Source organism: Prunus persica, chromosome G4 (assembly GCF_000346465.2).
Source record: "Prunus persica cultivar Lovell chromosome G4, Prunus_persica_NCBIv2, whole genome shotgun sequence".
Classification (NCBI taxonomy): Eukaryota; Viridiplantae; Streptophyta; class Magnoliopsida; order Rosales; family Rosaceae; genus Prunus; species Prunus persica.
Window position 1 is genome coordinate 1,304,886 of NC_034012.1, and position 483,572 is coordinate 1,788,457.

The window sequence follows — 483,572 nt, forward strand, 5'->3', positions numbered from 1 at the left end:
GTGCCAGAGTTGGCACTAACTGTACCAGGGTCGATAAAGCCAACCATACTGCACATATTGGCTTTTTTCAAAACATCGTGTAAGTACCTAAACAAATAAAATAATATAAACAAGTCAGCACACAAAACACGACGGTTATGTATAAAAAAACGACGTATTATAATATTTCACACGACGTACTGAAATAGATGAGGACGTTATAATATATTTATCACGACGGTTGTTAGTTAAGACGACGTGGTTAGTTAGTTAAGACGACGCAATATATAAACCAACGAGTTATTATTTTAGAAGTACAAACCTCATATATACAGCCAATACAGTAGCTCCAATTTCTTCCATGCCTGCAAATTGTGTAATATCTTCAGGCAGGAGGAAGGTATCGCGCTCACCACCAAACACCTCCTTATCAATTGTAAATTGGACTGTCTTATCCTCAGGCAGGAGTGTCGTTTCCACAAAACGACAAAGGGTTTTTAAAGAAGATGGCGCCTCCATTTTTGAATAAGCACCAACTTCAATAACCTGTTTAAAGAAATAAAAAAAATGACGTGGTAATTCAATAAAGACGACGGTTTAAGTAATAAAACGTCGTCTTAAAAGTATTTAAACGACGGTGAAAAAACTGTCGTGGTAATTCAATAAAGACGACGGTTTTATGAATAAAGCGTCGTCTGAAACCATTTAAACGACGGTGCAAAAACCGTCGTTTAAATATTTTATTACGTCTTAAAAAAATTCCGCCGTCTAAGTTTTAAACAAACGACGGATTAAATAAAAATATCGACGTCTGAAATTTTGAAAAACAAATAAAAAAGGCAAAGTTATGTGAACATACCTTGTCGTCATGCTTTTCTTCATCTTCTTTCTCCTTTTCTTCTTCCTTCTCTTCATCTCTTTTTTCTTCTTCCTTCTCTTCATCTGGCTGATGTTTCCCCATTTTGGCAGTATCATCCTCCAAATGTAGGGATCTCACATCACCTCCAGAGCAGCTAGCTTTGTCAGACATTGGATTTTTGGGGCTTTGGCTAATTCTTGGTTTAAGCATGCTTGGATCAAAATTGGGAATTAATTGGGAAAGCTGACTCAGGAAATGCTCCCTCTCAGCCTCTACCAATTGTTTTGTCCTAGCCTCCATCCTTAAGGCCTCTTCCCTTGCCTTAGCCTCCATCTTTTTAGTCTCTTCTTGAAGGAGAACTCTTAAAACTGTCCTTCAAACGGTCGTCAAAGCTCACCCTCTGTGGTTTGGGCAAATTGAAATATTGCCTTGGGGAAACACCAGCACCAACTCCCCTCAGTCTGCCTGGATGCTCGGGGCCCAAAGCCATGGTCAGCACATCATTGCTGCCATCTACTCTGACTTTGCCTTCCGAGACTTGTTTCTGCAATTCATCCTAAAAAAAGATAAACAAAAAAACACACGACGGTTATTTATGTACAAACGACGTATTATATAATTTCACACGACGCAATAACGTATAAACCGACGTTATTATAACTTATCACGACGGTAGTTATACCGACGTGGTTATTTATTTAAAACGAGGAAATGAATAAACAACCGACGTCTTATGCTATAATTAAAGATAACAGAGTAGTGATTCCTATTTAGACCGTTAACGACGTTTTTAAAAAATTTTCGACGTGGTAATATCATTCACACGACGCGAAAATGAACCACCGACGTCTTATGCTGTAATTACAGAAAACATAGTAGTGATTCCTATTTAGACCTTTAACGACGTTTTTAAAAACTTTTCGACGTGGTAATATCATTCACACGACGAAAAATATAACATACGACGTAATAAGAATAATTCACAGTTTAATAAAAATTTAAAACAGAGTGATAGTAGGCTTACAATTAATTTTGCTTTCTCTGCCACCTTTGGATCAGGGATGTTACCATGTTTGTCCTGTCTAGCTCTCTTCCATAAGGTAGATCGATCAATTTCTACCCCAGGCATGGTTTCCTCCAATTGATCCTCCAATCCAGCATATCCTTTTCGAGACAATCGATGATTGTACTCGAGTTTCTCCCTAATCTGTGCATGTTGAGAATGCACAGACTCAAAATCTTTGGATAGCCTTGAAGCTACAAAGGCATCCCATTGTGCTTTCTCTATGAATTTATATGTTTCAGGGGGTTGGCTTAATTTCTCCCTGTCATTGGTGTATGGAAGGATATAATGCCTCGTTAGTGTAGACTTGAAATCCTTCCATTTCTTGGAAGCAGAAGCTAAAACAGAGGTCTTGCCCCCTTGGCCTACGACAAAAGCCATGTCAACTGCTTCCCAAATCTGCTCCTTTATATCCTTGGGGATTTGGGACCATTTCTTGTCCACAAGTGGGATCCTGGAGCGTGCCAACACACCAATATACGACTGCATCTCAATATGTGCTTGGCCAACACCTTTCCCCCTTTTATTGTACTCAACAATTGGCCTCAGTTTCTGAAGCTTTCTCTTCACAACACGAGGCATTGTGCTCATACCTCGACCAGTCTTTGAATCATCTGAGATTGTTGTCTGGCTGGTTTGTTCTGTCTCAGCAGATGATGAAGCAAACTTCATCTTCTTCGAAGACTTCATCTCCTTCGAAGACTTATCTTGAGGAGCTACCATTCCAAGCTTCTTGGAGCCAGAATCCTTAGTTTGTTGTTGAGAAACCATTTTAACAGACAAAACTGCAAGTGAAAATATTTCAGGAAAACATTAAGAACACAAACGACGGTATTAACAAAATACGACGTATGATATGATTTTAGACGACGCAATGAAATAATCTCAGACGTAATAAATGTTTAAAACCATTATTTATATAACGTCGTGGTATATATGTTCACACGACGTCAATAGTAATACACCGTCGTGGTAAACTATTATTTATATTTTATCGTCTATATTAGATACCAACCCTAGTTTCTTTTTCTTTATATTTTATCAAATAAGGGAAAAACAAAAACCATTGTTCAGCGAAATCAAACCTGCAATTAAACAAGCATATAAAAAAAGACTATTATTTTAAAAACAACTTTGTCAATTTTCAGACGACGCTAGAACAACTGACGAACCGTCGTGGTCTACCGTCGTCTTATTTAGTTGATGTAGTTGTCTTCAAAGTTGGAAACTTTCTCTCTTTGTCTGTATATTTTATCAAACTTGGAAAGAAGTAAAATGATTTTGGCCAGAAAAAAGGTAAAAAGATTTTTCAAACAAAAAACGTATGAGCATGCAAAACAGTAACCAAAATAGTGAAAATGAAAGCTTACCTTTTGCGTGCAATGAAAGCAAGAGGAAGATGATCGATGTTTAAGTTCAGAGACGACGAAGAAGACGAGAGGAAGACGATGAGAAACTCTGACAATGCTCTGACAAGGAAAAAAGACGAAAAGGTTTCTCTGGGAGATTGAAATTTTTAATCGGGTTTGGAAACAGTGCATGTGTAAGTCGAAAAGTTGCTTACATATAAAACCATTTCAAAAAAATAATACGGCGGTTACATTTAACTACGTCGTTTTTAACTAAAACGACGCAATATTTTTCATTCGACGTGGAATCATTTCATTTAACGTCGTTAGGTTTAATATAACCGACGTGGATTTTAATTTTTAAATTATGAATAGAATTTTTTTTCCCGTGACCTTTCAGTTTATTTTTCAATTACAGTGCGTTATAAATAGAGTTTTTTTTCCGGAGGAAATTTAAAACGAAGGAAATTAATATTCTGCAATATGTAAAGTTTCTTTTTTGGATGACAGATTTAAATAAAATAAGAATATAAAAACAACAAATGTGTAAGTCAAGTAGACGAAAAGTTGCTTACATATAAAACCATTTCAAAAAAATAATATGGCGGTTACATATAACTACGACGTATAAATTACAAAATACGACGGTACATTTAATTTCGGACGTGGTAAATAAATACGACAGTAGTTTGTAGGTACCGTCGTAGTAAACTCAAAAATTAAAGTACATAAGTAATAACTCGCGTCATGGTATATTATTTAACACGTCGTTTTTATTAATTTACCGACGTGGATTTCTGTAATATACGTCGATCATACCGACGTTGATTTTACAATTTAAACGGCGGTTTTTTTGTAAGGACCGCCGTTGGTTTTAAAAATTTATTCTATAAATTTGTCGCTTTCATTCATTTTCGGTTTACATTTAAGGTTCCAAGTTCTTCCTCTCTCAGTCTCTCATGTCTCAAAGATAATAATTTGGATGTTTTCTCAAAGAGAAATTGAGCTTACTCGCATCAAATATATGTCCACAAGAAGAAGCTTGTCAACTAGCCTTCTCACTTCCTTGATCAAGCCTGATAGGACACTTAGTGCTTCTGAATACTCCTTGCTTTCCATCAAAAGAGATGCAAGCCTGGCCTCCACTCGCTGTCGAAGGAAAGTTCGCTTCTCAGGGAAATCTGAAGATCAGATGTGCCTGATCCTCTGCTTGATTTTCTTGCCTAAGAAGATCCGTCGGATTTATTGTGATAGCCTCTTCCTTTATCCGTAGAGCTTCAGAAGAAGAAGATGGGTTTCAAGAATGCGATAAAGAATAGAAATGGCTTCAGATGGCCTCTAAAGCATGAGCAATTGAATCAGTAGTTTCTGGGAGATATGATGAAGACATTGTCAATGCTTTGAACTACACAAGTCCTGCAGAAGATATGTTAAAGAAACTGAAACAACGGCGGTTTTCTGTTCTACCGTCGTCTTTTCTCGTCGTCTATATTAAGTTACGATGGCGGTAGATTTATAATTACCGACGTAGATTATTTTGTTAAACGTCGTTAAGTGTACTACAACCGACGTGGATTTTAATTTTAAATTATAAATGGAGTTTTTTTTCCCGTATTCTTTCAGTTTTAGTTTTCAATTCCAAAGCGTGATAAATAGATTTTTCTTTCCCGAGGAAATTTAAAATGAGGGAAATTAATGTTCTAGAATTTGTAAACTAACACGACGCAATATTTGCAAATCTGTGTCATCTGTTAAGATTATGATGTGGAACAGAGTTCCATCTGGTAAGATTTCGTAACCCTTGGGATCTCAGACAAAACTGATTATGTCGGCGGTGTTCTATATAAACCGTCGTGGTTATTTCAATTCTTGTCATTAAGTAGATCTACCGACGTAGGATAAGAAAATCAAAGAAAAAAATTGTTAACAAAAATTCTTATTAAGACGACCGTTAAAATTAAAGGTACGACGTATAAAATGAATAAATACGACGATAAATTTTATTGTACGATTTAAAGATAACGTAGTAGAACTATACGAGAATGACGTCGATATATTTATATTTTTCGTCGTTGTAAATTAATTTAATACGGCGATATTTTGTATTTTAAAGCCGTGGATTTGTTTGTAATTATACGGCGTCTTATACGAAAACCTCGTCGTGTTATTTTATGAGTAAAAACGGCAGTTTTTATTGAAATCGTCGTCTTTACTTTCTACGTCGGTCGATTCATAACTTCTGCCGTTCTTTGTTGGCATTGATTTTACACTGAGGAAATCTGTTTCAAATAGACGTCGGTTGTTTAATTATGTACGTCGTTGTTTTTGAACAGCCATTTGAAACTCCATTTTTTAGTTGTCTAAGGTTGTATTACACGACGGTGTTTTTAGAACCGTCGTCTTTTTATAAACCACGACGGTTTTCACTTAGACCGTCGTTGTTTTCTGGTCGTCTTTTTCACTTTTTGTAGTAGTGATATTGGTATGCAATTGGTTGCTCTTGGTTGTCAATTACACAATCCATGTTTGTCAATTACTCAAATCGCCATGAATATTGATAATACTAACTAGAAGTAGTTACTTAAAATAAAAGTTCGTAAGTGATTAAACTAATATTTTCTATTTGTTACTTATTTATGTCGATCCATATAACCTAATACTTTCTATTTGTTATAACCTGTATTTATTTTATCCTTAATTAATTCAAATATTTTTTAGGAGAAATAAACTTGTCCAAATGTATGGTACAATTCAAATGTTATAAAAATTCGTAAATGATTAAACTAATATTTTCTATTTGAACTTGGACAACAAGTCCTTATTAAACTCATAAAGCCACTTGGCATTTTCTATGTTATAATAGTCCTTATTAATTGCAACATAAATTTATGCTTGTCTTTCTTTAGCAATTTCTTTAAAACATGTCACAACAATATGATAACAACAGCAGTTTGCCCATTCTTTCAGAAAACCTTAGTTAATTCAATCGTAGCCATTAAAACTGAAATATAAAACTTGAAAGCATGTCATGGTTTATAGTTCACTCAAAAGCAGCGAAAATTTATGCAACTAACTCAATTTCAATAAATAAATAAAAAACATCATACCCCAAAATCAAATATGGAGACTTAGTCAGGAAGCAGTGGAAGGGAATTGATCCAAGGTCATACACCATTCATGATCCATGCTTTTGCATCTGGCTATCGACATGGGCAAGAAACAAGTTCGGGTATATATGGGGAAATGGATCTTTAGGTAGGAGATAGTTTATCACCCAATTGTTGCAGCAAAAAAGGTGGGCAATTTCTTTTGGTTCCAAAACGTGTAGCTTAGGCTTTGATTAGAGGTGTCAAGAATATGCAAGAGCACATCTCCTCTATCTGGTACTTATCCCTGAAATTCCAGTACCTTGTTTAAATTTTACTAAACTTATGATTGGGCTTGCCCAAAAGTCTGCAAAAAAAGAAACCCAACCGATTCGGTTCGGCCAAGAATTGAACCCCTACATGTGAAGAACCTTATGTATTGAACCTTATCATGTACCAGACTTAACTGGACTTGTCTTGCTTCCTTTTGATATCTAAGCTTGGTTTATTCTGATTATGTATTTAATTTACTTGTCCTACCTAGGTGAGTACTAAAATGAGTACAACCGCCTTCACTATGGGTTCTCTTAGATGTGATTCGTCCGGTCATTCCAAGTTTCAAATATATTCCAATCCTATTTTGTATTATGGGTTGAGTTCATCAGGATAACATTATCCTTTTTTCAAAACTTAAATAGGATTGAATTTCAGTTCTTCAAATAAAACTACTTTTTGAATTTGAAACTTTGCACAATTATCTGAACCAACAGAGTTATTTTGACTGACGCTATAAAATGAGGGTCTGAGGATGGGTTTTAGGTACCTGGATATCATGGCTCACAAGTGTAGGCTAAAACTTCACTTCCGTCTTTGCTCTGAAATCCCCAAGAATGGCTGATCTCCTAAGAGAGGAGGTGCTATAGGAATAGAAATCCGCTATGGTGGAGGCTCTTTATTGGGTTCGCTAGTGAGGTTATTCGACCACTCTGAAGTTCCGAACTCGTTGTCTAGTCACGAATGTAAATCCAATACTCGATCGACATCTGACAACAGATGCATACTTCATTCTAGTGCTCTTTCGATTCGTTGTGGGCACTCACCAGATTGTGTCAGAAAAGAAAAAGAGGGTCCTAGACCTTCTTGCTTGAACAGAGGTGATGCTGGCTCTTCATATTTAATGAGGGACGACCCTAGGCCATCACGTTTCAAACATTGTCACATGCACTCCGATGGGGACAAGAGATTTTTCCATGGACAAGTTATTAGCAGATGGAGAGGGAAAGAGACTTACTTAAGAAAACTTTGACTCGCCTTAAAATGGATCTAGTATATGCCGACTGTGCTATGGCTCTTGCTCACTTTGAGGGGATTCATGACAACTTCCAGCAAGGGATCAGCTACTTTCGTGACAAAGCCAAAGTAGATTATTTGTTCATTGATTAGGATAACTTTCCGAGATAGACAAATTAAGTTAGGGAGTGATAATAAGTTGGGTTTCAATTCCCAATCCTCACTGGGGTTTTAGTGGGGTGAGTCCAACTAGTTAGTTGTCTAATCTTCTATTTCGTAGTATCCGTTTGTTTTATTTTGCTCCGGCCTATGGCCTTTTATAATTTCTTGTACGTTCGAGTTTTTGAATAAATCTATAAGGATTCTACTTCCCGTTTGGTTTCTCACAATGTGTGCAAGTTTAAGCGTACTTAAATTCCCTTAGGGCTATCTTGGAATTAGAATGGGCCCAACTGACTTGCTCTAGAGGATTGATAACCTTAGGGTAGTGTTGGGATCAGCCTGGATCCTATTGATTTCCCCAGAGGATTGGTAGCCTCTAGGTGATGTTGGAATCGTCATGGATCCAATTGACTGTTCTCAGAGGATTGGTACTCTCGGGCAATGTTGCAATCAGCATGGATCCTATCGATTGACCCAAAGGGATTGGTAGCCTCTAGGTGACATTAGGATCGGCCTGGATCCAACTCACTGCCTCCAGAGGATTGGTAACTTCGGGGTAGTGTTGCTATCGACATAGATCCTATTGATTGCTCCCAGGGGATTGGTAACTTCTGGGTGATGTTGGGATGGGTAATACTTTTAAAATATTCGATTTAATATTCTACTTGTAGAGTATAGCCGGCTATACTTTTGACATTGTACATAGTTCATAAAAAATTAATATAAACTTAGTATCTTTAGGTCAATAATATATATTTAAAAAAAAATTCTAATTAGTAATTAAGTAATATCTTATCATTTTTTTAGTTACTTTCATTTGTAATTATGTTTTAATTATTCTTTTAGTGAATAATTAATGTTAAATATTTCAATTGACTTTGTAAATTATATTACTTAATAAATAGTAATTAATTTTTAATAAAATATTTAATTATTAATTATTCACTAACAAAATAATAATTAAAACATAACTACTAATTAAAGTAATTAAAAAAGAGAAATCCATATTATGCTATTGAAAGGTATAGCAGCATGTATAGCGGCTATACTTGTGTAATATTCTTCTTATAGAGTATAGCCGTGCGGCTATACGGTTGAAATATACTTGTAGAATCTCGTCAGGCTGCCAAGCTGTTGAAATATTGTTCATTAAAGCGTATAGCCGCTCGGCTATACCTTTGAAATATTCTTCTATTTAGACATTGAGTAATATCTTATCATTTTTTAGTTACTTTCATTTGTAATTAAGTTTTAATTATTATTTCTTTAGTGAATTATTAGTATTAAATGTTTAAATGAACTTCATAAATTATATTTCTTAATAAATAGTAATTAATTTTTTTCTTTAATAAAATATTTAAATACTAATTAACGTAATTAAAAGAGAAATCCATATTATGCTACTTAAAGGTATACCCAACCGGTTATACCTTTGAAACTCTATTTAATGAAACTTTCTATTTTATAGTATAGCCACGCGGCTAAACGTTTGAAATTCTCCTCTTAAAGAGCATAGCCGCCCGGCTAAACGTTTGAAATTCTCCTCTTAAAAAGCATAGCCCCACGGCAATACATTTGAAATATTCTACATAGTTACTTTCATTTGTAATTATGTTTTAATAATTAGTATTAAATATTTTAATTCACTTCTAAAATTATATTACTTAATAAATAGTAATAATTTTTTTTGGTTTAATAAAATATTTAAATACTAATTATTCACTAACTAAATATTAATTAAAACAAAACTACAAATTAAAGTCATTGAAAAACATATGGTATAGCCGCACGGCTATATGTTTGAAACTTGCTATTTAAAGCCTATAGCTGGTCGGCTATATTGATGAAACTTTCTATTCTTACAATAGAATTCAAAAAGAAGAAAAACTTACATGTACTGGCTCATGAGTATGTAAATCATGGTCGCTTTGAGAGGGGTGTTAGTTCTTGAAATTATTAGCGGTAAAAAGATTGGTAGATTCCTATATGGCGAAAATGAAGAGGACCTGTTAACCTATGTGAGCATAAATACATTCAGTCAGTGTATTTTCCCTCTTTTACCTGGGTGAAATTTCTTTTTGACTATATTGATAGGCCTGGAGAAATTGGAGGGAGCGGATAGGGTTCAAAACATCATAGATCTTGTGTTGACGAGAAGTTCACAATCCGAAACGATGAGATGCATCCACATTGGTTTATTATGTGTGCAAGAAAATGTGGTGGACAGACCAACCACGGCTTTGGTTGTATCCGTGCTTAACAGCCAGTCTCTCACACTCGCAGTACCCTCACAGCCTGCATTCTGGTGGTTGAGTACCAACGGTACAATAACATATTTAGGTTTTAGATTTTGTTTATTTATTTAGCACCGAAGTTTTGTTGGTAACTTCTTGCTTCAAATTCAAATTGGCGTTGATAAAATGGCTTCCCGTGGCTTCACTATTATGCCTGTTTATCTCCATCCTGAGAGGATGTGGAATATCTTCTGAGTTATGTAAGTAAAAAGGAAAAAAACAGGATTTTTTTTTATTTTTAATCTCTGATTATATTTCTACAAATTGACAAATTAATGGTTGCAGGCATGCAAAAGTTGGAGGGAAGGGACAGGTTCAAACCTAATAGATCCCACAATGGGGACTAATTCAAGAAGTGAAGAAGTTTATGATGCATATCCACATTGGGACTAATTAACTCACATCAGCTGCAGCTTGTAAACTGACGAGGTTTTTTTTCAGTTTTCTTGCGAAATTGGCAAGTTGCCTAGAAAAAGAAAACATGTCGTTGGGGTTGGAATGGGTTTGGAGCTTATGGGCTTTCGTTCCTCGTTCGATCGACTAGCTTATCTGGGTAAACTGAAAAATGTGCTATGAAAGAAACAAGAAATGTATAATTGGGCTCTCTGTCTGGATCATGATCATGCATGGAACACAGACAGAGTGGCTTCAAAAGAAAAAAGAAAAAGTGCAAGCACTATAATTAGAATATATGTTGGAGTCTTCGTCTTCGTCTTCCACTAAGGTAAACCATGTCTTCGTCTTCGTCTTAGTCTTCCACTTCGTCTTCCACTAATTCGTCTTCGTCTTCCACTTAATTGGAAGCATCGATTTAACTTGGTGGTGTGTGCACCAGCACCACTCAGAGGTCAGAGCTCTACTTTCTGAGAATAAAAAGTGTTGTGCGGAAGCGTCAACCAACTGCGAGTGAAAAATAACAACAGGCAGGAGAAAAATAGAACAAAATAATCAACAAGAACAACACCAAGATTTATACTGGTTCGGCAATTGCCTACATCCAGTTTGGAGACGACGGAGTATTCCACTATAATCAATGAGAGAATACAATAGTGTTTAACCACTCAGAAAACCCAAGCCCCAAATATACCCAAGCTCACACACTCAAGAATATAAAGGGGATACAAATTGAGTACAATTTAGAGAGGGAAAAATAACCAACAATAGCAACAAAAGCTTAGTTGCCCAAACTATTATTTTTCTCTCTCCCAACTTCTCTCTTCTCTCATCAACTCTCGGTGCTTTCCGCTCTTCCATTTTTTTCCCAAGTGCATGTTCCCTTTTATAAGCCAAACATTTGCTCTTCAACCACCCAACGGCAAAAGCAAAACACACAAGTCAAAAAGTAAAAGTAAGCCATCAATGCTAGCCATTAATTTGTCTCCAATTTGTCTGCTAGCCGAAAGCAAAACACACAAGTCAAAAGGTAAAAGTAAGCCATCAATGCTAGCCATCAATTTGTCTCCAATTTGTCTGCTAGCCGAAAGCAGTTTTGCTTTTTGACTAATTTTTGAGCCAATCATCAACAATCTCCACCTTGGCTCAAAACCTCGAAGCAACACTCTCAATGGTCGTCTCCCAATCCCCCATGGGGCAATCAACAAACTTTACAAATGCCAATTAAGTCTAAGCAATGCTTAAACTTGAGCAACGAAACTGGCTTTGTCAACATATCCGCAGGATTGTCAGCAGTCCCAATTTTCTGAAGAAGAATATCTCCCTCTTCAATAATGGGAAGTGCATATGCCACAATATCAGTAAACCGAGCAGGCTTTCGAATTTCCCTTCTCGATCTTCTGGTTGCAATAGAATCTTGTTGCTGTGGAGGCTCTTGGGTAGGTGCCTCCTCTTCATCATCGTTGTCCTCATCATCATAATCAATTGTAGGACTAGTGTCTGTAGTATCAGACCTTACTGGAACAACTGGAGTTTTCAGTAACTCCACCTGCTTTGAACTACTCATGGTCTTAGTCGCTTCAATTTCACCTTCATGCTTGTTCTGATTTACCGTAGCAGCCTCATCAAAAGTCACATCTCTGCTTACAACAAATTTCTTCTCATCTGGACACCAAAGTCGGTATCCCTTCACGCCAGTGCTAAATCCCATAAATAGAGCTTTCTTTGCTCTTGGATCTAACTTGCTTTCCCTGACATGATAGTAAGCAGGACAACCAAATATGAGTAAATACTTGTAATCAGTACAAGGTTTACCAGACCATACCTCCATGGGCATTTTGCCCTCATTCGCAGCAGCAGGCAACCGATTAATGAGATGGCTTGCATAAGTAATCGCCTCAGCCCAAAACGCCTTGCCTAAACCAGCATTAGACAACATACACCGAACTTTCTCAAGCAAAGTACGGTTCATGCGTTCTGCCACCCCATTCTGTTGCGGTGTCTCCCTAACCGTGAAGTGCCTCACAATACCCTCATCTTGACAAACTTTCAAGAAAGGATCAGACTTATATTCACCACCATTGTCTGATCTGAGAGTCTTGATCTTTCGACCGCTTTGCGTTTCAATCATCTTTTTCCACTTCAGGAATATCCTCAAGACTTCATCTTTACGCTTCATGGTGTACACCCATATTCTTCTAGAGAAGTCATCAACAAAGGAGACAAAATAATGGCTACCTCCCCAAGATGCATTATTGGAGGGTCCCCAAACATCAGTGTGAACATAATCTAGAATGCCTTTAGTGTGGTGAATAGCAGTGCCAAATTTCACTCTAGTTTGCTTACCCAGCACACAGTGTTCACAGAATTCCAATTTGCATGCCTTTGCACCTTTCAATAAGCCTTGCTTCACCAATCCTTGCAACGCTTTTTCACCAGCATGCCCAAGACGCATATGCCATAACCTTGTGGTGTCTGTGCTATCTGCGTCAGCAGCTTCGGTGACAGCTGCTCCACCAATAACTGTACTACCCTGCAAGAAATACAAGTTATTTCGTCTTGTACCTTTCATCACCACTAGTGCCCCATGCACAGCTTTAAGAACTCCACCCTCCATGGTGATCTTGAGACCCTTGGATTCCAAAGTGCCCAATGAGATGAGATTCTTCTTCATATCCGGAACATACCGAACATCACTCAATTCTCTGACTGTTCCATCATGCATCTTCAAACAGATTTTGCCTATCCCTTGTGTTTTGCAGGCATTATTATTGCCCATCAAAACAACTCCACCATCCAGCTCCTCGAAGCTAGAAAACCATTCCCGAATAGGACACATATGATAGGTGCAACCTGAATCCAAAATCCACTCAGTTGAGTGACCATCAGCAGATGAACTAGCCAAAGCAAACTCGAAATCTTCATCTCCAGATTTTGCAACATTTGCTTCAGAACCCGCTTCCTCCTTCTCTTTGTTCTTCAATTTGGGGCAGTCTTTCTTCCAATGACCCTTTTGGCGACAAAAGGCACATTCATCTTTAGCAGGAAACTTCCCTCGAGATTTTCCCCGCTTCCCAGATTTTCTTTCCTCTGTTCGACCCCTTGCAACGAGTGCCTCGGTTTGTGAATTTTGAGTCTTCTGTTCCTTCTTTCGACACTCATGATTCACCAATGCCGCAGACACCTCATCCAGTTTCACCTCGGATTTTCCATACAACAAAGTAGTTGTCAAATGATCATAATCATCAGGCAATGAATTTAACAAACATAGTGCCTTATCCTCGTCAGGAATTATCACATCAAGATTTGCTAAATCAGCAAGTATTTTATTATAATCATTGAGGTGTTCATGCATAGAAATACCTGAGCGATATTGAAATCGGAAGAGTCGTTTCTTCAAGAAGAGCCGATTTTCTGCGCTCTTGGTCATATACTTCTCCTCCAATTTCATCCATAACTTCTTAGCAGAAGTTTCCTTCATATACGGGTATTTCAACTCTTTATCAAGGAATGATCGAATAGCGGCACAAGCATGGAGATTAATTCGCGTCCACTGCTTGTCATCAATATCTTCGGGTTTATCCTCCAGAACCATATCCAGCTCTTGTTGATACAACACATCCATAACTTCACATTGCCACATACCAAAATTATTAGAGCCATTAAATTTATCAACCTCTAACCTTGTAGTGGCAATTGGATGTCTATTGGATGTAGGTGCCGACGACAACGATGCCGACTCCTTCTCCTTCAAAACTTCGTCTTTTTCTCCAGCCATCAAATCTGCTTGGTACTATTCACGGGACTGTAGCAGAGCACTATTCACGGGGTACTGTTTACAGTACTGTAGCACCAGCAAATTTTTCACTCCTACAAGACCCCAGTCGAAAACTGGAGCTCTGATACCACTTGTTGTGCGGAAGCGTCAACCAACTGCGAGTGAAAAATAACAACAGGCAGGAGAAAAATAGAACAAAATAATCAACAAGAACAACACCAAGATTTATACTGGTTCGGCAATTGCCTACATCCAGTTTGGAGACGACGGAGTATTCCACTATAATCAATGAGAGAATACAATAGTGTTTAACCACTCAGAAAACCCAAGCCCCAAATATACCCAAGCTCACACACTCAAGAATATAAAGGGGATACAAATTGAGTACAATTTAGAGAGGGAAAAATAACCAACAATAGCAACAAAAGCTTAGTTGCCCAAACTATTATTTTTCTCTCTCCCAACTTCTCTCTTCTCTCATCAACTCTCGGTGCTTTCCGCTCTTCCATTTTTTTCCCAAGTGCATGTTCCCTTTTATAAGCCAAACATTTGCTCTTCAACCACCCAACGGCAAAAGCAAAACACACAAGTCAAAAAGTAAAAGTAAGCCATCAATGCTAGCCATTAATTTGTCTCCAATTTGTCTGCTAGCCGAAAGCAAAACACACAAGTCAAAAGGTAAAAGTAAGCCATCAATGCTAGCCATCAATTTGTCTCCAATTTGTCTGCTAGCCGAAAGCAGTTTTGCTTTTTGACTAATTTTTGAGCCAATCATCAACAAAAAGCTCTAGCCGAAGCTTTTATATATTCTTATTTCTTATTTGAGAAGCACCAGCACCACTCAGAACAAACACATCAATTGAGATCCTTAACCCTGTCATATATACCTCTGCAGGTTTCACCCTGTACAACGAGCCAAAAGAAAGAAGTCTCAACTTCTACATTCATTTTCAAGATTAATGAAAATTAGAAAGAAAGAACCCTAATTGCCAATTGGACATGGTGTTCAACTGGGCAGGCAAGGAACCCTAATTGCCGAGCCAACCAGTAAAAATTGACCACTCAGTCTCCGCGTGCACGATGACATATACATATTTTACTGTAGGGGTGCTCAGATTTGATCCATCTTAGTATCTTTCATTACAAGTTCTATTCGTTTGGAATTCATTTTTAAATATGGACCGGTGATACAAAGCATTCAAGATCGGAATGATGGATTTTCTTGCTAATTTTTTTTCTGCTTTTCAAGACAAACACACGAGGCACAATATTACTACAGGATGGCCACCGATCCACAGTATCAACATGAGCATGACATAAAAGAATTAATATTGTATCAACTTAATCTATCTGGATCTTCCACATTTTGCCGATCCAACACTCCCACAATTAATTCTTATTATTATCCTGGATTTGAGAAAAGCATCCTATACGTCTAATTTGGTAGTGAGTCCGCCTCCAAAGTTCGAGTCTCCTTCCTGTATCGGGATAGTTTTCGCTATAAAAGCCGAAGTTATTTTCATACAGAGGAACAAACAGAGAAATGGGTTCCTCAAGATTGCTAATTTTCTTCATTCTTCCTATACTCTTGGTCTTGGCCCCTCTTGCTCCTACCATAGTGGGCGACCATAGCACCAGCGGTGTTTGCACGATGAGAGCAGACTACTGCTGGAGCTGCTTCAATACTAAAAACACCAACAATGGCAACATCTACAATCAAAACCTCAACACCCTCCTCTCCTCTTTCCCTTCCAACCCCAAAATCAATCCCAGATTTTACAGTTCTTCTCTGGGACGAGCCCCCAACAAAGTGAACGCAATTGCCGTATGCAGAGGGGACGTTGCACTCGAAGATTGCCGCACCTGTTTCAAGGACTCTGTTTCCATTCTCCTGCAGAACTGTACTAATCAGAAGGAAGCAATCATATGGGCAGAGCGCTGTGCGGTTCGATACTCGAACATCTCGATTTTCGGTGTGCTTGAATATGAGCCTGTTAAGTTTGTGCCGAGCCCAAATAACATATCAAACGCTGAACAGTACAAGCAGGTGCGCGACCCCTTATTTGGAAATTTAAGTGAGAAAGCTGCAGCAGGGAACTCTGTTTTAAAATTTGCAGCAGGGAATGCGTTGGTGCCTTTAACAAATCAAACTATATATGCAACTGTCCAGTGCAGCCCTGATTTGAACAAACAAAACTGCAGCGATTGCCTTAAAAAGTCCATCCCAAATATTACAGAGTGTTGTGGTGGTGTGGGTGGAGGAAGAGTTCTTAGACCCAGCTGTTATTTGAGGTTTGAGTCCAATCCTTTCTGAGTCTGGAGCAGATACCCTAATAAACCTTCCAGGCGAACAAGGTATAATAATTTATTTTTGTTTGTTGCTTAATTTCTTGTTTGAGCCCCAATTAGTTAACACCACGTCGCTAACAAACAGAGCCTTGTGATTTTTGCAGGAAATAATACGAGTATCATTACAATAAAAGTGTCGCCACCGTCATTCTGACGATTGGTATTGTCATTATGCTTGTGAGAGTCTGGAAGCGAAGAAGGGCAAGAAAGTTTATTCAATTTTGTTTTATTACAATTTTGAATTTAACAAGGGCACTTATCGTTTGTTGGTGCTTGAATGTGTCAAGACCAATGTAATAGGGATTACCCTCTTTTTGCTTAATAATAAAAAATAAGGATTATTCTATTGTTTTTTTATTTATTTTATACAATACGATATTCTAAATTATTTTAATATATGAGCTCTGATGCAAAGGGCAGACATTATATGGTATAATCTTAATTTTGCTTTTGTAATGTCTAAGTGTATATTCATGCCAAATCTAAAGGTCTTAGTAAGATTTTGGTTGAAGGAGATTCTAAGCTCCTAATTGATTCTGTTAACAAAGTTTGTGAAGTCCCCTGGCGTCTCCCACACTTTGGTTAAGAATATTCATTTCTTGGCTTGTTTTGAGGAAATCATCTTTCAGTGTGTCCCACGTGAGGCGAATTTTTCTACAGGCGCTTTGGCTTCGGCTGATCATTTGTACATGTCTCCCCATGTTTGGATTCATTCTCTCCCTCCTGCTGCTAAATATGATTGTTTGTTCGATTTAGTTGCTTTGTAGTGTTCCTTTTCTGTTGTGTAAGATGTGCGGACTGGACAACTCCAAAAAGCCCAATTCAAAATGAATGCGCATGCCGAAATAAACCCCAAGATTTTAGCATGGCGAGGTAATATATTAGATTTTAGCATGGCGAGGTTGTTCGTGCTTGATCAAACACAAGGAAGTACCAATTGAATTGTGGGGACCTAGTAAGTACTAGCAATGGGCCCGTTAGGCCTAGGTTCGGTTTGAGTTGGTTTTTAGGGCTCAACCCGAACACCGAACCGTAGGCTTCAGTTTGGCTATTTTTAAAACCAAAACCAAACCATAATTGATGAAAACCGACCACTTCGGTTAATCGGACTTGGTGGTTTGATTTGGTTCGGTTTCAGTTTTTTGGCTTTCTGAGAGAGAGAGAGAGAGAGAGAGAGAGAGAGAGAGAGAGAGAGAAGAAAAAAAGAGAGGGAGAGATGGAGAAGAAGAAGGAGAAAAAGAAAAGAGAGAGAAGAAGAAGAATGAAAAAAGAAGAAGAGGGAGATGGGGAGAGGGAGTGAAGACAGACATAAGAAGAAGGAAAAAAAAATAGAGAGAGAGGGACTGATAAAGACAAGACAAACGGAGAGATTAAGAGAAAAGAAAAAGAAAAGATTGAAACTATGTATTATATATACATTCCTTAATATATATATATCTTATAATAATATTATATATATATATTTTTTTTAATATCTTCAGTTTGGTTTGGTTAAACAGGAGTTTTGAATATTGCAAACCGTACACCGAACCATATATTTCAGATTGGTTTGGGTTCAAACCGATGACCCAAAAAAAAATTGAAAAAAAAACCAAACCATCAGTTTGGTTTGGGCGGTTTGACCGGGTTACCGGTTAGAGGTAGGAAAATCATGATCGGGATAGCGGACCTAAAGCTATGGAATTTGGGCGATTCCCTAAATGCCTTTCTGGATATTCCTCAGTGTCCCGGCTATTCACGGTGCGAGCCGCGAGAGCAGTACCAAATTGAGGCAAACTCTGAATACATAATATGACCTCAAAATAACAGGGAATACACAGTGCAGTAGCAATAAATGCGAGAATATTTACTTTCATAATCTCATTTGTTTAATTTTAAAACCGTGTGAAATGTGTACAAAGTTGTGAAAATATGTAGGAAAGATGGTATTATTTATACAGACATGGAGATCTAAATAGTGGCATCATGCTTTGTTTAGCAAGTCTAAGTTACAAAAAATAGGATAACATGTTTTTTTATGCTGTTTGTCAGGTTAAAATACTAACCATATTTTAATAAATCAAGTAGCAGTTAAAACATCAAAATATCGGCAATATTGAGCTACTTATTGTTCAAAAGAGTTTGGATAGGTCTTTATATATATGCTACTAGGTGATGGAAGATGATTTTTCTACATTGATCTCTGTTATGAGGGGTTCTTTCTCTTGTTAGCTTAGCAGTAGAGGTGGCTTATGTTCTTTCTTGTCCTCTGCGGAGGTTTTAACTATGTTAGTGTAGATAAATGGAAAATTTTGAGTGAAAACAACAAGTATTATCACATAATTAAGTTCAAAAATCCAACAAGACAACACAACAATTTAGGTACATCAAGCATTCTATTAATATGATGGACAAAAGTATAACCTCAATCTATTTAACCTCAATCTATTTAATCAGTGGCCACCAAAGCATCTCCAACAGTGAACGCAAATCTTCCATCGTTGTCCCCCAACCAGGCCAACCAGCTAGTTCGAAATCAACTGAAGATGAACTCCTTCTCTGAGCGAACGAAACGTTCGCAGGGAAAGAAAGACAGAAGGAAAAGGGACAAAAAGGGAAGAACATAAAATGTTAAGTGGAGGTCATTTTCGGCGCTAATGAGAAAACAAAATTGAAAATAATACTGAAAAGAGGGACATTTCCGTCATTACATTATGCTTAAATACAATATAGAGTTGGATTGAGCTTTAGTATATACATAATTTGACGAGATTTGATGGCTTATATGACAATTGTGTGCATTAATCTATATCAATAATCCAATTCATACTACTAACAAAATCGACTTCAATGTTATTAATATACAGTGAATATATACTTCCAAAGTATGTGATGCATGAACACTTTTCTGTTAAGTCGGATGTCTAATTTTAGTGTCTTAATTTTAGAGATAGTAGGTGAACAAAGAAAGAGTTTTCGTCGCAGAGAGAATGTGGAATATCTTCTGGACTATGTAAGTAAAAAGGAAAATAACATAAACAGAGCAGCTTTTTTATTTATATTAATATATGTATATATATTTTAAATTATATAAAATGGATGTGTTGAATTGAATGAACCAGTTATTCTTTCTTCTTGTTTTCTTTTTTACCTTAAATTTGTAGCACCAAGTAATTACTGATGTAATTGTTTGATTACTTGATTGGTAAGTACTAATTAACTCGTTAAAACAAATTAACAGTTGTTCCCGAATCATGGTCATGTCCGCGTGTTAAAGGGGACAACCCGATAACAGTGAGTGTCCAGACACCACGGGCCTACACAAAAGGAGTCTTTAAGTCCACAGGTCAGGTCTTCTATTTGAGATGTCTGAGGAGAAACAAAGAAAAAAACCAAAAGCAAACGTACGCAAAACGCATTCTTGTCTTTTAGTTTCAACTGTGTTCTAAACTTAACCAAATCCAAGAATGGTTTACCTTAACTTGAAGACCTCGTTCCTACGATTCTTGTTTGAAGGAGGAAGAAGGCTGGGCTCTCTCTCTCTCTCTCTCTCCAAGAAAACCATCCTTTCCCACCTTTTGATCTCTTTGGAAACACCTACCCCCACCCATGGAGAAAGAAGAGACCAACACGCGTCCTTTCAATCCTATACCATCGACACCTACGCTAAGTTGGCACAATTGATCAACAATCAGAATGACACGTGTCCCTTAGCTGGCCCAAGGATAGTCGCAGGATCAGATTACCAGTCGACGCCCACAATTTAGCCACATCATTTCTTGATTTCCAATATTCCTCTATCTCTAAAAATTCACTGAGCTTGGAAAAATACTACCAACCCATAAACACATGTAGTTTCCGTTAATCACAACTGCAGCTCAAGTTAAATATTTTCTGTACATAAAGTAAAACCAATTGTCGTTTATTTGAGAGGCCAAATTAAACTAATTTGTTTTGGTATCAATTTATCAAATGCCAAACTAATCCGGACTGGAAACATGTTTTCAACAAAACCCAAATCCAATCAACCCAACACAAACCAATAAATTTCGGATTAATTTGGATTTAGGCCCATATTAAAATATTAAAATTAAAATAAATTTTTGCATCACATTTTCATCCATGAACTGACGTGTCTGTGTCTGACGAATATACCTCGCAATTGCCTTGTGCTTTCTGGTTGGCCCGCATCATTAGTCTTCCAATCCAATGATAAAGAGTGAAGAAAACATGTGGTCTGGCTAATTCAGAAGAAAATTCAAAGAGAAGACTTGAGGTCAAATTAAGGGTCGGGAAGCCATCTAGACCATGTATATTTTTAAGTCAAGAAACCATCTTGTCTTTCCTTCAAGACGAAGTAGTTGTTGCTTGTTGTGAGTTGAGCAAGAAAAATGGGTTCCTCAAGATCAATGCTTTTCTTCATTAATCTTGCTATTATTATCTTAAACCTTGTTGCTCCCACCATATCCCAAGATGATGGACCATGCACACCTACGGCAGACTACTGCTGGAAATGCTCTAATACTGGCACCTACACAGCAGGTGACAAGTACGAAGAGAACCTCAACAGCCTCCTCTATTCCTTCTCCTCCAACACCCAAAACAATTCCGGGTTTTACAGTTCATCCAAGGGACAAGACTCCAACAAGATCAATGCAATTGCATTATGCAGAGGAGATCTCTCACTGAAGTCTTGTCAGGCTTGTCTCAACACGTCTACTGAAATTCTCTTGCAAAATTGTTCAACTCATAAGGAAGCAATCATATGGGCAGAGCCTTGTATGGTGAGATACTCACACGACGTGATATTTGGTATTGAACAAACGGACCCTCTTAAGCATTTGCCTAGCCCAAACTATCCTAAAAATCCTCAACAGTTTGAGCCGGTGCTTACCCACTTGTTGGGTAATTTAAGTGACACAGCTGCGTCAACGAATTCTCCTAAAAAATTTGCAGCAGGGCATTCAACTGTCCCCGGAGGTGAAACAATATACGCACTTGCTCAGTGCACTCCAGACATAGACAAGCAAAATTGCAGCAGTTGCCTTAAACAGTCCGTCACAGAAATTCAAACCTGTTGCGGTAGAAAGAATGGAGGAAGAGTCCTTAAACCCAGCTGTAATTTAAGGTATGAGAATAATAGTTTCTATGCGTCTACGGCCGATTCCGTCGTAGATATTCCAGCTCCATTTCTGGCAGCACCAGCACCTGAAGAAGGTATGTATGCTTATTATGGTTACCCTGCAAATCTTCAATTTGATCCATGTCTTACAATTGTGTGGTGTGGTTTTGGCTTTTGATAAGATATCCCATCTGATTTTCAGCAAAAAAGAAGAGTAACACAAAACAAACTGTCATCATCATCGTTGTGGTTTTGGTTGTTTTTGTCACTATTTTCAGCAGCATATGCTTTTTCTTCAGAGTAAAGAAACGAAGGGTAAAACTTGAACAAGGTAAGTTCAAGTCTGTTTATTTATCTTAGTGAGGTTTTGGAACTCTGTTTGCTAATTCATTTTCCCCTTTTCAGATGAGAATTCGGAAGACGTTAGTCTGGTGGAATCGTTGCAATATGATTTTGAAACTATAAGATCTGCAACAGATGACTTCTCTGATGCAAATAAGCTTGGACAGGGTGGATTTGGAGCCGTTTACAAGGTAACGAAACACTATCACAAGGAAAAAGATTCATCATGAATGAATTGTTTTGCGTAATTAACTTTTCAAATTTTCTTATAAACCTTCAGGGTACGCTAGCGAATGGAACATATATAGCTGTGAAAAGGCTCTCTAAGAATTCTGAACAAGGTGAACGTGAATTCAAAACTGAAGTCACGTTAGTTGCTCAACTTCAGCATCGGAATTTAGTGAGGCTGCTAGGTTTTTGCTTGAAAGCAGGGGAAAGAATCCTCATTTATGAATATGTGCCTAAGACCAGCCTTAATCACTTCATTTTTGGTATGTTTGTTCTACTTTTTGTCATAATTCATAATCATTTCTGCCTCGATTTTGTATTATAGGAAAGCATATTAACAAAATCATGTTTCATTTTGATGGAATTGGATTTAGATCCAATCGATCAACCACATTTGGATTGGGAAACACGTTACAAAATCATAGGAGGCATTGCTCGAGAGCTTCTTTACCTTCACGAAGATTCTCGACTTCGAATTATCCACCGTGATCTTAAACCTAGCAACATTCTGTTGGATGAAGATATGAATCCTAAAATTGCGGATTTTGGCATGGCAAGATTGTTTATGATGGATCAAACTCAAGGAGATACCAAGACAATTGTGGGAACCTAGTAAGTATCTGCAAATTTCAAAGCTAAATTACGTTGTTGTGCTTGTCCACACCATAACTAAAATTTTAATTTGGTGAATACAATAATGCAGTGGATATATGGCTCCAGAATATGTAGGTCATGGACGTTTTTCAGTCAAGTCGGACGTCTTTAGTTTTGGCGTGTTAGTTCTTGAAATCTTAAGTGGTAAAAGGATTAGCAGTTTTCGAAACGGAGACAATGAGGAGGATCTTTTAAGCTATGTGAGTATGAATATAAGGTTTTACATCATCAAACTCTTTTGCTACCAAAAAACCATAACAAGGGAAAGCAGCATAATTTCTTCTTTAATTAATGTGTTTATGAACTTGATAGGCTTGGAGGAATTGGAGGAATGATACAGTGGCAAATATCATGGACCCAAAGCTGACGACAGGTTTAGGAATTGAAATGATGAGATGCATCCACATTGGTTTGCTATGCGTCCAAGAAAATGTGGCAAGCAGACCATCCATGGCTTCAGTTGTCTCTATGCTTAACAGCTATTCTGTCACACTCTCACTACCCTCACGACCGCCATATTATTTACAATATAACAGTGGATCAGACATAACAGGGTCCGATGAATCCAAAAACCCTATGGATGTGTCAGGAAATAAGAATTCAGATTTTACTGAACCATATGCTCGCTAGTTGGGTGGGGCTGAGTATGTATTTTACTGAACAATTTATTTTATTTTCTTTTCTTTTCTTTGATATATTTGAAAAACTGCAGCTCAATTTGGTAAAACCAAATTGTCGTTTATTTGACCAATTTGTTTTGGTATCAATTTATCAAATGCCAAACTAATCCGGACTGGAAACCCAAATCCAATCAAGCCAGCACAAACAAATATATATTTCAGATTAATTTGGATTGGGCTAATGGGTTTAGGCCCATATTAAAATATTAAAATTAAAATAAATTTTTGCATCATATTTTGATTGATGGACTGACGTGTCTCACGAATATACCTCGCAATTGCCTTGTGCTTTCTGGTTGGCCCGCATCAGGGAAAAGAGTGAAGAAAATTCAAAGAGTGAAGAAAATGTCAAGAAACCATCTTTTCTTTCCTTCAAGAAAAATGGGTTCGTCGAGATCATTGCTTTTCTTCATTAATCTTGCTATTATTATCTTAAATCTTGTTGCTCCCACCATATCCCAAGATGATGGAATTTGCACATTTACAGCTGATTACTGCTGGAAATGCTCTGATACTGGCACCTACACAGCAGGTGACAAGTACCAAGAGAACCTCAACAGCCTCCTCTCTTCCTTCTCCTCCTCTCTTCTTTACCTCCATGAAGATTCTCGGGTTCGAATTATTCATCGCGATCTCAAAGCCAGCAATATTTTGTTAGATGAAGATATGAACCCCAAAATTGCTGATTTTGGAATGGCGAGATTGTTTGTTATTGATCAAACTCAAGGAGATACAAAGACAGTTAGGGGAACCTAGTGAGTACTGTGATAATATGGCTAACTTACACTTTCATATTGTGCTCTCCTTACAACAGAAAGCTTCACTGAAAAACAAACAAAACTTGCATGTCTAATAATGGAATATAATTCATGCAATGGATATATGGCTCCTGAGTATGTAATTCATGGTCGCTTTTCTGTCAAAACGGATGTCTTCAGTTTTGGGGTGTTAGTTCTTGAAATTGTAAGCGGTAAAAAGACTGGTAGTTTCCGATATGGCGAGAATGAAGAGGACCTATTAACCTATGTGAGTATGAATACATTAAAGTCATTAGATATTCTCTGTTTTGCCTTGGTAAAATTTCTTTTTGAATATATTGATGTACTTTTATAGGCCTGGAGAAATTGGAGGGAGGATACAATTCAAAACATCATAGATCCCGTGTTGACGACAAGTTCACAAATCGAAACGATGAGATGCATCCACATTGGTTTACTGTGTGTGCAAGAGAATGGGGTGGACAGGCCAACCGTAGCTTCAGTTGTATCCATGCTTAACAGCGAGTCTCTCGCACTTCCAGTACCCTCACAACCTGCATTCTATATGCATCACAACACTGGATCAGACATATCTGGACTGACAGAGTCAGACCAATCCAAAAGCCTCTCTGTCCATGTCACAGAAAATGACCCTTCAAATATTACTGAAGCATATCCTCACTAATGGTCGAGTACCAACCATTCTGTAACAAATTTAGGCTTTAAATTTTGGTTTATTTACTATGTTAGGACTCAAGTTTAGTTGGTGTCTTCTTGCTTCAAGTTGGTATACTCATCGTTAATAAAATGGCTTCCCGTAGGTTCACTGTTATGCCTGTTTATCTTCTTGCAGTTCTCTGTTGATCAAAAGCCCTGTGCATGTGTCAGGAATTAAGGACTCAAACTTTACTGAACCATATGGTTGCTTGTGGGGCTGAGTATATATCAGCCATATTACAATGTTATGGCTTGCTGTTTTTTGGCCCGGTCTTGTGGAAGACCCGCCGTAGAGCATAGGGGAATGTACAAGTGTATGAGATCCTTGATATCTTTTAATAACTGTAGTTGAAGTTAAAAGTTCTCTCTACATAAAACCAGTTGTCATGTCATTTCTTTGAGAAGCCAAATTAAAATTAGAAAAGAACTTGTAGAACTATAGTTTGGGGACATGGTGGAGTCAATTCGTTTTTGGTATCAAATGCCAAACTAAACTGATCAATCCGAACTGGAAACAAATTTTCAACAAAACCAAATCAACCCAAATCCAACCAACCAAATGACCAAGCCAAAGCCAATAAATTTTGGATTAATTTGGTGCAGACCCGCCGTAGAGCATAGGGGAATGTACTATGAACTTGGATCGTATCCCTGCCTTATGGGTCAAGGTTTTATGTATCTCCTTGTTTAGTTATTTGTCGCTGTATCAAAACTCATGATTTCGGCGATCCACCTCCATGTTTGAAGACTCGTCTTTTGCGGATTTAGACATTTCTCGGTGAACAATTTTGCTCTCTCCAACAAATTTTCCCCGGGATAAAACTTGCTGGAGAATTTTGTTATTTTCCCAACAAAAAAAAAAATTGCTGAGATAGACCTTTCCCGGTGAATTTTGTAATTTTTCGACAATTAGTCGTTGAGATTGACATCTCTCAGCGAATGTCGTCTCACAACAAATTTCCTTGGGGAAAGGTTGTTCTTTCCCAGCAAAATTATGACGGGGTGAATTTTGTTCCCTCCCGACAAATTTTGTCTGTATAAACCTTTCCCGGCAAATTCATTTCTTTGCCAACAAATTTTAGTCGAGATGGATCTTTCCTAGCGAAAATTTCCCTTCCAGACAAACTTTCGCCTAGATAAACCTTTCTCGACGAAGATGTTCTCTTGACAAATTTTGGCCATGTAAACCTTTCACGGCGAATTGTGTTTCTTGCTGACAAATTTTGGTCAACGTAGATTTTTCCTGGCGAATTTTGTTCTTTCCCGCCAACTAATGCTTCCGGACAGAAGATAGACCTTTTCCTGCGAATTATGTCTTTCCCGACAAATGTACGCCGGGATAGACCTTTCTCGACAAATGTCTCAATAGTTAAAGCTAGCTCTTCAAGCACTTGAAACCCACAAACCATTTAAGTCATCCAGAGTTAGCGGCATATAATTTTATACTTCATGAACATATTTCTGACCGAGGGAGGAGCCATGATGTGAAGTCCTGTATTTTAAAATTATATATATATATTTTAGGAAATCAAATATTTTGCTGTCTGTATAGGTTTATAAGTTAAATTACGTTTAATTAATTATATATTTATATTGATTATAATTGTATATATGTAGTTACCTTGCCACATAGTATGTATACAGTCCTAATCTCTTGGACCCCTGTAATCCAAGAGATTTATGGTCACTCACCGTTGGATGTAAATTCAACGGTTCACTCATTTATGACTTGAATCGGGTAATAATCATTTATGTCATATTGCATTTATATATATCATTTTGAACCATTGGATTAATATCCAACTGTGGGTGACCACAATCTCTTGGACTCCTATGGTCCAAAAGATCGGGACTGAGTATGTATATATAGTTGTTACTTTTATGATAATTATTAAGAATAATACTATTATAAAAAATACTTTTTTGTTTGATACATGATTGGATTTGTAAGGGATGCCACGTACAAAGCTTTATCACTTAAGGTGATATTTACATCAAAATTTACCCATATGAACCACCCTAGTTTCTTCACAAATGTCTACCTAGATGACTAAGCTTTTGTTTAAAGCATGAGATGTTGGCTTTAGGGGAAAGTTGGATAAATCTTGGAGTCAAGCATATCACCAAACTTACTTTCCACCAATCAAAAGCCATCATTTTCTTAATTTATTTTTACAATATGCATGGTAGTGCATGATAGAACAAGAAAGTGATACAGAGAAGAAAGAAGAGGAAAAATATAAGAAAGAAGAGGAAAAATATTAGAAAGTGTTGGTAGAACAAAAAAGACTTTGGAGGAACTCAAGGTGTTGGATTGTAGAGCTAGCTTACGTTGTAAAAACATTGGAATCAATGTAGGGGTTTCTTGGGGGCCTTTACGGGGATTGATATAATTAAATTTCATGAGCTCTATATTGTGTGTGATATTATAATAGATGTTTTTGATATTACAGTTTGGTTGACGTTCCTTGTATTTGGTGTTTATGTATTCTTAACTATTTGAACAATGTTGGCATAATTGTATATACATTAATGATGTGTTAAATGGTTACATTGTTGTGAGATACATGTGTAACATCCCACATCGACTAATAGAGAGGGAGTGATGTACCTTATATGTACATGCCCGCCTCCATCTAGTACGAGGCCTTTTGGAAGCTCACTGGCTTCGGAGTCATGGGAACTCCGAAGTTAAGCGAGTTAGGGATAGAGCAATCTCAAGATGGGTGACACACTGGGAAGTTGCTCGTGAGTTCCCAGAAACAAAACCGAGATGGCAGAGAGGGGGCCCAAATGGACAATATCGTGCTACGGCGGAGCCGATTCCGGGAGGTGACAATTTGGTATCAGAGCCTTTCACATTCTAGTTATAATTTTTATTAAATTCTATAATTAAGGTATGAATCACGTCTTAACCAAAGGTTATATAAATTCATGGGTTGGGGCGTGACACATGACTTTCCGAAAATCCCTTGACGTTTTTTAAACACCCCCTAATACACAAAAATCATGAGAGGAAAATGTTTACATCCCTCCCAATAATTAATTACAGCCTAATTATTATGTTTTCTGAATTAGTCATAGAAACCATGTTGAATATGTCAACGCAAATTATTGAGAGCCTTTCAGGGATTGCCTCCTATTATAATTAATTTAACGTCGAACTTGCAAACCTGCATGTCTTTTGCACCACTAATTCAACGACCTTTAACGATCGAGCAAAGAAAGATGTCTCCATCACTCAAAACCAACCTTAATTACCAATTATAATCCTTTTGCACCGCAAGTTTAAGAACTTTTAACGATTGGAATCGAACAAATTAAGATGTCAGTTTTACATGATCACGCCCTAACAATCGTCTCCCTTTCATTTATCGGCCTACTCAAACTGGTTTTTTGTTCCAATTCCATTCGCTACATCCACCACTACTGCTCCTTAGAAGTTAACAAAACCCAAAACGCCCCTTTCCAAGACAACGTCGACCGCCTCCTCTCCGACCTCTCCTCCAAATCCTATGGCAACAGATTCTACAACTCCACATCCGGAGACAACGACAAAAAAGTTTACGGCTTATTTCTTTGTCGAGGTGACGTCTCCCCCGGAGTCTGCCGTGACTGCATCGACTCCTGCACCAAAAACCTCAAACAAAACTGCACCCACAACAAAGAGTCAATCGTTTGGTACGAGGAATGCATGCTGAGATATTCAAACCATTCCATCTTCGCCACAGAGGAGGAGATGCCGTGGCGGTATTGGTGCAGCGTGAACAAAGTTTCCAACTCAGACCAGTTTAATCAGAGTTTGTCCACCTTGATGAATGGGCTTGTGGACAAGGCCGCGTTTGGCAAAACCACTCCACCATTTTTTGCGACGGGGTACGACAAGAAAGGCGGTGACGGCGGCATTTCGATATATTGTTTGATGCAATGCACGCCGGACATAAATGGGAGTGAGTGTCAAAGGTGTTTGAAGGCGGCTGTCGGCGGTTATCAGGAGACTTGTGAGGGGAGGACATGGTCTATGATATTTTCGCCTAGCTGTCAGGTGAGGTATGGGTCTGATCCATTCTATGGGGAAGGAAAGCCAATCAAAAGTGGCGGTGGTAAGTATTATGAATATGATGATCAAGTTAATGAAGGGATTATAAGTTTTGGCTTAATTAATATTATTGGTGAGGACAGAATTAATTAATTTTATGTGTGTGTGTGCAGGAAGAGGGAAGAAGAATTCATATGTGGCTGTTGCAGCGGTATTGTGCATGGTTCTGTCTGGCTTATTGGTTAATCTACGTGCATGATAGAAATGCTAAAGAAACATCCCCGAGGGGTAAGTCGTAAATTCAATAATTAATGCGAACATGAGAAATGATAATGAGCCATTTTCCTAAAACAACAGAAGATCTCATCATCTGAACATATGAATTAAGAATAGATTGGATTATTATGGGTACCTACAAGAAGAAGCATTTAGTTATAGACCCAGATGTAATGCAACCAAATTGAAATTGTCCTCATGGAGTTGGTGACTTACTCTCCCTTTTCCCATCCAGTCTCCACACCTGCATCTCCCAACAAAATATATGTGAGTACGTACAAGTTGTGTACGTAACCTTCCAGGCAATAGACAATTGAATCTGAGAATCATGCAAGTGGATTGGACGAATCCACACCATTAAGTCAAATGCTTTAGTTTGGTTTTAGTTTAGAAACAGAGCAGCTTTCTGATTTATATTAATATATATATATATATATATATCTCGTAAATTATATAAAACGGATGTGTTGAATTGAATGAACCAGTTATTCTTTCTTCTTCTTTTCTTTTTTTTCCTTAAATTTGTGGCACCAAGTAATTACTGATGTAATTGTTTGATTACTTGATTGGTAAGTACTAGTTAACTCGTTAAAACAAATTAACAGTGGTTCTTGAATCTTGCTCATGTCCGCGTGTTTAAGGGGACAACCCGATAACAGTGAGTGTCCAGACACCACAGGCCTACACAAAGGGAGTCTAAGTCCACAGGTCAGGTCAGGTCTTCTCTTTGAAATGTCTAAGGAGAAACAAAGAAAAAAACCAAAAGCAAACGTACGCAAAACGCACTCTTGTCTTTTGGCACTCCCCTCTTGTCTATTGCCTTTACTTCCCTGCTATATCCATCCGCAGTCAAGCAACCCTCTAGACCGGGGCAACAAGTAGAGTCAAGGTCTTCTCTTAATGTCCTATATATGTCTAATCTGGACAACCCTATTAGACTAAGGAGAAAAATAAGGTAACACTATTATATTGTAAACTATTGGCTATAAGAATAAAGCCAAGTCAGTGAACTTGGACAATGGCGGCAGCCTATACCTATAAATACGTGTTGAGTCCTCTATACAAGAAAACGAAGAGAGAAGAGGCCAATAAGCCAGTAAAAGGAAGGAGGCCAAGTTTGTATTAATAATTGGCACAAATTAATGTGCTAATGATCCAATTAAAAATATCCGCAAATGCACGAATTTATTGGGGTTTAGATTTGTAAGTCGGGGTCGATCCCATAAAGAACTATTGGCTTACTAAAAGTTCTAGTTTGAGTACGTAAAGAACACTTATTTGACACAACACAAAGGTAAGATATAAATTGCAAACTAGGAATGAGTAAAGAAAAGTAAAAAAAGCACAAAACAAAACAAGAAACCAAAGATAAATACAATCAGGAATTTCTATAACCCCTTTATCACCTAGTGAACAGTGCGCGACTAGTCACATAAACAGTGACAACCGATTGTTTTGAAGCAGATTGTGACCTGAAAAACAAAATGGAAGGCCACTGGTCGCATGAACAGTCAATAGACAATTGAATCTGAGAATCGTGCAAGTGGATCGGACGAATCCACACCATTAAGTCTAATACTTGAGTTTGGTTTTAGTTTAGAAATAGAGCTGCTTTCTGATTTATATATATATATATATATCGTAAATTATATAAAATGGATGTGTTGAATTGAATGAACCAGTTATTCTTCCTTCTTCTTTTCTTTTTTTCCTTAAATTTGTAGGACGAAGTAATTATTGATGTAATTGTTTGATTACTTGATTGTTAAGTGCTAATTAACTGGTTAAAACAAATCAACAGTTGTTCTTGAATCTTGGTCATGTCCGCGTGTTTAAGGGGACAACCCGATAACGGTGAGTGTCCAGACACCACAGGCCTCCACTAAAAAAGAGTCTTAAGTCCACAGGTCTGGTCTTCTCTTTGAAATGTCTAAGGAGAAACAAAGAAAGAAAAAAACCAAAAGCAAACGTACGCAAAACGCACTCTTGTCTTTTGGTACTTCCCTGTTGTCTATTGCCCTTACTTCCCTGCTATATCCATCCACAGACAAGACCAATAACAAAGTTGTCAAGCAACCATCTAGACCGGGGCCACAAGCAGAGTCAAGGTCTTCTCTTAATGTCCTATCCTATCCTATACGTCTAATTTGAGCAGCCCTATTGGACCAAGGAGGAGGAAAATAACACAAAACACGACTTACTTTGTGGTTCTAGACTAGCTGATAACAACCATCATTGATGTAGCAGTGTGAAGTATACCACATAAATGAATTAATAAATAAATACAATTCTCTATTAATTAAGGTACAAAATAATCAGCAAACATGAATTTGGCCAGTTGGTCGTTAGTCCTCCCCCCAAGAACACTCGCCCTTTATGGGGGAAAAAAAATTCTACAAAAGGATCAATAATATTCCAACACAGTTTTTGCTATAAAAGCTGAAGTTATTTTCATTCAGAGGAACAAACAGACAAATGGGTTCCTCAAGATTGCTAATTTTCTTCATTCTTCCTATACTCTTGGTCTTGGACCCTCTTGCTCCTGCCATAGCGGATGACCAAAACAGCCACACTCTTTGCACGGAGAGAGCAGACTACTGCTGGAGCTGCTCCAATGCTAACAACACCATCAACAATGGCAGCATCTACAAACAAAATCTCAACTCCCTCCTCTCCTCTTTCCCTTCCAACGCCCAAATCAATTCCAGGTTTTACAATTTTTCTCTGGGACAAGCCCCCAACACAGGGAACGCAATTGCCGTATGCAGAGGGGACGTTGCACTCAAAGATTGCCTTACCTGTTTCAAGGACTCTGTTTCCATTCTCCTGCAGAACTGTACCAGTACTAATGAGCAGGAAGCAATCATATGGGCACAGCGCTGTACGGTTCGATACTCGACCGTCTCGATTTTGGGTGTGCTTGAAGATGAGCCTGTTCTGTATTTGAAGAGCCCACGTAACGCATCAAACGCTGAACTTTACAATCAGGTGCTCAACCCCTTATTTAAAAATTTAAGTGAGAAAGCTACAGCAGGGAACTCTGTTTCAAAATTTGCAGCAGGGCATGCGCTGGTGCCTGTAACAAATCAAACTATATATGCAACTGTCCAGTGCAGCCCTGATTTGGACAAACAAAACTGCAGCAATTGCCTTGAAGAGTCCATCTCAGATATTCGAAAGTGTTGTGTTGGTGTGGAAGGAGCAAGAGTTCTTAAACCCAGCTGTTATTTGAGGTTTGAGTCCAATCCTTTCTATGAGCCTGGAGCAGATACCCTAATAAACCTTCCAGGCGAACAAGGTATAATAATTTATTTTTGTTTGTTGCTTAATTTCTTGTTTGAGCCCCAATTAGTTAACACCACGTTGCTAACAAACAGAGCCTTTTGATATTTGCAGGAAATAATACAAGTGGAAATAAGCCGAGTAACATTACAACAAAAGTGTCGCCACCGTCGTTCTTCCGATTGGTATTGTCATTGTGCTTATTATCAGCATTTGCATTCTTGTGAGAGTTTGGAAGCTAAGAAGAGCAAGAAAGTTCATTCAATTTTGTTTGATTACAAATTGGAATTTAATAAGGGCACTCTTTGTTTGTAAGTGCTTGAATTTGTCAAGGCCCGTGTAATAAAGATTACTGCTCTCTTTTTTTTCTTTTTTTTCTTTTTTTTCTTTTTTTTAATAATAAGAATAAGGATTATTCTATGGTATATTCTTTCTTCTTCTTTTTTACATTACGATATACGAGCTCTGATGCAAAGTGCAGACACTGTATGGTATAATCTTAATTTTGCTTTTGTAATGTCTAAGTGTATATTCGTGCCAAATCTAAAGGTCTTAGCAAGATTTTGGTGGAAGGAGATTCTAAGCTCATAATTGATTGTGTTAACAAAATTTGTGAAGTCCCCTGGCGTCTCTAAACCTTGGTTAAGAATATTCATTTCTTGGCTTGTTGTGAGGAAATCTCCTTTCAAAGTGTCCCACGTGAAGCAAATTTTTGTGTTTATGTTTGCTTGAAATTGAAAACCATGTCATTGTCTTAGGCTTGCAAGCAATTACGGACTGAACCAATCAACACCATTCTATATGCAATACGCATGGAGATGGCCGACAACCACCCATCGAAACCCACAACCAACTCCTCTCCGTCCCTCTTGTGTGCTCTCTGTTTTTTTTAATAAATAATTTTGGCTACTTTTTTAATTTGCATTTTGGGATGAATTCTTATTTGGCTTTCTTTTTTGCAGGTTCCAATTTCTTAGCGTGGGTATCGGTTCATCACCTCGCTGCACCTTTCTGCTTCTTAGTCTGAAAGTGCAGACTAAGAGCATCTCCACCGCAAGGACTTTAGCCAGGGCAAGAGGCCCATTTCCTCGGTTTTGGACCTCCAGCGCAGCACCTGCAGCCCGGGCAAGCCCTGGGTCCCACCAGCCTGGGCAAGCCCAAGGGTAGATTTTGCCTGGGCTTCAGCCCGAGGGCGCCGATGTCATTGGTGATGTCATGCTGATGTCAGCGAGTCAAAAAAATTGAAAAAAAATCCCAAAAAATTATGGATGTTTTCCCTATAAATACATAACAATTTTATTCACTTTCCCTATAAATACATAACAAGTTTATATTTTGTTGCATATTCTTTTTTTTTTCTTGCCCTTACTCTAGCCTTTTGGGGTGGAACCAAAAAAGGCAAGGCTGCCACTATTCACATGAATAGTGGCAGCCCTTGCTTGCCCTTACTCTTGCCTTAGCCCTTAGAGCAGGTCCATCGCTGAGGGTTGGCCCAGGCAAAAGGCAAGAACCAGCCCGAGTCCAGCTCCAGCGCAGAGAAAGAAGCCCGGGCAAGCTGAGGGTCCCACGAGCCCGGGCAGGCCCAAGGGCGAAATTCGACTGGGCTCGAGCCCGAGTTCAGGTGACGTCAGCGCTGACGTCACGACGACGTCAGCGCAAAAATTTGACTGAAGTGCGCTGACGTCACGACGACGTCATCGCTGACGTCACCACCAACGGTTACATGCCACGTGTCGGCACCGGGTGGCTCCGATTGGAATTTTTTTCAGAAATCCTACGGTTCTCATTTTTTTGGCCAAAAAAATTATAAAAAATCCGAAAAAATTCTGAAATTTTTTTTAAAAAAACACCAAAAATGTATGTATTTTTTCCCTATAAATACCTAACCATTTTATCTACTTTCAACACCAAATCTTCATACAATATTTTCTACTCTCCACTCACATAATTCATTTGACATGGGACACGCGGCACAATTTTAGAGGGTGAAAATTTTATCGAAAATCTGAGATTATAATTTTTATTAATGAATATCCGAAAATTTTATCTGGAATAAGACACGTGGCAACCGAGATTCACATCCGAAAATTTAATTACAAAAGATTATCAAAATTAATGATTTAAAGTATAAAAAAAATAGGAAATAAAGTACAATGAATAGTAATTGCCCTAGACTTGCCCTAGACTTTGCCCTTGTGGGTGGAACCACAAATGGCAAGGCTGACACTATTCACGTGAATAGTGTCAGCCCTTGCTTACCCTTGCCTTAAACTTTGCCCTAAGGGGTGGAGTTGCTCTTATGGGTGAAGATGCTCTAATGGACCACTTGTGTTCTTCTCAAGGTACAGGGACTTAGGGTTTCTTTATGAGAAGTTTAAAAATAAAAAATAAAAGAGAGGGAAATTTGGGTAACGTCGCTAACAGACAGGAGCTGACGATTGTCAGTAAACAAAATTCAATCAAATAACGTGTTTGATTCGTTTGACTTGTCGCCAACTACTAGCCCTACCATCTGTATCGACTTTTTCTTTCATTTATTTCATCACCGACTTCATATACCATATATAGCCACATATCATAATATTTAAATACAATATCCTCATACAGATTCCAAAGGGAAATGCAATGGTGTCCTCAAGATTTCTGTGTCTCCTTTTTCCCATTCTTTTACTCATCGCTACTCATCATCAAGCCTTTGCTGAAGAAGATTGGCTAGCCTATCAAAGCCACTTGTGTTCAAACAACAAAGGCAACTACACCACCAATAGTACCTACCGCAGAAACCTCAACACCCTTCTCTCCTCCCTTCCCTCCAACAACACCGGTAACGGCTATGGCTTTTACAATTCATCCTACGGCCAGAGCTCCGACAACAACCAAGTTTATGCAATTGCACTTTGCTATATGGTCAATATTGACGACCCTGGCTGCCGCAATTGCCTTAATGTCTCCAGGTACGCTCTCATTGAGCTCTGTCCTAATCAGAAGGAAGCTATGTTTTTCACCCACGGTTGTATGTTACGCTACTCAAACAGTTTGATATATGGCACCATGGAAACTGCGCCTTCTCTCTGTATGTCCAACCCACAAGACGTACCGTCTTCCACCGTCAACGAATTCTTTGAAAAGCTAAGGGAGTTGTTAGGGAGCTTAAGAAGTGAAACTGCAGCTGCTGGTTCTCTTCGTAAGTTTGCATATGAAAACACAAGCGGTGAAAATATCCAAACAATATACGGTCTTACGCAGTGCACGCCAGACTTGTCCGAGCAAGACTGCAATGATTGCTTAATTGGTGCTATTGGAGGTTTGTACATGTGTAGTAATGGGAAAATAGGTGGGAGAGTTATTAGACCCAGCTGTTACTTTCTGTATGAGGTTTACCCCTACATTAACATTTCAGCTGTCAAGCCACTGCCATCTCTACCAAGCCCACCATTATCATCACCACCAATATCTCCTCCTCTGCCTTCAACAACCGGGAATTCACAAGGTTTCTGAGTCTCTGAATTTTTGCAGTGTATATATATATATATATATATATGTGTGTGTGTGTGTGCAGAATGTTTTGATTATAGAAGATTTGGTGATTTTTGCAGGATCCAATAGATCTCGGAATGTCGTGATTATTGTTGTGTCAATCGTTGTTTCTCTGCTACTAATTATATCCATCTGCATTTGTTTGAGAGTGAGGAAGACAAAGGGAAAGCTTGAAATACTTCCAGGTACTGGAACAAAGTGAACTCTAGTGAACATCAAAATTCCATTTGATTTGCTGAAGCTTATTGTTGTTATAATATAATCATTTTTGGATGCTCCTTAAACAAAGAACCTATTTAATTTTTCTGAAATTGTTCCTCAGCCGAAGATGTAGATGAGATTGGAAATGCGGAATCCTTGCAAATGGACTTTGACACCATTAGATTAGCCACAGATGACTTTTCTGAAGTTAATAAACTCGGACAAGGAGGATTTGGCTCTGTTTACAAGGTAATTAATTAATTTCCTGCTAGAATTAATGATACATCACAGTCATATGGATATCACCTACAATATCAATTATTTGTCAACGTATATATCCTTACATGAACGCGTATTATTTTCTTTGTTATATATTTGTCTATTTTGTCCTGATATTTTTCAGGGTAGACTTTTCAATGGAGAAAATATAGCAGTAAAAAGACTTTGTATGAATTCTGGACAAGGAGATATAGAATTTCAAAATGAGGTCTTGTTAGTGGCCAAGCTTCAACATCGAAATTTAGTTCGTCTCTTAGGTTTCTGCATGGAAGGACAAGAGAGGCTTCTTGTCTACGAATTTGCCTCTAATGCAAGTCTCGATCGTATCATATTTGGTATGGATATAGTTCTATATTCTATTTGTATGACATTCAACAAACAGTACTATACTTAACATAATCTTCTATTTGGATGAATACATAGACCCAATCAAGCGTGCAGAGTTGGATTGGGATGGACGATACAAAATTATAGTAGGCATTACTCGGGGGCTCCTTTATCTTCATGAAGATTCTCGTCTTAGAATTATTCATCGTGATCTCAAAGTTAGTAACATCTTGATAGATGGTGAAATGAACCCCAAAATTGCAGACTTTGGCATGGCAAGATTGTTCGTGCTTGATCAAACCCAGGCCAATACCAAACGAATTGTGGGGACCTAGTAAGTACTAGACCAGCTGGCTATAGAACTTATACATAACTGAGTGATGCTATATATCAATAATGTCCATCCATATAGTTAAATTTGATGACCATTTTGCTGGTTTACAGCGGATACATGGCTCCAGAGTATGCAATGCACGGGCACTTTTCAGTTAAGTCCGATGTCTATAGTTTTGGTGTGTTAACTTTGGAGATAATAAGTGGACAGAAAATTAGTGATTTTCAGCATGGAGAGAACGTGGAGGATCTTCTAAGCTATGTAAGTAAAAAAAAAATGTGTTGTTTTGGCGCATTACACTAAATGAATGCAATGAGAAAGAGAAACATTTGTATTTCTGGTTATGTTTCTCTCACATTAACAAATCATTGTAGGCATGGAAGAATTGGGTTAAAGGGACAGCTTCAAATCTAATAGATCCCACACTGAGGATTGGTTCAAGAAGTGAAATGATGAGATGCATCCACATTGGATTATTATGTGTGCAAGAAAATGCCGCTGATAGGCCAACCTTGGCTTCAATTATTGTCATGCTGAATAGCTACTCTCTCGTTCTTCCAGTGCCCTCACCGCCATCGTTTGTTATGCACAGCAACACGGAATTCAAAACTCCTTTGTGGGCATTGGACTCTAATTCAGATGATCAATCACAAAGCAACTCTACGAAAGTGTCGGTGAATGAGACTACTATTAGTGACCTATACCCTCGCTAGCAAGTGTTTAAGGTATGAAAGCAGGAAATATTGACTTGACTTATGTAGAATTGTGGAGACTGCAGCTGCAAGTTCCAGGCTTTGGAAACCAAATATGATTAATGGCACCAGCGGCCTTCCTACTTTTCTGAAGCAAATAAACTAGGACGGGGGATTTGGTTCTGTTTACAAGGCAATAACAAAATAACAATGAGTTAACCTTCATATATTTCCATGTCCCAAATAACAAAATAAATAAATGAACTTTCATATTCCTTGACTTAACGTCACTCTTTTGTTCCATATTCTTTCAAGGTTGGTTATTTAATGGAGAATGTATAGCAGTGAAAAGGCTCTCTGTCAATTCTGGACAAGGAGATTTAGAATTTAAAAATGAAGTCTTGTTTCTTCAACACCGAAATTTAGTTAGGCTCTTGGGTTTTTGCTTGGAAGGAATTGAAAGGCTTCTAATTTATGAGTTTTTCCATGATGCAAGTCTTGATCAAATCATATTTGGTATTTATGCTTCAAATGGTTTTCATATTTACTTTCACCCTAAGCGATTTATCATAAAATTTCATACATGTCACATATATGCAACAAACCTTGTGTTTTCATTAATACATATATAGACCCGGTCAAGCGCACACAATTATATTGGGATAAGCGCTACAAAACCATAGAAGGCATTGTTCAAGGGCTCATTTACCTTCATGAAGACTCTTGACTTAGAATTATTCATCGTGACCTCAAAACTAGTAACATCTTGATAGATAAATGAACCCCAAGATATCAGATTTTGGCATGGCGAGGTTGTTCGTGCTTGATCAAACACAAGGAAGTACCAATCGAATTGTGGGGACCTAGTAATCTGATATCTTGGCCAACCATGGCTTCTATTGTCCTCCTAATGCTTAATAATTATTCTCTCACCCTTCCAAGTACCCCTCACAGCCAGCTTTGTTTATGCCATACTAGTGATGGATCTAACGTGTGCGACACAACCGGGTCGGATCGATCCAAGATTCCAAGACCAACTCTCTTTTTACAGCACCGTAAGATGAGGTTTCATTGTTCCTCGATAGTGCCTGAAGATGCATGGAAACATTTATGAAATTAATTATAATGTAATTTTGCATTCCTTTGATTCAACTTTCTTTTAAATAATGTTGTAATTTACCAAGTCTAATATCACTTTTAAATTCTAATTGTACTCATTAGTCTTCGAAGGCGGTGGTAATTAACTAAGAAGCTTCAATCAAGCTAGAGATGCAACCTTTTTAAGCGTCGAATTAATTAAAAATGTAAAAGAAAGTATAGTGGACGAGTTTAATATACTTTGAGATAATCAACTAGTCTCCTCAAAAATCAGACCGCCGACCAGTCCCGTCTTTATCAGCACATATCTTAATAATTAATTACAACCGTGTTTGAAACCTCACTGGTGGTCAAATTAGAACCAAGTCTCGATAGGCCATGATCCATCCGTGAAAAATATTCTCAAACAAGAAGCTTCCTTAATGAACTAGCTAGAGTCTAGAGAGACGTAAAAACTACAAATATATATACCAGGATTCTGCAGAGACCAATTACGCCATGCCAGCAATGGTTTCCTCAAGATTTCTATTCTTCCTGATTTATGCCATTCTGTTACTAATCATGATCACTCAAGCCTTTGCTCAGCCTGCTTTTCTGTACCACTTCTGTAAAAACAACATAGGAAACTACACCACCAATAGTACCTATCACAAAAACCTCAACACCCTTCTCTCCTCCCTGCCCTCTAATGAAAACGGTAACGGCTATGGCTTTTACAATTCCTCGTATGGCCAGAACTCAGACGACCAAGTTTACGCAATCGGACTCTGCAGAGGAGATGTCAAGGCAGAGGATTGCCGCAGTTGCCTCAACAACTCCAGATATGCTCTCACGCGGCTTTGTCCAAATCAGAAGGAAGCCATTGGTTGGTACGACAACTGCATGTTGCGCTACTCCAACAGCTCCATGTACGGAGTCATGGCAACTATGCCTGCTTTCTACATGCGCAACCCAAAAAATATATCTTCGTCGGGCATGGACGGGTTCAACCAAGAGCTGAGGAAGCTACTGGAGAGCGTAAGAAGCGAAGCTGCAGCAGGCGGTTCTCTTCGCAAGTTTGCGTACGGGAACGCAACCGCTCCAACTTTCCAAACAATATTTGCTATTGCGCAATGCACGCCAGAAATATCAGAGCAAGCCTGCAGTGACTGCTTGGTTGGTGCTTTTGGAGAAATCCCCCAATGTTGCCCTGAAAAAGTAGGAGGAAGAGTTGTTAGACCCAGCTGTAACTTCAGATTTGAGGTTTACCGCTTCATTGAGCCTACAACTATTCTGCAACTGCCATCGCCGCCGGCCGCGCCGCCAATATTATCTCCTCCTCCACCATCAACCAATATTACCACAGTTTCAGGAGGTAACCTATATGTTGGTTTCATTACGCTTAATATATTATGATATTATCCACAAGTATTATATTTTTTGTTTTAATTTGTAGGACCAAAGAGTAACACATCTCGGACTGTCATCATTATTCTCGTGCCAATCGTCGTTTGTTTGGTACTAATTATATCCATCGGCATTTGGCTAAGAGTGCGGAAGACAAAGAAGAAGCTTACAATACCTCCAGGTAGCAGATCGATTTAATTATGTTACAACTACTTCTTCACTATAAACCTTGAACTTGATCAATTTTTGTTGAATTTTCAGCAGGCGAAGATGCAGATGAAATTAGAAGTGCAGAGTCATTGCAATTCGATTTTGACACCATTAGAATTGCCACAGATGACTTTTCTGAAGCCAATAAACTAGGACAAGGCGGATTTGGTTCTGTTTACAAGGTGATAATACATCATTATTTATATCAATTACATGCCAAAGTAACAATAAGTTTATCTTCCTTGAATACAACTCATTTGTTCTTAATTATATTCTTTCAGGGTAGGCTATTTAATGGAGAAGATATTGCTGTGAAAAGACTTTCTACAAATTCTGGACAAGGAGATTTGGAGTTCAAAAATGAGGTCTTGTTGGTGGCCAGGCTCCAACACCGAAATTTAGTTAGGCTCTTGGGGTTCTGCTTGGAAGGAATTGAAAGGCTTCTTATTTATGAGTTTGTTCCTAATTCCAGTCTCGATCACATCATATTTGGTATATATATATGCTTCAATGATCTTTCATTCTTTCTTTTCACTTCAAAGATTTTCTTTTCACTGGTGTGACTTCCAACAAACATTAAAGAATCGTTTTCATGAATATGCAGACCCAATCAAGCGCACACAACTGGATTGGGATAGCCGCTACAAAATCATAGTAGGCATTACCCGAGGGATCATTTATCTTCATGAAGATTCTCGACTTAGAATCATCCATCGTGATCTCAAAGCTAGTAATATCTTGATAGATGCAGAAATGAACCCCAAAATATCAGATTTTGGCATGGCAAAGTTATTTGTGCTTGATCAAACACAAGGCAATACCAGTCGAATTGTGGGGACGTAGTAAGTACTTGACTAGGCTACATAGCTTATTATATTATAATTGTGATGGTTAGCTATATCACTAATCCAAAATTTTCATCCATGTTAATGATAACATAGACATTTTTACTGATATTCAGCGGATATATGGCTCCAGAATATGCAATGCATGGACACTTTTCTGTTAAATCAGATGTTTATAGTTTTGGTGTGTTAATTTTGGAGATAGTAAGTGGGCAAAAAAATAATTGCTTTCGCCGTGGAGAGAATGTGGAGGATTTGCTAAGCTATGTAAGTAAATGTGTACATATATATAGTAGTTTATGTGCGTTTGCAATTGAATTGAATGGAACCAAGAAAAGAAGTTATGTCTAACTCTATTATTTCTACAAATTAATGGTTGTAGGCATGGAAAAGTTGGAGGGAAGGGACAGCTTCAAATGTAATAGATCCAACATTGAGGACTGGTTCAAGAGCTGAAATAATGAGATGCATCCACATTGGGTTATTATGCGTGCAAGAAAATATAGCTGATAGGCCAACCATGGCTTCTATTGTTCTAATGCTGAATAGTTACTCTGTCACTCTTCCAGTACCCTCACAACCAGCATTTTTCAGGCATAGTAGCGTTGGATCTGACATGTCTTCTTCAGGATGGACGAACAATTCAGGGTTGACAGCCGGGTCAGATCGATCGAAGAGCAACTCTGTTGTTAAAGCACCAGAAGATGAGGTTTCAATGATCACAGAAGTATATCCTCGATAGCCTGAAGATGCATACATGGAAACTTACATTTGTTAAATTTTTTTTAATGTAATTTAGCATTTCCTTTGGTTAGGTTAGGTGCGGAATAAGACTTGTCAATGCATGTGTCCGTTGAATTGTTAGGCTCACCTTGTGCAGAAGTTTCGATTAGGTGGTTTAGCAATCACAATAGAAGAAAAGGCAATCAATCAAACGACGACTTTGACTAATTTGGCTTGTTTTGTTGCCCACTCCCATCTCTGTCAAGTTTTTTATTTTTCTCTCGGACCAGTCTTCGTCACATGCTTTGCTTAGAATGAGATGTTCATTGACTTCATTAAAAGTATAATCTGCCCTTAATTACACGACATTTATCAAAACTTGTTGTGTTTAGTTTACCCAACTCACATCAGATGCAGCTTGTAAACTGACAAGGTTTTTTTTTAAGTTTTCTTGCGAAATTGGCAAGTAAGTTGCCTAGGAAAGAAGACGACATGTCCTGGGGGTTGGAATGGGTTTGGAGCTTATGGGCTTTCTCTCCTCGTTCGATCGACTAGCTTACTAAGGTCAACTGAAAAAATGTGCTATGAAAAAAACAAGAAATCTATAATTGGGCTCTCTTTGTCTGGATCATGATCATGCATGGACCACGGAGAGGCTTAAAAAAAAAAGAAAAAAAGTGCAAGCACTATAATTAAAATACGTTGGAGTCTTCGTCTTGGTCTTCCACTAAGGTAAACCATGTTCTACTTTGGCGGCGATGTATTATAACTTTTGCCATTCGCTCTATTACAAATTTCTTGGATCCTATAGTCTAAGAGATTAAGAATATATATTGATGCTTGTACGATCGGACAAGAGAGAATGATTGTTAACTAGCAAAATTTAATTAATTAATAGAAGAATGCTTCTAGTTAAACCAAACCTTATCCGATTCCATTGTTCTACAGACTTCTAATAAGCGCTTTTAGCAATTTGACAACAAAAATAAGCGCTTTTAGCAAGCATTGATCCGTTTAACAAACGTGCAATATTAACTGGAACTGGAAGCATCGATTTAACTCAGAGCTCTACTTTCTGAGAATAAAAAGCTCCGGCCGAAGCTTTTATATATTCTTATTTCCTATTTGAGAAGCACCAGCACCACTCAGAACAAACACATCAATTGAGATCCTTAACCTCATCATATATACCTCTGCAGGTTTCACCTTGTACAATGAGCCAAAAGAAGATGTCTCAACTTCTATATTCATTTTCAAGATTAATGAAAATTAGAAAGAAAGAACCCTAATTGCCAATTGGACATGGTGTTCAACTGGGCAGGCAAGGAACCCTAATTGCCGAGCCGACCAATAAAATTCACCACTCAGTCTCCGCGTGCACAATGACATATACATATTTTACTGTAGGGGTGCTCAGATTTGATCCATCTTTCATTACAAGTTCTATTCGTTTGGAATTCATTTTTAAATATGGACCGGTGATACAAAGCATTCAAGATCAGAATGATGGATTTTCTTGCTTTTTTTTTTTTTTTCTGCTTTTCAAGACAAACACACGAGGCACAATATTACTACAGGATGGCCACCGATCCACAGTATCAACATGAGCATGACATAAAAGAATTAATATTGTATCAACTTAATCTATCTGGATCTTCCACATTTTGCCGATCCAACACTCCCACAATTAATTCTTATTATTATCCTGGATTTGAGAAAAGCATCTACATGGAAAGCAACTTAAAACAAAAAGCACTGCCTGTCACACACTCAAATAATAATAAGCTATCAACTTACTTAAAGACACAAAGCTTCTAGATAAAAAAACACTTGGACCAACCAATATCAACATGCACTGTGCACAGGACTGGGAGTGAGTAGTAGAAACTGTAGCGTTCTAATGGCCATTTTGGAAACTAAATAATGTATTTTAAATTTATGAATATTAATCATGTCTTTTATTCACATTATAATATGTGTATTATTACCCACCCTTAGTAACCGAATGGTTAGGGCGAACTCATAGGTCATGAGTTCGATTCTCTGCAGAATCAAACCAAAATTTAAGTATGGGGCCGTGACAGTGGGTTGTTGCGCTAGTCTCCCCCGGGTTACAAAGTCTTATCGAACTTTGTAATTTTCCATATAGTGGAAGAGTTCTAATCACTTTGAAATTTTTCGGAGCACAACCGAACTTGTATATACACATAAGTGACAACACAGACATCCTCAGATATTATACATATGATGCAATGTTGAATGTATGGACATGTGATGTGATAAATCAAACAACAAACACCCAAAAGGGGCATATATATTTGTATAAAAAAAGGAAAAAACAAGAAGCTCTGTTGGAAAGCAAACTTTCCACGGTTCCTATATACTGCTCACATTATCTATGGTGCAGATACGCAGTTTTCTGCCAGTTAGGGAACACGTATCTGCTGCAAGCTACTTGTTATGTCTTGTGCTTGCAGCTTACTTGTCTCAGAATGGAAAGACTCTACATGTTTTGATTGAGAGATTAATTTATTGTCTATTGGTATTCAGTAAATGTTCAATTGGAATTTAAGCCATGGTTACCAACTTACCATTCTGCTGCGAAAAAACTTAACTATCACACATTGTATCTCTTTATCAGCATCACACTCGTGTTGTATATTAGTTGTTTTTCTTTATTTCTCTCGTCACATAATTAATTAATTAATTAACTTTGATCATATGATGATGAGACAGATAAAGTGAATATAACATATTACATAGGAGTTTCTATCGAAATGGTAGTGATGGTTTGTAGGAATATAGGGAAAGATGGGACTGGTCCATTGCCCAATGCCCTCTATAGATTTCACCCCTTATGGTCGTGAGGTAAAGTTGCAAGCCCCTTTTTCTCGGTTTTTTCATTTCAAGATAAGTTCGAAGTTCCTTTCAAAACAAGGGAGGAGCTCCTTGTAAAGTTAGAACATTAAAAAAACAAAAAATTCGCAACAACGATAGATTAACAGACTTCGGCTGCCTCCTCTTGTATCAAAACAAACTTAGGAGCACCGTTATATCATAAAGCCATGACAGTCTTACCAACCAAATAAACATCAATTCAATTAGAAAAAACACAAATATATTTTGTTATTATTGTTTTCGGATGTTGTCGCTTCTGTCCACTTCCTCCCAAATGCCACCGAACACTTGCTCCTTTTCCTTATTAAAAGACCACTACATAAGATGGCTCATCTCATAAACAGAAACAGAACCAGAACCAGAACCATCAAGGATTATTCAAAGCAAATGAAGAACCATAAACTTACATGGCTATGTCTTTCCCTTTCAATTCTCATCACCTTCTTCAGTCATTCTCATGCAAAACAAATTCAGCGCATCTCAGATTTCCACAGAATTGACCACTTCCTCAACAAAACCTATGAATGGTTGAGCCACCAAAGAGCACAGCACAACCATGAAACCCAACTAAAATTTTCAGCCCCCATTGTGTTTGCAGGAATCTTCTGCTTCCTGGCTGCCTCTATATCCAGTGCTGGTGGAATTGGTGGTGGTGGGCTGTTCATACCTATATTGACCTTGGTGGCAGGTCTAGACCTCAGAACAGCCTCCAGTCTGTCAGCTTTCATGGTCACAGGAGGCTCAGTTGCAAATGTCATCTACAACTTGTGCAAAGGAAGTGCCAAGTTTGGTGGCAAAAATGTGATTGATTATGACATAGCACTTCTGTCAGAGCCATGTATGTTGCTGGGAGTAAGTGTTGGAGTGATTTGCAACCTTGTTTTTCCAGAGTGGCTGATCACCATACTCTTTGCTCTGTTTCTTGCTTGGTCTACCTCAATGAGCTGCAAAAATGGTTTGGCGTACTGGAAAATGGAGTCAGAGGAGCTGATGAGAAATGATTGTGAGAATTTGGGAAATGGGTTGAATGATGAAACAGAAGGGGTCAAGGGTATTGCAGAACCCCTCTTAGGAACAAAAGGAAAGTGCATACTAAGACTTCCATGGACAAAAATGGGGGTCTTAGTTCTGGTATGGTGTTCTTTCTGCATCATCTACCTTTTTCGTGGCAACCGGTATGGACAGGTTAGGCTGCTCCTTATTCAATTTTCCTCCAGTATGATATAGAAACATCAAATGATGTTTAAGACTCACTTTTCATCAATGAAAAATCTATGAATGCTATGCATTCTGTTTTGTCAAATGATAGTCCTGGAAACATCCGCCTAGAGACCATATTTAAATCTGGAAATCTAGCTATAATTGAAAAAGAAATCAAATTTTAAGCATCAGCACAAGTGGAAAGAGTCGATTTCAGTAGGGCACAGCTTCAAAGCACATATATTCGAAAGTGTATTTTCTGAATGTGACTCTTCGATCCTTGCAGGGTATCACACCAATAGAGCCTTGTGGAATAGGTTATTGGGTTCTCTCATCAGTCCAAATCCCTCTTGCCATAATCTATACAGCCTGGATCCTATGCAGAAAAGAGAACCTTCAACATCATACTTTAAACCAAAAGGTATTTAAAATTTGTTAGTCTTTTCGACAAGGATTTCAATAAAACTAAACCGTTTCTTTTACTCTTGGTGCAGAATATTGAGGACCTGCCAAAAGTTAGACCATCAAAACTAATTTTCCCACTAATGGCACTATTGGCAGGGATTTTGGGGGGTGTCTTTGGGATTGGGGGTGGAATGCTTATAAGCCCTCTTCTTGTACAAGTTGGGATAGCACCTGAGGTAAAATTATGGTCTCATCCATCACAATTCTATCTTCAAAACTGTTTAGACAACTTCTCACCAATTCACATTTTGTGCAGGTAACAGCGGCAACTTGTTCTTTCATGGTGTTCTTCTCGTCTTCCATGTCGGCGTTTCAGTACTTGTTGTTGGGCATGGAGCATGCAGATACTGCACTCGTCTTTGCCATCATGTGTTTTGTTGCATCACTTCTTGGACTTGTAGTTCTGCAGAGAGCAATTAAAGTGTATGGAAGGGCTTCTCTCATTGTATTCTCAGTCAGTACAGTGATGGCTTTGAGTACTGTTCTGATGACAAGCTTTGGGGCTCTTGATGTGTGGAGAGACTATGTATCTGGAAAATACATGGGATTCAAACTACCATGTTAATAATAACAATAATCCCAAACAAACAAAAAAATTATGTCAAAACAAATTTCGTAGTTGCTACTTTACCTAGTTAGTTTTCTTATCAAAGCTAAAAAGGTTGGGCTTGAAAAATCTTGCACTGTTAAGCAAACTACTCAGTTAAGTCATCCTAGTGTCCTATTGCTTCTCCACTTCAGAACTTTCTTAACGACGTGTCGTACAAATTTACTAGCATCTTCATCATCAAGAATCATAGTCAAACGGTTTAGCTCAGTTTTCATGGGCAACGAGTAGCATAATGTATGCTTCACAGTTTTGTAATTTAGAACACAGACACCTTTGGACCAGAACAGTTGAGAGGTCAAAATTGGAAAATTTTATGAAGGAAACTTGTTCGTGAGAACTACAAGTTACAACTTATCCAAAGCAGTCAATGAAAATATCCAGTCTTTCATCCAGTAAATTCAATCTTATGTGAAAAATTTTAAAACTAGAACACAAAAATCAACAACGAGAAACAACAGCTAAAAAGGCTATCATTAAGCACAAGGCAGACAAATAAAAGCCTGGCACTCATGCAACAGGGGAGCGGAGAACATGGTCTTGTGAGGTATCAACTGCAGCTGGTGGCATGAACTGCCACATGGAAACTCCAGGATATCCTACGAAGGGCATCAGTTTGCCACCAACAACTTGGCCTGGGGCAGAAAATGGACCTGGAATTGCAGCAGGGTGAGGCAAGAAGCCTGGCTGAGTATTCAAGGCTTTAATTTGCCGCTCAATGTTCTCTTTCTCTGTTTTGAGCCTCTGCTTCTCATCACGAAGTTCATTCTTCTCAGCCTGTACAAAATGTATACAAGTAAATGAATAAAAGCATCCTATCAAAGAACCAACAAGAATTTGGACGTCTACTCAAGCAACTTCAGCAAGCAAATCTCCTTACATGAACTGCATCCTAATACGGCTTATAACACATAAAAGAAAAACTACAGAACAAACGCAGGCACACCTTTAATTCATTTATCTTCTCCTGCAGATCTCCATTTGAATCCTTCAGTTGCTGGGCTTCTCCGCGTAACTGATTCACCACTCGAACAGCATCACCCAATATAGCAGCCTTGTCAGTTTTGGGTGGCCTTCCAGGTTCAAGCATAGAACTCAATTCCAGGAACCTAAAAGTTATGCAACAAGTCAAGATGAGAGAGAGAGAGAGAGAGAGAGAGAGAGAATATCATTGAGTATTAGGGAACTAGAGCATGCCTGTCGTTCAGTCTATCCCTCCGCATTTTCTCTCTGCATGCTTTAGAACCAGTCACATTGCATGATCCAGACCTCACCCTATAATGGAAACAATAAACACAAATGAATCATGCTGAAACAGAAGGAGAAAATATAGCATAAGTATTGAGGATCTGACCAAATTCACAATAAATAAAAAATCCATCCATGCTAAAGCATTAATTCAATAAACAAATTCAAAAACCTGGAAACAGCAAACGGGTAGTAATACACCATTTCCTGTTTAACAAGTCAAGAAGAATAAGACTCAATAGATATACCGTTTTCGAAACCCACTTTCCTTGATACTGTCTGAATTTCCAAATGAGTCATCAAAGTCCACGCTGAGAAAATAGCAGCAAACAAATGAGTTTGTCGTTAGAACAAAGAAAAGTTGATCTTCGTCAACATAGTATAGCCAGGTTGTTAATTAAGCAGAATGGGAAAAAAATGAAAAAATGATAATTTAGTACTCAGAGAAAGAGAAAAATGCAGATAAGTTTTAGTTAGTTCCCTTATACCAGCAGCATCTTACTTGCACTCCAAAATACTCTTTTTACCAAATATCCTCATAACCCATTAAAGATTAACATAACAGACTGCTTAAAACACACACATGTAAACAAAAATGCCATACTTGAATTTGCGCAAACAAAAAAAAGAACTCAATGAACTGCAGGAGGACATCATAAACCCTGCAAAAATGGCATCCTCATAGCCACAGACTCAATGAAGGTGATGATAAAACCAATTACGAATAATTAGCCAACCTTGAAAATCCTCAAGGATTTAAACTTAATATAATCACTTTTTAAAGTAAATTCAGCTTAAATGGACATAGCATATGCTCAAGTCTATAACCAAAGCGGCCAGCATTTTAATGAACTTAGCGACATCGTGTTAAATTAGAGAACAGCCACAGATCCACTTTTTATCATTTTGATACAACTAAGCTGCTAATAACAATATTATATTCACAATACTCTCTGAGCATGTACCCTGCACATGCAATGCTTGCTTAGCCGACTTGCAGTTCATGATTATCATAAAGCATCCAACTTTTTACTGTATTTCATATAGGCTAGAAAATAATTATACTTCAGGCCAGCAATATTATTATATTACCTCATTCGTCAAAGAAAAACCTCCAGAATTAATAAATAACGAAAACAAATTTGAAATTGAGACTTCGAATAAAGTACTAATAAAAACAACATTTACCCTCCAAAAAAACAGACACCCAATTCACATTCAACAGCAAGGAAAACCCAATTGCAGCAAAATGATTAAATTGGTTGAAGAAAGTAAATGGATTGTGGTACCTCGGAGCGGCCGGAGCGACAAATGAATGAGACGGCCAAGTGAAACCGGGCAGGTCAAGGGGCGGTAGGTCACCGCCAGGTACAGGAATATCTTCTAAAACTCCATAATCGAAGACCCAGTTGTGATTTTGCGGCGGCGAACCCATGTTTTATCGGTCGCCGGAAATTCTGAATTTCCGGCGGTGACCCTTTGCAGGGACAGAGCCCGCCGTTGTGGGTTGGAGCTTGGGAATCGTGATGGAAATTTTAAACAATTATTATTGTTATGAAAAACTATTTTGAGCCAATTTTGGTTGAAGGGTTTCGGTGGTTCGGATTATTATTGCGTATATGGAAGTGAAAGAAAAGGTAAGATATTGTGATTTATGGAAAGCGTACAAAAGGAAGGCGCTGGCGGGTCTCCAAATTCTCGCCACACTGCACACGCAGCCACCACAAAACGTGCCATTATAAAAGTCTCCTTTTCAATTTTCGCCACTTTTATTTTCCTACTTTATTTCTCAGGTCACTTGTTCTTTGGATATGGCCTTAGAATTCAAGAACCTTGGGCTTTAGCTTTTGTCAACGGTCAAGTGTAATGAGAAATGTTCTTTACTTGCATATCAAAGATGTCATGTTGGAACAAGAATTCTATAGTGAATGTCTTATATGTAGATTTTAGGTAAAGCTATATTTCTTAGTGGTTCGATCAAATTGGTTAACCTAATCCAATAGTTAAGAACCAAAACCTCATTTAAGGGTCATATATCAGTCCCTCACTATAGAATGTCGAACAAGAATTCTACAATAAGGGCTTTGTATATATGTGTGAAAAATATCTCTCAACTCTATTTAAGACTATAACTTGTATTAAAAAAAAAAAACTTGGGCTTTTACACAAACAGATAACCTCTCTATATTTTCATTACAAGGCCCGATGAACCCAACAGTGGAAAAGAGAATCAAAATTATCAACAATTTGGGCCAACGCATGAAAGCCACTGGTGAGAAGATATCTTTTTGGGGCAGAATTTTTATTAAAAATCACAAGCAAATGTGCACCATGTAAGATGACATATGAGAACAGAAAGAATTACAAGCAGAAAATGTTACATTTACAAAGTTCAACATCCATACAGCAAACCAAAGAAAAACTTATCATCCATATCTGTGCTAGAACCCATCACAACCACTTATTTCACATGTTCAAACTTGAAACTGCGTGATATCACACACTGCTGCTACGCAACAGAAACACGTATGGACTGAACAAAACCCTCGATCCATTTCCTTATCTCTTCAGGATTGGCACCCACAAGCTTGTCAACCAGTGCACCTTCCCTCATCAGCAAAAAAGTTGGCATAGCCTTTATCTCCAGTCGAGTCGCTACCTCCTAAGAAAACAAAAAAAAGGAGAGATTTTTATATCCATATCACCATCATAAACAGCATCAAACCTTCCAAGAGTTTTTAGTCCCTATCTTTAATTGTCAAATGATTATGAATACCAGACAGCAAAGTCTTATGAAAAGCAATATCCAAAAAAGCATAAGCAAAGAAGATAAACAATATCAGATGACTATGTTACCTAGCAGCTCAGTCTTGAGCAAGGCTCAAGTACCAGAAAAAGATAGATATATATATATATATATATATGCTGATATAGTCAAAAACACTTTCATAATTGACAATTGGTCAGTGGAAGATGGTCAATTTCAAACACAAAGAAGATTCTAGGATATATATATATATATATATATATACAAAAATTAGACATATTTTTGTGTCAAGGAATTAGGCCAAGTTAATTACCTTAACCTCATCCACATCAACCGCGAGAAACAGAACATCCGAATAGCTTGAAGCCAATTCCTCAAAGAATGGGTTCATAGCCACCGAAGGCATGCACCATGAAGCAGTAAAGTGTGCAACAATCTACGACATATCCAATTCCAACCCAAGTAGACCCAAAAAAAACCCGGCAAACAAACGCACAAATTAAACTAAAAACTAAAAATTCAACAACAAAGTCATAAGAACACGGAACTGTGTTCAATTGAGATGTCTGAGGAGACTTACAGGGCAGCCTTGGTTGGTGGCTTGGGTTACATACAAGTCCCAAGTCTCCACAGAATCAACCTTCATGACTCTGGACTTTATGGGCTGCGCTTCCTGTACTTGACTATCCATCTCTGTCTTCCCTCCTCTGTTTCTTCTGGCGTTTTAGTATTTGAGTGTATTGACAACCTATAGCCCTGTCTACGACTCTATAATCTAGATGCTGCTAGATGAGATGAGATTAGGAAGATATTTGACCAAAACCAACAAGAAAAAAACAAGAATATATATTTAGGATAGGTATGAATGTTAGAGTTGGGCCCACTTCCGTTTTATAATCCGGACTACGTTTTCCCTTTACCATTTTTTTATGTCCTGTTTTTCCAAGTGAGACAGCCTGTTTTTGCAATTGCGACAAAAATGTCCACTGATTTTTCTAATGTCTTGTTTCGTTACTTGCGTGTCTATATCCCTTCACTGAAATAAAATAGCACCAGATTATTTGGCTTCACATAACGATAAAGTCAAAAGTTTAACAATCCCTGCATTCGTCAAGGGATGAACATTTCCATATAGCACAAAATATTTATTGTCATAACTCATAAGCATACAAACAAACACAAAAAAATAAAAATAAAAAAAAATAAAAAAAAGATAAAAAAAGATAAGGGATCTCAGAGAGAAGTACAAATTAGTAAGTAGGCCTTAAGCAGAAGATCTGCAAACAAATTGATAGAGAGCCAATCTGACTCCATTATACACAACACAACCTTTTTTTCCCGTTACAAACAACAACGTGCTTCTGCTACGAACAAATGCAGTCACACAGTAAAACAAAGACACAAACAATCTCAGCCATAACTTAAGCGAGAATCTGAAGGCGGCCGCGTGGTTGTTGTCTGCCTCCGAGGGATCCCAATTTCGCAGGCATTCACTCTCGCAGCAAATCGAAGAGAGCAAAGAGATTCGCCGACTGAAGAAGCATCTGGGGAGATGTTGACGACCATCAACGTCTTCGAATCCCCTCCCAAACATGGCTGTTTATCCCATGAAGAACGAAAGCAAAGATGGTATTTTAGGTCCTGCTTAGAAATATCACACCTTCCATGCAGCAAACTAACACATAAATTACTATACCTGAAGAAGATAGGTGAGCTTTGAGTTCCTAAAAGGAACATGGTCTTCCTTTTTCGCCAAAGAAAATATGACATCACTCAAAGATGACAAGCTTTTGTTAATGGCCTGATTGTTATTCACAAACGTGTTAGCTAACCCATTCAAATATGTCTTCACATATAGTTACATCTATCAGGGAGAAGATTGGGAATTTCCAAGAAGAAAGACCTGAGTTTCCTTCAAACGTTCCCCGGTTGCGCCACTCCTTGATAGTCTCTCACTTCCAGCAAGATCAATAAGGTTTAAGACCCCCTGAACTTGTTGTTCGGTATTCTAGTAAGGCAAGAAAGCATATCAGCAGATACACATAGAACGAGCAAACCAGAATGAAAGATTTCTTAGAGCGCAATCATCACAGCAGCCACAAGGAATACAAACCTCATTCATGCCCGATATACGCAATGTAAACACGAAATGGCTTCTTGAAGATTGCTCATTCATCTGAGTCTTGCCCACAGACCTAACACATCATATATAATAGCAGCAAAAACTCAATGAACTTCTTAGCAGGCAATATTAAAAGTTTGATAGCAATATGCTATCTTCAGTGAAAAGGACACGCAACACATAGTTATGAAACCTCACAAGACCAATTCAGAAAAGTTGGAAGTATACCTGCTATTTCCAGCTTGTTGTAGAAGAGATGAAATTTCCTTTATACTGCAAACATCAACAATCGTAAGGTCAGAAACATGCGTGTTTCCATTTGCATCGTGCTTTATCGTATACTGCTTTCCACAGACACCATTTTCTGTCCTCGACAAGTCTGCACCACTTGATCGACTTGTGCATAATAAATCGCGAATGTTCTCGTTGTATATCTCAAGCATTGAGGCCTGCATATGTTTAGAAGGAAACGTTATAATTTGCAAATGTAGACTAATGAAAAACAAGTTATAGTACCTGCATTCTGTATTTCCATCCCTGGGCTTGAAGAGATTGGCTCGCTTGAAATATCTGCTCTAATGAACGAGGTATTAATCCTTTTTGCTCTGGAGCATCTGGCCTACCCATCATGGTATAGGTCTTGCCAGAACCTGTTTGACCGTACGCAAATATGCAGACCTACAAAAAGACAGCCAATACTCGTTTTAGTGCATGCCTCTGCATGTATAAAATGTGAAAAGAATTCACCAAAGAGGGTATAAGCAGTACTATAATGGTCTTAAAATTCCAAAGACATAATCCAATAATGCATTTAAATTTTTTGGTTCTTTAAAAAAATTAGTATAACATATCCTAATGCACCTGTAATGTCTTTAAAAGGACATAAAACAATATATAGACGCAATGCGTACCTTATAGCCATCAAGTGCACTCTGCACAAGCTGCGATATTTCAACAAAAACATCTTGTTGTGAAGTCTCATGATGAAACACCTTATCAAATGTAAAAGGATATTTTTGCCCTGCAAATAGTTAAAGTATAATTAGATAAAAAAACAACTAAGTAACAAAAGTGAAATTTCTAGAAGATTTTTAACAGCATTTGATTGAATACATAAAAGCACACGTATCCATACCACTTTGTACCAAGTCAATGCCTCTGCCAAGAGTTTCAGTTGATGTAGGATAAGAAATTACTGGGGCTTCTGTTGTATTGCCATCATCAGGTAGCAATGGACGCACCCGGCAGAACACCCTAATATTACCTTTTAATTCCTATTATAGAAGAAGATTAGTACCCTTGAAACAGAGTAAGCATAAAAGGAATATATATATATATATATATATATAAGAACAAAAAAACTACCAGAATAGTATTGTGCAGCTTCTTCCTTAAATTCTCTCCTTCCAGAATTTGAAGCTCTGCTTCGGCCAGGCGATCTTGTAGCTCCCGCACAATTCTCTTATTCTCTTCAAATTCTGTCCTTGTTTCTGAAGCAGATAGATCGGCCATCTAGAAGAAAGTAAATAATAGATGTTATGAACTTATGAGTAGACAGATATAGCAACATTTTAAAAACACCTACAGCATTAATATTACCTTAAGTTTCTCATTTGCAGCTTCTAACTCATGCTTCAATGTATCAATCTGCATCCTTTGAGATGAACATCTCTCCTGCAAAAACATGCCTGCAATATTGGAAACCTGACACAGCATGAAATCATGAGAATAGTATCTGATACGAACCTCCACGGCTTTTGATTTTCTTGTCAAGGTATCTAATTCTGCACATGACTTCCCAGTGTATTCCTTATACTTCACCACCTCATCCTTCAAATCTTGAATCTCTCGTACATGGCGAACACGGTCATCTCTAACTTGTTGCAGTTCCCCTCGCAGGCATTTGAGCTCATTTACTAATGATTCCTTTTGCTTCAGTGCATCATCAAGTGAAGCCTACATGCAAATGTGTGTGTTACTCAGTAAAGGCATGTGCTATAGTATGGGATTGCAATTGAATAAAATGGGTCATATCCCAAGCAAACTGTCTCTAAGTTGACCAACAATTTCAATATACAATGCTCATTACCACAATGAGTTTGAATTAGGCAGATACTAGCTTTCAATAAACAAAAAAAGTCAATAACTTTCAAGAATTGGGAAACCAGTCAAATTCTTCAGCTGAAACAAAGAAGTAAATATGCTCCGCAAACGAATGCTGCACAGATACTTACTTTAAGTGAAGTCAACTGATCTTGCAATGCCTTATTGTGTCCCCTAGAATTGCTTAGGGTCTCCACAACAGTTCTTTTCTCATCTTCAACTCGTTTGAGAGACTCGGTGGTTGTTTCAAGATCAGATTGGAGTTTGCTATTGTACTGCTGTAAACTCTTGTTGTACTCTTGTGCTCGATTATACAAATCCTCAGATGAAGCAACCTGCAGAGCTTAACAACTTTAGGCATATGCATAATGCAGATTTTGAACAACCGGAGGGGAATTAGTAACAAAATCATATGCTTATATTACTCTTTGCTCAGCAACTAATTTCTCCTCCCGGACTTTTTCAAGCTCCACTGAGAGAGAATCTTGCAACTTCTCGGCAGCATCCCTTGCTTCCTTTTCTCTTCTGTGACTGGTAATTGCATCCTGCATGCCAAACAAAAGAATTAAAAATACAAAATACGAATAGAAGGATAAAAACTTGAAGAAATAAGCAGGACATATAATTATATCACAAAATTAGTGCACAATGCCATGATTGGAAAACTTACCAGCTTCTCTGATTCTTCCTTTGCAACTTTCTTTTCTAAAGTAGCTATGTCTTCCCTCAGCTTTGAACTTACGGCATTGAGCTCATCTACCTTGTTCTTCATCTCCACCTCTTAAGAATAAAAATCAACACATATTTTACAAATCTGTTCCTTACAATTGCCTTAATTTTTTATCAATCACATTAGAAGCCACATGGTTTCTCATGTGAACATAATATTATCTACAAAGCCAGATAGTTTCACGGATAAAAATACAAAATTACCAGTATCCGTGCACTTTTGTTCAGCAGAACTCAATGCATTCCGAAGCTTTTCTTCCTCAAGAAGATGGCCTTCCTCAACGTGCTGGAACCATTTGATGCAAAGCTTAAGCCTCTTAGTATAATCAGCTAACTGGTCCGCTTTCCCCTGGCACATAACCAAATAGAAAACGTTATAGAAAAAACAATTCATAGTTCAAAATAAGTAGGAACCTATTTAAAATATACCAGCCAACAGTTGGGTAAGAAATAGACCTTATGATCAAACTTCTTCACTTTTAGCTTCTCATTCAACAATGCCTCAACTTCTTCCTTCGTGAACTCAACACTGGCACATTCAGAACCCTCTGTGCTGCCTATGTCACTGGTAGGTGCTGCCTCTTGTCTAACAGAAAGTGGCGGTCGTGGGCGGCCCATGCTACCTTGTGCGTCTGTTTTTCTTGTTTCAATCCTCCTGCGCTTGTCTACGGGAACTTCATCAGCACTACTCTTTTTCTACACAAACAAAAAACCAAAATTAACCTCTTTTTTCAAGGCTATTGTACATAAAGATGCCAGTCATTGTGTCACCGAAATGAACCAAATAACCATAAAAAGGTGTTTGATCCATAAAATTCACCATTTGGAACATTGCAGCATACAATTCTAATCGAAGGGATCAATAAGATCATAAAAAGAATTAAGTAAACAAAACCCCAATTTCATTTCTTTCTTTTTCCATTGCTTCAGCGCCCAAACAACAAAATCGTCAGCCACCCAAGTAAGCAAACAAAATCTAAGATAGAGAACTTTATTTCTTTCATTTTCTTAAAAACCGAACATACCCCAGAAGGAAAAGATCATTGCTATGAAATAAACAGGTAAATTAGAGCTTACAGTAAAAGGACTCCGAGGAGCCCTATTCTGGTTGCGAGAAGCCATTAATCAGGTCCCGTTCTCAGCCGTCGATCTGATAGAGCCGACGGTCGGAGATAGCAGTGTGACGTTCAGACCTTGGATTGTTCAGACTGGATTTTGAGTGAAATCGATTTGGGACTTGGGGGGAAGTTAGGGCTCGAGAGTTCAAAAAAGTGTGTCTGAGAGAAAGGGGAGAGAGAGAGCGACTGAAAATTTTGAAATTGGATCTGGCGGTACAAACTAACACGCTCTTCAACAAAGACGTTAGTCTTTATTTGGGCCGAACCGGGTTTTTGTGGACTACCACCAGCCAAGTCCAAGGGCCCAAGATAATTAATTTATTATGGTTTTTGCTCTTTTGAATCTCACCACTTACCCACACTTTTCTTACACCTTAGATGATTTTTTTTCCATAAAAGACCTAATTAGTAATTACTCAATTTCTCTTACACACAAAAAAAAAATATTTCTCTTACACAATCATGTCTAAACCAACCCTACTTTATTTTCTATTTTAGACCCAACAATGGCCATGAAATCATAAACACTACCATATTATGAATTTATAAAGTAGAAAAATAGCAAAGGAAGACTATCACAAAAGGCAAACAAGATGAAATTCAATCATTTCTCAAATAATAGAAAGTATCGAGTACCTATTTTTCACCTCTTGTGTGTTGTAATTCAAGAGAAATAGTCAAATTTGAAGGCTAATCACGAGAAGAATTAGATTTCAAGGTTGCAAATAAATAGCGTTATTTGAAAATCAACGTGAGGTTGAGCGTTTTTATTAATTATTTTTTCCTTTTATATTTTTATGACAGGAGGAGGGATTCATAATTCAAACTTTTAACCTAAATTTGTGTCACTATAAATTCATTGAATGAGTTTTGAAATTTCATTTTGGTTTGACTACACTTTAAATTTGATTACAAGTCACTAGGCCAAATCAGGAATATCGCATATTTGCTATACATGATTTGAAATTTCGACAAATAAATTTTGAACTTCAAATACTTTGTAAAAATTGCTTGTGAGTTTGTGGTTTCTGTGAAAATGGATTTTGATTCTTCCAAATATGTCGATCAGTTGGAAATGACTCATTATGCTATTATTTGGCTGGAGGAGGTGTCTCTCTGATTCATTGAACCAAGGTCTCTTTGATTCTTCTTAATAAAATTCCATATGTGCAAAAAAAAAATAAATAAATAAATAAATCCTTTTGTGGGATAGTATTAACATCATTGTCATAATTTCATGTAATAGCCTTAGTCTTAGATTTTAAAATTTGTATATTAAAGTTTGAATTGATATTATTTATTTATCTTGAATGATAAATTTTTATTTAACTTGAACATGTTAATTTTTAGTTATTGAGTCTAACACATAAGTAAAAGAAAAATAAAAATTTGTGATACAATTTGAAGGGGCCTAATTCTTTACATTCATTTTGGGCCCTCAAAAACTCAAGGCTGGTCCTAATTGCGGTTAGTCCAAGAAACTACATATTACGGTCGAATTTTGTGACATGTCGATTTCATTGTGGTAAAACTTTGATCGGTTTTTTACGGTATTGTGATACAAAAATGCCAGCCCTACTTACTCGCACAACCCACACTTTTCTTACACATTAGATGAATTGTTTTTTTCCTCAAAAAAGACCTAATTAGTCATTACTCAATTTGGCCATGAAATCGTAAACACTACTGATTATGAATTTATAAAGTAGAAAAATAGTAAAGGAAGACTGTCACAAAAGGCGAACAAGATAAGATTCAATAATTTCTCAAATAATAGAAAGTATTGAGTACCTATTTTTCACTTCATGTGTGTTGCAATTTAAGACTGTTGAGGATGCTATTGCATAAAAGAGAAATAGTCAAATTTGAAGGCTAATCACAAGAAGAACCTAGATTTCAAAGTTGCAAATAAATAGCATTATTTGAAAACCAACATGAGGTGGAGTGTTTTCTTAATTGTTTTTTTATTTTATATTTTTATGACGGAACAGGAATTTATAATTCGAACTTATAATCTAGATTTGTATCACTATAAATTCATTGAATGAGTTTTGAAATTTCATTTCTTGACTAGGCCAAATCAGGAATATCGCATATTTGCTATGCATGATTTGAAATTTGGACAAATAAATTTGAACTTCAAATGCTTTGTAGAAATTGCTTGTGAGTTTGTGGTTTCTGTGAAAATGGATTTTGATTCTTCAAATATGCGAACAGTTTGAAATGACTCATAATTATGCTAGTATTTGGCAGGAGGAGATGTCTCTCTATTCTTCTTAATAAAATTTCCTATGTGCAAAAAAAAAAGTGTTTTATCAAGAATTTCAATCTATTCATAATTGATTTGGAAATAGACAACGTTCCTTTTAATTTTGTGAAAAGAAAAAAAAAAACTTTAGATGGATGATATTAACATCATTGTCATAATCTCATGGAGTCCACGTGTCAAAATGACAGAGTCCGTGTTGGATCATTATCCAGCTTGTCAAATAGAAAATGCAATGAGGGACACTTGTCAACCTCCGATTGGACAAATCCATATCCAACTTATCCAACCGGAAAATGTCAGATAAGGTCCTTGCCCAAAATCACTCTACATCACATAAGCATAGAACAAAACTAAACATCATCCACCACCAATCACATGCACCCAGAAATATAATTTCCACATTTCTGCCTCTGTTTTATCATCACTTGGAAACTGATAATTGTTAAGAAGAAATAAAACCCAGAAAGAAAGGTAAGGCAGGGAGGTTAAGGAGAAATGGCACAAGCTATTGCTTCAATGTCTGGCCTACATGGTTCATCCCAGGCTGTGTTGGAAGGCAGCCTTCATCTAAGTGGCTCATCACGCTTGAACATAGCCAGCAGCACCAACAGGCTAGCTGTGACCAAGTCCGGGTTCGCCATAAGAGCCCAGCAAGCGCCTGCAGAGCCTGAAACTAGCCGTAGAGCCATGCTTGGTCTTGTGGCCGCTGGTTTGGCCTCTGGTTCTTTTGTCCAAGCTGTGCTTGCAGAGGCTAAGCCCATCAAAGTTGGTCCACCTCCACCCCCTTCCGGCGGATTACGTAAGCCCTTCAATCTTGCCCTTGTCACTTGTTTTTAGTCTTAGCAAGGCACAAATTTGAGTTTATAATTTGAACTATTAATTGGATTGGGATGCAAGTACATTACACATCAATTTAATTTGACCAACAAAAAATTAAGAATGTGGAATGCATGGAATTGTTTATTGGGTTTGTTCAAGAACTTATGGAGGTGAATTTGGTGTTATGGCAGCTGGAACTCTAAACTCGGATGAGGCAAGAGACCTTGACCTGCCATTGAAGGAGAGGTTCTTCATCCAACCCTTGACCCCAGCTCAGGCTGCACAGAGGGCAAAGGAGTCAGCCAAGGAAATTGTTGCTGTGAAGGAGTACATAGACAAGAAGGCTTGGCCTTATGTCCAGAACGATCTTCGTCTCAGGGCCTCGTATCTCCGATATGACCTCAAGACTGTGATTTCTGCCAAATCCAAAACAGAGAAGGAGCCACTCAAGGAACTCACTGGAAAGCTCTTCAAGGACATTGACAATGTAAGTCCATATATACTCGAACTTTTTGTCACCAAGTAATTAACATGTTGATGACATGCCGTAGACAATAATGTACCTTCAATTCATATAATTTTCTTGTTTTTGGTGTTTGTGTTTGTGTTTGGGGACAGTTGGACCATGCAGCCAAGATCAAGAGCACCCCAGAAGCAGAGAAGTACTATGCGGCGACTGTATCTTCCCTGAATGATGTTATTGCAAAGCTTGGCTAAAAGGGGATTAATGTATTTGTATGTAAGGCTGTAAGCTTTATTTGACAGTTTATGAGACGAAATTATGTGGATGCTATTTGAAGGAAATCATTATCTTCACTCGCATTCATGAATATTGCCACTAGCCTTGTTATATACTTGTATATTTTCACCAATGTTTTGAAAGGCGAGGCGTAGAGGCAATGCGTTTTTGGTCCTGCAAGGCGAGACGTAAGCCTTTTAAGGCATAATTATTTTTATAATTATAAGAAAAATTTATAAATAATACAATATAATTAAACTAAACCACTAATTGTCATTGAAGCTTAATAATAAATCAAATATAACTAAATATAAGCACTAATTATAATAGTCAATCTTAAAACTCAATTGGTCATGCAGTTGAGAGGGAGGCTAGTTCATGAATTGAGAGAAGGGTTAGAGCTTAATAGATATGCGGTTGAGAAGAATGAATTTGGGGTTTAAGTATGTTTGATTTGATTGTATTGGGTAGGAGAGAGATTGATTTGTTAAACCAAACAATAACTTTTGTGTTGTAAAAAGAATAAAAATAAACACGTGGAGCCCACTAACTATTCATTACTGTTCATTACTGTTCATTTGGTGGCTTTGATAGAGTTACTATTTATTACTGTTCAATACTGTTCATTTGGCGGCTTTGATAGAGTTTGTCTGTCACGGGTGAACAGTGATGAATAGTGATTATTTCAGCCTATAAATAAGAAGAGAAACGGAAAGAAGAAGAGAAGAAAAAGAGAAAGAAAGAGGAAAGAGAGAGCAGAGAGAAATTCTCCTAGAGAGAAAATTCAGTGAGCCACATATATTGTAAACACTAAACTTGTAGCCCTATTATTTTACATAGTGGAAAAGTTACTGCTGTTGCTCTCCGAGGACGTAGGCATAGCCGAACCTCGTTAAATGCTGTGTCTCATCTACTTTACGTGCAGCTCTGAATTATCGCACATATCCCAGGTTATTTTATAACACGTTATCAGCACGAGAAGCTCTCAGGTATAATTTTTGTGCTGCACTATTATTTATAATACTAACCATTATGTTGATGTAAAGAAGAAAAGCCAACGCATCTAGCTTTCCACGAATATATCAGTATAATATATATATATATATATGAAAAGTTGATGGTAATATAATATACTATATTTATCTGCTTTTCTATTACTAACCATTAACAAAAATGGACCCTTGGTAATACTAAACATATTATCAGTGGGAGACCGTTACTAATACTAACAATTTAATTTATGAATTTACTTTACCGCACATTTATTTTATTTACTGTATGGTGTAGGATTATTACCCATACGACAGTATTTATTTAAAAGGGTGGTGCGGGTTTATCGTCCACGCCTTTACTTTCATTTAAAAGTATGGAGCAGAATTAGTGCCCATACACGCACGTTTAATTTATAAATTTAAATTACCGCACATTTACATTTATTTAAAAGGGTGGTGCGGGTTTATCGTCCACGCCTTTACTTTTATTTAAATGTATGGTGCGGGTTTATCGTCCATACCAGTAATTTATTTACCAGCAATTTATTTTATGGACTAAATGTGCTGTATGATGAGTTTTTACAGTATGCAGATCAGGACCAGAAGTTCCTTGATCCTCATCATACAATTACATCAAGACTTGAAGATCCTTGATGATGATATTAATATGAGAGCTGGCAGTCTCTCCGGTACTGTATTTGTAAACATGTGATCGGACTTAAGGGTCCTTGATCCCTGACATGTAAATAAGGACCTAGAGTTCCTTAATGATGTAACAGTACCGTATTGGTTCATAGTGCCGTACACATTGATGATAACTGTCCTGGCAGATGAATAGATACGTATTCATGACTTGATGAATAGTACTATTCACATGAATAGTGACGTATGCATAAATATGAACCATTTTGGGTAAACCGTCACTATATACAAAAGGGAACCTGCAGTTTCATGGTGCCGTACACATTGATGATAACTGTACTGGCAGATGAATAGATACGTATTCATGACTTGATGAATAGTACTATTCACATGAATAGTGACGTATGCATAAATATGAACCATTTTGGGTAAACCGTCACTATATACAAAAGGGAACCTGCAGTTCCTTAAACTCATGGATGAGCAATTAAATGAGATGCCAGAAGTTTCTCAAAATATGGACAATTATGTAAGGGCTTGAAGTCCCGAAATATGTACAGAAAATTGTAAAAATGTCCATACCATGAGAATATGTGGCTTTGGCCTGAAGTTCAAAATTTAACAGTGTTGAGAACCTGAAGTTCCAACAATTAAATGGACAACCCTTGAGGTATTATTGCAAATTGTGGTATGCCACATATTTCTTTGGCATAAGAAGATGATGAATTTAAAGTTCGATTTTGTTATAATCGACACCTCAATGAAGAAATATATTTTGTGAATTCCGGTTGTTAAGAATACACGGCGAAATGGATAATATCAATATAAACCTCAAATAATGAATTGAGGCTCCCCACATATTTTGTTATATCCGGGCCGGAAGCCCATGGATCCAAATATATGAGAGATCCTAAACTTGAAGTTGTGGGTATATAGTAGTTAATGCTCTTCACTACTATATTGCGATATTATCATGGCTTTTACTCAATTCACATTTCATGTCCATTTGAAAAGGGCAAATAAATTGAGTTTGTGCCCAGGCCAAAAGTTCCGGGCTACCATGCAATTTGGGAGAGACAATGTGGTTATTTGAACCTATAAGGCACAAGGTTCCAAACCGTCATTTTGAAAAGACGTAAAAACCACAGGTGCAAGTTTAAGAATTGCGCAATTATTATTACAGAAACATACAACATATAGATTTTTTCCACCTGCAATGAAGGTGCAGGCCTTGTAAAATCTATAAAATTACATTATGTTCTGGAAGCCTCTGAAGGAAGAGGACGGCGCCTCTTAAGCTTAGCCATGAGCTTCTCGTGGTCTCCCAAAATTCTTTCATTGGAGACCTGCAGCATGTCTAGCCTTCTCAGTGTATCAACTGAGTACGAACTCACCAGTTTCAACAAGGAATTATTCTCTCCTTTAAGTTTCTCAACCTCCTGTTGAAACTCATGAAGCATTCTTTGGAGAGACGAATTTTCAGTTGTCAGCTTCTCAACCTCGTTTGCTCTAACACGCAAACGATCAGCCATGTTAGAAACAGAAACAGCACTCTGAATGCTAAAAGCCATTGAGTCATTAATAGCCTCTTCCTCAGACCTCCCTGTTAACAGCATTTCATCCATTGGAGTAATGAAATTCCTAGCTACTATGACAGCAGTAGCATCATTCATCATCACAGAATCATTAACTGTGAGATGACGATTTTGGGATACAAAGGATGGACGCCAAACTTTGGCGTCACTGTTTGCTGTTGGAGCATCATTTAAATTGAAATAATTTGGGCAGGAAGAAGAGGAAGCCATTTTTGAGAAGGTTTCGAAGAAAGTCTTAGGAAAACTAAAGTTTCAGAAAATGAAGAAATTTGAGTTGAAACGCAGTTGCTCCAATCAAGTTTTACAAAGGCCATATCTATAGGAGGAAATATGGCTACTGTTTTTCAGGACCCCAATATCTTCTCGAATCCCCATATTATCTTTTTCTTTCCTAGAGTCCAAAACTTCACGTGGCCTCTAATAATGCCTGTCGGCACTTTCGGCGTTTTCAAGCATTATTTTCAAAGCCGATCTTGCTTTACGGATTTCACGGAGCTACTTTTTCAAAAGCATCCCGAGAATCTCGCACTTTTTCAACAGCATCCCGAGAATCTCGCAATTTTCCTATGGTTAATTTGAAATTCATCGGTTCTACCTATTCATTGTATTTGTGTATAAATGTGTTACTAACGAAATTTTCTTTGCAGAAGACATCCAGTTTACTCCATACCTAGTGATGCGATATCTACTTGTTCTTCTTATCAGTAAGCACTCAATATGCCCGAGAAGCAAGACTATCTCTGATCATCCATTCAGGAAGCAAGACTATCCCTGATCATGTTTCCACTACATCAGGGAACTGTGAAGGCGACCTTATGCTCTAATCTCCGGAAGTCCTTCTAGACTAGGAGATATGAGAGCTTATTGTCTGCTCCCACCAGCTTCCTTCCCTGATTGCTTTCCTTACCTTGCAATCAATATCACAATTTTTGTATCTTTTCTTTCTTTTTATAACTCTCTGTTCATAAGAGATTTTATTTCTTTAGAATGAACATCTGAAGAATGAATCCATGCAGTGATCCTAACTTTGAGAGTTATTTGTTTTTGACAGAGAAAAGAATTGTGATTTTTGCTCTTGCAGGATATAACAAGATCATCAAGCGATACTTTATATTTACTGGGCCGATACGAGCTTGAATGATACTTGAGAAAAGTTTCTCCCACCTAAGGATGTAAGCAATACTTGTGTTATTTTATGCTTATATACCTATTTGATATTTTATCTTGAAAGGTAACCAAATGGGGAGATAAGTCCGTTCCAAAACAATGGCTTGTATGTATCCATGAATTATTAACGCAAATTTTACAGATTGCAAGTTGGATACATTGAGAATACACTGCACAGATTAAAGTCCCATAAGAACAGAATATGGGTATAGCAGTGATCAATATGATGCACGCCTGTTGCGTAGCAAATGATGTGGATTGAAGTCCCGAAAGGACAATCCTTTGACATGTCAATATTGATATTATGCACGCCTAATGCGTAGCAAATTATATGGGTTAAAGTCCCATAATATGGGTTAAAGTCCCATAAATTAATTGACATGTATGTATTAATCGCCTGTTAATGATGTGGATTGAAGTCCCGAAAGGACAATCCTTTGACATGTCAATATTGATATTATGCACGCCTAATGTGTAGCAAATTATATGGGTTAAAGTCCCATAAATTAATTGACATGTATGTATTAATCTGTGGCATGCCTGCAGCATGACAGGTATATGGGTTCTAAATGTTCCAACTCCCTAAATGGAGATTATCCACGCCCTGCTATAAAATAACGCTCCATTGGAGGTTATAATCTACATTCTCACATAATAAAAGCCCCCTGCAGTGGCTTGGGTACCCAAAAGCAAAGAAATGCTTATAATTGATGCATGCGCATGCACATGAGAATGGTGGGATCATAAATTGATGAATGACAAATTTTTGATTTTGGAGTAGCTACTCAAATCATCAATGGACTGTGTTGATTGGAACCACGTTCAATTATTAAATGTCGACAATATCATTGGCCAAAATGGAATGAGGCAATTCCATTATAGATGAGAATGAACGTGAAAGAACAAACCCACAGTACGAACCCTAAAAGATGTTAATATTAAAAGTTATACTTGGGTGTTCGGAATAAAAAGGGAATATACCTACTTTGTATGACACAATGTTTTTGACATAAACAAGGGATGTTGGGTTTTCTCCATATTTATAGATTCAATTATGCCCCTTTATTGCACATTTACGGAGAGCAACATGTTATCTTTAAGGGTTATTAAATGCACAAAGCATATCACCTGAAGTGATTTCCTAAAGATGTATAAATAGCTGGGTTAAAGCTATATAAATGTGTCATAGAGTTTAATCCCTTTAAACAAAATCCTTGAAAGGATTGAAATTGCATGAAGCAAGTCTGTGGACATGCGCCTGAAGCACAAAATTTGTACTCAATGTTAATGTACATAAATTGCCTCAGTGAGTATATTGATTATAATGTGTTTGCAACACATTAAAGCTTCTCAAGAATTCCAGAAATATTTGTCTCGACTTAAAGATCGAGCATTATGCCAACGAGATACTTGCTTATACTAAGAAAGTATTGAAGCATTTTTATGAGGATTATCCGTTGGGCACTTTAAGGATTTTTCGAAAGTATGTTGGACCGGACATCATATTTTCAGATAAGGCTCAACTCCATCACCATCATTTTGGGATGATGTGAGGTATATTTGATGCTATTTCCGCATAACACCATGTATGGGCATATTCTTTCAAGTGAACTCATAAATAGCCCAAGCGTTATTAGATATGCGGACTCTGAAAATTTCTATGATTTACATAGAGATAGCTCACTGGAAATATATTTACTATATGAATTGTTGGTGGCTACATCATCCACTCACTCTGAAAGATTCTCAATCCAAAAGATAGTCATGAAGACATCAGGGGGAGATATTAATCAGGGGGAGCATCCAGAAGTATGCTATACAGATTGTTGTACTCTTCTTTCCATCAGTTCTCTACCTTACTAGGTTTTCTCCAAGCAAGTCTTTAATGATACAACCGACATATCATTAGTGGTCTCCAAGGGGGAGTGTTGTAAAAATAATAAAAATAAACATGTGGATCCCACTAACTATTCATTACTGTTCATTTGGCGGCTTTGATAGAGTTTGTCTGTCACGGGTGAACAGTGATGAATAGTGATGAATAGTGATTATTTCAGCCTATAAATAAGAAGAGAAACGGAAAGAAGAAGAGAAGAAAAAGAGAAAGAAAGAGGAAAGAGAGAGCAGAGAGAAATTCTCCTAGAGAGAAAATTCAGTGAGCCACATATATTGTAAACACTAAACTTGTAGCCCTATTATTTTACATAGTGGAAAAGTTACTGCTGTTGCTCTCCGAGGACGTAGGCATAGCCGAACCTCGTTAAATGCTGTGTCTCATCTACTTTACGTGCAGCTCTGAATTATCGCACATATCCCAGGTTATTTTATAACATTTTGCAAAAAGATAAAAAATAAAAAAGTTTAAAATAACACCCAAAACGCACAGGTTCATTAAAACCCTAAGGCGATTCCCCTCCCCCCCCCCTTCTCTAACTAAAACCACATTGTCTCACCCAAAAAAAAACAAAGGTTTCAACAAGTCATCTTCTTCTTCGCAGCTCCGCCTCACACTGCAGAGCGCACGCCTTCTTACGTCTTGTTGTCGATGCACACGCTAAGCATGCAAACAGCTAAACAACGCAACGCCTAAGGCGATTTGCTCTCGCCTAGCTCCAAAATTTTAAAATTCCATATTTGTCATCTACTTTAACCTAACAACGAAGACATTTTAGTAATTAGAACCACTATTACCCAAATTCCATATAGTTTAGTAAACAACTTCAATAGAAATTCGGAATCAAACTCTCCTCAATCCATATGGTTTAATAAACAACTTCAACAGAAATCTTGAATCTAATTCTCCTTAATCCAACTCCTCCTCAATCCAATTTCTCCTAATCTATGTCATTATTATCTTGACCAACTTGGCATAACCCACACCTACAATAAATCATTGATAATTAAGTTGTGTATATTGAAAATAGAGGGCTTTGACATTAAATACTAAATATTGCATAACTTTTATATTTAAATACTAGCTTTGTAAGTTTAGGTACCAACATAATGGTACTAAAGTTCTATCGTATTAGTTACATGATTTTGCCACTCAAGCATTGACCAAATTTTTTGGTCAACCCCACTTACTTTTAAATTTCTTAATATGAAGTAAATATAAGAATTTTCCATAATTAGAATTTAATTCATAATTCATCATTAAAGCGTCTCGTTACACCCAATTCCAAATTTGAATTCTCCTCCGTCTAAACATGAGTTGGATCATGTATTAACAGTCCTGATCTCTTGGACCACAGGAGTCCAAGAGATTGTGGTCACTCACTGTTGGATATTAATCTAATGGTTCAAAAAAGTTTCTTAAAAGGAGTTCAAGATTGAGTGAACCGTTGAATTTACATCCAACGGTGAGTGACCACAAATCTTTTAGACTCCTGTGGTCCAAAAGATCGAGACCTATTACTTAATAATATATGCCACATAAGAGGTGATTTGGTCCCTCTCCGCATATTACGTCAAAATATTCGATATCTATTGCTTAATAATATATGCCACATAAGAGGTGAGTTCGTCCCTCTCAGCACATTACGTCAAAATCTACGATAATTGGCACGCATTTTTGCGTACGCACCATCACGCGCCAATAAACTAGTATATAATTTGACTGAGATAAGAAGTTTACCCTGATCAGAAGAATTATGGACTAGCTTCTGAGGTATTTCTAATAAATTTGTTTTTTTTTTTTAAGAGAGATTTTTTTAGCTTCATTCTTGACTTAAATATAAGGGAGTAACAAATTTAAAATCCAACGGTCCTGATATGTTTTGCTACTTTCCAAAGTCTTTAACCTTTACCCTATAATATGACGACATCCAAGATTCCAACCCAACTTTCGAAGCTTTACTCCTACCTTCGCACACACAAACCCAATTCCTAGTTAGAAACCCCAATTTTCCAAAAACCCTGCTGTATTGTCTCTTCAATGGCACCCAAGCGCCCATCTCCTCTGGATGAGCCTCCGGCTGCTTCTTCTTCAGAAGAAGAGGTAGCCTCGTCTGAAGAAGAAGTAGACGGAGAAGAAGAGGAAGAATCCGAATCCGAGTCCGACGAACCTGAGCCTCCAAAGGCAACACCCACTCCTGTTGCTGAAAATAAACCACCACCGAAGAAACCGGACTCGGCTACTGTCAATTCAAAGCCGCAGTCTTCATCCTCTGGCTCAGAGTTCAAGTTCGAATCCGATTCGGAATTGGATAAGGATATGGTGGTAAAGCCGGTATCTTCGAAGCCAATGGAAGAGACGCCCAAGACCAAGAAGCCCAGATCGAAGGCCTCGGCTACTACTACGCCGGCGGCAAGAGCTGGGTCGAAGCGGCCAGGCGAGAGCGACCCCAAGGATTCCAAGAGGCCCAAAAAGAAGATCCCAGACTCGGATCAGGAGCCAGACCATGCCGGAGAGGAAATGAAGAAGGCGGGTAGAGACGACTCGAAGAAGCTATTCTAGAGGATTTGGAGCGATGATGATGAGATAACGATCTTGAAAGGCATGATTGATTACTCTACGAAGAAAGGGGCGGACCCATATTCTGATATGGGTGCGGTTCATGATTTTATCAAGAAATCGTTGAAGGCCGATGTGAACAAGACCCAAGTGCAAGATAAGATTCGTAGGTTGAAGAAGAAGTATGAGATGAATGTGGCCAAAGGGAAGAAGTATAATCCTGTTAAGCCTCATGAGCAAAAGGTGTTCGACTTGTCGAAAAAGGTATGGGGCAGCGGCGAAGGGTCCATTGGGGTCAGTGGGTTGTCTGAACAGTCCAATTCTAATGGGAAGGCTAGGACAAATCAGAAGGGTAACAACATGACTTTGGCTTCACTTAAAGCTGAGCTTTTGAGTTCACCGGAGCCCCAAAAAGAGTGTGAGAAGGTGGAATTTGGTTCTGAAAGTTTGAGTGAGGTGATTGGGTATGATAAGGGTTTCAGAGAACTAGGGTTGCCGGAGGGTGTTGTGAAGCAGGGCTTGGAGTTGATTGGAGGAGCCAAGCGAGCTGAGCTGAAGGAGAAGTGGAAGAAGCTGCATGTTGCTGAATTGGACCTTTTTGTGAAAAGGAGTGAGTTGATAAGAGATCAGGCTAAGGTGATTCTGGAGGCGTTAAAGTCATCTAAGCATTAGAACATTGGATTAAATGTTTAAAAGTTTTAGTAATTGTTAATTAAGAACTTTGTAGCATTTAGCTGCTTAGTGTGTCTGTGTATTAGATCTTTCTGTGCATGGATAGTACTGCCTATTGTTGTCCTTCTCTATGATGTTGATTTAAAGTTATTTATGTGGTAATGTTTGTCAGTTTTGTTTTCGTCACTTGTGTTGTGTTATTGGTGGTGATGCCTTTGATAATTATAAGCAGGGTTATATAATGTTGCAGTAATCTTGCTGACTGTCCATGAATTCTTAGTTACATTATCTCAGTCATGCATAGCTGCAACTGTCTTCGTGTTTGTAGTCACTGTAATCTTGGTGTAGAAGAGAAAGAGCAAATAAGAAGACTCAAAGCCTATGTCTTTATAGGCTAGCAAAGCATGGTTGTGATTTGGTTGGGTGGTTTGTTGTATGATCTCCAAGTAAGCTGCAGTTAGCAAGAATAGTTGTGATTTGATTTGGTTAGTTTGTTGTATGATCTCTAAGTAATCTGCACTTAGCAAGAACAGTTGTGATTTGATTTGGGTAGTTTATATGATCTCCTTCCGAAGGTGGTAGCTGGTAGGCATAAGTTTCTTTGTAATGAAAGTTTCTTCTGCCCAAGGTATTTTAGCTCGTTCGTTGCTTCTTGAAACTTGAAAGTTGTGTGTGTTCTGTTCTGTACCAGTACCAGCAATGTGAGCTTGCTGTTGCTGATGTGATATATGGATGTGGGATGATAATGATCTTGCCTATACTAGCTTGGCGTGTTGTGTAAATTAATATTAGGCTTTTTATCACAAAACGTCCTTGACGTTTGCGAAACTATCATATTGCATTCTTAAAGTTTTTTTGTATTACTCATGGTCTCTAACGTTAATATATATAGGTGCTCTTAAATAATCCTTCTGTCAAAAAAATTGTTAAATTCATGGATATAATCGTCAAATCAATCCAAAATTATTTTATATATAGATATATAAGTCTTCTCTCTCCCCTCTTTCTTTTCTGTTCTCTCTTTTTCATCTTTTTGAACTTCCGGCTGCAGCTGCTCTTCACTCCTTATGTTGGTCAAATTTTTAAAACTGATATGATGCTTTGGAATACTACAGTAATTTTGCCCGGAAGAATGGGTTTTCAATTAGAAAAGCACGCTCAACCGAAAGCCAAAACTTAGGGATATAGAGAGGAGATTTTGTTTGTTATCGGTCAGGATTTAATCAACCAAGAAAAAAGGCCAACGTGGAGCATCTCAGGGAGGGAAAATCAGTACGATGCGGATGCGATGCAAAGTTGTATTTGACAAAGGAAATTATAAAAAATATATATAATAATTTTGGTTTGATTTGACGATTATATCTATGAATTTAACAATTTTTTTTAACAGAAGGACTATTTAAGAGCACCTATATTAACGTTAGGGACCATGAGTGATACAAAAAAAACTTTAAGAATACAATCTGATAGTTTCACAAACGTCAGAAACATTTTGTGATAAAAAGCCTTAATATTATGTCTATGACATTTCCACATTTTACTTCAAGCCTTTCACCCTACAACCTGATAGTGATTTTTTGCACTGTGTAAATTTTATAATTATTTATTTTGGAATTTGAATTGATTTAATTTCCCATTTTTACCAAACAAAAAGAAAAAAGGAATACAAGCTAGCCACTTGACAAAATTTTATAAAGCAAGATCAATTTAGCTGCAAACAAATACCAGGATATTATCGATAATAATTTGGCGTTAGTTTTTAATTTTATTTTATGAAATCCGCTAATTCGTAAGAACTTGCATCAAAATTCAAATACATTTTTTATCCAAAAATTTATGATATTTTCTTTCTAAACGTGGTAAATCCAAATTTGATTCCTCGTAGCCAAAAGAAATACTTCGGGGAGCGCTTCGTCAAAATTTGTATTTCCCGCTTCACACGAACGCAGAAGCACACGAAAACCCCCCGTTCTAAACATCATCATCTAACCGTCCAAATTTTTTAAAACGACCGGCTACAGATGTCGATCCGCGTGACTATCTCTGATTGGCTCTCTTTCTTCCCAAGCGGCTAGGCTCCCCTATATAAACTAAGAAACCCCTAATCCACTTCACCTTCCTCTGTTTTAACTTCAAACACACCGCTAGACGTAGATTTCTCCTCACACGTATACTACTTTAAGATTCCATGGCCGGAAGAGGAAAATCAATTGGCTCTGGTGCCGCCAAGAAGGCTACATCTCGTAGCAGCAAGGCCGGTCTGCAATTCCCGGTCGGCCGTATCGCCCGGTTCTTGAAAGCCGGCAAGTACGCCGAGCGAGTCGGTGCTGGCGCACCGGTCTACCTCGCCGCCGTCCTCGAATATCTCGCTGCTGAGGTCAATATCTCAACCCTAATTTTATTTAATTTTTGATATTTTCTCCTTAATTTTGTTGTTGTGAATATAAATTAATTTTGTGAAATTTTAATAATTGTAGGTGTTGGAATTGGCTGGGAACGCTGCTCGGGATAACAAGAAGACGAGGATTGTGCCGAGGCACATCCAGTTGGCCGTCAGGAACGACGAGGAGCTGAGCAAGCTGCTCGGCTCCGTCACCATCGCTAACGGGGGCGTTATGCCCAACATCCACAACATGCTCTTGCCTAAGAAAACTGGCACCGGAAAATCTGGCCCCTCTGACGACTAGAAGAGTAACCGAGCTTCTCTCAATTCCCTTTTGTAAAAAAAGTAAGATGGAAAATAGAGTGATTTAGGGAGGTTAGCTGATCTGTTGGATTGTTGTTATGAATTTTATATTCGATCTACTTAAAGAAACAAATTGTGTTCCAATCGTTTATTTATTTTCTTATCCAACTCCCATGATATCAAATTTCCACTCGGAATTTTCAAATTACAGTTGCGAACCGATAAAATAATGGCGCAAACAAAAATGCTGTGAGTTGCAAATAAACACTCTTGAATTCCCAATTGGGAAATTTGGAAACTTTAGTGAATTAAACTGCACCAGAAGGGTTTTGTTTTTGTTGGGATCTGTTTTGTTCTATGATGGTGGCCTTGGCTGAGACGTAATATGCTATCATGAACAATCCATGGAAGAAGCATAAGATGCCTCCGATGGACAGAATGCGATGGTGTGATAATCCGCATGATTTTCTTGATTTTGAGTTAGAAAAAGCCCCTGCCATCAGCAGTGAGAATCCCACAGCCAATGTGATCCTGCAAAACAAACATGCGTTGATTATATTTGGGTTTGGGCCAATCATGTTTATGGTGTTTGAATTAGGGTTGATAAGTACCATGACAAAATGAGGGAAGCAGCAGATAATTGCCTATTTGCTGTGGCTTTGGTATAATCTTCCCTGGACCAGAAGCAAATGCACCCACCAAGCAAGTTGCCAATGATATGGGCAACTGCTAGAAGCACAGCAGCAGCCAACCCCAGTTTGAAGGCTTGGTAGCTTGGGTCTCTACACTCAAAGATCCACACCTTCAAGTGCTTCACCTGTTTTCATCCCAAGTAATTTCAATATAGTCAATCAATTAACTTAAATTTCCTTTCTTCAATTACAACTATCGTATGTATATGGTAAAGTACCTTGTTTTGAGCAATTTCAGCTTGGATGCCAAGTATCCCGGCCACGACGTCCATAAGCAAGACTGAGAGGCAGACCAGAGGGGTGATGTTTTTCACCATGTTTGTAGGATTGATTGAAGGAGGAGGGGATGGGTGTGAGATTTATATGCAGATGCTGACTCTGCTGGGTTTATTTAGCAGAGGAAGGGGGAATAGGTTATAAAGGAGGGGGAGGCATGCATATTTTATTTGTCTATCTGCCATATTAGGAGGGAAATTAGCTGTGATGCTTGGGTAAAAGCTTCTTTTGTCTTCACATTTTTCTTTATTCTTCTTTTAACTTGTTATTCGTTTCTTTTTGAACATGGATTCTTTTCATGGGGAGCAAGGAAAGCAGAGTATCAATCACCTGCATGTGGGAATGGGAATGAGATTGGGAATGGTTAACTTTGATCCTTGCGTGTATGACAACTCAAAAGAATCACCAATACTTCAAATTATTCCTTCAATTCAACCAGTCCCTTTGCCTAAAGAGCTCTCGTTTTATTTTTGGACTAGTCTTAAAGAGCTCAAGTACCTCAATATTGAGTTCTAAGTTCTAACTAAAAATGTGATGGTCATGCTTATTTTTGTATGTGAGGTCCTGTGTTTGAGTCCCGCCTTTTAATATCGCTTGTATGTGAAGTTCTGTGTTTTGGGTCCCCCTCTCAATATCGCTTATATAATGAAAAGAAATGTGTCGTCCAAGAGCTATAGACTGCAGTCTTGGTCTTGGAAATCCAATACTTAAGTGAAACCGTTGGAAGACTTGGCGGCTTTAGGAAAAGGAAAAACTAAAATAAAAAAGACAAGGACCTAAGAGAAAACTCAATAGCTTGACACGTGGCAGTTTATTTCAGTTGCCTCCTGTATGATTACAGACTATTCTAGAAAGAACTGGTTTCCTTGATCAACTGTTCCCAGAATGAAAGTTCTAAAGAAAGCTAAGGGAACACCCAGAAAGGACTTGTCTTTCCCTTCCTTATTCCAATTTTCTCTCTGTGATTCTGTTAACTCGCGTTCTAGAGGAGACGATGGCGGCGTACAGATGGAAGTGCTTCGACGAGAACGAAGACCGTCCTGAAAAGCCTCGAAGCTATGGCGTCACGGAAATGAGAGGCCCCCATTACACCCTCTTAAGCCAAAATGTCCTTCAGGTATTCCCAAAATCGCTTTGTTCTTTTCTTATTAGTTACTTAAATCAAAGCGCTGCACATTTTACTTTTAAATGTTTGACAAATCTTTATGTAAATTACAATTTTTTCTTGCTCCGATCTCATTGCATGCTGTGAAATGTCAAAGATTCCTCTTTCTTTCAAGATTTGACAATGGTATAGGGGTTTTGGGTGCAAGATCAATGTGTAATTGTGGAAGATGATGTGGGTTATCAACATCTCTGTTGTAATTTGGAAATGTTATTTCTTGGCAGGATATTTTTGAGTCCGTGGGGCAGTTCGTTGATGGGTTGAAGTTTTCTGGAGGTTCCCATAGCTTGATGCCCAAATCGTTTATTAAGGAAGTGACTGATGTTGCTCACAAACATGACATATATGTCAGCACTGGTGACTGGGCTGAAAATTTGCTTCGCAAAGGTCCCTCAGCTTTCAAAGAGTATGTGGAGGTGAGAAGCTTTTAAGAATTCCACTATTTCAGTGTTGTAAATTTGTGGGTGGTGTTATTGGGGGCTTTAAATAAGTATGTCCTGTTATGATTTCCTTAGGAATGTAAGAGCTTGGGGTTTGACACAATCGAGTTGAATGTGGGATCTCTTGGAATTCCTGAAGAAACTCTTCTGAGATTTGTGCGCTTAATTAAGAGCGGTGGCTTGAAAGCGAAACCTCAGTTTGCAGTCCAGATTAACAAGTCTGACATTCCCATAGGGGATAGAGCATTTGGAGCCTACGTTGTCCCGAGGCCACGATCATCTGGTATGGGTGCACTCTTTCCTGAAACAAATTTTGATTGATATGCTTACCTTCATAACTAGATATTGTCTGAAGAGTTGTGAATGGAACTTTTAGATTTTGTTGTTGGGAAGAAACTGAATGAGAAAATTGCCACTCCTCTTTCTTTTGTCCCGCTGTTATGGAAAGGGTCACTCTTTTTCTGCAAAGAACTAGCATGGTACAACTGTCGAAGGTAAAAGGAGAAAAAAAAAAGGGGACTTTAACTTATGTGAAGAAATGTAGAATCTATGAGGAAATGGATGAAACCCCAAATAATCAAATTTGTCTGGTGTATGTAATGTTAGTATCTGTTTTCACTTTGATGTCCAGGCAGCATAATACCAAGAAAATGAGTTGACCATTACTAATATTACTGAATAGGGCACTATAGTCTATATAGAAACTATTTGGATTCAAACGCTACTACATAAACTTTTCAAATTGTAAAAGGAAGAACCGTTTTGGATCCTATATCTATGATTACCCTTCTGCCCACAAGTTTGTGTTTGATGATATTATTTGGCTTGTCTGAAGTTTGCTGCAGTCATGTTTTCAGAGTGATGATTGTTCATTCTTCCATTCATCTTCCTGATATTGTTTTTTGACTGTGATGTTAACATTTTCTCTGAACATATGATCAGAAAGGAGAGGTAGTAGAATCATCTCTATGGTTGTTGGTTATGACTTAAAGCATGACCATTGTCTCTGTTTGCACAGAATTTGTTGAAGATGTTGATCTGCTGATTAGAAGGGCCGAGAGATGCTTAGAAGCAGGGGCTGACATGATAATGATTGATGCTGATGATGTCTGTAAACAAGCTGATTCAATGCGGGCAGACATAATTGCGAAGATCATTGGGCGTCTTGGTGTTGAGAAGACCATGTTTGAAGCATCAAATCCAAGAACATCAGAGTGGTTCGTCAAACAGTATGGTCCAAAGGTATAATGCTCTTTCATAAACTTTTACATAATTTCTTTTATTGGTAAAATGTGTTGCATGTCATTATATCCTTCTTGTTTGCCTGAATTTTCAGGTGAATCTGTTTGTGGATCACTCCCAAGTGATGGATCTGGAGTGCCTCCGGGGACGAAGCTTAGGTAAAAACCATACATCTGTGCTGGGTTCCTCGTATTTTCTGTTCTGAACTTTTTGTAATAAAAAGGGGGAGAAAGTTATGGTAGTATGTGTATGTGTCCCTTGTTGGATCTGGTCTTGTTGTCTTGTGAATTTGTGCTGTTGATGTAACTTTCTTCAATATAACCTTTGTTCCAGTGTGTAAAACATTACTTTTTAAGATTTTGAGAATCATTGTTGCAACTGATCTCCACTCATGAAACTCATGACTTTCGTCTCCTCACACCAAGTTGAAATTCATTGATGTATTCGTATTACAATACAGTATGTATGATATTTCCACCAGCAATTGTATTCTTTTATGTATTTTATTTTTGTAAATGTATGGTGCATAAAGTTCAGTGGCCAAAGCTGCAAGGAAGAAGATCATATACGTAGGATGTTGTATATAGACAACAAATATAAAGCATTATATTATAGTATCAATCTTAACTAAAAAATAAAAAATAAAATAATGACGGATGAACAAGTGAGGTCGGTTTCAGACCCCAAAAAAAATATAAAAAAATATAAAAAAGTGATATCTGTAATTCTTCTCGTAGCTACGACGTCACGCGTGCGGGTGGCCGCTGCCCATCTAACACCTGAATATCTAACTCAATCTAGACGAGTGGCCCAACAGCTTATAATAGATGGAAATGAATTTTTTTTTAAAAGGTCAAAAGGGTTTTAATATAATAAAAAATTATAACTAATAAGATATTTCTTCCTATTAAACTTCAAAAAGAAAGAAAAGAAATTGTGTTTTTAGTTGGTGGTGCATAGATCATCACGTGCTCACCTTCTTCCTCCGGATTCAATTAGAATAGATGGAGATGAGCAGCGTCTAGCCTATTTAAGAAGTAAACATCCGTTGACAGAAATACCAGTCTCATAATTCCTCCTAGTCCTAACCACCAGTGAACTCCGAAACTTAGCAACTGAAAGAGCCATGGCCACCCAACCCATCTCAAAGAAGACAGCCTGTGTGATCGGAGGTACAGGGTTCGTGGCATCTTTGCTGGTGAAGCTGTTGCTAGAGAAGGGCTATGCCGTCAAAACCACTGTCAGAGACCCTGGTTAGGCTTCCTCTTCTTCCCCTTTTCTTTTCAGTGTCAACTTTTACTACAGTTTGTCTGTTGCTTGCAAGTTCTGTTATTATTATTAATAATTTTTTTTTTGGGATCAAGTTCAAGTTATGCCCTGAAACCATATGTAAAAACATCAAAATGGGAAACATATATAATGCTGTGGGTCCAGTTTCATTTCTTCTGCTAATGATGTTTCTATATAACCGTTTGTGATGACATTAGCTGAAACATGAAAATGGGGTATCTTTGATGAGACTAAAATGATTGATGCCAAGGTGTTATAGTTCACACCATTATGTAGAGGTGTTAGTGATCAACCAAAGAAGCTGAAAGTGTACAAAATGATTTAGTTAGTCATATGAACATACTGTTGGAATACATTAAGGAGACTGATTTAGTTGCCAGATTAAGATTTTAATATGCTGGCGTGAATTTCATTCATTTTGTGCATTTGGGTGCAGACAATCAGAAGAAGATCTCTCACCTCACAGCACTACAAGATTTGGGTGAACTAGAAATTTTAGCAGCAGATCTAACTGATGAAGGGAGCTTTGATGCCCCCATAGCAGGTTGTGACCTTGTTTTCCATGTTGCCACACCTGTCAACTTTGCCTCCGAGGACCCTGAGGTACAGATTTGTTGGATTCGCTTAATTAAATTTGAAATTCAATGTAGCTGTTGCATCTTAAGGTCAATGCTACTTTTTCCATTTCCAAAAAACAGAACGACATGATCAAACCAGCAGTTCAAGGGGTGCTAAACGTTCTGAAAGCATGCGTGAAAGCCAAAACAGTTAAACGCGTTGTTTTGACATCATCAGCAGCTGCAGTGTCGATCAACACACTTAATGGAACAGGTTTGGTCACAGACGAGAACGATTGGAGTGATGTCGAGTTCTTGAGTACTGCAAAGCCACCCACTTGGGTAAATTGCCCAATCATTTTAGTCTAAGCTTTAATAAGACAGTAGGCCTATACTGAACTCATTAGACTTAGGTGATTGAACAAAAGCTTTGTCTCAAATTTTCAGGGCTATCCTGCCTCCAAGACACTAGCCGAGAAGACAGCTTGGAAATTCGCCGAAGAAAACAACATTGATCTCATCACAGTCATCCCTTCTCTTATGGCTGGTTCTTCTCTCACTCCAGACGTCCCCAGCAGTATCGGCCTAGCCATGTCTTTAATTACAGGTGTGAAACCTGGGGCCAGAATATGCTACACGTCCATATTCCTTTGACTTGAGGCCTTGTAGCTAGAATGAAAAAAAAAAAAACACTACTTGCACAGTACCTCAGATAGATGGGTGGTGTTCTGATGGTTCCTTTTAATGTTTTACAGGAAATGACTTCCTCATAAATCATGCCTTGAAAGGGATGCAACTACTGTCAGGTTCAATCTCCATTACACATGTGGAGGATGTCTGCCGGGCTCATATATTTTTGGCTGAGAAAGAATCTGCTTCTGGTCGGTATATATGCTGCGCTGTCAATACAAGTGTTCCTGAGCTTGCAAAGTTCCTCAACGAAAGATACCCTGAGTACAAAGTCCCCACTGAGTAAGCCCCTACTCCAAGTATTCCAACATCTAGATATCTATATTACTGCTTTAAAACAATATTGAATAGTTAGGAGGTAACATTCAAAGGACATGCCCTTTAAAACAATTCATGTCTCATCTTTGGGGAACCTTGAAGTGAACTTCAATAGTTATTGCACCATTTCAGATGGTTATTTTGACTCTCATTTGCAATTGCAGGTTTGGAGATTTTCCCTCAAAGGCCAAGTTGATCCTCTCTTCGGAGAAGCTTATCAAGGAGGGGTTCAACTTTAAGTACGACATTGAACAAATATATGACCAAGCTGTGGACTACTTTAAGGCTAAGGGGCTGCTGCAGAACTAGAACTAAGTCTTGGTAGTTTAATTATGATCCTGTTACATGGATCACATATGTGTGATTGGCGTTTATCTGGCTATGTTCTGGCTTGGCCGTATGTACTCTTATAAAATTCAATCATAATTTGTTGAGTTTGGCAATGGTGTATCTTGAGTGCAGTTTCTGAAGCATGATAAGTTGTCATTTCCTGGTAATAAAATGCAACAGAACAAAGTCACAGCGACATGTTGCTACCTTCTGATAAAATGCTTTCTTGCTTTTTGTTCAACCACAAGAAAAGCACAACTTCTTTATCTCCTGTAAGGCCAAGTTCATATTCCAACAGGTAGTATGTCGTTTCTACATGACGGTAATCGTCTAAGTACAGTGATTAACTCAAACCGCATATTTACTGCAAAATTTCATGTTCCCATTAAAATTAAAACCATTTGTTGTTTGCTTTCCATTTTTGTTTAATATTATTGATAAGCATCTGATTTCTGTGTCTTCCTGCATTATGGAAGAAAAGTTGTTGATCAGGTGGGGGTCCTGGTGCTCTTAAGACAAAATTTTAATCATCATTGTACCCTTGAAGAAAATTACTCCCAACTTTTTTTTTCTCCGACCCACCATGGCAGTGAAAATAACAGCGATGGTCCAATTGTGATGGTGCCATGTAGAAAATACAAAATACATGTTCACCATGATTTAGAAAACACTAAAGTGGGCTGGTAAATGGTGGTTGGCAAGTTAAAAAAAAAAAAGCACCCTACACAGGAAAAATATGGAAGTGCTGATACAGAAAATCAGTTTGTCTTGTCCAAGTGGATTAAAAGTGAGGTCCCCAAAGTTTTTATTGTCGATGATCTTTAATGAAAGCAAAATATTCTACATGACACGAGGCCCTACATTTAAATCCTTCAATCTAGAGGTTTGGCTCGTTTCCGTAAAAGCAATTGAAATCATAAAATGAACAAAGTTGAATATACAATTGCAAGGCTTCAGCTAGAAGTTTGATGTCTGCTTGTCTCTCTTCAGCGTTCAATTAAAGGATCCTGATTGTCCAGCAGATCTATTTCAATGTAGGTTTCTTCAGCTGCATCATTTGAGGTTTGCTTGCAGATCTCCGTGTTATGTTTCATCATCAAAATCCATGATAAGCTCTGTACAATGTCCCTCATGGAAGGCCGGTTTTTCGACAGACCACTCACACATTTGTAAGCAAGATCAGCAACATTAGCGAGTTGTTCTACATTGAATCTTCCATCAAGACGAGAATCCACAATCTCTTGCCACCCCAGTTTATCCTCCGTGTCGATTGTCACCTACCCATCAGCATGAAAACTCATCGAATGTGAATGTTACAGAATTATTATTATTATTATTATTATTATTAATTGAAATGAAGGACAATGCAACTTTGGTGAAGGTGAAGGTGAAGGCCAAGTAGCCAAATGAACAAGAGACGGTTCTTACAAGTTCCACATATTCCATAAGGCCCTGCTGCGGGTTCCTGCCTGTAATAATTTCAAGCAGCAGCACTCCAAAACTATAAACATCGCATTTCTTGGTATATGTCTTTGTCAACACATACTCGGGATCAACATATCCATATGTTCCCCTGATATTAGATGAACGAAGTTTGCTCCTGTCTTGTCTTGAAAGCCCGAAATCAGCAACCTGCTTGGTAAAAAACAATAGTTACACATTTTTTGGTAAGAGTAATTAACCTCCAGTTTAGCAACAATTTCTTTGAGGGCTAATTAGTATTGAACATTTGCAACTAGTTCTTTCATGTGTTTTGATACCACATTGGTTAACAATAAAGAAAGAAAAAAAGGGTCACATACCCTGGCTCTCATTGATCGGTCCAACAGTATGTTGGAAGACTTGATGTCGCGGTGCACAACAGAAGGAACAGCCTGCCATAAGGAGAATGGAGCTAAATAAGCAGGCAGTTCCAAATCAGTTCTATTGACCTGGAAACTAAAATGAAAGCATACCCCATAGTGTAGGTATTCCAATCCCCTTGCAATATCAAGAGCTATGTCAACTCTCAAATCCCAGCTCAATGGCTTGCGATTATCCCCTGCATTTCCCAACTATCTAAGATATGTGCACAAGAGAAATACAATTTGTCCTTTTATCATCCATCAAAATGAACTTGACATAAACTTTGGTAACAAGTGATTATCACAGCGATCTCGGGCTTATCGATCGCTAGAATGAATTCAAGTTACAGGAAATTTCATGGGAATGACCATGAACATACATTGACTCAATGAACCTTGAATAGTATAATTGAATTGCTTTAAACGATTAGAAAATAATGTGAATTGTTGCATTACGGAAGAAAGAAAAAAAAGATGTGATTCACGAGAATTGGTACCATGTAAATGAGAAAACAGACTGCCATTACTCATGTACTTGTAGAGCAGCATATGCTGCCCCACGTCTGCCATGTATCCCACCAAGTTGACTAGGCTCTTGTGGTGCAATCTTCCAAGTAAAAGAACCTGAACACAGATTTATGCACGTGCGTAAATAGATAGACAATTCAACCAAGGCATGTACATGTACTAAAACTATATCAATCAATGAATCGTATGCAAATGCAATGAACCAATTACCTCAGCCAAAAACTCGTTTTGGCCTTGCGTGGAATTAGCAGCAAGAACTTTAACAGCAAAAGTCTCACCAGTGCTCATTTGGGCCTTGTAAACAAGCCCAAACGCTCCTTGCCCAATAGCTGTCGTAAAATTATAAGTCGCCTTCTGTACATCTCTGCCAACATAACCCAGTAAGTCACTGTCTCTCCACATACATAGTCATGGACATAGAGAAATATTTATACAGACCTGAAAGAATACTTGGGTATGCCGCAAGCTGAGACGACGCTCTTTCTCCTGAGGCCCTCCAGCCAGAGGGGCATGTTGGTCCACTCCGAAGTTCTGGGCGAGTCTTGGCCAAAGTTGGAGAACTCAGAGACAGTGGTGTTGGTGTTGCTGGAGTCAACGCCATTGTTACTCACTCCTTTGACTGGTAATTTGGGTGCTTTTTCTCTCTGCGCTGAAATGGACCTCGGTGATTGTATCCTTGTGCACCTTCTTCTTCGGATTCTGAGGCAGCAGACCACTCCAATTCCTAGAACCAATCCCAATGCGAACCCTGCAACAATGCCTACCACCAAATGCAAAATGATTGAGTTCATCATCTTTTTTTTTCTTCTTTTTGTTGGGTTTATAAATCAAAACCAACCCACCAAATGACGGCGTGGTGGCGGTGTCACTGGTTTTTGACGTTCTTTTAAATAGAAGAGGTAGCCACGAGGGTGTCGTTTATGTTGTCCCCCTAGAAGGGTAGAAAATCAAAATGAGTAAGTTTGGTGTAAATTTGTAATTAGCTTTGCTAATAACGTAATTGACATGTGATCAAAAGTGAAACAAGATAACTTAATTGACAGAAAATCAATGGAGATAAATTATAAGATATGTGCATAGTATATATGTCGTAGCTAAAACGAGAAAAATTGTTCGACACCTAATTTATTAGATGGAAAAATAAAACATAGATACAGAATTTGGTTAGGGTCGCCGTATTGGGTAGTGTTTTTATTTTAGATGACTACCATATGAGCGGAGATCTTGTAATTAATTTCATCAAATCCGGTTGATTGAAGATGTTCTCTTCATTTTTAAATTCCATGCTTGAAATTTAACAACATTTCTGAAAGTTTGCATATATGGAAATTGCCAAGTCAGAAAATCCATTTCATATCCCGATCCAATAATATTGTGCCACCTGCCCAATCTTCCCAGAGCCATCTCTCTCCTGTGCATATGGGAACTTTGCTTTGCACCGTGTCACCGGCAGAAGAGATGTACTCTGCATATTGGACAGATGTCACAATCTTATTGGAATGGAATATGAAATGGGTTTTCTGACCTGGTATCCCCGTGCCACGAATGTTTTTCTCGTCTGGGTGACGTGAGAGTCTTGTTTACGCGACCCCCCTCATTTTCTTGTCATAATTAATAAGGTTTGGCACGAGTCATTGTTACGTACTCTGTTTCAATAACATCTAAGTCAGTGGTGGATATTTTCTTGTTCCAGGTGGTGATAGGCACTGACGGACTTGTTAAGGCGCAAGGAGGTGCACCTTCTATTGCCGAAAAAATCATTGTAGATACTTCAAATTTGCTCAGCAAGTGGTGGTGTACAGATTACTTTATTTCTATCTTCAACATTTAAGTAAATGTCTTTGTCATTTTACTTTCATTTATTTTTATATTACTCCATTTACTTAAGTTTACAATGTAAATAAGGAAGTACCCCCCATTTGGATTCAAATAAAAATACTAGAAAATCAAATTCGCCCCATATCAAAATATGAAAAATCGATTTTAGTGCAAAATACGATTTAGGCAAAAAATGATGGCTCATTAAGTCAATATATACTTCATAATAAAATCTCATAAAATCAAGTTTTCTTATTTGAAGTGAAAGGAATAAAAACCGCCAAAAATTATCTTGAGAGAATGATTATTCCGAAAAACCATTTTTCATATTATTCCGAAAAACCATTTTTCATACTAAGTCAATATTTTTACATAGAATAATTTTTTATATATGATATGAATGCATAAAGGGACCTAAGGTCAATCTAGGTAAAAAGCTTAGATGTTCAATCCACAAAGAGTTTTTAGCCTTTCAAAATTGCACATTCGTTAAAAAATTTCTGACTCCGCCAATGATGAGAGGCTCCATTGGAACAACACATCACACCATGAAACACATGCACGCTCTCGTAAATGAAGGTTCATCTGTTTATGGGACCACGTAAACATTTCATATCATGAACCAAAAAAATCAGATTTGTTTGGTATTAAATGTTGTCCCGTTTCACGTGGGATGCTAGACTATATGGCCATGAAACATGACGTCATATAATATCATAAACAGTGCATGCCTTTGCCTATATAAACCCCTCCAAGAAAGATTTCCATACACCAAGTTTCCATCATGGATTTTAGAACACACTTGCAAGCTGGTGAGCAGCAAATTCTTGAATGCCAGATGCAATCCCAAGCCTCTTACGACTTGACACAACACGAAAGACGATCTGCCAATTACAAGCCAAATATTTGGAAATATAGTTTCTTTGAATCCCTTGACAGCAAATACCATGTGAGTTTTCCTTCTCCTCCAAATTAACTTCCTACTATAGCTATTATTTTCTCGATATTTATTAATGAATGATAATTAATATTGCGTATCTTAACTGAGTGCAGGAAGATGATTATAAAAGGCAATCTGAGAAGCTCATAGAAGATGTTAAGAATATGATATTTGTCGAAACTGAAAATTCAATAGCTCAGTTAGAGCTAGTTGACATCATCGCAAAACTAGGCCTCACAAACCACTTTGAAAAGGAAATCAAGGAAACCCTAGACACAATAGCATCTGTTGAAAATAACAGCCCCTGCATAAGCATAACAGATGACCTCTATACCACTGCCTTGTACTTTAAGATCCTTAGGCAGCAGGGCTACAAAGTATCACAAGGTAAATATATATTAATTAGTTGCAGAATTAAGTGTCATATATTTGCATGAACTTGTAAAAAACTCCCATAACTTTATCTTATTTCAGATTTATTTCGTGGCTTCATGGATGAGGAGGGTACATTAAAGAAAAGCCATCTTTCGGATGTCAAAGGAATGCTTGAACTTTTTGAGGCATCGAACCTGGCTTTAGAAGGTGAAGATATCTTAGATGAGATAAAAGCTTCATCGAAGGTAGCTCTCAGAGATTCCAATATCTGTAATCTGGACAATAACCTTGCCAAGCATGTGGTCCATGCTTTGGAGCTTTCATCACACAGAAGAGTGCGGTGGTTCAATGTTAAAGGGCACATAGACGCCTATGAGAAAGACAATCACGTCAACACCATTTTACTTGAATTGGCTAAACTTAACTTTAACATGGTTCAAGCAAAACTGCAAAAAGATCTAAGGGAGGCATCCAAGTAAGTAAAAGCAAACCAACCAATCAATATCTTCTTTGGATAACGAAAGAATATATCATTTAAGGGACGTGGTGTCTTATAAAAGCAAAAATAATGCTAATAATGTTGTTGCCTTTTTGTTTTCTGATGCGTGACTTAGGTGGTGGAACAATCTGGGCCTCACACAGCACTTGAACTTTGCAAGAGATAGATTGGTCGAGTGTTTCATGTGTGCTGTGGGGTTAAATTTCCAGCCTGACTACACATCTTTTAGAATATGGCTTACTAAAGTCGTCAACCTGATTCTGATAATAGACGACGTTTACGACATTTATGGCTCATTGGAAGAGCTAAAGTGCTTCACCGACGCCGTTGACCGGTTAGTTAGTTTTGGTATAAAACACATTAGTATTGGAAAAGGGTTGGTTTCATAATGTCTAGATAATTGTCATCAATGTCTTCAACTCAGGTGGGATGTTGGGGAAACTGAGGCGCTTCCAGAGTGTATGAAGATCTGCTTCCAAGTGCTCTACAACACTACTTGTGAAATTGCTCATGAAATTGAGGAGGAAAATGGTTGGAATCAAGTGTTACCTCAGTTGAGGAAAGTGGTACTAGTCTAGCTAGGCCTGTTCCTTTTTCTTTTTTTTTAAAATTTTATATCTTCATATATGGTTGAGCTTGAAATTATTATTTTGACTCTTTAGTGGGCAGATTTTTGTAAAGCATTATTAGTGGAGGCAGAATGGTACAGTAGGGCCTATACACCATCCCTGGAAGAGTACCTCAGTATTGGATGCATTTCATCATCAGTTTCAGTGCTTTTGGTCCATTCATTTTTCTCCACAACTCATCATCAGGGAATCCAAGAGATTGCTGATTTTCTGCACAAGAATGAAGATCTTGTGTATAATTTATCTCTGATAGTTCGGCTCAGCAATGATTTGGGAACTTCTGCAGTAATCTTCTTTCTTCGTTAGGTTTTCTTAATCAAACAAGTCAAATATAATCAAATCAAATCAAATTAATTAATTGATTGATTGGTTAACAGGCAGAACAAGAGCGAGGGGATGCTCCCTCAGCAATCCTATGTTACATGAGAGAGGTGAATGTTTGTGAAGATGTAGCTAAGAAGAACATCAAGGACATGATAGAGAATGCATGGAAGAAAATAAATGCAAAATGCTTGAGAACCCCACAAGTGCCTTCTCTGTCACCATTCATCAACATTACCACAAATATTGCTCGAGTGGCGCACAGCCTTTACCAAGATGGAGATGCGTTTGGTGATCAAGAGAAAGGAACTCGCATCCTGATTCAGTCTCTACTAGTTCAGCCTTTACTACTTTGAGATCAATTGAACTAATAATTAAGCTCTCTATGTATTTAATTAGAATAAGGTAAACATGATTTACCAGCATTTTTATTTTACTTTGGACGATGTACTTATCTTTCAACATTATTGGCCAAAGTAATATATATATATATATATATATATATATATAAAATAAAATATGTATATGTGAGTTTTTTTCACACACACAACACGGATGCTAGGACTCGAACCCAAGACCTTACCTAAGGGAGTAAATACTCCAAACCACTACACTAGTGGGTCCTTTGTGCTTTTGTCAGTAGTGAATGAAAACCAAAAACTCAACAATTCCCATCGCTATATCAAAATAAGTACAATCCAGAGTCTTTATATTTGATGCTGGCATTGACATTTTGAATCTAGTTTTGTTTGTCTTCTTTTAATGGATGATTGTTTACTTTTCAAAAAGAAGTACAGATACCGATTACTGATGTTGGATTCCTCGTTGATTTTTGATGTAACAGTATTTTTTGTGTTTTTAGCCTTAATCTCTATGGTTTTATTGCAAGAGTTTGGCATGATGTAGCCATGTTTACGCATCAGTGATGGGTATGAGAAAAAAAGAATGATTTTCATTCCTAACTTCCTGCTCATTTACTTCCAATTAGGAATGAAGAAATACGTGGATAAGCGTAATCACATTCCCTCAAAATTAGGAGTAAGATCAACTAGGGAGGGGTAGTTGATCCAATTCTCATTCCTTTTTTCCCTTACTACCCTCCAAAATACCCTTACCACTTTAAGATAATTACAAAACACCCCAAACCCTAGAAAAATAAAAACTCACTCCACTTTAATATTATCAATTTAATTTCGTTCAAATATTATTTGAAATTAGTTACTTTAGCACCACAATCTGGAGGACACATGAACATAAAACAAAAACTATTGACACTTGTTATGTTCTTCCATCCCATAAAATGAAGAAACCAAACTTTTGAAGTCTTTTTTATTTGAAAAAAATAAAATTCAATGGATGTTTATTAATCACCGTTGAAAAAAAGCAACTTGTTTATTATTTCAATGGCTATTTTTTTCTATTATATTCCTTATATTATTATATACTAGTTTTTTTTATCACTCGTTATATAGTATCTTATATTGTTCAATTTGGTTTTTTACAAGTTATTTAGGTGAAAAATATATATTTATATGTGCAGGACATTTTAGTAATCAAATTAGTTTAGGTTCTGATTTATGAGAATTAGTAAACAATAATAATGGGAATAAACTTCATTCCTGTGATGATTCCATATAGTTAGTAAGCAGCTTAATGGGAATTATTCTTCCTCGATTCTTGATTTCCTCCATTCTTGAAAAGTAAACGGTGTAGTCTCCACCATATAATTCTTGCACCTTTCTTCTTTTGGGTCAGAAAGGGAATTAATTTTGGAATTAATTTAGGGCCACAAAAGTAAAAGAACGAAGAGGAAACAAACATTAATACAACAAGATAGATGGAGACATCAGCTGAGAACATTTAGACCAGCAATTGACAACTACCCATATAGAATGAAACTTGGGGGACCCGACAATCCAAATCTTCCTCTCCTTCCACATGAAATGTGAGGTTTCTGGTCCACAAGTTATCAACTCCAACTTTCTATCTTTTCGTTATAAACCATATATATCTCAGAGAGGTTGTATTATTTTCTTTTTAGTCGGTGAGGTCGTATTCTTGGGTTGGTATAGTAATGAAATATTTGCTAATTTGCTATTTTCTTATCAAAACATGTCTTATGATTTGTGCATATCTTTTTTACACCAGAGACAGAGAGTGAGAACTTGAAGTTTGCAAGAGATAAAATTGGTCCAATTATAATGGATTGAGGAGGAGATGTTGGGAGTATTTTTTCCTCATTTGAGCAAAGTGGTACTTGGCAGCATTGCTCATTTCAACATACTATATATAATATAAGCTATATAGCTTGTAAAGATTGTTGAAACTATTTCCTTTTTCCTCGGAGTTGATTTTCTGCAAGTTAATGAAGACCTTGTGTACAATACCTCTCTCATAGTTCAACTCACCGATGATTTGGGAACTTCCGTTATAATGAATTTCAATCTTTCATTGTTAATTATGTTATGATATGATATTATAGAATGACTATGTATGTTATAAATGGAGCATTTTTTTTTCACCATTTTAACCTAAGGTGTATCATTATTACTCTTCTCAATATTTATCACGTATCTATTAGTAGGTTCGGCCTTAAGGGTGGGTGGGAAGGGCCTGGCCATGGGCCTCCAACTAAGGGGGCCCCAAAATTCTTTAATATTATATATATACCAGCATCCAACTTTATGAAAAAAAAATTAAAAAAAAGAACGATGAAATTGAATGAGGAAAACACAATTCCTCTTCCTGGAAGAAACACCAACACACTTCCTCTTTTCCTACCATGACATTAAATGGAAAGACTTTGGTTCTCCTGCTCCTACTATGGAAGAACATACTCTCTATTTAATCCACCACCATATTTGGTATAGCAATGGAATATTTGGTAATTTGTTCTTTTCTTATCAAAACATGTCTTATGATTTGTGCATATCTTTTTCACACTAGAGAATGAGAACTTGAACTTTGCGAGATAAAAGACTTGTCCAATTATAATGGATTGAGAGTTTTTTTTCTTTCCTCATTTGAGCAAAGCGTTACTTGGAAGCCTTGCTCTTTTTACCCTCGGAGCTAATTTTCGGCAAGTTAATGAAGGGATCCAGATCCTCTGCTTGGATTTTCTCTATTATGATCTGCTTCACTTCTTTCCTCCATGTGGCACCTCATTAGGTTCAAGTTATACACATCATCTTTAAAATAAAACCTTAATTTTCTAATATTAAAAAAGAAAAAACTAACTCTAAACTAACGTGAAACTTAACATCCCTAGTCTCTCTTCTCCCTTCTTATTTTCCAAATTCTTCCGCAAGCATTCATTTTATGGATCATACCCTTATCCCTCCAAGCTGGGCTGGAGCATATTTGTTTTTAACGGGAACCATGGTGAGCTTGAAATTCGTAATTGATTAAAAGAATTCAATTTAAAAATGGAAAAACGAACAAAAGGAGATCAATATGCTACCATCTCGGTATATTGGTAGTTCAGCCTTTATTACTTTTTTTTTGGGTAAATGCCACAAGGTGTCCCCATAGCCTTTACTACTTTGAGATCAATTGAACTAATAATTAAGCTCTCTATCTATTTAATTAGAATAAAGTCATAATATGATGCACGAACATTTTTATTTTACCTTGGACGATGTACTTATCATTGGATCAACATTATTGGCCAAAATATATGGTTTTATTGCAAGAGTTTGGCATGATGTAGTCATTTTAGTCCCCACCATATAATTCTTGCACCCTTTCCTTTCTTGGGTCAGAAAGGGAATTCATTCCAAGGGCCCCAAAAGGAAAGGTACGCAGAGGAAACAGACAGCAATACAACAAGATAGAGACGTGAGCTGAGAACATTTAGACCCAGCAATTTCCAGGAAACCCGAAAACATCACTATTGCAGAATGAAACTTGGGGGACACCCGAGCACGGCAAGCCCGACAATTTAAAAGAATGGTGAGAACATTCAACCTTTTCACGTGAAACATTAATGTGAGGTTTTTGGTCCACGAATTTCCAATTACAACTTTGCATCTTTTCAGCATAAACCGTATATATCTTCGAGAGGTCGTATTCTTTGGGTTGGTATAGCAATGGAATATGGAGTAATTTGCTCTTTTCTTATCAAAACATGTCTTATGATTTGTGCATATCTTTTTCACACCAGAGAGTGATACCTTGAACTTTGCAAGAGAAAAGATTTGTCCAATTATATTGGATTGAGAGCTTTTTTTTTTTTCCTCATTTGAACAAAGTGGTACTTGGAAGCCTTGCTCTGTTTACCCTCAGAGCTGATTTTCTGCAAGTTAATGAAGATTTTGTGCAAAATAAATTATAAGTAAGAAGGTGAGCTTGGTACGGTGAAACACGTCAAAGACGTTATTTTAAAGCCTTTGTAGCCTCCCTATGTGCAGGTATTGACGGTCTACAAGACTCCAACCCCTTGTACACAAACTCAAGATCCGCTATGAGCACGTTCATAGATGGATATAGATATCCAAGTCACAGAACCATTGTTCAGAATAATAATATAAGTAGAGAAAGTATAAAAAGTAGAAGATGAGAGAATTAGATAGTGGTGGTGATTGTGGTATGTGATATTCTGATGGTGTATTGTGGTTGTTCAAATGTGAAGGAGGAGTGACATTTTATAGGCATCCAATAACATGTAACATTCACTACATTAAACTAGAAAATTAAGGCATTCAATATAGAAATAAAACTTGAAAATTAAATATTAAATAAATAAAATAAAACAGCAAAAATAATTAAATAAATCAAAATAGTTAAAATTTTAAACCTTTTTAAAATTCCAACAAAAATAACTAATTAAAGCCCGACAATTGAAACAAGAATGGTCAGAACATTGAACCTTTCCATGTGAAACATTAATGTGAGGTTTCTGATCCACGAGTTCCCAACCACAACTACGTTAAATCTTGTTAAAATGATGAGCAAAAATATATCTATGTTATAAAAGGGAACATTGTCTTCTAGTTCAGTGAATTTCATAGGGTGTACAACCTTTTAAGTTATACAAAAGGATGACTAAACAAGGAAATAAAAGTCAAAGAACTAAACAAGGCACGATGAATGGTGATTGATGAGCATGATGAATGGTAATGGAGATAATTAAGGACATTTAATATAATATGTATATTAATTAATCAACTGATTAACAGGCTGAACAAAAAGAAAAGAGAGGCGACGCTCCTTCATTCATCAACCCTTGTCCTATGTTACATGCGATGCGACAAGTGGAACCTCTACTTCTACTCATTTCATTCCACTTTGGGCCAACCTCTGGTCCTCCTAGTCCTAGTCGCAGTTTGTCTCTCTATATTAGGGCTCGGGCCTTTCTGGTTTTATTTTTGTTGAAATTTTAATCTTTACCCCAACAAGAGAAAATAAAGCCCAATTGAAATTGAATTGAACTTTAAATCGACAACTTCTCACCTGTCTTGGTTACAAAAAAGACAATCTAGCTCATGTAAACCTAAATGGTCATGAGAATTGGCTATTTGCCTATTTTCTTAGCTATTTTCTTCAACAATAGACACATTAAATGTGATAGATGTAAGATATTGTTTGTTTTTTTTTCGTTGTTTATCTTTTTTTTTGACAATGTTAAAGACTAAAGTAATATGTGTTAATTTCTTTTTGAGACTATGTAAATGTTATTTCTTTTTAATAGGAGCGATATTGTAGGAGCGGGATTCAAACATACGACTACCAAACAGGTGCATGAATAATTACTCTTACACAGTTGAGTTACAAGACCTTACCCATGCAAAAGGCTATTTAGCAAAGGATCCAAGAGGAGGAGAAACACGAAAGAAGAACCATTTATGTAATGCTTAATAACATTATTAAAAAAAAATGGAAAAAATGGAGGGAATATCTTATAAATACATCACATAGGTCGGTTAATGATCGGACGGCTCAGAGTGAAGGTGAGAGAGACACATCTAATAGAAAGTCTAACGAACAGTACGGACGGAAAAGAACGCAAGTGGTGAACTCCCAATAAGCAAAATAGTTTTGAGAGAGAAGCAGAGGCGATCTTTAAGGTTCGGGAGCTTTCCCTCTGCTTCTTCTCCACAATCTCTCTCTCTATATCTCTGTCTTCTTCTGTCCAAATCTCCAATCAAAAGTACCATCGTCTTCAACAACAAATCAAAGCGGAGCTCAGGAAGATCTTTCAAGTGTTTGAGAGAGAGAGAGAGAGAGAGAGAGAGAGAGAGAGAGAGAGAGAGAGAGAGAGAGAGGAGGGGGAGAATGTCGAAGAAGAAAGTGAGTGGGAATACTATGACCCTTAAGGACTTTCATGGCGGTTCTATTCCCTCTGATCTCCCTCTCCCTTCTGCTCCTGGTGTGTAAGTCCCGTTTACCCCTTTTCTTGTTCTTTCTTCCATCCTATCGTTCTTATTTTTCTGAATATTTTTTTTGCTCTAGAAAACGATGAAAAGAAAAACCCTATTGATTTTGATTCATCTGTAATTCTCTGCTTTTAGATCTAGCCTTTTTATTTGATTTGTTTACGGTTATCCCAAAGAAATGGATCCAAAAACCCTAGTTAATTTTCAAGCCAATTTTGGAATTTTCTTTTTCGCAGAGTTGTTAGGCCTACGGATCGTTCGACTTACGACCGACCCACCTCTTGGGGAAACCCTATGGGGCGGCCCGATCACCGGTCTCGGCCCCATACGTCTCCGGCCACGAGGCATTTCGATGATAAGACTCCGTTTCTCACTCACTCCGTGCACATTGGCCGGAACTTTGATGAGGATGAGCGCAAGCCCCTTGATGGTGTCTCCACACCACGCCGGACCATCAGCGATGATAGCATTCGGGTTCTGCCTACCCATGCCGAGCCCAAACCGGTGTTTGTGTCTTCAGGGGGCTTATCTGGCGCGCAGGGGTGGGCTCCAGCACCACAATCCCCCAGGGGGGCGGTGAGTTCTTACTCGGAAAGGGTTAGCGAGGCAGCCCATGCAGGGGTTAATTCTCAGACTTTAAGTGCGAATAGTGGGCGCGGCGTTAGTGGGGCTCATCCAAATGCTTGGGCAATGAGGAAGGAGATGGCGGGTGTTACTGAGCCGGTGCAATCTGCTTGGTCTGGACAAAGTGCTGTTCAAAAGCTTGCTAATGCCAGTGCCCTGGATAAGGTGTCTTCGGGTAGATGGCAGTCAAAGCCTTCAGTCCCATACCAGACAAATATTGATGTTGTTATATCTCCCGAAACAGAGAGTGGCTTACATTCCAAGGGTTATGGTAATGATACTTACAAGAGGACGGATGTGATGGTTGAGAGAGAACGTCATGATGTGACATTGGCCAGGCATGTTGAAAGGGGTCTACAAGTTGATGATGGCATTCAGGGTGTCATGAAGGAGCTACCTGATTATAGGAGTTCTGGGGCCCTGATTAATTCAGAGGTACAGGCGGGGAACGCAACTGCTTATAGCAACAGGGTTCAACCAGCTCAGGCTGATGGAAAATTTGGTCAGGCTGAATTGCAGGCTTCAGCTTCTCCAGAACCTATAGAGCGACCTAAGTTGAAGTTGCTTCCAAGAACAAAGCCAGTGGATGGTTTGGAAGCTCCAGTTGTCGATCATACACAGGTATTGACAAGGTTATCAAAGTGTGTGTTATAGGGAGTTTTGTCTCTCAAATCTAAGGGTACCTTGCACTGAATGCACTAAATTCTCATTGTTTGGTTGAATATAGGAGTACCAAAGGGTGATTGAGTCTCATGTCGAAATTGTCAATGAAGTGTATGGAAATATGAATTCTTCAAAACCTGGTTCAGCAGGCTCTGATAGTGGGAAGCAGGCGGTGGAGCGTCCAAAATTGAATCTTAAGCCCCGGTCTCAGCCTCTTGAACAATTGGAAGGAAATGCCAAAAGAGACAGGTCTGAATATGTTTTTGATTTCCACCCATGCTTTTGATTGTGGTTTCCTTTTTTAATCTCTGCTGTTTTTTGAACAAAAACAAATAAATTAATTAAGAGGATGAATTGGCGTAAAGCTGAGTGAAACATGAGATATCTTTTCCCAAGCTGAACATTTATCGGCTCGGGGAAATAGAGGGGATATTGATCTTTTTTTTGGGGGAGGTGGGGAAGGCGGGCAGGGGAACGTTTAATATGGTGTATCACACTGTATGGCTTTTATTCCTTTAAATCTTTTTTGAGTCTCGTGATGGACTTGCAATATATAAGCTGTGAAATAGTGCATTAATGAGTTTCGTTGTTAAATAATTCATGTTCTCCTCTCCCTCCCTCGCCCTTTACCAAATTTATTTAATGTAATCTTTAATAGTCATTGGTGTGATTTGAGGCTGAATGATTGTTGTTTACAGATCTCCGGTCCATTGAATCAATCCCATGGGTTATGCATTTGTGTGCAATTTCCAGAGATAAGATTAATAATAGTTTTACGGTGTTGTGTGTGTGTATTGTTATAAACGGAAAATCATGAATTGTTACCTCCAGTTTTGTACCACATGATTATCAAATGAAGTTAATCCTTTTCTGATATATATTTTATTTCCTGACTTCCACATGAAACTATGCGCTGCTATGATTGTTCTCAGACTTTAGCAATTTTTTCTTGTTTTGCTTACATGAATATTTGGACCTAAGATCTATCCCTCACCCCACCTCATCTCGTACCACTCAAGCTATATGCGTTACATTGAATTTGTAGCATGGGAGAGCACAATTCTCCCGTTCTGAAATCTTGGTAGCCTTTGGAAAAGAATCTGTTCTTGATTGTTGTAAATATTGGACCTCTACATTGGTACTCGCAATTAACATCTGATCATATCTATGCCTGATGCAGGATTTCATTGTTTGGTGGTGCTCGCCCACGAGAACTGGTGAGTTTTTAATCTAAGTTTGACATTTCAGTTACTTTTAGTCATTGAGACTTAATTTATCTTGTTTATATTGTCGTTTCCCAGTCTCTTAAAAATTGTGGATTTTCTTTCATATCCCTATTGTTACCTTATTCTTTTTTACTACTGGTGGTGCTTCATGTCCGCTTCCTGAAACCTTTTCTGTTTGTATACTCAGGTTCTAAAGGAGCGAGGGGTTGACGATGTTGTGATTACCAACGTCGACATGGTTCAGCATTCTGACAAGTATAGTCTTATTTTCCATCTCAAAGCTTTCCTATTTTATAAAGTTTTTTTTTTTTAGGTTATGTTTGAATGGAAATTTGGGTTTTTTGCTTACAACAAATCATTGTTGTTGTTTGAAGGGTTGAACATCAAGTTCCCAAGCCTGATAGAGTTCCTGTGCATGCAAATCCTACTCGCCACAATGAGAAACCTGAGAATCATCCTTTTGATCAGAGGACTGGAAAGAAATTTGATAGGAGGGATAATCGGGTAGATGTTGAGAGAGTTGATGTGCAGAAGAGGAACTGGCGTAATGATGGTAAGAGGAACAATAGAGAGCCTGAGAGACAGCAACAACAGTCAGAGAGGCCACCATCACCAGAGACCTGGCGGAAGCCTGAACAGCCAAAACTATCTTCTCCTGGTGCTGTTGGTGTGCACCATGGGAAAGCGGCTTCAGCTCTTGAGCTTGCCCAAGCATTTTCCAGATCAGTCTCAGATCCAAAATTAGCTGATCGATTTTCTGGTCAAAGGGGCATTCCTGGGCGTGCTCAAATGCCTTTTTCACGGCTGATGGGCCCGACCCCAAGGCCTCAGATAAATGGTTACTAAATGTCTGAGTGTTTCTTGCCGCGGTTTGGGCACCACTTGGTGCTATAGAGATTCATCATTTCAAGTAGCTGGATCCAAGAAGGCTGACAAAGCGCATTCACTTGTGAGTGCCTGCCTCCACCAGATTTTTCCAGTTTCTTCAGGATAATTACTGCCATACAAAATTGATTGCAATCTTCTAGCCCGAGTGGTGTCTACCCCCTACGACCCTCATCTTATTGTGTTCTATTCCTTTTATTTTTCATGGGTCCCCTGGAACCATTGAAAACTGTATTTTCCTCACCTTTAAGTGGAAGAAGTGTTATGTTGCCAGTGTAGCAAGAATTTAATATAGATTCTTGATTTAAGGAGTGTTCTTTTATTATATTCTTCCCTCCCTTTTCCCTTAAAGGTGCGGAGAAGTGGTTTTTTATATTTTATATTTTATATTTATAGCTATTTCTATTTGATAGATTTCAGAAAATAACTTTGTAGAACATTTCTTTTTCTTGATTGTAATTTTGATTGTGGTTTCAAACTTTCAACGCAGCGTAAGGATCAGAAAAAGTTGTATTTTCTTAATGTTTGTTTACAAAAATGATATATTTATGCTAGAAGAAATGTTTCCAACGTTTTTCCATAATCCATTGAAATAAATACACACACACGGAGGTAGGTATACAGAACAAAATATTAAGAAAATCTTTTGCAAAGTGGCTATGAAAAAGGACAATATGGTGGGCTTTTTTACCTCATGGTATAACAAATTTGTGGGTTTAGCCTTGCAAGATGTGCTTTAATTTCCAGGGAAGAGGTAATTCCAGTGTGAGTTAAAATTGTAATTATATCTAAAGCTCATCATCTGTTGCAGACCTGTTTCAGGATCAAACAATCATTCAGAACATCTTATTTGACCTAGGTTGCATCCCAATCCACCTTTCTGAATTCTTTTGGTGGGATCCAGCATCCACTAAAAGGAGACTCCCATAGTCAAGCACTGAGAAAACTGGTGGCAGCTTAACTCCTTGCCTGCTAGAGAAAAATAAAACATGGAGACGGGGAGAGAGAATGAGGAAATTTGCTGCATGAGTAACGGAGAATAAAATATTCATTCAGATTTTGGGTTTATAATAAACTTTTACTGTTTCACTTACTTATGGTGTGCTACCCTAACAACAGGTTCATAAAATATTCATTTTCTTGGAAGGTTTTTGGTCTGCCTCTTATTCCTTCCATTGTCTCTTCACCAGGAACAGACATTTGCCTCTCTCTCTCTCTCTCTCTCTCTCTCTATGCTTATTCATGTCATGTACTGAGAAACACCAGTTTCAAAGCCAGCACTTTCAACTTTTTCTTATTCTCTCCTTGGTATCATTGTTCAACTCTTTTTTCTCCTTTTTGGGTCAATCTTAAAAAGTTCCATCTTTTCCAGACTCGAACTTTTGAGGTTGCCTGTATGTTATGCTTTGACTCGAGATTTTCATTTTTCTTGTGTTTCTGACAATGCAAGTTTGCTGTGATCTTCAAGTCGATGTCAATGGTGAAGAGGTTTTCATGGTGGACAAGGTAATTAATAAATGGTGCTCTGATTATTTACTCTGGTAATAATTCATATCTGTTAAGGGTTTTGACTGTTTTCCCACTGAAGAAACTTGAGCTTTAATATGTTCCTTTTTTCCTTTTCTCTGCAACATGATGTTCTTAAATTTTCTCCACCTATTTATTGTTTTGTCTGCTTCAGTATTCATATGGGTCATGCATTCAGGCTTGTGCTACCTTCTTTCTATTGATCTTTATCCACTCCATCTACCAAGGCGGTCATGCAGGCCTCATGATTTTGTATATATTTCCCAAAACTGATATGTCTAATAATCCTTTCCTTCATTGAATTGTAGAGTAAATAGGACCACCGCACAATTTAATGTCAACAGTGACCTCTTGCAAAATGTTCCTCTATATTCCCTCACTTCGTTACTTACTTACTGGGATATCTGACAAGGTTTCTCAATCAAATTAATTAATGCTTTTTGTTGGTTCTGTAGCAATTCACAAAGTTTTCTTATCTTGTTCATTAATGACAACATGTTACCATGCATGCCTTTCTTGTTTTCCACCTAAATATTTGTCTAGAACCAGTCATCAGAATTCTACTTCTCAAGCTTGCAATTACTTGATATTTTTTAGAAAAACTTTCTATGAACTCATGTATATTTGCAGAAAACGTTGGCGTCTTTCTCCGGTAGATTTAGCAAATTATTTGGTAAACTGAAGGGTACATCGAGGAGCCTAAAAGTGATATTCCATGACTTTCCTGGAGGTGCAGAGGGTTTTGAGCTCATGACAAGGTTTTGTTACAATAATGGCACAACTGAGATAACCCCTTCCAACATAGTCTTACTATACTGCATCGCGCATTTCATGGAGATGGATGGTGATGGCTCTGGAAGACTCAACATACTATCCCAAACAGAGAAATCTCTTGAAGGGATCAGCTTTTGGACATGGCCTAACCTTGTAGTAGCTCTAAAGCAATGCCAAGATTTACTTCCTGCCTCAAATTGTTCATCAATATTGGAGAAAGTCCTGGACTGCCTCATAGCCAAGCTTTTTTGCCCATTTGTTAGAAGCACATATGCGTCTTCATCAGAACATTTGAGTTTCCAGTTTTCAAGTGCAAGGAGCAGTCATAGTATGAAAACCAATTGCTCTCAAACAACATGGTGGGTCGAAGACCTTATGTTCTTGAGTATCAATTTAATTGAGAAGGTGATAAGAAGGATGATGTTCCAGGAGCTTTATCATTCTACAATTTTCAAGTTTCTATTCCATTATCATCAATCAAAGTCTATGGGTGCCACCACACCAGGTGAGAAGCGCAAAATTACAGAGGTTGTTATTAGTCTGCTTTATTTGCTTGATAGAAGCTCCCTTTCTTGCAAACGCTTATTCAAGATATACCAACTGGCTTTGAGCCTGAAAATAAGCAAACTATACAAAAACAAGTTAGAGAATATGATAGGCTCACAGCTAGATCAAGCAACGATTGATTATGTACTTGTTCCATCTCCACGCGGGAAGAAGTACGTATATGATGTGAGTTTGGTTTTAAGATTTGTGAAATCATTTCTCTTTGAAAAGGGATGCCATTTATCTCAGGGCCGCTTAAAAAAGGTCTCCAAGTTGATGGATTCATACCTTGCAGAAGTGGCACCAGATACCTATTTGAATCCTTCAAAGTTTGCAGCATTGGCGATGTCACTGCCAGATTCTGCACGAGAATCTCATGACAGACTTTACCAAGCAATTGGTGTATATTTTAAGGTATGCTACTTTGGTTTTAACATGGCAAAGAATAAAGTATGATCTGTGTTTTTTAAAATTTTATATCAGTAATGCTAGTACTGACTAAGTGCTCTACAGCGTCACGCTGATTTATTCGAAGAAGAGAAGATGAGCATCTGTTGTGCACTGAACTATGATAAACTATCAGCACATTCTTTGAAACATCTCACTCAAAATATAAAGTTTCCTCCAAGAAGAGCAGTTGAAGCTTTTACTACAGAGCAATCCAAACTGAGAAGTTTACTCCACAAAGCCTACAATCTCAAGACTTTAGACTCTCTGCTTATTCACACACAGAATGAAATTAAGCATGAGAAACAGGACACTGAGCATATCATCCCTATCTATACTAAGAAGCTTGATCTCCCAACAGAGGCAGAGAAGCTAAGAGCAGATTTGCAAACCATGCATTGGAAGACATTGGAATTGGGAAACACTTGTGGGACAATGGAGATGCAGATGGCAGCTATAACGAAATCAAGATTGTCCTTTAGGGGTAGTATTCAATACTTGCCTAAACTCTTTCCATAATTCAAAGTTGGAAACTTGCCATGTATAGATTTACTATCTGGCAGAAAGTTTTTTTTTTTTTAATTCAAAGAAAATTAATGTAAATTCTTCTTCTTCTCTCAGTGATGAACTCTACTTTATATTTTCTGACATACTAAACAAGGCTGTCAAAATTTGATCCATAACATAAGTTCAAAGTTTAAACAATGAACCCATCAAACATCCCAAGATTCAAACTGTAATGGAAGTTTGAACATATCCAGACAAATGGGCATCTGTGTCATGGCCAACATCGAGAAGTAGTTTGGATGTTTCTAAAGAATATTTGAAGTGGTTTTCGAGTCTCCTCGCAGATTCACAGAGAACAGCCGACTGAGACAGCGAGCAATGCGGCAAAGGGCACGCACATTGCGGGGCTCATTAATAAACCAACATCAATACACCATTTGAAATGTTATTGTGCAGACAGGACAGCTAGTTGAGGTTTGAAGAAACCAAAGCATTTTGTATCAACTCTACCTATTTGTTCCTGGAAAAGCCACAACTAGTTTACTGGGTAACTTTGGTTCAATGATTAATAATGTTCTACCCAGTCAACTGTGTGTGTGGATGGTAAAAATGAAAATGAAATGATGGGGGTGTGTGAGGCCATAAATGCTGGCATTGCAGCCAAGAAAGAGATTGATGTCGTTTTACTGCATGAACTCCAAGGAGACCAACATTTTTGAAATGACCACTAACTTAACATAGCGAGAAACAAAAACATTTTTGATTATCGTGTTACTATTCTAGTCTTCCCACTAGTTGGAAGCAGTGAGCATTAATTGTCCTTTGAAATCTTTATTTTAATTTTTAAACTCTCTCTTCAAAAAAACATTTGAAATCACTCAGTTTTACTTCCATTGGAATACCACAACTCATGCTTGACATAATGACATGAGCCACTCACAACATGTTGGGCTTTGGTTTCTCAGAATTACAGGACAGCCCAAATGAAGGATCAAACAAAATCTACCATGGGCATCAAACTGTCAAACGACTGTGTTTTGATGCGTCTTCTAACCCAAACCCAAAATGATTTATTCGTCATCGTCATCAATCACATAGATAAAAGTCACAACTTCCTTTCCCATTCCGGCTTTCGTTTCTTTCTTCTGGATACATCAAACCCATCGAATTATGAATTTTTTGAAGTACGAAAGCATAAGATCCGAAGGGGAAAAATAAAGCTGCAAATAAGAGAAATTCGTTTTATTCTTTATTTATTTAAATAAAGCTTTTGGCGTAGATTTGATTTGATTTGATTGATTGGGTGGAGCAAAGTAAAAAGATGTTGGAGAAGATCGGGTTGCCGGCAAAGCCATCACTGAGAGGGAATACTTGGGTGGTCGACGCCTCACACTGTCAGGGATGTACTTCTCAGTTCACCTTCATCAATCGCAAGGTTCATTTTTTTTTTCTCCTTCCCTCCATCTCCGATCCAATGACCCATCTATGAGTTCTTGACAAGTTCTTTTGTTTCTTCATTACCTATGCCTCAAAATTTCTACTTTTTAAATTTTATATGTGAACTCAACCGTAATTCCGATACTACGATTCGTGGGTTTCCATTTTGAACGTTGTGGAAAGCATATAGATTGTTTATTCTGTACAGGCCCATGATTCTTTAGTTTAAGAATTTATTGGGGATTGATAGTTTGTGTTGTGCAAAGAAATGGGTTCTAATTATATAAAGGACTTGTTATCCAACTTAAGCTTATTTGAAGGTTATTCTAGGATTGAATGTGATATTTTCTCTAGTCTCTGGGTCTTTTTATGATTCTTGATTTATGCAATGTGGAATTTCAGCATCATTGCCGGAGGTGTGGGGGATTGTTTTGCAACAGCTGCACCCAGCAAAGAATGTTTTTACGTGGGCAAGGTGATTCGCCTGTGCGTATTTGCGAGCCTTGTAAAAAGCTAGAAGAAGCAGCACGCATTGAGAGACATGGGCACAAGACTAGAGCTGGGAGAGGTACCATCTCGATTTCTTCTAAGGTTGTTAGTTCATTTGTTGTTGTATTGAACATTTGTCTGTTCTGTAAGAAGTTGTGCTAGTTTTGTGCCACATGTTTTTTTTGCTGAATTATGGTATAGATAGATTTTTTTGCACTTGCATCATTTTAATGGCAGACAGAAAAAGATTGAATTACTCTACCCTTTGATGGTACCTTCTGTATCAAACCTCTAACTTTCTGTGCAGGCAGTTTGAAGTTGACATCAAAGCCTGAGGATGAAGTTCTGAACCAAATTCTCGGTAATGATAGGAAGGAATCAGGACAAGAGTCTAACAGTAATGTGGTTGCTAGTATGCAGAGGGCCAGTAGCAGTGCATCGTGTTCAAATAGTCAAGAAGATTCCAGCCACAATGGGGTGGGAGAAATACATAGAAGTCTTTCTGTTGATGAGCCCAATCATTTACAGAGTGGTGATGGATCTGCTTCTCCTGAGGAGTTGCGTCAGCAAGCTTTGGATGAGAAGAAGAAGTATAAAATTCTGAAAGGAGAAGGGAAGTCTGCAGAAGCATTAAGAGCGTTTAAGAGAGGGAAGGAGCTTGAGAGGCAGGCTGACGCATTGGAAATACATTTGAGGAAAGAGCGTAAAAAGGTTTTACTCTCTGGCAATGTGGCTGAGAGCCAAACTAAAGATGGGCCTTCAGAATCTGGAAGAAGAAATAAGGTCACTCCTCCAGTGGGTAAATCAAAAGATGACCTTTCCAATGAGCTTAAAGAATTAGGATGGTCCGATATGGATCTTCGTGACGAAGAGAAAAAGCAAGCAAGTCTGAGTTTGGAGGGCGAACTTTCTTCTCTTCTTGGAGAAATCTCACAAAAGACCAATCAAAATAAGGGTAATAGTGCCATTGACAAGACCCAGGTTGTTGCACTTAAAAAGAAGGCTCTCATGCTGAAGCGTGAGGGGAAACTTGCAGAAGCCAAGGAGGAACTAAAGAGAGCAAAAGTTTTAGAGAAGGAACTCGAAGAACAGGAATTCTTGGCCGAGGCTGAAGATTCTGATGATGAGCTATCTGCATTAATTCGCAGTATGGATGATGACAAACAACAAGAATTTTCAATTCAATATGAGCAGGAGAATGACCTTCATTTTGATAATCTTATTAGTGCTGCTGATGATCATATTTTGGATAGTAATTTTGAAGTGACAGACGAGGATATGGAAGACCCGGAAATAACTGCTGCTTTACAATCTTTAGGATGGTCTCAAGATTCTAAGAATCCTGAAACCCCTGCTACCCATATAGCTGCTGTTGACAGGGAAGCACTATTAAGTGAAATTCAATCCTTAAAACGAGAGGCTCTAAATCAGAAGCGGGCAGGTAATGTTACAGAGGCAATGGCACAGCTAAAGAAGGCAAAACTACTTGAAAGGGACCTCGAAAGCCTTGACTCTCCAGAGGGCAATGTTGCAAATGATCGCACAACAATTCATAACCAAACTGCTGATAAATCATCAAAGTCATTTATGGTGGGTGATGGAAATGTCAATACAATAGACGTGAACTCCAAACCTGCAGGGAAGAGTAAATTAATGATTCAGAAAGAGCTTCTGGGCTTGAAAAAGAAAGCCCTGGCTTTGAGAAGGGAAGGACGATTAGATGAGGCTGAAGAAGAACTGAAGAAAGGCAGTATTCTTGAGCGTCAGCTTGAAGATATTGAAAATGGTTCTATGCTAAAGGCAATGCCTGGGACTGATGGCAGTAAGGTCCCAGATTTGTCACATGAGCATCCCAATCTGCCAGTTGCAGACGAGGAAGGAGACAATGTAACAGATCAAGATATGCATGATCCAACATATCTTTCTATCTTAAAGAATTTGGGTTGGGATGAAGATGATAATGAAGTTGCAAACTCATCATCCCGGCCTTCTAAGCAAATTGATAATCTTTCCACCAAGGTTGGTGAATCCTCTGTAACTCGAGCCCCGGCTAATGTACTGGCTGGAGGATCAAGGAGAAGTAAAGCTGAAATTCAGAGGGAACTCTTAGGCGTCAAAAGGAAAGCTCTTTCTCTGAGGCGCCAGGGAGAGACTGAGGAGGCAGAAGAACTGCTGAAAAAGGCAAAAGCATTAGAGGACCAGATGGTGGAGATGGAAGCACCCAAGAAAGAAGTTCAATCAGACTTTGGTAGGCACAAGGAAAATATCACTGAACCTACTCTTAATAGTGCTGAAGAGGAAGGTGATGGAGGTAATGTAACAGAGATTAATATGCAGAACCCAGCATTTCTCTCAGAGGGAACCTCTTCTTCCAAAGTTGCTGTTTCTGCACCAAGAAGTAAGGGTGAAATCCAAAGGGAACTTTTGGATTTAAAAAGAAAGGCTCTTGCCTTTAGACGTAAGGGAGAAACCGAAGAAGCTGAGGAAGTACTGAGAATGGCTAAGGTGCTAGAGATTCGAATTGAAGAATTGGATGCCCCAAAGGATGTGCGTCTGCATGATGATCCAAAGGAAGAGAATCTCGAGAGTTTCGGATTACTAATTAACACTGAAAAGGAGGGGAATTTGAAGAATGATATGGAAGTGAGAAGGTCCACCCAGACAGCAGTGGGTCCAATTGACGAAGTAGTTAAGTTGTCAGTGGGTTCGGGAAGTGTAAGAAGTCATGCAGCTAATCCTCCTATAAGGAATCCTAATGTTTCCGTTCTCCCAACCTCACAGTTTGCTAAAGAAAACCAACCATTGCCAGTGGAATTGGGTGCTTCAGGGAAAACACATTCTCCAGACAACCAGAGAATTGCCGGAGGCTTTAGTCAGATGTCCCCACCTGTCCAATCTGGGAACTTCGTTGATTTGTTGACAGGGGATGACTGGAGAAGTTCACAAAGACCCGTGGAAAAACAAGATGATAGCCTTAAATTTGACTCTGTTGGTTCCTTTGCTGCGAGCCCTCCCATCCAGTTGGGAGCCCTGGCATTTTCAAATGAAGATCTGGCTAGCCAAGATAATGCTAAAATTCATAAAGCGGAAGATACAGTTCTGATCAATAAGAAGAGAGATGCTGATGAAGCAAATTCAGTTCAGGAACCTGCTTCCCAGAGCAACCAAAGTGCCATTCGGCAAGAAATCCTGGCTTTTAAGAGGAAGGCATTAGCTTTAAAGAGAGAAGGAAAACTGACAGAAGCTCGAGAGGAACTTCGGCAGGCAAAATTGTTGGAGAAGCATCTTGAGGATGATAGTCCTCAGTCCAAAACTACTTCAAGTGATGTTGTTTTGGTTTCAAGTGATAGTCCTCAGTCCAAAACTACTACCATTGCTGGCCAAAAGGATCATGGTTCACCATCCTTGGACCCAAAACCATTGTCCAGTCGTGATCGCTTCAAGTTGCAACAGGAGTCTCTTGGTCACAAACGTCAGGCTATGAAGCTGCGGAGGGAGGGTCGGATGGAAGAAGCGGAAGCTGAGTTTGAATTGGCCAAGGCACTGGAAAATCAGTTGGAGTTGCCTGCTCAGGATTCCACAACTGTTGACAAAGTAGAGCCACTTGATGATGTCTCTGTTGAGGGTCTTCTTGATCCTCAACTACTGTCTGCCTTGAAAGCAATTGGAATTGATGATACTAGCATTTTATCTCAAGGCCCTGGAAGACCAGAGCCTTCCAAAGTTAATGCTGGTAAGAGCAATAACCCAACCCAAGATAGAAGTCAGCTGGAAGAACAGATCAAGGCAGAGAAGGTAAAGGCGGTAAATTTGAAACGTGCAGGAAAACAAGCTGAGGCCTTGGATGCTCTTCGGAAGGCCAAGTTGCTCGAAAAGAAGCTGAATTCCTCGCCTTCGAAGTGAAAAGTGAAGACGTCACCTTGGTAAGTTTGGAAGGTCCATTATTCGTTACAAGCTATGAAGCTCGATAGCTCAGTAAATGTTGTTGGTATGCAAAATTAGCCAGGAAACAGGATGATTGAGGATTTATGCAAGAATGGTTTTACTCATTGAATGGTAATAACGAAAATGTATCATCATAATGTAAAGGGGCATTTTCTGCCTGCACACTTGGAGATGTGTTTTTGTCTTGTTGCTTAAATTTTTTCTCTTTTTCCTTGTGTATTATTTGTGGAAGTTGTAATAGCACGAGATGCATGTATCAGCAGCAGCTTCAACTGATTCAGTGGCATCGTTACATTTGTTAGCATCAACCTCATTTCTCCTTTCAGTTTATTGACTCCATATGGGACCAGAAGGTTATGCAAGGGAGAGTAACAGTTGCTGCTATAGATAGAAGAAAATCTCGATTTTAGTTGTGGAAATTGCCAATTTACCATCATAATGGTAAAATAAATAGGATGAGTTAAACCTGAATCTGTAACTCTTGATATATACCATGTATGTGGTGAAAAATATACACGTATTTGTAACAACAAAAATGCAATATAAAGTAGGGAGCTTGTAGCTACACGGTTAAGAGCACTCAATGTTTCATTTATGCGAGCAAGTTGTGGGAAAAAATTTCAGAGTCAAGATTGCGTAATTGTATTCTATTATGCAAGCAGGTTCTTAATCAATGTCTAATCAGCACTTACATAATTCTCTCCGAACAATACCAGAAATGTGGAATTTGAGAAATCTGAGATTCCTCCGTTCAATGATAGAAAGAAAGACGACACAACACTCGTTTTGGTTGAGAAAGTCCTACGATGCCCTCCCGCTTCATACAAAACGATATCATCGTGTGTCTCCTACACAGAGTTTGGGACGTAATCAATCCTTTCAAGCGGACAATCACATGATGCGTCGTCGTTCTCATCAGCATAGTCCCAAATTTTGGGTTGGTACGACCACGTGAAATTACGTTATGGTATTTCGTTATTTTCTTCGCACCTTCTTTTCCTTTTTTTAATGAACTTCGTGGCAACTCATGAACGTCGTGAAAATTGACTACTTTTTTTGGCAATGAAGAATGACCGCTACCCACTAATTCAAGTTGAAGTTAATGATCCTTAATTTCTTGTTCAAACATATCACAAAACAAAAAAAGGAGACCACACATAAATAAAAGGAGGAAAGAATAAAAACACTTCTAAAGTGGAAGTACTAGAAAATAGGAATTCGTGTCCCAAAACAAGCTGTAGACTTGTCAAATTTATCTTAGCTTAGGGTGAAATAGGGGCTCAAATTAAAATATAAAAAAATCTCATATGAAATGGAATTTAGAAACACACATAAAATTCATTAATAATTAAAATTAAATTCAATAGGGCCAGCTATCAGCTATCATTTTTTAGATTTATTTATAGAAATTAAATAGTATATAATTTATCTATATCACTAGTGCTAAGAATAGGTATATAACTAAATATTTCCAAATAAAATAAAAACAGGAGCTGCAACAACCGACACTGAAATGATGATAAGCACATGGATATATGGCCTGGAAAACTACTTGTCCTGCATCAATTATTGTTAGCGTTTTGGATACGTTGTAACTTCTTTTTCTCCCACCAAATAAATGCGCGCGCAAAACGTTGTGTAGATTGACGGAGATGTCACCACTCAAGTCTGCAACGCGTTCTCATTGTCGTTGTGGCCTATAAATTGGGGGGATGACTTCATTAATTTATTACAAGTATTCTAGTTCTCGTCCAAAATCAAACTGTTTCTTTGTTTTCTCCTTTGACCTATACTCGGCATATTAACGACATGGCCCTTCTTCAAGCTCACTCTGCTTCCCCCAACTGTCCAATTGTAAGCTCCAAAATAAGTTTACTGCCTGCATTGATCCATGCAAACTGTTTTTTTGTTGGTTTCTTATTATGTCTATTTTTTTCCCCTTTTATTAGGTTGATTTTCACGTCCACCATGCTCAAAAATTGAAGGAATTGAAGGATGCACTGGCAAATGTTGGAGAAGATGAACTGCTGATTGCGGTTGATGCCATGCAGCACCTAGGCCTTGATCATCACTTCCGAGAGGAGATTGAAGCATTTCTGCAAAAGCAATATCATGCAAGAGCTTATGATAATTGCAATCATCAACTTCTTGAGGTTTCACTTCGTTTTCGACTCTTGAGACAACAAGGTTATCATGTAACCACAGGTTGTTCACTTCTCTATCTTTTTGTCCTTCCTAACTGAACTGGACTTAAAAAGAACAACCAACGGAAATTAATTATGTATAATTTCACTGAAGTGACCCACCCAATGAAGTAAACAAACAATAACAACTCTTTTCTTTTCAATCGGTTTACAGATGTGTTTAACAAATTCAAGAACATCCAAGACTTGAAATCAGGACTAGACAAAGACATTGAGGGATTGGTGGGATTGTATGAAGCATCTCACTTGAGTTTCCAAGGAGAAGATGCACTTGATGAAGCCGGAAAGCTCAGCCACCAAATTCTTACTGCTTGGCTGCCAAACAATCTTGATGATCATCGAGCACCACTCGTAGCACATTCATTAAAGCACCCTTATCACAAGAGCTTGACAAGATTCATGGCTAAAAACTTTTTGGACTATTTCCAAGGCACAGAGAAATGGGCCAGTATTTTACAGGAGCTAGCAAAACTAGAGTTGAACGTGGTTGAATCTATAATCCGAAATGAAATCCTACAAATATCTAAGTGAGTTCAGATCAAAAGACTTCACTTTGGATTGGATATATATATATATATATATTTCTCTTCTTAATATTAAATTTTCATCTTAATAATCAGGTGGTGGAAAGAACTAGGCTTGACAAAGGAGTTGAATTTTGTGAGAGACCAGCCAATTAAATGGTATACGTGGCCCATGGCATGCCTCACAGATCCAAGCTTATCAGAGGAAAGGCTTGAACTTACAAAATCGATCTCTCTTGTCTACATAATAGATGATATTTTTGATGTGCATGGAACACTCGACGAGCTCGTCCTCTTCACAGCAGCAGTTGAGAGGTACGTCTGTGTGTAGGATAATAAATATACATCAACTACACCCTCATCCTGAAATGATGAACTTAATCAATGGTCTGTGAAATAATTTGAGCGCAGATGGGATCTTGATGAGACTGATGAACTACCAGATTACATGAAGATAAGTTTTAAGGCTCTTTATGACATTACCAATGAAACCAGCGACAGGGCGTACAAAAGGCATGGGTGGAACCCTATAGAATCCCTTAAAAAATCGGTATGCATTAATAATTTATTACCAAACTGTATTTCGAGTTCGGAGTACCGCCTTAACTGATCGCGTTAATTATGTTACAGTGGGCAATATTGTGCAAGGCGTTCCTGTTAGAAGCACAATGGTTTAGGTGTGGGCATTTGCCAAACGCTGAAGACTACTTGAAGAATGGGGTTATCAGTACAGGGGTGCCTGCAGTTCTAACCCACGCCTTCTTCATATTGGGTCGCGGTATAACTCAGCAAGCCATAGATATTGTTGACAACATCAACACGCCTGGCATCATATCTTCAACGGCGACCATTCTACGGCTCTGGGATGACTTTGGAAGTGCCAAGGTATTTCAATCCATAAAAAAAAACAATAAATAAATAGTTGACTTAGAAGTCAAATAATTTAAAATACCTTACTGTTCACAGCCCCATGAAGTGTCCTCCTCCTTCCCTAACATATGTTAATTGATTTGTGTGTGCAGGATGAGAACCAAAATGGGTATGATGGTTCGTACATACAGTGTTACGTGAATGAACACGAAGGTTGCTCAGATGAAGATGCAAGGGCTTACGTTATCCAAAAGATTTCAGATGAATGGAAGAGACTCAACCAAGAATGCTTCTCTTCAAATCCATTTTCAGAGTCTTTTACAAAACTTGCTCTCAATGTTGCTAGAATGGTGCCGATGATGTATGATTACAATACCCAACATCGCCTTCCAAGCCTTGAGGAGAACATGAAGTCGTTGCTTTTTGATAGTTTTCTTGCACAAGGGTTTCAGTCCCCAGGCCAGACGAAATAAATTGAGGTCTCAATTCTCAAAGGCCTCACTAAATTTGAGACAATAAGAGACCACCAGATTGCCAACTCTGCTCAAATTATATATATCCTGTTTTTGTTTTTTTTAATGAAATAGGGGGAAAAACCCCAAAAAGAAACATTCGCTGTCCTGTTTAGTTTCGGAAGATAAGGTAGGGATGTTTTATTTTATTTTATGTATTACCCTGTTATTGAAAAGAATAACAAAGGAAGGATTTGAACAACAACTACTATACTTTATGAATCCGGATTCTATGCTTGGATTTTTTCTGCCATGAATCGGGATCTGCTTGATTTATCTTACAAACATGGGTCACCTCATTTAAATTTCATCCAAGAGCCAAAAAAAATGACACATCGCACGTCAATAATTAAAAAACCAATTGCCTCACGTAAAAAAAAATGCAAAGAGTAACAAATACCTTCTTTCTTTGTTTATTTTTTCTGTTCTAGCATCTCCCTCCCACAAATTATTAATCATTTCTTCCATAAATTCTCATTCATACTTTCAAATTGACACCAACAATCGAATACCTTATTTTCTTGTTCTGCTGAATATTTTTCTTATTGTAACAAATTGGAAGATATGAAGAAGATATATATCGTATATCCAATCCAACCATGGATTTTGGGTGGTTAAGCACCGTGACATGATCAAATCTCCAATCTTGGCCACACAAAAAATACAATAAAAAATTATCTAGCTAATTATACGGGAAACTAATGAAGATTACTTATGAACTTTATGAGGTTTTGATTATTTTATATGTGTTTTCTTGTAAAACCATCGTATTTGTTCTTAGAATGGAGGAAGAAAATCTTGTGGGAATGGTGAGAAAGATAGTGAAGCAAAATTGAATTGAGTAACGAAGACTCTTATATTCTTTAATCAGGTTGCAGTGTGAAATAGTTTTGAGCTGCTGGTTCTTCTATGGTTTGGTTTGCTTTGGGAAGATGGAAGGAGGAGGCGAGGGGAAGAGACCAACAATCTGTTTTAACGTTTCATAATGTTTTGGGTGTGAAGCAAAGTTTTAAAAATAAAATATATGTTTTGTTGTGTCAATTTTTTTCATTTGGAATGAAATTTAAATGAGATGACATATTTATAAGGAAAGTCAAATATACTGTAATAGAGAAAATTAAAGTAAAGGATTCGTATGGTATGAATGCCACTTTTTTCCTTACAGCCACTCATTTTTATGTTTATATTACTTTATTGAATATTTGTTTTAGTTTTAGTTTTGATGGGGGAATAATTGTTGTTCATGAGATTACAAATCAATAATTGTTGTTCAAGAAATCTTGACCAATAATGAATAACGACTAGAAGGGCCGGAAAGAAAATTACAACACCAAGAAGAAACGAGTTGACAAAAGTCAAGCTCAAGACCCACTGAACAGGCTGATGGTGAGTGGGGACTCGTCTTCATGGAAGGGATGAGTTATTGTGGTTCGAGTGTGGCCCAAACATCAAGTCACGAGCTGTTGGTTTCAAACATAAGTTTATGGGTCGTGGGCCCAAAGTCGGCAGTCAAGGCCCCACATATTTGTGCGAGATATGTGGTCATAACAAATTTGAAGATACATATTTTTCTTTAGCAACAAAAGGAAAAGTCAAACACTTGATACCATTTGGATTTGAGATGACTCCAAACCAACATGTACAAAACATGCGTTCTTCTGAGAGTGAGCAAAAGGAAAAATGTGCATAACGTGGTTAATTCTGCATGAATCGTCACCAACCAAATAACGTGGTTAATTATTTTGGCCTATTGATTTTGGGTCTGAAAATAATTAAGAAAATTGGTGTGGAATAAAAAACGTAAAATTCAAATGAAGAATCTCAATAAAATGAACCGGCCTAAATAACTAGATAAGATTGTTGAGGCTCTAATCGAAACGAAACTAAATGAATGGGGAGAAGCCATGTTTGTTTGCTTTTGTTTTTTGATATGAAAGGCAGAGCCATGCTTAGGCTACAAGGAAGGGGCCCCGGCCATGCCATGACCCCAATGTATTTCATATATTTTGTAGAGAATGTAAAGAACAATTGCCATATAATGTGGTTCAGGTCATGGTCCCCTCCTAAATGCAATAAGAACAGCACAACTGCTACAAAAGAGGGGCCCAAAATACAAATAGTAGCAATTCCTGTGGTACCGACAAAATATTCAAGTTATTGAGTTTGGATGGATTATGGAGCACCAGCAAGGGGAATCATCCACACACACACAGAGCCCGCGAGGGTCTCTTTATTTCTCCAACAGAATAATGTATTTCAGACCCCAAAAACTAATAATGTATGCGGGCGCAAAGTAACAACAGGAGGAGTACCTGTCATAATATCAGTATCAAATACTAAAATATTCATGATATTATCAGTTTTTTGCATCTAGAATATTTTAAAATATATTTATACACATATCGTATAAATATCGATAATATCAAAAAATATCGACGTCGATAATTTCTCTCACACTTCAGCAACATTTGACCAAAATATCCCTATAATATTACTGTAATATCAATAATATCGAGATAATGAAGACAATGAAAATTTTGAAAAGTTATTTACGTGAACACACCATGAGGTTTCAGTTTGTTTTCACAAAACTCCTTTTCGTTGATTATTTGTCCAAAAATTTATGATTTCATTGAAATTTTTTTTTAATGCAAATGACAAAATTAACCTCAATGAAATATATGCAATCTAATCTCAAAGGCCAACTTAGTCATTTGGAGAATTTTTTTTTGTATAAAATCAATGAAAATTAGTTTTGTGAAAACAATTTAAAACATCAGGGGGTGTTCTTGTAATTTCTAAAACCTCAAGGAGTTTTGTGAAAAAGCCGAAAATCTCATGGGGTGTTAGTGTAAATAACTCAAATTTGAACCTTACAGGAAGTCTAAGTGGCACTAAATCACTCATGTATATTACCATGCAATGTATAAAGTGTAAAAATATTGTAGTAAATCATTATAAATAAATGATTTTGGTGTGTTTAATCTTCTTTCATTAATTACTACATATTTTCTACACTCGTAGTGTTTGTCAACTCACCATATAATCAACTTAAATTAGTTAAACCCATTATGCAATGCATTTCCTTCTAATTTTTTTGGTAATAAAGTAATAGATAATTGACTAAATAAACATCCTACAAAGTTTCAAAATTTATTTTTTTTAATCGATATCGATAATTTTCCTATATTTCCATTGAAATTTATGTGTTTTTGAACTACCGATATTTCCGAAACCGTCGATATTTTAGACCTTGGTCAGTATTTTGCCAAATTTGTATTGTGTGCTATGGTATCAACAAGAGGAGATTTCAGAATGACGTTACCATTAGGTGAGCTTCAATTTTTTGTTATTTAAATTAGTTGTTGACGTCACAATGATGTTACCATTAGGTGAGCTTGCCCAGGTAGTAATTCAGACAAGTCTTGCCTTTGGACTTGCCCACTCCTTGCCCTGGTTGGCATTCATTGCTGGACTTCGTTTTTGGGGCCTTCAATACATGACATTTTCTTCTCCACAATATATGTATACAGATGGAGACGGAGATGGAGATGGAGATTGGAGCAATGGCTTCCATTATAAGTACAAATTTGATTCTTTCTTGGATTCCTTGTATAAATATACCGGTTGTTGTGAGCCTTTCAAATCCATCGAATTAAATACAACACACTAAAAAAATGTGGGAGCTGCTGTTCCAAAAATCGAACACTATTCATTAATATGGTGCATTTGAAAGTGCCAGCAGCACACCCTCTCTCAATTATTATAAAGTAAATTTAGTTTTTAGTTTGACACGTTTCTTCTGCTTTTAGTTTGACAGATGATGTGAAGTGAAGTATTTTTCACAATTCGCTCGGTGCAAATCTTCCTCTTTATAATGAGAACCCCAGAGTCACTTACACTCTCAAATTAAGCAACAGAAACAAACTGAGAAAAAAACAAGATCCTGCTGCAATTGCTCTAGTAAAAATGGCATTGTTTTCTATGGCCATCTCTGCTGTCTATAATGCTCCAAAAAAGATCCCACATATTCAGCTTACTCCTAAGCCCTCTTCTCAACAATGGAGCACTGCCCAAGATCATGGCTTGCTTTCAACTCCCTTGCACCTATTAAACTCCAAAACTAACTATGCTAATACAATTACTAAGGTACGTAACACTTGCTCTTTGCCTTTTATGTTGCATTTTCCTTCATGCCTAAAATAATTCTTTGATTTTCTTGCAAGCAGGAGGATGATGACATTTGTTTCCTACATGCACGAAAGCTGGACGTGTTCAGGCATGTACTGAGCAAACTAGGAGAAGAAGCAGTTGAGGGTTTGAACATGATCGATGCTGTTCAACGGCTGGGTATTGACCACCACTTTCAAGAAGAGATTGACCAAATTCTTCAAAAACAGCATTTGATCATCACCTCCGGTAGTGCTCATGGAGCTAATCATCACAGTGATCTTCATGAGGTGGCAGTTCGCTTTCGACTGCTCAGACAACAGGGTTACTTCGTGCCTGATGGTAGGTATCATACGTATATTGGTACTCAGTACTAGCCAATCATTCGACTGCTCACCATATGTATATTTTTTGTTAAATAGATGTGTTCAACAAATTCAAAGAAAGCGAAGGAAGCTTCAAGCAAATGTTGAGTGAAGACATTAAGGGATTGATGAGTTTATACGAAGCTTCACAGCTAAGTATAGAAGGAGAAGATACACTTGAAGAAGCTGGACAATTTAGTTGGCATCTCCTAAATACATCCTTGTCACATCTTGATCATCACCAAGCTAGAGTTGTTGGAAACACATTGTCCAATCCCCATCACAAAAGTTTGGCCACTTTCATGGCCAAGAACTTTTTTGCTACTAATTCCCGAGGCACGAATAATCGATGGTTAAACATCTTACAGGAAGTGGCCAAAACAGATTTTAATATAGTCCAGTCCCTACACCAGAAGGAAATTTTTCAAATTTCCAAGTAAGTTAATTGACAATAAGATTGATGAGGACGTACGTAGATTATATATAATTGGACCCCTCTAGCTAATTAATCAGTGTGTCTATTTGAATTATGTTATCTCAATTAGGTGGTGGAAAGAGCTGGGATTGGCTAAGGAATTGAAGTTTGCCAGAGACCAACCAGTTAAATGGTACATATGGTCCATGGCATGCCTAGCAGATCCAAACTTGACAGAGGAGAGGGTTGAGCTCACAAAACCCATCTCATTCATCTATTTGATTGATGACATTTTTGATGTTTACGGGACGCTTGACGAGCTCATTCTCTTCACAGAGGCTGTCAATAGGTATATGCAATAAACATGCCTCAACAATTAAATTTAATTGATTTAACAAGATTTGCCCATTGACTGATCAATAAATTGTTGGATGCTTCTGCAGATGGGAAATTGGTGATATAGAGCACCTACCAGACTACATGAAAATATGCTTCAAGGCTCTTCACGATATTACGAATGAAATCAGCAGCAAGGTCTATCAGAAGCACGGCTGGAACCCGTTACGCTCTCTAAGAAAAACGGTATATATACCAAATGTGTGATGATCGGCTGATTATCAATTACCAGTATAATTAACTAAAGATTAGTTAATTATTCAATTCTATATTTCATGCAGTGGGGGAGTCTGTGCAATGCATTTTTAGTAGAAGCAAAATGGTTTAAGTCTGGGCACTTGCCCAAAGCAGAAGACTACTTAAAGAATGGGATTGTTTCTTCTGGGGTGAATGTGGTGATGGTCCACATTTTCTTTCTATTGGGTCAAGGCATAACCAAACAAAGCGTGGAGCTGTTGAATGAAACTCCAGCTATCATATCTTCTGCAGCAGCAATTCTTCGGCTCTGGGACGACTTGGGAACTGCAGAGGTAAGCTTATATTCATATCAAGCACGCTGTAAACATGTCTTGTTCATATCTCTAGCTGTAAATGTGCTTATGTAACTATATTGATTGTAGGATGAGAATCAAGATGGGCACGACGGCTCATACATACGGTGCTACATAAACGAACACCAAGGCTGTTCGATTAAGGACGCACAAGAAATTACTATTAATTTGATTTCAGAAGAATGGAAGCGCCTGAACAAAGAATTGGTGTCTCCTAATCCGTTTCCAGTCGCATTCACCAACGCTTCCCTTAATCTTGCAAGAATGGTGCCATTGATGTATAGCTACGATCAAAACCAATGCCTTCCCTCGCTTAAGGAGTATATGAGATCGATGCTGTATGAAACTGAATCTGTGTAATATATATTCTTCCTCGTTTCTGGTCAGCTGTGTAATTTATATAAAGAAAATAAAATGTTTATGCATCGCACAAATATGTCTAGTAAATTGCAGAAGGATAATATAACAATATTAAAGGTATTTTCAGGTGAAAACTAGGCTAATTCAGAAAACAAAATGGATCAAACTTCCACTTCAAAAGAGTTCCACATTTCCTTACCATTTTGTGCTTTGAATCATAAACCATAACATGTAATTTGCAAAACAGAACAAACGTCAAAAGAAATACATTATTCCTCTGTAGGCAACTTGAGATTATAACGCCGGTAACTATTTGACTTCCCAAGTTTCACAAGCTTATTTGCCTCCTCAATCCTAGAGGCCTTAACCAGCCCATCCACCACAATCTGCAACAACGCTGCATCCACGAGAAGGCGCCTTTTGAAAATTTCCTCCCCGAGCTCACTGGCAAAGTCCAAATCACCCTTCTCACAAACAAAGGGAACAAGCGTCTGGAAAGTCCATTTCTGCGGAGCACAATTGCTCTTCCCCATTTCATGGTACCACTTCTTAGCCTTTTCCAATTTTCCCTCATCAACAAAGCCCTTGATCAAGGCATTGAAGCTAAACACATCAGGTTTTATTCCCTTGTTCTTCAATTCCTCAAATAACTCAACCCCTTCTTCAGTTCTCTTCTCTGAAGCCAACCCCAGCAATTTGGCATTGTAAGACCTAACATCAGGAACAACATTCTTCTCCACCATTCGACCCCATTGCTTCTCAGCATCCAAAAACCGACTATGTGCATATAAACCATTCAAAATCGTGTTGTACGTGATGGCATCCAGCTTCATGGCCTTCTTCTCCATCTCACCCAGCATCGAAACAGCGGAATCCAACGAACCCATCTCACAAAACGCCTTGATCATAGTATTATAGGACACCACATCCGGTTCAATTGACAACTTCTGCGAGACCCCTCTAAAAACCTCATCAACCTTGTCGAATTTTTTGGAGTTAATGCAAGCCGCCAAGAGGGCGTTAAATGACAACACCGTGCGCTCGCAGTTTTTATCAGGCATTTCGTCGAACACCTTCTGGGCATTTTCAAGCATACCGGCTTTACCGTATAGCGAAACGAGTCGGGCAGCGAAGCCCTCATTGGAGAAGTCCGGGTACTTCTTCTGGTCCTCTAGGATCTCTTCGATCCACTTGAAACGTTTTGCGGCGGCGAGGCGGCGAACGGCATCCTCGTAAATGGAGGTTTTGGTTCGGAAGCGATAGATCTCAGAGGACTTCTTGAACTTCTCGACGAGGCGTTTGAGGTTGCGCTCTTTGTAGAGGTCGGTGGAGATGGCCTTAATGCTCTGCCTGGTAGTGGGGTTGGGTTGGGTGCTGGTGCAGAAGGCGCGCTGGAGGATGCGAGAGAAAGACATCGTTCGCCAGTGGTGGTGGCTGACTGGGGTTTTGGGTTTTGGTCCTTTTGTGGGTTACCGATAGTAAGGTAAGTAAGAGAATGAAAAACAATTTTAACCGAGTTTCTAACTGTCAGTAGATTTTCTTACTTTTTTTTAATCTCTTTGTTTTCAGGCTTCATCGGACCCAAAACAAACTTGTTGGGCTGAAATAAAATTGGACTTGGTTGAGCTCTGGGTCGAAGAAGGTTAAGAGAGGCCTCAAGTTTGTTGTTTGGGGGGGGGGGGGGGGGGGGAGCAATGCTGCTGTACCAGAAAAGAAAATAAAAGGTGTAGTCTATATGTCTGCTGCTCTAACAAACTTCATTCGTTTCTACTTTTTCCAGTCAACAAGGACCAACAGGCATGACATGAACATTCAACAGAAAACACAAAAACCAGATTTTTTTTTGTTCCTCATTCAACATGTGAATGAATGCTACTAGCTGTTGTTGAGGCTTCTACTTCACTTCTTAGCTCAAATCCGCTATGAAAAATGAACCCTCTTATCATTCAAATCTTTAATCCCATCCATTGATTGATTTAACGCTCCAGATTATTGCAGTAAACATACAACTGTAGAAACTACTTATGTACATGATTAAACCAAAGCCTACCCAACCCAATTGCAATAACACCACTGAATGGTCTATAAGACTATAACTCTCTCTCTCTCTCTCTCTCTCTCTCTCTCTCTCATAACTGAAGCATCTTGGTTGCTCCTCTCTCACACACAATGAAATGATTCCCTTGTGAGGAACAGTTATATAATTCATAGCCAACATTAGTCTCTCTCTCTCTCGCTCCCCCACTTATCAAACTTAAGTTTCATCAATATCTCCAGAACATGGAGTTTGTAGCCTCTGCCTTGGATGAATTATGCATAACTGAACAAGGTAAAATAGGGGGTAGGATGGGTCATCGGAGTCACAACAATGACGACGAATACAAGTCCAAGAACCTCCACGCCGAGAGGAGGAGACGGCAGAAACTCAGTGAACGCCTCCTCACCCTACGTGCATTGGTCCCAAACATTACAAATGCAAGCATTCTATTCATTTCATATCAAAGTTTCATAATTAAGGCCAATACTTTTCTTTTTTGATTCAAAGGTGGAGAGAGTAAGAATCTAATTCTTGTTTCTTGCCCTGTCTCAGATGAACAAAGCAACTATTGTTGAAGATGCCATCACTTATATCCACGAGCTGCAGAAGACTGTGAACATACTCAAAGACCAGCTTTTCGATATGGAAGCATCAGAAGAAGAGGCACCAGAGCCGAAGAAAGAAGAAATTCATTCTGCAGAAGAGATGAAGAAATTTGGGATTCAGGTTTGGACAACTAGCTAATAACTCTGTACATTTGATCTCTTTGAAACATGGGAGTTCTTCTACTTATATTTTAAATGTTGGTTGCTGGTGTTGGCAGGCAGGGGTCAATGTGACTCAGATAGATGGGAACAAACTTTGGGTAAAGGCAATCCTTGAGAAGAAAAGAGGTGGGTTCACTAAACTGATGGAGGCCATGACTGCCTTTGGCTTTGAACTCACTGATACCAGTGTCACTACCTCCAATGGAGCAATGCTTGTTTCATCTTGTGTCATGGTAAGTCACAGCATATCAGTTCCAAGAAACTCACAACACAAATGAATATATTTTGATACAAAAGCACCACTTTACTGAATTGAGCACATGAAATTAATATCAATTCTAATGATTTTCAGGGATTCTACTGCGAAACGCTTGAAGTTGAGCAAACCAAGGAATTGATGCTAGAGATCATCAGTAGCATATAGAGCAAATGGAAGCATCAGATATTCTATTCTATTTACCCTTGAAACTAACAGAGTTTTCTGTTTTCATGACTTGTTGATTTCAAGTCAGAGGTCAGATTGGAATTATTCACTATTTAGTCATTGTGTTTGGTAGCAAATGGTAATCCAGGACATCATTTATGCTTCATCTTCATATATATTGTACTGATTAAAGAAATGGCAAACTGCTGGCCTTGAGACATTTGGTTAGGAACAGAAGGGACAGAATGATCCCACTAAGGTGGTCAACAATCTGGTTGAGACATAAACTCAAAAGCAAATACCACAAAACAGCTAACCAATATTTAAGGCTTAGTGACCAAGTAACTACTGAGACAATATAAAACCCCAAAATTTCCAATCCTCATCACTTTTTCCTTGAGGGAAATCCCAAAACTTACACTCAGTTTTCCCTTCTTTTTTTACAATCTTAACAGCTTCTATGAACATAACACCTTTTTTTTTTTCAAAATTGAAAAGCACAAAAACCAAAAACAAAAGAGGAGAAAATTATCTGTCAACTGAAAAGATCAATCCTTCATCTCTGGGCCTGAAATCCAATCTTCCTCCCACCATCCTTCTTTGAGAAAATTCCTGCATTCCATGTTTGAATGTTTCAAATGTTAATTTTTTTGACCCCTTAATGCCAGAAAATTCCAAGAATGGATGGATTTAATCAAATAGCCAATTGGCCTCTGTTTGGCTGCCAATAAAAGACTAAAAGGAGGAGGAAATTGAAAATTGACAGCTTTATAATTTCATCTCAAAGATCAGTACCAATCTATTTGAAACTGTAGAAAGAAGAGAGAGAAAAAGATGGAATTTTTGAGTACCTTGAGCTTCAGGCTTACAGACAGGAGGGTCTTCAAAGAGAGACAGAGAAAGCTGCTTATGGGCAACACCAATGTCAAACAAAATTAGACCAGAAGATGGATCACTCACTGAAATTCCCTTCACTGGAAGCCAGAGAAAAAGTTCTTCTTGGATCAGACCCTCCAAGCCTCTTAGACCACCATAGCTGAGATTAGCTCTGACTATGTTCTCAAAGTAGACCCTGGTCTCAAACTTGGTCATGCATGAACAGTCTAGATGAACCTCCAGGCGACCCATCGGGTCAAGATTGTAAGACTTTACATTGTCTGGGAAGAGCCCAGCTGGAAGGCCTTGGCTTTGGAGGAGGTTGTGGAGGGATGAGGTGGCTGTGAGAGGAAGAAGGAGGAGGAGAGAGAGAGTGAGCAAAGATACGGGTGTCAGAGACATGGTGTGAAGGAAGGAAGGGACTTTCGAAGGACAGACAAAAGCTGAATGTCTGAGGTTTCAACAAGGGTTTTTAATTTAAGGTTTCGTTTTGGGAAAGCTACTATGATGCTATCATAAAATAATTGATAATTAATATTATAATACAGGATTCCCAAAAATACGTACACTATTTTATTTAATTTCCACAAATATCTAATGGTCGAAAAAACGGGTCAACCATTGGATCGAACTTAATTCCCTCAATAGACCATCTTGGGTCAGGCTACAATCGAAGCCTGGAGGGCTGGACCAATCTTAATAGTTAATACAAGGTCAGCCCAACCTATAAGATTGGGTTGGTTCAGTGTTTCGAAAGCATGCCAGTTGGTTAAGGTAGCGTATGCCCTTTATATTCGAGTTCAATTCCTCTTCCGATACATTAGAGTAACATTTAGAATTTTTGTTTTCACAGCCATCATGCTTTTAGATTATAAAATACAAAACAGAGTAACCCTTAAAGCTTATGGATTTATGAGTAAATTGGTAAAAAAAACCTACCAAATAACAATATGTTCATCTGCTAGACTGCTTGCATAATGATACTTTGGTGCGTAAATTTCATTATTCTGGGTCATATATTTAAGGAAGAAGATGTCGATGCATCAGGCGGCATAATCAAGTCCTAACCATCAAATCTAATGTATGCTTTCCTTAATGGATAATTATCATTGTAACTTCACGCACACATGCTTTCATTTGATCCATGCTAAGCTAAGTTTGCCTGCTGCTGATGATGCCTTAACTGCTGTCATTATCGCCTTAACAACAATATAATCCAAGGCATTAAGAAAAAGAAAGAGCCATTAAGAAAATTTTGTCCAACATAATTATTCATCCTTACAAACCAAGACTCTGTGACAGAGAGAAAACATGTGTGCCCATAAAGTTGCCAAAAGCTCTTACAATCTTCAAGACAACTTGAATTTATGTAACAATAATGAATCTTCCTCATGCTCTCAACCCTGCCTATTCTGAGGCTGTTCTAGATAATGTCTTTCATAGGCATAAACAGATCCCCCATAGTAACTCTCTTCATCTCTTCTTTCTCCATATGGATTTGAGCTTCCAAAAAGATAATCTGCAGTTCCTTCCCATGGGTTGCCGTACCTTCCCTCCCCAGAAAACCCTTGACCAGTATCATTCCCTCTCTTAAAATCACGAGACAGGCAAGGCCAGTAGCCAAATAAACTCTCACAAATGTCCATGGCTTCCAATCCATAACCACTAGGAATTTGATGAGCTTGCTTCTCATATCCATGGCTTAAAGACCCAAGATTGTGTTCATGGTCACTTCCCTTACTTTCTTCAACTTCCTCAACTTGATGATCAGGCTTTCCCTGGTCAGTGCTCTCTTGACTTGGCTGATCTTCCCTGCTCTCTTGGTGCTGCATCTGCTCTTCTTCAATAGCCGGGATTGGTTGGCTTCCATTGATGGGTTTTGCTGCTTGCTCATTAATTTGCTCTTTATTACCACCCAATGGTGTGACAGACACAGATCCACCATTCAAAGGATAACAAGTTTCATCTGAAGGCGAAAGGGGCTTGCCATACACTTGAGCAATATCAAACCCACCATCATAAGGTGTAGGATCATATTCTTCAAAATCAGGCTCATTAAACTCAGATACAGAGTAAGAGATCAAGAATTGAGTATCATAACTCTGCTCATAAAACTTCGGGTTGTATTCAATGGATATTGGCTTGCTACAACAAGGAGAGGCAGAGTATGAATGAAAAGCATGAAAATATGGGGTTGGATCATACTCGAGGAAGTTTTGAAAGCTGGGTTCATAGCTAGAATAAGATATTGTTGGCCCTTGATCTAGTTCAAGTGGAGCAGAAAGATCATCAGCATAAGGGGTTAAATAATACTCACCATGATCATCAGTCTCGTAGTGGCTGGAGCTGTAGAATGCCATTAAGATTTGGCAAATACTTGTGGAATGAGAGAAAGGAAACTACACTGAGAATTCAACAAAATTTCTGCATAATAAGTGAACCCAAAACTGTATCTTTCTATCTTGTTATTATATTCACATACACACAAATCTTATCCAATTGGGAAGAAAATGTGTGAGCAAGCAATTCATGTACAAGAAAAAGGGAAAGGTGGGTGCACTAATTATTGTCAATAAGCATTAAGAAACTGGGAGATATCAGCATTTAGATCATGGTTCCATGGCCGTATGATTAGAGAAGATTACCTTTAGCCAGAAAGTGATTGAGATGTGACTGAAAAAGGAATCTTAAGAAATTTCGCTTGAAAGAGATGACATTTCTATTTCTTTTTTCTTTCACTTTCGTAATTTTTGGTTGCACAGTTTTTCTTTGTTTTGCTTGGGAAGATGGCAAGTGCACATGTGTTGTTGTTGGCTTGTCAATATAATGGTCCCACTAAAAGAAATGTGGCACATCCCATCATCACTTTCGACCCTTGGATCATGCCATAATTTCCACAACAGTTAATAAGGGAAGGACTTTTGATTCAATTTTTAGTTTTAGTGCCATTCCAAATTAGGTGATGACTTAAACACCATGTGTCTTGCGGGTTACGGTATCATTCGTGTTATTAATTCGAAAGATATAATATAGATGAACGATAAGATTAATGTCACAATCATACTAAAGTATTTTTTATTGTCTAATCATAAAATTAATTTATTTTAAAAAAAATTACTATAGAGTGTTACTATTTGATACACCGCGAGAAGAATGCAAGGTTTTTTTTTAACTGAAATGGATGGACTCTAATTAACCTCATATTATGGGTTTGAATTTCTTGAGTAAAAAGTAACACGCGTATTTATCGCACTAATTACAGGTACAACATGGCCTAGACCAAAGGCCCAATTTTAAAAAGAATTAAGAAAACTTAATTTAAATCACACGACCATGCAGTGACAGATGGCCCAATGAAAATATCAAAAGGCCCAGCTGATTTTAACAATTGGATCTGAAAATAAAGGAAAAGATAACCAAAAAAGGCCCAACTCATTTTTGGGTTGAGACAATCTGGAACGCGTGGCCTAAAGCCTTGAAGAAGGTTTTGACATATGGTTTCTTCTCCAAGTAAGTAGAGTTGACTTAATAATAAAATCTGAGAGGATCTTTTGTGAAGGAAACAAGTTAAGAAGTATCAATCAAATCAAGCATGGCCGGCAGCTACCCTTTACGTATTTGGTACTTCATTTTCTGAGTACGTACAAGATTATTAGGTGCATATTACATCACTGAAATTGTCGAATCCCAGTTGAAGAAAATGAAGAAAAGGCCTAATAACTGGAGTATCTTTAACTAAACAAAATCTGAGTGAGACTAAGGGGTCATGTGTATATGATATTGCAAAAACAAGCCCTCTTATTTTATGATTAATACTTGACCAAATCTTATAAACAATAGCAGTTCGACAAACAACTTGTTTATTTTATGCCAGGAGACGTCTGGACACAGAGAGGTAACACACAGCTAAACCTTTGTTTATACGTTTGCCCCGTTTCATTTTCTTCCTAATTAACATATGTGTATTAGTGGGGGATTCGAACACACATGACCTCGGGTGTAAAGGAAACTGCCCTTAACCGCTTGAGTTACAAGTCCCTCATAACTTTGATGTGCCTTTGGAGTTCAATTCTTGGACGAAAGCATTATTGACTTAATTAAACTGGCAACATAAATGACAATATTGTCTCATCTTGCTTCCCAGGCTTACAAAAAGCTGTTGTATGTGACCCGCCTTGTCCTTGATTGATATATATATATATATATATATATATGCAGGGACAGGGAGGGCAAGTTACTTAACCATCCAACTTGTTCCTCCTCACCGGCTACAGAAGCTGCAACTTTAGAGTAAACCTAATCTTGAAGAAGTCATGACCGTCAGCTCTCTTAAGGGTCACGCCTGTGATGTGAGTTAAGCATTTTATTATACCCTAAAACACAAACTTAGATTTGAGAAGCAGCCAAATGACCTCAGGTAACGGACAAGAAACATGAGAGAAGAACAAGTATATGTTTTTGTTTTTTTCTGGAGAAAAAATAAGAGAAATTTCTAGTCGATAAATTGTGTCAAAATATTTTGTTTAGTAATTATGAGATTAGAGAAAGAAACAGAAAGAGTAGGTCCAACCCATCTCTCAACTCCATTTTAGCATCATCAAATCAAACCCCCACCAAATTACTTCCTCTCTTTAAGTCCAAGTCCTTTGATCAATTACAGTTAACTTGACTAATTGTATTCAGAGAAAGTGTTTCTCTGTGTGATGTACATGTGTGATATCATACGTGGGACCCACATTTTCTTACCAGCTCTGTGAATTTATTATGATTATTTAGTTTGGTGAATTTTAATAATTACTTTGATATTTAGGGATGTGTGTAATTAAATATATATATATTTATTTTGTGATTAGAGAAACCTAGGACACATTATGTAAAATGATGAGCTCTACTCTACTACTCTACATTTACATTATACCTAAAACTAATAAGCCAACTCTAAATGCTTTTAATACAAAGAAATTAAATAATTAAGGGCCCTAATTAAAGACAAAGAGCATGATGAATAAAAGATACTTAAGGATTTGCGTGAAGAGCATGAGACAAGGGCATGACCCATCTTTCAATTGATGTTCCTAAACGTTAACCCACATTTTAATTAAGATGTTTTTCTTTTCTTTTTCATAATTAAATAAAAAGGGTTTATGAGATGTGGGGCCCAATGATGGATGACTAAAGGAATGTTTTCATCTAACATGGGACAATCATCCATGCCAAGATGTCAAGTTGTCAACCTCAAACACACACACACACACACCAAGGAGAGGGGCCAAGGGGGGAAGACCAATTTGGTGACGTTCATATTTAGGTCAACAAAGCCAATGATTAATGACTTGTCGTTCTTCGGAATTTAGGAGAGCCTATTCTCTTTGGTGGAAAATGCATTAGAAATTAATTGAATTAGACTCTGGAAGTCAATCTCGCTTTAAAAGAGAGAGATGGCCATGGAGGGAGGGAACAAAACCTCATTTAGAATAGGATCGCATTTTGGATAATGCATATGAGAGAGAGAGAGAGAGAGAGAGAGAGAGAGAGAGAGAGAGAGAGAGAGAGAGAGAGAGAGAGAGAGAGAGAGAGAGAGAGAGAGAGAGTAGGTGAGGACTAATTAAAAAGATAAATTAATTAAAAAGCTACTCAATCCAGATGGTGAAATAACAAGTAGGAGGACTGCACGAAAAAAGCAATGTTTAGAGCTTTTAATTTGCACTTTAATCATTCTTCCATTGAACATGCCTTATCTCCCACATCTTCAATACAATATTGGTTACTAAGAAAAGCATATATAATCAATGTATTGTGTTTGTGTTGTGCCTGCCTCCAAACCATTAGTGGCTGCCTTTGTTTTTCGTTTCATATATGCGAATGTGCACACGTTATTATCATGCAGATGCTATTATAAATAATTAAAAAAGCATAAAGAGGTAATTCAAAATATATATATCTATATGCAATTGAATTTATTATTAGAATATTGGACGGCTCTCATCTGAATATGGTGCGTGTTTTAGTTATTAGTTTGAGGTGGTTGACTAAGGATAGATAGCCAAGCAAACACGTTTGATTTACAAAACAAATGGTCCACTCCCTTAGATTGGACTCAAATTACTTCACTTACGGTCAACTGGTAGCCACACAAACTCGTTTTCTTTTCTTCTTTCAATTTCTCATTTTTCCCATCTTCTTCTTGTGTTTTTTTCTCCTCCATGTTTTTCATTGGGCACGCCACGTGATCCCATGGTACTATCCTAGAGTCTCTACACATGTGATTTTTTATTTTATTATATATATATATATATATAAAATTTACTTTTAATTTTCGTGCACACCTCAAGATGAGCTCAGCATGACAACTTCGTATAATTGCCTATATGAAATAATAATTGATCATATAATTGTATGTGTATATAAGAATTGGGCAAGGATTAAGGGCGTATTATGATTTATAATAAACATATAAAACAGATGAATAAGTGCTAATGGACCATATACAATAAGTGCTTTGTTTTTTGTTTTTAAATCTTTAAGATAACCCTAAAAATGCCTACGCGCCTTATCCTAATTAGGGATTATGAAGCATTATACAAAACTTAATTTTCGCTAACTAATATTAATCTATTATAATTAAGAACAAACCATTTGGGGTGTGGTAGAGACTAGAGAGAGAGAGAGAGTCGCAGGACATGACATGAGCATGAGGGTCCAAAGTGGTCATTTTCTAGAGGAAGGGAAGGAACATTTCTGAATGCAAAAGAATACAAGAAGAAAATCCAAGAGTTGGAATTGGATGGCTGTGACCTAATTTCCTTTTCTTTATCATTTAGTGGAACGTGTCTTCCCCTCAACTGCAAGCCGACTCTCTCCTCTCTCTTAACTCATTAAGCCGATTCTTTAAAATTAAAAATTGAAATTTATTTGAAATTGTTTTCACATTCAAGTTTTTTTTTTTTTTTTTTTACTTTTGTTACTCTTCTCTCCAATTCTCACTCTTATTTTTCTATATACTCTAGCAAAAAAATAAAATAGTTATCAAATTGCTGCAAGTATAAGAACTAATAAAAAAAATAACTATAGAAAAATAGTTTTTGAAATTAGAGATACATAAAAATATGAAGTCTGCAAGCAGCATTACCAGTTGAATATATGCTTTAAAAAAATAGTTTAATTTATTCTGTGGCTGGCTGAGATTCATTTTTCAAGGGTACAAAATGTGAAGGAATACCACGTTTTGGATTTGAATTGCACAACTTTTCTTTTTATTATTTATTTTTAAAAAGTGTATACCGCCCATGTCAGAATCTGGCTCCCACAAGACGGTGGGTGCGGATTCGCTGTGGAAAACCGCACGATTTGGTTATTAAAATACACGGCTGTGATTAGACGGCAGGTGGGGAAGATGGCTACGTGTCAGCCACCCGAAATGATTTGAAGGAAAACCCCTTGTCCCACTGTCGTTCTCAATCTCAAGTCTCACCCTTTGACTCTCTTTGTACAAGCTCAGCCAGCCTAGCTCTACAGAGGCCCCACTTGTCCACGCACGCGCGCCTGCTCGCCTGGGTCCCAGGTTGACCCATCTTAGCTTGCCAAATCATGATGCGTAACCAGTTAATTAATTACTAATTATTTAAATCAAGCTGCCAGGTTCTTTATAAAAGAACAAGCCGGATCGTTAATTTGTTTCAATCAAAATTTTTTTTTTCTTTTTCTGAATGGTTTTTTTTCTTTCTTCATTTTTCTATTTAAACCTCGTATTTCTCTTTGTTCACCCTATATTCTAAGTTCACCCAAACTGCTAAATTCAAATTTTCACAATTTTTAAGAAAACCTCATTATCTTTACGAACTACCTCTAAATACACACCCATCAGAAAAATAAAATAAAAAAACTCATCAACCTCACACCCGACACCCGACACCCGACACCTTGCTATCTTGCTCCTTACCACTCTAAGTTTATCTTAACCTCACATTACTTAAAGAGATAAAAACATTGTTTTCAAATGTGTTTGTGAAGAGAAGATGATAGTGTAGTAGGTTTCTTGGATTGAAAGAGAAGAGTAATCTTGCACTAGGGTGTAAAGGAGTTTGTGTTTTTCTAAAACTTAATATGAAAATTGGTGGGGTGTGTATATAGATGTACTAGGGGTTAAGTATTAAGTTGGATGACATTTTTTATCTTTTTACATAATAATAAAACTTAAGAGCTTAATGATTTAAGTATTGGGGTGAATAAAGAAAAATGTAGGGTTTAAATAGAAAAACTTTTTATTTATTTATTTTAAGGATCTTTTCTATTGAAAGGAATGATAGTGTACTAAACTCACACACACTACACAGATGCTATAACTCGAACCCAAAGCCTTGCCTGAAAGAATAATAATCCAAACCACTATATTAGGTCCTTTACTTTTCCGAATGATTTTAAAATGTAGTTATTATTTATTTTGCGAGAAGATTGAGTTGAAATATAACCAATTACATCAAATATTGACGATTTTAGTAGTCAACGCAGATTTTTGATGGAAGTTGAAGTCAATATTAGGCAGTGGTCCATTGTATTAAAATGTACCATCGAATTGCAAAAGAATAAAAATAAAATAAGAATTAGGCTGTGGTCCATTATAAAATGTAATTTTTTTTTTTAAATTAAAAAAAAAACAGTGAAGCTATCTTATCTCTATACACAAGTTTGTATGATTAATTTTACACGTTTGTCGACGCTGACAAAGTTGTTAGGAAGGAACGAGGATCAGCAGAATGAATCACTGTCAAAATAGATTTGCTTCTTTACATTACTATATATACTAAGGAAAGCAGCTGCGGAAACTCATGGATCTGACCTAACATCCCTTTTGAATTTTCATTTCAATATAATAAAGTCAACCATTTTCTTAATGTTTTCGTGCAGAAATTTGAGATGGTACATCCGACGATGTCCACAGCTTTTTGAACAAGTTGTGACCAGTGAGCAAATGTTCAAGATATATGGGCCGTAAAAGCTTGTGTTTTTGGTTAGTTGAGAATGATATCCAAATTGAACCAACCGATATCGTACCTGCAACTTTGCACTAATAATTGACCGCCACCGGGAATATTCATTTTGTGTGGTCCTTATGAGTTTTTCTTCTTTAATTACTAAAAAATGTAGGGATTCGAACTTGAATGCAATGAGTCGGACATAGTGCTCTACACCGACACTCGTGAGTTTAAGGTAAGTGCTTGCTTCTACTTGATGCTCTGCTGCAAGTTAAGGGGATCCAAATTCGTAAATATCGATCAGACTTGGTTGTGGAAAAAATTGAGCAGCAGATTAATCAATTCATTGTCAAGTCAACTGCGCTTACCCACAACTTGCTGACTTTACTGAAATTCTAAGTCCCAAACTTGTTGGGTTGGGTTGAAATTCTTATCCTCTGTTGATCTTTGTGGTGATCAGATATATACATATATTTTTTTTGTTGCTTCTTCGGACCCAACTCAAGTGTTTGAACATATAATTAAATCCCTTTGGTTTGGATGTGTCAATCTCAATTAGAAAATGAAGATGATAATAGTGAGGTGGTGGGATATCAGAAAATTTCAGAAGACAGAAGCGTAACCCATAATCATCATATACGTGGTCCATGTAGTCCCCCATGGGCATGGGTCCGAAAATCTGAAGATTTATTCTGGGGATTGGACTTATGAATTATTATAATTCAAAAACTCACAACAAGTTTCAGCCGTCGGATTTCAACAAATACAATGAAGAAGTTGCAAATTATTCGTCCAAAACAGTGAGGTGTCAGTCAGATCAAACACCATCATCATCATCCCTTTATTCGTAAGTAAGAAGAATTTTTCCACACAGACATCATAAACAATAGAATAAAATAACTATATAAACCGAAAAGCAAGAGAGAAGGCATAAAAATATGGATAAACCAAGAATAATAATAATAATAATACTAAAACAAAATACTAAGCAATTTCAAAGCTAAAAGAAAATTCGATTCAGAATGCTCTCTCTCATTTGTCCAATCATCTCCCTTCAACAAAGAAAGAAAAAGAAAAAGAAATGTCAACCGGATTCCCGTAAATAATTTCCAACTTCTGTCCGTACCCCTAACCGTTTGATATATAAATTGCAACTCTGCAAAGCTCACAACAAAAGCATAATATATTTCATATTTGCTAATAGCCATAGCCTCTCTCTCTCTCTCTCTCTCTCTCTCTCTCTCTCTTATGATATATAAAACTGAGTTCTCCTACGTGAGAGTCAAAAATACACAAGGAAGCAAGTTAAGCCAAAGATATATAATATAACTTTTGAGCTTAATAATATCATGGCGGAGGAGTTTCAGGCCGGGATTTGTGGCAGCAGCTGGTGGAACACATCGAGACACGCGCTGGTGGCGTCGCCGTGTTCTGTGGGGTTTAATGATCATATAGGGAGCTTTGGCTGCCCAAATGACATGGTGGACATCAAGGCATCAAGGTCTTCTTGTGGTGAGATTAATAACTCGGTTTCTGATCATGATGATGATCATCAGCATACTAATTCTGGTAGTTTTCTGATTGATTCCACCTTGCAAATGATAGGTTTTGATCATTCATCTTCCCCGTCGTCAACACCCTCAGATTTGAACCAAGCTTTGCTCCTGTAAGTTCAATTTCAATTCTCTAGCTAAACATCCACTTCTCTTATAGTTAAAATTCATGCATGAGGATTCAACACCCTTAATTAATTTGTTGTGTTCACTACTTCAGAAAATGAAGTCAATATGTTGAACTCTAATGATATTGGGAAAGTGAATTAATATGAGTTAGGTTTTTGTTTTTTTCTTGCAGAAGTCGTAGTGGTGGTGGAAGAGCTGAGAGCAATTTTCATAATTCTATGCTCCAAGAAGGTGTAGGTGTTGATGAAGATTCGTCATCTCTAATAGATGGTTTCAAGCCCATGAGTCAAGATTTTTCTTTGGACCAATTAGGCTCATCATCTTCTTCTGGCTTTCCCATAACTTCATCATCCTCAGCTGCTAATTCCTATGGCTTCCCCTCAACATTGTTGCAAAGTATATTTGATTCTGAAGTATCCCAACCCCAACCCCAACAATCACTTTTCAACAATAATCACTTTTCAAATGACTTATTGTTACCTCCTTCTCCTACTAGTTCTTGTTGGCCACCCAGATACTCTTCTAGCAGCTGCCTAAGGCCCTCAGCAGTATCACTGCCAAAGCAATTACAACCTGGTGGTGGCGGCGGCGGCTTGCACTTTCCCAATAATATTAACACACCCTTCTGGAACACCCCAGCTGCCACCGCTCTAAATCATGGCAATAGTATTCGATCTAGTAATGGCCTTTTTTCCTCCTCACAATCACAATATACAGCACCTGCCTCTTCAGCACTAGTTCATGAACACAAACCTAATTCCCACAACTTTACTCCCAAGGTAATTAATTAAATTTTTAGTATTTATTAGCATATATATATATATATGTATATAGCTAGGTAGGTTATGTATTTAGCTAGGTAGGTTATGATTTAAGGGTAATGATTTGGATGTTGAAATTTCAGGGCAATACTAATGAGGATGTTCAAGACTCAAACTCTGTTGTAAAGAAAAGTGGGAGCAGCATGAGCAGCTGTGAACCTGTATTCAAAAGAGCTCGAATTGAAACACCTTCACCCTTACCGACTTTTAAGGTACGACACATCCAATCAAGCTTTTGGCAGCAGCCATCGATCGAGGAGCTTGCTTTCTCTTTGCCAAAGTGATTTTTGATGTTTCCTTTTTAATTTAATTAAAGGTTCTTTTTTTTTTCTTTTCCCCTGTTGATTAGGTTCGGAAAGAGAAGCTCGGGGACCGGATTACTGCTCTCCAGCAATTGGTTTCGCCTTTCGGAAAGGTGAAGTTTTGGAGTTTTGTTTCTCTACTTTTTCAAGAACAAACTTTACTAATTTGTAAAATATCAAAGGAATTATTCAAACTTACCTTCATTCCTTTTTGTTGTCTTTTTTCTTTTCCAGACTGATACAGCTTCTGTCCTTCACGAAGCTATTGAGTACATCAAATTCCTCCACGAACAAGTCAGTGTATGTTCCTTTAGTATCTTCCTCTTCTTCTTTTTTTTTTTTTTTCCTTCTTTGTAAACCCTAGTTTTGGAGGCTGATCTTAATTACGATTGCTAGCTAGTCGTTGAACGTTTTGTTTAATTCATGTAATTTCAGGTTTTAAGCACTCCATATATGAAAAATGGAGCCCCCATGCAACACCAACAGGGTAGTGATCATAAAATGAAGGAGGCAGAAGGAGCAAAACACGATCTAAAAAGCCGAGGACTGTGCTTGGTTCCGATTTCAAGCACCTTCCCGGTTGCTAATGAGACGACTGATTTTTGGACACCGACATTTGGAGCAACTTTCAGGTGATCAATCCATCCATCACAAGAGAAGAGGGAGAGCCAAGCTTAGGCCCAAGGGTGCCTAAGTTATCTACCAATAAAAATTTAATGGAACTGGTTTTCTACAAGCCAGAGCTAATGATCCATGTAGGCTAGCAAGTGATTAATTAGTGACCATTAATGAAATTATTATGTAAAAACCCAATATTACTATTAATTATTAGTTAGAGAGGGGGGTTGGGAACAGGAACAGGTGCTAAATTTAGCGGAAGTCGACATTAGTTTAGGAAGAGTTGTTATTTTTTGTTGTTGTTGTTGTTGTTGTTGACAATAGCTGAATTTAGCAGATGAGGGGATAAAGAGCTGCCTTTTGTTCCTGTTTATGTAATGCTGTCAGGGGTGGCACCACCCAACTACCACCTTTTATCATCTCAAAGAAGAAAATACAGATAAATAAAAGCGATTTTAAATTGTTTTTGATTTGTTTATATAATTTATGTTGTTCAAGAATCAAGAAGCGAAGAGAAAGATGAGTGAGTGGAGCTTATTTCATTGGCGTTTTAACTTTTTTCATTTGTTTATTATTTGTTTGGAATGTAGTAGTGGGAAGTCAGAAGGCGGCCCACTGTTCCTGCTTTTAGGGTTTCTGGTCATGACTCATGTGAGAGATAGCGAGAGAGACAGAAAGAGATGTGCATGCGCGAGTGCATGTATTTGCGCGTGTAAAACCATCAACAATTAACTATAATATATATAGCTTCAGTTGCTAGATTGAAAGAGCCGACCGGCCACACTCATGTTGCTTGTGGGCGACCGGCTCTATCTGTCTCGCATATGTATTATTCTTTCCTAAAGAATGACCACATAATTCTAATTAAAGTGCATCTGAATAAGAGTAGTACGTAGCTCTATGTGCTAATTAATTTCAAGGCAATATTCATAGATGCATGTATATATTTGTGATGAGAAAAATATTAATTTCTCGTTAATAAGATGCGAATCAAAGTCATTTATCAAGTTGATTGTTGAATAAATGTGTTGCCAAGATTTACTATCTAACAATATGTCACTTGGGATTGCATCTCCCATCTTCGAAGGAGACTCTGCTGTGGTGGTTGCAGCCGTAAAGTGAGTAGGACAGGATTATTCAAAAAACGTTGGTACCATTGTCGAAGATGTAAAGCATCTTCAGAAATAAATTCCTAGCTATCTTTTTCAATTTACGCAAGCAAATGGTGTTGCACACCGACTTACTCGATTCAGTTTGCATAATGTAGATAGCTTTATTTGGTTTGAGGTGTCCCATGATCTTATTTAGGACACCCTATTATGTGATTTGTGTCGGGGTCAAGCGTGTTGTTCTCCCCATTGTAATTCTTCGTTTTATCAATAAAGTTTCCCTCGTTCCTTCGAGGGTCCCTTAAAAAACAAAAATGTCTGACAACATAAACAAATTATGAGAGATAAAAGAACATTCACTTATATTTTGTGATGATTATCTCCAACTTCTACGACTCCACAATCAATATTATCGTTGGTGACAACTCGAACCAGCTCAGTTTGATAACTCATTTTGCTTTTTTGTGTTTATAATTACATGGAACTTCTGTCAAAGCATGGCTGCATGGGGGTGAAAGCTTTCCCCACTTTTCCCAACATAAACAGTGCGCAGCAGATGTATCATCATATATATATATGTATTGTTACTTTCAGAATCATTGCTGATTTAGATTGCAAGTATATATAGCAGAAACAAATTTCCTCCATTAATATGATACTTGTGCTGTCTAATAAGCATAAATTTTAGTCTAATCATATATCCATATACATTAGGTTAATCTGGAAATACCAAAACAAGGTTGATTGAAAGTTGCTTTGAACAAATTCTTGATCTTACCAATATGTGTGTGTGTATATATATATATATATATATATATATATATATAGAGAGAGAGAGAGAGAGAGAGAGAGAGAGAGAGAGAGAGAGATTAATTAAGGTGGCAATTGATGAAGAGGCTAATCAAGTAATACGCAAAGCCCAAGAAGCTTAAAATTGAAGAATCCCTATAAAAGATGGCTAATCATGAGAGGGAAAAAAAAGAAAGGTACTTTAATGGTTAAAATCTATTGCAGATATTGGTATCTCTTGGCGCCCACTTTATTTTTATCTTTTTGTGACCTGTGAATTGATCGGCTGAAGGCTGTGATACCATACTTTGAAGCAAGCATCGGGATCAGTACCATTTGTTCTTCTCTCTCTCTCTCTCTCTCTCTCTCTCTCTGTGCTGGAGTCTGGAGAAGTCCATGGAATTGAATTCTTTTTATTTTTCTTAAGAGCTTTGGCGTATGTATGGAATGGTACTCTCTCATCTCAAGTCATGGTTACTTATTTACAAGAAGAAACATAGAAGGAATACTTAAAAGGAAAGCATCTTAGCATCATTGTGCTGTTAAGAAAGTGAATGTATGACTTCCCAGCAATTATACAATCTTTGCTTTAATGGAATTATACTTCTTTTTCGTGTTTTGGCTAATCAATGCCAAGCTCTATTTTCGTCTTCTGCTTGACGTTTTCCAGCTTAGAAAGGCTCATTTCTTTCTGCAACTTTGAATCTTTTTTTCCACCCATTCATTCGCACATCACATATATATCAAACATAAAGCTTAAATTAATTAAGCTCTTAATCAAGTTTAAAGATCCAAGAGTCAATTGGATTTATGGGCCACCCAAACATTCGGCCCACCCAAATCTTTTGGATATCGGGCTAACTGTGTCATTTGGGCTCACCTATTATGCATAAAATTGGATTTATGTGAATATAAAATAGAATGATCACAACTGGAATGTCCTAAATTATATGATCAGATCACAAGGACCACTCATCATGCATATATTTCACAACATTTTCCCATCAAGATGCATGAAGATGAAGCTAGCCACTCGTGCCTCTGATGATTTGGGCAAAGTGTATACAAACTTTAATCTTTAGTAATAGCCACTGTTTTAGTCGATATAAAACGCATTACAACAAACGTATTTGACAAAGTGCATATTATTTTTTACGAAAACATGAGGTTGCAAAGTGAAATCTGGAATGGGAATTAAGAAAATAAAAAATGCTGAACAGCAATTGTGTACTCGATCATAATCAGACAGTTGAGCCCTTAAGCTTTTTCGCAATGCCAGCGAAGTACTTTCCCTGGTGGAAAGCTTGTTGTAGTTCTAGCTCAGAAGGCTGTCTTGTGCCATCCCCAGCATAAGTTCCTGCACCATAGGGGCTACCACCCTTGATCTGCTCCATCTCGAACATGCCAGCTCCAAATGAGTATCCAATAGGCACAAAGACCATTCCATGGTGAACAAGCTGAGTAATTGCTGTCAAGCTGCACAGTTTCAAGTACAACAAAAAACAGGACAAGGAAAGTCAAATTACTGCAACAAAGTAGGGAAAGAATGAGAAGGAAAAAAAAAATTAAGAAATCCGTCTCTTTCCTTTTCTTTTGTTATAGATGAAGACACCTAACAGAAAGCAAGACTTGTTACAGAAAACTTACGCCGTAGTCTCTTGTCCACCCCCTTGAGATCCAGTGCTGTAGAAAATTCCTGCAGGCTTGCCTGCAAGTGCTTGGGTTCTCCATAAACCTCCAGTTGAATCGAAAAATGCTTTAAATTGCGCAGCCATCATTCCAAATCTGGTAGGGAAACCGAAAAGTAACCCATCAGCCTCAGAAAGGTCATTGGGTGAAATTATAGGGACTTCACTCTTTGGTGGTGCACCCATCTTTCCAAGAACATCATCTTGCAGTGTTTCTGCTACCTGTCAAGAGGCCAAATACATTGAATCAGGCAATCACCTTTTGTTTGTTTGTTTTTTTTTCTGAAGAGAAAACGATGTCCTTTTTAAAGACCAAGTCCCAAATCACTATGAAGCTGAAGATCCCAGTAAAAGAATTCCTAGAATTAAGCCATTTTGATTACAAATTCAAGTCAGCTTAGCCTCAAAGCCACATGATAGCGACTCTGCACAAGTATGTATTCTAGAAGATTAGTTTCTAAACATCAAGGATCATACTAGTCATTTTGAAAGAACAAGTAAATTTGGAATTAACCACAATCAGTAATGTTGGCGTCACGGCTGTGTGCCAAAATCAGTAAGGGGCGTCCATGTTTATCAAAGGGGTAAAGCCAGCAAACAATTTCCTGGGATAACTTCACTATACTTTCGAACTGATATGACTTCATTGGAAAACTACATTTCAAAAGTCGTTTTCTGGCTAATAGATGCTTTCTGTAGCTTTGGTAATTTACTGTGTCAATTCAATGAAATAAAATGAAAATATCATACCTGCCATAGTTTGGCTTCTACTCCTTCCACAGATGCAGCTCCTTTTAGTATCTCTTCAGCCAGCTTCTCAACATGTCCATACATAGAATAGTAACTGTAAAATGCATAGGAGGGCTCTCAAAAATGTACTCAAATATCTACTAGTATATATAACATGTGAAAACCATTATTATATTGTAATAATAGCCTTGGAAACCCCCCGAAAAGAAAGAAACTTAATTTTGTGCCCGAAATTTTTTATCACATTCTTTCAGTACATGATATATAATGGAAGGACAAAGAAAGCTCTGCTGTGAAATGGTTTACATTTTTGGGTAAAAATGCAATTTCTGTAGTACCACAACAGAAAATGTTTATCATTCAATTGGGCCTGATTCCAGGATATAGTGGTAACTGGACAGTATCAAAACATCAATAAGTGCACAGTGGGGGATACACAATGACCAAAAGGAGACAGCTTTTAATTAACTTTCCATGACAAAACATAACAGTGGTTTAAGTGTTTCACAAGAGTGTAAAATAGAAGAAATGTAGAACAGTTCAGAAGCAAATCTGCCCATTCATAAGCATACGTCTGATTATATTGGTAGGAACTAATCTGCATATCAATTTGGACAGAGAGGAGCAATCTCAACAATGATGCATTCTGGGACCACATAAAGCAGAAAAGCAGAGGCCTTGCATCTCTCTCTTGGTTATGATTTCAAAAGGTAGGTCAGGTATCACAATCACTTTCCAGTTGTTGCTGGTTAACAGCACAATGTCTCCTTCAACCTTAAGCCTTTCAATTTTTTTTTCAATTACTAATCACTTCTTTTCAAGATATTGACGAAAAACACACGGTAACGTAAAGTTTAGACACTTGCATGCATCAATCATGAAAATCAAAGAAAGACAGGCCTCTGTCTCCCCTCTCCTCACCCCACTCCAGGCCCCCAAAAACAAGATTTAAAAAAAACTAAATTGGAAAATACCCAGAAGAATGCAAGCTAGACGCGCTTTAGGCTAAGAACTGCAACCTCACTTTTATTTGAGAGCAGATAAAAATTCAATCTTTCAACCTTTATTTCTCCCCTAATATCTATAGGGGATGATGAACTGAAAGCAATTGGTAGATAAGAAAACTGCAACACTTTCTACCCTAAACAGTAGTGAAACTTAGCTAATGACATCTCAATCCCACAATACAACCAAAAAGAAAAGGACTTATATGAGAGATTAAGGAAACAAATTAACACTTTCTTGTAAATTAACACTCAATAACTGGAACCTTGGCAGCTATTTACATCCAAAAGACAGAGCCTTTTAGAAGTAAAAGATCATTTACAGCTAAATGGTCCATTGATAGTTCTTCCCAATAACAAGTTAATACAAAATGCCCAGTGCAAATTTCCACACACCAACTCCACAAAATGCCAATATTTTCAATTACTTCAGTCACAACAACTCATCCCATCGCCTCCCAAGAAGCAAACTGGATCAACCCAGAAATGATTTCACTTTTATTCATCAAAGATCATATCTTCACTTAAGCTAATGAAAGAAACAAAACCCAGAAAGCATACATGGAGAGCAACTAAAAACAAGGTCCACCCACAGAGAGAGAGAGAGAGAGAGAGAGAGAGAGAGAGAGAGAGAGGACTTACACAATGTAGACTTTGGTGGCCATTGATGGAAGAGTTTGAGTCTGTGTGTTTGTTGTGTATGCGCTTTGTGCTTTGTGCGTGTTGTGAGTGAATGAAGAGTTGACAGGGTGCACCAAGACGGGGACCCCTATTTATAAACGCAACATAAGCCTCAAGCTTTGTATATTTTCTAAACACTTCCTTTGATTGAATTGATTAGTCTTTGTTAATTGGAGAGCTTATTCCATCATTAGTGGATGGTGTTTTTTGACGCGTAATATATACGGTATTGTTGATGTCATGGATTACTCTCCAAGATGTATTTCCTTATACATATAATTATTTTTCGATATTTTATTTTCTTTTATTAGAGTATTTCATTACAAAATTTGATTTACTTTGTGTAAATATTTCGGCCGGCATTTCTGTATTTTCAAAACTCTCTCAACATTGTGATAAACATCGATAATTATCACATTTTTGTAATTAATGTACAAAAGATGTCCTCAACCCAAGTCATCTTTCTTATATGGTAATTTGGTTAAGGTTGGTGTTTATTTTGGTGAAAATTCGACCCCTATTTTCACTCACGAAATCCTATAATTTTATAGTTTTCTTTATAAGTTAATATGGTGCACCAAGCCCTTTATTTAAAATTTTGCTAGTAGATTATCAAAGGTTTTTTATTAAAAGAAAAAGGAAAAGAAGTTGAGTTTTACCAGATGAAGCATCATAGCACAAATCCATTGTCATGGGTGATGCATATGCTATGCATGTCACTATTGATTGTAGTGTGTGTGTATTGAATACAGATTTAAAGAAGAGAAGTGTGATGCATTTATTTATTATAATTTGCAGGAAAGGTCAGCATGCATCTCATGAGAGACATTTGACTTTGTAGATGCCAATGCCACTAGTAGCAGAAGAAGAAGAAGCAATTAATACTTTGCAATAACAAGCCCAGAAGAAGATTCTTCTTCTGGTATAGATAGTTTGGATTGGAGCATTATTTATGAATGACATGCTGCTGTGCTGTGTGTACTATTTTATACGATACCCTAAAAGAATTGCTTATAAAGGTCAAGCCTTAGCCTGGACCTTGGACTTGGAGGGTTTTCTTTTCTAGTTTAAAAAAAATGCTTGAAACCTTCTTTCTTTGATTGAATTGATTAGTCTTTGTAAATAAATAAAATGATTTTGGCATGAAAATGCAAGGAACAGAATGATGAGTCTTTGGGTTTGCTGTAAAACTTGCTCTCTCTATCTCTTTGGAGGAAACACCTGAAAAGGGCATCAATGGCTCTTGTCTTGAAGCGTGCTTTCTCTTCTTAGTACCTACCAATCAATCATCCGATTCCAGGGGCTGTCCTCCTTTCCTCCCTCATCAATTTCATCCAGTTTATTACGCATTTAGAAAAACACTGCCATTATTATAATTTATAACCCACCAAAATTATAATCATACATACAAGTCAGAGTAACTTACCCTTACGGTACCTAATATAATTGTCCAAGATATGCGCTAGCCAACAACCAAAGGAAGGAAGGAAGGAAGGAAGGAAGGAACCCCACACCAGACAGACATGAGTAGGAGAATTGAAAAATGGCTTTTGCTACTCCACAAATGGCATGCTGGACCCTCACCCCCCTCCCATCATATTCATATATAATATGAGATACATGATCCATCCAAGAGAGAGAGAGAGAGAGAGAGAGGACAGAGGAGACCAAATGTCTCATCCCATCTTTTTCATTAATTACTCAATTCATTATGAAAAACTCCATTGTACTGGAGAAGTGCCACCTGAATCTTCTACTCCATAATTATTATGGCTTTGGCTTTTTGTTGGTGTTTGTTTCTTCGTCCTTTTCCCTGTTCAGTGCTTGCTGGGGTTATTCACTGTTTTCACTATTCACAAGTCACAAGTCACAAGTCACAACCACACCATCTTTTTCTTTTTTTCTTTTTTGCGTTAGGCAGAAGTTAGCTACCTGCAATAATGCAATCATTCCTTTGGTTTGGTCAACCACCAACACTGCCCCCTTAAGTCAAATGGTTCATGTGTTTGTTTGAGAATCGGCATCCAAATTGAAGAAGAAGCAAACAAATCAAGTGACCAAAAAAGTTTTGGGCTGAAAATTCATATCCAACAGAAACTCAGAATGTGCTTCTAGGTATGTGGGCCAAAAGTCCAATTCTGGCCGGAGAGTGTTTCATTTTCACTAAGTGCTGCTAGATCCCATGAATATCCAAATAGTCCTATTCAGAAACATGTCCGCTAGACTTGTGCTCAAATCTCATATAAATGACATTCACTCTAAATAAGTAAAACTAAACTAAACAAGAACACAGCACGGCATGGCATTATACGTAAATCTCCAACACAAACATACATTTTCGTGTTAATTACATACTAAGCAAGTTCTGCATCATGCGTGTCATGTTGTTCCCAAAATTACAACCACTAGACAAAAAGCAAGCTAGTTCCACATATAACAATTAATTATATCTATCCATTACATACATTTATTATGAATGAATGAACGAAAGAGGCCGGCAGCGACTGCTCCACCAAAGACATATCTATCATTCATTATATGTTCAGCGGGCCCTGGACAAAAATATAAAACAAGGTCAACTTTGAGTAGTAGAGGCGGCTGTCCATGAAATTAAAATTATTTAACAAGCTCCTATGCTCTGCTTCAAATGGAAGAAGAAGAAACATTTATCCCTGAAAGAAAATACATACAAGAATCAACTTTAAATAACCTACCAGGTACCAACCAAACAGGGGCTGACCAAAGAGCCTTGTATTGTATCAGATAAAACCAACATCACTAGCAGAGTATCCGAATCTGAAGCAACCCCACAACTCAATACTTGATTGATCTCCTCATTCCGGAACAGTATTGGGGAAGAAGATTAAATAAAGTGGAAGGCATCCATACCTTGCACATGGATGATATTTTACATATAAAACCAATCAATTCCTCACTTTCCATTTAAGCATGCCTCAATCTGTGCTGAAGACCGGATATGCAAAAAGAGCCTCCATTATTGCATATGTTGGAAGTTTCCATGACATATTTCTTCCAAGGGAAAGATCATAGAATGCTGCACTCAATTCAAATATCGACGTTTAACTTCATAGAATGCTGCACTCAATTCAAATATCGACGTTTAACTGGCTATCTATTCACATAAAAGATATGCAGCTGATTTCAGCACACAGCATATTAGATTAAAGCTCTAGCATGCTGAGTCACCAATCTTCAATATTGCAAGGCAATAGCATATAAGGACATTAGGTAAGCAAATACATCAAAACCATTCAAAATTCATGGCAGCAAGTAGTCTGGGATGTTAATTACTTGAGCAACCACTTCTCATTCAACGTCATAGCAGCAGCCATAAAAAATACACATGAGAGGCCATTACAGAGAAGTTCATTGTTTGTGCCTTAAGAACCCAACAAGTCTGGCACAATAACACTCACAAGCTAAAGAGACTACAATTACATTAAATTAAAGGACCAAATACAAAATGTCTCACTAAAGATACCCTTGAATTCAGGAGAAAAAGCAGTGGATAAGTGAAATTTTCCCTTAGCATTTCAAACAGCCTCCCTATTACCATGAGTTAGGAAGACATATTATGGCTTAAGCCTACAGCAGGTCAATTTACATCATACCTCATATTTTTACAGGAACAAAGTTGAAAAGAAATAAGTATTGCAAAGACACAATCCATTAATAGTTCTATTCCTTCCAAAACTGTTTTCACAAACAATGAAATTAGTGCCAGATTGTACAACATAAAATTATGTTCATATGTGCACCAGATCGAGAGTTAGCCTGTAACCCCTCAGCGCATATTGCAATGTCAATCACATGACATATGAACCATAACTTAAAAAAAGAAAGGGCAACTGGTGGTATATGAGAGCAATACTTTATGATAGATTCCTAAGCTGCCATTGCATACTGACTATATCCATACAAGAAGGTGAACAAAAATAACTAAGGAGAATCCAATGAAACTCCTACAAATTTATTTGTCCAACAAAAATTCAACTTCTTGCTCTTGTTTATGATTCATAATCAAAATATCCAAAACATAAGAATCATGTGAGATGTGAAGCATTCAAGGACTTGTCTCTTAAGTGTTTTCATTTATGCATGCATAAGAAGCTAGGATTACGTCATGTATAAGTAATTACTCTCTAAACTGAAACTGTGTTTAAGTAATAAGCATCCTAAGAAATCTTGGCCATTTATGCACAGGAATAAAGGCATGAGAATCAGAAGGACCTCTGATTGGAAATGTGAAAGCATTCCTATGTACACACATGAAAAACATTGAGAGTTCCTGATCACCACAACCACTGACAATATATATACCCACGAAGGTTGCATGGGAAACTTGTAAAGTACTTTCCTCGCGTAACCCTTCCTAGATCTCATCATTTCTAAAAGAATGCCATTGACTAAATTTTCCTTACTTTCTACAATCTAATCATAAACCGTTTAGGAAAATCCAATAGTAGAGATTCATCATTCATCTCCCATACGAACACTTTTCGTAACTGTTGATTTACTTGGTTCACTTTTAACACTAGCGTTTACATATGTGAATCACTGCTGGATCTAGTCGTATGGGATAAGATTTCCTACTATAAATGGACTCTCGAGTTATAAGTTCTTACAACAAAAAACATGTAAGTTCGTCAATCAAGGTATTCGAAAACTATGAGCTGGCATGGAAGTATCTAAGATAGTACAGAGGATTCATTTATGTGAAACCAATAAAATTCTATAAGCTGAGGCAAATTACAATTGGGATACCCATTTTGAAACGGTCATAATACAAACTTCAACAACAGAAAGCTAGCTCATCTGTGTAACCTTATTTAGAATGTACAAGAAACAAAGAACCATATCCCAACAAAAATCTAAATCTTTTTTTTTTGTACATTAACTATCCCAACAAAAGGAGAAACAATAAACCAAAAACCCAACTCACCTCCACTGATGACAACAGTTATAACCGCAAAATCGACCACTTCTCAGATTTCCACTGGCAATTCACTTCATGGAATGGTTACCACTAAGAACCTGAACCAAATTTGAAGCATTTTTTCGAATCCTTTCATTATCGTTTTCAACCAAACCCACACAAATAGCCAAAACCCCTTCATTTCTAGCTTCCAGACACATTGGTTCACTAAAAGAACAGAGTGAATTCAAAGTAAGGAGCGCATATTGAACCCCCCTTGAGCTTCCATTCTCCAAAACCCTCACTAATATCCCCACACACCCATTAAACCTCTCCATCTCTTCCCTACCTTCCCTGCACTTAGCCAATAGACCCAGAACTTCGACAGCCCGTTCCAGGCCCGATTCGGCAATTCGGATCAAAATCGACACCGCCCCACATTCCACGGCCCGGCGCCGATTATCCGGGAACAAACAGATGGTGTAAAGCGCCGTAGCCGCCTCTTTCTTCTCTCGACTTTTTCCGTCCCTAAGAAGCGAAACCAGCGCCCGAATTGCATAAGGGTATGCCCCAATTGTAGCCTTATTGACCTCCACAACCGCTAAGCTCGTCAACATGGTTGCCGCCACGGCTCGGCTATTGGGGGAACCGCCTTGCAGCACCGTTACGATTCGAGCGATGGCTCCCTCGGCTACAAGACCCACTTTGTTATCGTCGTCCAAACTGACATTGAGCAGCAAAGTTAGGGCCTTTTCTTGGAGGCGCGGCTCGTCCGAGTCAACACACTTGAGGACGGCCGAGACGGCGCCTGACTCGGTGAGTTTGGCGCGAAAGGCGGAGTCGCGCTTGGAGAGGCGTGCGAGCTGGTCGAGCGAGTCGAGCTTGGACTCGAGGGTTGAAGCTCGGGCAGTGAGCGATGAGATTAGGGTTGGGGGTTGGCAGTGGCGTTGGTGGTGGTGGTGGTATTGGTGGTGGTGTTGATGATGGTGTTGTAATTTGGCAGGGGAGAGAAGGGTATAACTGGAAATCAGGCTGCGGAGGGCGTGGTTGGGGATGAGGGAAGGGTGGTCGGGAAGGGGCAATTTGGTAATAGGGCAGGTGCGGTGGCCGGCGTCAAGCCAGCGTTGGATGGAGGCCCGATCAAAGGTGTGACCCGAAGAGAGTATAACCGGGTCGGACATTATTTCGAGCGAAATCGGGCACTTGAAATCGTCCGGGAACTGAGTCGCCATTTCTCAACTCGCTCGCGTCACTCGTGAAAAATCAATGAGAAAGAAAAGGGTTTACGAGGTTTTCGTGTGCTACAGGTTGAGTGTGTTTTTGAGACTTCCAGACTTTGAGAGAGAGGAGAGAGGAGAGAGGAGAGAGACAAACAGAGACTTTCACCACCAAATCCTAATTCTCCGAATTCTAAATACGCACTTGCAGTCCAAAAAAAGAAAAAACAATTGTAATAAACTTTGTCGATTACCGTTATACCCTTCCAAAGTTTTTTTTTCCTTTGCTCCTTCGGCCAAGAATGAGTTTTCACCTCATTGGCCAGCAAAAAATAAGGGTTTCTACTCTGAATTGTCGAAGATTCAAGTTAGCTGAGTTTAGTCATGATAGTGTTTCTGTTTTATTGTATTTAAGTTCGAGTCTTGTTCTCCGTAAATTATATTAGTTATAATTATTTAGACTGTCAATTGTATATATAGCAATTTACACGATATTTTATGAGAAATGACTATAATGCCCTAATAACATAAGTTACTCTCTTTTTTTCTTATTTGGAAACTTATGAAGAACATGAGCTGGTGTCGGTTACTTACCATAGAGTGTGGCACGCCTTCTTTTCAAATTTTCAAAGGGAGGAAAGTCATCATTCCCTCTCTGCTTTTTTTACTGAATGACCCAAAAAGGTCATGTCTTTAGCAGATGCCGCAGAGGGGTGAATTGGGAAAATCAGGTTTCTGCTTCGTTTCTAACGGTTCTCTAGTTTTAATCACCGTCACGGGAAACCTCTACAGTAACCCTGGTCCGGAAGTATGGAATCAATCACCAACCTTGACTTTTAACGGAATGACTTAAATGCCCCTGTTAGAGTCAATCTTGCGGGCCAAAAAATATTGCCTACTTGGAAAACACGTGTTTCCTTTTGATTATGTCACGTGAGTGAACAGCCCTCACCGGTTTCACACCAGAGATGAAGACACAAAAGCACACGGTGACTTTAACAAATCACAAATTAAGTTTGACTAATCCTCCAATTAAGTTTGACTAATCCTCCAATAGATCAGTTTGAGCAGGACGTGCTAAGCAATCATACCCAATTTATTTTGTTTAAAAATCTAGTAAAAATGAATAAACCACAAATTCCACGTCCATATGAACATAACTAAAAAAAAAAAAATTTTAAAGCTAGTAAGTCTAAATGTAATTATTTAGTAATTTAATTAATAATTTGGTTATATCGTCACGGTTGCCAGAAAAAAAAAGAAAGATATATTTCTAAGTTGAATGAGACCATAATCCATGCTTAATTATATGTTTTTTTTAATTTTGTCATCAAGATGATCTTTGAGCTTTTTTTATAAGTTTTCCTTCCATATTCTAATGCAAGGTGTGCCTCGTACAAGTTATCTCACCGTTATTAAATCATCAATTGCTTAACTGCGACATTTAATTAGATTAGATTAGGGACGTCATGAGGAAAGTGACGTGCATGCATAATTAAATATTGTGCCTTGAAGATTAACCCAAACAAACTATGGATGATGCTGACTGTACACGACACATAAGATAAAAGTCTAATTAAATTTCCATCCAAGGGTAACGACAAAAATCCGTCCATAATTATCAAAGCACTCATTCAAGAATCTGTTAATTTTCACAACCAACTCTAATCCATTGAATTTCAATCAAGAGGGGGGGAAGAAATTTGAATGTCTCGTTGTTTTTTTTTTTTTTTAACTTCAATATTTGATTGATCAAGTATAGAAAAACAAATCTCAACCTCCTTCCTTGTTGAATAATTTTTTAAATTTATGGTATGAATAATACTAGTCTTACTACATTTGTATATCACAATTTTATACCACATGATATGGCAGTTGATGTGTACATACCACATCAGCTAATTAATGTGATTAACATGTTTTATTATTATTAAAATATACTTCATTGATTTAATTAATGTGGCATATAATGGACATACATAATGTGGTATAGAAATGTGAAATAAAAATGTGATAAGTGTAGCGTTGCTCTTTATGGTATAACTCTTCTTTACGTAACCAAAATGGATAAAATAATTACGGTAGAAGTAGAACCATGCATGCACCGCCCTTTTGAATACTTTAGTTTGGTGGTGTGTGAAAAAAAGTTTCCCCTCGTATAATAAAAGCTCTCATAGTCTCGAGAAATATTCTTTACTTTCATTGCATTGTTTCGTTCTATTTATGTTCTTACGTCACTTATCAAAGAAGGAGAGAGATAAGAAGAATGAGACAATAATGCAACATGAGTACTCTCTCTCATATTAGTTACCAAACAAAGAGAGATAGGAAGAATGAGACAATACAACATAAATATGGAAGTTTTTCTCCTAAATTTGTCAAACAAAACAAAAAAGAGAAAGAAGAAAATCTATTATTTAAGAGCGTTATAGAACTTTACCAAAAAAAAAAAAGCGTTATAGAAACTCATCTTTAATAATAGGAAAAAAAAAGAAGAAAAAGAATAAATCCTAACAAATAATATTATGCATAGCCCCAAAAGTTAAAAATAACATAATATAATCCCATTTAAAGTTTTTAACAAAAAAAATGAAGAAGGTTATTGCAAAACAACTCAAAAAAATAAGAGGATGCGAAATCCAAAGAAGAGGTGAAAGCGACATGCTGAACAAGTAGAAAGTGATGGCATGGATTATTTAGATCATCCAACATAGAAATTAAGGGAGAAAGTGAGTGATGGATGGACCTTGAAAATTCTCAGCCTCTTGCTGAACAAAAAAGAGAGAAAAAGAGAAGGGGACGCCAACAACAGCGACTGACGTGTCAAAAAATTAAGTGATAAAACGTGATCCATGAGTTAAACTACATTCAATCATACTAATCACAGCTTAATTACAATTACTAATTAATAAGCTTCAAGCTAATATTGTAGTGCACATTACTACTTGTACTAATTAGCTTATAACGTACAACATTTTGCAGCCTAGGCCCTTAATTAGCGAGCTTCTATTTCTGTACACGTTACATCGTTTACAGAGTAAGCTCCTTCAGTGCTGGCTGATGGGTCTCCACTAGTATGATAACTTCTCTTAACCAAAAATCCAGGTTGCCTTGGTGAAGGAGCTGCTGCATTATTTCCCAGCATGGACACAACCCCTGACATTGTCGGACGATTAGTCGCGTGCTCCTGCACGCACAAGAGTGCGATTTGAATGCATCTTACAACTTCATCGACAGGGTACGATTCGCCCAAAGTTGAGTCAATGATTTCCGAGGCTCTACCTTCTTTCCACAAGTGCCAGACCTGAACGTACACAGCTTACAAATTAATCAAGTTTGGGGAATAAGTAGAGAGTAGTTAGGCCTGCAAATAGCTAGACTTGTATGCTTGCTTACATGTCCAACCAAATTTGAGTCTGGATTGTCATGGTAGTAACGGGTGTTCTTTCTGCCACTGACGATTTCTAGCAATAAAACGCCGAAGCTATATACATCACTCTTTACCGAAAACAGTCCTTGCATTGCATACTCTGGTGACATATAACCACTGCAGCAAAAACGCAACATAGTTTTGTACTCCTTCAGTTTGTGGCATTGTGACATAAGGTTGACATTATAACAAATAGGGGGTACTGGAAATTGGTAAGATATCTTTCATTGTGAAGGAAACTTACTATGTCCCAACCACACGATTTGTATTTGCTTCGATTTGTTCTGCTCCAAATATTCTAGCCATGCCAAAATCTGAAATCTTAGGATTCATAGCAGAATCCAGTAGAACATTGCTGGCCTTTAGATCTCTATGGATGATTCTTAATCTCGAATCGTGATGAAGGTATAAGATCCCTCTGGCAATCCCATAGATAATCTCAAAGCGTTTTGGCCAATCTAAAAATGCCCTTTTTGCTTCATCTGATAAAAAGTCAGAAATTAGACAACATTCATGCCTGATTCAAGTTTTAAAGAGGCAATGAAAGATGTAGTAGCAAAAAGAAGACGTACTGAAAATGAAAGAGTCCAGACTTTTGTTAGGCAAGTATTCATAGATTAGCATCTTCTCTTCATCTTGAACGCAGCAACCTAAAATCCTGACAAGGTTCCGGTGCTGGAGTTTTGCAATAAGGACAACTTCATTCTTAAACTCTTCAATTCCTTGGCCTGAATTCTTGGCTAGTCTTTTCACTGCTATTTCCTTCCCATTGTAAAGCACACCCTGATCGCATCATAATCCAAATTTAACTCATTGTGCAGATATCCTGTCCCTCAAAATGCACTTGCATTGTACATTCAATCGATGCATGCACATACATCATGTGAGGAAAAATAAAAATACCTTATAGACAGAGCCGAAACCGCCTTTTCCAAGCTTGTTATTGGAAGAGAAATTGTTTGTTGCTGCAGCTATGGTACGCAGTTCAAAGATTGGTAAGTCTGAGTTTATTCTGCTTTCCCCAAGATCTGTTCTAACAGGAGAATCTTCCAAGTAGGTTGATCCTCTGGTCAGACTGAAGGAAAGTTTATCTTGTCTTCGCTTACCTGCCATCACATACAGAAACAGATAATCTTAACATAGTGTGTGAAGCTCCAATCATTTCCAAAAATGAAAATAAAGACCCCAAGAATTTCAGACAATCTGAATGCAGCATGTTAAGTTGATTATAGCTTTTTCTTATTAACAAACAATAATTAGAATTAGTGAAAGTAAATTAGTTTACCTTTTCTCTTCCTCTTTGCCAACCAAAACACAATGCAGAACAAGAGAAAGAACACTAGACCAGATGCTAGTGAAGCTGCCAGCTTCTCCTTATGGCCAAGAGAACCATTTGACTTCATTGCATATTGTGCTGCAGGGATACGAAAGGACCAATGAGAGAAAATTTGAAATTAAAATAAAACCCAATTAACTTAAGATTAGGAACTCAATTTTTGGTGTTTATGGAAAATCCCAAAAATTCTATAGAAATTTAGCATTAGTTTTTATTTTTGTTTTTGCACAAGCGATATTAAAAGAGGGGGGATTTGAAATGAGAACTTTGAGTGCGGGAGTAATTATTCAGTAATTACTCTTAACCACTTGAACTACAAACTCATTGAGAAATTTGGTACTTATCTGTTGAACAGAGAATGAAGATAAGTTGATGAAGGAAGCATACCTAAAATAGTTGCATTAACTCGAACGTATAAATCTTGACCCAAATTCGAATAAGTCCTCATGTCGACCAAGTCCCCATGCCATGTCACGCACCCGATCCCTCCCTTTCTTTCATCTGCACTTGAGTACGCCATGCAAGAACAATTCCTCAAGCACTCTGCTTTGCATGCTTCCAGACCCATACTCAAGTTCACACGTGCTGCCGATGAGTCAGGCGGCTTTACACGTGGCACCTTCACGAACCCTTCCCCATTTCGACAAAGGGACGCTCTTTTTGTACTCACGCACCCACCCGACCCGTCTCGCAAATACCATTCGTGGAGCAGCTTGGGTTCGAAACCGGGTAGGCACGTGCACTCGAACTTATCCACATTGTACGGGTCACAATTGCTGTTTGCACCGCACCTTCCATATTCGTCACACCGCTCTTCCGGGGCCGACCAAAACTTGACCCACTGGTGTACCTGATTATACCACGTGGACCGTTCAACGATTCCTGATTCATCAAGTACCAGCCGCGAGAAAATTGATTCATCTGTGATAGTAAACACAATAGATATCTCATCTTGATTGTTCACAAAAGTGACGTTGAATATGAAATTATTTGTCATTTCGGGCACACCGCTCCATCTCTCCTTGATCCATGCCCTGCCCCGCCAGCGCGGGGCTTGACCCTTGTATACAAACAGCTGCGGAAACCCACTCGGGTCAATCCCATACGAACAGGTACCAGTTCCCGGATCATCTTTGGACTTCCAGGATGTGAGAAACCGGTTCAGCTTGGACCGCCGGTCCAGCCCAAGTTTCATAAATGGGAGCATTGTGTTAGAGGGATAATCAAAGCCTTGCCAGAGAGGACTTAGGCTACCGTTTTCAAGCAAAACAAGGTTCCCTGTATCCAAGAGCTTGGCTGTGGAGTTGTTTGGTGAAGAGACTGTGACATTAGCGGACCAAAGAGGGCTGCTTTGGTTCTTCCCGTAGATGACAAGGCCGCCATGGCTGTTAATGACTAGGAGGCCAGAGGTATCAGTGACAGGATTGTCTCTGTTTGCAACCCAGACAATGGTTTGCTCTGGAACTTTGTTGTACCAAACTCCAACATAGCGTTTCTGAGAATTGCCAGAACTGAAGAACCCAAGTGCAAATATTTTCTTGCTAGACACCAAAACGTCGCCGTCTCTGAGGGGTTGGTTTGGCGCAATGGTGTCAAGGGAAAAAATGCAAGAAGGGAGAGGAACAAGGAAGATAAGCAATATAGGGGTGATCATGTCCATGGTTGGTTCTCTCAATGATGATTTTGATTGCAATGGGAAATAAAGATGAGTTTTTTATTTTTCTTTTAAATTTTTTTATTTAATAAGGCAGAAATTGATACGCTAGAGGTAGAGGGTAGCTGAGATTTTACACACACAGAGGTCCACCTGGGAGTGGTTGTAGAAAGAGAACATGACATAGGACACCCAACCAGAATCTTACGTAGCTGTTTAGTTATTGTGTGGAGTTTCTCTAAGTGTTGAAAGGTGATGAACTTCAAAGTTGACTTTATTTATCAGATTGGGTTCTTATGTCCAAGTTTGTAGCGTATACGAAGGAAAATCTTGCTCACAGATTGAACTTGAGACTTTTCAAGTCTTTATGTTGAGCAATTGATCAATGGTCGAAAATATATCGTGAGACCAATAATTCTAACTTGCCCCACACGTCAACTGATAAGAAAATTGAAAATTGTTGTTTTAAACAAACTTTTTTCTAAATTTTTTTAATTTTAAAAATATGATACTTTTGCAAGCTTAGGGAGTAGCATTTGCATCAACAAACCAATTTGGGTTGGCCCCTTCATGTAGCAACAAATTATATTATGTGGTAAATAATCTTTTGCAAGCTGCTGTAGGTACCGTAGCTTAACGGGTAACATTTTCAAATCCGGACTGTGCCAAAACCGCCTTTTCCAAGCTTGTTTGCGACAGAGAAATTGTTGGCGGCTACTGATATGGTTGCTAGATCAAAAAATGGTAAATCTGAGTTTATTCTAGTCTCATCAACATCTGCAGTAGAGTCTTCCAAGTAGGTTGACCCTGTGGCAAGTCTAAGTGAAAATTTATAGTCTCCTTGTTTAAATGCAAGTAGGGGTGGGCATCAATCCGGCCGATCCGACCAAACCGGCCGAACCAAACCGTATTTTTCGGTTTGGTTTGGTTTTGACTTTAAAAAAGTCAACAGTTTTAAAATCTGAACCAAACCGGAGTAATTTGGTTCAGCTACAGTTTTAAGTTTTAAAAAACTGTGTTAATCCGAACCGAACCGTTTAAATATTAATTAATTATATATATATATATATTAATTTACATGTGTCAATGGTTGAGTGGCTACTTAGAAGTGTTAGTGTACACCCAACCGCACTGAATTGAACTCCAACCCATCTATTTTCAGACTCAACGCATTCCAGAGTTGTCTTCCTTACGCAGCCTCCCTCACTCAACCACTTCAACCCTAGAAAAGCCACCATTGATTTGAACCACCACAACCTCCACTGCTTCAATCAAACCCATTCTCACATAGCAAAAATCTCTTTGGCGTCGCACCTCCATCGTCATCGGTGCACAGCCATTGTCATCGTCGCACGGCCAGAGTCATCGTCGCACAGCCATCGTCATCCCCGCACAGCAGCGTCATCGTCGAACACCAGTGTCATTGTCGCACACCAGCATCATCGTCGCACAGTTGATTGATGTTCGAGAAGCCCAAGAAGTGTATGTTCTAATATTTAATTTCTGATTATCTACATATTTTTCTTTTGATGGATGTTCTGATTTCAATTTCTTGGAATGAACTTTTAGTTGTGGGTTTATCTATATATATGATCATATTATATTGAGAAGTTCAAATTTGAAAGTTAGCAATTAACTTCTGAGTCTCAATTCCAAATAACACAGCAGCAGAGGATTTAATTAATTACCTTCTACCATAACCTCTTTCCATAACAACCACGCCTCCATTGCCAAAGTTATTCAGCCTCTCAAATTGCTCTACTGTCCATTTGTTCCATCTCATGAGAAACATTCTCAGTGTTAGGCCATGTGAAAGCCAATTGAAAATTTAGAAGCGACCGTAAAGCATTCGAATGGCTTTCTCTACTCTCATATTCTCCCTGTCCTGAAAATTCCCTTTTCATGGAAAAAATTGCAACAAAGTCTTGTTAAAAGTAGTGTTCCAATTGTTTTTAGTAAATTGACACTTACCAAAGTCTTGCTCTCTTAGCCGAGGCTCTTCTGTCTAGGAGGGGGTGCTTTAGTACTAGTAGCTGACTTCCTATGCAAGTGCTTTTCAGGAAAACTAGCCAACCTCACTTTGTATTTTGGACAGCTGTTGCTAATTGATTCTCATATATTTTGGCATTTGAAAATCCTCATTTCTGTTGTTGTGATATCCCACACAACCTTGCAATTATGGTAATTTTCTTATTCAATTCTTATTTTGATCATCTTGTATCCTAAAATTTGTGTTGATTCAACTGCTTTTATGTGCAGTATGGGGACATGCTGGAAAACTGGACAGCCTTTAATTAAATAGAAATTATGAACTTGTATTTTGGATAGCCTTTTATTTCTTAGTTTTATCATCTTGTATTCATTTCTTATGAACTTTAGAATGTTTGTTTTGATGGAAATTGTGAACTTATATGCATGCTGGAAACTGGACAGCTTTTGATTAAATGAAAATTATGAACTTGTATTTTGGGCAGCCTTTCTTTTCTTAGTTTTATCATCTTGTATTAATTTCTTATGAACTTTACTACTTTAGAATGTTTGTTTTGATGGAAATTGTGAACTTAGATGCATGCTAGACATTGGACAACCTTTGAATAAATGGAATGATGTTGTATTAGCCTTTGGTGGAATGGAATGATTTAATGGCAAAATGTTAGCATTATAATGTAAGAGCAGGTTGAAAAATGCATGGTTTTGTGTTAGGCACAAACCGGCCGAACCAATCCGAACCAAACCGATTACAAGTGGTTTGGATTGGTTCGGTTTCCATTATGATTTTAGCCTAATCCGAACCAAACTGGACCGTTATTTTCTTATTGGTTCAGCTGTGATTTGAGAGTAAAACCGAACCAATCTGGACCGTGCCCACCCCTACATGCAAGTAAATGCAGAACAAGTAATCTTATAGCCTTCTAGTCATGAACAATGTGAGAACTGAGTAAAATCTAACTGCCCTAAACTTATATGAATCTTAAATAAAGCTTGTAGCAAACGACGACGTATTTGGACAAGAATACCCTACCAGTCAGCATGCCAGTGCCACATAGTAGGAAGACAATCATGCAATCCAAAGATCTTTTCTTCCTCCCTGCCACGCAATACCAAAAGAAAACTACAATAAGGAGCCCTAGAGCAGCCACTACTGCAATTGCTATCTTCCCCCTTTTGCTAAGAGAACCATTCTTTGAATATTCACCTAAACTCAAATAAAATCCAATCAGCTTATGATTACGCATCCAACATTAACCCAAGAGAAAAAATAGGCCATCAACAATTTCGGCAACTATGGAATCTGATTTATGATTTTTATATTTTAATTTTTTTTTTTGTAGGAATTTTTATTTTAATTGTTGGAAATCCTTCGTGCGACTCTGCATTTATTATCATTAGGCTCCAGAAAGATTTTTAAATAAGTTGATCTTTGAGTATAATTATTATTATTATTTTTTTAACAAACGAAAAAAAAATTATGCTATGATGAGTAGTTCACGCTTCTATTGGTAATAATTACAAAAAAAATAAGGGAAAATGATACCTAATGTAATTGCATCAACTCGATCGTATGTATGTATATAATCTTGACCCATATCCAAATATGTCCTTGTGTCCATCAAATCTCCATGCCATGATTTCACCCTTCGCATTCTCATCCGCACTCGTGTACGCTATGCAAGAACATTTCTTCATGCATTTCTTTTCACACATTTTCAAGCTCAAACTCATATGTTCGCACGTACAGTGGACGAGTCTGGTATCTTCACACGCGCCAACTTCACGAACCCTTCCCCGTTTCGACAAGTGGATGTTCCCTTTTTATTCATGCACCCACCCGACCTGTTGGAGTACTTCCACTCATAGTCCGACTTGGTAAATTAAGAGATAAAACATGATCTATGAGTTAAACTACATTCAATCAGTCTAATCACAGTTTAATTACAATTACTAATTAATAAGCTTCAAGCTAATATTGTAGTGCACATTACTACTTGTACAACATTTTGCAGCCTAGGCCCAAAGCTGAGTCATGGTGAAGGAGTAATTTAACCTGTTGGAGTACTTCCACTCATGGCCCCCAAGGAGTTAAGGTGATTTGAAGTGCTTCCAGTCTGAAGACATACATTTGTTTTTTATGCCTAGTCTGGTCATTTTTTCAGTTATCTGCTCTGGTGTGTTGGTGGTTCTTTTTATTGGTTCTTACCAGGGGCAGTGCGTGGGTTATAAGAATCAGGCATGTAAGGGTGAGATTTTTCATGAGATTTGGTCTTTATATATATTACCCACTTAAAATCTCACACAATACACCACTTAATGAAATACTTTAAAATCGATAAGTTTTTGAATACCACAATACTTTTATTGACTACTTAAAAATCATAATTGAATACCAACGTACTTTTATTGATTAGCGAGCTTCTATTTCTGTACATGTTACATCGTTTACAGAGTAAGCTCCTTCAGTACTGGCTGATGGGTCTTCACTAGTATGATAACTTCTCTTAACCAAAAATCCAGGTTGCCTTGGTGAAGGAGCTGCTGCATTATTTCCCAGCATGGACACAACCCCTGACATTGTTGGACGATTAGTCGCGTGCTCCTGCACGCACAAGAGAGCGATTTGAATGCATCTTACAACTTCGTCGACAGGGTACGATTCGCCCAAAGTTGAGTCAATGATTTCCGAGGCTCTACCTTCTTTCCACAAGTCCCAGACCTGAACGTACACAGCATACAAATTAATCATGTTTTGGGGCAATAAGTAGAGAGTAGTTAGGCTTGCAAATAGCTAGACTCTTGCTTACATGTCCAACCAAATTTGAGTCCGGATTATCATGGTAGTAACCGGTATTCTTTCTGCCACAGACGATTTCTAGCAGTAAAACACCGAAGCTATATACATCACTCTTTACCGAAAACAATCCTTCCATTGCGTACTCTGGTGACATATAACCACTACAGCAAAAACGCAACATAATTTGTTATCAAATTTTGTACTCCTTCAGTTTGTGGCATTGTGACATAGGATTGAATTATAACAAATAGGGGTACTGGAAATTGGTAAGATATCTTTTATTGTGAAGGAAACTTACTATGTCCCAACCACACGATTTGTATTTGCTTCAATTTGTTCAGCTCCAAATATTCTAGCCATGCCAAAATCTGAAATCTTAGGATTCATAGCAGAATCCAGTAGAACATTGCTGGCCTTTAGATCTCTATGGATGATTCTTAATCTCGAATCGTGATGAAGGTATAAGATCCCTCTGGCAATCCCATAGATAATCTCAAGGCGTTTTGGCCAATCTAAAAATGCCCTTTTTGCTTCATCTGATAAAAAGTCGGAAATTAGACAACATTCATGCCTGATTCAAGTTTTAAAAAGGCAGTGAAAGATGTAGTAGCGAAAAGAAGACGTACTGAAAATGAAAGAGTCCAGACTTTTGTTAGGCAAGTATTCATAGATTAGCATCTTCTCTTCATCTTGAACGCAGCAACCTAAAATCCTGACAAGGTTCCGGTGCTGGAGTTTTGCAATAAGGACAACTTCATTCTTGAACTCTTCAATTCCTTGGCCTGAATTCTTGGCTAGTCTTTTCACTGCTATTTCCTTCCCATTGTAAAGCACACCCTGATCGCATCATAATCTAAATTTATCTCATTGTGCAGATATCCTGTCCCTCAAAATGCACTTGCATTGTACATTCAATCGATGCATGCACATACATCATGTGAGGAAAAATCAAAATACCTTATAGACAGAGCCGAAACCGCCTTCTCCTAGCTTGTTATTGGAAGAGAAATTGTTTGTTGCTGCAGCTATGGTACGCAGTTCAAAGATTGGTAAGTCTGAGTTTATTCTGCTTTCCCCAAGATCTGTTCTAACAGGAGAATCTTCCAAGTAGGTTGATGCTGTGGTCAGACTGAACGAAAATTTATCTTGTCTTTGCTTACCTGCCATCAAGTACAGAAACAGATAATCTTAACATAGTTTGTGAATCTCCAATCATTTCCAAAAATGAAAATAAAGACCAGACAATCTGAATGAGAAAGCTTTTAAATTATAGATTTTTCTCATTAACAAACAATGATTAGAATTAGTGAAAGTAAATTAGTTTACCTTTTCTCTTCCTCTTTGCCAACCAAAACACAATGCAGAACAAGAGAAAGAACACTAGACCAGATGCTAGTGAAACTGCCAGCTTCTCCTTATGGCCAAGAGAACCATTTGACTTCATTGCATATTGTGCTGCAGAGATACGAAATGACCAATGAGAGAAAATTGAAATTAAAATAAAACCCAATTAACTTAAGATTAGGAACTCAATTTTTGGTGTTTATGGAAAATCCCAAATATTCTATAGAAATTTGGCATTAGGTTTTATTTTTATTTTTACACAAGTGATATTAAAAGAGGGGGAATTCGAACTCAGAACTTTAAGTGCAAGAGTAATTACTCTTAACCATAAGTAGTTACAAATTTATTGAGAAATTTAAAACTTGGTTGTTGAACAGAGAAAGAAGATAAATTCATGAAGGACCATACCTAAAACAGTTGCATTAACTCGAACATATAAATCTTGGCCCAGATTCGAATAAGTCCTTGTGTCCACCAAGTCCCCATGCCATGTCACGCACCCGATCCCTCCCTTTCTTTCATCTGCATTTGAGTACGCCATGCAAGAACAATTCCTCAAGCACTCTGCTTCGCACGCTTCCTGACCCATACTCAAGTTCACACGTGCTGCCGACGAGTTAGGTACCTTTACACGTGGCACCTTCACGAACCCTTCCCCATTTCGACAAAGGGACGCTCCTTTTGTACTCACGCACCCACCCGACCCATCTCGCAAATACCATTCATGGAGCAGCGCGGGTTTGAAACCGGGTAGGCACGTGCACTCGAACTTATCCGCATTGGACGGGTCACAATTGCTATTTGCACCGCACATCCCATATTCGTCACACTGCTCTTGCGGGGCCGACCAAAACTTGACCCACTGGTGCACCTGATTATGCCACGTGGACCGTTCAACCATTCCTGATTCATCAAGTACCATTCGCGAGAAAATTGATTCATCTGTGATAGTAAACACGACAGATAGCTCATCTTGATTGTTCACAAAAGTGACGTTGAATATGAAATTATTTGTCATTTCGGGCACACCGCTCCATCTCTCCCCGATCCATGCCCCGGCCCGCCAGCGCGGGGCTTGACCCTTATATAAAAACAGCTGCGGAAACCCACTCGGGTCAATCCCATACGAACAGGTACCAGTTCCCGGATCATCTTTGGACTTCCAGGATGTGAGAAACCTGTTCAGCTTGGACCGCCGGTCCAGCCCCAGTTTCATAAATGGGAGCAGTGTGTTAGACGGATGATCAAAGCCTTGCCAGAGAGGACTTAGGCTACCGTTTTCAAGCAAAACAAGGTTCCCTGTATCCAAGAGCTTGGCTGTGGAGTTGTTTGGTGAAGAGACTGTGACATTAGCGGACCAAAGAGGGCTGCTTTGGTTCTTGCAGTAGATGACAAGGCCGCCATGGCTGTTAATGGCTAGGAGGCCAGAGGTATCAGTGACAGGGTTGTCTCTGTTTGCAACCCAGACGATGGTTTGCTCTGGAACTTTGTTGTACCAAACTCCAACATAGCGTTTCTGAGAATTGCCGGGACTGAAGAACCCAAGTGCAAAGATTTTCTTGCTGGACACCAAAACGTCGCCGTCTCTGAGAGGTTGGTTTGGCGTAATGGTGTCAAGGGAAAAAATGCAAGAAGGGAGAAGAACAAGGAAGATAAGCAATATATGGGTGATCATAGTCGTACACCATTTTGTAAAGTCCATGGTTGGTTTTCTCAATGATGATTGTGATTGCAATGTGAAATAGAGATGAGATTTTATTTTTATTTTTAATTTTTTAATTTAAGAAAGCTGAAATTGATACACAGAGGGTAGCTGAGATTTTAAACACACAGGGGTCCACACCTGGGAGTGGTTGTAAAAAGAGAGCATGACATAGACATTTAACCGGAATCATAACTAGCTGTGTAGTTATTGGGTGGAGTTTTCTTCCTTTGGCAACTAAGAGAGAAGTGTTGCAAAATGTAAATTTGAAAGCTTTTTTTTAAACAGAGAACACGTGAATGCAAAGAAGCATCTTCAGTAGAAAAGGTGATGAACTTCAAAGTTGACTTTATTTATGTCCAAGTTTGTAGCTTATACAAAGGAAAATCTTGCTCACAGATTGCACTTGAGACTTTTCAAATCTTTTATGTTCAGCAATTTGATCAATGGTTGCAAATATATCGTGAGACCAATAAATCTAACTTGCCCCACACGTCAACTGATAAAGAAAATTGAAAATTGTTGTTTCAAACAAACTTTTGTATATATATTTTTATTTTAAAAATATGATACTTTTGCAAGCTTTTGATTACGCATCCAATCAGCTTATGATTACGCATATAAATCTTGACCCATATCCAAATATGTCCTTGTGTCCATCAAATCTCCATGTCATCGCGTTCTCATCCGCGTGTACACTATGCAAGAACAATTCCTCCAGTTTCCACAGTTTTCACATCTCTCCATTAGGCTAGCATACCAAATTACGAGCCACTGATGTTCTCGATCATTCCACACCAACAACTCAACAGTACCTGATTCTCGTACCACTCCCATTGAGACTGGGAAGATTGGATCGTTGCTAATTTCGTACATAAATGATGTCTCATCTCGGTTGTTCTTGAAACTAAAATTGAACATACCCCGAAATGATGTGATTTCCGGGATGCCGCTCCACTTCTGGCTAGTCCAAGATCCGACCCACCATTCTAGAGCTTGATCCTTGTACAAAATCAGCTGTGGCAAACTACTTGGGTCAATTCTGCATGAGTAGTTTCCGGTTCTCGGGTCATCTTGGGACTTCCAAGATGTTAAGAATGAATTTAGTAGACCCATTTGTGACTTGGGTTAATTCAATAAGAATATCCGATTTCGAGTCATCTTGGGCTTTCCAAGATGTTAAGAACATGTTTGACTCGGACCACTGATCCAGCCCAAGTTTCATAAATGAAAGCATTGTATTTGCGGGATAATGAAAGGCTTGCCTTGCCAGAGCACCCTTTGGCTTCCATTTTCAATCAAAACCAGATTTTATGTATCCAAAAGCTTGGTTGTGAGATTGTTTGGTGATGAGAGAGTAACATTAGGGACCAAAGAGGGGTATTTTGGTCCTTCCAATAGATGACAAGGCCTCAACTCCATGGCTATTGATCGTTAGGACGACTCCAGAGGTATCATTGACAGGGTTGTCTCTGTTCTACAACGACGACCAGAAATCAGTCAGTTGTTCACTCGAAACAAGTAATGGATTTGCATATACCAGGCTGGACAAAGGACATGTGGTACCTCTCAGGCAATGCCCATAGTCCCACATCGAAATCTCACTCGAGATAGACACCTCCCAAGATATATAAATATGAGCACAAGTTCTCAAAATAAGGTAACGGTTACAATGCTACTTAGCCCTTACTCTGCCCAAATTGCTATTCACTCCGTCCTTAAGCTAACTTAAGCATTGAAGAGTCCTAAGAGACCAAAGATGACACAATATCACTAAGTTGGGCCCGAAAGTGCTTGTCCATTTTCAGGCATCAACAACAACTTTTGAAGTTTTTAAAGTCTTATTACAAGAAAGGACTAATGGTGTCACTGGAAATGTCGACAAGATATGGCAATTCCCTAGAACTGATCCTAAGCTAGAAAGTTGCACTCCATTAATTAAGACTACTATGGCTTTCTAAAGATCACTTGGGTTGGGTGTGAAATAAATGATAAAGATATATTTAAATAAACGGAGTACTATAGGGAAGTAAAGGTCAACAAAAATTGAAAAGTCCAAGCTTTTGTTTGAATGCAGTGCGGTAACCAAAAAGCCTGACCAGGTTCCCACGCTCAAGTCTTGCTTATACAACAATGAAGAAGAACGAATCGAATAAGGTTAACCAACCCTTTGGGAAAATTAATGATTATTTTTTTTAGTTTTGTCAAATCGAAGGTAACCAGTTAAAGAATATTCCACCGCAGGTTAAGGTCCTAAACTGGGGTGTGTTATCTGCAACTCAATTATTGTCAAGGAGCCTCTTTTTTCAACTCAATTATCTTTAGTATTACGCATTAGAAAACCTCAGCAATTCCTGATGTTGTCGTAACCTTAAAGTTGCTAAGACATTCTCACACTTAAATGGTTCTTAAATCTCTTAACGGAATTGACTGAATATATTATTAATACCGGACAAACAAGTCCACCATATCAGCTTTACAGTATTGTTAACGTTAATGTTGACACAAGTGCAGTGCAGATGGTTGCTTATGTGTTGCAACTTGCAAGGACTCTGTATTTTCGTATACTTCTCAGGATGTCAATTTGTTCCTCAGCTTTGCACATACTTCTTTATGAGTCAAAACAGTTTGCAAATTTTTTGTTTTTCAGTTCAAACCAATACACGTTCTTTCGACCACAGAAGAAGTCCTCAAGATGTTTTGTACTAAAACAGGATAACAGGGGAATCAAATATCTTACCAAACAATTACAACCAAGATTTTAGTTGGAAGATTTACTAAATATTGTCTTAAGTTTGATAACAAATAACAATAAATGAGACCTAACTGTAATATACATGACTAGGATGTACAACATATAAACTCATTAGCGTGCTTCGAGCATAGTTATCGTTACGTCATTTAGAGAAGGAGTTGATCCTTTTGATGCTATTGAGTTTGGATTGCTGGATTGTAATATAAATGCAGGTTTCTTGGGAGAGGGAAGAGTTGTTTCATTACCCAACATAAAAATAACTTCCGACATGGTTGGCCTATCTGATGCACTTTCTTGCACGCAAAGTAGCCCAATCTGGATGCATCTTGAAACCTCATGAGCAGGATATGACTCCCCCAAGGATGGATCAACCATACCTAATGCCTGCTCCTCTGTCCACATATCCCAAATCTGATGCAATTCAGAAGATCAGTTTAGCGTAAAGATTCGAAAGTAAAAATTTGTAAGTCATTGCATATGTATTTTAGAAATAGTTTGAGTTGCCTACTTGTCCAATCAAATTTGGGGAGGGAGTTTGGTTATCATAACTAGTGTTCCTTTTGCCACTAATGATCTCTAGCAGTAACACACCAAAGCTAAAAACATCTGATTTTTCTGAATATCGCCCTTCCATTGCATATTCTGGTGACATGTATCCACTGCAGACAGGCAAAAGTGAGATCAACCCTTGAGCTAGTACAATGTTTCATAATCACCATATGCTTCTAAGTTTGTGTACTTTGAAATACTTACTATGTTCCAACCACTCGGTTGGTTTTTGCTTGCATTTGGTCTTCGCCAAACATTTTAGCCATTCCAAAATCTGAGATCTTTGGGTTCATAGTAGAATCCAAGAGGACATTGCTAGCTTTTAAATCCCTGTGGATAATTTTTAGTCTCGAGTCTTGATGAAGATATAAGACACCTCGAGCGATTCCAAATATAATTTCAAAACGTGTTTTCCAGTCTAACAACGAGCTTCTCTTTTTATCTGACCCAAAACATGAAACCTCCAGTCAGTATGCAGAGTTGGGAAATTAAGCACAAGCTAACATGTACAAGTTCTGTTGCGATAATTTATAGTTTAGTTCATCTAAGTTATGAGAAGCATTGTTTATCAAATTGCAACAATGGCTACTCGTGAATTGAAAAGTATACCAAATATGAAGAAGTCCAAGCTTTTGTTTGTCAAGTATTCATAAATCAACATCTTCTCTTTTGTATGAATGCAGCAACCAAAAAGCCTCACCAGGTTCCTGTGCTGAAGTTTTGCTATCAACATAACCTCATTCTTAAATTGTTCTAGACCTTGCCCCGAATTCTTTGATAGTCTTTTCACAGCCACCTCTTGTCCATTAGCTAATAGACCCTGAAATTGTCATCCTGACTTTAGTTTAGTGATTTAAAACAGTAATGAAAACATGAAATAAGCAATTCAGAGATCAATTTAATTACAAAGCTATCATGTTTCACATACCTTATAGACTGGGCCAAATCCACCTTCGCCCAGCTTGTTAGCAGCAGAGAAATTGTTTGTAGCAGCAACTATGCTTTTTAGGTTAAAAAGTGTCAGGTCTTGATGTGTTCTACTGTCATCATCATTCTTCCTTTCCCAGGGATATTCTTTAAAATAGAATTACTTTAATTATTTTGTCTAGAAAACAAAACAGAAAGGAAAAATGCATACTGGGTAACCGCAATTACTATATAAAGATTAAGAGTTAAGTTAATTCACATTTTAGTCTCAACTCAACCTATTTTAATTCATCTGTGTATTCTTTGCAGCACTTATTCAACACCAAATTCTATTATGCTGGCAGTGAAATTATACATGTCAGATGATTCACATGATGTTAAAAGAAAAAGAGAAGGGAGTTTGCTTACTTTTTCTCTTCCTCTTTGCACACCAACATCCAAAGCAAATGAAGAAGGATATCATAGCAATAGACACTACCAAAATTGGCAGCCTCCCTTTTTTGGCAAGAAAACCCTTGGACTTCTTTGTGTACTCAGCTAATGTGGGAAACAAAAAGAAGAAGAAAAACCTCAGATATTGACTATGCATGAGAAATAAAAGATGTGCAATGTTAGTACATAAAAACTTTTTTCTTCTGCTTTGATTCAGGAGAGGAGAATGGTAAGAATCAAACTGTGTTTTAGAAATGTTAGAGAAGTTGTCAATAAAAAAGAATACCTAACTCAAGTGCATCTACACGTAGGTATAAGTCTTGATCCCCATCTGCAAAATTCTTTGTATCTACTAACTTCCCATACCATGTCATGCACCCTATTATAGGTGCATTGCTGCTGATGGTGTATGCCAAACAAGAGCAATCCCTCAAGCACTGCTGCTCACATGCTTTCGAACTCAAATTCATATCCACCCGTGCCCACGATGTATCAGGGACCTTGACTTTTACCAACTTGATGAAACCTTCCCCGTTCTTGCACGACTCGAGCCTCCTCACGCAGCCACTAGATGCATTTCTCATGTTCCATTCGTCTGGCAACTTGGGTTGGAACCCTGGTAGGCATTTGCATTCAAACACGCTGATACTGTCCGAGTCACAGTAACCAAACGCTCCACACCTGCCATAATAATCACATCTGTCCATGGGGCCAGACCAGATTTGATTCCATCCAAGGTCTTGTTCATACCAGTTAAATTGTTGGATCGTTCCAGAATAGTCTACCACAATTCTTGTGGAGATGGATGAGTTGAGAAGACCCCAAGTAACAGTAACCTCATCTTGATTGTTCAAAAAGCTAGAATTGGAGAAAGAAGTAGTTAGCACCACCGGTATGTCACTCCACCACCACCTACCAGTCCTCCAGTATCGAACATTATCTTTGTACAAGACCATCTGAGGAGCTCCATTTGGATCAATCTTATAGGTGTAACTCCCGGTTCCCGGGTCATCTTCGGATTTCCAGGAAGTTAGGAACCAGTTGAATCCTGTCCGCTTGTTTATTCCAAGTTTCATGAATGGAAGCACTGTATGAGTGAGATAATCAAAGCTTTGCCAAGTTACCTTTTGGCTCTCTCGTTCAACCAAAACAAGGTTTCCAGTATCTAAGAGCTGAGCTTTGTATTTAGGATCAGGTGTGGATGATGATGAGATTGAAACATTGGATTTGGTGGACCAGAAAGTAATGTTGCTTTGGTTCCTGGCGTAGAGGATGAGGTCATGTGCACCAATTGACAGGACCCCTGAGGTTTCATTGATAGGATCGTCTCTGTTTGCAACCCATACAACTGTTTTTTCTTTATCTCTCTTGTACCAGATTCCAACATAGCGGTTGGTGGATTTTCCAGGGCTGAAGAAACCAAGCTCAAACACTTCTCCATTAGAGACTAGAACTTCACCATCTCTAATGGCTTGATCAGTTGTTATGCTATCTATCGAATTACAGCATCGGATAAGAAGAACGAATAGAACAAGTGCTGTAACGATTAAACCTTTCGTAAAATTCATGAACATATTTTTGTAATGAAATGCGACTGAGCCCCAGGGAAGAAGTATGGTCCATTAAGAAACTTCAACAACTATCAAGTGGTCAGAATTTGCTAACTCTAAGATCTTTCAATAATTTGTGGAATCTACTCTCGGATTGACTGACTACATAAGAAGACTAGGAAGCCCACTATGGCAGCGTTACACTCATTATTATTTTCTTTTTGCTGTTTGACATTTATATTATTTTCTAGCTCAATATTGCTACCAAATATCACAAGCAATACTTTGTTATACAAATCAGCTTTGCACATGTCTTCATGGAATCATGAGTCAACCAAACGGTGTTGTAGTAACTCCGGCGTCTCTAAGACATTCTCACACTGCAATGGTTTTAAAAAAAATTAAATGTGATTGACAGAGTCTATATTATTATTACAGGAAAGAGAAGTCCACTATGCCAGCTTTACAATATTGTCAACGTTCATGTTGACAGTTCTTAAATACTCTGTTCCAAGACAGGGGAGCTGGGGTGAACTTTTGTATACAACTCAAAATGTCAATTTGTTCCTCAGATTTGCACGTCTTCTTCACAAGTCTTCAATATGTTTTGTACTAAAACTGGATAACCACAGGAGAAGCAACATATTCTACAAAACAATTACAACCAAGACTTTTGTTCGAACAATTACAAAATATTGTCTTAAGTTTGATAACAAATGGCAATACATAAGACTTAACTGTAAGACAAGAAAAAAATGAATATGATGCACAACATATATGTCATTAGCGTGCTTTGAGCACCGTTATCGTTACATCATTTAGAGAAGTAGTTGATCCTTTTGATGCTGCTGAGTTTAGTTTGCTGGATGATTGTAATATAAATGCAGGTTTCTTGGGATGGGGAAGAGTTGTTTCATTACCCAACATGAAAATAACTTCCGACATGGTTGGCCTATCTGATGCACTTTCTTGCACGCAAAGTAGCCCAATCTGGATGCATCTTGAAACTTCATGAGCAGGATATGACTCCCCCAAAGATGGATCAACCATAGCTAATGCTTGCTCCTCTCTCCACATATCCCAAATCTGATGCAATTCAGAAGATCGGTTTAGCGCAAAGATTCAAAATTAAAAATTTGTAAGTCATTGCATATGTATTTTAGAAATAGTTTGAATTGCCTACTTGTCCAATCAAATTTGGGGAGGGATCATAACTAGTGTTCCTTTTCCCACTGATGATCTCTAGCAGTAAAACGCCGAAGCTGAAAACATCAGATTTTTCTGAATACCGCCCTTCCATTGCATATTCTGGTGACATGTAGCCACTGCAGTCAGGGAAAATTGAGATAAACTAGTGAGCTAGTTCAGTGTTCCATAATAATTTCCATATGCTTCCAAGTGTATGTACTCTGAAATACTTACTATGTTCCAACCACTCTGTTTGTATTTGCTTGGATTTGGTCTTCCCCAAACATTTTAGCCATTCCAAAATCTGAGATCTTTGGGTTCATTGTAGAATCCAAGAGGACATTGCTAGCTTTTAAATCCCTGTGGATAATTTTTAGTCTTGAGTCTTGATGTAGATATAAGACCCCTCGAGCTATTCCCAATATAATCTCAAAACGCTTTTTCCAGTCCAACAATGAGCTTCTGCTTTTATCTGGTCCAAAACATGAAACATCCAATCTCAGCAAGCAGCTTGGGGAAAGCAAACGCAATAACATTTACAAGTTCTGCTGTAACTGATTCTTCAAATATGCTTTAGTTCATTTAATCTATGAAAAGACGTACCAAATATGAAGAAGTCTAAGCTTTTGTTAGCCAAACATTCATATATCAACATCTTTTCTCCGGCATCAACGCAGCAACCAAAGATCCTCACCAGGTTCCTGTGCTGAAGTTTTGCTGTCAACATAACCTCATTCTTAAATTGTTCTAAACCTTGCCCTGAATTCTTTGATAGTCTTTTCACAGCCACCTCTTGTCCATTAGCTAAAAGACCCTGAAATTGCCATTCTGACTTCAGTTTAGTGATTCAAATTTGAAAACAGTATTGGAAATGTCATGAAACTAAAGCAATTGTAATTAGGAAGTTATCATGCTTCACATACCTTGTAGACAGGGCCAAATCCACCTTCGCCAAGCTTGTTAGCAGTAGAGAAATTGTTTGTAGCAGCAACTATGCTCTCTAGGTCAAAAATTGTCAGGTCTTGATGTGTTCTTCTACTATCATCATTCTTCATTTCCCTCGGATATTCTTCAAAACAGAAGTAAATTACTTTAATTTTGTTGCCTAGAAACTGAACTATACAACTGGAAAAAAAAAAAAAAAAATTTATGCAATCCACCCTACGCTGTTCTTAAGCGCAGTGTAATGACGGAAATGCCCCTCTTTTTAAATGTTGTTTTTAGTTTAATTTTCTCTTCAGCACAGTGAATTGCCGACAATGCCCTCCACTTAACCTTTTCTGATCTTCCCTTTTTGCCCCATATCCTTTTACTAAAATACATAAATGTAAAAACTTAAAAAAGAGAGAAAGGAATAGATGGAGACAAACATAAAGAGGAAGAAGGAAAAAGAAAAAGAAAAATAGAGAGAGGCAGGCGGCCCAACAAAAGGCAAAGGTTTTTTTTATTTTTTTTATTTTTAACTTCCTATAAATTATATATTACTTATGTATGTTTTAATTAATAGAGAGAGAGAGAGAGAGAGATAGTTTATGTCTCATGTAAATGTATCACAAAACATTCTTGAGGTTCACGCGCCTATCACAAATGGTCCTAAGAAATTTTTTAACTTAAAATTCATAAAATTTTGGTTTTCTTTTTAAAATTATTTAAAAATATATATTGTATTTTAAATATACGTGACACTATATTATTGGAGATGTGGGCTCCACATATATGCCACATCAACCAACTAATGGAGTTTTAAAAAAAATCATTTAAAATTCATAGAACTTAAAAATGAAAAAAACAAAGGGTTTAGGGTTCATAATGGTCCTCAAGGTCAAAATCCTTCTACATATAAAATATGTTATTAGTCTTTATTTGTAACTTATACTTGCTACATATTTTCATAACCTTATACACATTTCAGACGATTTTAAAACCTGCAGCATTGCACGGGCACCTTTGCTAGTGCTTACTATATAAGGATTAGGGTTAAGTCTCGGCCTTCTTTAATTCATTTGTGTATTCTTTGCAGCATTTATTCAACACCAAATTTCATTATGGTGGCGGTGAAATGATACATGTCAGATGACTCACATTATGTTAAAAGCAAAAGAGTAGGAAGTTTGCTTACCTTTTCTCTTCCTCTTTGCAAACCAACATCCAAAGCAAATGAAGAAGAATACCATAGCAATAGACACTACCAAAATCGGCACCATCCCTTTTTTGGCAAGAAACCCCTTGGACTTCTTTGTGTATTCATCTAATGTGGGAAACAAAAAAAGAAGAAGAAAAACCCTCAAATATTTTCTATGGATGAGAAACAAAAGATATGCAATGTTAAGAATCCAACCACGTTTTGATTCAGGGGAGGAGAATGATAAGAATCCAACCGTGTTCTAGAAATGTTAGAGAAGTAGTCAATAAAAAAGAATACCTAACTCAACTGCATCCACACGTATGTACAAGTCTTGACCCCCATCTGCAGAATCCCTTGTATCTACTAAATTCCCATACCATGCCATGCACCCTATCATATTTGCATTGCTGTTGATGGCGTATGCCGAGCAAGAGCAGTTCCTCAAGCATTGCTGCTCACATGCTTTCCAACTCAAATTCCTATCTATCCGTGCCCACGATGTATCAGGAATCTTCACCTTTTCTAACTTGACGAAACCTTCCCCGTTCCTGCATGCCTCGAGCTTCCTCACGCAGCCACTCGATGCGTTTCTCATGTTCCATTCATCTGGCAACTTGGGTTGGAAACCTGGTAGGCATTTGCACTCAAACACACGTAGACTCTCCGAGTCACAGTAACCGAACGCTCCACACCTGCCATAAATGTCACATCTGTCCCTGGGGCCAGACCAGATATTATTCCATCTGAGGTCTTGTTCATACCAGTTAAATTGTTCGATCGATCCCAAATGGGCTGCCACGATTCTTGTGGAGATGGATGAGTTGAGGACACCCCAAGTAACGATGATCTCATCTTGATTGTTCACATAGCTGGCATTGAAGATATTAGTATCTAGCACTACCGGTATGTCACCCCACCACCACCTAATCCCATTCCAATTACCAGTCCTCCAGTATCGAACATTACCATTGTAGAAGATAATCTGAGGAGCTCCATTTGGGTCAATCGCATAGGTGTAATTCCCCGTTCCCGGGTCATCCTCGGATTTCCAGGAGGTCAGGAACCAGCTGAATCCTGTTCGCTTGTCAAGGCCAAGTTTCATATGCGGAAGGATTGTATCCGTGGGGTAGTCAAAGCTTTGCCATGTTACCTTTTGGCTGTCTTGTTCAACCAAAACAAGGTTTCCAGTATCTAAGAGCTGAGCTTTGTATTTAGGATCAGGTGTGGATGATGATGAGATTGAAACATTGGATTTGGTGGACCAGACAGGAATATTGGTTTGGTTTCTGGCGTAGAGGATGAGGTTTCCGTGTGCACCAATTGATAGGACCCCTGAGGTGTCATTGATAGGATTGTCTCTGTTTGCAACCCATACAACTGTTTTTTCTACATCTTTCTTGTACCAAATCCCAACATAGTGGTTGGTGGACTTTCCGGGTCTGAAGAACCCAAGCTCAAACACTTCTCCATTAGAGACTAGAACTTCACCATCTCTGATGGCTTGATCAGTTGTTATGCTATCTATCGAATTGCAGCACCGGATAAGAAGAACGAATTGAACAAGTGCTGTAATGGTTAAACCTTTTGTACACTTCATGAACATATTTTGTCATGAACATTTATCTCTGTAACTCGATAGTATTCAAAGAACTTTTTCTTCCTCAAAAAAAAATATGTGAGCCCCAGGGAAGAAGTGCAATCTATTAACACCTATGACCTGGTTAGAATCAGCCTGGCTCGAAGATCTTTCAACACCTCATCCATTTGTCCAATCTTTCCGGGGATTGACTGGTAGGAAGTCCACTATGGCAGCTTTACGCTCTTTCTTTAATGTTTGTGTTATATGAGTTGGGACATTTGTCTACTTTTCTAGCTCAATATTGTACACCTGAAGCTATATTGACGCTGATGTCCGCTGCTGCTTTAGCTTATGTTTTTAAATGTATATAGATTTGACTGCAATGACAGTTGTTATATTTTTTATACTAGGGCAGGGGAAAAACAGGGGAACTGGGATGCTACAAAATATCACAGCCAAGACTTTTATATACAACTCTGCTTTGCACATGTCTTCATGGAATCATGCATGACTCAACCAAACGACCTAACTTTGAAACATTTAGGTGATTTTAAATCTATATTCATAGAAATTACTGATTTATATACATATATATTAATCTGCCATTTCTGGAGAACTTTTCATGGTCAGCATGGTTGGTTTTAATAAATCTTTGGTGATGCATGGTCAATTTGGAGTATAGTGTTTTCTGGAAATACAGGAAGATCTGTTTGGAAATACAATGAGCCTCCCTCATATCTTTCATGTACAAAGAATTCTCGATTTGAATACAAAAGTTTAAAAGTAACAGAAAAGTCTACAAATTTAACGAGCTTCAATAACTGTGACTGTTACATCATTTACAGAAGAAGCTCCTCTAGATGTTGAAGAATCCCGGCCACTATTTTTGAAACTAAATGCTGCCTTTTTAGGAGGTGGAAGACTAGTTTCATTCCCCAGCATAAATACAACATCTAACATGGTTGGCCTATCTGTTGCATATTCTTGCACACACAAGAGCCCAATTTGAATGCATCTCATAACTTCATGAGTAGAATATGACCTACTCAACGACGGATCAACTGTGTCCAAGGCTTTTCCTTCAACCCACAAGTCCCACATCTGAAAACATTTTGAGCATAATCTTTAGGTTAACTATTCAAAAAGTAAATTCATCATCTGAAAAAAAAAGAAAAAAAAAAAAGAAGATATCTGTTTACTTACTTGTCCAACCAAATTCAGAGAGGAATTTTCAAAATGGAAATTGTTCTTCCTGCCACTAATGATCTCTAGTGCTAAGACTCCAAAGCTAAAGACATCAGATTTTGTGGAATATAGCCCATCCATAGCATACTCAGGTGACATGTAACCACTGCAATGACACAATATCAGTACCTAAAAAGATATGGATACTATCCGAGTTTCATTTTGTAAATCAGTTGTGCATGTTTCGGATTGAGGGCAGAGAGTGAGAGTTTTACTATGTGCCAACAACTCTGTTTGTGTTTGCTTCGATCTGGTCATCCCCGAACATTCTTGCCATGCCGAAATCTGATATTTTTGGGTTCATTGAGGCATCCAGTAAAACATTGCTTGCTTTCAAATCCCTATGGATAATTTTTAGTCTTGAATCTTGATGAAGATATAGGACGCCCCGAGCAATCCCGATGATAATTTGAAACCGCTTTCTCCAATCCAACAATGACCTTCTGCTTTTGTCTAAACCAGTACATAAAAGCTTGTATGAGATACAAGTTTAGGATTGCATAATTTCAGAGTTGGCAGGTTGTAGAGATGACATACCAAAAATGCACAAGTCCAAGCTGCGGTTTGGCATGTACTCGTAGATTAGCATCCTCTCTTCTTTATCTATGCAGCAACCCAAAAGCCTCACAAGATTTCTATGCTGGAGTTTTGCTATAAGCATTACTTCATTCTTGAATTCTTCGACGCCTTGTCCTGAATTTCTTGATAATCTTTTGACAGCTATTTCCTGTCCATCAGCTAGACATCCCTAAAATAGTAAAACAGATTCAAAAATTATAATCACAACTTCAGATCAATGTAATGTTTGCATTAATGTGCAGCAGAGTAAACTGATAACACATGCATATTTCGCATTTTTTACGAGTCATAAGGTACTGAGATACTCAAAATGTTCTAAAGAAAGTACCTTAAACACCATGCCAAAGCCACCATGTCCAAGCAAGTTAGCAGAAGAGAAGTTGTCCGTGGCCGCAACTATCGTGCTTAGATCAAAGAAAGGTAAATCCGTTTTTCCTCTGTGTTCATCAACCTCATTTTTCTTCAGTAGATCTTCATGGCTTCTCGAACCAGCAATGGCATCATTCAGCAATTCGGGTTGTCCTCCTCTCCCTGTTTCAATTCCATTACTATTTCAAATTTTAACTATCCAAAATTTGCTTTTTGTTACTTTATTAGCAACCAAACAGAATTCTACATATCTAAGATCCTTATGACTTTACAAGATGAATAAATGGGAAGTTTTTGCATACCTTTCCTGCTCCTTCTCCTAAACCAACATAACGCAGCGACAATAAGCAATGATGTAACAGCAATAGACACTCCTAATATAATAGCCAGTCTCCTATCTTTGGCAGAGAACCCTCCTCCTGACTTCTTTGTATACTGAGCTGAAAAAAAAAGATCAAAAAGAAAAAGCTTTTCATTAATGCCATGAGTGATATATTAGATTTAACTATAACCAGAAAGTAAAATTCCAACTTCCATGAAAATTCTGAGAGCAAAATGAAAAGCTTGCCCCCCTAACACTTAAGTTGAAAACTCAAGTACCTAACACAAGCGCATCAGCACGAATGTACAAATCTTGCCCCCCTTCTGTGAACTGCTTAGTATCCATTAAATCTCCAAACCATGCCATGCATCCACTCCCTCCATTCCTCACATCTGCACTGGCATAAGCCAAGCAAGAGCAGTTTCTCAAGCACTCTTCCCCACATGCTTCGAAACTCAAACTCCTGTTCAATTTTATTGTGGAAGTATCTGGAACCTTAACATTTTCCATCTTCACAAACCCTTCACCATTCCTACACATGGATGGTGACCCCTGAGGCCTCTTGCACCCACCCGTCCCATCTCTCAAATCCCAATCGTGTGGCGAGTTGGGTTCATAGCCAGGGTAGCATGTGCAGTTGAACCCACTGTTAGTGTAAGGATTGCAAGCACCAAATTGACCACACTTGCCATAGCTGTCACAAGCATCCAATGGTGCTGACCAAAGGGTAACCCACTGGTGCTGCTGCCCCTGCCATGATAGCTGGTTGAGTGATCCTGTCCCATCTATGGTTATCACTGAGTAAATTGAAGGGTCAAGAACAGACCATTCAACAGCAATTTCATCTTGGTTGTTCACAAAATTGATCTTAAACACATTGTTGCTGCCCTCAGCCGGTATGCCACCCCATTGAATCCCATTCCATTGACCTGACCTCCACCACTTAGCTAGATTCTTGTACAAGATCAACTGTGGTGAGCCATTTGTGTCCATTCGTAATGAACAATTCCCAGTTCCGGGATCATTGTTCGAGTTCCAAGATGTGAGGAACCGGTTGATACCGCTTTTTTTGTCCAACCCAAGTTTCATACTTGAGAGAAGAGCATGTGTAGGATGATCAGAGCTTTGCCATAAAACATTCTGGTTGTCTTGTTGAACCAAAACAAAATTTCCTGAATCCAGGAGCTGTGCTACAATATTGTTGTTACCCGATGATGAGACAGAAACATTTGTTGACCACAGAGGAAGGCCTTGACTGCTATTACCATGAGCTAGTATGAGATTTCCATCAGTGTTGATTGAGAGAACTCCAGAGGTATCATTGAGAGGGTTGTCTCTGTTAGCTACCCACAAAACCTTGTCCTCTGAGAACTTGTACCAAATTCCAACATAGCGGTTGCTAGATGTGCCAGGTCTGAAGAAACCAAGCACAAAGGTCTCATTCTTAGACACCAAGAAATCACCATCTCTGATAGATTGATCAAAACTGATGGTGTCCAAAGAAGAGCAGAGCTGCAGAAGAAGGAGCTGAAGCACTAATGCATTTAGAAGACCTTTTACAAATTGCATTATTGCAGAACAATTGCAGAACAAGGTTGACAAAGCACTGATTGCTAGCTAATGTAATGTTCAGCAAGTTATCTTGTTTATTATTATTATTTTGTTTCAATTTTCGTACTTTATTTAAGAAGAGAAATTCTGCTCACAAATTTACTATTCAAAGGACATAGATGTCACATTAAGAAAAGTAAAGAAAAGTAAAATGACTGCATTTTTAGAAATGATAGACATTACGAAATTTTGGATTTGGTCACAACCGTAGGAGCACGAGGATTGACCATTTCAAGAAAGCCAAAATTTTGAGGAAATTGACACACCAACGGTAGCCATGGCCCCATCACTCACACATGAGGGCTAATATTTTTACAGCCTTAAATCCACTTTGGAATTTTCCAAAAAAGCAATTAAATGTTCCAACCACTCGCTTAGACCATTGCTAAAATATATATAATATTTATATAATATATATTATCTTAGGCATGGTGGGCGTGCGTCTTGTAAAATAGGATGAGGCCAACAAAGTCCAGATGCAAAGTCAGAGGGTGTGTTCTCCCTTTCACACTTCCTTCCAGGTTCCAAAAATGAACTATGTGGAGCAGATGACTATATCATTCAAATTAAATTAGATTTTATCATCAGTTTACAAGAAGATGGCAGCAGCCAGGGCTCATTTGCTGTGTGGTTTTGGTTATAATTTGCTTAAATGGTGGCTGATTCAAAGAATAGTCAACTCCCAGAGTAGGTGCCTGGAGACAAGCAAACTCGTCTTCATGTGCTGTGTCGTGTCGTGTCGTCTGTGGGTAGCTGTTAACTAAAAGAAAGATTTCAGTTTCTGGGAAAGTCAAGGTTTAGAGTGAGTTGATGTGCATTTTGATGTATACTAGTATGAACCTTTCTAGTAACAAACCTCTCCTCGCACACTTCCGTGTCTGTGGAGAAGTTTTTATTTATTTATTTATATTTTTTTAATTTAAATTTATTTTAAAATTAAAAAAGATAATGAATAGTTGTGTTTCATAAAAATAAAATTTATTATCTAATTTTTCTTTAATTTTAATTTTTTTTAAATATGAAAAAGTGTGAATTTATTATATTATCCTTATTTAATTAATAATTTCAATTCTTAATGTTTGCATTGACCAATGATATTTTCTAGTATTTTAAATATTTTACTATTTTACTATTCTCTGTATTTTGCTTTATATATAGATAAAATAGGCGGCATTAATATACTTCATGTGTGCTCTGTATGTATGGTTGTGACTTGTGACTTGTCACATGACCCACATCTATAATAGGAACCTTTTTGCGTTTTATTTTTATTAATTGGAAACGGAGCATTTGAATTTGGAACATCTTCTAATATTTAAAAGTGAAGTATAGCTAGACTAAGAACCAAATAGGAGCTTTACAATAAAAATCCATGTATCACTTCTCATACAATAAAAATCCATGTATCTAGATGCTAATTATTTTTTTATAAAAATAATCTTATAGTTCTAAAGACTAATGCAATATTGTATAAAAACATTAGGAAATCTTATTGAAAAAATAGTCAATTTTTTGGTGAAGCCGTGGCCTGAGGCCCCAGCAACCTTTAAGCACACACAAATCTGGGGCGAGTAACACCCGCACCAACACCAACATGAACATGGTCCTCAAACAGGGCTCCGCCAATTTGGGTTTGGGTAAGGTCATATTGGGCAACACATTCCTAAATTTGGCCCATGTCTACTTTGCTGAAACATTCCAAGTGTTTTGGGTTTCAATTTTTTTAATTTTTTTTAATTTTATGCAAGCAAGAACAACTTCATTATAATAAGTCAGAAGTCCCTAAATTATAATAAACTAATAAAAGAAATTTGACAAAAAACCAATAAACTAATAATAGAAAACAGAGGGTACCTACCAGTAGCCGCCTCACTAAAATCTTGGCATATAAAAACCCGAAAGAATTGAGTATTTTCGCTGTAATGATCACCTCATGACTATCAATAAATAGATAGTCAATAATCATTTTATATGGATGGTTGGAAATTCGGTAACTGACCAATATCAATAGTCAACTACCAATGATCGGCTATAGAAATGTGTTCCTGTAACCTCTTGTACAACTGACCATTCAAACAAGTAGCAGCCATTTCAATACAAAAAAGAAACATCAATGAAACACCACCAGATTCATTATACATGCAAAATCCCAAATTCCCGGAAAAACAAAAATGTTTCTCAAAGCTTTGCTTGTGTTCTTCCTCCTCCTCTTTCCCTTTTGCTCATCCATTGACACCATAGCACTGAACCAACTTGTGAAAGATGGTGACTTTATAGTGTCCAAAGAAAACAACTTTGAATTAGGCTTCTTCAGCCCCGGCAATTCGAGCTTTCGCTATGTTGGGATTTGGTATGCTAATAAGTCTGAAAAGGCAGTGGTTTGGGTTGCAAACAGAAACAACCCCATCAATGATACCTCTGGTGTTCTCACAATCAACAGGTACGGAAAATTGGTTCTTTATGCTCACAATATTGACAACGTTTCTATTTGGTCAACAAATGTGTCGGTCGAAACCACAAGCACTCGTGTAGCTCAGCTTTTAGATACAGGCAATTTACTGCTTTTCCCGGATAGTATTAGTAAAAGTGAAAGCTTTATATGGCAGAGTTTTGATTACCCTACAGATACTCTACTTTCCGGAATGAAAGTTGGGTTGAATTGGAAAACTGGGATGGAATGGATCATAACATCTTGGAAGTCCCAAAATGACCCTGGAATGGGGAACTATAGCTTGAGGCTCAATTCCAATCAGACTGCTACGCCTGAATATTTTTTGTACAAGGGTTTGACCAAATATTGGAGAATGGATCCAGGGCCAAGGCCCATTTTTGTGACGGATAATGAAGAAATGTACTATTCCTTTTCGTCTGATAACACCTCAGTAGTTAGATCGGTGGTGACGGATTATGGGGTTAATCAACAACTGCTATGGAGTGAGGCTACTAATAAATGGGAGGAGCTCTGGGCTGCACCAAAATACCGGTGTGACCCATATGGCCACTGTGGTGCCAACAGCAAATGTAGCCCTGACAATATTAATAGGTTTGAGTGTGACTGCCTACCAGGGTATGAACCAAAATCTCAAAATGCTTGGAATGGGAGAGATGGGTCAGATGGGTGTGTGAGTAAGCGAGTGGGGGTGTCAAAGTGTGGGAATGGGGAAGGGTTTGTGAAGGTGGCACGGGTGAAAGAGCCAGACACATCGGAAGCAACACAATTGTTAGCAAGTATCAGTGCCAATGAGTGTGAGCAGGTGTGCTTACGCAATTGTTCCTGCACGGCATATATACACATAGAATGGGACGATCGCAATGATTGCTTGGTATGGTACGGTGAGTTGCTGGACATTTTAGTCCGCTCAGAGCTAGGACAAGATCTATATGTTCGGGTGGACAAAATGGAATTAGGTACTACTTGGCTTGCCGAGGAAAATTTCAGTTATAAATTTTCAGAATCTGTGAAACTTACTAGACTGGTTTTGGTGTCCATATGAGTTCTCTTTTTCAAGGTTCTAATCCTTTGTCCCACTCTCATGTGTAGCTGATAATACCAGGAAATCGAAAGGTTTTCTCAAAAGGAGGGGTTTGCTGGCTATTGCAATAGTGGCTGTGCTTCTCGCATTCGTACTAATCATTGTGTTTGTGTACTGGTGGCTGAAGAGAAAGACGACGATAAAAGGTATGAGAAGTACTTATCTGTGTTGAATTGTTTAACTGTTTCATCTAAATAAAACAGCAATGTGCTCATGGAAGTATGGAACTGGTTGTTAAAAGTTCCATTTTCTAGTCATTTTGTCAATGCAAATGGAACACTGAGGAGAAAAGGAACACTAAATTTCTTTTTTGTGATGGCAAAGACTTTGTGGAGGCGGATGAACTTGAGGAAACTAGGAGACACCCAGAGCTGCAATTTTTCCATCTGAACGCAATAATAGTAGCCACAGACAACTTCTCTCCTGTCAATAAACTTGGCCAAGGTGGTTTTGGCACTGTTTATAAAGTAAGGTCCCATTTCAAAGTCCTAACATTTCATAATCGAATGATTTCTTCAGAGCAGTAGAAAATACTCTTCTTCTCAAAGCTTTACAATGGTGTTGAACCATAACTTCAGGGTCTGTTAGCAAATGATCAGAAGATTGCTGTAAAAAGATTGTCCAAAACTTCAGGACAAGGAATTGAAGAATTCAAAAATGAAGTTGCTCTGATAGCTAGACTTCAACACAGAAATCTTGTGAAACTTTTGGGCTGTTGTATAAAGGGAGAAGAAAGGATGTTAGTTCTGGAACACTTGCCAAACAAAAGCTTGGACTCCATTCTTTTTGGTATGTCTAGAGGAAAGATTCATTTGTACATGCCATATCTAAAATGATGAAGAATATTCTTGAAGCTTCCTACTAAACTTTATAACATTTATTTACTCGAAAGCCAAATATCTTGATGCAGATCACGCTAAAAGATCCTTGTTGGATTGGAAAAAGCGGTTTGAAATTATCAATGGGGTTGCTCGTGGGATTCTGTATCTTCACCAGGACTCAAGACTTAGGATAATCCATAGGGATCTAAAAACCAGTAATGTTCTTCTAGATGCTGAGATGAACCCAAAAGTTTCAGATTTTGGCATGGCAAGAATATTCCATGGGGACAAACTGCAGGATAAGACCAATAGAGTTGTTGGAACATAGTAAGAATCATATTTGCACTCACAAATTCTTGGAATAAATCACCATATACTGAACTTTCATATTCATTTTACTGTTCTTTGGCTGTAATGCTGTTTGATTTTGTTCATATGCATAATGCAGTGGCTATATGTCACCAGAGTATGCAGTGTTCGGGAGATATTCAACGAAATCAGATGTCTTTAGTTTTGGGATCATATTGTTAGAGATTGTAAGCGGCAAGAAAAACAGCTGTTCTTATCAGCAGGATGAATCGCTAAACTTGATAGGACATGTAAGTAACACAAGTTTTGCTAACAATCTACTCTTTGCACTTAATTCTTATTCATCCCTTTTCAAAACGTTACTGTCAACAACTACAGGTTTGGCAGCTGTGGAGAGAAGATAGAGCCTTAGAAATTGTGGATTCATCTGTAGCGTCATATGTGCCTGATGAAGTCATGAGATGCATTCAAGTTGGTCTCTTGTGTGTGCAAGAAGATCCAAAGGACCGACCAAGCATGTCAACTGTTGTCTTCATGTTGAGTGGTGAAGCATCTCCTCCATCTCCTAAGCAGCCTGCATTTGTCTTCAGAAAAAGTTCCGGCAATGATGCTGCTGATCCATCAATTCCAAAAGGATCAGATTCGTCTATTAACGACTTGACAATAACTAAACTTGAATCTCGATAATGATACATGCTCTTGCTGTCATAATTATCAAAGTGCTATTCTATTTGGCTTCCTTCTTATCAATTTACCGCTTTGCTAGACTCTTGGAATGGTCTTTTGGCAAAACAAAAACTCTTGGAATGGCACTACTTGTATATATTGGTCATAATTTAAACAAGACAATTTTTCTCGTTTATGTGACATACTTGTATTAGCAAACAATGTAAACTATTTAGTACGTTTTTGGTGAACCGGAGGCCCAAGTTCCAAGAACTTTAGGCATGGGAAGGGGCCTAAGTTGAGGTTGTGTGTTGAGGGGTTTAAGAGCATCTACAATCATGCTTCATATGTGCTCTGTATGTATGGTTTTGGCTTGTGACTTGTTACATGACTCACATCTATAATAAGAACTTTTTTTCGTTTTATTTTTATTAATTGGAAACAGAGCATCTTCTAACATTTGAAAGTGAAATACAACTAAAGTAAGAACTAGTTGGTTAGTTATACAATAAAAATCCATGTATCACTTATTATACAATAAAAATAATCTTATATAGTTTACGGTTCACTCACTCTTGCACTCCTTTTAAAAAACTTTTTTGAACCATTGGATTAATATCCAACGGTGGGTGACCACAATCTCTTGGATTCCTGTGGTCCAAGAGATCGGGACTACTAAAGACTAATGCAATATTATATATAAAAACATTAGGAAATGTAATTCAAAAAATAGTCAATTTTTCGGTGAAGTGGATGCTTGAGGCCCAAGCAACCTTTAGGCACACACGAATCTGGGCCGAGTAACACCAACACAAACATGAACAAGGTCCTCAAACAGGGCTCGGCTAATTTGGGTTTGGGGAAGGTCAAGTATCGGGCAACACATTCATAAATTTGGCCCATGTCTACTTTGCGGAAACATTCCTAGTGTTTTGGGTTTCAATTTTTATTTTTTTATTTTTTTTATTTTTTTTAATTTTATGCAAGCAAGAACAACTTAATTATAAGCACCACAACCACAAGTCCCTAAATTATAATCAACTAATAAAAGAAGTTTGAAAAAAAACAATCAACTAATAATAAAAAACAGAGGGTACAGCCGCCTCACTAAAATCTTGCCATAAAAAAAACCCGAAAGAGAGTATCTATCAGTGAAATACTGACCAACTGGCAATAGTCAACGTCAAAGATTTTGAGTTGAGCCAAGAATGGCGCCTATATAGAATCAGTCATAGATACTATGCGTAATTATGTTATTGTCCTGTTCTACCGCTGACCAAACCGAAAGTCCCATGCTGCTGCTGGGTCGTTCTGCACGTGATAGGACTTCAAACAAGTAGCAGCCATTTTCATCAAACATTGTCAATGATTCGAAAGTAGCAGAAACACCAACCGATTCATTGTACATGGAAACTCCAAAAATTCCCAGAAAACAAAATGCTTTTCAAAGCTTTGCTTGTGTTCTTCCTCCTCCTCTTCCCATTTTGCACATCCATTGACACCATTGCACTGAACCAGCGTGTGAAAGATGGTGACTTTATAGTGTCCAAAGAAAACAACTTTGAATTAGGCTTCTTCAGCCCCGGCAATTCGAGCTCTCGCTATGTTGGAATTTGGTATGCTAATAAGTCTGAAAAGGCAGTGGTTTGGGTTGCAAACAGAAACAACCCCATCAATGATACCTCTGGCGTCCTCACCATCAACAGGTATGGAAATTTGGTTATTTATGCGCACGATATTGACAGCTTTTCTATTTGGTCCGCAAATGTGTCTCTTCAAACCACAAGCACTTCTGTAGCTCAGCTTTTAGATACAGGAAATTTAGTGCTTTTCCCGGATAGTATTAGTAAAAGTGAAAGCATTATATGGCAGAGTTTTGATTATCCTACAGATACTCTACTTCCCGGAATGAAAGTTGGGTTGAATTGGAAAACTGGGTTGGAATGGGTCTTAACATCTTGGAAGTCCCAAAATGACCCTGGAACTGGTAACTATAGCTTAAGGCTCTATTCAAACCAGACTACTACGCCCCAAATTTTTCTGTACAAGGGTTTGACCAAATATTGGAGAAGTGATCCAGGGCCATGGCCCAGTTTTGTGAGTAATAATGAAGAAATGTGTTATTTACTTTTAACTGATAACACCTCTGTAATTAGATCCTTGTTGACGGATCATGGGATACTACAACAACTGAGATGGAATGATGCGGTTAATCAATGGGAGGAACTCTTTGCTGCCCCAAAATATCGGTGTGACCGATATGGACATTGTGGTGCCAACAGCAAATGTAGCCCTGACAATATTAATATCTTTGAATGTGAGTGCCTACCGAGGTATGAACCAAAATCTTTGAATGATTGGAACCGGAGAGATGGGTCAGAGGGGTGTGTGAGTAAGCGAATTGGGGTGCCAAAATGTGGGAGTGGGGATGGGTTTGTGAAGGTGGCACGGGTGAAAGATCCAGACACATCGAAAGCAACACAATTGTTGACAAGTACTAGTGCCAATGAGTGTGAGCGGGTGTGCTTAAGCAATTGTTCCTGCACGGCATATATGAGCATAGAACGGGAAGGTCGCATTGATTGCTTGGCATGGTACGGTGAGTTGTGGGACATTTTATTACACACGGAGCTAGGGCGAGATCTATATGTTCGTGTGGACAAAATGGAATTAGGTACTACTTGGCTTGCCAAGGAAAATTTCATTTATAAATTTTCAGAATCTGTGAAACTTACTAGACTGGTTTTGGTGTCCATATGAGTTCTCTTTTTCATGGTTCTAATCCTTTGTCCCACTCTTATGTGTAGCTGATAATACCAGAAAATCGAAAGGTTTTCTCAAAAGGAGGGGTTTGCTGGCTATTGCAATAGTGGCTGTGCTTCTCGCATTCGTACTAATCATTGTGTTTGTGTATTGGTGGCTGAAGAGAAAGAGGACGATAAAAGGTATGAGAAGTACTCATCTGTGTTGAATTGTTTAACTGTTTCATCTAAATAAAACAGCAATGTGCTCATGGAAGTATGGAATTGGTTGTTAAAAGTTCCATTTTCTAGTCATTTTGTCAATGCAAATGGAACACTGAGGAGAAAAGGAACACTAATTTTCTTTTTGTGATTGCAAAGACTTTGTGGAGGCGGATGAACTTGAGGAAACTAGGAGACACCCAGAGCTGCAATTTTTCCATCTGAGCGCAATAATAGTAGCCACAGACCACTTCTCTCCTGTCAATAAACTTGGCCAAGGTGGTTTTGGCACTGTTTATAAGGTAAGTTCTAATATCAAAGTCCAAACATTTCATAATTGAATGATTTCTTCTGAGAAGTAGAAAATACTCTTCTTCTGAAAGATTTATAATAGTGCTGAACCATAACTTCAGGGTCTGTTAGCAAATGATCAGAAGATTGCTGTAAAAAGATTGTCCAAAACTTCAGGACAAGGAATTGAAGAATTCAAAAATGAAGTTGCTCTGATAGCTAGACTTCAACACAGAAATCTTGTGAAACTTTTAGGCTGTTGTATAAAGGGAGAAGAAAGGATGTTAGTCCTGGAATACTTGCCGAACAAAAGCTTGGACTCCTTTCTTTTTGGTATGTCTAGAGGAAATATTCATTTGTACATGCCATTTCTAAAATTTTGAAGAAATTTTTTTAAGCTTCTTACTAAAGTATATAACATTTATTTACTCAAAAGCCAAATATCTCGATGTAGATCACACAAGACGTTCCTTGTTGGATTGGAAAAAGCGCTCTGAAATTATCAATGGGGTTGCTCGTGGGATTCTGTATCTTCACCAGGATTCAAGACTTAGGATTATTCATAGGGATCTAAAAACCAGCAATGTTCTTCTAGATGCTGAGATGAACCCAAAAATATCAGATTTTGGCATGGCAAGAATATTCCATGGGGACCAACTGCAGGATAAAACCGACAGAGTTGTTGGAACATAGTAAGAACTATACTTGCAATCACACATTCATGGATTAAATCACCATAATCTCACCTTTCATATTCATCTTATTATTCTTTGGTTGTAATACAGTGGATATATGTCACCTGAGTATGCAGTGTTTGGAAGATATTCAACCAAATCAGATGTCTTTAGTTTTGGGATCATATTATTGGAGATTGTGAGTGGCAAAAAAAACAATGGCTCTTATCAAGAGGAACATTCCATGAACTTGATAGGACATGTGAGCAACTCAAACTTTGCCAACAATTTCCCCTTCCTACTTACTACTCATATTCATCCCTTCTGAAAATGTTACTGTCAACAACTACAGGTTTGGCAGCTGTGGAGAGAAGATAGAGCCTTAGAAATTGTGGATTCATCACTAGAGTCATATCATTCTGACGAAGTCATGAGATGCATTCAAGTCGGGCTCTTGTGCGTGCAAGAAGACGCAGAGGACCGACCAACCATGTCAGCCGTTGTATTAATGTTGAGTGGTGAAGCATCTCTACCATCTCCTCAGCAGCCTGCATTTGTCTTCAGAAAAAGTTCCTGCGGTGGTGGTTATCTATCAAGTCCACAAGGATTATATTCTGTTAACGACTTGACAATGACTAAACTTGTAGCTCGATAAGGATTCAGGCTGTTGCTTCCACAATTATCAAAATGTTATTTCTTTTATTGACCTTCATGTGACATTTCGGCACTGCATAATGTGCCCATCACCTTAATACAAATTTATAATCTATCCATTCGTGTGAACTTTTTGAAAGAGAGTGATGAATTTGGAGATGCAACCTTTAGATAAGCCACAAATTCAAATGCATAAATTGGCTTTCACAATCTTCAAAATGTGACATTACACAGCAGATTGTTGCTCTGGGAACGAATTTATACCATCCTCTTCAACCTTGTTGTTACAAAAGGCTTTATTTGTGAGCTTCTTGTTTTTTTATTTATATCTTGACAATTTTACATTGCCAAATGTGATGCCATCTGCGGTGTTGAGGGGTTTAATCTAGTTATCTAATAATAGCTATGTAATTAATCGGATGATCATTAAGGACCCCCTCAAAATAACCGGTCATTATAAACCCTCGTTACAGTCCCTTACTTTAGGCGCACACACTTTTGGGCTGAACACCAACATGGTCTTCATACAAAAATCTACCTATTTGGGCTTGGGGAAGGTCAAGTATGGGCCAACCCATTCCCAAAGTCGGCCCATAGTTAACAAGGCTATCACCCTCTGCTACACTATCAATTCAGTATTTAAGACAAGTTTTAATACATGCATATATTGACGGGCGAAGAGTTTTGGATTCCATATTAATCATAATCATAATCATAATCATCATGCCATGGTTATCTACAAAAAGAAAATCAATAATGACTGCCTGCCGCCGATTTCCTCGTTCAACATTCAACACTTTGAGTAGAGCCCATGCTGCTGATATAAAACATTGTCAATAATTCAAAAGTAGAAGAAACACCAACCGTCATTGTACATGCAAACTCCAAACATTCCCAGAAAACAAAATGCTTTTCAAAGCTTTGCTTGTGTTCTTCCTCCTCCTCTTCCCATTTTGCACATCCATTGACACCATAGCACTGAACCAGCGTGTGAAAGATGGTGACTTTATAGTGTCCAAAGAAAACAACTTTGAATTAGGCTTCTTCAGCCCCGGCAATTCGAGCTCTCGCTATGTTGGAATTTGGTATGCTAATAAGTCTGAAAAGGCAGTGGTTTGGGTTGCAAACAGAAACAACCCCATCAATGATACCTCTGGCGTCCTCACCATCAACAGGTATGGAAATTTGGTTATTTATGCGCACGATATTGACAGCTTTTCTATTTGGTCCGCAAATGTGTCTTTTCAAACCACAAGCACTTCTGTAGCTCAGCTTTTAGATACAGGAAATTTAGTGCTTTTTCCGGATAGTATTAGTAAAAGTGAAAGCTTTATATGGCAGAGTTTTGATTACCCTACAGATACTCTACTTCCCGGAATGAAAGTTGGGTTGAATTGGAAAATTGGGTTTGAATGGGTCTTAACATCTTGGAAGTCCCAAAATGACCCTGGAACTGGGAACTATAGCTTGAGGCTTTTTTCAAACCAGACTGCTACGCCCCAATATTTTCTGTATAAGGGTGTGAGCAAATATTGGAGAATTGATCCAGGGCCGTGGCCCGATTTTGTGAGTAGTAATGAAGAAATGTATTTTTTGTTTGTGACTGATAACACCTCTGTAATTAGATGGGTGTTGACGGATTATGGGTTAAATCAACAACTGAGATGGAGTGATGCTGTTAATCAATGGGAGGAACTATGGGCTGCACCAAAATACCGGTGTGACCAATATGGACAGTGTGGTGCCAACAGCAAATGTAGCCCTGACAACGTTAATATGTTTGAGTGTGAGTGTCTACCAGGGTACGAACCAAAATCTTTGAATGATTGGAACAGGAGAGATGGGTCAGAGGGGTGTGTGAGTAAGCGAATTGGGCTGCCAAAATGTGGGAATGGGGAAGGGTTTGTGAAGGTGGCACGGGTGAAAGAGCCAGACACAACAAAAGCAGCACAATTGTTGACAAGTATTAGTGCCAATCAGTGTCAGCAGGTGTGCTTAAGCAATTGTTCCTGCACCGCGTATATGAGCATAGAATGGGAAGGCAGCATTGATTGCTTGGTATGGTACGGTGAGTTGCTGGACATTTTAGTCCGCACAGAGCTAGGACAAGATCTGTATGTTCGTGTGGACAAAATGGAATTAGGTACTACTTGTCTTGCCAAGGAAAAATTCAATTATAAATATTCAGAATCTATGAACTTACTGGACTGGTTTTGGCGTCCATATGAGTTCTCTTTTTCATGGTTCTAATCTTTGTCCCACTCTTATGTGTAGCTGAGAATGCCAGAAAATCGGAAGGTTTTCTCAAAAGGAGGGGTTTGCTGGCTATTCTAATAGTGGCTGTTCTTCTGGCATTGGTACTAATCATTGTGTTTGCCTGCTGGTGGCTTAATAAAAAGAGGAAGATAAAAGGTATGAGAAGTACTCCTCTGTTTTGAATTGTTTAACTGTTTCATCTAAATGAAAAAGCAATATGCTCATGGAAATACGGAACTGGTCATAACACGTGTGTGCAGTCTGTAATTCACATCTAAACACTCCTCTTCAATAGGATCCTTATGCGCTGTGTTAAAGTTCCATTTTCCAGTCATTTTGTCAATGCAAATAGAACACTGAGGAGAAAATGAATGCTAATTTTCTTTTTGTGATAGCAAAGACTTTGTGGAGGCCGATGAACTTGAGGAAAGTAGGAGACACCCAGAGCTGCAATTTTTCCATCTGAGTACAATAATAGAAGCTACAGACAACTTCTCTCCTGTCAATAAACTTGGCCAAGGTGGTTTTGGCACTGTTTATAAGGTAAGGTCCAATTTCAAAGTCCTAACATTTCATAATTGAATGATTTCTTCTGAGCAGTAGAAAATACTCTTCTTCTGTAAGCTTAATAGTAGTACTGAACCATAACTTCAGGGTCACCTACAAAATGATCAGAAGATTGCTGTAAAAAGACTCTGCAAAACTTCAGGACAAGGAATTGAAGAATTCAAAAATGAAGTTGCGCTGATAGCCAAACTTCAACACAGGAATCTTGTGAAACTTTTAGGATGCTGTATACAGGGAGAGGAAAGGATGTTAGTCCTTGAATACTTGCCAAACAAAAGCTTGGACTTCTTTGTTTTCGGTATGTCTAGAGGAAAGATAGTCGCTTCCCGAATGCCTCTTGACTTTGTTCATTCGATTTCTAATATTATGAAGAATATGTTTGATGCTTCTTACCAAACTATATAACATTTATTTACACAAAAGATAAATGTCTTGATGTAGATCACTCAAGAAGGTCCTTGTTGGATTGGAAAAAGCGGTTTGAAATTATCAATGGGGTTGCCCGTGGGGTTCTGTATCTTCACCAGGATTCAAGGCTTCGGATTATCCACAGGGATCTAAAAACCAGCAATGTTCTTCTAGATGCTGAGATGAACCCAAAAATTTCAGATTTCGGAATGGCAAGAATATTCCATGGGGACCAACTGCAGGATAAAACCAACAGAGTTGTTGGAACATAGTAAGAATCCTACTTGCACTCACACATTCATGGATTGAAGCACCATAACCTCACCTTTCATATTCATTTTACTATTCTTTGGCTGTAATGCAGTTTTATTTTGTTCAATTGCAGTGGATATATGTCACCAGAGTATGCAGTGTTTGGAAGATATTCAACCAAATCAGATGTCTTTAGTTTTGGGATTGTATTATTGGAGATTGTGAGTGGCAAGAAAAATAATGGCTCTTATCAAGAGGACCATTCCATGAATTTGATAGGATATGTGAGCAACACAAACTTTGCCTACAATTTCCGCTTACTACTTGCCACTGACTACTTATATTCATCACTTTTCAAAATGTTACTGTCAACAACTACAGGTTTGGCAGCTGTGGAGAGAAGACAGGGCCTTAGAAATTGTGGATTCATTACTGGAGTCATATCATTCTGATGAAGTCATGAGATGCATTCAAGTCGGGCTCTTGTGCGTGCAAGAAGACTCAAAGGACCGACCAACCATGTCAGCCGTTGTGTTTATGTTGAGTGGTGAAGCATCTCTACCATCTCCTCAGCAGCCTGCATTTGTCTTCAGAAAAAGTTCCTGTCTGCATTTATATTCGGTTAATGACTTGACAATAACCAAAGTTGAAGCTCGATAATGATTCATGCTCTTGCTTTTATTTTCACAATATCAAAATGCTAAATTTGTTTTATTGATCTTCAATGGCACTGGCATTGCATAATGTGAACTTTTAGAAAGTGTGATGAATTTGAAAATGCAACCTTTACATAAGCCACAAATTGCAACCTTTACGATTTTCAAAATGTCACACGAAATAATGCCATTTGCAATCTTCAGTCTTGTTTTGTCTTCATACATTTACAATTGTACATTACTCATAACTTCTGATAGTAAAAAAATCCTCAAAATTACTTATAACTTCTCAATCTCAAATTACTCGTAACTTCTCAACCCATTTATCTAGATGCTAGTTAAATTATAACAGTTCTACCATGACTAAAGCAACCCAATCCTCCTGAAGTCGGCCCATAGTTAACAAGGATATCAATCCAGTATTTAATCTCAATGGTTGACTCATTGGGTCAGTCAACATCCAAGACTTTTGAGTTCAGCTCAGAATGGCGCCTATAGATGGCCATGTGTGACCGTTGTTATCGTGTTGTACTACCAATGACCAAACGAAACGTGCCATGCTGCTGGATATTCAAACGTTCCAACTAACCCAGAAATTTCAACACAAAAAAGATCAAACATTGTCAATGATTCAAATGCGGACAGTGACAGACCATCAACTAACCAAGAAAAAATAAGTGAAACACCACCCCGTTCATCGCACGTGCAAATTCGCAAATGCCCAGAAAAAAAAATGTTTTTAAATACTTTGCTTGTCTTCTTCTCCCTCTTCCCATTTTGCACATCCATTGACACCATAGCAGTGAACCAGCAGGTGAAAGATGGTGACTTTATAGTGTCCAAAGAAAACAACTTTGAATTAGGCTTCTTCAGCCCCGGCAACTCGAGCTCTCGCTATGTTGGGATTTGGTATGCTAATAAGTCTGAAAAGGCAGTGGTTTGGGTTGCAAACAGAAACAACCCCATCAATGATACCTCCGGTGTTCTCACAATCAACAGGTACGGAAAATTGGTTCTTTATGCTCACAATACTGAGAATCTTTCTATTTGGTCCACAAATGTGTCGGTCCAAACCACAAGCAGTGTAGCTCAGCTTTTAGATACAGGAAATTTAGTGCTTTTCCAGGATAGTAAAAGTGAAAGCTTTATATGGCAAAGTTTTGATTATCCTACAGATACTCTACTTTCCGGAATGAAAGTTGGGTTGAATTGGAAAATTGGGTTGGAATGGGTCTTAACATCTTGGAAGTCCCAAAATGACCCTGGAACTGGTAACTATAGCTTGAGGCTTTATTCAAACCAGACTGCTACGCCCCAATATTTTCTGTACAAGGGTTTGACCAAATATTGGAGATGTGATCCAGGGCCATGGCCCGTTTTTGTGAGTAATAATGAAGAAATGTATTATTTCTTTTTAACTGATAACACCTCTGTAATTAGATCCGTGTTGACGGATTATGGGGTAAATGAACAACTGAGATGGAATGATGCTGTTAATCAGTGGGAGGTACTCTTTGCTGCACCAAAATACCGGTGTGACCGATATGGACAGTGTGGTGCCAACAGCAAATGTAGCCCTGACAATATTAATATGTTTGAATGTGAGTGCCTACCGGGGTATGAACCAAAATCTTCGAATCATTGGAACCGGAGAGATGGGTCAGATGGGTGCGTGAGCAAGCGAATTGGGGTGTCAAACTGTGGGGATGGGGATGGGTTTGTGAAGGTGGCACGGGTGAAAGATCCAGACACATCGAAAGCAGCACAATTGTTGCCAAATACTAGTGCCAATGAGTGTGAGCAGGTGTGCTTAAGCAATTGTTTCTGCACGGCATATATGAGCATAGAATGGGAAGGCCGCATTAATTGCTTGGCATGGTATGGTCAGTTGTGGGACATTTTAATACACACGGAGCTAGGGCGAGATCTATATGTTCGTGTGGACAAAATGGAATTAGGTACTACTTCGCTTGCCAAGGAAAATTCAATTGTAAATTTCAGAATCTGTGTGGAACTTACTGGACTGGTTTTGGTATCCACATGAGTTCTCTTTTCATGGTTTTCTAATCCTTTGTCTCACTCTTTTGTGTAGCTGAGAATACCAGAAAATTGAAAGGTTTCCTCAAAAGTAGGGGCTTGCTGGCTATTCCAATGGCGGCGGTTGCATTGGTACTAATCATTGGGTTTGCCTGCTGGTGGCTTAAGAAAAAGAGGAAGATGAAAGGTATGTGAAGTACTCATCTGCTTTGAATTGTTTAACTGTTTCGTCTAAATAAAAAGCAGTGTGCTCATAAAAGTATGGAATTGGTCATAACACTTTTGAAGTCTGACTGAACCACTCCACTTCAATAGGATCCATATGCTGTGTGAAATTTCCATTTTTTAGTGTGCAAACAGAACACTAAGGAGAAAATGAATGCTAATATGCTTTTTGTGATAGCAAAGATTTTGTGGAGGCGGATGAACTTGAAGAAACTAGGAGACACCCAGAGCTGCAATTTTTCCATCTGAGCGCAATAATAGTAGCCACAGGCAACTTCTCTCCTGTCAATAAACTTGGCCAAGGTGGTTTTGGCACTGTTTATAAGGTAAGTTCTAATATCAAAGTCCAAACATTTCATAATTGAATGATTTCTTCTGAGAAGTAGAAAATACTCTTCTTCTGAAAGATTTATAATAGTGCTGAACCATAACTTCAGGGTCTGTTAGCAAATGATCAGAAGATTGCTGTAAAAAGATTGTCCAAAACTTCAGGACAAGGAATTGAAGAATTCAAAAATGAAGTTGCGCTGATAGCCAGACTTCAACACAGGAATCTTGTGAAACTTTTAGGCTGTTGTATAAAGGGAGAAGAAAGGATGTTAGTCCTGGAATACTTGCCGAACAAAAGCTTGGACTCCTTTCTTTTTGGTATGTCTAGAGGAAACATTCATTTGTACATGCCATTTCTAAAATTTTGAAGAATATTTTTTAAACCTTGTTACTAAAGTTTATAACATTTATTTACTCAAAAGCCAAATATCTCAATGTAGATCACACAAGAAGTTCCTTGTTGGACTGGAAAAAGCGCTTTGAAATTATCAACGGGGTTGCTCGTGGGATTCTGTATCTTCACCAGGATTCAAGACTTAGAATTATTCATAGGGATCTAAAAACCAGCAATGTTCTTCTAGATGCTGAGATGAACCCAAAAATATCAGATTTTGGCATGGCAAGAATATTCCATGGGGACCAACTGCAGGATAAAACCAACAGAGTTGTTGGAACATAGTAAGAACTATACTTACAATCACACATTCATGGATTAATTCACCATAATCTCACCTTCCATATTCATCTTATTATTCTTTGGTTGTAATGCAGTGGATATATGTCACCTGAGTATGCAGTGTTTGGAAGATATTCAACTAAATCAGATGTCTTTAGTTTTGGGATCATATTATTGGAGATTGTGAGTGGCAAGAAAAACAATGGCTCTTATCAAGAGGACCATTCCATGAACTTGATAGGACATGTGAACAACACAAACTTTGCCAACAATTTCCCCTTCCTGGTTACTACTCATATTCATCCCTTTCTGAAAATGTTACTGTCAACAACTACAGGTTTGGCAGCTGTGGAGAGAAGATAGAGCCTTAGAAATTGTGGATTCATCACTAGAGTCATATCATTCTGATGAAGTCTTGAGATGCATTCAAGTCGGGCTCTTGTGCGTGCAAGAAGATTCAGAGGACCGACCAACCATGTCAGCCGTTTTATTTATGTTGAGTGGTGAAGCATCTCTACCATCTCCTCAGCAGCCTGCATTTGTCTTCAGAAAAAGTTCCGGCGGTGGTGGTTATCTATCAAGTCCACAAGGATTATATTCTGTTAATGACTTGACAATAACTAAACTTGACGCTCGATAAGGATTCAGGCTTTTGCTTCCACAAATTTTGTTTTATTGACCTTCATATGACATATGGGCACTGCATAATGTGCCCATTACCTTAATACAAATTTCTAATCTATCCATTCGTGTGAACTTTATGAAAGAGAGTGATGAATTTGGAGATGCAACCTTTAGATAAGCCACAAACTGAAATGCATAAATTGGCTGTTACAATCTTCGAAATATGACATTACACAGCAGATTGTTGCTCTGGGCACAAATTTACACCATCCTCTTCAGTCTTGTGTCCACAAAAGACTTTATTTGTGAGCTTCATGTTTTTTCTTTATATCTTGACAATTGTACATTGCAAAATGTGATGCCACCGTTGGAAATTGAACCCTGCTGGGTGATTCTTCATCTTCACGAGTGCAAAGGCTGCGGTTGAAACTTTCTGTAGAGTCGGTGTTTTGTTTCTGGCTTTTTGCTTCATCATTTGGGTTTTTCCCGTTCAGCATGTTGAGCTTGCCCTTCGTTTACTTGCGTTCTGGCTTGGTGTACTTGGTTTAGGCCCTTTTGGTTTAATGTACTCGTTCAAAATAATTGTGCAGTCATACCTTTCAGAGAAAAACTTAAAGTGTATGCGAACGTATAGACCTTTTTTCTCTTTCTTTGTCTCTCATCACCTCATGACTTCTGATTCCTTTGACACAAAATTAACCACTGATTAAGTATACACAAGAAAATCGTGTTTGTGTAAGATGTATAAACATGCTTGATAAGGTCATACCTTAACTACCTACCGTCTAACACTGCGATTGTTACTTGGTCTATAGTGCAAGATCCTTCCAACTTGCTTGAAGATGAGTCTGTTTGACCTGCAGGGTTCCTTCCCAGGCAAAAACCAGGGGTTTTAGGCTGGGGCATTGTTGCATCTGGACTGCTCAACATGAAAACCACAGAGGACATTGTAGGCCTATCTACCACGTGCTCTTGGACGCATAAAAGGCCAACTTGAATGCATCTCAACACCTCAGAGGGGCAATATGAATTCCCAAGTGATGAATCTACTATCTCCAACCCCTTTCCTTCTTTCCATTGCTTCCAAGCCTGCAACAAAATCCAAGTCATTTCTTTGTTACTTGTGAATCTAATGAAATGTAATTACAATCTATGCGCTTTTTACTTACACAGTCTAGGAGGTTTGGTTTATTGTCTGAATAATTAAAAAATCCCTTGTTCATTTTGCCACTAATAATCTCCAACACTAGAACACCAAAACTAAAGACATCTGACTTGGTTGAGAAGAACCCGTCCATTGCATATTCAGGAGACATATAGCCACTGCAGATCACCCAATAAAAAGAAGTGAGATTAGTATATTAGTCAGCTAATTGGGTTGACCTTATCAGCAAAATAGAAAGCTTATGATACTCACTATGTTCCTACTACTCTTCTTGTATGAGATTCGTTCTGATCTTTACCAAATATTCTAGCCATTCCAAAGTCTGATATCTTTGGGGTGAATTCTCCATCAAGTAAAATATTGCTTGCCTTGAGATCCCTATGGATGATTCTAAATCTTGAATCCTGGTGAAGGTAAACAAGTCCTCGAGCAATACCACAAATAATGTTGTAACGCTTTTGCCAATCCAACGTAGACCTTTTTTCTCCACCTACAATGATTTTTTTCTTACTTTATAACAACTTTAATTAACTATTAAGTAAAGATAATTAAATTTGAGGCACTTACTGAATAAAAAGGTATCCAGGCTTTTGTTTTCCATGTATTCATAAATCAGCATCTGTTCATCCTTATCAATGCAGCAAGCAAGCAGTCTAACAAGATTTATGTGCTGAAGCCTTGCAATTAACTTCAATTCGTTTTTGAATTCTTCAGTTCCTTGTCCAGAGTTTTTTGAAAGTCTCTTGACAGCAATTTCTTGACCTTCTGTCAATGTCCCCTGGCATTAGCCACACATAAATTTGTCAGGTCGCCTTAAAAAAAAATTATATATATATCAAACAAACTTGGGGGAGGGCGAGGATTCGAACTTGGGACTTTAGTGTAAGGGTAAATATTCTTAGCCACTTCGGGTGCATATGCAGTTTCTCTTATATATGATCTAGTGATTGATTTCTAACCAAATGTACTTACCTTGTAAACATAACCGAAACCACCTTCTCCGAGTAGATTTTCATCAGAAAAGTTATTAGTAGCCACTGCTACAGTGCTGAAATCAATCAATGCCAACTCTGGCTCATCATTGATCCTTTCCCCTGAGTAGAAGTCCTTACTTGTGAAAACAACCTCATTTAGCAGAAGAACTTGGCTTCTTCCATAAGGACCTGTTCAGAAATAAGCAAAAAACTAGAAAACAAAACACTTGGCTTCTTCCATAAGGACCTGTTGAACATATAGAATTAAGTTACTAGGCACGTACCTTTTGGTTGTGTCCTTGCATTGCGGCTAATACGCAAATTCCTCTTCCATACAATGTAGAAACCAAGTCCTGCTAGAAGAATGACAAGACCAACTATAGCGACTACAATTATGACTGCTAGTGTTTCCTTCCCATCACCGCCTGAAATGAACATAACTGTAGTTAGTGATAGTTGATGTTATTATAAAGTAATCTGAATAATGGAAGGTACCTATTTCAGACGGTGCCAATCGAACATAGAGATCTTGGCCACCATCTGCATATACCCTCATGTCCATTAGCTCCCCGAACCACATGACGCAACCTCTCCCTCCATTTGTAATCTCCATGTTACAATAAGCACTGCAAGAACAGTTCTCCAAACACTTCTCTTTACATGCCTCAAGGCTCATGTCCCCATCCACAAATGCACCCCCACTCTCAGGCAATTTCACACTCCTCAACCTCAAGAACTTGTCTTTCGTGCATCTCAATTCTCGTTTTCTCACACACCCATCAAACCCATTTCCCAAATTCCAAGCCTCCAAATTCTTAGGCTGAAACCCCCTCACACATTTACACACAAGTGAAGCATTTGTGTCACAAATACCAAATGGACCACACTCTCCATAGCTGTCACATTGGTCCTTTGGGGGATACTGAAATATATTCCACATCTTTGTGCTCTCAACCCATGTAATCTGTTGAACGTCCCCATTTGGACTCACTGTCAAGCCTGAATATTCAAGTTCCAATTTGTTCTGTAACGAAAACGAGTAGTAGACCTCATCTTGTTTCGTAACGAAGTTGAAATCAACACCATGCTTTGAAGCACACATTTCCGGCACACCACTAAATATCATCCCATTCCAGGGGCCGGTTCGAAAGTTTTTAACATGTTTGTCCCAAAGGAAAATCTCCGGGAAGCCATGGTAATCTAGTTTGATAGAAAAGTCCCCTGTTGATGGGTCCTCTGAGCTTTTCCACGAGGTCAAGTACCTGTTTAAACCTGTGCTCAAGTTCCATCCAAGCTTCATATCCGGAAGCAGAATGTGTGTGGGATAATCAAAGCTCTGCCAGAAAAATGTTTGGCTGTTTTCGGTTCCTTCTTTGATCACAAGATTGCCTGTATCCAAAAGAAGGACATTTGGTCTCAAAACTTGGGTGTGATTGGAGGACCAAGTGACATTTCTAGATGGATCAAGAAGGACAATGTTTCCATGATCACCAGTCATCAAAAGAGCTCCTGATGAATTTGAAAGTGGGGTGTCTCTGTTGGCCACCCAAACAACTGTTCTGTTTTGGACATTTTTGTACCAGATCCCCAAGTACCAGCCTGAAGTATTGCCTGGCTTGAAGAAACCCAACTCAAAGACTTCACAGGGGGAGACAATGGTCATGTTTCCTTCGACCAATATATCTGGAGTGAAAGATAAGTCGTCTTCTAAGCTGGCAATTGGGGAGAGAGTAAGTAAACTGTTGAGGCACAAAATGGTGAAAAACAGAGACTCTTGCTTTGTTAAAGCTCTCATTTTTTCTTTTTTTCAATATCTCTTAGGGCGAAGAGGAAAACAGAGCTACTTTCACTCTGGTTTTTTATGTATTTTCTTGGTCTCTTGTTCAACTATGGCAGCAATATGGGCCAAAAATGGTTTTTTTTATAAATATTTTACTTGGGGTCTTTTACAAATTCCCAATCTTTCGGATTCTCAATCAAAGATCAAATTTGGGGTTTCCCAAATTGTGGTTTGATCCCTCTTGATTTGATTAACTTTCCGAAACTTGTATGTCTGCATGATTTGTCCCAATATTTACTTTCCTTAGCTTCATCTTTCTCGATTTACTTGAATTGAAATTGATCACTGACATTTGATTGCTTTCCAAATCCACTTGGATTTCAAAACATTTCGACTAAAATGTTTTTATTTCGCAGGGTTAAATTAAAGTAATTGAACAACTTTAAGAAAATTGGCATACTTATCTAATTTTTATTACTTTAAGAAAATTGGCATACTTATCTAATTTTTCGTAGACATTAATTTATTTTTCATAACAGATAATATTATATTATAGGGCTCGACAGGCTTCATTTGGAAAAAAGAGTCTAGCCCGCTTTCCAATCTTTAATTCTAAAAACCCTATTTTTCCCTTTTCAGTGTCAATTTAAGATTTGGTTGGTAGTGATGGATTATTTGATTCTTTCTTTAATTCCGTTATTACCATCAAGGGCATTGTTTTGCAACCAAGGATTGACTGCTTTGAGTTTAAGTGAATCTGTGGCGATCTATAATAAAATATAAAATAATAATAATGATATATCACACCAAGAATAAGACAAAGTATCCAATCAAGAAAGGTCCAGTCTAGTATCTACGTTTGGGAAAATCTTCCTTTACTGTCCCAACTCCAAGAGAGAAAACGGGTTCTTGAATCACTGTTACGGTAGCTTCATTTCCAGTCCAGAGTAGATATTATCATAGGGTTGTTGAGGATCAGAGACTGGTTTTTGGACAGTAAATATAGGCCAGTTAGGTTGTGGACGATCTGTCTCGGTACTTAGCATGGAAACTACATCTGGCATGGTTGACCTATCTGCTGCATTGTCATGTACATAAAGAAGACCAATATGCACACATCTCATCACTTCTGACGGTGAACATGAATCTGCAATACTTCATCAACCAACTCCAATCCCCTGCCTTCATTCCATGAGCGCCATGCCGACAAAATTTTATGTATGTTTCGCAAGAATTGTTAGACTCTGCTGCATTTAGTTTCATATATATAAATTACTTAAGCTGTATGAAAGATACCATTTCGCAATAAGATTTAGAGTGTGAGCTTACATAAGCTAGGAAGCCTAGTTGTTGGTCACTGCAATAGAAGCTGGTATTCTTTTTGCCACTAATAATCTCCAATGACAAGACCCCGAAGCTATAGACATCATATTTTTCAAAATACATCCTGCCCATGGCATACTCCGGAGACATATAGCCACTGCACAATCAATTGAGTAGTATTAAACTAACAAAATTACTTCTTTGTTTATAGTTTTGAGAAAAAATTATACCAGAAAAGTTAAATCTAGATGTCATGCAATGCAACTAATTTTCAGTTAAACGTAAACACAAAAGGAAAGAGGAATCAGTTAAAATTGCAGGGTTGTACATTGAAGTGCTGGTACAACTCGATTTACCAACATGTCAATTCCAATGTTCGAAACTGGGCAGAAGACGGGCTGCACACATGGGTCTAACGCCTAGAGGAGTAATCGGGGGCCCATCTCTTCTTTTGTTTTTTTCATCAACATATAAATGCAATTTTCCTTCTCAAACCCTATCTCTAACACGAGCCGTCTTCCAGCCCCTCTCTCTCGCTCAGACACCCGCAACCTCTCTTCTTCTTCTTCAATCCTCATCTCTCTCGCTCATAGCACCATCGTCATCTCGTCCTAGACCTTGGAGATTCCAAAATGGCATTTTTTTTTTCTAGGCGCTAGCGCCCGCCTAGACCGCCTAGCACCTGCCTAGCGACCGCCTAGCCCCCCTAGCGACTACCTAGCCCTCCTAGCCCCCACCTAGGCCATTTATTCAGTAATATTAACAATATGAGTGACAATGTGTTCAAGAATATAACTTTAAAGAAGATTTCTGAGAATTGGAAAAGAAAGAGACGATGCTTACATTGTTCTCACAACCTTGTGAGTATTTGCTAGACTCTGCGTCCTTGAACTATACGTGCCAATTCAAAATCTGAAATTTTTGGGTTCATATTCTCATCCAAGAGAATGTTACTGACCTTCAAATCTCTATGTATTACCTTCAAACAGGAATCATGGTGGAGATAACGAGCCCTTCTAGCAACACCCTGAATAATCTTGAAGCGTCGACCCCAATCAAGCACTGTCCTCCTGTCATTGGAATTCAAAGTATAACAGTAATGTCATTAATACATCCCAATCCCATACAGTTCAAAATGAAAAATTTGACCACCACTAGGTAACAAAGAGCAATGAAACTAACTGAATAGAAGAGTATCCAAGCTTCCGTTTGGCATAAACTCGTAAATTCCTAACTTCTCATCATCCTGGACAGAGCAGCCCATGATCCTAACAAGATTTTTATGTTGCAGTTTGGAGATCAACATCTCATTCTTGAACTCTTCTATGCCTTGCCCTGAGCTACTAGATAGTCTTTTTACTGCTATTTCTTTCCCTTCTTGCAGCTTACCCTACATTGCATAATTGCATTCATGTTTGTATCTTCTAGTAGTAGTTGTAGGCATGTAGCTGTAGTAATACTAATATTTTCCAATAGAAAAAGATAAAATAATTTAACAATCACCTTGTAAACAGGGCCAAATCCTCCTTCCCCTAGTTTGTTTGTGATACTGAAATTGTTCGTAGCAAGTAATATGTTATCAAAATTATAGATGAGTAACTCTGACCGAATGCTGTCTGATATATTCTTGAAGAGTGTCACTTGAATTCCCAAGGATGTCATTCAATTCAATGAACTTTCTTGTTACTTTGATGTTTCCTGATTTTGTGAATGTAACAAACAAATAAGGAGTACTCAGTCAGAGGAAAACACTGAAAAGTAGGAGCAATTAATTACCCTACTTTCTTGTTACGTGGATGGTTCTGCTTGTGCAAGTTACTATTGCATGCAAAGCTGTAACACCGTTGATCCCCTGAAAAGAAAGGAGATATTGATGTCAGACACTCATTTAAAATCGAACGAGCTGCGCGTAGAGAGCCATGGCGAGTAGCTAGGAACAAGGGAGACTCGTTAGCGTGATTAACAAGACAACACAGTTGAGGATCAGCTTTCATTAACAGAATCACCGCACTAAAGTGATCATATCAAGCAGCAATATGCAATGCTGTATCCATTTCCGAATTTTGCATTCGAAGTAGTGGCATTTCGTCATGAGTTTCAGCATAAGTAGTGGGTTCGCTCTCCTCATCATCAATGCGTAGTTTTTTCGCATGGTTGATGAGGAACTCAACTCCTTCATCACAACCAACTCTAGCATCAATGTGGAGGGGAGTTTCACCCTTGTGTTGGTCGCCCAAAACAATGGCGATTGAGGTGGGATTTGTTTGAAGAAATCTATGTGCTTGAACTCAGCGGCATTGTGAAGTATATTAGGCGTTTTCTGATGGAGAAGATCATCTGGTACGTCAGCATCTTTATTTTTTCTCCAGAAACCAACGTCACCTGATCTTGCTGCCTTATACAAGGAAGGATCCATGTCTATCAAGTAATGTTTATTGATATTTTAGTGGCCGCTATATGTAAGCATCTGTAAGTGTGAGAATAAAAGGATCAAGATGACTTGTGATGAACTGCACAAACAAAAAGCATATATACAAAGATTATTCCGGTGCGAGAACGTCTTTTCAGATTCTTTGCTCTGTCTTAAAAATATGGATTCTTGTCTTCTCTAAAATGTATCATCTAGTAGTCTCATTGCACTGGACTGGACTGGACTTCAATTAAAATGGACAAGAGTCCTAGCAGTTGTTTGGTGAGCCACATATTGTGTCTTACAAGTCTCACCTACAAAGACTGACTTGGACTCAACTCCAATCCAATCTAACAGTTCCCTGGTAGCTAGTTAAGTAAAGTATCAGTCAAATAGTTCCCTGTTAGCTAGTCAAGCAAAGTATCCACCACATAATAAATAAAATCAATGACAGAAAATTGATTCTCTTGGTAAAGAGAAATTTGTTGTTGTTGATAGCAAGGAAAGCACATACATACCATTCCCATGTTGATCAACGGAACAGCTCCTATACCATTCTTTCGCACTCATTAGCATTGAACTAAGAGTATCAACCGGACATCTCAGAAGGTTTTCCATCTTTAGCAATGAAACGGTTCCTGCTATTTTAACAACAAAACAATAAAAGTAACATATGCACCAAAACTTCTAGTTGTAAAGGAATTTTGATCAGGCGTCACAGGAAAGCCTACACGTTCAAAGCTTAGTTGCTTGAAATGGAACAAGTTTACAAAAAAACATATGGCTAGTACTGATTATGAGGGAATAGTAACAGTCTGGGATGTAGATACTCAGAAAGTATGTGATGTTACTTACACATTCTGTTTTTTTGTGTGTGATTTGAATTTGTAGATATTCCCTTTGACAACGGCCACACACATTGGGTCATTCACTCACTCCCGCATTGGGCGTCCCTCCCCGTCGAGATGTTGTTAACTATGCTACTAAGTTTTTTGTATGCTTGACTTAAGGCTGGCTGGTTTAGGCTACCAGAATATGTGATATACGCTTGTATCTGGTTTATGCAGTATATGCAAGTTTGCATATACAGGATGCTAAATTGAGGCGTTATGGGTGTAGTATCAGTAACTCAGTTATCGTATTTCAGCTGGGAGAAAATAAATTTGTTAATTTGCATGAAAAAATTAATGGATTCAGAGAAATATTGATATGTCCTTCCTTGTGTACTTTTGACGTTACATACAGGTTGTCGAATTGTTTAGTATGTTTTAGCAATGCCAATAATTGTGGTGTATGCTTGAGTTAAGGTTTGGCTAACAATACTTAAATATTAGATGCCGCATACTTTGGCTGCGCTCACAGTTTACCACTTACCTCATCTGTAATTTAAGCGGACTATTTAAATTGATGCGTGTCCTTTCAGCTTTTTTGGTGCTCAAGGAAGATCCATTGAAGACTAACTATACTGTCCTCTATTCTCTGTATAACAAGCAGGTAAAAGCTTGGTGCACACGGCATGAAAGGAAACTAGCTAGTGTTCTTGACATAGACATGAAAGTGAACATTTGTTGCTTTTAAGTATAATCCTTTATATATAGCAACTGCATTGCGGTATATATTACATGAATCGTATCTGTATGTACACTTTGAAAGTAAGATATTGGTCCCCTGTTGATTATCTGGCATGAGACTAAATCCATTTAGAGTAAAATGCACCTAATTCTGGTGCCCCTTCTCCAGTATGGATTTGACCCATTCCAAAGAAAAACTTGTGGTGGCAACTCTGCAGTAACTCCAATTACAAATGTTCCGGATGATGGATCATTTGCAGATTTCCACAAATCCAAGAAGCGTCTCTCTCCAGTTTTGGTGTTCAATCCCATCATCATTTCAGGTAAGAAGGTATCACAGGGATAATCAAAGCTTTCCCAAAAGATTCCTCCAGATATATGATCTCTCAAAATGAAGTTTCTGGAGTCTAAAAGCACTAGGCAGGCTGCACGCATGGGTCTAACGCCTAGAGGAGTAATCGGGGGCCCATCTCTTCTTTTGTTTTTTTTCCTCAACATATAAATGCAATTTTCCTTCTCAAACCCTAACTCTAACAAGAGCCGTCGTCCAGCCCCTCTCTCTCGCTCAGACTTCCTCATCTCTCTGTCTCTCGCTCATAGCACCATCGTGATCTCGTCCTAGACCTTGGAGATTCCAAAATGGCGTTTTTGTTTTCTAGGCGCAGCGCCCGCCTAGCCCGCCCGCCTAGACCGCCTAGCGACCGCCTACACCGCCTAGGGAGCCTAGCCCCAGCCTAGCGCGCCTAACCCCCGCCTAGCCCCCACATAGCGCCCGCCTAGCCCCCGCCTAGAACATAGAGATCTTGGCCCCAGCCTAATCCTTCATCTATAGCAACTGCATTGCGGACCGGTATATATTACATGAATCGTATTTGTATGTACGCTTTGAAAGTAAGATATTGGGTCCCCTGTTGATTATCTTGCATGAGACTAAATCCATTTAGAGTAAAATGCACCTAATTCTGGTACCCCTATGAACTTCAATCCATTTCATTGGCCATAAGCCTCAAATTTCCATCAATGCCCGTTCTTAGACTCAAAAAGGGGTCTGTAACGGCAAGTGGCCTCTCTCTGTTGGCCACCCATACGATTCGACCGTTGGACGTATGGAGTTATTCTTATACCATATTCCAATGTATTGTTTGCCTGAATTACCAGGACTAAAAACCAATTCAAAATTTTGGTTGGTAGAAAGGTTAAAGTTTCATTTTGCAAGATATGTTTGAATGGAGTTAAAATGTGAGTTGCAGCAGTAGAATGAAATGAAATCAACTTGTGGAAGAGAAATATGGACAAGAACATCATGCTGATGAAAATTGGAGATGCAACCATTTTCCTTGAAAGGTGGCACTTTGTGAGTGAGTATTTTCAGTTTTTGCTTTTGGTCTACTAACCCTTCGATCTTTGAGACTTTTGACCCAATAAAGGCTAAAACATTAGGCCTTAGGATATAAAAAATGAATGGCTATACTGTGGGCATGTTTTGCAACCAAGGATTGACAGCTTTGAGTTTAAGTGGATCTCTTGCAGTCTCTGATAAGAATAATATGATATATTACACTCAGAATAACAATGTAGACAAAGACAAAGTATACAATCAAGAAAGCTCCAGTCTAGAATCTACGTTTGGGAAAATCTTCATTTACTGTCCCAAACTCCAAGAGAGGGGTTCTTTCCTGTACAAAACGGAAAACCTTCAATGTGTGTGAGAAGGAAGAACACTTGACAAAAAATGACCAAAAGTCATAGCATTGTGATGTATGTAACAATATGCTATTGTTTATCGTCCTTGAATCACTGTTATGGTAGCTTCATTTCCAGAGTAGATATTGTCATACTGTGGTTGAGGATCAGAGACTGACTTTTGGACAGTAAATATAGGCCGGTGAGGCTGTGGACGATCTGTCTCAGTACTTAGCATGGAAACTACATCTGGCATGGTTGGCCTATCTACTGCATTGTCCTGTACACAAAGAAGACCAATATGCACACATCTCATCACTTCTGACGGTGAATATGAATTTGCCAATACTTCATCAACCAACTCCAATCCCCTGCCTGCATTCCATGAGTGCCATGTCTGACAAATTTCATGTATGTTTGGCCTCAATCGTTAGACTCTGCTTCATATATATATATATAGGTTGCTTTAGCTGTATGAAAGAAAAAATTTAGCAATAAGATTTAGAGTCTGAGCTTACATAAGCTAGGAACCCTAGCTGTTGGTCACTGCAATAGAAGCTGGTATTCTTTTTGCCACTAATAATCTCCAATAGCAACACCCCGAAGCTATAGACATCAGATTTTTCAGAAAACATCCCGCCCATGGCATACTCCGGAGACATATAGCCACTGCACAATCAATTGAGTAGTATTAAACTGACGAAATTGCTTCTTTGTTTATAGTCTTGAGAAAAATGATACCAGAAAAATTAAATCTAGACGCTATGCAATGCAACTAATTTTCAGTTAATTATGAACACAAACATAAGGGAAGAGGAGTTCAGTTAAAATTGCAAGGGTTGTACATTGAAGCGCTGGTACAGCTCGATTTACCAACATGCCAATCCCAATGTTCGAAACAAGGTGGTAGGTGGGCTGCAGGCAGGGGTCTAACGCCTAGAGGAATAATGGGGGCCTCTCTTTTCTTTCTTTTTTTTCCTTTGTTTCATCAACATATAAATGCAATTTTCCTTCTCAAACCCTAACTCTAACACGAGCCGTCCTCCAGCCCCTCTCTCTTGCTCATACATAACCCACGACCTCTCTTCTTCTTCAATCCCCATCTCTCTCTCGCTCATAGCACCATCATCATCTCGTCCTGACCTTGGAGATTCCAAAATGGGGTTTGTTTTTCTCCAGGCGCTAGCGACAGCCTAGCCCGCCTTCCTAGACCGCGCAGTGCCTGCCCAGAGACCGCCTAGCCCTCCTAGCAGCTGCCTAGCCCCCCTAGCCCCCTCCTAGGCCATTTATTCAGTAATATTAACAATATGAGTGATAGTGTGTTAAAGGATATAACTTTTAAAGAAGATTTCTGAGAATTGGAAAAGAAGGATATGATGCTTACATTGTTCCCACAACCTTGTGAGTATTTGCTAGACTCTGCGTGCCTTGAACGATACGTGCCAATCCAAAATCTGAAATTTTTGGGTTCATGTTCTCATCCAAGAGAATGTTACTGACCTTCAAATCTCTATGTATTACCTTCAAACAGGAATCATGGTGGAGATAAAGAAGCCCTCTAGCAACACCCAGAATAATCTTGAAGCGTCGACCCCAATCAAGCACTGCTCCTCCTGTCATTGAATCTACAATGCACCAATTCAAAATATAACAGTACTGTCATTAATACATCCCAATCCCATGCACTTCACAATGAAAAAATTGACCACCACTTGGTAACAAAGAGCAATGAAACTAACTGAATAGAAGAGTATCCAAGCTTCCATTTGGCATGAACTCGTAAATTAGTAACTTCTCATCATCCTGGACAGAGCAGCCCATGATCCTAACAAGATTTTTATGTTGCAGTTTGGAGATCAACAGCATCTCATTCTTGAACTCTTCTATGCCTTGCCCTGAGCTACTAGATAGTCTTTTTACTGCTATTTCCTTCCCTTCTTGCAGTTTACCCTACATTACATAATTGCATTCATGTTTGTATCTTCTAATAGTAGTTGTAGGCATGTAGCTGTAGTAATACTAATATTTTCCAATAGAAAAAAGACAAAATAATTTTAACAATCACCTTGTAAACAGGGCCAAATCCTCCTTCCCCGAGTTTGTTTGTGATACTGAAATTGTTTGTAGCAAGCAATATGTTATCAAAATTATAGATGAGTAACTCTGACCGATCATGCTGTCTGATATATTCTTGAAGAGTGGCACTTGAATTCCCAATGGTATCAATGAACTTTCTTGTTACTATGATGTTTCCTGATTTGGTAAATGTAACAAACAAATAAGGGGTACTCAGAGCAAAGCAAAACACAGAAAAGTAGGAGCAGTTAATTACCCCACCTTCTTCACCATAGCAAGTCTATCAAGTTCAGAAAATCAACCAGTAAATATGCTCTTATAAAGCTACTCATGGATTTGATTAATACTTTTGAGAGAGATCATTCTCTTACCCGTTTGTTTCGCTCGCAACCTGTGCAAAATGAACACTATGGCAACCAAGACAGCCATAAAACAAATAGCTACTGTGAGGCTAACAATTATCCTTGTTCGCTTTCCTTCACCTGAAAAAAAAAATGAATTTGTAATACATAAAGTATGGGACAGAAGAGTGAAAAGATATGGCTAGTGCAAGCAATATTATCACTTACCAGATTCTGTGCGTAGGCGAATAAAAAGATCTTGTCCAGCAGATGAAAACTCCTCAACATCAATAATGTCTTTGGACCAGACCAAACACCCTATATTATTAACATATGTATAGGCCAAGCAAGAACAATTATCTAGACACTGTCTCCTGCAGCTTTCAGCACTCAAAGACGAAATATACTCATGAAAATCCGGTTGTTTTACACTTGACATCTTCCAAAACCCATCGTCATTTCCTCTCGAAGCAACTGACTGATTTGTGTTACTCTCACAAAACAATTTGGTTTTCCTCACACAACCTCCTGTCCTGTTTCCTTTGCTCCATTCCTCAAGTGACTTGGGAACAAACCCTTTCAAACACTTGCAGATTGGAGATTCAGAAGCTTTGCAAGCCCCAAAAGGTCCACATGCTCCATAATTGTCACATGGACTCTTTGGGGCTTCCCAGAAAGTATTCCAGTTCTCGCCATGTTTCGAATAGACAAGCTTTAGTACACCCTCTGAAGAGATGTCCATATATGCTGCCACAGTTTTTTCAAATAAACTAAAAGAGAAATACTTTGTTCCCAGTTGCGCATTTTCATCTAGATAAAATCCGCTTCGATATTGATCATCCATTTCGGGTACGCCAATGAACTTTGATTTATCCCATGGCCCGCTTCTCCAGTTGAGAGTTGATCCATTGATCCAAACCACCAACTGTGAAGGCACCTCTAATGTCAATCCAGCGAAGAATATCCCAGTTGATGGATCACTCTCACTTTTCCAGGCACTCAAGAAATTCCTCTTTCCGGATTTACTATCAAATCCCAGAAGCATACTAGGTAGAAGTGTGTCGCTAGGATAATCAAAGCTCTCCCACAAATGATCAGCTGCTCCTGCATTGACTTTGACAACAAAGTTTCCATCGTCTAAAAGAAGGGCAGCTGCAGAACTATTAGATGGCACTGAAACATTATTTGACCAAACAGAATTCTGCTTCCCATCTACAAGTTCCAGAGTCCCATTGCTGCTAATTCTCAAACTAGCCACGGTGTCTGCAACTGCAAGAGGCTTTTCTCTGTTGGCTACCCATACAACTTTACGAGGAAGTATATTCTGGTACCATATCCCCACATATTTATTAGCAGCAGAATTATTAGGACTGAAGAATCCCAACTCGAATATGTTGCCTGGGGAGACAATAGTTTGTCCCTCTGTTAAAGGTCGCGATGGAGTTATGTCATGAACTTGAGAACAACACTGTAATGGAAGCAAGCTGAACAGCAACAGGATGAAGATGGAGAAATTTAAAGCACTAAAACCTTCTTTTCCAATATCCATTTTCATCCCAGTATCTTCTGCTTATCAAAAACAACTTTGGGATAATTTCCTTCAAGCTTGTTAGCTTGTCAGATGCAAACTTTATCAGTAGCAAATGGATCATGGATGCACATTTTTGAAGCTTGTTAGCTTTCTTACCCAACAAGGGGTATCTAATTTCTGTTCTCTCTATCCTAGAAATTTCATCTTCTCTGGTCGAGATGGTCAACCTTGTCACCCTCCTCATTTCAGTACTTTTGGGATTGGATTGATACAAGTTGTTGTAATGGATTTTTTCTTATGCTTAGTGAAATTCAACTACTATATCCCACTTGTCTTGCCTGCCCTGTTTTCGCATTAGGTGGCTAAGGCCTTAACTTATTTTTAAAAATAAATATAAAATATAAATGTTGGGCTGTATCTTGTTGACTGTTTGACTCAATAATGCGGTATACGCTGTGGTCGCACAATTAAAATTTATATAGTAACTTTCCTTAATATTGTCAGTCCATAAAGATTTCCAACATCAAATAAACATACACGATCCATCCAGCTCACGTGGGAAAACTGTTATTGATTCTATTATTATAATTTGTTTTGGCAGTGTCTCTCTGGGATTTTGTTGCTTGCTGGGTTTATTTTCAATGTTGATTCATTAGAACTGAGGTATTGTACGATTATCTCAGCCTTTGATTGTTGCTTTTGATTGGACTGGTTGATGATTTTGCTGTATTCAATTAGGATTGTATACGATTTTGAAAGATTTTTTTTAAGTGATAGATTTTCTGGAATTGTATAACTCCTATGGGTGTGTTTGGTATGCCTCACTGGATTGGACTATGCTAAATAGTACTGGCAACTCATGTTTGGTAAAAGAGGGGACTAACTTAAATGGGATTCTACAATCCAACAGTGTAAAAAACACGGTACTCGCTCGTCCAATACAGTGAGGACGAAATGTAGTTCGCAAAATAACGAGCGTGCTATTCTGAACAGGCGAGTCCGACCAACACAGAACCGTCACAACCTCCACTCTCTTCTTCTCTCCTCTTTTTCTCTCTCTCTCTCTCCCTCTTCGCCTCTATCTCCGACAAGATGCTCCCAACGAGATTCATCGTATTCTTTGATGAACTCTACGCCATCAGGAATTCTATCGAACATCTCCCTGTGCACATGGAGAAGCCTAAACACCAAAGCCAGCGCCCGCACCTCGAAGGCCATTACTTTTTCCCTTGCTGATTATGGTGTATTCAGGTCAGTAACATATATATATATATATAGAATTTTCAGATTTCAATTTAGGCTCAAAATTTCAAGTTTTCATATTTCAATTTGGGCTTACAAGGTTACAGTGATGATGAGGATGCTGATGGAGGCTTTGAACAACGACAATAAGGCCACGGCGCAGTAGGCTCTTGAGTTGTTGATCAAATTGGCCGGGACCGAGCTCAGGTTCTTCAGGCAGCAGAGAGAGTGTAGGTTGGGGAGGAGCAGATCTGTTGGCATTAAGTCCAGGTCGGGGCGGGTCTATGTGTGTGGGTCGACGCTAGATTTCTGGGGGTTGGTTCAAGGTCTGCAATGGGAAAGAAAGGCAGAGAGAGAGAGAGCGGAAGGAAGAGGAAAGGAGAGAATATGTTTTTTTCCTTTTTAAATTTTTTAATTTTATAATATTTTAAAAAAAATTTTATTTTTTTTATTTCACACATCAATCCCAATTTAATATTCCTAATTGAATTTAAATATTTTTCAGGTCAAAATCCCTAATTGAATTTTAATATTACAAGAATCATTTTTTAGTCCGACACAACACCAAACGTAGGTCTTCACTATTTTTACAATCCAGCTTGTTAGTCTGACGCTGCACCAAACATAGGTCAGTATTTAATCCAGCTTAGGCCAATCCGAGCTAATCCAATACAGTCCCAGGATTTAGTCCAGTCCATGACAGTCGGCTGTACCAAACTAGCCTATAGGTTTTACCCAGATCTTTTAATAAACTTGTATAGACTTTTATTATAGACTTCCATACTTTGGTATGAACTTTTGTTACAGATTCAGATATATTTGCATAGACTTCCCAATACTATTTTCTTTTATCACTCTTTCTTCCCAACACTATTTTCTTTAAACTATCTTGACCTAGTCACTAGTCGACCATCCCTTTTTTCTTTTTTCCAAATTCTTCCTCTACTTGTGTGCACAACAATGAATTTTCCTTTGAAATTTTCATGAATTGGAAACTTTCATACCTAAACAATGAATTCCCTTTGAAATTTCCATGAATTGGAAATTTCCCTTTGATTTTGTTCACGAACGGCAAACTCTTCGTCCAAAAATTCAATTAAACCTAAACAATGAATTTCCCTTTGAAATTTCCATGAGTTGGAAATTTCCCTTTGATTTTGTTCACGAACAGCAAACTCTTCGTCCAAAAATTCAAATTTTTTTTTTAAAAAAAACAAACCTTTGTCCAAAAAGCAAGGGCCCTATCATTTGGTAGTGTTATGGGTGATGGAAATATATCTCAAACTTCCGCCGCCTTGACATTGGCTTCACGCCGAGATGATCTCCAAGGGAACTTATCGGAGATCGAGAAATCTCTAGCTGAGCTTTCCTCCCAGCAACTCCAACTGGTTGATTTGAAGAAATCACTAATGGAGGAGCTTTGCTTAATACAGGACGCTTGTAACCACCCAAGGTCAATGCATGGCTTAGTGCATTAATTGTTTGCCAAACGATGGAAAATTTTCTAACACAGAGAGAAAAAAAAACACATCGTATGAAATCTTTGGGGTGGAGGTTGGACTTATGTCGGCCTTTATTATTTATACCTAAACCCTACAAATTCTCCAAACTCCAACATTTAATTAAATCCTTCCAAATCTATCTCCTTTTGAACACGGGTAAATTTATTTGGACTTTTTCCAAGTCCTAATTGAATACACCCACATTTAGATGGACATTTTAAAAGTTCAAAGAAGTCTAGATTGAATACACCCAAATTGTTATAGACTTTTTAAACGTTGAATACACCCGAATTTTTAAAATCTTTTTAAACGCTCTAGAATCCTAATAAAATACACCCTTGGATTGTTTGGAGGATTTTTGTTTTATTTTACCTTAAGCAATAATGATGTTCCTATTTATGGATCCCTTAGTAGGAATGTAGTTTGTGATTAAAAACTTTTGGGCTCCAAACAAGGAATTGGTTTTTAACACCTGAGCTTGATCAACAAGAAGAAAATATTTTACCCCTGAAATTTTTTGGATGGCTAGATTTTAGTTCAGGGCTCTTTGGATGATGGTTTTAGATAGGAAAAATTGTAGGATTCACTGGTGCTGAGATATAATCACGTGGCACAGGCCTGCGTGCTCTTTTCCGCTTTTGACAGGATTGTATGTCTGCCTGAATAGAGGAGATGTATATTCAAAAACTAAGCAGGTTTGGTATTGCCTTTACTTCATTCTCATACTATTTTCTAGCTAATCTCTTATGATTTCCTTTTTCTTCTTCTCTGTCTTTCTGTCTCTCTGTCTCTCTCCCTCTCTACATCTCTCATGAAATCTTTGCAGCGATCCACAGAAGCAGCAGGACGTTCTATAGTCTCAATTGTTGTGGACCACACATTTCTCTGCATTAAAGATACTGGTTTGTGATTTTCCTTTACAAGGGCTATAGGGATTCAATACTTTTGTACATGGAGTTAAAAAGATGTACGTTATTACAAATGTTAATTTTAAGCATTCTCAGAAGTCTTGGGTTTACATGCAGAGTTCCAGCTCGAACTTTTGATGCAATCACTCTTATTCTCACGGGTACTCTTCTATGACTCTTACATATTAAATTAAAATTTTCATTGCCATTGTCTTAGTATTCTATGACTCTTGGATTTACTTTTATAAAAAAAAAAAAAGGTTCAGTCTATGGAGTGCGTATACATCAAGGAGGGTCCTATGTACTCTTTTTGTTTTGTAGTTGTTTTTTTTTTTTTTTTTAATTATAATTTTCCAAAGAAAAAGAAAGCCAAGATTACAGCTGATTACAAAGGACTGAGTTCACTATTACAGCTTTCTTTAGACTTTGTTGAGATCAGCAAAGAACCAAGTATGTAACTTGGTCATTAGTATCAAACTTGATAGTTTTATGTTGCTGTCATCATCTTTAATTTTCTGCAATAAGGATCCTTTGTGCTAGCTTGTCTTAGAATTGTTTGATTGTGATTGTTAATTTGCCCAGACGATTGCTTGATGTATAATTTTAGAAGGGTTATCTACTTAATATTTCAAAATCTTGAAACATAGACTTCACTTTTGGGTATGGTTATAAGCTATACTTGGTTGAACTGTGTTCATTTGATTTGTGTTTGCTGAATTATTTCAATTTATGTTTTTGTGATACCTCATTAGCTATTTGATCTGGTCTGCTGGCTATGAATATGAATGAACATGTATGAGATAGAGAAAGAGAGAGCAGCCTGATGATGTTGATGAGAGCTAGACAGAGAAAAACAGAGGAGAATAGTAGGTTGCTAGAAGAGAACTAGGGCTTCCCAAACTCCTCGGATCTGCGCCGTGGAGTTTGAAAGTGGATGAGTGTTAAAAAGAGGCTCTACACATTTGGATGCGGATTAGGGCTACAGGTACTGATCATGGAACGCTTCCTATCTTTTTCGTTTTGATTCATTAGAACTGAGGTATTGTACCGTACATGGGTTTAGCTTGCAGAGTTTTCGTAGAGGTAAAGAAAGCATCTGCATTAGAAGGTTCTGATTTCGTATATACACTTTTGTTGTTGTTGTTTTCTTAATTTTTTTTTATTCTGGGCCCTTCACTGGTCTCTCTCCCCTCAATCCTCTTCTCTCGCTTGGCCTCTCCAATATCACTCTTTTCTCCATCACTTCATTTGCTTTTGCTGTTACGTTTTCTGATTTCTGTGAATTTGAGGGGTATAAATGGAGGGGGAGGGAATTGGGTTTGGTTGTGAGAGTGAAATTATGCATCTTTGTATGTTATTTCAGTCCAAGTTTGTACCTTTGTATATCTGTGTGTGTTATGTTTTCATAAATGGGAAGGCAGCTGTGATTGGGTTCCTACTGTTTTTAGATTTTGAACTCTTGACTGTTAAAGGCTGGTCACGCATTTCTACTGATGTTATCCGTTTAGATGGATATATGAAGCAGTGTTTATTTCATCCTATTTAAAGGTCACTACTTTAACGTAGGAGATGGGGTGACATAATATTGTGTGTCATATATGTTTTTACAACTTTTTACATATTTTATACAGTTTCAATACTCGCATCATTACGCGGGCACCTTTGCTAGTATTGCTTATAACCTGTTATGAAATATAAACAATTTGACTGAATATACAATTTGTATACCTATAAAGAAATCACAGAAGAAACAAAAAGGAAAGATTTTCAGAAAGAAAAAAAATGGTGGGAAGAGGGTACGAAGCTGGGGAAGGGAAGAAATTGTAGCAACCAAGGATTGCCTGCAATTCCTTATCGTCCTTGAAGCAGTGTTATGGTATCTTCATTGGCGGAGCAAATGTTGTCATACCGCGGTTGAGGATCAGAGACTGAGCTATGGAAATTAAATATAGGCCACTTAGGTTGTGGGCGATCTGTCTCCCTACTCAGCATGAAAACTACATCTGGCATGGTTGGCCTATCTGCAGCATTGTCCTGTACACAAAGAAGACCAATATGCACACATCTCGTCACTTCTGATGGGGAATATGAATCTGCCAGGACTTCATCAACCAAGTCCAATCCCCTGCCTTCATTCCATGAGTGCCATGCCTGAAAAAGTTTCATATATGTTGGCTACAATTGTTAGACTCTGTTGTATTTAGCTTCATGTAGATTTTTTAAGTTTTAAATTTTAAATTTATAAGATTTAGAGTGTGAACTTACATAAGCTATCAATCCTAGCTCTTGGTCATGGTAATAGAAGCTGGTATTCTTCCTGCCACTAATAATCTCCAATAGCAAGACCCCAAAGCTGTATGTATCAGATTTTTCAGAAAATATCCCGCCCATGGCATACTCCGGAGACATATAGCCACTGCAAAGGAATTTCATTCGTATTACTATTAACTGACAGTATTTCTTCTTTTGTTTCTGGTCTTACGAAAAGTGCCACAGAATTTATATCTTAATGGCACGAAACTAATATTTCAGTTAAGATTGCAGGGTTCCGAATAAAATGAATGGTAGGGCTAGATTTCCTACGTGTTATCTCTAATTCTCTGCTGCTTCCATATAAATTCACTAATATATTGATGTGAAAGGCAATATGCTGAACATTGAAAATTAAGTTTTGAAGTTCTTCCAAGAATAGGAAAGGGAATGATGCTTACAGTGTTCCCACAACCTTCTGAGTATTTGTTAGATTCTGTGTCCCTTGAACAATACGTGCCAATCCAAAATCTGAAATTTTTGGGTTCATGTTCTCATCCAGGAGAATGTTACTGACCTTCAAATCTCTATGTATTACCTTCACATAGGAATCATGGTGGAGATAAAGAAGCCCTCTAGCAACACCCTGAATAATATTAAAGCGTCTGCCCCAATCAAGCTCAGGTCTCCGCACTGGATCTAAGCAATGCAAACACTCAAAATATAACCAATAGTTTCATTCATATGTTCCATGCATTGTACAATGAAAACGTTGACTGTCACTAGATTTTTAACCTTAAATTGCTATAGAAAATACTGACGCATTTGTATGAACAATAGTGAAACAGGGGTGTAATCAGATTCAAAATTGATTTCAGGTCTAGTTCAACATTGTCTCTTATGCTTTATAAAGAACTAAAATGTACTCACAAGGTATACAATTCAGTTTACATTTATGAGCATTAAATCTGCTGGATGTCTTGCTTGACTGTTTGTGTTGCAAATAAATCAGTGATTCTTTGTGCCCGAACATTTAGTTCATGTGAATTCATTCGTGGCTTTAAGTTTGTAGGCAAATTGCAAAGATAAAGTCCAGTGAAACTAACCAAATAGATGAGTGTCTAAGCTTCTGTTTGGCATGAACTCATAAATCAGTAACTTCTCATCTTCTTGGACACAGCAGCCCATGATCCTAGCAAGATTTTTATGTTGGAGCTTGGAGATCAACAACGTCTCATTTTTGAACTCTTCTATGCCTTGCCCTGAGCTACTAGAGAGTCTTTTTACTGCTATTTCCTTCCCTTCTTGTAGCATACCCTACGAATTAATCAAGGTATTCATGTCCTTATCTTGTAGTTGTGTAGACTTGTATAGATGTTGTGATACTATATTTTCCTTTAGAAAGAAATAAAAGAAAAAAATAATAACCTTGTAAACTGGACCAATCCTCCTTCCCCGAGTTTGTTTGAGATGCTGAAATTGTTCGTAGCGTTTAATATGCCATCAAAATTATAGATGCATAGCTCCGATGGATCTTGGTTTCTAATACATTCTTGAAGAGTGTCTCTTGAAGTCTCAGTAGTATCAGTCAATTTAAAAAACTTTGTTTTTACTTTGATTTTTCCTGATTTGGAAAATATAACAATCAAATACTGAGTCAGATCAAGCCATAAAATTTCTTTGTTAGCTTACACAAATGAATTGGATCCCTTCCTCTCTCTTACCCTTTTGGTTAGCTCGCAACCTATGCAAACCAAACACTGCGGCACCCAAGATACTAATAAAACCAACAGCTGTGAGGCTGACAATTAACTTCGTTCGATTTCCTTCATATGAAAAAATGAAGTTGTAATGCAAAGAGTGTGAGACAGAAAAGAAAAGATATTTCTACTTAAAGCAGTGCAAGCAATTATCATCATTTACCTATTTCTGCACGGTCTAGGAGAATAAAAAGATCTACTCCGCCAGACGAAAACTCCTGTATATCAATAAGGTCTTTGGACCAGGCCAAACACCCTATGTTTTTAACATATGCATAAGCCAAGCAAGAACAATTATTTTGGCATTGTATCTTGCACTCTTCAGCATCCGAAGACGTGATATATTCATGAAAATCTGGTACTTTCAACCCTACCATCTTCGAAAACCCATCTCCTTTTCCTCTTAAAGTGACTGACTTGTTTGTGTTGCTCTCACAAGACAATTTAGTTTGCCTCACACACCCTGCTGCCCTGTTTCCTTTGCTCCATTCCTCATGTGACTTAGGTACAAACCCTTTCAAACACTTGCAAATTGGAGTTGGAGACTCAGAAGCTGTACAAACCCCAAAAGGTCCACATGCTCCTATTTGTCACATGAATTATTTTGTGGTGCCCAGTGAACATTCCAGTTCTCTCCATTTACTGAATCCATAAACCTCGGTATACCTTCTGAAGTCATGTCCATATATGCCACAGTTTTGTCAGGGATATTATAAAAAAAATACTTTGTTCCTAGCTGCACATTATCATCTAGGTGAAATCCACTTAGATATTCATCATCCATCGTCGGTACCCCGATGAACTTTGATTTATCCCATGGCCCAGTTCTCCAGTAGGGAGTTGATCCATTCATCCAAATTACAATCTGTGATGGCAGCTGTGGTGTAAGTCCAATCAAGAACATCCCAGTTGATGGATCACTCTCACTTTTCCAGGCAGTCAAGACATTCCTCTTTCCAGATTTACTGTCGAATCCCAGCCGCATGCTTGGTAGAAGTGTGTCACTTGGATAATCAAAGCTCTGCCACAATTGATCAGCTGCACCTATACTGACTTTGACAACAAAGTTTCCACTGTCTAAAAGCATTGCAGCTGAAGTATTAGATGGCACTGGAATATTGGTTGACCAAACAGAATTCTGTTTTCCATCTACAAGCTCCAGATTCCCATTGCTGCTTATTGCCAAACTAGCCAAGGTGTCTGCAGCTGCAATAGTCTTTTCTCTGTTAGCAACCCAAACAACTTTTCGAGGAAGTATGTTCTTGTGCCATATCCCCACATACTTGTTATTATCAGAATTATTATTGGGACTGAAGAAGCCCAATTCGAAAATGCGGCCAGGGGAGACGAGGGTTTGTCCCTGTGCTAATGGTTGTGAAGAAGATATGTTATAAACTTCAGCACAATGATGCTGTGACAGAAGCAAGCTGAAGAGGAATAGGATGAACATGGTGGAACTTAAAGCGCTAACAGAAACCCAACAAGGACAATTAAATACTATGTTGGGCTAAAATTCAGATGCACCCTACGTGAAGCATATTAGTAATCTTCACTATGAGAAAATTGACTTTTCCATTTTTTTATGAAGAAAATTCTACCAATGCTTTTAAAGTCATGCGCAGACAAGTTTGACTAGATCACATTGTTCACTATTTGTAGTCCAGGACATATAATAAGACATTATGAGTTGATCCATTAATCCAAATGAACATTTGTGTTGGGATCTGTGGTGCCAATCCAACCGAGAACAACCCAGTTGATCCATCACTCTCACTTTTCCACGCAGTCAAGACATCCCTCTTTCCAGATTTGTTATCAAATCCCAGCAACATCATTGGTAGAAGTGTGTCACCAGGATAATCAAAGCTCCTCCATAATTGAGCTCCTATATCATCTTGGACAACAAAGTTTCCGCTGTCTAAAAGAAGTGCAGCTGAACCATTAGATGACACTAAAATATTGGTTGACCAAATACAACTCTGTTTCCCATCTACAAGCTCCAGGTTCCCATTGCTGTTAATTGTCAAACTAGCCAATGTGTCTGTAACTGAAAGAGCCTTTTCTATGTTGGCCACCCAAACAACTTTGCGGGGAAATATAGTCTTGTGCTATATCCCCACATACTTGTTAGCAGAATTATTAGGACTGAAGAAGCCCAATTCGAAAATGTGGCCTGGGGAGACAAGAGTTTGTCCCTCTGCTAATGGTTGTGAAGAAGTTATGTTATAAACTTCTGCACAATAATGCTGTGACAGAAACAAGCTGAAAAAGAATAGGATGAAAATGGAGGGATTAAAAGCATGAAAAGTTTCAGTTCTCTTACCCATTTCAAGCTTGTTAATCTCCCTGCCCAACACGGGGTATCTAATTGTCAACCAAAACAATATGGCTAGTGGTTTTGGGCTAATCAATCTCTCTCTCTCTCTCTCTCTCTCTCAATATTAACATCACAATTAGCTAGTGTTCCTCTATGGTTGGGGCCTGCCTTACAGACGTACCCATTACTATTAAATTATTAATCCTTGGGCTATTGACCAGCAAAAAGAAAAACTACTCATACCCAGAAAGCTACTTAATACTAAACAAAAATTGCTTTCAGGACCACCTATGAATATAATCTTACTCACCCCGAAATTCAAATTGACTAAATATATAAAGAAATCACAAAAGAAAGAAAAAGGTCGGGAAAACAAACAGTTGGTGGGAACCTCAGCTAAACAAAGTCAGAGCTTTGTCGCCATTTTTCCACCGAGCCGTATTAACAAGTTACAGAGGCCAATCTTTGACACGGTCATGAGGCAAGCGGGGTGTTTCGAACATTCAGAAAGCTATATAATCATTCTCCAGGTCAACAGTCAAAAATCACGTTAGTCGACAATATTGAAAAGACAAAAAGATCAAGGCTTTTTTATCTCATAACAACCCAAATTCAATTTGAAAGATAAAGTTTTGTTATTGCTCTCACATATTATGTGTTAGACAATCACAATTTGTCAGAAAAATAACAAGGCAAGTGAAGTTGAACCCAAAAAAAAACCGCTTTTTTCTTTCCCTTTTAATAATAGCATAAGATATTTGAACATGTACAAAACATATGTTCCTAATCCAATAATAGCATAGGCTAGCATAGGATCAGGACATTAAAGGGATGTTATACTACTAACACCTGTCTTATAATGTTTTTTTGGTGCATTTTAGCAAAATATCCCATGAAAGGAAAACCTTCATTCACTATACCTTTTTTTCGCGCATTTTAGCAAAATATCCCGTGAATGGAAAACCTTCATTCACTATACCAAAAGGAAAACTTCACAACGGCCAAAAGTCAATAGACGTAAAAATTTGCAATTTCTTATCGTCCTTGAAGTAGTGTTATGGTATCTTCATTTGCGGAGCAAATATTGTCAAACGGTGGTTGGGGATCAGAGTTTGAGCTTTGGAAAGTATATATAGGCCGCTTAGGTTGTGGGCGATCTGTCTCCCTACTCAGCATGAAAACTACATCTGGCATGGTTGGCCTATCTGCAGCATTGTCCTGTACACAAAGAAGCCCAATGTGCACACATCTCATCACTTCTGTTGACGAATATGAATCTGCCAAAACTTCATCAACCAAGTCCAATCCCCTGCCTTCATTCCATGAGTGCCATGCCTGAATAAGTTTCATATATGTTGGCTACAATTGTTAGACTCTGTTGTATTTAGCTTCATATAGATTGTTTAACAATTTATAAGAATTTAGAGTGTGAACTTACATAATCTATGAAGCCTAGCTGTTGGTCATGGTAATAGAAGCTGGTATTTTTCCTGCCACCAACAATCTCCAATAGAAAGACTCCAAAGCTATATATATCAGATTTTTCAGAAAATATCCCGCGCATAGCGTACTCGGGAGACATATAGCCACTGTACAGGAAATTCATTATCCACTAACTTATTATTATTCCTGATAACATGCTAAAAAGCATTAGAAATTTAGTTGGTTAATAACAATTCTGATAATTGGGAAGAAATTATTCTTACCGAGTTCCCACAACCTTCTGAGTGTTTGCTAGATTCTGTGTCCCTTCAAAGATACGTGCCAGTCCAAAATCCGAAATTTTTGGGCTCATCTTCTCATCCAACAGAATATTACTTACCTTCAAACATGAATCATAGTGGAGATAAAGAAGTCCTCTAGCAACACCTTGAATAATATTGAAGCGTTTTGCCCAATCAAGCTCTGCTCTTCTCATTGGATCTAATCAATTCACCCATTTGAAATGAAATCAGTAGTGTCATTCATATATTTGGTGCATAGTACAATGAAAACAATGATTTAATTGCTATAAAATAGAGACACAGTTGTAAGAACACTAGTAAGCGGTGCTTAAACAGGTAGGTGTAATATATTGAAGAGCTAAACTGTACTCAAAGATTGTGCATATCAGTTAATAGTTCCCCTGAGCTCCGCATTCTAGGAAAAGCTCATAGATTACCAGTGATATTGAAGAAAGATATGTAACAATGAGAAATTGCAGCCAAACATAAAGGGCCAGTGAAACTTACTGAACAAAAGAGTATCCAAGCTTTTGTTTGGCATGAACTCATAAATTAGTAGCTTCTCATCATCTTTAATGCAGCAACCCATGAGCCTTACAAGATTCTTATGTTGGAGTTTGGAGATCAATAGAATCTCATTCTTGAACTCTTCTATGCCTTGTACTGAGCTACTAGATAGTCTTTTTACTGCTATTTCCTTCCCTTCTTGTAGCTTACCCTACACAAGGTCCACAAATTAATCATTGCATTCATGTCTGTATCATTATATATATTCCTTCGAAAAGAAAAAAAAGAAAGAAAGAATAATCACCCTATATACAGGCCCGAATCCTCCTTCTCCGAGTTTATTTGTGATGCTGAAATTCCTCGTAGCAATTAATATGGTATCAAAATCATAGATTACTAGCTCTGATGGATCATGTTTTCTTATATATTCATGAAGAAGAGCATCTCTTGAAGTCTCAATCATATCAGCCATTTCAGAGTCCTTAGGTGTTACTTTGACGTTTCCTGGTTTGCAAATATAGCAACCAAACTCGAAGTCAGAGAAAAACAAAAAAGCAGTAAATATGCTCTTATAATGTAATGCATTGAAGTTATACTGTTTTGATTAATACTTCAAACAGAGGAAGGGTGAGATCATGGGCTAATGCATTAATTGCATCCCTCGACCTCATTCTCTTACTCTTTTGGTTAGATCGCAATCTGTGCAAGCTAAACACTATGCCAGCCAAGATACTGATAAAACAAACAGCTATGAGGCTGACCATTATCTTTATTTGCTTTCTTTCACCTAAAAAAATGAATTTGTGTCACATAAAGTAGGTGACAGAGAAAAGAAAAGATACTGCTAATTAGAGTTGTGCAAGCAATATTATCACTTACCTAATTCTGCATGTGCTAAGCGAATAAAAAGATCATCTCCACCAGAGGCAAACTCTTGAATATCAATAAGGTCTTTGGACCAGACCAAACACCCTATATTGTTAATATGTGTATAAGCCAGGCAAGAGCAACTACCTGTGCACTGTACCTTGCAGTCTTCAGCACCCAAATTCGAAATATACTCATGAAAATCTGGTAGGTTTACACTTGATATCTTCCAAAACCCATCTTGTTTTCCTCTCGAAGGAACTGAGTTACTTGTGTTACTCCCACAAAACAATTTGGTTTTCCTCACACACCCCCCTGCCCTGTTTCCTTTGCTCCATTCCTCTTGTGACTTGGGTTTAAACCCTTTCAAACACTTGCAGATTGGAGACTCGGAAGCTTTGCAAACCCCAAAAGGTCCACAGATTCCATAATGGTCACATGGATTCTTTGGGGCCTCCCAGTCAAGATTCCAGTTCTCACCATGTTCGGAATACATAAGCTTTAGTGTACCTTGATAAGAGATTTCCATATATGCCAGAGTTCTGTTAAAGAAAAAAGAGAAATACTTTGTTCCCTGCTGCACATTATCATCTAGATTTAATCCACTTAGATATTCATCATTCATTCCTGGTATGCCGAGGAACTTTGTTTTGTCCCATGGCCCACTTCTCCAGTAGGGAGTTGATCCATTAATCCAAATGAACATTTGTGTTGGGATCTGTGGTGCCAATCCAACCGAGAACAACCCGGTTGATCCATCACTCTCACTTTTCCAGGCAGTCAAGACATCCCTCTTTCCAGATTTGTTATCGAATCCCAGCAACATCTTTGGTAGAAGTGTGTCACCAGGATAATCAAAGCTCCTCCATAATTGAGCTCCTATATCATCTTGGACAACAAAGTTTCCACTGTCTAAAAGAAGTGCAGCTGAACCATTAGATGGCACTAAAATATTGGTTGACCAAATACAACTCTGTTTCCCATCTACAAGCTCCAGGTTCCCATTGCTGTTAATTGTCAAACTAGCCAATGTGTCTGTAACTGAAAGAGCCTTTTCTCTGTTGGCCACCCAAACAACTTTGCGGGGAAATATAGTCTTGTGCCATATCCCCACATACTTGTTAGCAGAATTATTAGGACTGAAGAAGCCCAATTCGAAAATGTGGCCTGGGGAGACAAGAGTTTGTCCCTCTGCTAATGGTTGTGAAGAAGTTATGTTATAAACTTCTGCACAATAATGCTGTGACAGAAACCAATTGAAAAAGAATAGGATGAAGATGGAGGGATTAAAAGCATGAAAAGTTTCAGTTCTCTTACCCATTTCAAGCTTGTTAATCTCCCTGCCCAACACGAGGTATCTAATTGTCAACCAAAACAATATTGCATGTGGTTTTGGGCCAATCAATCAATCAATCTCTCTCTCTCTCTCTCTCTCTCTCTCTCTCTTTATAATAACATCACAAACAAATTAGCTAGTGTTCCTCTCTGGTTGGGGCCTGCCTTACTGACCAGCGAAAAGAAAAAGTAGTCATGCGCAGAAAGCTACTTTTAATACTAAACAAAATAGCTTATAGGACCACCTACGAATAATCTTCCTCACCCCGAAACTCAGATTGACTAAATATATAAATTTGGGTATCTATAAAGAAATCACAGAAGAAAGAAAAACGTCGGGAAAACAAACAGTTGGTGGGAAGCTGCTACGAACCTCAAATTTACAGCAGCCAAACAAAGTCGGAGCTTTGTCTCCATTTTTCCACAGAACCGTATTAACAAGTTACAGAAACCAATCTTTGACATGGTCATGAGGCAAGCGGGGGTGTTTCGAAAATTCAGAAAGCTTTATAATCAATCTCCAGGTCAACAGTCAAGAATCATGTTAGTCAATAATGTTGAAAAGACAAAAAGATCAAGGCTTTTTTAGCTCATAACAACCCAACTTCAATTTGAAAGATAAAGTTTTGTTATTGCTGTCACATATTATGTGTTAGACAATCACAATTTGTCTGAAAAATAACAAGGGAAGTGGAGTTGAACCCAAAAAACCACGTTTTTCTTTACCTTTTAATAATAGCATAAGATATTTGAACACATACAAAACATATGTATCAAATCTAATAATAGCATAGGCTAGCATTGGATCAGGACATTAAAGGGATGTTATACTACTAACACCCGTCTTATAATGTTTTTTTGGCGCATTTTAGCAAAATATCCCATGAAAGGAAAACCTTCATTCACTATACCAAAAGGAAAACTTCAGAATGGCCAAAAGTCAGTAGATGCAAAAATTTGCAATTTCTTATCGTCCTTGAAGAAGTGTTATGGTATCTTCATTTGCAGAGCAAATATTGTCAAACTGTGGTTGTGGATCAGAGACTGAGCTTTGGGAAGTAAAAATAGGCCGCTTAGGTTGTGGGCGATCTGTCTCCCTACTCAGCATGAAAACTACATCTGGCATGGTTGGCCTATCTGCAGCATTGTCCTGTACACAAAGAAGCCCAATGTGCACACATCTCATCACTTCTGTTGACGAATATGAATCTGCCAAAACTTCATCAACCAAGTCCAATCCCCTGCCTTCATTCCATGAGTGCCATGCCTGAAAAAGTTTCATATATGTTGGCTACAATTGTTAGACTCTGTTGTATTTAGCTTCATATAGATTGTTTGACAATTTATAAGAGTTTAGAGTGTGAACTTACATAATCTATGAAGCCTAGCTGTTGGTCATGGTAATAGAAGCTGGTATTTTTCCTGCCACCAACAATCTCCAACAGCAAGACTCCAAAGCTATATATATCGGATTTTTCAGAAAATATCCCGCGCATGGCATACTCCGGAGACATATAGCCACTGTACAGGAAATTCATTATCCACTAACTTATTATTATTCCTGATAACATGCTAAAAAGCATTGGAAATTTAGTTGGTTAATAACAATTCTGATAATAGGGAAGAAATGATTCTTACAGAGTTCCCACAACCTTCTGAGTGTTTGCTAGATTCTGTGTCCCTTCAAAGATACGTGCCAGTCCAAAATCCGAAATTTTTGGGCTCATCTTCTCATCCAACAGAATATTACTTACCTTCAAATCTCTATGTATTACCTTCAAACATGAATCATAGTGGAGATAAAGAAGTCCTCTAGCAACACCTTGAATAATATTGAAGCGTTTAGCCCAATCAAGCTCTGCTCTTCTCATTGGACCTAATCAATTCACCCATTTGAAATGAAATCAGTAGTGTCATTCATATATTTGGTGCATAGTTCAATGAAAACAATGATTTAATTGCTATAAAATAGAGACACAGTTGTAAGAACACTAGTAAGCAGCGCTTAAACAGGTAGGTGTGATATACTGAAGAGCTAAACTGTACTCAAAGATTGTGCATATCAGTTAATAGTTCCCCTGAGCTCCACATTCTAGGAAAAGCTCATAGATTACCAGTGATATTGAAGAAAGATATGTAACAATGGGAAATTGCAGCCTAACATAAAGGGCCAGTGAAACTTACTGAACAAAAGAGTATCCAAGCTTTTGTTTGGCATGAACTCATAAATTAGTAGCTTCTCATCATCTTTAATGCAGCAACCCATGAGCCTTACAAGATTCTTATGTTGGAGTTTGGAGATCAACAGCATCTCATTCTTGAACTCTTCTATGCCTTGTACTGAGCTACTAGATAGTCTTTTTACTGCTATTTCCTTCCCTTCTTGTAGCTTACCCTACACAAGGTCCACAAATTAATCATTGCATTCATGTCTGTATCATTATATATATCCTTCGAAAAGAAAAAAAAGAAAGAAAGAATAATCACCCTATATACAGGCCCGAATCCTCCTTCTCCGAGTTTGTTTGTGATGCTGAAATTGCTCGTAGCAATTAATATGGTATCAAAATCATAGATTACTAGCTCTGATGGATCATGTTTTCTTATATATTCATGAAGAAGAGCGTCTCTTGAAGTCTCAATCATATCAGCCATTTCAGAGTCCTTAGGTGTTACTTTGACGTTTCCTGATTTGCAAATATAGCAACCAAACTCGAAGTCAGAGAAAAACAAAAAAGCAGTAAATATGCTCTTATAATGTAATGCATTGAAGTTATATTGTTTTGATTAATACTTCAAACAGAGGAAGGGTGAGATCATGGGCTAATGCATTAATTGCATCCCTCCACCTCATTCTCTTACTCTTTTGGTTAGATCGCAATCTGTGCAAGCTAAACACTATGCCAGCCAAGATACTGATAAAACAAACAGCTATGAGGCTGACCATTATCTTTATTTGCTTTCTTTCACCTGAAAAAATGAATTTGTGTCACATAAAGTAGGTGACAGAGAAAAGAAAAGATACTGCTAATTAGAGTTGTGCAAGCAATATTATCACTTACCTAATTCTGCATGTGCTAGGCGAATAAAAAGATCGTCTCCACCAGAGGCAAACTCTTGAATATCAATAAGGTCTTTGGACCAGACCAAACACCCTATATTGTTAATATGTGTATAAGCCAGGCAAGAACAATTACCTACGCACTGTACCTTGCAGTCTTCAGCACCCAAATTCGAAATATACTCATGAAAATCTGGTAGGTTTACCTTTGACATTTTCAAAAACCCATCTTGTTTTCCTCTCAGAGGAACTGAGTTACTTGTGTTACTCCCACAAAACAATTTGGTTTTCCTCACACACCCCCCTGCCTTGTTTCCTTTGCTCCATTCCTCTTGTGACTTGGGTTTAAACCCTTTCAAACACTTGCAGATTGGAGACTCGGAAGCTTTGCAAACCCCAAAAGGTCCACATATTCCATAATGGTCACATGGATTCTTTGGGGCCTCAAAGTCAAGATTCCAGTTCTCACCATGTTCGGAATACATAAGCTTTAGTGTACCTTTATAAGAGATTTCCATATATGCCAGAATTCTGTTCAAGAAAAAAGAGAAATACTTTGTTCCCTGCTGCACATTATCATCTAGATTTAATCCACTTACATATTCATCCTTCATTCCTGGTATGCCGAGGAACTTTGTTTTGTCCCATGGCCCACTTCTCCAGTAGGGAGTTGATCCATTAATCCAAATGAACATTTGTGTTGGGATCTGTGGTGCCAATCCAACCGAGAACAACCCGGTTGATCCATCACTCTCACTTTTCCAGGCAGTCAAGACATCCCTCTTTCCAGATTTGTTATCGAATCCCAGCAACATCATTGGTAGAAGTGTGTCACCAGGAAAATCAAAGCTCCTCCATAATTGAGCTCCTATATCATCTTGGACAACAAAGTTTCCACTGTCTAAAAGAAGTGCAGCTGAACCATTAGATGGCACTGAAATACTGGTTGACCAAATACAACTCTGTTTCCCATCTACAAGCTCCAGGTTCCCATTGCTGTTAATTGTCAAACTAGCCAATGTGTCTGTAACTGAAAGAGCCTTTTCTCTGTTGGCCACCCAAACAACTTTGCGGGGAAATATAGTCTTGTGCCATATCCCCACATACTTGTTAGAAGAATTATTAGGACTGAAGAAGCCCAATTCGAAAATGTGGCCTGGAGAGACAAGAGTTTGTCCCTCTGCTAATGGTTGTGAAGAAGTTATGTTATAAACTTCTGCACAATAATGCTGTGACAGAAACCAATTGAAAAAGAATAGGATGAAGATGGAGGGATTAAAAGCATGAAAAGTTTCAGTTCTCTTACCCATTTCAAGCTTGTTAATCTCCTTGCCCAACACGGGGTATCTAAAGCGTTACTATCTGGTTGGGGCCTGCCTTACTGACGTACCCATTACTATTAAATTATTAATCCTTGGGCGATTGACCAGCAAAAAGAAAAACTAGTCATGCGCAGTAAGCTACTTAATTCTAAAAAAAATTGCTTACAGGACCACCTATGAATATAATCTTCCTCACCCCGAAATTCAAATTGACTAAATATATAAATTTGGGTATCTATAAAGAAATCACAAAAGGAAGAAAAGGTCGGGAAAACAAACAGTTGGTGGGAAGTTGCTACGAACCTCAAATTTACAGCAGCCAGACAAAGTCAGAGCTTTGTCGCCATTTTTGACACCGAGCCGTATTAACCAGTTACAGAAGCCAATCAGAGCTTTGACATGGTCATGAGGCAAGCAGGGGTGCTTCGAACATTCAGAAAGCTTTATAATCATTCCCCAGGTCAACAGTCAAGAATCATGTTAGTCAATAATGTTGAAAAGACAAAAAGATCAAGGCTTCTTTATCTCATAACAACCCAACTTCAATTTGAAAGATGAAGTTTTGTTATTGCTGTCACATATTATGTGTTAGACAATCACAATTTGTCTGAAAAATAACAAGGCAAGTGAAGTTGAACCCAAAAAACCGCTTTTTTCTTTCCCTTTTAATAATAGAATAAGATATTTGAACATGTACAAAACATATGTTTCTTACCTTGGAAAATCTCGTTGGTAGAGAAGTAAGCAATAGTCTCATTGCATTTGATGTAACAATTTTCTATTTCTTACCTTACCGTCCTTCAATCATTGGTATCGTAGCTTCATTTGTGGAGAAAATATTGTCATACTTTGGCTGAGGATCAGAGACTGAGTTTTGGAAGGTAAATATAGGCCGTTTAGGTTGTGGAAGATCTGTCTCACTACTTAGCATGAAAACTACATCTGGCATGATTGGCCTGTCTGCAGCATTGTCTTGTACGCAAAGAAGTCCAATATGCACACATCTCATTACTTCTGATGAGGAAGATGAATCAGCCAATACTTTAACAACCAACTCCAATCCCCTGCCTTCATTCCATGAGTGCCATGCCTGACAAAATTCATATAGGTTGTGTAGAATTGTTAGACTTTTAGGCTATATGAAGGAGACTGCTCATAAACTCACAATTTCACATTCAGCTGTAATTGTTAACTTTCATAAGCTAGGAAACCTAGATGTTGTTCATAGTAATAGAAGTTGGTATTCTTCCTGCCGCTAATAATCTCCAACATCAAGACCCCGAAGCTATATACATCAGATTTTTCAGAAAATATCTCGCCCATGGCATACTCCGGAGACATATAGCAGAATTTCATTCGTATTACTACTAACTGACAGTATTTCTTCTTTGTTTCTGGTCTTAAGAAAAGTGCCACAGAATCTTAATGGCATGCAACTAATATTTCAGTTAAGATCGCAGGGTTCCAAACAAAATGCATGGTACAGCTAGATTTCCTACATGTTATCTCTGATTCTCTGCTGCTTCCATATAAATTCACTAATATATTGATATGAATGGCAATATGCTGAACATTGAAATTTAAGTTTTGATGTTCTTCCAAGAATAGGAAAAGGAATGACGCTTACAGTGTTCCCACAACCTTATGAGTATTTGTTATATTCTGTGTCCCCTGATACGTGCCAATCCAAAATTTGAAATTTTTGGGTTCATTTGCTCATCCAAGAGAATATTAATGACTTTCAAATCTCTATGTATTACTTTCAAATAAGAATCATGGTGGAGATAAAGAAGCCCTCTAGCAATACCCTGAATAATATTGAAGCGTCTGCCCCAGTCAAGCTCAGGTCTCCGCACTGGATCTTTTAAATGCAAACATTCGAAATATAACCAATAGTTTCATTCATATATCCTATGCATTGAACAATGAAACTGTCACTAGATTTTTACAGTTAAATTTCTATAGAAAATACTGACGCATTTGTATGAACAATAGTGAAACAAGGGTGTAATCAGATCCAAAATTGATTTCAGGTCTAGTTCAACATTGTCTCTTCCACTTTATAAAGAACTGAATGTACTCATGTAGTATACAATTCAGTTTACAGTTATGAGCATTAAATCTGCAGGATGCTTGCTTGACTGTTTGTGTTGCAAGGAAATCAGTGATTCTTTGTATCAATGAAAAATAATTTTGATTCTTTGTGCCTGAACATTTAGTTCATGTGAATTCATTTGTGGCTTTAAGTTAGTAGGCAAATTACAAAGATGAAGTCCAGTGAAACTAACCAAATAGAAGAGTGTCCAAGCTTCTGTTTGGCATGAACTCATAAATCAGTATCTTCTCATCTTCTTTGATGCAGCAGCCCACGATCCTAGCAAGATTTTTATGTTGGAGCTTGGAGATCAACAACGTCTCATTTTTGAACTCTTCTATGCCTTGCCCTGAGCTACTAGATAGTCTTTTTACTGCTATTTCCTTCCCTTCTCGTAGGGTACCCTTCAAATTAATCACTTCATTCATGTCCTTATCTGTTATTGTAGCTGTGTGATACTAAATTTTCCTTTAGAAAGTGAAAAACAAATAAACAATCACCTTGTAAACTGGACCAAATCCTCCTTCCCCGAGTTTGTTTGTGATGTTGAAATTGTTCGTTGCGATCAATATGCTATCAAAATTATTGATGAATAGCTCCGATGGATCTTGGTTTCTAATATATTCTTCAAGAGTGTCTCTTGAACTCTCCGTAGTATCAATCAATTTAAATAACTTTGATGATAAAAACTTTTCCTGATTTGCAAATATAACAATCAAATACTGAGTCAGATCAGCGAAACAACAAAGAAGTCAGTTCAAACCAAAACATATTTTTGTTAGCTTACACAAATGAATTGCATCCCTTTCTTTCATTCTCTTACCCTTTTGGTTAGCTCGCAACCTGTGCAAACCAAACACTCTGGCACCCAAGATACTAATAAAACCAATAGCTGTAAAGGCTGACAATTAACTTCATTCGATTTCCTTGATCTGACAAAATGAATTTGTAATACAAACAGCGTGAGACAGAAAAGAAAAGATATTTCTACTTAATAAAGCTGTGCAAGCAATATTATCATCATTCATTTACCTAGTTCTGCACCTTCTAGGAGAATAAAAAGATCTACTTCGCCAGAGGAAAGCTCCTGTATATCAATAAGGTCTTTGGACCAGGCCAAACACCCTATATTATTAACATAAGCATAAGCCAAGCAAGAACAATTATTTCGGCATTGTATCTTGCACTCTTCAGCATCCGAAGACGTGATATATTCTATTCATGAAAATCTAGTACTTTCAACCCTACCATCTTCGAAAACCCATCTCCTTTTCCTCTCAAAGTGACTGACTTGTTTGTGTTGCTCTCACAAGACAATTTGGTTTGCCTCACACACCCTCCTGTCCTGTTTCCTTTGCTCCATTCCTCATGTGAATTGGGTACAAACCCTTTCAAACACTTGCAGATTGAAGTTGGAGATTCAGAAGCTTTACAAACCCCAAGAGGTCCATGTGGGAACCAAATTAAATCAAAACCTTAGGTCAAATATTTCCTTCTATTTGGGGATTATTTGACCTAATTGGGAGTTACTCAATTTAATCGGGGGTTACTTGATTGATTAATTAGGGATTTGAATTAAATCAAATTCCTAATTAATCCAATCTCGCCAAATCGGGGAGGAATAATTCCTTTACATCTACGGAATTATTCTTGTGAAACCCTAGCCTCTGAGGCCCCTATAAATAGATGACTACACATGAGGGTTGAAGTACATCTAAATTCCTACTAAAACTCTGCAGAAATTATCCCTCAAAAACCCTAGCCGCCAAACTCTCTCTCCCTTTTACACAAGGCTTCGGTCACCATTCACTGCTCCGGCTACCCGATTTACACCTTACATATATATCTCTGTACCCTATTTAGCTATTGTTTTCACTACGAATCAATTGAACTAACTTAAGCATCGGAGGGCCTTTGGCAACACCCCGAGTGTGGTCCTCTTATTTCGATCTATTTTGCAGGGAGAAAGATGCGGCGAAGAAGAAAGGGGAATCTTTCAATCGAATATTCTCGTGGGAAGAAATCGCTCCCACAGTCCACATGCTCCATATATTTGTCACTATATGCCACAGTTTTGACAAGGAAATTATAAGAAAAACACTTTGTTCCTTGTTTCACATTATCATCTAGATAATATCCACTTAGATATCCATCATCCATAGCCGGTACCACGAGAAACTTTGATTTATCCCATGGCCCAGTTCTCCAGTTGGGAGTTGATCCATTCATCCAAATTACAAACTGTGATGGCACCTGTGGTGTGAGTCCACCCAAGAACATCCCAGTTGATGGATCACTCTCACTTTTCCAGGCAGTCAAAACATTCCTCTTTCCCGATTTGCTATCGAATCCCAGCAGCATGCTTGGTAGAAGTGTGTCACTAGGATAATCAAAGCTCTCCCACAATTGAACAGAATATTGACTTTGACAACAAAGTTTCCACTGTCCAAAAGCATTGCAGCTGAAGCATTAGATGGCACTGAAATATTGGTTGACCAAACAGTACTCTGTTTGCCATCTATAAGCTCCAGATTCCCATTGCTGCTAATTGTCAAACTAGCCAAGGTGTCTGCAGCTGCAATAGGCTTTTCTCTGTTGGCCACCCATACAACTTTTTGAGGATATATATTCTTGTGCCATATCCCCACATACTTGTTATTTTCTATATTATTACTAGGACTGAAGAAGCCTAATTTAAAAATGTGGCCAGGGGAGACGAGGGTTTGTCCCTGTGCTAATGGTTGTGAAGAAGTTATGTTATAAACTTCAGCACAATAATGCTGTGACAGAAGCAAGCTGAAGAAGAATAGGATGAACATGGAGGAACTTCAAGCACAAACAGAAACGCAACAGGGACAATTAAAGACTATTTTGGGCTGAAATTCAGATGCAAATTGTGTTAATATTTTTATTCAACATGGGAAATCTAGCACCATACATGAAGCATATTAGTACCCTTCCCTATGAGAAAGTTGACTTTTGCTTTTTTTTTTTATGATGAAAATTCTACCGATGCTTAGTCGTGCACAGAAAATTTTGACATTCATTTTCAGCTCCTTCTGGAGATCAATTGACTAAATTACATTGTTCATTATTTGTAGTCCGGGACATATATAAGGGTTTTATAATAAGACTATATGAGAATGCTACATTTGGTTGCTCCACGTGGCCAACTTGGAGCCGTTAACCAATGTGAACCTTGTTAACATGTGATAGAACATGGGGCTGTTCTGTCACGATGAAAACAACATAATGCAAGATGCAAAGGAGAAGACAACATCATGAAGACTAAATGTAACTCCAAATTGGTGTAAAATATAATAAGAAAGCCAATATGACAGGGGTAATTCTGAATAAATAAATAAATAAATAAAAAAGAGTTCCAGTTCTGCTACCCAAAATGACATGACATTGCACATCATGCCAGATAAATTGGATGGTTCCAATTACTGTTCTTGGTCCCACAGTGTCAAACTATATATTCTTGGAAGAGGAAAATGGGGATATATCACTGGCAAAAAGGTGACACCAACGGAAGCTGGCGCTATGTATTCTGCCTGGGAAGAAGAAATGTCATGGTTCAATGTTGCTTTCTCAATTCCATGATCAGAAGCTTAAGGGTTATTTTTCTTTTGGTATGCTGTTATCCAGACCTACTCTATTGGAAAAGATGCATCAAATTGTATGAGCTTCAGTTAAGGCACTCGCAACTCGTCAAAATGGTACTTCTCTATCTGATTATTATGGTACCTTGCAATTAATTTGGCAACAAATAGACGTATTTCTTGGCTGGTCTTGACCATCATTTGGATAGAATTTGAGGTCAAGTTGTAGCCGAAGATCCCCTCCCACGTGTGCAGGCTGCATATGCACAGGTGTGCTCTGAAGCCAACAGGCAAGCAACCATGTTAGCTGGTTCACATGTCGACGAGTCAGCTATGACTACTTTACCTCGCAAAATGGCATCATGCATCAAACTTCTAGTCCATATACTCCTCAACAAAATGGTATAGCAGAACTTAAAAAATCGTCATCTTTTAGAAGTGGCTCGTTCTTTATACTTTGTTGATGTCATTTGTACAGCCGTGTACCTTATAAATCGTGTCCCATCCCAGGTTCTTCAGTACCAATCACCTATCCAAACCCTTTCTTAATATCATTTTATTCCCTCAGTTCTTCATATTCAACCTAAAGTGTTTGGATTTGTTAGTTATGTTCATGTTCACTAGCACAACCACAACAAACACGATCCTTGTTCCCTCATTTGTGTGTTTGTTTGTTTGGAATTCTGTCTCATAGAAAACAAGTGTTACTATCCCCCATCTTGGAAAATATTTATTCACATGGATGTCACATTCTGCGAAGAAAAGGCCTATTTTTCTATCACTCCTCTTCAGACTTCAAGGGAGATTGGTGAAGCAGAAGAGCAGTTTGTCCTTCTGCCAATGGTTTCAAAGGAGTTATGTCATAAACTTGAGCACAATACAGTGATGGAAGCAAGCTGAAGAATAGGAGGGATTAAAAGCACAAAAATGATCAGTTCTAGTACATCCCAACATCTTTTGTTCATAAAAACAGTGATGACAATTAAATATTGTTTTGGCTAAATTTGAGATGCAAATGGATCATGGATGCACAAGCTTGCCAACCAAAACAATGACGAGTGTTAGGTACTGTTGGGCTAATCAATGACTTTCTTAGTGAACTTCATTTCTGCTCTCTCTCATACAACATCAGAAACTTCATTGAAAATTCCACCAATGCTTACAAAATCATGTTGGGGCCTGCCTTACTGATGTACCCATTACTATTAATCCTTGGGCGATTGACCAGCAAAAAGAAAAAATAATCATGTCTAGTAATATAAATTTGTTGCTTAATATGACCAGTTATGAATATAAATTCAAATTGACTGAATGTATAAATTTGAGAAAGAGAAACGAAATATTTTCGGAAAAACAAACAATTCGTGGGAAGTTGCTACGAACCTCAAATTTACAGCAGCCACAAAAAGTCAAATCTTTGTCGCCATTTTTTCACCGAGCCGTATTAACAAGTTACAGAGGGTCAATCTCTGTCGTCCTTGGTCCCTGTCTCGAGCCAGTCTGAGTTAAATGGGTTCGCATTTTCACCTCTCTTTTAGATTAGAGTGCTCAGGAGGAGGTAAGCAGGGGTCTTCGAACATTCCGCAAGCTTTATAATCATTCTTAAGGCTCCAGGTCAACAGTCAAGACAAAAAGGCCTTTTTTTTTTGGTCAGATACATAGCTCATTGTATATTAAACATACAATAATCCAACTGAGTGTGTGTTTGTAGGTTCGAAACGTTGAATATTGACTTCTTTTTTCTTTCTTTTTTTATAGAAATCAATCTGATTCACTATCAATATGAATAAATTTTTCAAATTTTCAAATCTAATTAAATGGACCTTGAATATTAAATGGAATAATCAGTTTCTTGGCGAAGGAGAAACGAAGTATACATGAAGGGAAAACCTTCATTCACTATACCAATTCCCAAGAAAAAATAGAAAAACAAAACAGGGGTTGTTTTCTAAACCAAACGGAAAACTTCCATACAGAATGGCCAAAGGTCACTAGATGCAAAAATTTGATATTGCTTATCGTCCTTGGATCATTGACATGGTAGCTTCATTTGCTGAGAAAATATTTTCAGACTGTGGTTGAGGACTAGAGACTGGGTTTTGGAAGGTAAATATTGGCTCCTTTGGTTGTCGACGATCTGTCTCGCTACTTAGCATGAAAACTACATCTGGCATGGTTGGCCTATCTGCAGCATTGTCTTGTATACAAAGAAGCCCAATGTGCATACATCTCATCACTTCTGATGAGGAATATGAATCTACCAATGTTTCATCAACCAACTCCAATCCCCTGCCTTCATTCCATGAGTGCCATGCCTGACAAAATTTCATATATATGTATTTAGCTTCAAATAGATTGTTTAACAATTTATAAGATTTCGAGTGTGAACTTACATAACCTAGGAAACCTAGATGTTGTTCACAGTAATAGAAGCTGGTGTTCTTCCTGCCACTGATAATCTCCAATATCAAGACCCCGAAGCTATAGACATCAGACTTTTCAGAAAATATCCCGCCCATGGCATACTCCGGAGACATATAGCCACTGCAAAGGCAATTCAGTAGTATTTTAACTGACAATATTTCTTCTTTGTTTCTGGTCTTAAGAAAAGGGCCACAAAATTTATCTCCTAATGGCATGCAACTAATATTTCAGTTAAGATTGCAGGGCTCTAAATAAAATGAATGGTACAGCTAGATTTCCTACATGTTATCTCTGTGCTTCCATATAAATTCACTAATATATTGATATGAATGGCATTATGGCCATGTGCTGAACATTGAAAATTAAGTTTTGATGTTCTTCCAAGAATAGGAAAGGGAATGATGCTTACAGTGTTCCCACAACCTTCTGAGTATTTGTTAGATTCTGTGTCCCTTGAACGATACGTGCCAATCCAAAATCTGAAATTTTTGGGTTCATGTTCTCATCCAGGAGAATGTTACTGACCTTCAAGTCTCTATGTATTACCTTCAAATAGGAGTCGTGGTGGAGATAAAGAAGCCCTCTAGCAACACCCTGAATAATATTGAAGCGTCTGCCCCAATCAAGCTCAGGTCTCCGCGCTGGATCTAATCAGTGCAAACACTCAACATATAACCAATAGTTTCATTCATATATCCCATGCATTGTACAATGAAAACGTTGACTGTCACTACATTTTTAACCTTAAATTGCCATAGAAAATACTGACGCATTTATATGAACAATAGTGAAACAGGGGTGTAGTCAGATTCAAAATTGATTTCAGGTCTAGTTCAACATAGTCTCTCATACTTTATAAATAACTGAAATGTAATGTAATCATGTGGTACACAATTCAGTTTTACATTTATGAGCATTAGATCTGCAGGATGTCTTGCTTGACTGTTTGTGTTGCAAATAAATCAGTGATTCTTTTTATCAATCAAAAATAATTTTGATTCTTTGTGCCCGAACATTTATTTCATGTGAATTCATTTGTGGCTTTAAGTTAGTAGGCAAATTACAAAGATAAAGTCCAGTGAAACTAACCAAATAGATGAGTGTCTAAGCTTCTGTTTGGCATGAACTCATAAATCAGTAACTTCTCATCTTCTTTGACACAGCAGCCCATGATCCTAGCAAGATTTTTATGTTGGAGCTTGGAGATCAACAACGTCTCATTTTTGAACTCTTCTATGCCTTGCCCTGAGCTACTAGATAGTCTTTTTACCGCTATTTCCTTCCCTTCTTGTAGCATACCCTACAAATTAATCAAGGTATTCATGTCCTTATCTTGTAGTTGTGTAGAATTGTATAGATGTTGTGATACTATATTTTCCTTCAGAAAGAGATAAAATAAATAAATAATAACCTTGTAAACTGGACCAAATCCGCCTTCCCCGAGTTTGTTTGAGATGCTGAAATTGTTCGTAGCGGTTAATATGCTATCAAAATTATAGATGAATAGCTCCGATGGATCTTGGTTTCTAATATATTCTTGAAGAGTGTCTCTTGAAGTCTCAGTAGTATCAGTCAATTTAAAGAACTTTGTTGTTACTTTGATTTTTCCTGATTTGGCAAATATAACAATCAAATACTGAGTCAGATCAAGCCATAAAATTTCTTTGTTAGCTTACACAAATGAATTGCATCCCCTGCTCTCTCTTACCCTTTTGGTGAGCTCGCAACCTGTACAAACCAAACACTATTGCACCCAAGATACTAATAAAACCAATAGCTGTGAGGCTGACAATTAACTTCGTTCGATTTCCTTCATCTGAAAAAATGAAGTTGAAATGCAAACAGTGTGAGACAGAAAAGAAAAGATATTTCTACTTGAAGCAGTGCAAGCAATATTATCATCATTTACCTATATCTGCATGGTCTAGGAGAATAAAAAGATCTACTCCGCCAGACGAAAACTCCTGTATATCAATAAGGTCTTTGGACCAGGCCAAACACCCTATATTATCAACATATGCATAAGCCAAGCAAGAACAATTATTTAGGCATTTTATCTTGCACTCTACAGCATCCGAAGACGTGATATATTCATGAAAATCTGGTGGTTTCAACTGTACCATCTTCGAAAACCCATCTCCTTTTCCTCTCAAAGTGACTGACTTGCTAGTGTTACTCTCACAAAACAATTTCGTTTTCCTCATACACCCTGCTGTCCTGTTTCCTTTGCTCCATTCTTCAGGTGACTTAGGTACAAACCCTTTCAAACACTTGCAGATTGGAGTTGGAGACTCAGAAGCTGTACAAACCCCAAAAGGTCCACATACTCCGTATTTGTCACATGAATTCTTTTGTGCTGCCCAGTGAAGACTCCAGTTCTCTCCATTTACGGAATCCATAAGCTTCAACATACCTTCTGAAGTGATGTCTATATATGCCACAGTTTTGTCAGGGATATTATAATGAAAATAGTTTTTTCCTTGCTGCACATTATCATCTAGGTAATATCCACTTTGATATTCATCATCCATCATCGGTACCCCGATGAACTTTGATTTATCCCATGGCCCAGTTCTCCAGTAGGGAGTTGATCCATTCATCCAAATTACAAACTGTGATGGCACCTGTGGTGTAAGTCCAGCCAAGAACATCCCAGTTGATGGATCACTCTCACTTTTCCAGGCAGTCAAGACATTCCTCTTTCCCGATTTTTTATCGAATCCCAGCAGCATGCTTGGTAGAAGTGTGTCACTTGGATAATCAAAGCTCTGCCACAATTTATGAGCTGCTCCTATACTGACTTTGACAACAAAGTTTCCACTGTCTAAAAGCATTGCAGCTGAAGTATTAGATGGCACTGACATATTGGTTGACCAAACAGAATTCTGTTTGCCATCTACAAGCTCCAGATTCCCATTGCTGCTTATTGCCAAACTAGCCAAGGTGTCTGCAGCTGCAATAGGCTTTTCTCTGTTAGCAACCCAAACAACTTTTCGAGGAAGTATGTTCTTGTGCCATATCCCCACATACTTGTTATTATCAGAATTATTATTGGGACTAAAGAAGCCCAATTCAAAAATGCGGCCAGGGGAGACGAGGGTTTGTCCCTGTGCTAATGGTTGTGAAGAAGATATGTTATAAACTTCAGCACAATAATGCTGTGACAGAAGCAAGCTGAAGAGGAATAGGATGAACATGGTGGAACTTAAAGCGCTAACAGAAACCCAACAGGGACAATTAAATACTATGTTGGGCTAAAATTCAGATGCACCCTACGTGAAGCATAATAGTAATCTAATCTTCAGTATGAGAAAATTGAATTTTCCATTTTTTTATGAAGAAAATTCTACCAATGCTTTTAAAGTCATGCGCAGATAAGTTTTGACTAAATCACATTGTTCAATATTTGTAGTCCAGGACATATGATTCATTTAGTTGCTCCTCGTGGCCAACTCGGAGCCATTAACCAATGTGAACCACATGGTACGGCCCATCTCAATCAATGGCCCAGCCACCTGGAACTCTTCCACACTGGAAATATCAATGGTAGGGCCCATCCAGGTCTGACTATTATTATGTACAGCTCTCTTCTCTGCATCGAGTCAATTACCAGCTTGGATGTTAGGGTATGGGATGTTAGGACTAAAATGATTCTTGAGGAGCTTACTTCATAACTGATTAACACATTTCATATTGTCATGTATATGTGATTTTGACATGCAAACTGCAGCAAACCATGCAATGCAGATTGGAAATCAGCGGCAGAGGAAGGTGGTGCCAATGAGGCAGGTAAGTTTGGCAACCTTCATTCAATATTGAATCAATAATTAATTTTCTCAGTTCCATATTTCCTTAGAATCTTTGATTTGGTAGCCTTTCCATTTGTGAGAAAGATTTAACATGGAAAATCTCGTTGGTAGAGAAGTAAACAATAGTTACAACCAAGGATTACCAAGAGTAACAATGTACACAATCAAGGACCAAGCTAGTCTCTGCTTTTGGGAAAACCTTCATTTACGGTCCCAAGAAAAAAGGGGTTGTTTTGTACACCGAAAAGAAAACCTTCTATATGTGTAAGAACACTTCAGAATGCTCATTGCATTTGATGTAACAATTTTCTATTTCTTACCTTACCGTCCTTCAATCATTGTTATCGTAGCTTCATTTGTGGAGAAAATATTGTCATACTTTGGCTGAGGATCAGAGACTGAGTTTTGGAAGGTAAATATAGGCCGTTTAGGTTGTGGAAGATCTGTCTCACTACTTAGCATGAAAACTACATCTGGCATGATTGGCCTATCTGCAGCATTGTCTTGTACGCAAAGAAGTCCAATATGCACACATCTCATTACTTCTGATGAGGAAGATGAATCAGCCAATACTTTATCAACCAACTCCAATCCCCTGCCTTCATTCCATGAGTGCCATGCCTGACAAAATTCATATAGGTTGTGTAGAATTGTTAGACTTTTAGGCTATATGAAGGAGACTGCTCATAAACTCACAATTTCACATTCAGCTGTAATTGTTAACTTACATAAGCTAGGAAGCCTAGCTGTTGGTCACAGTAACTGAAGCTGGTATTCTTCATGCCACCAATAATCTCCAATAGCAAGACCCCAAAGCTATATACATCAGATTTTTCAGAAAATATCCCTCCCATGGCATATTCCGGAGACATGTAGCCCCTGCACAATCAATTCATTAGTATTTAACTGGCAAAATTGCTTTCTTGGTTTCTGATCTTAAGAGTGCAACCAAAAATTATATATCTAAATGCCACGCAACTAATCTTCCACATAAATTCACTAACATTGAAAGTTAAGCTGTGTTGTTCTTCCAAGAATAGGAAAAGGAATGATGCTTACAGTGTTCCCACAACCTTCTGAGTATTCGTTAGATTCTGTGTCCCTTGAATGATACGTGCCAATCCAAAATCTGAAATTTTTGGGTTCATGTCCTCATCCAAGAGAATGTTACTGACCTTCAAATCTCTATGTATTACCTTCAAACAAGAATCATGGTGGAGATAGAGAAGCCCTCTAGCAACACCCTGAATAATATTGAAGCGTCTGCCCCAATCAAGCTCAGGTCGCCGCACTGGATCTAATCAATGAAAACATTCGAAATGTAACCAATATTTTCAGCCTTTAATTGCTAGAAAATAGTGACATAGTTGTATGAACAATAATGAAACAGGGATGTAAATGTAATTAAATTGAAATTCATTTCCAGGTGTAGTTCAACATTGTCTCTTCGACTTTATAGTGAACTGAACTCACATATTATGCAATTCATTTAATAACTATGAGCATTATATCTGCAGGGCTGTCTTGCTTGATTGTTTTTGTTTCTAAAAGAATCTTTATGAGCCCCCCTGAGTACAGCATAGTACAAAGAACTAAGGGATTATCAATTATATTAGTTTAACAAAGGAGGAGACAGGTAACAAAGAGAAAGTGCAGCCAAACATAAACCTCCAGTGAAACTAACCGAATAGAAGAGTATCCAAGCTTCTGTTTGGCATGAACTCATAAATCAGTAACTTCTCGTCCTCTTGGACGCAGCATCCCATGATCCTAACAAGATTTTTATGTTGGAGTTTGGATATCAACAGCATCTCACTCTTGAACTCTTGTATGCCTTGCCCTGAGCTACTTGATAGTCTTTTAACTGCTATTTCCTTCCCTTCTTGTAGCTTACCCTGCAAATTAATCATTGCATTCATGTCTGTATCTTGCAGCTTTTGCAATACTATATTTTCCTTCAAAAATAGAAAAATAAATAAATAATCACCTTGTAAACAGGGCCAAATCCTCCTTCCCCTAGTTTGTTTGTGGTGCTGAAATTGTTTGTTGCAATTAATATGCTGTCAAAATCATAGATGAATAGCTCTGATGGATCATGTTTTCTTATATACTCTTGAAGATTCTCTCTTGAATTCTCATTCACATCAGAGAATTGAAAGAACTTTGTTTTAACTTTGATTTTTCCTGATTTGGCAAAGATAGCAATCAAAAACCGAGTCAGAGCGAAAAAACAAAGAAGTCAGACCAATTAGCCTACCGACTTCATCCTAGAAAGGCTATCAAGTTTTGGATATCAACAAGTAAAATATGCACTTATGAAGTTATCCATAGAAGCTATGCTAATTTGATAATGTATTTTAGAGAGAGGAAAGGAGAGATTAAGTAGTAATGCATCAGCTGATATCCCTCTATATCGTTCTCTTACCCCTTTGTTTCGCTCGCAACCTGTGCACACAGAAGACGATGGCACCCAAGATAACGATAAAGCAAATGGCTGTGAGGCTAACAATTAACTTTATTGGCTTTCCTTCACCTGAAATGAATTTGAACACATAAAGTATTAGACTAAAGAAAAGATATTGATAATTAGAGTTGTGCAAGCAATATTATCATATACCTAATTCTCCATGAGCTAGGCGAATAAAAAGCTCTGATCCGCCAGGGGCAAAGTCTTGTATATCAATAAGGTCTTTGGACCAGACCAAACACCCTATATTAGTAACATATGCATAAGCCAGACAAGAACAATTCTTTAGGCATTCTATCTTGCACTCATCAACATCCATATCTGCAATATACTCATGAAAATCTGGCACGTTTAACCTGTCCACCTGCTGAAACCCATCTTCTTTTCCACTTGAAACAACTGAATTACTGGTGTTACAAAACAATTTGGTTTGCCTCACACACCCTCCTGTCCTGTTTCCATTGCTCCATTCCTCAGGTGACTTGGGTGCAAAACCTTTCAAACACTTGCAAGTCGGAGTTGGAGATTTGGAAGCTTTGCAAACCCCAAAAAGTCCACATGTTCCATAAATTTCACACGGATTCGTTGGTGCCTCCCAGTTACGAAACCAGTTGCTGCCATTGTCTGAAACCATAAACGTAAGTACTCCTTCATAAGAGAGGTCTATATATGAGAGAGTACTGTCAAATAACTTATAAGAAAAGTACTTTGTTCCCTGCTGCACGTCCTCAACTAGAGTAAATCCACTTAGATATCGATCATCCATTTCTGGTACACCAATGAACTTAGATTTATCCCATGGCCCAGATTTCCAGTAGGGAGTTGATTCATTAATCCAAATGAACACTTGTGATGGAGTCTGGGGTCCAAGTCCAACAGAGAATATCCCAGCTGATGGATCACCCTCACTTTTCCATGCAGTCAATAAATTCTTCTTCCCAGATTTAGTATCAAATCCAACCACCATGCCTGGTAGAATTGTATCTCTAGGATGATCAAAACTCTGCCACAATGGATCAGCAGCTGCTATACCATCATCTTTGACAACAAAGTTTCCAGTGTCTGAAAGAACTGCAGCTGAAGTATTAGATGGCACTGAAATATTGGTTGACCAAACAGAATTCTGTTTGCCATCTACAAGCTCCAAATTCCCACTGCTGCTAATTGTCAAACTAGCCAAGGTGTCTGAAGCTGCAATAGGATTTTCTCTGTTGGCCACCCATACAACTTTACGAGGAAATATATCCTTATGCCATATCCCCACATACTTATTAGCCGAGTTATTAGGACTGAAGAAACCCAGTTCAAAAATGTGGCCAGGAGAGACAAGGTTTTGTCCCTGTGATAATGGTTGTGAAGGAGTTATGTCATAAACTTCAGCACAATGGTGCTGTGACAGAAGCAAGCTGAAGAAGAATAGGAAAAACATGGAAGAATTTAAAGCACTAGCAATAGTTTCAGCTCTAATAATACCCATTTAAATCCTATTATGTTTGTCAGAAAAGCAATACTAAAATAACACTGTTTTGGTATAAAATTCAGAGGATATCTAAGCAAGTGGATTCACATTTGATGCTTGTTAATTTTCTTACGCATCATCAACATGGACAATATGAAGCACATTAGGAAACTTCATTATGAAAAAAAAAATTTGAATTTTAAAGTCAACCGCGGAAAACTTTGAAATATATTTTGGCTCCTTGTGGAGATATTTTGACTGATTAATGTAGTTTTCTAATCTATGTGTGCATAGGGAGCCATTGATCAATGTGACCCCCACGTTATGGCCCATCTCAATCAATGGCTCTCCTGTCTGGACAGGGGAGCACAAAGTCTATGCTTACCTTAATCAGTGTCTGACTATTATGTGCTGCTCTGTTCTCTGCTTAAAATTCAACGACTACCTTGGAGTTGGATGTATTGAGGGCATGGGATGTTTCAATTAGACCAATGTATAACAGATTTGATTCTTGAGGTGCCTACTTCATAAATGTTTAACAGAGCAAGATACAAGATACATATTCTGGGAATGGAAGCGCTTTTCTTTCTGTGGTCATTCTTTAAAGGTTGAATTTTACTGTCTTCAAATTTACTTTTAATAGGTGAGACAAGCATCTGCATGGATCAAAATTGTTAGAAAAAAAATTTGTAAGGGAATCTGCAAAATTGGTTGTGGCATAACTAGTTGGTTCTTCAACTTATCATGCATGTGTGATTAGAAAGTGGAGAAGGATGGTGGTGCCAATGAGGCATGCTATTGAGTATGACAGTCATCAAAAACCAAAACTATAGACTATACACATTACTTAACCCCAGTAATAGATGGAATAGCATATAAACATGTAGCAAGTTTATATGTCACCTCCCATCTACCATTGTAATTGTGACATCATTTGAGGATGCTAAATCCTGGCCGTCTGTACTAAATTTTGTATCCACATATCTCCTAATTGAAGTAAATATAGGTTGTATTGGCACTTGAAGATTTGCAGTTTCACTCTCCAACATTAACACCACGGACGGCATAGTTGGTCTAGAAATTGCAGAGTCTTGCACACACAATAGCCCTACTTGTATGCATCGCAATAATTCAGCTTGATTTTGGGAACATGTTTCTGCAATGGATGGATCAATGAGGTCCACTGCTCTATTCTCATTCCAAAGATGCCATGCCTGAAAACATTCCAAAAATTCATTTCATCATTACAGTTTATGAATAGTACTGACTATTGCTAGCATTTAACACTCAAAACATCATGTATAAACTTACAAATCCAATGAGGCTTAAGTGTTCTGATGAGCGTAAACTAGTGTTCCTCCGGCCACTCACAATCTCTAGCAACAGTACCCCAAAGCTGTAGACATCTGACTTTACAGAAAACAGACCTTCCATTGCATATTCAGGTGACATATAACCACTGCATCATAGATATTTGAAAATTAGATAAATAAACTTTGAAATGATCTAAATAGGTTATATTAGTTTCAACAAGTCATTCTTACTATGTTCCAACAACTCTATTTGTATTTGCTTCATTTTGGTTCCCCCCGAATATTCTTGCCATACCAAAGTCTGAAATTTTGGGAATCATATCTGCATCTAGCAAAATGTTGCTAGCTTTTAAGTCTCGATGAATTATTCTAAGTCTGGAATCTCTATGGAGATAAAGGAGCCCTCTTGCAATCCCTTCAATAATTGCAAAGCGTCTTCTCCAATCCAATAGTGCTTGCTTGGACGGATCTGCCATTTTACCAAAGAGGCAACTACTAAGTGAAACAAACACCTCCTAATAACAATCCCTATATCCACAATGCTATGAATTTGAAGTACATATTTTGATGCAAAAGAATACGTTAATTAGCTGAAAGAGAACATACCGAAAAGAAAGAAATCCAAGCTTTTGTTTGGCATGTATTCATAAAGCAGCATCTTTTCTTCTCCTTGAATGCAGCATCCTAATAGTCTAACAAGATTCCTGTGTTGTAACTTAGCAATCAGACTAATCTCATTTTTAAACTCCTCCAAGCCTTGGCCAGACCTTCTCGAAAGTCTTTTTATAGCTACTTCTTGTAGCCCTGGAAGGTTGCCCTGGTAATGGGAGAAAGAAAAAAAAAAGGGTAAAGTCTCTAGTACATAACATCTTACTTTAATACTTGCAGACATGCTCATCATATAAATTCACCTTGTAGACGGTACCAAAACCCCCCTTCCCAAGCTTGTTTTCTTCAGAAAAGTTGTTTGTAGCAGCTGCTACACAAGCGAAATTGAACAATGGTAACTCAGATCCATTTACTTGATTCCCTTCTGCAAAAAGGTCAATTGACCCTGAAACATCTGTTGAGAATTCATTGCTCTTGCTAGCATCGAGCATTGGTGGATCTTTGTTCCTCAACCATGAAATGGAAGAAGTGGTAGGCAACACTAGATAAAAACAAAAGAAAAAGTTAGAAACAAAATGGAAAGAAGGTTATAGTACATTTTTCTTAAGTTGCCTAAAGATATAGACCCTCTCATTCACCATAAGGAAGGGAAATGTGTATCCTACCTTTCAGTTTTGCTTTAAACCTCCATAATAGCAACATGAAGATGACTAAGAACAGTGCTCCCGCTACAGAAATTACTATTATCACAAGGGTGGATAATTTTTTCTTGCCACCTATATATAAAAGGAGACAAAAGAAACGGTATTAGAGTGGTTTTCCAGTTGAAGTCATGTGTGTAGCACAATGAAGTGACTCCAATTTTACACCAACAGAAAAGTAACTCCAATTCTCTTTGATTTCTCTTTTATAGAAAAACAAACCAAAATCAGAAACCTCAACAATGACAAAGAGAGCTAGTACTGGCCTTTTGGTTATAGCAAAGATTAACAGAGACAAAAAAAAAACTCGAATAAAGCCAAAGGAAGAATTAATTTACCTAAATCAGAATGCGCAAGACGAATATTCAACGTATTTCCCCCCTTTGTAAATTTTTGGACATCCAGCAAGTCCTCGGTCCATATCATACAACCAATCCCTTGAACAAATGCATATGCAGTACAAGAACAATTCTTAAGACAAATCTCCTCACAATTCTCATCTGAACCGGGAACAACTAAGTCTGCAAAATCAGGCAACTTGGCACACCTTAGACCTACAAACCCATCTTCTTCATCATTTTCCTCTGTTCCAATTGTTCTATTTCTATGACACTGTAACAGGGTCTTCCTAGAACACCCATCTGACCAATTTCTCCTAATCCATTGATCCCAATCCGTTGGTTGAAATCCATGCATACAACTACACTCCGAACCCGAACCATGCGATGCACTACAGACCCCAAACTTGCCACACCTGTTGTAAAGCTCACAGTCATTGGACTTGTTAGGCTGAGACTGTATCACTTCCCACTGGTTTTTATCTCCCACCCACCTAAGCTGCTCTTCATACCCGTCCCACCTTATCTGAAACCTCAACTTATCCGAAACATTCCATGGTGTGTAAGTAAAATACATGCTTCCATTCCCATTCTCATCACTAAGTTTAAAACCATATGAGTATGTAGTTGGCATATTTGGAACGCCAATAAACAACTGCTTGTTCCAATGGCCACTTCTCCACCGCCTATTTGATCCTTCCCATATCACTATCTGTGGTGATCCGCGTGGATCAACCCCCATCGAATACGCTCCTGGAGATGGATCATTTTCTGACTTCCACGAAGTCAAAAACCTGTTCTCTCCAATTGCAGAATTCACCTCAACTTTCATGCCAGGCAAAAATGTATTTGTTGGGTCACCAAAGCTCTGCCAATACTCCTTGCTGGTATCGCCGCTGCTTGAAAGAACAAGATTTCCTTCATCATTGAGTATGGCTGTGGAGTGAGAGGAGGCTGAAGCATTGCTAGACCAGACTGCGGTGTTATTTCCATCTAAAACCACCACATTCCCATCGCTTCCAATTTTCAAGATCCCAGTTTTATCAAAAATTGGCCTCTCTCTGTTTGCAACCCATATGACTGATGGCTCTGAAGTTGAAATGTTGTAATACCAAATCCCAACGTACCGGAACGATGAGTTCTCCGGGCTGAAGAATCCCAGTTCAAACTTTTCGCCGTCAGAAATAAGAGTCTCTCCATCGCTTAAAGATCGGCCTTGAGTAATTGAACTGGCAGCAGAGCAAAACAGAGCAAGAGAGGAGAAAGTGAAGAGGAAGGAGAAAAGATGGAACTTGAAACCTGGGTTTTTGCTAGCGATGCCCATCATCTGACAAACTCTGAGAATTGCAGACATGCATATAACAGAGAGAAACTGTCTACAAGTAAAGGTGCTAAAATCAGCGAATAGGCTTCAATGGCGGCATTGTGCTGGTTTTGTCTGACTCTGACTCTCGCTTGTGTGAGTTCGGCTGGACTGCGGAGTTAGGCGACAATCTTGCATTTGAAAATGATTTTAGGCTTGACTGGTGTTGGTGGTGATTGTTTCTGGCTTGGCCATGAGCCTCTGGATCTACGCAAACGAATATTTGTTAGTTGAGGAAACAATTGAAGATCACATCACATCACATGCCGTTGACGCGGTTTAAGAGACACATTTCAATAAATATATTTATTTATTACAATTCATAAATTGATTCCTACTCTTAGGAAACAATTAAGGGGGTGCCAATTGCTTAATTCTTTCCTAAATGGAAGATACAATTCATAAATTTATTCCTTTTTATTTTCGGTACAAAAATTAATAAATTGTTTCCTAAAATAAGAATTGACCCAGTGGTCCCCGCAGAAAAATGCCGGTGACCCATTATAGAATTTTAGGAACGTTCCACCATTTTCCAACCGGTTACTTTACTTGTTTGTTACTTAATTTTAAGTTAATTAGATACCTACGTCCTCGTGTGGTCTAATTTTCAAAGTAGTTCGGCCGATGATTCTTTTTTTTTTTTTATGAAAAAATGTTTAAGGTGAGATTGGTTATTTTCATCACCAATGTTATGGTATATCCACAATTTTTAATGAGGATTATTGACAGTTGAACTGAAACACTAATGGAGATACACACAGTGAAGGGACTTTATCAACTGAACCAACCTTTATTGACTTCGACTGATGATTTAGATTTACTATAAAATTATATATTTTTTTTTTTAATCTTCATTTTTCATGTGTTTATGTTGCCTTTGCGATGGGGAAGGGACTAGAAGCCTCATAGAATATAAGTGTTGACCTCACGTTGCATGGTACAAGCTTTAAACCTAAAACATCTGGTCTTCTTAATTAGGAGATGGCATCATGGCAGTAAAGACGATTCCCCATTAACTTAGTAACAATAGATGTCGTTTTGGATGACTTACAATACATAAAAAATCAAGAATTTGATGTTTAACTACTCCATCCTTGAATTGAAAAGACAAAAATAGTTGGTATATTTTGTTCTAGGTAATGTGGGTTGTTACACGCATATAAGACGTGGACTTTGACAAATTTAATTTAAAGAATCAATTAGCGCGGCTGCCACACGAGGCAAAGGCAGAACACCACGTTGGACAGGTTTGGAGTCGTTGGATTGGGCACGTGCACTTTCTTTCTATGAATGAAGGGAAACGCGCGCTTCAACTTGACTCGAAAATGGAAATATATAAATGAACAATATTATATGAAGAGAATAAAACAGTATCATAAGGTCCTATTGTCAATGAATTCTTTGGGGTGGGCTAAAGAAACATGTAGGCCTAAGGTACACACTGCAAATTAATTCATTATTTGCTTTATGTTGTTAGCAGCACTTGTTTTTTATATAATCAACGATGGGAATTCATGGATAAGAGGACAAATTTAAGTATTAAAAAACCGAATTATGTGCTAAGTGTTGAAGAATACACGAGTCCCACATCGGAAATTTAACAAAATTGAAAGTCTTATATAATAAATGGTTTCACTTCTAATAACATCGAAGCATTTTGTATAAAACTCCACATCTACTAAACATATGTTTAAATTAAGAATAATATCGATGTTGCTAATGGTGGGCCAAAAATTCGTTCCTCTGAAATCTTAACACTACGGAATTAGAATTTCAACATTTAAAGGTTCGATCTTCAAACAAACCAAGTAATTTACATTCTCAACCGCAAGCAGAGAAGGAACCTTTTCCCTAATAAAGTGCCCCCCAGATCCCAATGTTAAAAATTATTAATTTTGTCTTCAATCCAATAGTAAAGCCCACCATTTTCCTTTTCAAATATCCAACCTCGTAAAGCCCCTTGGAACATTTTATGACCCAACAAAAAAGGCCCTTTGACATTTGTACTAGTTTCTTTGTGGACCTAAGACTAATTGGCAAAAGCAGAAGTTAAAGCTTGAGGGTATTTCACAATTTGGAAGTGTCAACTTGGCAAACCTCCAAGCAACTGTAAAATAGTGATTCTAATAGTAAGGCAGATTTTTATCAATACTCAAATCCTTTAAACTTGTTTTGGTCAAAAACTCCTTTAAACTTGAAACTATAAAATACGGCCAAATGCACGAAACCTGCCCCCATTTGATTACCACATATCATACGTAATCATCATTTGGTCATACTCTTTTGAGCAACCTATAAAAAAAAGAAGAAATCCTTACACGAAAATTCCCACTAAAATCACCATCCACCATTACAATAATAATTTCGTGAGTGTAATTGTCACATAAACTCTCAACTTTTGTGCACACCATATTCAATAATTGTCACGTAACTATAGGTTAAGTAATATTTGTTTCTTTATGGAATGCAACTTGGGCACGAGTTAAATCTAAATCGGCCTCCGCACGTACCAATCGGCTTTCTTGACAATATTTACCAAACAGAGAAGGGAATTTTCTTGGAAAGTGGCTGCTATTCGAGGAAAGCCAAGAAAAGTCTTCCAGCAATTGCAGGTAAAGCCAACTTCCTCATTCTTTCTTTTTCTTTGTCTGTTTTTTGATGGAGGAGTTATGGGCCTGGCCCTCGAACCCAGCCAAACGCCGCAAGACCCACCGTTAAATGATATATGAAGAAGAAAATTGTTTCCCAACTTCCAATCCAGGCACAAGGTCCCCCCCGGAAAGTGCGGTTCACTTTCCCTAGATACCAAATTCATAAGAATATTTTTAGCCGCTTTAACTCAAGGTATACTATCATTACTTTCTCAACACTTGACACGTGGTGAGCTAAAATATTTCCATTTTATATACGCATAAATAAAAATATCATAAATGACTACGAGGATTCAAATCTTTCCACGGTGATATAAATTAGGGTTTTCAACTTAACATGTATATAATAGTATAAGATGACTTCCATAGATATGGGCAAATCTTTACTCAGTTTCAGAAAAATATTGAGCACGCATTGAGAATAGCGATAGAGGAAGAGAAATTGAGATTTGCGTGAGACAAAAATCTCACCATCCTTCAATAATATGCCCATGCTTTGCACCTTCGTCCTAACTCCATAATGAGACACATAGTCTAACATCACAAGGAGAATAATATTTTTTAAATGTTGGGTTTTCAATTTTATCAACAATTTAATAATTAATATAACTTAGAAATGGAATTATATATAAGCATTTTTATTATTTTAAAAAATATATTCATGCATTTCTCATAATGAAGGATTATATTTAGGAACTATGTCTAGAAATGAGTACTTAATTAATTTTCTATTATATTTATATACGTTACGTACGTACCACATATCACTAGCAATTCTCACCCCTTTTGTTTTTTGGATTTAAACCACAATATTGTGTGTACTTTAAGAATACTATTCTTTCTTTTTTTTCCCAATCTATTTGTTTTCTCACATCACAGCAAGAAAAACGTTGCTTTCTTTTTTAAATGGGAAAAATTGACCTCATTAAAGAATGGGCCCTTTCGTCATTCCAAACGAAAGTTGAGCTCAGCTTTCATGCCAGCCGCTAGTACTGGCATAGTAGCTTCCCATGCAACTTCGAGGAAGGAGATAACTTTCTGATCAAATCAAACACTGAAAACTCTCAGATCAAAATTAATGCCCCTGCTACAACTGCCCTTGAGTCTTGAGTCTTGACAAAACAAATCTCTTAGGATCCTCACCTTCCCTGTCACCAAAAGCGACCCTTTTGGAAATTTTCCATTTTCCCCTCTGGACTAGCATATGTATGTACTATAAATAGTGTTCTTAAGTTCCTAGCCTAGCAACTAGTAAGTTTCAATTCCTTCTTGCTATAATTAGCAGACAATGGCGTCGAGAAGTAACGGAGTTGTGTTCGAAGATTTCTTCCCAACAATGGTGGAGAGGTTAGGCACAGAAGGGTTCATGAAGGAGTTGAGCAATGGTTTCAGCTTGTTAATGGATGGGGAGAAAGGTGTCATCACATTCGAGAGCTTGAAGAGGAACTCTGCATTGCTGGGTTTGCAGGGGATGAGTGATGAAGACTTGAGGTGCATGCTGAGGGAAGGCGATTTGGATGGGGATGGGTGCTTGAATGAGATGGAGTTTTCTACTCTTATGTTTAGGTTAAGTCCCGAGTTGATGCAGAATTCTAAAGAATTGTTGGAGGAAGCTCTAACATTGTAAGAGAGCAGAGCAGCGATCAAATGTACTCAATTAATTGCTATGCAATTTAATTTTCTCTTTTTATTCCCTCGCTGGGAGGCTATGTTGTACTATCTCTATCTGTAATTTTGTGCTTTTTCAACGAAACTACATAATTTAGTTCACTACGCTACGTCAAGCTTATGTTTGTGGTATATTTCTTGTTACGTACGTATAAATGAGAAAAAAATGCTACTATTTCTATCATCTGTCCTATATTTTCACCCACTTATTTTTAAAGTTTTAAAAATAAAATTTATCTTTTTGTAAAATAACTTTTAAAAGGAATTGGAATAAAAAAAAAAACCACCTATTCTCCCTCATCCATATCAATCGCACCCTCTCCCATTCAGCGCAAGACCATGCCCCTTATTCTTAGAGCACGTGCCTCAGGGTGGTGTTACGGTGCTCATTCTCTCTCCCACCAGAGTTGGCCCTACACATGTGTGTAAATACAATAATTAACAATGAAAATTAGCACGTCCAATCAAAATATTCACAATATTGGTTGGGAAACAAATATGATATGTGTGAGATGGTGAATGTATGTATAAGATTAAGAAAGAAAAAGCTGAGAAAAGTCAACTATAGATGAATTAAAAAAGGCCTATGCGTTTCCTTCGACAATCCTTATAAAGTAGGGCATTTGAATATGTTTGGGGATTTGAAACATATGACGACTGGTCAAACGTAGTTTCCCCGAATCCGTTAATTAGATGACACAAGGCTGAATTTGAAGACAACGTCATGGGATGGGATATTAACATTTCGTTCCAGGTCGTCCAGGATATCTTTGATGAATTGATCTCAAAAGGATGACGAAATCTCAGAACACCTAGTCCACATTGATCAACCAACGATCAAAACCGGAACCAACCATGCATATATATATATATATATTTAAACCGTGTGTTTGGTGCGTAAGGACTTGTGCAAGCCATAGGTCTCAGATATGCAGATAACCTAAACCTAGCTAGAGCTCCTTTTGTTTTCTCACCTGGCATACACTTGAAAGTAGAAAAGTATATAATCTTCATCTCTTGTCCAACAAGATAATTAATCAAAGTCGTCAATGAACTTTATTGTTGTCCTGTACAAGTTTCTTCTTTCTTTTCATTTCTTAGTGAGGGCATTTTTGTAAACAGCTGTAGCAATTGTGTTAGGACGCTTAATTTCGAAGGAAAATGCTTTGCCGTGACCATGCCAAATTGGTGCTACTTTCCCATGCAACTTCGGGGAAAAGTACTAGATATGTGGAAGAAGCCATGAAATTAAGTTAGAGAAAATGGCTGCAACAAGAACAACCTTCGCGGACAATCCCTGATCAACATGTACATACCTTTGTCATCAACGCAGCCTACTCTTTCCTCATCACCTTCATATTTCTCCCTCCTTTTGTGACTCCACTCCCTCATGTCATGTATATATATACACATAACACCCCTCACAATGCTCACCACCTTTCTGTATATACACATTCAGAATTTAATATAGTTAATGGCTTTAGGTGGTGGAGTTGTGTTTGAAGACTTCTTTCCAGTCATGGTGGAGAGGTTGGGAGCAGAAGGGTTCATGAAGGAGCTGTGCAACGGGTTTCGGTTGTTAATGGACGGAGCGAAAGGCATGATCACATTCGAGAGCTTGAAGAGAAACTCTGCATTGCTGGGGTTGCAGGATATGAGTGATGATGACTTGAAGTGCATGCTGAGAGAAGGTGATTTGGATGGTGATGGGAGTTTGAATGAGATGGAGTTTTGTACTCTCATGTTTAGGTTGAGCCCTGCTTTGATGCAAACGTCTAAAGACTTGATGGAGGAAGCTCTTGCTTTTGAGTTCTAGTTAGGCATAGCTACACTGATCTCTTAGTTTGTTGTTCTAGGGCATGCATGTATACTTTTTTTCCCTCTGGCTATGATCTGATCATCTGTAATTGGAGCTTATTATTATCAAAATTATTATTCTTCTTTACTACACGTATAGCTTTCTCTTTAACTTAATGTTTTGGTTTTCTATGTTCTTTAAGAAGATTGAGGTTTGCTTATAATAATTATATACCAGGGAGTTGTTGCAGACTAATTACAGGAAGGGTTACAAAATAATTACTCGAGGCTAAAATTTACCCATCCCTTTCCATTATGCACGACTCTTAATTTGAATGGACTCATAGTTGTAGGGGTAAACTTAATTTTGTAGGTATGCTGCCTCTCCTTTCCCATTTGGAAGGTACGTATAGGAAGCATAACACCTCTCATTAAGGAACATAATTCAAAGCAATAATGACATATGCACTTTCCACTCTCCATTATTGCCATTTCATCTTGGGGAGATTCTAAGTGGACTTTTGCATATCAATAGTTTCTTCTTGGCAGGTAAGCTATACATAATAAGGAAAATCCCATTTAATTTACCAAAATTAACAACTTCCTTGCTAGGATCATTTACTTTGATTAGCACCTAAGAATAGGGTCTCAGTCCACATGAATAATACTTGAAGCTTTGGTGATGAATTAGTCAATTTTAATCTGGTTTAACATACATGGAGTCATATATTCTGTAGTGTAAGGCTCTTACATGAGACTCTATTTCTTAACCATTGAATCAAACAAACAAATTTTATCAAACGGCTAATCAGTTTGATCCAACGATTAAGAGAGATAAGACCTCACTATAGAATTCTTGAACGTAAATGATATATAAGTTCATTATTTTTAAAGATTTATACATATGGACGGAATCAGATGCTTTTGAATCATTTTTGGACTTTGGATGGGAAAAGAATTAATTACAAGGAAACTAAAGCACTCTTGTGGAGTTTCAAATTCAAGTAGCATAGTACTTTTTTTCTCCTTAAAGAACATGCATCGGGTTTAAGGTCTACGCACGTTCGAGACTTATAACACAACAATCGGTCTCATTTATATTAGGTCTTACATATTTTTTCATCTTTATTTTTGGCTTAATTATGTTATTCTTTTTTCTTTTCTAATATGATAGGACTTAATTTGAGCAACAAACGAGAAACAATACATTAATTTAATGGTCGAATTTGACACAATTAAGCCGTTTCTCAATTTAAATTCCTTAGATAAACAATTTCGAGGATTAATAATCTTAATAATAATCAATATTGGTAAAGAAACTCTTTCTTTGTTAATTCCTCCTTTATTATATATCCTTATGAATTTCCATCCTGACAACTTAACTAAATAACGTGGCAAAACCCTCTCGTGTCCTGTGTGGCTGCTAGCTGTCAGATACATGCTGATTTGGAAAGAGCCCCGTGTATAACGTATCCCAACAAAGCTGCCAGGCCAAGTTTCATGTTTTCATAGAAAAATGCTACATTGCTTGCCATGACTGCTGACCCTCTCTGCTTTCTGGACCTTCCCATGTAATTTCGAGGAAAGAGAAGTCTCTGCTCAGAAAAAGAAACAGAGCAAATTTCGATCATGCCGGCAACAAACATAAATTCTCTCTTATCTGTACTCTATCTTTGTTGTCACCCACAGCCACCCTCTTTCCTCGAAATCTTCCTCATATTTTCCCCTCACTTAATTCTACTCCTTATAAATCCCCATCTCATCTGGTCATTTTTCCACAGTACTACTCCATCCCTCACATCAAAAATACACGTAAAGCTAGCTAGCTAGCTGCCCTTAAATTTTATATAATTGCTTTGGGTTCTTTTATTTTCCCGTATTAATTGAAAAATCGATGGCTTGTCGAAATGGGGTTGTGTTTGAAGATTTCTTTCCTGCCATGGTTGACAAATTGGGAGCAGAAGGTTTCATGAAGGAGCTCTGCAATGGGTTCCGGTTGTTGATGGACAGAGAGAAGGGCGTGATCACATTTGAGAGCTTGAAGAGGAACTCGGGCCTGTTGGGGTTGGAAGGCATGAGTGATGAGGAGATCATGTGCATGCTGAGGGAAGGTGATTTGGATGGTGATGGGAGTTTGAATGAGATGGAGTTTTGTACCCTCATGTTCAGATTGAGCCCTGCCATGATGCAAACTTCTAAGGAATTATTGGTGGAAGCTTTAGATTTAGATAGTGAAATGTAGTCTCTCTCTCTCTCTCTTAATGTGGGAATTTCATTTTCTTTGAAGTTCTTTCTTCTTCTTGCTTATCTATCTATCTCCATAACGATCCTACTTAGTAATTTCAGGTAGCTTACAATAATTATTAGAGTCTTCTTCTTTATATTGTTTATTGCCTTCCCTTCTTTTCCCCTGAATTTTTTTTTTTTCTGGGTCATTTTTTCACTGAATTTGGATAGGCAAGCATATATGATCATGCTATACTATTGGCTTTGAAATTAGGGAGGTGGAATGTTTAAGAAGATTATTAAGATGTTATAGAAATCTGGGCCTAAACGAAAGTGGGTCCTAGGCTTATCATGGATCACAGTATTGGACTCACCAATCCAATCCAGGTTTGTGCATGACTTTTCTGATATCATAGGCCTAGATGGAACTAGCCAACTGGGAGCCCAATCCACCTAAGCCCAAAATTGGGAAATTTTTGGGTGTCTCTAGGGCTAGTCTCGGTTCGGGAATCATGAACAAACCAACAATCTGTGGTATGACTATATTTGGGACCGGTCCCGACCTGATAGAGGTCGGTTAACTGTGACTCGGTCAGACTGAAAATGAGGTCGGTATCACCAAATACCGCCAACACCGAATTAGGCTGAGAAATCAGCAAAAAAAATCCCCTGTGAAATTTGAATCCTTAATTTCAAAACCCAAAATTGACAAACCCCACTTCAATTGCATCATTTAAACCAACTGAAACCCTAGATATTCCCAATTATCTGTAGGCTAGCCCCCCAGGTACTCTCTTTCAACCTGATGTGCTTCGGCCCCTCTTTTTCTCCGCATATCCAATAAAACAAAGCGTGCTACTTCAACGAGCTCTCCTTGAAACTCTAAATATTCCCAATCAAAACCCTAAAAAGTTTACCTAATGAGCTCATTTGTGATTCACACACACACAGAGAGAGAGAGAGAGAGAGAGAGAGAGAGAGAGAGAGAGAGAGAGAGAGAGAGAGAGAGAGAGAGAGAGGTGAGGCGAGATTGAAACCCACATTTTTTTTGGATTTGTGTGTTTCAACCGAATGAAGAGGAGATAGACGAGAGAGTGAGAGAGAAAGTCTGAGAGTATGAAAAATGAGAGAGTTACACAAAATAATTATAATGAATTAATTAAATATATGTCAGTTAGTTTGGTATACCGTCGGCATTGGATTTGGGAAACCGCATCGACAATCAAAGGTGTTAGTCAGTTTTCGTGACTTGTCGGCCTATTTGCGATAAAATGTAAGTCAGTTTAGTCGGTTTTTCGATATTGCGGTACAAAATGCAAACCCTAGGTGAATCTATTACATGACCCAAGCAACAAAGGAGAAAATCGACAAATGTGATGATCAATAATTTGATTCGTTCCATTTGAATCTGTACTGCTAAAAACCTCAGCCACATATGTCATATGTCTTTCTGCTTGCGAGAGATTGGTCCAATAATATATATCGTACTTGATCTAGCTACTCATCAAAATTTGAAGTTCAATGGAAATGGACACCAACCCACACACAGGCCACAGGTTTTTCTTTCTTCTTTTCCTTTCTTTTTTCTTAGAAGGAAGACCCCCAGCTACTCCTGCTTCATTAGCATTTGCAAGTAATCAAAATCAACTTTCTTTTCCTTCAATAACAAGTTATATTTGGTTACCCAATTGCTAAAGAAAGAGGCAAATTGAGTTTAATTTTGAGATTTTTAAACCCATCATCCAATGGTGACACAAATGTCATATGCAGAGCAAATCGAACACCTTGCCAATGCCATGAAGATACCAACTACCAAAGTGACTTCCCCAACCCACTAAACCTCATTTTAGAATGCCACGTGATTGAATTTCTTCTAATTAAAAATAAAAAAATAAAAAAATAAACCCATTTCCAGCAACCTCTAAATTCCAATTGAATCACTACAACTACCCTGAAGAATTTTTTTCCAAAGAGTTCAAGTGAGTCCACATAATTTCTTGTTCACTGCAATTTAGACACCTGTCTATCTGTCTACAAGTGCAAGTACAACAATTGTTGTTATTGTTAGCAGAATTGTGTGAGATATTTAAATCTGAGAGACAAGGATGTAAGGGCAAAAGTAGCTTATCTTGCATCCATTTGGGTGTCTAAATTCAGAGAGCACTGAGTGCATGCATGACCATCCACAAAATTGCTTGAAACGGGGCCGATGGGGGACCTCTGGTCTCTTCTACTTACCCCACCCCAAAAATCCATTGCATGGCATTGGTAGGTGCCATCTGATGTGTCAAATTTCTAGGTCATGTTGAAGGGTCAAGAGTGCTGATTCAGTGCACCTAATTGTCATCCTTAATTAAACTTCTACAGTGCAAATGTGAATTAAGCTTAATGTATCTTTCTCGTTACACTCGAATTTGAATTCCTCCTCATACATTAGAGTAATTTTAGAACATTCTCCTTATCAAACAAAGAAAAGAACTTGTATGGTGAAGCCTCTGCCTACAAAGTTTTGATTCTATTTCCTTCCATATTGTGCTGAGTCTTGCTGTGATTCTTATTCAAACAAATGTATACAAATAATACATAACAATATCAACACCAGTGATATCACATCCAGTTGTCACTTCTTTTTTTCTTTTTTCTTCCCAAAATCAATGGTGTTCTGAATGAATTGTTTTATGGTCTTTTTTTTTTTTTTTTTTCTTTTTCTTTTTCTATGATGGGATAAGTATGTTCGTAAGAATAGTTATCTGTATTTCTTCTGCCAATCAAGTTGCCCCATAAACTCAAGGGGCCAGAGTGATTGGTGTATCTTTAAATAAAAATTCCGTCTTTGAAAAAAAAAAACGAAGGAAAGAAAGAAAGAAAACAGGGGGCTGGTTTTGAATATAAATAGGTGCAAGTTGCCCTGCACCATGTGTTTTCAGTTTCTTCCCTTTTTTATACACCCAGGGATTAACAACAAAGAACAGAAGTAAGATGTGGTTAAGGAATCAAAACTAAGAGGGATTGACTTGTCTTCGCAGAGAGAGAGAGAGAGAGAGATGAAGAAGAAGTGTGAGCTTTGTGATTCTGTAGCAAAGATGTATTGTGAATCAGATCAGGCTAGCCTGTGTTGGGAGTGTGACATCAAGGTTCATGCTGCAAACTTCCTGGTGGCTAAGCATTCAAGGACTCTGCTTTGCCATGTCTGTCAATCTCCAACCCCCTGGACTGGCTCTGGACTGAACCTCGGCCCTACAGTTTCGGTTTGTGAGAAATGCGTTCATACTTCTAACCAGGAACCCAGAAATGAAGAAAATGATGAACAAGAAGAAGATGATGATCATGACCATGATCATGATGATAGAGATGATGGAGAAAATAACCCTGAAGAAGAAGATGATGGTGATGATGATGATGGGGATCGGGATGATGATGATGAAGAAGAAAATCAAGTTGTTCCATGGTCTCCTCCACCAGTCTCATCAAGTTCTTTAAGTAGTAGTGAAGAATGTTTCAGTGAAAGCCTCTCCAAATCAACAACAGCATTTTCATGTAAGCGCATGCGCTCCTGCAATTCACACTCGAATTTTCAGGTACTTTAGTTCTTCACTTAAATGAACCTTGCTACTATTTTTATGGCTTTTCTCTTAGCCTCACCTAAACAGAACAACTTTTCAAAAGCAGAACGAGGAGGGCCTCAATTGGGACACAAGGACCCGAAGAGAACCCAGATGACCAGATCAAGCAATGTTGAAGTGAAACCGATTTCAAGAAAAAAAAAAATTCAAGGCAAGAACAAGTTTAAGACCATCATTGGTTTCTACAAATCTAGCTGTTAATGAAGGCTTTAAAGATTAAGAGTCACAGAGTTTCAGGTGAATTTTCTCATCTTTAAGGCCATTGTGAGTTTTGTGACTTCAAATTTCAATTGGATCCTCACAATTCTCACCATTACTCTTGTAATGTAAGCAAATTGTGCTGTATAAACCCAATATTATTCTCTGTTTTTTCTGTACTTTATGTTTGCACAAAGTTTCTGCAAGTAGCAAACTCCATTTTCCTTCACCTAGCAAAAAGTCTGAGCCACAAGTTTTTTCCAGTCCCCTGTTTTTGAAGCCCTCTCTCTCTCTCTCTCTCTCTCTCTCTCTCTCTGCCATAATTTTCCAGCATCTTGGAAGGAAAAAAGTAGAATATGATTTGACCTTACGAATAGACCAAATGGTTCACTTTAGCCGCGGACATAACGCAAAATATAATAAAAAGGTCTCCATATTTAGGTTTACGTTAGCTCAGTGTCAGATCAAAGGTTTTTTTTTTCTAGTCAAATTTAGTTTTCAAAAACACTCAACAACACATAGGAGCAATTAGGGGATGCTAATCTTAAATTAAAACATCCCTTAATTCAGAATCGGATGAATAAATTCGTAGACTTTTTGTTATTATATTGGGGAGGTTTGATCTGAGCAGGTTGTTACTAGATTGAGAGAAGCATGGAAAATTGCTTTTGTAATGTGTAATTAGTATTATTAGTAGAATATATAGCTCTAGAGAATGGGTGGGGTCAAAGCATGAAACATGTCCACGTGCCTACCATAATTCATGAATTGGCAAATAGTATTTTTTTATTAGCAACTTGATTAGTGATTTATTAAGAAAGCTAAGCTACTAATAAACTAATATTAAAACTTGAAAGAAAAAAACAAGGAATCAAAGAGGAAGGGGAGGGGAGCTAGTCAGCCTAGGCCTTGAGGGTTTTGTTTGTGGTGGGAAATTGTTGCTTGTAGAGGTAGGCAAGTTTTATTATGTGGTTGTGGTGGATCCAGTTGAAGAATTCTAAAACCTGGAGATGTGAGATATTTTGGGTCCGTCTATGTTTTTGATTGATTGCCCTTTGGATTCTGTTTTACTTAAGCTGTTCACCATTTTCGTCTGCGTGTGTGTATGTGACAGCCACGAACAACAACGGAAATAGAGAAGTATTTCTCCATCACGGAATGAGTTATTCCTTCCTATTATGTAACTTGCAATGGTGGCCACTTCTTGCATAGGCCTTTATATGGAAAATAAATATTCTGCCCTTCTTCAGCCCTTTACTTACATCACCAAAGTGACGTCGTTCTTTTGCACTTTGGATTTGCCGAGACAATGAAATCTTGACAACAGGGACCAAATCCCCTATCATGGATTCTTCACACTTGCTTTCTTTTTCTTCTCTCTATTTTTCCTCTTCAAAGAAGAAAAATACACACTAAAATGCTGATTAAGGTTAAATCTAATCCGAGATCTGATTCACACTAATTAAGTCATTATTAAACAGAGAAGATGCTATCAGAGCAAAGACCATTGGCTTTGATGAATTTTATTAAGACTAACAGCTAGCTGATAGCCCACCACTTTTGAATTTATGCACCAACGATTTATTTCACTCAAAACACTTTTTCCATTTTAACAATCACGAAAAACGTGCTCGTAGAATCAATAATCCAAGTCACACATACATCTTACCATTCAATGTATGAAGTGTAAAATATTATAATAAATTATTTTATATAAATAATTATGGTGTATTTAATCTTCTTTCAATAATTATTACATATTTTTTACACTTACAATGTTTGTTAGCTTGCTATATAATCAACTTAAATAAATTAAATTCATAAAGCAATGCATTTCTTTCTAAATTTTTTTTGTAATAAACTAATAGATAATTAACTAAATAAATATCCTTTAAAGCTTCAATAAAAAAATTCAAATTTTTCTTACAATTTCTGTGATTTTTATTTAATTTTTATCAATATCGATAATATCCCGACATTTCCAATGAAATTTTCATATTTTTAGATTACTAATATTTCTGATACTATCAATATTTTTAGACTTTGTTTCATTCACACTTTTTCCATTTTAACAATCACAAAAAACGCGCTCCTAGATATAGAATCAATAATCTAATCAAAGAGTTCCAATTTCCATATCAAAATAGATACAGATCTCGGAATCAGGACACACTGACAGTTTATTGTAAAATTCCCAAATTGCCCTTTATGAAGCCCCAAAGGCCCAAACGAACCAAATCAGGCCTGATTTGGTTCATAAAAGGCAATTTGGGGTCTTCGGTTGGTTGGGTTTGTGAATCCCCAAACAATTTAGAAGCAGCAATATGTTCTTCTTTTTTTCTTTTCTTTTTGGCCTACAAATGTTATGAATCTCGAAGAGGAAGAAGTGCAGTCGTGTAAGTTGTATGTTCAGGATACTAAAAAGGAAGAATAAGATAGAAATCATGCATTATTCATCATCCCGGAGCTCCATAAACATGCAAGGCAGTGAAAAGGTGGTTAAAACAAAAGATGAGCAGATTCGGACATTCAGTCAGTAATGCCACAAACCAAAAAGAAAAGACTGAGACTGACTCAGTACTACTACCGCCACACTTTTTCATACAACATGATTACATACGAACCAGGAGTATTTGATAAACATCATCTGAAAGCTCTTCACCATCTCCATCTGTTCAACGTGCCTTGTCTGAATCTGCAAGCCATGAAATTCAGTGTGAATTTTCAACTGAATCATTGATAGAGAGAGATTCAGCACCTCTAATGATGATTTGTGGAAGATAAAATCATAGAAAAGCTATTCCAAAAGACCTAACCTAACCTAACAAGATGAACTTATTTACTTAAATACCCTGCCCATGCCCTCTAGGTCCTCCTTTCTTGAGGAGGAACTCTACAAGTAAGCATTTGATTTCAGCCCTTACAAGATGATTATCCATTATAATCATAGGCTATTCATACCTACATTTTGGGTTCAATGGGTTTGTATCACACTATCATGCAAACAGCATTGTCATAATACCACGCATACAATGCGCCAGGTAAGATTCAATCACTCATCAAACCCTTACCTAATCACCATCAACCCCTTGTTGTGTTTTTGAATCGTTAGTTTCTAGCAGAACAAACTTCTATAAAACAGGTTTCAGATATACAATGGATACCACCCACACAACAGCACAAATGAATTGAAACAAAATTCTCCTCTCATAAGACAGGTCTAGTGCAATGTATACCCGCAATGCAACAGCACATATAGTAGTTTCAATCTGCCATTTCTATTTGCCTTAGGATCGTTAAACAAAAATGTATCTACTGGTAGTAGATGTCCTCATTGTAGACATGGAGCACTAGCAAGGCTGCTACTATTCACACCATTGGTTGCTCCTATTAATACACAAGTTTTTTTTTTCCTTTCTTCCTGGTATCTTGATAGTGGGAAATGTTGGTGGCAAAAACGTTTGTTATAAGCACCATCAAAACTACTTTTTGTGCAACCAACATTTACATTCAAAAGATCAATGGAAAAAGGAAAAAACTCACACATTGATGCCAAGAGAAAACATTTATAAGTGCTTGAAAGAACCTCCTGCGTGACGAACATAATTCAACATGGGAATCAAAATTCCACCATTATAACTTTTCCTAATAAAAGGACTTCTTTTCATTAAACCAAGGAAAAATTAAACCTCTAAGAATATAGATGGAATACTAGAGAAGTCCTAAGCATTCCTGCAATTTATATTTTACACACTATCAAAGTAAATGAAAGAAACTGAAATCCCAACACCTAATTGTTATATTTGGTTCTTAGAAATCAAATGCATTGATGCTGAATTAGTCTCAAAATCTAAATATGAATGTATATGAAGAATCCATGATTTGAGGATTGCATTTAATGAGGAGGAAAAGAATGAAAGGAGACAAGCAAGTGGATCACCACCCGCCACACATCAACCCAGGTGTTTAGCTACTTCAACTTATCACCAGGAGAAAACAGAACAACATCTGCTTACGTGCATTAGGTAACAAACAAATAGTAATACGTTACTTCAGAAGAGGTGACGAAAAAAGAGAAACCGTCTAATTAACCAGACGCAAAATATAAGGCTTTAATGACGTATCTCGTTCTTGAATGCAGTGTTTTTGGCACAAAAGATCAAAAGAAAGGAAACATACAACTCTGTCAACTTTTTGATTTAGATTGCAGTGGCTTAGATAGAGCATTAAAGAATTGGAACACATGAGCAAAACAAAAATCAGAAAGCAAAAACTTTAACATACTAGAGCATATTTCCAGTAAACATACCCGGGTGGAAAAGAAGGTGAGGGAAGCAAATGGTATACCTTCTCTGCAAGAATGACCTGAATGCTATCTCTTAATCTCGCAATTTACAATCATATGGCAAATGAAGGTATACTACTAACAAAGCTACTTTTTAAGCACGAATCTTAAACCAGACATCAATCCAATTTTAGTTAAAACTAAACAAAGAAAAACTGACAATAATCTCCAAACACATGGATTCTGAATCCAATGCATAATTATTGTCTGATACTAACTAAAACTGTATTATGAGGAATTTATTTGCACTAAAAAAAAAAACAGAGCAACAATGAATTTAACAGAAGCAGAGTTAATATTCTATGCATTTTAATAAATTAAGAATTAGAAAGAGAAAAAGTGAAATGGAGCTGAGAAATCAAAGAAGAAACTGCAGAGAGATAGAGATTCAACCTTTCTCCAAAGCATCATGGAACTCCGGCTCTTCCTCACGCACGACCGGACAGCCAAATTTACCTTGCTTTGCGACGTCGTTTTCGTCCTTTTCATCGGAGAACCTTACGACGATGACAGGACAGACGCAGTGATGCACACAGTAGTCACTGACACTGCCGAGCCTGGCCTTGGAGGTCGTCTTCGAAGCGCCGAAGCCCCGGCTGCCCATAACGACGGCGCTGAGGCCGAGCCTCTCGACCTCCAAGCACAACCTCTCCTTCATGTCGTGGTCCTTCACTATGTGGATCTTGTACGGAGTCTTAGCCTCTTCCAGAGGCTTGGCGAGGTCGTTGGCCTTGGTGACGGTGAAATTGTCGAAATCGTCCTCGAGCTTCTGCTGAGACTCTTGGTCTTCAGGGATGGAGACATCGGTGGCGCCCCAGTCAGCGCCGTAGAGGACGCTGGTGGGGCGGACGTGGAGGAGGATGACGGCATCGCCGGGGCGGAGGTAATTCTGGACGGCCCATTTGACGGCGAAGGCGCTCTCGTCGCTGAGATCGACGGCGATCCCGATTCGGCGCTGGGCCCCAGAGGTGGGGGTCCCACTCGGAGGGTAACGCGGGGACGACGGTTGGACTACGATTGCCGCTGACTGACGATCTCCTGGTTCTTTAAGTGGGCTCTTACTCGGAGAAGCCATGGATTGATTGATATTGAAGAAGAAGATGGCAAAGAGAAGAAGAAACAAATGAAGGGGTTACCAGTACTTTCTCAGTAAACACTGTGAAGGTCACAAGGTCACATGTGTTTGTTTGAGTCAATCTCCAAAGCTTCTTAAAATAGAAGAGAAAGCTAATTAATATTTTATTTTATCCTTCTATATTTGGTTATTTTGCTCTGTAAATACTGTAAATTCAATATTTATTTTAATTAGGCATTCTTACAAATTACCACTTTTTTATTATAAGAAGGGAATAGAATTTCATTAGATTTATAAGAATAAATAGTACAAAGGATACATAAGGGAGCCATTTCAATAATAATATAGCAATTATGGGTAAAACTTCCATAATTTGTTGAAAATCTGAAATAATACGGAGAGAATCACACTTGAAAACAACTTTTCTAAAATCCCTTTTAACTGTCATAATTTTCCCGAATCTAATTCAATGACATCAAAGACAAAAACTAGCCTCTAACCAACATGACTCTCTTAAAGAGACTAAAAACACCCAACAAACTCAACTAAGTTTTCCTAGAATCATGAGAGGAAAAAACACATAAAACTCATAAAGTTTCTAAACTTTATTGAACAAACTAAACCAAATAATAAAAAAAATTAAAACAACCTCCACTAAAGGAAAATCAATCGCAACTAATCTTCTTTCGGAGCATGACATAAAGAGCACAACCTAGTTATTCTTGGACATCAATGTACCAATGAGCAGTGGATCTACCATGACCAAGCCGCAACACCTCAAAGAGCAGTCTCACAAGATGAAGCACAACCAAAGCCAACTCAAATTTGAGTTAATAGATCTACCAAAACAAGAGTAGATCGACATAGATCCACTAAAAACCGAAGAATATCGAAGATCCAATGAGATCTAACATAGTGAAAAATGACATTGACTTGCAGATTAATGATCTCATATTCAAATCTCATGTCATCATAATAATTTGTGTGTGAGAAACTCCCTCCCATCTAGTTTAGATTATTGCTTTTAATTAAAAAAAATAGACTGATAAATCTATAACTTAACCATAGATGCAACGTTAAATTATAAATTGACTCCAACTTTTTTTCGTGTGGTAAATTGCAACACGAAGTGTATAATTCAAAAGGTATTAGTGTAATGGTTAAGAAAAAACGGAATTGGGGTCAGCATGTTGTCGTTGTAGTTCCCGCGGCATGTCGTTTAATATGGCAGTGGTAATAAAATTCCTAATCCAAATCGAAATCGGGTTCAGGCACCTCAAATATATTTAGGGCTGCTTCTGTATCTCTCTTCCCAAATTCCCAAATCCCCAAATCGAATCCCAATCTAAGACCAGACGAGCGTACCAAATTCGTTTCAATCGTCTCTGCGAAAATATGCCTCAGAGGCACTCAAAGAACAACAACGACCTCGCTTTCTTCACCTACGATGAGAAGAAAAAGCTAGGCTATGGAACGCAGAAGGAGAGGCTGGGCAGGGACTCCATCAAGCCTTTCGACGCTTGTTGCCTCTGCTTAAAGCACTTCATTAACCCCATGTGCTGCCAGAAAGGCCACGTATTTTGTAAAGAATGTATTTTCGAGTGCTTGCTTTCTCAGAAGAAAGATATCCAGAGGTACGTCGCCTCTCTCTCTATCTCAAACCTTCAATTTTCACCATTTTTTTGTTATTATTAGTGTCGGATTTTATTTATTCTTTTTCTCTGTGAATTTGGCTTTGATGCATTGAATTTCTGTATTTGACAAAGAGCTTATGAGTAGAAGATAGGGTCCAATAGAGGTGGGAGCTCTTCGAAAATAGGGTTAGGTTTTTGGATGACATGAATATCACTGTGTACCCGAAAGCTTCCACCTTTAATAAAGTAGAAAGTACTTAATTGGCCCAATAAACCAACTTCAACTCGTAGAGAACACTATTGACACTCCTAAGATCGTTTGAGAAGCCCCATTCTGTATTGGATCAAAAATTTGAAAGTGGGATTTTGCTTGGTAATCATAATTTCAATGCCATTTATATTTGTTTTGTCACCTTCCTTCATAAAGAAGCTAGCTTTTTCAGCTACCTAGGACCCCTCTTGGAGGTTGCCATAGTAGTATCTCATTTGAATTGGGTTCCGGCTTTCTGTGTAGTATGTTACTGTTGTTTACAACTCAAATGTGGGTTTTCTTCTATGGGATAAAAGAATTTCAGAAGTATGTTCTATGTTAATGGTAAAAGTGAAAGATAGGAAAAGAAATGCATTTTTTATATAGTTGTTTTTCCTTGAATTTATTAATTCTATAGCTTTTCTTTGTGTGATTGGTTAATCATTTTGGCTCACCTACCAACATGGTTTCGGAATATAAAGCCTAATAAATGGTATTCAAACCCTTTTCGACTAGGCTAATGTAGTTTTATAGTTTTATTACTGAATGAGATTATCTGTTACTGAGGAATATGGTTTATGCATGTAGTGCAATTCCATGGAGCCTAATATATGTACTTCCATAGGGAAACCAATTGGTAACTTTAAAACTGACATGCATTTAAATGTGCTTATAGAAACCAAACATGGTTGCTGGTTGTTAGTTTTTGTAGTTGCGTGGTCCATGTTTGTGTTCTGGGTTCCTCAAGGCTTCCTACGAAAGCTGTGAGCTTGGCCGAGCTTGATGCCTTTTGGCTGTATTTATTTTCACTGGCTCTTGCGTAAAATGTGTCCTGGGTTTGTTATATATAAATTCTATCCTTTGTGTGGTTTGTGCTTAAGAGGTTGTTTCTTCCACTTGGCAGAAAGCAAGCTGCACATACTGCTCAGCAGAAGCAAGAGAACCAAGAGGAAGAAGAGAAGTTACTGCAGCAGAAAGCTAGAGAGCTCGAGGCTTTTGATCAGCAAAACCATGGTGCACTACCGCAATACAATGATAGAAACCAGAGCCGAGATAAGACTGGTTTCCATGGTGCCAATAGTGTTAAGGTCACCTCTTATGAAGAAGAGGCGCTTCGGACAATGAAAGCATTTTGGCTGCCTTCTGCTACACCTGCAGCTCCTGCTAAAGTAGATGCTCCTTCTACAAGCACAGTCTGTCCAGAAGGAAGCGAGAAACTAAAGCTGAAGTCCCTTTTCCCAGTTTATTACACAGAAGACAGTAGTGAGGAGAAGAAATCTTCATCTCTGGATAAGACATTTATCTGTCCGAGCTGCAAGGTTACTTTGACCAACACGATGTCGCTCGTGGCTCTTAGTTCATGCGGTCACGTCTTTTGTAAGAAATGTGCTGATAAGTTCATGGCTGTAGATAAGGTTTGCCTTGTTTGCGACAAGGGATGTAAAGAAAGGCATTTGGTGAACTTGGCAAAAGGTGGAACAGGCTTTGCTGGCCATGGAGATAATCTTGAAGCAAAAGACTTCAAGCATTTGGGGAGTGGCTCGGGATTAGGGTTGGTTAGACCCGCAGTGAAGACTTGACCTCTGAAATTTTATGGTTTGGTGACTTTTAACACCAAGTTCTCCATCCTTTTTTGGATCTCTTTTGTTGTGGCTTTCAATGTTATTTATATACAGCAACATTAGGGCATCCTTTATCTGTAAGTTGAGTTGTGTGTCTATGCATTGCTTGAACATGTTTTATGATTCTGCAATTTGGTTAATGAGCAATTAGACATGGGCTGTGCTAAATTAGTTGTAGATAATGACTTTATTGATGTTGCTAAATGCGTGGCCCACCTCACAAGCCATTGGGCCCAAACTTTGAAGGTAAGGGGCCCACACCCATGTTTGGGAATGGAATGCTGACATTTTTAGGCAAAGCTTTTTGCACGTGGGGCGGTTGAGCATTGAGCTTTAGAAATTACAAATCAGAAGCTCATGCTTATCTAAAACTAAATCCATACAGCCATGAGCCAGCACTAGCGGTCCCCACGCACGAGATGTCTCCTGTTGTAATCTTTAATCATATGGTACAATGCAACACTATTTTAATTAATTGATTTAATTACTAATTATTACTTCAACTCTAAAAAACAATCAATTTAATTAATCATGGGGATTAGCCATGGAATAACGTAGGATACAGCTCAGGTTCCGGTGGGCGCTGGACCTGAGGCTACGCGGTCCTGATTCTTTTCCCACCCACCATCGGCACTCATTCGACTCATTCCTTGTTGTTTTATATTAATTTTTTAATTGTATCTTATAAATAAAGTAAGATAGATCCTAATCTTGTGATCTTAAAACTGTAATCTCCACTAATGACGAAACCCATCAATTTGATATTCTGACTTATCCCAAACCCAACCCAACCCAACCCAACCCAACCCCAATATGTTGAACCATATTCCAGCCTTATCCCTTTGTTGTTTTTAATAATCAAACCGCAACTCAATTTGCTGTCTGTTTTGGATGCATGATTAAGTTTCTGTTTCTCTCAACCAATCCAATACTAAATTAAGACCATCATACATTTGTTATTATTCTAACATTCTCAATAGGATATTATCTTTGTCATGATAAAAACATTTTCTTAGAAAAGAAAAGTAAGGTGGGAGTTTGAGGAAAAATGATGGGTGCCTTTATTTTCTTCAAATCACACACCCACAACAAGACTTGAACACCGTAAAATGAAAACAAATATGATGGTGGGTATCGTTTCATATTTGTTTGGGTATGGGTAGGGTGGCTTGCCAAACAAATACCAATAATCTTTGCAGAAAGAAGGAAACAAAAACAAATCAAAGAATAAAGAAGAGAGAGAGAGAGAGAGAGAGAGAGAGAGAGAGACAATTAATTTGGTGATTAAGTGAGTGGTGGTTCCTAAATCTCCTCCTAATATCTCTGTTTCTAAACATGACAATAGCAGGACCGTTCATCAAACAAAAACGCACGGGTCCCACATGAAAATTAAAGCAAAAAAGATGAAGAAAATAAACGATTACTAGCTTACGCGCCAACAAAAACCCCACCCGTCTCTCAACAGACAAACGTCACCATCCTCCTCTCCACCTTCCCCCAAATCATATTCACAAATAATAAATCCCCCCCTTAAAAGTTTAAATATTTTTATTTGTTCAATAAATAAAAACTTGATTATTTCTTCACAGAATCTCATTCATTAAATAAAGAAAAGCGAAAACGCATAAAAAGAAGGGGAAGGAGGGGAAGAGAGAGAAACGAAGCGAGGAAGGGAACCCTAGAGCTTCTTCTGCTTTTGGGGTTCGGAAATGGGGGATTTGGAGAAGCAAGAGACGGTGCTCAAGAAGGTGGAGGAGGAAGAAAAGGAGAGATTTTTGGAGGGAAATGGGAAGTCTGTGGTCGATTTCGACGTGCTGTGCTCAACGGTGGCTTTGCAGACCCAAGGCAAGTTGGCGGCCAAGCTGCAGAGCTTTCATGGTGGAGAAGAAGATGGAGATGTTGGGGATTTGGGTGGCGTCTTCAGGATGTGGGAAGGCGAAGTCCTTGATTGCCTCGACGACCGTCGTATTGCTCTCGAATCCCTTTGGTCCGTACCTCTCTCTCACTCGTCTCCTTTTTCATAGCGATTCCGTTTGGCTTCCTGGAAAATGTTTCCCGGAATTCTTCTCCCTGGGAAAAAGTTTTAATTTTGGGTGTAAAGGCGAATTTTTTTATTCAGGTTCAAAACTTGACTAACTGGGGAGCCAAAAAAATTTGCCCTTTATTCTTTTTTTACTTTCGAATCATTTTTATTTGTCCAGTTTCTTTTCTGATGATACATATTTTCTGTCTGTCGTTGATTTATAGAAGTAGTCAAAGAAATGTGAATCGGTCAATGTTTTGTCATTGGCTGTTTAACTCAGTCGCTAGACTGTTGAAGACGGCATTCCGTTTTTATTTTTATCTTCAGAATGGGAATTTCTTATTTACTCGTTGTTGGACTAATCTTTTACTTATGTTCGCCGCATATTTTGATGTTGCAGTTGCCCGTGCTATAGATTTGGGAAGAACATGAGTCGAGCTGGTTTTGGTCCTTGTTCGTTGCAGGTTTATCATCTTTTTCTTCTCTTTTTATCTTTTGGTCAAGTGCGCAAAAGTCAAAATGTTAGCTATGGAAGTGAGAAATTGAAAATGTTCTATCTTTTCACATCGTTTTGATTCTAAGATTGTTTTTTTCCCCCACAATCAAGGCTGTTTTAGGTAGATTCTGAATTTCGGGATATTATTTTGCAGGGAACTCTTCATTTGATTCTTGCTGTTCTCGTCATTCTCAACTGCGTTGCCTTCATTGTTACCAAGAAGCAATGCTTTATATATTTGGCCGTTGCTTTCACCATTTCACTAGGAACATATTTGGGGTACTTCCGTACACAGATGAAAAAGAAATTTAACATCAGGGTAAGCTTTCTTTCTTTGTCCGTCATCGTGTGTGGTTCCTTACTAACTGATAATTTTTGGTTTACCGTGAATCAGTAGTTTTCTTTTCTTCGTCTAATATTAGTATTTGCCTCATGTTGTCTATTCATATTTTTAATCCTGTACTCTTCTGCATTAAAGTTGCTCTTTCTTTTTAATTCCAATTATAAGGTTTAAATCGTATAACTCGAATGGTTATTCAAGGGTGCAAAAGCTACATGCTATAGAAAAATAGAGAAAATTTGGGTGTGGTTGGGTAGAGGGATTGCATTTTCTATTATTGTAGAGAGGGTGCTATTGCTATATGATTGACCATTGGCAAGTGTAATGTTATGAATCCATGCATTCTTAGGAAAGAAGATAGTTCCATGTGAATCTACTAATTACGTACCTTCCTGGTATTTATGATATGACTGCGATAAAGTTTTCACAATCTTTTAACTTATGCCTTTTGTTGGTTATCTTTCATGGTTATACTTGAATTACACTAACATTGTTGTGGGAAATGTTATTATTTTCAGGGTAGTGATAGTTCCTTGGATGATTGCATCTACCATCTTATCTGCCCATGCTGTGCATTATGTCAGGTGATTATCCTTGCGGAACCTATGCCTACAAGATAGTTGCCAAAAGTTAAAAGTAGACATAGGGCTTAATTTTGATTAAGCTTCTTATTCCTGAAAACTTATAGATAGTCTTGAAATGTGAACAGGAATCCAGAACATTGGAGATGAACAATGTCCAAGATGGCACCTGGCATGGTCGGGGTGATACAATATACATAGGTAGCCTTGGAGAAGGGGGAAAGTCGATCTTTGAGCTACAACCGCCTCCAATTGTGTCAATCAAATCCCCTGACCCCTGAAGCTTGTAAAAGAGCACAGGTTGTTGTGAATATTGATGAGTTTAATAAGCTGGGCATTTACCATTCCAGAAAGTGGCTACAGCTATGATTGGAAGTTGACTTTCGGTTTGATTTCTTCCCCGAGGAAGGGTTATCTGCGTTATGGAATGCCGGCATTTTGCATTCAGGATTTTGCTGTGGTTGCCACTGGGAAGTAGAGCTCCTTTGAGTTTCCCGCTCCACCTTTGTGATTGCTGTGTTTTCAGCTATGGAAGGTGATCTGCTCTGGAAGAATATTTGATGAGGAAGATTTCATTGATCTACGTGCATGATGATAACCGTGTATTTGTACATTTTACGGGGTTTCTCAGATTGATCCCCATTCTCTAGATTTTTTATTTTTTTGTAATGTTGTTTAGGTGTAGAACATGTTATCATTATTGTTATCGCTGATCAATGAAATGCTGATTATATTCCTCATCACAACATTTCCCAAATTAAACTATATTTTGGTGGGCGCTAATTATTATTAGGGGAGAATGTAATTGATTGGAACAGTTAACAAGGAATGGCCAAGCCCAGACCATAGGATAATAAAACCCATGTTGGGCCTACTCATAGCTTAAAAATTCCTTAATATACTTTGAACAAGTATGCAATCCAATAATTTGCATCTAATATGCAAAACGAAGAAGTGTAATATATGTAAAGTAGAAATGGCAATCCATTTTAAGATGGTTAGTGCATTATTACATTATTAAATAGTCAATGAAATTGAGAAACTTCATAATTATATCAGCATGTGTTACACGCCCAATTTTTCATTTTACTAATAACTTCTTCGAAACATCGATTTCTACTTCGACGAAAATCAGAATATAATTGTTAATAAATTTAAAATTAGACCTCAATGTCCGCTAAAATCTAAATCAAAGGATTAGAATTATATTGCTGCTGGTTATTTAATTTAAATTTGATGTAGCTACACCATTATATAATAGACTAATAGCCGCATTATATATATATATATATATATTTAGTATGTTGATCATGTGCAAGTAGTAATCGATCCCTCGTGTTTTAGACTGATGAAGTTCAAACTTGATGTACTGTTTGTCATCTTGTACAATTGTCTTTGTATATTACTTTCTACGCCACACTTGTAACCCTCTCTATAAATTATAATTAATTTAATTTAATTAGGCCTCCTAAAGCGTGAGCTAACTACCAATCAAATATTAAGAATATTACTCTGATTTTTTTATGAAATGAATTTTTATTGTGATGAAACTTCAAAGATAAGGATTGCACGTAAATGCTATATCAAAATGAACATGCATGCTTTTGCTGACTAAAGAAGATACTTAAGGAAGCTAAGCTGAACAATTTTGACCACTGTTCCATCTAAAAGAAAAGATATAATGCTCAACAAATATTACCTGAATTTTATTTTCTAATTTATTCTGACTAATAATAATAATACTAATTAATTAACAGCTTAACCCATCTTTCCATTGTCAAATAAATTAATGCTCCTCTCAGAGTCTTAATTAATTATATGTGGGAATGGGATATGGATATGGTGGTGTGATGGTAACAGCATTTACTTTTGGAAGGAAGTTGACAGGATTGACTTTGTAATATTTGCTTGTATAGTCAAACTAATAAAATAAAAATTCAGCACTGAATGAATGTCATCAAAACAAATATTAAGTGGTATATTGAAGGGACCCTTCTGCTTGCTCATCTTCTTTGAAAAACTTCCTAATTATTGGAGAATTTGGACTTTGTTGACATGTTTTACATATGCAGCTAGGCACATGTGGTCATAAATTTATTTGGGCACATTCAAGACATAAGAAGAATTGAGTGCAGAGGCTCAGAAACCAACTTGGGAAAACTAATTGATTCAGAGATAGAAAGATAGATTGGTGTAGAAGATGGTGAAGAGTCAGCAGTGTGAGAAGGAAGCTGTGAAGAAAGGGCCATGGAGCCCTGATGAGGATCACAAGTTGATAGCTTACATTCAGAGATATGGTATTTGGAATTGGAGTCAGATGCCAAAACCTGCTGGTATGAAACTATGAAGCCATTCAGAGGTTTCTTTTCCTTTCATTTTGGTACTTAGTTTCTGTTTGTTTTTGGGGTTCAAGTTGATGTCAATGATAATAGTCTGCCATGTTTCAGGTCTGGCAAGGTCTGGGAAAAGTTGTAGGCTTCGTTGGGTGAATTACTTGAGGCCGGATATTAAGAGCGGAAGCTTCAACAAGGAGGAAGAGGAGGCCATACTCAAGTTGCATGAAACAATGGGAAATAGGTAAGTATAACTATCTACCAGTTAAAACTTATGAGTTTGCATTAAAAACTTCATGAAAGAATAAGCATGCAAGTTTCAGTTTTGGAGGGACTGGAAATCCATGTTCCGATTAATCAATTTGTGTAGTTTCATCCATTTTTCTTTTCTTTCTAGATGGTCTGCTATTGCTGCAACACTTCCTGGAAGAACAGACAATGAAATTAAAAATTACTGGCACACCCACTTGAAAAAACGGTTCAAGGCGACTGAACCAGTACAAGAAGCACAAGTGTTCAATGACAAGAAGAAGTTTTCTGAAACTGAACTCTTTCTTCTGGGTGAAGCTCCAAAGGCATCAAAGTTGGAGACAATTTCAACTTCATCAAGCTCTGGTCCTGTTCATGGTGATCATAATAAAGACCAGATTGCAGAGCAGAACATTTGTGCATCTGAAACATTTGGTGAACAACAAAGTTTGTGGGCAGAGTCACACATTGTGCAGGATTCTGAGGCAATATTTAAAGATCCTGGATTCACATTATCCAATCCTCCAACTCAGAGTTGGCTGCAAGAGCCCATATTCCCTTCTGGTTCATCATACAATGATGCCTCCAATGATTATTGGGTTAATTTATCAATGCAGGCTGAAATAGATGGAATCTGAAAATGGTATCTTTGCCAATAGTTAGGAGTTTGTTTCAACTTTGGAACCAATGGGAATTGTATGTCTTGCCATTTCATGTCAATTTCAATCCAATGCCTTCTAATGATAGTATAAAGGTTAGGGTTGGTTACAAATTACAATGGAGGAAACCTTGTTGGATGAATGGACAAAATGTTTGTTCAAATTAGGATCAGGAAGAGAGGCTGAAAAATTGGAAAAAAAAATGAAGAAAATATTTGCTTTCATTGAGAGTCGAACTCAAGACCTCCCGCTTACTAAACGGGTGCTCTAACCAACTGAGCTATGAAAGCTTGGTTGATAAGCACATGTAACTCTAACTATTTAATCGTATATAAAACGCAGCCGGAGGTGGCAGAGCTGCAGAGGGCATTCATGTCCTATCCTCCCCGCTGGATTGAATTGATGACTGAAACTGAAATCTAAAACCCACTAACGGAATTTTTTGCAGTATTCAATTCCATTTGAGATTTTGTTTGTTTTCTTGAGCCACGTCTTTGTCTACTCTCAGTTCCGACGAAAACTTGAACCTTGAGAGCGTCAGCGAAACCGCCATGGTTACGTTCTAAAACAGAGCGAGGGTTTTTACAATAACCTGGGTATTAAGGTTTCTCTGGTTGTTTATAACTCCAGTTTTGGGGTGTTACATTACCACCAAGCTTCGTCGTGTTCCCTGCAAATGAGGTTATAAAGAAGAGGTCTTTAATGGCAAAAAAGAGGGTCGAGCAAATTGCTGATGGATCCAGAAAAACTACAGACTAGAATAAGGAACGACCCTTATCCAATTTTTAGTACAGCCGCGCGGCGATACTAGCTAAATATATTCGAATATTTAATAATATAGCCGCGCGGCTATACGCTATGAATATATTCGAATATTTAACAGTATAGCCGCGCGGCTATACTCTATGAATATATTCGAATATTTAAACGTATAGCCGCGCGGCTATACTCTACGAATATATTCGAATATTTAAACGTATAGCCGCGCGGCTATACTATCTGAATATATTCGAATTAATATATTGGAATATTTTAATAGTATAGCCGCACGGCCATCCTCCCTGAATATATTCGAATATTTAATAACATAGCAGCGGCTATACTCTCTAATATATTGGAATATTTTAATAGTATAGCCGCGCGGCTATACTCTCTGAATATATTCGAATATTTAATAGTATAGCCGCGCGGCTATACTCTCTACTATATTGGAATGTTTTAATCGGATATACTCGTTAAATATATTTCTAATATTTAATAGTATAGCCGTACGGCGATACCCTTTAAATATATTTGAATATTTAATAGTATAGCCGCGCGGCTATACCCTTTTATATACTCGAATATTTTATAGTATAGCGAAACCGCCACGGTTTACGAAAATTTGAACCTTGAGAGCGTCAGCGAAACTGCCATGGTTTACGTTCTAAAACAGAGCAAGGGTTTTTACAATAGCCTGGCTTTTAAGGTTTCTCTAGTTGTTTATAACACCAGTTTTGGTGTGTTACATTACCATCAAGCTGCGTCGTGTTCCCTGCAAATGAGGTTATAAAGAAGAGGTCTTTAATGGCAAAAAAGAGGGTCGAGCAAATTGCTGATGTTGGGTCCAGAAAAACCGCAGACTAGAGTAGGAAACGACCCTTATCCAGATTTTTTCAAATTGGTCTTTTCCAAGTTGAGGAATGTGAAAATTCTGTGTCTTTGACTTGCAAGGTGGTGGCACAACACAACAGGGCTGAGCTGAGCTGAGCATTGAAGCAAATGACACTCCATTTGAGCTCTCAGGGCTCACCTTATTCATTTGTCCAGTTGGTCGTCCACGTGGCAGCTTAACTGTATGCCATGTGGACTGTCACTTTCTAAGGCGTATCACCCAACCCATCATAAAGCTCATAGCTTTTTAAGATAGTATATCTCTTCTCTTAATCAGGTCTTAAATGTATGCTTTTGATTTGGTGTGGCTTTTCTTCATTGCCAAGGTTGCCAAATGCCTCTGGTTAATGAGCACATTATATATGCTTGTACTTGATGCAGCTTTGCGGGTTGTGGTGAAGAGACTTTAATTACAGTTGAGTCCTCTCATGGCGCAGTCAGAAGTGAGGAGTGAGAAGTATCACACCAACTAGATCAACAAGAAAGCAGACTCTCAGTAGTCTTTTGTTATCTTTCGTCTTTATCAAATCAGGTATCTTTCTTCTTTATATTAATAATTTTGTGCTTTATCCCCTGCTTCAATTATTATTTTGTTCTTGCTTTCTTTCTTTCCAACTTGCCAATCTTGTCTCTAGTTGATGATAGTTTAATCACCTCATTAGCTACCAATAATTTAAACAGAGGCTGTCATGCAACCATTTGTTCTATCAGTCAATGTTCAGCTAGTATTATGTTAAGTAAACTTGGATTATATTTGTTTTGCTTTTAATCTTTAGAACTTTAAAATTTCTCTTCAGAGGTTTGAAGTAAAAGAGAGTTCAGGGAGCCAAAGAGAGGATATGGATACGGTTTCGACCATGAATCCTATTCCTAAAAGTGTCAAGAATCTAGGGGAAAAGTGGAACCTCCGAGGTTTTATCCTCTTAAGCTATACGTGTGCAGACCATTTTAATACTTTGTGTACCTTTTAGAAAGCGATCGCCAAACGTATGGGTAATCTTGAGCAAAGGTGGAGAGCTTGTCACTTTTGTTTGGTTGTTGATGGTGGCATAAGGGAGCAGTTCCAAATAAATGAGGGCCATGCTAGAGCAAAACTCATGGTGGGGAAGTGAAGGAGAATTGTATTGGATAGAACTATTTGGAGTTCATTTTAGTTATCATATGAATATTTTCTCATGAGACACTTTTACTGAATCCTAAATAAGTGAACGAAATATTAGTGATCTGCATCTGCTTGGAAAAATACACTTCTTATCATCTGCTTCCTGGTAAAAATGAGACTGTTAAGAAGATAATGACACTACTAATAAATACAACAGAGAAAGACAAGACTCCTTTTCTTTTCTTTTCTTTTAACACAACAATTGACTAAACCATTGACTAAACCATATGTTTCCCTCAAGAACCTTGTGGAGCAATATATTTCTTCTCAAGTATGGAACTTTATATCCTCTACTTTCCGATTCCGAAAATAGAACTTAGAGTTTGAAATACAACTCAGTTATACAAGTGCAAAGAATTACACCAAACAGGGGAAAGCTTTTTTAATCAGAAAGATTTAAGTAAGATACCAATATCACAGTGACTCGAAGCAATCTATCAATCAGAACTTGAAGGAACTAGGATGCTACTACTAACTTGTAGACCTTGCGGCTTTTGGTGTTGTGGAACAAGCAGTCACAGCATACCATGTTATTCCGAACTACATGCGTATGTCAAACCATTTATCCAACATTTTTGAAACTCCATGAACATGTGAATCTTAACATATGCATGTCGAACATTTTGAATCTCCATTAGCATGGGAATGTTTTCCTCTAGTTTAGAAGCTAGTTTTTACCTACTTTTGGACAAATTGGGAGCACAGTAGTGCATTTCCCCTCTTGTTACTCATCTAACAGAGTGCTGGGGTTAGGGATTTGGGGATTTTGCAACATGGCCTCAATCGCAGTTGGCCTGAAATCGTCATTTCCTATCCATCAATATGTATTTGAATATTTTAAGTGTAGCCGATCGGCTATACACTTTAAATATATTCGAATATTCTACGGGTACAGCGGCGCGGCTATACGCTCTAAATATATTCGAATATTTAATAGTATAGCCATGTGGCTATACGCTTTAATATATTGGAATATTTAAATAGTATAGCCGTGCGACTAATAAAAAATTCGAATACGAGTATAGCCGTCCGGCTATACTATTTAAATATATTTAAATATTTTAATAGTAAAGCCGGACGGCTATACTCGTATTCGAATTTTTTATTAGTATAGCCGCGCGGCTATACTCTTAAATATATTCGAATATTTCAACAGCTAACTCGGATCAAATAAGCATTAACTTTTTAAGTTGGAAAGATTACCAAAACAGCTTACTCTACATGAGAACTAATGCCTAACATCTTCAGGACACATGGCTCTTTTGCTTAACTTTAATCATAAATAATCATGGCAAGGCGATGCATATATTCCAGTTGGGAATATCAAGAAAATATAGGCCAAACCAATTCAAATATCACACCAAAGAGTGAAATACAGTGTCAAGGAATAGCAGAAGCATATTTAAGAGTACGGAAAATACCTAGTAACAAACTAAAACATTGAAAATGATCAATCTCTCCCTGAGGTCCACCAGCACTGTTAAATCAGCCAAAAATATGAAGAAAAACATGGAGTTCGTGAGAAAACAATTCACAATTCATTGTCGCTTAATGAAAGTATAAAAGAAACTAGTTAGCATGTTGTTGTCTTTGTAAACATACACAACATAAACTTTCTCCAAAGAGGTAGACAACCAATAAGGTATTCCAAGGATGCCAAAAATTGAAAACTTGAAGGTCGAACATACTCCAGATTCTTCACTTAGTTTCAAAATCCTCTATCCAACTTCAAATTACATGCATTGAAATGAGTAATTGAGTATTATAGACAAAGTACAAAACAAACTCACTTGAAGTGAAAAAAAACATAATCCAGTCAAAATTCACAAAGTTTTATGTGATTCTGCAAAAGTGATCAGCGAAGATAATAGACCAGCATATGGAAGCCTCTCTGGTGAACAGACAGCATTCGTCTGCTGTTGCAACCAATCATGTGGCATATGTTTTAACAGGGTTACTTTTTCTATGATCTGAGGTCCACAGACCTCCAAAATCTCCGGGAACCCTTTTAAATTCTGATGTTTAGACTCAATAGAATGTAATATAAACAAAGTGTCAAAAAGGTTTTTTTTTTAAAACAAACAAACCTTTGACTACTTCTTTTATGTCCCCTGAAGCCAAATTTAGAATCCATCTCTAATAAGCACTAAATGTTCATTCCTAATAACATGATGATGAATGAAAAAACAAGTGAAACACATTTCACTCAAATGGAGTACCACTTAAAATTTAAAGACAAGTGACCACGGATTATTGGTTAGGAAACAATAGCACTTGAAGGGTTTGTTTTAGCTTGGGTTTATAATGAAGAGACTATCGTCAATGGATTTGATCAGACGCCAAGGAAACATTAGGATTGTAAATCAAATTCTTCAGACCTTGTATTACTTCTCAAACCTAGACTCAGACCTTGTATTACTTCTCAAACCAGCCTCCCCATATCAGCTTTCCTGATGGCATGATTCTTATTAGATAGAGACCCACACACGTAAACTGGAAAGTTACAAAACTATGCAAAATAGCCCCAGCATCATAATCACATATCACAACTAACAACTTACAAGTCAACGCATACCTCTGAATCAACAAAATATAGGCAATCCTCATCGGCAATATAAATGCCAACTTGGCGGATTCAAAATTTCCATCCTCGAAACCTAAGGAGGAACCAATCTGACACACAAACAATGGAAGTCCAAACTTGAGCTTGAAATTATTTCTGTAATTTATTTTTCAAAAAGTTCAAGCAAACAGAAGACAGAATACTATCGAATATTTTAATCGTATAGCCGTACGGCTATACTTTTGAATATATTTGAATCTTTAATAGTATAGCCGCGCGGCTATACTCTTCGAATATATTTGAATCTTTTAATAGTATAGCCGCACGGCTATACTCTTTAAATATGTTCGAATATTTTAATAATATAGCCGTGCGGCTATACTCTTTGAATATATCCGAATATTTTAATAAGGCTATAATATTGGAATATTTTAATAGTATAGCCGTGCGGCTATACACTGTAAATATATTCGAATATTTATTAGGAGAGATTTTGCAGATTAATAGTTTTCGAGACGAGAGAAACAGACATGCGACCCTTTTAAATTACTTATCTGTTTCTGCAGATTAATAGTTTCAGTTGGCGTAAAGGTTAGGCATCCTGGTGTTAATGAGTCGATTAGGAGAGATTTTGTTATAATCAACCTGGTAGATTTTGTTAAATTCAGGAAAAAATAAGAATCTATTATAAAAAATATATATTAAAAAAACACCCAGAACCGCCTAGCACCTAGGCCCTTTTTAAAAAAAAAAAAAAAATTATATTATTATTTCTGATGACTCAGTCGCCTTTAATTTGTGTTGATACAAGTATGGGACAATTCCGTCTTCCCCAATAGAGATTCCACAGGGACTATACGTTTCCTGCTAGGGGAAATACCCCATTCTCATTGTACAATACCGCGAACAGTTTTTACCGGCGAGATTTATGCACCAAAGCTCCACGAACGAGGGTTTGGCCGCAAGCTCCCTGAGATTTTAGATAATTTTGACCACAGCCTCAGGATTCTATTGTTTGTGGCATATTTCTACTGGCTTGTGCTATAACATGGACAAAAGCAATGCTGGTCTTGAATTCAGTTAGATCCTGTCGGATTACTTTGATGTCTTCTGTAGCAACAAGTGGACAAGTAAGATTCCGGGATACATGTGCAGAAGCCAAAAGATTCTTTAGCATCATACGAATCTTTTGTCTGATCTCATGAGGACTTTTATATATGCGAATGAGAATAAGATATTGCTCATCTGCTTGAAAACCCATATTTTTTTTAGTGTACTCATTCTTTCTCTCTTTTTCTTTTTTCCTGATGAAGTATAACCTACTCATTCTTTCTTTCTTTTTTCTTTTTTCCTGATGAAGTGTAGCCCACTCATTCTGTAACATTTTACATTAGTAATTAATTGTAGATTTGTAGATAAGTGAGTCAAAAATCCAGAGGTGCTTTAATTAATTAAATTCAGTTGGCTTTAGTGACAGTGACCTTCAAGTCTTACTTTGACAGCTGGGCTAGGCCACAATGTTCCCCAGGTTGTTTGGACTTTTCCCTGCTAGTATTTATTTAGCTTCAATGAAGCTAGTTTCAAACTTTCAAGCATAGTATGACTTAGAGTTGACTGCCAGCAAGCAATTAGCATGGCTGAGAAGTATCATATCAGTACAGGACCAACAAGAAATTAAGCACACTTTCATTAGCCTTCTGCACAGCTTAATTGGTTTGTGCTTCAGACTTTCAGCTTCAAGTCCACTCAACCCAGCAGGTTTTTCCTCTATCCTTCTGCTTATCTTCATTTTCGGCCTTGTTTCTTTGCTTAATTTGTTTGTGCTTCAGACTTTGCTTTGCCATGAATGGTTTATTTGGTGTTGCTTTCTCTGTTGCCAAATTGCTAATATTATTGTTGGCTGTGGACTGTAGTTCGTGAACCGTTAATCACATTATACACTATGCTAATCTATTTTAAACACCCTGCTATGCATGTTATCATCAACTTAATATCCTGATTACCGAAAATTTGTTTGAGCTTGTCTATGAATACATTTCAGTTATAATTCTTTTCTTTTTTTTAATAGGGTGTGTTGTTAAATGTATCCGAAACTCCATTTTATGTTGTTTTTGTTCTTCAAAAGCCTGACTGTATGCTCAGTATAATGAAACGAAGGTGAAATTGGCAATCTGGGAGGCACCCTTTTTTATCCCATAAGTGTCTGCCATCCTAGTGAAGTTGAGGTCAGTCTAGTTTTTTCCAACAACTAGGGTAGCTAGTGATTAAATCTACTTCTGGCTAGCCCAAAACTACAAAGCCGCAGGTATAGTAAGTAACTTTTGCAGTTTTGGCCACTCACCATCCATAATGATTAGATTTCCTGCTACAATACCCATTAGGGAAAACTGAATTTATTTTCAGTATGTGCTTTTGCAATTGAAAAGATCCCATCTGGTGATCGATAGACGTTTGATCACCAACATACCATTACTAATGTTTATTTAATATCATATTAAGCAGAGAATTTCAAATTTGTCCTTATGCTTAATTGATTTGTAGAAACTTTGCAATTGCTGAACTTCTAGGATATGGTTTCCTCCATAAATCCCATTCCTACAAGCGTCAAGAAGCTATGGGAAAGGTGGAACCTCCGGAGCTTTATCCTCTTAAGCCTCACATTGCAGACCATTTTAATTCTTGGTGCACCCTTCAGAAAGCGAGCACCCAACATGGCGATAATCTTCATCATCTGGTCATCTTATTTGCTGGCTGACTGGGCTGCTAACTTTGCAATTGGGTTAATCTCAAACAGCCAAGGCAATGCTCGAGGTACAGGCGATAACAATGAGGATCTTTTGGCATTTTGGGCTCCATTTCTCTTGTTACACCTTGGTGGTCCAGACACCATTACTGCGTTTGCTCTTGAAGATAACACGCTGTGGCTAAGGCATTTTCTTGGCCTCATATTCCAAGTTATAGCTGCCATATATGTCTTCATTCAATCATTTCCCACCAACAAGCTGTGGCCATCAACAATCCTCCTGTTTCTGGCAGGAACCATCAAGTATGCTGAGCGCACACGCGGTTTGTATCTTGCAAGCTTGGACAATTTCAAGGAATCCATGCTTAAAAAACCTGACCCCGGACCAAATTATGCAAAGCTCATGGAGGAGTACTCCTCAAAAAAAGAAGCCAAACTTCCAACTCATATAGAGTTGACAGCAGAACGCAGCAAAGAATCCAGGACAGTAACTTATGTTGCGGAACCAGGTGATATGGAGAATGATATTGCAATGGTCCGACATGCTTACCACTTCTATAAAATCTTCAGGGGTCTTATTGTGGATCTCATTTTTAGCTTCCACGAACGCTTTGAGAGCCGTGCATTTTTCCAAGAAAGAGAGGCAAAAGATGCGTTTAGATTGATTGCAATTGAGCTCAACTTTGTATATGAAGCTCTCTTCACCAAGGCTGTTGTGGTGCATTCTATGCGAGGATGCATTTTCCGGGCTATATCCTTCACTGCGGTTTCCATAGCCCTTGGTTTCTTCTATAAACTAGAGAAACATGATTACCATAAGTTTGATGTTGGAATTACCTATACCCTGCTTTTTGGTGCTTTAGGCCTGGATTCAATAGCTCTTTTCATGCTTATATTCTCCGATTGGACTGTCGCAGCTCTGACGAAATCTTGGCAAAAATCTTTTGTCGCTACTATTCTAAAAAAGTACCTCAGTTTCAAGAGACCAAGTTGGTCTGAAAATACAAGTTGTTTGGACTGGATTAGACAAATCCTGTTTCGAAGGTGGTATGAATCCATCTCTACATTCAACTTGATAGATTATTCCCTCAAGGAACGCGAAAAAATGTTTCCTAATATTTTTGACTACCCTGGTATTGCCTACATTAAAATCATCGATCTCTTGGGCCTCAAGGATCTTCGAGATAAAATGAAATATAGGCACAGCACACCACTCACTAGAGCGTTATGGGAATTCATTTTTAAGGAGTTGCAAAGTAAATCCATGCTTGCAGATGATCCTGAAACAGCCAAGAGAATATGTTCGGCAAGAGGTGACTGGGTTCTCCAGGATAGTGATTGGAATAGTACTGAACACAGTACCTTTCTACGATATATTGTTGAAGTTGATTATGACCAGAGCATTCTATTGTGGCACATTGCTACTGAGTTCTGCTATAACATGGAGTGGAGCGATGGAGATGGAGATGGCTGTAAAATCAGTAAGGCCCTGTCGGATTATATGTTATATCTCTTAGTTATGCAGCCCACTTTGACGTCTTCTGTAGCAGGAATTGGACAAATAAGATTTCGGGATACGTGTGCAGAAGCCAAAAAATTCTTTAGCAGAAGAGAACTTGGGTCAGGAAGATCAGGTGGAGATGAACAACAACAAGAGGCCTGTCAGAGAATCCTTGAGGTGAATACCGAAGTTGAACCTGTTGCTGTCAAAGGGGATAGAAGTAAATCCGTTCTGTTTGATGCATGTATTTTGGCCAAAAAATTGATGGACTTGAAGGAAAAGAAATGGGAGCTAATGAGCAAAGTATGGGTGGAACTGCTCTCATATACTGCTGGTCATTGCAGAGCAAATGACCATGTTCAATTGCTGAGCAAAGGTGGAGAGCTTGTCACTTTTGTTTGGTTATTGATGGCTCATTTTGGCATAGGGGAGCAATTCCAAATAAATGAGGGCCATGCTAGAGCAAAACTCATTGTGGGGAAGTAAACGGCAATATGTATTGGATAGAACTATTTGAAGTTAATCTTAATTATGATATGAATCTTTTTTCTCATGAGACATTTGTACTGAATCCTCAATAAGTGAATGAAATATTACTGAATCCTAAATAAAAATACACTTGTTGTCTTATGTTTCTTTTTTTCGGATGAAGCAATTTGACCCGGTATAGTCGTTTCTGTTTAGGTGACTTCTTCTTAGGCCAAGATAAGTTGCAAACTCCATTTTAGCTTAGCTCTCTAGTGGGATTTCTTTGAACATTCTCGTTTAAACAAAGTATAGACTGACTGAGCTGTGGTCCCAAATTATTAGAAGACTACAAATATAGGAGGGGCCTCAGTTCTGGTCCCAAATCATGCTTTAAGTCAGTCGTCTCATCTGCTTCCTGGTAAAAAAGAAACTATTTAGAAGACAATGACACTAGTACTCAGAGAAAGACAAAACTCTTTTTTCTTTTTTTACAAAACGATTGACTAAACCATCAACACCACAGAAGGAGAAATCCTTTTTCTGCAGCTGGATACCATGAAAGTTTTAGATGCATTGTCTATCAAGATCGTGAAGGAAAATATAATTATGATTGTAAAAATGAGACTGTTTAAAAGGAAATGACACCACTACATGGTTCAAAGTCTCCAAACCTGTAAAAACGACTTACTATAATAAAAGCAATAGAGAAAGACAAGTCTTTTTACTTTTTAATAGAAAAAAAACAAAACAACAATTGACTAAACCCACACGAGCTTTCTCTGCAGCTGGATACCATGAAAGTTTTAGGTAAAATATCTGCATTCATATTGCTAAACGCAACTTCGTAGTAGGTGCATCTTAAAGAAAGGTACTTGACTTGACTATTCGAAGTTGGTACGAATTGAAGTATATCACCCCAAAGGGAATGAGGATAGAAATTTCCACAGGAATAGCCAAAGCAATTACCATATGATTGTGGCACAATGTCTCTTTTAAGTCAATCCGGAGAAAAAGTCATGCAATCAAGAAAGAGTGCATAAGTTGGTTGCTCATATGAAGCAGAACTGAGACTAGGCCAGGCTTGCTAGCTTAACCAAGGTAAAAGGGTATGGTGAAAACTATGAAGCTACCTATACCGAAGGAGGTCTTGAAGATATGGGATGAATGGAATCTGAGGGGCTGTATTCTCTTGAGCCTTGCACTTCAAATTTTCTTATTTTTTTTTGCACCACTCAGGCAAAAATGCAGAAGCAAATTGATTGTAGGGTTGATCTGGTTGGCGTACTTGCTCTCCGACTGGGTTGCTGCGGTTGCAATTGGGGTAATCACCAAAAGCCAGGGTAACCCTTGTGACTCTGGAAAGAATAAAGACCTTTTAGCATTCTGGGCTTCATTTCTTTTAGTGCATCTTGGTGGCCCTGATACTATTACTTCTTTTGCTCTAGAGGACAATGAGTTCTGGCTCAGGCATTTGATTCAACTCATTCTACAAGTCCTGGCAGCTGCTTACAGCTTCTATATGACACTTTTAGAAAACAAGCTTTGGTTCCCAACAGTCCTAGTGTTTGTTGTGGGAACTATCAAGTTTGGGGAGAGAACATGTGCTCTGTATCTTGCTAGCTTGGACCATTTTGGAGAGATTGTATTGCCAGAGCCCGAGCCTGGGCCTGACTATGAAGAGGCTGTGGAAATATACTCTACAATGAGGTCAGTCGAAGTTCCAACACAAGTAGAGCTGCCAATAAGACCAATGCACATTGGGAATTATAGGAACCCCAAATTTACAGTTGAAGGAGTTCTTAAAGAATCTCTAGATGACGTTCAGTTACTGCAGGAAGCATATCGCTTCTTTGAAAGTTTCAAAGGGCTCATTGTTGGTTTCCTTCTGAGCTCCAAAGTTCGAGAACGCAGCCGAGATTTTTTTCTCAAAAGAACCCATGTTAGTGCTTTCCAATTGATAGAGTATGAGCTCAGCTTCATGTATGAGGTTCTCCATACCAAGGTGGTTGTGGCTCGTCACAAAGTTGGGTACATTCTCCGCTTACTTACCTTCTGTTCAACAATTGGTGCCTTGATGTTATTTGCTTTAGTTGGAAAACATAAGTTTGATACGTTTGACATTGCGCTTACCTATGCTTTGCTTATTGGGGCCATAATCCTGGACACTCTGTCTGTGTTGAATCTCATTTGTTCAGACTGGACAGTCATTGCCTTCAACAACATATGGAGCAGATCATATATTGGTGCATTGATATTGAAACTCAAAAGGGGAAGGTGGTCTGGATCGGTGTCCAAGTATAATATGATAAGCAATTGCCTGGATGAGCATCCAGAATGGGTGTACACTTTTGCTGGTTATATGGGCGTTAGAGGAATTCTAGATAAAATAAAAGTCTGTTTTTTTTCAACCTCAGAGGCAGTCACTGAAGATGTCAAGAAATTTTTGTTCAAGCAGCTGAGGATAAAATCTTTGGAAGCAAACAACAGAAGAGCTGCCATGGAGGCATCTTCACAAAGAGGTGACTGGGCTCTCCTGCAGACTTCAAACTATCTGGAACTCAAATGGAGTGTAGGGGAATGTCAATATGCAGAAAGTGTTCTTCTGTGGCACATAGCAACGGAACTCTACTTCGCGAAAAAGAAGCCCAACGCTGATCAGGAAAGAAGAGAAATTTGCAAACTACTTTCAGATTATATGTTCTATCTTCTGGTGATGCAGCATAATATGATGGCCCCATTTTTGGGGAATTGGCATATAGTTTTCCAGGACACACGTGCAGAGGCCAAGAGGTTCTTTCTCAAGCACAAAATAACTGATCATGGGAAAGCTTGTGAAAAGATTAATGCTGTGGAAGCCAAATTCAGATCAGCCGCTGTGAAGGGTAAAAGCAAATCTGTGTTGTTCGATGCATGTTTCCTAGTAAAACAGCTTGAAGAGGTCGAGGAAGACCCATGGAAGCTAATGAGCCGAGTGTGGGTGGAATTATTGTCCTATGCTTCCATTAAATGTAGACCAATTGTGCATGCTCAGCAACCAAGTAGGGGTGGAGAACTTCTGACTTTCACTTGGCTACTGATGAATCATCTGGGCTTGGGAACACAATTCTATGAGCTGGAAAACCAAGCTGGAACCAAAATGGTGGCAGTTAAGTAAAGGAACCAAATGAAAATCATATGGGCTTGGCTTTTCATTTCTTTAGAAGGGGATGGTTGAAATGAATCACAGCTTTGTTGCAGTTTATTTTCTTGAAATTGTTGGGATTTTAGGGTGAATAAGAAAGTGATTTTATTTATTCAGCAATGGATGGGTACTCGGCTTACTGGCCTTCAACAACTAGAAACTGTTTACTAGGCTTTTCGGCCTTTTTCCTATTTTCTGGCTTATTGGCCTTTTCACTCTTTTTTTTTTCCTTTTTTTTTAATTTATATTTTTTAGAAGAACAAGAAAGTGATTTTATTAGGACTTTTCTAGAAGCCTACAAGAATTATGCCCTAAAGCTTGACTTTGTCAAAATTGGTAGACATTTCATGAGTTTTCTTCTAGATTCTTCCAAATTCTTCAAGACAAGTGTATATTAAATTTAACACTCCTCCTTAATGCACACTTGGAGCTATATTGCTAGATATTCTGATTTTGTTGATGCCATATTCTTTGCTCCAGCTGATAATTGTGCTGCTGTCTCTTTGTCTTCCGATCATTGCCGCTGCTGTTAATATGCCAATTTGTATTGTCTTTTTCTGATGGTGCTGGACATACATAGAACACATGCTCGTACTTATCATTTTCTTCTGTGTAGTTAACTTGATAGTTTTTCTTGAATCAACAACCTTTTTCTATATGCCCAAATCTTTTGCAGTACCAGCACTTTGGTATGCCTCGGTACCAACAATCTTTCTCTTAGTGGCTTGTCTTTTTGCATACCCGACGCGGAGGATAGTCTTTCCTCTCCAATTTCTCTTTTATTTTCCCAATTATTGTTGGGTTCTTTTTCTACTTCTCTAGAATTTTCTTCAAATTTTTTTTCATCATCTTTAGACTTCTGAGACCTTAAATTTAGTTTCAACTGGAAGGCACTTTTTACTGGACTTTCATTTCGCCTACTTATACTTTTTTCATATGCTTTCAGAGAGTCCTTTAATTCTGTCACTAACAGACTAGTTATATCTTTTGTCTGTTCAATGGCAGTTACTAGTGGATCATACTTATCACTGAGACTGATAAGTATTTTTTCTACAGTTCTTGAATCATAAACTTTTTCCCCATAGGCTCTCAATTGATTGATTATTTCTTTTACCAGGGGTGGCCCTGAAGGTGTGCAAGTGGTGCCACCGCACAGAGCCCCTGATTTTTGAAGGTCCTCGATTTTTTTTTATGTGTATAATATATGTATATATTAACAAATGTTATATATATATATATATATATACCGAGTGAGCAAATTTTTGACACAAAGACGTTTCTAATTGTGTTGGTTTGCAAGGCCTCAACTTCTATTTAGGGCGCAACTTCAAAACCCTCTTGTGTATATCATAGTTTTAGTTCTTTTGTGGTTTTTTTTTATAACAAAAATTAATAATCATAATAATAAAAAAGGCAAACACATTATTTTCTGTAAGTAATAATCATCTCTCTTTTTTAATCCTTTGATATATATATTTTTCAATTTCAAGGATTTCAACACAAAAAAAATTCATAAATGTCACTCAAAAGCAAATAGTCAGATTTAAATCTGAATTCAAATCAAGTATGTATCTAAATTTTAATATATATATATATATATATACTAAATAACTTGCTTCATTATCATGTTAATTGGTTATATAATGAAAGATGATTTAATTTGTAATTTGTATGCTAATTGATGATGATTTTTACTTTAAGAAAATCTTGAGGCAATCTTGAGGATTTTTGCATAGTGCACCCGAGTTCGATTCATGTAAAAGACAATCTTGAGGCAACCAAAAATAATACTCCTTCATTTCCCTCCCTATAGAATGACAAAAATAAAATAAAAAAGATCAAATTGCAAAAAGTAGTATAAAAATTATAGTTGAAAATGTACATGACCAGTAAAATTTCTTTAAATAACAGAGTCATATGCAAATGCGACCTAAGTAGCACCAAAACCACCATAATGACAATAAGGTCAAATTAAAATTTTGGTTTGTTTTTTTGAAACTGATTGTTTTCGTTGAAAGATGAAAACTGATCTGCTATCTGTCAATCACATAATGTTGCAACCACTGTTTAAAGCAGCTTGTCTGATGTCAACACCAACATTTAATATCCCAGCTACTTTCACAACCACATACTGAAATAATAAATACCTGATCACAAGGAATTAGTCAGTAATTATGTAGGCAAAGGTCATGCTATGTATTCTTTAGTTAATATTTAGCTAAAAACACACAAAAGTTATTTTAGGAACTCTATAAAATTTGAACTCCAATCATACTCCCTAAGTTAGAAAGTCATAAATACTATAGTTATTTTTTAATTCAATATGATGGTTATCATCTCTATGAAAAAAAATAGTTTGTATTAATTAAAAGTTTAAACGATGCACAAAACGAAACAACATTAAATTATAAGGAGCCACTAGGAGTCCTTTCTCTCTCCTCATATTTAGGAGTTCCTAGAGGTCTCTTTATTTTAGGAGGTGAATAGGGAGAGCATGGTTGGAGTTGTATTTTTCCAATTCCTCTCTAAAATTTGTCCAAGGAGGTGGTTTTGGGACCCTATTGTGGATGCTTTAAGTGCGAGTAATTATATTGTACATAGTATGAGAGTATGTCACATGGTATAACTCGTTTGTTAGAATATATAAGTAGATATTTATTGATATTATGTCATAAAAGTGGGAAATATTAACCATATCGCTCATCCATATTATAACACGTGGACGCAGTAAAACGTACGTACATGTGGGTTTTTGGCAAGTCATTAGACAGAAACAAGTTTAAACACTTGAAGCTCAACCACATGATTTCATTGAAATAGATCCAACGACTAACCACCTTTTTCCTCAAATGATGACATTGAATCTCTCAATTGCATGCATGCCACTATATATACATATATATTCTTAAGCAAGAATATTCTAATTGCTCCAATAATATTTATGTTCCTATGTGTAGACATTGCTTGTCACGTGCGTACATCCCTACCATTGACTTGACGTTAGCTCTTCAATTACTCATGTAGATTTTTTTTTTCAACTGCCCATAGAGATAGGACTTCCATATATAGGGCTTGTGTAACATCCCACATCGACCAAGGGAAATGGGGTAATGTGCATTATATGTGCATGCCCACCTCCATCTAGCATGAGACTTTTTAAGAGCTCACTAGCTTCGGAGTCAATGGAACTCCGAAGTTAAGCGAGTTTGGGCTAGAGCAATTCCAAGATGGGTGACCCACTGGGAAGTTGCTCGTGAGTTTCTAGAAACAAAACCGTGAGGGCAAGGGGGGCCCAAAGCGGACAATATCGTGCTACGACGGAGCCGATCCGGGGTGTGATATAATGTTATCAAAGCCACTCTGTTGCATGGTGCGAGTGTGCCGACGAGGACTTCGAGCTCCTAATGGGGGTGGGTTGTAACATCCTACATCGACCAACGGAAAGGGGGTGATGTGCCTTATATGTGCATGCCCACCTCCATCTAGCACGAGGTCTTTTGGGAGCTCAATGGTTTCAGAGTTAGGGGAACTCCGAAATTATGCTAATTTGGGCTAGAGCAATTCCAGGATGGATGATCCATTTGGAAGTTGTTCGTGAGTTCCCAGAAACAAAATCGTAAGGGCGAAAGGGGGGCCTAAAACAGACAATATCGTGCTACGGTGGTGCCGATCCGGGGTGTGACAGCTCACCTCGATTAAAAATATGGTTAGTAAAGTGGTACACAATTGTTTTTATATATGCTCATATATTCAATTTTGCAAAAATAAATGATGTTGCATCCAACTAACCCAACCAAAAAAATTGCATCCAATTAATGATGTTCTTGGAATATTTATACAAAATAAATTAGATGTTAAAAAAAATTTAATATCTGAATATGATTTATGATGACAAAGACTCATCGTCACAATCATGGTGATTATTCAAAAGGTGTAACATCCCTAACCCAATTTAATTGATTTAATCCAATTTAATTCTTTTGTGAAATTTCAATTTTGCCCTTAGGAGTAGGGGTACTTTGGTCACTTTAAGGGAAAAAACATTTATTGTATGGCATTACGTAATGGTGTAAGTTTGTGTTAGCTTATGTGAGGCCCCAGTTTAAAGTTCGCACAGGGCCTTCAAAATGTCAAGACCGAGCCTGATGACCAGCAGCAGGGCAGAGGAAGAGGAGTTGTTTCTCTTCTGGGTTTTGTTTTTTTAGTTTCATATGGGGGTGTTGATTGTCTTCATGCTTCAGAACCCGAAAGGACACTTTTACCCTCTCACTTTGACAGATAAATTGACAAAGTTGGACGGTAGAACCCAATTGGAACTATTTATCGAGTTAACGGACCTAATTGCCTCAAAAAAAAGTTTATAGACCCAATTGCAACTGAGGGCCAAGTTCAGGGACGTCTACAATAGATAACCCTAATTTTAAATTGGCCTATTCACCCCCCTCTAGCCATTTTTAGTCATCCTACAGGTAATTTCACCTCTCATCCTCTCTCTTAATTTCATCCTCACTCCCATTCTAATTCTCATTTTTCTCTATACTTTAGCACAAAAAATTAAAACTAAAAACTAAAATTGAAATAGTTATCAAACAAGTTATATTTTTGACAACTGCTCCTTTTTCTTTATGGGAGACCTCGACTCCACAGTCTTTGACAAGTCCATGCAGCAGCATGGGAGACCTTGACTCCATAGTCTTTGACAAGTCCGTGCAGCAGCATGCCAAAGTTTACTAATCAAACCATTTGAAAAAAGGTCCCTATTGGGGCTGCTGTGTATCATTCAACAGAGGGGCACATGACTACTTTACAACTCATCCTTTTTAGATGATCAATAACTTGTAGAGTCCTTTTTTCTCTTCATTATTTGGGACATTCCTTCTTTACGAACGTTGCAATTCCTTCTCTTCACAACTATGTCCACACGAGCCCTTGTCACCACATCTTTTGAGTCACCTTATGTGTCTCTAGATCTTCTTTCATACTTGAAATCTAGGCAGGTCACACCATTCCAAATTTTCAATGAGGTTATCATGCCAGATTTTCTCCACCAAATGTCCGAGTTGAAACAGCTTGTTGAAGGCAGCAGCAGCAGTGGCAGCAGTGGCAGCGGCAGCAGCAGCACCGCCAACAATGGCGATGATACCATCGTTGAGGAGGACTCCTACCTGCAAAGGATGTTTGAGGAAATTCAGAATGATCTCATCTACATCAAAAAGGCCTGTGTGAAATTTAAACAGTGGGAGGAAGATCAAGTCAACGTTTCTATGAAAGGTTTAGTTTTCCGGGCCTTGGATGATGCCTTTAAACAAAGAACAGGGTCACGAGATCGTAGAGAAGAAACCAGTTATATTCGGGATAAGCTAGTTAAAACTCACCACCTTGTCTCCATGTTAAAGAAGTCTCTGCATTCTTCTCCGCCACTCTCTTCAGGCAATTTGAAATCCCAGAGCCTACAACGTGCAAAACATTCCATGATCCGTTGGGAATTGAACCTTCATGGTCGCTCAGTTTATTTACCAACCAAATTGCAAGAAATAGAGGCGGAGAGTTCAACATTCAAAGCAATAGAGGCAGAGAGTTCAACATTCAAAGAAATAGAGGCGGTGTACAATGGTCTAGATGTCACATTGAAGCTCTGTTTCCTCTGTTTCTCAGTGTTCCCTGAAAATGCTGTCATAAAGAAGAAGGTTTTAGTCCATTGGTGGGTTGGTGAGGGGTTTATAGACACTTTAGGTACATCAGGCAAGACTGCTGAGGATACTGCAAATCAATTCTTCAACGACTTCATAGAAAAAGGCCTCATCAAGCCGGTGTACAAAAAGCGCAGACCAAGTGCTGATAGCTGCAGCATGGAACCTTCTGTTCGTTATGCTGCGATCAAGCTTGCAAAGAGAGCTGGATTCTTCAGTTTTGATAGCAATGGAAATCCCACCGAAGATTTTACTTGCTCTAGGAGGGCATGCCTTGTAAAAACTGAAGAGGGGTCTTCTGTACACGAATTGCCATACCGATTAGAACAGGAGAAGGTCCAAAGTATAATCAATGTGAATGAGCTTAATCTTGACTTTAGACCTGAATGGTTCTCCAAGATGAAATACGTAGCAGTTTTGCAGCTTGGGAGATGGGAGAGCTCAGCCAAGCATCTTATTCAAGTAGAGGACAGTGAGTTCTTAAAAGGGTTGAAGAATATGAGACACCTTCGGTACTTAAGCCTTCGAGGAGTCTCTAGAATTACGGAGCTTCCTGCTTCAATTTGCAAACTCAGCAATCTGAGGATCCTGAACCTCAATGGTTGTGTTGATTTGGAGCAGCTCCCTCAAGGGATAGGCTCACTCAAGAACCTGACACACTTGGATATGTATGAGTGTTACTTGATCAGCCACATGCCTAAGGGACTTGCTTTGCTCTCACAACTCCGAGTGCTTAAAGGGTTTGTGATTGGTGAGCCAAGGCCTGGAGGCAACTACTGTAAGCTGGCTGATTTGTCAGGCTTGGAAAATCTGAGGAAATTGAGTATCCATGTGGATAAAACGTCTGATGCTGCAAAAAGAGAGCTCTTTTCTTTGGCAGAGTTCAAAAAGCTCCAATCTTTATCTATATCATGGTCAAGACTTTATGACACTCCCAAAAAGCCTTTAAATCTCAAGAGGATTGCAACCAAGAAGTTTACGAGCCGGGTTAAATCAACAAAACCGCCACCACCACCACCACCATCTCCATTGATGGATCCAGTTTCTGTTCCTTTGAAGAAACTTAACCTCCATTACTTCCCTGGTTCTAAGATGCCTGATTGGCTGATGCAGTGGGATTTGACTACACTAAAGAAGCTCTATATCCGGGGTGGAAGCCTCTCAAATCTGTGTCACGGGAAAGAAGACAATTGGGCTGTCGAAGTGGTGCGCTTGAAGTTCTTGGAAAAGTTGCAGATGGATTGGCGGAAACTGCAAGAATTGTTTCCAAGCCTGACCTACTTGGAGATAGACAAGTGTCCTAAACTCAGTTTCATCCCATGTGATGAGAATGGTGTGTGGAAAAAGGCAGACTGAGTCTCAATCATTACCAGAAAAATTTATACTTCAATTTTTGCTGCTGCTAGCTAATAAAACTCCATAACCAGATTATATGCTTCTGTCCTTGAGAAGAAGGGTTCTTGAGTTGAGTATTCAAAGTTCTCACTCTTCACCATGATATGTTTCTTTGTTATCACTTTGTCAGCAGCATTGACTGAGTTATAGCTCATCCCACAATGTCTTTTAACTTTTCTTTTTTGTAAGAATGCCCACAAGATTCAACCGTTTTTCTTTTTTTGAATCTTCGGCCGTCCTTGATCATTGCTTGGTAGCAATTAATTTTGAAGCAACAAAAAAAGAAGAAAGAATTTCAGCATTATTTGTAATTTTGCAACAAGAAAAATCCACTGGGGTCCTGAGATGGATGTCTTAAAGACCAATCCAACAAATCTGCAGAAGCTATTCTGCGTTCATTCAATTGTATCTTCAATTCCCAACCACATTCATGGGGAAGTTAATAACATTGAGGACTGAGGAGTACCAGCGGGTGATATGAATCATGATTGTGTGTGTTTTGTTTTGTGGGATTCACATGCATTCTGTACTACTTTTAAGCTTTAGTACTACTTCCTATGTCGCTTTTCAAGCACATAAATGGGCCAATCCCTATTTTCCTTGGACATAGATACTCCATTCATCTTAGTGGATAAAAATTACGCGTCTTCAACGTTCCTTTTATTTTACTCATTTCATCCCACCATGAAATGCCTTTTCCCGCCAACTTTAATTACTAAGTTCATGCTTTAGGTTGACCAGGCAATGCTTTTTTTTTTTATACAAGCGATATAGGGAGAAGGAAATCGAACACATGATCTCAGCTGTAAGAATAATTACTCTCAATCACATGAGTTATAAACTTGTTGACGCATTTTTTCTTTTTCTTGTTTTAAGAGAAAAGTAAAAAAGAAAATGCTTTTCTTACCAGTTGAAGCAAGTCATTATCTTATTGAAACATTTTGATGCCACCAAACAAGAGACCCATCATCCCACATCCCAAGTCCCAACTCGACCCAAGAATCCAAACAGGGCAAGAGCAACTCACACACCATACAAAAACCCATTCTGTCCTTCCCTTGCCCAACTTCAAAACCCCATAAACCAAAATAAATTCTCTCTCTTCAATATTTATTCTTTGTTTTTTGGGCAGAAAAATGGGACATTGCTTATCTGTTAGTGAGGAGGAGAACAATCAACTATTGTGAGGCATAGACAATTAAACACTAGAACAAATCAACACTTTTGAAAATGATGGGAGAGCCGGAACCTATTTTCACTGCACAAAGTACCATTCAATCTGCGCCGCTTGCTGTCTCTCTTCTCTGCTATAATAGTAGAAGAAGTATATGTGTTCTGGCTTTGATCTGATTTGGTGAGCTGACGGTCCACCACACTCATTGCGGTTCTTGTTGTGCATGACAAAGTTTCTAACATGGACTCGTACCCTTCATTCACCATCATTTCTTGCACCAAAGTCAAGCATTTGAACAAACTCTCCTGTAATGTAAGAGCAACATAGAAAAAGAAAACTTCTAATTATATGATGTTTTAAGTTTGCTGGCCAATTTATGTGCTATAAAGATTGTGCTTACTTTATTTACATATTGGAAAGATGATATTGAAGCTTTAAAAGATGGAAACTGCAGTGGGAGCAGCTCTTGACATGCAGATAGGGCCGCTGATGCTGCAATTATCGATGGTTTGAACTCAACAATCTTGATTTCTGTAATCAAAGTCCAAACAAAATGATAGAATTATGAGTTCCATATCGACAGATTCCCGCGTAGTCCAAAGGAAAAAAAAAGAACAAATTCCATCTCTATCGAATTTAGTATAACTACTTCAAATAAAAATTTATTTATTTATAATTGAAGCACTTGAACAACTAACAAGTACTTCTACCATTATGGGCATTGAAGATGACGTCAGAAGCTCGACTTTTGAGAGCTTTTGTAAGTGTTTGATCATTTAAGTCCAGAAAAGAGAGAAAGAAAGACAGAAAAGAAAAGGGTGTTATCGATCTCATCCGCCAATCTAGAGTGTCAAGAATGAGAAGCTCCATTTTATGAATTGTCTGCGCATCAAAGATGAAGCCTTCCCCTCTCTGTTTCGCATATACATTAAACAAAAGATAATTAGTTCCTCTGCCTGCTTCATAGATGTTCTGAGTTCCGTTTCGCTAAAATTGAAGGGTTGTAATTACCTGAAAATCAGTGGCGGAGAAGGGTGTGTTCTTCATCTTTGCAGCTAGAGATAGACAGGAGACTTCAAGGAGTCTTGAGACCCAAGGCTTTCCTTCCTGCAATGTGAATGATGGATTTAAGCATAGAATTTAATGTAACATTATCTGGGAATTTCACCAAATTAAAGAAAATCAAGCTCTTTAATTACCGGAATATCTCGCTTGGATAAGAACCGATCCAGGTAGTTAATAGCAAGGTATGGTATGAAAGGGTCAAGGTTGCAAGAATATTGTGCCTGATAAATTATGACAAGTTTAGACCAATATGCAAGAACAGAGAAATTAACTGAAGAAACAGAGCTCACAAGTATTATTTTCTTCTTCTTCTTCTATTTCATCTTTTACCTGTAAAAACAGAGAAATGGCTTCGAGGCGAAATGCATAGTAGAAATCTGAGTCCTTTGAGCAGCTTAAGGAATTGTGTGAGGGCATGTGGTCAGATTCTGAGGCAAAGAGATCTGGGATTGTATCAAGGTTGTGTTCTTGGAAGCTTGCTAAAGAGTGTGGCTCTTGAAGACCAAACTCATCCATTTTCTTTGCTTGGTTTTGTGTTTCAAGTGAAGTCGTTTGTGAAGTCTGAGTAGAAACAGAGGCGGTCAAGGAGAGGACATTGGAGCAGCAGTTTGAAGAGAGTAATAACAATGATGGAAAAGAGAAGCTTCGCATTCTGTGCTGATAAATTCTTCACCTTCACTCCTCTCAGTCTTCTGTCTGCAGCTCCATTAACTTATATGCATGTTGGACACTTTTCTTCACTGTCTCATTGGAAAATAAAACAGGATAACTTAGGTTAAATTTTTTATGCTTTTTTTTACCCCTAGTGGTAGATGAAAAGAATATTTCTTTAAATGATAGTCCTAGTTGAAATGAAAACATCTATTTTCTATTTGTGTATGTATAACCTTATACTTTATAAGAAAAAATAATATTATATTTGTATATCTATGACAACATTCACATGAGTTGTTATTTTTTTTTTTAATAAGACTATCTGTTAACCTATCTAATAAAAATTTATATCTTCCCATAATTCGGGATAAACACCAATGCATTTAGAAAGAAGGCTACTAAATCCACCGTTATGTATACAATACACAGCAGTAGTAGTAGCAGCAGCTGGCATACCATATTCCTCCTCATGACTTTCATCATATATGCTTAACTTATAAAGGATCTTTGCTTCCGATAGTCGTCTATGCAATTATATTAATACGCGTGAGACTCGTTGTAAAACTCTCATACATATATCAACGATTGACAATGCGACCTTATATTGATGCCCATGAGACTCGTTATAGAACTCTCATACATAAACGATTGACCATGCATGTGACGTGCAGACTTCTCTATATACGATATAAATAAAATTGTCTACAGTATTTCTTTATTTAACAATCAACAGACGACCTTGGCAGTCAATCAACGTGACTATTTTCCATTAATGGAGAAACGTGAACGTTTTGATCATCGTCAGCTGAAAATTTAATGGAGAAAATGGTGAATCGTCATGTGTCAAATCTGCATCTTCTTTCACATTTGATCCCATCATTTTGAATATTTTTCCTTTCAGCTATAATAAGATTAGGCACTGGGGCCATTTGAGCTTTCCATGCCTCTTCATGTGATTCACGTGTGTGCAATAAATGCCAATATCGTATTGCCATAATCTAGTCTTGAAGCTCCTATCAGAATCTTGCAATTGTAAAACCAGAAAATCAAGTGAACCCCACCAAAAGGGATCTCAGATTCATAGAAATTTCACATTTCAATGAACCCCACCACTCAATTGAGTCTCAGATTCACAGAAATTTCCTAACCCAATTGCTTTTCTTAATTCTGTACTATTTAGGAGATGAACTGAAATGTTGGGCAATACTTGTTTCCTCCAATTTCCTCCATTTAGCCAAGTTCCTTTAGTTTGAAGGGAAAAGTTTGAGAGAAACTATTTTCTATTTTTTCCTTTCATTTATTTTTCATCCACAACAGAAGAATAAGCACCAATGAAGACCAAAACATAAAATTTAAGTGAGAACTGATGAAATATTGGTATTGTGCAGAGGAGGACATAAATAATGTCACCTACCAAGAGTTACAAACCACACACAACCATGCATTGCATTCCAATGATTTTTTTGTTTCTCTTAAATTTAAAGATCATACATCCAAACTGTGATACTGGTCTTTCCTTGTCATGCCAGGGTGACAGCTAGGGTTCATGTCCTTGTGTTCAATGTGAGCCCCTGTTAAGTGCATCAATCTAAACTTCTCGAGTTTTCTAAGCCCCATGCACACATCAAGTGTCCAAAATTACCAACTGGACTAATTCACAGTTTGCATTATGGCTCGTGCCTGGTTTATTATTTTTCTGACTAATTATATGGTAATTAAGTGAGGCAATTAGGGAGATGTGCGGGGCGTTGCATGTGCTTAATTAGAGTTTGAAAATTCATACAAAAGTTGAGGGGTGCTCCAAGCTGTCCCATATTATGTATATATACAAACTTTTTTCAGTCATGTTGTGTCCATTGAATAAGACATGCATTCATCAATTTGCAGAAGCATAATCAGACTATGTCGAGTTCATGTCAGTACTCTTCTTTCTTCATATCTTGATCCAATTTGTGAACTTGAGCCTCTCGTTTACAGGATAACAGGTAAAGCAGCAGACCCACATCACATAGCCAAGACAGGAGCTTTGGGAAACTTCCAAAATTATAACGCCTTGCTTTGTCCCTTGATCAAAAGGGTAGTGAGGGGACATATAAAAAGAAAACAGTTGTAGGATTTAACGTTTACACATTGTTTATTTCCTAAATGTGAAACATGCACCTGGTTCTTCAAACACGTACACCCTCTCACGGGCTCACGGGCTCACGGGCTCATCACATACCTAAGTGAATTACCCAATTGTACACACTCTTATGATTCTCTGTCAAATTAGGCCATTCCTAATTTGCAACACGAGGTCTTAGGTTTGTTTCCCCTCTCTTCTATATTAAACAATGTTTATATAATGCAAAGATTCGATGAAAGGGACATGGGATGAATATAGGAAGAGGGAGAAGAGCTGGCGAAGGAGCCAAATAGCTCTATCACCATCTTCTTTATAAATTTGTTGTTTCGTGAATGTCTTCTTCTTTAGGAGCCTCTGCCAATGGAGGGGACGCAATTAAAGTCTTCGTTTGTGTGTTTGGCAATTGGCATTGATGCAAGAGAAAGCTTATGAATAAATATCCCACTTTTTTTCTTTTGTAAGTTTTTATGGCGAATACAAATCCAACTTTAATTAGTGATCTGCTTTCTGCTTTCTGGTGGCTTCTTCCACATATTATAAAATTATAAAATTATATATTATATGCTATGTATGGATATCAAGAATTAAATAATTAATACACACTTGAAAAGAAAATGTATGTGGCATGTGGCATGTGACATTAGGGGTAGGCATCTCATCCGAATTATTCGCGTACCGATTATATCGTACTGACTGTTTGGTTTGGTTTGGTTAAATAATTATTTTTTAATTTTAATTATTCCGATCTAATCCACACCGAGATGTTTGGTTTGGTTAACGAAAATAATATTCCTAACCCGACGAAAACCCGTACCGATCCGATATTTATACTTATTCTATTATTTAAATACAAAACAAGAAACCAAAGATAAATACAATCAACATTTTCTATCACTCCTTTATCACTGCTGTATCACTTCTTTATCACCATTGTATCACTGCTTTATCATCATTCTATCACTTCTTTATCACATGGTACTGTAGCACTTTTTGGTCAGAGAGGAATTTATGAATTTCTTATATTTTCCAGTTTCAACCTTTGTCCCATTTTTTACTTGTAACTTTCCAACCATTGATCTAAATTTTATGTTCTTTATATGGTTGGATTCAGCATTAAAAAATAAAGAACCCAACGCGAAACAAATTCAAAATCATTTACATAAATGTAGAGAATTCAGTAAAAATAACATTCAAATGTTCAAACAACAAACACAAGTGGCTCCCAGTACATCTTGAGTATATATTAAATGATATAGTGACTAAGTTATTTGATTTCATACTTGGATGAATTAGACTATTGGATTTTTATATTTTACAAGGAGGATTTGGTGTATTTATTCAAGAACTTATGTTATGTGAAAGTATTATAAATTGTATTTTTATTAGTATGTTTTTATTACGGTACTACTGACATAATGAATCAATCCGAACCGAATATTAGGTTAACAGATTCAAAGTCTACCGAAGTCTTTGGTTTGGTTAACGGAAGAGAAAATGGTCTACCGAAGTTTTTAGTTTGGTTAACAAAAGAGCCTTATACTGTTTCGAACTGATCCGTGCCCATGCCTATGTGGCAGTGACACCATGCTGAGAAAAGATTTGGCTGAATGAAACTCTTTTGGCATGTTGGTTTGGATTCAAACTCGAAACTTTTTTGTGGGCTTATGAATTCAACTCAAAGCCCAAACAAGAGTTGTGGCATATGAATGATTGAGCCCGTTAGCAAACCTTGCCAAGATATCTGTCATTTCCGTTGTATTTTGATTTTTGTAGGCCTCCGTATCCTCGTGGGTTTTATTTGTAATTGAACTTTCTGTTTGTTTTTTTTTTGGACATACTACCAACTATCATAATATAATTAGTTAGTGTGATTGAAAACGCATTTAGCATTAATCTATTTATCTCTTAGAGGTGAGGAAGACTTTTCCCCTAATCATCCAATTAATAAGGATATATTTATTAGGGGTGGGCATGGGTTGGGTTTGGTTGGTTTTAGTCCCAACCCGATGTATAGCGGTTTATAATTTCTTAAACTCAAAGACTCGCTCATTATTAGGCCAACTCAACTCAACCCAAACTTTTTGTGATTTGGTTGAGGGATTCGGTCGGATTAATTCAAAATTAAACTTACTTTCAAGTTTTGATTCCAACCCATACATAGCGATTTATATTTTTTACACCTAAGACTAACTCATTTTTAGACCAACCCAACTCCATATAATCGAGTTGGATGATTCAATCAGATTAACTCAAAATTGTGCCCACCCTAATAATTGAACCAAAATTGTGCCCACAATATAGTTATGTTTGTTCACTATAGAATTCTTACAATCATGATGGGCCGGGCAAATCCTGGCTCAGACATATCCTTGAGAACAATTGGAACATTTTAAAACTTGTGAACTCCAAAATTCAACCGATGACTTTGCATGCCCAGCCAATATGCTTCCATCTGAATTGATATTAAAAAAAAATCATAAATTAAGAAAAGGCCCATGGGATGATATAAAAATCTAACAAAGCCTCTTACTATTAGTTTTACTTTTTTACAAAGGAACTAAATAAAAGCATTATTTGAAAGCAAAAGTTTTCACTTTTCTATACCATTTTTCCCTTTAAAAAAAAGCCCTTCACAATTTCAACACAATACCAAGTTGAAAAAACTAATTACAATTGTATCATCACTCACTCAGCAATCATCATCAACAATAAAATAACCACACTTTAATCAATCACAGTAATAAGTCTTCTTTCCCTTCATGCATTGCATTTGCATTGTCAAGAAGATGTATTGGGGCCCCGACCCATATTTATTTCGGGTCCAGGTCCTTGCCATTCTTCCCCAGAAGATGGCACCACCATACCGGGACTGTATGCCGAAACCACAGCAGCATTCGGATTCCTCACTCCATAGTACACCTGCTGCTGGTGCTGGTTCACTCCATCAGAGACCACCCTAGCTGACACATCATATGGATCCAATCCCCCAACTGGCCTCAACCCTCCACCATATACTTGACCCATACCCGGTATCTGGTTATGATAACCCACCGGAATCTGACCCGGGTATTGCTGATGAACAAACTGACTCCGAACTGGAACCGGTTGGACCTGTACGTTTGCGGGTGGAACCGGACCCGGGTAATAATAAACGGGTACTGACCGAACAACATGACCCGGGTAATTAGGATCCGGAATGTAATGCACACCGGGATTGGCTGAGAACCCCGTCGCTTGTGGTACCGGCAGCTCAATCGTCTCTGTAAAACCCTCCGAATGATTATCTTTCGTCTCCAGAACTTGATTGGAGTCGGGTCGGGTCTTCACGGGTGGGAGACTCGGCATCGATGGAATTGAAGGCACAGACGACGTCGAGCAAAACGGCGAGGTAATAACCGGGGCAGGAGAACCCGGATCCGAAGCAGACACGTTGTCTTGCAATACGGTTCGGGGTTTCGGTTTGAACTCTCCGCGCGAGTGAGTCTCGTCGGAGTTGTCTAACCCGAACAGGTAGTCGGGCACTTCGGAGACAATCGAGGAAGCTTCGGAGCGGCCGCGCTCGAGCACTGAGGAATTAGACGCGCCGCTGTTGAGCGCGTCGAGGAACCAGAGCTCGCGTTTAGCCGAGCCGTCGAGCAGCGAGCTGATGCTGGAGGATCTCGAGTTAACTGTTGAGTCCTCGCCTTTAGGGAAGAGAAAGAGGCGGAGCCGAGCCGACTTGGGGTTTTGATTCTGTACTATGCGGTCGTACTCTTCTATCATGTTGTCCACGTCCTCGTCCGTCGTGACGGAAATCAAAGCGTCAAGGTCCTCGTTCGGCAGCTGGTACTTCACCGTCACGTTACTCAGTCCTGCAAATAATAAAAAATAACAAAAAAATTTACAATAAGGAAGAGGGCAAAACAACTGAATTGCGATTTGACGGCGTCGTTTTAAGGAGTTTGCCTGAGAGTTTAGAGAGCTTGGTGAGGAGGGAAGAGAAACTGGCGGCACGGTGTACGGCAACTATTCGAGTATCGCCGCCGACGTAACGAAGCTGATTATCGTGTGGCCGTGGGAGAATCTTGCCGCCGAAGCTGCACATGAACCGTACACGTGTATTCAGATCGTGAGACGGGTAGTCGGAGCGTGGGGTGGACGAGACGGAGTCGGTGGCGGCAGAGTCCAGCTCGGAGGGGTGAAGTGACGTCATTCTCCGTTGAGCAATATTAACTTTGCCCTGCCCTGCCCTGCAACAAAAGTTATGAAGTTTTAAGGGTCAGCTTTGGCGTATCGAATTATACGCCGAGAATCCGAAATCGACTTGAAGTTGCAGACCGTAAGGAATGTCTGCGTGTTGGAATTAGCGATTTGGGTGACTGTGATGGATGGCCGTCACAGACGCTTCCCTGACCTGACCCGACTCTGGTTTCAGTTTGGGTTTTTGACCTTCTTTACTGGGCCCCCGCTTACTTTTTTTGGGTCAATTTTATTGATTTATTTTACTTAATTTAGCTAATTGATTTCCGTAAAGTTATATATTAATCTTAGGTTATATGTAATGAGTATTATAATTATTGCCCAGTTGTCGTTGAAAATTGATATACCGCTGTCTGTCCCCGAGACTCAGTCAGAAGCAGAGTAAAGTTTGCTTTTTGTTTAACTTTTATACTGCCATTATAAAAGTTTGTAAGATAAAAAAGCATGGAATCTTCAAAGGATCAATCAATTCCAAGTCTTCAACGGAAAAATCAATACCATAATCATAAGTTTATTTCCAAGATCAAACTTGCTACATGCATAGGTTAATATTTTGCATAATTTTGGATCGAATCGATGATCGATGATTCGATATTTAAATGGATATTTAGAAGATGAATTGTGCTCTAAAGTTAAAACAAACAAACATCATCTTTTGTGCATTTTAAAAAGATAAAAAAATAAACAAGGCATAAAATTAGGAAAATGAAAGAGAGATAAATAGAAAGAGAATACTCACACTTTGTAATTATGGGGCTTGAAAGTTGAAATGATGATCCGTCCGTCCCTAATCTCCTCTGTAATAATTGAACCCCAGCCCAGCAAAAACCATTTGCTTTCAAAGAAAGGAGATTGAGAGACTTGCTGAAGAGGAGAGAGGAGAGATCAGAGTGCGGAGTTGGGTGAGCTGCTCAAATACAGATGGTTATTGCTTAAGTCGCAGGGCGAAGGAAGGTGTGGGCCCCGGTGGTGGTGGGTATTATGCTTGGTTTTGTGGGCCCATTTGGTCCTGTCTGATTGTGAGGTGCAACGTGGCTGTTTGTCACCATTTTGTCCTGGGTCCCAGGATACTTCTACCCTCACTCGCTTGCTTCCGTGATGCCCTCACTGTCCAATCATACGACAATTTGATATGCCGCATTTGTCCGCGAAATTGCGATCAATGGGTCCTACCTTCTTTGTGCTTTTTGCTCTATTGTAAAATATTGATTTCCACGTGTGAAAGTTAAATACAGACAAATCTTTTTTTATTTATAATCTTTTCATGGTCAGAGACTATTAGCTAGTTGGAAATGATTAAAGGGACGTTTATGGTAATATCCAACTTGGGCGGTGCTGGTTGTTGCTTACCCAAAAAAGAAGAAGGATTAAAAAAATACTGGAGAAAACTTTGGGCGGTGGATAACATCCTTTTAGAGACAGAGACATATTTTAGATTTTTTTTTTTAAATTGAATAAGGGGAGATTTTTAAATTTTGAGTGCTGCATTGCATAACCTTCTCTTTCTCGGACCCCATAATAAGCATCATGCTTTAGCCTGTACACAAAACAAAGGGAATGGAACAATAAATTGATGACCCACTTGCCAATCAAATCTTTTATTTTCCTAGGATCTTCCTTTTTTCCAATCTTGGTCCGCACTAGCAAAGGTTTGGTCTTTGGGTTGGGTTGGGTTGGGCTACCTTCTCTCACAACCAAAGTTTGCGACTTCTTCCCAAACCCTAATTTTTTCTACATGATATTGGACCCAAACCCTAAATAGACCATAGCATTAGGCCGTACTTAAATGCCCAACTCAGTACATTCGATTTCCTAAAACTGGGTCTTTGGAGAAACTCTTAATCCAAGTCCGTACAGTCGATTTCTCTTCTATAACACACACTCCTAAATTCTAAACCAACTCTATTGTAGACTTCTTGGACACAAATCAAGTAAACAATTTACTTGTATTAGACTCACAAAATATTACAACAAATAACTCTCAAAGAAAAGACCAACACTTACAAACACTCTTTCTCACTTCACTCACACTTCTCACAAGAACTACTTAACTCTATCGATACAATTATAGAGTTTGGGGTTGCACCAGGTTTTCAAGAGTTAACTATAATATTCTAATACAATATCTAGTTAGTCGGTCGGTGAACTACTTTTCCAGATTTTTCTATAATTGTCTAGTTCAAGTGTTGGCAATCTTCCATGGGCTGATCTTTATTTCCTTGGGCTGAGTTAAGTGATAGGCTGGTGTTGATTTTAACGTTGGTTACCCATTCTGCAACCAAAGCTTCGCCTGCAGTCTAGCCTAAGTTTTTATCTTTTCAAACTTTTTTTCAAAGTACTTTCGATTCGATTATCAACAATACGTTACGTATAAGGCACAAATTAAATAAATTTGGAAAAAAGCCGACTGTTTAATTGTTTGTTTGACTCAACTTTTGAAAAATCAACAAAGGGGGAGATTCTATCACCACTAAAAAGGAAAGATTCCATTGAATAAAAGAGAATCAAGAAAGTTATGAAAAAGTAGGGAATTTTTTAAAAGCTGCTAAAGTATTTCAAACATAAATCAAACGTCTTAAATAGATATTAATGTACTTTTCAGATTGTTTAGGAAGTAATCCAAATTTAAGATTATTGTCTATATTTTCATTAACTATTCCAAAAAATTCCAAATCACACCAGCCAATTGAAAATGATGAAAGATAAACAATTTGTATTTTGTATGTGTGTGTTGGACTCTTTTATGTTTATTATTATTAATTTTTTTTTTTTGATAATCCCCAACTGTTGACGAAATAAAAGTCGTGATGCAAGCAATTCTTCAAGAATACAAATTGAAGCACTTTCAAACTCCTCCAAGCAAACGAAAGTTTTTCGTCGCTTTGTCTTGCATCTGAGCGAAGCTAGTTGTTTTACAAGTCAATATCTTGGAAGATTCTTCTTTTATATATTCATTTCTGCAGCACCTTCCCTGTTTCCATTCCTGGTTCTTGCGCCTCAGCTTTTAGCCATTGTCAATCTCATTCATCAATCACATCACAGCCAACTTCCACTTTTCTTTTTGGCTTTTAAATTCCACAGCCTGCTGTCATTTTTGCTTTCATATTCAGATTACTTCACACACAGTCTATCCACCCAACCCAATCTTCTCAAAAACACTACAGAATCTCATATCTCTTTTTCTGTCCACGTGGGCAATGATAAAAGCCTGCAATAATTTGTATATTTAATTCCTGCTTCTCTACAAGCATTGCCTTTGTATATTGCTTGAACAAGTCAAAACCCCTGTCGTCCAGTTTCTTAATCATCTTTTATATTCTTCTTGATTCTGGAAACAGTGAAGGATATACTATTGAAAACCCGGTTGCATATTCAAGTCAGCCTTAGGAATCTACTCAGGTAAACAAGTGCATGCATACTGATTCTGAAACCCATTTTCATTTTTATCTTCTTCTTTTGCATCTTTGATTTGTTCCCTGTTTACCATTTTCAAAAAATAGTCATAAAGCAGTCAAATTTATAGTGTACGTAAAACTTATATAGAGAGTTTAATTCTGTGTTTCTCAAATATAGGGACTAGCCATGACAGAGGACAATGAAAGCAGGGCTTCAATTAAGCATGAGGTTTGTGCTGCTCAAAGCATTGAACTTTTCTTCATTAATTGATTTACCTGACCCTGAAATTTCTAATATCTCATGTAACAAGCAGGGACATTATAAAGCTATGGCGGTTTGTTGGTTTCTGGGGCTGGGCTCCCTTGTCGCTTGGAACAGTCTGCTGACTATAGGAGATTACTATTATAACTTGTTTCCAGCGGTAAGCGGCTACTTACTATACACTTCTGTTTTGTTTTAAGATTAAAGGACTGATCTTTATCATTTGAAGGATCTGGCGGGTGTCTAAGAACTTGTTCAGGTTCAAGGCCGAGTGCTTTGTTTGAACAGGATATATTGTAATTCAGTTATAAATTGTAAATCAATTAGGCTTCTAGTCAGGTTATCATTGCCCTTTTGAAATTGCAGGGCAACAAAAAAAATTGGACTTTTAGTAGTGGGAACCTCTGTTCCATTAATGAAAGTCTCTGATAAAAGTCTGATGAACATTTCTCTTTTATAGAGTTACCACCCGTCGCGGGTTCTTACCCTTGTTTATCAACCATTTGCACTTATTACTATGGTAACACTAGCATACCATGAAGCAAAGTTGAACACCAGGAAGAGGAACTTAATTGGATATGCTCTCTTCTTCCTTGGGACCTTGATGCTAATAGTGGTAAGTAACGCCTATGTACATACTCTATTTTTGCGCCCCTTTCTACTCCATGTTCTTAACTTCATTTTCACCTTTGTAATAGGTGGATTTAGCTACGTCTGGGAGTGGAGCAATTGGACCCTATATTGGTATATGTGCATGTGTTGGTGCATTTGGGGTTGCAGATGCCCATGTTCAAGGTGGAATGGTCGGAGACCTGTCTTTTATGCATCCTGAATTCATCCAGGTTGGTCTTCTTCTCAGAGCTCTTCAATGCTTGAGACCACTTTTGTTATCGTTTGTAACATTAACCTTACAGTTTCCTATCTTAGTGAGTGCTGTTTTTATGTTCTGCTTCTGCAGTCCTTCTTTGCTGGCTTGGCTGCATCAGGTGCTCTAACCTCTGGCATGAGGCTGATGACAAAAGCTGCCTTCGAGAAGTATCACAATGGTCTTCGTAAGGGGGCGAGTATGTGAATTTTCTTTACTAATAGACAAATTGGTGGTTGATTTTCATATACCTGTTGTTGTATTGTGGTTAAAAGTGTCAAAGCCGAAAATGTGGACTTGAGGTATATAGAAGTAACGTTTCAAGTTCTTTATCTGATCAGCTGCTTTCTGAAGCTAGAGTCATACTTTCTAATTGACTTTAAGTACTTCGATCAATGACAATTTGTTGTATGATTGGTCTTTTGCAGTGATGTTCCTTGCAATTTCCACACTCATCGAGTTTCTGTGTATTCTTCTATATGCAATTTACTTCCCTAGATTGCCTATAGTAAAGTACTACCGCTCAAAGGCAGCCTCAGAAGGCTCTAAAACTGTATCCGCTGATCTTGCTGCTGCTGGCATCCAAACACAAGCAGACATAGAAGTATTGAAACTTTCTTTAATTTGATGATCTATGTTCTTGAGGATATGGTCAGATGTCTAATTACTAACAAGCTTTCTAAAATTTTCACAGGTCTCAAATGATACTAAAATACTTCCAACTCGACTGAGCACTAAGCAATTGTTCATGCAGAATATAGATTATGCACTTGACTTGTTTCTGATATATGTGCTGACATTATCAATCTTCCCCGGCTTCATATTTGAAAATACCGGAAAACACCAGTTGGGCACATGGTAAGTTTCAATCCTTTTGTCTCTTAAATGCTTGTTTTCTGAGTATGGCCCACAATCTCATGTATTACTAATTCCTCTTGTAAATTACAAAATAAGAACTTTGTGTTGGTTGCCTGGTGAACTCAAAGGTATCCACTTGTTCTGGTGGCAATGTACAATGTGTTGGATTTGATATCAAGATACATACCCCTTGTGAAATGCCTGAAGATCGAATCCAGAAAGGGCCTCATGATTACAATTCTATCGCGTTTCCTGTTCGTTCCAGCATACTACTTCACCGGAAAATACGGCGACCAGGGATGGATGATCTTGCTCACATCAGTCTTAGGATTAACAAATGGTTATCTCACTGTATGTGTCATGACAGTGGCACCCAAGGGTTACAAGGTTGGTCAACATGGTTCTAAATATAAAGTTATTTTTACTGTTTTCTGATGAAAGTTAATTAATGTCTTGGGTTCGTTGATTTTCAGGGACCTGAGCAAAATGCCTTGGGAAATATACTTGTGTTGTGTCTTTTGTGCGGCATATTTGCAGGAGTTTCCCTTGACTGGTTATGGCTCATTGGCAAGAGCAAATTTTAAGGAGCCGAAGTGTGATCACCAAGAAATAAAGTTGCTCTAGTTTGAATGCTAATTTCATGATCGGCTGAATTGAAGACCAAATAGGAACTACTTCTCGCAACCTTGTAAATTATTGGTTTTCTTTCTTGAATTAAGATTATAGAAGAAGATTAATCTCTTGATCTTGAACCACACTCTGAGCCTCAGGCTCAGCCTCACTTAAACCCCAGCATGTTGAATCTTGATGATCTCTCCGACCTTGTATTGATAGAAATCATTTGTCGACTTCCCCTTGCATCTGCAGCTCAATGTATGTGTGTGTCCAAACGTTGGTTCAGTCTAGTTTCTTCTAATCCTTATTTCGTTCACTGTTTTCTATGCGTACAAAGTGATAACCAAAAGCCCATCCTACGCATTCTTATCTTCACGAATCCAAGGCAACCAAGGACATTCTTTGTGACGCCCTCCTCTAGTCCTTTTGAGTACACGCAACATAATTTTAATTTCCTCCCTTGTTTTCAGGGGCCTATCAACACACCAGAGTATGAACCAATTGTGGTAGGAGCGTATGACCACCTAGTTTTATGCTGCGCAACCATGTGTTTTCAATGTGATTACTACATTTGCAATCCATACATCAGGCAATGGGATGCTCTTCCTCCCGCTCCTCCATGCCACCAGGAAGTAAGAGTGGGATTCATCTGCGAACCCTACTACTACTATAATTATAAGAAGCAGCAACGTGAGGAGGAAGACCACCGAAAAGAAGAAGTAAAAGAAGAAGTGATGCATATCCGGCTTAATGTTGAGTACAGGTACAAGGTTGTGCGAATAATTCCTCAGTGTCCAGAGAATTCCTTCGAGTTCAACATGGAAATGCTCTCCTCCGAGACTGGTAGACGGACAGAGTCAGTTGTATGGAATGCTCTACTGGTGGAGCTCTAGTGATGGCTTTGTTATTGGTTTGGACCCCTACTCCAACGACAGCTCCAACTCGGCTAAATATTGTTTCCATTTCATCGATGAACCTCAAGATGAGTTGGAGTCGGAGTATGGAAGAACATTTGATTTCATGGGTGTGTCTAGTAGAGGGCGTTTGCGAATGTGCCAGTACTCCCCCGCGTGTGTTGGTGATACCGATGGGGATGTGAGTGTTTGGGAGTTGAAAGATGACCACCAGATGGACAAGGAAATGGACACGGACGACGTTGCATCTGCATGCAATGACAATAGCAGATGGTGTTTGGTAGGCAGAGTTACCCTGTTACATATGCTTCCGGAAAACCAGTTTATGATAACAAGGAAATATCATAGCAAATGGCTTAACACAGTTATGGTGCTCGCTTTCCACCCAAATGATGATGATATCTTGTATTTAGAGTTTTCTCAACAAATCATCATGTCTTCCCCTTGGTGTTCCCGTGGTGGCCGACACCAATACTTACTCGAGACACAAACCAGCGGCCTCCTCCTCCTCCTTGAATTCCCATGTGCGCCGTATAACCACTTATACTACTAGTACTACTGGAACCAGACGAGCCATCAAGTGAATGTTGCAAAAAAAGAAAAGAGAAGCTGGCCATTGCTTGTGCTTCCTCAATCCTCCACCGAAAAACAATGCTAGCGCACTCCATGCATGCAAGGCAGCTAGCAACTAATTCGAAAGGTTTCGAAGCTAGCCGATGAGGCAAGAGAAAAAAAGTTGCAACGTCCCTAATTTGGTCTGAATTTGATGTTCATAGTTAATATTATATACGTCCCATTCGGATTGCTACTAGTTAGGCTAGTTTAATTAATACTTGATTGCCACTTGTAAGTTGTATGTAAATGTAAGTGTGTGTTCTCGTCTTGATTAGATTTATGTTATGTTAGTACGTGTATATATAGTATACTTGATTTTATAATGGAGGTTGCAATGAAAACCAATTCTAATTCAATAACAGAGATTTGCCTAATATTAGAAACTCAATCACAGTTGAGGAGATTTTTTTTTGTTCCTTCTCTGATTGGCCTAACTAATTTTGTGGGGATGGAAATCTAAAGGCAACTGATTAGATCATCTCAATCACAGTTGACCAATGTCAAAGACCCTATTACATGCTTTCTCTATATCTCCTCCTCAGGTGCATTCCTGAAAAAACTAATCAAATTTAGGCACCCTTACCTTTCGGATTCCCCACCAATTTACTTTAGTGCTGCCTTGTTGTTGTAAAATATGAATTTGTACCTTGCCTTCTCTCCACTCCAACTTTATCAATGCATGGTTACGTGAAGCAATAGTTTCTTATGTTCCAAAGGATTAATGGCCCTGGTTTGAGGTTTTAAATTCATAACTTAGCCATTAATAAACTTTTCCACATGCAAACCTTTGCCTTCCTTTTGTTCTGCAAACCTTATCCCCCTACTTTCAAGCAATTTCAGATTGTACATATGTAACGTTGATACTACATTGAATTTTACTTCTTCAATCTTGTAATCTTTTTCTCTACGAAATAATTCATTTCTTCCTCTCAATTTTACTCTCAGCATTTTTTAACAGTGTGCTGCATTCATGCAGATGTCAATTAGAATATATAGTTTTTAAGAAAAGTAACTGCCGGGAAAATGTTAGCCTTCACTAAGATTTTGAGGTTTGAGAAATTAATACAAAACCCGGTTTGTCTGTTCCGGAGTTTGCACAAGGCCCCAATTCCAGTGACATGGGAAAAACCCAAAATTGGCTGGACAAAACTGAACTTTGATGGATCTTCTAAAGGCAAAGCAGGAAAAGCCAGCATTGGAGGGCTATTTAGAAATCACAAGGCTGACTTCTTACTTGGCTATGCTGAACCTATAGGAAGAGCCAATAGCATTATTGCAGAACTGGCTGCACTCAGAAGAGGCCTTGAATTGGTATTGGAAAATGGTTGGAGCGATGTGTGGCTCGAAGGGGATGCAAAGACGTTGCTTCAAATCATCGCGCAAAGGAGACAGATTCGATGTGCAGAAGCGCAAAGGCATATTAGTCACATAAACTTGATCATACCAGAGATCAACAACTGCATCTTGACCCATATTTACAGAGAAGGCAACAGAGCGGCTGATAAGTTTGCTCAAATGGGACATTTGTGTGGAAAGCCTCAAGTTTGGCAACACATTCCTCCTAATCAAGTTTTATCCATCATGCATGAAGATGCCGAGGGTAAGATTGTTTTTCGTAAAATATAAGATTTTAGTTGTTGCTCTTGATCATTGTAATTCTTTGATGCACATAAGTTTGTAATTTAGGCAATTGCTGTAAATGAAATCTTAGTTTACAAAGGGTCTGATGGTAAAGTCCATAACCACTTGTTGTAAGAATCTGGTTTGAAATTAGGTTGTTGGCTTGTAATTTGAAAGCATCTATTTCACCTATAACTGGCAGGTAGGATGTGAGAATTATACATCAGAGTTTCAAGATTGGACCTAGTCGTCATTAGTGGGTTTTACTTAAATATCTCAAACTAATTAATGAAACAATGATAAGACTAAATCTAATCATGATAGTAAAAGAAAATAACAGAGCAGAGGTTTGGGGTTAGTTTAATACAGGTGGTGGAGATGTGTAGTACAACAAGTTTTCAGTACCTTAAACAGTACAGGTAGAAGAGAGCAGCAAGTAACAGAGTTGAGGTTAGAAAGTGAAATGGTAGTACAAGGTCAAGATTCAATACAACAACAACAACTTGGTCTTGGTGTACTGCATTCTTTCATGTCATCTGTTGCCACAGACAATATATATTTAGTACTTAAGGGTGGCTCAAAATCAATCATGCAGATGCAGATTATGAGAGCAGTGGAGGTTCCAGATTGAAGAAACATCATTGAGTGCAGCGTTGATGAATTGAAATTCTTTCGAAATTTCATCAGCGCTGCACCCAATTATGTTTCTATCCAATTTTGGCAAAGTACTGGCTGGCTTCTCTGGTCTTCTTCTTTCTTTTAGCCCTTTTTCTTGTTGCGCAGCACATTTCAAAGGGCCAGGATCAGCAGCCTGCAGAGGTTTGGATTTTTCTTTTTTCCAACCCAATTTTCTCCTCAATTCCCAAAATGCTAATTTTATTGTTTTCCTTTGCTTTTGACTTTTGAGGAGAGTTAACCATCCTTACAAATAGCCCAAATAAAAATTCAAATTGGGTGAAATAAAATTGTCTTTATTTGTTTACTATGTGTATAATGATCTATGATTGATGGGATGTCATTGTTCAATATCACGGTGACCGTGACAATATCGTTGTGGCAAAAATTTGTGTTACTAAGTTTATATTCAGAATTAAAAAGTGTGGTAAAAATGCTTATGTTGAATAATGTTCACTCATAATGTGCCACGACTACCTTCTTTTTTTTATTTGATCGATTGACTACCTCCTATTGTATCAGCTTCTTCTTGATCTCTTCATTGACTTGAAGCAAGTTCCCAAAACAATATTTTTTTTCTTTTCTTTTTTCGCTGCGAGTTGGGCTGAAATGATGTTGTAAATTGCGGTGTGGGGTTGGCTGGGCTCAGAAATCTAATGTGGAAATTATTTTCTTTTTCGGGGTAAGGTTTGGCAGGCCCATAAAGCACTTCAATTGTTACAGTCCATTTCTGGCCCAGAAAGCATAACAATACTGACTCTGTCCATGTTGAATCTTGATCATCTCCCTGACCTTGTACTGATAGAAATCATTTGTCGACTTCCCCGTGAATCTGCAGTTGTATGCAGGTGCGTGTCCAATCGTTGGTTCAGTCTACTTTCTTCTAATACGTATTTCGTTCGCAGTTTTCTATGCGTACAAAGTGAGAACCAAAAGCCCATTTCGGGCACTCTCATCTTTACGAATCCAAGGCAACCAGGGAAATTCTTTTCCTCTGAGTCTCCGGAGCGCAAGTTGTCTTTGAGTTTCCTCCCTTGTTTTCAAGGGTCTGTCAGCAACAACACACCAGAGTATCAACCAATTGTAGTAGGAGCGTATAACGACTTAGTTTTATGTTGCCCAACCATGAGTTTTCAGCATGATTATACTACATGTGCAACACCTACACCAGGCAATGGGATGCTCTTCCTCCTGCTCCTCGATGCCACGAGGAAGTAAGAGTGGGATTCATCTGCGAACCCTACTACTATAATAATGATAAGAACCAGCAATGTGACAGAGAAGAAGAACAAGTAGAAGAAGAAAGTGAAATCCGGGTTAATGTGACGTCTGGACCATTTAAGTTCCTAGGTGTGTCTAGTAGAGGGCGTCTGCGAACGTGCCAGTTCACCCTCGCGGATTTTGATGATAACGATGGTGATGTGAAGGTTTGGGAGTTGAAAGAAGATCACCAGATGGACATGGACGTGTACAGGGACGTGGACATGGACGTAGTTGCAGGCAACAATGGCAAATGGTTCGACCCAAATAATGAGGACATCTTGTATCTAGAGATTGCTCAACACATTGTCATGTGCAAAATTCGTGAAGAAAGGTTAACGGAGGTTTCAAAAACACCGTATTCTTATTTTGATATTCACTCTGCGAAACCTGTCTTCCCATTTGTGTTCCCGTGGTGGCCGACACCAATACTTACTCGACACAAATCGGCCTCCTCCTCCTCGAATTCCCACCTGCACTAACGAGTACTACTAGAACCAGACGAGCCATCAAGAGAATGTTGCAAAAACGTAAAGAAAAGCCAGCTAGTGCTTGTGCTTGCAGACGAGCCATTGCGAAAAAGAAAAGAACTATTATCTACCACAACCACTACTTCTTAACCTAGTTCTTTTAAATAAAAGCCCCATAAAATTTGAGAATTTGTCAAGAAACCTCTCTCTCTAATTTCATAATTGTTTGAGAAATGATCAGAATTCTGAATATTTTCATTGTGTTTTTCATCTGTATATAATTCATAATAATCTTCCTCATCTTTGCAAATTTGGTTCAAGTTATCAATACAACTAGATAAAGGATGTATGGTTTGCAAGTATTTGGAGGGAGGTGCCAAAAGTCTTAGCTACTACCACAAAGCCCAGTTGGGTTTTAGTCAGAAAGAAACTATTGCCGTCAGTGAGATGGGAAAAGCCCAAAAGTGGCTGGACCATATTGAACTGCTCGATCGGCTATGCTGAACCAATTGCATATGCATTGCACAAAATAGAAGCATAATTTCTTGTGTAACAAGAATATACATAACACAACAATTTCCTTTGTTTCCAATGGCAAATTGGCATTCTTCAGATAAGGAAAAGCCAGAGAACAATTTCATTAAGTAGAGTCTCAATTGCATTGCATTGGACACTTGTTTTTTTTGTATTTTTTTTGGTTTAATCCAAAAGAAACAGAAATGAGGGGAAATATTATGCAGATAAGATTTGAGTCCCTGACTGACATATTAAAAAAATAAAAAAAACCACACTAAAAGCATTATCCTGAACTGAAAGCTTTCAATTCCCATATCAATATCAAATTCCAAAAAGGCCAGCTTGTAAAACCAAAATACATAAAAACCAACTCATGAATCAAAACAGCATAAAAAAAATAGCCCAAAAAAACAGAGAAAAATGCACCAAGATCCATGATCCATCCATTTATAGTTACTGTCACTCTATATATTAGCTTGCTTTTCAAAGCCTTCAACTGTCGAATGAACATCAAACTACCAAAAGGAAGAAAGTCTCTTTCAATATGAAATTTGCTTTGGTTCAGTGACTCTGCCCAGAATTGTGATTGGGTGGCAATTATCTTGAATCTCTTGAATCCTAGGATCTGACCCAAATTGAAGATTTCGAGACCAAATTGGACTCTTTCGTTCCCTCTAATTACCGAATATGCCCTTTTCCTTGCTCCATTTTTTACATTAAGCTCTCCAACTGTTTCTCCCAATAAATACAATTCTGAAAACCCCTAAAAATCTCTCTCTGCAATCCTCTGCCCTCGCAATTAAAAAGTTTAGCCCTTTCTTATCTTCCACTCGCAAGCGCTTTCCCGAGAAAACCACAAATTTTCCTGGAAAGGCCAAAATCAATTTTCTTGAATGGATGAAGAGGGAGCGTTGCCGGACCATCTGCGCTGTGGCCGGACAGACGGCCGGCAATGGCGGTGCAAACGGAGAGTCATGGACGACATGAAGCTGTGCGAGATTCACTATCTCCAAGGGCGGCACCGTCAGTTCAGAGAGAAAGTCCCGGAGTCACTCAAACTCCAGAGAAAGCCTAAAAACGCACCGAGCAGAGATCAAAACCACAACGGCGTCAAAATTAGGGCACGGAAAGTCGACAATTTGGTGAAGTTGTTGAAGAGGAAGCGATCCGAGGAGACGTTGAAGAAAAGTAAGAAGAGGAAGAAGAAGATGAAGTTGAAGAAGAGCGAGTTGAATTTGGAGCTTATACGAATGGTGCTGAAGAGGGAGGTCGATAAGAGGAACCAGACGAAGAAGAAGAAGGTTGTGGAGGAAGAGAGTGAGGATGATGACGATGATGATCATGATGATCTCACCAGAGACTTGCCTAATGGCCTAATGGCAATTTCTTCGTCTTCGTCACAGTCGCCACTGCTTCGTTCCGGCAATGCAGGTTCCAATTCGTCTTCTGATGGTAAGGTTGGGGTTGATATGGGGCCTGCTGCTATGCGGCGGCGGTGCTTTCGGTCCAAGAACATCGAGCCAATGCCTGCTGGCACATTGCAGGCGAGCTCTGACTTCAACCTTTATGATAATATGGTTTTTGTGGGATTTTGAATTTTTTTTTTCTCAGTGGTTTTTTCTTTTCTTTAGGTTTTGCCATATAATGTAGGGAAATTGAGAAGGGGTAAGAGGAAAAGGTGCCATTGGTGTCAAAGAAGTGGGAGTGGTGTTTCTTCCTGTCTAACTAAGTGTTCGAGTTGCCAAAAGCATTTCTTTTGCTTGGGTTGCATCAAAGAAAGGTTTGTTTTGTGTTCTTTTGGTTATGGTTGTCAAATTTATGTTTGAAACTTAAGAGCTTCGCTCTATGGAAGAAGTTGCTAAATTGCTGCTTCCATTCATATTTTTATAGAAGTTAAATGTGAAGTTAACAATTCTTATAGAATGGTGCTTAGACTGTAGTTTGAACTCTAGTAGCGTGAATGCATGAACTTCATTTTTGAAAGGGGTCATTTGTATGGTATTCTGTACTCCTCTCATTAAAAATAAATAAATAAATTGCAGAATCAGGTGCTTAAGAATCGAATCTTCATCAGTTAATCATCAGAATATCAGCTCATGAACCAAAAGTAAGAAATCAATCAATTCAAAGCAAGTAAACACTGGTGTGAAATACTGAAATGTATCTATCTTTCTTTTGATCAGAAAGTGATAAATTTTAAGAAAACTTAATGAACAGCTTGGATTTTGCTGGCACATTAGCAAATTCACCCTCGTCTGTACCTGTAATAATCTACCGAAGCCATGGTTTTGTAGAATGTTCTGCATCCTACAAGATGAAAAGACAAAAGAAAAAAAATGATAGAGACAAAGTGAGAATCCAATTATCTCCTTTTAGCCAAAGCTGACAATGCATTGCTAGAAACAAAACTGAGTGAAGATAATATCCATATGCTCCTTAACTGTATGCTTTAATTCTTCTCCTTGTTATATGGAATGAGATTTGATGACTCTTCTTGCTTAAAACAATTTAGGTATTTTGATACACAAGATGAAGTCAAGATGGCATGTCCAGTTTGTCGAGGAACTTGCACCTGTAAGGAATGCTCTGAAAATCAATCAAAAGACGCTGAAAGTAAGGTCTGACATTAAAGTTAGCTGAATTGTGAACTAGATCATGCTTATTGTGATATTGTATGCTGATACTTTAAATCGGTCATACTCCTTTTTTCAGGATTATTTGGGGGTTAAGAATAAAGTTGAAGTAATATTACATTTCCATTACCTGATCTGTATGCTTCTTCCTGTGCTAAAACAAATAAACCAAGATCAGAAAGTTGAGCTAGAAGCAGAGGCAAAAATGAGAGGTAGTGTGCCATTCTTCTCAGAAGGTTGCTCTTTGCACCAACTTTATGGTCGATAACTAAAAACCTTTTTTTTTTTCTCTTTGTTTTTCCTTTCATCTTCATAATAACAGGGGAAAAACTATCTGAAGTTCATATCAAGAAGGCTGAATATAGCTGCAATGAACAACAGTGCTGGTATGTTCTATACTTCTGTAATGTTTTAATGGTTTAAATGGAATTTTTGTAATATTCTTGCATTGATTCTCTGGGGCACCATTGACTTTTGGAACAGCAATAAATGCAAAGCTTCAATTGTGGATCTCCATAGAAGCTGCCCAAATTGTTCCTATAACCTTTGTTTAAGTTGTTGTCGAGATATTTTTAACGGGAGCCTCCTTGGAGGTATTAACACATCTCTCTCAAAGCACTCTAACAAAAAGAAAAATTGTGCCTCTGGTAAAGGGCAACTTTTAAAGAAGCCAATAGCCAACCGTAAGCAAAATGTCCGCAGTTTGTACGTTTCTTCTTCTGCATCAGTACTCAGCTTGAAAACTTGTAATGCTGTTAAGGGTATATCTTGCCCACCTAAGGAGTTCGGAGGTTGTGGTGACGGCCTCCTTCATTTGAGATGTGTTTTCCCATTAAGTTGGATCAATGAGCTAGAAGTAAGTGCAGAAGAAATAGTTTGCAGCTACGAATTTCCAGAAACTTCTGACATGTCTTTGTGCTGCACACTATGTTTGGGCATGGACCAGAAAGTTGATGGAATTAAACAGTTGCAAGAAGCGGCTGTGAGAGATAACTCAAATGATAACTATCTGTACTACCCCACGCTTTTGGAGATACATGGTGATAATGTTGAGCACTTTCAGAAGCACTGGAGTAAAGGTCATCCTGTTATAGTTCGAGATGTGCTTCAAACTACGTCAGATTTGAGTTGGGATCCAGTGTTAATGTTCTGCACTTATCTTGAGAGGAGCATTGCTAGCTATGAAAACAACCAGAATTCACACGAAGCTATCCACTGCTTGGATTGGTGTGAGGTCAGTGATTTCCACTACTTGAAGATTAAAGGTTATAGAATTGTTTTCTTTTAATTCACAATTGTCCACAACCAATCCCATTCTCAATTTTAACTCTCAAAAGGAAAACTGATTGTGTGCTTTGTGCATCTTTATCTCTAAACTCTTCAAGTACGCTTAGTTGTCCTATCACCCACTGTTTTTTTTTTCCCTAAAAGAAGAAATATCATATGGCAGGTGGAAATTGGAATCAGGCAGTATTTTATGGGTTCATTGAAGGGGCAGGGACAAAGGAATATGTGGAATGAGACACTGAAGTTGAGGGGTTGGCTTTCTTCGCAGTTATTTCAGGAACAGTTCCCAGCTCATTATGCTGAAATAATACGAGCTCTACCACTTCAAGAATACATGAATCCCATGTCGGGTCTTCTAAATCTTGCGGCAAGGATGCCACAGGAAATCCCAAAACCTGATCTAGGTCCCTGTGTTTATATTTCATATGGCTGCACTGAGCAACTTGTACAGGCTAATGCAGTGATAAAGCTATGTTATGACTCATATGATGTGGTATGCCTTGGAATTATCCCTTGTACATTGCTGTCTAGTTTTTTTTTGTCTTATTATTTTATGTTGGGAATGCTGTCTCTTTCCATTTATGCTGTAATGACACAATTAGGCACAATATCATATCAATTGTTCAAGTAACTGTAACTGCTTTCCATGCATATTATTTGAATTTATAGAATGGTACCTGTAGAAGTGTCACCTCATCAAACCAACGCCACCAAGCATTAATCTAACTTTTGGTAATTTCTTCTTAATTGTAATTTTTAAACTTAGTAAAATTTGGGTTGAATTATATAGAGAAAACCGTAAGCCTTTGATAAAGCTTCACCTCTTGCATTGCATCTCTAACATTTGAATTTGGGTTATCTGCTTTTACGTTAAAGATTATTTTTGCATAGGTAGCATTTATTTTTTAATCTATCTAAGTTTTATATTCCATTTATTCTGTTTATGCATGTGACCCCAGGTTAACATTTTGGCACATACATCAGATGTCCCTATCTCTGAAGAACAAGTTTCTAAAATAAGAAAGTTACTGAAAAAGCACAAGGCTCAAAATCAGAGGGAGTCTTCTAGAGCTACTTCTGAACAAACTTTTGCAAAAAAAGTCAAAGGAGAATCAGATTTGCATAGTGAAACCATGGAAGAAGCAGGGTTGCATAATGTGATTGGAGAAGAGATGCATTTGCGCAAAAGAGTTGCTAGAGAATCTTGCTTCTCCACACATGCGGCATGCACTAGGAATCTCAAAGAAAGTAATATGCCCCACGATGGGGAGTCTGATTCTGAGACTGATTCTGAAGCTACACTAAGTAGCTCTGAGACAATCGATGATGATGCTGAAACGTCCAAAGATAAAATGTCTCAGGTTCTGCTTGAAAGCTGCAATGGCTATAAATTGAAAACCTTAGCCGAGTCTTGTGGTGCCCAATGGGATGTTTTCCGCAGACAAGACGTTCCAAAACTTATACAATATCTCAGAAGGCACTCTAATGAATTTACTCGTAAATTTGACATTCATAAGCGTGTAAGTCCAAAACCTAAAGTTACTGCTTTTGGGCAGATCAGGTTAAACTCTATCTTACTTTTTAACTTCCACACTTACTGCAGGTTGATCATCCAATTCTTGATCAGAGTTTCTTTCTAGACTCAAGTCACAAACTAAGGCTTAAGGAGGAATTTAGTAAGTATAATTCGTGGCATTTCCATCACTGGTTGATTTATGAATAACTGAAATTAACCCACCACTCACTATTACCAGAAATTGAACCTTGGACTTTCGAGCAACATATTGGAGAAGCTGTCATCATCCCTGCTGGATGCCCATACCAGATTAGGAGTCCTAAGGTAGCATGTGTAACACTTTCATGATCTAGTATTTAGAAAACCATTTGAATCTTTCCTACTTTTACTTCTTTTGACTTTTTGGAGTGGTTACCAAGAATGTGTAGCGGATTTACACTTGTTATGCATATAAATTTATAGTGTCCCCCATTAATCACACATCATTTTGGCAAATTAGTAAAAATCTTTTGGATTTCATGTGTTTCTCCCATCTTATTAAATTTGTTAGAAGACTAAATGACATTCATGACACGTTATCATAATCTTGTACATTCTGTTTATTTTGGCATGCAGTCTTGTGTACATGTGGTGCTGGACTTTGTCTCACCTGAAAATGTTAATGAGTGCATCCAGTTGACTGATGAAGTCCGTCTGCTTCCAGAAGATCATAAAGCAAAAGTTGACAAGCTAGAGGTGAACTTTCAATGATCCTAGTACCAATGTCTTATTTTCTCCATCATATGATTACAAAGTTGATCAGTGATTGAAAGTGCCTACCTTTGTCATGAAAAACAGGTGAAGAGAATGGCCCTTTATAGTATTAGTTCAGCAATCAAAGAAATACGTGAGCTTACATGTGCAATGTAAGTGCCACTGCTGGGAAAGACATTTATCTCTTTTGTGCTTCCACATATGGCACCCGAACATCTTTTCAGAAAAAGAGAAAAGAAATGGAGATTCTTGAACATATCAAGATGTTGCATGACTGTTGGGAATTCAAATGATTGCCGAGTATCCGCTGCATGTTTGTAAATGCTGCATTGCTCAGGCTTTAGGTGCCCAAAATTGTTGGACTGTATCCATACCTCCAATAAAGAAGGTATATAGAACTCGTATTTTTTTAATAAATCATATTTGTGGCATCGAATAGTATACGGGATGGCAATTTTTGTGTCTGTGTGCGTGTGTGTAAACCTTTCACCCAGTGATGCGTATAATGTCACAAGGTCTCTGTGCTTAAACAATTAATGGTGCTTTAGCAAAGCATGTGAAAGTATTGTAGATAGTGGCTGTTGGAAAATATAAGCATCAGTTTTGTTCACTGCTATGTCGATTACTGCAGGGTTGTCTAAGCACCTGCCATGTTCCATTACAGGTAATGGTTAGATGATCACGGCTATATAGTTTCTAGGAACATCTGGAAACCACATCAGCGAATGGAGATTCTACAGATGATTCATTTTTATTCTATTGTACAGAGAATTGTTTATTCTTTGTTCCTTTGTTGCAGCCTCGACAAACGAGCGCAGTGTTCCCCCAGTGTCACAATTCTCTTCTTCTGCTCGGCGTCGTCCCCTTCCCAGTGGAGAGAATAAGTTTCTCAAAACCCTGCTTGGTGTTGCCAATTAGTTTCATTTCACTCTTAAAATGTTTGTGGTGTTGGACTTGAATTGGACGATGAATTGGACGATGAATTGGTACCAGCATATAACCTTGATTGCTATGGAAATCCAGTCCCTGTTCCCCAATCGTCTATGGGCATAGATAGGACTTAGGCATTTTCAGATGGCACAAGAGAGGATTTGGCCTCCGTCACTTTTTGAATCATGTATACAAGTTTGTTAAACATAATCCTGCACTTGTGCCATTACATAAGTAGACAGGTTCTCTTTCTTTTAACTTTTTACCAGAAGAAAGCATTTACTTGTATTCTCATTTTTACAGCTACGTTCAGCTGATTTGCTTGCTGATCGATCTGAGTGATCGTTTTGTTTGGCAACTGTATTTGCACGTGGAAGATGGCCATCATTTTTTTTGCTATTTATAGAAAACATTAGGCTTTCAAAGGTGAAAAAATGGAATTGCAGGAAGAAGGGGAGACAAAATAGATTTTATGTATAATGTAAATGATAATCATCAACTAAATATGTGTACAGATGTGAATAAGAAATGGTCAAAAGAAAAAATTGGGCAAGTGGCATCAAGAACAATCATTCACGTTAATCTGCAACATGGGCAAGAGTTTCCAAAATACACCTAGATAATTATATTCCTTCCATTCAAAATCAAAAGTAACGAAATGCAAGCTGTACAGAAAAGTATATTTAAAATAAAAGAATAGAATCACTTTATTTCTGTCTTTTACCTCTACTGTTTTTGCTTGTGAATTGTGAGGCTTCAAAAACGGTAATGCTTTTGATAAAAACAAACTAGGTACAGAAGGATTATTGAACCTTCAAAACGTATTGCAATTTCCAAAACAAAAAAAAATGAAATAAATAAAGATCTAAATGTTCATGACCACTTCTTGGGACTGGTATATTTTGGAATTTATAACTGTCAAAATTGTTTAGTAATCGTAGCATTAGCACTGACAAGACCTTCTTACGGAGCCATTAGCCCCTCAATCGTGTAGGAAAGGGACTTTGCCCAGTCAGCTTTGAGAAGCAGTGTTTGCAAAGTTTGCATGACATTGTACCCGGGATCAAGTTTCCGCTGCCATCCCTGCAAAACATAATCAGTGAGATTTGTATAAGATCAGTTATTGATGACCACACCAATGATAATATAAATTGGAGCAAATTGCCTCTCAGATTTGTATACAATCAGTTATTGTCTATTTCGGCTACTCATGATAAACCTATTATAATACAAAAAATTATCGTATTTGTTTTTCTGAGACAATTAAATTAAATTTATAAATAGAAAGGAGTAAAGAATATATGACCAACAGACAAGCAGAAAAACAAAACGGTGTGAAATAAAAAAGAAAACACAACTTGACAATCTGTGTGTGCTTTAATTTAATGTCTTTGTACTTATACATTGCACATGCCTATATAGCAAAGATTACAGAATTTCATAAGAGAATTCCCATGCTTCAGCTGCAGTAGATAAAGGGAAAAGAAATTACCTCAAGAACCAAAGTGGTTACCATGACAGTACAGACATTGCCATCAACATTGACTCTATGACGCCTAACTTTCTCCAGTAACTGCTGCATACACTCAGCAGGATGGACCAGATCACCTTCTGGAGTACCCCAGAAAGCAAATGACTCCTCCACTTCCTGTAAAAAGAAGAAGATTAGAAACTTTGGCCAAAAATAGACTAAAATCAAATACAGAATGTAGATAAAGGAGGGAAACTTGTAACAAAAGCTTCCTAAGTTCATAATATCATTGAGGAACTGCATTTGTCTACAACCATAACACACACAGTGATGAATAAACAAAAAACGGAGTGAATACTACACATATATCACATATTTCAATTGTGCTTGACAAAATTCACGCTTTGAGACAAGAAAGTATTACCAGGGGAAGTTGGATTGAAAAGCATTCTAATATGAAATTGTTCTTTGCATAATCTTAAGCATAAAGGAGGAATAAATATTTGAAGGGAAAATATCAAACTTGCAAGTTATTTAATAAGGAACACCCAAACAGAATAAATGCAACGGATCTCCAGAACTGTCAAGGAAAAACTAACAAGGCAAAACTTTTGAAGTTGAATTAGGGTTCAAGAGAGTTGAGTTTCATAAACAAACATAAAATTACTAATGAATTTTCCAAGTTCCAATTGAAAAATCAAATGATACAACCTTATCCCAATCATTCCTAGTAATAAATTTAAGATGCCTAACAATTTTACCTCAATGAAAGCCTTCGGATCTGGGCACTTCTGTTGCTTTGATAGTCTGAGCGTGCACTCAGCAGCAGTACGCCCATCACGAAGAGCAACAGCCTTGAAAAATTCCACTAAATTTACTCTATCACTTTTAGAGAGTTCAGCAGTCATGCCTACGTCAAGGAAAATGACATGAGGCTTTGATTTGAAGAGTCGCTTCCGAGAAGACTTGCTCTGAGCCACTCGGACAAGGATATTTCCAGGATGCATGTCTGCATGAATAAAGTTGTCCACCTGAAAGAAGAAATTCTGATTACTTAGAACATAATTAAACCACAAAAAATCAAGGAGAATCTCTCTCTCTCTCTCTCCCCCTCTCTCTCTCTCAAGTTACTTGCCCATTTTTAGAGAGAAGATGGTGGAAGATAGAACAATACAGAGAAAAAAAAAACAACCATGTAAATTTACATGGAAGACAATAATTTGTTGGGCTCATGTTTCAATATACTAAACAAAAAAGAAAAGAAAACGATAAACATGAAGGATAAGATATTAGAAAGATAGTAGCTTTCCTACCTTTTTTTCTTTTTTTATTCAGACCACATTCAGGTATATCAACTGGTATAATTCACAAACTTTAAGACACAACAAGATGCTTATCATATTTTTACACAGTTCAATCAAAATAGTCCAAAAGCATAAATGCATTGCAAGCAACATCAAAGGTATGTATATGTTACCAGGAGCATCTTCAAAAGTGCGTGTGTCCCAATGTGAGCAAGTGCAGATTTAATCCGATCATGGCCTTCAAGATCATCGACATAGTGTGAGACACATTCCCCTTGTTCATAAGTTTCCACCAAAACAGCAGGATGCACCAGTGGATACAAAGGCTTGGGGAAAGAGACATCCTTCCATCTACGGAAATTATATATAAAGCGACTCAAATGGGCAGCTTCCCTTGCAAGATCAACTTGAGACATCATAAAAACTGCAAACTGCTGTACACTCTCATCCAATCTCCACCACTTTAAAGCAGGAATGAACTTTGAAATTTTTGCTACCAGATTGATTATAACAAAATCTCTCCTAATCGATTCACCAACACCAGGATGCCTAACCTTTACAGCAACTACTATGGGCTTCACCTGTTGACCAGGGTACCTAAATCTTAAAGTAGCTCGATGCACTTGAGCAATACTTCCAGATGCTACTGGTTTCTCTTCAAAATTATCAAAAATCTCAGGGAGCTTGCGGCCAAACGCTCGTTCGATAGTTTTCTTCGTGTAGGCAAAGCTATGTTCAGGAGCTTTGGTGTGAAGCTCTGAGAGCTTGGTGCATAAATCTCTCGGGAAGAGATCAGGCCGTGTAGCTGCCCATTGACCCCATTTGATGAAAGCTGGACCTGCCAATTCCAATGTACGGTGAACAACATGAAGCCACAATCTCCTAAACTCAGGTCCACAGCAGTCAGCAAAAGCAGCCATCATTATACTGGGTGAGAACAAAATCCCTAGATAGAGTGCTCTCATGACCAAGATTGCACCTTCGAAAACTGAAAACACTAATGAGGTCATAAAAGCATGTCCATCTTGTGCGCGCATGTACAATGTATTTGGTGATGGGTGGTAGTCCGTTTCTGAAAAAGACCTCTGCGCCCATGCTAGTTTCCCACTTGTGATGGCAAAAATACCAGGAAGTATGAGATTAGAGCGGGTTACAGCCAAGCTGAAAGCTTGAGCAATATTAGTTATACCTGAAAATCCACGACCATTAAAAGAAAATCTATCGGAGAGCCTTTTCCAAGCAAGTTGGGCATGATGTTTCACTGCACTTCTTGCTGGAATGACCGCAAAACTCCTGGAATAATTACTCCGGCAAAAAATGTTGGCGGTATTGTACAATGAGAATGGGGTATTTCCTCTAGCAGGAAACGTATAGTCCCTGTAGAATCTGTATTGGGGAAGACGGAGGCCAACTCTAACAAATGTCCCATACTTGTCCGCTTCTGGACAGCTGTGTTTCTGGCTTGTAACAACGGAATTTGCAACTTTCCTAAAACCTCTGAACGTCAAAAATCTGCGTTGCAAATATCAAGCCAATTAAATTAGCACAATACCATTTCCATTGGTGGAGAAAATTTAAGAAATTCAAGGCTTGCTTCATTTCTCAGCTCCCTTTCTCATTTGCAATATATATCCATTTTTCAAAAGGAAGAGCACGAACTATACGCGAATTCCAGTGCATCACCACAAATTAAAGGCGATTGGATCATCCGGGGAAAAAAAAAAAAAAAAAAAAAAAAACTAACCCTAGCTGAAGCAAAACGATAGAAAACCAAAAGAAAGGCGACGGACCTTGACATGGTGATCGAATCTGAGGAAGACTGGTTGGAGCTAAAGTGCGTTGATGTAGGAGGAGGTGTGAGGTTGCAGTAACCAGCATCTTTTCCTCATGGACTCTAGCCTTAGGCAACGTCCTTGTTCATGCTCGAGAGCTTTTGATAATGATTTTCCGGATTGTTAAAGGTCGGTGAGTTTTAGGGTTTCAGACAACGTAAACAAACAGCAGCGGATCAAAGCTTGGATCGGAAGAAGAAGAAGAACAGAGCGGCCTTGCCGTGGGTAATGGGGTCGTTATTGGGCCCAGTCTCGTGGGCCTCACGCAATGCTGCTTTTCTTAGTTGCCGACCTATCGAGAGATATTTGATAATAGCTTTTAATATCACCCATATACTGGGAAAGAGTCTTTAGTTTTCAATGGAGGGCTTCCCATTACCCAAGTTAAGTCTGTAATTAGATTGCGCTAATAAAGAATTTACCCGGAAAATCCAATGCTATAAAACAGTTAATTAAACTAATCTGAATTAATAAAAAATAATAATTAATTTAAATCTGAAAGTGCCCAAATGCCCAAGGCCCATCTTTTTGATAATTAAATATAATTTATTATTTATATAGTATTCAATGCCCAAATTGATTTTAAAATTCAATTGGCTTCTACTTGGCTCAACTTCAATTTACTAAGCGTGGGACTTCCACACTTATAAAGACCCCACTCTTTCTTCTTTCTACCAATGTGGGACACATATCTTTGAAATTCATTCAAACTTCCAACAAACTTACATATAACATATGTGAATACATGGTTAATCATGGTATTCTTCCCGTTCAAATTTTAAATTATATAGTCCATATACTTTAGCTCATGTTTCTCTTTCGTCATTACCATCAATGATTTTAATATGTAAGGTGACATTATTGACTTATCTCCTATAATTAATAAGCAAATTCACTTACTTCACGGGCTTTAAATGGGATCCCAAATTGTTAGGTAAAACAAAAAACCCAATTTAGCTATACTATTTATATATTAAAAAAGGATGCGCCCAGCACATAAGTGCCACGTGTCAAAAGAGTACGGCTGGGTGACTTCAAGGAAAAAATGAGTATAGCCGGGCGGCTATACTATTTGTTTCCCCCAAAAAAAAAAGGATCTCGTACAGCCGGCTGGCTATACTATTCCCAGCGTCTGTGCGCCACGTGTCAAACCAGTACAGCCGACCGGCTGTACTATTTTTTGTTTTAAAAATTCCAAAAAAAGGGAGTATAGCCGAACGGCTATACTATTTTTAAAGGCAATTAAGTGAAAACTGTGTATAGCCGCCCGGCTATACCCTTCTTAAAATATAAATATACATATATATTCTTTTTATTCAATAATACGTGAGAATTTTGTGTCTCTTATTGAAATTTTGTAAAAAATAGGTGTATTGAACATGAGAAATACGTGTATAATACATTATTAAACGTGAAGGCGCTAGAATCTTTATACGGGTAATAACTCTGGAAAAGTAAAAAAAATGAAAAAGGGACGATAGATACTCAGATAATGGCCTAATAGTAATGGATAGGGCTCTTGGGCTATGGAGACAATTAATTAGGACACCAAAACGATTACACAAAAGACTTAGTAAATAGAAATTAACTATTTTGTGGACTTTCTATAATTTTTTTTTTGGGTATTGAATAATAAATAAAATACCATTACTTTAATTAGTAATGGCATTACATAATTGCACATATTGAATTAAAGAAGTAGGGAAAAAAAACAAAAGTAAAGAAACTAATTTCATGTTTTTGAAATTCTTTTAAAAAAACAAAATCTTATCCATTTTAAAATAATCTTTTACAAACAGTACAGCCGAGCGGCTATACTACTTCTTTATTTTTTTAATAACAGAAAAGCCGGGTATAGCCGCGCGGCTATACTATTTGTTCCCCCCCAAAAAAAGGATCTAGTACAGCCGGCTGGCTATACTATTCCCAGCACCTGTGCCCCACGTGTCAAACCAGTACAGCCGACCGGCTGTACTATTTTTTGTTTTAAAAATTCCAAAAAAAAGGGAGTATAGCCGCACGGCTATACTATTGTGAAAGGCAATTAAGTGAAAACTGTGTATAGCCGCCCGGCTATACCCTTCTTAAAATATAAATATACATATATATTCTTTTTATTCAATAACACGTGAGAACTTTGTGTGTCTTCTTGAAATTTTGTAAGAAATAGGTGTATTGAACATTAGAAATACGTGTATAATATATTATTAAACGTGAAGGCGCTAGAATCTTTATACGGGTAATAACTCTGGAAAAGTAAAAAAATGAAAAAGGGACAATAGATACTCAGATAATGGCCTAATAGTACTCGATAGGGCTCTTGGGCTATGGAGACAATTAATTAGGACACCCAAACGATTTCACAAAAGACTTAGTAAATAGAAATTAACTATTTTGTGGACTTTCTATAAAAAATTTTTTGGGTATTGAATAATAAATAAAATACCATTACTTTAATTAGTAATGGCATTACATAATTGCACATATTGAATTAAAGAAGTAGGGAAAAAAACAAAAGTAAAGAAACTAATTTCATGTTTTTGAAATTCTTTTATAAAAAGAAAATCTTATGCATTTTAAAATAATCTTTTAAAAACAGTATAGCCGAGCGGCTATACTATTTATACATTAAAAAAGGATGCGCCAATGCATAGGTGCCAAGTGTCAAACAAGTACAGCCGAACGGCTATACTATTTCTTTATTTTTTTAAAAACAGAAAAGCCGAGTATAGCCGCGCGGCTATACTATTTGTCCCCCCCCCCAAAAAAAAGGATCTAGTACAGCCGGCTGGCTATACTATTCCCAGCGCCTGTGCGCCACGTGTCAAACCAGTACAGCCGACCGGCTGTACTATTTTTTTTTTAAAAATTCCAAAAAAAGGGAATATAGCCGCACGGCTATACTATTTTTAAAGGCAATTGAGTGAAAACTGTGTATAGCCGACCGGCTATACCCTTCTTAAAATATAAATATACATATATATTCTTTTTATTCAATAATACGTGAGAACTTTGTGTGTCTTATTGAAATTTTGTAAGAAATAGGTGTATTGAACATGAGAAATACGTGTATAATACATTATTAAACGTGAAGGCGCAAGAATCTTTATACGGGTAATAACTCTGGAAAAGTAAAAAAATGAAAAAGGGACAATAGATACTCAGATAATGGCCTAATAGTATTGGATAGGGCTCTTGGGCTATGGAGACAATTAATTAGGACACCCAAACGATTTCACAAAAGACTTAGTAAATAGAAATTAACTATTTTGTGGACTTTCTATAATTTTTTTTGGGGTATTGAATAATAAATAAAATACCATTACTTTAATGAGTAATGGCATTACATAATTGCACATATTGAATTAAAGAAGTAGGGAAAAAAAAACAAAAGTAAAGAAACTAATTTCATGTTTTTGAAATTCTTTTATAAAAACAAAATCTTCTCCATTTTAAAATAATCTTTTAAAAACCGTATAGCCGAGCGGCTATACTATTTATACATTAAAAAAGGATGCGCCAATGCATAGGTGCCAAGTGTCAAACAAGTACAGCCGATCGGCTATACTATTTCTTTATTTTTTTAAAAACAGAAAAGCCGGGTATAGCCGCGCGGCTATACTAATTGTTCCCCCCCAAAAAAAAAGGATCTAGTACAGCCGACTGGCTATACTATTCCCAGCGCCTGTGCGCCACGTGTCAAACCAGTACAGCCGACCGGCTGTACTATTTTTTGTTTTAAAAATTCCAAAAAAAAGGCAGTATAGCCGCACGGCGACACTATTGTTAAAGGCAATTAAGTGAAAACTGTGTATAGCCGCCCGGCTATACCCTTCTTAAATTATAAATATACATATATATTCTTTTTATTCAATAATACGTGAGAACTTTGTGTGTCTTATTGAAATTTTCTAAAAAATAGGTGTATTGAACATGAGACATACGTGTATAATACCTTATTAAACGTGAAGGCGCTAGAATCTTTATACGGGTAATAACTCTGGAAAAGTAAAAAAATGAAAAAGTGACAATAGATACTCAGATAATGGCCTAATAGTACTCGATAGGGCTCTTGGGCTATGGAGACAATTAATTAGGACACCCAAACGATTTCACAAAAGACTTAGTAAATAGAAATTAACTATTTTGTGGACTTTCTATAATTTTTTTTTTGGGTATTGAATAATAAATAAAATACCATTACTTTAATTAGTAATGGCATTACATAATTGCACATATTGAATTAAAGAAGTAGGGAAAAAAAACAAAAGTAAAGAAACTAATTTCATGTTTTTGAAATTCTTTTATAAAAACAAAATCTTCTCCATTTTAAAATAATCTTTTAAAAACCGTATAGCCGAGCGGCTATACTATTTATACATTAAAAAAGGATGCGCCAATACATAGGTGCCAAGTGTCAAAGAAGTACAGCCGAGCGGCTATACTATTTCTTTAATTTTTTAAAAACAGAAAAGCCGAGTATAGCCGCCCGGCGATACTATTTGTTCTCCCACAAAAAAAAAAGATCTAGTACAGCCGGCTGGCTATACTATTCCCAGCGCCTGTGCGCCACGTGTCAAACCAGTACAGCCGACCGGCTGTACTATTTTTTGTTTTAAAAATTCCAAAAAAAAAGGGAGTATAGCCGCACGGCGATACTATTGTTAAAGGCAATTAAGTGAAAACTGTGTATAGCCGCACGGCTATACCTTTCTTAAAATATAAATATACATATATATTCTTTTTATTCAATAATACGTGAGAACTTTGTGTGTCTTATTGAAATTTTGTAAGAAATAGGTGTATTGAACATGAGAAATACGTGTATAATACATTATTAAACGTGAAGGCGCTAGAATCTTTATACGGGTAATAACTCTGGAAAATAAAAAAAATAAAAAAGATACAATAGATACTCAGATAATTGCCTAATAGTAATGGATAGGGCTCTTGGGATGTGGAGAAAATTAATTAGGACACCCAAACAATTTCACAAAAGACTTAGTAAATAGAAATTAACTATTTTGTGGACTTTCTATAATTTTTTTTTGGGTATTGAATAATAAATAAAATACCATTACTTTAATTAGTAATGGCATTACATAATTGCACATATTGAATTAAAGAAGTAGGGAAAAAAAACAAAAGTAAAGAAACTAATTTTATGTTTTTGAAATTCTTTTATAAAAACAAAATCTTATCCATTTTAAAATAATCTTTTAAAAACAGTATAGCCGAGCGGCTATACTATTTATACATTAAAAAAGGATGCGCCAATGCATAGGTGCCAAGTGTCAAACAAGTACAGCCGAGCGGCTATACTATTTCTTTATTTTTTTAAAAACAGAAAAGCCGAGTATAGCCGCCCGGCGATACTATTTGTTCTCCCACAAAAAAAAAAGATCTAGTACAGCCGGCTGGCTATACTATTCCCTGCGCCTGTGCGCCACGTTTCAAACCAGTACAGCCGACCGGCTGTACTATTTTTAGTATAGCCGCACGGCTTTACTATCTTTAAAGGCAATTAAGTGAAAACTGTGTATAGCTCCCCGGCTATACCCTTCTTAAAATATAAATATACATATATATTCTTTTTATTCAATAATACGTGAGAATTTTGTGTGTCTTATTGAAATTTGGTAAAAAATAGGTTTATTGAACATGAGAAATACGTGTATAATACATTATTAAACGTGAAGGTCCTAGAATCTTTATGCTGGTAATAACTCTAAAAAATAAAAAAATAAAAAAGGGACAATAGGTACTCGGGTAATGGCCTAATAGTAATGGATAGGGCTCTTGGGCTATGGAGAAAATTAATTAGGACACCCAAACGATTTCAGAAAAGACTTAGTAAATAGAAATTAATTATTTTGTGGACTTTCTATAATTTTTTTTTGGGTATTAAATAATAAATAAAATGCCATTACTAATTAAAGTAATGGTATTACCTAATTGCATATATTGAATTAAAGAAGTAGGAAAAAAAAACAAAAGTAAAGAAACTAATTTTATGTTTTTGAAATTCTTTTATAAAAATAAAATCTCATCCATTTTAAAATAATCTTTTTAAAACAGTATAGCCGGTCGGCTATACTATTTATATATTGAAAAAGGATGCGCCAATGCATAGGTGCCAAGTGTCAAACAAGTACAGCAGCACGGCTATACTATTTCTTATTAAAAAAACAGAAAAGCCGAGTATAGCCACGCGGCTATACTATTTGTTTCAGAAAATTAAAAAAAGGATATAGTACAGCCGGCTGGCTATACTATTCCCAGCGCCTGTGCCCCACGTGTCAAACCAGTACAGCCGACCGGCTATACTATTTTAATATGTATATTATTTTTATTCAACAATACGTGAGTATTATGTGTATAATACTTGAATTTTGTGTGTCTAATTGAAATTTTATAAAAAAAATAGGTGTATTAAACTTGAGAAATACGTGGATAATTCATTATTAAATGTGAAGGCGCTAGAATCTTTATACTAGTAATAACTCTAGAAAAGTAAAAAATGAAAAATGGAGAATAGATACTCGAGTAATGGTCTAATAGTAATGGATAGGGCTCTTGGGCTATGGAGAAAATTAATTAGGACACGCAAACGATTTCACAAAAGACTTAGTAAATAGAAATTAATTATTTTGTGGACTTTCTATAATTTTTTTTTGGGTATTAAATAATAAAGAAAATACCATTACTAATTGAAGTAATTCAAAAAGGATAAATTATTACAGAATTGCATATATTGAATTAAAGAAGTAGGAAAAAAACAAAAGTAAAGAAACTAATTTTATGTTGTTGAAATTCTTTTATAAAAAAAAGGAAAAAAATTCTTATCCTTTTTAAAATAATCTTTTTAAAACAATATAGCCGGCGGCTATACTATTTATATATTAAAAAAGGGTGCGTCAATGCAAAGGTGCCACGTGTCAAATAAGTACGGCCACCCAACTATACTATTTTTAAAGGCAATTAGGGAATAACTGACTATACCATTTTTTTTCTTAAATATATATTATTTTTATTCAATAATACGTGAGAATTATGTGTATAATAATTAGAATTTTGTGTGTCTTATTGAAACTTTTGTAAAAATATAGTTGTATTAAACTTGAGAAATACATGCGTACGTGTATAAAATAGCAACTAATCTTTATTAATTTTTTATTTCATAAAATATTTAAATACTTATTATTCACTATGTAAATAATAATTAAAACATAACTACTAATTAAATTTATTTAAAAAGAGAAATCCAGATTTTGCTTTTTAAAGGGTATAGCTGCCCGGCTATTCCCTTAAAATATTCTATTTGTAGAGTACATCCTCACGCCTATAAGTTTAAAATATTCTATGTACAAAGGATAGGGTATAGCTGCTCGGCTTTACTTTTAGAATATTACCGTTAAATATTCTAAATATTATTTTATAGAGTATAGCCGCCCGGCTATACCTTTAAAATATTCTATTTAATGTTTTTCTGAAAGCTAGGAGATGTCCAAAAATTATTTTAAGCACACAAAAGAATTTAAAATAATATTTTTTAAATGCTTACAAAATGGGGTCGGAGTCTTGATCCGTATGCATTTGTTCGCTTGCTTCATTTACTTTCTTGTCCCAAAAGCCTACTTATAAAACCGAGTCTCAAAGATTGACATTGGATCGGAGTACCGAAGCTTCGTTTAGGCTGAAGAATTAGGAAAAATATGTTGGTTCAGCTTCCGCGCCTGACCAGCTCTCTCAGAGAGCCCTTTGACATCGACCAGGCCTATTTGCAGCGCAAGCTCATCCTTCAGAGCCAGAAGCCTCGCCAGTACTTCCTTTCAACAATTCACTCTCTCTTTTTTTTTCTTCCTTCTCACAGTTTTTTATTTACTGTAATGTTCTGTTTGGCTGCCAAGAAAACCTAGGAGAAGTGAGGCAAAGTAAGCAGGAAACGTATTAGTGTAAGATAGGACTTGGAATACCGAATTTTCCCCTGCAATGAGATTAATGCAATTTGGCTTAGCTGGTTTTTAATGGAAAAGTTCAAAGCACGTTATCGAAATTTCATGTTCTATAAATTTTCTGCGCCCCTTAGGCTCCTTAGTGACCAAATGGAGGAGTAATGCACTGCTGGGCACGTGAAATTTGTGCTAATTTTTACTAGTCAAGCTGTGTATAATTCCTAATTACTTGGTCTTTGATCAATTAATCCCAAAATAACTTTTGAACCTTTGAACTTTACGCTGTAGGTCTTCGAGCTCAGTTGATGAGTCAGAGCTTGCACGGAAGGTAGTTTATAGATGGGAAGAAGGTAAGACAACTTGCTGTAATGAAATTGTGGACATACCACGTGTATGATATATTGAATAAATCGAAAATTTGTGGACAGCTTCGATTGAAGTGCGGCAAGCTTACAAGCAGTTTATTGGGGCTGTGGTGGAGTTGATAGATGGAGAAGTTCCATCCGAAGAGTTTCGTGAGGTGGCACTCACCGTGTACCATCTTTTTGGCAGGCCAGAGGAGGAAGACAATGTTGAAACAAATATTGCCGGAAAAAAGTAAGAATTATGTTCCCAATAATTAACATTCCTTTTTATCAGACAGAAATTAAATTAGTATTATAAGTGGTTGATGTGTCATGTTCAAATTATGATATTTACTAACTATAGTATGGTTAATGTGCCTGGATATCTGGAAGAAATAAGTAATGCATCTATCCAAAAGCTAGCAGATCCAGATAGTACATTTTGCTTTTTTTGTTTTTGTTTGTTTTTTTCTTGATAAGTAAAGTTAATTTTAGTTGTACAATTAAATTTAGAAACTTCGGAGTCACTGCATTTAGGAATCTCTTGTGCTCTGACCTCCGGGAACACAGTGAACACGTTATTCAAATCCCACTACTAATAATTAAGTCTCAAGATACCAAACTGAACTGTTCTAGACCAGATTAAAGGCATGCTTGAGACTGGTTTTGGAAGGTCTAAAAGCACTTTTAACATCCAAAAGTGCTTTAGACAACGTCTGGCAGAAACATTAAAGTGTTTATGGGTCACAAAAGCACCCCAAGTGCTTTTCCTGGAAGCACTTGGATTTTTAATAGTTTTTGATGTGTTTATAATAGTGCTTCTAGAAAAAGCGCTTATGAACCCCAAACGAGCCTTGACTCACGAAGGATAAAACCAATTCAGTGCATAGTTATACAAGATGTTTAAATTTGTCATAAAGATAAAATTAAAAAACGCTGGGATTGTGTTTAATGAGTATTTATTTCATTTATTTATTATCCGGGGTTTGAGATTGTGAATAATTTTAACAATAATTATGGATAAAAATGAAGAAAAGTTTCAAGAATTTTGATTGCGTTTACTCATGTTTGAAATGCAGGCTGGAAGTGCAAAAACTACTTGGTCACGCCGTTTCAGATGCTAACGTGCGGAAAGTTGCCTCCCTAGCCCAGAGACTTGCAGGGATGCAGTCCAGTGATAAGGGGACTACACTTGTTTCAGAAAGGCCTGTAAATGGGACTCATGACAATGTGGAATTTGGTGCTGACCTTGTTTTCCATGCACCAGCTCGATTTCTGGTGGATGTTTCTTTGGAGGATGGCGAGTTATTGGGTGAGGAAAGCACTGGAATTTCTTCTTCATATTATGAAGGATTATATAGTCACGGTAACTTGAATGATCATTATCCCTCTACTGATGGACGAAGCTTCAATTTGAGTTGGTTAAAAGATGCATGTGATCAGATAGTAACAAAAAGTAGTTCGCAGCTTTCCCGAGATGAACTGGCTATGGCCATTTGTCGGGTGCTTGACTCTGATAAACCTGGTGACGAGGTACTTGTTAAATTTCATTTACTTTTGCTATGGGTTTCACTCTCGAGTTTTTGTAGACAACTGATTTCATACTAATTTTGAGATATTTTGTCAATGAAGATAGCAGGTGTCTTGTTAGATCTTGTTGGGGATAGTGCATTTGAAACTGTTCAAGACCTCGTATCAGTAAGACTTTAATTATTCTAATACTTTGTTGAACTAATCTTAGTTACTCTTTACGTTTTCCTCCCAAAACACCACTAACACACACATGTATAGACAAAACAAATTCCCCTTCCCACAGTACGCTTTTTCATGTGTCATCATGATCTTCATTTGAAGAAGTGGTAGTATGCCATGCGGTGAGATCTTATCTGTTAAATAAACTGATTTGATCTTCAAATGCAAAGTTCATTCCCCTCTCTTTTAACAGCATACCACATTTTCAATTGTAGGATACAATTGTTTCTCTGGCCATCTTGGTATACATATTGGATGGGTTTTTGTTAGAGAAGCCTATTCCAGATTTATGCTTTGATAAGTGTACAGCTAAAGTTTCTTCTTTAAATATTGTTTTCTATATTTCCCCAGCATCGAAAGGAACTTGTTGATGCCATCCATCATGGGTTACTGGGACTGAAATCTGACAAATTGTCTTCAAGCTCTCAATCACGTATGCCTAGTTATGGCACACAGGTATAACCGCTTATGTAAAAGATTTGTTCTCATTAACACATAAATCATCAAAAACATATGGAATCAAGCATTGCACTTCTGTTTTCAGGTTACTGTTCAAACAGAAACTGAACGACAGATTGATAAACTTCGGCGCAAAGAGGAAAAGCGACAAAGACGAGGAACAGAATATGGCACTGATAGTGAACTGGCTGCTGTAAATTTTTCTTCTTTACTACAAGCAAGCGAAAGAAAAAATCCTGTTGATGATCTCTTAGCGCTTGGTGAAGGGCCTCAATCTTTAGCAGTTAGTGCTCTTCCTCAAGGAACTGTGAGGAAGCATCATAAGGGATATGAGGAGGTCATTATTCCCCCAACACCAACAGCACAAATGAAACCTGGAGAAAAGCTGGTACCCATTTGCAGTTCCTTCATTCTACTTTATGTTTATCATTTTAGTTTTATTTACTGGTTCTCAATATTCTTACTTAAATTTGATGATTGGAGATGACTTATAGGGACCTTTAGGAATTGCACAAATGGACCCCAAGTGGGTGAATCTCCTATGTTTTTTAGATACTAGCTGCTCTCATAACACTGAAATACTAGACATGTTTTTTTTTTTTCTTTTCTTTCCATGACCAATAGGAATTGCCAAGTTTATTATACAAAACACGTGAAGAAAGCATGAACGGAGTATAAAATAAAATAAAGAATTCTCGGTGCACAGGTCCTTCTTAGAGAACATTGCCACTCTTTGTTCATCAAGGCAGTCAACTAAAAAGAAAATTTCTTTTGTTGTATTACTTATGAACTTATGAAATGAAATCAAAGTAGTCCTATCTTGGAACTTGCGCAAGGGCCGATAAATTGACTGATATGACTTGTGCTAGCTTATAGAAACTTCCCTTATGTCCCCGTCCCAGAGAAAGAAATATTTCTTGGAGGCTTTCTTCATTTTGCCTACATTTTTTTTTTTGGTTTGTTTTTTTGTGTTGATTTCGAATAGGGGAAAGGGATTGGATAGAATGTAGGTTACATGTATAAGCCTCTGGATAGTACTTTCTTTAGGAGATTATATTGAGCATGAAATTCTTTGTAGCTCTAAGATAATTGTATGAATATATGTTTCCAGTATGGAGTTTGTAATGCAATTGGAGTTCTTCGGCAAACTAGCCATAATAATTTGTGTGTTTTCTGGTGGTTAAACAAATAGGATTGTCCTTGGTTGCTATTTCTTTTATCACTTACTGACCTCCATTTCTTTTATTGCAATTTATGTTTACTGTCTTATGCTGTCAGATTGAGATAACGGAGTTAGATGAATTTGCTCAAGCTGCTTTTCGTGGATATAAGTCTTTGAACCGTATTCAGAGCCGCATATTTCATACTGTTTATTACACTAATGAAAATATACTAGTAAGTTATTGATTCTGTTGATTATGTGAATACCAAACCATTGCAGTGAAAGTTCTGATATGATATGCTTGAATGTGATTTCCATTTACTTGCAGGTTTGTGCTCCAACAGGAGCTGGCAAAACAAACATAGCTATGGTTTCTATTCTACATGAGGTATGCAAATGCTTGGCTATTCCTGGGTCTCTATTCTCATTTTTGGCAATCATACTTTTTCTCTTACTACTCTGGCTTGATCTCAAATTTACACATTTGGTTTTGTATTGTGTATGAGTTAATCTGGGTTAATTGCATAATTAAAATGGCAAGGGAACAGCTGTACTGTCATATGAGCTAGTATTGTATATATTTTTCTGGGAGGGTTAGTGTGTTAAAGATATCAGCTTGCAAAATAAAGCAAGGAAACTAAGCTTTTGGTTATGTCATGGTGTGATGTACTTATAGTACTTTTCATGTTGAATTCAGCCTATTTAGTTTTTGAAAATATTCAGTATGGAAGTATAACATCCATTCTGAGATTTAGATAGTGAGTAGGCATTTTCTGTGGCAGATTGGACAGCACTTCAAAGATGGTTACTTGCATAAAGATGAATTTAAGATAGTTTATGTTGCACCAATGAAGGTATCCACCCTATATAACTCTCTTCCTTTTTTCTTTCTTTTTTTCTGAGCGGGTGGGGTGGGAAAGTAGGCATTGAAATAGTGGCTTGTTATTTATTATCATGTATTTTTCAGGCATTAGCTGCAGAAGTTACATCAACTTTTAGCCATCGCTTATCTCCATTGAATATGACTGTGAGAGAACTTACTGGAGACATGCAACTTTCTAAGAATGAACTTGAAGAAACTCAGGTCACTTTTATCAAATTCTGTGTGATCCGTGTGCTTTTAACTGGTACCCAAAAGAGGAAAATGAAAATCTTAACGGCTTCACTTTCTTCTTATTCAGATGATAGTCACAACACCTGAGAAATGGGATGTCATTACTCGCAAGAGCAGTGACATGTCACTTTCAATGTTGGTGAAGCTCCTAATTATTGATGAAGTGCATCTATTAAATGATGATAGAGGCCCTGTAATTGAGGCACTAGTTGCTCGAACTTTGCGCCAGGTAAACTTTTACTGAATTATTAGTGTTCTTGGCTTCTTTCTGCTGAATAACTACCGCACTATTTAAATTAGTTGAGAACATTTGTACAGTTGCAACTTATGCTCATGAAAGTTGGAGAGGTATTATCTGTTTCTTATTAGGGTTAATGTGATAGCGGGATGTTTATATTTAAAATGTTTATCAGATGTCTGTTACAACTTACATGTTACTTATGTAGTTTATGGTTGGTTGCAAAAAATTTAGTTGCTTATGACCTTTTGCTTACTCTTTTTTTGTTGTTGTTTTTATTTAATTTTATAAAATGTGTGTGGCAGGTGGAGTCTACACAGACAATGATACGCATTGTGGGCCTTTCAGCCACTCTACCGAACTATTTAGAGGTATTTTGGTCACCTGATGATATCTTTTATCTGTATTTTTTGGCCTTCAAATGCTGTACTCTGAAGTCTATTCTATTTATTTGTTAATGTGGATTATTCTTTTATAACCACCCAGGTTGCACAGTTTCTGAGAGTGAATCCAGAAGCAGGACTCTTCTTCTTTGATTCTAGTTATCGCCCAGTGCCCCTCGCACAGCAGTATATTGGTATTAGCGAGCAGAATTTTACAGCCCGTATTGAATTGCAGAATGAGATATGCTACAAGAAGGTTTCTTTTTCATTGGGCTCTCCTTTGTGTAATGTATGTATTAGAACGATTATTTAACTGATTGATACTTTTTCTGCCAGGTTGTTGAATCACTCAGGCAAGGTTATCAGGCAATGGTATTCGTTCATTCTCGAAAGGACACAGCAAAAACAGCTCAGAAATTGGTATACTTTTATATTCCATCTTACTTTTGTGGGTTTCTAATTGCAAGTGTTAATAATAAACTAGTCATGTTGACTTCAAAAAGGAGGAAGCTTCAGTTGGTTGCTGATGCAATTGCATCAGCTGGACCAGTTCCTTGCAAATTTTTATTTCAGCCATAGTAATTGCCTTGATATTTGTATAATATGTTTCCTTTGGAGAATATGTGCCATTTCTTTTCTCTTATATTGTTTTTAGTTTTCAAGTTAATGATTTGCTTTCGTTCAAAAAGATAAAATTTATCAACAATATGACTTAAGTGAAAAATAAATATATTAATGTACAAAAAAACTATGATCTGTATTCATGCAGTAATCATTGGAAGTTTGATTTTACATGTGTGAACTTATTGGGATAATTTTGAAGTTCCTTAAGATGTCAGTTAAATGGATTATAAGGACCATGTGGGTATAATTTGAAAGGGATGCAATTGGGGATGTGATATTACATATAATCTGACCATAGCAAGATGAGCTAGTTTCAATTTTTTTGAATTCTTCAATGTCAATCATGTGTGGTGTGTTATGCTCTGCTTCACTTTTAACTACTTATTACATGTTGAACAGGTTGAACTTGCTCGCAAGTTTGAAGGACTGGAGTATTTTAAGAATGATGAACACCCACAATTTTCGTTGATCCAGGCAGGGAAAAAGAAGAAGAAAGAATCATTTATTTCCTGGATCTTATTATTAGTATCACACCTTTTATATCTTTTAATACATGCATCATTTTATGAATTTCAGAGGGAAGTTATGAAGTCCAGAAACAAAGATCTTGTTGCACTTTTTGAATTTGGAGTTGGAGTTCATCATGCTGGGATGTTACGTACTGATAGAGGGCTGACTGAGCGCCTTTTCTCTGATGGACTGTTGAAGGTAGATATCATCTAGTTAGCCTTTGTAGCAGCACTAATATATTTGGCTGAAATATTTTTCAGTTAGTGTTATTTTCTGTTTTAGGTACTTGTTTGTACGGCAACTTTGGCATGGGGTGTAAATCTACCAGCTCATACTGTTGTGATAAAGGTTTGTGCACATTTCTGAAATTATTATTTATTTCCATGGCTTAAAATTTGCACTAATTTAGCTTAGGTACTTTAATTTTCTAAAGATGCAAGATGTGAAAAAAAAATAAAACATTATATTTGAAGTACCTGGTGTTTTCTTTAGGGGACTCAATTATATGATCCAAAGGCTGGCGGGTGGCGAGACCTGGGCATGCTAGATGTTATGCAGGTGAGACTCAAAGCTCTTCTCTTGTAAATACATCTTAAGTAAAATTTATCATATGTTTTTTTTATTTTGTGTTCTCATGATATATTTCTTTAGATATTTGGACGGGCTGGGAGACCTCAATTCGACAAAAGTGGTGAAGGCATTATAATTACATCCCATGACAAACTGGCCTACTATTTGCGGTTGCTGACAAGCCAACTTCCTATAGAAAGTCAGGTACTTGTGTAGTTTAAGTGAGAGCTTGGAACATTCTGTTATGTATGTAGCCAGGTCAGTCAGTGGGTGAGTTCCTCTTATTCCTAATGTCAAGTACCTAGTTAAATTTTAGACAGTCCTTGCATTGCTTATTAGTCAACTTTAGGTGGTTTTGACATATTTGGATAAGTTTTAGGTGGTTTTGAATCTGCGTTTATTTGATTATTTACTTTAAACATTGCTTATCATTCCGCTTTAGATCTGAAAGTGTAACTAATTTGTGGGACAAGGTACACTTCAAATTTTGCTTATTAGTCAAATTTAGTAGATCCGGAAGTGCTAGGCCAAGGTATCATTGATCTGGATGTGCCTTTGGGCACTTCATTATGCCTTGACATGCTGCAAAGAAAAGTACTCCGCATGCTAAAGTTTTATGTTATAAAAGGAAGTAGAATTTGATAAAAAAATAAAATGAAGTAGAATGGTGATATGATAACATTCTTGTGTGTCATAAACTTTGAGTTTTGCATGTTTGTGTGTTTGAAGTTATCTAAGGATATGTTAAGATGATTCACTTTTCCTTATTGTTCTTGAAATTTTCTCTGTGCAGTTTATTAGTTCCTTGAAAGACAATTTAAATGCAGAGGTGGCACTTGGTACTGTCACCAATGTCAAGGAAGCTTGTGCATGGCTTGGATATACGTACCTTTTCATAAGAATGAGGCTGAACCCTTTGGTGTATGGTATTGGGTGGGATGAGGTAGTCTATGTTGATTTGACTTTACCTATATGGTTGATTAGTTGATCCTTGTTGAACATTTTCTTGACTGGCAGCCTGACTTTATTCTCAGGAGGGCATGATGTATAATTCATTTGTCTTTAATGGTGCTTATGTATAGGATATTTGCTTTTTCTTGTTTCAGGATATTGATATTTTCTTCTGCCTTTTGCAGGTTGTTGCTGATCCTTCCTTGAGTTTAAAGCAAAGAGCTCTCATAGCAGATGCTGCACGTGCCCTGGACAAAGCAAAAATGATGCGCTTTGATGAGAAAAGTGGCAACTTTTATTGTACAGAGCTTGGTCGAATTGCAAGCCACTTTTATATTCAATACTCAAGTGTTGAAACATACAATGAAATGTTGAGACGCCACATGAATGAGACTGAGGTTATTGTTTTTGTGAAATATTTTATCTGTATTTTAAATTTATTTTCCTACCAGTTACACCCCATTCATTTCTTCTACCAAACTCGTTTTCAGAATAGAATCCTCCGCACAGCCTCGAAATATGTTTCTCTGTATTTCTTGTAATATAGAGTTTCTTTTTAATAATTATCATTTAATTTGATTTCGCTGGTGCTGCTTTTTCTGTTCCTTCAGGTAATAGACATGGTAGCCCACTCTTCTGAATTTGAAAATATTGTTGTTCGAGATGAGGAACAGAATGAGCTAGAGACGTTGGTGCGATCATCGTGCCCATTAGAAGTTAAGGGGGGTCCTTCAAATAAACATGGAAAGATATCCATTCTCATTCAGGTTGCTTTATGCTCAACTGGTACCAAATGCTAGTGAAGAAGTTAGAAAAAGGAAATATTTGTTGACTAATTTATGGCTTATGTGTTTTGCAGTTGTACATATCTCGTGGCTCGATTGATACCTTTTCGTTGGTTTCTGATGCTGCATACATAAGTGCAAGCTTGGCACGCATTATGCGGGCATTATTCGAGATTTGTCTACGAAAAGGCTGGTCTGAGATGTCACTGTTCATGTTGGAATATTGCAAGGCTGTGGATCGCCAAGTTTGGCCCCATCAGCATCCTCTCAGACAATTTGACAGAGATCTTTCAGCAGAAGTTTGTACAACTTACTTTTATAATATTAATTGCAGAAAATGTAATCCATTGTTTGAACTTATGTTTCTATTCATACAGATAGTGCGAAAGCTTGAAGAACGAGGGGCTGACTTAGATCACCTATATGAGATGCATGAAAAAGACATTGGAGCACTGATTCGCTATGCACCTGGAGGAAGGGTATATTGTCTTTAGTATGGTGCTTTAAAGTTCACCCTGGTGTTGGATACACCAAACAATAAGAAATTTGTTTAACCCTTTTTTCCTTTTCTTTCATTGGCTAATTGAAGTTGGTCAAGCAATATTTGGGATATTTTCCATGGATCCAGTTGTCAGCAACTGTAAGTCCAATCACCAGAACTGTTTTAAAGGTAGCTTCCCTTGTGAACCTCATATTTCTTTTTATAGTAATTTCTACCTCGTTAAATATTGTTGACTCATCATTCAAGAATTATATTTTGAAATACTAAAATATTTTTTTAATTTTCAGGTGGATTTGGTTATTACACCAGATTTTATATGGAAAGATCGTTTTCATGGCACAGCCCAGCGTTGGTGGATTCTAGTTGAGGTGCTGAAGTGGTATCCACTTTCTAGTTAATTTTGTGTGGGTCATGGCTTCATATATTATACATGTTTAAAGAACAAAATTTTGATTGATATTTTAAATTTTATCTTGCATTATAGGATTCTGAGAATGACCACATCTACCACTCGGAGCTTTTCACTCTGACAAAGCGGATGGCAAAAGGAGAACCTCAGAAGCTTTCGTTCACTGTGCCAATATTTGAGCCACATCCACCTCAGTATTATATTCGTGCTGTTTCTGATTCTTGGTTGCATGCAGAGGCTTTCTACACCATATCCTTCCAGAATCTAGCACTGCCAGAGGTATTTATATTTTATTGTTTGTTAGGATATGGTGGATTTTTTTATTTGTTTCATAAATGCCAAGGTACTCCTGCCAAAAGGTTTGTCTCATCAGAAAACTATTGGTTTCTTCAGGCTAGTACTTCACACACAGAATTGCTAGATTTGAAGCCTCTCCCTGTGACTTCACTTGGCAACAGTATTTACGAAGCGTTGTACAAATTTTCACACTTTAATCCAATACAAACACAGGTTTGGTTCAGTGGTTCTACACCTTTTATTCGTGTTTTATTTTCAGGCGGACCCATCACATTTCAATGACTTGATACTTTTTTTCGGGAATTGGGCAGACTTTCCATGTCCTGTATCACACAGACAATAATGTTCTATTAGGAGCTCCCACTGGAAGTGGGAAAACTATATCTGCTGAGCTCGCCATGCTTCGCCTATTCAATACCCAACCTGATATGAAGGTATCTCCTCCACTTTTCTGTATACAATATAACACAGAATAAGAATAGATAGAGAAATGCTAAATGAGAAAGGGTTTGGTTTGTTTCCGGAAGACGGCACTTCTTGGTGCTGATCTGGGTAAAGCTAGGAAATCACTGTCACAACTCACCTGGTCTTATGCTTTCACATTTTATCAAATTTATAGACTGAATTACTTGTGTGTTTTCATACCATACAGCTCTGCTGTGATTTGATTCTGATTATCATCAAATAGTATGCTCTGTAGTTAAGTATAAAATTTTGATTCTGCACTTGTGGTTCCTTATTGTGCGGGTGAAACATTTGGTGTATGATCTTTGTGCTCCATTACGTGTTTTGAATGCTGCTTTATACACTAAAGTGTACTGTTTCTGAATTGTTGACTGTAGGTAATTTACATAGCACCTTTGAAGGCTATTGTTCGGGAAAGAATGAATGATTGGAAAAGACGTCTTGTCTCTCAGCTAGGGAAAAAGATGGTGAATTTTTTCCCCTTATATTTTTTTTGAATAGAAACATTGTATTGATAATCAAGAGGAAAAATCCTCGATCAAACAAGAAGACCAAAAATAAAGAGTGTCTGACCTACTAAGATCTTAACATGTGGTACTGGTAATAACTCAATCGTTTATCAGGTTGAAATGACCGGAGATTATACTCCAGATTTAATGGCCATATTGTCAGCGGATATCATAATATCTACTCCTGAGAAGTGGGATGGTATCAGTCGTAATTGGCATAGTCGAGCCTATGTTAAAAAGGTGCATTCATTCATTCACATATATTTTTTGTTCCTTCTTCAAGAAGGCATTAGTTTATTTGTCTTATTACTTTTCTACTTAATTTTTTACTTGTTTTTTACACACTTGAATTCCACTATCTTCTCAAGTCATTGTGCAACTATGTCTTAATGTGTGTATTTCATCAGTAGGTTGGGCTTATGATCTTGGATGAGATTCACTTGTTGGGAGCTGACCGGGGACCCATCCTTGAGGTACCTATGCAAAACTCTAGTGCTCTAAGCTAAAATGAACCAATAGTTTTTTGTGTAACATCCTTTTTTTTTGGGTCACACTTTTGTGTAACATATTTACTGATATTATGGATTGTGTAGTAAAATTTGAGTTTTGAGCGTCAAGTATTACCCCTATAATATTTCAAATTATTTATTTAACTTAAACAAAAGAAGTTACTCAATGAATATATGGATTGAATGTAGCTATTCCTTTAATTTGTAAAGGATTTATAATGGGATGCTTCAAAAGTTCTGCTCCATCAGGTTCTAAATCACAAAAGTTGACATATAAGATAATGAACTTGCTTATTTTCATGCTGCAGTGGCAACTGGCAGATACCTATCTCCATATGTGTGTGTGGACGCTATTCTTTAGATGACCAACTGATATACTTCTGGAGAAGGAAAACTATTCTTTTATTACTTTACTTTTTTTATATATTCATAATATCATAAAGACGATGAACATAAATGTACTACAAATAAAAGGCATAGAGACTTATAGAGACTTATTAACTAAGGATATTATTTAGTTTTCGAAACACTGCCTGGGCTTTTTCAAATAACAATTAGGCATCTTATTTCCAACGTGGTGTTTGTTGTAATATGAAAAGACTTTCTCATTAATATTAGAAAGACATACTACTTTAAAGGACTTTTCTAAAACAGTTAATAGTTCTTTCAACTTTAAATATATCCAATGTGCGCGTTTTTAAGGTCTGTATTTAATGTATGTATTAGGGTTATCAACCTCTGTACAAGTTGGAGCAACTTATTGTAATTTGTGATCTAGAGTCAAACGTGATTAATTTTTATCATAGGCTTTCTGTTCTCTATTTTTATTCTTTACCAATTAATATTTTTTTTCTTATGTAACGAAATAGTAGATAAATGACTTGATTTCTGAAGGGAAAGTCTTGTGATAGCATTATTCCTTATTGAATGTTAACTTTTCAATTTCATGTTTCTTGTATTATTACTTAGCAGGTTAGTATTAGGCTCATAAGTCTGCCAATCTTAATTCAATCCTGTAAATATTTCTTGAATCTTTGTTATTTATAATTGGATCCCTTATTTTTTAAATAGTTATGTAATGTTTGCAAAATTATATGTACAAATATGTGCGGGTCGGTGACCTGATATTTGATGGAAACCAGCACATATTTGTTGGACTGGGTTTGAGTGCAATTTTTATGTTCCAGGTTATTGTGTCAAGGATGAGATACATATCATCACAGACAGAGCGTGAAGTACGGTTTGTAGGCCTTTCTACAGCTTTAGCAAATGCAGGGTATGTTTTTATGTATCTTCAATCCTGGCATTTCGTGTTATCTCACTTCGAAGTCCTCTAGTATTTTTTATGTATAAATAATTTGTTGCCATACATACATCTGATGCTGAGTTGGATCCTTGAGTGACATATGTTTGTGGATCACTCAATGCAACCCTCTCTGATGCATTATTTAGTTAGATATGGTTTAATTTGTCATCAATATTATCAGGATTCTTAGGCATGTTTTAATTATACTGCTTTTATACAATTGCAAAGCTAAGCAAAAGTGGTAGTTGTCACGTGCTTTATGCTCTTTTGTGGAATTGGCGCACTTGAATTGGTTTATTTTTCTCTTTGTCCTTGCTTAATATATTATGTTCTTATATTCTTATGACGTTGCAATTACTAAGGGATTTGGCTGATTGGCTGGGTGTTGGGGAAATCGGACTCTTCAATTTCAAACCAAGCGTGAGACCTGTACCTCTTGAAGTCCATATCCAGGTAATTGATTTAGTGTTTCAAATGGATTCTGATTTCATTTTTAGTCTTTCTGTTCTACTTTAAAATGATTTGTCAATTTGTTCTCCTGGGAATAATGTCCTTAAATTTGCAAGCTACTTTGTAACAACTCCTCTGTTATTTCTTGTTCTGTGTTATTAAGTTTTATTGTAATTGTTTTGGTTTTATAGAAACAATAGTGGTATGGTAGTTATTTTTAGATGCAGAGTTAATTGTGAGATTTTCTGATCATGGTCTGCAATCCTTTGCATTAATATTAGCTGTTAAATTTGTATCTCACTGGACACTTAGTCCTATGTAATTGTATCTTTTCTCAATAGTACATACACGTGTTGAGAGATATTACATACAAAGGTATTTAAAATTGGATATGTGGCCACACAAATTATACTGTTTTCCTTTTGATCTTTGCATGTTAGCTTACCTATTATTATGATAGTGATGATGTGCACTAGATGGGGTAGACATGTGGAGCTGTGTCTGCTTGTACATGTGTGCCTTTTTCATGTTGAGATGAAAGTAGATAAGGGCCTGATGTATATGTACTTCATAGCAGTAATATGTCAGTTTATGAACAGGGATACCCTGGAAAGTTCTATTGCCCAAGGATGAATAGCATGAACAAGCCAGCATACGCTGCAATAGGCACCCATTCACCTACGAAACCAGTTTTAATATTTGTTTCCTCTCGTCGACAGACAAGGCTTACTGCATTGGACCTCATTCAGGTAGGATTCAAGGTCATACTGGAATTATGAAGCATTCCATAACTGTTGACTAATTTTTTTTGTGCTTTTCTGTAATTGAAGTTTGCAACATCAGATGAACATCCAAGGCAGTTTCTTAGCATGCCAGAAGAAGCCCTACAGATGGTTCTTTATCAGGTCACTGATAATAACCTGAGGCACACTTTGCAGTTTGGCATTGGATTACACCATGCCGGTCTGAATGACAAAGATAGATCTCTGGTTGAGGAGCTTTTTGCAAACAACAAAATTCAGGCATTTCTCTTTTACCTCAGTAATCATGGGTCTTTCCTGAAATACACATTAGGAAAGGAGAATATAAAAAGATCATTTTCTTACCTCTATATACTGATTAGGCATATATATTAAATTATAGGTATTGGTTTGTACCAGCACATTGGCATGGGGTGTAAACCTTCCAGCTCATCTGGTCATTATTAAGGTAAGGCAAAATTTGTGCGGTATCTTTTTCATTTGGTTCCTAGATTTACAAAGCTTTCTAGCAGGAGTGTACTGCAGCAGCTGTTCTTCAGGACAAATTTACAGAACTATTGATTCTCTTGCAGGGAACAGAATATTATGATGGGAAAACAAAGAGATATGTTGATTTTCCAATCACAGATATCTTGCAAATGATGGGTCGTGCTGGCCGCCCACAATTTGATCAACATGGGAAAGCAGTCATTCTTGTTCATGAACCCAAAAAGAGCTTCTATAAAAAGGTTAGATTTGATGTGGTGAACTTTGTATAGTTAGTGGAATGCTATATTTCATAAGGTGCTGGAATAATTTGTGGTTTTATGCATTGCAGTTTTTATATGAACCATTTCCCGTTGAGAGCAGTCTGAGGGAACAGTTGCACAATCACATCAATGCTGAGATAGTTTCTGGCACAATTTGCCATAAAGAGGATGCGTTGCATTATCTTACCTGGACATATTTATTTCGTAGACTGGTATGGTTTTGGTCACATGACTCTATAGAATAAAAAATGGAAAGAAAGAAATACGTGAATCAGATTACGTGCTTTTCTCCCTTTATAATCAACAGTTGCTCAGATTCTAGTCATCATTTTTTCTTCATTTTGGAAAAGAAACACAGACTTTAAATAAATAGAGAAACAAATATATCTACAAGAAAGATGGGAGTTGATGTTCATCACAATCCGCCCGCCTAACAATTAATAAACAGAAATTATATTACTTTCACCACACATATCACAAGCAGTCCATCAATTTTCAATGTGCATGATCAATTAATACCTAGTCTATTAGGGATGGCCAGATGTGTCCCATAGTGGTAAATCATGTTCTGAATATTCGCCTCAAAGACTAGGAATCAGGTTGTTTGGGGTTTTGAATATCAGAACTTCTAAGAAAGTCAATGGATGAAGTCTTGCAGTCCTATATCTAATCAATAAAGCATTTTCCTTTTTATTTTTTCAATACTCTACACCTATCTTTTTTTGCTGTAAAAGTTCAGAGCACCTATCATTTGCATTGCTGTTGTGACAAGAGCAGCACAATGATCCTCTTGTACTTAAATACGGTGAAGACACAAATTAAAAGCCTTTGGTTTTGATTATTTTGTGTCCTTAGTATTTGATTTATTGAGCCTGTACGATATCTTACATGAGCATTTCTGCAGATGTTTAATCCAGCTTACTATGGCTTGGACAATACTGAACCTGAAGTTCTCAGCTCTTATTTGTCTAGGTAATACCGTGCTCAATTCTCATGGATTTTTTTTTATTTTTTATTATCAGGATATGCTTTCTCTTTCGGTGGCATTGCTTTGATTACCTATTGATTATTTTGGCAGGTTAGTGCAAAACACATTTGAGGATCTGGAAGACAGTGGATGCATCAAGATGAATGAAGACAATGTAGAGTCAACGATGCTGGGTTCAATAGCATCCCAGTATTATCTTAGCTACATGACTGTATCAATGTTTGGTTCAAACATAGGATCAGATACATCGCTTGAAGTAAGAAATGGTTCTTGAATATTTTTATTCAGCATTCTAATTTCGCGCTTCTACTTTTTGTGCCGTTTTGCTTAAAAAGGTTCTGTACTTTAGGTCTTCTTGCATATCCTATCTGCTGCTTCGGAATATAACGAACTTCCTGTGCGGCATAACGAGGTAATTAGTCTATGGTTGGCTCTTACTTGGGTACTTGCTTTTTTATTTTTTATTTGGATTCATAATGAGGCACACTTGAGTGACTAGGGGCTCGTTTGGGAGTGCTTTTGGAGCAGCGAAAAGCGCTTCTAAATGGGTGAAAGCACTTCTGTCTTTCAAAAATTTTGTTTGGCAAAAATTGCAAAAGCACTTTGGGTGAGATCCAAAAGCACTTTGGAGTGGTTTTGGAAGAAGCACTTGAGAGGTGCTTCTTCTTAAAAGCGCTGCAGGACAAAAACACGGGAATCACTTGGCTCCCTTTAACGAAACTTTTAAAATGCCGAAAATACCCATATTTAATTTTTTTAAATGCCAAAATACCTTCTTTCTCTCTCTCTCTCTCTCTCTCTCTCTCTCTCTCTCTCCTATTAAAACAAAAACACTACCCCCGAAAAGCCCAACAGACGCCAAAACACCCATGGAAACCCTTAAGCTTCTGTTCCATCTCTCTCATGGCTTCTCTCAATATTGAAGAGATTTGCTTTTTATTTTCCGACTTTATTTGTGAAGAAGACTACTGTGGTTTAAAGCTATAGCTGTGAACTCTTTTCTCCAAAGGTAAGGCTTCCTTCTCTTTGTCTAGGTACCTCCTTTTCTATCCCCATTTTTATTTCCTATGTTTATTATAATATTTTGGGATTCTTTAAATTTTTTTAAAGTACTTTTAAAAGCTCTTTTTTTGTGTCAGCCAAACACTCAACAAAATATCAAAACTGCTTTTATGTAGTGTAAAAGCACTTTTAAATGTGACGTCCAAACGACAAACTGTTTCTTTGTAGAAGCGCTTATGTCATAAGCACTACTGGTATAAGCACTACTGGCATAAGCACTTCAGGGAAGAAGCACTCCCAAACTTGCCCTAGATCTATTAACCGTGGATTCTGAAAATGGAGACAATTAACACTTGACCTATAACAACTAGCTTGTGGGCGAAGTGGTATCAGTCCTATTTATATCATATATCGCAGTCATGCGGAATCATTCTACCTCCATACAAATTTGCTAACAAGAATATGTTTTTCTTTGCATACCACAAAGACAACATAAAGTTCTACATCGGATCGTAGTGAAATTTTAAGTATTAAAAAATTATGAGATCTTTTTCTTGATTTCGAACTGTAATATCTTCTTTGATAATAGGAGAATTACAATGAAGCATTGTCTGAGAGAGTTCGATATAAAGTGGATAAGGACCGCTTAGATGATCCACATGTCAAAGCCAATCTGCTATTTCAGGTCAGAGTTGTCTTCAACTATATGTTTTTTCCTGTCGTTTTCCTTTTTAGTTCTCTCATCGTTTTATTCTCTTACCAAGCATGAATTCTGCATTCAGGCACATTTCTCGCAGTTAGAATTACCAATCAGTGATTACATCACAGACTTGAAGTCAGTATTGGATCAAAGTATACGAATCATCCAGGCCATGATAGATATATGTGCTAACAGTGGGTGGATTTCAAGCTCAATTACTTGCATGCATCTTCTGCAAATGGTCATGCAGGTATTCTTCTTAGTAGTTACAATTCTGACTTCTTAGTAGTACTTACCCAGAATAAAAGACAAGTGCAAATTGGCATTCTGCCTTGTTAATATTATTACATTCCACTGCCAGCATATGAGTTGATTAGTTAGAGATGTTAATCGGCTATGCTGAGCACCCTTGAATGTTGTTAGTCCATGCCTCTTTCCTGTATTGTTTATCTTGTTTTGTTTTTTCCTTTGTCTTCCAAGAGAAGCTCCTCTTTTGTGTCTTTCTTTTTCACTGTACATTACCCTAAAAAAATATAGATCCATTTCAGTAGGACTCAAACCTTCTACAAAATCACAAATAAGAAATTCCAGGTGTTAATATCATTGAGGATTTTGTATTCTGAAGAATCAACTAGAAAATTGATGCCTGTCTATAACAATTTAGTATTGTCTTATTTAGGTAGATTTATCTGGCCTAAGGAAGGGTTGGATGTGAGTTAACCAGACCTTCTGAGTTAACCAGACCTTCAGAGACTCCTAAAACATGAGAAATTATGACTTACTCATTAAAATGTTGTTAGAAGGGCCACTTTGGAATTTAGCCATATTTTTGTCTGTGAGGACAACATGCGACACTTGCACTTAAATGGTACACTAATTGATTTTGAAAAAGGTGAAGATTTGATTTATCAATTTATTTATTTTTAACAATTACTCTTTGACTCGGATGATTTGTTCCCCAAGAAAGTAGAGTTTTCAGCTCCTAGCCTCTTCTCATATCTTTTGGGTTCTTTTCAGGGTTTATGGTTTGATAGGGATTCTTCCTTATGGATGATGCCATGCATGAATGTTGAACTTGCTGACTCACTAAGCAAAAGAGGAATATTCAGCGTACAGCAACTATTGTATCTCCCCAAGGCAACTTTGCAGACCATGATTGGAAATTTTCCTGCTTCAAAATTGTATCAGGTACGGACTTCTAAGATAGTTGACACATGGCTGACTAACCCACAGGTCAAGATTTAACATGACTGGACCACTTTTTGAGTGGGCTGGGTAAGTTATTGAAATACAAGTCGGTTATGAGCTTTCAGGCATGTTAACTGATTTCAGTAGCTTTGGCTGCTTTGCATCTACAATTTTTCGTTGTTCTAGGATCTGCAGCCTTTTCCACGCATCGAAGTGAAATTAAAACTTCAGCAAAAGGACAGCGGAAAGTCTCGCTCTTTAGACATCAGACTGGTGAAGACCAATTTCAGGCAAAACAAATCAAGAGCATTTACCCCGCGTTTCCCTAAGGTAAAAATTTCTTGTTCTAAACTAGTAATGGGAAACCAAACTGAGCTTCAGATTCTCTTTTACAGGTGAAAAACGAAGCATGGTGGTTGGTCCTTGGGAACACCTCAACATGGGAATTATATGCTCTGAAAAGAGTATCTTTCTCTGATCACTTGGTTACTCACATGGAGTTACCATCAGCTCCTAATACTCTCCAGGTACTATGTGGCTTTTTTTTGTCAATTTGACTAAGACCATTATAGGAATATACATCGAGTACATTATTCATTTTTACTGAACATCTGACTTTCGATATTTTATTAAAATATGGTCACTACAGAGTAATTTTCGAGAGACGTTTACTATGGATGAATGGGGGTTATTGTAAATGGACCTTTATCTATTACTGCCCACCACTTAAAGAAATTTTCCAACATTATAGATTATTCACAGTTTTAGCGGTTCTATTATATTTGTTCTTTCTTAGTGATAATAATAGTACTAGTTTGTTTTCAAAAAATTTAGTACAACTACGTCCACCACAACTACTACTTACGTATTATCTTAACACCACTACCACTACCACAATTGAAATTATTATTGTTATTGTTGCAATTCTTAACAATAGTTTTCTTAAAAATTTGTTAAGCAGAGTATTTTTATTGTTGTAGCTGTTATCAGTGATAGTAGTAGCAGATTATTACAATTAGTATTACTATCTCTACACCTATTACTAAATACCACTAAAGAGTCCATGCATTTATGTTGTAGGAAGAAGACATGCTTCAATTTGTTCCCCCTTGTAAATTCATCTTTATAAGTTGAACTTTTTCTTGCTTTGCTTGCTAACATTTTTTTAACCGTGCTTTTCAGGGGATGAAATTGACTTTAATTTCAGATTGTTATCTGGGCTTCGAGCAAGAGCATTCTATTTCAGAGCTTATTCAACGGCAGTAACCAAAGCAGGATATATTATCAGTAGATGCATTGGACCTTAAGGTGTATATTTATAGATTTTTATTTTTTATTTTTTTCTGTCTTTTAAAATAGAAAGCATGTGGACTATAAAATTCAACAGCGAAATTTAAAAACCAAAATAAAACTCAAATATATTTTCATGAATAAAATAACTGCTGTAATTAGCTCCCTGAGAAATTAAGGCTTTATGATGGGCCAACTAAAAACAACCAAACTACATAAAATTGCAAGACCAAGATTAGGAAGAAAATTAACGCACAGGTCAACTATGGGGTACGAGTAACAGAATGAAAAGTCAATGCTTTCAGAAAAAACCAAAGGTGGAGATCAAAGTGCTGCTACTATGCGTGTTTGCCTCCAAAATGCGGCCACGTTGGTGGCCGGTATATAAATACTTTTTTGAATTCTTTTTTGGGCCAAGCAAAAAGAAATGGGCTTAAACATATTATATTATTCATTTATTTCACCGGTTTTAAATGGCAAAAACAAAAACAAAAAAAGAAAGTCCAAATTGGGCAAACTTGGAAATACAACCCGAAAATAATAAATAATGTCAAAAATTCCCACATCTTGTCTTGGCACCAAACTTGAGCGATAGTGACTTGAAGTTGAATATGAACACCCCTCGTCAATGTGCTAGATGACCTTCTATTTCTCTCATATGATCCATTGTCCAAAGCCCTTAGCCCAAGCTATCCTATAATCTTTGTCACCAATTTGGAATTTATTTCTGTCATTATAGACGACGTGCCTATAGCTTTTAATCTAATAAATATGAATGAGTAATGTTACACTTACCACATTTTTATTCTATATTTTTGTACCACATGATGTGGCATGTCTATATTATATGACATATCAATTAAATCAATAAAGTGTATTTTAATAAAGAAATTTTAACTAACAATTTTTTAAAGTATTAATAAATCATAAAAGAAAAGAAAATATTAAATAATTTTAATTGATGTGGTTGTCCACCTTATCTGCCACATAATTCTCCCATTCTGATCCCCGGACTGTTCACTTTTTCCCTCTATCGTATGTAACTCAACTCTGTCATGCTAACAAAACTTTGAACAAGTCAATATGTAGAGACAACTATATATGATCACTATCTCTTCCTTGATGCGTTTACATTGATGTACATCTTTTGTCTAGTTGTAAGTCACCAACCGGCTGAGCCTAAACTTATACAATTTTGATCGTTGAAATACATTATTGGGTAACCCTGAAAAGGGTGTGTGCACTTTTATTACAATAAGAACGTCCTTAATATAGAAAAAAAAAAAAACGAGAAAAAAAACTCTCTTCCAAACATAATGTCAGAGACTTAAATTCAACCGCAAATGTTTCGATTCCTTGATAAGGATCGTATATGGCTAGGGACATGAATTGACAATTGCTTCTTGCTGACTTTAATGGGTTATTAATGTTTGAAAACATATACAATTTCCCTCCAATTATATCCCAAGCGTCGTTTGACTCAAGTAGTCTTTGATTATATGTAGCATTAATTCGATTATGACAAGGGAAGAGGTGATGTTCCAAAACCCAAATTTTCATCATGCAGCCGAAAGTTTAAGCACAATATTCGAGACATTCCCAATTATTCTTGTTACAAGTCAGAGGATCGAAATAATGCACGGTGAAGAAGAAGAAGAAGAAAACTTTGATATAGATTTTCATCTATTATGAACACTGTAAATTTTAGGGAAAAGTCTAAAATGTATGTTGAACATTAAGATTTGGCAACGTTGCGTTTAGTGATTGACAACTTTTATCAGTGAGAAATGAAAACTAATAACTTTTGAGAGGGATTTGATGGGCACACAAGTTGGCCTAACTTTTGCTTCTGCAAGTGCAACAGAAACCCCATCTGTCTTTCCTGTTCCAATCCAAGTATGAGAGGAAGCCTCCAAAAGACCATTCATTCATTGTCAAAAGAGCCGTCACACCTCAATGAAAAATTTTCACATACGAGACCCCATTTTCCTAAAATTCTTATCATCATTTTCAATTTTTTTGTGCGTTTTCGTCTCAAGTATACCAAGAAGGAAACAAACAACACATGCTAGAAAGATAGTTGAGAACCAATTTGTTCAAAGAAAAACTGAGGCGCTGAAAGACACAAACCCACTTTAGGAGTTTACTTATTCAAAACGTTGAAGGTCTTTTTTCTTTGGGCGGTCGAGAGAGAAAGTGAGAGATATGGAAAAGCCTCTCTCTCTCTGTGTAGATGTTTGTGGTCGGCTGCTAGTCAAACCGCAGCCGTACTCATTGTATTCCACAAAATTGTCTGCATTTTATACAGATGTAAACAATTTCATGCATTTATAATTTTTTATGAAAATTATAGTTTTGGTTTTTTCATCCTCCCCTCTCACCTTTTCTCTCAATCTCATCGTCACCTCAATTATCATTCTCATTTTCCTCTATATTCTAGCACAAAAAATAAAAAATAAAAACTAAAAACTAAAATTGAAATGATTATCAAACGGACAGTTTCTCATACCAAACACATTGGAAACAGGTGTCTAGTTAGCGCGCGATGCATACATATTAATCAGTTACCTAAGTTTTCCTTGACGCATGAATGATGCAAGGCTTACATGCATGAAAGGGGTTTGACCTTGAACATCAATAATTAATGAATGAGACTTATGAGCTCGATATTTGATATTGGACCTTCTAATGGGGCGAGTAGAAGATCATACCTAAATATCTTGCAAATATCTTTTACTCTCACTTTGATTTTTTCCTTAATTAGGATTAACTTGTAAGACGGTCCATGCCGCACACAAGGCATAAAATGTGCACACACAAAATGCTAAAACCATTGGAGAGACAAAGCCAAAAGATCGTCCACACGAGTTCAATGTGCAAGTAAATCTGCAAAAAAGGATGTTTCAGAGAGACGTGTCGAGAACACATTCCACGAACCACCAAGACAGACATTAGTGTGGGCAATATTGCAGACGGACAGTACGAAAAACAATGTGAAGTGGAGGGAGATCTGCTGAGAAATACACACGGGACCCGCTTGAGATATATACAGCTCTTTGTTTTTGCTTTTGATTGATGATCATATTAAGGCCAAGACAAGGTTCAAAGTCATATGTGGTCATGATTCACGAGCTGTCCATAGCTGATTTATTTAGGGACAAATATTGTCAATAAAATTTGATGTCTATTTCTGAATTTTGTAGCCAACTTTACAAAGAAAGTCTGAAGTATGAGTTGTATTTAGGTCAAATCCCTCGCTTTAGATTTCTTAACATCAACAGTTGGGAGTCACTTATTTGGTTTGACAATTACAATTAATTAGCATTTCTGATGAAATATAGTAATGTATATAAAAAGAGGGACCCACTCAAGCTAATGAATAATCATCAGCCCAACTATTCCCAATGAACCCAAATTCTTCCCGAAAACATCAGCAATTGTAGAAATTTGCAGTCAAAAGCCTCACCACCACCACCATGTACTTTGTCTTCCTTTTGCCACAGCCCACAAAGGCCTCAGCAACCTCTAAAGTTGTAAAGTTCCAACTGGATAAGACCACTCTCTATCGTCCAACCGGTCACCCCAAAACTTATGTCCCTGGCCCACATCTGCATTATTGAGTCCACGTGTCCCAAACGCTGACGCAATTAATATTAGGTCCTAGTATGATACACCAGCAAACTAATAGCATGAAGAAGTAGAAGAAGAAGAAGAAGAAGAAGAAGATAAAAGAGACGAAACCAGCACAAGAAGCACGCCATGATTTTCCAATAAAGCGAGGGCTTGGCTTTCGTGGTCCCCACAACATAATAATACTCACCGCTCATGCAACGACACGTACTTACCCCGTTTCGTCAAACTTGCAATTTCAAGACAATCCCCCCATGCAAATCATTACTTTATTAGTACGTGAAAACGACACTTAGCCATACAGGTGGCGTGAACATGTGTCACTCCCATGTCCCCCCGGGCAGACTTCTCCGGCTCTGTCGCCGGAACATTGGACTCACTGTCGGCATCCAAGAAACCGAATCTTTGAGCTCCTCTTCCTTTCTCTTTGTTAACTTCGTGCAAGCAAAGCTTTTAGCCTTTTCATTTGGATTTTTTCTTTCCTCTTATAGTTATTTCTATATATAAACAATAAAATAAAATAAAAAATAGTTGCTTTACTGTGACACATTCAATTAAAATGACACTCTTCTTGTGAGTCAGCCAAAATAATAATATTATTCTAAATCGATTAATTATGATTATTGTCTGCATCAGGTTTTGTCTGAGCATTTGTCACGAGTTCAATACATGACAAGCTTTTTACTATGAATAAGTAAAAAACTTTTTTATAATATGATAGGACATAATCCTAATTAAGGAGACAATTAATAAAAGACACATCAATAATTGTGTCATTAGAAAAAAAAACAAGGGACATGAAGAAGTTGCTTCCGGATACAGTAAGATTACGAAAGTTGCAAAGACTAATTATTAGACCATTTCACATGTATCAACAGCAACAAATCCCAATGCCCGGAAAATTGGAAAATCCTAATTATAGGATGATCGTTTGATCCTGACAATAACAATAATAATAATGAATATTTTTTCACATGAATTCATTAACATCCAACATGTCTTGGATGTCAAACTTCAACATGTTGCTACAGTAGCTTTCGCGTTCGTCCTCTGTGCTGCTGTTGAAATTGTGCGTCGTCGAATTTGAATTCAAAGGCGTTGGGCTTGAGGAAGGGGTTGAGAGGACTGAAGTAGTGAAGCTGAAATTCTGGTTGCTGTTGTTGGAGTGAAAATTTGAAGTCTCAGGTGAAGGATCCAAAATAGTTTGGTGGTGATCTGAGCCATACTCATATGCAAAGCTTGGTAATTCAACATACTCATCAGTAAAATTTGAAGGCCCAACGTTGCTCTGCTGCCAATCACTGGGTTGAGAGTTTTGTGACCTAAAATAACTTAGGTTTGATGGGTAGTCTCCATTGGCCGGCTGCATGATGAGTTGTGGAGCTTCATTGGAGAATGAGATTTCTTGAATGGGTTGCTGAAGTTGGTTAGATTGGACTTGTTGAAATGGGATGTGGGGATTGTCGCAAAGTTGGTGGAAGTTGTTTGTTTCTTGAGAGTTTTGAAGAAGAAAACTGTTTGCGTTATGGTTGTTTTCTCTTTGAGATTGGATAAGAGAAGTTGCTAGCCTCAGTAGCTCTGGGTTGAGGCCTATGGGTTGGCCAAGGAGCCTTGAGAAGTTCATTTGGTGCTGGTGAGATGAGTTGTAGAGAGATGAGCTTAGAATGGATGAAAAGTCAAGAAGGTCAAGACGAGGGCTGTGGGTGACTGGATCAATTCCCATCCGGAGAAGCCTCTTTCTAATGTGGGTGTTCCAGTAGTTCTTGATTTCGTTGTCGGTTCTTCCGGGCAAACGAGCCGCAATTGCAGACCACCTATATATGAAATGAACCCATTAGCTGTTGAACTATATATTAAAGAGACAATTTGAGTTTCTAATACTAATTAATTAAAAAGTTTAGCTTAATTACTTGTTGCCCAGTATGCTGTGGAGTTGAATAATTGTCTCCTCCTCTTCAAAAGAAAATCGACCTCGTTTGATATCTGGCCGGAGATAGTTGGTCCATCGGAGACGGCAGCTCTTCCCGCACCTTTGTAGCCCTATTGATCATATACAATTCAAAATTATAAGTAAAAAAAGTTAATTTAATGAAAATAAACAAAGCTTCAAGTCTCATAATCTCATAATATACCTGCATTCTTGGGGAGGGTCCTCCAGTTGCCATAACCATGCTTCTGAATATAATCAAGGAGCTTCTCATCTTCCTCCGGAGTCCATGGACCTTTCTTGAGGCCATTTTTGTCGCAACAAGGTGCTCTTCCCATCCCTCTACTTTGAACGGCTGAGATTACGATTAGTGCTCCAACACCCGCAGGCTTATAAATATATGTATTTAGCTTAGTTGTACTGTTTGTAGCTCATGTATTAATTGATGAGAAATATGGGTCGAAATTTGGAGGATTTGGACGGAAGAGGGTAGCTGGTAAGAGATGAATGGATTAGTTTGTAGGGTCCGTATGGAAGACGTAGATGTATAAATAGGGCATGAGATGGAAGGGTAAGAAAAAAAAAAGGGAGAAGTCAAAACGATTGCCGTCCTCTGTTTATCAACATGGCTACGTGTCCCTTTTCCTTTGAGAAACCAACATAGCTATTGTCATCATCAAGATTCAATAAGTTTTCAACTCCAATCTCTCTCTCTCTCTCTCTCTCTCTCTCTACATATATTTTAGATTTGTATAATTGTGTACCTACCCATCATCCATGATCCATGACCATGCATTGCATGAATTATTTTTTTAATTAGTTTTCTTTTTAATTGATTGATGCACTATATATACAGAAATCAATGTGACCACTTGTTGTGTTTAATAATAATTATTATTATTTTTCTTTGTATAAGTGATAGTGTAAATTACTTTAAATTAATCGAATTTATATAGAAGATAATTCAAACTTGAATGAAGGGGGCAGGTTATTAGGGCATGTTTGGTATTCAATTTGAATCCGACTTTTTAAACTCAAAAACAGAATTTGAGTCCAAAACAAAAAAAACCTGTTTGGTAGCCCTATTTTTAAAAACTCGAACTCAATAACAACTAAAAAAAAAACTCAATTATTAAAAACAAAAAAATATTTGTTTTTTCAATTTTTTTATAACAATTCACAAGTTCTCACATTTTTAAAATTTAAAAGCAGTTTTCAAGTTGAATACCAACCAAGTTTTTAAATTTTAAAAATAAATTTAAAAACTCCTTACTTTTAAGGAAAATTAAAATTTTTGAATTCCCTATCTAAATAGGATACCAAACTCCCTTATTTCGTTTTCCGGCGGGACTGGGTTGTGTCATTCCTGGCTTTCTGCATTCATATTAGGGAGGCTTAGCTGTCATCGACATAAGATATTGTAGCATGGGTGCCACGTACCACCCCCCCCCCACATCCCAAGTCTTTCCCTTTGTGACTTGTGAGCTGACCAGTATTGTGTCCTTACTGGAACTTCACGTTCACGGCGTCGTTTCTTCTTCCCCTGCACTGCATGGCTCAACTCACGCCAATATCACGAGCCCTTCTCATCTTGCTATAAATAAATAACTCAGAAATAATTGCTTGCCAACTCAATTATTCTGTTTATTATTTAAAATAAATTATTTTTTTAAAAGAAAATTTTGATGAAACGAGGGAAACTTTATTGATAAAATGAAGAATTACAACGAGAATGTTGTCCCCAACTCAACAAATCACATAATAGGTCATCTTAAATAAGATCAGAAGACACCTCAAACCAAATAAAATTGTCCATATTATACAGACCGACTCGAGCAAGTTAATATACAACACCATTTGCTTCCTTACGAGTAAATTAAAAAAAAGAACCGGGAATCTGCAGTTTTGAGGTGGGAGGTCAGATGATTCAACATTTTTGACAAATTAATTTAATTTAAGTGTACGGACACTTCCAAAGAGGTAGTCAAAGCTAGCTATGAAAATTTTAGATTACGTGATGAGATTGAGGAGAAGCATTTAATAAAAGATGTGAAGACGGCAATAATGGAGTTCGGTGTTTGCCGAAATATATAGAGGCATTTATTATGCAGATAAAAAAGGCTTGTACAAAATTTTAATATTGCAAAGCGGATGTCACATGTTGCAAATTAGTACGTACACTGTACACGCACAAATAATTAAGAAATTAAATGTACTTAGCATGGTTATCATCCTATAAATAAACAAAAATTCCGTAATTAATCAGAATCAAATTCAAATATATAACATCGATTTAAGCGCTTGTTTTTTTTTTCTTTTGTTAGTTTGATTTTACCAATTAACAGTGTATAAACAAACAAAATCAGTTTGACTTTAACTTTGATTACTGAACTAAACCATGTTCTACTCTCACTCTCAAACCCATTGGGAACTTGCTGTCAATCAAAACGTCAACAACTTCACTTCATTGACTTGAAGCGAAACTGATTGAGCAATTATATATGTATGGTTTTCTTATACAATTTCCGAATAAACTAAGAATAGTAATTACACTAGTTCAAGAAATCGACTTAAGATTCCTTCATTCGAATTTCAATCTTAACTTAATTAAACCTGTTAATTAATTCCGACTATTCATAAGATTTGCAGGGGTTTGGAATAAGTCTCCATCGATAAATTGTTCTACAGTAACCCCATCGTCGTTTATGGATCTTAAATCCATCGTTATTACTCTCTAATCACTACAAGAAAAAGGGGCAAAGGCCACGGTTTGTCTAGTCCCATCAAACTTACGGTGGCCATTAGTGGTGTAATTATATTAATATATTAAAAGAGCTCCAATCAGCAGAAATGCACACTATTTTTTTCAAAGCTTGATTATCTATATCGTGGTTGGCAGTTGGCACCTTATCACTTTATGATTATTTTAAGCAATGGTTTTTATAAGTTGACCAATCATAGCCATTAATAGCAAAGAAATAAAATTATTAAACCACAATTATTTTTCGATTTTTTTTAATAGACTAAGACATGCATGCCACGTACACTGATCACATGCATGATCTATGATTTACCGTCAAATAATGTTGATTAATGACACTTATAACATTCTATTTTACTCGAGGAAAATAAAATTGCATTGCATTGCATTGCATGCATGACGATCTCCAATTTACGAAGCCGTTTTGCTTAGCGCAAAATTGTTGGAGACTCTGAGTAATTAATTTGATTGATTAGGTGGAACGCAACTTTACATGTTACGTGTCTGAACGCAAGACGTTAGTTCATCCAAAAGAGGGTTGTAGACCGTTGAAAAAGCAAGCATGCCTGAACCAGATGGCCTAATTTATAATTAATTAAATATATCGGACCATCATTAGCCTGCCACTTAAGGAAATCTGACGTCTATTATTTAATCCTCCAAGTCTCTCCCAACAACAAAATAAACAAGGTCCCTCCCATCATGACGTACGAAAGTCTATGCTGTACTTTATTTGTTTTTCTCTTCTATTTAATTAGTCATAATTATTACCTTAATCAGGGGATTGATCAACCAGTTTATGCGATGAGTTCGAATTTCTTGTGTTAAACTTCCCTAATCGGCCATCTGGTGATCTGGAAGCATTTTGGTCATCCAACCAGGCCAGTAGTTTCTAGTAGTACTACGTTAAGTCAACTTTAAAAACACATTAATTAAAGTACTAATTGAGTTTATAAAACTAAAACAAATGTTTAATTTGGACAGGTGTCCCATTAGATGTTTTAGTGTACACTTTTCAGAGGTGCCCATAAATTTAAATATAACATCGTTGTAATAAACGTGATTTCATGTGGACACACTGTTCATGGCGTCATGTCTTATTCACCTTTATATAAGCATACAAATGGTGTACGGTCAAATATTATTTTAATCATCTACTAAGATCTTCACCTTGAAAAAAGCTTATAATTAATCTCTAAGCCAATCCCACACCTTGCTTGTGTGCCCTTCTCACCCCTTACTTTTATAGTACCTCTGTATTATAAAACCCTCAAGCTAGCCTAGATTTTCATTGGTTTGAACGGATATATTAATGTAATTTAAGTGATTAAAAGCAGTTATTTTTACACTCGAAATCATATGTTCAAGTCATGCCTCCCTCAAAATTGTTTGTATCAACAAAAAAGAGTCATTAATTTAGAGAGAGCACAATATGCATGGGAGTTAAAGTAAGAAAAAAAGGAGTTGGGTAGTGTATAATTGTATACAAATCGTATCAGAAGAAGAGTATTACCATCTTTGGTATTTCATGATTAATATACGCAACCGTAGACTAATGTCTCCATGCTTGGTATCAAGGAGACAACGTCCACTTAATTAAGTAACAAAATAGCTTAATTATTATACAGAAAAGTGGATTACTGCTTAAAATACAAAATACTGACGATTACGTCTAATACTAAAAACGGTAATTAGGGGTCCAAATCTTAGGGTTTGCTTGTACATGCATGTAGCCAAAACACAAATGCATATACGTGTTAGTGTTGAATGAATCCCAAAATACATATACCTGGCAGATTTTCTAAAAAATGTTGTACAACGAACGTTGAATAATGATTAACAAGCACGAATTAATTATTTGTTCCATGCAATTTCGTTGACAGAGTTCACATAAATTAGAGTATACTGAGATACGAGATCCAAAGAGTTGCACAGTCACTATTACAACTCATAAGCAAATTTATATAATATTTTTCTACGTGTTTTAAAGATATATATAATATTTTGTTTTCTTTATTAGTACGTAGTCCATGTTGAATCCACAAGATTCTAAACTATATATTATCCATGTGATCAAACCCTAAAGATGATGAGATTTCAAGAACTAGATTTGTACTCAACGTAAGCATTCTGGGGACACGTAGGGCATGTTGATGGGGTTTGATGGAAGCCTGTGGAAATGGTGATAGGATGAGCACCATTCTCGAGATCACAACGTGTCATAAGAACAGTGGTTTCAAGCTGAAATGCCAATGTTTGTACGATCTTCATTTGTTTGACTTTTCCTATTGGGGGGCCAATCATTTATTGACATATTGCTTAACTTATGGTGGGCTTGAGTTCATTTGAAGGAAAATATTTCTCTAGAAGGGTTTTCATATAAGTTGCTCAAAGCAGAGCCATGAATAACATTACGAACTGTTAATTGCTGTGGAATCTACAATAAGGATACTTACTTACTTGAACGACTGACGCTAACACGCTTCCTATTAAGATGAAGGATAGAACGTGGTTAAGAAAACTCCTATCAATCAGAGCAATTGAGTATAGAAAATTGCAGTTGGTGAAAAAATGCACCATCTGACCCAACCCCTATGGAATAAGTATCAGAAAGGGTATCAGATTTTCACAAACCTAAACGATCTTCTGCTTGAGGAACTGAAATCTCAGACCAAAAGGGAATATAAAAAAAAAGGGAACTGAAATCTGCTTCTAATAGAAAGTATGGTTATTACATTGACTTGTAAAGAACCTGGTTCCTCTTACACTGGGATCCCGTAGCTGGAAAAGAATTGTGTATGATAATTTTAGGGGACAATAGTGCACATGAAGAATTAATGTCAAATGGCATTCCGAAGAGTTTCTTGCCATATTTCAAAAAATAAAATCAAATTGAAACAAAAATATAAATACCTATTTGAAATAGTAATCACCGTGAAACAGTGGACGAATTGGAAGATATCATCTCTACAAGCCGGTTATGCAAGTTGCCATTTGTCACAAGGATACCACCAGAAGGGTATATATTCCTCCGTCCAAGTTGATCTGCTGCAAGATTAATTTGATCTCCCTTCCAGTCAGTCACCTGGTTTTACAGGGGATAATTTCTTAAAAGGAGGATATTGTGATTTCTCAATGGAACAAGTATCAATAAACAAAGTACTGGCTCCTCCTGTTGTATATGTAGGTGTTATTTTGTTTAGTTCGCTCTATTTAGTCCATTGAAACAAGAGGTGTCATCCTAGATGATCAGTCTGTTTTACCTAGTATCAGAAAACACTTCTCCAAGGAAGGCTGGAGAAACTTTGTTTTGCAATAGATATAACAAACATAAATAACTTTAAAAAGAAAATATAGATACCAGAAATAGTCAAAGGCCTCAAATTTTAGTTTTCTGTTCTGAATTCCCATTAGTTAACCTCTTTGCAGTTTATACCAATCCTACAGTGGAGCTTAGCAGCAAACTCATATTTTATAATATGTATTATGACTTAAATGCACCAAGTTGGATACATTATGCGATACTTCAAAAAGAGTCATAGAAAAATACCTTTCCCCCTGCTTCATGCACGCATATAATACCAGCAGCGTGATCCCAAGCCTACATTGTGATAAGTTGAAGTACGTCATACTGATGTAGTTCCTATAATCCACTTACAACTGGAATGAATTGCAATACCTTGGTAACTTTTTGAACTTTCACATTCTGCATATAAAGAGATACCCTGCCTGAAGCCACCATTATATACTTGGATAAACTGCATGCCAAAAAGAAGAAAGGTACATACAAGTTCCTGTAAGCATTGACCAAGAAGCTGAAAGTAATTTGTTACGGAATTTCAGAAATACGGACCCTTAACTTTATTCTAATAAGACTAATATGTCAAGAGCCAATTGTACAATGGTGAATCAGATTAAACACTATAGAGAAACTTTTGCTCTGTAAACTTGAGAAACACAAGACCATCCTGTTCAAACAGTGGTCAATGAGTCATTGTGCAACACAGGCAATCGGTGATAGGGTATAGATTGTTTCTCTATGTATGCAAGAGTAAACAGATAGAAGAACAAGTTTAACAATCATTTAAAAACTACTTTTAAGATATCTGAGAAATCTGACTTTTTAGTAGAAGTAGTCAAGGAGGAAGATAACCAACCTTCCACAACAAGATTTCACAAGAAGAATTTGACCCTCATCAATGCTATCAGCACTAGTTGTTGAGGTGAACAAAGTTGACAGCGGATATGACTCCCATGCATCACTCGCTCTGATAGAATAGCGTGCCTCTTCCACCACGCAACATCCATCAACGAAGCATTGCATCCAAGAATAAGGCATTTTGGCTGTGAGATTTAGCACAGATGACAGGCGTTTTGTCCATGTGCCACACCCAGTATGAGCAACCATAATAATCCCTGATCCAGGTGGAGTGTTTTTTTCTTCCTGGACTTCAGAGGTGGATTTGTTGGATACGGCATTCTGCCAGTTCGGGCAGCCCATGACAGCTAATACAATCTGTCCGTCAACTACAAGAGCCAAACCTACCTGAAAATTGAGGTTGTTTATGGGCAACTCATATAGTAATAAGCAATGTAGTGAAACAGGTACGAATTTCTATACAGAATACAGCTTCAATCATTTATTTTCGCAACATATAAGTGCTATTACTATGTATGATTTGACACCATTGGCCTTCTTAAATAAGAAAGCAACATAGCAACCATAATCACTTCAAAGCTGTAATCTGCTTGAAGATTTATTTTCAATCTGACCAATAACTAAGACATCCATTTACCTCTGGGTATATAGATTTCTATTTTAATAACTTGGTAAAATTTGTCTGAAATTCCTACTTGAGTTAAGCTTCCCCTCTCTCTTTTTCTCTTTGTCTCTTGCTTGGATACTTCCATTGTGTAGAATAGATTGCGTGTTCTTTCTGTTTCTATGATTATTTTCACAATTCCTACTTGAGTTAAGCTTCCCCTCTTTCTCTTTCTATTTGCCTCTTACTTGGATACTTCCATTGTTTATATTCACAACATAAGTTACTCCATTTTGTATTTATTTCCTGCATCCTAAGTTTGAATAAAAACATCCGTAGTAATACTATCAGGAAGGTTGGGTTGGAAGCAGAAACTCTTGAATAGTATAATTTCAATAGTGTAAACTTCTAGCAGCATTTGATTAGTTTAGATACAGTAAAATGCATCCTGTAATATCGATACGACATTAGACGCAATTAGATAACTACAACTTGATGACCGATGAACAAATTTACAGGCAAATATCTGTTGTACTCTATAGCAAAGTTAATTACAGGTGCCATAAGATTCAAAACTCACTGTCATGACCAAATATCAGGGAGAGGGGGGCAAAAGAAAGAAACTCAATGCAACATTGTTGAAGTTAGTAAGACATACCACATACAACGCCTGATTTCCTTTCACAAATCCTTGGGTGCCATCAATTGGGTCCAGTACCTGCATTATGCTTCTCAGTTCATTTTGGAAGGCAACAATGTTTAACTAAAAACTGCAACCATGAAAGAAAGCAACGATTTTTAAGGAGAGAATAAAGGAACACACACAAAGCTGTAATCTTTGTAATGTTCAATTCAAGCATACGATGCAAATGCAAATCCGAAACAAACCCAATACGTGGCCGGCTGAGCTCCGAAAGTAGAACCATCCTGGCCCCCTCTGTCAATGGCTTCCAATACATGATCAGGCGTCCATGGGTTTTCTCCATGGCTGGTCTTGCTAATAACCGCATCGAAAACTGGCCCTACTAGATTATTTGAACGTACAAACGCAGAGTCTTCTTCCGCCACCAAGGGAATGGAAGGGAAGCGTTTACCAAGCTCTGCCGCCACCAAACTCCAATCAAAATTTGCTAAATAAATAAATACAAAAAAAAAAGGACTAATTAGCAATTACCCAAACTCAAGAGGGCCTGGACACCAAAATCCGCCACCGTGACCGGAGTCTGGTCATTTTTTTCAACAACCCGTCGTTTACTCGATAGCAAAGACGATTGGACTTCGACGCAGAGCGCGCAAGCTCTCTCTACGGCGTCGACGGCTGCTTCCAGCTCCCGATGGTACTTGGCCTTCTCAGTGCCGAACGGCAAACTCGACCTCACGCTGAAGCGTAGCCTGCGGACCGCCGGATCGGGCTGACTGAATCGGACGGTCGAGAAATGCCGGGCTGAGTGGACGAGAATCATGGCGGGTTAAACGGTCGGCTGTATAGTTTGAGTTAAACAGTTGTTAAAAGGCGGTTGGTGGAGACTGAAGCCTGCCATAGTGGGCCTGAAATTCCGAGCGAAAAGTTTATACAGCCCAAATTCCAGCTTATCCATTTTATCATTTCAGTCTGGGCCGTTTTTTAAACCCTTCTCTTTAGATTATGACTTCAAACTCGCCCCAAATATTGATTTTCTTTTTTTTTCTTTTTTTCTTTTTTAAATGTAAAATTGTTTGGTTAGAAATAAATAATTTCAAACCATTTGTGCTTAGCTAGCTTAGACTCATTTTGTGCTCCTCTTTCGTGGACCAATAATCTCGTAACAATCTAACATAATTTATACTTATGTCACAAAGTATAAGGTTTTATAGGTGATTCAATTAATCAAGTATATTTGGGAGCTTCAAACATACAATTTCGAATGTATAACTAACTACTCTCAACCAATTGAATTACAAATCTTTTAAATGCCTGATCTATCGTTTAGATAAAATCATTTTAACGTGTTTACCCCGATCAAGAATAATTCAAAACATCTAAATCAGAAATGATCTTTTATCATGTAAAGGATAATTATTTAAAATCCGGAAGACAAAAACTTCCAGAATCCCACGTAGAAAATCTTGTCCTTATCCTGAAGTTTAGAGCTATCCTAAGACACGTGGCCCTCGCTCACTGGATAAGACCCCACTGCCCCCCATTTTTCATTGCAAAGTCCGTTATGCTCACGCAACCCATCAACATCACTGCCGTCTGTTTCCCATTTTTCAGCGGTCAACAAAGCCATAGATTTCTAAAACCTGGGATTCATCTACTGAATTCACCTTTTTCTCTCTTTACCCTCTCTATATATACAAGCAAGATCAATCCAAAAGCAAAAGTGATAATAAAAAAAACAATTGCAACCCAAGATTTTTTGTTGCTTTGAAAATTCATCTGTGGGATATTATTATCTGGGCATGAGCTTGAGGGACGTGAGTAGAGTGGTGTACCAGGCAGGGATGAGGGTTATGCAGGGGGTCAAAGAGCAGGCTCCCAAGTGTGGTGGTTCATCATCTTCTTCTTCTTCTTCATCTTCCTCTTCAAAGCAGGCATGGCGTTTCTCTTCATCTGTCGATTCGGGTGCTTTCAAGGCTGCCAACAGTGACAAGGTTAAGCAAGCAGAGGAGTCTCTCAGGACTGTCATGTACTTGAGCTGTTGGGGTCCTAACTGATCAGCGGTGGCGTTTTACTCTTTAATCTAAACCAAAGCAAGCAGCTACAAACGAGATTAATCAAATTTGAGAGGTGTCTTGCTTTTAGCTCTTCAGCTTAGTGCTTTTTGGTGTAAATTTTGATGGGAGAGGTGTAAATTTCTTTTGTGTAGTTTATATGCATGTATATTATTTACCCTTACCCCTTTCTATCAAATTTCAAGTCAATATCCTATCGGTTTGAAAAATGAGTCCAATTGCAAGGTTGAGTTCAGCTAGTTACTTAAGGCAATATGTAAGTTTTTTTTACGCTCGAATTCGATCTCTCTCTCTTTTCAATCGCTTGAATCTCAATGTATGTGAGCAAAACTACCGTATTTATTACACAAAATGAATGAAAATTGAAAAGTTAAGGACATTGGGAAAACTCAAAATCTACTGGTATGATAAATAATTTAGGGCTATGATGACTTGGATTAAAACGTGGATGAATTCAGTGGTTATAGATCAACTTATGCATAGCAAAATTCCATGGGCTCATTCTAGAGAGGGGGAGTTCAATTATGTTCACTATAGCCCAAGCCAAACCCATTCATGCTGCAAGCCCAATCTAATCTGCTAATAAACCACCTTCTCCGGTCTCCGCCACAAATAAAAAATCTTTCAAAATAAAAGCGATAAGCTTCTCTTCCCCTGTTCTTCTTCTTGCTCTTGTCTTGCCACTACGAACACGCGCATTTACCTCAAGAAACAGAGCAAAACCCTTAACCTAAAATCAGATAACATGTTCTCGCTCAAGCTTTGCAAAAGCCACCATAACTCACCCTTCCTCTCAAACCCTCATCAACTTCAACAAGAAGCAAAAACTCGAAGTGCCCATTTTGCACCATGCAAAATACTGAGCCCCAATAAAAGAAAACTTAGCGTGAGAGCAAGTAGCAGTGGACAAGGAGGAGAAGCAGCTGAGAAGAAAAGCAGCGAAAGACGACCTTTCTTAACCCTAGAAGAAGCTGGTCTAGTGGAAATATCTGGTCTCAGCACTCACGAGAGGTTCCTATGTCGTTTAACGGTAAGTATAAATTAATATATACAAATTTTTATTCTTTAATTTCCTCTCTAAATATTTATTCATTTTAAATTTTGTGTATAAATATGTACACATAGATATCGTCTTTGAATCTGCTGAGAGTGATATCAGAGCAAGAAGGTTGCCCAATTGAGGAGCTAAATGCTGGCAAGGTATGCGACTGGTTTGTGAAGGATAAGCTGAAAAGAGAGCAGAACTTAGACTCTGCTGTCCTTCAATGGGATGATTCTTCCGAGCTTCTCTAACTAAACAAGACTTTGTAAAAACGACATCCAGTTTTGAATAAAACGCTTGCTTGGCTCAATTGTCTTATATTTACAATTTAGGAGGACGCCTTTCCTGCTTTTGTCACGCTTTTTGGGCATTGGAAGGCAAATGTTCCAAGTATTTTTATTTTCTTGGATTAATTAATTTAATAATAATTCAACCAAAAAATTATTTAATTTGAATTTGAATAAGGGGTTCCAGGTTGTTTTCATGGCCAAGGCGACTTCAAACGCGTAATTGACGCTCAAATTGAAGATTTTTTTTATATTTTAAATTCTTGGTATGGAATCTAAGACCACCTAGTTATCTATCTCCAAGTCTTAATCATGGAGGTCATATACAAAGCCAAATTGCTATTTAGATAAGTTTGTGGGAGAATCGTTGTTTTGGGATAAATTACAATTTCGTATATAAAGATAAGAGTTCAATAAACTTAGGGCTCGTTTTGGAGTGATTTTAGATAGGCCAGAATCACTTCTAAGGAGAACCACCTCTCATGTGATTCTCCATATAATAACTTTAAGTGATTCTGAGTAGAAACACCTCCCATGTGCTTCTCCATAAAATCACTTAAAATCGCTTAATGTGAATATTTGAAGAAATAATTCTCCATAGAAGTGCTTTTTGGCCTATCCAAAATCACTCACAAACAAGCCTTTAATTAAAAGTAAATTTAGGTTTTACCCATAAAAAAAATTTCACTTTTGGAAAAAGCCAAAGCTTTTTCAAAAAAGACAGAAAAACATCTCAACTTTCAAGACAAAATTAAACCATGCCACTAACTTATTAGATATGAGATTTGTTTAGCAAGACAAAATTATTTATTATCTTTTGCAAATGAAAAGAAAACATAAATAATTTTTTTTCACTCTTTCAAAAATAAAAGGACAAGCTCCAGTTGCATGTCTTAGGTCAGTTGGTCAAATCAATGAGCTCTTTCTTTTCACTCAATTTCAAATTCTGCTATATATATAAGATTAATTTAAAGTAATTTATTTGTTGTATTAAAAATAAATTGCCAAACATATCGATAATGGAAAATGCTAGGGAGACCAACTTTAGATACCAACTTGTGTACCAACTCTCTAATAGAGTGTAGGACTCATTGTATTTGTGGGCTACTCCAGAATCTAAAGAACAGGTACACAAGTTGGTATCTAAAGTTGGTCTCCCTAGCATGACCCATCGATAATAAAATTAAAATTTATTGTGGGCTTAGTGGGTGGCAGTCCATTGTATGCTATTTGCTATCCTCCAATTTAGCCTTTGATTGATTGGCAGTCCATTGTGGCAAAAAAGAAAAAGAAAAAGAAAACGAAAAATCGAAGTCTAAAAATGTTGTTGCGTTGGGTCAGCTTGGAGGAAAAACAGTGAAAAGCTTCTGTGATTTGTTGGTCATCACTGGCACCACTCAACTCAAGCATTTCTCGTGTTCACATTCCACATAGGATTTAATTAATAATTAAACGCGCACTCAAGAATTTGTTAAGCAAGCAAATAAGAAACTAATCCCACCAAAACCCACCGATAACAAAAAATTACAGTCTGAGACTCTCGGCTCAGGCCTCTGATTTGATTAACACCAAGTCAACTCAGCAGCCTCGCGTCAACGGTTTGTCTTTTGCGACCCAGACTTGGGCTTGGTTCACTTTCACAGAAAAGTGGAAAAAGCATTCTATCCTCAGTACGGCGTCGTTTCCGCCATTGTCCAAGTAGTGAAAGTACAAAGCGGGAGGAGAGGACGCTACAAAAGGCGAGCACAAAAGGCCGGGCGTGAACTCAATCGGTCAAATTCAATTAAATCCTTCCCCTCAGTTCCGATTTGCCCCTCTCACTTGTCACCACCAACCAACTCAGACGCAGAGTTACAGACCGTGAAGCCGGTAACCGACGCCGTTTGACTTTGTCTAATGCTCTGAGAGATGACCATAGCTGACCAAAAGTCGTCGTCCGACGGAAAAGTCTGGGGCTTCTTCAAGCGGCCGTTTCGGCCGTCCGGGAACACCACCGTTACGACGTCGTCCACATCGTCGTCGCACAACGCTCCTCAACATAGCAACGGTCCTCAAGGCGACGGATCAAATCCACCGGCTACGAATTCGGTGTCGTCCGTCGCCAGGTCGCTGCTCCCCACTCGCCGTAGACTCAAGCTCGATCCCCACAATAAACTCTATTTTCCTTGTACGTCTTATCTAATCCATGTTATTAATTTATTCTAATTATATATATACACACACACACACCATATTTGGTATGTTACAGTTTAATTGCGTTTGCCTAAAATAGTTGTATATTGTGATAAATTGTTGTGGATTTAGATTTGCTTCTAGATTTTAGATTATGTTGCGGATTTTAGTTAGTATGAAATTATTTGTTTTAGCTTGATGATTGTCTAAACATAAGGATTAAAGTTGAGCTAATCGTGTGTATTGCTAATCAGAATTCTTAGAATGGTTTAATGGCTAAAGAGGCCAATCAAGCAGTTTATATAGGTATTTGTTTGTGATTAAAGATGTATGCAGGTTTGCTCGCTTTATCGCTGCCTGATGATTCATTTGGTTATTTATATGTATGAACTCTATGTTTCTTGAAGGTGAACCTGGAAAGCAGGTTAGGAGCGCCATTAGAATTAAAAACACAAGCAAGTCATATGTAGCTTTCAAGGTACCGTAACCATCTTATGTTTACAGTTTTCTTTCTTCTGCTAATGTCGATGACATTGTTAAAGCTTCTTATCCTGTTTGAATTTTTCTAATGAGTTGCTTACTTTTCTTACCGTAGTTTCAAACAACTGCACCAAAAAGTTGTTTCATGCGTCCTCCAGGAGCTATTCTTAGTCCTGGCGAAAGCATTATAGCAACTGGTAATGGTTTTTGTATGACTTTTTGCAATTTCATCGAATGCCTTTTATATTATGGAGTTGGAACCATTATTATCTTTCTATTCAATTGGTTTCTTAATTTTGCTTTTCTAGCAAGTTTTTCTTAATTTTGGTTTGTGATGACAGTATTCAAGTTTGTGGAGGTTCCGGAGAACAATGAAAAATTGGTGGATCAAAAGAGCAGGGTTAAATTTAAAATCATGAGCCTGAAGGTGAAAGGAGCAATGGACTATGTACCCGAGCTGGTGAGTTGCATGCATCATTTAAAAACTATCTTGAGTTTTAGTGTTAATTTATTAACTAAATTGATAACCATGTTCAGAAATATTTGATTTGGGTGTTCTCTTAGGTGTGCTTATTTATAGGCCTGAACATCTCTATAACTGAGCTATTTAGATTTTTCGTGTATGTTTAATCTTAGTTCTTTTTTAAGATGGTACATTTAGTATATAATACTGATTGCAGGTAGTAAGTGACACTATGAAGTTTTGTATTTGAATAAAAAACCTGGCATTGCTGTAGTTGTCCTGGAGTAGATGTCAAATGAATTATGGCTATACGCAGCAATTTAGTTTTATTGAAATCATAATCTCCCTGCCGTGGTGATACTTTTCTTGAGGTGACTATTAAAGTGTTCGGACTTAATGGAATATTAACTCTTTTAATTAAAAGCTGATTGAGTGTAGTTAATAGCAGTCTTCGTTCTGACGAAGTTGTAGCCATGTCTTCAGAAACGGTATAAAGCTTCATTTTTTTAATACATTTGAATTATCTTAGCTGTTGATTGCATAGTTTCTTCACAATAGATACAAGTTGATATGAATTGGCAGTCATGCTGAAAAGTGAAAAGCTTGTGTCTGCTGTTTGCATTTATGATATGCAATAAAATTCAAATTTGTTTTGAATTTTTTGAATGGTCTAAACTGAGCATGTGTCTGCTGTTATGGTACTCCTGCTGCGGAGGATGCATGTTTCAAGAGATTATAACTTTTTTGTTTCTTTAAGGCTATGGAAAAGCTGAAGTGCCAGTCATGTGGAACATTCTTTTGAAAAAAAATTCTGGCACTAACCTTAGAAACTCTTTATTGTGAACAGTTTGATGAGCTGAAGGACCAAGTGGCAATAGAGCAGATCCTACGGGTTGTCTTTTTAGATCCAGAGCGTTCTACCCCGGTAAGTGTGGTTGATGTGTCCTTAACTTGATGTCAATATTTGTATTTGTAAAGTGTATATCATGAACCTGCTTAGGCACGTGTTCACTGTTCACATTTATGATAGTGATACTGAAAGGGATACCTGTTTTAAGAGATGAACCTTTTTTTGCTTCTTCAAGGCTATGGAAAAACTGAAGCGTCAATTGGCCGATGCTGATGCTGCGCTTGAGGAACGCAAGAAACCTCCAGAAGATGCTGGTCCGAAGATTATTGGAGAAGGGCTCGTGATAGATGAATGGGTGAGTACTTTGTTCTGTTGTGACGCGAAAGTTGGTTGTGAAATGAATTTCCCCTTATTATATGCTTCATCCATTTTTATCGTTTCTTTCTGTCTTGTTTAGAAGGAGAGGAGGGAAAGATATCTTGCTAGGCAGCAAGTGGAAGGGGTGGACTCGGCATGACCTGGTGCTTCATTTGTTTTGTAAGGTTTTCGCTGATTGAGTGGAAAAATCAATAGTCCACTCTGGTCTATCATTTGTAACCCTCTTTTATCTTTTCCCGCAGATGTTGTATTCAAAAAAATGACGAGGAGAGTCCAATATACTTTGATGTAAAAAAAGAAAACAATTTGAAGTGGAGAGTCTCTTGTAACGTGGGAGTACTCTGAACTTAGCTAGTTGTCACATCTCTGTGTAGATAATGCGATTTTGTGTTGATTTCGTCTCTTTCGAGAATAAAACTGGTGTTTCGAATGATGTGGAAGTGTACAAGTTAAGTTGAGCATCTATTAACATTACCATACTTTTAGGCAAATGTTGGTCCAGTTACGATATATGCAGGATCTCTTTGCAAAGTCTTGGATCTTTTAAGTAAGAAATTAGAAATATGGTTCCAAGTACCAAGGCCAAGTATGAAACTCGCAACCATTATTTGAAGGACATGCGTGAAGCTCCTAGCAAGCATTAAGAGGTTAAAACTTTGATATATGCTTCTACTTGCCCTTAATGTGTTTGGCGTGCGTTTTCTTTGTTGTCTTCCCAAGAAAGAAGCCTTTGAATTTGGTCACCGTCAAATTTGTAGAATGAATAAATAAATAACAAGAAGAATAGCAGCCACTGGTAACACCAGAAACCATGGCTTCCTACCAATGGTTTTTGGTTTTGTTTTGGGGTTATCCAAAACCACTAAAACCCCATCCCTCTCGCGCCAACTGATAAATACTCTGCCAGCCAAAGCTCCCTCTCCCTCCTCCTCTATATAATAAACTTACTACTCAGAGATCCCCTTAAGACAAAGGCTTGTCCAATTCAGTTACAAATTACAATACAATCAAGAAGAAGAAGAAGAAGAAGATCAATAAGTTGTGTGAAAAGAAAAGGCAAAATGAGTTATTGGGTAGGTGCAGGCGCAGACACAGGCACTGTGGAAGGCCGTAGAGATGATGATGCTGATGATGCGAGCAGCAGCAAGCTCAACAAACAGAGATACTTGTTGTTGTCATGCAATAGTAATAGTAATAGTAATAATCCAGCGAATGGAGGGAGCGAAAGTGATAGGAGAAAGCAGCAGGCTATGGCTGAAGAGTCCCTTCACAAAGTCATGTACTTAAATTGTTGGGCACAAAGCTAGGCTTGCTTGGCCCAGAAACAAACAAACAAACAAGCACAAATTTGAAAATTCATTTGTTCCTACCTGTAACTTGGGATATGAAAATGTTTTTAGTCTCTTTATCTCTATCTATGCTTGCAGTCATGGCTATTTTTCCTACAATAATTAGTTTGGGATGGTTAGAAGAAGAAACAAATGGAATTGGAGTTTTCTAGAATACAAATGCTCCACTCAGACTCTCCGAACAACACATTACAAACAAGAAAGTGTAGCTCTATGGAACAATTAAAAAAAGAAACCTGCCTATTATTTTGAACAATAAAAAAAAATTAACAAAGCCAAGTACAAAAGATCAAACAGAATGCAATATTGATGGCACTTACAACAAGTCGTGTAAAAGAAATGGGGAAAAAAAAAATTAGAAAAATATGTCTAAAGCGTATAGCCGCGCGGCTATACTGAGGGTTTTACTTTCTTTTTTTTTAAACAAATAGTATCGCCCAGGGGCTATACTCTTTAAACATATTTTTCTAATTTTTTTTAAATAAATAGTATATCCGCACGGCTATACTATTAAATATAATATATTTCAAGAGTATAGCCGGGCGGCTATACCTATTAAATATATTACGCACAAAAAAGTATAGCGACTCGGCTACACTGGGGACCTTCTCTTTTTCAAAAAAAATCAATCGTATAGCCGTGCGGCTATACGTTTGAATATAATATATTTCAAGAGTATAGCCGTGCGGCTATACGTGGTTTTTACTTTTTTAAATAAATAGTATAGCCGCGCGGCTATACTGTTAAATATAATATATTATAGTCCACGCTCTCAGAATTTCATTTTTGGTAGAATAATCTCGACCTTTCATAAGGATTTTTGACACAGATCCCGGGGCTGAAATTGCACCTCCCATGAAACTTGATCTCAGCCATCCATGTCTCCGAATTTTCTCTGTAAATTAATCCCCGCCCTCAATTTTCTTAACCCACCCCTCCTATTTTACTTAACATTTTTTGCTGGGGCAGCGTTGAGAGTGAGAGCTTCTCTTTCATAGTCTAAAAAAGAGAGATTTCTCTTTCTCACACACAACTATGACGCCGTGGGAATTCGAACACGAGACCTTGAGCCAGCAAATTAAAGTCATTTTCCACTGCACAAATTAAGCCTGCCTTGTTGACACCCATGAAGCCAAGCCTTTTGTTTTATGTCCCAAGAATGTGTCCAATGATGTGAAAGATACTATGAGTTTTGAGCTCATAAACTTGGCTTGAGAAACAAAGCCCATGTGCTAAGAATTCAGGCAAAGACCATGTAATAACAGTGTTGGTGAAGAATTCCTGGGATTTTTTGACATAGAATGGTTCAGTTCTTGGGGCACTAGATTGTTGGAGATTGATCAAATGCAAAACCCGACAACGCTTTTAACTGAAAGGCAACCAAATGACATTCGAATCCAACATCCATCCACATTCAGATGATGATATCATGGCATGGAAATGGAAGATGTGAGCTTTGCTGGTGCAGCTGAGAACATAAGGTCCATATTGATCAAGCAGAGAATGGAAATCAAAATATAACATATCTGTAAACGACAACATAAAAGCTGTTCATCCTTCTCAAATTTTATCATCTACAGTTACATAAATGAGAAGTTTATTAGATGATATACGTGGGCAACTGTGGTTAACGTTAGCCTTTGATCCTTAATGCATAGCAAGTCTGTACGTAGAAATCTACGACCCTACAAACTGCTCTCAGCAAGTCTCAATTGCCACTGTATTTGTCTGGTGGCCTGAGCTTAAAGCATTGGTTCGCCCACCTGGGCTTTTATTCGAGGTTCCACATGGGCTTTGGACTCGTCGGTCTTTCAAAAAAAAAAAGAAAAAAGTAAAAGAGTTGGCAGCCACTGAAGAAATGGACGGTGTAACTGTTGAGTAACGACTTTAGACCAAGAATAGTATAACCGTTTTCTTATCCTCGTACGTTACCATATCCTTTCCCTTCCCACACTCTCTCGTCTCGTCTCATCTGTTGACTTTTTTCCCTCTAACCACCACCGCCCAAATAAGGTCTACGTTTAGCTATAGTATTATTATTTATTATTTATTTTCATTTTTATTATTTGGTTCGGACGAAAAACTATTGACAGAAATTTCGCCACATGAGACAGTTGGCTGGCTGGCTCCTATTACCGATCATCGTATGGGAATTTCCTGGATGGATCAATGGTCTCATCTGCTAGCTTTGCAAAGGAGCTACCTACCTTATCCCTTTATTATTTATTTATTTGCAATTTGATTTTGACAGTGTGACCACTTTTTTCTACTCAAATAGTTGTGCTAATTGCTAATTAAACACCCCCAACTCCATCCTTTTGTTCACACTCCTCAACTGCGTCAATCCTCTTAACTGGGAGGGGTCCATGCCTTATCCACATCCCCACACATATATAGTTGGGGAGTTGGATCAAGTTTAGGTGGAAAAGAATTAATGCAAAGTACTTTGGACCAGAAAAAAAAGAAAAAGAAAAAGGAAGCTGTCGTAAGATTTGGACCAGAAGAAGTTCACCTGAAATTATAGCACCAACCAATCGACTCATCTTTGGTGTTTCTAGTCTAGCTATGTATGCATTGCTTAGTTGCCAACTTGCCAAGCTAATTAATTCTCAATTAAATAAGTAATTGACTACCCCCCACGTCTTTCAACGGACACTAAATTGCCATTTGCCTATACATGTTTGTCCCATTTGTTTCCATTATCCGTTTCGTTTTTTCATGGGTGGTCGGTTGTCTCTAGAAAAACAGTTTACCCAACCATGCAAGCCTCCCCGTGTAATCTTTTTAGCTCACAGTCAAGTCTATTTTTTAGGGTTTTAATCCTGAATGAAAGATCTCTCTCTAAAATATATCCTCTATAAGTAATTTTGTCTCAAATATATATCCCAAAACAAGATCCTCAAAATTAAATTGAGGTTGTCATCTTATTATATGTTAGAGTACTATTGCTTTTTATTCAAAGTTTATTTGAGTTGACAAGCACCATCTCGCTGTCCCTCTTTCTTTCGCTGATAATTTTATGCTAACTAAATACATATACCTATTTTCTCATCTAATCTAAACGAATTATGTATTAATATATATATATATATATATAAGTATCAACTATTTGAAACATTTATTTTTTTTCAGTTTTCCCCATGCATGCATGCAACAAATATTGTCGCAATATTAATCCCCATGCATGGAGTATATATAGTAGTATAGTTAGTCAAATCTTTCATACGTATTGATGATACTGCCCAAATGTTTTGCTCTGAAAAGACCTAGACTGAGAAAACCTTTTTTATTTTCTGGCTGCAAATAATTAATTTACAAACATGTGTCGTGGAAATTGTATACTGAGAAGCTATGATGAGTATTGTTTTGGTGGATGTGAGGAGAACGTACATGTGTTGCCGTAACACATAATTAAGTATGTAATGATATCTCAGCATGTGTGACAGACTAAGATGGTTTTGTAGTATTCGATCGACTAAAAACAGTACAAGATTAAGTTTAGTCAACAATATAATTATTATATTTAACAATATAATATCTTGCTAATGTCATCAAATAATATCTTGCTCATGCATAATAATAATTTAGGAAGCTTCAAGAAGAAGAAAATCTGGCCTCCCTCCACTATATTTTAATTATCTTTTGTAAAAAGAAAATAACGGAAGTAATTAAGCATTTTCCTAACCCAGCTGTACCTGAAAGATTGATATGGTGCGTGGTGGTGGTGGTCGTGGTCGTGGTCGTGGTCGGTTTATAGGTGCCTTAGCCGTGTTGCAAGACACGTGTCACTTGTTAGCCAACTTAGGGTGATTTCCAGGATGTTACTATCCTTGAGTAACGGTCTTAAGACCGTTCTTCAGCCCATTTAAATATTCAAATTAGTGCTTTCTATTTTAGATTTAGTTCTAAACTTTTCTGTCACCTAAAGGCTAAAGCCAAACCTCTTTACCTTGATCTCAAAAAAGGTTTGTGACCCCCCCATTTACAAAAAAGAATTTATGAAAGAGTATTGTAATGATTTTAATTCCTACTTTTCTGTAAGAATAATTTAAATTTGTGACTTCCTCACATTTATTTACTAAACATACATAATAAAAAATAATGTGAGTTCAACGTTAAAATAAATAATTAAATATTTTCAAAATTAATAATGCAATCAACTAAGAAGAATAGTTCATCAAATTCTAATTCCTGAATTTCTCCATCTGAATTTCCTCATTGCCAAAAAAAAAAAGTAAACATAAAAAATAAAAAATAAAATAAAAAAGGGTTTCGTGTGAAATGGAAAGATTTTATTCATGCTTGAACTACGATTTCTAACCGTTAATTAAATATGAATATCGTGTTCATCAACAGTCCAAATTTAGAAGCATAACTGTTGAGATAGAAACTAGACTGTTTCACTGTCACTTGTCAAAAGTTGCCAACTTGACAAATTATCATCATGCCATGCCCACGATTGACGAAGAAAAAATGTCACTCGCATTAAGAGGAGACTCTAGCGTCCAGCTCTTTACTATATCTGATACGTGGTCCCTTCTACGTGGATATTCCTCCGACACACCACAAGTAGGCCCGCCCCGAACATCTAAGCCGTTCCTTCCTCCTCAGAAAGATCCAACGGTTCAGGTCCCATCAGAAAAACGCGTCCGTTACTCTCCCTCCTCCCTCCCTCTATATACATATGTATCTCCATGCATTATCACTCAATCCACCAGGACTACCAATTACTTCTCACTACAAACACAACATTTTTCTCAGTCTTAATCCCTCACCATAATTAAGTAAATAATTAAGACTTGATTATAATTATAAATCAAAATGGCGTGGATTGCTTCTTTGAAGATTGTGCTAATTTCGAGCGGCGTGGTGGCGTTGGCGTGGGCTATGAAGCTCTCCGTTCCACTGGTGATGGAATTCGTAGCCTCTCACTTGCCGCTCGTGTGCGCCTCCTTCCGATCCTTGCTCAGGCCTCCGTATATTTACGTTCTCATCAACGGCATCATCATCACCATCGTCGCTTCCTCGAGGTTCCACAACGACCGCTCGCCTCAGCCTAAGCCTCAACCGGAAGAGTCTGAATCGACCGTCTCGGAGACGCCGGCGGTTTACGAGCAGCGGAGATATCTAGAGCCTCTAGTTCATGAGGAGGTGCACGAGGAGAGGCCTGCGGTGATCAATGGCTCTGTAGAAGCAGAGCCTGAGCCGGAGGTTAAAGATGTACGTGTAGACGAAGACGAGGTTGTGATCTCGAGCTCCAAGTGGACACCGCCAAAGAGTGTGATGAAATCCGACGAGATTGCTTCGCCGGAGGTTGAAGATGTTCGTCTAGATGAAGACGAGGTTGTGATCTCGAGCTCCACGTGGACGCCGCCGAAGAGTGTGATGAAATCCGACGAGATTGCTTCGCCGGTGGAGAAACCTCTGGTTTCTGTGAGATTCAGCCACCGGAAACCGGCTAGATCCAGTCCTGAAGGTATTTAATTCTCAATTTCGTGGTCGTAATTTTCTGTTTAATTAATATAATCGTAATTAGCGTCTAGGTTTAGAGCTTCGTTTGCCGGTAGTGAAGTAACGGTGTTGAAGTTTGAAAACAGTAGAGTTCAAATGTGGCGTGCGTATATGTCTATTTCGTACACCGTGCGATTGAATTGTCTATGATACCCTTTTAAATGAACGGTTGAAAAGTAAAAAATGCTCTGGCTCATAAGGGTACAGTGGTCATTTAGCGATTTATTAACCGGGAAACATTTTGACAGGTGGGAAGCCGTTGAGAGTAGCGAAGCCAAAACGGCACGACACATTGGAGAACACGTGGAAAGCGATAACGGAAGGGCGTTCGATGCCGCTGAGCAGGCACATGAAGAAGAGCGAGACGTGGGAGAATCACGGCCGTCAAGTTCAACTGAAGGTTGACTCAGCAGTGGACACGTCAGCGGTGCTGAACTCAGAGACGTTCAAGGACTGGACGAATCAGCAGCAAGTGACAGCATCGGCTGGGTGCGTAGGGAAGCTGAGGAAAGAGCCGTCGCTGAGCCAGGACGAGTTGAACCGCCGAGTTGAAGCGTTCATAAACAAGTTCAATGAGGAAATGAGGCTGCAGAGACAAGAGTCGTTGAATCAATACATGGAGACGGTCAAGCGTGGAAGCCAATAATCACATATATGGTCAAAATTTATTTTTTTGATTTTTCTCCTAATTTAGTCAAAAGAGATTTTTAAAATTAGATTGAAATTAATTTTAATCAAAAAGAAAAGAAAAAGATGGGAGTTACAAATTCACAATTATTGTTTTTTGGGGGTTGTTTGTGTTTTTCAAAGTTCCATTCGATTCATAATTCATGTAAGGAAGTTATATAGTCATAGAAAAGGAAGGAAATATTTATATTTATAAGTCAGTCAGTCTCTGTCTGTAAAGAAAGAAACCTTTTTTCTTTTCTTCTCTTTTTGGTTGTATTGTAAAGGAAGAAACTTTAATCTATTTAAGTATTTTTGTTGTTGTTGTAACTTGTATGTATCTTCGTCTTGATTGTGTAGTTGTCAAATTCTTTTTCTCTTACTTTAGTCTTTGGCAAAACCATAATTTTGAATTTAGTGAATAAAAAACTTAAAATTAGTGAGATAAGAAACTCCGCTCCGAGACTTCTGGAAACTCACTAGTCCATAATTATGATTAGTCAAAATATTTAGTGACTGAGTGACCTAAACATGGCTTTCCATCTGTCTAAATTATATGAACCCTACGCTATAGTTTTGGGTGAAGCTCATTAATTTATAATTGATTTGCTTGCTTGGTTCTTATCCAAACCCACAATGAATGACGCATTATTTTTCTTGTTGAGAACTTGAGAATGAGAAGAGTTATTTATCCTAGGCTTAATTACATCAATGCTCTTGAAATTTAGGTCAAATTTCATTTTATCCCTCTCAAACTTAAGATGACCTACTTTCATCTATTGATCGAGATTTAATGACCCACTTTACTCTCCTGCTGTCAACTTCATTAAAAAATATGTTAACTTTGATGATGTGACATGGATGTTTTTGTAATTTCGTAAACATGGATTACTATCCACCAATTAAGTGGGTGATGTGGCAAGTGGAACCCACCTCCATATAAATAAAAACATAATTAAATATGCTAATAATTAAAAATTAAATAAAAGCTTAAAATCTACATTTAAAAAAGAATAAAATGCCGAAAACCGAAGAATCACAACCATCACACCCAAGCAAGACACAGCCACAACCACCTCTCCGGAACTACTTCTTCAAGAAGTTTTTTTTTTCTTTTTCCCCATCAATCTTCAAGAAGTTCATGGGATAAAAAAAAAAAATATGACAATTGAAAGCTCATCATTGGAAACCTTTAGTTTTGTGGGTGACCATTGGACTAACCATTAAAGCATTCTAATTTTCCCACTTTTAGATGGAGTTGACAGCAGGGGATAAAGTAGGCCACCAAACTTCGGTCAAAGTATGAAAGTGGATCATTTTGGATTTGGAGAAGCAAAGTGAGATTTGACCGAAATTTCAAAAGGCATCGGTGTAATTAAGCCCTTATCTTAGTGGAAATGGTTAATTTCAATTTAGTACTCCGAACTCTTACCTTTAAAGCACATTTGCCCATGCACTCTCAATATTAAAGATTATATACCCTAAACTTCTCAATCTTGTGCAATATGGTTCCAGAGTTAACTTCATTGTCAAAATTTTTGTTAATTGCTTACGTGACAAGTCTGGGTCCCACCTATTCACTTATTTCAATGTCAATTCTTTATGGATGAGAAGACACCAATTACCCGAAAATACTCATCAACTGACATCGAAATAAGTGAATAGGTGAGACCCATACCTGCCATGCAAGCAATTAACGGAAATTTTGATGTCAAATTTAACACCGGAACCAAATTGCAAATAATTGGAAAGCTTAAGGTATGTAATAATTAAAATTAAGAGTAGGGACAAGCATGCCTTAAGAGTAAGAGTTCAGGGTACTAATCGAAATTAACCCTAATAGAAATGTAGTAACTTCATTCCGTTGAACCTCTTTCAAAATCTGCAAACAACAAGAAGCCCCTTTCAGACTCCGCTACCCAGTAGTAACATTTTGAGTGTGAACAGAAAACTACAGCTACTTTCTTGCATAAGATATACAGGTCCAAGATACAAACCAGAATACAGGGGCCTCAACAGTTAGTCGACATATGCATCAAAATGTTCTTAAATCAACCGCCTCGTTTTAGCCTTTTTATTCTCTCAAGGGCGCCAAGGTGGCTGTCACCGTCCCTGGTCGCAGCAGCACCATCTCCGCCCTCATCTTTTTCAGCCTCCTTTCTCTTGTTAGCCAACTCTCCAAAAACAGCAGATGGGACCTCCTTTTGTGCAATTTCAACCCCTTCATCATCTTCTGAATCACTTGCATCGGGTAGCTCAATGTCTTCATGATTTGCAGCAACCTTAATCCCCCCGTCCGTCTGTGATTCTACTCCAGCACTCACAAAGCCCACTTTTCTGTTACCATCTTTGGTGGTAGTACCGTTTGCCACTGGTGCCAACTGCCTCTCTAAAGCAGCCATTTCATCTTCAGGAACTCCAGCCTGTTTCAACTTGTCTTTTGCCTCGTCCATGTTCAACCTCTGATCCTTTTGCATCATATACTCGGGTAGAATAAAGTGTGTCTATAAGAACAAAAAAACAAAAAGAGAGAGGGAGATTTGAAATGAGCAATTGGGGAATTCTTTTTCTAAGACCTCAAAAGAACCTCTACCTAGGTTGCTGACAAAAATTAAGGGTAACAAATATTTAAGATAAAAACAAACCTGGCTATAGCTTGCAGAAACACTTCGCTTAATTCGAAGCATCTCTCGGAAGGTATCTTCATTTCCATGTTGCACCTCAAACTCATGCCATTTGTTCCAGAAATCTACATCAGACCGTGGATCCGAAAACTGTGATGCAAATATATAAACTCCCCGAGCACGATCAATTTCTCCTAAGCTCTTCTCAAGCTCAGCATACTTCAAGCACATTGTCTTCACATCTTTGTCTGGAAGACCGGATTCTATTGCTTGCTCATATATCTCCCTTGTTTTGGGGATGCCAAATATCTCTGCAGCACGGGCAATGTAGATTTCATACATGCTCAATTTCTCATGGTTTGGAACAGCCTTAGTTGCTTCATCATAGACCTTCATAGCGCGCTTTGCTAGACCATAATCCTCCTCCAGCTTTGCAAATTGAAGATACAGAGGTTTCTTTGCATCAGCAGGCGCCTGAAATACCATTTTCAGGTTAGTAACACAATAAAATAATGATGTACAAAGGCAACACTCTAGCATGTTGAACTCAAACCTAAAAAAGATTTCCAAGTTGTGAAGAGCGCGCGGACACACACACACACACACACACTAATACACATCAGTCAGTAGCATAACAATTATCTGCAGGATTCTGGGTTGAAGATATATCAGGAAGTGTTTCTACGTTTGAGATAACAGAACAATTACAATACTGAATTAGTCAAGCTTCTTCTTTTTTTTTAAAAAAAAAATCCAACTCACGCACTCTAATAAAATGTAGTAACATACTCGAAAGTAGCAGACCAGGACATAAGAAAAACACACAGAAAACCAATTTACGATGATACCTCTGCGTTTCACCTCAACGGATGGCTCTGCGGTGGCCCGCCTCATTAGTTCCAGTGCTCCTTTGAAATTCTTATGCCTCAATTCCATTTCTGCCCACTCACACCAAAGACTAGCCAAATTATCCACTGTCTTGTAGTTCACCTGAACTGCTTTATCAAAAATCACTCTTGCATTTGCAATATCTTTGTGATTCTCGTACAACTTAGCAAACGCAACCCACAACGTATGGGGCTTCCCCACCGCTTTCATTGGATCAACTGTCCTCACCGCCTCTGTGTAAGTAAGTATCTGCTTTGTGGGATTGCCCTCAAAGAGCTTCACTCTTCGGTGCCACTGCTCTACATTATGGGGATTTTGTCGTAAAAGAACACTATTAGCCAGTATAGGTCTTCTATCCATAAGATGCTCCAATCGAGCCAACCTCAAATCTACATCCTTATCATCATGTAACCAAAACCCATTTAGCATTTTCTTTTCAAACTCAGCCAAAGACAAGTTAACATCCAATCGAAGATCTTCTTCCTCCTCATTTCCATCCTCTTCTAATCCCTTTTCTTCTTCCTCCTCTTCATCACTCAAATCCACTGTCTCCATCTTATGGACAAGCATACTATCTTCAAACCCAGCATAAGAATCAAAAATTACACTAAAATCTCTTACCGTTACCACAGTAGTCATACCCTCCTCAAATATATCCCTAGCTTTCTCGTGCAAATTCCTCCTAATGTAATAGTCTGCCAGTGAGGTCCATAACCGTCCCACCTCGTCTGTAAATTTCCTAATCCCACCTCTAATAATAGCATCTACATTGAGGCCTGACACCTCCGTAGCATGCTTAGTAAGCAAATCACACAATTCCAGCCACAGCCTATGTTTCGTTTTCCCCTTTATCGAATAAAACTGATCATCATTCAAAACTGAGGCCAGCCTCTCGGCGGCCTCTTGCCAAAGACTAGAATTTATCAAGAACTCAATGAAATCTTCAATATGGGCAGGGTCATATTTCAAATACCTGCGATAAACCCGAAGCGAGGTCTCAATTGGGATACCGGTTTGGCTTACGAACTTCAGGTACGGGTCCCAAATGCGGTCGTGCTGCGTCACCGGAAGAGCACACAGAGCTCTGTCGAAGGTCCGGCGAGTCCGAGTGACCAACTTCTGCTCCGTCAAAGTTTGCAAGTACATAGTCCAAATTTTAGGCATTTTGTGCATAGTAACCAGGGCTCTTTCAAAAGTGTTGTTGAGGGTTTCATACTGGAAGTGAGTGATGGGTAAATTGCGAACAAGCTCGAGGCGTTCGCGAAGGTAAGCGTTCCAAAGCTTGTAGCTCCCAGGAAGGGCCTTGAGTGCTCGCTCGTAGATTATAAAACGCTTCTTGAATGGAGATTCGGATCGAGCGATGAGGTAACGCCACCATAGCTTGAGGCTAAAGGGGTTTCGGAGAAGCTCTTCTTCGTAAAGAAGGTCGTCTTGGGATGGGTATAATTCCTGAGAGATCGACATGGCCGAAGTTGCAGACATAAGAGTTGATAATCCCTGGGAAAAGTTTGGGTATACAATAATCGGGAATTTTGGGTTTGAAAAAACCCTAAATATGAGGGTGGATAGGAGGGAACACAAGCTTCGATCTACTGTTAACCGGAATTGGAATTTGTTACGAAAGATAAATTATTATTTTTTGTTATGGCGAAAGATAAATAATTAAGAAAATATGTGTACTTTTCTTCTCACTCCATTCATAGAGTTGGAATTTTTATTTTTTATTTGCCTATGTAGAAATAGGATTACATGGATTGCCGCAAAAAAAATCCTTACTTGACATGGAATACAACTCTATGAATGCATTTTCCTCCGTTTATTAGGGTTTTCGTGGAACTTTATCTTTAATGAGTCGGGTATAAAATATAAAAATCGAGTAATAAGACAAATGTGATAAATTTTTCATGTATAGATCCCCTACCTAAACCCTCCTTGTTCAATCTATTTTAATAGTTGGTATCATTATTCTTCATTTAGATTTATACTATTAACGTTGTAGTTTTGGTAGGCACTAATTTAGCTAACAAGTTCATATTTTATATTAGATTGATCTATATGTTGGGCTCATAATACTTCTTTCAAGTTCTAAAAAATTTGATATTTTTGTTATGGGGCGAGTCGAAAAACCTAATCCAACGAAAGTGAAGACGAGAATCCACAATTTGAATATTGCAAAGATATAAGTAGGCATAACGAGAAAATACTTGATGAGGATGGGAATATAAATGGCATACTCGCTCCAATTTGCGTGATTAGCATCCCTAAATGTACCTATTTTGACCCCAAAAAAAATGCGACTCTAAGAATTATTGTTCTGGGCTAAAAGCCCATTAAGATTAGGCCCATTTGGAAGCCAACCAAAACAAAACCATATTCTATGTTCTAAATGGGCCTATGGAGGTCCATGATGATAATGTTCAGAAAGTGACGTAAACGACGCGGTCTGGGAAACAGAGAAAAGAAAGAAGGCCTTGTCGCTTTCCAACTGCTACACGGAGATGCCGTAAGCAGCAACAATCATATACGCTAACGCACACGCAACCTCCCTCTCTCTCTCTCTTCTCTCTCTTTTGTGTCATAATATCAGACGTTCTTCCTCTTCTTCTCCGAGACGGATATACAACGCTCTGTGGCGCGACCCCTCTCTCGAGTTTTTTTCTTTTTTCTTTTTCTTTTTGTAATTTCAGCTACCCACCTCAGGAGCAGCCCCAAGCTCTCTCCTTTTCTCTATCCGAGTTTCTCTTTGGTAATCTCTCAGCTCTCGGATTTATGTTACATTTCTGAGCTCGTTTCACTTTGTGCTGATTTATGCTGGCGGTGTTGTTTGGATGTTGTAATTCCGTTTTTTTTTCTTTTTAATCTGCGGGCATGGCCTCTTGAGATGAGAAAGCCATGGCGTCCATGTTTTCGCAGTTGAGATTGGGGGCCATGGCTTTCATGTTTACATAGTGAGACTAATTTGCTTTTCGGTGTGTGTTTCTCTTGCCAATTTAAGATACTATTTGGTTTGGTGTACTGGGTATGCCATGGATGTGTTTTTTCTTTCGTCAATTTTCTGTGAAGACTTAAACATTCATGTATATTTAGGTTCCAGATGAACTAAGGTCTCTCTTAGATTTCAGAGTTTTTATTGAGCATAATGGAGTCCAAGACATTATACCTATGTTTGTGGTGCTCAAGCTGAAATATTTATATGTAGGGTGAGATTTTGAAAATCAGGGTAGTTTTCTTGGTGTGTGTTTTAGGTTGTGATCTGGAACTTTTCGCTGTCTAGCTAGTTCCATTATTCTAGTATGCTTCTTACTTGCTAGGATTATACATTTTGCTTTGGTTTTCCCATGACTTGGATAAAATTAGAGACCTATGTTTGACATCTTTGTTCTCTGGCCAAAAGGAAAAGAATATAAATCATCATTTTTCTTAAATAAAGAAGTCGATCCATATCTAAGCTAAATTTTGCAACACACTTTATTGACTGTAGTTTTCTGTTTTGTAGGCTAGTTAACTGTAATTCTGACCATCAAAGACAACTGTAATTTATGGTATGTTATGAATCTTTGTACTGAACTTTGTTCTGTTAAATTATGTTGATTTTCTGAGATGCTATGATCTTCTTTTCTCTTTCTGGTTGTTGCGTGAGGGATAAATTCTCATACCTTTTTTTTTTTTTCTTTGTATGCAATTCTGTCTTCAGTGAATAAGGTTCTCTCTCCTTTGCGCGTGTCCCGTTCTCTTCTCCAATCCTCCACATACACAAATCTACCTGAGATTCTTCTTTTCTAACCCAAAGAAGTATATCCATACACATTAGTAAAATGGAGGTCAAGCTGGCGAATGACAAGCGTGAAAGAGAAATGTATGATAGTTTTGCTGAACTTTACGCCATTATAAAGACCACCGAGAAGCTTGAAAAGGCATATATTCGTGATGTGATCTCTTCGTCAGCGTATGAGACTGAATGCCAAAAGCTCATTGCCCACTTTAAGACTTTGGCTTCCACGCTTAAAGACACCATCCCAAGCATCGAGCGATTTGCAGAAACATACAAGATGGACTGCCCAGCAGCTATAAACCGCCTTGTGACCTCAGGGGTGCCTGCCACAGTGGAGCATCGGGCTGCTGCAGCTGCCTCCATGACTTCCTCAGCTGCTGCTGTGGCAGAATGCACACAGAATTTCATCACTGCAATGGACTCATTGAAGCTGAACATGGTTGCAGTTGATCAGGTGCACCCGCTGCTCTCGGACCTTTTAACGTCTCTGGGTAAGTTGACCTTTCTGCCACCAGACTTTTTGGGGAAGGTGAAGTTGAAGGAGTGGATTGCAAGATTATCAAAGATGGGAGCGGCCGATGAGTTGACAGAGCAGCAGTCTAGGCAGCTTCACTTTGATCTTGAGTCGTCCTACAACTCATTTATGGCAGCTTTGCCAAACTATGGTACTTGACACAGCTACTTGCAAGAACCTCAGTGATCTCTCAGAAGGGATTTACTAATTTTCTACTGCATATATAATATTTTGGGTATGCCTGAGTTCTGAACTTAGTAATTAGTATTGATATTTTGTGTCAATCATGCCAGATATGATTTTCAAGCTACATTGTAGGAAATACTTCAATTTGGTTTCATGATTCTTAATGGTATATGATCTCAGTGGCTTGATTGAATGAAATGCTCAATATCAGGCCATTTTGTGAAAGCAAATTGTTTGATGGATGAGTGGCTGTCCTCTGTACAAAAATGAATAGTTTTTCTACCTTTTTCTTATTGTGCCTTAAGTTAACAACCACAGGCTTCTCGAAATCTGAGTTTGGTTAGGTGCACCAGACTGGGGCCTTATTCTATTAAACTAGCGTTAGAATCTTAGATAGGTGCACTAATTGTGGCCTTATTTGTGTTGTTTTAATGCTGATAGGAATGTTGGTTGTAATATTAAGGGGTCATAGTGAGCGCCTTAGATGAGTCCCCATCTTTTAGCCGTTGGATCAAATTGGTTAGTTGTTGGATCAAGTTGGTTAGTTTGATCCAACAGTAAAAAGATAGGACATCATCTAAGGGTCTTAGAAGGCCCTCACTATAGAATAACCCTGTAATATTAAAGATCAGAATATATATAGCTCAGCCCAACCGTTCTCTCTTAATAGATTCATCAAACTCAAAAGGGTGCACAACTTTAACATTTGAGAGTCTTGGACAAATTGTAAGAAACTGGGATTGTAAGAAATTGGGAAGGGGGAAGGGGGAAGGGGGAAGGGGGGAGGAGGGGGTCATTCATAGAAAGCTTATTTATGTACATGCCTCCTATGCTTTCAAAGTTGTCTCAGATTACCACATGTTCTTTGAAACGTCTCAAAATACCACATACACTTTTAATAATAGTCTCATGTTACCTGTTCCGCCTCCTATTAAGAGAAGTTCTATTATGTGATGTGGCCCCCACTTCTTGTGGTATGGGTCTTCTTCTTCTTCTTCTTCTTCTTCTTCTTTCAGACGAACCAATTCCAATAATCTCCTTCCACCCAAAGCCCAATCCACAATTTCCATCCATGCCCTTTTGGTCTTCATCACCCTCCTTCTCTTCACCCTCTCAACCTTTGAACCTACAACCAAGCCTCACCCACTCATCACAATAGCCTCCAGAAGATTTCTCTTCCAAAAAAATCTCAACCTACCACCAACACAGACCCCAAATTACTCAACAAACTCACCACGTAACGGAACATCTCTTAATACTGATGGAATAGGTAACGTGAGACAGTTATTAAAAGTATATGTGGTATTTTGAGACGTTTCAAAGAACATGTGGTAATCTAAGACAACTTTGAAAGCACATGAGGCATGTACATAAATAAGCCTTCATAGAATGAGATAAAAATCAATTACAATAATGTCTACAACCCTCGCATAAGAATTTCATGTATCTACCCCATCTGCAAATTTGGTCCCTTTCATGATTGGTGGCCCGAGAGACTCAAAAGCTTAAAGATGCCCAAATGTGAATGAACGAACCCATTGAACCTCCATATCTAAGTGTGCTTTATTTTTGTGTCACAAATGGAGTTTGTGAGACATTGAAACATCACCCCTCGAGAACCAAAATTTTTTATTTATGTAATTTTTTTTTTTTGTATCTGAACTCGTGCAAGATCTAACTATGTTCCTATTGTTAGAATCAGAATAAATGCATGCATTCAGAGTTCCAATTAGAACAAAGTAAAAGTCTCCCCCATTTTCATCTTCCTACAACATATGAGGCAAAACTTGAATCAAAATCGGAATTAGGAGGAGAATGACGAGGATTATTCCAAGAATTATAGCAATGCATGTCCACTTCCTTGATTTCTTCTGCTGTTCTTTGGCCTCTTGAAGATTGTCGGTGCCGCGTCTGACAAACGAGCTAGCATGCATGACATGGCTCTCAATGTCATTGAGTTGGTGACCCTGTGCTTCAACCAGAGCAGCCATGTCCAAGAATATCTGATGGAGCTCAATCAAATTCTTCTCAATCTCCTTCACAGCATCATGTCTTTCTTGCATTTCTGATATGGTGTCCAAAATCTGACCTCTCCCCTGTTCTTGAATAGCCTTCTGCAGAAAGCTCTCACTTTCTCCACTCGATATCAAATTTTCGATAGTTTCCTCACTCGCTTTCTCTCCGGTTATAGTAAAATACCTGCGTTCTATTGTTTCTTTATATTCAGATGTCATTCTACCTCTCAATCCCTGAAAGTCATCCATCATGTCCTTGAGTTTCTTCCCCAAACCACTAACCACTGAGGTCCTGGTTCGATCCGCGGAGGAGCCAGGGCCACAACCAGGAAGGTTTCTGTGAGTTGCGTTGGAACGCTCCAAACCTTCAAGCTTTCCCTTTATGATTTTGACCTTCTTAAGGACCTGCTCGACATCCAAGTCCATGCGGGTTCGGAGCTCTTTCATGGTTTTAGCATTGTGCACAGTCTTGCTCTCTTCATTGGCATCTTGTAGCTGCTTGTACAGCTTATCAACCTGTCTCATGTCCTCCTTCACATTCTCGACATCTTCGAAGAACTTGTCAAGATTAACAGTCTCCTTCCCGGCCTCCATATCGTCCAGGTAGGCCTGCTGTTTCAGGTCAGTGTATTTCTTGAACGAGCTCGAAAATAAGTCGTTCATCTTGGCGTGATGATGATATTATGTATCACTCACTCTTGTTGATCTTCTGCAAAATGGGTTTTCCTTCCTTTTCTTTATGTCTGTGAAAAAATTGAGTGGACAACAAACAAAAAGTGCATTAAAAACCATGCATATAATTAAGCTAAGCTAATCAAATCTCTCCTTCATGTGTTCAAAGCGTCTGTGTTTTTGATGGGGGTTTGGGGCTTCTGCATCCTCCTCTGCATCACATTGATGAGGAGGAAGACAAAGGAGGTGACAAAAGCAGAAGCTGTCCCCAAGATATGGACGAAAGTAGAAGTTTCCTTATTTTCGGTGAGGGTGGATGCATTTGCGGCTTTGGATTAATTGCATATGAGGACCACCCAAATTAAGTTAATTAAACCTGTAAGGCCGTTTAAGGATGGGTGTACAGTGGCTCATGGGTTAGTTAACAGGTAGCTTCCTATTTTTTTTCATCTGTTATAAAAAGGATATATAGTTCGGTTGACTTGGTCGTACATTTCTCTCCTCCCAATCATAAAAGAGACTGCTAGTCTGGTAAAGATATTTGTGGATCATAGTGTAACCCACTTTTCTGAACCTGCCCTAATTATAAATGGATAGCAACAAGTAGTTATAATGAACCATTTTGTATTTGCAAACTGATGATTAATAGGCCCATAAAGACAAAAACCCAAGGATGGAAATAAAATCAGATCCAAAATAAGCCGAAGTTGCCCATCTAGATTTACGAGTAATTTATCACTCATCATAAAAAATAAAAAAAATAAAAAAAAAGACCTACGAGTAATTATAGTGTAGTACAGTAATACATAACAGAGATAGATTCACTACCATGTAATTTATGAAGAAACCAAAATAAAATAATTCAGCTTGGACCACTTCAAGGGAAGTTTGTTCAAATATATATATACACATAAAAATAAACAAAACAAAATGAGGTGAATGCAATTTCTATTTTACTCGGCCGGAAAAGGAGATATTTAGTTACATCCTCAAAGTCATTGCATCAAGGCAGCGAGGTGAGCTTCTAAAATGAAACTAAATAGCTTCAACCTGCCACCCACTTCAGTTGCATTTATCGTTTCCGTATTAAAAATAATAAGGCTTTAATGTCCGCTTAATTTTACTTTAGAGACGACAACATTTGCAGAATCACATTATAGTTTCTCAATCAAGTTGCCCTCTTCCCACCTCTCTTCTTTATGTACAAACCTGAAGATGCGAGATCCCATGTGGATGAATGTACAACAAAACTATCTCCAGTTCGGAGCAACAGCCCCACGTTGCTGATGACTGACATATCATTGTACAGAACAATGCACTAATGTTATCCCGTCGCAGTCATGGATGCTGATGCCTTAATGGATAAAGTTGCAGGACAGTCGTTGCCACCATCATGATTGCTACTTCCGAGGGTTACACCATTGCTGAGGGGTTCCCCCCCTCCGGCTTCACCTCCAACTTGCTGTGACCGATTGCCTGATGAATTTTCACTGCCACCAGAACTTGACAATCTCTGTTGCTTGAGATACCTTTCTGTGGCATCTTGGAGCAACTTCATCATGCTGCCAGAATCGGAGCCAGGTGACAGCTCTTCCTCCCGCTCTGGCTGGATATTCAGGTCAATTTGGCCTTTAAAAGGTGGGGTTGAGGATTTCGTCCTGTTAAGGTCATCATCAGAAAGTTCAAGGACCTCCTTTTTCTGGTTTGGACTACTGCTTCCTGCGTTACAACATATGGGGGTGTCGTCGTCTACTTTATCAATCACTACTAATTGCTGCTGCTGCTGCTTTTTGCGTGTACTTTCCGCTTCTTTTTCTGATTGCTTCTTCTCACGCCGCATCATTAATGTACGGAAACGGCGCTTCACTGTTAAGCATACATTACAGGTGCAGGTTTGCTTGTGTTTTGGACCCTTCCCACTGGGGGGTTGGATGCAGACAATGCATGAGCATCCAGGTCTATGTCGGGGATGCTTTGTGGTGGCTTGGGCTGATGCTGGGAGTGACTCACCCTCTCCCAAGATAGCGAGGTTTGCAAGTGTGTCGAGCCCTTCCAGAGCTTCAATGTTATCTGGGTCCTGTTTAGCAGCCTTCATTTTCTTGGAAGTAACTGCCCAAGCAGAATATAAAAAAACAATTACAAATTGATAATTTGGAATGATAAGCACGTGTATATGATCTAAGAGAAAAAAAAAATCAAGTATGAAAGGAAAGAACCATTTTAAACATACGCAGGCAAACATAAGAGAACGGGACCCAAAGCCAAGTTATGACACATTACTCAATGAGCTCTGGATTACAATAATTGTCTCAAGCAATTCATACCTGTACTATGGGAAGGTAGAAGATCTTCAAGCTGTTCTGTTGTCAAATCTTGCGCTGCTGAACACGAAGATCTGGTAGATAATTTTTAACACATAAAATGTAGTTTATCCATATGTGCACGTCCTTGGAGTTCATATCAATTTAAGGTGAACTTACAGAAAATGTCCATTTTACCTTTCAGGGTCCCATGAATTATCAGAACAAGTCCATTTTGAGGGTAGAAGTGCATTCACAGGCAGTTTGCGCCATTTGAAACAATCTTCGCATTGAGCCCATTGAATCTTCTCACTGAGAAGAACGGAAAAAATCATTAGATATGGAGATTAACAGATAGAATTATAATAAAATAAAATAAAAAGCTTCAGGGTAAAGAATACACAGGGAAAGTAACTCTTCCGATTCATTCTAGGCATTAAAACATGCTCCATATGTGAAGACCAAGACAAGGTCCAGAAAGGAGGAAACCCCAAATACTGTCTTCCATGCATGGTACAAGTTGGAGACACCATTTAACCAAGATTTTTTTTTCTAATTGAAAAAACAGCATTTTCTTACCTTGAAGAGTACAAGGCAAATCAGTGAAAACAAAAAGCATACCATGTATAATCTAACAAGAAGAAAATAACCAGACAAACCTAAAAAAATCCCCATTAGGCTCTTCAAAATATTTCAGAAATCTAAAATAATTATAAAAATTTCACCCAGCAGCAGCACCTAGGCACAAAATTTTTTGAACCACTTATCTGACCCACAAACTTATCAATAAATTTTCTCGATAAATATGCAAAAGTTAACTAAAGCATTAAAAAGTAACACAGAAAACTAATATAGAAGTCTTCAGAAACAGATCTTAGCACTAAAGATGATTTACCCTGCACTGCCCGTAGCATAAATTGTTGGCATCCCAAGAATTGGAGCATCCTGTAAGAAATAGCAGATGTCAGAATCCATAATGGAGGGATCCCAACCCTATATTGAACATGATAACATAGTTAGAAGACACAACACATGAAAAACTACAAAGATGCAATGAAAGATGTAACACTGCCATATGAGCACCAAGAGGTATTTCCCGCTTTATGAGAGGAAGCTTTGATTCAACATTTGACATGCGGTTTTTGGGTCGGGACGGTTGGGAAATGGGTGAGGGCAGCCCTCATTATATAACCCGCTCAAGTCATTCAGCCAAAAAATGAATAGAGGTATTCACAACTTGTAACAAGTTTGGTAAAGACCCAAACCAAGAGAAGGATTCTTGCATCCAGAAAAGAAGAGAGGGGAATCACTAGCAGACCAGAAAACTCTACAAGTATAAGATCACAAGCTTTTATAAAGTAATATTTTCAAAAGCCACTTTGGAATTATTCAAGTAAAAGCTGTCTGAAATAATTAATTAATTATTTAGTTTTGGAAGTCAGTATCGAAATGGCATACAAATAAAGTGTATCAATGTAGTTCCATCATAACAAGATACGATACTAAGAATTCTTCACGGTTCTCATCACAAGATACAAAAGTTATTGTACCTCTCGTTATTTTCTGGGGGCACTTAGCAATTGTGATCTATTAGAAAACAAATCCATGTAACAGTTGTGGTCAAAGGGAAAGAACACAGACGTCATAGTGAATTGGATTGCACACACACATCAGAGTGATAGAACAAGAAAAATTATGAGCAACATTTGGCAATGTGAATCCTATCAAAAAAGGAATCATAATTAACTATGTACCTCATATTCCTCAAACTCAAAGCCTTCAATCACCACAACAGTAGGTATATGGTTAGCAGGAGCGCGAAGCAGGCCTTGAGCTTCTTCCCATGTTAACTTCAGTTCTATCAGGTCTTCATTTTCAATTCTCAGGCGCTTACTCTTAGAACCCAAGGTACTGTTCTTCCTTTTTCTAGAGATCAAAGACTTAGATCCCAGTGCTTCTTTTGCTATGTAACCAGACTTATCAACTTTAGACCATGAGCTAGGATCTGCCAATTCAGCCTGGTTCATTGATGAAAATCTAGGTGATTCTGTACCATTTTTAATACGACATCTGAACCATTTTTTATATGACAAATATTGAAAAGACTTAACCAGAATTAGTTTCTGTTATACTAACATCTGCAAGGGCTGAAACTCCATTGCTTGCCTTGTTTGTCTCGTTTTCCTAACAAGCAAACATAAAGTAAAAGAAAACGAAGCCTTAGTAGTAGACCTTACAGAAAACCAAATGCAAAGATCCATATAAAGGAACAAAAATGCATGCAACTAAAATTATCAAGTAATTCAAAGCAGACTCAGAAACAAAACACCATGGTCATCCAACTTAACTGAAGTGCATACTGGAAATATAAAATACTGCCTTTTAATATGGTTACCAGTTGCCATTTATCCACTTAAATCAAGCATATATTGCCAATCACAACTAAAAAAATAGTCACAAGGAAATAGGTGTTGAGAAGCAAAAAACCTGATCAGATGGTGGGGCAGTTGAAGCCTTTCTGAACCCCATAACCAATTTCCCTTCTGGCTCCAATCGACTAAAGGTTACTGATAAAACAGAATAACTCTTCAGTGCCAAAGTGAGGGAACAAAGTAACAAGATGGATTAAATCATAGTAAGCTGACAACACACACAGTAGGGAAATTACTAATACACACACAGATATATATATATATATATAGGGGCATGAAAACAAGAAATTACATAAGGAAACATGGAAGACACTCTTCGAGAGCATAATAAGCCAAATAAATGGATAATGCAAGAATCCAGAAAACTAATAAGATTGAACTAAATCCAAAAGAACTCCATAAATAATTGATGTCAGAGTCCTCGCCAAGTTTAAGCATGAACAAGGTACCATTCAATAGAAATTTCTCCAGTGATATAAGATCATTACCTATGTCGCCTGCCTGCAATTGCATGGACTGTATGCACGGAGTAACCCCCTCCAGAACATACATTCTGCTATTATTGTTGGGCCAGAAACGAAACTGAAATACCCATTCCTTGCCTTTTGAATCCTGAACTTTAAGAGGTAACCCTTCAGGCTGAGAAATTGGAGGAAAGTAGGCCTGTCTCGTAGGGAAATAATGTTAATTTATTATGAAATAATAAACTGTGTCAAGCTAAAACTTATAAGACAGATTCAGAAAATAATCAAATATATAATATAGCTCATGCTAATTCTTTCCATTATGCCTCAAGAAGCCAAGTGCCAGGTCCAACTGAGAAAACATGAAGACACACCTCTGCACATTTTTTTGGCAACACCAGACGTCCAATCCGCCCAGCATCACTCGCACTTAACATTTTCTCGAATAATGGAGTTATTACAGAATTTTTACTTAAACATGGTTAAGGTTTACAGTATGTAAGATTCAAGGCACAACAAAGTTTAAGAAGAGCCATGACCACTATACAAACAGCCTTAACATTTATAATATTAAAACATATACAACATTGTCTTTTTAGAGAAAGGAAATAAAAAGATATTGAATCAAAGGATACTCTCCAGATATTTGCTGTAGCTCTTGATCAGTAAATCTAGGCCAGTACCGTGGAAGTAACTGATTTCTTCCCCGGGCATCCGCTCGAGGCCTTGCATTGCGGATCTGAGTATCAGCAGATGATTCAACTCCATTCTGTAAATTACCATTAAACTGCTTTGCCAAAGGAAGGGTTGGCCGCAAATTAGTTCCAGTAACCCCCACTTGAGCATTTGTTTCACTCACAGATCCATATGGACCAAATTGTGGAGTAGAAGGGTCCTCCTTCAAAGAGGCAGACTGCTGAGATATATTTAAACATGAACTACTTTGCTCCTCGCGGTTATTTCCTACAACAAAATGTTGACAACACTTTAACAGCCATCTACCTACAGCTTGGAAACAGAAATGTGGCAAGTTGGCATAATATTTCACACTAGCTTATGTGCCATGAAAGAGTCCATACCTGGCTTCCCGTTTTCAAGACTTTCTTGTGTGCCCATAGTGAGGTTAACTTTCATTAGTCTTTCAGAAAAATCCTCTACTTTCTTCTTTTCCATGGAGGATACAAATATTCTTTCACTGGCATTAAGTTTGTTAATCCCAGTTGAAACATCAACTTCATATGGCACCCTCGTATGCAACTCAGATGAAGGAATTGAAGAATTGAATAAACTGGGTGCTTGCCTCCATGGTACAGGACCAGATCCAGCCAAATGAGTCCAATTTTTGACAGACAGGTCCTTAAGTCTCTCAGATAAAGGTGAATGGAAGAACATAGATGTTGGCCATGCTGGATTTGGTGTCTGTTCAACAACAGAAAATAACACGGTTGTGGTACGTTCAAGGAACATAACATAACTAAGATAAACAAAGGTTGATATGGCAGAATACTGACAATTGAAACATACAATATTGAAGTTTTGTTATTTAAAATTTTAAACAATCCCTACCAAAACAAAATTTTTCCTTGCACATGTCATGCACTCAACTCCTCCAGGATCCAACAATGTAAATGCATGACTTGAAACAATGCATCCACAATGAACCCGCTGCAAAAGAAGACTAACCAAATTAACATTCATACTAGAAATCCAAAACTAAAGTCAGTTAATCTAATACAACATTAATTATAACACTAAACGTTTATGCTATAAAGGATACAAATTAGACAGCATAAACTATCTACTGACCTTCCCACAAGACTCGCAGCATCTCCAACCAGCGGCATTCATATGGAAAGTCTCACAGAATCTTCCTTCCTCATAAGCAAGACTTAGATCACACAAAAAAGGGAAAAGCTATCTGTCAGTGTAATCTACAAAGCGTACAATATTCTAGCTTAGAACTTGAAAGATGAATGAAGATTAAGGTAGATGAATCACCGGATACAGTCAAGTTGTGATCTATATAGCCAGTTGAAATTCTAACGTGTTTTAAAATGAATTCAACAGGCAATAGCATTTCCTTGCCATCCTTACTTCCTTAATTAACAATAAGTATCCGAACTGACTCAATAACTGGTAATTAAGCTTGAAAAGTTGGGAAACCTAACAAAATAAATTCGTTCTCCCAAGTAATTCTGCACCTTGACACCATAGGCAGACCTTCCATATGCCTAGTGGGGGCAACGGCTCCCATGGAACAAATATTTAATTTTACTTTTTTGTCATAATTTTTCTGACATATATACATCTTTTCTGATTGCGAACACAAACTTCCATTACCATTAGATGCCGTGGATATTTGATTAATTTGATTGATTCAAATGGTCAAACTCTCACATGAACCTACCATATTTTGTCAATTAACCCAAAAAAAGAAGAAAAATAATCATTTTGCAGTTTCATTCTTTCTTTTTATGGATTTCATTGCATCTCTCTAAGTTTTTTTAGCCTACAAAGCTCTCAACAAGAGCTCCAACTACCTTAAGCTACTCTACATTTTCACCTTCATGTCCTACGATATCCCAAGAAATACAGACAAACAAAACAGAAAGGATTGTAATATTGCATGTTCAAGAGAACTACTTATATTAAGGCAAGCATAGGCATTGCAGGTTGCATTCACAAAAAATAAGTACCAGCAGGTTAGGCTTAATTAAAAAGAATTTCATGAGCAAAACTGTATATGAACATTTAACCAAAGGGAAAAAAATATTCCCAAAACCAAGTGAAGCAACAAAATTGTTTCATAAACATCACACTAAAGCATCCGTTGAATTCAATGGAGCAGTTAAAACAAAGAATCTTTTAATCTTTCCCCTAAATTAAATTATAGTTTCTCTCCAAACTCCTACTTCACCAAGCAGTTCAGCTCAGCACTAATCGAAATGACAGCTCCCGCGCATTTACCTAAAGGAGCCAACCTATTCAGCGCCCTCAATCAAATTTGAAAGAATAAGAAGAAAACGGAGGTAAAGCCAGTGTTCCCAAACTACCCTTTTTTCAAAAGCCCAATCTCGTTCTCGAAACTAGAGCATAACGCCACGACTTCCTCCAAATTTAGTAAATTCCCCCCCAAAAACCCACTACTAAAACCCTAAACTCGATCTCAAATCGATCAATCCAACTCGAAACGACGCAAATGAAGCCGTGACTTGAAACCAAAAAAAAACACTGAACCAGTTCAAATTAACAGATTTTGGAAAAAACTAAAAAAACAAAACAAAATGCTTGGCTTACTAGCATCGATCGCATAGCTCAGCATACTCTCCCGTACGTAGCCGCCAGCCCTTTCTCGGATGCTCCGATTTCAATTCCTTGCACTCGGAATTGTAGCAGACCTTGGAAGACGACGACGACATCGAAGAAGCTCCACATACAAGAAACTAAAACCCTAGAAATTAAGCAGCGGATGAGTTATAGAGAGAGAAAATAGAGCGAGAGAGAGAGAGCAGTATAGATATCGAAATACAGTGGTTTGTTTCGGCCTGATCTGTACGTAATCATATAGAGCGAGAGAGAGAGACAGAGACAGAGGAGTTGGAGAGGGTTTTAGAGAGAGATAGAAAGAAAGAAAGAAAATGTATTTATTTCTGGAAGTGAGAGAAAATAATTAAATAAATAAATGCGTGAAAATTATATTTAAGACTTTTCCTTTTTTTGTTGAAAAATATTTAACACTTAAAAAGAAGCTTTAAAAACACGTCCAGTCGTTTTGACCCCCAAAAAAAAAAAACACGTCCAGTCGTGGCCTTATGTTCGGCGTCGTCGTTTCTCTCTCAAACCTTTTTTTTTTTTTTTTTGGTTTTAATTTTTTTAAGTTTCTAATAATATCTAATGTCGTTGTCGTCGCGGCTTTGAATAAAAAATTCCCATTTTATCTGCAAAAGCTACTGACCTGTATGCCCACCTGAGCTAACGAGACAGGGGCGTTTTAGTAATTTGGAGCTAAGTTGGATAGAGAGAGCGAGTTTAGAAATTTGTTTACTCACGAGAGTAGGGAGTTTTAGTCGCTTACAAGGTGTGGGTGATGTGGGGTATAATCTGATGCATGGCCCGCTAAAGGTCATGCAATCACGTAACGCCTACTTCTCTTGCCTTGTTGTTGGTTTGACATGTCTTCCATTCGTTAATGTTTTTACTATTTATGGTACTGTTCGGTTTATGTTGGTTGTTTGTTATAAATGAAAATATAATTTTTTTAAAATAACGTTTACACAGTGTATTTACACATAACGGGAGAAGTCATGAATCATAAAAAAGTTATGAATATGGTAGAAAATAAATGAGTGAGATTTTTTAAGTATTAGATATTATGAATTTTAATGTGAAATTCACATTCAGCGCATAATAGGTAATTTGCGATACAATTTTACATATCGAGAGTATGATAAAATATTAAATGCTAAAACTTACTTGATACGAGTGATGAATAATGATGAAGCTTAGCAAAAATATAGTCTGTCTCGGCCACATCCATCTAAGCCTAACAATGTTGTGTTGTTTTCCTTCTTGGTTACTTCTTATTTCTTCCTAGGAGGAAGCTAACAAGTTTTGCAATTTAGTGATCAGACGCCGACGGACAGCCAGCCACATACACGTCTCCATATCCAATAACATTTTTGGACACTTATGTGAAAGAGATAAGAGGGATTTTATTTTTGGACTTTTCACATGTAAATCCATAAATAAAGACCAAAATATAAATTTATCTTCTTCTTTTTTTTCCCTTTTGGTTATAGATTAATATATATGCATGTGAAAATGAACACATATATATATATATAGATAATACCAAATAAATTTTGTACTAGTTTGCCTTAGCTGCCATCGATACGATGCCTTAATTAGCTTGTTTTCACTAAGCTGTACCGTTACGTACTTAAGAAACAAAATTAATAATAATAATATATAGGTGATTGATAATTATGATTAAGATATAGGCTGAATAAAAGAGGCCAATTGCTTGGTGGTGGCGTCTCAAGCTAAGCTAGAGTGGCAATGTAGGTCTAGGATTCATCATACGTGATTTGTAACAAAACTACAAAAGGGGAAAACCCACTAAGCAATAATGTCCACATATGCATGTATACCACGTAAGCAAGGTAGATATATATCACAATTTACATGCCAAAAACTAGTGTTTGGTTTTCTTGGTTGATTTTTGACTTTTGAAATTGAGATGAAGTGTGAATGGAATTTCCAATGTAAAAATGTGGGGAGTATAAAGAGTTTCACATGTATTAAGTTAGTTGATCAACAATAATATGCTCGCTTCCTTGAATACGAGTTCGATACATTTCTTAAATTATAACTTTGTCAAGAAAGAAAATTTCTCCTAACTTAACGAGAGTTGTTAAAACTTTTTTACTTTTTTTCCCTTTTTGTGAATAAGAGACCTAAGCTGATTGACATATGTATGCACTGCTCGTCAATCCCCACTTATCATTGACCACAATTAATTTTGGAGTTGAAATGATTTGGACCACGTTGTATATTTGAATTTGAGTGAACCCTGTAGCAGGCGTGTTGACGCTGCCATGATGAACCCCGACGTCATATCTAACTTTTATATGCATATATAAATCATACATAAAAACCTATGACTGGTATTATTATGATAACGTGCCCATCATTGTCACATCTTGCATCATAATGAATTATATTCTATAATTGTTATTATTAACTTTTCATCACATAATTGTTATTTTTTTAATATTTTGTTTATGGAGTGAATGAGTTCTTGTTGTGCACTAGAATGCTAATTATTTATGTCACAGCCAGATTTCTCAATTACCAAAACACATGGACGACTTTTATTACAAAGGTCAATGATTTAAGCTGTCGAAAACAATTATATGTAATTAATTTAATTACTAGAATGTCGGCAGGCATGTTCAACATGCCTTCTATAATTCGTTTCCAGCATATTAACATTATGAATTAATTAGCACTATGCAAATACATTTCGTATTGGTCATCTATATATATTGGATGCATTAGGGAACTTGTTTTATTTCATGGCTTCGTGCAACCTGCAGTCTCCGTTGATGGGCTAAATTTGCATCTTTCCGTATTGCCGGCTAGGAATATGTGCCATGTAACAGTGAGGAGGCATTGCAGAAGGCTGTTTCGATGCAACCGGTCACAGCTGTGGTTGAAGGCGAGGAATGACATTCCGACATTACTCCAGTGGGGTCTTTTCTGGAGGTTGTGGGATGTCACTTGACCAAGGTGTTACAGTCGTTGGCTATGGCAAAATGAAGACGGCATTATTGGTGGGGTGTGCGTGGCCGAGAATTCCCAAAGATGTTGATTTTCCAGAAGGTCTTTGTGGCATTGCCATGTATCATGCTTGCTATCCAGTTGTATTATATGCACATGACTACATTTTTTTCAATTGGATTACTTTTCACAGAGAATATGCATGGCCGAAAAAGAGACAATTGGCTTTATGATCGAGAGCTGAAATTAAAGAGATTTGTCACATGATATTTGGGCGGGCAAAAGTGACATGAGCTTGTTGGCCCTCGTCTCTACAATGACAGGCTTCCACAAAAAAAAAAAAAAAAAAAAAAAAAAGGTGCGGTTCTTTTCTTGTTGATGGAAAAATTACCTGTCTTAGAAAGCAAGTCAGCAATCTGCATTCACATTTGGCCTTAAGGTTTCTATCATTGAAATGCTCATGTATATATGTATTTCAGAAGGTGGAATGAAATATGGTCTCTGGATTTACCAGAGTCGTATGCATTTCTGTACTACAAATGTGTTTCAGAACAAAAGAAAATTGTAAAATCAAAGCAAAAGAGTGAAAGACAAACTGCACATTACTTCGACAGTAATCTTGGTAGCTGTTACAAAATCACTTTTCAGCAAGCAACTTGCCGACAAACGAATCGCTTGTACTCCTTGCAGCTTTGTACGGGTTGGATTCTGCTTGGTATCTCGATGTGTAACCAAAATCAAATACTTGATAAGAAGTATACTTTATACCGGGGAAAACAGAGTAGCTAAACCTTGATCCACAGTTATTTGGAGTTTATCATAGGCCATCAGCGTCTTTTGGTCACATTTGTATGCTCCTTTGCCCCTAGCCAGGACCTCACCATCTGAGTCTATAATCCCTCCCTTTGTGGGGTCCTCAGTGAGAGGACCTGGTTCCAAAATTAATGCTTTCACCTGCAGTATGTCGCGAGATAAAAGAGAATGTAAACAGAAGTGGAACGTTAGTAAAGCTTCTTGTATATACCAAAAGGCAGACACGGAATATTAAAGCTAAACTAAATGCTTGATAATTTGGTTTTTCTGACCTTGAAGTACATGACATATGGTGAATTGACATGACTTCCTGTGCTCAACCCTGACATCAACGAGAGCAAGGATAGTTTTGGGCAAGCTCTCATAATTATCACATCTAGGTAACCATCTGAGAACTGCACACCAACAGGCAAAAATAGCACAAATACATTTATTCGAGTTTTGAAAAAATATCCCTTGACAGTAGTAGCGGAGAAGTATCTGAAGCAGACGCTAATCAATTTTACAGTCCAACCTTGGCATCAGGCGCTGCCTTTGTGTCTTCACTTCCCCAAGGGACATTGTGAAGCCAGACTGAAACGAATGGTCCATTAATAGTTCTCCAGTCCATGTTCTCCAAGTTAATATCAGGTCCCTCATAGCCATGCTGTCGAATGTTAACAGGCTCCTCTTGACTTGGACCACATTTATTGTGATGGTTAGTAGGTTCACTAATGTTGTTGTAACTAGTAGGCTCCCCATAAATTTCAAAGCCAGGTGCAGGCACAAAGGAAATAGATCCATTATATTGCCTCAAATGCACAATTCGTTGAACAGCCTAAAATATAGAAACAATTAGCATACAAGTGAGCCCGTGCAAAAGGTTTAACATATGCCATATTCCACCAAGTGTACAAATGGGACTGTCAATTGCATGCATTTTCCACCAAGAAATGCTACAAAGAAGAACCCTATTTAATTTTGACATTTTAAGTTTAAAATCCTTTCGAAAGAATCGGATACTACTAGTTTTCATTATTTTACAACTGTTGGAGACCTAATTGTAATATAAATTTGATTTACCATAAGGAATGATTAAATTTGAACTCACCTGTTGAAGCATTCTATAATAATTCCTATTTGAAGACACTATTAGGTCCTCAAAATTTGTACAGCAACTAATTTAACAAAACAAATAGTGTTATACTTGGAAGTTTTGATTCTAGACTTAAATTCAATGCAGTAGTTAATAATAATACCAGGGCAACAAATCACGTAAAAGGATACACAAGCACACAAATATCTAAACGAGCAATGGCATAAACTAGTAAAGAAGAACACAATAAATGAGAGGTAAACTTACATAGAAATCTAGACGAGCACTTCCCATCCACCTATACTTCTCAGACTCAATGTCAACATCTGCCACTAAACCTGAAAGCATATGAAAAATCATATTACATTTTTTAATTGCTATGAGAATCAGATATTCTAGTAGGAATTATTCCAGTACAACTAGAAACTTATAGAAATAGCATAGTATATTCCACTATCTAGTGGTGATAGTTTTGACTCACCCCATGCAAGCATCAATACACTGAAGAATTTGGTCTTCCCCTGCCATATGGTAGCTACATCCAGTGAACGCTTATTCCCTGGCCATAAATAAACCACAAAGAAGAAAATATCATTAATCAAAAGAACTAAGTACTAACAGATTAGAGGGAGAGAAAGGGAGCAATGCTATTATTTTGAACACAATATAATGATGCACAGACAGCATATGTAACCTCGAATAATGGCAAGAATAGCATTAGATGCTGTACAAGGTTCACCAACAGAATCCAAAAGAGATTTTGCCATTCCATTTCCTGTACCTAAATGAAGAAACATCTCTTGTCAGAAATTAATCTTGAAAACAACCGACTAATAACTCTGTTTGTTTTGATGCACAAATTATTACAATTCACTGCAGTGGCCTCACCTTCCATAACATGAATGATCTAGAAATTTTCAGAGATTTTTATTTTCTTTCTAAATATAAAGAAAATTGAGAGAGAAAGAGGATTGAACCTGCAGGAACTACTCCAAGAGGCATCTTTATTGCAGCTTCCCAATCCTCTCTCTCAAGGAGTCCATTTACTACCTACTAAAAAGTGCAATGCTTATAAGAAGAAAATGGTAAGCTTAATCTATGCATATGATCCTGTAGAGAAATGTACCGGATTAGCATGATATAAACATAAAACAAAACCAAAAATAGATTCTTTGTTGTGTTTCAGACTAATAACATTGCCAGTCAGTTGATTTGCCACTTTCAGTTAGAGACCGTCGCAGCTTTAAAAACTTGTTAGAACAAATTACCACTATATGTTTACCAAATTACCAGCAGCTCTGCCCGAAACAAAAAAACAAAAAAAAATCTAACTCATTGGAGGAAAACAAAAGGGGTGGTCATTATATATAAGTAATTTGAAATTCCTCGAGGAAGTTGTTTGCACAATCACAAGATGTGTGTTTAATAACTCTGCAACAAAATCATATTCACATAGCTAGTGATCATTCGCAACCAACCTCAACCAAGATTCCATCCCCACTAACACAAACAATGCCATCATACTTTGAAAGATCTAGTGTTTTAGCAACTTCCTTCGCATGTAGTTGATATTGAGTTTCTGAAACATTGATTGAAAAAATAATTACAAAGGGGATACATTAACTTGACCTACAATCCACAAATCCAAAACTTGGCACATCAACTATTAAGCAAGATTTTAAAGAAGATTCCGAACCTTGTAGTGTAAATTGGATATTAGCATCCTGGAAAAGAGGTTTTACGTGTTCAGCATATATTTTTGAAGCGGATTTGCTCCCACCAAATGGATTCACAAAAACGAAGAGCCTCTTTGGCCGCCCTGTTACAAAGAGAATAAGTTACCATCTATGTTATCACAATAAATGCGAGAAGTAATATAAAAAACCAAAAACTGAATTTCTTTTCAATAATTAGGCTTTAAAAAAAAAAAAAAACTTAAGTGGAATTTAGACTAAAAAGAGCTTCAGTAGCTTAAGTGAACAAAATTGAAACAAAAACAACGGAAATTCAAAATCGCGCAACGGTCAAACAACCCAAAGTCAAAAGTCAAAAGTCAAAACTTCCCAAGCATTCATTTCCGTTCCTGCATTTTCCTATCAACCAAACAGGACAGAAGCCAAATAGAGCATATGATGATTACCCAGAGAATCAATGTGTTCGCGGAGCTTCTGGCACCAGAGCCTATGCGAGTCCTCAGAGAGAGGCTTGAAGACGAATTCTTTCCTCACCACAGCTCCTCTGCTCGCGACGCAGCAGATTCCATCTCCGTCTTCCACTAAGGCTCTGATCCTAATCTTCGGACCTTCCGCTGCGAACCCGAGGACCTCCTTCTCCACGATCAAGCTTCGTTGACCTCTCTCCGACCACCGGAGAACTCCATCGGCGAATAGAGTCACCGGAGTGACGGTGCCGTTTATGAGGACCCGGTCGGAGAGTATGGGTTGAGCGGACTCGGGTCGGTCCATGTTGGATTGTGTTTCAAGTCTTCAAAGAGTCGTTGAGGCTCTTCTTTGGAGTCTGAAGTCTGATGTAGAAATTTATGCGCTCGTTGGCGCAGACGCCGGTTCACTTTGGTTGAGGTTGAATGAAGCGAACCGGATGTGAACGATGCCAACGGAAATTGGTTTCATTTACCTAAAAACCTTAAAAAACCGAAATTAGTTGTTGGGTTGATTGTAATTTGCATCGTTCGGTTTATTCTATGATGCCCACAAAAGATAAAGAAATGTAGCGTTGGGGCCAAAGCTGCTTCGACATCCATCGAAAAGGAAAGGGAAAAGTATGTATATGCGATAAATAAAATTGTGACTTGTCTCTGCCAACATATTTGGTGACAATGAAAATGTTTGGATTATTAGAATTAAAGTTATACACTACTTGCAAAGGATTCATTTTTAAGTTCGAGTCTCAGTATTCATATTATATGTGTGAATTTAATATATTATTACTTTTTTAATATAAAAAATTCTTTAAAAAAAAGGTTATACACTACTATTTGAAACATATATATCACTAGACTAAGATGTAATTGGTAATAGTCCGATCTTACATTATACCAAGTTCAATTCAAATCCCGTTTAGTTTTAAAATAGCAAATCAATGTTTCAACGTTGTTAATGTTACATCAATTAGCTCTTATTTTGGTAGTAATTCTTTCTTTCCAATATTAGAAGAAGTCCATAATTTGAAAGAGATTTTTTATTTAAACTCCACACTTCTCTTAGTTCATCTTATGTTCTAAGTTTATCCCAACTTTTAATTTAAATTTTCACAATTTCTAAAAAAATCTCACTATCTTCCCCACCCTTAAATACACCCCAGCTGAAAAAAAAAAAAAAAAAAAAAGAAGAAATTTTCTATTTAAACCCCACAAGCTACCCTTAGAGGATGAAGTACGTTCTTATTTGACAGACACTTGATTTGTTGACAATGTTAATTTATAGATTGGTAAATTTTTGTGTGCATAATATGTGATTCTTATTTGATTTCTACCTCCGAATGCCATCCAGAATTTTTAAACATTGAAACACTATGTACTGAAACTTTAGGCACTTACTTTGAGATGAGATAAAAACTGGTACTTGAGGTTGCTACACTTTGCTATAGGAGTAGGCCATTTGATCGGCCATCAATGGAGAATACATTGAAGCTTTTATCAGACTGGAAAAGCAACAAGAAAAATAACCCAACTATTGAAGCAGCAGTAGCAGGATTATGATTTTAGATGCATACTGGAATTCCAGAAGTGACAATAATATTATTGTTCCCAGCAAAAAAAAAACACAAACAAATAGAACCCCAAATCCAAAATTTAATACTTTCTAGAGAAAGAGAACAGTTTTACCAAAACATTAGGTAAAAAAAAAAAAAAAAGCAATCAACAAAGGGAAGAAAATAAGATCATTACAACCAAGCAATCAACAAGTATTACAGCCAAACAATCAACAAGTCTTTTCATTAGCTCCCACTCATATTTTTAAGAGGCATGCTCGTCAATGTTCTACATATCTGACAATACGATGTAGAGGAGTTTGTATTTTTCTAAAACTTAGGGGGGTGTATCCAATTCATACTTATAAAGACTTTTTTTAAGTGAGTAACTTTCATAGAGATGACAAATTCTTAAATACTTTCATAGAGTTGATAAAAGTCACTAGTAAATTGGCAAGACTTTTGCTCTTAACAATTAGTCTTAAAAGTATAGAAAAGTCATTCATTTAATAAGCTTTTTAAAAGTCATTAACTTTTTGGATACCACCAAACTTTTAAATACTTTTTAAAAGTCATAACTGAATACCACCAAACTTTTAAATACTTTTTAAAAGTCACAATTGAATACCACTAGACTTTTATATACTCTTTAAAAGTTTAAATTGAATACCTTTAGACTTTTAAACTCTATAAAAGTCATTAAAAGTTTGAATTGAATACACCCTCCTTAATATGAAGAGTGGTGGGGTGTGTGGGGTGTGTGTATAGATGTATTAGAGTATTAAATTGGATAACTTTTTTTATCTTTTTACATAATAATAAAACTTACAGCTTAATGATTTAAGTATTAGAATGAACTAAGAGAAGTGTGAGGTTTAAATAGAAAATCTCATTTGAAATCCCACTGATTGATTAGAATTTAGAAAAGCCTTTGTTTTAATGCTGGATTTTACGTCATGCCCGAAAAAGGGTCGTGTAATGGCTTTGGGCATCAATCTGACCTAGGTCCATTCTGGCTGGATATCCAAATCCCAAATTATACGTTCTGGGCCGAGTTGAATGTACTCAAACTATTTGGGCCAAGTCAAATCTGCTCAAACCACTTTCATATACTGAAGAAAAACACTTGTGAACCGGCCTCTTAACCACAAGCGCACCAACTCGGAGCAGTGAAGCTGCAATGGTAGGCAAGGTCGAAGTGGAAGCGATTCCGGCGCCAAATCCCCGAGGCCGTCACATAAAGAAGAGGGCTCTTAAAAACAAGGCTCTCGCCGTCACGTTCAACGAGAAAGATCTCAGGTAGTACACCGCCATCATGAGCTTCATCAGTAACGAAAACTAAGCCCTGAATTTTGTTCTTTTCGTATTTTGTGAATTGGGTCTTTTTCATATTTGGGGTTTAATGTTTACTTCTTTTGGGTGTTTAACTTGGGGGGGGGCTTTGGTTTGTGAAGCGATTTTGTGTCTGGGTTTCACAAGAGGAAGAAGAAAAGGAGAAAGGAAGCCGAGAAGAAGCAAGAGGAGGCGCTACGGCGTAAGCGTCTTGAGCTGCGCAAAAAGGTTAGAATTTATGGTCAATTTTTGACCCTTGGATGGCCTCTTTTTTATGGTATTTTTTCGTGCAATGATGTAGCTGTATTTTATTGATCTTTGGATAATAGTCTATTGATGTAATCTCATTGTTGCCAAGTTGCTGTTTTTGTTTGCGGATGACTGAAAAAGCTAAAATATATGTAATGTTTATTTATTGACCGCACTTTCTTGGAACATAAGAACTATTAGGATGTGGATCAGGAATAGCACTTCCCATTGACCACTAAGTCTCTGTTTTGTTGGTCTGATTATCTGATACGAGCCATGAATCCTGAAAATATGAATAGAATTATCAAGCTGTCTACAATAATGCAATTATATTGTCAAGTTTTGGTTAGTTGTGCTTTCATATTATTAATTTCTAAAGAAAAGTTGATTATTGATTGTTGTATGTCTGCAAATAAACTTTGTTTCTCTTTTTCCCTATGATGATTTTCACGTGCGTAACATAAAAAATTATTATAGTACAGAAGATTCAACTTCTGGTAGGATGGTAGTTACTGTGGAGGGATACTTCTGCTAGGGATATTACCTGAGCCTTTTTGTTGGAAAAAGCCAGTAGCACCATTTTTCTATGCCAAAAACTGAAAATTTTGAAAATTTTGGTAACCAATGTCAACAAACTTAGTCTTGTTCCGCAAACATTTTCCACCATAGAAATCAGAAGAGAATGCCATATTGCACATGCATGATAGGGGGTTATTGCTTCTGAGCATGTCCTCTCAGGCAGTCAAAGCCATATTGCAACTGTTCACCTTATGCAAGGGATTTGACCTCAGGTAAACTTTGGCTCCTTAAACCATTTTAACCCAGTAATTCTTGAATTTTGAGGCACAAAGTTTTTATTTTTCTGCTGTGGGGTGGGGGTCAGGAAGAGGGAGAAAAGGTGCCATCGTTGTTCATACATTTTTCATTCTTTATGAGATTCTTCTTTTGATTTTGTTTTGTTTTGTTTTTTTTTACAAGGGCACTGATAAATATATGTTAACGTTCTTGAAAAACAACCCAAGTTTTCACTGTCTTACCTTCCTTTGGTAACGTTTGTTGCAGAGGAGACTAGAAAAGGAACTGGCTCTTAATGATGACGCTCCCCCAGCCACTGACACAGCAGCTGATGAGAGTGATGAGCATGACGAGGATGATGAAAGTAGTGAGCCAGCTCTACCAGTTTCAGGTATTTTCCAAAACTTTGTTTCACAATGGATATAAACATGTATTTAAGCTACTTTTATGTGTCAGTACCTACTAAGAACTCATGGGTTATGTTGGGTGCTCTAGTGCTGCTAACCCTGCTGTCTCTAACCAACTTCTTAGTGGTTGGTGTTTTGGTTAGCGAGACAGTAACAAAGCTGGAACCAAAGGCACACACTATTGAATTTAGGAAATCTTTGACTTAAGTGGCAATTTAATCACATCACTTGCTACTGATCACAGATTATTCATTATGTATGGCAAGATGGGAGTTATTAATTCTTTATATTTCCCTAATTATAGATTTCTTCATATACTTGTGATATATGAAATGTTTCTATAGAACTAATAGTACCAAAAAGGTTTAAACTGTTGGGCACAAGTCTTTTGATGACTCATTTAAAGCCCTTTGAATGTTCTTGCCTAAACTAATATAAAAGTACAAGTCATAGTAATGGCTTTTTGAATGTCAGATATATGAACTTATCAGTGAATTTGTCCTTGGATTTTATATAAATAGAGGTGGATTGTGGTCTATTATGCTGTAATGCTTCAGTTCATGCTTAATCAGCATTTGAGTTTACCTTTTGTTATTGCTTAAGGTACAACGACTTATGACAATGGTGACATGAAAGTCACTGTGACAACAAGCGAGATCTCTCGAGAAGAGGAAAGTGATTCAGATGAAAAGACAGAGGCAGCAATACCCCAATCAGTTGGAGCTTCTAAAAAGCACAATGTGCCTGTGAGCAAGACAAAACCTTTGAAAAAAGTTGCAAAACGAAAATCACGGCCCAAGCTGCAACGTAAAAGAGATAAAAGGAAGGGACCGGAAAAGACCAAGAAGAGGCGCTAGGTTTTGGTCTTCCCTTTCCCGATTCGTTGAGGTTGTAGGATCAACATGTCTTTCCAATAGAGAAATATGAAGTAGTGAACTCAGCTGCCCAGAACTTCCATTTGGGTCTGTAGAGTTTTTGGTTGTTTGAATCAAGCTTTTAGTTGTATACTGCCCATTTTTGTATTAGACCTTTGATTGAAATGGGATGTGTTACATTTTTCCGTTCTGCATAATCTCTTTATATTTCTTTTGGATATATTGTATCTTTCATCCTTTACTGCATATGTTGTAGCATCTTTGTTAAAGTGAAGCTGTCTTCCCTTTATAGAGGAATTCAATTTGTTGAACAGATTTAATTATTAAAGTAGTAATGATGGGCAATGGAAATACTTAGGTGTGACCGTTACACACGTATAAATAATAATAAATACACGTATTATGACACAAGGGAATTTTATTATGACACAAGGGAATTGTAGTATCACGTGGTGGTGTGATAATCACCGGAAGAATTTATCAAGTCAGATGGAAATAAAAGAACTCATTCATTACACATAACCAGAAAGAAATGTCCTAATCATAAAATGAAGTTGCTTAGCAAAGTAAACAAATTGAAATAGTAAATACCAGAAGTTTTGGTGCTTGTTCGTATCAGATTAGTAGGAAGAAAAATTGCAGTTTGATTCCTTAAGCATGCTTGACTTTCTTCATCACTCATTTCTTTTAATACTTGTTCATTTTCGGAAAAAATTGCAGTTTGATTTCTTTTAATACTCGTTCATTTTCGGAAAAAATAAAATCTTAAATTACACGGCTACAATCGCCAAAGCACACAATTTTTCTGGACCCATACAAACACACGCAAGCACCCCCGAAGACTCACGTGGCCAATCATTAAAAAATTCAAAAGATTCCTAAACTTCAATGGATCCAACGGTCCTTATCGGCCGATTGTCTGCTCGCAAAAGATCTCAGCCACCCGACCAAGGGGCAGCGAGAGATTCGCCACTGTTTGGAGCAAAAGAAAAAAAAGAAAAGAAAAGAGGGCCACTGTAAGCCCAGCACACTGGGACAAAAAGCCTATCTCTCTCTTTTAATTGTTTCAAAGACGTTAGCGAGAGAAAATTCGCAGACGCTTCGACGAAACTTCTCAGATTCCTCAAATTCTCTCCCTCTCAGGTTTTTTTTTTTCACTTTTTCCCGCTCGCTTTTTTTCCCTACTTTTTCCTTTTCCTCTTATCCAATTTGATTCCACACATCACACATGGAATAAAGCAGAGAACGACTCGTGTTTTGGATCAGATTTCGTATTTTGTTTGGCTGCTCAGAAAACGGAAGAAAGAAAAGAAATTCGAGTCGTTTTGTTGACTTTTGTTTGTTTATTGGTGTGTGTTTGCGTCTGGGAATGGAAAATTCAAGTCAAACTAAACGTTAGCTCTAAGTGATTTGTAAGTTTTGTGTATTTTGTCTGATTGGTTTCTTCCACTTTCTCAGCAACCAAACAGGAGGTTTAGTTTTGGGAACGGTGAAGATGCAGACAAGGTACATGGAGAGATCGAATAGTATGGCGAGGGAGAAGCGAGGTTTGGATTCGTCTTCAGCTGAAGAAGGCCAGCCAGATAGGAAACGGCCTGCTCTAGCCAGGTCCTTTTTTGTTTGGTTAAAAAAACTTGGATTTCCATTTAATTTGAAGTAATTTGTTAATTGTTTGGGTGTGTTCTGTAACGTAAAAATGGATATGAAATCTGTTAGAATTTTGTGTTTTGTGTGAGAAATATTGGAACTTGAAGTGTTGAACTGATAAATGTGCTATAGAAACTCAAAACTCATTTATATGTTGTGAATAATATGTAAAAAGTACAATTAAGAAGCTTTTGCTCACAGTGCAATTATGATTAAGAAGCTTTTTCCCCCCGCAAAGGTCTTGGTCTCAGTTATATGTAATTAATTCATGCCCACTCTATAATTTATGTGTGTTCATGCCCAACTTCCCATATATCGCAAGTAGGGGCAACTATAATGTTCTGGAATTAATTTTTTTATCATAAGGGATGGTGGCTGACATACAAGTCCGCATTTTCTCTACTTGTGGAGGCGAAAAGAGTGTTGGGGCCCTGTAGTGTGGCACGCATTTTCTCTAATTGTGACATACAAGTCGTCTAATGACTCTATCAGATTCTTTTCAGATGTCTGATGCTTCTCTTATTCTTAAACACAACAATTTCATTGTGTTATCTAATTCTCTTAGGGATTATGTTGGGCACAGTATCTGGAAATTAATCAATTTTGGCTTATATTGTTGTGGATTCATGTTATTCATTTGTTAGAGATGGACTTAAAAAACTACTTTTAGAAAATAAAAATAAAATAAAAGAAAGAAAGAATATAAGCCTGGAATGAATTGAATGTCTTGAGCATGATGAATGCACTCAAAATGTTGTTTATCGATACTATTCAACTTAATGCAGTGTAATTGTTGAAGCTCTCAAGGTGGATAGTCTGCAAAAGCTTTGCTCGTCATTGGAGCCGATTCTACGTAGAGTTGTAAGATATTTTTATTTTCTTGTGGACTTTTGTCTTCTCTGTGAAAGCTTAATATAACTGTCTCTATATGAATGTCTAATGACCAGTTTTCGATCCTTTTATATAAGTATATTGTGTGCGAAGCATTGTTGGATGTTTCTTATTTATTTAACGCTGCTGAACAGGTTAGTGAAGAGGTGGAGCGTGCTTTGGCAAAATTAGGCTCTGCCAAACTTACTGGGAGGTATCAACCCTTTCCCCCGTTTCCTCCTTGTTTGTTAATGGGTTCCAATCCTCTGTTGTTTCCATTTTTCTATTTAGGCAGTTCTGATGCCTCCATATAAATAGTTTGTTCTTCTAATGGGTTCAAAAACAGCAGGTCTTCTCCTAAACAAATTGGAGGGCCTGATGGAAGACACTTGCAGCTGCACTTTAGGTCTAGGTTGTCTCTTCCTCTCTTTACTGGTGGAAAAGTAGAAGGGGAGTGGGGTTCTGCAATCCCTATTGTCTTGATTGATGCAAATACAAAGCACGTTGTGACATCAGGCCCAGAGTCTGTGGTGAAACTAGATGTTGTTGTGCTTGAAGGTGATTTTAACAATGAGGATGATGATAACTGGACCCAAGAAGAATTTGAGAGCCATGTGGTGAAAGAGCGTGAAGGAAAGAGGCCACTTCTGACTGGGGATCTGCAAGTGACTCTGAAGGAAGGTGTAGGAACACTAGGGGAGCTAACATTTACTGATAACTCTAGCTGGATTAGGAGCAGAAAATTCAGGCTAGGACTGAAAGTTGCCTCAGGCTATTGCGAGGGCATTCGTATACGGGAAGCAAAAACAGATGCCTTTACTGTTAAGGATCACCGTGGGGAATGTGAGTTCATAATTAGTGTTATTTCATGTTTCCTTTGTTTGTTAGCTGAAAAAAAGTCAGAACGGTCAGTTTTGTTTTGTGTGCTTTACAGTATACAAGAAACACTACCCACCTGCTTTAAATGATGAGGTCTGGAGATTGGAGAAAATTGGAAAAGATGGCTCCTTCCATAAGAGACTGAATAAAGCTGGAATTGTTACAGTTGAAGACTTCCTACGACTTGTGGTTAGAGACTCGCAGAGATTGCGGAATGTAAGATTGTGGAATTGTTTGTCATGTTCAGATAATGAAGTTTCAGTTCCTAATTATTTTTCTGTCCATTTGTCACAGATTCTTGGAAGTGGCATGTCGAATAAGATGTGGGATGTCCTTATACAGCATGCAAAAACCTGTCTTCTAGTTGGGAAACTCTATGTCTACTATCCTGATGATGCAAGGAATGTTGGCGTTGTTTTTAACGATATCTACGAGTTGAGCGGCTTAATTACCAATGAACAATTTTACTCTGCCGATTCACTCTCGGACAGTCAGAAGGTATGTGACCCTCTGGTTTCTCTTTTTTCATGTATATTTCATACTGCCTGGATTTGATATATTTTATTGTTTTGTGTTCCTTCTTATAACAACTGATACTACAAGTGCAATGTTGTAAACCACTAAACTCAATTAGGTTGCCTCTGTTTTGTCCAAATGGGCAATTCTTTCTCACCGAAGAATCCAGTCCATATGCACTTTCTATTTTATTTACAAACAACCCTCTTTCTCCAGAGGAGATTGACATGGTTAATGTATCTGAAGTGATGCAAAGTAGTAATTAGCTGTGATCCCTCAAAGTTTTATTGGGGCTGTTAAAGCGATACTTTTTATATGTTAGTAGATTTTCCAGAAAAGAATTCTTTAGTTTCTAAACTATGCCAAAAAGGTGAATCTGAGAGAATTGTGAATGGTTTTGTTTCTTTCAGGTCTATGTGGACGGTTTGGTGAAGAAGGCATATGACAACTGGATGCATGTGATGGAGTATGATGGAAAGTCTCTTTTAAACTTTAAGCAGCAGAAGAGTCCAGAGGCTTCTCTACCTGAGGTTCCATTGGCCACACAAGATTATCCAAACTCATTTGATCAATTCACCCTACCTAGCCTACCAATTTCAGTTTCTGCAGAACAGCCTACTATGGACTCGGGCCTAAGTGTAGGAGGTATATATATTTAATTTTGGCACAAATTGGTCATATTCAATTATTCTTTTAACTAGCCCTCCAAACTTGTGTTTTTTTCAAGTGTAGGTATGTGTTTTAAAATCCCGAGATATGAAAGGAAAAAACTGTTGTTATGAGTGTTTCGGCTAAACTGTGGTTTCTAACGTCTGTGAATGCTCTCTCTCTCTCTAGGTTATAATGATGGCATGGCTACCAGATTCTCAACACAGAACGTAAATCTCAGTGCTCCCATTCAGCTTGATGGCTTGGCATTTCCTCTACAGAATCAGTTGCCTAGCACTTCAAACCAGGCTCATTTTCAAAGAAATGAAAACATGCTTGCCCTCGGTCCCCCACAGTCATCCACATCAGGGTTCCAGAATATTGGTACATCCAATCTTACTTCTTATAGGGGAGTTGAGGACCTCTTCCCAGAGGAAGAAATACGTATGAGGAGCCATGAGATGCTTGAAAATGAAGATATGCAGCATCTACTTCGTATCTTTAACATGGGTGGTCAAGGTCACGGTCATGGTCACGGTTATGGACATGCCTCCATGAACATTACTGAAGACAATTATCCTTATTCCACAGCATACATCCCCACTCCACCAGTGAACTACAGTACTGATGATGATCACAGTCGTTCATCTGGAAAAGCTGTTGTTGGCTGGCTCAAGCTCAAGGCAGCCCTTAGATGGGGCATATTCATCAGAAAGAAGGCTGCTGAGAGACGGGCACAGCTAGTTGAGTTGGATGATTCATAAATATGACTTGTACGAGGCAAAGCTGATCGGATTTTGGTGTCTCTAGGCTTTCGTCTTCCCCGCCCCCCTGATTCCTGTCATGCTGCAGCTTCTAACACAATGGAGGACTATGGTTGTGGGCAGATATCAATGGATAAAACCTTAAGTTCGAGCTGTCCTGCTGTTTCTTGGAATACAAGCCTGACATTCTTGGGACTGCTCTGCTTGTACAGTTCGTGTGCAATAAGCTTATGTCTTCTATTGACACCTGCTTTTACAGTTGTGTTTTACTGCTGGCAACATAAAACAACATTCTTGCCTGCAAGTTCTGAAACCAACAGGAGTTGAGCTGTTTCAACTGAAGGCCTTTGCTAATCTGAGAATAGCATTTCGGAGTGGAAACTTTCCTGTATAACTAGAGTCTGCGAAGGTTTTTTCTTGTTTACATTTGTAAGTGATTATGATAGTATGAGGGTAGGCGAGTTCTACACTCATTTGCTAGTATGCTGAACTTTTATCATGCCCTTAGTTTGTGTTAGTGGCGATCTGACACCACTAATGTGCGTTTTGTGTTGCTTTGTAATTCGATATTAATAATTAAAATTGTTGGATCGTTTCATGTTTTCACATTTCATCAGCAATAAGAAGCTCTATGTTGATTTATTTGTTTTTCAAGAACATATGGCGATAGACATTTCATCTTATTTTTCATGATCATCAAAGCTTCGTTCTTTTTCTTTTTTGGGGTAGAAGGTATTTTGTTAAATTGAGTTTGCAAAGAAATTCAGATGTTACTCGTACCAAAAAGCAACCTCCGATTTTTTTGGTTTTGGTCGACAATAAAAGTCCAATTTTCAGTTCTCTATTTTATATTTACAAAATGTAAAGTAATTACGAGAGAAAAATAATTATGACACATGCTCTGGAAACAAAATTTAAAACACATTTGTTTGCGAGAACAAAATTATGATACACGCCGAGGCAGAGAATGTAAAACAAACAAATTTGTCCTAGGCGTGAGTGAGAAATTAATTTATATATACAAGTCATTCTGCATCTGAGACTTCGTCTTCATCTTCCTCCAGAATGTAGACCAAGGCACGTTTTCTTGCAGCAAAAACACAAGCCACGCCTCTTGATGCTGTTACAACAAATTCAGCCAATATTTCAAAAAACAAAAACAAAAACACGCACAATTCCCATGTTGCAGACACAAGTGATAGAACAAGTTGATTTGAACTCAGAATTAAAGAACTTACAACTGACTGCCAGTGGAGCAATAACAGAGTGAGGTATACTGCGAACCTTCTCATTCTCCATTTGCAAGTGAAAGACAGAGTCCTAAATGTACATGTTTTAGAAAAGTATCATATACCACAGAGCAACATGCGAACAGAGAGAACGGGGGTCACAGGATTTTTTTATATTAAGTAATTTAACACAATCAATGCGTGAGGGAGCAAAAATTAGAATTACCTCTAGTTGATGCAACTTCCAGTAGTTTAGACCAGTGGATCTTGAGATAGATACAAAGGGAAGGTCATTTACTTGCACAATCATCATAGAAGCATTTCCAGAACTTTCAGAAGTGGCAGTTGTTTCATTCAATAACAGAACAATCTGACTTTCCTGTTATATATTATAAAGCACTTTAAGTGACCTTCCAAAAAACAAAAATTGAGATGACTGCACATGGTAACTTAGGTCTTTACCTTATATAAGGAAAGATCCGCACAGCAATAACCACCAGGTACACACAATAATACAGCTTCTAGTGAAGTATAACCCCTCTTTACACTGATCGAGTCATGCATAAACCCTCTCACTATGCCTATACAATTCGAAACTCCGGAGAAAGAACCATCTGGTATTTGGAAAGATATGTAATCAAGAAGCATGTGTTGACTCTGATGAGAAGAGACAGATTGGGAGGCATCCTATGGAGTATGAAAGAAAACAAAGAGTTAATGTCATTGATAGTGAATTTTAAGTATTGGAATCCCTTTTTGATTTTTCTGAATAATAGAACAATTGCTGGTTGATCACGCATGTTAAAAACATCCTCAATTGCAAAAACAATAAATACCTTGTAATACGATACTGACATCGGAATGGTGGAAGACAAAGATGCTGACGAAGGTGGAAGAGGGCAAAGCGGCAATAAATCCCCGCACAGTATCTTTCTTGAAATTGTAGTAAAAGGCATCCGAAAAGCCTCCTTAAAACTAAAAGAACAAGGGGGCAACTGTAAGTTCAAATAGAAAAAGCACGTACTATTCAAAAAATGTATGTAGACATGCTTATATGTGAGTGTGTGCACGCCCACTTGCTTGTCTTTGTCAATGACTCGGTGTAAAGTTAATCAAGCAGGATCTCATTTTCATTTCATGTTACTTGGGAAAGTTTTGGAGTAAAGAATAAACAAATTTATACTTTCATGGTGACTGAAGTAATTAAGTTAAGTTTACTGGCTGCAGTAAAAGGAAAAAAATTTTGATAACTAGAACCACTAAAAACAGGAATGGTGATTTGAAATCATTAAAGCAATATTTCTCTGATCTCTGTCAGAGAGCTCATAATAGATTAACATTTTCCTTTAACAGTAAATAATGATATGGTTACATTTTGAGGAATGGAAGCACGTCAATTTATGAGACTGCAGGTTCCATGGAAAAATTTATAGATGAGGGCATGGAAATCCCCCAAACTGAACTTATTCGCCAACCATCTACGTACCTAGACTCCACCTGCTGAAATTCCTTGGCTAAAGTCCTTTGCAGATATTCAAAATCTGAAAATCCCCCAAACTGAACTAATTCTTTAACTCTCTGCATTGTCTCCCTGAAAACAAGGCAACTTCATACTGTTTAGAGATTTAATATGAGAATCCATATACTTGCAGAATTGCCACACATGCAAGCACACATGTCCATTCTTCATATGCACATGCATGTATACAGATATGCACGAAGTATCTGGTGTTTTTAATTTGGATGTGCTCTGCAGGCAATAAGGATATTAGATATCAAACCATCTGCAGCTGTACAAAATAGATGGCTACAGATAAGCCATAACTATGATATGCATAAAAGATACTAAATGATAGAATATACCAATTGAGAAAATGGTTGTACTATAGACTAGATTGTCCGTCAGTGTAATTTAAAAACAACTTACAAACCAACTTCAATATGGTCATCAGCTTCTGATGCTTCCAGCAACTGCTTCACAGGATCTTGATCGTATAAAAACTTCAAGAATATAACAACAAGTTCACTGCCAAAGTGTTATGTTGTGAGTTAAAGAATATATGCTGGTATCCAGATGAAACAAAGAAGAATATGTGGCACAGACCTATTGTACGGTAGAAGATGATGATCACTAGGTTCTGACATAAGTAACTTTATACATTTCAACAGCCAGTTGAAGAAATTTGAAAACTGAAAGAAAATACGTCAGAATTTCAGAAATTAAGAAACTTTTCATTTTGTACAGAACATAATCATCAAACTGCCTGAATTATTATACTTCTTCAGTTATTTCTAATGTTAGTCTTCTTAAAAGTTCAGGTGGCTTTTTGGAGTTAAATAACAATGGTTTCTCTAAATTAACAGAAAATCATCTTAAGATATCCGAGCAACTATCATTTCTGACTACAGCCTATGTAGTAAATATAGTTGGCAACAGTGAAGGAAAAAAAAAGTAGGAAATCTGCTAGATCATGCATATAGTTATACAAGCAATATTTATTCTCCATCTGAGAACATTCTAAAATAAACGAGCTTTTAAGATGCAAACAAACCTGCTGCACCACAGTTGAAAGCACCCTAATAAATCGTTCTACTTGTATAAGTATCATTCCAGCTTTCTCTGTCGCATTATTGATGAGTGCCTCATCCAAACCAATACCCTGATATCTTGCTCGCCATCTTGAAAGGCCTCTTAGTTCGCCCATCCTGAATGCAATAATTTCTGCAGCAGGCTGGAAAAAGGCAGTTATGTTTAGTTTGCACCCAAACCCTTTGATAGAAGGAACATTAGAAAACAGGATCATATATATTAGGCAGCAGGTTTACTACTTCTGTAAACATAAACATGGATCAATTTGTGAACTTTAAAAAAAGGTAAATAATATTTCCTACTTCCGCCAGTTTCATATCCATGTATGAGAAGCATTGTATTTTAATATAGATACTGATCAGGGAACTATTAAGTGATGTACCTTTTTGTACAAGATGATACCAACAAAAAGTAGAACAAAAATCAATTGCTCCTAACAGGAAACTATTGCATCAACAGCAAGAGCTAACAATAACGCACCTGGAGATGATTTAGGACAATAAGCTGAAGTTCTTTCCCGGCACCACAAACAGCCTTTGACACGCGCTTCACACCCTATTAGTAAATACACTTGTTGAATCCACTATGCTCTCATGTTCACTTTTTTTAGCATATCACTAAATGCTAATGTCAAAAGAGGTTTCTATATAGGACTAAGCATACCACTTCACCAAGAGAGTTAACTAGAAATTGATGAACGGCTGGACTAGTCCTTGCACCACCTAAAAGACTCAAAAACTCTTCTTGGGGACAAGAGTCCAGTCCTATATACAAATGGTAGGAAATGTATGAATGGAAAACTAAAATAAGCAAGAACTGCATCAAGAAAGAGGGATATAGAGTCATTGAGAAGTTACCATTGTCAATAATCAGATTAGAAAGAGAATCAAACTTTTCATGAAAAGTGTGCATAGCATCAGACCATTGCTTATGCATAACTGAAAGTGATGCCCGAATAACCTCAACCAATTCCTCAATGTTAGAAGCTTGTTGAGCCACTTGGTGAAGCTCATTTTTCCTACAATGAGAAAGACAGTCATAAAACATTATAAATGCAGAAGGGAAATCAACAGTTGAGTAGAAAACATAAATGGGGTGCAATACTAAGCATGACTATGTCAACTACGTCTAAACTGATGTCGGAGCCCAAAACTTTACATCTAGAGCAGTTATTGGTAAGCATTGAAACAGTGAACAAAAAGATAAAAAGAAAGAGATGATAGAGATGATAGAGACTAGCAATATGTGGTATCCTGGTTTTTATAAGAAAGCTACCTCTTCCAAAATATAGATGTATCAAGCACTGTGCAGTGTAAGCCACGCACACCATGTTGAGTCATTGACCTGTTTTCTGATTCTTTCCTATCTTCACTCAATTCTCCTGAACATATGACTATCAAATGACAAAGATCTTTTGACAAAGCAACCTAATGACAACATGTAACAACATCAGCTTGATCTGGTAAAGTATTTTTCTGTTGGCCTGCGAAAAGCTTCAAAAATGAAGCATATGATGTTAAAGTGAAATAAAATAAAATAAAAGGTAAAACTGGAAATTATGATAGCATTAGGAAATGGAAAAATCCTAACAGAAAGAAATCTTCCAAGACCATGACAGTAACTTTGCCATCAATTATTCCCCACATGCAGAAGTACTAAACTGAAATAAGGATGAATGTACCTTGTGAACAGAAGCATTCTGAAGTCTGCACTCAGCTTTTGTATCCATAAGCAGAGTAGGAACAAAGAAGTTGTGTATGTTCTGGCACATTGCAAGTGCGTTAAATATTAAAGATAACAGAGGCAGTTAAGTGATATATCACACATAAACTGAAATAAGTAGTTTAACATAATAAAGCATTATCAACTCCATCACTTTTTAAGAATGCTTCACATGTTACAACTTACAATTTTCCCTATTGAGAAAATCCCAAATATGCTGAAGCAAATGAATCCATCTTTGTCCCCACTACAGAGGATATTAAATCGTTGCTGTGAAGAATTTGACAGCTCTCGAAATGAATCTTCACTATCATCTATAAAACCAGTATCTCCAGATACCAGTCCAGGCATCCGTGGAACTCTTGGAGGAGGTGGGAAGTAATGAGGAGTACGGTCTTCATATGTTGATATGCTGCCCTGCTCATCCTGAAATTAGTTTTCAAGAAATGGATTGAAATGAGACCATACATTGCCGCTAAAAAACAAACTCATCTCCCCTCCTTTCCCCCCTTCTTCTCCCCCAACCCAACACCAACCCCATCCCCCCCCCCCCCCCCCCAATTTAGAGGAAAAATACTAACAAAGATGATTCCTGAAAGCTTCTATAAAAATTATATCAGAAATAGAGTCAGATTAATATTGTTATGTCATAAATTTCGATATATATATTTTGGTAAATTAACTCTAATCTCAAATTTCTAAAGTATAATGAAACATCAGAAGTTCAAAAAAGTTAGCAAGTAAATATGGAAGCAAGAGCATGGTTAAACATCCAGGCAAAAGTTTTGTAAGAAGAGATATATTTCTGGCTGAAATTTAACACACACAAAAAAGTTCAAGTAAATAAAAACAAAGTGATTTTCACCCACTAAACCCAAATTGGTGCATGGCCTACAATTAGATCGATAACGACATACTTTATTCATCTGTCCATCCTCCTCCCAGTTAAGAGAAACAACAGCAACACCATGGGATTTTAAGCTTCTCAGCAACTTTCCGTTCTGCCTTGCATTAAAAAATCATAAATGAAGAGCCAAAAAAATAGAAAAGCATAGGTTATAACTTCATATCGTAAAAAATGTTTATGCTACTTACTTCAACATCGTGCAATGAAACTGTTCCATCTTCAAGCCCAACAGCAATTGCTTTACCATCAGGACGCCAACATAATGATGTTATGCTCTTTCCTAGTCAAAATTCAGAAATAGAAAAGAAAAGAAAAGTACCACTAAGCTCACACTCAAAGCACTCAAGACGAGAATAACATAAAATCAGAGAGAGAGAGAGAGAGAGAGATACCGGGAGAGACTGTCCACAACCTCTGCCAATTAAAACGGTGCAGCAAAATCTTGGAGTCTTCAGTGACCATAGCCAGCAAATCCTTCTCGGGGTTCCATTCTGCAATTTTAATCTGCCATTCAAAATTCAAAGTTACAAAGACCGAATTTGGCACGCTGCCACATATACATTGGGGATTTTATTGAGAAATTGTAAAAGAAACCTGAGAGGCAACTGGCTTATCGAACTGAAGCTGAAAGGGAAGCACTCGTTGAGCCTCATCAGTTTCCATGGCAAAATCTGCACACAGAAAAAGTCTGTGAACCGCAGTTTGCTTACAGAACCTTAAATCTTGATAGCACCAGAATGAATGGGAGCAGAAACGGTGCCGTTTAGAGAAGAAGAAGAAGATATCTGACTGAGCGGTGAATTCTGATCAGTGAAGAGTGAAGAGAGGGGGATGTGAGTTGAGAGAGAGAGAGAGAGAGAGAGAGGGAGATTGAAAATGAGGGCGGGCTTTTTTTATTTTTGGGTTTTAAAGCCCGAGGCCCTAAACCGAAGGCCGTGGAAATCGAAAAATTCAGATCAAATGTCCAAAAGCAAAAAATTAATAAAGATAAAAACGCCGTTGCCGGGGATCGAACCCGGGTCACCCGCGTGACAGGCGGGAATACTTACCACTATACTACAACGACTCCATTGATAATAATAGATTGAAAATAGATATTTCACAGCTAATAACTTGTTTAAGAATTTCTTTCGCCTTGTGTTTTGTTTCTTCTACTGAAGCCCAAAAATGATTCTCTGCTAAATTTGAGGCTTGGCACAAGTCACGACCCAGCTTCGAACTGAAGCTGCGGACCCTATTTTTGGCGGCAAGACCAAATACAGCCTAAAGCCAAGTAGCTAACGCAGTTGATCAGTGAGGCTTAAGCTCAAGCTTAAGCAATGGGAGAAGAAGAGCAGCGTCGCCAACCCCATTCGCCCAACCCAGACACAGAAATTACTGAAAACCCAACGGAGCAAGACTACGCTTGGCCTGCGATTCGGTTCGATGTTCCTCCACAGAGAACCTACCACTTCTGCCACCAGTTCAGAGCTTCTCCAAACCCCAACAACTTTCTCAAGGGCGTCAAATGGTACATGTTGCACCAACCCTTGCTTTCTCATTCTTTTGTTTTCTTTCCAAATTTTGGTTTTTTATTTTGTGTTTAATTTTTTGGGTTTAGGTCTCCAGATGGGTCGTGCTTTCTTACCAGTTCCGAGGACAATATGCTTCGTGTTTTCGCATTGTAAGTTTTCCATTGATTGCATTGTGTGGATTGTGGAGAGTACAAAAGAGCAATGTAAATTGTATTTGAGTAAAGCAGTGCCATTTGGTTTGGGTAACAATTTTCGGTTTTACTTTCTGGCCTTTATAACTACTCAAAATGCAATTCAAAAAACCAACTTTCTCAAATTGTAAAAATGGTGTCTGCTACTGCTAGCTTTATATTGGACAAAAACAAGTTTTGCTAACTATACTCTTGTTTGCTTCTTAACCAGACCAGATTATGGGAGTGATAATGTTAACGCGTGTTCTGTAGCTGCTGATGAAGGTAAGTTCGCTTTCAGAAGATATTAGTCTAAAATTTTATTATATTATGTACTAATATTAGTTTCTTCCAAATATATTCTCATGAAAAGAATAAAAGTTTTTGCTTGGTATTATTTGTGAATGAAAGTCTTCATTGTCGAGCTAGGTTTGATTAGTTTGTATTTGCATCTAAGTGAAGTCATCCTTTTTAAGCTTTTATTTTTTTACTCTTAAGCTGCAGATTCCTATGCTGCAAACAGTGTTGTGAATGAGGGAGAGTCCGTATATGACTTCTGTTGGTACCCGTACATGTCTGCTTCAGGTATCTTTGCAACTCTGTCATGGGGAGAACCTGTTAAGTTTATCCTATTATTATTATTATGACAATGAGAATCTCCATTTGATATTTCAAAATATATATTTTATAGCGGCTGATGTAATACTCTAAGCTAAAGCTTGATTTGGAATCTTGGTTGGCATTTGCAGACCCGGTTACCAGTGTTTTTGCAACAACATCTCGTGACCATCCAATTCATCTTTGGGATGCTTCTTCGGGGCAGGTGCTGGCTCATTATTGCAAGTCTTCATTATGCAAATAAAATTAATATCTTTGTAAAGTTTACCACTTGATATGTCATTGCAACATATACAATTCGGCTATTCCATGTTTAGATCACTGTGTTCCCTTGTATATGAAGTTCTGATATGTATCTGGGGATTCAATATTAGTGTATTTCATTAACACCATTTTCTTTGGCTTAAAATTGCAGCTACGTTGCACGTATCGTGCTTATGATGCCGTGGATGAAATCACAGCTGCCTTTTCAATTGCCTTTAATCCCACTGGAACGAAGTAAGAAAGATCTTCTGCTTTTTTTCTTTCTTTTTTCCTTTTTCAAAGGTTATACAATTTAATCACATGTTTTGTGCTTTAGTTTTTGTATTATTACTTTCATGTTTGAGAATATAAATTTTGTGGAATTTAAATGGACATCGAATCCTGGATTTCAATATTGGACACTATGCATGTAAGTTCTTACAATAAACTGTGATATAACTGTAAGACACCATGTGGAAATGGCTCTATAATTGCCCCTAACTCGTCATATTCACTCCCCTGTGTTTCTCCAAATTTGACAGAAGATTTAAGAGCATCGTATTCTTCAATTGTTTTGTAGGATTTTTGCTGGATACAACAAATCTGTTAGGGTGTTTGATTTACATCGTCCTGGTAGGGATTTTGAACAGTATTCAACTGTTCAAGGAAACAAAGAAGGCCAAACTGGTACGTGTTATCAGTTTAGCTTTATATAGAAGTTCCAATGATAAATTAAAAGAAGTTATGCAAGTGCACAATCCTCAGCATTTTTATTGTGGACAGGTATAATGTCTGCAATGGCTTTTTGTCCAACCCATAGTGGAATGCTAGCTATAGGTTCTTACAGCAAGACAGCTGCAATATATAGAGAAGATAATATGGAACTCTTATATGTATTGCATGGTCATGAAGGTGGGATTACTCATGTAAGTCAGCATTCCTTATTGTTCATTTCACTTTGATCACAACTTCAACAGATGAGCAAAATCATTTTCCTTTCAGGTCCAGTTTTCAAAGGATGGAAATTATTTATATACTGGAGGCCGGAAGGTAAATAGCTTCATGTGTTCGATGTTTTTTGGTTGGTTGTTTATTTTTATCATTTTCTGGCATTGGCTTGATTATTTGAAATGCAGTAAACAAGTTCTCTATAACAACTGTCAGTTTATGATGCGAGTAAATTTTTTGAAGTGTTTATACATTAGCATATGTGCTCTTGCTTTCTATTTTAAATGTGATTTTCATTTGCTTACATAAATTTTACTTGAAGGATCCTTATATACTATGCTGGGATATGCGCAAAGCTGTAGATGTTGTGTACAAGTAAGATTCTTTTTTATTATTTTCTCTAATTTAGAAAGTTATCATGTATTCTGTACATTGAAAATCTTTTTTGCTCACGTTATTTTATTTGCACCTTGGAATTAGGTTATACAGGTCATCGGAAGATACCAACCAGCGAATTCTGTTTGATATTGACCCACTTGGCCGACATCTTTGTACAGGTGGCCAGGTAGCGCCTTAGCTTTATGATTCAATGTCCAGATGTTATGCCACAACCAAATCAAAACCCTATTTTATATTGATTTGTTACTTATCTGCTTATTTGTGCATTTCGGTTTCAGGACGGTATTGTTCATACCTATGATCTTCAAACTGGACAATGGGTATCAGGCTTCCAAGCTGCATTGGGTAATTCATTTTGTATCTTATAAAGATGTGAGAACGCTACTTCAATATGACTTAGTCTCTTCTATTACCTAACAAGTTCTTCTGTTCTCTACACCACGCAGATACCATTAACGGGTTCTCTTTTCATCCCTTTCTCCCCATGGCTACATCTTCTTCTGGGCAGCGAAGATTTGTTGGTCCTGATGATGGCAATGAGGAATTGCATTTAAGTGGTAGCTCCTATGAACCTAATGCTGAAACCAAATTTCTTCGTTTGGAGATATTTTCAATTAATTACATTGTATATCCTTCTAATTGTAGTCTCCTATGCTAATCGTGTTTTTTTGTGTGTTCCCAATCTCAATCATGATTATGGGTGCATGATCTGGTCATTCCTTAGGAGTTAGTTTGTATTATTCGGATCCAAAAGGTAGTAAGAGGCAGATAGGACTGTTCTTTGAGCTTAATTCAGTTTCTTATATGCCTGCTTTGCAAAGACTTTTGGATGAATTTGTGGTTGGAGTGTTGTAATTTCTGAAATACTACTGGCGTGCCCTATACTATTATACTTGTTGTGGTGTTGATAACCACGAATGAAGAATCAGAAAGTGTGTTAGGTTACCCCTCTATCTTACTTCCCTGGCTCTTTAAATAACAAGAAGATACATGATAGGGTTCGTATGAAACATGAAACCTGTCTGAGTTTTAATCTTAGCTGCCCAACTTTTTAACTTGCATAACATAGCAAAAGGTCATTGTACTAATAGGAGGTTAATTGTCCTGGGTTATGCAGGTGAAGAAAACTGTGCTTCTGTGTGGAGTTTCTCTGTTGCTTCAGTGGTGGAGAATGATGTTAACATTGACGGTGATGATCATAATAGCCATAACCTGCACCAAGATCCCTAGTCATATTACAATAGCTTCTGTCCAACGAAGTGTGCACTCGATAATCCCTATGAGCTTCGGTTACATTTAAAGCTTGGCCTGTGCATCATTTGCCTAATTGTTGTACATTAATTGTATTACAAGGTTGCAAACAAGATCAGTCAAATAGGAAATGTCTTCGTGCAACTATATGTAAAACACAATTGTTTGAGCTCAATTTTGATGGGTGTATCGTACATTTCGACTTCGAAGCTTCTGCTGACTGAACTAATTTTTATGCTAATCGTGTTTTTGTTTTTGTTTTGCCCTTTTCTGAGTGGTCCAAAAATTCAAAAACTACATAAAAGTAAATCTGACCAATCATTTTTTAAGAACACATTTTAAAAGAAAATTAATAGTTGATAATAATATTTTTATGGTAAATTTTCCTTTAAATAGTTACTAATGACTTTTAATCTAATTATTTATCGACTTACAAACTTAACATCTAACTTGCAGTGACTAACAAGATAAAACTATTTATATCAAATTTTCCGATCACGTCTCTCATAAAGTCCGTCTATATTAATAAGTGTCACATATGTACAAGAAGTGGTTGGTTTGGACACTAAATTGATACACATCTATCATTATTATATTACTAAACTTTTTTACAAGATGATGCAATGACAAGTCGTATTTGTTGCACATTGACCTTTAAACGAGCCCATGATAATGAAATTAATTTGCAATTTAAAGGCCATGACTTCAAGTTGGAAAGGTTAACAATATTTTCATAGGAGATAAAATATTTAGTTAGGGATTAAATTCTTAAAAAAGAATACCAAAATGAGTTAATTCAAAATCATTTTAAATATTATTTCCTACCGAGTCCTAAGAGGATGTGCTTTTCATAATTAGAAATCTAAACGAATAAATGTTTACATTCTTCTTCAATGACAAAAATAGCATTTTGGCATAAATAAAAATGTCCTGGGTTGATTCCAAAATGAGTAAGACTGCACTAGCTTGCCATCCATGCTTAAGCACCTAGATTAGTTTTGAGAAAAAGCCATTAAAGCTTATGTATAAAATCCACCCACTCAAAACAAAGGGCAAACAAGACTTTTCATCACTAACAGTGGGACCCACCAACAACAGCCAAAAACCCAATACGTTTAACGTATGGTCATAAGCTGGAGGTCCCGCCACGTCAGCAATTTCGCCTGACCTTTTTTTGCCGTTCTTTGGTTCATTTCATGTCATTGCTCCTGAGAAAGCCAGAAAAGGCAAAACCAGCGGAAGCTGATTTTTCCTCATTCATTTACTTACATACTAAAAAACAATGGAGACACGCTCTCAAGCCTTAGAGCCACCAAAACCCTCTTCCCCTATAATAACTCAGCCTCCACCAGAGATTTCCACACACTGGCTTTCTCTTCCTCCTTCCTCAAAGAAAAATTAATTCCAGTTTTTCTTTCCTTTTCACTCTTCTAGCTGCTAGCTTCTCGCTCACCAAACAATAATGTTCCCAGTAAACAAGACCAGAAGAGACACACGGAAAGTCGTCTACGGGCCGCCGCTGAAACAACTAAGGACGTTCCTCCGTCCTGTCGTTGGATCCAGCTCCAGCAGCGGCCCGTCGCACAGCCGTTCTGTCCAGCTCACAGACGACCTTATTGAGTACATCTTCACCCTCCTCCCCATAAAAGCCGCCGTCAAAGCCGGCCTTGTGGCCAGAAGATTCAGAGACTCCTGGCGTCTGGCGCGCAGGATCCATTTCGAGAAAGAGCTTGCCGAAGAGTACGACAACGACGAGTTGGAGACAATACTGAACCATGTTTTCGAATCCCATAGGGGTGACGAGATCAAGAGCTTCCGGCTCCACTTCGATCCCAATGCCCACGAGCTTCACTTGCCGGAATGGGTAAGAAAATGCATCGAGAAACGGGTCCAGGAGCTGGATCTCGACATCTCCCAACCCAAACAGGAGCCTTCTTTCCTTCTCCCTCCGCGCTTCTTCGACGTGGAGAGCCTGAAAGTCTTGAAGCTCTCGTACTCGGTCTTTCAGCTCCCACCAGACCTCAAAGGCCTGTCCTTGCTCACAACTCTCGTTCTCCGGAGAGTTGACATAACCCCGAAGATCATCCAAACTATACTTGACCGGTGCGCCCTACTCGAAACCCTTGACGTGGGACGGTGTCACGGGTTTCGGCTTCTGAGAATCCACGCTCATAAGCAAACGAGGTTGAGGGTTTTGAAGGTGGGAAATTGTCGGGCGGAGGTTCGGGTTATTGAGATTGATGCCCCGAGTGTTGGATCTCTTTATTATAGTGGAAGTATTAGTAATTTCTGCGTAATTTCTCAATCTTTGCTGTTTTTGAAAGAGGCCATGCTCTATTTCAAGCCTCTGAAAGGGATCACAAACCCTTTGCAAGTTGAAAGACTTGCTTCTTCTATCTCGAATAATGTCGAGCTTCTTACCATTACAAGTACATTTCTCGAGGTTAGTCTCCTTGATTGATTGATTTATTACTTTAATTCAGTGTTAATGTGTTCTTATAATCTGTTTTTATGTGAGTTAGGGTTTGTCTCCGAGAATTGTTGACGGGGTTTTGAGAGAAAAGCAGGTGAGCTTTCGCAACTTGAAGGAGCTCCAGTTGATAATGGAGAATCCTAGCTATTGCAATGCTGGCGACATTGCTTCATTTCTCAAAAATTGTCCACGCCTCGAGAAATTATTTATCGATGTGAGTATAAATTATGAACAGATTATCTATATATATCTGATCTTTATGAGCAAATTATTTGTAATGATGATGTTACTGCAGGCGGATGAGTTTACTTTTGATGGCGGAGCTTTCTATGAACTGCATCAAAGGCCATTACTGGACAAACACTCGGCCTTGTTCAAACACCTAAAGCTCATCAAAATTATGGGTTTTAGGTTCCAACCTTGTCACCTCGATTTGACGAGGTTTCTTTTGGGGAAAGCCATGTCATTGGAATATATGTTTCTTCTTCTCCCCAAAAGTTTCCGTTTCAGTAGGGCTCTGCGTCAGGATATGGACTTTTTCACCGATGCTTTTCTCTCTTGGAAATTATCTCCCGACGCAGAAATATCTATAGGTTTTGCTTGGGAGGACAAAAGCTTTGTTTATCCGAAACAATCGAAGAGTTGGTACTGATTTCTTTAAGATGGTTTTATGTATCAATTTCATTGCAAATTATTAACTTAAGGTTGTCTTTGGAATTCAGTTGAAATCCTCATTTAAATTTTATGTTTCTCATTTCCTCCATATTGTTAAATTCTTAATTCTGTCTAACTTCATACATCAAGAACTTCCCATTCGACATGAACACTTCATGAAATCGATTTCGATCTTCTTCTTTTTTGCCCCAAGAAATCGATTTCGATAATTAGTCACTCCATTTTTTCAGTCTATATATTCATGTACCACATACAGAACAAAAACAAATATAATGGTTTCCATATACTTGATTAGATGCATAAGAATCTATGATATCCAAAGTCATTCCAATACATATACAGCAATTTGACCCTATTTCTTGTGTCAAAATGTTTTATGCTGTTTATATGTGATCATGTACTATATATGTTTATAAATTTCTTATAAAAAAGACGAACCATATTATTATATAAAATATACTCTGGCTTGGTGTTATTGAGCATATATTATGGGTCATATATATAGTTCGCTCTAACTCATATAGTTTAATTGACTAATGCTTGTAAACGAAATAAATTATTTATAAGTATGTATGGATTGAATAGTCACTCCATAATGCATGTGTTTTGCACGTAAAATATATAGAGTGAGATCGTATATCATGCACAAACGTGATATGGTATGTAATAAATTCTTGGTCAAAGATTCTCGACGCTAGTTCATATGAAGATTTTGTAACCGAAAATACTTCTTAGTTCAATTATGAGTTACATGGTAAAATAATTAATTCAAAGAATGCCTATGCGCACGTTAATTACTACTTCGAAACTTTATAGCTTAACTGCTTATTATGGAACTAATGCGATCTAGTTATTAATCTTTTTAGAGCAAGATCGTATTGCGCATTTCCCACGTCATGTAATGATGGATTCCATATGCTACGATATTGGACCTCATGTAAGGACCTTAGATCTATAAAATGACTATACAACACAAGCATCTTACAAAGAAGGCCAAAGGCCCAAAACAAACTAATAGCAAAACAGCCCTAAAGATGGGCCATAACAGCAAGGTCTTCAGCCATCACCTTTGCCAACTTGGGCTAAGGGAAGATCAAGTACGCAGTAGCCCTTTGTAAAGACAACCCAAAATTCCCCCCAAAAAAGTTCAAAATAAATAATTTTGGCCTCCTCAAATCTTGCTAGTTGCTTCTAACAGAACTACTCTTCACTGCACTATGATTGCAATGCTGTAGTTATTTTAGATAATTACATGATGTTTTAAAATCGATCCATGGCCCAATCAATCTAAATTTCCCCAATTAAGAAAACAAATTGAGGGGATAATCACATTTTTTATAATAAAAAAATTGCGCACGTTTTCTTACAGATAATTATAAAGTTTGATTTTTGAAATTCCAATTTTACCAAATAGAATTTAGCTAAAAAGAAGAAATTAATTTTAAAACAATGTTTCACTCACCGTCACAGACATGCTTTCTCGAGAGCCCACCCATATAAACGCGTACATGGTTTTGACGTGTAGTTTATATTGGCTGCTGCTAATGCAACAGCCGTCAGCCACCAATCTAGAATCTTCAGTCAAACAAGGCCCACTAGCCGTCATAAAGTGAAACTACATCAAATCCTTACCGTCCAATTCCATCACATCTACACGTGTCGCCATAATAAGGAGTCAATCAAACTCGACCGTGAGCTGACCGGCCCTTTATTAGAACCCGAAGCAGACGTCGTAGGACTCTTAACACGTATGCATCGTGTTGAGTAAGTTACCGACACAGCCGACTCGGACCGACCAAACCGCCACGTCGTCCCCCCAGCAGCACACGTGCAGCTTCCTACGTGCTATCTCCTCCCGCCACGTGTCCCACTCAAACGGCTAGTTTGCCTCCCTCCTTTTTTTACTTCGTTTTTTTAACCGCCGAGGGGATAAATTAATGGAAACGCAAAGATTTTTCCATAGAAAATTCGAGGAGATTCCGTAAAGCGCGTAGATTTTACCATTTTCACTGTTTTCAAAAAGGAAAGAAACTATCTTTTCGTTCGATATATAAACCCAAGCAAACCCAACTGCTCAGTCGATTCTTTGTTTCCATTTCCACGGTAAAACACAGAGAGAGAGAGAGAGAGAGAGAGAGAAAGAGAGAGATACACAAGATTTATAGACCTATATACTCTCGGAGAGGCTCAAATCTAGGGTTAATCCAACGCAAGGTTTCCTACTCTCTTTGGTTTTGGATTCTTCTTTAGATTTCAGAAGTTTCATGATCTGTTACCAATAGATTTTCTTTTCGTGGGTTATTAATTGATTGGATCTTTGCTTGTGATTTTGTTTTGGATAGGGATTGAAGATTTGGTAATTGCTGATTGGAGAAGATGGCTTTGGGAAAGAAATGCAAGAGTTGCTTGAAATCGAAGCGCGGGGGTTTGGTGGCAGAGGAGGGGCTGGAGTTAGGGTTTGTCAAGTACACGCGAGCTTTAGGGAGGAAGAGGATTGGGATTTCTAACAATGGCGAGCCTTCGCCTACTGATTCGTATCCCAGCACTCCATTGAAGAAGCAGCGAAGTGGGAAATTGGTTTCGGATTCTGAAACCTCTGCCCTAGAAGCTCTGCCTCAGGAGATTCTGGTTAGTCCCAAATTCTCGAGCTCTGCTTGAAATCGATAAATGCATATGCAGAATTCTGAATCTGTTTTGATTGAATTTGTGATCAATCAGGAATTAAATATGTATGTTCGTTTTTGTCCATTGCAGATTAAGATTGTGTGTGGCGTTCATCATGAGGATTTGAAACAGCTTTTCCACGTATCAAAACCAATTAGAGAAGCGGTGAGTTTAGTTTAATTTACTTAAGTAATTAATTGATTTTTTGTTTGTTTAAGCGATTGGCATTGATTTTGATTTGCCCTTTCTGTGATTGCAGACTCTGATTGCTAAGCAGTGGCATTTTGCCTATAGCACACCTTCAAAGACCCCTGCTTTCCGGACCGCCATTGATTTCTCAAGCGACGATATGGATGAGATTGAAGCTCCGAATGCTCCGAAACAGTGGAGGGAGCAGCATAGGCAGTTGCCGAGCCGAAAGAAGCTTGCTGAGATATCAGTGAACTTGTTTGCTTCATGGGACGAGGAGTAGATGAATCTGCAATGTGGGTTTTGTAAATACACAAATTCATGGCTGTGATGGTCGTAGTTTTCGGCTGGTTAGCGTAAAAATCTAAAGAGATAGAGATGATATTGGAGTGAACATATAGAGAAAAGGGTTGCAAGCGGTTTCTTCAAAGCTATGATTGAAGATGATATAATTGCTTGTTCGTCTCTTTTTGTACATGTTTTGAAGAGAAGGAGAAAGAGAGAGAGAGAGATTTCCACTATTCACAAGTTGTTTGTTAAGGGCTAATCTTGTGCCCTTTGGTTCTGACAATAAAATGAAGAATGTACAAAAGCATTAGATTTTAATGAAATCAATGATGTTTCCATGCAATTTGTTCTGTGTGTTTTCTCTGTTTTTCCTTTGATTTGATGAATCATCACTTTAGGGTTATGAAGATGCACAAAGTTTTAGGGTTTTTCTGAACTATTGGGAGATTTTGTGCGTTGGATAGAATGAGCAAAATTTGGGAATGGGGACAGAATCAATTAAAGATCTTTATTTAGAGCAATCGGTGGGTTTATGTTTCTTCACTTGCTAACTTAGTTTAAGAGCAGATTGCCTAAATTTTAGCTGTTCAAATTAAAATCCTCCTGCAAATGTCTTTCCTTATATTTAGAAAGCAGGGCTGGTTTGAATGCCTAAACTTTAGCTGCTCAAGTGGTTACATTTGGAATTCCAATCTAATTCCATAACGCTTTGCGTTAAATATCTAGTATTAAATACAGTTTACATTTTCCCTTAGCATGGCAAAAATATAGCAGTATTGATTGTCTGCTTGTCCAACTGTTGTCCTCTTTTCTGCATTTTCAAAAGGAAATAGCTTTTTGGTTAATTGAATGAAAATTTTCGTTTAACAAATGGGATTTTTTAGATATGAGAATTAGGTAAAACGATGAGTATGAACAATTAAGTACTTGTTTATTTTCGATTAAAAAGATAAAAAGAGAGTCCATTTCTTTACATTTTTATTTTGTTATCATTTTTCTATCATAACTGTTGTTTATGAAATTTGAAATAAAAACCCTTGCCCCCAAAAAGATAAGAATGAAAATAGATAAGAGGAAGGAAGGAGGGAAGTTTAATATTTAAAATTTGATTTTTGTTGGGTCAAATAAAATTTGATTCTTATGAATGCGAGGCCCAAATACAATATGCAGTCCGAAACACAAACACAGTCCAAATATGAACCAACCCAACTTCAAAAGTCGGTTGAAAATCTAGGCCCCTGAATTTCCACCACCTTATATAATTCCATATAAATACCAATGTCTTTAGCCAATAATCTCATGATCATAAGTTCATAAACGCTTGACCATTACATTTCGCGCGTTTTATCTCTCTTTGCATCTGTTTATAGTTTTCTCTTTCTAATGGCGTCAACGAAACGCGTAGCTCCTAGTGAAGACGAACATCAGGAGGCCTCGAAGAAGACCAAGGTCGACGATGACGTGCCGTCTTTCTCGTCTTGTTCAGAATCGAGCCGGAAGCAACGCGTGGCTCTCAATTGTGCCGATTGTGCCCTAGGTATTTGAATTTCCTGGTTCTTGTTTCGAATTTAGTGAATGTAGCGTGAAACCCTAAACCCTGAAACTAATGTTTTCTGTGATTGATGATGTGAATTGTTTTCTTGCGTTAAGATTTTATAATCGAAGGCGATGAGCTTAAAGGATATGGACTTCACGAGCAGGGCTTTGCTTACTGCTGGTCTGGCGCTCGAGCGAATGTGGGTATAGCTGGAGGGAAGTACTGTTTTGGTTGCAAGGTCGTATCTTTGCAGACTGTTGATATGGAGGACACTGCTCCTGATAGACAGAATCTATGCCGCCTTGGAATTTCTCGAGGGGACGAAGCAGTTGGAAACCTTGGGGAGACAGCGTACAGCTTTGGGTATGGGGGCACAGGAACATTCTCACATGGTGGCAAGTTTTCAGATTATGGTGAGAAGTTCGGGCTCGGCGATACCATTGTTTGTTCTGTCAATCTTGAAGATAAATCTATGGCTTCCATTGGTTTCTCCAAGAATGGAAAATGGTTGGGTAGAGCAACGTACTTTGATGTTTCTGCTTTGGGTCTTTCAGTGGCGGATTCGCCGGAGAGGAAGATGCCATGGCAATCAGCGGTTTTCCCACATGTTTTGTTGAAAAATGTGGTGGTGGAGTTGCAGTTCAGTGTTGAAGATGGCCTTGTTGCTGAAGAGGGTTTCAAGCCTTGGGCGTCTGCACTGGAGGATGGAAATGCAGTTATTGGACCCCTTTTTTCTGACCCGAGGGACTGTGAGGTGGTTATGATGGTAGGTTTGCCTGGGTCTGGCAAAACAACTTGGGCCGAAAATTGGGTGAAAGAGCACCCTGAGAAGCGTTATGTTTTGCTTGGAACAAATTTAGTTCTCGATCAAATGAAGGTGGGTATGGTTGTTTTATGTTCTTTGTTTTGTTCCATTATCACCATTCTAATGTACCTGCTATAGCTTCTAGTGGTGTTTGTTTTATCGATAAGTATTTCATTGCAGAATGTGAAACTGTGTGCAGGTGCCAGGGCTTTTGCGTAGGAACAATTATGGGGAACGGTTTGATTGTCTGATGAATCGAGCAACTGAAATTTTTAACATCATTTTATCCAGAGCAGCCACCACACCTCGTAATTACATTATTGATCAGACAAATGTGTACAAGAGTGCTCGTAACCGTAAACTTAAACAATTTGCTCTCTTCCGAAAGGTTGCTACCCGTCCATGATGAATTTATATGGCAAGAGTTGTATTTTGCTTGTTTAATCTATATGGATAATTTTCTATTTCAGATTGCTGTTGTGGTGTTTCCAAGCCCCGAAGAGCTAAATGTTCGTTCTAAGAAAAGAGCGAAAGAAATGGGAAAGGAAGTACCTGCTGATGCGGTAAATAATATGTTGGGTAATGGTGTGCCTTCACCAATTTTGTTAGTCTAATATTTATGTCTGTTTTCACTGAGACCCGTATAATGTTTTTGGCAGCCAATTTTATTTTACCTGTCTGCAAGGATATGCCTGGTTCAGATGAGTTTTTTGATCAGGTAAACTATTCACACACAGGACACTGTTATTGCACTTTTTATGTTTGTGGCTAATTCTTGTTTTCTTCTATAAGGTTATGTTTGTAGAACTCAACAGAGAAGAGTCACAGAGATATTTGGATGAGATGAAGCAGTCACTTGCATGTAAATCTGATTGGAAGAACTCGAATAACTCTTCACCATATTCTGTTGGCCCTGGTTTTTTAATTTCACCATATTATGGGGAAAGTCCTGTGCAGCCCTCTTCACCGTATTCTGTTAGAAGCTATGTTCCTAACTTTTCACCAAATTATGGGGAAAGTCCTATGCAGCGATTTACTATGCCTCCTCTGCTGCCGCGTCGGCCTGTACCTGGGGCTGTTACTCCTTATGGATCTTATTCTGGCTATTTTGGCAGTTGCGGTGGTGTTACAGATCCTTACCAGAGTTATGGGCCAGGTGAACCCCACAGCAGGCAAAATATCGAACGCAATAGTACCACTTTTGATGCTGCCACTAACCCCTACAGTAGTAGTACGATTGTACCCTCGCTGGTAGGAAGTGCAATGACTTCATTCACAGGCAATAATCCTGGATATCCGAGAGCTGCAGCTCCTCAGGATCCAAGAGCACCCACATTTCTTCCCAGTCCTTCCCCACCTGCATATGGAGGTAGCTTCATTATAAATTATCGTTACCTGTATCTTTAGAAGATTTATATTATCCTTATTGTTTAATTGGCTACGGTTCAGGCTTACCTTTTGGAACTCCAGCTCCTAGACCTCCATATGGAAATTCTCCTGTTAACACTGCATATCCTGGACGCTATCCCCAACCTGGTCCGAGGTACTACTGATCTCTGTACAGATTTGACGGTCCTTCTTTTGACGCCATAGGCTACCCCCCAAGTTGGATTATTCATGAAAGGGGAAGAACTGGAAGACAGATCAGGTTTCATGAACTGCTGCCTCTTGTAAGCGTCGTTGCGTAGGATGATAGGACCAGCTCTCCTTTCTTTGATCCTTTTTTTGTTTTCGGATATATGAAAGAAATCCTATTAAGATTTGAAGGGAGAGGGAGGGAGTGCGGGACTTGAACTAGTTGTATCTATTCTACTCTGGTTTGTATATGACAGCATTTTGGTTCTTCACCTAGTGCCCTTATTTTCTGACTGAATGATCAATGACACTTGTGTTCATTAACAGTTAATCATACAATCATGTTATAACATTGTAGTTACGTTGCATGCTTGCGGTGGGAAATTAGCTAATTGAAGGACTCTGCTTGTTTTGACACTTGTTTTCCTGATAATTTATCCCAGCATGTAAATCTGTGCTCGGATAACGATTTGAGCTTTCCAGTTTTCACATGGTGATGAGTGATGACTTTAGGGTTAAGCAATACAGCACATGCATTGGACAACAGTTTAGGGACCGGCCATAGCTGACGAGGTCGCTTGGTGTGTTGACATTGAAGGGTCCCAAACCATGTGATGAGGCCTTCTGAAAGTTTTTGTGATCCATTTGGCTTTTGAACAATGATTTTTTGGGGGGGGTGGGGGGGGGAGGGAGTGTGGTGTGGTGGTTAGATTCGTTGTCTGCCACAACTAACAACGCACATCAATTTTGCCTTTATAGCATGGTTTCCTGTCTAGAAGCAGCTCCTCTGTCGTTTCATTTTCCGTTTCATACCATACCAGTAGAAGAATAGAAGCCTTCAAAGCAAGGGCGGAACTAGGAATTTTTTAGTGGGTGGGCTAGTTAAAATTCAAAGCGTTGTTTGGAAATGGAATGGAAAATGAATATTGTCTCGTCCTCTTTCTCTCTCTGGCTCTCTGAGTCTGGATGATTATAATCGCTCAATGAATTCCTTTATTTCATTTATTTATATCATGCATCTGCATTAACCCATACATGCCGAAATGCAAACAGAGCAGCACTCTTTGGCTTTGGTTGATATTTCTTCTTGTTTCACATCCAGTCCAATCATAACTACTCTGCATTATTTTCTTGAAAGTCAAGCTAAGGATTTAGTGGTAGAGCCCAGAGTCCAGAGAGGCCTGTTTATAATTGACTGATTATATATATATATATAGAGAGAGAGAGAGAGAGAGAGAGTTCTATCTATCCTAAAAAGCGAAAAAGAAACCTCCACTTTTTATTTGTAGTTGCCCTCTTCTTTTTTGGGCACTGAAAAGCCATTGTTGGTACACCATAGCCTTTACTAGCATGTGCATGGTGAGCAAAGTGGAATGCCATTCTCATACCATATGACTTTGATGTCGCTCACCCTCTTAACCACAGAAATACTTCCCTAACCCAATTGCTATTGCCCTTTCTTTAAATCTCTCTCCTCCTCTGATAAGTGACAAGAGGATAGAGAAACCAACAATATAGGTTAGTGAGTAGTTAAATTTAGGTTGCTTCTGCTTGCTTCTTGGCAGCTAAGAACGCACCTTAGTTTGAACTTCATGGCCAAGAAACCGACAATACGCGTTGTCATATGGCCATAACTCATGCTTGTTGATATGCCCAAATCCAATTACTTGGTTTTGAATATTTAGTTGATTACTTGGTTTTAAATTAAAGTAAATGACAAAAACAATTAAAAGTTAACATGGAAAACCAAAGAACCTCCTAATGAGGGCTGGTTGACGTTTCCGATGATTGGACCTTTTTGGGTCCTGCTTGCTCTCTGAGATGAGATTATTAAGTGAATGTGACAGATTAAATTCATGAATGAACATAATTAAAAAAGCAAACATCTTTTAAGGTTGATATTTACAGTAGATTTCATGGGACAAAGGTCACCTTGGTAAATGCATATCACAGACAGACAGAGCACACAACCATGGCAGATGGCACCCACCCACCACTACCACTCCCCTCCCCTCCCCTCCCCTCCTACTCTCAATAATAATATTCCGTGTCGTCATTTTCTCGTTCATTAAATTAATTTAATGTAATTTAAACAGTCGCCTGTATAAAAACTTAAAAAGGCTTGTAAACCCCACAACCCAATCCTTCTTCTAATAACCCTACCTCCTCTTTATCCATCGCTCTCCTCCTGCGCCTTCTTTTACCCCCATATCCAAGCTTGGCTGTTGGCTCTTTTTCCCTCTTTTTCCTCTCCCACTACTTAATGGGATTTGGACCATTCGATCCTCTACTCGTCGCTTTCTCTTGAGAAAGTTTGTATCTTTCATGGAAGAAGATGCGAGTCTTATGATGTGCCAATTGAATTCCATTTCCGACTTCGTATTCACTGAAACCATGATCAGCTTTTGTGCTTCTGTTACCTCAAGTCCTCTGTTTTCAAGCATTGTCACTCTCTACGCTCTGATCCTCCTCTATTTCCCGTACCATTTCATCAGAATTGTTTTCTCACCAGTGCCGATCATAACAGGAATTCTCTTACTCACAATTCTACGACTTGGCGCTGTTCAAAGATTTGAAGGCGATGAACACAGAGAAAAGGAAGACAATTCTTGCCTGCTCGAAACAGAGTGTACCAAAACCAACGAGAGCAAAGAATGCAATGAGGAAAACAAAGAAAACAGGGGAAGCACGAGCACCTCCATTCAAAGAACCGAAGTCCAAGAGCAAATCCCAACTTCACCAGAAGCTCAAGATCACAGCTTTTTCACCTACCAATCCGAGACGGACTCCGAAAGCGAAATGGGTTTTGATCCGAACCCTTGTTTTGAAGACTTTTTCGTCGAGTGGAACCTGAAGGCGCCATTAGAGGTCATTTATGAAGAGAATGAAGGTGAAGAAGATGAGATGGATCGTAATGGAAATGACCCGAATTCGAAACCAGAGCAAGAAAGCCAAGTTCAGGGTCTTGAAAGGTACCCTTCGTTGTCTATGTATTACCCGGAGTCGGACTCGGATAGCTCATCGGACGGCGGGTATTCGGTGACCGGAGTTTGGGACTCGCCGGAGACCATGTGCTTCAGGTGGGAAGAGGAAGACAGAGAAGGGTTGATAGAGATTGCTTTGGAGGAAAATTCAAAGAGAGGCATGGATTTTCAAGTTGATCACGAGGAAGAGAATTTGATAGAGATTGATATATCTCCGACGAGAAACAATGAATATTGTGGCAAGAAATGGCTGTTTTCCGGCGAGGTTAGGTTCAGCTAATGTTAGGGTTAATAATGGAATTAATATATTAATACAAGATGGATTGTGAAAATTTGAGTGTTTTGGGACGTTGGGATTTTGGGGTGTTGAGTCGAGGGATGTTTGCGTAATGGTTTACCGTTGTATTATACCAAGGTTCAAGTACATATTAATCACTAATCCAGAGGTTTAAATGTTTGATTGGTTACTATCGCTTAAATTTTTTTTAAATGTTTGATTTGGAATGCATAATATGCCCCTATACATTTTATTTTCGATTAGACCAATGACTAGTTGTCACCTTGATAAGGTTTGAGAGACACGTGGAGGCTAATGTGGTGGTGGTGGAATTTTCAACGTTTGGTCCGAAGTGCACCTTTGATAAGGAGGTGGCGGAGGAGGAGGAGGAGGAGGCAACAAAGTCGTGTACATGAACATTGGCATTTTGGAATTGTTGGAGATTTGATGCATCATGCATGCACAGAAGGAGGGCTGGGGACAATCTCACATCAAGATAGTGATCCCAATTTTAGATGTTTGCGGCCTCGTCAAAGGCTCAAATCAAGAACCAAAGCCTTACTTATTGGTTCTCATCAATGTGAATTATCATGCATTTTCTGGAGAGGAATGTTGGTGTCATAAATTCTAGGCACACCAAAACTCAGCTTAAACAGTCTGCTTCAGCCTGATGCATTTGGGCTCTTCATATAGAAATTGGGCTTAGGATGGCCTTGGTCCAGTTTCTGGATCAATTTACCTCAAGAACTCTATTATGACACTTAGGTGATGTCCTATTTCTTAATCGTTGGATAAAGTTAATTAATTTAATCAAACGATTAAGAGATACCTAAACCCAAGCCTAATAACCACGAGCCTATGAATTTATTTTTTAATATTAAAAAAAAGAATAATACTACTCTTTCCATATTTATATACCACATTCTCATACCATCTTATATAGTAAATAAGGTGTACAACCACATCAATTAAAAAATATCAATAAATCATAAGAAAAATGTTAAATTAGTTTTAATTGATATGATTATACACATCATCTGTCACATAAGGTGGTATGAGAATATGGTATGAGTATTACTCTTTTAAAAAACCTATGAATTTGGTATACATTTCCATCAGTTTCAGTCAAGTTTCCAAAGGAAATAGAATGAATGAGGAAGTGATGACATTTGTTGCTAACCGTCAAATAAAATAAAAAAGAACAACTTATATCAAACTTGTTTGGTAACTCGACTTGTACTAATATTTTAGTCAATGTTTGGTGAATTTATAAAAAATGAAAAAAACTAAACTTATTAAATTATAGAATAATCCAATATATTATGTCTTGTAAATCTCAAATAGAGAAATAAAATTTATACAAATTAATTTGGATTCAATTCCAATCTAATTCAAACGAAATGGAGTTGGGCAGCTGATTTGGTTCAGCATGGAGAATGCGATTCTTCATGCTTTTGACCTGTAGGCGTATATGCTAAGAATATTATATATCACATGCAAATTTCATCCCACCAACTGTTGGAGTAATTGAACATGATACGTGGGTTGACCAATGACCAACGAGTAGCAGCAAGCAAAGCAACCAACAAACTTTGAAACTTTATTGTAATTTGACACATTTCTAAACCCATCATTGTAATTTTGCTTATACTCTCATCAATCTCTCTCTTTCAATATGACAGCTGCCATGTGTACTCAACAAAAAGAGTGTCCTAAAAAATACGTATACGTCGAAGTATTAGATTTCTAATAAATGAATACAAAGCTAGTATTTCTTTCTTGTGCCCAGCATTCAGAAAGAAAATAAATAAAAAAGCGTCACAGAATCTAACATATTACGAGGTGTAAAAGTCAAATGCAGACATCTTGGAAAGTGAAAAGCATGTTTCAGAAAATTGGTCAAAATGTCTTTTCGTCTAACCTCGAGATTTAGTCTAATAAAGGCCACAAAACCATAAAATAATAAAATAATAAAAGTCGAGGTTTAAATTTAATGAGCCTGTATCAAAAAAAATAAAATAAAATAAAATAAAAGATTTGGTGTATTCCGGTAATTCTGGGGTGCATATGCTCTCAAATACAGCTAAGGTGTACTTTCGCTTGGCGGAAAGCCATGTGGCATGTGATGATGTCAATGTGTCTTTTTCTTTCCTTGACCTAATTCATATATTTCTTTTTATAAAAAATACAAAATAAGAAAGAGGCGTGAATTGCTCTGTGCATCAATTTGATCACGCAGCCTCTTCAGCGTCCAGCCCATCAGTGGGGCCCACCAGGGCGGACGTGTCAAAACCGGTACAAAGAAAGCGATTCGCTTCTTGCCCGCCTCACACGTGCTAAGGTTTTGCCTTGCGCTCCAAGTCGGCGCTCGAGAGCAAATCTGGAAACCTCCCAAACACACACGCATCACGTTCTCCAACCTCTCCGGATTCTTTTGACATATATATATTTGAAGCTTCTTTTGACACATATATATTTGAAGCTTCTTTTTCACACATTCCTACATTATAGGCAAAGCCGCGTCTCTCTCTCTCTCTCTCTGTTTTTTCCTCTGTAACTTCCCTCTTCTTCTTCCCTCTGCTTCTCTCTGTTTTGTGCCTTTTCGGCTGTAGATCTGAGCGCCGAAAAGCTTGAAAGCAGTGAAAAATGAGAGGTTTCGCTTTCTTCGATAGAGTTTCTAGAGCTTTCCATGACTATCCTTCGGTTCCCAAAGTGCTCGTGGTCGTCGCCGTCAGGTATACTCACTTTCTCTGTCTATCATCTCTTTCATCTTCTACGCGTTTGCTTTGGTTTCCTATGCGTTTGTTCAGTTCTACATATTTTTCTTGTACAAATTTTTACTTCTAATATTAGTATTTTTTTTTGGGCGATTTCTAATATTATGTATTGCGGTAGAATATGGACAGAATTTTAATTTTCTTATATGTTTAAATCGCTCAGTTTGGCGTATACTTTTATTAGAAGCTATATTATTGCTGTATTACTCCATTTGATTGCGTTTCCTTGCTCAAAAATATGTTCTCTGTTTTACACCATGCTGAAAAATATATGCTCTGTTTTATTCCGTAACGAAAAAAATACGTGCTCTGCCTTTTTTTTTTTTCGTTCCGATTTTGTTGGCAGTCTCTGGAGTCAATCAGATCTCTTGCACTTATTTCATACATATAGAAAATTGTGTAGGAAAGGCGAAATTTTAGGAAATTGGATTGCATTCACCTAACCCTAAGGCATAGAGTTGCTATGAGCAGAATCACCATGCGCAGATTCATATCATTTGCCTATATAATGATGGCGAAACTATGTTAGCATACCAATAAATTATGTTTGTGTAGTGTAAATTATGCCCAAAAGTAGTGAAGAAACAAAGACGTGGCCATTTCCTATTAAGAAAAAGAAATTTTGTACTTTCAATGCTTATTTGTAGATAAACTGTAAGATCAAAAGTAACCAAAAAAAAAAAGGCTCGTGCTGCTAACCCTTCAGAGGTCGAGAAACTGCATTTTTGTTATTGGTATGCTCACATGATTATATGATGGTTTTGTCTCATGGCTGTTGCCGCAAAATGCAGTGGTTGCGGCCTTGTGGCTTACGCTGAGGCAAACCCTGAGCGAAAACTGGCCAGCAGCGCGCCTGTCCTAACTTCAGCTGAAGTGGACAATAAGAAAAAGAAGGTTGTGGTACTTGGAACTGGCTGGGCTGGAACAAGTTTCTTAAGGAATCTGAAAAATCCAGATTATGAGGTTCATGTCATATCACCTCGGAATTACTTTGCCTTCACCCCTCTGCTACCAAGTGTTACCTGTGGTACAGTGGAAGCTCGCAGCATTGTTGAACCAATTCGAAAAATTGCTAGAAAGGTAATGGTTGGATAATAAATGTATCACTCTCTCTAACTGTTGGCGTTCAATAAATTGACAATGGTTTTTTTTGGGGTACAGAAAACTGTAGGTGTTCAATTCAGTGAAGCTGCATGTCTCAAGATCGATGCAGTAAACCAGAAAATCTATTGCCGATCCAATGTAGAAAACAATTTGAATGGACAAGAAGAGTTCGTTGTGGATTATGACTACCTTATAGTAGCTGTGGGAGCCAATGTTAATACATTCAATACTCCTGGTGTCGTTGAGAACTGCCATTTCTTGAAGGTAACTTCTTTGTGAACCTTGTACATTTATGTATCAATATGTTCCTGTAAGTTTTCTCTTGTGAAATCAAGATCCTCAGATCAGCTACTCCCAGTAGGACAAAGAAAGTGAATAAAGCTTTTTGGTTATAGGATTAATTGATGTATGCTTCTTTGTTGTTTTATTCATCTCGTGAAATTTACTTCTTCACGCAGGAAGTAGAAGATGCTCAAAAGATCCGAAGAACTGTTATTGATTGCTTCGAAAGGGCAAGCCTTCCAACTGTTAGCGATGAGGAGAAGAAGAGAATTCTTCATTTTGCTGTTGTTGGTGGTGGCCCAACTGGTGTGGAGTTTGCTGCAGCACTTCATGATTTCGTCAACGAGGATTTAGTCAAATTGTATCCCGGGGTCAAAGATCTAGTTAAAATAACACTTCTCGAGGCTGGAGATCATATTCTGAATATGTCAGTAAATAATCTCTCACATATAAACCTTCGTTATATATTTCGAAATAGTATTTTGTTGTTTAATCTAGCATTACCCTATGATAAGCATGCATTGATATACTTCAGCATTTTTATTATAATCTGACTGAAATGCATGTGTGCAGTTATTTCTTTGTGATCAATGACATTTTTTCACGTTTTTGCAGGTTTGATAAAAGAATCACAGCTTTTGCCGAAGAAAAATTTCAAAGAGATGGTATTAATGTGAAAACAGGATCCATGGTTGTGAAAGTAACTGAAAAAGAAATCTTTACCAAAGAATTGAAAAATGGAGGGGAAGTTTCGACCATGCCTTATGGAATGGCACTCTGGTCAACTGGTGTAGGAACGCGTCCCTTCATAAAGGATTTCATGAGTCAAGTTGGTCAGGTGTGTTTGTCCTTCTTATTGATGTTGTGTTGACTTCTCAGTCTTTAGAAATCCTATGAAGCTCAATTATATGTCTTTTACAAGTACATGTCACTCTTATTAAACAAGCATCTGTTCCTTAATGCACAGGCTAATCGACGGGTGTTAGCAACTGATGAATGGCTGCGAGTGGAGGGATGTGACAAAGTGTATGCAATTGGTGATTGTGCCACAATAAATCAGCGCAAAGTCATGGTAACTGCCCCTGTTATTTCTCCAACGTGTATTTTTGTACCAAAGTTGCCAAAAATTGCAGTTTCCAGTAGACCTTTGTCTCATCGTTCTTTTATTTGAGAAAAGTACGTTCAGCACAACCGTGGGATTTATTTTTCTCCTCATGGAATGGCTATTGTGAGATGACTACAACGTAGTGAACAGTTAAAACTGAAGGGGAATGGGATCATGGGAGTCATGAGAACCAGTTAATTTCTGGTTTCTATATTAGAATTGATAAGTAGACCAGTTCTTTGGTTCTCTATTTGCTCTATGGAAATCTGTGTTCTTCCGTATTTTCTTGTTAATAAGGTAGTGAAGAAGTATAATCAACAAATTCTTTGATTTGCTAATGCTAAATTACCGTTGCGTCGCTACATTATCTATTATATTGGAACAGTTGTTTGATGTGAACATTCCTCTAATTTGTCTTAATGCCTATTTGTTTTTCAGGAAGATATCGCTGCCATATTCCGAAAGGCGGACAAGGATAATTCAGGAACACTCACAGTTGAGGAATATAAAGCAGTGATTAATGATATTTTTGAAAGGTATCCTCAAGTGCAGCTTTATTTGAAGAGCAAACAGATGAAGAATATGGTTGATCTTTTGAAGGAAACACCGGATGTTTCAAAAGGATCCGCAGAGCTGAATATTGAAGATTTCAAAACAGCTCTTTCAAAAGTGGATTCCCAGATGAAAAATCTTCCAGCTACAGGCCAGGTATCATGCGTTTTTATACACATTTTAGTATATTATTTATTGAAGGCATGTCTCTCCACTTGCATGTCTCATTTCCCTCTCAATTGGCATATTCCAGGTTGCTGCTCAACAAGGTGTCTACCTTGCCAAGTGTTTTAACCGAATGGAAGACTGTGAGAAAAATCCAGAAGGTCCTCTCAGATTCCGTGGGGAAGGCCGCCATCGGTTTCGCCCGTTTAGGTATGAGTTAAATTGAAATCTGTGTGTGTTTTTCTGAAGCCATGCTTTGCGATTGGATGAAACCTAACTGTGAACATTGCCATTGTCTAATCTTACTATTCTTCCTGAAGGTACAAGCATCTTGGACAATTTGCTCCTCTGGGTGGAGAGCAAACAGCAGCCCAGCTTCCTGGGGATTGGGTATCGATCGGCCACAGCTCCCAGTGGCTTTGGTATTCTGTTTATACAAGGTACCGTGTGACTTTTTATTTATTTCCTCTCTTGGTTGTTGAGCTGAAATTTCAATTTCAATCCCCTGTTGGTTGTTGGATATAAACAGAGATTGATTTTTCTCTTTTGACTGTTTCATTTTAACAATTCAGCAAACAAGTGAGCTGGCGCAACAGGGCATTGGTGGTAACAGACTGGGTTAGGCGTTTCATCTGGGGGAGGGATTCAAGTCGCATTTGAGGCACATTTCATTTCAATTCAACTGCCAGAAGCTATCTTATCTTAACAAGAGAGTTTTGACAAATAAAGAACAAGTTTTGTTTTCCGGATTCAAGTGGTTGGTTGATTGACGAATGAGTTCAGGTGAAGAAGAAGCAGCAGATCCTTGATGTAGTAGTTGTATCGGATTCGTCGACTCACCTCGCCATTGTTTTTATTTTTTATTTTTTATAGTCCTCTTTAAATATACGGATATTATATCCCTAACCCTTTGCTGCTGTTACTGGAATGATTATGTGTGGGATTTGAAGGTCCCAAATTTTGCAGTTATATTCCGTCTTATTTTTGTTGGGTGGGTGGTGATGTTTTATTTATTTATTGAAAGGACGCAGATTTACGTTCCCAATTGCAAGTTGCAAACTTTGTAAGTGAGATGTGATATTTTGGTCACTTCTTGAATGTGCGGACGAAAACAGGAGTGCAGGTTTTGAGATGAAACCGATCCGGATTGGATCGCGCACACCATACTTTTCATGAATTGTTTAATTCAAAGAAGAAATTGATTGATTCCTTCAGCAGAAACTACAAGTTTTATTTGAGACATGACATCCGATCAAATTTCCTTGTTTTCTACTATGAGTCAGAGGAATTGGTTCCAAAACCGCTTAGAAATGAACTGAACTGAACAATGAAATGAATTGAATGGACTACACGGATGAACAACTGAGATCCGATCAGCAGCTGCCACGTGCAAATCCCCACGTTGCCGAGCCGACAAATAATGGACAAGTTTATGGAATCCACCATTTTATATGGACACTCAGAAAAGAGGACCGTTGGTAGAACATGGGCTTGCTAAGCTTTAGGGGGGACAAAGAGAGATGAATATTACACTCTTACAGTAATTAACTTCGTTGGTGACGTCTAATCACCTCGAGGAAGTTTTCGTTCATCCATAGATTACATTCTAGCTGGTTAAACAAATAATAATTTAATTAACTAATCACCATTACTAGATCCCTAAACCATTAATTTTCTCTGCTGCTGCTGCTGCCAACTATTTGCTTCTTTCTCCTCCTTCTCCAGCTTGAAGGAAATTGAGGTTCCACCTCAAAACCAATTGGCAATGGGGGAAGTTGCCCAACTCCTTATAAACTCAGGCTAGGTCCCTTAACATTTCAATGTGGGACAAACACTCTCAACACGCCCCCGCACGTGTGGCGAACTTTCAAGCCTAACACGTGAACAACACATATTGGGTGACGTGGGAGCACGTGTGGCCGTTGGGCCCAACACGTGAAGCCTTGCTCTGATACCATGAAGGAAATTGAGGTTCCACCCCAAAACCAATTGGCAATGGGGGAAGTTGCCCAACTCCTTATAAACCCAGACTAGGTCCCTTAACATTTCAATGTGGGACAAACACTCTCAACACAGCTCAACCTCCATATTCTGCGCATTTTCAGACACAAAGGACAAAGCCCTCTTCTTCTCTTCTCTTGCTCTGCTCAGACTGAGCTCTGTTTTTATGGATTCAAAAATAAAGAAGGTGCTGGAGCAGCTCCTGGGCCTGGGCCTGGTTAACTTTCGCAAGGACCGGAGCTCGGTCTCGCTGGTGTGCAAGGACTGGTACGAAGCGGAGCGGTTGTCTCGCCGCCACGTCTTCATCGGAAACTGCTACTCGGTGTCGCCTGAGATCGTGACCCGGCGGTTTCCGAACATTCGGAGCGTGACCCTGAAAGGGAGGCCGCGGTTCTCGGACTTTAATCTGGTCCCTCCGAATTGGGGCGGCGATGTTCAGCCTTGGCTTGAGGTGTTCGCCTCCGAATGCCCACTCCTGGAGGAGCTGAGGCTGAAGAGGATGACGGTGACTGATGAGAGCCTTGAGTTTTTGGCTGTTTCGTTTCCCGACTTCAAAGCTCTCTCGCTTCTCAGCTGTGACGGGTTCAGCACTGATGGCCTTGAAGCCATTGCCACTCACTGCAAGTAAGTGTCTTTCTGGATTTGGACCCTTTTCCAGTTTTTGAGTTTTCATTGTTAAGTGTTTTTCGATTGGTTTTTGGGTTCCAGAGATGAGATCTGAGAGACAGAGAGAGTAATGGTTGACGAAAAGAATTCATCCCTGATTTATAACTTTTTGAACAAAATCATTTGGTTACAGGAATTTGATTGAGCTCGACATACAGGAGAATGACATTGATGATAAAAGTGGGGACTGGTTAAGTTGCTTCCCTGAAACCTTCACATCATTGGAAATACTAAACTTTGCCAGCCTCAATAGCAAAGTTGATTTTGATGCTCTTGAGAGACTTGTAAGTAGGTGCAAATCATTCAAGGTGTTAAAGGTTAATAAAAGTGTAACCCTGGAACAACTACAAAGTCTTCTTATCCAAGCTCCTCAACTTTTGGAGCTCGGCACCGGCTCATTTTGGCAAGAGCTCACAGCTTCTCAGCATTCACAACTTGAAAGAGCATTTAGCAACTGCAAGAATTTGCACACCCTCTCTGGCTTATGGGAAGCAACGGCCCTTTATCTCCCAGTTCTGTATCCTGCCTGTACAAATCTCACTTTCTTGAATTTGAGTTATGCTACTTTGCAAAGTTGGGACCTTGCTAAGCTTGTTGCTCATTGCCCACTCCTCCGGCGCCTTTGGGTAAGTAAATTTCCCATTTATTTCCTTTTCTACATAATAGCTTCTTCATTTTGAAAATGCTAATCTATCAAGGTAGATGAGAAGGAAACACACTATAATCTTTACAATAATGACATGGTACATAATTGGGGTTTTGAAATCGTTACTGTTTGACCACACTGACGAAATAATAACTTAATCCTCTCTTTGATTGGCTTATTTATTTTTCTAAACACTGCAAGTACATCTACAACTGTTGACTGAGAAGATATGTTGACTATTGAAATCCTCAGGTGCTAACTCTTGATATCAAATTTTTGATACAGGTCCTGGACACAGTGGAAGACAAAGGGTTGGAGGCTGTTGGATCTAACTGTCCTTTGCTTGAGGAACTCCGTGTTTTCCCTTCTGCTCCTGACGGTGATGATATTATCGATGGGGTGACTGAATCTGGGTTTGTTGCTCTGTCTTATGGCTGCCGAAGACTCTGCTATGTCCTCTACTTTTGTTGGCAGATGACTAATGCTGCTATAGCAACCGTTGCACAAAACTGCCCTGATATCACCCACTTTCGTCTCTGCATAATGAACCCAAGGCAACCAGATTACCTAACAAAAGAGCCTATGGATGAGGCTTTTGGGGCAGTGGTGAAGACGTGCTCTAAACTACAAAGGCTTTCAGTTTCAGGTTTATTGACCGACCTTACATTTGAATACATTGGGAAACATGCCCAAAATTTGGAATACCTTTCAATAGCCTTTGCGGGAGAAAGTGATTGGGGGATGCAGTGTGTGCTGGATGGTTGTCCCAAGCTCAAGAAACTTGAGATACGGGACTGCCCATTCGGGGATGTGGCTTTGCTGTCAGGTTTAGAGAAGTATGAATTTATGAGGTCAGTTTGGATGTCAGCCTGCAATGTGACAATGAACGCGTGTCGCTCATTGGCAAGTGAGAGGCCAAGATTGAATGTTGAGGTAATGAAGGATGATGGGAATGATGAAAATCAAGCTGACAAAGTCTATGTTTACCGTTCTGTTGCTGGGCCAAGAAGGGATGCCCCGCCTTTCGTTCTCACGTTTTGAAGATTGAAGCCTATTGTGCTCACCCCTTTGAAGCTTACAAAATACATGGTAATCTCTCTCCGTCCCTCTTCCTCTCATTTAGTCACACATACCATGTTGCAAGTCTGAGGCTCTTATCACACACAGTTAACATTGAAAGTGTGTGCATGCACTATTAGCATATATTCATCAAGTTAATTGCTTAAAGTTTAGTGCTTCTTAGTTCTGTATTCTATAATGTTAGTTGACTTAAGTAGCAAGAAAATTATCATCTTAGTTACCATTATACTAGAATGATAAGACAAGTTAAACAGTTAGTGATATGTCTTGTTGAGGTGCCAATTTGTGGATGATTTCTTGTTTGAAGATAGGAACATCTTGGACAATTTGGTCCTCTGGGATTGGGATGAGAGCAAACAGCAGCATACAGCTCCCAGTGGCTGGCTGGGTTGAATCGGACATAAACAGATTTTGATTCTCAGTTTTACTCGTGTGTTTGAATATTTTGCTTCCTAAACAAATCAGCTAACGGATCAGGGCATTGTTGATATCAGACTGACTGGGATAGGCGTTTCATTTGGGAGGAGGGATTCAAGTCGCATTTGAGGCATCTGACAATTTAACAACCAGAAGCTAGATCTTTGACAAGAAAGAACAAGTGATGTTTTTCGCATTCAAATAGTTGTTGGACTCGTGGATAAGATACATAGTCTCACCATTGATTTTGATAAATAACATAGGCATCTTCCTAATCCAAGTGCAACATGAAAGTCGTATGTTGTTTTGGTCAATTACTGTGGAGTGGAGTGGTGGACTAAGATACGAATCTCCCATGCTGAGTGAGCATCATGAAATTATTACTTTATCTGTTGTTTGAGTTTCTAATATTAGCCAACTCTCTGTTATTGAATTATTAGAATTGGTTTTCATTGCATCCTCCATTATAAAAATCAAGTATACTATACACGTACTAACATAACATAAATCTAATCAAGATGAGAACACACACACACACGCATTTACATACAACTTACAAGTGGCAATCAAGTATTAACTAGCAGTAATCCGAATGGACGTATATAATATTGACTGTTACATAATGAAAAATAAAGATCAACATCAAATTCAGACCAAATTAGGGAAGGTGCAGCTCTTTTTCTCTTGCCTCATCAGCTAGCTTCAAAACCTTTCGAATTAGTTGCTAGCTGCCTTGCATGCACGGAGTGCGCTAGCTTTGTTTTTCGGTGGAGGATTGAGGACGCACAAGCAAGGCTAGCTTTTCTTTTCTTTTTTGCAACATTCTCTTGATGGCTCGTCTGGTTCTAGTAGTACTAGTAGTATAAGTGGTAACAGGGCCCACGTGGGAATTCAAGGAGGAGGAGGAGGAGGCCGCCAGTTTGTGTCGAGTAAGTATTGGTGTCGGCCACCACGGGAACGCCAATGGGAAGACTGGTCTAGCAGAGTGAATCTTAGCACCATAATACGGGATGGCCGTAACCTCCGTTAGCCTTGCTTCGCGAATGTTGCACATGATGATGTGTTGAGAAAACTCTAAAAACAAGATATCATCATCATTTGGGTGGAAAGCGAGCACCGTAACCGTGTTAAGCCATTTGCTATAAAATTTCCATGTTATCAACAACTGGGTTTCCGAAAGCATATGTAACAGGGTAACTCTGCCTACCAAACACCATGTGCCATTGTTCTTGCATGCAGATGCAGCGTCGTCCGTGTCCATCTGGTGGTCATCTTTCAACTCCCAAACACTCACATGACCATCAGTATCACCAACATACGCGGGGGAGTACTGGCACATTCGCAAACGCCCTCTACTAGACACACCCATGAAATCAAATGTTCTTCCGTACTCCGACTCATCTTGAGGTTTATCAATGAAATGGAAACAATATTTAGCCGAGTTGGAGCTGTCGTTGGAGTAGGGATCCAAACCAATAACAAAGCCATCACTAGAGCTCCACCAGTAGAGCATTCCATTGTGCGCAACCCCTGCATTTCTATGCAAGCTTTTAAAACAAAAGCTTCTTGGGCAGGATACAACTGACTCTGTCCATCTACCAGTCTCAGAGGAGAACATTTCCATGTTGAACTCGAAGGATTTCTCTGGACACTGAGGAATTATTCGCACAACCTTGTACCTGTACTCAACATTAAGCCGGATTCTACTACATGCATCACTTTCTTCTTCTACTACTTCTTTTCGGTGGTCTTCCTCCTCACATTGCTGCTTCTTACAATTATAGTAGTAGTAGGGTTCGCAGATGAATCCCACTCTTACTTCCTGGTGGCATCGAGGAGCGGGAGGAAGAGCATCCCATTGCCTGATGTATGGATTGCAAATGTAGTAATCCCGTTGAAAACACATGGTTGCGCAGCATAAAACTAAGTCGTTATACACTCCTACCACAATTGGTTCATACTCTGGTGTGTTGATAGGCCCTTGAAAACAAGGGAGGAAATTAAAATTCATGTTGCGTGTTAACGACAATAGAGGATTAGAGGAGGAAGTCACAAAGAATTTCCTTGGTTGCCTTGGATTCGTGAAGATAAGGGTGCGTGGGATGGGCTTTTGGTTATCACTTTGTACACATAGAAAACGGCGAACAAAATAAGGATTAGAAGAAACTAGACTGAACCAACGTTTGGACACGCACATGCATTGAGCCGCAGATGCAAGGGGAAGTCGACAAATGATTTCTATCAATACAAGGTCAGGGAGATGATCAAGATTCAACCTGCTGGGGTTTAAGTGAGGCTCGGAGTGTGGTTCAAGATCAAGAGATTGGGATATTTTCTTTCTTCTTTTGGCAGCACGAGCATCACCATCCCCAGGTCGCGTGGCGAAATTGTTAAGACTCATCATTGATGTGCAGATTGATTGCAATTTGCAGAGATACATACAATAAGACTCGTACCCACAAGCTCTATATATAGTGTTCTATTTGACGGAAGTCAAATAGGAATAGGAAAGATATCCAAATCCAACAAGAAGTAGGAAACGAATATATATGATGCACAGACGGCATATGTAACATCAAATCATGTCCAGAATAGCATTAGACGCTGTACAAGGTTCACCGACAGTTGCCATTCAAGAAGTCCATTTACCACCTAACCTACTAAAAAGTGCAATGCTTGTAAAGTTGCAAGAAGAAAATGGTAAGCTTAATCTATACATAAGATCCTGAAGATAAATGCACTGGATTAGTATGATATAAACATAAAAATAAACCAAACATAAATTCTTTGTGAGACTCTAGTGTGTGTTTCATACTAATAACATTGCCAGTCAAATGATCAACCAGAAGCCTAGCTAGCTAAAGCTTACCCTCGTCGACATTCCATCCACACCCTACGAGCTTGCTTACGTGGCACAACTTCATTGGTGGTGATCCTAACACACCCGGTTCGTTGGGTGAGGACAAAATATGGGCTACGATCTTATTGGGCTGTCTGTGTCAGCTCGAGCTTACCTAGGTCATTAGAGTCCGTTAACAGTGGTTACAGACAATAAACAAATGAATAATTATTAAATCCCACAATTAATTATTTCTCTCTTCTTTGCTGCTTTTGCTACGCAAGGCCTTGGGTTGGGCCTTCTCTCTCCTTCTCTCTCTCCCTCAAGCTGCTCAACCTCCATATCCAGCTATCTCAGACCATGCTCCTTCTCTGTGTCCATGGCAGATCCAGCCTCTAAACATTAAAAGTTTAAATCTTTCCTTCAAAGGTTTCTGCTTCTCTCAAATCTCATATCCGGATCCGTAAAGCATTTCTCAGCTCGAGCTCACACTACTTAAACCAGGCTCCGAGCTCCGTTTTGCTTCATGGCTTCGAAAAGAAGCAAGTCCGATTCACCGGACCCGGACGAGCCGAACCGGGTTGGGTCGGATTTTCCAGACGAGGTTTTGGAGCAGGTCCTCGGCATGGTGAAGTCCCGCAAGGACCGGAGCTCGGTCTCGCTGGTGTGCAAGGACTGGTACGACGCGGAGCGGTGGTCCCGCCGCCAAGTATTCATCGGAAACTGCTACTCGGCGTCGCCGGAGATAGTGACCCGGCGGTTTCGGAGCATCCGGAGCGTGACCCTGAAAGGGAAGCCCCGGTTCTCGGACTTCAATCTGGTTCCTCCGAACTGGGGCAGCGATGTTCAGCCTTGGCTGGAGGTGTTTGCCAGCGAATACCCGCTTCTGGAGGAGCTGAGGCTGAAGAGGATGACGGTGACTGATGAGAGCCTTGAGTTCTTGGCTGTTTCGTTTCCTGGGTTCAAAGCTCTCTCGCTTCTCAGCTGTGATGGGTTCAGCACAGATGGCCTCGCAGCCATTGCCACTCACTGCAAGTAAGTGTCTTTCAATTTGGCCCCCTTGGCCCCTTTGGAAGTTTTGATTTTTGTTATTGGGTTTTGGGTTTCCAGAATTGAGATCCGGGTTGCGGTGGTTTGAGTTTCAGAAAGCACAAAACTTGATAATGGGTTTTATAAAAATTTTAATTTTTTGACCCGTAAAACTCACAAGTAGGGGTTTTTTTGTTGGTAAATATCCTTTTAAAGCGTACAATAAATTGTGTAATTTTCTGCACTTACACGTGGGCTGCAGAAACTACAACCAAGCACCCAGGAAATAACCCAGAAACTGAAATGATTCTGTTATTCTTTTTCTACCTCTTTCTCTTGAGGCGACGTTTGAACTGTTAATCCAAAGTCTAAAAGAAACAATTCATTTTTCTGGCTAGAATATTTTACTTATATTCTACAATAACCACCGCCCAAATTTGGTTCACATGATAGGTAGGTCAATTGTTCTGGCAAAAAAAGAAAAATAGGTAGGTCAATTAATGAGAAAAAAGAAGTAGTTAATTGCACATAATCAAAGACAGGTATACAGAATTTTGATCTCAATAAAGTATTTTACTTTTCAAATTTGTCAGATTTTGATTCAACTGCTGGTGATCATGAATTTTCAAAGCTGTTCGAGATAATTAAAATTCCCATATGAAGCTCATAGTTTACTTAAGCTTTATGCTTAACTTCAGTTGTTGAAGAAAATAACTAATATCCCATCCTAATTTGGTTTCAGGAATTTGACTGAGCTGGACATACAGGAGAATGCAATTGATGATAAAAGTGGCGGATGGCTAAGTTGCTTCCCCGAAACTTTCACATCTTTGGAAATACTAAACTTTGCCAGCCTCAATAGCGATGTCAATTTCGATGCTCTTGAAAAACTTGTACGCAGGTGCAAATCATTTAAGGTGTTGAAGGTTAATAAAAATGTAACCTTGGAACAGCTACAGAGGCTTCTTACCCATGCTCCTCAGCTTCTGGAGCTAGGCACTGGCTCATTTATGCAAGAGCTCACCGCCTGTCAGAATTCACAACTTGAAAGAGCATTTAGCAATTGTAATAATTTACACACGCTCTCTGGTTTATGGGAAGCAACGGCCCTTTATCTTCCAGCTCTGTATCCTGCATGTACAAATCTCACTTTCTTGAATTTGAGTTATTCTGCTTTGCAAAGTTGGGAACTTGCTAAGCTACTTGCTCATTGCCCACGTATACGGCGACTTTGGGTAAATTTCCTTCTGCATAATAATTTCCTCATTTGAGAAAGTTAATCTATTAAGGTAGATGAGAAGAAAAGACACTTCAATCTTTGCCATAATGACATTATAGCTTAAGCTCTGTTTAAATAACTAATCTATTTTTTTTCCGAAACACTGCAAATACTTCATCTATAACTGTTGAAAGAGAAGTCTTGTTGACTCATAGTATCAAATACTTGATACAGGTCCTGGACACAGTGGAAGACAAAGGGTTGGAGGCTGTCGGATCTAACTGTCCTTTGATTGAGGAACTCCGTGTTTTCCCTTCTGATCCTTATGGTGATGATATTATCCATGGGGTGACTGAATCTGGGTTTGTTGCTGTGTCTTATGGCTGCCGAAGACTCCGTTATGTCCTCTACTTTTGTCGGCAGATGACTAATGCAGCTGTAGCAACTGTTGTAAAAAACTGCCCTGATTTCACCCACTTTCGTCTCTGTATAATGAACCCAGGGCAACCAGATCACATATCAAATGAGCCCATGGATGAGGGTTTTGGTGCAGTGGTGAAGACTTGCACTAAACTCCAAAGGCTTGCAGTTTCAGGTTTATTGACTGACCGCACATTTGAATACATTGGAGAATATGCTAAGAATTTGGAAACGCTTTCAGTAGCTTTCGCTGGAAAAAGTGATTGGGGGATGCAGTGTGTGCTGAATGGTTGTCCAAAGCTCAAGAAACTTGAGATAAGAGACTGCCCATTCGGGAATGCGGCTTTGCTCTCAGGTTTTGAGAAGTATGAATCTATGAGATCACTTTGGATGTCAGCCTGCAATGTGACAATGAACGCGTGTCGGCTATTGGCAAGTGAGATGCCAAGATTGAATGTTGAGGTAATGAAGGATGATGGGAATGATGATGATCAGGCTGATAAAGTCTATGTTTACCGTTCTGTTGCTGGGTCAAGAAGGGATGCCCCACCTTTTGTTCTCACTTTCTGAAGATTGAAAACCTATTGTGCTCACCCTTTGAAGCTTACAAAATACATGGTAATCTCTCTCACCCTCACACATTCCGGGGGATCTTACCACAGTCAGCAATTACTCTGTGCACTTGCAAATATTCATCGAGTTAGTTCCGTATCTTATATGTGGTTACACACACAGGTACCTTCCATCATCAGGTTACATGGTCTTTAACATCCTGCTAGGGGATGAAACTATTTCATGAGCCCTGCCTGTGTGCGCTTGTTCGGGCTGTTCATGTTTTTCTATCATCAATCCACCAGTTCCTATGACCTAAGACCAATATTGTTCATACAACCTCAAGTTTCTGCAGAGGACATTTAAAGACATTGGATTTGATATTTTTACTTTGGTTCAGCTTAATAAATGGAAACGAAGGATGATAAATTACTGAACTTGGAATTTGTTCATTTATTATGATATACAAATTCAAGGAGAACAGGAAGGCAGTAAAGATTTATGAAGCAGAGCTTTATGCCTTCACAGCTTCCAATGGCGGGATCCTATTTGCTTCAGCAGCAAGATTGGCCGTACCCCTGAAAACCAAGAAAGCAAGGCTACCAATCAAGAAATGGATGAAGCAGCCTTGGCTGTGTGTCACAAACGAACCAAAATCTGTTCCTACTATGCACTGCCACCCAGTCCCGTATGACTCATCGAATTCCTGCATGGAAACAAGCACAGAGAAAGACACATGAATTTCAAATGATTTAGTGATGATTCAGTGCTGAGGATAATACTGGAAAGAGGAGCTGACCTTCTTTATGAATTGGGCGATTTCAGTAGGTTCAGTGATATCAAATATATCGAGAGCCTTTGCAGCTAAATCGAGCGCGTCTTGCTGCATTGTTTGAAGCATGTCAGTCTCGTTAACGACGGCTTTGCCTTCTAACATGGCTGCAGAAAACCTGCCTTTGAGTTGCTGATGTTAAGATTGGTGAAAGAGCTAAAAGCAGATGAAGCAGTCTAGATTGAAGGCATAGGCAACCGGGCTATATGGAAATTGGAACTTGAGTTTCTACACAAGTCCAGGCTTTGCGATCATTCTCAAAGAATTAATGCAATGGAATAAAGCCTGGTGGTCAGGAAACAGACAAGCTGATTGGTCATGTAAGATGGGGACATGGAAGATGCATTGCTTGTGCACTTGTTCTTGCATCTGGTTTGATCAATGGCTCAGAATCTGCGGTAGCAAAGGGCATTTTTAGTTTGGGGTCCACATTATCTTGGAGATGCAGGACGTATGTGGTTGCATAACGAATACACTTCCCGTGAGTGTCATGGACTATGTTGTGAGGTTGTTAATGAGTTATCTGTTTGCTTGTACTTCTGTTTACTTTTCTTCTCTTTGTTGATGCGAAGACCTTTTAGCTTCCAACAGAGTCAGGTTCATGAGAAAAGAACCCGAAAAAGTGATCAATAAAACAGAAAATTGCTTCTCATTCAGGTCCTCTGCCTGCATCAATGAGCCATCTGTGTTTTTTGGGGGATTGAAGGCATGCATGCACTTTACCGAATAGACAATTAAAATTTTCTAGACAAGTGTCAGGCTCAAAATTCATCAACAAATAGTTTGAGTGGAATGAATCTCAAATGCTTGAATAAGCAACACCATTTGGGTTTGAAGCTAAAGAAAGAGAGACAAATGGCTGAACTGAAATCTGTCATCATATTAAATAAACATATAACAGATGAACATCCAATCCTAAATATTTCAAATGTGAGATTATTTACCTTAACAACTACAACACCAACTAAAATATCATCAAACGCTTTTATAATTATTCAGTGTTTGATTTGAAAGTTGGGAGAAAATCAGATTCTTTAATAATTAATAGTACCATACCTAAATTTTATATTGATGTCTATTCATCAGAAAAGTTGCAAAATAACTTTTAGATGGAATAGTTTGGTAAGAGGTCCATTCTTGAGATCATGTCTTGGAAATTATACTTGCAAAGTTCATGTGGATTGTTGCTTCTGTAAAAAAATAATTTTAAATGTGACATTAGTAATGGTGTGAAGGGTGTAGAGAGACAATCTTATATATGGTTTACGCATCTCTTTTTAATTATAACTCTAGTGTAATTAATTAGGTTGTGGTAAGCTGTCCAATTCAAATCTTAAGCAAATAATAACCATACAAGTCTTTTAGCAGATGCTGGTCCCATGCACGATTTCTAAGTCGCACGTCATTTTCTTGGAATGTAAGTTGTAAATGACAACGTTCTAGTCTACACGTTTGTTATCATGGCTATTTGTCAGGATCGTGAAAGAGGTGATGAACACCCAACACCTACATGTTTGAAGGCTTGAGCACAGTCCACAAGTCACCAGTCTCTCACATAAACATACTCGTTGTCGGTGCTCGATTTAATTTTCATTCAAAACCCTGTAATTAAGTAGGAATTTGGGATGGATGCTTAGAAGCAAAAAAAGACACTGGTTAGAATCTTGGGGTTAAGAAGAGTTAAGCATAATTAAGCAGCTGTTTGATGTTTACCAACAAATGACAGAACTAAAAAAAAGCAGAGTTTAGACCCTTTCGATTGCCAAATAGTTTGAATTGTGAAACGCATCCAGGGGATTGGCAAACACCAAATTTGTATAACTTTATGAAGCAAGGTCTTTTGCTTTATTTTGATTTTTGATTATGAGTCACCTAGATAGCTAGCTACTTGACCAGCATTGCATTTGCAATTTTGCATTGGAGTAGATCTGATCAACATGGGCAGCAGCAAAATATTGTTATATGTACTTTCTCTTCAAAGCTAAGGTATATATCATAACTGTGCTACTAGCTGTATCGAATTTCACTTGTTCCATACTCAAAGTGTCCCAAGCAATCACTTTCGTGCCTGTGCATCCAAGTGTCATTTCTACCTAACACTTCGTGAAGCATTAAACACCCAACATATATAACACATACGGTGTTCGGCACTGATTTACTTTTAAGAATATACATAAGAACATGACGTGAAATTACTAAGAAACGTTCAAAAGTGAGTCGCGTATTAGACACGTGATTCTATTTGACAGCAGATAGCGTTTAAAATTAAGAGCTTTTATGCAACATCTGTAGCTCTACATGTAAGATATGAGGTCCCAACCCACCCAAACCCTAACACTGGGTTGAGACCATGTGCAGATTCAATTATGCTCAAGAGCCAAAATCTCTGCTATTGATTGTTGCTCATTTATCTGAAGGAGTGAGTGGCTGGGGGAGGGAAAGCACGGTGGCCAACGAATTACAAATATTTATAAAAAGTTGAATAGATAATTGACCCAAAAAAGAGCTTAACACAATTAACTCAAACCAAATTGTTGCAAATCATGCTCACTATCATGACAAAATAACATGAAGATAATCCGTGAACAGCAGAATACATAACAAGTGTTTTTGTCATGTTATGAGACAGCGATTTAGACATCTAATCACATCATGGGTCATTGATTTTTATTTTGGAATCCCCATTTTGTCATCTTCTAGGGTTTTAATCTGTGCAATGCTTCCAAATCTTATCTTGTAATTTACTATGCAAGCAAAGGATGCTCAATGCCTTTCACGCTTGCTTTTCACATTTTTTTTCCTTCAAACAAAAGCAGCTTTTGGCTTTTTTTTAAGCTCCTCTCTCATTATTCAGAGTTCAAAAAGTGTTATAGAAACAGCTTTGGTTGAACTTTTATAGAGATTAAGTTCCAACTCCACTTCCAATTTGATCTAAAGAAGACTGATGGCTCAAGGCATCCAACAAAGGCCTTCACATGGTGGGGTGGAGGCTGTGTCATCTCCATGCCAAGGTCATTGAAAGCTACCCTTTACTTTTTCCTTTTCACCTAATCCAAATAGTGTCACTATTTTAAGGGCGGTCCATAACTAACCAGTCCAGTTAATTTTCTCACTAGCTATTAATGTCAAAGCTTTGTCTCTTGCTTTGCTAACAGTGATTATAATTAATAATTTTTTTAGCGGCTCCTATTTAATTAACTTCTCCATTAACACTTCAAAAGTTCATATAAAGTTTTTTTAATTTTATTTTAGGACCTTTTCATTGAAAGAAACGATAGTATATTAAACTCACACGCATTACACATATGCTAGGACTCGAACTCAGAACCTTACTTGAAAGAATAAATACTCAAAACCACTACTAGTGGGTTTTTTGCAAGTTCATATAAAGTTAAAAGATTGAAGTTCTTTTTTAATTTTTTGTGAACTAAAGTTAAGTTAGAAGTTTTTATTGTTTTGTGAACTAAAGTTAAGTTAGAAGTTCATAAAGGTCCAAGCATGGAAATTTCTTAGCAAAAGAAGGAAACCTTCTTTTTCTACTCGTGAACTGAACGCAAACATTCACTTTCTTCTCCGTATAAAGATGATTTTTGGGTAAAGCTTTGATGCCAAATTATGTCAAAGTCTTGGCCCTTCACATCTTATAGCCATTTACAATGTGGCCTTTTATTCTCCTTTGTCTTTGCATAGGTCATGCTTGCGTCACATATAATACACCATCAAAACATTATATTAAGAAAAATATTTGCCTCATTCCTTAGAAGTAACGACTACTTTCCTATCAATCACAGTTTAAGATGTGCGATTTTTTGTTTTTATTTTTTTAATGAATTATTTTTACATATATATCTGACGGTATCCTTGTATTAAAGAAAACAAAAATAAAAAAAGAGAGTTTTTTTTTTCTTCATGTTGGCCATAGTAAAGGAAGGGAAATGGCAAAGAATAATGATGAGAATCATAAACCAATGAGAATAAGTGATCTATCATTGAACTTAGAAGGAAAAAGCAAAAATAAAAATAAAAATAAAACCTTGATAATTGAGTGTTGGGAATTATGATGGTTAATTTGTTACATCTTACAACTATCGAAGTTGAAATGCTTTCACTATAAAGTTTGTAAAATAATAATAAAAGAATGCACACATAATGTAAGCATTGCTTTAAAGTTTTTACCACCAATAGTAGGGGTGGGCATCGGGACCGGAAAACCGGAACACCGAACCGAACCGGTGAAAAAAAACTGGAAAAAAAACCGGTTGACCAAAAAAGTCAATAAACCGGACCGGAACCGGACCGAACCGGTTCCAACCGGTTCCGGTTCCGATTTTACATCTCTCCGCACCGGACCGGACCGAACCGGACCGGTCATATATTTTATATTTATATTTTTACAAAATTTTAAAATCTAATGCCATATTTTAACTTTTATAATCACTAATTTTCCAAGTTCAACTTCAAAAAATTTCTAAATGTATGAATTGGATTATTTGTTCATTTTTAAGCTAAAAAAATAAGTTATTTATTATAATTTTTTTATAAAAAGAAATTAAAAAAACAATTTTTTTTTATAAAAAATTAAAAAATTAAAAAATTAATAATCCGGTTCAAAATCGGAACCGGTCAGAACCGGACCGGAACCGGTTAGAACCGAACCGGCCGGTTTTTGAAATTTTTTTTGCCTAAACCGGACCGAACCGGACCGGTTAAATAATACCGGTTTCGGTTCCGGTTTGAAATGAGAACCGGACCGCGCCCACCCCTAACCAATAGTGAATAAAATTATCTTATTAAAAGCATGTTTAAATTGTACAGCTTACAGCAAAGGAACCATTCACATACAAATTACAATGATTAGATTATAATTTAGAAGAGATAATCAAAGATTAGAAGAGAGATACAAAAAACTTCCACCTCCTCCTATACATAGGCTCCAACTTCCAACGGATTCAGATCCCCAGTTTAATGACAAAAATACCCCTCTTTAATTCCCTACTCATCCGTCGCTACCACACGCCACCCTAAAAGGCCAGCCCTGTAAATTCACATTAAAATCCAATTCAGTGGATCAGCTGCCAGACCAGAGAGAGATAAGAGAAGGAAAGTCAGAGCCTCTCTCTTTGTTCGCGATAAGATTGTCACTTAGATTCCATTCTGTTCCGAATTCCCGATCAAATTGGCCAGAATCTTCGAACCCATCTCGCCGGAATCTAACCCACTTTGCTGTTACAAAATGAGTTGACTCCAAAAACCAATGAGAACCACAAAAATGGGGGAAGAAGAGAAGGGACCCAAAGAAACAGAGCAAAGCCCAGACTTGCCGGAATCTTCCGCCGGAGCATCAAGTCTCCGACGAGCCGTTGAGTCCATATCATCTTTGATCTCACTCTCTTTTTCCATCAAAATCTTCGCAGCGAAATGGAATACAATAAGGACCAAGCTCGAAGATTTGAACTCTGGCCTAGCGGCCGTACAAAACTGCGAAACAGATGAAAATCCAGTTCTTTTAGGCCTAGTGTCGAACATATCGGGCACGGTCAACGAGTGCCACGGTCTTGCTCGGCGCTGCGTCGATCTTTCTTACAGCGGGAAGCTTCTGATGCAGAGCGACTTGGATATGCTCTCTGCAAAACTCGATCTTCACGCAAGAAACCTCTCGGAGATTTACAACGCCGGCGTTTTGACTCACAGGTTTGCGATCGTCGTTTCGAGGCCTGGAAACGGAGCTTGCAGAGACGACATGAGGTTCTATGTGAGAGACTTGATGACAAGAATGAAGATTGGGGGCGCAGAAATGAAACGACAGGCTCTGCTTAATTTGTATGAGGCAGTGGTGGAAGACGACAGGTACGTGAAAGTCGTCGTGGAACAGAGTGACATTGTGAACGTGTTGATCAGCCTTCTTGATTCGCATGAGGCTGAAATCCAAGAATGGTCTGCAAAGGTTGTTTCTGTAATTTCTGGGTTTGGTTCGTATAAGGTTGTTCTCATCGGAGCTGGGATTATAGCGCCATTGATTCGGGTGTTGGAGTGTGGGAGCGAGGTTGGGAAAGAAGGGGCTGCAAAGAGCTTGCAGAGATTGACTGAGAATTCCGATAACGGGTGGTCGATTTCAGCTCACGGCGGTGTCACAGCTCTGCTTAAATTATGTTCCGGTTGTGAAGGTGGTGGTGTGAGAGCAGAGTTGGTTGGTCCTGCTTGTGGGGCACTCAAAAATCTTGTTGGGATCGAAGAAATAAAGAGATTCATGGTTGAAGAAGGTGTAATTTCAACGTTTATTGGGCTTACACGGTCGAAAGATGAAGTTTTGCAGATAAATTCGATTGAATTTCTGCAAAATATAGCGTCTGGTGATGAAGCAGTTCGTAGCATGGTAATCAAAGAGGGTGGAATTCGAGCGCTGGTTCGTGTCTTGGAGTACAGATCAGCTTGTTCTTGTAAAGTGAGGGAGATAGCATTAAGGGCAGTAGAAAATTTGTGTTTCTGTAGCACAAGTTGTGTTAGTGTTTTGATCAGGTATGGCTTTGTTGAGCAACTTATGTCCTTTCTTCGAAATGGAGAGGCTTCAATTCAAGAACTGGCGTTAAAAGTTGCAATTAGAATGTGTGCAAAATCAGAGGAAGCCAAGAAAGCACTGGGGGGTGCAAATTTTATGACAGAGCTGGTTAAGTTTCTTGATTCAAGGTCATTTGAGGTTCGAGAAATGGCGGCTGAGGCACTGTCGAACATGGTCTCCATCCCGAAAAATCGAAAACGATTCGTGCAGGATGATCGTAGCATGGGCCTCCTTTTGCAGCGGTTTGACCCGAAGCAAGGAAACTCAGGTAACAAGAAGTTCTTGTTCTCCATATTAATGTCATTGACAAGTAGCAACAGCGGGAGGAGGAAGATTGCGCATTCGGGTTATTTGAAAAACATTGAGGAACTTGCAGAAGCAGAAGTTTCAGATGCCAAGAGACTTGTGAAGAAGTTGTCAACAAACAGATTCCGCAGTATGTTGAGTGGAATCTGGCATTCTTGAACCAATGTAGCTTCGGTCTGGTCTGTATTGATTTAATTTTTGTTTGCATTTTTGTTTATAAATTGTATATGTGCTCTGCTCAAGTTGGAATTCCATTTCAGTTTTGTTAGATCTTCTTTCACAATGGCAGTCTCACAACAGCTTTCTGTTATTAAGATACTCTGGCATTGCTGCCGCTACAAGGAATGAATGATAGGAGAGAATGCAGTTGCATTTATTCAAGTCAGATTATTTATATAATATTTTGTTGGTGTATTATTAGGAAGGAGCACATGGGAAAACCATGGATGGACATGTGAGTAGAGGCAGCCATGGTCTACTTCATCTAACCTTTGTGAAGGGAGAAGATAGTGATAGACGAAGTCTCCTTACTGTATTTGCTTGTTTTTTCACATGACATTGTCTCTTGTGAAGACCTTCCTTTCAGCATCATGCAGAAACAGAACTGTAAATAACATTTCATGCATCTTTTTTCCTTCCTCTTTTGAAGTGTATTATAAAATCAAGATTTGTAAGCAGTGCCCTCCTGCTAATTTGTAAGCAGTGCTTTCCTACATTAGTTAGACAGAAAGGGGGTTGGCTTCCATGCTCAAGTTGCGCATTAGGAAACAATGTAGGGTACCTGGACTTGGACAAGTAGTAGACCACGAAAGTTTCTTCTGATTCTTGACAGGTTGGGTATTGATTGTTTGTTTATGTTATGATTACCCCAAAAAAAAAAATGTTTAGTGTTCATAATAACATGATCTTTGATTCTTTTTTCCCCCAATGGCATTGCCATGACAAAATGTGACTAAGTTGTTTGGGTTTAGGTACTAAAAAGAGAAACCGAGAGTTTGTAGCCTCTATATGGGCCTTAAAATCGGATCATCTTCAATTCTTGCAGGGGGTGAGGGTGAGCTTAATGGGTTTCGATGTCTCAAAACCCAATAATTTTGAAGTAAAAGGAAATATCTGGTTTGGAATTGGTAGATACTAATGAGATATTATTATAGGGGAGACCAAATTGCACAAAGGAAAGAATATTGAAGTTTCCTTCTTCATGTTGTTGGAAAATGGAAACCATCGATGTTAACTATCTTATCATGTTCTTCAACTTTAATTTTAGTCTTGTATGCGTCTTTGCTGCTTGCTAATTAATAATAAGTCTCTGCTACTTGGCGTCCTCCCAGTCAAAAAGGGGAAAGCATCAACTTGGTCTTGGTGGCTTTGGCTTCGGGTGCAACAAAATTTGAATTATTCTAGCGCAGGCTGGCTGAGTCAAGTCAATGGCATGGAGAACCATTTCTGCAGATTAAAATTCTGGACTTACCTGCAAAAAGCAAGCTGAATTCATATATAGAAATAGAAATAATGGTCCCAACTAATTAGAGTTGGCCTTAAATTTCGTTGGGTACGTACTAGATTCCTAATTATTTCACTAAGATATTCTGCACGACTTCATCTAACCAATCAATGAAACTTCAAGGGCATGCATTATTTTAACTATCATTAGTATCTACAATAATTGTTAAGTTCATAAGGAGGAGAGTTTAACGGCATTCGCATGCACGTTCTTCTGTCTTGTTGTTATATGAACAAGTTGGTAATTAGTCACAAATCACAAAACTACAACACCAAGAAGATGATGATGATGAGATCGATGCCGGCTGATTGATGCTTGCTGGTTGAAGTATATACATACACAACAGCAAATTGGGCAACTTGCACACATTGGACTTCACGTACCCCTCCTTCCTCTCTTCCCCTCCACAAGTACTAAAACGAGAAACCCTATGAACTTAATAATTAAAGTCTTCAAAACCTAATAATTAATATTGTTAATTACGTATGAACGTATGAACATGTAATTTAGATTATTACTTGTACTCAATAAATAAATAAATAAAATAACGTAGGAATGTTGAAGCTAATATTAGTCAACGGATTCACGAACCAACAAGAAGCTAGCTAGCGTATACCCATGGGAATAACCAACCATATGATCATCACCTTGTCAAGTTGTCATAGTTTCAAACTTTTGGTCTGTTGGATCCATGTTCTACGTCCTAGGATCAGCCATACTTTCAGCTAACTACGACCAAATTAAATAAATGGGAACGATCCACTCAATATCAATATTTCATGCCATGTTGGTTGACTTTTAAGTTAATATTTTTTCTTCTTCTTGTTGTATATCTGGAAGTTGACTTGGAAGCGCTCCACATATCTCCACCTTATCTTGTTTATAATATAGAAAAAATAGCAGATAATTGGGAGATAGAAGAATGGATGGAGAATTGGAGATGGAGGCTTTAGGCTTATCCAGGTTGACTTGTTCCATTCATTACTCAAGTAGCTATGTGAGTCATATGGGAACGCTAGCTTGCTAAATAGCAATAGCTGGCTAGATTAATCCTTAATTAACCCTTAATTATGACCAATGATGACTAAATGGGAATGAATGTGTGTGTGTTGCTTTGCTTTGCTTTCTATTAATTGATGATTAATATGTTAATCTCTATCCAAATCACCGCATGTTGAAGAACAATATGGGGGCAGATTCACTTAATATTATGATTACCATTGGAGCATCTTATCCATACATTAAGCAATGTGAACAAAAATTTTACACGTTTTTTCATATTTTCAAATGAATTTTTATTATTTGAGATTGAATATGCAAACTTTGCGAAAGATAAATAATTAGCATTATTTATGGATTCCTACTCAAATGATATGAGATGAGTGGCAATGACGAGTTATGATTCATTGTTGATCTTTTCAGTGTTCATTTTGTCCTTAACGCAAGAGTCACGATATGAAAATAAGACAAAAGGCTAAAACTCGGTAAACTTTAACGTAGTAAAATGAAAATTATCCTCTTATTATTTTTAAACATAAATGTAAGATCAACAACAAAACTATGAACGTACTTTTATGCATTTTTTAACAGTATGACATACTAAAATATTAGTATAAAGGGGAAAAGAAGGAAGAAGAGAATAAACATTAAAAGAAAAGGTTGAAATAAGAGACAATTAGACAGAGTCACAATCTAGAGGGCCCTTATGCCGGCCTGTAGATACGATTACTAACAGAATAAATTCGAAATCAGATGAATTATTTTTATAAAATTGATCAACTTATTTTGTGTAGATGAGTCATAAGCTATTATATGAAGTGAGTCTTTCATTTCCCGTAAAAGTTGAAATCGTCCTATGACTCTGTTGTTTTTATTTGAGTGATGAATACAAAATATAATTTTTCTATGTGACAGTCATATTGTATTTATTTATTATCGATCATATTGTTCGTTCATATTATAACCCGGATGCAATGAAAACGAATTATCACTCTATGCAAGATTTTCACACGTGTGAATGCAGTCATGGTACGTGTGAGTGACTCATGACAGCTTCGATAAGTTAAGTTGGACAGCGAGGGAGCATGAAGCCACTGTCACTCATGATGAAATATGACTAGACGGCGACGATAGCAAATTTTACACCGCAGTGGTTCCCACATCCGTTGCTTAGACTTTGATTTTGTATGGGTCAAAGTCAAGCCAGCAATGTTTGAAAATTGAAACGCAAAAGGATTTTATTTTTTCTTTTAGGCTTCTAAACTTTACAACGGTTCAAATATAATTAAATATAATATCATCTGTCCAACAGCCCAAGTGGAAACACTTGCTTCTGGGTAGTGGGAGGAGTGGCTATCTGTGAATTTATGGGATTTTTCATAAGCAATTAGCATGGAGGTTTTTATTTATTTATTTATTTATATTGAAATGAGGGATTAACCCCGAAACATACAAAAAAATCTTAAATAATAGAGACTATATAAGTTTTAGAAACTCTTAACCTATCATCATCAAAAATAGTCTCAATCTAGTTAAGAATATCATCAACCACAAAGAACCCTAAATTAAAATTATAGTTACCACTCGCTAAACAGTTAAGCATTCTGTTTTTCTCCGTATAAATATGGTCAATCACACAATTACTCGCTTGTACGAAATCAAACAAATCTGACAGAAAAGTATATGAAACTGAAAGCAAACTAACCTCTAAATAGAAAAAGTGAAAAGAGGCCATATAAGAAATCAAGAAGTTGGTTTGGAAGAAGATTTAGGGGCCCAGAGAATACGTAAAAGAGTTTTCTTTCTCCTTTTAATTTTCAGTCACTTTTCCTTTATTCGAGTTTTAATTTTTAAAGAAGTCATATTTCTTATTCAAATTGTAATATAGCTTAATGAATTAAAACAAAAACCCACAATTAGCCGACATGTTTTTTTTTTTTCCTTTCTCTTCTAGTCTATTCTAAGTCTGATTTGATTATATATTTGAGGGTGATGCCATATGTTCTCATGTAGATGTCACTTGTCATATATGAATCATCTTGTGTTATGCCATTAATGTCAAAATTAAACATCTTGTGGATAACCTTAGCAAAGCTAATCTAAGTTTCTAAGGTAGGACTAGTTTCCATAAATGTTGTAAAACGCGTATTGAAATAAATTGGAAACATTTTGGTCTTGTGATGGAAATGCAATGTTCTGAAATTAAAGCCAAATTTCCATATCATGCCTCATATATATTTCTTTCCGCATTATATGGAATGAATATAACCACGACACTAAACTGTTTGGGTAATCACATTTGCATGGTTTGTTATCTTTAGTTTGAAAGAAGCCAAAAGCAAAAGTCTTGAATTTTGAATATCTGAATTTACGTGTAGTCTCATCCTTATCCTTAACCACCAAATCACAGAGAGTTTGTATATCTAAAATACTATGCCCCAAATAAAATTCATTACCTCTTTCCAAAACATAACTGAGAGATTGCTCAAACAGCAAGCAAAAAATTGCACTGTTGCCTCATAATAACAGCCCTTCAAAGTACCAATTCACCAGAGAAAGGTAGGTTCAAAGAATCATTTGCATAAAACATTTTCCAGTCTTCGCTGTATTTTCCGCGAGTTGAGGAACAGACCACCCATGGATTGGTCCATGCCTGTCGTAACCCAAACCCACGTCATCTTAGCGTCAGCCTCAAATACCCCAACCTCTGCTCTTAATTACAATACTACCACCCCGGATTCGGAAGTCGTATTCTTCTCGTGTGTATGCTCACCGACTGCTTTTCTGTCATTGTTAAAAAAAAAGGCCTTTTAAGTCACGTACGTATTCTCCTTCTTTTATTACAATCCCATGATTAATGGGGGTATAAGTCGACGTGTTGTCCTACTAATCCAATCCAATCCAGTCCCAAGAATGCTACGCATGAAAATGAACCATCAAGTATATCCAACATTATCCAAAATCGCCAACCACGCAACCCAAATTCTGGTGAACACTGAACAAGCAAAGTAAACAAACTAAATCCTTTGACAGCTCAACAAATTACCCAAATCTTGCTGAGTAATATCTGACGTGTAAATTGACAAAAGTCTCATGGTGTCACCGACCCTTATCCTCCAAGCATTACTAGTATTTTCTTTTCAGGTTCAAGTTTGCTGCCCCAACGGTAAAAACATTAAATGGTGATCTCCCATGTTCCCATGTTCCCATGTTGAATGCCCTGGCCCTTCCCTCCCTGTGATGTGAGTATACGAAAAATACTTCCCAATTTCAGTTTTATTGTGAGGTTAAAAATCGAGAGAGGGAATCAATGAAACGGCCGACATGAAAGTTTTTCTCAATTTCTCAATATATTTCAGGTTAAATTGTAAGACCATAAAAATTGTGGGTCTACCGTTTCCATATATGGTAGCATTACTTAACTTGTTTACATGCTACTCCAATACAGTAGCCAATCTTATCCACAAACAGTTATGTAGCGTGTATGAAAATTAAAATAATAATTTGAATTATAATTAAGATAAACTTTTTATTTATTGTTTTCTTGACAGCTAAATGGTTCTCTGGAATTTAAGCAAGTTGAATATTTTGTTCTATATATACACCTGCTAAGCCTGTGCCCAAAAACTCTATCTTGTTCCTCTTGGTCTATCTGCTCTCTCACTTTCTCTCCACTTCTCCTAATATCCCTTCTCTCTGTTCCAAATCCAAACCCTTTTGCCTCCTCTTTTTGATCAGTCTGCTTAGCAGCTGAATTTCCCAAAAAGACCAACAATGCCGGCTGTTGGTATTGCCACTAGTGGGAACAACAAGGAGTATGTTGGAAACCTCACTCCTTATGTTTTAGCAACATGTATTGTTGCAGCCATGGGGGGTCTCATTTTTGGCTACGATATCGGAATTTCTGGTAATTTTCTTTTCATTTCCCAGATCACACTTTGATCACTAACCTACCTTTTTATTTATTTATGATGAATTACAATTTTGAAAGTTTCTTTTTTGAATTATGATTAGGTGGTGTAACGTCCATGGACTCATTCTTGAAGAAGTTTTTCCCGGCTGTGTACAGGAAAAAGGAAGAAGACAAGACCACCAACCAGTACTGTCAATATGATAGTCAAACACTGACCATGTTCACATCGTCTCTGTATTTGGCTGCTCTGATAGCTTCAATTATAGCAGCCACCGTCACTCGTAAATTTGGTCGAAAACTGTCCATGTTGTTTGGAGGTCTGCTGTTCATGGCTGGCGCCATCATCAATGGAGCTGCCAAAGCTGTCTGGATGTTGATTCTAGGCCGTATGTTGCTCGGTTTCGGTATCGGCTTCTCCAATCAGGTATGCCCTACAGATTTTCCTTTCTGATCTCTCTGTTTGGTTCTTTGTGTTGTTTTTTTTTTTTGGGGTCAAGAAATCTTGATATCTTGCACATGAATCATGATATTTTGTTTGTGTTTAAGTTTTTGTTCAATGCAAGTTGTCCGTAAAAAACAAGGAATGTGCTGTCCAAACAAAAAAAAAAACAAAACAAAGCCCAATGATTTTATTCCTTCCTGTTTTTTATGTCTGAGTTTTATTTATGATTTGGCTTGGGTTGTTTTCTGGGTTTGTCGTTTTACCATGTCTCTCTGTATTTCTTCAGATCTGACTTGAAACGGGCTTTAAACTTAGATAACTCAGACAAACTTGGAACATGACAAAACTGGATATGAAATTTCAACCCTTTTTGTATGTGCGTGTTGTTTCTTTCTCTGCTTTCTGGGTTCTTCACGGGGGTCTAATAATTTATAGCAATACACTGTTTGGTTGCCAAGAAAATGCAGGGAAGAAAGATGCTAATTTTTTCAGTTTACTCAGCAACCAAACAAGGGGTATGAAAAATTAAATTGGAAAAACTCAAAGTCTGAAACTTTTGTCCTTAGCAATCACTTTTCACTAAGTTCCAACGCATGCTCTGTTTTTTCTTTGGGCGTGACTTCACTTTGCACCCTTTTGAAGGCCTGCGTTTACTCTTCGATGCAAGAGGGGTTGAATAGAAAATTCAAAATTGCAATCTGATAGCGGTTTTTGACTTAATTTAATACAAATGTCATTTTCTTTGAATCCCTTATAAAAAATTAAATTCATGACATCATTGAAATGTTTACTTCCAACAAACATGACAACTTGTCAAACCATCCATGTGGTCCTGGACCGTGACCGTTTTGATCACTTTGATCAATTTGTTCATATATTACCATTAATCAAACGTAAAAGTTTAATCTAAACAGGGGATAATCATTGATAAATTAATTTATTCTATTGTTGTCATGTTTGTTTTGTAATTACAGTCTGTGCCACTCTACCTCTCTGAGATGGCACCCTACAGATTCAGAGGAGCTCTCAACATTGGCTTCCAGCTATCGATCACAATTGGTATCCTTGTGGCCAATGTGCTGAACTACTTCTTCGCCAAAATTGACGGTGGCTGGGGATGGAGATTGAGCTTGGGTGGCGCAATGGTGCCAGCTCTTATAATCACAATTGGCTCCCTTGTTCTACCAGACACACCCAACTCCATGATTGAGCGCGGCCAACACGATGAAGCCAAGGCCAAACTTCAGCGCATTCGCGGCGTGGACGATGTCAGTGAGGAGTTCAGTGACCTTGTTGCTGCTAGTGAAGCGTCGAAGCAGATTGAGGATCCATGGAGGAACCTGTTGAAGAGGAAGTACAGGCCTCACCTCAGCATGGCCATCCTCATCCCCTTCTTCCAGCAGCTGACCGGGATCAATGTGATCATGTTCTACGCCCCTGTTTTGTTCAACACAATTGGGTTTGGAAGCGATGCTTCTCTCATGTCAGCTGTGATCACTGGCAGTGTCAATGTTCTTGCAACTATGGTTTCAATCTATGGCGTTGACAAGTGGGGAAGAAGGTTTCTTTTCCTTGAGGGTGGAGCTCAAATGCTTATTTGCCAGGTACCCTTCATCAAAAAACATAAAAAGTTCAAATCTTTTTGTAATTTAACAGTTGGGTTTTTTGGTTTTTGGATTCTAATCAATTGGTTTTTGTTCATCTTCAAATTGCAGGCCGTTGTGACAGCTTGCATTGGTGCAAAATTTGGGGTGGATGGGACCCCTGGAGAATTGCCAAAGTGGTATGCAATTGTGGTGGTGATTTTCATCTGCACATATGTTGCAGGCTTCGCATGGTCATGGGGTCCACTGGGTTGGCTCGTCCCCAGTGAAATCTTCCCACTGGAAATCCGATCAGCTGCACAGAGCGTCAACGTTTCAGTGAACATGATCTTCACTTTCCTCGTGGCTCAAATCTTCTTGACGATGCTCTGCCATTTGAAATTTGGGCTATTCCTCTTCTTTGCGTTCTTTGTGTTCGTGATGTCCATTTTCATTTACTACTTCTTGCCGGAGACAAAGGGCATTCCAATTGAGGAGATGGGCAGAGTATGGAGGACACACTGGTATTGGAAGAGGTTCGTCAGTGAGGAAGAAGATCACCCCAATGGAGGTTATGAGATGGGCAAGGCTGGTCAAACTGTCAAAAATGTGTAATTGGTCATGGGTTATTATGTGATGCCCATCTCCTCATTTACTTTTTATTTTAATTTTATTTTTGGTAGCAGTGAATATTATTATTGTTTCCAACGCCAAGGTTATATATAGAAAAAAATGGTTGTGCAAGCGTTTATGTCAAATCTTCATCTTTGCTATAAATTTGTGTCCATTATTTATAAGCATCTTTGAATCAACCAAAGAGAAGAGAAGCACCTTCATGCAATGGAGACATAAGATAATTCTTTCACATATTATAAATATTATTAATTGAGAATAGTAGTATTATTCTGTTGGTAAGTTTTTCTGCATATATTGGGGAGGTGCTGACTTATGTGGGTTGGGCCACAGCCAGGATTGTGTTTACGACTTTTAACAAAAGCACTATTCTGGTTCTACTTTTCCACTGCATTGGTTGGGTCGAAACTTGTGCAATATAAGCCACTCAGACTTGTCCAGCAAATGGAAAATTTAAAAAATCGAATGACAAAACAGGCAAAACAGAGTAAAGCTAACAGTCTATAATTGTCCACCAAGTAAGGATCAAAAAGTTGAAATTAAAATTTCTTGACGAGTACCATGCAATTATTGGTGGAGCTACTAAGATTGGCTCAATCAAAAGGCATTTCAATTTAGGTATAGTTAGTAGTTGCAGGTATGGTAACGTCCAGCTTGATTTAGGGCCATTTTTTAGTGAGACCTTTATCATATATAGTTCTGTCTACATAAAATGAATTCGTACATGAGTTAGCTATAACCTTTACAACCTTCTAAGCAACCTTATAATTGATAGGCTCGAAAGTTTCATGTAAATACTGCTATGGAGAGCACGTTATTGTACTATATTTTTAAAAGAATTTATCAATACAATTAAATTTTACTTTTAATAACGAGCAGATATACGATGTGGTATATAATAAAGTAATCTCTCTAGCAAAATATGGAAGTTATAACAGATAAATAATAGCTCTGATGACATAATTATTCACAGAATATCGTGGATGGTTGTGAGCCATTGATGTGATCGAACAGATAATGGGGCACATTGGATTAAACAATGATTTGTGTGGAAAACTAGAGGGAACTTTCTCGGGTGGAAGGAAACTGCACCTAACCACCAAATCAAGATTGCCATCATTCATATTACAGCTTTATTGCAAAGTGGTGGGGGAATCAAATTTCACATGCTTTTTAGGGTACCATTTTTTTTCTTCTTTTTCTACAATGTAATAATGAGATTGCAACAAGGCATGGTATTTTGAAAGCTTGAATGTGAAGGCAACAGATAATGCCGTACGAATTACAAGTCACATGCCAAATAAATCCTTGTAGCAAAAGGGAGGTGTGAGGGAGGTTGTTTGTCAATTTGGCCACGGCCTTCCTATGAAATGAAAAAGAAAAAGAACAAGTATCAAATGGCATGACCAGACTTTAGGAACGCTTTTTGGGCTCTCCTAAATGCTAATGGATATGTTTTTGGATAGATTTGGATAACTGGTTTCATTTCTTTTTCTAAAAAACAAGTTGGGTATCATATGCTTAGCTTTAAATTTTGGTTCTTTTGCATCTCTTTTTAGTCTCTCTTCATATCAACAATGCATTCAATTAAGCACTTTTGGGTCTTGACATACAAGCTGCTGCGTGATGCAAGTGTCTTTTTGCGTGATTCCCAACTGTTTAAAAAGCTATCCAACTACTTTTATACCAAGCAAAAGCACTTTTGTGCTTGAAGGAAATTCTCGATGGATTTTGTTGTTGGATAAGTTTTTGAGGTTCCCATTTGGAATTGCATCAAGATTAAACACAACTGGCCCAATCTGACCCTTAAGACATTGGGCCAAAAAGGCAATCTACAAACACATGGCGATCAAATACATTTTGTGATCTCCTTATTCATCATGCATTGCATGCAGATGCAGTTTAATTAACTAAGTGTGCCGTTAAGACAAACCCATTGGCCTACAAAGAGAGCTGCGCAATTCAGATTGGGATTGATTGAATCGAAGAACTCAGTTGGCAAGCTGAAAGTCTGTGCAATCGTAAAACAGGTGTCTCCACTTTTCACACCATAAACTGATTCACATTTCAGGGTGACCGGCGGCTTCAAAATCTCATTTGCTTATTTCAATATAAAAAAAAGAAAAAAGAGAAAAAAAGGTCAATATAAACCTTAAAAATTACATGAATAATCATATTACATATCTATGTTACCTTTTTTTTTTTTACGAAAACAAAAAATTTATATTTACCAAGAAATTGGGCTTCCGAAGCAGCTACAAGGAGAAGAGAGAGCATCAAAACCAAGTTGATAATCTTAGCCATGCTCTTGTATTCTTTCTTTTCTCTTCCTTTACACAATAGAAACTTTTATTTATTTATTTATCTGGGTTTACCATCCTCCTATTTATATTTGCAACAATGTGGTATATACAAACAAATGAAGCCAACGAGTCGATAATATCTGAGCTTCACACAAGAGCCAGCTTTTCTATGAGCTGGACGTTGCTCAAGACGATAACATTAATGCAATACCACACCAGACATTATACCATACAAATATAATTTCTAACTACAGTATTCAAATCTTTTTCTTACCGATTAAAAAAAAAACAATGTAGTTAAGAAGCATTCCACTTATGTAAACCTAAACTAGGGCCCATTGAAAATCTTCGCCAGATAGACCTTTTTCGACAAATTTTCAACTGGTGGGAAGAGGAAAATTCAGCAGGAGAGAGAAAA

At 37.8% G+C, this 483,572-nt stretch overlaps 86 protein-coding genes, 1 long non-coding RNA gene, 2 other non-coding genes and 3 pseudogenes across 125 annotated transcripts; 54 read left to right on the forward strand and 38 right to left on the reverse strand.

The window, feature by feature from the left end:
- On the forward strand, positions 15,680-16,950 carry LOC18779191 (cysteine-rich repeat secretory protein 38). Its single transcript, XM_007213175.2, has 2 exons — positions 15,680-16,608; positions 16,707-16,950. Exon 1 carries the CDS (start codon positions 15,797-15,799, stop codon positions 16,565-16,567), a length of 771 nt encoding a protein of 256 aa, XP_007213237.1. The 5' UTR covers positions 15,680-15,796; the 3' UTR covers positions 16,568-16,608; positions 16,707-16,950.
- LOC18779987 (putative receptor-like protein kinase At4g00960) lies at positions 20,823-23,648 on the forward strand. The gene is made up of 7 exons (XM_020562841.1): positions 20,823-21,798; positions 21,906-22,034; positions 22,109-22,236; positions 22,326-22,536; positions 22,648-22,885; positions 22,977-23,127; positions 23,240-23,648. Exons 1-7 carry the CDS (start codon positions 20,973-20,975, stop codon positions 23,555-23,557), a joined length of 2,001 nt encoding a protein of 666 aa, XP_020418430.1. The 5' UTR covers positions 20,823-20,972; the 3' UTR covers positions 23,558-23,648.
- On the forward strand, positions 23,778-25,191 carry LOC109948930 (cysteine-rich receptor-like protein kinase 8). Its single transcript, XM_020562845.1, has 3 exons — positions 23,778-24,362; positions 24,483-24,633; positions 24,721-25,191. The coding sequence occupies exons 1-3, from the start codon at positions 23,953-23,955 to the stop codon at positions 25,048-25,050; spliced, it is 891 nt and encodes a 296-aa protein (XP_020418434.1). The 5' UTR covers positions 23,778-23,952; the 3' UTR covers positions 25,051-25,191.
- Positions 28,408-29,380, forward strand: LOC18780188 (cysteine-rich repeat secretory protein 4). The gene is made up of 2 exons (XM_007214532.2): positions 28,408-29,185; positions 29,295-29,380. Exons 1-2 carry the CDS (start codon positions 28,408-28,410, stop codon positions 29,378-29,380), a joined length of 864 nt encoding a protein of 287 aa, XP_007214594.2.
- Positions 31,131-38,339, forward strand: LOC18778821 (cysteine-rich receptor-like protein kinase 25). Its single transcript, XM_020561601.1, has 11 exons — positions 31,131-32,695; positions 32,794-32,864; positions 33,438-33,550; positions 33,642-33,834; positions 35,248-36,169; positions 36,276-36,401; positions 36,539-36,666; positions 36,821-37,031; positions 37,120-37,357; positions 37,468-37,618; positions 37,732-38,339. Exons 1-11 carry the CDS (start codon positions 31,873-31,875, stop codon positions 38,068-38,070), a joined length of 3,315 nt encoding a protein of 1,104 aa, XP_020417190.1. The 5' UTR covers positions 31,131-31,872; the 3' UTR covers positions 38,071-38,339.
- Positions 39,633-42,683, forward strand: LOC18779967 (cysteine-rich receptor-like protein kinase 10). Of its 2 annotated transcripts, none has more exons than XM_007213548.2 (7): positions 39,633-40,501; positions 40,583-40,714; positions 40,795-40,925; positions 41,025-41,235; positions 41,348-41,585; positions 41,705-41,855; positions 41,971-42,683. In XM_007213548.2, the coding sequence occupies exons 1-7, from the start codon at positions 39,646-39,648 to the stop codon at positions 42,328-42,330; spliced, it is 2,079 nt and encodes a 692-aa protein (XP_007213610.2). In that variant the 5' UTR covers positions 39,633-39,645; the 3' UTR covers positions 42,331-42,683. The 2 variants fall into 2 exon arrangements, with proteins under 2 accessions (XP_007213610.2, XP_020417428.1); XM_020561839.1 differs by having other exon boundaries at positions 40,798-40,925.
- LOC18780357 lies at positions 45,267-47,534 on the forward strand. Its single transcript, XM_007211532.2, has 4 exons — positions 45,267-46,394; positions 46,696-46,830; positions 46,904-47,050; positions 47,131-47,534. Exons 1-4 carry the CDS (start codon positions 45,534-45,536, stop codon positions 47,437-47,439), a joined length of 1,452 nt encoding a protein of 483 aa, XP_007211594.2. The 5' UTR covers positions 45,267-45,533; the 3' UTR covers positions 47,440-47,534.
- LOC18778391 (transcription factor ILR3) lies at positions 47,772-50,489 on the reverse strand. The gene is made up of 5 exons (XM_007211875.2): positions 50,019-50,489; positions 48,978-49,040; positions 48,679-48,756; positions 48,428-48,590; positions 47,772-48,258 (listed from the first exon to the last, which is right to left on the reverse strand). The coding sequence occupies exons 1-5, from the start codon at positions 50,162-50,164 to the stop codon at positions 47,992-47,994; spliced, it is 717 nt and encodes a 238-aa protein (XP_007211937.1). The 5' UTR covers positions 50,165-50,489; the 3' UTR covers positions 47,772-47,991.
- Positions 50,990-52,290, reverse strand: LOC18778716 (thioredoxin-like protein CXXS1). Its single transcript, XM_007212164.2, has 3 exons — positions 52,077-52,290; positions 51,810-51,932; positions 50,990-51,391 (listed from the first exon to the last, which is right to left on the reverse strand). The coding sequence occupies exons 1-3, from the start codon at positions 52,185-52,187 to the stop codon at positions 51,239-51,241; spliced, it is 387 nt and encodes a 128-aa protein (XP_007212226.1). The 5' UTR covers positions 52,188-52,290; the 3' UTR covers positions 50,990-51,238.
- Positions 52,737-57,782, reverse strand: LOC18778985 (kinesin-like protein KIN-14C). Its single transcript, XM_007214575.2, has 17 exons — positions 57,528-57,782; positions 56,907-57,146; positions 56,655-56,799; positions 56,392-56,501; positions 56,147-56,266; positions 55,853-56,056; positions 55,365-55,574; positions 55,218-55,292; positions 54,984-55,130; positions 54,754-54,892; positions 54,530-54,639; positions 54,135-54,296; positions 53,847-54,067; positions 53,610-53,691; positions 53,400-53,504; positions 53,193-53,297; positions 52,737-53,092 (listed from the first exon to the last, which is right to left on the reverse strand). Exons 1-17 carry the CDS (start codon positions 57,570-57,572, stop codon positions 52,907-52,909), a joined length of 2,406 nt encoding a protein of 801 aa, XP_007214637.1. The 5' UTR covers positions 57,573-57,782; the 3' UTR covers positions 52,737-52,906.
- LOC18781364 (oxygen-evolving enhancer protein 3, chloroplastic) lies at positions 60,181-61,488 on the forward strand. Its single transcript, XM_007211913.2, has 3 exons — positions 60,181-60,636; positions 60,848-61,143; positions 61,275-61,488. Exons 1-3 carry the CDS (start codon positions 60,333-60,335, stop codon positions 61,371-61,373), a joined length of 699 nt encoding a protein of 232 aa, XP_007211975.1. The 5' UTR covers positions 60,181-60,332; the 3' UTR covers positions 61,374-61,488.
- Positions 69,705-71,102, forward strand: LOC18778751 (STOREKEEPER protein). The gene has a single exon (XM_020562706.1). The coding sequence runs from the start codon at positions 69,726-69,728 to the stop codon at positions 70,245-70,247; it is 522 nt and encodes a 173-aa protein (XP_020418295.1). The 5' UTR covers positions 69,705-69,725; the 3' UTR covers positions 70,248-71,102.
- On the forward strand, positions 69,858-71,102 carry LOC109948888 (STOREKEEPER protein-like). The gene has a single exon (XM_020562705.1). The coding sequence runs from the start codon at positions 70,290-70,292 to the stop codon at positions 70,914-70,916; it is 627 nt and encodes a 208-aa protein (XP_020418294.1). The 5' UTR covers positions 69,858-70,289; the 3' UTR covers positions 70,917-71,102.
- Positions 73,030-73,772, forward strand: LOC18778256 (histone H2A.6). Its single transcript, XM_007213917.2, has 2 exons — positions 73,030-73,293; positions 73,394-73,772. Exons 1-2 carry the CDS (start codon positions 73,105-73,107, stop codon positions 73,601-73,603), a joined length of 399 nt encoding a protein of 132 aa, XP_007213979.1. The 5' UTR covers positions 73,030-73,104; the 3' UTR covers positions 73,604-73,772.
- LOC18780711 lies at positions 73,693-74,861 on the reverse strand. The gene is made up of 3 exons (XM_007214097.2): positions 74,513-74,861; positions 74,214-74,419; positions 73,693-74,133 (listed from the first exon to the last, which is right to left on the reverse strand). Exons 1-3 carry the CDS (start codon positions 74,609-74,611, stop codon positions 73,911-73,913), a joined length of 528 nt encoding a protein of 175 aa, XP_007214159.1. The 5' UTR covers positions 74,612-74,861; the 3' UTR covers positions 73,693-73,910.
- LOC18780890 (protein HEAT-STRESS-ASSOCIATED 32) lies at positions 75,434-77,918 on the forward strand. Its single transcript, XM_007211703.2, has 5 exons — positions 75,434-75,687; positions 75,960-76,151; positions 76,251-76,458; positions 77,194-77,417; positions 77,512-77,918. Exons 1-5 carry the CDS (start codon positions 75,565-75,567, stop codon positions 77,620-77,622), a joined length of 858 nt encoding a protein of 285 aa, XP_007211765.1. The 5' UTR covers positions 75,434-75,564; the 3' UTR covers positions 77,623-77,918.
- On the forward strand, positions 78,261-80,821 carry LOC18778549 (anthocyanidin reductase ((2S)-flavan-3-ol-forming)). Its single transcript, XM_007213751.2, has 6 exons — positions 78,261-78,670; positions 79,144-79,310; positions 79,406-79,606; positions 79,712-79,871; positions 80,020-80,236; positions 80,437-80,821. Exons 1-6 carry the CDS (start codon positions 78,544-78,546, stop codon positions 80,579-80,581), a joined length of 1,017 nt encoding a protein of 338 aa, XP_007213813.1. The 5' UTR covers positions 78,261-78,543; the 3' UTR covers positions 80,582-80,821.
- LOC18780550 (calcium/calmodulin-regulated receptor-like kinase 1) lies at positions 81,382-84,067 on the reverse strand. The gene is made up of 7 exons (XM_007214009.2): positions 83,413-84,067; positions 83,185-83,338; positions 82,944-83,070; positions 82,558-82,643; positions 82,405-82,476; positions 82,031-82,234; positions 81,382-81,879 (listed from the first exon to the last, which is right to left on the reverse strand). The coding sequence occupies exons 1-7, from the start codon at positions 83,766-83,768 to the stop codon at positions 81,589-81,591; spliced, it is 1,290 nt and encodes a 429-aa protein (XP_007214071.1). The 5' UTR covers positions 83,769-84,067; the 3' UTR covers positions 81,382-81,588.
- LOC18780802 ((E,E)-alpha-farnesene synthase) lies at positions 85,567-87,992 on the forward strand. The gene is made up of 7 exons (XM_007213874.2): positions 85,567-85,741; positions 85,846-86,119; positions 86,207-86,582; positions 86,722-86,940; positions 87,031-87,172; positions 87,269-87,520; positions 87,613-87,992. Exons 1-7 carry the CDS (start codon positions 85,577-85,579, stop codon positions 87,910-87,912), a joined length of 1,728 nt encoding a protein of 575 aa, XP_007213936.1. The 5' UTR covers positions 85,567-85,576; the 3' UTR covers positions 87,913-87,992.
- On the forward strand, positions 93,517-97,813 carry LOC18780669. Of its 2 annotated transcripts, none has more exons than XM_007211283.2 (6): positions 93,517-93,927; positions 94,167-95,175; positions 95,282-95,466; positions 96,398-96,434; positions 96,631-96,698; positions 96,818-97,813. In XM_007211283.2, exons 1-6 carry the CDS (start codon positions 93,830-93,832, stop codon positions 97,287-97,289), a joined length of 1,869 nt encoding a protein of 622 aa, XP_007211345.1. In that variant the 5' UTR covers positions 93,517-93,829; the 3' UTR covers positions 97,290-97,813. The 2 variants fall into 2 exon arrangements, with proteins under 2 accessions (XP_007211345.1, XP_020417134.1); XM_020561545.1 differs by having other exon boundaries at positions 93,822-93,923.
- Positions 98,178-101,243, forward strand: LOC18778149 (BTB/POZ domain-containing protein At3g22104). Of its 2 annotated transcripts, XM_020561547.1 has the most exons (4): positions 98,178-98,834; positions 99,486-100,134; positions 100,471-100,589; positions 100,689-101,243. In XM_020561547.1, the coding sequence occupies exons 1-4, from the start codon at positions 98,772-98,774 to the stop codon at positions 101,139-101,141; spliced, it is 1,284 nt and encodes a 427-aa protein (XP_020417136.1). In that variant the 5' UTR covers positions 98,178-98,771; the 3' UTR covers positions 101,142-101,243. The 2 variants fall into 2 exon arrangements, with proteins under 2 accessions (XP_020417136.1, XP_020417135.1); XM_020561546.1 differs by having other exon boundaries at positions 99,486-100,589.
- On the forward strand, positions 102,225-107,565 carry LOC18780033. Its single transcript, XM_020561544.1, has 3 exons — positions 102,225-102,564; positions 102,969-103,134; positions 103,363-107,565. Exons 1-3 carry the CDS (start codon positions 102,451-102,453, stop codon positions 106,956-106,958), a joined length of 3,876 nt encoding a protein of 1,291 aa, XP_020417133.1. The 5' UTR covers positions 102,225-102,450; the 3' UTR covers positions 106,959-107,565.
- LOC18780456 ((3S,6E)-nerolidol synthase 1) lies at positions 108,721-111,355 on the forward strand. The gene is made up of 7 exons (XM_020561548.1): positions 108,721-108,854; positions 108,950-109,205; positions 109,359-109,731; positions 109,825-110,043; positions 110,140-110,278; positions 110,359-110,613; positions 110,751-111,355. Exons 1-7 carry the CDS (start codon positions 108,810-108,812, stop codon positions 111,069-111,071), a joined length of 1,608 nt encoding a protein of 535 aa, XP_020417137.1. The 5' UTR covers positions 108,721-108,809; the 3' UTR covers positions 111,072-111,355.
- LOC18778181 ((3S,6E)-nerolidol synthase 1) lies at positions 114,974-117,476 on the forward strand. The gene is made up of 7 exons (XM_007213810.2): positions 114,974-115,259; positions 115,340-115,622; positions 115,703-116,081; positions 116,191-116,409; positions 116,504-116,642; positions 116,738-116,986; positions 117,077-117,476. Exons 1-7 carry the CDS (start codon positions 115,080-115,082, stop codon positions 117,365-117,367), a joined length of 1,740 nt encoding a protein of 579 aa, XP_007213872.1. The 5' UTR covers positions 114,974-115,079; the 3' UTR covers positions 117,368-117,476.
- LOC18780608 (pentatricopeptide repeat-containing protein At3g13160, mitochondrial) lies at positions 117,446-118,885 on the reverse strand. The gene has a single exon (XM_020561797.1). The coding sequence runs from the start codon at positions 118,780-118,782 to the stop codon at positions 117,637-117,639; it is 1,146 nt and encodes a 381-aa protein (XP_020417386.1). The 5' UTR covers positions 118,783-118,885; the 3' UTR covers positions 117,446-117,636.
- Positions 119,028-120,788, forward strand: LOC18778293 (transcription factor DYT1). Its single transcript, XM_007212806.2, has 4 exons — positions 119,028-119,842; positions 119,958-120,131; positions 120,229-120,405; positions 120,525-120,788. Exons 1-4 carry the CDS (start codon positions 119,648-119,650, stop codon positions 120,594-120,596), a joined length of 618 nt encoding a protein of 205 aa, XP_007212868.2. The 5' UTR covers positions 119,028-119,647; the 3' UTR covers positions 120,597-120,788.
- Positions 120,961-121,976, reverse strand: LOC18779618. The gene is made up of 2 exons (XM_007212117.2): positions 121,448-121,976; positions 120,961-121,208 (listed from the first exon to the last, which is right to left on the reverse strand). The coding sequence occupies exons 1-2, from the start codon at positions 121,872-121,874 to the stop codon at positions 121,153-121,155; spliced, it is 483 nt and encodes a 160-aa protein (XP_007212179.1). The 5' UTR covers positions 121,875-121,976; the 3' UTR covers positions 120,961-121,152.
- LOC18778940 lies at positions 122,645-124,111 on the reverse strand. Its single transcript, XM_020562737.1, has one exon. It carries the CDS (start codon positions 123,830-123,832, stop codon positions 122,870-122,872), a length of 963 nt encoding a protein of 320 aa, XP_020418326.1. The 5' UTR covers positions 123,833-124,111; the 3' UTR covers positions 122,645-122,869.
- Positions 131,302-134,345, forward strand: LOC18779911 (transcription factor bHLH112). 3 transcript variants are annotated; one of them, XM_020563239.1, is made up of 7 exons: positions 131,303-131,956; positions 132,050-132,110; positions 132,299-132,905; positions 133,031-133,159; positions 133,297-133,362; positions 133,484-133,543; positions 133,685-134,345. In XM_020563239.1, the coding sequence occupies exons 1-7, from the start codon at positions 131,794-131,796 to the stop codon at positions 133,883-133,885; spliced, it is 1,287 nt and encodes a 428-aa protein (XP_020418828.1). In that variant the 5' UTR covers positions 131,303-131,793; the 3' UTR covers positions 133,886-134,345. The 3 variants fall into 3 exon arrangements, with proteins under 3 accessions (XP_020418826.1, XP_020418828.1, XP_020418827.1); XM_020563238.1 differs by having other exon boundaries at positions 131,307-131,956; positions 133,484-133,549; XM_020563237.1 differs by having other exon boundaries at positions 131,302-132,110; positions 133,484-133,549.
- Positions 136,688-140,016, reverse strand: LOC18778470 (NAD(P)H dehydrogenase (quinone) FQR1). Its single transcript, XM_007212006.2, has 4 exons — positions 139,850-140,016; positions 138,204-138,297; positions 137,413-137,675; positions 136,688-137,241 (listed from the first exon to the last, which is right to left on the reverse strand). The coding sequence occupies exons 1-4, from the start codon at positions 139,870-139,872 to the stop codon at positions 137,007-137,009; spliced, it is 615 nt and encodes a 204-aa protein (XP_007212068.1). The 5' UTR covers positions 139,873-140,016; the 3' UTR covers positions 136,688-137,006.
- Positions 142,167-146,321, reverse strand: LOC18778837 (U-box domain-containing protein 8). Of its 3 annotated transcripts, XM_020562572.1 has the most exons (4): positions 144,852-146,320; positions 142,778-142,943; positions 142,603-142,684; positions 142,167-142,440 (listed from the first exon to the last, which is right to left on the reverse strand). In XM_020562572.1, exon 1 carries the CDS (start codon positions 146,054-146,056, stop codon positions 144,914-144,916), a length of 1,143 nt encoding a protein of 380 aa, XP_020418161.1. In that variant the 5' UTR covers positions 146,057-146,320; the 3' UTR covers positions 142,167-142,440; positions 142,603-142,684; positions 142,778-142,943; positions 144,852-144,913. The 3 variants fall into 3 exon arrangements, with proteins under 3 accessions (XP_020418161.1, XP_020418160.1, XP_020418159.1); XM_020562571.1 differs by having other exon boundaries at positions 142,603-142,984; positions 144,852-146,321; XM_020562570.1 differs by having other exon boundaries at positions 142,603-142,943.
- LOC18778264 (G-type lectin S-receptor-like serine/threonine-protein kinase At1g11410) lies at positions 148,881-152,816 on the reverse strand. The gene is made up of 7 exons (XM_020563193.1): positions 151,195-152,816; positions 150,757-150,885; positions 150,375-150,577; positions 150,044-150,254; positions 149,716-149,953; positions 149,438-149,588; positions 148,881-149,345 (listed from the first exon to the last, which is right to left on the reverse strand). The coding sequence occupies exons 1-7, from the start codon at positions 152,465-152,467 to the stop codon at positions 149,037-149,039; spliced, it is 2,514 nt and encodes an 837-aa protein (XP_020418782.1). The 5' UTR covers positions 152,468-152,816; the 3' UTR covers positions 148,881-149,036.
- LOC18779916 (G-type lectin S-receptor-like serine/threonine-protein kinase At1g11410) lies at positions 156,790-160,631 on the reverse strand. Its single transcript, XM_020563191.1, has 7 exons — positions 159,003-160,631; positions 158,577-158,705; positions 158,208-158,410; positions 157,877-158,087; positions 157,549-157,786; positions 157,261-157,411; positions 156,790-157,172 (listed from the first exon to the last, which is right to left on the reverse strand). Exons 1-7 carry the CDS (start codon positions 160,294-160,296, stop codon positions 156,864-156,866), a joined length of 2,535 nt encoding a protein of 844 aa, XP_020418780.1. The 5' UTR covers positions 160,297-160,631; the 3' UTR covers positions 156,790-156,863.
- LOC18779056 lies at positions 163,163-171,433 on the reverse strand. Its single transcript, XM_020563195.1, is given in 14 exon segments — positions 163,163-163,462; positions 163,560-163,710; positions 163,805-164,042; positions 164,210-164,420; positions 164,529-164,674; positions 164,936-165,064; positions 165,246-166,496; positions 167,193-167,595; positions 167,693-167,834; positions 167,932-168,169; positions 168,301-168,511; positions 168,621-168,766; positions 169,817-169,945; positions 170,120-171,433. Coding segments are annotated over 14 exon segments (5,001 nt in total). The 5' UTR covers positions 171,426-171,433.
- Positions 172,112-175,543, reverse strand: LOC18780945 (G-type lectin S-receptor-like serine/threonine-protein kinase At1g11410). Its single transcript, XM_020563192.1, has 7 exons — positions 174,195-175,543; positions 173,897-174,034; positions 173,554-173,756; positions 173,184-173,394; positions 172,862-173,099; positions 172,605-172,752; positions 172,112-172,502 (listed from the first exon to the last, which is right to left on the reverse strand). The coding sequence occupies exons 1-7, from the start codon at positions 175,483-175,485 to the stop codon at positions 172,206-172,208; spliced, it is 2,526 nt and encodes an 841-aa protein (XP_020418781.1). The 5' UTR covers positions 175,486-175,543; the 3' UTR covers positions 172,112-172,205.
- On the forward strand, positions 177,489-185,553 carry LOC18780400. The gene is made up of 14 exons (XM_020561602.1): positions 177,489-178,935; positions 179,069-179,206; positions 179,385-179,527; positions 179,639-179,849; positions 179,971-180,208; positions 180,330-180,480; positions 180,569-180,874; positions 182,240-183,530; positions 183,664-183,801; positions 183,979-184,121; positions 184,233-184,443; positions 184,565-184,802; positions 184,896-185,046; positions 185,137-185,553. The coding sequence occupies exons 1-14, from the start codon at positions 177,699-177,701 to the stop codon at positions 185,437-185,439; spliced, it is 4,899 nt and encodes a 1,632-aa protein (XP_020417191.1). The 5' UTR covers positions 177,489-177,698; the 3' UTR covers positions 185,440-185,553.
- Positions 186,148-193,738, forward strand: LOC18781203. The gene is given in 14 exon segments (XM_020563194.1): positions 186,148-187,581; positions 187,713-187,850; positions 188,095-188,237; positions 188,349-188,559; positions 188,703-188,940; positions 189,055-189,205; positions 189,303-189,525; positions 190,171-191,535; positions 191,670-191,801; positions 192,023-192,165; positions 192,277-192,487; positions 192,610-192,847; positions 192,941-193,091; positions 193,183-193,738. Coding segments are annotated over 14 exon segments (4,884 nt in total). The 5' UTR covers positions 186,148-186,344; the 3' UTR covers positions 193,486-193,738.
- On the reverse strand, positions 194,244-197,403 carry LOC109948492 (receptor-like serine/threonine-protein kinase SD1-8). Its single transcript, XM_020561603.1, has 7 exons — positions 196,104-197,403; positions 195,893-196,033; positions 195,607-195,797; positions 195,202-195,412; positions 194,887-195,124; positions 194,639-194,792; positions 194,244-194,558 (listed from the first exon to the last, which is right to left on the reverse strand). The coding sequence occupies exons 1-7, from the start codon at positions 197,401-197,403 to the stop codon at positions 194,244-194,246; spliced, it is 2,550 nt and encodes an 849-aa protein (XP_020417192.1).
- Positions 198,188-203,127, reverse strand: LOC18781366 (annotated as a pseudogene).
- LOC18781188 lies at positions 204,227-217,444 on the reverse strand. Its single transcript, XM_020561604.1, is given in 16 exon segments — positions 204,227-204,772; positions 204,894-205,044; positions 205,760-206,000; positions 206,115-206,325; positions 206,441-206,628; positions 206,823-206,933; positions 207,021-208,362; positions 213,830-214,126; positions 214,241-214,391; positions 214,687-214,924; positions 215,332-215,542; positions 215,654-215,670; positions 215,673-215,849; positions 215,950-216,051; positions 216,149-216,574; positions 216,577-217,444. Coding segments are annotated over 16 exon segments (5,022 nt in total). The 5' UTR covers positions 217,436-217,444; the 3' UTR covers positions 204,227-204,472.
- On the forward strand, positions 211,578-213,814 carry LOC109949010. The gene is made up of 3 exons (XR_002271502.1): positions 211,578-211,762; positions 211,894-211,969; positions 212,093-213,814. It is a non-coding gene; the product is annotated as an uncharacterized LOC109949010 (long non-coding RNA).
- LOC109948493 (G-type lectin S-receptor-like serine/threonine-protein kinase SD1-29) lies at positions 217,635-218,312 on the reverse strand. The gene is made up of 2 exons (XM_020561605.1): positions 218,110-218,312; positions 217,635-217,998 (listed from the first exon to the last, which is right to left on the reverse strand). The coding sequence occupies exons 1-2, from the start codon at positions 218,310-218,312 to the stop codon at positions 217,635-217,637; spliced, it is 567 nt and encodes a 188-aa protein (XP_020417194.1).
- Positions 219,005-223,347, reverse strand: LOC18779304 (G-type lectin S-receptor-like serine/threonine-protein kinase SD1-29). Its single transcript, XM_020562837.1, has 7 exons — positions 221,413-223,347; positions 221,213-221,320; positions 220,838-221,037; positions 220,534-220,744; positions 220,009-220,225; positions 219,741-219,891; positions 219,005-219,637 (listed from the first exon to the last, which is right to left on the reverse strand). The coding sequence occupies exons 1-7, from the start codon at positions 222,719-222,721 to the stop codon at positions 219,338-219,340; spliced, it is 2,496 nt and encodes an 831-aa protein (XP_020418426.1). The 5' UTR covers positions 222,722-223,347; the 3' UTR covers positions 219,005-219,337.
- LOC18780085 (G-type lectin S-receptor-like serine/threonine-protein kinase SD1-29) lies at positions 223,432-227,879 on the reverse strand. 4 transcript variants are annotated; one of them, XM_020562833.1, is made up of 9 exons: positions 227,834-227,879; positions 227,422-227,559; positions 225,798-227,025; positions 225,598-225,705; positions 225,223-225,422; positions 224,920-225,130; positions 224,374-224,611; positions 224,106-224,256; positions 223,432-224,002 (listed from the first exon to the last, which is right to left on the reverse strand). In XM_020562833.1, exons 1-9 carry the CDS (start codon positions 227,873-227,875, stop codon positions 223,703-223,705), a joined length of 2,616 nt encoding a protein of 871 aa, XP_020418422.1. In that variant the 5' UTR covers positions 227,876-227,879; the 3' UTR covers positions 223,432-223,702. The 4 variants fall into 4 exon arrangements, with proteins under 4 accessions (XP_020418422.1, XP_020418424.1, XP_020418423.1 ...); XM_020562835.1 differs by lacking the exon at positions 223,432-224,002 and having other exon boundaries at positions 224,111-224,256; positions 224,388-224,611; XM_020562834.1 differs by lacking the exon at positions 223,432-224,002 and having other exon boundaries at positions 224,111-224,296.
- On the reverse strand, positions 228,217-232,032 carry LOC18778171 (annotated as a pseudogene).
- On the reverse strand, positions 234,610-238,688 carry LOC18779206 (G-type lectin S-receptor-like serine/threonine-protein kinase At1g61500). 2 transcript variants are annotated; one of them, XM_020562839.1, is made up of 8 exons: positions 238,637-238,688; positions 237,152-238,195; positions 236,951-237,058; positions 236,654-236,850; positions 236,332-236,542; positions 235,652-235,889; positions 235,212-235,362; positions 234,610-235,133 (listed from the first exon to the last, which is right to left on the reverse strand). In XM_020562839.1, exons 1-8 carry the CDS (start codon positions 238,671-238,673, stop codon positions 234,834-234,836), a joined length of 2,286 nt encoding a protein of 761 aa, XP_020418428.1. In that variant the 5' UTR covers positions 238,674-238,688; the 3' UTR covers positions 234,610-234,833. The 2 variants fall into 2 exon arrangements, with proteins under 2 accessions (XP_020418428.1, XP_020418427.1); XM_020562838.1 differs by lacking the exon at positions 238,637-238,688 and having other exon boundaries at positions 237,152-238,628.
- Positions 239,124-247,493, reverse strand: LOC18779778. The gene is made up of 16 exons (XM_007213561.2): positions 245,939-247,493; positions 245,565-245,675; positions 245,202-245,440; positions 244,897-245,107; positions 244,522-244,759; positions 244,289-244,436; positions 243,880-244,191; positions 243,423-243,497; positions 243,111-243,148; positions 241,669-242,981; positions 241,477-241,584; positions 241,039-241,235; positions 240,736-240,946; positions 240,111-240,348; positions 239,780-239,930; positions 239,124-239,672 (listed from the first exon to the last, which is right to left on the reverse strand). Exons 1-16 carry the CDS (start codon positions 247,290-247,292, stop codon positions 239,373-239,375), a joined length of 5,244 nt encoding a protein of 1,747 aa, XP_007213623.2. The 5' UTR covers positions 247,293-247,493; the 3' UTR covers positions 239,124-239,372.
- LOC18780370 (calcium-binding protein PBP1) lies at positions 251,029-251,804 on the forward strand. Its single transcript, XM_007212534.2, has one exon. It carries the CDS (start codon positions 251,241-251,243, stop codon positions 251,577-251,579), a length of 339 nt encoding a protein of 112 aa, XP_007212596.1. The 5' UTR covers positions 251,029-251,240; the 3' UTR covers positions 251,580-251,804.
- Positions 252,912-253,570, forward strand: LOC18779346 (calcium-binding protein PBP1). The gene has a single exon (XM_020562515.1). The coding sequence runs from the start codon at positions 253,095-253,097 to the stop codon at positions 253,434-253,436; it is 342 nt and encodes a 113-aa protein (XP_020418104.1). The 5' UTR covers positions 252,912-253,094; the 3' UTR covers positions 253,437-253,570.
- Positions 255,053-255,798, forward strand: LOC18780184 (calcium-binding protein PBP1). Its single transcript, XM_007213921.2, has one exon. It carries the CDS (start codon positions 255,312-255,314, stop codon positions 255,657-255,659), a length of 348 nt encoding a protein of 115 aa, XP_007213983.1. The 5' UTR covers positions 255,053-255,311; the 3' UTR covers positions 255,660-255,798.
- Positions 258,130-259,699, forward strand: LOC109948386 (zinc finger protein CONSTANS-LIKE 4-like). 2 transcript variants are annotated; one of them, XM_020561153.1, is made up of 2 exons: positions 258,130-259,221; positions 259,310-259,699. In XM_020561153.1, exons 1-2 carry the CDS (start codon positions 258,688-258,690, stop codon positions 259,361-259,363), a joined length of 588 nt encoding a protein of 195 aa, XP_020416742.1. In that variant the 5' UTR covers positions 258,130-258,687; the 3' UTR covers positions 259,364-259,699. The 2 variants fall into 2 exon arrangements, with proteins under 2 accessions (XP_020416742.1, XP_020416743.1); XM_020561154.1 differs by having other exon boundaries at positions 258,139-259,221; positions 259,313-259,699.
- On the reverse strand, positions 261,883-265,025 carry LOC18780714 (universal stress protein PHOS32). Its single transcript, XM_007211909.2, has 2 exons — positions 264,203-265,025; positions 261,883-262,159 (listed from the first exon to the last, which is right to left on the reverse strand). Exons 1-2 carry the CDS (start codon positions 264,882-264,884, stop codon positions 262,140-262,142), a joined length of 702 nt encoding a protein of 233 aa, XP_007211971.1. The 5' UTR covers positions 264,885-265,025; the 3' UTR covers positions 261,883-262,139.
- On the forward strand, positions 266,142-268,558 carry LOC18778748 (nitric oxide synthase-interacting protein homolog). Its single transcript, XM_007211626.2, has 2 exons — positions 266,142-266,518; positions 267,673-268,558. Exons 1-2 carry the CDS (start codon positions 266,280-266,282, stop codon positions 268,346-268,348), a joined length of 915 nt encoding a protein of 304 aa, XP_007211688.1. The 5' UTR covers positions 266,142-266,279; the 3' UTR covers positions 268,349-268,558.
- LOC18778474 (protein PLANT CADMIUM RESISTANCE 12) lies at positions 269,764-272,573 on the forward strand. The gene is made up of 5 exons (XM_007211870.2): positions 269,764-270,377; positions 270,814-270,877; positions 271,064-271,228; positions 271,768-271,833; positions 271,959-272,573. The coding sequence occupies exons 1-5, from the start codon at positions 270,100-270,102 to the stop codon at positions 272,109-272,111; spliced, it is 726 nt and encodes a 241-aa protein (XP_007211932.1). The 5' UTR covers positions 269,764-270,099; the 3' UTR covers positions 272,112-272,573.
- LOC18778711 (myb-related protein Myb4) lies at positions 273,945-275,307 on the forward strand. The gene is made up of 3 exons (XM_007212409.2): positions 273,945-274,163; positions 274,278-274,407; positions 274,561-275,307. Exons 1-3 carry the CDS (start codon positions 274,031-274,033, stop codon positions 275,048-275,050), a joined length of 753 nt encoding a protein of 250 aa, XP_007212471.2. The 5' UTR covers positions 273,945-274,030; the 3' UTR covers positions 275,051-275,307.
- Positions 275,288-275,361, reverse strand: TRNAT-AGU. The gene has a single exon. It is a non-coding gene; the product is annotated as a tRNA-Thr (tRNA).
- Positions 281,743-285,323, forward strand: LOC18779221. Of its 2 annotated transcripts, none has more exons than XM_020561206.1 (2): positions 281,743-282,207; positions 282,991-285,323. In XM_020561206.1, the coding sequence occupies exon 2, from the start codon at positions 283,020-283,022 to the stop codon at positions 285,177-285,179; it is 2,160 nt and encodes a 719-aa protein (XP_020416795.1). In that variant the 5' UTR covers positions 281,743-282,207; positions 282,991-283,019; the 3' UTR covers positions 285,180-285,323. The 2 variants fall into 2 exon arrangements, with proteins under 2 accessions (XP_020416795.1, XP_020416796.1); XM_020561207.1 differs by having other exon boundaries at positions 283,017-285,323.
- On the forward strand, positions 285,892-288,785 carry LOC18780862. The gene has a single exon (XM_020563243.1). It carries the CDS (start codon positions 286,270-286,272, stop codon positions 288,313-288,315), a length of 2,046 nt encoding a protein of 681 aa, XP_020418832.1. The 5' UTR covers positions 285,892-286,269; the 3' UTR covers positions 288,316-288,785.
- LOC18780839 (disease resistance RPP13-like protein 4) lies at positions 293,072-295,603 on the forward strand. The gene has a single exon (XM_020561404.1). The coding sequence runs from the start codon at positions 293,256-293,258 to the stop codon at positions 295,386-295,388; it is 2,133 nt and encodes a 710-aa protein (XP_020416993.1). The 5' UTR covers positions 293,072-293,255; the 3' UTR covers positions 295,389-295,603.
- LOC18779343 (putative cyclin-D6-1) lies at positions 296,232-298,346 on the reverse strand. The gene is made up of 6 exons (XM_020561448.1): positions 297,997-298,346; positions 297,801-297,887; positions 297,613-297,708; positions 297,312-297,513; positions 297,002-297,132; positions 296,232-296,906 (listed from the first exon to the last, which is right to left on the reverse strand). The coding sequence occupies exons 1-6, from the start codon at positions 298,315-298,317 to the stop codon at positions 296,643-296,645; spliced, it is 1,101 nt and encodes a 366-aa protein (XP_020417037.1). The 5' UTR covers positions 298,318-298,346; the 3' UTR covers positions 296,232-296,642.
- Positions 302,949-305,593, reverse strand: LOC18779224. Its single transcript, XM_007211617.2, has 3 exons — positions 305,424-305,593; positions 304,391-304,674; positions 302,949-304,296 (listed from the first exon to the last, which is right to left on the reverse strand). Exons 2-3 carry the CDS (start codon positions 304,635-304,637, stop codon positions 303,224-303,226), a joined length of 1,320 nt encoding a protein of 439 aa, XP_007211679.1. The 5' UTR covers positions 304,638-304,674; positions 305,424-305,593; the 3' UTR covers positions 302,949-303,223.
- LOC18778466 (equilibrative nucleotide transporter 3) lies at positions 307,536-310,936 on the forward strand. The gene is made up of 10 exons (XM_007211676.2): positions 307,536-308,083; positions 308,258-308,308; positions 308,394-308,501; positions 308,802-308,957; positions 309,040-309,183; positions 309,300-309,405; positions 309,635-309,810; positions 309,901-310,064; positions 310,193-310,451; positions 310,538-310,936. Exons 2-10 carry the CDS (start codon positions 308,267-308,269, stop codon positions 310,646-310,648), a joined length of 1,266 nt encoding a protein of 421 aa, XP_007211738.1. The 5' UTR covers positions 307,536-308,083; positions 308,258-308,266; the 3' UTR covers positions 310,649-310,936.
- LOC18778523 lies at positions 311,472-312,530 on the forward strand. Its single transcript, XM_020562883.1, has one exon. It carries the CDS (start codon positions 311,550-311,552, stop codon positions 312,144-312,146), a length of 597 nt encoding a protein of 198 aa, XP_020418472.1. The 5' UTR covers positions 311,472-311,549; the 3' UTR covers positions 312,147-312,530.
- Positions 316,595-324,303, forward strand: LOC18780819 (lysine-specific demethylase JMJ25). Of its 5 annotated transcripts, XR_002271487.1 has the most exons (14): positions 316,595-318,293; positions 318,381-318,529; positions 319,262-319,367; positions 319,462-319,594; positions 319,705-319,768; positions 319,866-320,616; positions 320,833-321,162; positions 321,629-322,189; positions 322,273-322,345; positions 322,424-322,509; positions 322,801-322,920; positions 323,023-323,326; positions 323,570-323,602; positions 323,738-324,303. XR_002271487.1 is itself a non-coding variant. In XM_020563136.1 (12 exons), exons 1-12 carry the CDS (start codon positions 317,643-317,645, stop codon positions 323,092-323,094), a joined length of 3,096 nt encoding a protein of 1,031 aa, XP_020418725.1. In that variant the 5' UTR covers positions 316,595-317,642; the 3' UTR covers positions 323,095-323,377. The 5 variants fall into 5 exon arrangements, 1 of the variants encoding a protein (XP_020418725.1); XR_002271485.1 differs by having other exon boundaries at positions 323,570-324,303; XR_002271486.1 differs by lacking the exon at positions 323,570-323,602 and having other exon boundaries at positions 323,603-324,303.
- On the reverse strand, positions 324,624-328,778 carry LOC18780428 (probable serine/threonine-protein kinase abkC). Its single transcript, XM_007214597.2, has 5 exons — positions 328,434-328,778; positions 326,817-328,155; positions 326,101-326,370; positions 325,361-325,516; positions 324,624-324,951 (listed from the first exon to the last, which is right to left on the reverse strand). The coding sequence occupies exons 1-5, from the start codon at positions 328,439-328,441 to the stop codon at positions 324,832-324,834; spliced, it is 1,893 nt and encodes a 630-aa protein (XP_007214659.1). The 5' UTR covers positions 328,442-328,778; the 3' UTR covers positions 324,624-324,831.
- On the forward strand, positions 336,096-358,289 carry LOC18781386 (DExH-box ATP-dependent RNA helicase DExH14). 3 transcript variants are annotated; one of them, XM_020561790.1, is made up of 50 exons: positions 336,133-336,297; positions 336,719-336,780; positions 336,859-337,027; positions 337,854-338,307; positions 338,407-338,472; positions 338,878-338,982; positions 339,071-339,373; positions 340,264-340,380; positions 340,476-340,535; positions 340,930-341,001; positions 341,115-341,231; positions 341,329-341,490; positions 341,805-341,870; positions 341,986-342,138; positions 342,219-342,302; positions 342,906-342,980; positions 343,083-343,214; positions 343,299-343,364; positions 343,509-343,574; positions 343,668-343,790; positions 344,380-344,529; positions 344,723-344,935; positions 345,149-345,304; positions 345,397-345,621; positions 345,700-345,801; positions 345,912-345,992; positions 346,112-346,192; positions 346,309-346,512; positions 346,627-346,743; positions 346,842-346,964; positions 347,373-347,462; positions 347,619-347,744; positions 347,915-347,977; positions 349,201-349,289; positions 349,682-349,772; positions 350,369-350,518; positions 350,600-350,791; positions 350,913-350,978; positions 351,103-351,258; positions 351,348-351,491; positions 352,184-352,251; positions 352,358-352,523; positions 352,617-352,679; positions 353,859-353,954; positions 354,052-354,219; positions 354,987-355,157; positions 355,344-355,487; positions 355,553-355,684; positions 356,340-356,465; positions 357,953-358,289. In XM_020561790.1, the coding sequence occupies exons 1-49, from the start codon at positions 336,191-336,193 to the stop codon at positions 356,421-356,423; spliced, it is 6,270 nt and encodes a 2,089-aa protein (XP_020417379.1). In that variant the 5' UTR covers positions 336,133-336,190; the 3' UTR covers positions 356,424-356,465; positions 357,953-358,289. The 3 variants fall into 3 exon arrangements, with proteins under 3 accessions (XP_020417378.1, XP_020417379.1, XP_020417380.1); XM_020561791.1 differs by having other exon boundaries at positions 358,015-358,289; XM_020561789.1 differs by lacking the exon at positions 357,953-358,289 and having other exon boundaries at positions 336,096-336,297; positions 356,340-356,621.
- LOC18781079 (transcription repressor MYB6) lies at positions 360,765-362,529 on the reverse strand. Its single transcript, XM_007211402.2, has 3 exons — positions 362,210-362,529; positions 361,988-362,117; positions 360,765-361,891 (listed from the first exon to the last, which is right to left on the reverse strand). Exons 1-3 carry the CDS (start codon positions 362,340-362,342, stop codon positions 361,048-361,050), a joined length of 1,107 nt encoding a protein of 368 aa, XP_007211464.1. The 5' UTR covers positions 362,343-362,529; the 3' UTR covers positions 360,765-361,047.
- Positions 367,448-371,369, reverse strand: LOC18778266 (putative PAP-specific phosphatase, mitochondrial). 2 transcript variants are annotated; one of them, XM_020561949.1, is made up of 8 exons: positions 370,703-371,369; positions 370,417-370,628; positions 370,187-370,246; positions 368,923-369,311; positions 368,445-368,523; positions 368,316-368,366; positions 367,679-367,850; positions 367,448-367,546 (listed from the first exon to the last, which is right to left on the reverse strand). In XM_020561949.1, the coding sequence occupies exons 1-7, from the start codon at positions 370,989-370,991 to the stop codon at positions 367,695-367,697; spliced, it is 1,236 nt and encodes a 411-aa protein (XP_020417538.1). In that variant the 5' UTR covers positions 370,992-371,369; the 3' UTR covers positions 367,448-367,546; positions 367,679-367,694. The 2 variants fall into 2 exon arrangements, with proteins under 2 accessions (XP_020417538.1, XP_007211955.1); XM_007211893.2 differs by having other exon boundaries at positions 367,450-367,850; positions 370,703-371,367.
- On the forward strand, positions 372,737-373,603 carry LOC18780728. Its single transcript, XM_007213333.2, has 2 exons — positions 372,737-373,273; positions 373,369-373,603. The coding sequence occupies exons 1-2, from the start codon at positions 372,989-372,991 to the stop codon at positions 373,534-373,536; spliced, it is 453 nt and encodes a 150-aa protein (XP_007213395.1). The 5' UTR covers positions 372,737-372,988; the 3' UTR covers positions 373,537-373,603.
- On the forward strand, positions 375,148-378,406 carry LOC18780143 (vesicle-associated protein 4-2). 2 transcript variants are annotated; one of them, XM_007211810.2, is made up of 8 exons: positions 375,241-375,739; positions 376,152-376,222; positions 376,340-376,421; positions 376,566-376,684; positions 377,535-377,612; positions 377,773-377,892; positions 377,995-378,074; positions 378,158-378,406. In XM_007211810.2, exons 1-7 carry the CDS (start codon positions 375,481-375,483, stop codon positions 378,052-378,054), a joined length of 789 nt encoding a protein of 262 aa, XP_007211872.1. In that variant the 5' UTR covers positions 375,241-375,480; the 3' UTR covers positions 378,055-378,074; positions 378,158-378,406. The 2 variants fall into 2 exon arrangements, with proteins under 2 accessions (XP_020418273.1, XP_007211872.1); XM_020562684.1 differs by having other exon boundaries at positions 375,148-375,739; positions 377,995-378,406.
- On the forward strand, positions 383,961-385,771 carry LOC18779070. The gene is made up of 2 exons (XM_007211447.2): positions 383,961-384,740; positions 385,024-385,771. The coding sequence occupies exons 1-2, from the start codon at positions 384,086-384,088 to the stop codon at positions 385,419-385,421; spliced, it is 1,053 nt and encodes a 350-aa protein (XP_007211509.1). The 5' UTR covers positions 383,961-384,085; the 3' UTR covers positions 385,422-385,771.
- On the reverse strand, positions 386,830-390,625 carry LOC18778310 (annotated as a pseudogene). The gene is made up of 3 exons (XR_002271060.1): positions 388,763-390,625; positions 388,087-388,618; positions 386,830-387,945 (listed from the first exon to the last, which is right to left on the reverse strand). The product of XR_002271060.1 is annotated as a pre-mRNA-splicing factor SYF1 (transcript).
- Positions 391,496-393,651, forward strand: LOC18778152 (vacuolar protein sorting-associated protein 28 homolog 1). 2 transcript variants are annotated; one of them, XM_007211994.2, is made up of 3 exons: positions 391,496-391,699; positions 392,450-392,495; positions 392,648-393,651. In XM_007211994.2, exon 3 carries the CDS (start codon positions 392,769-392,771, stop codon positions 393,396-393,398), a length of 630 nt encoding a protein of 209 aa, XP_007212056.1. In that variant the 5' UTR covers positions 391,496-391,699; positions 392,450-392,495; positions 392,648-392,768; the 3' UTR covers positions 393,399-393,651. The 2 variants fall into 2 exon arrangements, with proteins under 2 accessions (XP_007212056.1, XP_007212055.1); XM_007211993.2 differs by lacking the exon at positions 392,450-392,495.
- LOC18778825 (syntaxin-124) lies at positions 393,521-396,346 on the reverse strand. Its single transcript, XM_020561999.1, has one exon. It carries the CDS (start codon positions 396,101-396,103, stop codon positions 395,192-395,194), a length of 912 nt encoding a protein of 303 aa, XP_020417588.1. The 5' UTR covers positions 396,104-396,346; the 3' UTR covers positions 393,521-395,191.
- On the reverse strand, positions 396,948-404,919 carry LOC18780156 (B3 domain-containing protein Os07g0563300). The gene is made up of 14 exons (XM_020561762.1): positions 404,606-404,919; positions 403,115-403,196; positions 402,875-402,973; positions 402,388-402,727; positions 401,944-402,271; positions 401,683-401,779; positions 401,333-401,507; positions 400,900-400,979; positions 400,549-400,596; positions 400,167-400,430; positions 399,308-399,357; positions 398,611-398,724; positions 398,437-398,507; positions 396,948-398,221 (listed from the first exon to the last, which is right to left on the reverse strand). Exons 1-14 carry the CDS (start codon positions 404,725-404,727, stop codon positions 397,437-397,439), a joined length of 2,655 nt encoding a protein of 884 aa, XP_020417351.1. The 5' UTR covers positions 404,728-404,919; the 3' UTR covers positions 396,948-397,436.
- LOC18779554 (sphingosine kinase 1) lies at positions 408,018-412,235 on the reverse strand. Of its 2 annotated transcripts, XM_007211931.2 has the most exons (10): positions 411,619-412,235; positions 411,175-411,297; positions 410,957-411,057; positions 410,456-410,528; positions 410,173-410,259; positions 409,960-410,037; positions 409,746-409,816; positions 408,918-409,220; positions 408,676-408,798; positions 408,018-408,544 (listed from the first exon to the last, which is right to left on the reverse strand). In XM_007211931.2, exons 1-10 carry the CDS (start codon positions 411,941-411,943, stop codon positions 408,353-408,355), a joined length of 1,476 nt encoding a protein of 491 aa, XP_007211993.1. In that variant the 5' UTR covers positions 411,944-412,235; the 3' UTR covers positions 408,018-408,352. The 2 variants fall into 2 exon arrangements, with proteins under 2 accessions (XP_007211993.1, XP_020418502.1); XM_020562913.1 differs by lacking the exons at positions 411,175-411,297; positions 411,619-412,235 and having other exon boundaries at positions 410,456-410,531; positions 410,957-411,046.
- LOC18778769 (ribosomal RNA-processing protein 17) lies at positions 414,319-417,093 on the forward strand. The gene is made up of 4 exons (XM_007212014.2): positions 414,319-414,488; positions 414,644-414,749; positions 415,833-415,956; positions 416,576-417,093. Exons 1-4 carry the CDS (start codon positions 414,370-414,372, stop codon positions 416,827-416,829), a joined length of 603 nt encoding a protein of 200 aa, XP_007212076.1. The 5' UTR covers positions 414,319-414,369; the 3' UTR covers positions 416,830-417,093.
- On the forward strand, positions 417,841-422,813 carry LOC18778843 (calmodulin-binding protein 60 D). 4 transcript variants are annotated; one of them, XM_020561711.1, is made up of 9 exons: positions 417,841-418,196; positions 418,306-418,455; positions 419,280-419,355; positions 419,520-419,578; positions 419,714-420,207; positions 420,299-420,459; positions 420,538-420,741; positions 421,170-421,404; positions 421,597-422,813. In XM_020561711.1, exons 2-9 carry the CDS (start codon positions 418,343-418,345, stop codon positions 422,169-422,171), a joined length of 1,917 nt encoding a protein of 638 aa, XP_020417300.1. In that variant the 5' UTR covers positions 417,841-418,196; positions 418,306-418,342; the 3' UTR covers positions 422,172-422,813. The 4 variants fall into 4 exon arrangements, with proteins under 4 accessions (XP_020417300.1, XP_020417298.1, XP_007213593.1 ...); XM_020561709.1 differs by having other exon boundaries at positions 417,842-417,990; positions 419,711-420,207; XM_007213531.2 differs by having other exon boundaries at positions 417,843-417,990.
- LOC18780071 (anaphase-promoting complex subunit 4) lies at positions 422,993-429,563 on the reverse strand. 6 transcript variants are annotated; one of them, XM_020561195.1, is made up of 19 exons: positions 429,214-429,563; positions 429,012-429,123; positions 428,808-428,899; positions 428,630-428,713; positions 427,899-428,138; positions 427,672-427,752; positions 427,266-427,417; positions 426,848-427,008; positions 426,654-426,754; positions 426,471-426,545; positions 425,953-426,132; positions 425,505-425,590; positions 425,328-425,426; positions 424,887-424,991; positions 424,237-424,375; positions 423,863-424,057; positions 423,627-423,779; positions 423,410-423,491; positions 423,125-423,291 (listed from the first exon to the last, which is right to left on the reverse strand). In XM_020561195.1, exons 1-19 carry the CDS (start codon positions 429,280-429,282, stop codon positions 423,197-423,199), a joined length of 2,301 nt encoding a protein of 766 aa, XP_020416784.1. In that variant the 5' UTR covers positions 429,283-429,563; the 3' UTR covers positions 423,125-423,196. The 6 variants fall into 6 exon arrangements, with proteins under 6 accessions (XP_020416781.1, XP_020416784.1, XP_007213642.1 ...); XM_007213580.2 differs by having other exon boundaries at positions 423,863-424,087; positions 429,214-429,562; XM_020561192.1 differs by having other exon boundaries at positions 422,993-423,291; positions 423,863-424,087; positions 426,654-427,008.
- TRNAD-GUC lies at positions 429,614-429,685 on the reverse strand. The gene has a single exon. It is a non-coding gene; the product is annotated as a tRNA-Asp (tRNA).
- Positions 429,759-434,003, forward strand: LOC18780389 (telomerase Cajal body protein 1). 2 transcript variants are annotated; one of them, XM_020561253.1, is made up of 14 exons: positions 429,759-430,129; positions 430,220-430,282; positions 430,536-430,588; positions 430,808-430,888; positions 431,053-431,126; positions 431,337-431,419; positions 431,745-431,851; positions 431,948-432,090; positions 432,167-432,214; positions 432,435-432,487; positions 432,593-432,677; positions 432,790-432,856; positions 432,958-433,068; positions 433,629-434,003. In XM_020561253.1, the coding sequence occupies exons 1-14, from the start codon at positions 429,939-429,941 to the stop codon at positions 433,739-433,741; spliced, it is 1,272 nt and encodes a 423-aa protein (XP_020416842.1). In that variant the 5' UTR covers positions 429,759-429,938; the 3' UTR covers positions 433,742-434,003. The 2 variants fall into 2 exon arrangements, with proteins under 2 accessions (XP_020416842.1, XP_020416841.1); XM_020561252.1 differs by having other exon boundaries at positions 429,774-430,129; positions 430,802-430,888.
- Positions 434,925-436,959, forward strand: LOC18778730 (putative FBD-associated F-box protein At1g61330). Of its 2 annotated transcripts, XM_020561459.1 has the most exons (3): positions 434,925-436,205; positions 436,285-436,449; positions 436,531-436,959. In XM_020561459.1, the coding sequence occupies exons 1-3, from the start codon at positions 435,225-435,227 to the stop codon at positions 436,885-436,887; spliced, it is 1,503 nt and encodes a 500-aa protein (XP_020417048.1). In that variant the 5' UTR covers positions 434,925-435,224; the 3' UTR covers positions 436,888-436,959. The 2 variants fall into 2 exon arrangements, with proteins under 2 accessions (XP_020417048.1, XP_020417047.1); XM_020561458.1 differs by having other exon boundaries at positions 436,285-436,959.
- On the forward strand, positions 438,988-440,394 carry LOC18779196 (F-box protein At1g61340). Its single transcript, XM_007212079.2, has 4 exons — positions 438,988-439,124; positions 439,253-439,538; positions 439,665-439,739; positions 439,834-440,394. Exons 2-4 carry the CDS (start codon positions 439,287-439,289, stop codon positions 440,044-440,046), a joined length of 540 nt encoding a protein of 179 aa, XP_007212141.1. The 5' UTR covers positions 438,988-439,124; positions 439,253-439,286; the 3' UTR covers positions 440,047-440,394.
- Positions 441,364-444,270, forward strand: LOC18778904 (heterogeneous nuclear ribonucleoprotein U-like protein 1). Its single transcript, XM_007213504.2, has 7 exons — positions 441,364-441,588; positions 441,702-442,465; positions 442,593-442,781; positions 442,864-442,972; positions 443,053-443,111; positions 443,186-443,762; positions 443,843-444,270. The coding sequence occupies exons 1-7, from the start codon at positions 441,435-441,437 to the stop codon at positions 443,944-443,946; spliced, it is 1,956 nt and encodes a 651-aa protein (XP_007213566.1). The 5' UTR covers positions 441,364-441,434; the 3' UTR covers positions 443,947-444,270.
- Positions 445,906-447,431, forward strand: LOC18780314. Its single transcript, XM_020561798.1, has one exon. It carries the CDS (start codon positions 446,294-446,296, stop codon positions 447,230-447,232), a length of 939 nt encoding a protein of 312 aa, XP_020417387.1. The 5' UTR covers positions 445,906-446,293; the 3' UTR covers positions 447,233-447,431.
- Positions 449,696-454,199, forward strand: LOC18778565 (external alternative NAD(P)H-ubiquinone oxidoreductase B3, mitochondrial). The gene is made up of 10 exons (XM_007214605.2): positions 449,696-449,964; positions 450,798-451,086; positions 451,168-451,374; positions 451,569-451,819; positions 452,008-452,230; positions 452,360-452,464; positions 452,936-453,205; positions 453,303-453,424; positions 453,535-453,654; positions 453,787-454,199. Exons 1-10 carry the CDS (start codon positions 449,876-449,878, stop codon positions 453,872-453,874), a joined length of 1,764 nt encoding a protein of 587 aa, XP_007214667.1. The 5' UTR covers positions 449,696-449,875; the 3' UTR covers positions 453,875-454,199.
- On the forward strand, positions 454,784-458,481 carry LOC18781394 (protein TRANSPORT INHIBITOR RESPONSE 1). 3 transcript variants are annotated; one of them, XM_020561800.1, is made up of 4 exons: positions 454,784-455,839; positions 456,015-456,507; positions 456,813-457,616; positions 458,085-458,460. In XM_020561800.1, the coding sequence occupies exons 1-3, from the start codon at positions 455,265-455,267 to the stop codon at positions 457,566-457,568; spliced, it is 1,824 nt and encodes a 607-aa protein (XP_020417389.1). In that variant the 5' UTR covers positions 454,784-455,264; the 3' UTR covers positions 457,569-457,616; positions 458,085-458,460. The 3 variants fall into 3 exon arrangements, with proteins under 3 accessions (XP_020417389.1, XP_020417388.1, XP_007213588.1); XM_020561799.1 differs by having other exon boundaries at positions 454,786-455,839; positions 457,915-458,460; XM_007213526.2 differs by having other exon boundaries at positions 454,791-455,839; positions 458,102-458,481.
- On the reverse strand, positions 458,583-460,662 carry LOC18779096. Its single transcript, XM_007213078.2, has one exon. It carries the CDS (start codon positions 460,462-460,464, stop codon positions 458,776-458,778), a length of 1,689 nt encoding a protein of 562 aa, XP_007213140.2. The 5' UTR covers positions 460,465-460,662; the 3' UTR covers positions 458,583-458,775.
- Positions 460,963-465,567, forward strand: LOC18779890 (protein TRANSPORT INHIBITOR RESPONSE 1). The gene is made up of 4 exons (XM_007211336.2): positions 460,963-461,898; positions 462,635-463,127; positions 463,346-464,149; positions 464,267-465,567. Exons 1-3 carry the CDS (start codon positions 461,390-461,392, stop codon positions 464,099-464,101), a joined length of 1,758 nt encoding a protein of 585 aa, XP_007211398.1. The 5' UTR covers positions 460,963-461,389; the 3' UTR covers positions 464,102-464,149; positions 464,267-465,567.
- LOC18778201 (dynein light chain 2, cytoplasmic) lies at positions 464,489-465,604 on the reverse strand. Its single transcript, XM_007212194.2, has 2 exons — positions 464,883-465,604; positions 464,489-464,789 (listed from the first exon to the last, which is right to left on the reverse strand). The coding sequence occupies exons 1-2, from the start codon at positions 465,018-465,020 to the stop codon at positions 464,598-464,600; spliced, it is 330 nt and encodes a 109-aa protein (XP_007212256.1). The 5' UTR covers positions 465,021-465,604; the 3' UTR covers positions 464,489-464,597.
- On the forward strand, positions 469,768-472,438 carry LOC18779955 (vacuolar protein 8). Its single transcript, XM_007214599.2, has one exon. The coding sequence runs from the start codon at positions 470,170-470,172 to the stop codon at positions 471,934-471,936; it is 1,767 nt and encodes a 588-aa protein (XP_007214661.1). The 5' UTR covers positions 469,768-470,169; the 3' UTR covers positions 471,937-472,438.
- LOC18781388 (sugar carrier protein C) lies at positions 477,881-480,995 on the forward strand. Its single transcript, XM_007211753.2, has 4 exons — positions 477,881-478,187; positions 478,295-478,617; positions 479,610-480,239; positions 480,351-480,995. The coding sequence occupies exons 1-4, from the start codon at positions 478,055-478,057 to the stop codon at positions 480,831-480,833; spliced, it is 1,569 nt and encodes a 522-aa protein (XP_007211815.1). The 5' UTR covers positions 477,881-478,054; the 3' UTR covers positions 480,834-480,995.

Coding starts and splice junctions, on each gene's coding strand:
- LOC18779191 (XM_007213175.2), top strand. CDS start 15,797: ATGGGTTCCTCAAGATTGCTAATTTTCTTCATTCTTCCTATACTCTTG.
- LOC18779987 (XM_020562841.1), top strand. CDS start 20,973: ATGGGTTCCTCAAGATCAATGCTTTTCTTCATTAATCTTGCTATTATT. Junction 22,035..22,108: donor AAGGGTAAAACTTGAACAAG/GTAAGTTCAAGT, acceptor TCCCCTTTTCAG/ATGAGAATTCGGAAGACGTT. Junction 23,128..23,239: donor AGGAGGATCTTTTAAGCTAT/GTGAGTATGAAT, acceptor TGAACTTGATAG/GCTTGGAGGAATTGGAGGAA.
- LOC109948930 (XM_020562845.1), top strand. CDS start 23,953: ATGTCAAGAAACCATCTTTTCTTTCCTTCAAGAAAAATGGGTTCGTCG. Junction 24,363..24,482: donor AAGACAGTTAGGGGAACCTA/GTGAGTACTGTG, acceptor TAATTCATGCAA/TGGATATATGGCTCCTGAGT. Junction 24,634..24,720: donor AAGAGGACCTATTAACCTAT/GTGAGTATGAAT, acceptor GTACTTTTATAG/GCCTGGAGAAATTGGAGGGA.
- LOC18780188 (XM_007214532.2), top strand. CDS start 28,408: ATGTCAGTTTTACATGATCACGCCCTAACAATCGTCTCCCTTTCATTT. Junction 29,186..29,294: donor GCCAATCAAAAGTGGCGGTG/GTAAGTATTATG, acceptor GTGTGTGTGCAG/GAAGAGGGAAGAAGAATTCA.
- LOC18778821 (XM_020561601.1), top strand. CDS start 31,873: ATGGGTTCCTCAAGATTGCTAATTTTCTTCATTCTTCCTATACTCTTG. Junction 36,402..36,538: donor AAAGCTTGAAATACTTCCAG/GTACTGGAACAA, acceptor ATTGTTCCTCAG/CCGAAGATGTAGATGAGATT. Junction 36,667..36,820: donor GATTTGGCTCTGTTTACAAG/GTAATTAATTAA, acceptor GATATTTTTCAG/GGTAGACTTTTCAATGGAGA.
- LOC18779967 (XM_007213548.2), top strand. CDS start 39,646: ATGCCAGCAATGGTTTCCTCAAGATTTCTATTCTTCCTGATTTATGCC. Junction 40,926..41,024: donor GATTTGGTTCTGTTTACAAG/GTGATAATACAT, acceptor ATATTCTTTCAG/GGTAGGCTATTTAATGGAGA. Junction 41,236..41,347: donor TCTCGATCACATCATATTTG/GTATATATATAT, acceptor ATGAATATGCAG/ACCCAATCAAGCGCACACAA.
- LOC18780357 (XM_007211532.2), top strand. CDS start 45,534: ATGGCTCATCTCATAAACAGAAACAGAACCAGAACCAGAACCATCAAG. Junction 46,831..46,903: donor ATCATACTTTAAACCAAAAG/GTATTTAAAATT, acceptor CTCTTGGTGCAG/AATATTGAGGACCTGCCAAA. Junction 47,051..47,130: donor AAGTTGGGATAGCACCTGAG/GTAAAATTATGG, acceptor CATTTTGTGCAG/GTAACAGCGGCAACTTGTTC.
- LOC18778391 (XM_007211875.2), bottom strand. CDS start 50,164: ATGGGTTCGCCGCCGCAAAATCACAACTGGGTCTTCGATTATGGAGTT. Junction 49,041..50,018: donor GTCGCTCCGGCCGCTCCGAG/GTACCACAATCC, acceptor CTATTTTCTCAG/CGTGGACTTTGATGACTCAT. Junction 48,591..48,678: donor AGGGATAGACTGAACGACAG/GCATGCTCTAGT, acceptor CATAACTTTTAG/GTTCCTGGAATTGAGTTCTA.
- LOC18778716 (XM_007212164.2), bottom strand. CDS start 52,187: ATGGATAGTCAAGTACAGGAAGCGCAGCCCATAAAGTCCAGAGTCATG. Junction 51,933..52,076: donor CCACCAACCAAGGCTGCCCT/GTAAGTCTCCTC, acceptor GATATGTCGTAG/ATTGTTGCACACTTTACTGC. Junction 51,392..51,809: donor TTGATGTGGATGAGGTTAAG/GTAATTAACTTG, acceptor TTGTTTTCTTAG/GAGGTAGCGACTCGACTGGA.
- LOC18778985 (XM_007214575.2), bottom strand. CDS start 57,572: ATGGCTTCTCGCAACCAGAATAGGGCTCCTCGGAGTCCTTTTACT. Junction 55,575..55,852: donor ATCAGTTGACTTCACTTAAA/GTAAGTATCTGT, acceptor ATTTGCATGTAG/GCTTCACTTGATGATGCACT. Junction 54,068..54,134: donor GATGGAAATACAGAATGCAG/GTACTATAACTT, acceptor AAACATATGCAG/GCCTCAATGCTTGAGATATA.
- LOC18781364 (XM_007211913.2), top strand. CDS start 60,333: ATGGCACAAGCTATTGCTTCAATGTCTGGCCTACATGGTTCATCCCAG. Junction 60,637..60,847: donor ACCCCCTTCCGGCGGATTAC/GTAAGCCCTTCA, acceptor GTGTTATGGCAG/CTGGAACTCTAAACTCGGAT. Junction 61,144..61,274: donor TCTTCAAGGACATTGACAAT/GTAAGTCCATAT, acceptor GTTTGGGGACAG/TTGGACCATGCAGCCAAGAT.
- LOC18778751 (XM_020562706.1), top strand. CDS start 69,726: ATGGCACCCAAGCGCCCATCTCCTCTGGATGAGCCTCCGGCTGCTTCT.
- LOC109948888 (XM_020562705.1), top strand. CDS start 70,290: ATGATTGATTACTCTACGAAGAAAGGGGCGGACCCATATTCTGATATG.
- LOC18778256 (XM_007213917.2), top strand. CDS start 73,105: ATGGCCGGAAGAGGAAAATCAATTGGCTCTGGTGCCGCCAAGAAGGCT. Junction 73,294..73,393: donor TCGAATATCTCGCTGCTGAG/GTCAATATCTCA, acceptor TAATAATTGTAG/GTGTTGGAATTGGCTGGGAA.
- LOC18780711 (XM_007214097.2), bottom strand. CDS start 74,611: ATGGTGAAAAACATCACCCCTCTGGTCTGCCTCTCAGTCTTGCTTATG. Junction 74,420..74,512: donor CTGAAATTGCTCAAAACAAG/GTACTTTACCAT, acceptor GGATGAAAACAG/GTGAAGCACTTGAAGGTGTG. Junction 74,134..74,213: donor GCTTCCCTCATTTTGTCATG/GTACTTATCAAC, acceptor TTTGTTTTGCAG/GATCACATTGGCTGTGGGAT.
- LOC18780890 (XM_007211703.2), top strand. CDS start 75,565: ATGGCGGCGTACAGATGGAAGTGCTTCGACGAGAACGAAGACCGTCCT. Junction 76,152..76,250: donor CTTTCAAAGAGTATGTGGAG/GTGAGAAGCTTT, acceptor TGATTTCCTTAG/GAATGTAAGAGCTTGGGGTT. Junction 76,459..77,193: donor CCCGAGGCCACGATCATCTG/GTATGGGTGCAC, acceptor CTGTTTGCACAG/AATTTGTTGAAGATGTTGAT.
- LOC18778549 (XM_007213751.2), top strand. CDS start 78,544: ATGGCCACCCAACCCATCTCAAAGAAGACAGCCTGTGTGATCGGAGGT. Junction 78,671..79,143: donor AACCACTGTCAGAGACCCTG/GTTAGGCTTCCT, acceptor ATTTGGGTGCAG/ACAATCAGAAGAAGATCTCT. Junction 79,311..79,405: donor TTGCCTCCGAGGACCCTGAG/GTACAGATTTGT, acceptor TCCAAAAAACAG/AACGACATGATCAAACCAGC.
- LOC18780550 (XM_007214009.2), bottom strand. CDS start 83,768: ATGATGAACTCAATCATTTTGCATTTGGTGGTAGGCATTGTTGCAGGG. Junction 82,235..82,404: donor ACCGATCAATGAGAGCCAGG/GTATGTGACCCT, acceptor TTTACCAAGCAG/GTTGCTGATTTCGGGCTTTC. Junction 81,880..82,030: donor TTATGGAATATGTGGAACTT/GTAAGAACCGTC, acceptor GCTGATGGGTAG/GTGACAATCGACACGGAGGA.
- LOC18780802 (XM_007213874.2), top strand. CDS start 85,577: ATGGATTTTAGAACACACTTGCAAGCTGGTGAGCAGCAAATTCTTGAA. Junction 85,742..85,845: donor CCCTTGACAGCAAATACCAT/GTGAGTTTTCCT, acceptor AACTGAGTGCAG/GAAGATGATTATAAAAGGCA. Junction 86,583..86,721: donor GATCTAAGGGAGGCATCCAA/GTAAGTAAAAGC, acceptor TGCGTGACTTAG/GTGGTGGAACAATCTGGGCC.
- LOC18780669 (XM_007211283.2), top strand. CDS start 93,830: ATGTCGAAGAAGAAAGTGAGTGGGAATACTATGACCCTTAAGGACTTT. Junction 95,176..95,281: donor CAGTTGTCGATCATACACAG/GTATTGACAAGG, acceptor GGTTGAATATAG/GAGTACCAAAGGGTGATTGA. Junction 95,467..96,397: donor GGAAATGCCAAAAGAGACAG/GTCTGAATATGT, acceptor TGCCTGATGCAG/GATTTCATTGTTTGGTGGTG.
- LOC18778149 (XM_020561546.1), top strand. CDS start 98,772: ATGCAAGTTTGCTGTGATCTTCAAGTCGATGTCAATGGTGAAGAGGTT. Junction 98,835..99,485: donor AGGTTTTCATGGTGGACAAG/GTAATTAATAAA, acceptor GTATATTTGCAG/AAAACGTTGGCGTCTTTCTC. Junction 100,590..100,688: donor CAATTGGTGTATATTTTAAG/GTATGCTACTTT, acceptor AGTGCTCTACAG/CGTCACGCTGATTTATTCGA.
- LOC18780033 (XM_020561544.1), top strand. CDS start 102,451: ATGTTGGAGAAGATCGGGTTGCCGGCAAAGCCATCACTGAGAGGGAAT. Junction 102,565..102,968: donor TCACCTTCATCAATCGCAAG/GTTCATTTTTTT, acceptor GTGGAATTTCAG/CATCATTGCCGGAGGTGTGG. Junction 103,135..103,362: donor CAAGACTAGAGCTGGGAGAG/GTACCATCTCGA, acceptor CTTTCTGTGCAG/GCAGTTTGAAGTTGACATCA.
- LOC18780456 (XM_020561548.1), top strand. CDS start 108,810: ATGGCCCTTCTTCAAGCTCACTCTGCTTCCCCCAACTGTCCAATT. Junction 108,855..108,949: donor CTTCCCCCAACTGTCCAATT/GTAAGCTCCAAA, acceptor CCCTTTTATTAG/GTTGATTTTCACGTCCACCA. Junction 110,614..110,750: donor ATGACTTTGGAAGTGCCAAG/GTATTTCAATCC, acceptor TTGTGTGTGCAG/GATGAGAACCAAAATGGGTA.
- LOC18778181 (XM_007213810.2), top strand. CDS start 115,080: ATGGCATTGTTTTCTATGGCCATCTCTGCTGTCTATAATGCTCCAAAA. Junction 115,260..115,339: donor ATGCTAATACAATTACTAAG/GTACGTAACACT, acceptor TCTTGCAAGCAG/GAGGATGATGACATTTGTTT. Junction 116,643..116,737: donor TACGCTCTCTAAGAAAAACG/GTATATATACCA, acceptor TATTTCATGCAG/TGGGGGAGTCTGTGCAATGC.
- LOC18780608 (XM_020561797.1), bottom strand. CDS start 118,782: ATGTCTTTCTCTCGCATCCTCCAGCGCGCCTTCTGCACCAGCACCCAA.
- LOC18778293 (XM_007212806.2), top strand. CDS start 119,648: ATGGAGTTTGTAGCCTCTGCCTTGGATGAATTATGCATAACTGAACAA. Junction 120,132..120,228: donor TGAAGAAATTTGGGATTCAG/GTTTGGACAACT, acceptor TGGTGTTGGCAG/GCAGGGGTCAATGTGACTCA. Junction 120,406..120,524: donor TTGTTTCATCTTGTGTCATG/GTAAGTCACAGC, acceptor AATGATTTTCAG/GGATTCTACTGCGAAACGCT.
- LOC18779618 (XM_007212117.2), bottom strand. CDS start 121,874: ATGTCTCTGACACCCGTATCTTTGCTCACTCTCTCTCTCCTCCTCCTT. Junction 121,209..121,447: donor CTGTAAGCCTGAAGCTCAAG/GTACTCAAAAAT, acceptor CATGGAATGCAG/GAATTTTCTCAAAGAAGGAT.
- LOC18778940 (XM_020562737.1), bottom strand. CDS start 123,832: ATGGCATTCTACAGCTCCAGCCACTACGAGACTGATGATCATGGTGAG.
- LOC18779911 (XM_020563237.1), top strand. CDS start 131,794: ATGGCGGAGGAGTTTCAGGCCGGGATTTGTGGCAGCAGCTGGTGGAAC. Junction 132,906..133,030: donor CCCACAACTTTACTCCCAAG/GTAATTAATTAA, acceptor TTGAAATTTCAG/GGCAATACTAATGAGGATGT. Junction 133,160..133,296: donor CACCCTTACCGACTTTTAAG/GTACGACACATC, acceptor CCTGTTGATTAG/GTTCGGAAAGAGAAGCTCGG.
- LOC18778470 (XM_007212006.2), bottom strand. CDS start 139,872: ATGGCCACCAAAGTCTACATTGT. Junction 137,676..138,203: donor TAGAAGCCAAACTATGGCAG/GTATGATATTTT, acceptor GCCTCTTGACAG/GTAGCAGAAACACTGCAAGA. Junction 137,242..137,412: donor GGTGGACAAGAGACTACGGC/GTAAGTTTTCTG, acceptor GAAACTGTGCAG/CTTGACAGCAATTACTCAGC.
- LOC18778837 (XM_020562571.1), bottom strand. CDS start 146,056: ATGGCGACTCAGTTCCCGGACGATTTCAAGTGCCCGATTTCGCTCGAA.
- LOC18778264 (XM_020563193.1), bottom strand. CDS start 152,467: ATGGACATGATCACCCCTATATTGCTTATCTTCCTTGTTCCTCTCCCT. Junction 149,589..149,715: donor AATCGTGTGGTTGGGACATA/GTAAGTTTCCTT, acceptor TTTTTGCTGCAG/TGGTTATATGTCACCAGAGT. Junction 149,346..149,437: donor ACTCAAATTTGGTTGGACAT/GTAAGCAAGCAT, acceptor GTGTACGTTCAG/GTCTGGCACTTGTGGAAAGA.
- LOC18779916 (XM_020563191.1), bottom strand. CDS start 160,296: ATGGACTTTACAAAATGGTGTACGACTATGATCACCCATATATTGCTT. Junction 158,706..159,002: donor AGTTAATGCAACTGTTTTAG/GTATGGTCCTTC, acceptor GTATCTCTGCAG/CACAATATGCAATGAAGTCA. Junction 157,173..157,260: donor ACTCAAATTTGGTTGGACAT/GTAAGCAAGAGT, acceptor GTGTACGTTCAG/GTCTGGGACTTGTGGAAAGA.
- LOC18780945 (XM_020563192.1), bottom strand. CDS start 175,485: ATGCAATTTGTAAAAGGTCTTCTAAATGCATTAGTGCTTCAGCTCCTT. Junction 174,035..174,194: donor TGCTGATGCGCTTGTGTTAG/GTACTTGAGTTT, acceptor TTTTTTTTTCAG/CTCAGTATACAAAGAAGTCA. Junction 172,753..172,861: donor AACAGAGTTGTTGGCACATA/GTAAAACTCTCA, acceptor GTGTCATTGCAG/TGGTTACATGTCACCTGAGT.
- LOC18780400 (XM_020561602.1), top strand. CDS start 177,699: ATGTTTCTCAAAGCTTTGCTTGTGTTCTTCCTCCTCCTCTTTCCCTTT. Junction 180,481..180,568: donor CGCTAAACTTGATAGGACAT/GTAAGTAACACA, acceptor CAACAACTACAG/GTTTGGCAGCTGTGGAGAGA. Junction 183,531..183,663: donor TGTGGACAAAATGGAATTAG/GTACTACTTGGC, acceptor TCTTATGTGTAG/CTGATAATACCAGAAAATCG.
- LOC109948492 (XM_020561603.1), bottom strand. CDS start 197,403: ATGAGAGCTTTAACAAAGCAAGAGTCTCTGTTTTTCACCATTTTGTGC. Junction 195,125..195,201: donor CCTGGATACCTTTTTATTCA/GTAAGTGCCTCA, acceptor AAATCATTGTAG/GTGGAGAAAAAAGGTCTACG. Junction 194,559..194,638: donor AACCAAACCTCCTAGACTGT/GTAAGTAAAAAG, acceptor ATTTTGTTGCAG/GCTTGGAAGCAATGGAAAGA.
- LOC109948493 (XM_020561605.1), bottom strand. CDS start 218,312: ATGGGTAAGAGAACTGAAACTTTTCATGCTTTTAATCCCTCCATTTTC. Junction 217,999..218,109: donor CCTAATAATTCTGCTAACAA/GTATGTGGGGAT, acceptor GACAATTAACAG/CAATGGGAACCTGGAGCTTG.
- LOC18779304 (XM_020562837.1), bottom strand. CDS start 222,721: ATGGGTAAGAGAACTGAAACTTTTCATGCTTTTAATCCCTCCATCTTC. Junction 221,038..221,212: donor ATTGCGATCTAACCAAAAGA/GTAAGAGAATGA, acceptor TTTGCAAACCAG/GAAACGTCAAAGTAACACCT. Junction 219,892..220,008: donor CAGAAGGTTGTGGGAACTCG/GTAAGAATAATT, acceptor TTTCCTGTACAG/TGGCTATATGTCTCCCGAGT.
- LOC18780085 (XM_020562833.1), bottom strand. CDS start 227,875: ATGAGACTATTGCTTACTTCTCTACCAACGAGATTTTCCAAG. Junction 227,026..227,421: donor CTGGCTGCTGTAAATTTGAG/GTTCGTAGCAAC, acceptor TTTCTGTCACAG/CATTATTGTGCAGAAGTTTA. Junction 224,003..224,105: donor AGCTAGGCTTCATAGATTAT/GTAAGTTCACAC, acceptor AAACTTTTTCAG/GCATGGCACTCATGGAATGA.
- LOC18779206 (XM_020562838.1), bottom strand. CDS start 238,439: ATGTTCATCCTATTCCTCTTCAGCTTGCTTCTGTCACAGCATTATTGT. Junction 237,059..237,151: donor CCTAGACCATGCAGATATAG/GTAAATGATGAT, acceptor TCATTTTTTCAG/ATGAAGGAAATCGAACGAAG. Junction 235,363..235,651: donor CAGAAGGTTGTGGGAACACT/GTAAGCATCATT, acceptor TTGCCTTTGCAG/TGGCTATATGTCTCCGGAGT.
- LOC18779778 (XM_007213561.2), bottom strand. CDS start 247,292: ATGTCTGCAATTCTCAGAGTTTGTCAGATGATGGGCATCGCTAGCAAA. Junction 243,149..243,422: donor TCAATACATCCAACTCCAAG/GTAGTCGTTGAA, acceptor TTCATAATGAAG/TTTCCTAATGTGCTTCATAT. Junction 239,931..240,110: donor CAGAAGGTTGTGGGAACACT/GTAAGCATCATT, acceptor TTGATTGTGCAG/GGGCTACATGTCTCCGGAAT.
- LOC18780370 (XM_007212534.2), top strand. CDS start 251,241: ATGGCGTCGAGAAGTAACGGAGTTGTGTTCGAAGATTTCTTCCCAACA.
- LOC18779346 (XM_020562515.1), top strand. CDS start 253,095: ATGGCTTTAGGTGGTGGAGTTGTGTTTGAAGACTTCTTTCCAGTCATG.
- LOC18780184 (XM_007213921.2), top strand. CDS start 255,312: ATGGCTTGTCGAAATGGGGTTGTGTTTGAAGATTTCTTTCCTGCCATG.
- LOC109948386 (XM_020561153.1), top strand. CDS start 258,688: ATGAAGAAGAAGTGTGAGCTTTGTGATTCTGTAGCAAAGATGTATTGT. Junction 259,222..259,309: donor ATTCACACTCGAATTTTCAG/GTACTTTAGTTC, acceptor ACTTTTCAAAAG/CAGAACGAGGAGGGCCTCAA.
- LOC18780714 (XM_007211909.2), bottom strand. CDS start 264,884: ATGGCTTCTCCGAGTAAGAGCCCACTTAAAGAACCAGGAGATCGTCAG. Junction 262,160..264,202: donor CCATGATGCTTTGGAGAAAG/GTTGAATCTCTA, acceptor CATGGCTTGCAG/ATTCAGACAAGGCACGTTGA.
- LOC18778748 (XM_007211626.2), top strand. CDS start 266,280: ATGCCTCAGAGGCACTCAAAGAACAACAACGACCTCGCTTTCTTCACC. Junction 266,519..267,672: donor CAGAAGAAAGATATCCAGAG/GTACGTCGCCTC, acceptor TCCACTTGGCAG/AAAGCAAGCTGCACATACTG.
- LOC18778474 (XM_007211870.2), top strand. CDS start 270,100: ATGGGGGATTTGGAGAAGCAAGAGACGGTGCTCAAGAAGGTGGAGGAG. Junction 270,378..270,813: donor ATTGCTCTCGAATCCCTTTG/GTCCGTACCTCT, acceptor TTGATGTTGCAG/TTGCCCGTGCTATAGATTTG. Junction 271,834..271,958: donor CATGCTGTGCATTATGTCAG/GTGATTATCCTT, acceptor AAATGTGAACAG/GAATCCAGAACATTGGAGAT.
- LOC18778711 (XM_007212409.2), top strand. CDS start 274,031: ATGGTGAAGAGTCAGCAGTGTGAGAAGGAAGCTGTGAAGAAAGGGCCA. Junction 274,164..274,277: donor TCAGATGCCAAAACCTGCTG/GTATGAAACTAT, acceptor GCCATGTTTCAG/GTCTGGCAAGGTCTGGGAAA. Junction 274,408..274,560: donor CATGAAACAATGGGAAATAG/GTAAGTATAACT, acceptor TTTTCTTTCTAG/ATGGTCTGCTATTGCTGCAA.
- LOC18779221 (XM_020561206.1), top strand. CDS start 283,020: ATGGTTTCCTCCATAAATCCCATTCCTACAAGCGTCAAGAAGCTATGG.
- LOC18780862 (XM_020563243.1), top strand. CDS start 286,270: ATGGTGAAAACTATGAAGCTACCTATACCGAAGGAGGTCTTGAAGATA.
- LOC18780839 (XM_020561404.1), top strand. CDS start 293,256: ATGTCCACACGAGCCCTTGTCACCACATCTTTTGAGTCACCTTATGTG.
- LOC18779343 (XM_020561448.1), bottom strand. CDS start 298,317: ATGCGAAGCTTCTCTTTTCCATCATTGTTATTACTCTCTTCAAACTGC. Junction 297,888..297,996: donor CCATTTCTCTGTTTTTACAG/GTAAAAGATGAA, acceptor ATAATTTATCAG/GCACAATATTCTTGCAACCT. Junction 296,907..297,001: donor CTTTCCAATATGTAAATAAA/GTAAGCACAATC, acceptor CTTACATTACAG/GAGAGTTTGTTCAAATGCTT.
- LOC18779224 (XM_007211617.2), bottom strand. CDS start 304,637: ATGACGTCACTTCACCCCTCCGAGCTGGACTCTGCCGCCACCGACTCC. Junction 304,297..304,390: donor CAAGCTCTCTAAACTCTCAG/GCAAACTCCTTA, acceptor TATTATTTGCAG/GACTGAGTAACGTGACGGTG.
- LOC18778466 (XM_007211676.2), top strand. CDS start 308,267: ATGACAGAGGACAATGAAAGCAGGGCTTCAATTAAGCATGAG. Junction 308,309..308,393: donor GGGCTTCAATTAAGCATGAG/GTTTGTGCTGCT, acceptor TGTAACAAGCAG/GGACATTATAAAGCTATGGC. Junction 310,452..310,537: donor TGGCACCCAAGGGTTACAAG/GTTGGTCAACAT, acceptor GTTGATTTTCAG/GGACCTGAGCAAAATGCCTT.
- LOC18778523 (XM_020562883.1), top strand. CDS start 311,550: ATGCTCTACTGGTGGAGCTCTAGTGATGGCTTTGTTATTGGTTTGGAC.
- LOC18780819 (XM_020563136.1), top strand. CDS start 317,643: ATGGATGAAGAGGGAGCGTTGCCGGACCATCTGCGCTGTGGCCGGACA. Junction 319,595..319,704: donor AGCAGAGGCAAAAATGAGAG/GTAGTGTGCCAT, acceptor TCATAATAACAG/GGGAAAAACTATCTGAAGTT. Junction 320,617..320,832: donor ACTGCTTGGATTGGTGTGAG/GTCAGTGATTTC, acceptor ATCATATGGCAG/GTGGAAATTGGAATCAGGCA.
- LOC18780428 (XM_007214597.2), bottom strand. Junction 325,517..326,100: donor ATCCGAAGGCTTTCATTGAG/GTAAAATTGTTA, acceptor TTCTTTTTACAG/GAAGTGGAGGAGTCATTTGC. Junction 324,952..325,360: donor TAACCACTTTGGTTCTTGAG/GTAATTTCTTTT, acceptor TATGTTTTGCAG/GGATGGCAGCGGAAACTTGA.
- LOC18781386 (XM_020561789.1), top strand. CDS start 336,191: ATGTTGGTTCAGCTTCCGCGCCTGACCAGCTCTCTCAGAGAGCCCTTT. Junction 345,305..345,396: donor AGATATCCATTCTCATTCAG/GTTGCTTTATGC, acceptor TGTGTTTTGCAG/TTGTACATATCTCGTGGCTC. Junction 353,955..354,051: donor AAGCCAATCTGCTATTTCAG/GTCAGAGTTGTC, acceptor TTCTGCATTCAG/GCACATTTCTCGCAGTTAGA.
- LOC18781079 (XM_007211402.2), bottom strand. CDS start 362,342: ATGGGAAGAGCACCTTGTTGCGACAAAAATGGCCTCAAGAAAGGTCCA. Junction 362,118..362,209: donor GACCCTCCCCAAGAATGCAG/GTATATTATGAG, acceptor TATGATCAATAG/GGCTACAAAGGTGCGGGAAG. Junction 361,892..361,987: donor CACAGCATACTGGGCAACAA/GTAATTAAGCTA, acceptor TTTCATATATAG/GTGGTCTGCAATTGCGGCTC.
- LOC18778266 (XM_020561949.1), bottom strand. CDS start 370,991: ATGATTCTCGTCCACTCAGCCCGGCATTTCTCGACCGTCCGATTCAGT. Junction 370,629..370,702: donor CCAGGCCCTCTTGAGTTTGG/GTAATTGCTAAT, acceptor TGGTGGCGGCAG/AGCTTGGTAAACGCTTCCCT. Junction 368,524..368,922: donor GTGAAATCTTGTTGTGGAAG/GTTGGTTATCTT, acceptor TTTGGCATGCAG/TTTATCCAAGTATATAATGG.
- LOC18780728 (XM_007213333.2), top strand. CDS start 372,989: ATGTTCTCGCTCAAGCTTTGCAAAAGCCACCATAACTCACCCTTCCTC. Junction 373,274..373,368: donor GGTTCCTATGTCGTTTAACG/GTAAGTATAAAT, acceptor ATGTACACATAG/ATATCGTCTTTGAATCTGCT.
- LOC18780143 (XM_020562684.1), top strand. CDS start 375,481: ATGACCATAGCTGACCAAAAGTCGTCGTCCGACGGAAAAGTCTGGGGC. Junction 376,685..377,534: donor TGGACTATGTACCCGAGCTG/GTGAGTTGCATG, acceptor TATTGTGAACAG/TTTGATGAGCTGAAGGACCA. Junction 377,893..377,994: donor GGCTCGTGATAGATGAATGG/GTGAGTACTTTG, acceptor TGTCTTGTTTAG/AAGGAGAGGAGGGAAAGATA.
- LOC18779070 (XM_007211447.2), top strand. CDS start 384,086: ATGGCGTGGATTGCTTCTTTGAAGATTGTGCTAATTTCGAGCGGCGTG. Junction 384,741..385,023: donor GGCTAGATCCAGTCCTGAAG/GTATTTAATTCT, acceptor ACATTTTGACAG/GTGGGAAGCCGTTGAGAGTA.
- LOC18778152 (XM_007211994.2), top strand. CDS start 392,769: ATGGAGGTCAAGCTGGCGAATGACAAGCGTGAAAGAGAAATGTATGAT.
- LOC18778825 (XM_020561999.1), bottom strand. CDS start 396,103: ATGAACGACTTATTTTCGAGCTCGTTCAAGAAATACACTGACCTGAAA.
- LOC18780156 (XM_020561762.1), bottom strand. CDS start 404,727: ATGTCGTCGTCGTCTTCCAAGGTCTGCTACAATTCCGAGTGCAAGGAA. Junction 400,980..401,332: donor ATTGCAGGCAGGCGACATAG/GTAATGATCTTA, acceptor CTGTTTTATCAG/TAACCTTTAGTCGATTGGAG. Junction 398,725..399,307: donor TATGCTACGGGCAGTGCAGG/GTAAATCATCTT, acceptor CGTTCTTCTCAG/TGAGAAGATTCAATGGGCTC.
- LOC18779554 (XM_007211931.2), bottom strand. CDS start 411,943: ATGGACCGACCCGAGTCCGCTCAACCCATACTCTCCGACCGGGTCCTC. Junction 410,260..410,455: donor TCTTGGAGTAGTTCCTGCAG/GTTCAATCCTCT, acceptor TTCTTCATTTAG/GTACAGGAAATGGAATGGCA. Junction 408,545..408,675: donor CATATGTCATGTACTTCAAG/GTCAGAAAAACC, acceptor GACATACTGCAG/GTGAAAGCATTAATTTTGGA.
- LOC18778769 (XM_007212014.2), top strand. CDS start 414,370: ATGGTAGGCAAGGTCGAAGTGGAAGCGATTCCGGCGCCAAATCCCCGA. Junction 414,489..414,643: donor TTCAACGAGAAAGATCTCAG/GTAGTACACCGC, acceptor TGGTTTGTGAAG/CGATTTTGTGTCTGGGTTTC. Junction 414,750..415,832: donor GTCTTGAGCTGCGCAAAAAG/GTTAGAATTTAT, acceptor CGTTTGTTGCAG/AGGAGACTAGAAAAGGAACT.
- LOC18778843 (XM_020561709.1), top strand. CDS start 418,343: ATGCAGACAAGGTACATGGAGAGATCGAATAGTATGGCGAGGGAGAAG. Junction 418,456..419,279: donor AAACGGCCTGCTCTAGCCAG/GTCCTTTTTTGT, acceptor AACTTAATGCAG/TGTAATTGTTGAAGCTCTCA. Junction 419,356..419,519: donor AGCCGATTCTACGTAGAGTT/GTAAGATATTTT, acceptor GCTGCTGAACAG/GTTAGTGAAGAGGTGGAGCG.
- LOC18780071 (XM_020561192.1), bottom strand. CDS start 429,282: ATGGAAACTGATGAGGCTCAACGAGTGCTTCCCTTTCAGCTTCAGTTC. Junction 424,992..425,327: donor GACCATATTGAAGTTGGTTT/GTAAGTTGTTTT, acceptor CCTTGTTTTCAG/GGAGACAATGCAGAGAGTTA. Junction 423,780..423,862: donor CGGATCTTTCCTTATATAAG/GTAAAGACCTAA, acceptor AATATATAACAG/GAAAGTCAGATTGTTCTGTT.
- LOC18780389 (XM_020561252.1), top strand. CDS start 429,939: ATGGGAGAAGAAGAGCAGCGTCGCCAACCCCATTCGCCCAACCCAGAC. Junction 430,889..431,052: donor CCCGTACATGTCTGCTTCAG/GTATCTTTGCAA, acceptor TGGCATTTGCAG/ACCCGGTTACCAGTGTTTTT. Junction 432,091..432,166: donor ATGAAGGTGGGATTACTCAT/GTAAGTCAGCAT, acceptor TTTTCCTTTCAG/GTCCAGTTTTCAAAGGATGG.
- LOC18778730 (XM_020561458.1), top strand. CDS start 435,225: ATGTTCCCAGTAAACAAGACCAGAAGAGACACACGGAAAGTCGTCTAC. Junction 436,206..436,284: donor TTACAAGTACATTTCTCGAG/GTTAGTCTCCTT, acceptor TATGTGAGTTAG/GGTTTGTCTCCGAGAATTGT.
- LOC18779196 (XM_007212079.2), top strand. CDS start 439,287: ATGGCTTTGGGAAAGAAATGCAAGAGTTGCTTGAAATCGAAGCGCGGG. Junction 439,539..439,664: donor CTCTGCCTCAGGAGATTCTG/GTTAGTCCCAAA, acceptor TGTCCATTGCAG/ATTAAGATTGTGTGTGGCGT. Junction 439,740..439,833: donor CAAAACCAATTAGAGAAGCG/GTGAGTTTAGTT, acceptor CTGTGATTGCAG/ACTCTGATTGCTAAGCAGTG.
- LOC18778904 (XM_007213504.2), top strand. CDS start 441,435: ATGGCGTCAACGAAACGCGTAGCTCCTAGTGAAGACGAACATCAGGAG. Junction 442,973..443,052: donor TGCGGTAAATAATATGTTGG/GTAATGGTGTGC, acceptor TGTTTTTGGCAG/CCAATTTTATTTTACCTGTC. Junction 443,112..443,185: donor CAGATGAGTTTTTTGATCAG/GTAAACTATTCA, acceptor TTCTTCTATAAG/GTTATGTTTGTAGAACTCAA.
- LOC18780314 (XM_020561798.1), top strand. CDS start 446,294: ATGGAAGAAGATGCGAGTCTTATGATGTGCCAATTGAATTCCATTTCC.
- LOC18778565 (XM_007214605.2), top strand. CDS start 449,876: ATGAGAGGTTTCGCTTTCTTCGATAGAGTTTCTAGAGCTTTCCATGAC. Junction 451,375..451,568: donor AGAACTGCCATTTCTTGAAG/GTAACTTCTTTG, acceptor TTCTTCACGCAG/GAAGTAGAAGATGCTCAAAA. Junction 452,465..452,935: donor TAAATCAGCGCAAAGTCATG/GTAACTGCCCCT, acceptor TTTGTTTTTCAG/GAAGATATCGCTGCCATATT.
- LOC18781394 (XM_020561800.1), top strand. CDS start 455,265: ATGTGGGACAAACACTCTCAACACAGCTCAACCTCCATATTCTGCGCA. Junction 455,840..456,014: donor GCCATTGCCACTCACTGCAA/GTAAGTGTCTTT, acceptor ATTTGGTTACAG/GAATTTGATTGAGCTCGACA. Junction 456,508..456,812: donor CACTCCTCCGGCGCCTTTGG/GTAAGTAAATTT, acceptor TTTTTGATACAG/GTCCTGGACACAGTGGAAGA.
- LOC18779096 (XM_007213078.2), bottom strand. CDS start 460,464: ATGTATCTCTGCAAATTGCAATCAATCTGCACATCAATGATGAGTCTT.
- LOC18779890 (XM_007211336.2), top strand. CDS start 461,390: ATGGCTTCGAAAAGAAGCAAGTCCGATTCACCGGACCCGGACGAGCCG. Junction 461,899..462,634: donor GCCATTGCCACTCACTGCAA/GTAAGTGTCTTT, acceptor ATTTGGTTTCAG/GAATTTGACTGAGCTGGACA. Junction 463,128..463,345: donor CACGTATACGGCGACTTTGG/GTAAATTTCCTT, acceptor TACTTGATACAG/GTCCTGGACACAGTGGAAGA.
- LOC18778201 (XM_007212194.2), bottom strand. CDS start 465,020: ATGTTAGAAGGCAAAGCCGTCGTTAACGAGACTGACATGCTTCAAACA. Junction 464,790..464,882: donor TCGCCCAATTCATAAAGAAG/GTCAGCTCCTCT, acceptor GTTTCCATGCAG/GAATTCGATGAGTCATACGG.
- LOC18779955 (XM_007214599.2), top strand. CDS start 470,170: ATGAGAACCACAAAAATGGGGGAAGAAGAGAAGGGACCCAAAGAAACA.
- LOC18781388 (XM_007211753.2), top strand. CDS start 478,055: ATGCCGGCTGTTGGTATTGCCACTAGTGGGAACAACAAGGAGTATGTT. Junction 478,188..478,294: donor CTACGATATCGGAATTTCTG/GTAATTTTCTTT, acceptor AATTATGATTAG/GTGGTGTAACGTCCATGGAC. Junction 478,618..479,609: donor GTATCGGCTTCTCCAATCAG/GTATGCCCTACA, acceptor TTGTAATTACAG/TCTGTGCCACTCTACCTCTC.